Source organism: Mustela lutreola, chromosome 3 (assembly GCF_030435805.1).
Source record: "Mustela lutreola isolate mMusLut2 chromosome 3, mMusLut2.pri, whole genome shotgun sequence".
Taxonomy (NCBI): Eukaryota; Metazoa; Chordata; class Mammalia; order Carnivora; family Mustelidae; genus Mustela; species Mustela lutreola.
In genome coordinates, this window is record NC_081292.1 from 44910830 (window position 1) to 45487545 (window position 576716).

General features: G+C 38.3%; 4 protein-coding genes, 2 long non-coding RNA genes and 1 pseudogene across 7 annotated transcripts; 5 read left to right on the top strand and 2 right to left on the bottom strand.

The window, feature by feature from the left end:
- Positions 1 to 16252: 16252 nt before the first annotated feature.
- LOC131826619 (uncharacterized) lies at positions 16253 to 24760 on the bottom strand. The gene is made up of 3 exons (XR_009351682.1): positions 24557 to 24760; positions 20108 to 20244; positions 16253 to 16458 (listed from the first exon to the last, which is right to left on the bottom strand). It is a non-coding gene; the product is annotated as an uncharacterized LOC131826619 (long non-coding RNA).
- On the top strand, positions 24256 to 80589 carry PIP4P2 (phosphatidylinositol-4,5-bisphosphate 4-phosphatase 2). Its single transcript, XM_059166059.1, has 7 exons — positions 24256 to 24574; positions 47422 to 47570; positions 52111 to 52217; positions 53606 to 53729; positions 65160 to 65212; positions 78134 to 78224; positions 79023 to 80589. The coding sequence occupies exons 1-7, from the start codon at positions 24469 to 24471 to the stop codon at positions 79164 to 79166; spliced, it is 774 nt and encodes a 257-aa protein (XP_059022042.1). The 5' UTR covers positions 24256 to 24468; the 3' UTR covers positions 79167 to 80589.
- A 7468-nt stretch (positions 80590 to 88057) lies between these two features.
- C3H8orf88 (chromosome 3 C8orf88 homolog) lies at positions 88058 to 131345 on the top strand. 2 transcript variants are annotated; one of them, XM_059166060.1, is made up of 6 exons: positions 91194 to 91288; positions 98292 to 98390; positions 100220 to 100293; positions 110665 to 110740; positions 127611 to 127717; positions 129496 to 131345. In XM_059166060.1, exons 2-6 carry the CDS (start codon positions 98318 to 98320, stop codon positions 129517 to 129519), a joined length of 354 nt encoding a protein of 117 aa, XP_059022043.1. In that variant the 5' UTR covers positions 91194 to 91288; positions 98292 to 98317; the 3' UTR covers positions 129520 to 131345. The 2 variants fall into 2 exon arrangements, 1 of the variants encoding a protein (XP_059022043.1); XR_009351681.1 differs by lacking the exons at positions 98292 to 98390; positions 100220 to 100293 and having other exon boundaries at positions 88058 to 91288.
- A 55-nt stretch (positions 131346 to 131400) lies between these two features.
- On the bottom strand, positions 131401 to 350056 carry NECAB1 (N-terminal EF-hand calcium binding protein 1). Its single transcript, XM_059166058.1, has 13 exons — positions 349561 to 350056; positions 342331 to 342355; positions 312671 to 312779; positions 272713 to 272738; positions 251622 to 251719; positions 200050 to 200186; positions 190264 to 190385; positions 187479 to 187555; positions 182229 to 182282; positions 175014 to 175126; positions 137519 to 137596; positions 136105 to 136196; positions 131401 to 132934 (listed from the first exon to the last, which is right to left on the bottom strand). Exons 1-13 carry the CDS (start codon positions 349657 to 349659, stop codon positions 132909 to 132911), a joined length of 1056 nt encoding a protein of 351 aa, XP_059022041.1. The 5' UTR covers positions 349660 to 350056; the 3' UTR covers positions 131401 to 132908.
- Positions 350057 to 385770: 35714 nt separating this feature from the next.
- On the top strand, positions 385771 to 386806 carry LOC131827824 (protein FAM133B-like; annotated as a pseudogene).
- An 87830-nt stretch (positions 386807 to 474636) lies between these two features.
- TMEM64 (transmembrane protein 64) lies at positions 474637 to 498751 on the top strand. Its single transcript, XM_059166061.1, has 3 exons — positions 474637 to 475612; positions 489855 to 490010; positions 494932 to 498751. The coding sequence occupies exons 1-3, from the start codon at positions 474815 to 474817 to the stop codon at positions 495121 to 495123; spliced, it is 1146 nt and encodes a 381-aa protein (XP_059022044.1). The 5' UTR covers positions 474637 to 474814; the 3' UTR covers positions 495124 to 498751.
- A 740-nt stretch (positions 498752 to 499491) lies between these two features.
- LOC131826621 (uncharacterized) lies at positions 499492 to 512420 on the top strand. Its single transcript, XR_009351683.1, has 3 exons — positions 499492 to 500453; positions 501222 to 501840; positions 504171 to 512420. It is a non-coding gene; the product is annotated as an uncharacterized LOC131826621 (long non-coding RNA).
- Positions 512421 to 576716: the final 64296 nt, after the last annotated feature.

The following is a 576716-nucleotide window of genomic DNA, read 5'->3' on the forward strand; positions in this document are numbered from 1 at the left end:
GAGAAAAGACATGGAATAAAAGGTGAAAAGGAAGCTAGATTCTAGAGGAACATGAGAGTTTGGGAATCTAAGTAATGAGGCAGAATGCATCAGAAGATAAAACAAAATTTTCAGCACAAGAAGTAGCCAGAGTTCAAATATGAAACAGACAGGGGATTGCTGTTGAAAATCAACTCCATTGTTTGTTGTGGTAATTATCCACTCCCCACAAACAATTCCAATGGTTAGGGTAGCACACTGGGTAATGTAATTTTCTTGGCAGGACTATTATTGTCTATGCAGGAATTCATGTAATGCCCTTAATTTTGTTTTAAAAAAATTGGATTTTAACTTAAATCAGCTTTATTTATCATGATGGGGAAGAGATTAGATTTTGTCATTGTGATGTTTATATCAAGGAAGGCTTAAGACATGTCATTAAGGTACTTTCTTCCTAGCATTTTGATTATATTCAAATTAGGTAATCAGTGGTGTCTGCTCTGAGAAGCATGGCAAGTAGAATTAAGCATGAAAAAGTCTAAAAAAAATTTAAAAACAAAAATGAAAAGCTCTATGAAAGGAAAAACAAAACACATCAAAAATTTCCAACACTTTACTCACTTAGATTTCAAAGAAAATTTAAAAATATTTTGTAAACAGCTACAAATTACAATAATTTACTACTTTAACAAAAACTATAAATTATCAGAACAAATAAAAAATTATATTCTTTTTTAACCATATTAAAGTATCAGCTATAACTATTTGTCTGGTTAGTAGAGGTTACTATTTACGTATTTCCTCAGACAATTCCACTTTTTTATCCTTGCATAGTGGTTACTGTAATTCTTCAACATTTAAAAGATTTCTATTTATTTATTTATTTGACAGAGATCACAAGCAGGCAGAGAGAGAGAGAGAGAGAAGCAGGCTCCCTGCTGAGCAGAGAGCCCCATGCAGGGCTCAATCCTAGGACCCTGAGATCATGACCCAAGCTGAAGGCTGATGCTTAACCCACTGAGCCACCCAGGCCCCCTAATTTTTCAACATTTAAGTTGTCCTTAAAATATTACATTAAAGTATTTTACCTTGTAGTATTTATAGTATTTATTTTTAATATTTATTTTTCTTTTTTAAAAAAGTTAGGATTTTTATAAGATTTATTGAGGTATAATTGACAGACAAAATTGTACATACTTATTTTGTTTAAGATTGACTTATTTTAGAGAGAGAGCATTCACATGCCTATGCAGGAGGGTAGGGGCTGAGGGAGAGAGAAGTTCAAGCAGACTCCCTGCTGAGCAGGGAGCCGGGACACAGGGCTCCATCTCATAACCCTGAGATCATGACCTGAGCAGAAATCAAGAGGCGGATATTCAACCAACTAAGCCACCCAGGAGCCCCTAAAATTGTACGTATTTAAAGCGCATGGCATAATGATTTGATATATGCATACATTGTGAAATGATTACCACAATCAGGTTAATTAACACATCCATCACCTCACATACTTAAATTTTGTGTGTGTGTATGTGTGAGTGTGTGTGTGTATTGAGATTGCTTAAAATGAACTCAGCAAATTTCAAATCATACAACACAGTACTACTAACTATAGTTACCATACTGTGTATCTTACCTTTTTTTTTTTCAATTCCAACTACTTTCTAGTTTCTCCTTTGAGATCTTTGACTCATGAGTCTTAGAATGTGACTTTTAAAAAACTTTATATTTTGGGGCGCCTGGGTGGCTCAGTGGGTTAAGCCGCTGCCTTCGGCTCAGGTCATGATCTCGGGGTCCTGGGATCGAGTCCCGCGTCGGGCTCTCTGCTCAGCGGGGAGCCTGCTTCCTCATCTCTCTCTCTCTCTGCCTGCCTCTCTGCCTACTCGTGATCTCTCTCTCTGTTAAATAAATAAATAAATAAAATCTTAAAAAAAAACTTTATATTTTGATTTAATTTTAGACCCAGAAGTGGCAGAAATAACAGAATTCTTATGTACCTTTTAGTCAGCTTTTAGTATTTTATCGAAAGCAGGAAAGTGCCATTGATAATATACCATTAACCATAGATCTTATTTGGGTTTCACTAGTCCTATGAGCACTCTGTTTGTGTGTTTGTGGTAGAAGTCTATGAAATGTGCTACATGTATAGAGTCATGTGACCACCACCACAATCAGGGCACAGAACTGTTCCATCACCTCAGAAAATTCCTTGTACTGCCCCTTTCTAGTCACACACTCACTTTTACCCTAACTCCTAACAAGCTTCTCACCATGGCATTTCTTTTTCTACACAGTTGTTTTGGCCCTTTTAAATGAATCACTGAACACTGTATCAAGGACTAATTATGTACCATACAGTGGCTAACCGAACATAATAAAAAAATTAAATGCAAAATCAATATTATAAAAAAATAAATGCTCTTCATTACATTTTCTTGAAGATTTTTTTAAAGATTTTATTTATTTATTTGACAGACAGAGATCACAAGTAGACAGAGAGAGGAGGAAGCAGGCTCCCTGCTGAGCAGAGAGCCTGATGTGGGGCTTGATCCCAGGATCCTGGGATCATGACCTGAGCCGAAGGCAGAGGCTTTAACCCACTGAGCCACTCAGGCACCCCAAAGATTTTTTTTAAAGATTTTATTTTTTCTCTTTTAGAGTAGGGGAGGGGCAGAGGGAGAGAGAATCTTAAACAGCTTTCAAGGGTATGGATCCTTACTGGGGGTTTTATCTCACAACCCTGGGATCATGACCTGAGCCAAAATCAAGATGCAGATGCTTAACCATCTGAGCTACCCAGGTGCCCCTAAAGATTTTATTTTTAACTAATCTCTATACCCAGTGTGGGGCTTGAACCTACAACCCCAAGATCAAGAGTTGCAAGCTGGACCAACTGAGCCAGCCAGGCACCCCTCTTTAATACAGTTTTAATATTTTGTTATTAAGGATCTTAGGCTCTTAGGTACTGCTTTATGAGATTAATTTTTGTATACTTTTTGCTCTGCTGATATTGTAAAAGTTTTTTTTGTTTTTTGTTTTAGTTGTTTCCTATCTTGTTACTGCTAGTTCATGCAAAATCACTGGTCTTTCTAGCTCCGTTCTCTCTTTTTGGCTTTTATCTCTTCAACTTTTTTTTTTTTTAACTCTTCCCATCTCCGGGTCAGAGGGAAAAACATGTCTTTGCTTTTATTAATGAAGAGCAGTTTTCTGATTTCTCCTGATGCTTTCCATCTAAACAGTATTCCTGTAAACCCTCACCTACCATTAGTAAGGTAATCAAAGTAAACTTCTAGACTGATTTTTTGCCTGACAGAAATTCTCTCCTTATTCCAAAAAAAGTTTAATAAAATAGTTTTGCCTAAAATACTCCCTCCCAAAATTTACAGTTATTAGAACAGAGACTTTAATTTTAAATTAAAGAAACAACATGGAATATAATTAATACTACATAAAAGCTCCTGGAAGTTTGCAGTGGTTGAAAGAGAACTATTTTGGTAGTTCCCTCAGTTCTTAGAACTGAGGGATCATCTTACTTTTAAAACTTGAAATTCAGCAGTGAAATTCTGCATTGCTTAAAAACAATAAAGAGATTGTAATGTATACTTCTAAAATTAAAAAAAAAAAAAACCTGTAATTAACCCTAGAGGGGAAAAAGAAGGTAATTGTATTAAACATAATCCAATTTAATTCTAAGAGCTATTTTCAAAAGTTGTGTTTAGTGATGACAAGCATCTTTATTATGTTAATGCTCCATAAGGAGAGACTGAAATAAATGGATCAAATAATAGGTTAAAACATTTGGGAGAAGAAGACAAAGAAAAAGAAAGCAGCTAAGATGTGTGACCACATGCAGTTCATCTTAGGGTGAATGAAGACAGAGTGGGAATGTAAAATCGAAGTAGATGGTTGAATTTTCAGACTGAAGAGCAGATTAACCTCATAGAATTTAAAAAGGTGGACTTTGGCAGACTATGGCTAAAAATAACCAAGTTAAAGGATTGTAATAGATACTTGCCTCTGGATATGGCTCCATATTTCTCAACATGTGCAATCTCTCTATAAGGGAAGCAGTTATGTTTAAAATCGAAGGGTTTGGGATTAGATGACTTGGGTTGAGATTCCAGTTCTAATGCTTAAGGCTAGTAATAAATAGGATGAGTGAGCAACATGATCTCTTAGACCTCCACTGTCTGCATCAGTAAAATGTATGTAATGGTAGTACACCCTTCAAGGATGGCTTTGAGGATACACTGGGACAATTCACATAAAGCAGTAAGCCCTCATTAAACAATATTAGCTATAATCATAATCAGAGATAACACACCTTACTGTTAAGAAATGTCACTCGAGTCAGAAATAAAGTATGCCATCCCCTGGCTTCCCCAGTTGGCTCATTTTTGTATCTTGCTATTCCTGATCTGGACAGGAAATAGATCAAAATCCCTATTATCCACAGAGCATGATAAAAATATCATCTGGGGGCACCTGGCTGGTTTAGTCAGTGGAGCATACGACTCTTGATCTCAGAGTTGTAAGTTTGAGCCCCACATTGGGTGTAGAGATTTCTTAAAAATAAAATCTTAAAAAAAAAAAAAAAAAAGATACCATCTGGTGTCTGCTTTCGGACTCCGAGCTTATAAACCTATGTCCTCTAAGGTGCAGCCTTTCCCTATATTTGTCCATTCCCATGAGTGGGTGATGGCTCCGCTTGCCCCTAGCTTCTGATTTCTGCGGTGACCTGGCAGCCTCTCTTTCAACATAAACCTATTTCATTGACACCCATCAACCTGTTGAGCCGATGCTAGCCAGCCCTTTATCCAGAGGTTAGACCTGTGCCTCCTAATTCTTCATCAGCTGGATCACTGCTCTCCTGATGTTGATTTTCAGTTCCTTCTAGCTTCCCTTGCTGCTGTGCTTCAACAGCTAGATCAGAAGTCCTTGAGTACTGATTTGATTTGGAACATGCTTCAGTTTTCCCTGACCACTTGGATGGTGCTGACCTGCTCCTACAGCCTGCCCTATGCTCCTATCAATTCTTTATTCTTGCTTCTGACATCTCACCTTTCCTTTTCCAACTAATTGCTATTTCCTAGGATGCCTCAAAGCCAAACAAGTCTGAGTTGTGGTTTAGAAAGCATGGATGGGGCACCAGCCTGTCTCAGTTGGAAGTGCATGCAGCTCTTGACCTTGGGGTCATGAGTTTGAGCCCCACAATGGGTGTAGAGATTACTACAGATAAATTTTTAAAAAAAGAAAAAGAAAAAAATTTTTTTTAAAAAAGGAAGGATACAGATATTTCATAAGAAATTGAGGCTTTGATGTCATATGGCTCAATAGTAATAACTGTCCTACTTATTTGTTGCACAGGTTTACTGTGAAATGAGAGTCTGTATGCACAGCATATTTTAAACTATGAATTGTAAAATTATAATGATAATAGACAGACATTCCTCTTTTGTTGCCAGCTTTCCCTTCCTTTTCTTTTCTGGTCCTTCTTTGCTGCCTTGTCATGGCTACCTCATTGTATGTCTTCTCTCTCACTTTTTTTCCCCCTTTTCCTTATTCTTACTTATCTTCTCCACACATGCCTCCCACCCTACCACCATTTCCCTTATACTTTTATTTTTTCATCCAATAGACTCCTATTTCTCTCTGGGAGGTCAGTGCCTCTCTGATACTGGTTTTCACACTAGTTCCCATCTTCTGTCTGATGGTGAATTTCTGTGCCCTCCCAAAAGTACTTGTTCATGATGGCATGGGATAAATCAAGGTTTGGAAATTCATGTAATGAAAATAAATGCTAATCTAAAAAGTGTGAAACAGAGGTGCCTGGGTGGCTCAGTGGGTTGCCTTTGCCTTCGGCTCAGGTCATGATCCCAGAGTCCTGGGATCGAGTCCCACGTCAGGCTCTCTGCTTAATGGGGAGCCTGCTTCCTCCTCTTTCTCTCTCTGCCTACTTGTGAACTCTGTCTGTCAATTGAATAAATAAAATCTTAAAAAAAAATAAAAAGTAAAAAGAGTGAAACTGATCTTTATAGGTTGATATGGAAAGATCTTCCAAAAAAATGATTAGGTAAAAACAAGATATAGAAAAATGCATATAGAATTATTGAAGTTATGTAAATAAAAAAGGTACACAAGTTCTTATGTATTACATTTGTTGTGAGGGAGACTAGAATAAACAAATTGACACCTTTTTAGAGCCCTATTTTTTTTTTAAGATTTTATTTATTTGACAGGGATCACAAGTAAGCAGAGAGGCAGGCAAAAAGAGAGAGAGGAGGAAGCAGGCTCCCCACTGAGCAGAGAGCCCAATGTGGGACTTGATCCCAGGACCCTGGGATCATGACCTGAGCCAAAGGCAGAGGCTTTAACCCACTGAGCCACCCAGGCGCCCTGTGCTTTATATCTTTTTGTGGATATTCCATGATTTATTTACCTAATTTCTTAGTATTGGACAATAGTATTATTTCCATTTTTTGCTATTAAAAATGTTGTAATAAATAAATTGCAATGATTATATAAAATTTAGTTCTTCAGTATAAAATGTCTATTAGTAAAAGTGGAATTGCTGGTGCCTGGGTGGCTCAGTGGGTTAAAGCCTCTGCCTTTGGCTCAGGTCATGATCCCAGGGTCCTGGGATCGAGCCCTGCATTGGCTCTCTGCTCAGTGGGGAGCCTGCTTCCTCCTCTCTCTCTGCCTGCCTCTCTGCCTACCTGTGATTTCTCTCTCTCTGTGTCAAATAAATAAATAAAAATTTTTAAAAAGTATATAGTTATTAATGTTATATTTTTGAAATCTACTTAAAGACGTGAGAAATATAACATTTTTAAAAAGAATAATTTACAAAACAAAGTTTACAGAAGGACTTTAATTTTGTCTATGTATAATTTATGTTTGCATAGACAAGTAATGAAGAATATACAGATAAATATTCTGAGTGGACATAACTGGGTAATGAGGTTAAGGGAGTTTTCTTTTTTTGTGTTTTTTTTTGTTGTTGTTGTTAAGATTTTTGTCTATTTATTTGACAGAGTGAGAGAACACAACCAGGAGGAGCAGCAGAGGGAGCAGGAGAAGCAGGCTCCCTGCCAAATAGGGAGCCCAATGCTGGATTCCATCCCAGGACCCTGAAATCATGACCTGAGCTGAAGGCAGAGCTTAACTGAGGCACCCAGGTGCCCCGAGATTAAGGGGGTTTCTACAGTCTGTCCTCTCTCCATTTTCCAAATATTAAAATTCTTCTATAATAATAGAAAAAATAGAAAATGTTATTAAAATAATACAATAAAATAATTAAGTTTTTGAAAAATTAGTAGGCTCACTTGAGGTTGGATTTTTAGAACAGGAAATTTTACCTTTTTTTTTTTTTTTAACTTCATGGCTGGTTTCTACATTTATATAACTTGTCTACCTACCTCTCCACTTGCCTACCTACCTGTCATCTGCATATCTATCCTCTACATCTGCCTGCCTATCCATCCGTCATCTGTACTTACTTTCCTCAGCTGGCTTTCTAAACAAGTTTGTTCTGTGTTTTGTGTTTTCTCTCATTTAGTTAATAGTTCTTGTGGTTATAAATGATTGCTGCCAGTCTTGTTTAGTAGACTTGGTATGTTCTTTGTAGAGAAGACACAGAGAATTTTCCAATAGTAAGAGTAACATTACTACAATTCCTTACCTCTCCAAGTGTAAACTTCTTCATGCGTATTTTGTTTAAATGTAGGAGCACTCTTATAGGCTTTTGAGTAATGGTGCATTTTAAAGCACATTTAGCTTGGAATTTCCACAGCAAATTTGTAAAAGACAAGCATGCAACTACCTACACCAAGAAATTCATTTCCCAATAAGCAGTTCATATTTGTTCAAATTAAACATGGAAGTTAAATTCAGTCCTGGAAGATAAATTCTTTCACTTGTCCAGATTGGTATTAGTAAAAACCATTTGGAAAAGCAATCTGTTGCTCCAAGAAGCAATTTTATTTTCTCCAAAGAGATAAGATTAGTAATCAAAATATTGATATCAAATATTGATATCAATAACAATGATTTTAGTGCAATCTGTGGCTCATATCATTTTCCAGTCCTCAATATTCCTTTATTCCATTACTTGCTAATACATCTAGATGCCATTCTATTCACTGTTCTTTTCCCTTATTAGTAATAGCATTTTTAGCTGAGACTAAGTACATTATTTTCTAAGGTGTGACTGCTTAAGAATTAGATATTCCCTGGGGCACCAGGCTGGCTCAAAAGTCAGCAACTGACTCTTGATTTCAGCTCAGATCGTGATCCTGGGTGGTGAGATGGAGCCCTGTTGGGCTCTGTCTCAGTGAGGAGTCTGCTTCTCTCCCTCTTCCTCTCCCTCTGCCTCTCCCCTCACTCACATGCTCTCTCTCTCTCAAATAAATAAATAGATTTTTTTAAAAAAAGAATTAGAGCATCCCTTAACTGTGTTTTCATGGTGTTTTCTTCATATATCCATTAGTGCAGAAGTGGTTTAATTTTCTAAGGGTATGTCACACTCAATTGTAAACCCCTCAAAATTAGAAGTCATGCTTTATTCATTTATAATTTATTTATTTATTTGAGAGAAAATCGGGGTGAGGAGGGACAGAGAGAAAGGGAGAGAGAGAATCCTCAAGCAGACTCCCTGCTGAGCTTGTGGCCAAACAGGGGCTCCATCTCACAGCCCTGAGATCATGACCTGAGCCGAAATCAAGATTTGGATGCTTAACCAACTGAGCTATCCAGGGGCCCCCAGGGACATTTATATGTCCCCACACATAGGATGGTGCTTGGTGCAAAATAATCAATTAATGAGTGATTTTTATGATTGAAGTAAAGGGCAGATGATAAGAATAGCCATTCAGAGTAAACAAATCAAGCAGTGGTTGAATCTGAAACTCTCTCTAATATTATTGTAATGAAAGAATTTCAAATATTTAAAACTTTTATGTTATTTTACTAATCCTGGGAAGCATTTTGTATAGATTTATGTTCTAATCCTCTGGCTCATTAGAAATAGGAGAAAACTTAAAGGTAGACTGTTTAGAGCTTTTATGTTCTATTTTTATCAATTTTTCCTAAATGGGAATACATATCAATATCTTTAAGAGATATTTTCTACTTTTAGAAACAAAGAGTAAATCACATAAAAACGCAGGTCTTTCTTGTGTCAGCCCAACTAAAGGTTACCTATTTATCTCTGATTGTTACTCTGAGTTGAAGTTAATGGTATTTCTACAAGGGATTATGTATTTTATATGCAATAAAGAGTACTACTTTTGTTTTCATGTATTTTACTTTCTTTTAGTTTTTGTTTGTTTGGCATTGCTAATACAAAGTAGTCAGGAATTTAGTTAAGAATTGAGATTTTTGTCTGCAATACTAGACTCAGTTTAAGATTCAGCTAAGGAACCACTAACAGGATTTGCCTCTGTGTTATGGTGTGGAGAAGTCCTTCTGAGGAAGGTAGAATAGGGGCACACGATATCCTAAATCCCTGGGTATATGTTACCTTACATGACAAATGGGACTTTGCAAATGTGATTAAGTTAAGAATATTGAGATGGAAAGAATTTCCATGTATATAATCACAAGAGTCCTTATATGTGGATAAAAGCAGGGGAGGCAGAGTCAGATTTGAACATGCTGGTTTTGCAGCTGGAGGAAAAGGACACGAGTGAAGAGTGAAGGCATGTGGGTGTTTTCTAGGTGCTCTCTACTAGAAAAGGTGAGAAAATAGATTCTCCCCTGGAGCCTCCATGGAGGAACCAAGCAGCTCAGTTTTAGCCTAGTAAGAACCATTTTGGACTTCTGACCTTCAGAACTGTAAGATAATAATAGTTTTGATTTTTTTTAATTTGAAAAGAATGTATTGTGTGCTGTCTATAAAAGCAGAGTGTACACACTCACAACTAGTGAACAAAAAACTACACTATCCTATTTGCACCGTTTTAAGCCACTAAATTGTTGGTAATTTGTTACAGCAGCAAAGCAAACTGATACACTTCCCTTACGTTATTCTACAAATGTGATATTACTGGGAAATAAAAAGTTCCTCCTGGGGCGCCTGGGTGGCTCAGTGGGTTAAGCCGCTGCCTTCAGCTCAGGTCATGATCCCAGGGTCCTGGGATCGAGTCCCACATCAGGCTCCCTGCCCAGCTTCTTCCTCTCTCTCTTTCAGCCTGCCTCTCCATCTACTTGTGATTTCTCTCTGTCAAATAAATAAATAAAATCTTTAAAAAAAAAAAAAGTTCCTCCTGTTATGCAGGCCAGAGACAGCTGCATGGGACCAGTTAGTGTACATTAGTGTAGTGAGGGTGATTGGGTATCAGCAAGAATATGTGACATGAAAGGTCAGTGACAAAATAACTCAGGCAGACAGAACAGGATGCCTTGGAAAGACTGAATGACCTGAGGCATAACCTTAAGAATCAGATGACCCAAAGAGTAGCTTTGAAAGTAAAGGTCCAGTAAGACATGAGAAGGACAAGGCAAGAAATGGTACTCTGCTAACTCATGTATCATGTATTCTAGGTTTAACACGAAATGAGAAAAAATGAGGATGGCATTCTATCAGCAAAAGAATACAGTTTGATATTTCATGGGCTATAAATTTCAGAGCATATAAAGGAAGATCATACACAGACACAACATATATTGAAAAATAAGGCAGTCATTAAAAATATTTCCAACACAGGGCACCTGGATGGCTCAGTTGGTTGGGCATCTGCCCATGCTCAGGTCATAATTCCAGGACCCTGGGATTGGGCCCCATGCTGGGTGCTCTGCTCAGTGGGGAGCCTGTTTCTCCCTCTCCCTCTGTCTGTCACTCTGCTGCTCATGCTCTTTCTGTCAAATAAGTGAATAAAATCTTTAAGAAATTTTTCAACACAGACAAAAATCAAAAGATGATAAATTAAGAAAATCATTTGCCTTATTTATTATATGTGTTGAACTTTCAAAAGCTGACTGAGTATCAAGGGGATAGGTACTTCATTCAAGCTGTTGCAACAGAGAGAATATCCAAAGGGAGTGATTCCTGGAAAATGGGAGTTGAGGAATTGTATATAGCAAAGAAACAAAAGTGGCAACGTGTCAATTAAAAGTCTGGTGACTAATCAGGCAGGTCCTATAACCTAAACTGCTGAGAAAAGGAGAGTCCCAGTCACCACAAGTGGGGTTAAAAAAAAATGGCTCTCAAGTCCTAGAGGGTAACTGACAATACACACCCCAAGATTTTTACAGGTGCATAGTCTTGGATCTAGACTTTCCATTCAAAGAATTTATCAGGAATAAATATTGGAAAAGTGTTCAAAGATTGACTGAAGTCATCCTCAACATCTGTCTTTCATATACTGCTTGAAATCCACCAGAAAATCCCGTTAGAAAACAGACATTCAGGGCGCCTGGGTGGCTCAGTGGGTTAAAGCTTCTGCCTTCGGCTCAGGTCATGATCCCAGGGTCCTGGGATTGAGGCCCGCATCAGGCTCTCTGCTCAGCTGGGAGCCTGCTTCCTCCTCTCTCTCTGCCTGCTTCTCTGCCTACTTGTGATCTCTGTCAGTCGAATAAATAAAAAAATCTTAAAAAAAAAAAAAAAAGAAAAAGAAAAAAGAAGAAAACAGACATGCAGATCAATGGAACAGAATAGAGAGGCCAGAAATGGACCCTCAACTCTATGGTCAACTAATCTTTGACAAAGCAGGAAGGAATGCCCAATGGGAAAAAGACAGCCTCTTCAACAAATGGTGTTGGGAAAATTGGACAGCCACATGCAGAAAAATGAAATTGGACCATTTCCTTACACCATACATGAAAATAGACTCAAAATGGATGAAGGACCTCAATGTGAGAAAGGAATCAATCCAAATCCTTGAGAACACAGACAGCAACCTCTTGGACAACAGCAGCAACATCTTCCTAGGAACATCACCAAAGGCAAGGGAAGCAAGGGCAAAAATGAACTATTGGGATTTTATCAGGATCAAAAGCTTTTGCACAGCAAAGGAAACAGTTAACAAAATCAAAAGACAACTGACAGAATGGGAGAAGATATTTGCAAACAATATATCAGATAAAGGGCTAGTGTCCAAAATTTATAAAGAACTTAGCAAACTCAACACCCAAAGAACAAATAATCCAATCAAGAAATGGGCAGAAGACATGAACAGACATTTCGGCAAAGAAGACATCCAGATGGCCAACAGACACATGAAAAAGTGCTCCACATCACTTGGCATCAGGGAAATACAAATCAAAATCACAATGAGATATCACCTCACATCAGTCAGAATGGCTAAAATTAAGTCAGGAAAGGACACATGCTGGTGAGGATGAAGAGAAAGGGGAACCCTCCTACACTGTTGGTGGGAATGCAAACTGGTGCGGCCACTCTGGAAAATAGCATGGAGGTTCCTCAAAAAGTTGAAAATAGAGCTACCCTATAAGCCAGCAATGGCACTACTGGGTATTTACTCTGAAGATACAAATGTAGTGATCCAAAGGGGCACATGCCTCCAAATGTTTATAGCAGCAATGTCCACAATAGCCAAACTATGGAAAGAACCTAGATGTCCATCAACAGATGAATGGATAAAGAAGATGTGGTATACATATACAATGGAATACTATGCAGCCATCAAGAGAAAGAAACTCTTGCCATTTGCAATGACATGGATGGAACTAGAGGGCATTATGCTAAGCGAAATAAGTCAATCAAAGAAAGACAATTTTCATATGAGCTCTCTGATATTAGGAATTTGAGAGGCAGGGAAGGAGGTGGTTGGGGGTAGAAAGGGAAAAAATGAAACAAGAGGGGATCGGGAGGGATACAAACCATTAGAGACTCTTAATCTCAGGAAACAAACTGAGGGTTGCTGGGGGATGGTGGGGTAAGGATAAGGTGGCTGGGTTATGGACTTTGGGGAGGGTATGTGCTATGGTGAGTGTTGTAAAATGTGTAATCCCCGGGGCAAATAATATACGTTAATTAAAAAATAAATAATTAAAAGAAAAAATAAAATCCTGTTATATTGATCTTCACAATATATCCAGAATCTGACCCCTTCTTTCCAAAAAGGTAGGGATGAGTGCGGCAGTGGGTGTTGGAGAAAGTGAGAGATTGGGAGGCGTGGTGGGAAAGGGGAGTATGGAGAGAGAGACAGGGGGAGAGAGAGAGAGAGCACGAAGAGGGAGAGAGAGAGAGAGAGAGATTTGACCTGTTTTTAGTCCATTACGTCCTTTTTTAGAATTATAACTCCAGGAAGGAATTGAGCGGAATGGATTACTCTCTTAGTACCAGGAGCACCAGGGTCAGTGTACACTCAAAGAAGAAAATTTTACATTTTTCCATACAGGAAAAAAATAAGTATATTTGCTATATAAAGATAAAGACATTCTTTATAACTCTTTCTATGTTTTTCTTTGTAAGGGAAAACACCTCCTACCATAATAAATAAACTCTGAAATTTCAGTGGCTTTTAACACAATAAAGTATATTTCTTTCTCACAAAATGCTTCAAAAACCATTGTTCTTGGTGGGCAACTCTGCTGTAAGGAAGTGATTTAGTGTCTCAAGGTCCTTCCTTCTTGTCCCATTTTCAACATGTGATTCCACGGTTTCCTTGGGGTCATTTCCTGCAATCTATCTTAGAAAGGAAAAGAGCTTTTGAGGATCTGAAAGGGAGGTTTTTATAAGCCAGGCTAAAAGTAGTCTGTATCATTTCTACAAACATTCCATTGCCAGAATTTGGACATACAACTATCGTTAAGTAAAAAGATGTCTGGGAAATATAATTTAGCTCAGTTTTTAGGAAGAAAAGGGAATCGGTTTGATCAATAACCTCATAAATGAAATTTTTAAGTGGTAATAGAAAAGATGAACTCCCCAGTGGAAAAATGGCCAATACCAATATTCAATATTCAATAATCATTAAGGATAAAGTTAAATAAGTTAAAAAATCTACTTTTAATATTAAACTATCAATATTAAAAATAATAGACCATGTTATTTTCCTAAGCTGCCGAGAAATAGTTCCAGTCACCACAAATGGAGTTAAAAATGTTTTCGACTCCTAGAGGGCAACTGACAATACACACCCCAAGATTTTTTCATGTGCATAGTCTCTGATCTAGACTTCCCATTCAAAAAATTTATCTGGAATAAATTTTATAGAGCTACCCTATAAGCCAGCAATGGCACTACTGGGTATTTACTCTGAAGATACAAGTGTAGTGATCCAAAGGGGCACATGCCTCCAAATGTTTATAACAGCAATGTCCACAATAGCCAAACTATGGAAAGAACCTAGATGTCCATCAACAGATGAATGGATAAAGAAGATGTGGTATACATATACAATGGAATACTATGCAGCCATCAAGAGAAAGAAACTCTTGCCATTTGCAATGACATGGATGGAACTAGAGGGCATTATGCTAAGCGAAAAATGGCCAATACCAATATTCAATATTCAATAATCATTAAGGATAAAGTTAAATAAGTTAAAAAACCTACTTTTAATATTAAACTATCAATATTAAAAATAATAGACCATGTTATTTTCCTAAGCTGCCGAGAAATAGTTCCAGTCACCACAAGTGGAGTTAAAAATGTTTTCGACTCCTAGAGGGCAACTGACAATACACACCCCAAGATTTTTTCATGTGCATAGTCTCTGATCTAGACTTGTCCATACAGGAAAAAAGTAAGTATATTTGCTATATAAAGATAAAGACATTCTTTATCAGAAAAGTGTTCAAAGATTAATTGACGTTATCCCCAACATCTGTTTTTCATACACTGCATGAAATCCATCAGGAAATCCTGTAAGGTTGACCTTCACATATACCCAGAATCTGACACCTTCTTTCCACCTTTACTCCTTCTTTCTTGCCTATAGTCTAATTTTAACACAAGTAGCCATTGTGATCCTTTTATTTTTTTATTATTTATTTATTTTTCATTGTGATCCTTTTTTTTTTTTTTTTAAAGATTTTATTTATTTATTTGTCATAGAGAGAGAAGCGAGAGAAAGCACAGGCAGACAGAGTGGCAGGCAGAGGCAGAGGGAGAAGCAGGCTCCCCACCAAGCAAGGAGCCCAATGTGGGACTCGATCCCAGGACGCTGGGATCATGACCTGAGCCGAAGGCAGCCGCTTAACCAACTGAGCCACCCAGGCGTCCCCATTGTGATCCTTTTAAAACCTATGTCATATCAAGTCCTTCCTCTACCCTAGGCCTCCAAGAGCTCCAGAACCAAACTGGTTGCTTATGATCTGTCCCACCTGGGCCAACGTCAAACTTCTCTGATCTCATCTTTTGTTCCCCCACCCCACTGCCACTCCCCTGCTCACTTTGTTCAGGCTGCAAAGGCTTCCTTGTTGTTCCCACATATACCAAGTGTGGTCCTTCCTCAGGAACTTGCTGTTCACTGTCCACATTTCTGCTCAGATACAGTGAAGCCTACGTAATTCCTCTGTGCAAAAAAGCAATGTGCCCTCTCCATCTCTCTCCTCCTTCCCCTTACGCTGCTTGATTTCCCCCCATAACGTTTTATCACCATCTAATGCATTATATATCCTTGTTCAATTGAGTGTTACTGGTATTCTGCTGTAATGGGGTAAGGGGTTTTGTAACGCCTAGAACAGTGCCTGGCACATGGTAGACATTCAACAGATATTTGCTGAATGACTGAATAAAATGCGGCAAAAATTCTGAAACATCAAAAAAATATATAGGACTGGTTATGTAAACTGGGATGATGCTGTGAAGAGTCAGACAGTCAGAGAAGACAGAATCAAAACCCTAGATGTGCAGGAAATAAAACTAAAAATGTGGTTTTGTATTTCATAGGAGGAAACTGGGAATACCAATTTCTAAAGAGGTAACGGTTATTTTTCTTACCCAACTGGTTTCTGAAACCATACGAATGGGAAGTTTCTCATCATAAAATGTATTTTAACATTTGTCAACTGCTTCTCTGGTCTCAAATAGGTTTTTCTGTGAACATGGGTGTCTCTCAGGGCTGAGAGGATTTTTAAAGATTTTTTTAAAAAAAATTATTTACTTGACAGAGAGATAGAACACAGGTAGGCAGAGCAGCAGGCAGAGGGAGAAGCAGGCTCTCCACTGAGCTCTCCACATCTCCCGATGTGGGGCTCAACACAGGGCTCATTCCCAGACCCTGGGATCATGACCTGAGCCGAAGGCAGACACTTAGCCACTGAGCCACCCAAGTGCCCCGCCGAGAGGATTTTTAAAAAGCAATCTTATTCTTTGCAGATTATCTTAGTCCGTTGGAGTGGCCATAAGAAAATGCTACAAACTGCTTGGTTTAAACAGCAGACTTTTATTTTCTCACAGTTCTGAAAGATGGAAGTCCAAGATCAAGGTCCAATAGGGCTCAATTTCTGGTGAGGACTCTCTTTCCAGCTTGCAGATGGCTGCCTCCTCACTCTGTCCTCAGCTGGGCTCTCGTCAGTGCAGATTCATCGAAAGACAGAGACTGAGAGAGAGCAAGCATATATGAGTGAGCACAAGTTCTCTGGGGTCTCTTTTTATAGAGTCATCAATCCTGTTGGATTAGGGCCCCATTGTTATGCCCTTATTTAACCTTAATTACCTCTTCAATGCCCTATCTCATCTTTGTAGTCCCAGCATTTAGTACCAGATACTTGCATTTCTTAGTCAAAATGTTTTAGTCAGGGAAAGCTTGAATTTGGAGCAACAGTCATGTATTTTTCCTTATCTATCTATCCATCCATCCATCCATCCAACTTATTAAACAAACTTAACTCAATGAGGTATAAATTAAGAAATGCTGTTCCTAACACGGCCATTTTAAATTCTCCCTTGCCTCCTATAACAGATTTCTTCTCACCTCTGGGGTTGATTCTATAACTTCCTGGTCAATTTCAGTGATTAAAGTCCATTCAGTCTATAACTCTAATTTCATATCCAAATAAGAGATTTCCTTCTGTCTGTCATCTGCTAGCATTGTGGTTTAAAAGACCTGAATTGGGGAGGGAATATACTTCTCTTCATTCTCATTTTTCTACCTTGGGGAAAAGAATGTAGTTTACCTCTAGGCTTCAGGTATTTTCTTCCTTTTTTAGTTCCAAGCTTCTCCAGGGAGTGGACACAGGGAGGAAGGAGTTAGAGGGATTCAAGCAGCCACTATAGTGTTCCTTGGGCTGTTTGGCACTAACTGTTGGACACACTACCTGGCCATTGACAATGGTCTCTCCATGGCAGGTACTGGATTTCCAAAGTAGGCACAGACATGAGTTCTTTTTTTTTCTTTTTTCTTTTTCTTTTTTTTAAAAGAAGACTTCATTTTTAAAGTAATTTCTACACCTAACATGGAGTTTGAACTTACAACCCAAGATCAAGAGTTTCATGCTCCAATGACTAAGCCAGCCAGGTGCCCCTCATGGGAGTTCTTTAAGGCACTTCCCAGTCGACAGTGTCCTGTTTAAATTCTTCCGACTCTCCTCAGCTCTTGCGCTCAGTGGTATACCTTGTGGTTTCTTTCTTTTTCTTTTTTTTCTTCTTTTTTTAAGATTTTATTTATTTATTTGACAGACAGAGATCACAAGTAGGCAGAAAGGCCCGCAGAGAGAGAGGAGGAAGCAGGCTCCCCGCTGAGCAGAGAGCCCAATGCGGGGCTCCACCCCAGGACCCTGGGATCATGACCTGAGCCAAAGGCAGAGGCTTTAACCTACTGAGCCACCCAGGCACCCCTACCCTGTGGTTTCTTGTCGGTGGGGGAATTTTTGCCCTGTAGTGATTTTTTTGTATTGGTGCCATGCTCACTTGACCCACCAGAAATTCATGTTCTCATCAAAGCAGAGGTGATCACTGAGCTACACCATAAGCCCTTCTGTTTGTTCTGCCATCATTCACCAATTCATTTTTTTCCTGTTCATGAAAACTTTAGGAAGATGGACTAACCCGTTTCCTAATTTGATGTACAACTGGAAATGAGGTGCTGTTTTCCTTTTATACAGGTACCCCCAGACTTTGCAAGTAATTCTCTTAGAACCTTTCCCACTTGGCTTTTCGGAAAGGGGTAGGAAAAAGCCACAACAGAACTTCCTAGGCCAACAATTTATGACTCCAGTAATTCTCATTTTTCTCCTTCTTCTCTGGCTTATATGGGTTCAGGGTCTTTGTGGTTATTGAGGGACTAGTTGGGCTAAATTAGCATGTGCAAGTACTGATCGCTTCTTTGTCCTCAACTTGGACCCTGGCTATCAGTTCTGGGTCAACAGGGAAAGTTCTACACAAGTTCAGGTCACATATCCTCTATAGAACTTTGCATTTCAGTCTTTCCTTTTGGAGGGTGCTTATAGAGCTTGTGTCTTACTTTACACTTACTAGCATCCTCTGAGATGTAGGACAGCTATCCCTCATCTTGCTGATGAAACTGAGACAGAGACAGGCAATCTAGGACTAATTAATTGGAAACAAATTCCTCTGTAACTGCAGTCAAGTCTACAACCCTCCTTAACTGTTTTTTGCAAAATGTTGCACCTTTTACAACTCCAGAACATGGCCTTGTTCTTTCAGTTAGAACTTGGTCTGCTGGAGAAGTAAACAAAAATCCTTGGAGCTGAAGGTAAAACTTTTTAGCCTAAGCATAGTAGAGTATCCATCCTTCAAGCTTCCCTCACCTCACCTAGCAACCAAGTTTCTTGCCTCCCCGAGGCACAAAATAACTAAGGGGCATTCATATTGCATTCTGCATTATTATACATACTACACTACGACAGCACATTTAGTAAAAATCTAAATCCCTGTTTCCCTGAACCTGACAGTGTCCCTCAAATTTTTTAGTAGGCATTTCCAAAAGACCTGGGAAACTTTGTGCTTAAATACAATGCCCTCAGGCCTGCTGAGATGCTCCAGAGTTCTTGTATTAAGCAAGCAGACTACACACGGAGATGCTACCCTATATATATAACTACAAGGTAAGTATAATGACTTAGTGAATTAAAAATATAAACATAGGAGCGCCTGGGTGGCTCAGTGGGTTAAAGCCTATGCCTTCGGCTCAGGTCATGATCTCAGGGTCCTGGGATCAAGTCCCACATCGGGCTCTCTGCTCAGCAGCGAGCCTGCTTCCTCCTCTCTATCTGCCTGCCTCTCTGCCTACTTGTGATCTCTGCCTGTCAAATAAATAAATAAAATCTTAAAAAAAAAAAATAAACATGTTTATATGTCACTGGACATATAAACATGTCCAGGGGTGCCTGGCTGGTTCAGATGGTAGAGTGTGTGACTCTTGATATTGGGGTCATGAGTTCAAGCCCCACATTGGGCCTAGAGCTTCCTTTAAATAAATAAATTAATTAATAAAATAAATTGATTAATTAACATAATATATAAATATATATAATATACAAATATATATAAATGTATACACACACTCCAGACCATTGTACTTTTTTAGCTTAATCCAGTGATGCTTATCCCCTGATTTCCCTTCTAATAGAGTTAAAAAGAGAGAGTAGCAAAAAAAGCTTATATTTATAGTTGCCAGGTAGTGATAATTATATTCCATACATTTTCTCTTTCAATTATCATAAATACCCCACAAGGTAGGTATTTTTTTTGTTTTGTTGTTGTTGTTCTACAGACTAATTACACAAATGAGGTATAGAGAAGTTAAGCTAACTTAACCAAGATCACCACTTAGAGGTACTGAATTCAAATTATATAGAATTGTATTCAAATATAATTGATTTCCAAGAGCGGACTACCCCAGCACAGAGGAGAAAGACTGAGAGATCAAGATGACAGAGTGGAGGAAGCATTCTGATATGCATTGAGAAAAGCACTTATAACTCTTGTGATAAATATTTAATATGAACATACTTTACATCACATAGATATTCATAAAATACACTCCTTGGGACTTTAAAATTTCGATTTGAACTTCTACCCCAAAGCATGGTGTTTCTTGAAGAGCTCTCTTTTGTCCTTCTTGGTGCTTTTCTTACATCAAATATTGTTTTAGCTGTGATAGGTCACTGTATAACGACACCTCCCTGCATTATGCCCCCCTGTATTGATATGCCCCAATTCCCATCAAGAGACTCAATTTATCCCTCTGCTCACCTGAATGTGGGCTGGCCTTACGACTTGCTCCAACCAATAGAAAGTGAGAGAAGTAACCTTGTACCTGTTCCAGAACTTGGGACTCCTGAGGCTTTGGCAGCATCTGCCTTTGCCCTCTGGGAAACGTTATTCTGAGACTGCCACACAAGAAAGAAGCCCGGATGAAAGCGAGTTTGGAGAGAGAGAGGTTCAGGCACCCAGCTTTCTCAGCTGAGCTCAGTCCGCAGCTGAACCACCAGCTGAATGCACCTTTCTGAAAAATAATATCTTTATTTTAATCCCTAAGTTTTAGGATGATGATTCTTCCAAAGCAATAGATAAACCAGACAAAGTGGGATCAGAAGTACAAAATAATAGACTAATCCGACAAATTGGTAAAGTATAAAGCGAGATGAATGTAACAGAAATTAGTATTGTTCTAACAAAATCCAAAGCACATGGCAGTCTTTAGGGCCAGGCAGCAGGTGAATGCTGAAAAGGGCAGAGAGGAGACTGTTGGTGCAAGCTAGGAAAGAAAGCAGGGAAGAAATTGCTGCTGGAGACCAGAGGACAGAGGCGGACCAATTAACTGTTGCCTGTGGTACCTTGGAAGGTAGTAAAGGTACTTAATGAACTTGTTGATCTCACTAACATCATTTCCTTGTAGAATACAGAAAGTAACAATTAGCTTCTTTCAGCTGTTTGGTGGGAGGTGGCATTTTTCTATTGCTGCCATAAAAAATTACAACAAACTCAGCAGCTTAAACAACATCAGTGTATTATTTTATAGTTCTGTCAAAATCCCGAGACAGTAAAAATTAAAACCAGATCAGTAGAATAGTATTTAGTTAGAGTTTATTGTACACAAAAGAACAGTTCACGAATGGGGCGCCTGGGTGGCTCAGTCTGTTAAATGCCCAACTCTTGGTTTAGGCTCAGGTCTTGATCTCAGGGTCCTGGGATCTAGCCCAGGCAGGCTCCGCACTCAGTAGGGAGTCTGCTTGAGGATTTCACTCCCTCTTCCTCTGCACCCTCCCTCCCTGCCCCTAATAAATGAATGAATCTCAAAAAAAAAAAAAAAAAATAGTTCATGACTGGGAGTCTTCAAATCCAACAGTGAGATGAAGCTCAGAGGCATGATGTTATTAGATGGCTTATAAAGTGGAAATGAGAAAAAAAAAGAGTGGAAATGAGGAAGTTGCTTAATCTTTATAATGATTGATTATCACAATGGAAGTTGTCTAGGAAAAGAGGCCTCTGAGCCTCTAAATCTCTTTGGGCAGGAAGCAGGAGGCAAGCTGAAGGAGATAGAAGAATATGGGAGAAGTGTCATTGCTTGAAACCAGGAGCCTAGATCTGAAAAGGTACCACAGCTTTCACAATCCCCCTCTCACCCTCTTCAAATACTGCTTTGAGACTACCGGGCCTGTTGTATGGATCGGAAGACTAAATGCAGAGATGGGACAGAACAACCCTCCTGCCTTTCTCCCCTCCTCTCCTTTCCAAGCTGTTCCTGCTGAGAGAGCCCCTGGCCAATCTGCCAGCTAAATAAAGCTTCCTGAATAGAGGCCCAGGCAAGACCAATAGAATAACCACACAGCTAATCTATAGAATCGTGACAAATAATAAATTATGTTGTTTTAAGTCACTGGATTGTGGTATAGCTCAGTAGTAGATAGCTGGAATTGTAGCTTAAGTAGCTGAAGTAAGTAGTAAGATACTGTTTTACTGGCCCACACATCATCTGTTTATACTGTACTATTATTCCAAAGGACACATTACCTCATCCCCTGAGTAGAGATGGAAACATCTCATAATCATAAAATGCCTTGGAGTGAGATGAGTATTATTTAATGTTTCTTTCTTTCTTTCTTTTTTTTTTTTTAAGATTTTATTATTTATTTGACAGACAGAGGTCACAAGTAGGCAGAGAGGCAGGCGGAGAGAGAGGAAGGGAAGCAGGCTCCCCGCTGAGAAGAGATTTCCAGGACCTGAGCTGAAGGCAGAGGCTTTAACCCACTGAGCCACCCAGGTGCCCCTATTTAATGCCCCTATTTAATGTTTCTTGAGTAACCATGAACTATTATATTATTGTAAAACTAGAATGAAGTGATATTCACCTAATAAAAGTTTTTCCTTTTTATGAAACTTTGCATTGCTGCAAATATAATCTCAATATACTCTCTAACTTTCATAGTGTGAGTGATTTCCATGAGCCGAGTCGCCCTCTAATGAGCTCTGAAATGGACAGAGAAGCCATATAAAGAACTAAAGAAAGAACAAAAAATCCTTTATACCTGGGCAGTAAAGAAACCCCAGTTGCAGCGTTATAATGGAATAATGAAAACACTGGTCAGATGGCAAAACTGTCACCTTCATCGAAAAATCAAAAAATGCTCCATGTTTTTCCTGGTAACAATTTGCTTTAGTAAGACAATTTGGTTCTATGTAGGATTTCCTCATACACTCCTTTGCTTATTTTTTTGGCAAATGTGCATCCCCTACTTCTTAATGAGCCAGTCATTGTTAGATAAGGGAGACACAATAATGAATGAGTCATTTACAGTTTCTGACTCACAATGTCAGTTGGGAATAAAGGGTAGGTGGATAATGGAAATGTAAATACACTGTTCCCATAGTGTGATAGGTGACAGGACAGGACACCATAGTCATAGGATTTTGTGGATTCTTCTTAAGTTTCTTTAACTCAATAGCTTCCAGCCCACAATTGTAAAAAAACAAAACAAAAAAACCTGCTATTCATTTTGTAAACGGTTCATTTTTTGCAGGGGGTGCCTCATCTTGACCTCTCACTTTTTAGGTTCCTAGAGATTTAGAAATGCCCTTGGATGACATCATTCCGGGATCCTTATATGGTGTCGTCTTGATACTACTGACCCGTAAGAGATGCTGCATAGTAGAAAACATTATTCTTTGACTTTCCCTTAGGATTTCCAGCAGATGCCAAATGGATTTTTTTTTTTTTTTGAGAAGAAAGAGTCTTCAGAGAGCAAAATGAAGACCCTTCTTAATGTAATATGAGAAGTAGTTTCAAATGTCTAAAGTCAGCTTTCCTCATACTCTTTGAAATCTACAGGGGGGATTCCAGCCTCATTTTTTGTTTGCTTTTGACTGTGCTACCACATAGACATCTGGAGGATCAAGACCATTCATTGCTCTACTTATTCATCTTTGTATACCCGGTAAGCACATAATACATGTTTGTTGAATGACTCAAAGAATCATTGAAGAAAAATGATCTTTTGAGACCTTCCCTGTTTTTCTATTGCATTTTTGTCAGGCATATTCAAAACTTTGATTTCTAAACCATTTTAGCAAACCACCAAAATAAGAAAAGAAAAACATAAACATGAAAGCTTGCTCATAACTATGACTAGCTTTTTCTTTTGTTTTTTACTCACTTTTACATGTGAAAGATTATTTTAAAACACTAGCTCAAAAAAAACAACAACCCCAAAACATTTTTTAAATTGGCCTACATCATTCATAAACTTCCTTTTTGTATAAGGTGTCAGGGACAATATAGTCCAAAAACAAAACTAAAAGGGCAACGTATTCTGTCAACTTAACTTGTAATAGCCAACAAACTCTGCATCCTTTCGATAAGGTACTGTTACTAGAATGCCAAACACATATTTAAAAACAAGGACAAGGAAGGAATGGCACTACGCTTGCAGAAATTTATTTCCTCTCAGACAACAGATGTGGAGAAGTGATTTTCTAACCAAAAAAGCAGCCCCCAAGAAGGAATTGATAACCCTAGGAATAAGCTTTCTTGGATAATTGCTGCAAAGTTGGCAAGCACAGAATCCCTCCTCCTGCCCCCTCCAGGAGCTAAACTTGAGAGCTGTGTGTGCTGTAGTTTTTCTGTAATCAAGTCACAGGCCTTTTCCTCTTACCCCCTTTCAGTTTGCTCCTTACGGTTCTTCCCCTTTTCCTCGTTAGTTAAGGAAACGCAAAGTACAAAGAGAGGGGAGAGTTGCAACCCCCTACCTCTCGCTTCCTCCATCCCCCCCTTTCGGTCACTCCGCACCTTCCCTTCCCCGCCTTTCCCGGGCAGCCCTACTGTGTTCCCCGGCTCCTCCTCCTCCCCTTCTCCCCTCCTCCCCTCTCCCGGGATCCTTCTTTCTTCCTCCCCTCCCCTCCCCCAGACAGGCTTCCCTAGCGCGCTTCCCTTCCCCCGCCTCCCGAACCCGCACCCTCCCCTCCCCCAGCCTCCTGCCTTGTGACACATCCCGGGTCCTCCCGGAGGCGGCAGCAGCGGCAGCAGCAGCAGCGGTAGCAGCAGTAGCCACCACCTCCGCGGGAGCCGCAACCCCCGGCTCAGCCTGCCCCCCGGCCCCGCAGCTGCCGCAGCAGTCATGGCTGCTGATGGGGTGGACGAACGCTCGCCTCTGCTGTCAGCATCCCATTCGGGAAATGTCACCCCCACGGCCCCGCCGTACTTACAGGAAAGCAGCCCCAGAGGTAAGGCCAGCATGGACCTTTCTACTTCGTAAGGAAAAGCCTAGAATGTTAAAGACCCGGGAGCTCTAGCTCCGAGGTGGAGGCGATCCTCTCACTTGGGCTGGGAGAGAAGGATGCTGACTGCGCCTTCCCGAGCCAGCGCCTGCTTGCCTGAGAGCTTCCCCGCAGGGCTTTTGGTGGGGTAGGGTGGGGTGTGAGCGTGGGGCGTGAGCGTTGAGTGTGTGCGTGTGTATTTCACCCCTTCTCACCCTCTGGGGTGTGTGTCTGTATGTGTGTTTCACCACTTCTTACCCAGGGGTACAGGATGTGACATGAATTTCCCAGGCTGGGCTTTACCGTTTCAGAGAGCCCCTAAGTGCCACTGGAGGAGGTGCAGATCTTTCACGATCATTCATAAATCCTTTCAGATGGCTGAGAAACCCCTAGTACTGCTCACCTTGGGATCTGCCCTTGAAAGGGCTTAGCTTGAAAAATATGCATAGGCTACTATCCGCTCTCCCCCGCCCCCCATGCTCTGTTCAATCAGGGAATTGTCTTACCAAAAGGAATAGAATTAATCAATATACCTAATATGTCTGAAATTACTGCCCTTCCTTATTACTCCCTTTTCTTAGGAGTATGTTAGCTTTCGTGGGGAATGAAGAAGCATAGAGAGGAAGATGTAATATTTTTGAGCATATCTGGGTGAGACTGAAATGAACTTACTTCTAAAAGTAACCCAAGTTAATACTTCTATTTATTTCGCTTCTCAAGATGGAATCCAAAAAGATTTGACAGCTCATGGATCTGAAGAAGTGTGTGTGTGTGTGTGTGTGTGTGTGTGTGAGTGTGGTGGGGGTTGTTAGCAAACTATTCAAAAGATTTATCTTTGTTCTAAGCCTTTTAGTGGCTTCTATAGTAGAAAGAAGGTGGAGTCAGGATTTATAGAAAAGGGAAGGCAAGGCTTGAAAAAACCACTTAAGAGTTGTGAGAAGAATGGTCAAATATGGCACTTGAAAATGTAGCTTAAGTGCATCTCTCTCTCTTTTTGGCTGAATATGAGAGGAGTTTAAAAACCCAAGGAGACAAATGGTAATGCTTTTGAAAATATAGGCAGATCGTGTTTCTTGTAACGCAACTTTTTCTAAATTCAAGTCTGGAATTGGAGCCAGTTGTAGAGCAGGTTGAACTTGATTTGTATTTAAAATTTCCATTTCATGTATAACAACTTTAAAAGGAACAATCTAGGTCTTAATCAACACCTAACAAGAAACAGGACAAAGGAAAAAGATGTTTAGCTGTGAATAATTCAGTGTGATCAATGAGTTGAGAAGTAAGGTGCAAAGTGGAACAGAGACTCACCTACAGAAACCCACAAGTCGTGTTTGTATTAAACTTCTGTCAAAGGATATCAGTTGGGGGAATTTCCTTTAATGCAGAAATTTGATAACTAATTTTGATAACTAATTTGATAATTAATTTGATAACTAAATTTGATAACTAATTTTTCACTGTTATCTAAATTGGATGGTCTAGGATAAGTTTAAATACTTATAAATGAGTGTTTCAACTTCATTAAATCACCCTTAAAGGCAAAAATATTTGCCATTTATTAAAAGACAAAGTTTGGATTTAAGCAACTGTCCTATAATAGATTTTAATGCCTTCTATCTTATGTCTTTGTTTTTGTGTTTTTAGTCATAGTGGCTAAATTATTCCCCCCAAATATTCATGCTCATGGACCTGTTTATGGGTTTCTTTATCATTTGCCATATATTTGACTAATCTGATAAGACCCCCTCAAACTACACAATAAGGTACAAATTGCAGTTCAGCCCCTGAGAAAAAAAGTTTCATTCCAGATAGTTAAATAACTGAAGAAATTCAATGTATTAAAGAACAAAATTCAACTGAGTACATTTTAAAGATCTTATGGGCTTTATTTGATTCGTGACACTAAAGCATCCCATCCAGCCGATAGAAAGGAGCTCTAAAAAGGTGAGCTAAATGAAAGACTTCCTCAGGCAGAAGAGAGTAGGGAAAAGGAAGTTATACTGGCAAAAAAGTGGATTGTTCCTGGGAAGATCACTTTCCTTTAGGGCATGGCAGTGGTCTATCAGGCACATGACCTCACTAGTGCTAATAAGGTAGTTCCTGACTGACTTGAAGAGTTGCTTCCTGGGAGAAGCCAAAGTGTAACGAAGTCTCTCTGGTTGGTAAGATGGAGCTTAGCACAGTGCCTCCATTTTGAGCCTGTTCTCTTGTTTTTAACAAGTGATTTAGCAAAAAGCCCTTTCTGCTTTATGGTAGACTATACATATATATTTTTTAAACTGGTGAATAAGACAGGTTAGATGATTTAGATAATTAAAAAACACTGAGTTCATCTGGCATAATACCTAGGAAGCAAGGAGCATAATTGAGATGTAAAGACATTTTATGAATTGACATTTTTGTCAGAATATCTTTTCTTGAATAACAAATAAGCATCTTCATAAATATTTTTGAGTAATACATAAGATCTGATTCTAGGAGACCAATATTATTTACTCCTTCATTGACTTCATTGACTTCATTGACTATGTGCCCCAGACTGCTCTAGGTCAACAAAACGGACCAAACCCATCCCTTCTTGGAGCCCATGTTGAGATGAGAAAAAAGAATCAAGAAACACAGGGCTGAATTACTACTGTAGGAAACACTCTGTTGCTAGACCAAATGTTTTCAGTAGTTGACAAGAATTAGAGTTGAGGGTTGGGATTCAAAAGACCAGAATAGAATGTACTTTTTGATAATGAACTTTGGTTTATAATACCATTCATAATTACACAGACTTTTTTTTTTTAAGTAGCTAAGAGCCATAACTAGTGAATATTTTCTTCAGTTGAACCCTTGGCTATTTGTGTCACCACCTAAGAACAGGAATGTTAGCTCTTACTTTGAGATGAAATGTTCTATTTTATTTATTTATTTATTTTTTATTTTTATTTTTTTAAGATTTTTTAATTTATTTGTTAGAGAGAGTGAGAGAGACTGAGAGAGAGCATGAGCAAGGGGGAGGGGAAGAGGGGGAAGCAGGCTCCCCACTGAGCAGAAGCCCAACACAGGACTCAGTCCCAGGACTCCGGGATCATGACCTGAGCCAAAGGCAGATGCTTAACCGACTGAGCCAACCAGGTGTCCTGAAACATTCCATTTTAAGTTAAAAGATGGTGAAGTGTTTATTTATAAACAGGTTATTGATAATGTAGTGGAAAGCAGTATTTTGCATTTGGTTTTAGCACAGTGAAAAACGTGTGGTCTGTGTAACAGTCCACCTGTGTTTCCAAGTGGAATGCTTCTAGTGGTCTTTACTGTCAGTATTGGATTCCTGTATAGAGTAGGAGATCACCTTTCCTATGACTAAAACACTCCATTTGGTACATGTGTCACCCTTTGTAAAGGCATAGAAATTAAAATCAAAGACAGTTTTAGGCTCATTTGAAGAAGAAGATTGAGGAGCATCTGCCTTTGGCTCAGGTCATGATCTCAGGGTCCTGGGATCGAGCCCCACATTGGGCTCTCTGCTGGGCAGGAGGCCTGCTTCTCCTTCTCCCACTCCCCCTGTTTGTGTTCCCTCTTTCACTGTCTCTGTCAAATAAATAAATAAAATCTCTCTAAAAAAGAAAGATTGGAAAAAATAGCACAAAACTTGCATAATTTGCTATATTTAATGGATTTGTTTATTATTTCATTTTACAAGTAGGATATGGCAAAAGAATATGACCGTTACATTGATAAGACTTCCTCTGTGAAAATAGTTTGTATTTGGGGTTGTCTATTTATCTATGTATTTACTATGGTAATGTGATTATCTACTTCACTACAATTTTAAAGGAATTGTTATACAGAGACAGTTTCATTTACTTAGTTTATTTCTGTCATTCATTCAGCAAAGAAATATTTGAGTACTAGCCAAGCTCTGTGTGGTAGGATGGGAAAAACAGATATGACCTCTCTTCCAGTTTAATGGAGGATATTGAGACATAAATTACATAATCATTTGAACAAATGCAAAGTGCAGTGGGGTTGAGGATAGTGCCAGAAATGTATCCAGTGCCATGAAAGTATGTAATAAAAAGATTTAACCTGGTTAGGGAAGGCCAGAAAGCTTTCCTGAGACTTCATTGAGGTTTTTAAAGTTGAACTTGGCAAAGGCAGGGCCTGGGAGAACATTCTAGACTAAGAAAACAGTATGTACAAAAGCCTTTGGATGGATAGAGTATGGTAAGTATAAGGAACTGAAACAAGGCCAGTGTGGCTAAAGTGAAAGCACCAATAGGGAATATATTGCAACTCGGGATTGGAGAAGTGGGTGCGGTTGATATTCTCCAAGACCCGCCTCTCCCTCCAAAGAATCCTGCTTTTTGGTATTCAAGTCCTTGGGTAGGTCCCCTCGTTGATTTTGGACTGACCTTGTGATTCAATTTTGACTTATAGAATAAAGCAAAAGAGAGCTGAATGATTTTGGAGACTAGGTCATAAGAGGTCTTGCAGCTTTCGCCTTGGTCTCTTATAAAGTGCACCCTGAAGAAAGTAACTTGTCTTGTAAGAATTTGAATGCACTGAGACTACCTTGCTTTGAGGAATCCCTAACTGGGGAGGCTACATGGAGAGAGGGATGCCTGACCAGCTCTCAGACGTGTAAGTGAAGAAACCATATTGTTGGATGCCCAGCCCAGCTAGGCCTTCAGATGATTCCAACCCCAGCCAAATTCTTATTGTACCTGCGTGATAGAGTCTAGATGATTGCCATTCAGCTCAGGGGGAACAATCCACAGACTCATGAAAGGTAGTATTAAACTGTTGTTTTAAGTCACCAAGTTTTGGGGTGGTGTGTTCTGCACCAACAGAGGACCAGAACAGTACGTATTGCTCAGTGCAGGCAGGGTATTTTTGGTCATGTTGAGAAATTTTGCCTTCAGCAAAGGGATGCTCTGGTTACATAATTATTATTATTATTAAAATTGAAATATAGCTGACACACAACGTTACATTCATTTTCGGTATAGAACACAGTGATTAGTGTTTATGATATGCTATCTCACCACACATGTGGCTATCATCTGTCACCATACATTATGGAAGTACCATGGATTATATTCCCTGTGTCATACCTCTTATCCATGTGACTTATTCATTCCCTAATTAGAAGCCTGTATCTACCACTTCCCTTTCTCCATTTTGCCCACCCTCAGAGCTCCCATCCTCCTCCCGCCGGCCTCCATCAGTTTGTTCTCTGTATTTATAGATCCGTTTTTACTATTTGTTTGTTTCTGTTTTTTTGTTTGTTTGTTTTTTTCAGATTCCATATAAAAGTGAGCTCATACAGTATTTGTCTTTGTCTTATTTCACTTAGCATAATACTGTCTTGGTCCATCCATAATGTCATAAGTGGCAATATCTTGTTCTTTTTTTATGGCTGAATAATATTTGATTGTGTGTGTGTGTATACATACCACATCTTCCTTATCCATTCCTATGTTGATGGACACTTAGGTTGCTTCCGTATCTTAGCTATTGTGAATAATGCTGCAGTGAACATGGGAGTGCATATATTTTTTGGATTACTGTTTTCATTTTCTTTTGGTAAATACCCAGTAGTGGATGGGATTACTAGATCATATGCTATTTCTATTTTTAATTTTTTGAGAAACAATACTATTTTCCACAGTGGTTGCACCAACTTACATTCCCACCAACAATGCACGAGAGTTCCTTTTTCTCCACATCCTCACTAACACTTGTTGCTTCTAGTGTTTTAAATACTAACCTTACTGACAGGTGTAAGGTGATAGCTCATTGTGGTTTTGCTTTGCATTTCTCTGATGACTAGTAATGTTGATCATCTATTCATGTGCCTGTTGACCATCTGTATGTCTGTATGTCTTCTTTGGAAAAATGTCTGTTTTTTTTTTTTTTTTTTAAAGATTTATTTATTTATTTATTTGACAGAGAGCGATCACAAGTAGACAGAGAGGCAGGCAGAGAGAGAGAGGAAGGGAAGCAGGCTCCCCACCAAGCAGAGAGCCCGATGTGGGACTCGATCCCAGGACCCTGAGATCATGACCTGAGCCGAAGGCAGCGGCTTAACCCACTGAGCCACCCAGGCGCCCAAAATGTCTGTTTTTAAAATGTCAGTTTTATAAAAGGATTTTATTTATTTGACAGAGAGCAAGCACAGACAGAGGGAGTGATGGAGGGAGAGAGAGAAGCAGGTTCCCCACTGAGCAGGGAGCCTAATGCCGTGTTTGATTCCAGGACTCTGGAAGCATAACCTGAACCGAAAGCAGACATTTAACCACTTGAGCCACTGAGGTGCTCTGGAAAAATGTCCTTTTTTTTTTTTTTTAAAAAAAAAAAAAGATTATTTATTTATTTGACAGAGATAGAGACACACACAGCGAGAGAGGGAACACAAGCAGGGGGAGTGAGAGAGGGAGAAGCAGATTTTCCACTGAGCAGAGAGCCCAATGTGGGGCTTGATCCCAGGCTCCCCGAATCATGGCCTGGGCCCAAGGCAGATGCTTGATGACTGAACCACCCAGGTGCCCCCAAATATCTATTTTTTATTTTTTAAATCAGTCTATTTCTGTATTAGAGAGTGAATGAGAGGGGAGCGATAGGTTGAGGATAGAATGAGGATAGATGGCTTGGGCGGCTACCGTCTGATTCACGCAGATCTGATAAGTCTGATTCATGCAGATCTGATAAACTGCTATGCAGCGTAGCTCCAGGCAGTGGTGGAGGTGGAGAGACAAGATGAAGTTACAAAAGTCAAGATGGCTTGTTGTGGATTGGCTGTGAGAGTAAGAGGAAAGCGGCAAGGCTATCTCCCAGAGTTCCAGTGTCCACAACCTGACGGTGTCATTGCCTATGCGGAGATGGAGAACACCAGAAGAGCATCAGGTTTTGGGGAACGCAGATCATGAGCTTAGTTTTAGCTAGGATACATTTAAGATGTTTTCAGATATCCAGGAAGAGATGGCAGATAGGCAATTGCTTCCACAGGTGTAGACCAGAGAAACGAGGCCTGGGCCAAAAAATAGAAAATTATGTTATTGACATATTGGTAACAGCTAAATATATGGATGTCAGTTCAGAACTTCCCAAGGCCCCACCCGATGTGCCATGCAATGTGCTGAGAGAACATACAAGGATTAAGATATGAGTTCTCCTCAGTTCTTAGAACAGCAGAGGCCTCCAGCTCTGCATGACTATAAATATATTGTCACTTTCTCTGGGTACTGAAATGTAAAAAAGTTTGGGGAGCTATGTATGAAACTACTTAGGGAGGCAAAATAAAATAAAAAGAAGAGAGCCCGGGCGCCTGGGTGGCTCAGTGGGTTAAGCTGCTGCCTTCGGCTCAGGTCATGATCTCAGGGTTGTGGGATCGAGTCCAGCATCGGGCTCTCTGCTCAGCGGGGAGCCTGCTTCCTCCTCTCTCTCTGCCTGCCTCTCTGCCTACTTGTGATCTCTCTCTGTCAAAAAAATAAATAAAATCTTTAAAAAAAAAAAAAAAAAGAAGAGAGCTCTAGGATGGAGCTTTGAGAAACTCCCACATTCAACAACCAGTTAGAGGAAGATGAGTCTCCAAAGAGACTGAGAAGTAGCTTCCAGGCAGGTGGGAGGAAAACCGAAAGACTCTAATATCACAGAGTTGAGGAGAGAACACCTCCAAGAAAGAAGTGGTCAAACATGTCAAAAGCTGCAAAAAAGAGCAAATAGATAAGGACTCAAAAATGTCTTTTGAACTAGTGACCTCAGTGAGAGTTGTTTCTATGTGTTTATATTCAAATCCTTTGTAAAGAATTGAAGCAGTATTCATTTCCATCTAATGTAGTATTCTAATGTAGATTTACTTAGTTGTAAAATCAAAGCCACTTCACTTCCAAGAAGAGGCTAATAATATTCCCTTATTCTGAAACACTTGGGTTTCCTATGTAACATAATTAAAAGGGCCTTGTCCTTTTCTTTTCATCTTTGTTTCACTTTTTAAAAATGTATAAATTTGAAATTGCTTGATAAAATGTTTCCAGTGACTAGAAAATAAATTGGCTTCTGGTTTAAGAGATAAGTTATTTACTATGTACTCCTGTACTCCTCACTCAGAAACTGCATAGTAAATACGGTATATTTTTAGTGACCCTCTTCTGTCCTCTACCTGGAAAAAATCTAAAGTTAGAAGTGGTGCCATAAAGTGGGGCAAAGTCTCATTTCATTTAGAACTAAGTTCTGTACTAGACTATAATTTTATTGATTGTCTTAGTTCAGGCTGCTGTCACTGAATACCATATACGGGATGGCTTAAACACCAAATACTTATTTCTCACAGTCTTGGAGGTTGGGAGGTCCAAGATCAAAGTGCCTACAGATTCCGTGTGTGGTGAGAGCTGGCGTCCAGTTTGCAGAGTGCTGACTTCCTGTATCCTCCTCACATGGTGGAGAGAGCATGAGAGCGCCCTCTCATTCCTTTCCTAACAGTACTAAAAAGTCATTCATGAGGGCTCTGCTCTCATGACCCAGTTACCTTCCAGAGGCCCCACCTCCTACAACTCTCACGTTGAGGTCGAGAGGTTTGACCTGAATTTTGAGGGGCCATCAGTCCATTGCACTGAGAGTTCTTGAATATATTTCAGCAGTCTATCACATTTCTGAACCTCCTTGCATCCTTGCAGAGTTCAGGGTTGGCTGTGGATTGGCAGGAAAAGAAAATGTAGACCCAGGGATCTACACCACATGCTTAACCCACTGTAAGATTAAGATTAACTTTTCATTTCATTTGCCAAGGGTTCTGAAACCTGCTGGAAGCCAGGTTGTCACAGTGAGTGGAGAAAGATGAGGCATATTTGAGAGCAGCTACCTGCCACTCCGTGAAGGCTTCGATAGGGTGTGCACCAGCTGTGATACTGAGTGAGGAGGGTCTTGCTGAAGCTTGATTTCGTGATATGCTGAAGCTCAGGCCACGCTTAGTAGACTTTTTTCAAATCGGTTCTTGAATCAAAATCTGCTTCACTGAGGCCACATCTTTAAGGGAAAATAGAGCCTAAACACTGGTGAAAGGTATCTGCCTCCAGCTGTCCAGTATTGTGGCAAGCCCTTTTCCTAGTCTCATCCTTTTCTATTATTTGGCAGGGATCAGTCTCCATGATTTTTTTTATTCTATTTTATAATGCCCACATTTCTTCCTGGCTCTGGCTCTACCCAGCATCTTTAATACTTTAATCAAGATGTGTTTCATTCAGTCAGTCATCCTTTCAAATATTTGAGTGCCTATTATACTGTTTCAGATTTCTGGGAGCCTTCATTCCCATTAGAGTTATATCCAGTGAGCACTGTAATTTCCGAGAGTGCAGAAAATAAAGCAGGGCATGAGGCTGGAGGGTGGCTGGCTGCATGGGGAGTGTTTCAGATTGCTTTGGGAAAGAGACCTCGGAGATGACAATTGCTGAGACCTGAAAAATTAGTTGGGATCAACCATTGGAAGACAGAGGAGGAATGTGCCAGGCCACTGGAACAGCAAGTATAAAACACGATGCTGTTTCAAAACATGGCAGGCAGTGGGCTAGAGCATGGTGACTTAGGGGCTAAATATGGCAGAAGGGGCTAGGGGACTAGACTAGGAAAGACAGAGGAGATTTTGTAGGTTACCATCAGGAGATTTGACTGTATTCTGAGGGTAATGGAAAGCCATGGAGGGTTTTGGAGCAAAGGAGAGACGTGAAATACTTTGTTTTTAAGAAAATCATCCTGGGGGTACCTGGGTGGCTCAGTCTGTTAAGTATCCAACTCTTCATTTCAGCTCAGGTCATGATCTCAGGGTTTTGAGACTAAGCCCTATATTGGCCTCCATGCTGGGTGTGGAACCTGCTCACGATTCTCTCTCTCCCACTCCCTCTGCCTCTTCCCCCCTTAAAGAAAAAAAAAAAAGGAAAGTCATCCTGGTTGGTTTGTGGAGAATGGATTATTGGGGGGAAAATAGGACACTAAGAACACCTGAGACTAATCAGGAGGCTGTTAATGTGGCATAGGCACGAGGTGATGGTGGTCTGAACCAGGGTGGAGGTGATGGAAACAGTGGGATGTGGTTGGATTCAGGCCACATTAAACATAGATCAGCAGGATGTGCTCTTGGATTGAATCAGTTGAAAGAAAGGAGTCACAAATCTCCAGAAATAACCCAAGCAACTGGGAAAAAAACTGCTTTTTTTCTAAGATAGAGAAACAGGAGAAGGAGTTAGGTATGGGGGGCCGGGGCCAGTGGAAATCAATATTCTGTTTTAGACACGTTGAGTTTTTGAAGCACCTTTAGTCCTCACTTAGTTGGAGGTGTTAAGTAGGCAGCTGAATGCACAGGTCTGGAGGGTAAGGAGACATCAGGGATGGAGAGTAAATGTTATTCAACAATTATTTATCACCCATGTGATAACACTCACTGTGGTAAGAGGAGATGCTCCCAATTTCCCATTTATTTTTAAGGACTCTGCATGATGTTTTCAGGAATGTCTAACTTTTAGGGTAGAGCATTCTGTTAAAGTCTTGCAAGATTTCCAGATGGGTACAGATGTTAGCCAGATGGATACAGATGTTCGAGAGGCTAGTTAGCCAGATGGATGTTCATAACTGTCTTTGAGGGCAATAAGCAACTCTCTGGGAAGTGATCCAAATGGGAAAAGCAGACAACACTGGATACAGCTTTGAACTCAGCTGCTTTGTGTTTTACTCTTGTGAGGATGAAGAGATGTTGCATACACTGGGAATGACATCCGTTTAACAGCTTTTTTATTTTTTAACTTTTTTTTTTAGATTTTTATTTTTTTATTGACAGACAGAGATCACAAGTAGGCAGAGAGGCAGGCAGAGAGAGAGAGGAGAAAGTAGGCTCCCCGCTGAGCAGAGAGCCTGATGCGGGGCTCCATCCCAGGACCCTGAGATCATGACCTGAGCTGAAGGCAGAGGCTTAACCCACTGAGCCACACAGTTGCCCCAATAGATTTGTTTACTGAAACGTTTGAGAAGACTCTTTTTTTTTTTTTACTTTAACAGCTCTTAAGACGGAATATATTTTGCCTGTTGTTTTCTGTTCTTTAGAGACAACTTCTCTACTTTTTTTGTGGGGTGGGGGAGGTGGGGAGATACACTGGAGTTCGTGTTGCTTTGGCACTCTTCTAGATTCTTTCCTTTCCCAGATTGCTGTTGTAAAGTGAATTTCTTTTTCTCTGTAAGAATTAAAAAAAAAAAAAAAGTGTAAAAGAAATGGAAGGCATGGCTCCTCTTCCTGGCCTTCAGGTAAGTTTGTCAAGCATCATGTAACTAAATCCCTTTATAGTGTCAGAGGTGATCTTGCCACCAGGTAGGATTTAGCCTGTGGGACCTGACACTTGAGTTCTCTCTGCCAGTGATCAGCTGCTGACCTTAGAATAGTTACTTTGCATCTCTGTATCTCAGTTTCCTACCTGAGAAGGAGTGATTTAGTATGTTCCTTTTTGGTTTTATATTCTATGACACAGTTGTTCTTGGTAAGGAATCGAGAATATATCTATAACTTTATAAAGTATAGGTGGTTATTATCTTACCGCACTGTTTCACTTAAATTCCTATTCCATCATCTTTTGAAAATAGGGAAGATAGCATATTGAACATTAAAGAGTATCATTAGCTCTTTTGAGTGTTGGAAGACCAACTAGCGTGGAGTATTTTATTCTGTAGAACGTATTTGTATGTACCATCTGACTGGTTAGGGCATTCTATCAAAGCATGTATTTCTAAAGGTTATGGGAAAATCTTTCTTCCTTCCATACTTGGTCAATTTTTGATATTTAAGTATGGTAGACTCATAATAGGGATTTTAAAACCATGTACAAGAAAGCCTCTAATTGTTCAGCGTTTGACCACATGATTTCTACTGAGGGAGAATTTGTGGGAAGGTATGTGACAAGATGAAATTTTATAGTTTCAGAGATTAAATGCTAAGATTTCACAATGTGAAATGGGAGTAAATTTTTTTTTTTAAAGATTTTATTTATTTGTCAGAGAGAGAGAGACATTGAGAGCACAAGCAGGGAGAGTGGCAGGCAGAGGGAGAAGCAGGCTCTCTATCAAGCAGGGAGCTCGATGTGGGACTTGATCCTAGGACCCTGGGATCATGATCTGAGCCAAAGGCAGACGCTAAACTGCCTGAGCCACCCAGGCATTCCAGTAGTGAGTAGATTTAAAGTGAGAAGACTTTCACAAACTCCTGAGTCATTATTAATCTTAGGCCATAGGATGTTTCCCAGAAAACACTGACTTCTACTGAGCTGAATGGATTCTACCAATTAATACAAAATATTTCAAAAACTTATAGGAAAATGATTTTTCAAATTTACAGAATTCTGGGATCCCATTCTCATGATTCTCCATATAGAATACTTTGCCATGCTCAACCAAAGAGTATCTGTATTTGTTACCAGCCCTAAATGAAGACATAGGTTATTATTAAACTATTAGACACACCTGAATACAAGACGACCTAAGTGCTATGTGTTAGAGCATGCCCCACATCTCTATACAGGTCCTTGCCCTTGCGCCTTGCATTTCAGTGTGCTTGATTTGATCCATTCCTCCAGCCTGTCAAAGTCTTTTTTTTTTTTTTTAAAGATTTTATTTATTTATTTGACAGACAGAGATCACAAGAAGGCAGAGAGGCAGGCAGAAAGAGAGAGGAGGAAGCAGGCTTCCCACTGAGCAAAGAGCCTGATGTGGGGGTCAATCCCAGAACCCCGGGATCATGACCCGAGCTGAACTCAGAGGCTTTAACCCACTGAGCCACCCAGGTGCCCCTCCAGCCTGTCAAGGTCTTAATGAGGGGGATCTGTTCTAAAATGGAAAACACATCACTGTGTGTACATGCTGTTCCTTAAGACCATACTCATTGCCTCATACTGGTATCATTTACTAGTCACTTTTAGTCTTTTCTAGGTAAGAATATACTGTTTACTTCCTATAAGTTGATGAGTAGGAAAGGGACTTTGGAATCTAAAACATTCAAATTCTGCTCATTCATCAAAGCCATTTTCTTTCATATAATCTTTTCTAATCTCTATTACTGGAAGACCTATGTTCCCAAAGCAGTATCTCTCAACATTAACATTTCCATTTCCATTTTATTTTATTTTATTTTACAGAATGAACTTGAAAACGGGGTGAGGGGCAGAAAGAGAGGGAAAGAGAGGGAGTCCCACGCAGACTCCATGCTCACCTTGGAGCCCCACATGGGCTTATTTATTCACTAAATATCTTTATGTACTTACTGTATGCTTAAAAATAAATATAAATAAAAATAGATACGCTTAAAAATAAATAAGTTCATGTCACTCCATTTTTGTGTCTGATTTTGCTTAGATTTATGGTGAATATGTGCCAAATTCCAAAATTATGAAACTATTGACTTCATCTAGAATCTTTTTAATCCGTACATCATTTTTTAAATGGATGAAATATTTTAAGATAGAAAATACTGAGGGATGCCTGCGTGGCTCGGTTGGTTAAGCCACTACCTTCTGCTCAGGTCATGATCCCAGAGTCCTGGGATCAAGTCCTGAATCAGGCTCCTTGCCCAGCAGGGAGCCTGCTTCTCTTTCTGCCTTTGCCTGCCACTCTGCCTGCTTGTGCTCTCTCTCTCTGACAAATAAATAAATGAAATCTTTGGGGTGCCTGAGTGGCTCAGTGGGTTAAAGCCTCTGCCTTCAGCTCCGGTCGTGATCTCAGGGTCCTGGGATCGAGCCCCGCATCAGGCTCTCTGCTCAGCAGGGAGCCTGCATCTCCCACCTCTTTCTCTGCCTTCCTCTCTGCCTACTTGTGATCTCCCTCTCTGTCAAATAAATAAATAAAATCTTAAAAAATATATACTGAGTATAATATCATTCGTATATCTTACTATCTAATTATGCTGGACCTTGGGTTTTTGTTTTTAAGATTTTATTTATTTGTTTGATACAGACAGAGAGAGTGAGCACAAAGAGGGGAGTACAAGCAGGAAGAGAGGCAGTGGGAGAGGGAGAAACTGGCTCCCTGCTGAGAAGGAAAATGGACGGGCTTGATCCCAGGACCCTGAGATCATGACCTGAGCTGAAGGCAGACGCTTAACCAACTGAACCACCCAGCTGCCTTTTTTTTTTTTTTTTAAAAAAAAAAAAAAACACAACGTAATCTCTATGCCCAAAGTGGGGTTTGAATTCACAAACCTGAGATCAAGAGTCACATGCTCTCTACTGACTGAGGCAGCCAGGTGCCCTGATTATGTTGGAACTTAACATTCTGCCATGCTATTTCATATATTGAAGGAAATAAAATTACTAATCTGGTTGAATTTTTTTTTCTTCCCCATATATTGAGGTCATTTTCCCTTCTCAAATTCTCTCTTATCTAAAATGTCTTGTAACAGATTTGGGCTCCGTTATAGTTGAGTATATTTTATAACTGATTTATGAATATTTATAACCTTTAAGTTATCATTTAGTGTGTATACTTACTTATATGTAAAGGAGTGTCTTCCTTTCTTTTGAAAATGCACAGTCTTTAAAAAATGTAGATACAGGGGTGCCTGGGTTAAAGCCTCTGCTTTCGGCTCAGGTCATGATCCCAGGCTCCTGGGATCGAGCCCCACATCGGGTTCTCTGCTCCGCGGAGAGCCTGCTTCCTTCTCTCTTTCCCTGCCTGCCTCTCTTGCCTACTTGTGACCTCTGTCTGTCAAATAAATAAAATCTTTAAAAAAATAGTAAGAATAAAAAATGTAGATACATAGTAAAAATGAGCTGTCTCTGAAGAATGACAGAATAGGAGTTCTTTTCCTCCTTAGGCTATAGGAGGAGTTTCTTAATTTCTAGGCAAGTGCATTTTTTGTCCTGGGAACAACAATTTGTTTTTCTGTACTGAAAAACACATTTTTCTTGAAACACATGCTTTCTTGGAAGCAGTATTGCAAGGAACAAATTATAAATGTGGCCTTCCATGTAAACAGTATGATTATACATAAATCATGTCAGAAAAAAATTGCATCTTTTGAAATCAAAATAAATATAGTAGTTGATCAAGTGAAAGAAGAATACATAACTTGGGGCCCCTGGGTGGCTTAGTTGGTTAAGCATCTGCCTTCAGTTTAGGTCATGATCTCAGGGTCCTGGGATTCAGTCCCCCTCACCCCCCATCAGGCTCCCTGATCTAGGGAGAGCCTACTTCTCCCTCTCTCTCTTGTGGCTCTGCTCCCCCTGCTTGTGCTGTCTCTCTCTTTCTATCAAATAAATAAAATCTTAAAAAAAAAAACCCAAAAAGGAATACATAACTTATTCACTGTCAATACTTGAAGAAAGCTTAGTGTTCCAGATGAAATGCATTATTAGAATGAGGCAGAAATGTTGCCTTATGGGAAACAGCGAGGTCAGTCAGAAGCTTTTGTCATCCAGGAACTGGTCATTGGCAGGTCATTGGGCATTTCTTGCCAGCATCTCCAGTTATGTGGCAGTGTTTCGATAGGGCCCAAATGCCTGAGACCATGAAGGGAGGGACAGACAAAAGTTTAAAAGCTCAGAGTGGAATTCAATTCTCATCAGTACCTGCTGGAAAGAACGCCTCGTTTGCTATTGCTATGGGACGTGCGGTCAGCCGGTGCACATTAGCTCTTACAAGCAACATCAGAGGCATTCGGATGTAGATGGATGTTGGTTCCAAGCTGATATTACAGCCACACTCAGTAAGGTTTGGATGTTTTTCTAGAGCTGCTGTGTCAGAGAAAGGAGTTAAAGGTAACAATTTGGAGAAAGGCTGCGGTATTGGAGGAAAGCTAAACTGTACTGGAATGACTCTATCATCGGCGTCCCTTGCCCCCACCCTACACCCTTGATGCACACTCTGCCTAGTTAGGGTTAGATGCCCTCCTCTGTGCTTGCAAAGCCCCTGTGCCCATCCTTATTAGAGCACTTTCCACACCCAGTTGTACTTGCACTTTTGCTATCTTTCTCCATGTTAAGAACACGAGCCCTGCAAGCCCTGAGTCTCACTCCCCGAGGTGTTTCTGATGTACCTCCAGCACTGCGCCCTGCTCACAGTACATGTGTGTGACCCACGGACTGCTCACTCCCTCCCGGGAACCCACCGCAGAGTGCCTGGTGGGCTACTGCTTTCCTCCCGAATAGAGCTGAAGGTCTCTTCACTTTCTCTGGCCTCAAAGCTCATGGTGGGGGTTTGTATCACACCCTCAGCTACAAAACTGGGATTGCCCGGGAGCAGCAGTCCAACGTAGAAAAAAAGTGAATTGACGTAGTATGGTATGGGTATGCATGTTTCATCTAATAAATTCACTCCAACATTCTAATACCCTAAACCTCTGATTCTTCTTCTGCGCCATGCTGGGGATGTTCTGACATCCCAGCTCCGTTGAACATAAGGCCGAGTCTCACCAAAAGACAAGGAAACGGATAGAGAGCTACTTCCAGCTTTAAAACTAACATCCAATCCAGAGTATCTGCTAAATGCACCCATATAATTAAATTTGGCTCAACTCAGTGTTAAGTTCCATCCTTTTTGGTTTAACGCTCTGGGGATCTACCCCCACACATATTATCCAGGTTTTTGAACATATATATTTTCAAAACCTTGCAATTCTCTTGATGTATAAGCTAGTGCTTCCTGAGTCATGCTTTCGACTTGTCCTCCTGGAACATGTTGAGATGTGAGCTTAGTTCTGTGTTTTGAGGCAACCACAGGAGAGGATGAGTCTTAAGGAAGATGGCTGTCTACTCCTGAGACAGTTTTCCTGTAAGGGAAGGCGTGTCTCTTCAAACACAAGGAGAAAAGCAGCTTTCTACTCATTAAGGGAGGCTCAGAGGGACTCCAGGTTTCTCATTTCTGTTTGGCCACAACCAGATGCACCTATTCCATGTTTCAGGGGTCCACTCCTTCACAATCAGCATTCCAACTTTCATAGGAGAGCTTGGTACTGCTGTGGATTTACCTGACATTATAATTTTGCAGTCTACGCTATTAAATTTGTGTTTGATTTACAGCAGTGTAAGCCCTGTGACAATTGGACATAAGGGTTACTTCTAGGGCTGCAGTAGAAGTTCTCTGGGTTCTCTGACTGTGACTTAAGCTGAGAGTTTAAAGACCTGAGCTTCCCATTTTCTTTCTGTAAATTCTCCAAGGTATTCATGGGACTCCACCCCATATCACAACCTGGATAGTAATTATTCCTGCCCTAATGGTCTAGTGAAGTAGCCATAACCATCACAGTCATCTGCAGGGGATAATCTGACTCATCAGGATGCCACTGAGAGCCACCAATTTCTACCTTACTGTGTCTGTCCCACTGGTGAAGGAGCTCGGCACTGCATTTGAACCCAAGGCATGATCAAACCATTTCTCTAATCCCATTAAAAAAAAAAAAAGATTTATTTATTTTTTGAGAGAGAGAGAGAGCAGGGGGAGGGACAGAGGGAGAGTGTGAGAGAGAATCGCAAGCAGACTCCCCACTGAGCATGGAGCCAATGTGGGGCTCGATCCCACAACCCCAAGGATCAGACCTGAGCCAAAATCTAGAATTGAATGCCCAACCAACTGAGCCACCAAGGCACCCCCCAATCCCATTTTTGAGGGTCAGTTTCCTGAGATTACTCTTGGCATGAGTTTTTCTATCAGTTAAGACCTGGATATAGAAACCACACTGGAATATAATAGAATTGTTAATTAGGTATGAAGTTGTTAACTAGGTAACTAAAAGGTAAAAATGCTATCCTTTGGTATCAAGTAGGTATCAGATGTGGGGAGAATCTGCCATGAGGTCTAGGGTTGAGAGAACAGAGGGAAGTGATTGGAGTCATTAAGATGTAATAATTTAGAGTTTGGGTCGGTCGGCCAGCTAGTACTGATGTTCCTGAGCTCTGGAGAAAGACTGTACGCTTGGGGCAAGGGCTGTAAGTCCCTTCTTCCTCCCTCAACCATGCAGGCTTCTTGTTCACAGAATGTAGCCTGCCGCCAGCTGGCAGAGTTCCAATGTGGTCTGCAGAGCTTGGCTCCAGCATGACAAAGCAGAGAAGGCTAAATTTGGAGCGAAGGGTCAGTAACGTAATAAGTAGGACATTTACCCTTCCATGCTGGCTGTAGCCCAATGGAACCTTCTGAGGGTTTCATGGTACTAGAAGAACCCAAGAGTTTTCCAGAATAGTTTTGTTTTTTTGGTTTCATAGAGCAGGTCGTGATCTTCCCCTTCTCATGCAGGGCTGAACTCGAGAGGTTTCAGCCTGGAAGTAGTAACCCATACCAGCCAGCCTCACTCTGTCCCTTATCCATATTCTCCACAAAGTTCCTAAGGAGGAGAAAAAGCCAGCCAGGGCTTTCCTTGCAGGCTGGCCCTTTTATACTTTGCCTGCTCATCCTTAATCATAGTGTCCTAAAATAGCTCTCATTTTAATTGGATGTCATTTTTCAATTTTGAGACCACATCTTTGTCAAGGGCCTGAAGGAGGGAATATATAGAGTGCATTAGTGAAGTAAGTGAATTAAACTGGAAAATATTGCCATCAAAGAGGCTTATAAAGGAATAACTGAGCTAAGAAAGGTCAGTGCAGTCCAGCAAAAACAATTTCAACCTTTAAAATGCTGGAGGATATCTTTGGGAAAAAAAAAAAAAAGAAGTATGGATTAATACACGAGGATGAAGTAGCAGGACAAGGGGTTGTTTGATATAAATAGGTAAATTAGGTCTGTGTTCATGAAGGGAAAATGTAATTTGATCACATGTGGGTTTACAGAACAATAATGGTTCTTTCGGAGTGTTTCAGTAAGACCATTACGTATGCCTTGTGGTTTGTATTCTTTCATATTGGCTCTTTTACGAATCTCGGTTTTTCTGTCAAGTTTTTATTATCATAAATGGATTCTTCTTTTATACTCTGTCCTATTTTTTATTTTCCCTGTCTTCCACCTCCTTCTCCTCTTCCCTTTTAGTCCAGATCTGATTCTTGTTTCTACAGGAAACAAGTAGTATTTCTACAGGATTCTCACTAGTTCTTATGTTTTTGCCTGTATTAAATTATTCTCCAAGAGAGACAACGGTTATTGTGGAGAAGCCTCTGGGAATGCACTCAGCTCTTGACTTTGCTGAAGGCTGTATACAAATCTATTAAAAAGTTATAACCTCTGGGCCTCAGTTTTCTCTTCCATAAGGTGAAGAAAGTAGACTGTGTTATTCCTAATACTGCTTTAATTTTTAGCATGGTGTAACTCTGGAACTTTGAAGGTGTTTCTCAGGACTGGGGGCTACTGGTCTAACAAATACTGCTCACTTGGAGGAAAAAAGGATTTTTCACTTAGGTAAACCCCATAGAGAAAATGACCATTGTTTAAATAAAAAGCCTCTTCCAAAATGAAGACTTTTTGTGGCTGTCAATATCTAATGATCCTCAGTTCTGAGATAACAGTGGACCTTTTATCCAGGGCAGAAATTTGAAATAGGTATGGTACATACTACCATATGTGATCTGTTAACTTTTAAAGTGAAAAGAGACAGAATGAACAATCTAAATCGCCAATTATTACAGGTTTACTAACTATGGAATGGATCTCAGAAATTAAAAGTCCCTCACAAAAGGAGAGGGAGTTACAGGTGATGGTTTTTTTGCGGTGGTGGTGGTGGTGGTTAAAGTATCAGACATATCTCTACATTGGTTTAGGGCTGAAGTAATGGACAGAAATTTGAGACAAAAGGCCTGGAAGCACTGTTGAGTGGAGCAGTTAGGCTGCAGCATCTGTCATTCTATTGATCTCTTGGACGGATTCTGTTCATCTGGTGGGCCAGACCAGTGTCTCCTGACTACCTCACCTCTGTCAGTGCCTGATCTGGAGGGTATTCCTCTATAGTAGAGACCCTTTTTTCAGTGAGGCTCGCTCACCTGCTAGGACCCAAGCTCCTCTTCAATGAGAGCAGCAGTAATATACTTAGTGTTATTTTCGCAAGAGAAATAGATGTGTCTGATAAATTTCAAGTGATTCACCCATCCATTCACCCACTCATCCATCCATCCATCCGTCCAATGGATAGTCACTGGACATCTACCGTAGACCAGGCACTAAGACAAGTACTGGGGAGTCCGTCCTAAACAAGCCAGACACAACTCTGGTCTCATGGAGCTTACAGTCTCTCCCATCGTAAATTTCTGATCCTCACTTGTTTGTCTTTTCCCCTCCCTCTTCTTCTCAAGCTTCCAAAAGATTCAAGTGTATTTTTGTCATAATCGAAAGCTTTTGTTTTTTTTTTTTTTTTTGATGGGTTACAAATTATGTAGTACAAATCTTAGAGAAAAAATTCACAGGTTTTGTCGGTTGTGATGCACTTGAAATGCTTTTGTAACCCCCCATTGGGATTTTTAGATTCTTTTGAGCAAAGCTTTTGCCTGTTGGAGTCGATGGGCTTTCCTGGCCTTTTGTGTATGCTGCAGTGTGTGGCTTCTCCTTCATCCCCTCATCCTTAATGCACTTGTTTTCTTGGTGAAATTCTCTTGTCTTTAAATTTCGTTTCTGTCATATTATGTAAGATGGAGACCTGGAATGATGGGAGAATCTACTTCATGTTACTTCATAACTCAGGAAAAGGCAAGAGATGAAACTACTTTTATTAATAATGCTAATAATTATTAAAGCAATATTTATTAAACACCAGGCAGTGTGTCTAGAATTTCTAGTGAGGTATATATTTGTTTCCCCAGAACAATACCTTCTTTATTGAGCTCTGATAAAATAATCTGCAATTTGCAAGGGCTCCAATGTACTGTTGAGTCATTGTTCCTTTAGCCTGTTTTTCCTTCTTGATTAATACATTACAAATCACTCTGGATCAACCGTAAATTCTTTCAAGGATTTAAGGCTATTTTTATAATTTAAGACATCTATAGCTTCTTTTCAAGTTCAGTATTTGGCAGTGTTCTGGTAGAAGCCTCCCAGAAATGTATGCATATTGTCATTTTAAAGTGGCCTCTTTCAGGGCCTAACTGCTGTGGAAATTTAGCTTATCATGAATCATTCATTATTATTATTTTTTATTTATCTTAGAGAGAGTGCGTGTGTGTAAGTGGGGGGAGGGGCAGAGGAAGAGAATCTCAAGCAGACTCCACCCCCTTGCTGGGCGTGGCACCTGACTGGGGTCTCACTCCCACAACCCCAAGGTCATGACCTGAGCTGAAACCTAGAGTCAGAGCCTCAACCAACTGAGCCACCCAGGCACCCCTTATTGCTAATCCTTTGCTAGTCTAAAACAAAATCTATACGATAAATCTCAAGGATGCCAGGTGGTAATATGTGAATTTTAAACATACTATGTTTATGCTATGCTTTAAAAAATAACACAGAGTTCAGAATCTAATTCTGTGCAGAGGAAAATCTCTGTTTCAAAAATAAGTCTTTTCATGATTAGCTATAGTGATTGAGTTTTAGAGTATCACAGAAGCCCTTTGCGATACTTGTTCTCTTTAGTGGGGCTTCAGTCATGAATCACGTGTTGAGGTGTGGCCCTGTCTAGAAGTCCTAAGACTATACCTTTCCTCGAAAGGGCCTCCTATGCCTGTAATTGAGGTAGCTACACAATGCGGTCGGGGTGTCCCCTGTAGAAATTCCCATTCCACAGTAGTACATCTGGATTCTCTTTTTCAGACTTCTACAACGTCTGGTAGATGAGCATGATTCTGAAACTGGGCTTCCACTCTTCACCCAATCAGGCAAACTTAGGACTCAAAAAACTGTGTGTGTGTGTATTCTGGCAATTTTCTTTTCTTTTTTTAAGGTTTATTTAATTATTTGAGTGAGAGAGAGAGAGCACAGAGTGGGGAGTGGCAGAGGGAAAGGGGCAGGGAGAGAGAGAAGCCCAAGCAGACTCCTTACTGAGCACAGACCCTGACACACATGGGGCTCAGTCCCAGGACCATGAGATCACAACACAAGCCGAAACCGGAAGTCAGATTGCCCAACCAACTGAGCCACTCAGGTGCCTCTGTTCTGGCAATTTCCACACACACTAAAGTGGTAACGACAAGATGACTTTCTATGTCATTGTATTTATTCATTATCAACATTTTGCTAATCTTGTTTTATCTATTAAACCATTGTTGTCTTAGAGTATTTAAACCAAATCCCAGACATCATGTTTTTTACCCATAAATACTTAAGTGTATTTCCAGGATTTTCAATGTTAACGTTAAAAGTTTGAGATAAGGAAATGTTAAGTTTGTTTTTGTTGTATGTCTCAAATTAGCATTGTTCCATTCCAGTTAGCTCTGTTCCATGATGATATGTTTAGTTTTCCTTTTGTCTCTCCTTAACTGCCCCCAAAACTGTCCTGTTATTGACATGACCAACAGTTACATACTGGTCCCTTTGTAAACACAGCCTGGCAGCTGCACAATTTATGGGTATTTGTAAGTGATTTAGAAACTTTGCTCTCACTGACTATTTCTTTTTCTTGGTAATCAGATCATTAGTGTCACATTCTTTAGGCATGAATCATCACTTTCCCATTGCAAGCTCTACGAGTTTATGCAGGAACAGAGGGGTATATTGTGTATAGGTTAGTAAAAAGAGTCCAGATGATTTGGGTAGACTGAGGCAAACATGATTTAGTTTTATCAGAGGAAGAATTATTCTGTTTCACAATATAGTCCCATGTGTTGTTTGTGCTCTGAAACTAGGATAAGTTGGCTAGCTCTGAAAACATAAATACAAGAATGAGGTCATTTGTGATAGTTTCTGCTTTGCCTCTATTCTCTGTAAAACGCTGGCTCTGATTCAGTGACTGATAACCTTTTCAGCGGAACTCCCACCTCCGTATACAGCCATTGCCAGCCCTGATGCCAGTGGTATTCCAGTAATAAACTGCCGTGTGTGCCAATCTCTCATCAACTTAGATGGCAAGCTTCACCAGCATGTGGTTAAGTGCACGGTTTGCAATGAAGCTACGGTAAGTGAGGATTTCCATTAATAAAGCATAAATTATTATCTGACATCTTGTCTCTTAAGGAAATACTCCAGTAATGTTACTTGAAGGTAGATGTGGCCTGCATATAGACATGGCCATATTTTCTCATCCTTTCTTTCTTCTCTCTAGTTCTCTTTTACCATCAAAGATGTCTCTGGGTGTTTAAAGCTAATTCCATTATGAAAATCTCATGGTGAATTTAAATATAATGCCATTTGGCTCTTTATTTTCTAACACAAGACTGATCCTAGTTAGGTACTTACAATTATCCTCAGTGTCTATCCACAGCACAATTAAATCCCTTTTGATTTTCACAAAAACAAAGATATGCCAAATTTTACTTCAAATGTGGACTTTGTACTTACCATGTCGAAAATTATTTAAACTTAAACATCTGTAGGATGTCTGTATGGTTTTTCTGGACGTAAGATTATGCATTTATTACTGACACCTGTGCCAAAGTGTTTACAAATAGCTTGGTATTTTATGCTATTTGCTTGATAGTAATTTAGAGAAATGTTCAAAAAATTTGAAGAGCACATATTTTTTGAGCTGGACCTGGAGAAGAACAACTACATTTTAAGTAGAATATTTAGTTTCAAGTAATGAAGTGGTATTAGTTAGATTAGATATATTTCTACTTTTATGGTTAGGCTTTATTTTAAAAATTTCAATGTCTCTCAAAATCTGCAATTAAATATCAGTTGTTGGTATTTGTATATTTTTCCTTCTTAGAAAATTCTCAAAAAAAAAAAAAAAATCAGCCAGAGTTTATTATGTCTCTAAGAAAAATGAAACATGTTTATTGGACTTTATATCTTTTATAGAAAAGTCATAAAATAAAACCTTAGGTCATGAAGCAATATGTTTTATTGTAAGTATGTATTTTTTATAAGGGACATCATTTGGAGATGAGCTTTACTGTGTAAATGGAGGTGATACTGGCAAAACCAGCTATTTTCTTTTTAGGTTGAACACTCCCTAGCAAACCTGACATTAACCTCCGTAGTTTCATTTTAGAATTAACAACCAAATAAGAGTTGTGAGACATAGATGACAATTAAAAACAAAACAAACAAAAACACCCAATACCTGAAAGGTGTTTTTTCGATTTGATGCTACTGTTGATTTTTTTCTTCTGTTCCACCATCCCTACAAATTTTTTTCTTTGATGAGTAAAAAAAAAACTTGTAAAGCTTTATATTTACTCTTGGAAGTAAACAGAACAGGCTGTGGATTTAGCCAATAGCCTCAATCTGGATACTCAGAAGTGATGAGTTCATTATTCCGGAACAGTAGGATGTAGGTACAAATAAACTACTTCTGGACATAAAGAAAATTGCACTGACATTTTTATATCATTATAACTCCTGTTAAGTAAGGAAGTGTAAGTATTTCTCAATATTCTAGAGAAAATGAGTAGTATCTAATGATACTACTGTATCTAATGATACTACTGTGTGGAATACTAATAAATACTAATACTAATGTGTGGAATCAGTTACATTACAGGGAAAGAGAAGAGAGGGAAAATGTATGTGAGGAGTGTTTTAACAGATGACTTGTCAATGTTTGCAGTGTAATTGATCTTGAATTTATGAGTGAAGAGGTCTTAGGCAACTAGCAGCTTCTCTGGAGAAATTCTGGGTCGAAAAGAACAGGTAAATGCCCCAACAGAGCAACTAACTCCCTTCTGTTCACTATCTCCGTCTCCTGCTCAGTTTCACTATGGTTCATTCTCCTCATGTCACCTAAAACAGGAGATCAGTGAGTCTGTTCCCCTGATAGGAACCTGATATTTCTGAGGAGATTTAAAAAAAAAAAAAAAAAAAAAAAGAAACATAACAAAGCAAGCAAGCAAACAAACAAACAAAAATAAGGCTAATGAAAGCCCTTCTTATTTTAGTAGATAGAATTGGGAAAGAAATGAGAGAAGTTGGGGAAGAGAAAAGACAGAAAAATTTTAGCAAGGTTTAGAGAATACAGAATTTAAGGTTAAGGGAGAAGCAATTTTTAGAGCTAGTTAATGGAAAAGTCGAGAAGTCCTGGAGGAAGAGTGGAGCTAATTGGCTGCATGATTGATTATTATGAGTCTGAGATCTGGAGGCTGGTGGACTGGGTCTTGAGTACTACCTGGCTCTGCTGCTTGGTAGTTGTCTATCCTTGGGACTCTGTGGTTTCCTCTTGTAGAGTGGTGTAATAATAACATCTACCTAATAGAGTTGCACTGAGATTACAGGGGTAAAGTGTCCAGCACAGTGCCAGGGACATACAAGGTCATTTTACTAAGTAAGAACATTAGAACTTATGCATAAGGACAATGCCATTTTCACCCCCATTTCCCTATAGGCCAGACATGACCAGGCATGGGCAGACAATAAAGACCAGTTCTTCTAGTTCATTCACCTTATTTTATAAATGAGGGAACTGAGGTCTAGAAATAAGTTGGGAATATAATTTAAAAAAGTTTGCCATTGGCCAAGTACATATTTACTTAATGGGAAAATTTGGATGTATAGGATTTAACCCAATTTCTGGTTTTCTTGATATTTTAGATTGGATAGTAACACATTCTGGATGTTTATAAATTTTAGATATTTACAGATTTTATCTGTTACATAGTTTAATAAATTGTTGATGACTTACTAATAATTTTTATATATTTCTAATAAGATTGTTTACTTAAATTTCTCATTTTTTTTGAAATGTTACAGATTCACAGAAAAGGTACCAAAAATAGTACATATTATGTACAGAGAATTCCATAAACCCTGTACTCACATTCTGCAAATACGTTAATATCATGTCACACTGGCTTTCTCTCTCTAAATGAATAAATAATCTTTTTTTAAAAAGAAACTTTTAAGACAATTACAGACATGGGGTTCTTCTACCCCTAAACATTTTAGTGTGAATTTTCCTTACAAAGAAAAAAAAAAAGGGACATCCAGTTATATAATCATAGTACAATGATCAAATGCAGGAAATTAACATTAATACAATGGCTATTATCTGGTCTTTGGAACTATCTCTATTTGCTCAATGGTTCCATTAAAAACAAAACAAAACAAAACAAAACAATATGGTCCAGGAGTGAACCCAGAATTCCATGTTGTATTTGGATATCATGTTTCTTTAATATCCCTTTGTCTGAAATGTAGTCTTTCTTTGTCTTTGATTGCCTTGATATTTTCCAAGAGTACAGGCAAGGTGGTTTATAGAATGTTCCTCCAGTTTGGGTTTGTCTGATATTCCCGGATGATTGGATTCAAGCTATACAGTTAGGTAGGTATGCCCAGGAGTGATGAGCTAGTCGTCTCACTGCTTCATAGGTTATCTACTCTAACAAGCCTAAGTTCTTGTTTATTTATTTAAAGATTTTTAATTTATTTATTTGACTGAGAGAAGGAGAGAGAGAGAGAGAGTGCACAAGCAGGGGGAGCGACCCAGGGAGAGGGAGATGCAGGCTCTCCCCGTAAACAGGGAGCCTGATATGGGTCTCAATCTCAGGATTTGGGGATCATGACCTGAGCCAAAGGCAGATGCTTAATTGACTGAGGCACCCAGGCACCCCACTAAATCCTCATTTAAAGGAGGGTTTTCTTTGGTATTTATTCTTCCCTTTTTTTTAAAAAAAATTTTATTTATTTATTTGACAGACAGAGATCACAAGTAGGCAGAGAGGCAGGTGGAGAGAGGGGGGGAAGCAGGCTCCCTGCTGAGCAGAGAGCAGGGGCTGGATGCAGGGCTCAATCCCAGGACCCTGAGATCATGACCTGAGCTGAAGGCAGAGGCTTTAACCCACTTTGCCACCCATGTGTCCCTATTCTTGCTTTTTAAATTTACTGTAAAGTTTTAAAAAATGTTAACATTAAGAGTTATTGCAAGTTGTTCCTTTTTTAAGTTAAAAGATGTAATAAGATTAATCATTACTTATATTCTAGCAGTGAAGGAAAGTTCAAATTTGTTATATACTCCTTTTTGCCCAATATTCTTAATGAGTTTGCACCTCCCAAATAGGTAGATGCAAGGAACTTCAGTGAATGTTTGTGAAAGACCCGCGGATCCAATTAATAAGCACTTAATAACCTAACCTATGCCTAAAAGCCAGCGGTTCACAGAAAAGCAAACAAGCGGTTAGTTATCCTATCTATCTTCTGGGGGAGAGGTCTTTCATTTGCACTTGGTAGCACAGTTAGTTGACTTTGGTCTTAAAACTTTAAAGGGAAAACAATTCTTGTTGTGAACTTAATTTTTCTTCTCATATTAAAAGGGCACTGCCAACTAATTTTGAAATATGCCCTTCACAATTACATCTGTGAAGCCCCAGATTTTCATAGAGTGCTTGCCAACATTTGAGCTATTTAAAACCACTTATGATGCATTTTCCTTAACCTGTACTTTGGTAGCACTACGGGGGGCCTAAGTTTTTAAGGAATCATTTCCTTTTTATATACAAACAAGCTTTGGCAATCTGTCCTTCGGTTAATTTGCTGTGTTTGCATTTTCTTCCCTTATCTAGCCAATCAAAAACCCCCCAACAGGGAAGAAATATGTTAGATGCCCTTGTAATTGTCTCCTCATTTGTAAGGACACATCTCGGCGAATAGGATGTCCGAGACCTAACTGGTAAGAGATAAAGATTCATTCATTCATTCATTTGTTCATCCAACAAGTACTTATTAAAGACTCATATGTGCCAGGCTTTGTTCTAAATAGTCTTTGTCCTCAAATTAATTGCAGGACTGAGATTATTATTTTTCTTTGTTAAAAGAATGATGTATTTAGTTTGAAATTAATGATCACAAGTATTTATAAGATATAATATTCTTGAATGAGCAATGAAAGTTTTCTTGATGTTAAATAAGTACTTAATGCACTGTAATAGACTAGTGACTCCTTAAACTGATAAGTAACCCCTTATCCCCATTGTTATTTATATAGTGATGTTATTAAGAACACTTGTAATAAGGGTATTTTGAGATCGCTGGTTGCAGCCTGCAGACCAGTGTTATCTGAGTAGATAGAGTAAACCCAGTCTGGAACGCAGGCAGGCAGGTGTTTAAATGGTTGCAGTAAAGATGTTTCTATTTGCAAGCCACTTTAGATATCTGTTTTATTGGTAAAGGGAGGGGACGCCCAACTGTCATGTAGATATATATATATATATATATATATATATATATATATATATATGATGTGAATATATATGATGTGATTAAGATCGATTCAAATAAATATGTTTAAAAGAAAAAGAAATGTAAAAACCCCAAAAGTAACCACCTAGTTTACCTTTGCTTTAATTCATCTTAACCTGGAAGTGTGTTAATCATCATTGTGTACCTCACTGTGTGCTATACTTGTGTTTGCTGAGCATAACCTATGCAAGAAATTCGGGAGCTATTGGCCATTATCAAATGCTATTATAGATGTGCCCAGATAGGAGTATATCAAGACATTTACTGTGTTTTTTCTGTGATTTCTGGCTTTTTGACCATGATATGTGTCATTTGCAACTCCATCTGATGGAATAGATAGGAAAGAAACCACCCATTTTCCTTTTTGACCGTCTCTGGTTAAATAGACATCAAAGAACTCCAGCCTACCCAGAGAAGTTTGGCTGTGAGCACTTTGGCACCTTCATGGTACATGTGTATTTGTTGATGTAGAATGTTTTAACTTGTGTAGTCTTCTACCAAATTCAACTTGTCTTCCTAGATAGGGAATGATAAAAACGATTTTCTGATTGGAACTTGTAAGAATTTGGAAATGGCAGTTAAATGGTTCCCAAGGCCATTGGTTAGAAACAACACCATAATATATGGTTTCCATCACAAATATGAAACAGCTTTCTTTTTTTGCTTTTGAAATTATTGCCACTTTCTGTGAATTTGGCTTCGAAGCCTGACAATTTATAAAACAAGTGTAATCTATTTGCAGTGCCGTACCGTATATTACAGGTTTTGCCCTCCATCCATTTGTGGGATAATGAAATTGTTTTCTTTCTCTCTCCACAGTAGACGCATAATTAACCTTAGCCCAGTAATGCTTATTTCTGAAGAACAGCCAGCTCAACCTGCATTGCCAGTCCAGCCAGAAGGTACAAGGGTCGTGTGTGGGCATTGTGGAAACACATTCCTGGTAGGTAACCAGACATTTGTCATAGTGGCATCAGTCTTTACATGTAGATGTGATCATATAGTTTTGACCACGGCTCAAGCTCTTCTAGTTTTGTCCAAGTCCAAATTAATCAGACGATTAAAAGAAAGCCTTTTTAAGAAAGACAGTTAATCAGAGGTTTAGCTAGGGTGTCCTACATCTTTAGTGAAAAAGGTGCATCCTCTGATTGGTTCATTTGCATAAAGGGGCCTCTCTGGGTAGGCTAATGGGAAACAGTGCCCTTTCTTTCTGGGCTTAACAACATGGGTGTCTTTGGTTGGTGAGTGGCTAAATCTTAGCTTTACTGTCACCTCCCCTCAGCAAAAACAAAGTGCACAATCTCATGTAGTGGCCCTGCTTAGTGGTTTCTAGAGTTGAGAAAAATTCTTATTATAATTTACTAATTTTTTCCTGATTTTTAAAAGTCAAACTTGGAGTCAAGGGAATTAACTCTGGTGTCCATAATTAGGTAAACTACTTGGAAAAAAAGTAAGAAGGTGAAAGGGGTTATATATATATATATATATGCAAAAGTTCTTGTAAAGAACAAGAGTTCTTGTGTTACTACTTTTGACTTTAAACCCTAAGTTTGGTGATTTTTTTTTTTAAGATTTTTTTTTTTTTTTTTAAATTAGAGAGAGAATGAAATAGAGCATGAGCAGGGGAAGGGGCAGAGGGAGAAGCAAATCTCCTGCTGAGCAGGGAGCCTGATGCGGGACTTGATCTCAGGACTCCAGAATCATGACCTGTGAGCTGAAGGCAGTTGCTCAACCAACTGGGCTACCCAGGCACCCCCAAAGTTTGGTTTTTAAAAGTTAATTTCATAGTGCTTTACTCTGTCGGGAATATTTTCTTTTGTTATTCAGCCTTCATAGGAGACAGCATATTTTCCTTAGAACCTAAGTATTAAGGAAAACTTGCAGAGTGTGAGCAGGGGCAGGTTTGACATCACAGCGGTCTCCCATCTCCCACCACAAGATCTACTGCCTTGGGATTAACTAGGAGACGAACCCATTTAAGAAAGTATAGATGATTTGCTTTTTTTCCTTTCTACTTTTTTTTTTTTTTTTAGTAAAGTAATTCATGTACATAATTCTAATGTCAAATGGGATTATAAAGTTGATAGGGAAAATAGCAGTCATCCCTAAATACCGTCCCCCACATACTTTGAACTCTTTCAGCAGCTCTCCTGGTATTTACCTACATGTGTTTAAATTGTTTGCTTATTCTTTTTTCCTTTTGATTAGGCAATTTTAGATATTTCCTATTACCCTGTACAATGCAGGTTGAGGACTTAGCACTCATAACACCCTTTCCTCCAGTCTTCTCTTTACTCCGTGGTCTCAGTAAAATTTTAATATTTTATTTAATTAAATAATACTTAGTGTTTACCTTTTTTATGATTAGGTAAATTATGTTCACAGCTGAGCCAGGTAGTATATACTCTATTTCAGTACTGTATGGTCTTTCAGAATTTGTTAATTTTTTTGTTAGTAATTGTCTGTCGTCCTTCTGGAGTGCTTGGCTGGTGGCCTGCCCAGTCAGTAGAGCATCCAAATCCCGATCTCCTGGTCATGAGTTGGAAACCCACATTGAAAGTAGATATTACTTTAAAAAAAAAAGAATAATTGTCTCTCCTCCTTTTGAATTTGTTTAATTTTCTATGTACAAATTATTTCTTCCCATATTCTTTTAAAGGACTGTAAAATTACTATCAATATAGTCATACACATCAGGAATCTATTATTGAGGCTTCCAGCTAACAGCTGCCATCACGGGATTTCCCTTCATCATTATCCTAGGAATTCCTTTTTCCTTTTCCTGTCTTGGATCCTGGGTCCTCCTCACAGTTCTTGGTTTATTACTTCATTTTGGTGTAGCACATCCATTCTTAGCTTTCTGAGAAAATGCAATGCAAGGAAATAAATTTGACAACTTTTACTTCTTAAATGGTTTTTATTTTTAAAGATTTTATTTATTTATTTGAGAGAAAGAGCGAGAGGACACAAGCAGAGTGAGAGGGAGAAGCAGGCTCCCTGCCAAGCAGTGAGCCCCTATGCGGGACTTGATCCTAGGACCATGAGGACACAACCCAAGCCAAAGGCAGACACTCAACTGACTGAGCCACGCAGGCCCCCCTCTTAAATAGTTCTCTCTCTCTCTCTCTCTCTCTTTTTTTTTTTTTTTTAAAGATTTTATTATTTGTCAGAAAGAGGGAGATACAGAACACAAACAGGCAGGAGAAGCAGACTCCCGCTGAGCAGGGAGGCTGTTGTGGGACTTGATCCCAGGACCCTGGGATCGTGCCCATGAGCCAAAGGCAGGCACTTAACTAAGCCACCCATACATCCCTCTTAAATAGTTTTTAATCTCGTCTCACATTTACTTTATAGTTTGTCCAGATGTAGAATTATAGGTTGCTAATTGTTTCCTCTCAAAAATTAAAAAAAAAAAAAAAAAGATTTTTCCCCACTGTCGTCAAGAAGTTCAACTGCAGCTCTGATTCCATGTCCTTTCTGATTTTCTTTTCTCTTTATATTCCTTTCTTCTTTCATTTTCTCCGGTGCTCTGAAATGGCATTAGAATGTGTCTTAGAATGGTTGAAGGAGATGTCATAGACACACACACATGAATATTACACGGCCGTAAAAAGGATGAGACCTTGCCATTTGTGACAACATGGATGGATCTTGATGATGTTATGCTTTGTGACACAAGTCAGACAGAAGAAGACAAACATATGATTTCACTCATATGTGGTATCTAAGAAACAAAACAAATGAAAAAACAGACCAGACCCATAAATACAGAGAACAAACTTGTATTTTTTACCAGAGTGGGGTGTGTAGTGGGATGAGTGTTGAGGGGGAGTGGGAGACACAGGCTTGTAGTTATAGAATGAGTAAGTCATGGACTAAAAGGCATATCATAGGGAATGGAGTCAGTAGTGTAACAGTGTTGTATAACAGATGGTAGCTACACTTGTGCTGAGTATAGCATAACGTATAGTTGAATCACTATGTTGTTCACTTGAAACTAATGTGACCTTGTATGGCACCTATACTCAAAAAAAAATGTGCCTTAGGGAGGGAGAATATGTTTGAATTCATTGTCTGGGTACTCAGTGGGTCCTCTTAAAGTCCACACTATTTTTTTTTTTTTAAATTTTATTTATTTATTTATTTATTTGACAGAGAGAGAGATCACAGTAGACAGAGAGAGAGGGAAGCAGGCTCCCTGCTGGGCAGGGAGCCCGATGCGGGACTCGATCCCAGGACCCTGAGATCATGACCTGAGCCGAAGGCAGCGGCTTAACCCACTGAGCCACCCAGGTGCCCCCACACTATTTTCTTTGTTCATTCTTTCTAGAATCCTTCTTTAGATCAACTGAATTATTGACTTTCTTTTCTTTTCTCTTTTTTTTCCTTTTCTTCTTTTTCTTTCTTTCAACATTTTCTTTTTAGTTTGCCTTTTCCTTTACTTACTGGGAAACTTACCCAGCTATGTCCTCTAAACTTAATCCAAACTTTTAATTTCAGGTTATTTAACTTAATTTTTAATTTTGAAGAGTTTTCCTGTGTTCTTTGGTTGATTTTTTCCTTTTTTTAAAGAGCATTCTCTTTTCTATGGTATCTTTCTGAAACTATTAATTCTATTTTTTTTCCTGAGGTATTGTTCTTCTTTATGCCTTGTCTCTGTTTTCTGCCCACTCTTTCTTTCTTTCTTTCTTTCTTTTTTTTGTAATAGAGATTTTAACTGAAGAGTTCGTTTATATTTGAGGGTCAGCACTGATTGGAAGCTCTATTTATGTAGCAGGAGTGAAACTTCCTTCCTTCCTTCCTTCATCTCTCCTCCTCCTTCTTCTTCCACTCTTTTTTCTTCTCCCTTTTTTCATTTTTGAAGAATTGTCAACTCTTGGTATCAAGAAGTCTTCTTTGAGGACAAGTTTCTCAGGGCAACAATCCCCCAGTTTCTTGCGAGTGTTATGCCTGGGAGATGGCATTTAGGAGTTAAGAAAGGTCGTGAGGAGAATGTCTTATCCACTATTCAAACCGTAGATTTTAACTTAGTTTTTTTCTTTTTAGGATGTTTTATTCTTGCCTTCTGCTATGCCTGGTGTTTCTAAGTTCACAAGCTCTCTAGTCCAGTTTCTTCTCAGGATAAATCCTTCTGTTTTTGCATGTACTCGGGAGAGAGGGCTTTCTGGTTTTGTGTGTAGCGAAGAGTTTACAGCCCATACTGCTGTTTGTCTCACTACTCCCAGCCCCACCTTAGAAAACACGTAGTAGCCCCAGGAGCTGAATTGCTCTGCCTTTCTTCAGTGTGAACCAGCTTTGCGTTGACATAGCTCTCTGCTGACAGCCCTCAACTTTCAGTATCCCTTTCGCTAAGCCAGCTGCCAAGTCTCCATTAACTTTCCGTTGTCCAAAAATTGAGGTCATTTCTCCTCTTTATCCATGTGGTAGTATACATTTTCAAATTCATTTCCTATCATTTTGGTCAAGTTTGGGAAAGGAAACGGAAATGCACGCATCTAATTTACTACATTTAATCAAAATTGCTAGGATTTTTCCAATCTAGTAGGAGAAGATGAATCTTCCTTGCATTTATGTTTTATTGATTAAGTCAGTGACTAAGTACATAACTTAGATATAGCTGGTGGGAATAGTTAACAAACTTCTTTTTGAAAACTACTAAATACTGCTTTTTTTCCCCTGTTTAGAAAAGTGTATTAAACATTACTCTTGCATTATACTTACTGAAAGAAAAATTTAATTGTCCCTGAAGGTACCCAGTCATTTCACATGATCTATACCCTAATTTTTTTGTATTAAAAATACAAGTTAAATATGAAATTAGTAAAATGCAGCATATGAAACTTCATGCTGAGCAAAAACATAAATCCAAAAAAACAGTTACTCTCTATCAGTAGAATAGTTTCCACGGTATTTAAGATGTTTCCTATGCACGTCATATTTGAATGAAATTTTTAGAACTACAGTTAAAGATATTTTGCAGTTTCTTAACTGCGGGTATCCACATTCTCCTTTTTTTGTTGTTGTTGTTGCCAACAGCATTATTTATAATAATCCCAAATTGAAAACAACCTGCATACCCATTACATTTGTTCCACATTTTCCTTCTACCACATAATCTGTGCCTTTGATTAAGTTGGCAACATCTGCTGGGATCCATAGAATGCAATGAGAAGAAGTAGTGGTTATTTCTCAAGATTTGAGCAATCTGTTCCACCTTTAGTGTAGTTTCCCGAGATTTCTGCTCCACTGAAGTCAAAACCAGGATTTTCTTTCTGGAATCTCTCTAATGTAAGTTTTCTCAGTATTTGGTCTTATACCCAAGGTTGCATATTCAGATTCTAGAAGAGAAGTCCAACAATTTGTGGGATCTCTTTTTGTCTTTGTAAGAACAATATGGACCAGCCATGAAAAGGATGAGAACTTGCCATTTGTGACAAGGTCACGTTCCCTCATCAGCTGCTGTAGAATCAAAGAATTCACCCTTAATAATCTCACAACCCCCCAGGGCCAACGCCACATGTTGGCTCTGCAGGCCACACTGGATGTCTTGGGCGCAAGTGCCTGGAGGCACCTGAAGTTCAGTGACTACCTTCTCCAAGGTCTGGTAGCACTGGCCCCATGGCATCCTGCATGGACCACCCCACTGAGCTCCTCCAATGGGGCCAACATTCTCCAGTAGCTGCCCAGCTACAGCTGCACAGAGTGAGGTTATACTGCTTAACTGTAGTATAGGTGACTCCGTAGGTTTTGATAGATATCAAGTGATTTGACTAAGTTAAATATATATTAAATATATTTATTTTCTTTCTTATATGTGAGCAAATTATATTTAAAATACCATTTAAAAATCTTCCAAAACAGATTTCAACTTCCTTCAGAGAGTTTCCCTCTGTAATTATATTTGCATTTTGCGCAATTGTAGTTTATATTTTAAATCCTTGCCATGGATAATCTTATAGCCACAATCTAAGTGAGTTGATTTCATATGTTCAAAAGCATATACTGAGTGCATATCAGGCACTGGGCTACATGCTGGGGAAACAGGACGGCACATTTCCTGTCTTCTTGGAGTTTTCTAATCTAATTGAAGAACAAAGACAATTAAAACAACAATTACATGGAATGTGTTTAGACTACAGTGGGAAATAGCAGTGTTCTTAATGCACACACAAAATTACTATCCTAGAGGTAGTAACTTTACCCTAAGAGTAACAGAAAGCTTAGTAGAGCTTTATAGTTAATTCTGTATATATAAGTGCTATTTAGAAAGGATTGCATCAGGGTAACCCTGAAGAGGTACAAGACTAGATGTTTGACCTTTTATTTTTTTTTTTTTTATTTTTTTTTTTTTTTAAAGATTTTATTTATTTATTTGACAGAGAGAGATCACAAGTAGGCAGAGAGGCAGACAGAGAGAGGAGGAAGCAGGCTCCCCACTGAGCAGAGAGCCCGATGCGGGACTCGATCCCAGGACCCTGAGAATCATGACCTGAGCCGAAGGCAGCGGCTTAATCCACTGAGCCACCCAGGCGCCCCTTGACCTTTTATTATCCAGAAAAGTGAAGATGATTGTTGGAAATAGCATCCAGCTTTTCAGAGAGAATTGACATACTGACAATAGGGTAGATAAGGGAATGAGGGAAAAAGGAAAATCAAGAAGACATTAAAGATTTCATATTTAATTTTTAAAAATCATCTGGCAGTAAATTCTAGAGAATGATCCAAGTGGAGAGGTTAAAAGATAATGCATGTGACATGGTTTTTATTACTTCAAAAAGCAGTTTATGTGTTTAGTTCTTTTCACCCTAGGAGAAAATTACTAAAGTAATGTGCAACCCAGAGACCAACTTCTAAAACTAGCTCTCATTTACTTAATATTTAGTGCAGGCAAGTGAATCATATTAGCATATTAGCACAGTAAATATATCTAAAATCTTTAATTCTTTAGCAGGAAAGGCTGTTTTGAATTAATACACGGTATTTAAAGATGATTTAAAAATTTCTAGAAAACGAAGTTTTTGGTGGTTAGGGGAACACATTACATGCCTCTGGGGTGGCTATTACTTTTGAGAGTTTCAGATTAATGAGAGTTTCAGATTAATGAGACCTATTCAGTGTCATAAAGAATAAATAGACCGCAAATCTCTTAATTCTGACTCAAGAATTTTGCCTTATCCTTATTATTATGCTGATCACAAAGTCTTATATCCTCTGTAGTATGTTCTTTGTCTTTCAAGCTTTTAACTAGTGGGATTCACTTACTTTTTCTCTACCTTGTTTCAGCCTTGCCTTAGGAGGCCTAGAAACAATTGAGACAAGTTATAAAGTTCAATGACATTGGAAAGGAAATATGAAAGAATCAGGAACAGTGGAAAACCAGGGCAGAAAAACAGGATAAATTGTATTTAAGAATATAAATATGCCTAATATTTAATCCTGTGCAGTTGTTAAAATTAGTTTGAATTTTAGCTGTGCGTGTTCTAGAGTCAATGAAAGGAGGAAAACTTGATCCATTAAAAGGTATTCACGATTTTTTTTTTTTTTTAAAGATCGCATAGGAGAGGGTTTACTGGAATACTGTGACCGGAAAGAGAATTATTTCCATGGCTTAAGATAACAGAACAATATAATAGACTGTGTCCTCAACAACCTTCTGTTTATAATATCATCTAATATATCAATGTTATAATGCTGAAGTTAAATTTACTATGAATTCACACTGCTCACATTCTATTTCACAAGCTGGCTGGAACCATGGGGGATGTTTAGAAAAGTTAGATTCGCGTTTTCCAAAGTACAATCAATAGAACGCTCATTTTATAGGATAATAATAGGTGCTATGTGAATAAAGAGTTCCATGCTAGGATAAATAAAAAACTAAACACAGTTTTTTTTACAGTTTTTCTTTAGCACATTTAGAATGTGCCAGTTTTACTATCCAAGAAGAGTTTTAATGTAGTATTTACAACATTTTTTTTTTAAAGGTTTATTTATTTATGTTGGGAGCTGGGAGGGGCAGAGGGAGAGAATTTCCAAGCAGACTTCCTACTGAGCACAGAAAAGAAACTAATGTGGTGGGACTCAATTTAAGACCTGGAGACTAGGACCTGAGCCAAAACCAAGAGTCACATGCTCAATTGACTGAGCCACTCAGGCTCCCCTACAAACATTTTTCACCTCTAAACTGTTTTGAGGACATCATCTAGTCAGAATAATATTGTTGTCGTTTTTTTAAAGATTTTATTTATTTATTTGACAGACCGAGATCACAAGTAGGCAGAGAGGCAGGCAGAGAGAGAAGGAAAGCAGGCTCCCTGCTGAGCAGAGAGCCCAAAGCAGGGCTCAATCCCAGGACCCTGAGATCATGACCTGAGCTGAAGGCAGAGGCTTTAACCCACTGAGCCACCCAGGCGCCCCCAGAATAATGTTTTGAGGAATATTGCTTAGAAAAGAAGAATAGAGGGAATACATAGTTTTTAGCTAGCCCTGCATGAAAAATGAAGAAGTTTCTTAAGACACTGAACAGTGGAGTTTAATTTGGGGGCAGGTGTTCTCTCTTGCTGATGAAAGGCAGATCCAGATGCTTTGTCAACAAGTATCTGACTGGGGGGTTGTCAGACCCCAATAAAAACAATCTACAGTATGTACCTGAATCACCGATGATGATTCAAACTTTGCTTTCAAGTGAGCCTGGGTAGTACCTTCAGTCAGGGTCAGATTTTCCTTACTTGGACACAGGACATATGATTTGGTGTGATTGCAGGGAGTAGCAATAGTTTTAAAGTGAATAATTCAAAGCTATGACACCAGTCACCTATTGTGTCCATTAAGAAATAAAATCCAGTAGGGTACTATCAAAGGATCCATTTTTAGCAGTATAACTTTCTTAAGGCCTTCTAAGATTGATTAAAAAAGTGTATCTGGGGGAAACTAAGTTTATCTGTTACATAGAATGGTTAGAAATAAGTCAAATATTGGATGACCCCCGCTAAAAATGATGGTGTTTTAGAGAAGTTGCCTTTAATCTTCCTGATAGAAAATAGATAATTTTGGTCTTTTTTCCCCTGTTGAAGTTGTGGCAATAAAATTCTAAGAGAGAAGAGGCTGCACTTTAGATAAAAGAACAGTAGTAAGTCAACTTCCTTTCATAAACACAGGTATTTGCAATCACTTGAATAGAGTATGACAAAATTATTTCTAAGAATAGGCGCTTTTCTTAGTTTGCTGCATTTAAGTGAGTACTTGGAGATAACAAAATCCAATGTGTTATGTTGCTGGCTATTTAATTTACTAATTACATAATAAAGTCTTAACTGTTTTTAGTTATAATTCAATTTACTGTGCATAATCTATGCTGAAATGAAGAGCACTATTAAATGGTAATACTGGACTAAGTCATCTCCTTAGGTTGACCATTAAAAATTCTGGAATTCCTATACCAACATAGTAGGCTTCAAACTTGGATTTTGAGTTCCTCTTTGCTCAAGGGTTTCATAACTGCCTCCTTAACTACTTTGGTTCTTTTAACTATGAGCAACCTAAATTTGTTATTTATAAATAAAATTTGAAATGACTTTATAAGTTTAGCAACTGTCCTAAAATGAATTAAAATAACATAAAAAAGGGGTTCCTGGATGGGTCAGATTTCAGCTCAGGTCATGATCTCAGAGTTGTGCTGCTGGCATGGAGCCTGCTTAAGATTTTCTCTCTCCCTCTGTCCTTTCCCCATGTTCTCTCTCATTCTCAAAAAAAAAAAAAAAAAAAAAAAAATGCCCAGTAAGATTTCTGGATTCTTCACTTAATATTCTGTAGAACTCTGGAAATCTTTGTTTAGCACCTTAATTCTGGCATGTTTACTATTAAGAATACGTTTAGCAATAAGTTAACTTGTTATAAAGTGAGTATGAAAGAAAGATTTACTGGTGCTTGAACAAAAAAATGTAGCCTTGGTTTGGCATTCTCAGATGTTGAAAAATAATCATTTTGAAAAGAGAGTGAACATTCATGTAAAGTTTCATTTATCTTGAGACTCTGTGTGCCTACTCTGAGAGAGCATTTGCAGCATAACTAACTTTCTTTGAGGTTTCAAATGAAAGTGAAGAAAGAGAAGTCTAGGAAAACCCAGATTTGTTTTTTTTAAGTTAATAATTGTTAAAAATTTAAAAAAAGTATGCATTAAATACTTTCTAAAAGTTAATCTCTTTTGTGTGGAAAACATTTGGATATGTATAATTTATTGAGACCCTACTATGCCTAGAATTGGAAAGTTACGGAAAGAGACCAAAGTGATTCCAAATCAAAATAAGCAGAAGTTAATTTTAATAAAAGAAAAGTTGTTTTGATGATAAAACTGAAGTACTTAAAGGAATTCTCCTAAAACTATAAAGGAAATAGAACCTTTGCAAGAAGGAATATAGAAAAGCAAGCGAAATGGAAGATGAAAAAGGCACTTTTGAATATACATTTTGTGGTTAAGATATACTTTAAATTTATATTGCATATTCTTTCAAAGACTTTAACCCACTACCAGTAAACCATTTCAAGTATCTCAGTAACAAGGAAGATAGTTCATTCTATTACCTACATTCACAGGGAAGAAAATTTTCACCCTAGGAGTATCTTTTTGTTACATAGAATAAGCAAGGACAGAACAGAGAGACCTGCCTGACTTGAGTTCTCTCCATATCTCATTTGTTTAGTTTATTTACTTTGTGGGTTTCCCATGTAATTAGATTATAAATAGCTGTATTTTAGTAATGAATTTAAATATCCATATATTTCAAAGGCTAGTCCTCAAGGTTTTTTAAAAGAAGATTTTATTTATTTGCAATAGAGAGAGCGTGTGAGAGAGACAAGCAGGGGTGGAGGGTAGGGGGCAGAGGGAGTGGGAGAAGCAAATGCCCTGCTGAGCAATGGGCCCAACTCTGGCCTTCATCCCAGGTACCTGGGATCATGACCTAAGCCTAAGGTAGACGCTTAACTGACTGAACCACCCAGGCACCCTTAGTGCTCAAGATTTAAAGGCAAAATGTTTTCAAAGGTCCATGAAATATGTTTTCCTTCCTTGAGAATGAACTGAGACCTAAGTCTAGAAGAAATGACAGTAATTACAGCAGTATGTTTGGATTTCATTAATAGAGCCAACCTAGATTGCGTCAGAAGCTTGGGCAAGTCATGGGAACTGTTGCAGAGGAGAATCCCAAACTTTATTTTAAGGGAGTGGAAGAAGTGTTGAGGGGAAAAGCTCCTATAACCGTGAGAAGGGGGTTACTTCTGCTGTGATCCCTGGTAACATTTGAACTAAAAAAAAAAATTTATCAGATTGGATAGTTTTCAGTTGTTTTTCTTTTCAATCTTTTCTTTTTATTTACAGTGGATGGAACTGAGGTTCAACACTCTGGCAAAATGCCCACACTGCAAAAAAATGTAAGTTTCTCTACCACTGGGAATGCTACTGGGAGGTACTTGAGAACAGTTTAAAGAGCAGAATTCTCACGTTGGTAGATTTTGATTTGAAGACATACAAGACATGAATACATGTTTAATATATTTATGCTTCCAAAACTAAAAAAAAAAAAGGATCTTTTAAGTGATTAATATATTCCATTTTGAAATGAAAATGATTGGGCTTGATTATTACTCTCCAAAGGGAAATCAATTTCTAAGAAGAAATTACTAAAATTATCAGTAACCTGGTGAGGATTTATAAATGTTCTAAGAGGTTATAATCTATGCAAATAATCTAAAATTTATATTTAAAAGATGGGCTGTAATCTAAGAAAAATACCAAATGTTTGCAGGTTTGTAATTAGATAGTTGTTAACTTTTTTCATGTCCTGTCCAGTGAGATTATTCTCTGATAGCATAGTGTATATAATTATTTGCCTGTCTTAACTATTCAGTATGTTTTTCTCTATTCCCAAGTAGTGTACCTAAGGAAATTAACAAAAGGCAATATAAATGTGGGAAAAAATAGAAGATACTTTGATTAAAGATATTTTATGGGAGCTCTGTAGGGGGGGTTCCCAGATCACTCCAGGATTCTGTGATTTTCTAGGAGGATTAATCAGAATTCGTATTTATTTGTACTCATAGCTATGATTTATTATACAAAGCAAAATCAGAAAAGAAAAAAAAAGGGCACATGGGACCAAGTCTGGAAGACACCCGGTGCTAGTTTCCAAGAGTCGTCTCCTATAGAGTCACACAGGAGGGCTTAATTCCTCCACCAGGGAATTGTTACAACACAGGTGAAAATTATCTACTGCAGAAGCTCATTAGAGACTGTGACCAAGGTTTTTATTGGAGTTGGTCACAAGGCACCTCCTGCATAGCATGTATCAAATTTCTAAACTCTCAGAAGGAAAGCAGGTATTCAGCATAAATCATATTGTTTGCACGGACAATTTGGGCACAGTGATCCACTCCTATCAGGTAGGTTATTGTGGGAACGTTTTATTTAAGTTCACAGATGCCAGCCAAAGTCAATCCTGAAAGCAGGCCTTTCTAAGGGTAGCTATCTCAGGCCTGCTATCTATTAACTCTTTCTGCACAGTATTTATGTTGATAAAATTTTAATTTAGCGATTATTGTTCTCCACTTATTTGTGTGAATTGTAACTTGAGCTAAAGAAATTTAGCTGCAATATTTTGACGGTTCAGCTTTTAAAAACTGAAAATACGAGTTTATAATTTAATTGGTGTCGTCCTTAGTATGATATAAACACCTTACGTATTTTGAGGAAATCTTAAGAATGATCTCTAGGAGAAAAGAACTGAAAAGTATCTGAGTAGAGTATATGTAACAAAATCTCTCCTTTTATCTCTGCTGAATCTAATTCCAACCGAATCTAGCTCTGTAAGAGTTACTTCTTTACAGCATTTTTCTAGCTTCAGAGGAACAGACATTTCCTTTTAATTTATTTGTGAAATTAACCAACTGAATTCTTAACCTTGTTGAATTCAGTACAAGTCTGTATGGAGAAGCAAAGTGGATAACCCCAAACAATATACAGAAAAATAGATACTTGAGAGACATTCCCCCATATAAGTATGTGAATATGAATGTGAATGATAAATATTTCTGTGTGTTATCTATATTTTCACAAAAATGAAAAAATTAAATGGCAATTATCTTCACTAAGAACATTAAATTGGGATAAAAATTCTATGGAAGGGGGCACCTGCGTGGCTCAGTCCATTAAGCATCTGACTCTCCGTTTCAGCTCAGGTCATGATCTCAGGGGTTGTGAGGTCAAACCCAGTGGGAGGCCCTGCTCAGCATAGAGTGGGCTTGGGCTTCGCTGCCTCTCCCTCTGCCCCTTTCTCTGCATGCATGCACATGCTAGTATGCTCTCTCTCCCTCTCTAAAAAAAAAAAAAAAAAAAAAAAGTAAAAAAAGGTAAAATAAGTAAATAAATAAAAATTTCGTGGGAAATAGCAAAAAGTTCCTGTGATTAGTAGATAGTATGCTAAGCACAGTGATGGTTCCTTTCTCTACAGAGATGTATTAGCTGTAATCCTTCCAGCAATTCTGGAATGCAGGAATTACAACCCTCATTTTACAGATGAGGAACTGTTAGAGAGGTTAAGGATTTTGCTTACGTGATTTGCTTGCGTCATTGTTTTAGAACAGTGGGAATGTTTTGCTAATAATAAAGAAGCGTTGAATGTCTAGATAGTCTATAATTGGTTAAAATATCACAAGACAGGGCGCCTGGGTGGCTCAGTGAGTTAAAGCCTCTGTCTTCGGCCCAGGTCAGGATCCCAGGGTCCTGGGATCGAGCTCCGAGTCAGGCTCTCTGCTCAGCAGGGAGTCTGCTTCCCTCCCTTCCTCTCTCTCTGCCTGCCTCTGCCTGCTTGTGATCTCTCTCTGTCAAATAAATAAAATCTTTTTTTAAAAAAATCACAAGGCAGTGTATTAATGTTAAGAATTTTTTTTTAAAGATTTTTAAAATTTATTTATTTGACAGAGATCACAAGTAGACGGAGAGGCAGGCAGAGAGAGAGAGAGGAGGAAGCAGGCTCCCCGCCAAGCAGAGAGCCCGATTCGGGACTTGATCCCAGGACCCTGAGATCATGACCTGAGCCAAAGGCAGAGGCTTTAACCCACTGAGCCACCCAGGCGCCCCTAATGTTAAGAATTTATATCAATTACTTAAGGAACAACTTGCATAGAAATGCACATGGAATAAGTCAGCTTAAAATCATTCTTAAAGGGATGTTTATGGAATTGGAATCACATGCTAAACATGGGAGGGTTCAGGACATCCATTACTTATTTGACTAAAGATACTGTTACCACATGAAACTCATGGCTTGTATCTACATTTGTTTTCCCTTTGGAGGTTCTTCTTCATAACAAAATGACGAGTCATCTGTTGAGATAAGAGTCTAAGGAGTCTTACTTCTTTTATTTTTTAAAAATTTCTTAATAGATTAATTCGAGAGAGTGAGACAGAGAATGTGAATGCAGGGGGAGAGGCTGTAAGAGGGGAAGAGAGAATCCCAAGCAGACTTCCCATTGAGCATGGAGCCGGAAGTGGAGCTTGATCCCATGACCCTAAGATCATGAGCTGGAAAGTGAGAGATGCTTAACCCTGCACCACCCAGAAATTTTATTTCTTTAAACACAAGTATAAAATATCCTAAAGCTATGTTATATTAAAGGAGTTACTAAATCATTACTATGAAACCATCCCAAAACATGTATAGGAAAGCTTCCCCCAGTGGATCCAGAGACCAAAAAGCATTTTTTTTTTTTCCTATCACTCTTTTTCCATTGGAGCTAAAGGTGAGGTTGCTCTTTCAGTGACCTGGGTGGCTTGTGGCCACTGCAGAAGGGGAGTTGTAGTCCTAGTGTTCTGAAGTAGTACTTGGACTGTATTATTATAAAGACCTAAGACTGGTAAAGATGGCGGTTTAATCCATGATAGTTATTATTGGCTATCATTTCTCTGTATCACTGACATCCTCCTTTGTGGGTCATCTCCTGACATTTTAAACAATAGTGGGCTCTTACTTTCTTTTATTTTGGTTTTTAGTGCTTTCTTTTATAATTATTTATGAATTGAGTAAGTAGTCCTGTGCTAGGTAATAGGTGCTTAAAATAAAAGGTATAATCTTGTCTTCAGGGAACTGATTCTTATGGGTATAAGGAAGAGAAGAGTCAACTAGAATAAAGTTTTAAATCCTTTGAAAGAGGTTCACCTATCATTTTCTGCTTTCAAGAGCCTCTAACCCAGATTGGAGGGAAAGGCAACTTGAGAGAAGGCTTCTGGTTGGGAGGTGGCATATGAAGTAAGTTATTAAAGATGAGTGGGAATGATGCAAAAAAGAATGCAGGATGGTTCCTTGTAGAAGGAGCTATCGGTACTGAGGTACAGTGGAGTCAAAGTGTAGATGTGATGTTAAGGAAACAGAATAGATAGGATTGAATGTGAAGGTATGAGAGAGATTGGGGGTAGAGGAGGCCTTTACATCTGAGAGGCTATAGAACTATTCACTAAGATAGCATTTAGAAGAACTATGTCTGGCAGACAGATGCTAAATTCAGTTTGAACATATTAGATATAAAGAGACTCTAGGTGTGCTAGATTGACTACGTCTTCATCCCTTGAAATTCATATTCCTCCACTCTTCAAACCACCAATCTTGGATAAGTATGGCCACGGCTTCTCCCTTCCTTTACCGAGTAACTGACATCTGAAAAAAATTCTGTATTGGTTATCTCTTTCCAAATGTGAGCTTTACACAGTGAAACCCTTGCTTGATACTCCATTTTGAAGGGTCTCTGATTAGCTCCCTCGCCCATTCTCCTAAGCAATTATCTCTAGAACTCACTCAGCCTCAGCAGACGACTTGCCTTCCCTCTCCTGATAGGACTGAGGCTATCCATGAACTCCTTCGTCTTCTCGCTGCCTGGCTATCCACTGCTTGTGTCTACACGTACTTCATTTTCTCTTCTCAGAGGGAGGCAGTTCTGTCCCTTTCCGTGCTTATCCCTCCGTTTGATCATGGCACCCATTCTGTCTTCGGTGAAGTGCAGTTAGCCATCAGCTCCACTAGGGGATGAGGAATTTGCTTTGACAAAATTTGGTTCTGTTGATCATCCCGGGTTTTTCCTTAAAATTAGTTCTTTTCTTGGTTTCTAGCTTCCACTTTCTCCTTCTTTCATTCCACATGTGAGAACATTCCTTTGATATTTCCTTTGTTGACTTCACTTTCTCTTCGAAGTAGTTAAATATTGCAATTCTTCAGGGTTGCAACTTGACCACACTAGGTCTTGGTTTTCTCATAGTTTCCTCTGTCATATATATGCCATTAAATCTTGACCAATATGCCACTAAATCACCCCAGATCTCTTCAGATATAAATATGCAATCTGTTTTCACTATTTTCCCTATTGTTATTTCAACCTGGGTGTCCATAGGCACTTTGAACCCACATATCCATCTTCCTTATGCTCTGCCAACTAATCTTCCGTGTGTGTGTGTGTATGTTAAGATTTTATTTATTTGACAGACAGAGATCACAAGTAGGCAGAGAGGCAGGCAGAGAGAGAGTGGGGAGGAAGCGGGCTCCCTGTGAAGCAGAAAGCCCGACTCGGGGCTCAATCCCAGGACCCTGGGATCATGACCCAAGCCAAAGGCAGAGGCTTTAACCCACTGAGCCACCCAGGCGCCCCTCTGAAAGCAATTTAATGTGGTTTAGTGTTTGTATCATTCTAGGGAGCCTGGGAAAAGCAAATGAAAATTCTGTGATGAAGCCACCCCAAACCATTCTTACAAATTTTTTATATTAAGAAATGCCAAAATAAATTCTCAACAAAAATTACCAATCACACGAGGAAACAAGGTACTATAAGCAGAATCAGCATCAGAAACAAACAGTATAATTAGATTCCCAAGGACTTCAGATATAATTATTAGATACAGAATGTGCTATAGCCATGTATAAAATATTTTAAAAAAAAAACAGAAATGAGAAAACAGATAAAACTAGAGACTCTTTGATTCTGGGAAACAAATTGAGGGTTGAGGAAGGGAGAGATTGATGGGCAGATGGGACAACTGGGTGATGGACATTAAAGAGGGATCATGAAGTGATAAGCACTGGGTGTTATACGCAACTGATGAATTACTGAATGCTACATCTGAAACTAATGATGTACGATATGTTGGCTAATTGAATTTAAATTTTAAAAAATGACCAAGCACACACAAGAAACTATATACAAATTTTCATAGCAACTTTATTCTTTTTTTTTTTTAAAGATTTTATTTATTTATTTGACAGACAGAGATCACAAGTAGGCAGAGAGGCAGGCAGAGAGAGAGAGAGAGGGAGAGAGGGAAGCAGGCTTCCTGCGGAGCAGGGAGCCCGATGCGGCGCTCGATCCCAGGACCCTGAGATCATGACCCGAGCCGAAGGCAGCAGCCCAAACCACTGAGCCACCCAGGCACCCCAGCAACTTTATTCTTAATAGACCCAAATTGGAAATAACCCAAATGTTCTTCCATGAGTGAATGGTTAAACAAACTGTGGTACTTCCATACCTTGAAATACTACCTCTGCAATGAAAGGAATGAGCTATTGACATATGCAACAGCTTGGATGAATGTAGGCTGAATGAAAAAAAAAAAAAAGTGTCGTGAGGTTGCCTACAGTAGGATCCCATTTATGTAACATTTTGAAATGGTGAAATTTTAGAAATAGAGAACAGATTAGTGATAATGTGGGTGCAGAGGGTAGGCAGGTGGGAGGGATGTAAGTGTGGTTATAAAAGCATCCTTATAGTGTTGGAACTGTTCTGTATTTGACTGTGCTGATGGATACTTAAAACTATGCATATGATAAGATTGTGTAGAATTAAATACACACATACACAAATGAGTATAAGTAAAGCAGGAAATCTATCAGTGGATTGTATCATTGCCAATATCCTGGTTATAATACTGTACTGTAGAGTTTGCCAGATGTTGTTACCATTGGAGAAATTGCATTAAAAAAAAAGAGAGATCTCTCTGTATTATTCATGAGTCTGCAGTTGTCTCAAAATAACACATTTACTTAGCAAAAACAATAACCAGATAGATTTTAAAAGCAACAATAAAACTTACAGAAATTACAATGCAATGGACAGGTAAAGTAGCAGATGAAGCTGAAAACTGAAGTTGTGGATTAGAAGAGAGAGGTAGGTAAATTACCCAGAATCCATCAGGGGCACACAGGTGAGAGTAGTGTTGCGACAAATATATTTGAGAGCAGCTGAAATATATCTGATCTGGAAGGCAAAAACAAAGAATGAGATGGGGCATTTGAAGAGTTAATCCCTAAGGATTTTCAGATCTATGAAAGATACAAACCCTTCCATTCAAAAAGAGCAGTGAAATCCGTGCAAAATAAGCAAATGCATTGTAGTGAAATTGCAGGAAACCTACGATGAAGAGAAGATACCAAAAGCAGAGAGAGAAAAGACGGATTTTTTTCTAAAAGAAAAAAATTTTTAAGTAATTTCCACTTTCAGTGTGGGGTTCAAACTCAAGACCCAGACACCAAGAGTCGCAAGCTCCACCTACTGAACCAGCCAAGCTCCCCAAAACAGATTTTTTAACTATAAAAAAAGATAACAGTTCTGTCAGCAAACATCTTAACAGCAACAATGGAACCCAAAAGATAAATTTGAAAATACTTAAATTATTAAGAGAAATTAACTGTCAAACTGGTATTATAGACCAATCTAAGCCATAGTAGAATAATGAAGGCAGAACAAAAGTGTTTTCAAATGCAGACCAATGAACCACAAACAACAGCAACAAGTAGAGAACATTTACCATTTTGATACCCTTACCGAAGAAACTACTAAAGGATGAATTAGGGAAAATAGATAAATATCCCAGAAGAAATTTCTACAAGGCAAGAATAAAAAGTAATCTTGTAACTTGTAAACAGTCATCAGGATCATTGTATAAAATAGCAAAAATAACAGTAATGATAATATTAATGCCAATGAATTTGGAGAAATAAAAATATAACAGAATCGAAATATTACAGAACAAATACATATAAGATGGGAGCAGAATATTTGAAGTTAAAGCTCTCTAAAATTCCTATTTTTATTGGGAGGGTAGATTTACAATTTTAGATTTTAAATGTTATGTATGTTCAATTTTACATGTCACTGCTAAATTAGTACAAATAAATTGTAAAACTTTCTAAATAGTAGGTGGAAAATGGAAATTAATAGAATTATAGTCAATCCACAAGAAGTCCAGAAAAGAGGGTGGAAAATCATAGGAAATACAGAAACTACAGAAAGTGAATATAAGAGAGCAGAAAAATCCATATATATATCAGCTTTCAGAATAATGTAATTAGACAGAAACTGTCAGCAAGGCTTGCTACAAATTATCAGACTAGACTGAGGTCCGTCTTTGTGCAGTTTGAAGAATAAACTCGTGAAATACGAGAGCATAGGATGAGAGTAAAAAATGGGAAAAAGATCAAATCACAAAACCTTCACCAAAGGAAAGATCCCATACAAACACTAACCAACATAAAAATAATAATATTAATAATAATTAAAAGAGCAGATTGCTCTCCTCTTCTTCCTTGTACCAGAAGAACTTTTCAGAGTCTGACTGGCCACTCAGCTAACCACATTTTCAAGCCTCTCTTGAGGAAGTTTGTAGTCATGTGTTTCAGTTAAGGCAAAACTTTTCTTTTACCCACTGAGCCACCCAGGCGCCCCAAGGCAAAACTTGTCTTAATTTTCTCTCCCCTCTTCCATTTGTCTGGAAAAGGCATGTGCGGCAGGAGATTCGTCACCTGTGTTGTCTGGCAATAGCAGTTAAATCACAGAGCAGAGCAGTCTACCAAACCTAAGGTGTACATTTACCTTTGAATTCTCATATGTAAGAAATAAACTTTTTAAATTTTTTGATTTACTTGACAGAGAGAGAGAGAGAGGAGAGAGATCACAGGCAGGAGGAACAGCAGGCAGAGGGGGAGGGAAGAAGCAGGCTCCGTGTGGAGCAGGGATCCCGAAGAGGGGCTTGATCCCAGAACCCTGGAATTATGATCTGGAATTATGATCTGAGCAGAAGGCAGATGCTAAACCGACTGAGCCACCCAGGCTACCCGTGAAATAAACTGTTTAAGCCACTGTATTCTGGATGTCTCTTATAGCATTTTAGTAGGTACCTTAAGTATCTCATATGCTTTAGAGTAAAAAGAGTTATTATTATGGTCACTTCATAAAAAACAAACTCTAGGGGCGCCTGGCTGGCTCAGTCAGTAGAGCATGTGACCTCAGGGTCATGAGTTCAAGATGTACTCTGAGCATGGAACTTACTTTAAAATGAATGAATGAATGAATGAATGAATGAGTGAATTAAAAAAAAAACACAAATTCTGGGTTTGTGTGTACCACATAATCTGACTTCGAAATAAGTAAAATAAAAATGGAAAATTATAAGGACTGTGCCTTTGTGGATCAAGACATAAATATGAAAAGATAAAATCTAATATTTTTAGAAGATTTAAAAAATATTTTTATAACAGGTAGGAAAGAATTTCCTACACAATGCAGAAGAAAGTACAAACCTGAAAGGGAAATGTTAATAATTTTTACTGTATTAGAATTACCTTACATTACATAGATTTTGTGAATAAAAACTCATTATCAGAAGATGTTATTTAAAATGAAATTTTAAAATCACAGGCTAGAATCCTCAGTGACAGTAGCATCTTTGTGCCATCAGAGCTGAAACTGCTGTCACGGTTTTCACCCCACTGTTTGCAAGATTCCTAGTGGGTGTAGTTTAAAAATTTTTAAGAACCAAGAATTTCCTCTTATTGGCACACTCTGTGAACCATGATTTTGAGACAATCTATGAACTCACTAAAATGTGTATCATATGAAGGAGCTTTGTAAAGGGTCAGGAGCAGACTACCTCTATCAGGATGTTACTAGCTCCCCCTGCTGGAATGACATCCACCTGCATGTGGTACCCACCCCCACTCCTCCCCTAAGTGGCAGGATAAAGTTCTTACTCAGATGGATTCACCTCACAGTCCTACTTCTTTCTTCCTTCTTTCCTTCCTTCCTTCCTTTCTAAAAGATTTTATTTATTTATTTGACAAACAGAGATCACAAGTAGGCAGAGAGGCAGGCAGAGAGAAAGGAAGGGGAGCAGGCTCCCTGCTGAGCAGAGAGCCGGATGTGGGGCTGGATTCTGGATTCGTGGCTTGATCCCAGGGATCATGACCTGAGCAGAAGGCAGAGGCTTTAACCCACTGAGCCACCCAGGCGCCCCAAAATCCTATTTCTTAAGTGGCCTCAGGCTTCTGCTTTCTTGAAAACTATTGACCCTTGCATGTGCTTGAAGGTTGGATGAGTCAGACATGATCAAGAAACGACAAAAGAGCCTTGGTTATACTTTACCTTTGTGACCAACTGTTGGATTTAAAACAACAACAACAACAAGGACAAAAAACTGTTGGTAACATTGTCAATATTAAGAACCTGTTTACATTGTTACATTCTATTGTAAAGTCAGCTAAAACTGCATACTTTCAGCAGGACTTTGTGTATAGTTAAAGAAGGGAGGGGCCAAGCCAGGGACAAATTACCTATTCGGAAAATGGTCCTAAGAGATTTTTTTGTGTTTGGCACTTTAAGGTCATTGTTTGGCAGGAGTTTAAAATTAGTAGTCTTTCTAAAGTGTGCTTTTTCAGGTTTAGAACCGATGCCGAGTCTTTTTTTCATGGGTTTTCATAATATTTTAAAACTATTTGTTTAGTAATGGCTCTTGTTTAGTTTTTAGGTAAAGGTTAATCTTGATTTTAAAAAACAAACCCACAGACTAAAAGAAGATATAAATAGAATAGATAGCTTCCTGGAATAGTATGCAGACTGTGTAAATATCACCTGTGAGTCAGTAAGCTAAAGAGCTCAAAACAAAGCGATAATAATATGAACAAACAATTAATAAAGAAAACCAATATTCAACTAGCATTTGAAAAGATGTTCAGTCTTGCCCGAAGTCATGTTAAAACCACAGCAAAATACCATTCGCACCCATGAAATTGTCAAGCATGAAAACAATACCGAGTGTTGAAGTGTGGGTGGAACATTGGAAGCTCTCATATCAAGATAGTGAAGGTATAAATTTAGTATTTATTAAAGTTGAAGATATGTCTCCAGTACAACCCAGCTATTCTGTTCTAAGAATATGTTCGAGAAATTCCTGCATATGTTCATAGGAGACATAAAGGAGTGTTCAAAGCAGCTTTGTTATAGTAGCCAAAAATCAAGGCAATAAACCCCTTGACTGTCCTGTCCACTGACAGGGAGAATGAGTAAACTGGTGCTTTCGTATAATGGAAGATAGTTGTGAAAATGAATAAGTTTGATCTCCTCATAGAAGTATGGAAGAATCTCATGTAGAGTGTTAAGCAAACAAAAAAGGGCAGGTCACAGAAGCATCGTTTAGTATGTATTCATACACATACAGAGGTTTAGCACATGCAGAACAGTACTACATTCTGCATACAGACACCACGAGATTTCCTAATCGATGCAGTAGGTGCTTATTGCTCATTTGTCCCTGTGATAATACAGCAGTTGAGTTGTAGAGTAACAATAGGTTATTTCTTTTCTGGGAAGACTTCCCAGAGGTAGCGATTGTGTAAGCTGGATGATGAAAAATGGGCATGGGTTTTCTAAGGAGAATTCATGCACTGAAATTAATGTACTAAAGTGGATTCTTTGGCTCACAGAAAAGCTGCTCCAATATTCATTTAGGACCTTTTGACTTATTTAATATATAATTCTAATAAACTGACTTGTTTTGTAATCCATAGCAGATTAATTATCTGTATTAGCAGATACACAGGTAAATAAATGAGAAATGATAGCCTGCGATGAGGTATAAAGGCAGGGAACATCACCAAATGCCTGCACAAGAAATTAAAATTAAAAGTAGTCTAAGGCTAACTATAAAGGCAATGAATCTTATGTCTTGGTGACTCCACACAGCAAGCTGTACACTATATTGATGACCCCAGGTTACCCAGATGTTTATGTTTCAGGTTAACAATTTAGGAATATATATATATATTTATTTATATTTATATATTTGAAATATTATATATTATATAAATAAATAAATATATATTTTTGAAACATCATTCAGCAGTTTTTAAAAAAATATTTGGAGCTTAAAGGAAACCATTTTTCTGTTATGCAAAATTAACCTCTTTGGAATAACACATTTCACACTATGCCTAGTAAGTAATGCATTTCTGTATTCCATTTATTCAGCATACATTCCTTGAGCAATTACTGTGTGCTAGCTGTGATGTTGACTGGACTGGCCATACAAAAGCAAATCAGATACTTCATTATCTCATTCACTAATACAGTGCCTCCTATATGATATATTTATGTATTTATGCTTAGGAAAAGAAGAAAGTGCTAATTTGGGTGGGTGATCTCTGTTCTACTTACACCATTTTGAAATTACAAAAATTAAAAGTGTAAATGACTAAAAACTATTGGATTTAAAACTTCACTTGAGAAGCATGATAACAGTATATGATTTTATGAATTTCCCATAGATTCTTACAGTATGTATTAACAGATTTTGAAAAGTTAATCTCTTGAATATTATAATCCTAATTCTAAAAATTTTTCTTAAGAAAACTAAGCAGATGTTTTTAATTGATGTTTACCTGGTTTATAGTAGTGAAAATTCTGTGTCCAGTAGTAGGATATTGACTAAATTATGTTGTATTCATCCATTGGAATTCCAATTTGAAAACATTTAATGACATAGAAAATGCTTACACTATGTTGGTAAATTACCAAAAAAAAATTGGCTGGAGGAAAATATGTCAAAATTATTTAAGGTAGCGGGATTATGGGTAATTTTCTTTGTCATTTTTATTTTTTATTCTATTTTCCAAATTTTCTACAGTAAACATACACTGTTAAAACTGCAAAACATCAAGCACTGTTTGTAAGCTAGTACATATTTTCCATCCTAGAATACATTTTAGAGCTGTATTTTTATATTAGAAGATCGTTATTGACCACAGTAGTTCTTTTGTGGATACTGTCAATAACCAAGACTTGAACTTTGATTAAAGCCACTGTAATATAATTTACCATTTATGATTATATTAGCTCATTAAAAATGGCATTTTTATGCATGTTCTTGTCTCTCAAATTGAAGAAATAAACAGAAGTACATGTGTCACTAGAGCCATAGAAAAGTATTCCCAGGGATGAAAGGGAGAAACTGCATGGAAATAATGCTCTCTTTTGCTCATGAATTTGCAGTTCCTCAGTGGGTAGCGCACTTCCCCGAAGACGCTGCTGTGCCTATATTACCATTGGAATGATTTGTATTTTCATTGGAGTCGGATTAACTGTGAGTATTACTCTACTCACTGTTAGAATTCTTTCTTCTCACCTTTATCAGTAGTAAGTGATGAGGCCTGAGACAAACTTCAGTGATCCCCCAAGAACCTGCCTCCCTGGCATCCCAGAAGCTTCTTGAGGACTGAAGCCCAGTCCATGCACCTGTATTTAATGAAGTTCAGTGGTGTTTTGGGACTCCTCTCAAGGTCCTTGACCTTGGGGACTTTACCATCCATTTAGCAAAAATCCATTGTTTTTATTTAGTGCCATAGCAAAGCAAAAGCAGTAGTCAGCTATGGAGATCTGAAAAACCTTTCTCTTTATTCAAGTTAAGCACAGATTTATTATCATTATGGGGATGGTTTATTTTTAGAGGCGACTGAAGCTAAGTGGTTGGCACTGGGGATTATTCTCTCCCAGGAGGAGGAGGAGTTACTGATCTTTTTTTGGTACCGTTTACTTCGCATTCTCCTTTGTCCTACCTGGCCCCATATTATTAGGAACACTATCATGTTGTATAACACTAAGGAGTTTAGGTGACAATTTAGTTACTTATAGAAATAACATGTTCAAGTGGGCTTTTTTGTTTATTTCATAAAGTTTGTAGTTAATATAACTAGCAGTATTGTCCTGCTAAATTTTATTCTGTCAATGATAATCAACAAATTCATCAACTCATATTTCATAGGAATATTGTGGCCTCAGGGATATATTTTATCAAAATCACATGTAAGCCCACACAGGCTCTTTAAGCAAATATTTGCTTGAAGTTTTTAATCTTTTGTTATTATATTGCTTTTTATTTTAGGTTGGCACCCAAGATTTTGCAAGGCGATTTCACGCAACCTATGTTTCTTGGGCAATTGCTTATCTTTTAGGTTTGATCTGCCTTATCCGAGCTTGTTACTGGGGAGCCATAAGAGTGAGTTACCCAGAACAGAGTTTTGCATAAGCTTGCTTATAATTCAGTGATGCAGGTGAGAGTATCTAGCAGTTCTTGATAAGCTACTCTGGACATATTTGAATCATTCACCCTAATGGATTCCATTTCTGGTTTCTGTATAAAGTTTCAAGACTTGGGAGTATTTTATGAACAAATGCTCATTGCACTACATTATATGCAAATAGTTTGTTTTGCTGCTAGGTTTTCAAGCTCTGAATAATAAAACTGTCTTCATGTTCTTTTACATGTCTTAAAGATATTTTTGGATTTGTCACCAAACATTACATATAACATCACCCTTCCGTTATTTTTAAATCAGTTATTCCATTACTTGCTGATCTGTGAGTATTCCCAAGGAGTGTTTATAAATGTTTCTACAATAGCTTCACATTTATACTCACATTTTAATTAAACAGTATCAAAATTGCTTGCTTTAAAATCTAAGCAATATGCATTTTGCTTGAACTGCTTACTGTAACTTTAACCTAAGATCATAGTGACCTTATTCAGGAAAAAAAAAATTGAGTGTACCTTCAAAGACTTGACATTCTTGTCAGATAAAAATCATTTCTAGATACTGTATGCTTGTTTTTTGTTGTTTGTAGAAAGATACAATATTTTGGTAGTAATTTAAAATACAAGAATGAAAATATTTATTTGTCCACAGTTGGAGATAATGTTGGATAAATGTTTTTTCTCAAAGATCACAGGACTTTTGTCTTTCATTTTTGTCTGCTTTTTTATTTAGTAATTCTAAACATTATGGTCTAGATTTATGAAGTTTAATGTTAATCAGCTGTATGTATTCCTTTATAGATCTTGGAGGAAGTATTTCACATAACATGTTTTATAATACTTAACCATTTAAACAAAGATATATTTACACTGGATTGCCCCCCTTTTCATTAGATCATGGTAGATTTTCTTATTGGGCTAATTATGGACTACTTATATGAGAAGAGAACCTATGACATTTTACACTAGCTAAGATGTTGAGGTTAGAGGTAGTTATTCTTATCTTCTCGAATATAGCTGGTCTGATGGTTACCCAGTTTATTCAAGAAAGTAGATCAAAGACAAAAAGTAGCATAGTTTTCTAAGAATTCACAAGGATTTGAGTAATCAGCTCTCACACTGCCCATCTTTGCAGTTTTGAAAAAGAAATTGCTTAATTGAGAAATAATGTTCTAAAGCCTTTAATGTAGTAGAATTAAGATAAACAGATAATGAGTAAATTAATTGGCTCTTCCACAGATAAGAATAATAATTTAAATTATTTATGTTCCTGACTAGTATAAAAATGTACTCATCAGAGAATTTGGAGCAAAATACATGTAAACTTCAAAGAGTAAATGATAAATGTCTAAATGCAGTAGCTCAGGATTATGTGTACCTTTGAAAATACACTAATAAAGATTATTGTTCAAAACTACCTTGTTATATTCCGTTTTTAAAAAATAAGATGGTGTTTCCAAAATGCCTTGAGTTATTACTCTAAAGGAGTTTTCATGTTTAAGAACATGTCTAATGTTACTTTATATAATATTCGTTTATGTTTTTTTCTAGTATTTTCATGGTTTCATTTTAAAAGTATAACTGATTTAAAAGGTATGAAATAAGAATCTAATTTATTTCTTTTCTTAATGGTCAGCTAGTTGTAACCGCATTATATATAGAATAATCCCATTAAACCTCCCATTCCTTTCCCATAAATTTGAAATCTCACATTAAATTATATGCTGCATGACCATTTTCCTTTTGGACTGTAATTCCATGATAGCAGGAACTTTGATGGTCTTGCTCACTGCTTTATCTTCAGCATTCAGAACAGTGCATAGTGTATTTGTTTTCATAGATATTTGTTGCATGAATGAATAAATGGTTAAATGAATTGGTATGTTAAATTTTTATACTTTGGGGGGCATGTGGGTGGCTCAGTGGGTTAGGCCTCTGCCTTTGGCTCAAGTCATGATCTCAGGGTCCTGGGATCGAGCCCCACATCAGGCTGTCTGCGGGGACCCTGCTTCTCCCTCTCTCTCTGCCTGCCTCTCTGCCTACTTGTGATCTCTTTCTGTCAAATAAAAAAGAAAAAAAAATTTTATACTTTGGGTTTGGGCTTTATATTTTGTTACAGAATATATAGGTGAATGAATATAATATATAATATAATCTTGTGTTAAGGAAAACTTTCTAAGTAAAACCCCAAAGCAGAAATCAAACAAAAGGATTGATAGATTATATGATAAAAAGAAAAAAAAAAAAAACTGTGTGGGAAAAAAACATAAACAAAGCCAAAAGATAAATTGTATTTCCAAAATAGTAGAAAGAGTTAACCTTTTTAATATGGGAAGGAACTAAAGGCTGAAGAAGCAATTCATTAAGAAGAAATATGATAAGTAAAATCATGAACTTCTTTTCAATTATTAATAATCAAAGAAGGTAAGTTAAAACAGTAAAAATACTATTTTTTACCTAGCATATTAACAAATAATGAAAAAGAGTGATTAATCCTTGTAATTCTGAAGATATGAGAAAGCACACACACAAACACACAGTCTTTGACAGTAATTCCTTCACTATGAATTCTAAAGGTGTTCTGGATACAAGAACAAATATATTTGTACAATGATGTTTATCACTTTTTTGCTTATAATAGGGATTGAAAGTAAGAAGTCCAAAAATTAAGCAATAGGAGATGGGTGAAATAAATTATGGTATACTCATAAGATGAAATAGTAAGTAGGCATTAACAAGATGTTGAAATCTCTCATCTAACTGAATTGGCAATGGTTCACAAAATACTGCGACAAAATTATATTACAAATCAAAATGTACAGTGTTATCCACTTTTTATCCACAGAGATTTTATGTGTATGTGTTAAAAAATTAAGGAAAATTAAACACTAAATATTAAGAGGAGTTCTCTTGGGGTGATAAAAGGCAATAGTAACTTTAAAAACTCCTGTGGTAGATTAACAGTTGGAAGGTTAGGTTTTGCTGTTGATGAATGTTATGTGGTTATCATTACCAATGTCTGTTACATTTTCATTTAGATCCTTGAAGAGTTTTAAAATAAATTTATTAACTCCAAACCAATATATTTCATTGATAAAACCTTATTTTTTAGAGTCAATATATCATATATTTAAGCTTAGTCCTATATGAATTAACATAAATTTTTAATTAAATCCAAATTTATGAGAGTTTATACCTAGATTGATTGATTGATTCATTTGCAGAGAAAGAGAGAGACCGTGAGAGAGGGAATACAAGCAGGGGAATGGGAAAGGAGAAGCAGACTCCTTGCTGAGCAGGGAGCCCGATGTGGAGCTTGATCCTAGACCCTGGGATGGTGAACTGAGCTGAAGGCAGAGGCTTAACAACTGAGCCACCCAGGAACCCCTACCCAGGCTTTTTTTTTGAAAGTAGAGCATTCCTTCCAATGCCTGGTACAGATAAAAAACACAGAAAGTGCTGGGAAAAATGTGATTTGAAAGAATACACCATAGTCACTAATTGGAAAAGGAAGGATTTTTTTTTTTTTTTTGGTCCCGGCTATACAAAGTAGTAAAACAAAAATGATCTAGTTCTTAGAAAAGAGGGAAAAAATCGAACTACACTCAGTTATTCTTGACCAAGTCATTTGTGAGAGAACATGTGTCATTTAGAAGATCCAATAACCCATGTCAGGCACAGTGCTCGCCTCACAGCGCATGCAGTATGATAGCCACAGGAAGCCTAGAAAGCACATAATTCTTTTTAAAAATTTATTTACTTATTTATTTGAGACAGAGAGAGAAGGAGAACACAAGTGAGGGGCAGAGGTAGGGGCAGAAGCAGATTCCCCACCGAGTGGGGAGCCTGCTCAATCCCAGACCCTGGGATCATGACCTGAGCTGAAGTCAGATGCTTAACCTACTGAGCTACACTGGCGCCCTAGAAAAGCACATATTCTTGTTTCTGTTTTACCAGAAGAAATCGAAGTGTCACTCTCATCGTTCTGAAAAACTGGGTTTTAAGTAGCGCAGGTGTATGCATTCAAAACAAGTACTCCCAGATGATGTTGATGTAGGTTTTCCTGGATCATACTCGAGTAACACTGCATTATACCGTGCACACACCAGTTTGCGTCCACTTTCAATGGCATTCACATTTTCTTATATATAAAAGCTTTGTATTGGAGTAAATAATGCCATTTCATTTGTTTAGCTTTGTTTTAGTTTTGATCTAGCAATACTTGTGCTTGTATGTTATGAAATTACAGCCATTTCCATGTGCACTGTCTCAAAATTGCTGTAAAATCTAAATTTGCACTTATTTGATGTGTTTTGGTGCACATGTACATATATATGTGTACACACACATAATAAACACTGAAAAAAAACGTGTTTATTGATCTGCCTTACAGCTTTGTTAATATTTAATCTCTATGTCATAGTTATGACTCTACCATTGAAGCAGCTCAGTCAGGGAGGCTAAATAATTAAAGGTTGTTCAGGTTATATGTGATGGAGCCAGTTGGAATCAAACAATCTGCCTTCAAAATTTATCTGCTTTCGGGCGCCTGGGTGGCTCAGTGGGTTAAGCCGCTGCCTTCGGCTCAGGTCATGATCTCAGGGTCCTGGGATCGAGTCCCACATCGGGCTCTCTGCTCAGCAGGGAGCCTGTTTCCCTCTCTCTCTCTCTGCCTGCCTCTCCATCTACTTGTGATTTCTCTCTGTCAAATAAATAAATAAAATCTTTAAAAAAAAAAAATTTATCTGCTTTCCACAGCATGAGGTTTTATTGTGCTTTGCTTTGTACAGAAAAACTTTTGAGTTTTGTGCCCCCTGCTGTTCATTGTCTATAACTCATCTGTGGAAAGAAAACTGAAAAATGTTGGACTTCAGTATTGATTTCACAAAGAATAGAATGCTATTTAAATATTTTTATGAATTTGATATTATATCCAGTTTTATTTTAGAGCATTTTATGTAACAAAACATTACATGTATTTATTTTCTTTTTTATAGTTAATATAAAAATCACAAAACTGGCTAGGAATATTACATATTAAATATGAGGAAATTGACATACAACGAATTTTAATGTAAATTCCTTTTCTTGTGATAGCAATATTGAAATGATTTTAAATAGCACAAAGTGCTAAAAAGGATCTGTAAAGGTTTCTTGTTTTTAAAATCACTTTACATGCTCAGTTACAAATTAAATACCAAGATTCTTTATGTTTGAATAAGTATACATGTATTTGACTCGGGGTGGAATACCATGTGAAAAGCAGAAAAATAAAAAGCCTATATTCTTTTGGGACTGGCCCACAGACTAAGGTATCAGATAAGGCTACAGGTCTAAAAAGTAGGTATGGTTTGTAAATTGACATTTAAATCAACATCATCTAAGGTAACTTGCTAAATAGGAAGTGATCATACACATTATTCTTAACAAATTTGTAAATTTACCTAGAGTGGCTTATGCAGATATTTCTACATCAGATATACCTTTGACTGAAGGTATTGGATATTGAAATAATTATGGAGAAAATGTGTTACATTTTCATTAGTTTTTAAGCTTTTAGCAAGAGTAAGTTTAGGCTATTTGTAGAGAATTCCTTAGCTTATGCAATGTATTATTTTTTTTCCTGGCTTCTTGAAAACCTACCTGTCTTACTCCTTCCTTTAAAAGTCCCTCTACCTGGGGTGCCTGGGTAGCTCAGTGGGTTAAGCCTCTGCCTCTGGCTCAGGTCATGGTCTCAGGGTCCGGGTCTCTGCTTAGTGGGGAGCCTGCTTCCCCCTCTCTCTGCCTGCCTCTTTGCCTACTTGTGATCTCTCTCTGTCTGTCAAATAAATAACTAAAACCTTCAAAAAAAAAAAAAAGTACCTCTACCTACCATCTGCCATCTACAAATCTCTTATCACTCTCCCATAATCAATGCCGACTTCAGTACCCGATTTCATTCTTACCATATGTCGTTGATTTAACTGTCAATGGGAATGGACTAATACTCTGGTCTGGACTCAGTTTTGATCCCTCAAGTCGAATGACCTTCCATTCCACTTCTGTTATTCATCTCTAGCTGTACGGTGGGTGCTCATACTTAGAAGCACTCCATCTCTGAACTCTTATGCTCAGATACCCACTCTCTGGCCCTATTCCTCCTCTATCCTGACAAAACCCTCACTCTCTTCGTACCACTATTCATGAGTATTACCTTCAGCCCTTCCAGTTTCTCAGTTATCTTTCAGTCTATCTTCTATATTTCCAATGAATCCCACAAACACACAGATTAATATCACTACAGATTTTTAATTTCCTTTTTAAAAAAGACTTTATGTATTTATTTGAGAGATAGAGTGAGAGAGAAAGAGAACATGAGCAGCGGGGCAGATGCTTACCTGACTGAGATACCCAGGTGCCCCCGATTTTTAATTTTCACCTTCACTTGCTCCTCAGCACTGTTGACCTGTCTCCAGCAGCTCCTGCAAATTTCCCACAGATACTACTTGAAAACTTCAAAATCCTAAAGCCTGTTATCATACTTTCCATAGTTGACCCCCTTCCTCTCATAGCAGATGATTTATCTCACCTATTCTTACCTTTGTCCCCTCCCTCCACCTACACTCTAGGTCCATCCCAGTCCCTCACTCCTCAGGAAACTCACAGTATCTTTTCCTTATTTCTACCCATCTGGCTGCTCACATCAATAACTGGCATCGCCATTTTCACTTCTCATTCTCACAGCCTTTCCAGTCCATCAGGTCTCCTTTATTCTCTCAAGTTCATGCACTTCTCTTTCTTCATGGGCAGACCTACCTTCCTTGTTCTCATCCACACTGCCTGGGCTACCCGAAAGGTCTATGAACCAATCCCTCTGCTGCTGTTCTCGCTTTGCCTACTGCCTGTCCCTCTCCTCAGACCATTCTCAGCAGTTACTTAGGTGTACATATGATCTTTTTGTATCTAAAGTCCTTCAGTGTCTCTTTTTACCCTTAGGAGATAAAAGACTCATCCTTCTGGAGCGTGGTACTGAACCACTTATTCAAGCAGGGCCTCATATCTTACGTTTCTGCAGTGCTGAATTACTAGGATTTTTGTATTCACTATTGCTTCATTTCTGTATGCCTTTGCACATATCCTTCTTCCTGCAAGGAATATCCCTAAGTTGGTAAACTCCTTTTTATCCTTGAAAATTCTACTCAGGCGGTACCTCCTCTTGGAACCCTTCCATGATCATCCTTCTTTCTGTCACCCCCAATATAATTATTTCTTTCCTTGTACTACTTCTGTTCCAAGTATATACTTCTAACTACTTCATATACTACCGTTTATTTTATTAGTTTATAGGTACTCTTTTAAAAAAATGATTTATTTTAGAGAGGAGAGCATGAAGGAGAGAGAGAATCTCAAGCAGGCCCCCACAGAGCACAGAGCCAAACCAGGGATTCGATCTTACCACCCTGAGACCATGACCTAAGCCAGACACTTAACTGACTGAGCCACCCAGCACCCCTACTTGATAGGTACTCTCAAGACTATCATTCTCCTCTTGCTGGTTGTTCCTCAGTCATACTGTCTTATTTCAGTTTGTCTTTGTATCCTCAGTGCCTGGCACCTAACAGGCACAGGTCTTCAAAACTTTTTTTTCCCCCTGAGCTAAGCTGAATAGAACCAAGTCTCTATTATGGTTTTTTAATGACTTGTTCTAATGATTATATGTCTGTGTGCATCTGTATGTATTCTCCATAAAATGGTTTGTAAATGTGGAATAAGTGAATGAGAGACAGACTACTGGCAGGAGGCTAGTAAGGAGATCATTTGGTAAACACTAGACAATGCCGCCTCCAGCTTTTCCCAACTCCTCAGGCTTTCAGTAGCACCAATCAGGCACACACACGCCCTGGGAGAGCCTTTATAGGAACAATTAGCTTCTAGAATTGTAATTTACTGTTTGTGAATCTGTACCGTCAAAGACACTACATTTCGTGAGAGCAGGTAACCTGTTTATGTGTGTTACTTGTGCTTTGGGTTTTATTAACTTAAAGGTAGGTACTGTGAAGGTCAAATAAGATATGAAAATATAATGGTAACAAAAACCTCTACTTAATAAAAGACCCATTTAACTGTGAATTATCCTTCTTCGGATTCCTATTTCCGTTCTTGCTTTTCCTCAATCCATTCTCCAAATCTTTCTTTAAACCAAAGTAAGTATTTACTTAGAATGAGAGAATGGCATCCTGTTACAAATTTTAAAAAGCTGACAAGTACCAGCTATTAAAAAAATCCATAAAAGTATTTTAATTAACTGCCTGAACCACCCTATTTTTCCCTGTATTTGTACTTTTATGTATTTTGATTGCCTCTTTATCTGACAATTTTATAATGCATTTCCTTTGTGAGAGTAAATAATTTGGTATTTTCTGCAGCATAGCTAATCAAAATTTATTTTTTATTATTGAAAATTTAGAAAAGTTAATTTTAATCATAGGTTATTTAGTCATGTCAGTTTTTAGTGTATTGCTAAGTTGGGGAAACCTGTTGACTTTCTTATATGAGCTTGATGATTTTAGAGCATTTTAAGCTTTTCTTGATCAGTGTGACTAACCTTAAATATTCTTGAAAGTACTTGCTAACTAGTCAAGCTGTTGTTGAAGTGTATGATGAGCTCTATATTATCCTTTGTAGATGCCAGTATCTCTTGTCAACAAGAAATTTGCCAAACTTCCAATGTATTTATATGATTCATTCTTCTTCAATTGATTACTAAAAAGTTTTGGAGTCTACTACCTCTGTCTAAAATTTACCTCTTCCTCTAAATGGATTATTGATTTTAGTTTGGTCTAAAATTTTTTTCTTCAAACTTTTTTGTCACAATAGTTTCTGTTGATTTCATATAGTAATCTATACAAAATAATTGTATAATGTATATGTAATTGTATATGTTATATTGTTAAAATTTTTAAAAAGATTTTATTTATTTGACAGGGAGATACAGCAAGAAAGGGAACACAGGCAGGGGGAGTGGGAGAGGGAGAAGCAGGCTTCCTGCCAAGAAGGTTACCCGAGTTTTCTTGTTTGAGAGACCACCAAGGAAAAAGCACTGATGCAATCACACGAGGGTTTATTTGACAAACTTAAGCTTGGGCCCAAGTATACCCAACGCAGCGGAGTAGGGACTTGGACCTGAGCTTAGTTAAGGCAGGGCTATTTATGGGTTCCTGTTACTAAAGCAGAGTGGGGGTCTCTGGAACTAAAGTAGGGTGGGGCTCCTTAGAACTAAAGTAAAGTAGGGGAAAGTTCAGCCCTTGGGCACAGGGGTCTGAGATGGCTGTACTTATGCTAAGGCTAAAGACTGAGGTGGGATGGCCTTAATTTTTCTCGGCCTCCACAAAGGGAGTATGGGGGCACCTGGATGGCTCAGTGGGTTAAAGCCTCTGCCTTCAGCTCGGGTCATGATCCCAGGGTCCTGGATCGAGCCCCGAATCCAGCTCTCTGCCCAGCAGGGAGCCTGCCTCCCTGTCAACCCCCTCTCTCTGCTTGCCTCTGCCTACTTGTGGTCTCTGTCAAATGAATAAATTAAAAAAAAAAAAAACCCTTAAAAAAAAAGGAGTACGATGTGGGGCTCAATCCCAGGACCCTGGGATCATGACCTGAGCCGAAGGCAGATGCTTAACAACTGAGCCACCCAGGTGCCCCTAAATGTTTTCTTGAAGAAGAAAACTTCTATTTTGACTAGATTGATGAGAACTGAAACCTACACTTACAATTTTCTACATCTGGGGGTTGGAAGGATTTATTGACTCCATTGTTCACAGACTTCTGGTGCTCCGTGCCATAGGACATACCAGGTGTGGTGTTGTCTGGGGATAGGAATGTTCCTGGAAGTCATTTCTACATTAAATAACTTAACTATGCATGAAAGTAATTCTGAAACCACACCTTTTAAAATGGTAAATTCTATCATGTTACTGCCCCACTGTCCCATTGCTCTTAGAGTAAAATTCAACCTGCCTACTGGAGCCTTGTATGATTTTCGCTTTTCCCATCTCTCCAAACTCATCTTTCATAGTCTCTTCTTGCTTTCTCTTGCCTAGCCATACTGATCTCATGTCAGTTTCTGAGTTTTGCAAACTCTGTTTTTCTTGTTCCAGGGCATTAAGATTTCTTCTGCTTAACTCGACATTTTTTTCCTATTATGCATGTGTTTTAAGGTGTACTTAGATGATCCCTTTTCAGAGAGGCATTCCTTCTTTAGTTATCACATTCTAGACAAACTTTCTATGCCTTTACATAGCATCCTTTGGAGGTTACTTGTCTTTTAAGTTCTCTAAATACTTCTTTCCAGAATGCACAAATTTTCTCAATCAGCATCCCTTGCCTAATGTTCCATTTTGTCTGTTATGGGCCCATGACATGTGTGTGTATGTGTATAGGTCTGTATATGTATGGGTATATATTTTCTGAATTTATAAAATAGCTGATGAGAGTCCCACTCTGAATTCATCATTTCCAACTCTTACACTACCAGCTATTCACTTGTTTGCCCAAGTCAGAAACTCAAGAGTTACCTAGATTCTCAGTCACCCCTTCCATCCAATCTGTCACCAAACTGTGGATTTCACTGCGGCAACGTCGCTCAGATCTTCATTCCCTGTATGACATAATTTCTGACTGGAGTTACTGCAAATGCCTCAAGGAAGCCGCTTTGCAGCCTCTTTCATCTTGCTCTACCTCCCTGCCCTCAAAATATGCCCACCAGGGGCTCCTGGGTGGCTCAGTGGGTTAAAGCTTCTGCCTTCAGCCTGGGTCCTGGGACGGAGTCCCGCATCGGGCTCTCTGCTCAGCAGGGAGCCTGCTTCCTCCTCTCTCTCTCTGCCTGCCTCTCTGCCTACTTGTGGTCTCTGTCTGTCAAATAAATAAATAAAATATTTAAAAGAAAATCTGCCCACCATACTGCTGTCAGAATGATCTTTCAAATATTCAAAAAGACAAATTATGAAAAATTTAGGACCTAATTCGCGTCCACGGCTCCTGTGGTCGTTTCCCCGCTATCGGTTCCCTAACTCCAGCGACCCCACACCAGACAAGCCATCTTTTCCTTAGCGCTTCCTCCTTCCGGGCTTTCTTGCCCCTGCCAAATGCAACACACCAGCCGGGCTCTGCTCTGAAAACGACCCCCCAGGCCCAAGGGTCTGTTTAGGCATCCCTTGTCCTGGGCTGCCAACTTGCACCTGTGCCTCCACCACAGTCCTTAGCACAGCCTACCGGACTGCCCCTAGCTCAGGCTCCCAGCGGGTTTTGAGCCCTGTGATGGCAGGACTATCCTGTTCTCCCGTGTAGCGCCCCCATGTCCCCGCAGCCTACAGCTGGCACCCACACGGGACTCTCCCAGAACAGAGAAAACGTGAATGAAAGAAAAAGGGTGAAGACTGAAAATTAAGGATTCGGATGGAGTTGCTTCAACTAATCTTGATCTTTGGGGACGGCGGTCTGAGGTAAGTATTCCTGCCTGGTGACCGTTTCTGAGAGCCGGCATCCCAGCACGGACCGGGCGCCTCAGCGTCGGGCACAGCCGCCCGCCCCGTCGGGGCCGGCCCGCCGCTCTGACGCGGGCGGCACTCAGTCGTCAGCACGCGGGCAGCCTCGCTCACAGAGGCGGCCTCGCTCACAGTCGCTGCCTGGAGCCCGCCGCTCGCCCTCCCCGTCCCGGGCAAGCACGGCCGCCGACTGGGGTCCCGAAGGCTGTTCATGCGGGCGTGCCCAGTACCGGGCGAGCCTGCCAGCACCTGGGAGAGGCCATCCCCGGTCTTCTCCGCACGCCGCGCGGCTGCCCGAAGCCCCGCGCCGCTCCCGCGCGCCCAGTACGCCCTGGGAAGCGCGCGCGCTACCGGCTTAACGGTTCTGGCCCCGCGGGCCTGCGGCAGCGCTCGAGGCCAGCCACCCGAGGCCCCGCCCCGCGCCCGCCTCGCACCCCTCGGAGCCACCGTCGGCCCCGCCCCCGCCATCCCCGCAGCCCTCGGCCTCGAGCAGACGCGCGGCGGGAGCCGTTCCCCGACGGGCAGCGGGGCGCTGGGTCGCCGCGTTTGGGCTGAGCGCGGCGACGCTGCTGCCCCGAAATCCTCCCCGATCTTGAGGCGGTAAGTGGTTGGGGAGGATAAGCCGAACAGGGACGGCAGAAGTCGGGCCCGGGTGTGAGGAGGCGGTGGGCGCCGTCTCTGAGGTCGGGCGCGGGGAAAGTTGTGAGGGAGGGGGCACCTGGGGTCGGGCGGGGCAGATCAGGCTGGGCCCTCAGATGGGTGGTAGAGTGTGAGGGAGCGAGCGCGTCGAGAAGAAAGGGTGGTGACTGACGGCTGTGGGAACGCCCGGCGAGGGGCAAGTGGCCCGAGGGAGAGGTACTCCGCTGAGGGCGAATTAAAACGAAAAACCTAAACTCCAGAGAAAGCTAAGTACACAGCGCCCTCTGTCCCAGGACCCGGTCCTTGAAGACGTTTTGTCCCTCATCCCCTGGCACCGTCACTACTAATTTCGGGCAGATTTTTTTCCCCTTGACATTATTGTAGTTGTTTTTATTAATAAAATAAAACAGCAAATTAATGATTAGTTAGATGAAATTATATTCAATAGGAAAGAAAACCCGGCAGGAAAAAAAGTGCCAAGAAACCACATATGGTTAATTCACAGAGGAAAATCGAATGGTTCCTGAAAGTATATGAAGACATACCGCATAATTTCTGTGTAAAGATATGCCATTAAAAAAACCGAGATGTAGTTGACATGTAACAGCCTCAGGTTGACAACATGATGATTCAGTATTTGTGTCAAAAGGTTTAATTGCTGATAATTTAGGCAAAGTTGCAGAAAAGGACAGTTACATTAGTTATATATCTACAAGAGCCCATTATCTGGGCAGTTTTATCCTACTTAAATGGTCAGTTTTGTTTCTATTGAATGATACCCTACGGAGAGGAATACAAATTTTTTGATCAGTTGTGAAGAGAGAAGGCATGAAATGGAAAATATTATGGAACATTCTCTCCTCTTAAAACTTCTTGATAGTTTAGTTTTAACTTTTCCTGAATGTGGTAGCCTGATATGTGGAGTATAAAATATCTTTTTATTCACCTAAGTCACAATTGGTTTAACTCTTACTCCCCTGTATTTCCTTTATATTACTTTTCGTCTGTCAGTTTCATCAGTGTGTGCTGTTTACTTGCGAGCAGCTTGTGGTTTCAAGGAATCCTAATTCTGTTTGATATTTTGAAGTTGAAAATTGAGATTAAATCCTATCTGATTATCATATGGGAAACATACATGAAGTAGATGAAAACATGGTCTTTTCACTTCTCAGATTATTTAATTTTATATGATTTTATTTCTTTTAATTTTAATTCCAGTGTAATGTGCAGTGTTATATTAGTTTCAGGTGTATCCTATAGTGATTCAGCAGTTCCATATAGTACTCATTGTTCATCAAGATAAGTGTGCTCTTAATCCCCTTCACCTATTTCTCTCATCCCCTTCAGTCATCTCCCCTCTAGTATCCACTTGTTTGTTCGCTACAGTTAGGAGTCTTTTTTTCCCCCCTTTAACTTTTGTTCCTTTGTTTCTTAAATTCCACACATTAGTGAAATTTGTCTGACTGGCTTATTTTGCTTAGCATTATACTCTAGATCCATCCATGTTGTTGCAAGTGGCAGAACTCCATCCTTTTTTATGGCTTAATATTCCAATATACCTATTTGTGTGTGTATGTATAGATATATGTGCATATATACAGCTATAAACATGTATGTATATATCCTTCATCTATATGATTTTTTTAAAAGATTTTATTTATTTGAGAGATAGACAGAATGAGAGAGTGAGAGGTCATGAGAGGGGAGAAGGTCAGAGGGAGAAGCAGACTCTTGGTGGAGTGGGAGCCTGATGTGGGACTAGATCCCAGGACTCCAGGATCATGACCTGAGCCAAAGGCAATTGCTCAACCTACTGTGCTACCCAGGTGCCTTCTTCTTCTTCTTCTTCTCCTTCTCCTTGTTCTTGTTCTTCTTCTTTTTTTAAAATATTGACTTATTTGAGAGAGAAAGCGTGTGCAGGTGTGGGGGGGCAGAGAGCGAGGGAGAGAGAGTATCTCCAGCAGACACCCCGCTGAGTGTGGAGCCTAAGTCAGGGCTGATCCCAGGACACTGAGATCCTGACCTGAGCCAAAATCAAGAGTGGGACACTTAACCGATTGAGCCACCCAGGTGCCCCTGGTCTTATTTCTTAATTGCAGCAAAACCATCAGCATTGTCTAAAGAAATGTAGAATTTAAGTTGGAAATTTTAAGTATAGTATCCAGCTTCTAAATACAGTACTTGGTATGTATGTTTCTTATTTTGTGACCCATGATAAGTAGGGCACTGTACCATGTCTGCAGAATGAGGAAAGCATAGTAATCTTATAATTTATTTAATATTCTAAGAAAAATGATAAATTGAGGAAATAGAAATTATTAGTACATATCAATTTATTCAGCAAGTCTTTATATATAAATGTCCCTTCTCATAATTGATTTAAAAAAAATCCATTAAGCAATGGAATACTAGAGAGTCAGATGTCTTTCATTTTACTGACTAGAGTTTCTTTTACTGATTAGAGAGTTGGAAGTCTTTCTTTCACTTAACAAACATGCAAGTTAGAGACAAGGACATGACCTTTTTTTCTTCATTTTACCAAATACCAAATACCATGCGAACTTGAGAATCTCTCTTATTTTTCTGAGTATTAGGTTTCACATCTATAAGGTTACTAATAATGATTCTGTACGTATGGCTCAAAATTAAGTGAAATATCTGTAAAGAATTTAGCATGTAATAGGACCTAAAAAATTGAGTTTGAATTAAAAAAGAATAGTATATATTGTGTAGTAAGATTATGACCCAACTGGTCAGTATCTGTGCTTATTATCCCATTATACTGTATTTTAGAAAATTCTAGATAAATTTATAATTTCTAAATTGGTTGATCTTTAGGGTTCATACTTAGTTTGATTTTTTTTTTTAAACAGAAAAAGAACCCAAGATATTGTTAAGTATTGCTAGATGTAGAATAGCAAAGCTTCCTCACTAAAGCTTCCTGACGTGTGGATCAATATTCTATTCATAGCAGTTGTCCTTTTAGGATGATTTGTTAAATATATGTAAGCTTCGAAAAAAACTTTATTCAATAGCTCTCAGCATGAATTATTAGAATTAAATTTTTGAGACATTGGATCGAAATGTTATTTAAAAAATATTTATACTACAGAGCTGTGTATTCATAGTTTAAAAGACAACTCCATGATTGGCCCATTACTTATTATCCATTGTCATAAGTAAGATTCTTTTTCTTTTGCAAGTGTTGTCCTTTGTAACAGTTGATGCCATAAATACCTACCCTAGGTCATTCTAGTAGCTTCAAAGGAAACTTTTGGAGATCTATATTGCATGAGTGAGGCAGGTATTAGAGTTTAAAATTAAAAGTTATTTTGTATAGTGATTTTGTAGTTCAGTTAAATCTTTACTGTTTTTAACCTAAACTAAGAATTAGGCTTTGGTTTGTGGATCCTGTCCTTCATAAGTTATGAGTCTATGGATCAGTTTTACAGTGATACTTACTGTAAATACTTGCATCTTCTGTTAATAACACTGTAACATGATACTGTTGTATACTGTGTATCCCATACTTATTCCCTATAATATCAGTGTCTTTATGCAGGCATAAGTTTACTTAAAAAAATATTAAATAGAATACTATATGGCATTATCATTTCTCATTTCTTTAACTTATATGAATTTATCTGGAGCTCTTGCTTAGTTTTCCTACTATATATTGAAAGAGTGGGTGATACTAAAAGATCTTTTATTTTTTGTTTATGTACTTATGTTGCAAAACCACATAATAGTTCTTTAACTCCCCAACTCTTGAAAATCCCTAGTTTGAATACTGTGGATTTGCATTGCTCAGCAACTGGAAAGGACTTTACAACCTATCAACTAAATTTCAGCTGAGCAATGGAAAACAAGAAAGTGTGTGCCACAGTACTCTATTGTATTCTGATTCATTAGTTTCATATGGGAAACAGGATGGAAAGTTACTACATACTAGTATTAGGGTTCTAATTATAACGTTTAGGATAAACATTAACACAATATTAGATTGCTTTTTGGTCCTTATTTAAAATTTTTCCTTCCACATAGAAAATATTCAATATTTGTCTGAAATACTTTTTTTTGCTACATATACTTATAACTTTTCTGTTTCTTATTATATCAAATTTGTATTGCCAACAAGTACAGACAGCATTAGTTTTGTTTAGAAGTTTGTTAATAGCCGTGTTGAAATACCAGTTAAAAGACACATTACAAAACTTGATAGGTATTAATTTGGAATACTGGCTGGCTTATCTCCAAACTTTAGGAAAAAGTAACTATTTTGTGTTTAGTTATCAGTGCTAACTTTGAGAGGTTGTTGAAAAATTTATAATTTTACATTTGAATTATGTCCAGAGGCATTTTTTAAATAGAAGAAAGCATGTCTTTGGAGCTAAAAGAGAGTTATTAACTCTATTCTTTACTTAGGGAAACTGTTATTTAGGGTAATAATCTGCTTAAAAATCATATGGTTACAATTGCTTCTGAATGAGCGGATACAAAGTCAGATGGAATTTTACTTTAGGCTTTGTCTTAATAGGCATAATAATTTGGAAGGCTGTGTCCTATTCATGCACCAGAAGATTTAGTTATATTTAAGAGGTATTTAAATTTATAGATTGATTTAGTAAAACTAATTATGTTGCAGGTACTAGCACACAAAGATAAATAAGATCTAGTTCTTTTTTAGACTCAACTAACTCAGTCTAATCATATGGGCATGTAATAGATTTACTGTGATAAATAATAAATAAAATACAGTAGGGGTAGTGGAAGAAGAAAGATAAGAATATAAATTATTATTGTTATTATTATTTTACTGTCAGCTATCTGTTAGGAACTATAAAGTTTCCAACGAACTACTTTATTTTCCATTACTATTGAGACATGAGGATATTTTTTCCAAAGAAATAACAGGAACTTGACCGTGGTCTTGAAAGATGAATAACATTAGAGGAGAAGAGCAGCAGGGAGAGGGAAGGAACTCCAGGATGTATAAATACATGGTGAGACAAAATACCACGTATGAATTCAACAATCTATTAAACACCCACAGTGTTCTAGGCACTGTGCTAGACACTGGAGATACACCTGTGTGAGAAAACTGTAATTTAGTGGTCAGATGATAGGTAATTGCAACTAGTGCAGTAAGAACTACATTGGAAGAGGATAGACACAGGGATGTTTTGTGAGCACATAAGGGTACTTAACCAGAACCTGTTCAGGTCTGCCTGGGTGTGAGGTAGAAAAAGGTTGGACAAGATTCTTAATTCTTAGTGGCCAGAAGCATGGAGATGGACATGCCGTCACTTCCTTGATTCAGGACCTTGGGCAAGTTACCTAATTTCTCCAAGCCTTAGATCTAAAATTAGGATTATAAAAAAAAATACAGCTAACATTTATTAAGCTCTTAATATGTACCAGGCACTGTGCTAATGCTTTATACATATATCTTGCTTAGTCTTCACATCAAACCTAGGAGATAGATGCTATTGTTTTCCATAGTTACATCACTAGGTGCTGAAACCATAACATGAACCCACGTAGGCCAACTTGAGACCTGAACTCTAACTCTTAATTGGGCCTAATTGATAGAGTTGTTCTGAATCTTAAATAATGTAACTTAGATAAATGATTTACTCTGCATGACAATGTAGATGTTGGCTTCTGTTTCTGTTATGAATAATCCAGGATATAATAGGAACTGAAGTTTTTATGTATTTATTTATTTAAAAAAAGATTTTATTTATTCATTTGACAGATAGAGATCACAAGTAGGCAGAGAGGCAGGCAGAGAGAGAGGTAGAAGCAGGCTTCCCGCTGAGCAGAGAGGCCGATGCAGGGCTCGATCCCAGGACCCTGAGATCATGACCTGAGCCGAAGGCAGAGGCTTTAACCCACTGAGCCACCCAGGTGCCCCAGGAACTGAAGTTTTTAAAGCAGATGTTGTGTAAAGAGATCATAGTTTGGAGAGAAAGAGGTTATATTCACCCATTTGTTCATTAAATGCTTGTGTTACACCTACTTTGGATCCAGTCCGGTTACTGTGTTAGTTGCCAGGGAAATAGGGTGAATGAAAATATTGTTCCTCACTTAAAGAATCCGCTCTTCGCTTTTAAGTATAAAAGACAAATCAGTCATTATAATATAGTACAATATTCTTTAATGCCATGATACAGGCATATTCACTGTGTCCCATGAAAATAGGGCGAGAAGGGAGAATTTGAATCAGGCTGAGTGATCGGTGAGTTGAATTAAGAACTACTGTGGAACCAAGAAAGTAGTGGTGAGAAAGAAGAAAATAGATTTGAGAAATATTTTGGAAATAGAATGGACAGGAATTAGAGACTAATTATAGTATGGAGGCTCTTAATTTAGATCTTATTTAACCAAAGGTGGTCTGAGAGAGTTGAAGGCTTTATAAGGAATACCAGAGGTGAGAACATCTTTGGAGTCAAAGTAATGAATTTAATTTTGGATATCTTGAATTTGAGGTGTTTGTGATAAGATGTAAATGGAAATATTTTAAAAAATAGAATTGGAATTTGAGAGGTAGATGCTAAATGTATGGATTCGGGTGTATTTGTCATGTAGATCAGGAGCTGAAATCATCAGAATAATTGAGATCAGGGAAGATCAAAGCCAAATTTGGAAGGATTCCTAAATTTAACTGGAGAAAAGAAGAGGAATAAGCCAAGGAAGTTAGAAGAGGTAGTCAAAGAAATAGGAAACAAACCAAAAGAAGAGTCAGGAAAGTTATGAGAGGAAAATGTTTCAAAAGAGGGAATGTTCCATTGTGACAGATGGTGTAAAGAGGTCTAAGGTTTCCACCTTAACTTATAAAATAAATTACCTTCAAATGAATGTTGTGGTTGTATGTGTGTGTGTGTGTGTGTGTGTGTGTATGTATATAAAAACATCTTGATCATCTTGTTGAAAAGATAAGATACATTTTTTCTTCCTAAAGTATGGAACCTCAAGGTCTTTGTGATAATGGAAACCAAAAAATTGATTGGTAAACCGCTTCAACCAGCAAGACCTGTTCGTCATCTGACTTCTCCCCCTGGTGAGTAATCTAGGGTACATATCTTTAAATATTAATTGTTTAATGGCTAAGTAGTATTTGAAAAACTAAATAATAAATGAAGTAATTGTTTATGGTGGGTAAGAAATAATGAAAACTAATGATCTTGTTTGTTTGAAAAATTTAAAAACCAAAGAGAAAGACTCTTAATAGTCTATGAGTCTACCTAGTCTATCAGACTAACAAATGTAGGAAGAATAGCTCTTGCCTCCGAACAACTTTGTATACTTTTTTTAGTGTCTCATTTTTATGGTTAACTGCTTCTGCTTAGAATGATACTCTCAATACAAATTGTGCCCTGAAGTTATGCTCACTGCAGAGCAATCCTGCTGGAGAATTAACCTTTAAAAATAATTCCTAACAGCATATAAATGAATGAATACAAACAAAACAATGGTTACAGATTAGGGCTTTGCTAGGACATAGGGTCTCACTTTTCAGGAAATTTAAACAAAAATTTCTAAAATTAAAGATTTTTCTTTTGCCTGTTAAACTATTATTTTGGACATATTTTTGGAATACTTTTTCCTTTATTGGAATTTATTTTTTTCATTGTTGCCAGAATGGCTTCTGTATTTTAACTTAGGTATACTGTATTTTAACTTATTTTTTTCATTGTTGCCAGAATGGCCTCTGTATTTTAACTTAGGTATGTGTGTGTGTGTGTATGTGTGTGTGTGTATATATATATATATATATCCTAAATGTTAATGTATATATCTCCTAAATATTACTATATATAATATTATATATAATATATATAATATTGTCACCATCCTATTAAAATACTCTTTATTCCATGTGTTCAACTGAGTAACTGACTTCTTAGAAAAAGGAAAAAAAATTTCATGTGTTCAGCTGAGTAATTGACTTCTTCAAAAAAGATGCAAAGATGAAGCAGAAAAGATAGAAATGATACCAGTTCCTCATTTTTCTATTTGTTCTCCTCTTACAAGGGAGATTGTCTCTGCTTTGGTTGTGTTTCCTCTGAAAAATGGCTGTGACTTAGTACTGACAAATGATTATTAAGGATCTTCTGGACCATAGCTTTAACTGTGTTGATGCCAGCTCCTTCTGGTGTGCTGAAGAAGCAGTAGTTTTGGGTCAGGTCACAGATTTTCTCCTAAAGGGAAGGGTATAAGGCCATTGGCCACAGCTCCTTTCTGTGACCAGCCTTTTTATAGCACCCGTTACTCCCTTATCTATACAGATTCAGTTTTTCATTGATTCTAAGTCTTTTATAGAGGGTAAAGGTAGTGGACCTGCCTCTCATTTAATTATATCCTCCTAAGATCCAGATAGAATTATTTACTTTTTAAAAATAAAATTTATTTATGTATTTTAGAGAGAGAAAGACCAAGCTCGACTCATGAGATCATGACCTGAGCTGAAACCACAAGTTGGACACTGAAGCAAATGAGCCACCCAGGCACCCCAATATTATTTCCTTTTGGAAATTCCTTTTGTCTTCTATATCACAAAGCCCACTCTGCTCTCCCCTAATATCTTCGCTGTACCCCTCATATTTGTTTTTATTATAGTAATTTCTTATGAGCTTGTCTTTTAAAATAGACCATGAACTCTTCTAAAACTCGCTGAACTCTTTTTACACTTACAACCCATCCCCTAACACAGTGGCCGATATTCCTTAGTGTTTAATAAATATTTGTTAAGCAAATGAATTATCAGAAAACAGTTCAAAACAGTACCTGGAATATCCTGGATAGTTAAGGGTTTTAGATGGTTGTATATCATTTATTGAAATAATGGATATTTAAATTAGTTTTCTTTTTTTTTTTCCCTTCTACCAGGAGCAGTATTCCCTTTCAACTTTCAGAATGAATATTCATGCAACACTCAATGCTTACAAAGTGGAGTTAGCAGAGTAAGTCCTAGAAATTATAATAAAATGAAACATTACAGACTGGAAAGTAACATTTGTTAGATGGTGCTGTGCTAAGTACTGTGCTAGGTATTTTATGTACTTCTTAAAAAGTTATGTTGTATTTCAAGAATATATTGAAGGAAATTATGACTGTTGCCCAACATTTTCAAATCTAAACATTTTGCTTTATTTATTTTAGAAAATGTTAAAGAGGGGTAACTGGTGGCTCAGTTGGTTTAGCATCCAACACTTGATTTCAGCTCAGGTCATGATCTCAGGGTTGTGAGAAAAGATTTTCTCTCTTCCTTTCCCTCTGCCCCTCCTCCCCCAAAATGTTAAAGAAGAAACCTAACATATATTTCAAAACTCCTGTTTATCCTTCCACTAACCCATTTTCTTCTCATCCTCCACTTCTTACCCCCTACATGGTATATGAAAATAGTGTTCATTGTGCAATGGAATCCTATTTCCTGCCATCGCCACGTGTTGCATTAAATGTGTGCAGTAAGTCTCGTCCCAGAGATGGGCCCAGAAAGGGGGTGGCTGGCCCGACGGGCACACAGCCACATGCCAAGTTTTTGATAGGAAGATGAGCTTTAGCCCCAGCCCTGCGATTGCCCAGCCCTGTGACCTTACATGAGTGATTTCTTTTATTTCTCAAAGCCTTAGTTTCCTCACCTGAAAATGGGGCTGATAGCTGTCTTTCTCACAGGAAGGTGTTAGGAGGAGATAGCAGTGAGTCAGTGCTTCCAAAATCTTAGCACTGTGTCTGGCATGTAGTAAGTGCTTGCTCCATACATCATATAACAGTTTTCCTGGCTGTGCCTGTGGACAGTGCCCCTCCACCATCCTGTTTTCTTCTCACTTTCCTCCTTACCCTCCTCAAATTATTCTCAATTTGTTACTGTTTCCAAGAATGTGTTAGTACTTTTGCTACAACAAATAGAATTGTTTTAACTGCTTTATAATTTTATATATATAGTATTATACCCACATGTGTTTTTGCCGTTATTTCTGCATTTGGGTTTATATTTTAAATTTTCTAATATAATTTTTCAACTAAGTAAAATAATCAAAATTTAAAGTTGAAAACATATAAAATGGCATTTGGTGACAAATTTCACTGCAATCTCTACCCCCTAGTCACCAGCTTCCTCTGATCAGAACTAACCATTGTACTAGTTTCTCACCTAGATCCTTCCAGAAATAGATTCTGCATGCAGAAGCATTACTATGTTCATAATAAGTAGAATATTAGGCAACTTTTAAAATGAATAAAGCTGTTCTATATGTGCTGATAAAAAAACTCTTTATATATTAATATACCATATTTTTTATTTCATTTTCTGTTGGTGGGGTTGGTACTTGTTTCTATTTTATAATAAATGCTACAGTGCACATCCATAAATATGTTATATCTTATACATGTTTGAGAGGTTCTCTGCATTATAAAACTGAAGTAGAAGTAGTAAGTTAACAGGTAATCTTATCTTCAATGTTAATATTTTTTGCTAATTTACTCTCCAAAGTAATTTGTATGAGCAATGCAGGAGAGGTCTGATTTTTCTACATCCTTGCCTTATTATTGTCAGATTTCAATATTTTGTCTTGTTTATTTAATTAATTTATTCTTAAAAAAATATTTATTTATTTATTTATTTGACAGATGCAGCGAGACAGGGAACACAAGCAGGGGGAGCGGGAGAGGGAGAATTAGGCTTCCTGCTGAGCAGGGAGCCCCATGCAGGTCTTGATCCCAGGAGCCAGGGATCATGACCTGAGCTGACCCACCCAGGCAGCTCACATTTTGTCTTGTTTAATGGATAAGAACTTATATCTTTAAAGATTTTTAATTATTTATTTGAGAGAGGGAGTGAGTATGAGTGAGCATGAGTGGGGGGAGGGGCATAGGGAGAAGCAGTCTCCCTGCTGAACAGGGAGCCTCACATGGGGCTGGATCCCAGGACCCTGATATCATGACCTGAGACGAAGGCAGACACTTACTGACTGAGCCACCCGGGAGCCCCTGAGAAATCATATCTTTTTGTGGGTTTTCATTTTTATTTTTCTGTTACTTGTGAAGTAACAGAAAAATAAAAACTTTCATCTTTAATTTGGCCATTTGGATCTTCTCTTTTTCTGAATTGTCAATTCATATCATTTGCCCATTTTTCTTGGGTTGTCTTTCTTTTTGGTTTATATGCCTTTAAACTATATTTTGGATTTTAATTATTTTTCTCGTATGCAGAGCAAATATTTTCTTTCCTGAGAATGCGGTCTATGATAGAATTGTCTCTTTTTGTGGTGTTTTTGTTCAGAAGTTTTAAATCTTAAGGTAGTCATATTGTCAGTGGTTTTTTATTTTATGATTTCACTTTTTGTGTCATTGTTTGCTAAGTCTTCTCATTGTTAATATCAAAAGATATTTTCTACATATGTGTTCAGGTATAGTCTACTTGAAATTGATTTCTTTTGTATGATATGAGATAGAAATCTAATTTTTTTCATGTAGGTGGCCAATTCTCAAGTATAATTCATTGCATAATCTATTATTTCCATAAAGATGTATGACATCTTTATAATAACTTTTCATGTACATAGGGTCCTTTTTTAGGCTCTTTATTCTGTTCCATTGATCTAATTGCATGTGTTTGTGTCAGTACCATGGTATCTTAATTAGTCTTGCTTTATATTAATTTTTTATAAGTCATTGTAATGTTTTGTTTCATTCTATCAGCTAGTATGTCCCTTAATAAGTAATGTTTATAACTCTCTTTGGAACCATTGACCTTCTTCAGAAATCTTTATGTGTAAAAAAACCATATATTTACATTGCAAATTTGATAGAGGAAAAACCAAACATATAATTAAACTTACTCCTAAACTTCAAAGTTTGTCTGCTGCTTCAGTTATAATGCAAAAGCTACCAGAACCTATATCAGAGTTGCTACAAATATGCTGGATACTTTTTACTAACTATATATTTTTTAAGTTAACTTTATTAAAATATAGCTTGTAGTAAAATGAACCCATTTTTTCAATGAGTTTTGACAAATATATACCTTACGTAACCAATCCCCATAATGGAGATATAGAACATTTTTATCTTCCCCCAAAGTGCCCTTATAACCTTTGCATTCGTTCATCATCCATTCTTCCACTAACCCCTAATGCTCCCTCCTGCTTCAGACATTCACTGATCTGCTTTCTTTAACTGTAAATTAGTTTTGACTATTCTAGAATGTCATGTAAATGAAATATACATACTGGGTATTATGAATAATGCTGCTTTGGATGATTGTGTTCAAGTTTGTTTGTGAACATTCACCCAATACACAGGAATGGAACTGATGGGTTTTATGAGGAGTTTGTTTAGCTTCTAAGAAACTGCCAAAATGTTTTTCAAGGGGGTTGTGCTGTCTTATATTCCCATCAGTGGTATGTGCCAGTTCTGGTTGCTTCATAGCCTACCAATTTTTAGCCATTTTGGTATGTGAATGTTAGTATCTAATTATATTTTAAATTTGCATTTTCTTAATGATTAATGAGATTGAGCATCTTATCATTGATTGAGCTTATATTCTACTTGTATTTTTCTTTTTTGCTTTTTTTGTGAAGTGTCTTAAAATATTTTGCATATTTTTGATATTTGGGTTGTTTACTTTGGGTTATTTGATTTTGGGTCTTTTGGGTTCATTGAATTGTGAGAGTACTGAAAATCAGTATACATGTGTGAGTTTATTTCTAAACTCAATTATGCTTTATTGATTTATGTCTTTTCCTCTCAACTTTATTGAGATACAGTTCACATGTAACTAAGATGTACAGTGTGATGACTTGATAAGTTTATATGTTGCAAAATGTTTACCACAATGGATTTAGTTAAAGTATTCTTCATTTCACATAATTACCTTTTGTTGTTACGGCAAGAGCATTTAAGATTTTTTTCCTAGCAATTTTCAGTTAAACAATACAGTATTGTTAACTATATTCACCACACTACATAAGTCTCCTATATGTCCATCTTTTGTCAACATCACATTTTACAGACTGCTGTAGCTTTATGATGTCTTAATATAAGATAGTGAACATTCACTAACTTTAGTTTTTTTTCCTAATTTTTCTCAGCTGTCTAGGTCTTTTGTATTTCCATATAAATTTTAAATGAGCTTGTCAATTTCTACAAAAAGTCTACTGGAATTTTGAGTCTAAAGATTAATTTGAGAAGAATCAGCATCTTAAAGATACTGAGTCTTCTGATTCATGAACACAGCATATCTTTCCATTTTTTTGTATTTTCTAGCATAGGGGTCTTGAACATCTTTTGTCAAATTTATAAGCAGTTCATATTTTTTGATACTATTGTAAGTGGTATGTTTTGTAAATTTCAAATTCCACATGGTGGCTGGTAGGATACAGAAATAGTATTGGCTTTTGTATATCAATTTTGTTAAATTCACTTTTAGATCTGATGGTTTTTTTGGTAGAATCTTTCCTCCCATTCATGTTCTATTATAGGAATAATTTTTCTGTAGCTTGTACTATAAATATATAATGCATTGTTATTTTTGCTTTCACACATTATCTTTTAAAATAGCTTAAGAAATAGAATGAGTTTTATTTTACCTTTGTTTACTAGTGCTCTTAACTTCTTTGTATAAATCCATGTTTCTGTTTGATATTATCTTCCCTCTTCTGAATAACTTCTTTTAACCTCTGTTTTTTTATTACTACCTCATAAAAAATACTTGAAAACTTTGACTTAAAACAATAACTTCTTACTCTCTTTCATGGCTCTCTGTGTTGACTAAGCTCAGGTGGCCTTTTTCTAAGTTCAGTAATGTGGTTGCAGTCAGGTAGCATCTAGGATTGTAGTCATTTAAAGTCTTGACTTGATGGCCAAATGTCTTACTTATATGGCTGGCAGTTGATGCTGACTGTTGGCTTAGGATTTAGCTGCTTCAGCAGAATGGAAGGAACACCTAACACCTACAAATGATCTTTCCAAGTGGCCTGCGCTTTTAACAGCTTCATGTCTGGATTTCATGACTAGTGTTCTAAAAGATAAAAGGTGGAAGCTGTGAGATTTTTAAGGCCTGGAGATCAGTTAAGTGTCATGTCTGCCATATTAGATCAGTCTGAGCAGTCACAGAACTTGTTCAGATTCAAGGGGAGGAGATAAAGAATTTACCTGTTGATGGGGGAGGAATGTCAAGATTTAGTAGCCATCTTTTTATTTAAGAGTAATTTGAGGGGTACCTGGGTGGCTCAGTTGGTTAAGCATCTGACTCTTGATTTTGGTTCAGATTGTGATTTCAGTATCCTGAGATATAGGCCCCTGTTGGATTTTGCACTCAGCAGAGTTGGCTTGAGATTCTTTCCCTCTTCCTGTGCTCTCCTCAACCACTGCTCATGCTCTCTCTCTTTTTAAAATAAATAAGTAAAATCTTTTAAAAAACCTGAAAATAACCCCAGTAATTTGAATTTTCCTTCTGTATTACCACTTCCTGGCCATTCCTTATTACAAGCTTTCCCCCCCATTGTTTTATAGGAACTCTTGTATACTACATAAATTAACTCTCAGTGAGTTAGTTTTTTTCCTGTTTAACTTTTATTCTAGGAGTGCAGTTTGAGATGCATTTACCTCTTCTCATTCTCCTTTGTTGTCTCAGTGGTGTAAATTTGTTTAAGATGAGTTAGAGGAGCTAGAAACATTTTTGCTCTAAATATGAAAAAGCTAAACAGAATATTGGGTAATGTACCATAAATGGCAAAGAGCCTTGACTTGAAAAAAAAAAAAAAAAAAAAAAGACCTGGTGTTTATTTTGCTTTACTCAAGCCTATTCAGTTTTCCATTTCCTAAACAAGCCATATTACCCCATGCTTCCCATCAGAAAGCTGTTCTTTCCTTCCATAAACATTCATTTTTCACTAGTCAAGCCAGTCTAATTACCACTCATCCTCCAAGCATCTTATAAAGCCCTTCCCGACATTTTTAAAAGAGATTTTACTATTTGACGGAGAAAGAGGCAGTGAAAAAGGGAATAAGCAAGGGGAGTGGGAGAGGGAGAAATAGCCTTCCTCCTGAGAGGGAGCCCTACTCATTGCAGGGCTCAGATCTTAGGGCCCTGAGATCCTGACCCAAGCCAAAGGCAGATGCTTAACAAATGAGCCACCCAAGTGCCCCTTTCCTGACATTTTAAAGCCAAGTTTGATATTCCTACTCATTTCTTCCATCACACTCTCTGCATATTTTTATTATAGAGTTCTCAAGTTTTGTTCATTATGTAAGATTGTAAAATTTGTAAGATTATTATTTTATTGTAAGATTATAATTGAAAAAATTATAAAATTTTAGTAGATGTACTCTCTTACATGCTATGAAAGATTTGAAATAATCAGTATTTTGAGTTGCTAATATATGCAGAAATGACAGTACAGTTTTTTCCAGATTTCTTGAGGTGTGATTGACAAAAACTGAATATATTTAGGTTATATAACATGATTTCTTGTAAAGGTATAAAACCTGATGATTTAATGCATGTATACATTTTGATGTGATTATAGCAATCAAGTTAATTAACACATTCATCACCTCACATAGTTACCAAGTTTGTATGTGTATATATAGGGGGGAACACTTAAGATCTATTCTAGTAGCAAATTTCAAGTATATAATATAGTATTATTAATTATAACCACTGTGCTGTATATTAGGTCTCTAGAACTTATATATTTTTTAATAGAAAATTTGTATTCTTTGACCAGCATCTCCCCATTCCCCTATCCTTAGCCTCTGGCAAGCACCATTTTGTTTTCTAATTTTATGAGTTTGACTTTTTACCATTTCACATATAAGTCAGATCACACAGCATTTGTCTTTGTGTCTGGTTTATTTCACTTAATATAATATCTTCCAGGTTGTAACATATAGCAGAATTTTCTTCTCGTTTTATGGTTGAGTAATAATATTCTATTTACATATTTTTCATCCATCTATCTATCTAATGTATCTACCACATTTCCTTATCCATTCATCTGTTGATATGTATATAGGTTATGTCCTTATTTTGGCTATTATGAATAATGCTGCAGTAGATGAATGGGAATGCACAGTCTTTTTTTTTAATATATATATATTTTTTAAGATTCCATTTATTTATTTGACAGAGATCACAAGTAGGCAGGAAGGCAGGCAGAGAGAGAGGAGGAAGCAGGCACCCTGCTGAGCAGAGAGCCCGATGTGGGACTTGATCCCAGGACCCTGAGACCATGACCTGAGCCGAAGGCAGCCGCTTAACCCACTGAGCCACCCAGGCGCCCCGGGAATGCACAGTCTTGAAGATTGTGCTTTTGTTTCCTCTGGATATATACCGAGAAGTGGGATTGCTGGATCCTTCAGTAGTTCTATTTTTTATTTTTTGAGGAACTTCCATACTGTTTTCTAAAATGGCTCAACCAGTTTACATTTCCAGCAGTGTTGTACAAGAGTTCCCCTTTCTCCCCATTCTTACCAATACTTCTCTCTTTTTGATAACAGCCTTCCTAACAGATTGGTATCTCATTATAGTTTTGATTTACAAATGTCAAACATCTTTTCATGTACCTCTTGATGATTATGTAAAAATAAAAGCTTTTATTTGATGATTTACAAATGTCAAGCATCTTTTCATGTACCTCTTGGCGATTTGTATGTTTTCTTTGGAAAAATGTTTATTCGGGTCCTCTGCCTATTTTAAAATCAGATTATTATTATTATTTTGCTTTTGTGTTATATGAGATCTTTATATATTGTGGATATTCATCTCTTATTAGAAATATGGTTGACAAATATTTTCTCCGGTTCAGTAGGTTGCCATTTCATTTGGTTGGTTGCTTCTTTTGCTGTACAGAAACTTTTTAGTTTGATGTAGTCCAGCTTAATTATTTTTGCTTTTGTTGCTTGTGCTTTTGATGTCATATCCAAAAAATCATTGCCAAGACCAGTGTCAAGGAGCTTTTTCCATGTTTTCTTCTGTGGTTTTTATGGTCTTGTATTTGTTTTTGATCCATTTTCAGTTTGTTTTTGTGTATAGTATAAGATAAGGATACAATTTCTTTTGCTCATTGATATCCACTTTTCTCACCACTAATTTTTTTTATTTTTAAAGATTTTATTTACTTATTTGAGAGAGAGAGTGCAAGGGAGAGAGCACAAGCAGGTGGAGCAGCAGAGGGAGAGGGAGAAGCAGACTCCTCACTGAGCAAGGAGGCTGATGTGGGGCTCGATCCCAAGACCCCAGGATTATGATCTGAACTGAAGGCAGCTGCTTAACAGACTGCACCACCCAGATGCCACTCAACACTATTTTTTGAAGAGATTATCCTTTCTCCTTTTGTATTCTTTGTTCTCATTAGTTGAGTATATGTGTGGGTTTATTTCTGGGTTGTCTGTTTTGTTCCACAGATTTATGTGTCTTTTTTTTTTTTTTTAAGATTTTATTTATTTATTTGACAGAGAGAAATCACAAGTAGATGGAGAGGCAGGCAGAGAGAGAGAGAGAGAGAGGGAAGCAGGCTCCCTGCCAAGCAGAGAGCCCGATGCGGGACTCGATCCCAGGACCCTGAGATCATGACCTGAGCCGAAGGCAGCGGCTTAACCCACTGAGCCACCCAGGCGCCCCTCTTTTTTTTTTAAAGCTTTTATTTTGGGGATACCTGGGTGGCTCAGTGGGTTAAAGCCTCTGCCTTTGGCTCAGGTTGTGATCCCAGGGTCCTGGAATTGAGCCCCACATCAGGCTCTCTGCTCTGCTTGGCGGGGAGCCTGCTTGCTCCCCTCTCTCTGCCTGTCTCTCTGCCTACTTGTGATCTCTGTCAAATAAATAAATAAAACCTTTAAAACAAATAAAAGCTTTTATTTTTACATAATCTTTACACTGAATGTGTGGCTCAAACTTAAAACTGTGACATCAGGCCAGGTGTCCCATTATGTCTTTTTATGACAGTATTACAGTGTTTTGATTATTATAGCTTTGTAATATAGTTTTAAATCAGGAAGTGCAGTGCCTCCAGCTTTGTTCTTACTCAAGATTACTTTGGCTACCCATGGTCTTTTGTTTTTCCATATGAATTTTAGGATTGCTTTACCTGTAAAAAATGCTACTAGAATTTTGAAAGGGATTGCATTTAGATAGTAAAGACATTTTAACAATATTCTTTCAATTTATGAACATAGCATATCTTTCCATTTATTTATGTCATCTTTAATTATTTTAGTGTCATAATTTTCCTTGTACAAATATTTCACCACCTTGGTTAAATTTATTCCTAAGTATTTTCTTCTTATATTTATTTATTTATGAATATGTTTATTTATTTTTAAAAATTTTTTTCTTTTAGATACAGATTACAATTTACTTTTGAATTTGATTTTAGGTCTTGCATTTTCATGTTAGTGAAGTGTGCCTCTGCTAAAATTTTCAAATTTAAAAAATTATTTTTTAAAAAGGACCATATGGTAGTTCATGTTTTTTATTAAGTCTAACAGGAAGATCTAACAGGATCTTCTAACAGGAAAATCTAACAGGAAGAAAATCAAAGATTTTGGAGAAAATCTTTGACACTTTCATATTTTCCTACCTCTAATTAAAAATAAAGATTTTGTTAAAATTTGATTTGTTTTCTGGTAACTTATTTTGATGACTCAATATTGTAGAGTCCTATTACTCTTCATGTGTCATAGGGCTAGATAACTAATCTTCTTGACTTCTTGCAGAGTTACCTTGGTCGAATTTGCAGATGTTTAAGGAATGGGCTACAGCTTGCTACTATGGTGATTGATAGAAGAGAGATGTTCATTTTTCAGGATAGATGTCTTCCAGTAAACCTACCTTAATGAATTACCATGGTTCAGAGTATGGCCTACTGTTTGCAAACTGATTTTTGTCAGTGTAAAAGAATTATCTTAAGGATAGATTGTATTGACCAAATTTGTGAAACTGATTTATAAAATCAGAAAAAAGATTATTTTATCATGAGAAATCTTACTGTCTTGTGCTGGATATTTTCTTATTGGTTCTACTAGTTTATTATATATGTTAGGGAGATTTATGAGAAGCTAAATTATAATCAGGGTATTTCTTAGTAAGCATGGAATGAAGGGTTAGTTAAAAAATCAGGACAAAATTGTTAAAGATATATGTGAATATATTTTAAAAGATGTTTTTTGCTTATTTTTAATAAGCTTTTTATAAGATTGCTTATCCTTCAGGCCATAAATATGTCTTGACTAATACTTTAATTGTTAAGGAAAATAGTTTTGGAATGGGAAAAAAAAGTTATATAAAATTTTTAAGCCATAGTTATAAAGTACATTTTCTTTTCTTTTAATAGTGTAAGACGAATGGAATGCAAGCCTTTTCTCAAGGTCATAATGAACAACAGCAACATCAGTCTCCAGTTAAAAAAGGTAAATTTTTACCATAATTCCTAAATTTCATAAGGAAATCTTAGCATTCCTGTTAATAGTTGCCTAACTATAAGAAATTTTATTATATTTTGGGGTTGATTTCAGTCTATATTAGAAATGCTATATAGGTTTGACTGCTTTATGGGAGAGACTATAGTAACAAGTCTTAAACAAGACAGAATCTTGTTTTTGTATTTTTTTTCTATAATAGCTCATAATTGAGCTGGTGTATTCATTCTGCTCTGGTGAATTGTTACTGGACTCAATCTCATTGCTTTGCCATCTTTAATGTGTGGCTCTCTCTTCATTGCCCAAGATTAATGCCTTTCCTCCAGCCACCATATTCACTGTCTAGCCATCAGGAAAGAGGTAAAAGGAGAGGTAGTTCTCCTTAAAAGTATGATCCATAAGCAGCATCTGCCACTTTAACGTAGTATCTCATTGGCCAGAGCTTAGTCATGCTGTACAAAGCAGACTGAAAAATGTAATCTTCAGCTGTGTAGCCCACTAATTCTGCTACTGAAGCAAAAGGGAAGAACTGCTCTTGGTTATAACCAGTAGTCTCTTCCCATTGACTACTTTCTAATAAAATAAAAATTATTTATTTATTTAGTTTCCAATTTTTTGTCAGTCTATATAATTTGAAAGTTATGAAAACATTAGCTTTTTCTTCTAGTATTTAACTCTATTTCTAAATAAAATGTTTCCAGTTTTTTTTTGTTTTTTGATATTGGCATTCTATTTTGCAGAATAAGAATTTAGGTCTTCCACATCAGTTTCCTCACTTCTTCACTCTTCTATCTTCCCTCCCTACCATATAGTTATTTCACAAGTTTCAGTTTTTTTTGTTTTTAAAGATTTTATTTATTTATTTGACAGAGAGAGATCACAAGTAGGCGGGGAAAGCAGGCTCTCGCCAAGCAGAGAGCCCAATGCGGGGCTCGATCCCAGGACCTTGAGATCATGACCTGAGCTGAAGGCAGAGGCTTAACCCACTGAGCCACCCAGGCGCCCCTCAGTTTTTTTTTTTTTTAAAGATTTTATTTATTTATTTGACAGACAGATATCAGAAGTAGGCAGAGAGGCAGGCACAGAGAGAGGGGGAGGCAGGTTCCTTGCCAAGCACAGACCGATGCATGCGGGGCTGGATCCCAGGACCCTGGGATCATGACCCGAGCCGAAGGCAGAGGCTTTAACCCACTGAGCCACCCAAGCTCCCCACAAGTTTCAGTTTTAACTGACTTATCACTCTTTATATAAATACAGTTGCTTAGCCAAGAGGTGCATGTCTGTTTCATACAGTCCATCATTTTTCTTAGAGCTAATGTTTGCATTGTTTTTCTATGCAACTGCTATTAACTTTTCCCTTTAAATGCTCCAAGAATGCAGTGACACTTACCTGTAGTATTTTTCTTATGCACAAATATATCAGTTGGTATTTTTTTCCCCTTGAGGATACTTCTTTCAGAATCCTCCATTATCCTGTTCCAGTATGGACTGTTTACTCTTCAGTACTATTGTCCTGGAATGTACTTTTACTCTTATTTTGGGATATCACATTGCGATTCTTTGGTTTCTTCTTTTAATTTTTATATATTTTAATTTAATTTTATTATTTTATTTTGTTTTGTTTTTATTTTTACTTTTATTTAAGAGAGAGAGCGCATGGGAGTTCAATCTTAGGACCCTGAGATCATGACCTGAGTTGAAATCAAGAGTTGGCTGCTTGGGGTGCCTCAGTGGCTCAGTGGATATAAGCCCCTGCCTTCAGTTCAGTTCATAATCCCAGGGTCTTGGGATCGAGCCCCGAATTAGGCTCTCTGCTCAGCAGGGAGCTTCTTCCCTTCCTCTCTCTCTGCCTGCCTCTCTGCCTACTTTTGATCTCTGTCAAATAAATAAATAATACCTTAAAAAAAAAAAAAAGAGTTGGCTGCTTACCAACTGAGCCACCCAGGCACCTTTTCTATCTCCTTTTTAAATTGAACCATAAATCACCATATAAACCATTTTAAAATGTATAATTTGGTGGCTTTTAGTACTAAGTCGTATAAATATCACCACTATTTAGTTCCAGAACATTTTTATAATCCCAGAAGGAACCTCATACTCCTTCAGTAGTCATTTTCCATTCTCCTCTTTGCCCAGCCACTGACAAACCCTAATCTACTTTTGGTCTTAATGGATATACTTATTCTGGGCATCTCTAATGGAGTTATATTATATGTGACCTTTTCTGTCTGGCTTCTTTCACTTAACATAAGATTTTCAAGGTTCATCCATGTATAGCATGTATCAGTACTCCATTCCTTTTCATGGCTAAATGATATTTTCTTATATTGATATGTCACATTTTGTTTAACTTTCAGTTGATGGATATTTGGGTTGTAAACTTTTAGTTATTATGAATAATGTTGCTTTGAATACTTGTGGACAGGTGTTTGTTTGAACACCTGTCTTCACTTTTCTTGGATATACACCTGGGAGTGGACTTGCAAGGTCATGTGGTAATTCTATGTTTAATTATTTGAGGAACTGCCAGACTGGTTTCCACAGTGGCTATACCATTTTACCTTCCCCGTAGCAATCTGTGAGGGTTCCATTGTCTTGATGTCTTTGTTAGGATCTTTAAAATTTTTTTATTTTTTTAAATTTTTAAAAAAGATTTTATTTGAGATAGCGAGCAAGCGAGAGAAAGAGCGCAAGTGTGCACCCATGAGCAAGAGAATGAAATCAGGAGCAGGGGGCTGGAAGGTGAAAGAGGCAAACTCTCTGCGAAGCAGGGAGTCCCATGTGGGGCTCCATCCCAACACCCTGGGATCATGACCTGAGCCAAAGGCAGACACTTAACTGAGTCACCCAGGTACCACTAGGATCTTTTTTCACTATGGTCATTTCAGTGGGTATGAAGTGGTGACTTTTTATGATTTTGATTTATATTGCTCTAATGACTAATGATTTTGAGAGTCTTTTCATGTGCTTATTAGCCATTTGCATTTTTTCCTTTGGAAAAAGTTCTGTCCAAGTCCCTGATCATATTTTAATTGGGTTATTTTCTTTTTGTGATTGAGTTATGAGTTTTGGATACTAGAATTTCATCTATTTTCTCTCTGCCAATTCCCTCCCCCTGCCCACATGCTCACTTCTTTTCTTCCCTTCCACACACACACACACACACACGTACACACACACACCTAGGTGTATATAAGGTATTTGAGAATATATCTCCTTTATCAGATGTATGATACTAGGCTTTTATCCAATATATTATTTACACATATTTTGTCTTATACTAGGGTTTTCACTTTTGATAGTTTACATATCTGTACAAATTAAAGAATTTGATGATGTCTAGTTTTTTTTTTCTTTTGTTGCTCATAGTTTTGATGTCATTTCTAAGAAATCATTGCCAAATGTCAAGTCATGGAGATTTACCACTATGAGTTTTATAGTTTTAGCTCTTACATTTAGGTCTTTTTTTTTTTTTTTTCTATTTTAAAGTAGTTTTTGTATATAGTGTTAAGTATAAGCCCAAATTCAATTTTTTTTTTTTTTTTTTTGCCTTGGATATCCAGTTGTCTCATCACCATTTGTTAGACTGTTTTTTCCTCCATTGGCACCTTTGTTGAAAATCATTTGAGCATAGGGGTATGTGTTTATTCCTCGACTTTCAATTTTGTTTCCTTGCTCTATTTGTGCTATAAATAGTACCACATTGTTTTGCTTACTATAGCTTTATAAAGTAAGTTTTGAAATTGGGAAGTATGAGCCTTTAACTTTGTTCTTTTTCAAGGTTGTTTTGGTTATTTGGGGTTTCTTGTAATTCCATGTGACTTTTAGAATTAGCTTTTCCATTTCTGCAGAAAAGACTCCTTTTCTTTCAGAAGGAATTTTGGTAGGGATGATAGTGAACTTGTAGATCACTTTGGGGGATTATAACAATATTAAAATTTTCAATCCATGAACATGGCGTATATTTACATTTACTTCAATCTCTGTTTTATCTGTGTCTTGGTTTTCAGTGTAAAAGTCTTGTACCTCGTCAGTTAAATTTACTCCTAATTATTCTTTGTCATACTAATGGAACTGATTTCTTTTCCTTTTTTGGGGGGGGACTTTTTCTTTAATTTCCTTTTTTAAATTTTGACTCTTATTCATTGATAATGTAGAAAATAAAGCTGATTTTGTATGGGGACATTACTTTGAGCTTAGAGAAATAAAAAGGATTTTAAGAAAATACTATGAACAGTTAAGGGTATACCAGCAAATTAGATGACCTAGGTACAATAGAAAAATTACTAAAAACATAGAAAATACCAAAACTTCCTTAAGATGAAATAGAATATCTAAATAAACACATAGACAGGATGGAGATAGGAGATAAAAAAAATCTCCTAACAAAGAGAAGTCCAGGATTTGATGGCTCCACTGGTGAATTCTACCAAACATATAACAAAGAATTAACACTACTTGCTCAAACTCTTCCAAAAAATTGAAGAGGAACACTTCTCAGCTATCATTTTAGGCCAGTATTATTCTGCTACCAAAGCCAGACAAAGACATCCTGTGAAAAGAAAACTGTAATCCTTAGAATATAGGTGTAAAAATACCAGCAAACCAAACCTAGCAGCATAGTAAAAAGATGACATATCATGGCCATGCGGGATTAATCCCAAGAATGCAAGGGTGGCTCAACATGTGAAAATCAATTTGTATAACACACCACATTAACAGAATGCAGGGACAAAAAAAATACATCACCATCTCTATTGTTGCAGAAAAACCATTTTACAAAATCCGATACTCTCTCTTAATAAACACTCTCAGCAAGCAAGAAATAAAAGGGAATTTCCTCAACATAATAAAGGGTATATATGAAAAGCCCATAGCTAACATCGTAGTGGTAAAAGACTGCAAGTTTCCCCTACTAAGATCAAGAGCAAGTCAAGGATCGCCATTTTCACCATTTTCATTCAACATTATACTGGGAAGTGCTAGCCAGAGCAATTAGACAAGAAAAAGAAAAGACATTCAAATTGGAAAGGACAAAGTAAAGTTATCTTTATTCACAGATGACACAATCTTATACCTAGAAAATCCTAAAGTGTAGTACATGTGAAAAATTAGTAGAGCTAATAAATTAATTCAGTAAAGCTGTAGGATACAAAATCTTTGTTACTCATTATTTTAGTAATTTGAGCCTTTCTCTAGTTGATTTTTGTCAATTTTGGTCCTTTTAAATAGTCAACTTTGGTTTGTTGATTTATTGTTTTTCTGTCTATCTTTACTCTCTTTTATTATTTCATTTGTTCTGCTAGTTTTTTATTTGGTCTGCTTTTCTTTTTCTAGTTTCTTAATGTTTGATGTTAGGTATTGATTTGAGCTATTCTTTTTTAATATAGGCATTTATAGTTATAAATTTTGCTCTAAGCACTGCTTTTTCTGTATCCTTTAAAGTTTGGTATGTTGTGTCTTTGTTTTCTTTTGTCTAAAAGTATTTCTCAGTCCTCTGTTATTTATTGTTTGATCCATTGGTTTGAGCATATATTTTTAACTTCCACATATTTGTGAATTTTCCAGTTTTACTTCTGTTATTGATTTCTACTCTCATTTCTTTATAGTCAGGTTGTTTTGTATGATACCATTGTTTTTTAAATTTATTAAGACTTGGTGCACCTGGGTGGCTTAGTGGGTTAAAGCCTCTTCCTTCGGCTCAGGTCATGATCCCAAGGTTCTGGGATTGAGACCCACATTGGGCTCTCTGCTCAGCGGGGGGCCTGCTTCTCTCTCTCTCTGTCTGCCTGCCTCTCTGCCTACTTGTGATCTCTCTGTCAAATAAATAAATAAAATCTTAAAAAACTATATATTTATTAAGACTTATTCTGTAGCCTCACACTTTCTGCATCCTGGAGAAAGTTTCATGTGTACTTCAGAAGAATGTACATTCTGGTATTTCTGAGTGAAGTGTTCTGTATTTGTTTGTTAGGTTTAGTTGGTTTATAATGTTGTTCGTGCTCTGTTTATTTCCTTGTTGATCTGTCTAGTTTTTTTGTTCATTATTGAAAGTGGGGTCCTTGGAATCTCCACCTGTTATTAAATTCTGTGTTTGCCTCCGATTCTGTCATTTTCTCTTCTGTTGTTAGGTAATTGATATTTTTATCATTGTATAATATTCTCCTTTATCTCTTTATCTCAAAAAATAATTTTTGCCTTAAAGTCCGTTTTTGTCTGTTGTTATAGCATACTCAATCCAGCTCTCTCTTAGTTATTGTCTGCATCAAACATCTTTTTATTCATTCATTTTTAACTTACTTTTGTGATTGGACTTAAAGTAAGTGTCTTCAGACAGTATATAATTGGATCATATTTTTTTTTTAAAGATTTTATTTATTCATTTGACAGATAGAGATCACAAGTAGGCAGAGAGGCAGGCAGAGAGAGAGGTAGAAGCAGGCTTCCCGCTGAGTAGAGAGCCCGATGCGGGGCTCGATCCCAGGACCCTGAGATCATGACCTGAGCCGAAGGCAGAGGCTTTAACCCACTGAGCCACCCAGGCGCCCCTTGGATCATATTTTTAATCCATTCTACCAATCCCTGACTTTTAATTGGAGTGTTTATGACTGATATTTAATTGTAATTAATAGTAAAGAAGGACTAACTCCACCCATTTTCCATTTTGCTATTTGTCTTCTATGTCTTGTATCTTTTTTGTTTTTCATTTCCTCCATTAAAACCTTCTTTTGTGTTTAATAAATTCTTGTATCATTTTTATTTCCTTTTCATATCCCTTATTATATATTTTGAAGTTATTTTCCTAGTAGTTGTACTGGGGAATTATTTAATTTATAACAATCTAGTGTGAATTAATATCAATTTAGTTTCAATAGTATACAAAATTTTCCCCATGTAGTGTCATCCCACCTTATAATGCCATTGTCACAAATTCCATCTTCAAATGTTGTATAATGTATTAATCTAGATTTATAATTCTGCAATTTTATGTAGTTGTCTTTCAAGTCATATAGAAATAAAGAGGATTTACATCCAAAAATTCATTGATACTACTTTTTAACTTGCCAGTGTAGTTAGGTTTGCTGTTGTTTACTTCTTGATGTGGAGTCTAGTTACTTTGTGCTTTCTTATTTTAGCTTAAAGGATTCCCTTTAGCACTTTTTCTAAGGCAAGAACTGTCTTATAACAGTTTGCTTATAATGCTTATCAGTGTGAACCTCTTTGAGTGTATTCAGTTTGTAGTTCATTGAGCTTCTTGGTTGTGTCAGTGTATGTATTTCACCAAATTTAGGGAGTTTTCCGACATTATTTCGTAAAATATTTTTTGTCCTTTCTCAACCTCTCCTCCTATGACTCCCATTATGCATTTGTTGGTATTTTCGCTGTGCTTTGACAAATATCTTAGGTTCCATTTATTCTTCTTCATTTTTTTTTTTTCTTTCTACTTCTCAGACTGGCTAATGTCAGTTGACTTTATATTTGCTCACTCTATCTTCTGCCTGCTCATATCTGCTATTGAACCATTCTAGTGGTTTTCACTTTGGTTATTGTACTTTTTTCCCAGGATTTGTTTGGTTCCTTTTTATAATTTTTTGTTTCTTTATTGATATTTTCTATTTGGCAAGACACTTTCTTTGGTTCTTTGAGCATAGTTAAAATAGTTTAAAGTCTTTCTCTAGTAAATCCAATATCTCTGTATCCTCAGAGAAAGTTTCTATTAATTTCTTTTTTTCCTATGTATGGACCATACATTCTTCATTCATTGCATGCATTGTATTTTGTTGTTTTTGGAAACTGAGTGTTTTGAGTATAATGTATTAACCTGGAATCAGATTTTCTCCCTTGTTGTAATTTTTGTTGTTTATCTGGTGACTTTTGTGAACTAATGTAAAGTCCATGTTTGTTATATGTGGCCACTCAAATCTCCATTGTGATATCTGCATGGTCACCTGCTGATTTGGCAGAATTCTCAATACCTAGAACCAAAAAATATACAAGGAAAAAGAACCCCCTCATCTTTGCATATGACTTTCATATGCGTGTTGGGCTGTGCCTTTAGTAAATACTTGATCAGGCAGTTTACAGCTATTTTTTGACTTCTTGTTCCTGAGAAACTGGAAGGTTAGCTAGAGGTGACAGCTTAAGATCTTCTCAAGTCTCTCTATGAGCATGAGCCTAGCCTTTACATTACATGTAGCCTTTCAGATTTCTAGGAACATCTGAGTCTTTCTGTGCCCTTATTCCCCCAAGCATGTTTTACCCTAATCTTTTTACCCTAATCTTTATTCCTAAACTTTTTGGGTTTTCCTATTGTTTGCTTTGTTATCCCTTCTCCCAGATGGAATTGGCTATTACATTTCCCTCTAAGTGTTTCGACAAATGGATTCAGATAGCAGCATTAGGCCCTGGAGAGTTCTTAGGTGAGTTAAAGGCAAATCCTTTGAGATGATTCTTTAGGGAGTCAGCAGATAGGTCAAAATGAACAACCGCAGTTCTCTCAGAATATGATTTGCACTACTCACTGTTCTCTACAGTACTGGGAACCTGTACCAGGAATGAGAGCAGCTGTTTTCAAAGCCATTGCTAACCTGGATTGGGGAGATGTTTTCAGGCAAGTTAAAATGCCACAAAATTCTGTAGCATATTTAGCTGTTCTTTTCTTTACTAAGCATTCCTCTGGTTTTGTAAGCTTTTGATTCCAGAATTCAGAAGAAGTTGGTTCTGGAGGTTTTTGACAGTTTGTTGCTCTGGTGGAGAGATAAACTTTCAGGGTTTCTTTCTTGGTTACTTTTGCTGACTTACTCTCTTATTTCAATCTTGACTCCTGTTTTCTTCTTTTTTGATTTACCTCCTCATTTTGCTCAGTGCATTTTCCAGGAGTTTCAAAAAAGGGTATTGGTTTGTGAATTCTTTGAATTTGTGTATTTGAAAATGTACTAATTACATACTTGATTGATATTTTGGTTAGTTAGAAAATTCTAGGTAGAATGAACTTCTGAAGCCAGACACAAAGATTCCATTTATATAAAATATCTAGAAAAGGCAAATCTATAGAAAGTAATGATTCCGTTTAGATGGGATTAAGAGTGAAGAGTGATTGCAAACGGGAATGAGGTATCAGATGGTAGTTGATATAAATACTCTAAAAATAGACTGTGGTAGCTGTGATTTCCCAGCTCTGTAAATATACTAAAAATCATTTAGCTGCACACTCAAAAGGAATGAATTTTACAATATGTGAATTATACTTCAATAAAGCTATGGAGGAGGAGGAAAAGGAGAATTGCAGAATTCTCCTTGGTAGTATTATCAAAACTTGCTGAGTGAAACCTTCCTAAGGCAGGGAGTGAGTCTTCAACCTCAGGAGACTTTACTTTGGGACCTCACATTCATACAGAACTAGCTGAGTTTTCACTGTATGGATTAAATATAAATATAAATGTTTGATTAACAAAATTCCAGGTTGAAATTATTTTCATTCTAAAATTTTAAGGCATTTTGCTTCATTTTCCAGCAGGCTATATTAATTGGTTTTTAAATCTCCAAAGTTCAGTGCCATTCAGGTTTCCAGTACTTATAAATGGCCTTGTTTTGGTTTGCTTTTTGTTTTTGCTGTTACTGGCTTTGGATTTATTTTGATTGTGTGTTTATCTTTGCTTTTTAAAATTTCCTAATGTATCTTTGTGTAGGTTTTTTTCAACTTCATTTTTTACCCGCTGGGCAGTTGGTGCACTTTGGTTCTTCTTATGTGGAAAGTTGTGGATATTTCTTTGATAATTTTCTCATCTCTATCTTGTCTATCTTCTTCCTGAAATGCCTGTTATAGTCAGATACTAGTGATATTAGTCTACTTGATTCTGTAATTTTCTTATATTTTCTTTCTTATTTTCATCTTCTCATTGTTTTGGTTTTGCTTCCTAATAGCTTTCCCCAATTTCTTTATCTGGCAGCACAGTCCAGAGAACAACTTGGGATTGAGTGTTAGCCACTAGTTCTTTTAAAAGCTACAAGTAATTTCCATCACTGGAAAATTCTTATTCAGCTTTTATATGTGGCACTACAGCTTCAAGAGCTGCCCAGTCTGTACCTCTCTTTTTCATTCTCGAAGTTCAGAATCCTTAGCCTGCAGTGCCTATTCCTTTTTAAAAGATCTTTATTGGGGCAGCTGGGTGGCACATTTGGTTAGGCATCTCACTCTTGATTTCAGCTCAGGTCATGGTCTTAGGGTCCTGAGATTGAGCCCTACGTTGGGCTCCCTGCTCAGTTTGACATTTGCTTAATATTCTCTCCCTTCTCTCTCTGTTCCTCCTGCTGCTAAAATAAATAAATCTAAGACAAAACAAAAACCAAAACCCAAACAAAAGAGCTTTACTGAGGAATAATTTACATACTGTAAAATATACCATTTTAACTATACTATATACTTTATTGTCTTTTTAAGTAAATTTGCAGAGTTGTGTGACCATTTGAACAGTACGGTTTTAGAACCTCCTTATCACTACAAAAAGCATCCTGTCTACATTTACAGTCAGCACCCATTCCCAGGCAACTAATATTAATCATTGTCTTTCTCTATTGATTTGCTTTTTCTGGCCATTTCATGTAAATGTAATCATACAATAAATATTGTACATATGGCTTCTTTCACTTAACATGTTTTTCAGGCTCATCTATGTTGTAGCACTTATCAGTAGTTCCTTCATTTTTATTGTTGAGTAAGTATGTTCATTGTATGGATATACCACATTTTGTTGATCTATTTCCTGTTGATGGACATTTTTGTTGTTTTCAGTTTTGGAAAGCATGAATAATGTTCCTATGAACATTCCTGTAAAAGTTCTGTATGGACATACGTTTTCATTCTCTTGGGTAGAAATGGGATTCCTAGGTAACATGGTAAATATATATGCCTAATTTCATGACACATTTTTCCCAAGTGACTAACACCAGAAATATCTGGAAATTCTAGATGCTTTTAGTCCTTGCTAACACTTGGTATTGACAGTTCATATGATTTTTTAGTTATAGCAATTCTAAGAGGTACTTATTTCCAAAGTACTATAAAAATATTTTTATAAAAAAATACTATAAGTATAGCATATAGTATATACTATAAGTATAGTAAAAAATATTTTTATATAGTATATAAAGTACTTTTTTTATAAAAAAATTTTTTTTCTCATATTGTACTCTCTTGGCAACTTTTGTATGTATGGTTCAATATTATTAACTATAGTCACCATCGTGCATATTATCCCCATGACTTACTTATTTTATAACTGGAAATTTATACCTTTTAACCTCCTTCCCCACTTTGCGTATGGTCCACCCCTGACTCTGGCAGCCTCCAATTGGTTCAGTGACCTGTAACACTTTTTTTTTTTTTTTAAGATTCCATGTAAGTGAGGTTGTGCCATATTTGTCTTTCTCCATTTGACATATTTGACTCTACTTAATACTAAGTTCATCCATATTGTCACAAATGGCAAGATTTCATTCTTTTTTATGGTTGAGTAATAAATATTTTATTGTGTATATATATACACAATAAAATATTTATATATATATATATATATATATATATATATATATATATACACATATACACACCACACTTTCTTTACCCATTTCCATATCAGTAAACAGGTTGCTTCCATACCTTGGCTATTGTAAATAATGCTGCAGTGAACGTGGGGTACATATATATTTTTGAAATACAGTTTTTGTTTTTTGGGTAAACACACAGAATGGGAATTGCTGGATTTTATATTTCTATTTTTAATTTTCTTTTCTTTTTCTTTTTTTTTTTTTTAAAGATTTTTTATTTATTATTTATTTGACAGAGAGAGAAATCACAAGTAGGCGGAGAGTCAGGCAGAGAGAGAGAGAAGCAGGCTTCCGCTGAGCAAAGAGCCCGATGCGGGGCTCGATCCCAGGAAACTGAGATCATGACCTGAGCCGAAGGCAGTGGCTTAATCCACTGAGCCACCCAGGCGCCCCTATTTTTAATTTTCTGAAGAATCTTCAATACTATGTTTCATAGTGGCTGTACCAGTTTACATTCTCACAAATTGCATGAGTTTCCTTTTCTCCATATGCTTGTCAATGTTTGTTATTTTTTGTCTTTTTGATATACCAGCTATTCAGACCAGTGTGAAGTGAAATGATAGCTCATTGTGGTTATGATTTATATTCCTCTGATGCTTAAATGTTGATCATAATTTCATGTGTCTTTTTACATCTGTGTTTTTGGAAAAGTGTCTATTCAGGTTCTCTGCCCATTGTTAATTGGGATTTATTTCAGTGTTGAGTTGTAGAGTTCTTTATATATTTTAGATATTAACCTCTTATTAGTTGTATCATTTGCAAATATCTTCTCCTATTCAATAAGTCATGTTTTAATTTTGTTGGTTTCTTTTTGCCTTGTAAAAGCTTTTTAATTTGATATAGTCCCAATTGTTTATTTTTGCTTTTGCTTCCCTTGCCTAATGAGACAGATCTAAAAAAAATCTTGCTGAGACTAAGGTCCAAGAGATTATTACCTTTTATTTTATTTTAGGAGATTTGTGGTTTTAAGTCTTACTTTTAGCTCTTTCATCCATTTTGAGTTTATTTTTGTAAGAAATAAAGTGTAAGAAAGCAGTCATGTTTCATTCTTTGGTATATTGCTGTGCAGTTTTCCCAACACCATATTGAAGAGACCATTTTTTTGTTTTTGTTTTTAAGATTTTATTTATTTGAGAGAGAATGCGGGGTGCCACAGAGGGAGAAGGAAGGGGAGGAGGAGACTCCCTACTGATTGGGGAGCCTGCCAGTGCTCAATCTTGAACCAAAGGCAGAGGCTTAACCGACTGAACCACCCAGACCTTCCTTGAAGAGACTGTCTTTCCCCATTGTGTATTCTTGACTCTTTATCATAAATTAATTGACCATGTAAGTGTGGGTTTGTTTCTGAGTTCCCTATTCTGTTCCATTTGATCTGTAGGTCTTTTTTTGTAGCGGATACCATAATAGTTTCATAGCTTCGTATAGTATAGTTTGAAAGTGGAGTGTGGTATCTTTAGTTTTTGTTCTGTCTCAAGATAGATTTAGCTGCTCATGGTCTTTTTTGGTTCCACACGTTTTAGAATTTTTTGGTTCCACCTCTGTGAAAAATGCAGTTAGTATTTTAGTAGGAATTGCATTAAATCTGTAAATTGCTTTAGGTAATATGAACTATTTTAACAATATCAGTTCTTCCAGTCCATGAGCATGGAATATCTTTCTGTTTATTTGTGTCATCTTCAGTTTCTCTCATCAGTGTGCTATAGTTTTTTTAGAGTATAGTTTTTTTTTTTTTTTTTGTTAACCTCGTGGCTACATTTATTCCTATTTTATTTTTCTAATGCAGTTGTAAATGGGATTGTTTTCCTAATTTCTCTTTGTGATAATTTGTAATTAGTGTATGGAAACATAATAGATTTCTGTATTTTAATTGTATTCTGCATATTATTGAATTCACTTTTTCTAATAGTTTTTTTTAGGGAGTCTTTAGGGTTTTCCATATAAAGTATCATGCAATCTGCAAACAGTGACAGTTTTACATCTTTCTTACCAATTTGAATGCCTTGTATTTTTTATCTGATCATTGTGGCTATGACTTCCAGTACAATGCTGAATAAAAGTGAAAAGAGTAGACATCCTTATCTTGTTCCTGATCTTAGAGAAAAAGATTTCAACTTTCACCATTGGGTATGCTTTTAACTGTGGGCTTATCCTCCTTGGATTTTATTATGTTGAGGGATGTTTTTCTGTATGTTTCCACTATGATCTTTTAAATGTATGGTTGAATTTTGTTTGCTGATATTTTGTTGAGGATTTTTGCATCCATGTTAATCAAGGCCTGAATTTTTTTCTGGGATCCTTTGAGAAAAGCATGTATCAGGGTAATGCTGGTCTCATGAGTTTAGAAGAGTTTGGAAGAGTTTCAGAAGGATTGGTATTAATTCTTTGAATGTTTGGTAGAATTCATCTGGTTCTGGATTTTTGTTTGTTGGGAGGTTTTTTGATTACTGGTAACAATCTCCTTACTAATAATTTGTTCACATTTTCTCTTCTTTGTGATTCAGTTTTGATAGCTTCTATATTTCTAGGAATTTGTCCATTTCTTACTGGCTGTCAAACTTGTTTGATGGATAATTGTTCCTAGAGTTCTATTATGTATGATTTTTTTGTATGGTATTATTTGTAATGTCTTCTTGTTTGATTTTTTTTTTTAAGCCCCTTAAATTCACTGAGACTTGTTTTATAGCCCAGCACATGATTTGTCTTGGTGACTCTATCATGTCTACTTGAAAATAATCTGTATTTTGAAGTTGTTGATATAGTTTCTATAACTGTTAGTTAAATCAAGGTGGTTGATATTGTGCAGATCTAAGTATTTTCTGATTCTTTTGTTTAGTTCTTTAAAGCAGTGAGGAGATAATTTTGTGTTACTTGATATTTTTGTGGAATTGCCTATTTCTTTTGTCAGTTTTCCTTTATGTATTTTGAAACTTTGTCATTTGGCACAGCACATCAGTAATTCTCTCTTTAGCTGATATTGAGATAGCCATTCCTGCCTTCTTATTCCTACTTTTTGCATGGTATATATTTTTATGTCCATTTACTTTCAACCATGTATGTCTTATAGGCAGCATATAATAGTAAGGTTTTCTTTTTTTAATCCATGGTGTCAGTTTATGGCCTTTAATCACGGTGTTTAATCTAAGAGCAAACCATGTTCCTTAGTTCAAATCCCTGTTTTGAAAATTAAATTTTATTGGAACATAGCAACATGCTTTTCTGTAGCTGCTTTTACACTATTATACTGAGCAGTTGTGACAGAGACTTTATGTCCCAAAACTCTCAAATATTTACTGTTAGGCCTTTTACAGAAAAAAGTTTGTTGACACCTTGTTTAGACCATTAACATTTAAGGTGATACAGTTGGATTAAGGCCTTTCATTATTTATTTTCTGTTTGTCCCGTTTTTCCCTTTTCTGCTTTCTTTTGGGTATTTTTAAATTTTTGTTGGTATTTGATTATATCAAATTTTTAGCTATATTTTCTTGTATTTTGAGGTTGTTTGTCTAGGGATTATAATGTCTCAGTGTTCTTGTTAATATTATACTACTACATGCAGAATGGTGATGGTAAAACGTTGCAACCATGTGTAGGTTTCTTCCCTCTGCTCCATTGCCCTGACCTTTTTGCTGTTATTGTATTATATCTCCACTAGACAGTGTCATAAGTTTTGCTTTCAATATCCACACACACAAAATTTAGAGGGGAAAAAAGACCATTCTATTTATTCAGCTATTTACCCTTCTTTTATTCTTCATTTCTGAGTATTAAGGTTTCTGTGTAGTATCACTGCCTTTCAACCTGAGAAACTTCCTTTAGCATTTCTTGTAGATTAACTAACTCTACTAGTTATACATTTTTAGTTTTCTTTCTTTTCTGAAAATGTCTTTTAATCTCACATGTTTCAGTTTCACACAACTACCCTCCACTTCAGATGACAGTTGTAAGTAGTAGGTCCCCAGATTACTCAAAACTTCTAAATTAGAGGTTAAGTCTCCCTTCTTGGATTTGATCATTTGCTAGAACAGCTCACAGAACTTAGGGAAAATACTTAACCAGTTTATTATATAATAAAAGATATGATAAAGGATACAGATGAAGGAAGAGATATGTAGGAGTGAGGTCTAGAAGGGTCCCATGTGCTAGAGCTTCTATCCCTGTGGAATTGGAGTGTGCCACCCTCTGGGTACATGGATGTGTTCCTCAACCCAGATGCTCTCCATACCCCATACGTTGGGGATTTTTATGGAGGCGTCATCATGTGGCATGATTAATCATTAACTCAGTCTTCAGCCCTTCGCCTTCTAGGAAGAGCTGGAGGTGGGACTGAAAGTCTCAAGCTTCTAATCATGGCTTGATCTTTTTGTTGACCAGCCTCTGTCCAGAAGGCCACCAGAAATCACCTCATTAGAACGAAGGGCATTTCTTTCACCCAGGAAAATCCAGGGGATTTAAGAGCTGTATGTCAGGAAGTAAGGTAAAAAACCAAATACTACAACAAAAGATGCTTCAAGTATTCTTATCATTTAACAAAATTACAAGGGTTTTAGGAGCTTTGTGCAAGGAACCAGGGATGGAGACCAGTATGTTTTTTTTGTTGTTGTTTCACAGCATGGAATTCTAGCTTGTCCGTTCTTTTCTATTAGCACTTTAAAGATACTGCTCTGCTGTTTCTGGCTCAGCAAGTGATCTTTTATGGTGATAGTTTCTGATGAGAAACATGCAGATATTTGAAGCTTTGTTTTTATTCTCCTTTAAAGATAGGGACCCTGTCTTGGATCTTTTTCACCATTACTAGCACATCTCTGATGCGTAGATATACAATAAATTTTTCTTGAATTTATTTTGTTTGTATTACATTTTAAGTAAATATGAAGACTAGACAGACTTATTGGGGTTCTATTTTGGCAGGATCAGAATTGCCCAACACATATTCCTGCCATTAAACTTTTTAAGATCCCTTCACTAAATATGAATAGCCAGATGAAAGAAACCATGCATCCATTACTGATTTTCTGAAATGTTTCTCTTTCTCCCACTTTTCCTTGGTTACTTGGCTTCCTTTCCATGTAAAAGGAAAAAAGGAAGCAGTAGCTACTTGTCAAAAATTTTGCTTCTCTTCTCTTTTGCATAGAAACTACTCATCATTTTATAAAATAATGGATTATTAAGGGACATTCAGAAAACAATGAGCCAAAAAGTGTTCTGGGAGAGTTCTTTATTTTATAGCATTACATCTGATGTTTAATATCTATAGAGAGAATTAAATACAGCAGAGATTTCCTGTTGAAGCTCTCAAGCGTTTCCATCTGCAGAAAAAAACCAGACTTTCTGCCTGATCATCCCATTGTACTTCAAAAACCAGTAAGTAGTTTCCTAATTTTACATTAATTCTAAAATATTTGTCTTTAGTATTTTCACTGGATTCTTTCCTTAGATTTTTAATTTTATTATGGAATATAATTCAGAAAAGTACATAAATCCAAATGTATAATATAACCCCAGCTTTGTTTTTCTTTTTCAACATTTCCTTAGCAGTTCAGGGTCTTTTCTGGTTCCATACATATTTTAAGATTGTTTGTTCTAGGACTTTGAAAAATGCTGGTAGAATTTTGATCGGGATGGCATTGAAAGTATAGATTGCGCTGGGCAGAATAGACATTTTAACAATGTTTATTCTTCTGATCCATGAGCATGGAATGCTTTTACATCTTTTGGTGTCTTCTTTAATTTCTTTCATGAGTGTTCTGTAGTTCCTTGAGGTCCTTTACCTCTTGGTTTATTCCAAGGTGTCTTATGGTTCTTGGTGCTATAGTAAATGGAATCGATTCTCTAATTTCCCATTCTAAATTTTCATTACATGTATAATATACCTAATTACTGTAAGTAATTACCACTCTGGCCAAGAAATAGAATGGAATTATATTTTAAGAAATATTTTTTGCATTGAAAGATAAGGAGCCTAAAAATTCTATTGTTTTTAAGTTCTGTAATTCATTTGCAGTTGATTTTACTTTATGATGTAAAGTAGGGGTCAAGTTTTATTTTTTTCTACATGAATATCCAGTCATCCTAGCAATATTTTCTCAAAGAATAGTCCTCTGCCGCCCTTGTGGCAATATATGTGTGGTGTGTTTCTATGCCCTTACTCTTCTCAATTTATCTTTTTACATAGTAAAACAAGTCACCCTACTTATTCTTCAGTGTGTTTTTGCTGTTCTTAGTGTCTTATATTTGTGTCACTGCATCAGATTTCATCAAAATAAAATACAATAAATACACCTATCTTTTAGCACATTGATTGGAAACGACAGGAATGTTGGTATCAGACTTGGGTTCAAATTGTAGCTTCACCTTGTGCATTAGTACACTGTTCAAACTTAGGTCATTTAACCTTGAAACCTTAGTTTTGTGATTGCAGATGAAGTTGGTAATGTATAGCAGGACTTGGATAGTACTTAGTGCTTATTATGCACTTAGTAAATTGCCTTTATTTCCATTTTGACTAGAGTTTGACTTTAAAGTTTTCACAATCTTTTTTATATGGGTAAAAGTATTCTATTGAGATGAACTCAAAATATAAGTATGCTGAGAATGGCTCATATGGGAGATATAACATCTCCTGTGCTTTCCAACCATTTGGAATACAAAGCCTCTTTTTTAAAATTCCAAACTTGTAGAACTGTAGTCAGTTCAGTCAGAAATTTAAGTTTTTTTCCTAATACAATGTTCAAATTATCCCACCTGTTCAGAAAAAAAATCGTAGGCATATGTATGAATAAATCTAAACTTGAATGCTATATAAAATATGGTCATTTTTTTCATTTGCACACCTATTTCATCTCTAATATTTTATTTTGTAAATAAAATTTAGACAGACACATTATTTTGAACAAGCCAAGTACCACAAAAACAGAATAGGTTTGGAATACAATCTAATATATTTAAAAATGAATTACATATTTTTTTAAACATAGAACTGTTTTGACAAATTCCAGTTACTTTAATACTTTGTATAGTAACATGCATTTAAGATCTGTAAACACTTAATAGGATCACAGTATTTGGTTTGATAAACTAAGTAGTAAAAACTGTATCTTTTCAATCTAATTGATAAATTAACTTTTTCTTTTATGTTACAGGAAAACCACCAAAGTTTTAAGTAGCATTTTAAGAACAAATGAATTTGAAGATAAAGAATTATTCATTTTCTATTTTGGACACCTGCAAATGAAGTGGATCTAGTAACAATAACTGTAATGGACTGTGACAATTCAGTTTATTTTTAATTTTGATGGTTGGGTATTTGGTTTCTCCTAAAATGAGAAATATTTTAAACTATAAAGAATTTTCTAATCAGTTTCAGCTTTGCAGGCAGTTTCCTGCATAAATTGGGAAGTAACACTGGAAAGTAAGAATTTGGTTAGTAGGGAAGGCTGTATTTATAATTTGCATGCTACTTGCAATTTTTTGTTTTTCATCTCTTGTAATAATGGAATGGAAATGTAAGCTGTAAAGATTCTCAAATATAAAGTATTTGCTATGATGTATATATGGTACATAATTTCTTGTTGTTTCTAAAGTTGGCTTTTGTTCTGTTTTCCACTGATTTCAAACCAGCACTCTCAAAGGATCTTTACAATCTCTCCAGAGGCTTAAATGACCCAGGATGTTCAATGCATAGGTTCTCAATGACAGGAAGGAGAATATTTTAACAGGCATTTCTTTGGTCTCTAGGTTTTTGATAAAATTGTTCAATATTCATGATTACTAGCAGAGATGGACAATTTGGAAACAAGGAAACTCAAGGTGAAAACAGCTGCTACTTGTTGTCTCTAATCAGACTCCATGAACAGAAGTTAGGCAATTGCAAATTAATACTGATTTTTTTTTTTTCCAAAAGAGGAAAGATTTAGGCATTTGCAAGTAATTGAGGTACATTAAGTTTCAATTCTTTAATTTCTTATGACAAGAACATGTATGGATGAAGAATTTGGGGGCTAAGCTTTTAGCTCCTAGAAATTTTATATAATAAATCTCCTGCATTTTGTCACTCTGGACATTACTATTGATAAAAAGAGTTTCTTCCTGCATAGTGTAAAAAAAAAATTGCTGATATAAAGGTAAGTGTAAACTCTCCTTAATTCTATTCTCAGAAATCCCCAGGTCTACAGGCAAGGCATTCAAGATCCTCATTTGGCAGAAAGTTTTATCATAAAATTATAATCCTAAAACCAGTAACTTTTTCTTCACTGGTCTTTGGGCTTTTTTACCTGGATTCAAGCTTTAGTCCATGGTAGGCTTCCCATCTTGGTCTTTTAGTACACTACCTTTCATTACTTCGCTCCCCAAGGGGGAAAAAATACACTAAAACCATAAATTTCTGGATTACTTAAAAATGATACATTTAAACCTTTAGGGCCCAGATTTATTTTTTGTCCTATTTTCCCTTTATATTATTATAGGTTCCAGTGTGTATATACATATATATATACACACACACACAACAATTTATGTATAATTTGTATAAGAGCTGAGGTATTACCATAATTAAATTGGTTTATTATTTGCTTGTTCTCAAAGGGGTTTTTTTTTTTTTTTTGACTCTAATTAAAAAAATGGTAATAGAACTTATTCCAGTTTGGAATCTAAAGAGCTCTTCCACTCAGCACTGTTATTGAGGGCAGAAACCTTTTTAAAGTCATACCACCATGGTACTTTGCAAACTGCCTCACACTTAAAAGACTTACGTACTTTCTTAATCTAATACTGAAATATGTTTTGATTGGCTATAATTTGTATTTTTTGAAACCATTCATAACCTTTCAAGAAGTTTTATGTCAAAAGTCACTGTATATAATCAGAGTGAGACTGCAAAGTCTGTTTTATTATCTGTTTGCCTTTGTACATATGTATAGCTTGTCTGAGTAATCATTGTACATCTTCATTAATATTCTCTGCTTTGTATATAAATTAAAAGAGTTGAGCCAGGTGTTGTTTCATAGTGTTTGTCATCTTTAGAAGTGACTATATATATGTGTTTGTGTGTGTGTAGGTGTGTATATGTCAAAATTTACTGCCCTTGTCTTGTATAAGTTATGAAAAAAATTACTTAGATGGACGAGGACTGAGGCATATACAAAGGTATACCTTTGATAGAAGCTAATTCGTTTGAGAAATTTTTAGGTCAAATTTTATATTTAAAAATATAATTTAGTTCAATCTGAGTTTTCTAACAGTAAAAGAAAAAAAAATTGCCTTACAGTTTTTCCTTGAAGACCTGTGGTTGCAAAGGCATTTGGATTATAGAATAACAGAAATAGACTTAATCTGCACTGGATTTTTATTAGCAGCATTTATCAGAATAGATTTTATTAAAACTATATGAGCCTGTATAGCAAAGTGTACTAGGTACACAGAACACACCAACTGTTCTGGTGAAATTAGAATTGTCATTCTAGTGTTAAAACTGGAAAAGGTTTTCTGTCCAGTATCTTCCCTGGGAAGAGGGAATGCTCTTAAAATTTTGTGCTTATATTTTGTATTTCTTCATTTACTTAGGTTAAAATTTTATTATTTAAATGCAAATGTCTATTTTCCAGAAGTAAATTAGTCCTCTGGCTCATATGCCAAAAAATTTGAATCAAATTTTCTCAAAGTAAAATTCTATTTTTTTGATTTGTTGAACCTACATATAATTATGATGCTATAATAAATGATATAATGGTGTTACAGTACCAAATGGTACCCTAACTATCACAGAATTGTTCACTTGTGAAAAACCAGTTTATAACATGATAGGTATATAAAGTCTATAGATTACAGTCAAGACTATTGTATGCTCATGTATTAACTTTTTTTTAGCTTAAACAATAGAAAGGTATTTTCTCACAGTTCTAGAACCTGGAAATCCAAGATCAAGGTGCTAGCAAGGCTGATTTCTTCTGAGGCCTCTTCTGGCTTGCTGTTGGTACCTTCTTACTGTGTCCTAACGTGGCCTTTTCTTTGTGCACCTTCTTTTGCTCTCTCTGCATGTAAGGACACCATTTTGGGTCACATATTAGCTTTTTCAGTAAAGTGAATACTTACAAGGTCATGAATTGGTAATGGAGGGAGCACGACCAAAGAATAAACTTCACAGAAAATCAGTTACTTAAAAATGACAGAACACTGATTTAACCTTGATAGTTTATGACAAATCTACAAAAGCTATCCTATGAAGTGATACTCTAAAAGTTCCCACTTCAATTATTTTTTATCATTTCTTTTTCACAATTTTTTTCCTTTATGTGTACACTTTTTTCACATATTAAGATTCTTTCACTGAAGGGTTTAGGTTACAATGTAGCAAAACAGCAAAGACTGAGAATAGTGAACTTCAAAAATTTAGGTAAACTTCACATAAAAGATATAGAAGACATTTTAGAAGAGTGCACATCTTAAATATATTAAACAAAAGTACAGAGTAGATTAGTAACTGCAGAGAATTTTCTAATTCACATTTTCAATAAGAATACTTGTTTTGCACTTGGAACCATAAAATGTCTAGGAACATCTAGTTGTTCAGGATCCACCATGAAGCTGAAAAGAGAAAAACAACCATTATTGAATGAAAATAATTGCCAGGGCTAAGTTAGTCAAGGTGTAATCATTCTTAGACTATTTTCTCCCACCTTTAGTCTGTATAATTATCTTTCAAGTTAGTCACTATTTACTATTTGAACCAAGATTGAACTCTTCCTATGCAATATTTGTACCAGGTCTTTGGGCACTTGGTCATACTTTGTTATGTATGAATGGAGCTTATCTTGGCAATGAGATTGTAAATGCCCTGGATGAAATCATATTGTTTTAATCCTCCCAGTACTGGCAGCAGTTTGGGAATGTAAAATACTTTTACATCACAATTTCCAAAAGATTGGGTAGAAGCAACTGGATGTGTTTTAAATGTAGTGTATCTATGTTGTAAGGTTGAAAATGTTTTCCCCAGTGAATATAAATATCCCGAAGTCAAATCTATAGCAAAGAAGTAAGATTGATGGAATGCTGTGAGAAACAGACAAATAGAAAGGTCTGAAATTTGCAAAGCTATTTAAGAAATATACTAGTTGGTAATAGGATCTTAACTTTCATGTGTATCTTCTTTTCTCGTAGCCACAGGCCTCTCTCATTTGCCAAGGGATACTTGGCTCCACAGACTGAATTCTTCATATTTTGCTCTGGGTATTTTATGGTGGCCAGTGGGCTGTTTGGCTGTACTTCAGTATGCCTCATTTGAAAGATTTTGATATTTGAGAGTCCATAGCAATATATTTAAGATGTTTCTTCAGTAAACCACTTAGAAACTTAATAAAAAAGCAGTCTTATCAGAAATCATAATTTGTGAGTTAAATTAAAAATACAAACCTACCCATCTCTTTATAATAGGTATTTTTTCCAGATTTTAATTTTAGGTCTAAATATGTACAGCTGAAATGCTTTTAATTGTTTTTATTTTTAACCTTCATATCCATATAACAAACAAAATGCATGACAGGTTACTAAAAATATTAGTAGAAAACACACAAAAAATAAAAATATTAGAAGTCATATGGCCATTAAAACTTTAAATAATATTTATAAGCTAATTCCAGCCGTTTGTCCAGAGAGGTGTGTCTGCTGTTGCAATTTATAAAACTTCCACATTCAAAAGAAGAAAAGGATGCCCCAAGTAGATATTAAAAATCTTAAGGGAGATTTTAAAAATTGTGTTAGAAATCAGACCTATTTTTTCTTTTTGTTCTTCCAAACTTCAGGGGTCACTGCTGAAATTAGATGTGATATGGAAATTAATGCAAAATAGGTTAACAAAAAAGGCATTAAACTGCACTGAATTTGGGTTCTGAGAATAAGAATCGATCCAGTATTATTTGTGCCCAACTTTTCTCTCCAAATTAGGGAATGCTCTGAGAGAGAAAGAGAACAAAAATTTCAGCCATATTCATGGCTTTCTTATTTGAGTAGTAGGTCTGAGATATAAGCAAGGGAAATTCTGTAAGTCCATAAACGTGTCCTTAAGATCTAGAGTAAGTATATACCTAAAGCTCAGGCAGAGATGGTAGGCTGCTGACTGGAAAACATTCACACCTGATCTCCCCCATCTCCTCACCTACCTTCAATTCTAGAATTTACCTTTTCACTTTCCATTTATTCCCTAATCCATTGAAATCTACCCTACCACTGCATTAAAACTGTTCTCTTGAACAGTGACCTCTTGTCAAATCCAGGTTTCAGTCCCATTCTCTTCAGTCCCACCCCACCACACAGGCCCCTGACAAGCACTGTTCCTTGCATGGTATTTCTCTTTCAGTTTCCTTGCTAATTGACTACTCTGACTCTCCACCTCTGAGTGGTTCCCCTCTGTCTCTTTAGAGGCTTTTCCTTCCCTTTTAAATAAAGGCACTTTCCTATGCTTTTGTCAGATAGTTGTTCTTATTTATACCCTTTCTCACTAAACCCAGGCTTCAAATATCTTGCCATGGTTAACTCCTGAAAACTGTATTGGCAAGGGAACTATCTCTGGGTAGCTCCTGGTTCAGATGCCTTCTTTTTTCTGGCCTAGATTGCCCTACCTGACCAATCTGTCACCTCTCCATGATACCCACCTTTCTTCCTCCTGCCAGTTACTACTGATTAGAGCATTCACTATGCCTCTCAGAAACCTTTAACGAATCCATATTACTAAGTTCAAACTCATTATATTTTCAACCTGATTTCCTACTCTCCTCTCTCTCTACATGTACCATGTATAAGCCCTATGCCTTATTCTTACCTTTGTACCAATTAGCCAAGAACATTAACATCTTATATTTTGTTAATGTCTACATTTTACTTCTAGCAAAGTCTCTTCCATCTTTATTTGTCCAACTCTGCTTTAAAGTTCGAACTCCAGGTCATCTCTTTTTAAAAAAAAAAAACTGTTAAAAAGCAATCCCTTCTCTAAATACACATGCATATTATGACACCAGCGGTAACTACTGTGTTATGCTGGAGCTTGTTTTTTTCTGCAAGTATTTGTCTTTCCTACTGAACAGCATTTTATGGGAAGGGACTGAATTTTTACTTTGCACTCTCTCTAGCTCCCAACATAATGTTTATTCAAAATTGGAACTAGCACTAGTAAAGCTAAGCATCCCAGTATCCTCAGTACCTAACCCATAAAACACTCAGTAAATATATTTAATTGGTGACTGGAAGGGTAGATGAACAAATGAATTTTGGTTCTCAATTATCTTAAGCCTTGGCTACGTGAAACTTCTTAGACAATTTCAATTTTCTCTTTCCATTCTGCTTTCCTCCAATTACAAATAGTATTTTAACAGCTATTAAAAATGTTTCCAGCATAATTCTAATCTGCAATCTATGGGTTACACATTTCAAATTTATTCAGTACACTACATTATAATATGGTAAAACATTTGAATAAATTTTTTGGGACATGTCATGATTTGACTCCCAAGTTTGTGAGATAGGTTACTCTATGTGACTAGAAAAAAATGACTAATACTAGGTTTAATATAGCCAGGAATACAAATAGGATCAACTAAGTAGTAAAGACAATAGACTATATAGATCTATTTCCTCCCCCCACTTTTAGATTTTAAGATCTAATAAAGAGAGCACCACTGATTTTGGTTTAGGGGTAAGAAATGCATCTTTTAAAAGCAAGAGACAATACAAAAGCATATAAGCACTGAAATCAGGATAATTACCAGGAACTAGCATAGTAGATGTCAGTTCTGGAGTTTCCAAGAAGTCCACGTTGCTTCTCTGGAATGTCTTGCTATAATTTGTCTGAAGGTGGCTGTATAAATAATTACAGGTTAAGGCTGTGCGCTTCTTTTATAATCTAAGTAGAGTGCAACAGATCGACTTCAGTCACGGTGGCAAGGTTTTGGATGATTTGGATTAAGTCTCTGAATATAGACTTTTTATGGTTATTTGGCCTTAAAAAACAAAATTTCTGAAGACTTTTAAAAGTCTTCAATATAAGAATATATAATAATAAGATTGCAATATATTAATTAATTATATATTTTAATGTAATTAAGAATAAGAACATTAATTCCCATGGAAAATAAAAGGAGAAAGACTTTAATTGCAGAAAGTAGCTTAAACAGAAAAAAGAATATACTGGCTGTCAGAATGATTTCAAAGTAGGATAGCTAAGAAGAGAGACTATAGATTTTCCTCTCTCTAGGGAAAAAAAGAAAAATCATCTATCTCAAAGTGTAGGTCTTGAGTACAGGATTAAGTAAGTTGGCTTTAGCTCTCTTCTGTGTTTGAAATTCTATTTGTGTCATTATATATTATAGTTTTAAAATAGTCACAAAAATAAACCTTTTAGGTAAATTTATAACTAAATTAGGTAAATTTATAACTAAATTTCCTGGTATTCTATTACTTTCATTACCATATTTAAAACCTTAAATATGGGCTTAATAGAGGGCTGTATTCTCTGCCATTTAAAACAAACTAGTACTATATAATTTCAATAGCAATAATTTTCTTCATCCCATTTTTCCAATTGTATGTTACCTATTTGTAATTATCTTAATTTAAAAGAGGTATATTGGTTTAACTTTGTTGAGAAGTTACTGACAAATATCTACATTCAACATGTACAATATGGTTTGATATACATTATACACTATAGAATGCTTACCAAGAGAAGTTGATTTTTAAATTTTTTTGCAGTTTAAAGATATTTAGAAACTTAAGCCATGATGGTGTTAACTGTTATAGTTTTACTGTAAAGTAAAATGCCACAAAGTTTATGAAAAATTAGAAAGTAAAATTATTTTCTCATCCTTCCTTTTCTGTGTCCTTTGTCCTCCCAACCTCCTGGTACTTAAGACACCCACGACCCATATCTAACTCTTACTTGACAACATCAGTAAAGTGGTTATACTTAAAAGAGGATCATTACCAAAAGTATTTGTGCTTCAAGAAGAGAAGGGTTTCTAATCTATGAAATAAATTCTTAAAAGGGTGGGATTTAGGAAAACGAACAAATGGGATAGATTTTAAGGTAAAGGGAATAGAGCTTTTCCTACAAGTTCTAAAAACATCATGTATATTTCCCCCTCCTTGCTCTACCCCCCAAAAAAGCCTAGTGTTACTTACCTATTCCACACACTGCTGTTCTCCCAAAACTCATAAATAATGTACCGAGATTCATTGGAAAGCTTCTGTATGGAAATACTGAAATGGAAAAGAAAAACTGTAAGTAGTCATGGGAAATTAAAGACAAGAAGCAAACTAATTTTAAAGATTCTAGTTATTTATTTTAGAGAGAGAGAGTGTGAGCAAGCTCAAGTGGAGGGAGAGGCAGAGAGAGAGAATCTCAAGCATGGCCCACGCTGAGCAAGGAGCCCTACATGGGACTTGATCTAGGACACTGAGATCATGACCTGAGCTGAAATCAAGAGTCAGATGCTTAACCAACAGCCACACAGGTGCCCCAAGAAGCAAACTAATTTTTCTAATTATCTCTGTATGTGGTATGAAACAATCTTACCTATTCGTATGGAAAAAACCTATGGTGCCTGCATGAAAATGAAAGTTTTGTGAAGAATTGATTAGTTCAATATGTCTGTATTGTTTGACATAATTTTTAAATTTTTTGGTTTGTTATCATGAAAATCATCTCAGTATGTAATAGACATGAATATCTGTTGTCTTATGGTTCCAAAAAATGTTGTATGTGTGCATTTGTACTTGACCTCAAGTGCAGATCTTTGAATCTATCCTGTCTGCCTCCATATAGCTTTTTCCAAATTCCTGGCCTTATCCCATCCTTGGATTGACTGCTGCAAGGTTTCTGGTTTGTCATGCCCATGGTTCGTTCTCTCTCTCTCTCTCTCTCTCTCTCTCTCTCTCACACACACACACACACACACACACACACACACTTCTGGTTTGCCGGGGCCCACTGGTTTTCTCTCTTTCACACACACGCACATATGCAAGCACGCACACACACACACACCCCAATTTTCTCCAACTTTGAGAGTCCACATTCTAGCCATAATTGTCATTTTTTTGTTTGTTTGCTTTTCCAATTTAGGACAGACAAATTTGTCCCTTGCAACTCTCTGACCAGCCTGAGAGTGGCTAAAAGGCTATGTGATGTATTTTGGAGGAGCTGGATTGGGGGGTCTGCTGAAAAGACACATTGGGATGAAGGCTGGATTTAATCGATCCTAGTGGTGGTGTGGGTTATCCCGTGGAGAACAGTAAATACAACACAGGAAGAAAAGCTAGAAAGGTGGTGAAATCGCTTAGTGAGTAATAACAAAGATCCAAATTAAGGTAGAAAAGAGGAGGGGACAGATTCATAAATTTATGGGAGGATGGGAGACAAATACAAAGATGACTTTAAAAAATTCCAGGGACGGGGGAAGAGTCAAGATGGCGGAGAAGTAGCAGGCTGAGACTACTTCAGCAAGCAGGAGATCAGCTAGATAGCTTAGCTAAAGATTGCAAACACCTGCAAATCCATCGGCAGATCGGAGAGAAGAACAGCGATTCTAGAAACAGAAAAACAACCACTTTCTGAAAGGTAGGACAGGTGGAGAAGTGAATCCAAAGCGACGGGAAGATAGACCCCGGGGGGAGGGGCCGGCTTCTGGCAAGTGGCTGAGCAACAGAGCACAAAATCAGGACTTTTAAAAGTCTGTTCCACTGAGGGACATCGCTCCAGAGGCTAAACCAAGGCGAAGACCATGCGGGGTCAGTGTGGCCTCAGGTCCCGCAGGGTCACAGAAGGATCGGGAGTGTCTGAGTGTCGCAGAGCTTGCGGGTATTGGAACAGGGAAGCCGGCTACAGAGACAGAGCCGAGGAGTGAGCTCTCAGCTCTGGGTTACCGTGAACCGGTCACAGGCTGGGTGAGCTCGGAGCGCGGCCGGAGGAGAGGCAGATGGGAGTTACTGGGCGCTGTTCTCTGGGGGTGCACTGGGGAGTGGGGCCCCGGGCTCGCAGCTCCTCCAGGCTGGAGACCAGGAGGCCGCCATTTGTATTCCTGTCCTCCGGAACTCAGGGAAAAAAAGGTCAGGGAACAAAAGCTCCTGAAAGCAAACCTGAGTGGATTACTCAGCCCAGCCCATGACAAGGGTGGTGCAATTCCGCCTGGGGCAAAGACACTTGAGAGTCACTACAGCAGGCCCCTTCCTCAGAAGATCAACAAGAAATCAAGCCAAGACCAAGTTCACCTACCAAGGAGTGCAGTTTCAATACCAAGGAGAGCAGCAGAATTCCAGAGGAGGAGAAAGAAAAGCACAGAACTCATGGCTTTCTCCTTGGGATTTTTTAGTCTTGCAGTTAATTTTTTTTCTTTTTCATTTGTTTTCTCTTCTGCTAAAATTTTATTTTAACTTTTGCCCTATTCTTTTTTAACGTTTTTTTTTTAACTAGTTTATATAATATATATATATTTTCTTTTTTATACTTTTCTTTATTCGTTTGTTTTTGTAATCCTTTTATTTTTTTTTCTTTTTACTTCTGAAACTCTTTTTAATCCCCTTCCTCTCCCCTCACGATTTGAGATCTCTTCTGATTTGGTTAAAGCATATCTTCCAGGGGTTGTTGCCACCCCAGGCAACAACCTGATTTTTAGTATTTTACTTGTGCTTTCATATATTCTTATCTGGACAATGACAAGGCGGAAAAATTCACCACAAAAAAAAAGAACAAGAGGCAGTACCAAAGGCTAGGGACCTAATCAATACAGACATTGGTAATATGTCAGATCTAGAGTTCAGAATGACAATTCTCAAGCTTCTAGCTGGGCTCGAAAAAGGCATGGAAGATATTAGAGAAACCCTCTCGGGAGATATAAAAGCCCTTTCTGGAGAAAAAAAAAGAACTAAAATCTAACCAAGTTGAAATCAAAAAAGCTATTAATGAGGTGCAATCAAAAATGGAGGCTCTCACTGCTAGGATAAATGAGGCAGAAGAAAGAATTAGCGATATAGAAGACCAAATGACAGAGAATAAAGAAGCTGAGCAAAAGAGGGACAAACAGCTAATGGACCACGAGGGGAGACGTGGAGAATTCGAGAGATAAGTGACACCATAAGACGAAACATTAGAATAATTGGGATTCCAGAAGAAGAAGAAAGAGAGAGGGGAGCAGAGGGTACTGGAGAGAATTATTGGGGAGAATTTCCCCAATATGGCCAAGGGAACGAGCATCAAAATTCAGGAGGTTCAGAGAATGCCCCTCAACATCAATAAGAATAGGCCAGCACCCCATCACCTAATAGGAAAATTTACAAGTCTTAGAGACAAAGAGAAAATCCTTTAAGCAGCCCGGGAAAAGAGGTCTGTAACATACAATGGTAAAAATATTAGATTGGCAGCAGACTTATCCACAGAGACCTGGCAGGCCAGAAAGAGCTGGCATGATATTTTCAGAGCACTAAATGAGAAAAACATACAGCCAAGAATACTATATCCAGCTAGGCTATCACTGAAAATAGAAGGAGAGATAAAAAGCTTCCAGGACAAACAAAAACTGAAAGAATTTGCAAACACCAAACCAGCTCTACAGGAAATACTGAAAGGGGTCCTCTAAGCAAAGAGAGAGCCCACAAGTGGTAGATCAGAAAGGAACAGAGACAATATACAGTAACATTCACCTTACAGGCAATACAATGGCACTAAATTCATATCGCTTAATAGTTACCCTGAATGTTAATGGGCTAAATGCCCCAATCAAAAGCACAGGGTATGAGAATGGATAAAAAAACAAAACCCATCTATATGTTGCCTACAAGAAACTCATTCTAAGCCCAAAGACACCTCCAGATCTAAAGTGAGGGGGTGGAAAAGAAATTACCATGCTAATGGACATCAGTAGAAAGCAGGAGTGGCAATCGTTAGATCAATTAGATCTTTAAAAATTAATTAATAAATTAATTTTTTTTATGAACATGTATTTTATCGCCAGGGGTATAGGTCTGTGAATCGCCAGGTTTACACACTTCACAGCACTCACCATAGCACATACCCTCCCCAATGTCCATAACCCCACCCCCCCTTCTACCAACCCCCCCCCCCCCTCAGCAACCCTCAGTTTGTTTTGTAAGATTAAGAGTCATTTATGGTTTGTCTCCCTCCCAATCCCATCTTGTTTCATTTAGTCTTCTCCTACCCACTTAAGCCCCCATGTTGCATCACTACTTCCTCATATCAGGGAGATCATATGATAGTTGTCTTTCTCTGCTTGACTTATTTCACTAAGCATAATATGCTCTAGTTCCATCCATGTTGTAGCAAATGGCAAGATTTCATTTCTTTTGATGACTGCATAGTATTCCATTGTGTATATATACCACTGCTTCTTTACCCATTCATCTGTTGATGGACATCTGGGTTCTTTCCATAATTTGGCTATTGTGGACATTGCTGCTATAAACATTTGGGTGCACGTGCCCCTTCGGATCACTACGTTTGTATCTTTAGGGTAAATACCCAGTAGTGCCATTGCTGGGTCATAGGGCAGTTCTATTTTCAACATTTTGAGGAACCTCCATGCTGTTCTCCAGAGCAGTTGCACCAGCTTGCATTCCCACCAACACAGTAGGAGGGTTCCCCTTTCTCCGCATCCTCGCCAGCATCTGTCATTTCCTGACTTGTTGATTTTAGCCAGTCTGACTGGTGTGAGGTGATATCTCATTGTGGTTTTGATTTCTATTTCCCTGATGCCGAGTGATATGGAGCACTTTTTCATGTGTCTGTTGGCCATCTGGATGTCTTCTTTGCAGAAATGTCTGTTCATGTCCTCTGCCCATTTCTTGATTGGATTATTTGGTTTTTGGGTGTTGAGTTTGCTAAGTTCTTTATAGATTTTGGACACTAGTCCTTTATCTGATATGTCGTTTGCAAATATCTTCTCCTCTTCTGTCAGTTGTCTTTTGGTTTTGTTAACTGTTTCCTTTGCTGTGCAAAAGCTTTTGATCTTGATGAAATCCCAATAGTTCATTTTTGCCCTTGCTTCCCTTGCCTTTGGCGATGTTCCTAGGAAGATATTGCTGCAGCTGAGGTCGAAGAGGTTGCTGCCTGTGTTCTCCTCAAGGATTTTGATGGATTCCTGTCGCACATTGAGGTCCTTCATCCATTTTGAGTGTATTTTTGTGTGTGGTGTAAGGAAATGGTCCAATTTCATTTTTCTGCATGTGGCTGTCCAATTTTCCCAACACCATTTGTTGAAGAGGCTGTCTTTTTCCCATTAGACATTCTTTCCTGCTTTGTCGAAGATGAGTTGACCATAGAGTTGAGGGTCTATTTCTGGGCTCTCTATTCTGTTCCATTGATCTATGAACCTGTTTTTGTGCCAGTATCATGCTGTCTTGATGATGACAGCTTTGTAATAGAGCTTGAAGTCCGGAATTGTGATGCCACCAACGTTGGCTTTCTTTTTCAATATCCCTTTGGCTATTCGAGGTCTTTTCTGATTCCATATAAATTTTAGAATTATTTGTTCCATTTCTTTGAAATAGATGGATGGTACTTTGATACGGATTGAATTAGATGTGTAGATTGCTTTAGGTAGCATAGACATTTTCACAATATTTATTTTTCCAATCCAGGAGCATGGAACATTTTTCAATTTCTTTATGTCTTCCTCAATTTCTTTCAAGAGTACTTTATAGTTTTCTGAGTATAGATTCTGTGCCTCTTTGGTTAGGTTTATTCCTAGGTATCTTATGGTTTTGGGTGCAATTGTAAATGGGATGGACTTCTTAATTTCTCTTTCTTCTGTCTTGTTGTTGGTGTAGAGAAAAGCAACTGATTTCTGTGCATTGATTTTATATCCTGACGCTTTACTGAATTCCTGTATAAGTTCTAGCAGTTTTGGAGTGGAGTCTTTTGGGTTGTCCACATATAGTATCATATCATCTGCGAAGAGTGATAATTTGACTTCTTCTTTGCCGATTTGGATGCCTTTAATTTCCTTTTGTTGTCTGATTGCTGAGGCTAGGACTTCTAGTACAATGTTGAATAGCAGTGGTGATAATGGACATCCCTGCCGTGTTCCTGACCTTAGCGGAAAAGCTTTCAGTTTTTCTCCATTGAGAATGATATTTGCGGTGGGTTTTTCATAGATGGATTTGATGATATTGAGGTATGTGCCCTCTATCCCTACACTTTGAAGAGTTTTTATCAGGAAGGGATGCTGTACTTTGTCAAATTCTTTTTCAGCATCTATTGAGAGTATCATATGGTTCTTGTTCTTTCTTTTATTGATGTGTTGTATCACATTGACTGATTTGCAGATATTGAACCAACCTTGCAGCCCTGGAATAAATCCCACTTGGTTGTGGTGAATAATCCTTTTAATGTACCGTTGAATCCTATTGGCTAGTATTTTGGTGAGAATTTTCACATCTGTGTTCATCAAGGATATTGGTCTATAGCTCTCTTTTTTGATGGGACCCTTTTCTGGTATTGGGATCAAGGTGATGCTGGCCTCATAAAATGAGTTTAGAAGTTTTCCTTCCATTTCTATTTTTTGGAACAGTTTCAGGAGAATAGGAATTAGTTCTTCTTTAAATGTTTGGTAGAATTCCCCTGGGAAGACGTCTGGCCCTGGGCTTTTGTTTGTTTGGAGATTTTACTGACTGTTTCAATCTCCTTACTGGTTATGGGTCTGTTCAAGCTTTCTACTTCTTCCAGGTTCAGTTGTGGTAGTTTATATGTTTCTAGGAATGCATCCATTTCTGCCAGATTGTCTAATTTGTTGGCGTAGAGTTGCTCATAGTATGTTTTTATAATAGTTTGTATTTCTTTGGTGTTAGTTGTGATCTCTCCTCTTTAATTCATGATTTTATTTATTTGGGTCCTTTCTCTTTTCTTTGTGATAAGTCTGGCCAAGGGTTTATCAATTTTATTAATTCTTTCAAAGAACCAGCTCCTAGTTTCGTTGATTTGCTGTACTTTCTTCTTGGTTTCTATTTCATTGATTTCTGCTCTGATCTTTATGATTTCTCTTTTCCTGCTGCGCTTAGGGTTTCTTTCTTCTTCTTTCTCCAGCTCCTTTAGGTGTAGGGTTAGGTTGTGTACCTGAGACCTTTCTTGTTTCTTGAGGAAGGCTTGTACCGCTATATATTTTCCTCTCAGGACTGCCTTTGTTGTGTCCCAGAGATTTTGAACCATTGTATTTTCATTATCATTTGTTTCCATGATTTTTTTCAATTCTTCTTTCATTTCCCGGTTGACCCATTCATTCTTTAGAAGGATGCTGTTTAGTCTCCATGTATTTGGGTTCTTTCCAAACTTCCTCTTGTGGTTGAGTTCTAGCTTCAGAGCATTGTGGTCTGAAAATATTCAGGGAATGATCCCAATCTTTTGATACCGGTTGAGTCCTGATTTAGGACCGAGGATGTGATCTATTCTGGAGAATGTTCCATGTGCACTAGAGAAGAATGTGTATTCTGTTGCTTTGGGATGAAATGTTCTGAATATATCTGTGATGTCCATCTGGTCCAGTGTGTCGTTTAAGGCCTTTATTTCCTTGTTGATCTTTGCTTGGATGATCTGTCCATTTCAGTGAGGGGAGTGTTAAAGTCCCCTACTATTATTGTAGTATTGTTGATGTGTTTCTTTAATTTTGTTATTAATTGGTTTATATAGTTGGCTGCTCCCACGTTGGGGGCATAGATATTTAAAATTGTTAGATCTTCTTGTTGGACAGACCCTTTGAGTATGATATAGTGTCATTCCTCATCTCTTATTATAGTTTGGCTTAAAATCTAATTGATCTGATATAAGGATTGCCACTCCTGCTTTCTTCTGATCTCCATTAGTATGGTAAATTCTTTTCCACCCCCTCACTTTAGATCTGGAGGTGTCTTCAGGCTTAAAATGAGTTTCTTGGAGGCAACATATAGATGGGTTTTGTTTTTTTATCCATTCTAATACCCTGTGTCTTTTGATTGGGGCATTTAGCCCATTAACATTCAGGGTAACTATTGAGGATATGAATTTAGTGCCATTGTATTGCCTGTAAGGTGACTGTTACTGTATATTGTCTCGTTCCTTACTGATATACCACTTGTAGGCTCTCTCTTTGCTTAGAGGACCCCTTTCAGTATTTCCTGTAGAGCTGGTTTGGTGTTTGCAAATTCTTTCAGTTTTTGTTTGTCCTGGAAGCTTTTATTTTATTTTATTTTTTAAAAGATTTTATTTATTTATTTGACAGAGAGAGATCACAAGTAGGCAGAGAGGCAGGCAGAGAGAGAGAGAGAGGAGGAAGCAGGCTCCCTGCTGAGAGAGAGAGCCCGATACAGTACTCGATCCCAGGACCCTGAGATCATGATCTGAGCCTAAGGCAGTGGCTTAACCCACTGAGCCACCCAGGCGCCCCATGTCCTGGAAGCTTTAAATCTCTCCTTCTATTTTCAATGATAGCCTAGCTGGATATAGTATTCTGGGCTGCATGTTTTTCTCGTGTAGTGCTCTGAAAATATCATGCCAGCTCTTTCTGGCCCGCCAGGTCTCTGTGGATAAGTCAGCTGCCAATCTAATATTTTTACCATTGTATGTTACAGACCTCTTTTCCCGGACTGCTTAAAGGATTTTCTCTTTGTCTCTAAGACTTGTAAATTTTACTATAATGTGACGGGGTGAGGGTCTATTCTTATTGATTTTGAGGGGCGTTCTCTGAACCTCCTGAATTTTGATGCTCGTTCCCTTGGCCATATTGGGGAAATTCTCCCCAATAATTCTCTCCAGTATACCTTCTGCTCCCCTCTCTCTTTCTTCTTCTTCTGGAATCCCAATTATTCTAATGTTGTTTCGTCTTATGGTGTCACTTATCTCTCGAATTCTCCCCTCGTGGTCCAGAAGCTGTTTGTCCCTCTTTTGCTCAGCTTCTTTATTCTCTGTCATTTGGTCTTCTATATCGCTAATTCTTTCTTCTGCCTCATTTATCCTAGCAGTGAGAGCCTCCATTTTTGATTGCACCTCATTAATAGCTTTTTTGATTTCAACTTGGTTAGATTTTAGTTCTTTTTTTTTCTCCAGAAAGGGCTTTTATATCTCCCGAGAGGGTTTCTCTAATATCTTCCATGCCTTTTTCGAGCCCGGCTAGAAGCTTGAGAATTGTCATTCTGAACTCTAGATCTGACATATTACCAATGTCTGTATTGATTAGGTCCCTAGCCTTTGGTACTGCCTCTTGTTCTTTTTTTTGTGGTGAATTTTTCTGCCTTGTCATTGTCCAGATAAGAGTATATGAAAGAGCAAGTAAAATAGTAAAAGTGTGGTAACAACCCCAGGAAAATATGGTTTAACCAAATCAGAAGATATCCCAAATTGTGAGGGGGGAGTAAGGGGATAAAAAGAGGTTCATAAAAAAATAAAAAAAAAAAGAAGAAAAAGAAAAGAAAAGAATTTAAAAAGGGAAAACGAATAAAGAAAAATATAAAAAGGAAAAAATATATATTAGATAAACTAGTTAAAAAACATTAAAAAAGAAAAGGGTAAAAGTTTAAAAAATATTAGCAGAAGAAGAGAAAAAAAATGAAAAAGAAAAAAATTAAATTAACTGGAATACTAAAAAAATCACAGGGAAAAAAAAAAAAAAAGAAAAAATAATCACAGGGAGAAAGCCATGAGTTCCGTGCTTTTGCTTTCTCCTTCTCTGGAATTCTGTTGCTCTCCTTGGTATTGAAACCGCACTCCTTGGTAGGTGAACTTGGTCTTGGCTGGATTTCTTTTTGATATTCTGAGGGAGGGGTGTGGTGTAGTGATTCTCAAGTGTCTTTGCCCCAGGCGGAATTGCACCGCCCTTACCAGGGGCCGGGCTGAGTAATCCGCTCGGCTTTGCTTTCAGGAGCTTTTGTTCCCTGAGCGCTTTCCATAGAGTTCCGGAGGACGGGAATACAAATGGCGGCCTCCTGGCTTCTGGCCCGGAGGAGCCGAGAGCCCAGGGCCCCACTCCTCAGTGCGCCCTCAGAGAACAGCGCCCAGTTACTCCCGTCTGCCTGACCTCCGGCCGCGCTCCGATTCACGGAGCCTGCGACAGGTTCAAGGTAACCCCGAGCTTCGAGCTTACTGTCGGCTCTGTCTCTGCAGCCAGCTTTCCCGTTCCAATACGCGCAAGCTCTGTGACACTCAGATACCCCGGATCCTTCTGTGACCCTGCGGGACCTGAGGCCACGCTGACCCCACGTGGGCTTCGCCCCGGTTCAGCCTCTGGAGCGATGTCCCTCAGCGGAACAGACTTTTAAAAGTCCTGATGCTGTGCTCCGTTGCTCCGCCGCTTGCCGGGAGCCGGCCCCTCCCCCCAGGGTCCATCTTCCCGTCGCTTTGGATTCACTTCTCCGCCGGTCCTACCTTTCAGAAAGTGGTTGTTTTTCTGTTTCCAGAATTGCTGTTGTTTTTCTCTTCGATCTGCCGATGGATTTGCAGGTGTTTGCAATTTTTAGATAAGCTATCTAGCTGATCTCTGGCTAGCTGAAGTAGTCTCAGCCTGCTACTTCTCTGCCATCTTGACTCCTCCGATCAATTAGATTTTAAGCCAAAGACTATAATATGAGATGAGGAAGGACACTATATCATACTCAAAGGGTCTGTCCAACAAGAAGATCTAACAATTTTAAATATCTATGCCCCCAACGTGGGAGCAGCCAACTATATAAACCAATTAATAACAAAATCAAAGAAACACATCAACAATAATCCAATAATAGTAGGGGACTTTAACACTCCCCTCACTGAAATGGACAGATCATCCAAGCAAAAGGTCCACAAGGAAATAACGGTCTTAAACAACACACTGGACCAGATGGACATCACAGATATACAGAACATTTCATCCCAAAGCAACAGAATACACATTCTTCTCTGGTGCACATGGAACATTCTCCAGAATAGATCACATCCTCGGTCCTAAATCAGGACTCAACCGGTATCAAAAGATTGGGATCATTCCCTGCATATTTTCAGACCACAATGCTCTGAAGCTAGAACTCAACCACAAGAGGAAGTTTGGAAAGAACCCAAATACATGGAGACTAAACAGCATCCTTCTAAAGAATGAATGGGTCAACCGGGAAATTAAAGAAGAATTGAAAAAAATCATGGAAACAAATGATAATGAAAATACAATGGTTCAAAATCTCTGGGACACAAAAAAGGCAGTCCTGAGTGGAAAATAAATAGCGGTACAAGCCTTCCTCAAGAAACAAGAAAGGTCTCAGGTATATAACCTAACCCTACACCTAAAGGTGCTGGAGAAAGAACCAGAAAGAAACCCTAAGCGCAGCAGGAGAAGAGAAATCATAAAGATCAGAGCAGAAATCAATGAAATAGAAACCAAAAAAACAATAGAACAAATCAATGAAAATAGGAGATGGTTCTTTGAAAGAATTAATAAAATTGATAAACCCTTGGCCAGATTTATCAAAAAGAAAAGAGAAAGGACCCAAATAAATAAAATCATGAATTAAAGAGGAGAGATCACAACTAACACCAAAGAAATACAAACTATTATAAAAACATACTATGAGCAACTCTATGCCACAAATTTGACAATCTGGCAGAAATGGATGCATTCCTAGAAACATATAAACTACCACAACTGAACCAGGAAGAAACAGAAAGGCTGAACAGACCCATAACCAGTAAGGAGATTGAAACAGTCAGTAAAATCTCCAAACAAACAAAAGCCCAGGGCCAGACGTCTTCCCGGGGGAATTCTACCAAACATTTAAAGAAGAACTAATTCCTATTCTCCTGAAACTGTTCCAAAAAATAGAAATGGAAGGAAAACTTCTAAACTCATTTTATGAGGCCAGCATCACCTTGATCCCAATACAAGATAAGGGTCCCATCAAAAAAGAGAGTTATAGACCAATATCCTTGATGAACACAGATGTGAAAATTCTCACCAAAATACTAGCCAATAGGATTCAAAGGTACATTAAAAGGATTATTCACCACAACCAAGTGGGATTTATTCCAGGGCTGCAAGGTTGGTTCAACATCTGCAAATCAGTCAATGTGATACAACACATCAATAAAAGAAAGAACAAGAACCATATGATACTCTCAATAGATGCTGAAAAAGAATTTGACAAAGTACAGCATCCCTTCCTGATCAAAAGTCTTCAAGTGTAGGGATAGAGGGCACATGCCTCTATATTATCAAAGCCATCAATGAAAAACCCACCGCAAATATTCTCAATGGAGAAAAACTGATAGCTTTTCTGCTAAGGTCAGGAACATGTCAGGGATGTCCTTTATCACCACTGCTATTCAACATTGTACTAGAAGTCCTAGCCTCAGCAATCAGACAACAAAAGGAAATTAAAGGCATCCAAATCGGCAAAGAAGAAGTCAAACTATCACTCTTCGCCAAAGATATCATACTATATGTGGAAAACCCAAAAGACTCCACTCCAAAACTGCTAGAACTTGTACAGGAATTCAGTAAAGTGTCAGGATATAAAATCAATGCACAGAAATCAGTTGCATTTCTCTACACCAACAACAAGACAGAAGAAAGAGAAATTAAGGAGTCAATCCCATTTACAATTACATCCCAAACCATAAGATACCTAGGAATAAACCTAACCAAAGAGGCACAGAATCTATACTCAGAAAACTATAAAGTACTCTTGAAAGAAATTGAGGAAGACATAAAGAAATTGAAAAATGTTCCATGCTCCTGGATTGGAAGAATAAATATTGTGAAAATGTCTACGCTACCTAAAGCAATCTACACATTTATTGCAATCCCTATCAAAGTACCATCCATCTATTTCAAATAAATGGAACAAATAATTCTAAAATTTATATGGAACCAGAAAAGACCTCAAATAGCCAAAGGGATATTGAAAAAGAAAGCCAAAGTTGGTGGCATCACAATTCCGGACTTCAAGCTCTATTACAAAGCTGTCATCATCAAGACAGCATGGTACTGGCACAAAAACAGACACATAGATCAATGGAACAGAATAGAGAGCCCAGAAATAGACCCTCAACTCTATGGTCAACTCATCTTCGACAAAGCAGGAAAGAATGTCTAATGGGAAAAAGACAGCCTCTTCAATAAATGGTGTTGGGAAAATTGGACAGCCACATGCAGAAAACAAAAATACACTCAAAATGGATGAAGGACCTCAATGTGAGAAAGGAATCCATACAAATCCTTGAGGAGAGCACAGGCAGCAACCTCTTCGACCTCAGCCGCAGCAACATCTTCCTAGGAACATCGCCAAAGGCAAGGGAAGCAAGGGCAAAAATGAACTATTGGGATTTCATCAAGATCAAAAGCTTTTGCACAGCAAAGGAAACAGTTAACAAAACCAAAAGACAACTGACAGAATGGGAGAATATATTTGCAAATGACATATCAGATAAAGGACTAGTGTCCAGAATCTATAAAGAACTTAGCAAACTCAACACCCAAAAACCAAATAATCCAATCAAGAAATGGGCAGAGGACATGAACAGACATTTCTGCAAAGAAGACATCCAGATGGCCAACAGACACATGAAAAAGTGCTCCATATCGCTCGGCATCAGGGAAATAGAAATCAAAACCACAATGAGATATCACCTCACACCAGTCAGAATGGCTAAAATCAACAAGTCAGGAAATGACAGATGCTGGCGAGGATGCGGAGAAAGGGGAACCCTCCTACTGTGTTGGTGGGAATGCAAGCTGGTGCAACCGCTCTGGAGAACAGCATGGAGGTTCCTCAAAATGTTGAAAATAGAACTGCCCTATGACCCAGCAATGGCACTACTGGGTATTTACCCTAAAGATACAAACGTAGTGATCCGAAGGGGCACGTGCACCCGAATGTTTATAGCAGCAATGTCCACAATAGCCAAACTATGGAAAGAACCTAGATGTCCATCAACAGATGAATGGATCAAGAAGATGTGGTATATATACACAATGGAATACTATGCAGCCATCAAAAGAAATGAAATCTTGCCATTTGCGACGATGTGGATGGAACTAGAGCATATTATGCTTAGTGAAATAAGTCAAGCAGAGAAAGACAACTATCATATGATCTCCCTGATATGAGGAAGTGGTGATGCAACATGGGGGCTTAAGTGGGTAGGAGAAGACTAAATGAAACAAGATGGGATTGGGAGGGAGACAAACCATAAGTGACTCTTAATCTCACAAAACAAACTGAGGGCTTCTTGGGGTAGGGGGGTTGTGAGAAGGGGGTGGGATTATGGACATTGGGGAGGGTATGTGCTTTGGTGAGTGCTATGAAGTGTGTAAACCTGGCGATTCACAGACCTGTATCCCTGGGGATAAAAATATATGTTTATAATAAATAAAAAATTTAAATAAAATTCCAGGGAATTCCAGGGAAGATGGCAGATTATGAGGACTGTAAATTCATTGTCCCACAGATAGAACTAGATGATAGTCACCTCAGTGTAACTCACTTAAGAAATCACCCATAGACAGGCAGAACAGATTCTCTATAGCTAAATATAGAGAAGAGACCACATCTAACAGGGTAAGACTATTATTGGGCCCTCCATGGACTACTGGACTTCTGGCAGGGTGGAGGGACACATAGGGGTAGGGAAGAGGGAGAAAAAGACCCTCACATTGGAAAGCCTGCAAGGGGAAGGTGAGTTTGCCTTTGAAAATAAGAAAGGCCAAATTTCATGAATTCTTACAGTCAGGGGGTCTTAAAACCTAGAACTTTAAAAATCAGCAGGATAGGCTCTTGGAAAACCTGGAGAGATTCATTTTCTCTTAAGGAGCACAACAAACAGGCACATGATATAGCAAAGGAGCAGCAGTTTGAAAAAATGCCTGAACTATACTTGTTTACTAACTTCAGGGCATGTGCTGGAGAGGCAGGGATCCTTGGCAGACTTCTCCAGGCAGGTGCCATTCCCCCCTTGTTCTCCAGTATAAACATAGTTATCTATGGGAACCAGAGCAGCAAGGACAATCCCTACATAACTTGCTAATACTGTGCATCTTGCCCAGCAACCCTCCCACCCCAACCCCACATGCTGCACTTAGGCAGGTCTATCCTCTCCAACTTGGCCTGTCTTTGTTTTGGTGGCTGCAGGTCTCTCCCATGGCAGACCAGGGCAAATCTTGCTCACATCATACATCCAGCCCCTGTGCACTTCAGCAGATCTATCCCCCACCCTGGGGTGGAGCCCATCCCAGACAAAGCCACAAGCTTGGCTGTGTACAAGCAGCTCTGCTGGAGGCCAGCCAGCACCACTCCCAAGATGATGCCTGTCCCTGGGAAAGGGGGAAAGAACCACATACACACCAGTCCATTCTGGCAAATGCCTGGTCTGACTCAAGCCCAACGTGGCCCAAGACTGGCTCACTAACAGCACAAGGACCAAACTATGGCTGACAACAGGCAAAGAGAGCCAGTGCGATCACTGGACTGAAGGAAAAAGTAGCTCAGTCACAAAAGCAGGGTGCATTCAACAAACAGGATACACCCGTGAAGTGCCAGATTCTGGTGAACAGGGGACACTGCACTGCAGGACACTATAGGACTTCTTCTTCATAGGGTCACTACTATCTGGAGCAGAAGAGCTGACTTTCCTAATAGAAACAGAGACAAATGAGACGAAGGAACACATCCCACATGGAATAATAGGACAAAATCATAGCCAGAGACCTAATTGAAATGGAGATAATATGCCTGAAGGAGAATGTAAGGTACTGATCATAAACACAGTGGATATGAGAAAAGAGTGGAGGACATCAGTGAGACCTTTAATAATGAGACAAAAAACATAAAAAATAGAGATGAACTCAATAAATGAAATAAAAATACACTAGCTGGAATAAAGAGACTAGAAGAAACAGAAAAACAGTGACTTGGAGGACAGAGTAATGTAAAGAAATCAAGGTGAACAGGAGAAAGAGAAAAAAATGATAGGAAATGAATATAGACTTAGGGATCTTAGCAACACCATCAAGTGTACTAACATTTACATTATAGGGATCTCAGAAGGAGAAGAGCGAAAACAGGGCAGAAAATTTATTTGAATAATAACCGAAAACTTTCTGATTCTAGAGATACAGATATCTAGATCCAAAAAGCACAGAAAGACCCTAATGAAATCAACCCAAGAAGGTCCACACTACAACACATAATTAAAATGGCAAAAAATGGAGATTGAGATTTTAAAAGCAGCAAGAAACCACACAAAACTATCAGCTGATTTTTCAGCAAAAAGGTTGCAGGCTGGAAAGGAGTGGTGTGATACATAGGAGATCAGCTAGATAGCTTATCAAACCATTGCAAACACCTCCAATTCCAACAGGAGATTGAAGAGAAGAACAATTCCAGAAACAGAAAATCAACCACTTTCTGAAAGGCATGACCGGCAGAGAAGTGAATCCAAAGCGACGGAAAGATAGACCGTGGGGGGAGGGGCCGGCTCCCAGCAAGCGGCGGAGCAACGGCGCACAAAATCAGGACTTTTAAAAGTCTGTTCCGCTGAGGGACATCGCTCCAGAGGCTAAACCGGGGTGAAGCCCACACGCGGTCAGCATGGCCCTAGGTCCTGCGGAGGGCACAGAAGGATCGGGGGTGTCTGAGTGTCGCAGAGCTCACAGGTCTTAGAGCGGGGAATCTGGCTACAGAGATAGAGCCGGGGAGTCAGCTCTCAGCTCAGGGTTACCTAGAACTGGTCGCAGGCTGGGTGAGCTCAGAGCGTGGCCGGAGGCCAGGGAGACAGGAGTGAGTGAGTGCTTTTCTCTGAGGGTGCACTGAGCAGTGGAGCCCTGAGCTCTCCGCTCCTCAGAGGCAGAGATTGGTAGACAGCCATTTTCATTCCCGTCCTCCCGAACCCTACGGAAAGCGCTCAGGGAACAGAAGCTCCCAAAAGCGAACCCGAGCGGATTACTCAGCCTGGCCCCTGGTAAGGGCGCTGCAATTCCGCCTGGGGCAAAGACACTTGAGAATCACTACAACAGCGCCCGCACCCCCAAGATCAACAAGAAATTCAGCCAAGACTAAGTTCACTTACCAAGGAGAACAGTGGAATTCCAGAGGAGGAGAAAGTAAAGCATGGAATTCATTGCTTTCTCCCCATGATTCTTTAGTCTTGCAGTTAATTTTTTAAAATTTTATTATTTTTCATCTGCTATATTTTTTTAAACTTTTACCCTTTCATCTTTTAATGTTTTTTAACTAGTTTACCTTAACAATACCTTTCATAAAAAAATAATCTTTTTTGAACCTTTATTATATTTTGTCCATTGTATCTAACTTTATTTTTTGTATACACATAGGGTTTTTTTCTTCTAAAAACTTTGGGGTACAACTTCATCTAATAAATCAAAATATACCCTAAATCTAGCTGCAGGCTTGGTCTAGTCTCCAGCCCAAGCAAATTCTCTCCACTTTCTTTTTCTTTATTCTCCCAACCAACTTACTTTATCCACTCCCTCTTTAGAAATTAAAAAAAATTTTTTTTCATTTTTATAGGCACATTCCATCCCTTCATTGTGTTTACCCTTATATATGTTTTTTATTTTTTAAAATTTGGGGAGGTAGTTTCTTCTAGAGACCAAAATACTCCCAAACTTAAGTGGGTGACCCAGTTCTAGTCACCAGTCTAATATATATTTATGTGTGTGTGTGTATTATATATATATATATATATATATATATATATATATATAAAATATATATTTTCTTTTTTATATTTTTCTTTGATTTATTTTTTAAATTTTTTTCCCCTGAACTTCTTTTTATCCCCTTTCTCCGCCCCACAATTTGGGGTTTCTTCTGATTAGGTTAAAGCACATTTTCCTGGGGTCTTTGCCTCCTTTTAGTATTTTACTTGCTCCTTCATACATTCTTCTTTTTTTTTTTTTTTCAACATGCAATTTTTATTTATTTATTTATTTATTTGAGAGAGAGGAGAGAAAGAGGGAGAACATGAGCGGGATGAAGGGTAGAAGGAGAAGCTGACTCCCTGCTCAGTGGGGAGCCCAATGCTGAGCTCCAGTTTGGGACTCCAGAAATGTGACCTGAGGCACTTAACCCACTGAACCACCCAGTTGCCCCAACATACAAATGTTTCCACAGTACTGACAGAGTTCTCTCTCTCTCTCTTTTAAAATAAACATATATTTTTATCCCCAGGGATACAGGTCTGTGAATCTCCAGGTTTACACACTTCACAGCACTCACCATAGCACATACCCTCCCCAATGTCCATAACCCCACCCCTCCTTCTCTCAACCCCCCTTCCTCCAGCAACTCTCAGTTTGTTTTGTGAGATTAAGTGTGACTTAAGGTTGGACTCCCTCTCAATCCCATCTTGTTTCATTTATTCTTCTCCTACCCCCTCAACCCCCCATGTTTTATCTCCACATCTTCATATCAGGGAGATCATACAATAGTTGTCTTTCTCCGCTTGACTTATTTCGCTAAGCATGATACCCTATAGTTCCATCCACGTCGTCGCAAATGGCAAGATTTCATTTCTTTTGATGGCTGCATAGTATTCCATTGTGTATATATACCACTTTCTATATCCATTCATCTGTTGATGGACATCTAGGTTCTTTCCATAGTTTGGCTATTGTGGACATTGCTGCTATAAACATTTGGGTGCACGTGCCCCTTTGGATCACTACGTTCATATCTTTAGGGTAAAGGGTCATAGGGTAGTTCTATTTTCAACATTTTGAGGAACCTCCATGCTGTTTTCCAGAGCGGTTGCACCAGCTTGCATTCCCACCAATAGTGTAGGAGGGTTCCCCTTTCTCCGCATCCTCGACAGCATCTGTCATTTCCTGACTTGTTGATTTTAGCCATTCTGACTGGTGTGAGGTGATATTTCACTGTGGTTCTGATTTGTATTTCCCTGATGCCAAGTGATATGGAGCACTTTTTCATGTGTCTGTTGGCCATCTGGATGTCTTTTTTGCAGAAATGTCTGTTCATGTCTTCTGCCCATTTCTTGATTGGATTATTTGTTCTTTTGGTGTTGTTTGCTAAGTTCTTTATAGATTTTGGACACTAGCCCTTTATCTGATATGTCGTTTGCAAATATCTTCTCCCATTCTGTCAGTTGACTTTTGGTTTTGTTAACTGTTTCCTTTGCTGTGCAAAAGCTTTTGATCTTGATGAAATCCCATAGTTCATTTTGCCCTTGCTTCCCTTGCCTTTGGCAATATTCCTAGGAAGAAGTTACAGCAGCTGAAGTCAGAGAGGTTACTGCCTGTGTTCTCCTCAAGGATTTTGATGAATTCCTTTCTCAAATTGAGGTCCTTCTTCCATTTTGAGTGTATTTTTGTGTGTGGTGTAAGGAAATGGTCCAATTTCATTTTTCTGCATGTGGCTGTCCAGTTTTCCCAACACCATTTGTTGAAGAGGCTGTCTTTTTCCCATTGGACATTCTTTCCTGCTTTGACGAAGATGAGTTGACCATAGAGTTGAGGGTCTATTTCTGGCCTCTCTATTCTGTTCCATTGATCTCTGGGTCTGTTTTTGTGCCAGTACCATGCTGTCTTGATGATGACAGCTTTGTAATAGAGCTTGAAGTCCGGAATTGTGATGCCACCAACTTTGGCTTTCTTTTTCAATATTCCTTTGGCTATTCGAGGTCTTTTCTGGTTCCATATAAATTTTAGGGTTATTTGTTCCATTTCTTTGAAAAAAATGGATGGTATTTTGATAGGGATTGCATTAAATGTGTAGATTGCTTTAGGTAGCATAGACATTTTCACAATATTTATTCTTCCAATCCAGGAGCATGGAACATTTTTACATTTCTTTGTGTCTTCCTCAGTTTCTTTCATGAGTACTTTATAGTTTTCTAAATATAGATTCTTAGCCTCTTTGGTTAGGTTTATCCTTAGGTGTCTTATAGTTTTGGGTGCAATATTAAATGGGATGGACTCCTTAATTTCTCTTTCTTCTGTCTTGTTGTTCGTGTAGAGGAATGCAACTGATTTCTGTGCATTGATTTTATATCCTGACACTTTACTGAATTCCTACACAAGTTCTAGCAGATTTGGCGTGGAGTCTTTTGGGTTTTCCACATATAGTATCATATCATCTAAGAAGAGTGATAGTTTGATTTCATCTTTGCCGATTTGGATGCCTTTAATCTCCTTCTGTTGTTTGACTGCTGAGGCTAGGACTTCTAGTATAATGTTGAATAGCAGTGGTGATAATGGACATCCCTGCGATGTTCCTGACCTTAGCTAAAAGCTTTCAGTTTTTCTCCATTGAGAATGATATTTGCGGTGGGTTTTTCATAGATGGCTTTGATAATATTGAGGTATGTGCTCTCTATCCCTAAAATCTGAGGAGTTTTGATCAGGAAGGGATGCTGTACTTTGTTAAATGCATTTTCAGCATCTATTGAGTGTGTCATATGGTTCTTGTTCTTTCTTTTATTAATGTGTTGTATCACATTGATTGATTTGCAGATGTTGAACCAACCTTGCAGCCCTGGAATAAATCCCACTTGGTTGTGGTAAAGAATCCTTTTAATGTACTTTTGAATCCTATTGGCTAGTATTCTGGTAGAATTTTCACATTTGTGTTCATCAAGGATATTGGTCTGTAATTCTCTTTTTTGATGGGATCCTTGTCTGGTTTTGGGATCAAGGTGATGCTGATCTCATAAAATGAGTTTGGAAGTTTTCCTTCCATTTCTATTTTTTTGGAACAGTTTCAGAAGAACAGGAATTAATTCTTCTTTCCCCGGGAAGCCATCTGGCCCTGGGCTTTTGTTCATTTGGAGATTTTTGATGACTGTTTCAATCTCCTTACTGGTTATGGGTCTGTTCAGGCTTTCTATTTCTTCCTGGGTCAGTTGTGGTAGTTTATATGTCCCTAGGAATGCATCCATTTTTTCCAGGTTGTCAAATTTGTTTGCGTAGAGTTGGTCATAGTATGTTCTTGTAATTGTCTGTATTTCTTTGGTGTTAGTTGTGATCTCTCCTCTTTCATTCATGATTTTATTCATTTGGGTCCTTTCTCTTTTCTTTTTGAGAAGTCTGGCCAGGCATTTATCAATCTTATTATTTCTTTCAAAGATCCAGCTCCTAGTTTTGTTGATTTGTTCTATTGATTTTTTGTTTCTATTTCATTGATTTCTGCTCTGATCTTCATGATTTCTCTTCTCCTGCTGGGTTTAGGGTTTCTTTCTTGTTCTTTCTTAAGCTTCTTTAGGTGTAGGGTTAGGTTGTGTACTTGAGACCTTTCTTGTTTCTTGAGAAAGGCTTGTACCACTATATATTTTCCTCTCAGGACTGCCTCTGCTGTGTCCCACAGATTTTGAACAATTTTCATTATCATTTGTTTCCATGAATTTTTTCAATTTTTCTTTAATTTCCTGGTTGACCCATTCATTCTTTAGAAGGATGTTGTTTAGTCTCCAAGGATTTGGGTTCTTTCCAACTTTCCTCTTATGATTGAGTTCTATCTTCAGAGCATTTTCTTTTTTAATTTTTTTTCTTCTAATTTTTTTTTAACTTTTACCCTTTTCTTTTTTAACTAGTTTATTATGTGTATATATATATACATATGTATATATATATATTCTTTTTTATATTTTTTCTTTATTCGTTTTCTTTTTTTTAATTGTTTCTTTTTTTTTTTTTCTGAACCTCTTTTTATCCCCTTTCTCGCTCCCTTTATTTGGGATCTATTCTGATTTTGTCAAAGCATATTTTCCTGGCGTCTTTGTCACCCTTTTAGTATTTTAATTGCTCCTTAATATACTCTTATGTGGACAAAATGACAAGGCAAAAAATCTCAACATAAAAATAGAACAAGAGGCAGTACCGAAGGCTAAGGACCTAATCCAGATAGACATTGGTAATATGTCAGATCAGAATGACATATTCTCAAGGTTCTAGCCTGGCTCGAAAAAGGCATGGAAGATACTAGAGAAACCCTCTCCAGAGAGATAAAAGCTCTTTCTGGAGAAATAAAAGAACTAAAATCTAACAAAGTTGAAATAAAAAAAGCTATTAATGAGATGCAATCAAAAATGGAGGTTCTCACTGCTAGGATAAATGAGGCAGAAGAAAGAATTAGCGATATAGAAGACCAAATGACAGTGAATAAAGAAGCTGAGGAAAAGAGGGACAAACAGCTACTGGACCTCGAGGGGGAGAATTCGAGAGATAAATGACACCATAAGATGAAACAATATTAGAATAATTGGGATTCCAGAAAAAGAAGAGAGAGGGGAGCAGAAGGTATATTGGAGAGAATTATTGGAGAGAATTTCCTTAGTATGGCAAAGGGAACAATTATCAAAATCCAGAGATACAGAGAACCCCCCTCAAAATCAACAAGAATAGGTCCACACCCTGTCACTGAATAGTAAAATTTACAAGTCTCAGTGACAAAGAGAAAATCCTGGAAGCAGCCTGGGAAAAGAAGTCTGTAACATACAATGGTAAAAATATTAGATTGGCAGCAGACTTATCTACAGAGACCTGGCAGGCCCGAAAGAACTGGCATGATATATTCAGAGCACTAAACGAGAAAAACATGCAGCCAAGAATACTATATCCAGCTAGACTATCATTGAAAATAGAAGGAGAGATAAAAAGCTACCAGGACAAACAAAAACTGTAAGAATTTGCAAACACCAAACCAGCTCTACAGGAAATACTGAAAGGGGTCCTCTAAGCAAAGAGAGACCTTAAAATTAGTAGATCAGAAAGGAACAGAGAAAATATACAGTAACAGTCACCTTAAGGCAATACAATGGCACTAAATTCATATCTCTCAATAGTTACCCTGAATGTTAATGGGCTAAGTGCCCCAATCAAAAGACACAGGGTAGCAGAATGGATAAAAAAACAAAACCCATCAATATGCTGCCTACAAGAAACTCATTTTAGACCCGAAGACACCTCCAGATTTAAAGTGATGGGGTGGAAAACAAGTCACCATGCTAATGGACATCAGAAGAAAGCAGAGTGGCAATCCTTATATCAGATCAATTATATTTTAAGCCAAAGACTATAATAAGAGATGAGGAAGGACACTATATCATACTCAAAGGATCTGTCCAACAAGAAGATCTAACAATTTTAAATATCTATGCCCCTATGATGGGAGCAGCCAACCATATAAACCAATTAATAACAAAATCAAAGGAACACATCAACAATAATACAATAATAGTAGGGGACTTTAACACTCCCCTCACTGAAATGGACAGATCATCCAAGCAAAAAATCAACAAGGAAATAAAGGCCTTAAATGACACACTGGACCAGATGGACATCACAGATATATCCAGAACATTCCATCCCAAAGCAACAGAATACACATTCTTCTCTAGTGCACATGGAACAGTCTCCAGAGTAGATCACTTCCTTGGTCCTAAATCAGGTCTCAGCCGGTATGAAAATCCTGGGATCATTTCCTGCATATTTTCAGACCACAATGCTCTGATCTAGAACTCAATCACAAGAGGAAAGTTGGAAAGAACCCAAATACATGGAGCCAAAACAGCATCCTTCTAAAGAATGAATGGGTCAACCAGGAAATTGAAGAACAATAGAAAAAATTCTTGGAAACAAATGATAATGAAAACACAATTATTCAAAATCTGTGGGACACAGCAAAGGCAGTCTTGTGAGGAAAATATATAGTGGTACAAGCCTTCAAGAAACAAGAAAAGTCTCAAATACACAACCTAACCCTACACCTAAAGGAGCTAGAGAAAGAATAACAAAGAAAGGAGAAGAGAAATCATTAAGATCAGAGCAGAAATCAATAAAATAGAAACCAAAAAACCAATAGAACAAATCAACGAAACTAGGAGCTGGAATTTTGAAAGAAGTAATAAGATTGATAAATGCCTGGCCAGACTTATCAAAAAGGAAAGAGGGCCCAAATAAATAAAATCATGAATAAAAGAAGAGAGATCACAACTAATACCTAAAAAATACAGACAATTATAAGAACATACTATGAGCAACTCTACACAAACAAATTTGACAATCTGGAAGAAAATGGATGCATTCCTAGGGACATATACACTACCACAACTGACCCAGGAAGAAATAGAAAGCCGAACAGACCCATAACCAGTAAGGAGATTGAAACAGTCATCAAAAATCTCCAAACAAACAAAAGCCCAGGGCCAGATGGCCTCCCAGAGGAATTCTACCAAACATTTAAAGAAGAATTAATTCTTATTCTACTGAAATTGTTCCAAAAAATAGAAATGGAAGGAAAACTTCCAAACTCGTTTTATGAGGCCAGCATCACCTTGATCCCCAAACCAGACAAGGATCCCATCAAAAAAGAGAATTACAGACCAATATCCTTGATGAACACAAATGTGAAAATTCTCACCAAAATACTAGCCAATAGGATCCAAAGGTACATTAAAAGGATTAATCACCATGACCAAGTGGGTTGTATTCCAGTTTGGTTCCAAGTTGGTTCTGTAAATCAATCAATGTGACGCAATACATTAATAAAAGAAAGAAGCACCATGTGATACTTTCAACAGATGCCAAAAAAGCATTTGACAAAGTACAGCATCCCTTCCTGATCAAAACTCTTCAAAGTCTAGGGATAGAGGCACACACCTCAATATTATTAAAGTCATCAGTGAAAAACCCACCACAAATATAATTCTCAATGGAGAAAAACTGAAAGCTTTTCTGCTAAGGTCAGGAACATGGCAGGGATGTCCATTATCACTACTGCTATTCAACACAATACTAGAAGTCCTAGCCTCAGCAGTCAGACAACAACAACAAAAAAAAAACTAAAGGCATCCAAATCAGCAAAGAAGTCAAACTATATTCTTTGCAGATGAGATGATACTATATGTGGAAAACCCAAAAGACTCCACTCCAAATCTGCTAGAACTTGTGTAGGAATTCAGTAAAGTGTCAGGATATAAAATCAATGCACAGAAATCAGTTGCATTCCTCTACACGAACAACAAGATAGAAGAAAGAGAAATTAAGGAGTCAATCCCATTTACAGTTGCACCCCAAACGATAAGATACCTAGGAATAAACCTAACCAAAGAGGCAAAGAATCTATACTCAGAAAACTATAAAATACTCATGAAAGAAATTGAGGAAGACAAAGAAATGGAAAAATGTTCCATGCTCCTGGATTGGAAGAACAAATATTGTAAAAATGTCTATGCTACCTAAAGCAATCTACACATTTAATGCAATCCCTATCAAAATACCATCCATTTTTTTCAAAGAAATGGAACAAATAACCCTAAAATTTATATGGAACCAGAAAAGACCTCGAATAGCCAAAGGAATATTGAAAAAGAAAGCCAAAGTTGGTGGCATCACAATTCCGGACTTCAAGCTCTATTACAAAGCTGTCATCATCAAGACAGCATGGTACTGGCACAAAAACAGACCCAGAGATCAATGGAACAGAATAGAGAGGCCAGAAATAGACCCTCAACTCTATGGTCAACTCATCTTCGTCAAAGCAGGAAAGAATGTCCAATGGGAAAAAGACAGCCTCTTCAACAAATGGTGTTGGGAAAACTGGACAGCCACATGCAGAAAAATGAAATTGGACCATTTCCTTACACCACACACAAAAATACACTCAAAATGGAAGAAGGACCTCAATTTGAGAAAGGAATTCATCAAAATCCTTGAGGAGAACACAGGCAGTAACCTCTCTGACTTCAGCTGCTGTAACTTCTTCCTAGGAATATTGCCAAAGGCAAGGGAAGCAAGGGCAAAATGAACTATGGGATTTCATCAAGATCAAAAGCTTTTGCACAGCAAAGGAAACAGTTAACAAAACCAAAAGTCAACTGACAGAATGGGAGAAGATATTTGCAAACGACATATCAGATAAAGGGCTAGTGTCCAAAATCTATAAAGAGCTTAGCAAACTCAACACCAAGAACAAATAATCCAATCAAGAAATGGGCAGAGTACATGAACAGATATTTCTGCAAAGAAGATACCCAGATGACCAACAGACACATAAGAAAACGTTCCACATCACTTGGAATCAGGGGAATACAAATCAGAACCACAAGGAGATACCACCTCACACCAGTCAGAATGGCTAAAATTAACAAGTCAGGAAATGACAGATGTTGGCGAGGATGGTGCAACCACTTTGGAAAGCAGCATGGAGGGTCTTCAAAAAGTTGAAAACAGGGCTACCCTATGACCCAGTAATTGCTCTACTCAGTATTTACCCTAAAGATACAAACATAGTGATCCAAAGGGGTATGTGCACCTGAATGTTTTTTTTTTTTTTTTTTTTTTAATTTTTTATTTTTTATAAACATATATTTTTTATATACATATATTTTTATCCCCAGGTCTGTGAATCACCGGGTTTACACACTTCACAGCACTCACCAAATCACATACCCTCCCCAATGTCCATAATCCCACCCCCTTCTCCCCAACCCCTTCCCCCCGGCAACCCTCAGTTTGTTTTGTGAGATTAAGAGTCACTTATGGTTTGTCTCCCTCCCAATCCCATCTTGTTTCATTTATTCTTCTACCCACTTAAGCCTCCATGTTGCATCACCACTTCCTCATATCAGGGAGATCATATGATAGTTGTCTTTCTCTGCTTGACTTATTTCGCTAAGCATGATACGCTCTAGTTCCATCCACGTTGTTGCAAATGGCAAGATTTCATTTCTTTTGATGGCTGCATAGTATTCCATTGTGTATATATACCACATCTTCTTGATCCATTCATCTGTTGATGGACATCTAGGTTCTTTCCATAGTTTGGCTATTGTGGACATTGCTGCTATAAACATTCGGGTGCATGTGTCCCTTTGGATCACTACATTTGTATCTTTAGGGTAAATACCCAATATGCACCTGAATGTTTATAGCAGCAATGTCCACAATAGTCAAACTATGGAAAGAACCTAGATGTCCATCAACAGATGAATGGATATAGAAGATGTGGTATATATACACAATGGAATACTATGCAGCCATCAAAAGAAATGAAATCTTGCCATTTGTGACAACATGGATTGAACTAGAGGGTATTATGTTTAGCAAAATAAGTCAATCGGAGAAAGACAACTATCACATTATCTCCCTGATATGAGGAAGTGGAGATGCACCGTGGGGGATTTGGGGGGCTAGGAAAAGAATAAATGAAACAAGATGGGTTTGGGAGGGGGGAAAAACCATAAGAAACTCTTAATCTCACAAAACAAACTGAGGGTTGCTGTGGGGAGAGGGGTCAGGAGAAGGTGGTTGGGTTATGGACATTGGGGAAGGTATGTGCTATGGTGAGTGCTATGAAGTGTGTAAACCTGGCGATTCACAGACCTGTACTCCTGGCACTAAAAATACATTACATGTTTATAGAAAAATAAAAGAAAAATTTAAAAAATGCTGAAATAGAAGAATCTGCAGTCAAGAACATTCTATCCAGCAAGGCTGTCATTCAGAATAGTAGGAGAGATGAAGAGTTTCCCAGACAAAAGTTAAATTCATCACCACTAAACCAGCCACAAAAGAAATGTTAAAGGGGACTCTCTGAGTGAAAAAGCCAAGAACATAAGTAGGGATAAGTAAAATAGGAAGCACAAAAGAGTAAAATCAAGTACATATATAAAAATTGGTCAAAAGACTCACAAAATACAAGGCTATAAAGCTGGCACTATACACCTAAAATTTAGAGGGACAGTAGTAAAGAATGAGTTCAAACTGAAGCAAACATCAACTTAGCATAGACTGCTAGGTGAAAAATATGTTATATACAAAATGAAAGCCATGAATTAAAAAAAAATAGATAAGAAAAAAATATGGAGAAAGGAATCCAAGTATATCACCAAAGAAAGCTAACTAATCACAAGAAAAGAGCAAGAACAGAAAATCTACAAAAATGAACATAAAACAAGTAATAAAAAGTCAGTTTGTATCTATCCATAATTATTTTGAATATAAATGGATTAAATGCTCTAATCAAAAGACATAGGGTGACAGAATGGATTAAAAAAACAAGACCCATCTACGTGGTGCCTGCAAAAGATGCATTTCAGACCTAAAGACACATGCATATTGAAAGTGATGGGATGGAAAAATATTTATCACGCAAAAGGACATGAAAAGAAAGCTGTGGTATGAATACTTACATCCTGCACAATAGACTTTAAAATGAAAATTGAAAGAAAGACAAGGACACCACATAATCATAAAGGGAATAATCCAACAATAAGATACAACAATTGTAAATATTTATGCACCCAACTTGGAAGCACTCACATACATAAAACAGTGATTAACAAACATGAAGTAATCAAGAGTAATACAATAATAGTAAGGGACTTTAGCACCCACTTACAACAATGGATAGATCATCCAAATGATCTATCAAATAAATAAGGAAACAGTGGCTTTGAATGACACACTGGACCAGAAGCATCTAAGAGATATATTCAGAACAGTCCATCCTAAAACAGCAGAATACACATTCTTTTTAAGGGCACATGGAACATTCTCCAAAATAGATCACATGTTAGGCCACAAAATAAGCCTCATTGAAGTAAAAAAGATGGACTTCATATCATGCCTCTTTTTGAACAGAATGTTATGAAACTAGAAATCAACCTCAAGAAAAAAACCTGGAAAGAGCACAAATACATGGAGATTTAATAACATGCTACTAACTATCAATGGGTCAACCACAAAATCAAAGAGGAACTTTAAAAACTCATGGAGACAAATTAAAATGAAAATGCAATGGTTCAAATCTTTTGGATACAGCAAAAATGGTTCTAAGAGGGAGGTTTAGAGCAATATAGGCCTGCCTCAAGAAGGAAGAAACACCTCCTAAAAGAGTTAGGAAAGGAATAAAATCCCAAACCAGTAGGAGGAGGAAATATTAAAGTAGAAATAAACAAAATAGAAACTAAAAAAAAAAAAAATCAATAGAACATATCAAACTAGGAGCTATTACTTTGAAAAGATCAACATAATTGATAAACCTTTAGCCAGAACTCATAAAAGAGAGAGAGAGGGAGAGAGGGAGGAAGAGGACCCAAATAAAATCAGAAATGAAAGAGGAGAATAACAACCAATAACACAGAAATACAAATAAGAGGATGTTATGAGAAATTATATGCCAACATATTAGACAACCTAGGATCAATGCATCAATTCCTAGAAACATATAACTCCCCAAAACTGAAGCAGAACAAAACAAAATTTAAGCAATCTGATTACTAGCAATGAAATTGCGTCACTAATCAAAAAATTCTGACAAAAGTCCCAGACCAAATGATTTCACAGGTGAATTCTACCAAACATTTAATAAGAGTTAATACCTATCCTTCTCAAACTATTCCAATAAAACAAAAGAGGAAGCAAAGCTTCCAAATTCATTCTATAAGGCCAGCATTACCCTGATACCAAAATCAGATAAAGATACTGTAATAAAAGGGAATAAAAGAGAACTTCAAGCCAGTATCTCTGAAAACAGAGATGCAAAATTCCTCAACAAAATATTAACAAATGGAATCCTACAATATATTAAAAAAATCATTCACCCCAATCGAGTGGCATTTATTTCTTGGCTGCAAGGGAGTTTCCAAATTTCAGAAATCCGTGTGATACATCACTAAGAGAAAGGGTAAAAACTATATAATTATTTCAATAAATGTAGAAAAAGCATTTGGCAAAGGACAACATCCATTCATGATAAAAAAAAAAAAACAAACTTCAACAAAGTAGGTTTAGAGGGAACATACCTCAACATATATGAAAAACTCACAGAGAACATCATACTCAATGGGGGAAAACTGAGAGCTTTCCCCCTAAGATCAGGAACAAGAAAAAGACGTCCACTTTCATTCAGCATAATAGTACTGGAAGTCCTAGCCACAACAATCAGACAACAAACAGGAATGAAAAGTGTCCACATCAGTAAGGAAGGAGTAAGACTTTCACTATTGGCAGATGACAGGATACTATTTGTTGAAAACCGAAACACTCCACCAGAAAACTGCTAGAACTGATAAATGAATTTAGTAAGGTCACACAGGGCAAAAAACCAATATAGAGAAATCTGTTGCATTTCTATACACTAATAATGAAGTAGCAAAAAGAAAAATTTAGAAACTAATCCCGTTTACATCAAAAATAAAATACCTAGGAGTAAACTTAACCAAGCAGGTGAAAGACCTCTACTCTGAAAACTAAAACACTGAAGAAAGAAACTTAAGGTGCAAACAAATGGGAAGACATTCCACGCTCATGGATTGAGAACATCAATACTGTTAAAATGGCCATATTGCCCAAAGCAATCTGCAAATTTAATACAATCCCTGTAAAAATACCAACAGCATTTTTCACAGAGCTAGAATACATAATCCTAAATTTATGTGGAACCACAAAAGACTCTAAATAGCCAAAGCAATCTTGAAAAAAAGCAAAGCTGGAGACACCACAATCCCAGACTTCAAGTTATACTACAAACCTATCGGAATCAAAGCAGTATGGTACTGGCTCAAAAATACACACATAGATCAATGGGACAGAAAAGACAACCCAGAAATAAACCCACCATGATTATATGGTCAAGGAATTAAAGGAGGCAAGAATATGCATCGGGAAACAGACAATCTCTTCATAAATGGTACAGGGAAAACTGGGCAGCCACATGCAAACTGGACCACTTTCTTACACCATACACAAAAAACAAACTCAAAATGGATTAAGAATCTCAGTGTGAGGCCTGTAACAATAAAAATCCTAAGGAGAGCACAGGCAGTAAGTTCTCTGACATCAGCCTAATGGACACTTTTCTAGGTATGTCTCCTGAGGTGAGGAAAACAAAAGTAAAAATAAATTCTTAGGATTGCATTAAAATAAAAAGCTTCTGCACAGCTCACAATCAACAAAAAGGCACCCTATGGAATGGAAGAAGATAACTGCAAATGACCTACCTAATAAAGGGTTAATATCTACAACATATAAAAAACTTACACAACTCAATACAAAAACCCCACAAATAACTTAATTAAAAAATGGGCAGAAGACATGAACAGACACATGAAAAAATGGTCAACATCTTTAATCCTCAGGGAAATGCTAATCAAAATCTGTAATGAGCTATTACCTCACACTTGTGACAATGGCTAAAATAAAAACCACAAGAAACAAGAGTTGGTGTGGATGTGGAGAAAAGGGAACCATTGCTCACTGTTGCTGGGAACACAAAATGAAGCAGCAACTGTGGAAAACAGTATGGAGAGTCTCCTAAATATTAAAAATAGAATTACCATGTGATCCAGTAATTCCACTACTGGGTACTCACCCAAAGAATACAAAAACATTAATTCAAAATGATATGTGTGCATTTATGTTTATTGCCACATTATTTATAATAGCTAATAAAAAAATGGAAGTAGTGCAAGTGTCCATCAACAGATGGATAAAAATGTAGTACACATACGTGTGTGTGTGTGCACACGCACTCACACAATGGAATATTACTCAGTCATAAAAAGAATAGGGCGCCTGGGTGGCTCAGTGGGTTAAGCCGCTGCCTTCAGCTCAGGTCACAATCTCAGGGTCCTGGGATCAAGTCCTGGATAGGGCTCTTTGCTCAGCAGGGAGCCTGCTTCTCTCTCTCTCTCTCTCTCTGCCTGCCCTCTTTGTCGACTAGTGATCTCTCTCTCTGTCAAATAAATAAATAAAATCTTTAAAAAAAAGAATAGAATCTTGCCTTTTGTAACAACACGGTTGGGTTTAAAGAATATGGCAAGCAAAATAATTCAAAGACAAATACCATGAGGAGTACCTGAATTAAAATTAAAAATAAAATAAAAAATGCCACAAGTCCAGCTTGTTCAGTCTAAAGTTTTACACTATATTCAGATTAGAAATCAAAATGAGAGTATAAACTATTAACAAGGATACGGATTTAAAAGAGAATAAAGAATGTATCAGTGTAAAGTCAAACTAAATGCAGTTTAGGCTTTTCCTAAGTGTGACCAGCAGGTGGTGGTAACAACACACAGAAATTTTAATACTTTCTTCTTTAGCTCTGCCTGTAAATAAAGTTTTTCAGTTGTTTATCTAGCTTGCTTAATTAAGATATGATGTACCAAATGCTGTTGGCTCAATTTCAGGTTTTCTAGGAAAAGATTTATAAGAGAATCAAAGGAATTGGATGGGAAATGAAATCAGAGATCTTCTAAATCTAGGAGTTTATGAAAGACCTCTTGGGGGGGGGGTGGTCTGGAAATCCCGGAAATAAGCTGCAAATTGATGGTCATGTCTAGTTTTTTCTGGGAAGAAAATCCATAGCTTCCACAACAGTCTCAAAGAATCTATAATCTCCAAACATAATTTGACAATGTAATGGAACAAATTTGAACCCACGATTTTTTTTTTTTAAGATAAAGTTTAAAATACTCAGCTTAGCATTTTAGGCTCTTCAAGAACTTCCTGCTCTAAACTGACTCATTTATATTATTATTAAAAACCAACTTATCTTGCAATCTGGGCCTCCCATTTTCCTGGACATCCATAAGATAGTAAGAAATTCAAAAAATTCTACAATCATTCTCAAGCTTTTTAAGGACTGAGAAAAGCATCAGTGGGATCAGGCAGTGGTTTGAAGTAGAGCCCAGCAGGCCTACTCTTCTCTACAACTTGGTAGCTTTGTCACTCTGGGCCCACTACTTACCTCAGTTTCCTCACCTGCAAAATGGGGACAATAATAGTACAATGAATATTAAAGTGTTCCGGGTAAAAAGCTTAGCCCAGTCCTCGGCAAATTTTGTGTGTTTAATTTAGCTGTTAGCTCAGTAGCCCAGAAGAAAGTGGCACTTCCAAGGAATGAGCAGTTTATAAAAGGCTAAGTCTTAAATGGTGTTAAAATTGAGAAGCATGACAGAAAGCATGATATAAGTAAAAGGAACTAGAGAGAAAACAAGACTGGGGCAGGGGGGTGTGGAAAACACTGAAGGAAAAAGACATATTTGTGAAAACAATGTAAAACAGCAAGCCAATAATAATGAAAATCGTTATATTATTATATACGCTAGCAGCGATGGTGACAGTTGCTAACACCTATAGCTCTGTTCCAGACCCTGGTCTAAACACTTTACGTGGATTAAGTAGTTTTACCTTCACAGCGATTCTGGGGGTGATACAGCAGACACTATCTGTTGCCCCAACTATTACTCACCTCTTTCTTAACAGAACCTTACCACTGTTTAGTTCACAGTACCTCCAATGTACCTATCAGCACTGGACTGAGACAGTCATCACCATCTCAGTCTTTTCTGTTGAATACTGTTTTTCTCACTTCCCCTGGAGTGAGAAATGACCATGTGACTTCAGCTGGGCCAATGAGATTCTGGGGAATGCTGGCTGGGAAGCAAGGGCTTCTGGGAAATGCTTGCATCCTGAAGATCAGACATAAGAGGAGGGCTTGTTGGTATTGCTCCTTTCTCTTTCTTCCTGACCACAGGCCATCCAGTGGAGAGCCAGATGGCAGAGCTGAAAGCAATGCAGATTTTGGCTCAAAAGGACGTGGGTGAAAATGGTCATCAGAATTGTTCTACAGACTGGGTGCCTTCAGCTAAGAGTGAATCTGATACATAGCAATGACATTTAAGGACATGGCTGTGTAAGACTGTACAATACAGATAACAATATGTATGCAATGATGACACTAAGAAAAGGTTAATTATGAAAAAATTGTGTCAGCAATATTTCTGTCGAAAAGGCTTAGGGTTTGAATGATTAGCTTTCAATTATCTACAGACTTTGAATTGCATAAAACATGTTCTGAGCTGCTGCTGACGTGCTTCAGTCTTCCTTCTGGATGTGTTCAGGCTTCCTGTGATAATTACCACTCACTGGCGGAAGCAAGAATTCTTTGGCTAAGCTGTCCCTATAGGTAGTCGATAAGAGCTTCTGCCCTGAGCCTTGGGAGACCTTGAATATTCCAAGCTGCTGGAAAGGGGCAGTGAAATAGCTTCTAGGGGGGAGTGATGTGGCTCAGGAATAGTTGGGGTTGAAGATAAATTATACAAGACCCTCTTCTTCTTGGCTTATATGCCCCATTTTAACTTATAGAATGTAGCCACTGGAGAAAAGGCACGACAGGAGAGAGTCCCCACCTCATTTCTCTACATCAAGCTCCAGCCACCAATTTATTCCACCTGCACAAAAATGCTGATAAATGATTCATGGTCACCATGCCACAAGATATCATTAATTCTTACAGATGTTTCTATGGCCATGGTAAAGTCACAGGGTCAAGTCTTTTTTTTTTTTTTTTTCTTCTTACACTCAGTTTGGGTCAAGTCTTATAATACAATTCTACATCCATGTTCCTTAGGCCCTCGACATAGAGACATAGAGCTTGGGACACATATGAATTCTAGAACTCAGATCTAAGGGTGACTTCAGAAATCATTTTATTCTCTTTAACAGCTGTGAAATTTTAGGCTATGAATGAGTAACCTCTATTCCCAACTGGATTCTAAGATCCTTGGAAGCAGAACCTTTTCTCACTTTTTCTGGCATTGAGCATGGTTCTAATACACAGTGTACACCACATATATTCAAATACTACCTCCTCACAGATAAACTGTCACGATTATAAAATAAGCAAAACTTGGGGCACCTGATGGTCTCAGTGAAGTGACCGCCTCTTGTTTGCTCAGGTCATGATTTCACAGGTCAGTCATGAGACTGAGCCCCACCTTGGGCTCCACGCTCAGCAGAGAGTCTACCTGAAGATTCTCTGCCTCTGCTCCTCCCCCCATGAGCTCTCCCTCTCTCAAACAAATCTTTAAAATAACTAAGAAAAAGATCATCAGTGTTTGTGTGTGTGTGTATACGTGTGCGTGTGAGAAATGGGTCATGCGATTTAAGTGGCTTTTCCACTAACAGCTCCTTCGGAAACTCAGTTGACGAGTACCCTGACAAGGACTCCAACAGCCTCTAAACCATTGAGTCTGGTGGTCCAATACCTGCAGGACAAAAACCTCTCTAATTTAATTGCCTGAATTTAAGAAACTAAGACCTTATAGTTGGAACAGGAGGGATCTTGTCCATTCTACCTCTGGTTAACCACAGAGAGTCCAGGAAACTTTAATTCAAGGATGACCAAGTACTGGCAAAAATTAACTATGAGTTTTGGAGTCAGACACGTTGGGGCAAGATGTTTAATGCATCTGAGCCCATTCCCTCCTTCAGTGGACGGGATACATACTTCAGATGACTGCAGTGAAGATCAAATAAGAAAATGGAAGCCAACTGCCTAGTCAGACAAAGTAATTTCTACTTTGCTTTATGGCAGCATTTCTTGTCTAGCCACGGTTATGCTGAGCCTGACATCAGGGGAGGAGAAGAAATGGCAAACCTGATCATTCTGAGTTTTACTTTATCAGCCAAGATCAAGTCGATCGTGCATGACTAACAGTATGAGCGGCCTGGCTGATTGCTCATCAACTGACAGAGAAGAAAACGACCCGATGAACTGAATTTAGACAGGCAGGCCGGCATAACTTGCATTTCACATGGTTTCTAGCCATGTGGACTGATTCTCTGATGCTCATTCCATCTGATAACGTCTACTTTCTGATAATTCCAGTAAAAGAAAGAAATCCGTAGAAAAATCAGCAAGTAGGGAATGACGACGAGTCCTTAAAAAACAAACGAGTCTTGCAAAGGAAAAGGAGAGACCGAGCCTTGCAAAGGAAAAGGAGAGACCGAGCATCTCAACTTATCTCACTGGAAGAGGATTCTGTTCCTCCCTGTTCTTCACAGCTGGCGCCCCGGGAGCAATTTTCCGTGGCCGCTGAGGGAACAGTCCTCAGCAGGCCGCACAGATCGGTCTCCTCAGCTGCTCTCCCCTGCTGCGTCTCTCACCCTGGGCTGGCCACGTGGCTTCAGGCCCTTTTCCCAGCACACATTAAAGCACTATCTCTGAGCCTTAAGAAATATTCAAACTTTGTACCTTATTTATAAATGTAGCAAGTCTAATCCATTCCTGGAGATCGTGATACACCAAACCACACTTTGTCTTCCTTATGTCTCCACTTCTTTGGTTAGTATTGTGCTCTATTTTCTGTAGTTCCTACTGTGGATGGTGTGTACACACACACGCACGCACACACTCTTTTTTTGCATTTTCCAAGCATTCAATTCCAGTTTCAGATGAGTAGGCTTTTAAAACTACATATACTCGCACTTTGACAGATCCCTACATCACGGAGCTAAAATGGTTTCGATCTGAGCTCTTCTGAGTTTGTTGTGAAGAACAACAACAACAACAAAGGAAACTAAGCATTTTCCTGTGTTTCTGTTACAAAGGCACGACTGGAAGATCGTGAGCGGTGGAACAGGAACAGCACTGAGTGAGTCCCCTGCAGCTCTAGAGAGGGGAGGTCAGCTAGCCAGATGATGAAGGGATAGTAACCCCCATGCATGTTTCCTGGGCCTCAGGGCACTGAGCATTCAGTTAATCCTCGCAGCCCTCTTGGTGTCTTAAGAAGTTCTTAATGAGGAACGGAGCCTTAGAGCCTGTAAAGATCTTCCCCTAAATTACAAAATGAATACAGTCCCATGCTTAACTCCAAAGCCAGACTTCTTAACTGGGGAGCTAGTCTGCTGGGGTATAAATAAAATACAATTACCAGGAATAACACCAAAGCACGCAGAGACATAAAGTATGCATTTCTGTGTGTGTGTCTGTGTGTGTACACACACACGTGTACATGCGCTAAAGCGGTATTCAAAGAGCATTATGAAATGCAGTTTGAACAAACCCCAAGGTAGGGGTAGATTTTGGTTGTAGTTTTCCAGAAGCAGATGAGTTTGGAGCTGGGCTTTGGACTTGAGGCAGAACATGCGCTTGGCAGAAAGCTATCTGGGGAGCAGAGTGGCCAGGTCTAAGGTACAACTTATGCTGTAAAGACAATGGGCAGCTGCGCACTGCTGCTCAGAAAGAGAGAACCAACAGTAGCAGTGCTGTGCATTCTGAAGGAAAATAAGCATAGAGTCAGAGAAATATCTAGCATTTGGTTAAGACCCTCAAAGTTATTACAGTTCCTGATGAAGGGAATTCCACAATTGTTTCTGTAAAATTATTCTAGTAACTGCTCACTGGATGACCTGGAGTGGAGAAACCGAAAATAAGGAATAGTTCATAAATTTCACTAGCCTAAGATAATCGAAGCCTGAGCTGGGTGGCTATGGGAAGAGTTTTTTACTATTATTATTTTTTATGACCAAGGTCTGCAATCACGACTTCAGACACTGTGCAATTTCTTAATGGCTGAAATGATTATCAGGCTGTAGGGCAAGCTGCCAAGGGAGCAATCAGAGCTAGACGCCCTGGACTTGGGGTTCATCTATCAGAGATGATTTTAAATCAGTGTGGGCCTGCCTGGATGCAGAAGGGGAAATGCCAGTCGATGTGAAACTCCTCTCTTCAAATTGTTCTCACCATTTTATTTCCCTTGGTGCCTTCAGTGATCAAATCCACAGAGTCCAAGGAAAAAAGAGAAAATACCCAATTAAAGTCTGCAAAATGCATCAACAGAAACACAAGAGGATTCTCAAATGCCTGTCTTCCAGACCCCGCCTTCACCTAAGAACCATGCAGGAGCACTTACCGCAAACATCCACTCTGGGAGGATGCGCTCTCCACATAGTGTTTCAGCGCAAGCTGGAATTCTTCCAAGTCCTCTTCGATCACAGACATCTGACGCTGGACAAGCATGATGTGCTGCCGAGGAAGAGGCAAGGGTTACAGCCTGGCTGCCAGGGAACCTTGCTTCAGCTGACCCCCTGTACCCAGCCACCCCCCCCAACAAAGCAAATAATTCTCATCTAAAAATATGACCAAAAGGGAGACCGTGACTAACCCAAGGAATACATTCTATAAAAACTCTAATACAGGCAGGATACCTTCCTTGCCTCTAGTAGAAGGTGGTAAAGACAGTGTCTCCCGAGGATACACTTCCTTTTTAAAAACAATGGTTCTCAATTAGAAGCCCTAGGGAGGTTTCAAAATTGCTACGTTAGAATCTCTGGAAGTGGGGTCCAAGCACTAGTATTTATACAACCCTCACCACCCACCCCCAAGTGACTCCAATGTGTGGCCTAGGCTGGGATGACCAGCCTATGGTCATTTTTACAAAGTAGTCCTACTCTACACACTGGACAGCTCCAGCTTAAATATTTCATGATATTAAACATGTGTAAAATTACAAACAACCAAACTTCAAAAAAATGTGTGATCAGCGTTGCAGTTCCAAAAGTACATTAACCACTGATCACATACCATAGGCCCTGCTCAAATCTTATGGCATCAGTTGGAGCCTGTGTTTAATGGATCGCACTGGGCTGGATGCCAATTGCTTCTTGTAACAAATCCTATTATGTTTATAGCACTTGTAGTTTGAAGACTTTCCTATAGATCTGCCTATGGGCTTCTCATGGCACTTCGATCTCAAGATTAAGCCTTTCCTCCATCAAGGGTTAAGAGCCACAGAAATGCAAGAGAAAAAAAAGTAAGGATTTGGAGTGAATTATAAAAATGCAAAACAACAACATGTAAGGAAAATTCAGAATATGAGAAAAATAACTTGTACAATATTACCCAGCTGCGTAGTGGTAGAGCCAGAATTAAGCCTCTGGTTTGTGTCTCCTCTCCAATGAGTTTCTCACTTCATGTTAATAGCTACTGTTGTTGGAAAACAGCAGTTGTATCATAGGTATCATATGAGGCACTTTATATATCTAGCAACAGTGCCTACTTTGTTTTTCTACAGGTAAATGGTAGGTGCCGGATTCTGGGTATATAGTGATGAATTAAGACAGAATCCTTAGCTTCATAAGGTGTAGTAAGGAAAACAACAAGGTTGTTTTGTCGGTCTTTTTTTCTTTTTTAATATTTTATTTATTTATCTGAGAGAGACAGAGATAGAGACAGCATGATTGGAGAGGAAAGGGAGAAGCAGTCTCCCCACTGAGAAGGGATCCCAATGTGGGGTTCGATTCCAGGACCCGGGGATCATGACCTGAGTGAAAGGCAGACCCTTAATAACTGACTGAGCCACCCAGGTGCCCCAAGAAATTAACAAGGTTTGAGAACCATGTCTATGGAATAACTTTAGGTATTGATCCTAGCACATGAAATTACCTATATGTAAATCGACCAGAAGTCTATTAAATTCTTAAAAGAACTGTATTGTCAAATAGCTAAAATCTTCATCCCCAATTTCAAAATCCTTTGATTGTGTAAACCTTAAGATAATATATTTAGGCCTCCAAACTCAGATATATTTAGGCCTCCAAACGCAGGAAGCAGGCTATGAATACGGCATAACCCCTAAAAAAGGCAATACTCTTTGATAAGCTGTTTCCAATGTGGTCATGGAGGAAAAAGAACCAAAAAAAAAAAAAACAAAACAAACAAACAAAAAAAAAACCCTCAAAACAACAATGGACAAGAGAGTTCCTCCCTGAATGGGGATCCAGCGTCTAATCACAGAACTTCCTTCACTGACAAATAGTTTCCCAGCATGAATTCATTGCTGCAATGAACCAGTAAGAGCTGTATGCTTCCTAGTCATGCCTTTCCTGAATTACAGTTTTTATGACATTTCTCCTGGCCCAGTTTTATCACTGTATATTTATCTGTGTGTTTTGGGCCTGTGGTGAGGGGAGAGAACTTGCTTCTTTATTCATAACTGTGTCAGACTACGAGGGAACACATCTTGATCTTACAGGGAGGACTGATTCTCACCCAGGAAGCCAGACTTTGAGCTAGAAGCAGTAACTGGAGGAGACTTAGGGTGGTATCCTTTGCAAAGGCATCTATATGTTCTATATATGTGATAAGAATGAATATTTGATAATCAGAAGGCTCACTGTGGCAGAAACTCCAAACCGTTTTCCCCAAATCCATTTCCTCTTCTTCCTAGGCACAGAGTACATAGTCTATCATCCTTTGGTGTTAGGTGTAACCCAGTGATGAGTTTCCACCAACAGAACACAAGCAGAAGTGCTGCACATTGCTTTTGGGCCAAGACTTTCAAGAGGGATGTAAAGCCCCTCCATGTTCTCTTCCCCTTTTCTGTTGACAGAATGACCCGCCCTAGGAATGGCAGAGCCACACTTGAGAGGAGAATGTATCCCTGAATCCTTGTGTGGACCGTTTTCCAGGGCAAGGAAAAAAATCTTTATTATATTAGAATCATTCTCCATTTGGGTCTAACCCAGTCACCTTAATGAGTTAGGTGATTTTAATTGATCTTTGTTTTATTTCCCTTTAGGATCAGAGATCAAGAACCAGTAGATATAAGCCTATAACTATCTCCTAAGATTATGTAATGAACAATCAGCCTCCTGTACCACTCTCTCAGGACCTGGCTTTAGTATCAGTAACTAAGAGTTAAAGTTAATCTCTGCCAAAATAATTGTAGACATGTCCTTTTGATATAAATCTTCAGAGACTTCCTGATCATGTATTTGTGATGAACAATGACTCGGATGATTTCTCCTGGGCTTTCTTAGTGAGATTATATAAATATATCTACCGATTCCACAGTAATTCTTTTAGTCTGAAGGCAAATCTTATGTGATCTAAATTGCAACCATGAATAGAATCCTTCACTACTTTCTGAAGACATGCACTTCAAAATGTGGCTTTTTAGCTTCTATCAAAATGTGGATCCTGATATACTTTCCCTTGGATCTGGGCCAGTCTTATAACTTGCTTTGGTACAGGAGTCCTAATATCTTCATAACATTTCTGTACGTCTCTAATGTCAAATACACAGCCTGAGATCCTTTCTGAAATTTCTTGGATTTTTTTTTTTTTTTTTTTGGAGAAATTTAATCTTTTTAAAAATCTCTGGAGACAAAAATATTTTAAAGAAAACTAACTTGTTTCATGTTTCTAGCTCTACCATTTACCATTGTGTTCCAAGCATGTCTTCAGAATAACAGCCTTTCTTGTGTGCTCTTGTTCTATCTCATAATAGCTATCGCAAAGCAAAACTATGTCTTAAGAGCTCCTGACATATTTGTTGGCAAAAAACCTCAATACACATGATATTGTGTGGCAGGATTAATTTACTTCACAAAATATTATTCTCAGGCTCTATGAGGGTAGAAAGGCAGAGAAATATATTAGATCTATAAACTCCTATCGTATAAACTATTCTGGCATAAACAATAATGTGCTCAGGAAAAGTTACAGTTTTTGAAAAGCACCAGAATGGGATCAAAATTATATTGACTCCAAAAAGAACCCTTTTGAATGTACAAAATATGTAGGAAATCATCATCTTTTTCCAATAGTTGTTTGATAGGAAGTGCCATGCAAGGCATACAATGGCACCAAGCATAAGGATTTGGGTGGGCAAATATAGCTGGCCAGATCCAGGATGTATGGTCTGGATGGGTTCCCTTCAAAAACCATATTGACCTTCAGTGATTCACACTCCCTGCCTTAGTACTTGACGGCTAGAAGACAATAAATTACTCCCAAGTTTTCTATGACTCATAAAGTCACAATCCTGGATCTTAGATCTCTGATGTACATTTTCTATTCTATTATAACAAGAGTAAAATTATGAATTCTGAAGGTTGTGATCTTTATAACATGCTTTTTACAAATCATTTGGAACATTCTGATCTTCTTATATAACCCCTTAGTGTTGCCCTTTTAGTTCAACATCTGAACAATTCAATGTTATCAGAGATATATAAATATTTTTTCAAATTCCTGTTTATTCTTTTTGATTTCACATTAAATACTATGTCATTCTCAAAGCATTCCCTGGCATCCTAAGTTAAATTGTGTTCCCTTGCTGTGCAAATCTGAACTTTTCTATAATAATCCTCAGCACAGTGTCCTGTAGATTTCTTGTTGAATCACTGCAGGTCCTTCTGGTCTGTCTGGTAGCACCTGTAATATTTACCCCTTTATCTCCAGACCCTCCCCCAGGTCCTGGCACTTGGCTGGTGATGGGGTTATTCATGGAACAAACAAGCAAGAACTAGTTTTGCTTTCAGCCAGTGGTCATTTTTAAAAGCTTTTTAATAAATGCTATTTATGCACTATTCATTCCAGTAAAAAAGATTTGAGGTGGTAGAGGTCTGCATCTTTTCATTCATCTGCCTCTAACATATTGTCCTCTTTCCTTTGTCCTTTAAGAGCAAAGAGTACACATATTAAAAAAAAAAAAAAAAAAAAAAACTTCGCTTCACTTTTACTAGCTATGTGGCCTTGAACCCGTTACTTCTTTTCATCCTTAGTCACCAAATGAAATTGGAACAGTGGTACTTATATCACAGAGTTTGGAGGAGGATTAAATGGAATAGCATACGTAAAAATCTTGCCCAGGATAGATATTCAATAGATGTTACTTCTCATACTCTGCTCACTGAGGGGGGAAAAAAAAAGAAAGAAAGAAATCATATCCTAGATTCATCATTATGTAATGACTCACATTCCTGAAAACTAGATATGGCAGCTAGTAGGGTTTGGGACTTTGGCTGTGTGTTTAAATAGGCCTACCAGATACGACTGTTCTGCTCTAATGTAGAAAATCTCATGAAACGGAGTCATCTGTTAGCTCACATCCTCACTGGCAAAAAAAAAAGCTCCACTTTAGGGTCCCAAGATGCACCAAACAATGGAGTGGAGCTATTACAGTGTGGGGTACAGGTCTAGCGTAGATCTGGGGTCTGGCTAGGGTATCGTTATCCTTCCATACCTTAATTCTCCATCTGCAAAATGGGGTTACTGATTGCACCACCTCCTACGGCTCTGATGAGGATGGAGTGAATTACAGATGAGTGTGTTTCACACAATACTTGGCATGTCACAAAGGCTCAGTGTACAGTAGCTTTAGAAAATAAAATCTATCATAACCATTTATTTTTTGCTCTCTGGTATGGAATTTATTTTTCAAGGTTCTCATGTATTCATTAAGGGAAAAGGAAAATCACCTCTCTAGCCAATAAAGCCTTAACCTGGTTTTGGACACCAAGAGAAATGAGCCCAGAGGAGCAGGAGATGCTGGGAGCTGGCTGTGAACAGTGGAGATCTGTTTTTGTCATTCCAAGTAGAGAAAGTTTTATAAGAATCGATGGTGAGGCATTACTACAACTAATGAGAAAGTACAACTTTTAATGACAGGTAGCTTATTGGTATCTTCGAGAAAAAAACAAACTTATTCAAATCATTACTAAATGTGTAGTCCCAAAGAGCATAATTATTTTACCTTTACGTGTGGCTGAAGATAGTTAAGGAATATCCTTTCCTGCTTTTCAACAATATTGACTGCTGCACTTTGCCCAACCTACTTTGTTAAATACTTCTATGCGCTATTGAATTAGTAATACTGTGTGGGTTGATAAATCTTTTAAAATTGACATTGGCCTCTCTTCTGTCAGGGACCAGAGAATGGAACAGTCTGTCACCTTCCATCAATAATCCTTAGACAATTTTTATCCCACTTAGCTAGTGTGAGAGAAGAGTCTCACGTTAGGAAATTATATAAGAATAGACAATGGTCTCTCTCAACATTAGAAATATTATGTTCTGTTGTCTTGACTGGAGTGTAGTTTTCCCTACATGCAAATCTAATTGACGACAGATGTAAGACTGCAAGGTCTCAGTCCTGTGACTAAGGGACCGCTGGGAATAATATTCCTAATAAGTGCACTCAACAGCCTTTTCCTCTCCTCAAAAAAAGATTCTGCTTCCCAACAAAACCTACCGCTTTAGAATTCTGGGTGCCTGATGAATTAAAACAGACCACACCCCATCTTTGGAGGAACAGAAGCCCTGAACATAATATGTAGGTTACCTTTGGGGAAAGTGTTCATATCTATAGGATTCTAATTATAACATCATTATAAAGCTTTCCTCAGAACCCTCTACAGCTTCCCCTTTGAAAACTCTCTGGGCTTTGAGTCTGGATTGATGGGCGGGAGCAGAAAGAAAGGTGAGCCTCACCTTCTGGCACATAGGCAGGCAGTGCCTATGGAGTAAGTGCCCGGGACAGAGATGAAAGGTTTGTCTATCTTTGTCTCATGTAAATGTGATGGCTTCTACAAGATCTACATAATATGCCTTTAAGGTAATAAGAAAAGTGATTTTCTGTGAGTTGTCAAGATTTTAAAATCCAAATTTCTACTAAATGTGAATGCAAAGATCCACTTTCCCCCCAGAGAATGTGCTACAAATATTTGTCTCAAAATAACAAATCATGATATGTATTTCCAATTAGGTAACTTACTCATAAATTTCTTATTTTGTGTCTGAGTGCCTATTAGCATCACTTTTTTCTCTCTTCATCTGCCACCATTCTGCATGGATGTCTTTTCCCTAGGAGCATAAATGTTCCTTTTTCTCTAAATGTCAATTTCTTTTCTTAAAAAAAAAAAATTTCTGAGTACCTACAATGTGCCTGGCCCTAGGACAGAAGCTGGAGATACAATACTGAATAGCATCAATTTTCACCTCAGGTGGAACACTCAGGCTTGGAGGGTTGATAAAATGTTGTTCGAGATATAATTTGAATGTTGCCCTTTTCTTCCAGTCACATTCATTCAATTATTCAATAACTCACTGATTTACATATGCATAAAATTGTCATTCTGCACATATCACATGCTAAGTACTTGCATAAAAACCCTGTAAACTAAGCATTAGGTTTCCACAAATCACAATTTCAAAACTACTACTTAGGCATGCAAAATAAAATATGTGTTTGTACAATTTCAAATTTTCACTGAGAAAGTCACTAATTTTGAAGAAATTAAATTAAATTTCTGACATTTTCACCTAGGAAAAAAGTACTTACAGATTTAGTATTCCCTTCAATAACTTCTTCTTCCCGTGGTTCAAGTTTGAGATCCTTCAGGTGGAGAAAGAAATGGGAAAGAAAGGGACCAGAAATGAGATAAAGGAAACACCATATACTTGAATGTTAAGTCTTTTATGGCTAATATTGTACCAAAGGAACCTCATTATCTAAAAGGAAATGGAGTAATTCTGACTTAAAACAAATGAAAACTTTTTGAAAAATGAAACCATTAAAAAAAAAATGAAACCAGTAAAACCTCTTTTACCCATTTATCAACGGTAAAAAAACCATTTCAGAGGTGTTTGTTATTACCTTAAGTTTACTGATGACAATAGAAGAGAACAAAATGGAGCAAATTCATAGGAATAGGGAAAGAACAGGACAGGAAAAAGAAAGACTAGGCTGACTTCTTTTGCTGTTAGTACTGATTGCCACTGATTGCCCAAGAGGGAGATCTTGACAGACGTTAGTGCAACTGCTATAATACTTTTATACTCTAGTGATAATTTGACATTACTAAAACATGATGAATTCAAAAGCAAATCAAAACTTTTTTTGATATTTCCTAAAAATCAAGGATGGCTAAAAAGACCCTAGAACTTTCTGCAGTCATTAATGGATGACGTTAATGTCTCCAGTGAAACCAAGCATGCAAACTCCCAGGGCTTCATTCTAAGAATATATATCCTAGCATCTGTGGTAGATGAGGATTATCCACAATAATTCCTTCAAGGAGATAATAAACTGAGAGCTGCAGAAATCCAGACTGTCCAAAATAACATAAACTTGTTAAAAACAGAGCTATGTAGCTCTAGCTTTGCTGTTTCTTGTAATTAAACCTTAAGCAAGTTATTTAACTTTTCTAGGATTCACTTTTACCATTAACTTTTCTAGGATCCACTTTTACCATTTATCATTACCATATTTTCCAATAAATAGCAAGTTATTTAACTTTTCTAGGATCCACTTTTACCATTTTCCTCTTGAATTCTCTATTCCTAGAGATTCACCTAGCTGGCTCCTTCTCCTCTCTTACACCTCAACTCCAATATCACTTTTTAACATGACCTTCCTGGGTCACCCACTTTAGGTATCCACCCCCTCATCACCATACTGCCTTACATTGTCTTCCCGATACTTTTACTCTCTGAAATTACCTTATTTCATTGATTTGTTTATTGATTTTCCTTGGTCTCTACTGGACCAAGGACCTTACCTATTTTGATCACAGCTGTACTTCCACTGCCAGAATAATACTGGGCATAAAGCAGATGTGCAGTAGACAATAGCTGAATAAATGAATGGCTGAATAAATGCCCCACTGAAATCACAGCTTCCCCCTGAAGTCAAGGAGATGGAAGGCAATGGGATGAATCTTCAAAAATGCTCCTCATATAGAAACTCTAACAAAAGGGATCTCCTTGACCACTCTGTCCCTATCACCAACTCAGGTACAATTTTCGCTTCCACATTCTTTGATTGATGATAAGAACAACCTAAAACAGGTGGTATGAACACAATGAGGATGTTTGAAAATGTTTTCTGCAGGGCTCAAGGACAACATAAAATATGATCTCAATATATCCCCATAAATCCTCACGGGGGCTGAAATGGGGAGAAAGAATGCCGAAGGAAATTGTAGAAATTTCAAGAATTATTCCCCCTCCCCCACATGAATGGTACTGGGCTCAGCTTATGGTGCAGAAAGGATTTATCATACTAACTGCAAGAAAAGATAACAGGTGCTCCCCTGCAGGAACATGTCCTTCTAATGGGGAGATCAAACCCGGTGCCAAAAACTGCATGACACAAGAGAGTCAACTGTGAAATGACATGCACTTAGCTACTGTTTGGCAATTGGGTAGTTTTTCCTCTAAAAGCCTAATTCACAGTACAGAATAAGTTGTAGAAGGACACAGAACTTGCACTGCCTCTCCATTCATTAAGACAAACCATGCTGAGCCCCACACAGCTGGGATCCAATGCCCAAGACCATCACATCATACTTTCAGCAAACCTCTCAGACTCTGTCCTCAAAATGAAACCCTTTCATAGGAAGGGAGGGAGAAAAAGTCTAGAAAGAAAGAGATGTGATAATACTTTGATTTAAAGTTGGAAAAAAAAGGCATGACCTAAGTTAAAGTTATTCCTTTAAAAATAGCTCTATAAAGTTAAGACACCAAATAAAGAGAAGAAGAACTTCAAATCTATTTTAAAAGGAGAAATTTATGTTCTTTAAATGAATCTGAAATTATGTAACAATGGACGCCTTATGTTTTAACAAGGTTTGTTTTCCAAATAGAGGTCATGCATTTCCATCTTCCATGATTGGAAAGCAAATTTTCATAGCCACCATTTTCCCTATGATTATGTTTAATCTTAGTTCACATAACAATTGATGAAATTAGGAAGTGAATTGCAGCAGCTCTAAGTTTAGGTTATTTGCCCAGTTAAGTGGTCGATGTTAATGTAACAAATGGTGATATAGCAGCAGAGGGACTAGACCTCTCCTAGTTTTCTTCCTCTGGACCTGGTTCCTTGTACAGAATCTCCTTCTCAGAGATCCTCCTCAACTCAGGCCACGAAGTTTCATTTTTGTGGAGATGGCTCTTGAGACCTTAAACTGTTGGCCTGGCTTCTTGCTTAGTAACATTTAACTGAACATTTTTGCCTGTGACCTAGTGGATCTTGAAATTAACACACCTAATCAACAACTTCACCTCAACTCACCCATTATCTCTCACTTGTCTCTTCCTTTCTGCTAATGATACAATTGACTAAGGCGCTCAGACTCAAATTCTCAGAATCCTATCTGAGATTCCTCTGTCCTTTACCCATCAAATCCATTCAATGATCCTGTTAATTTCACTCAAGTCTTTCAAAACTGCCATTTTCTTTTCAGTCATACACACACACACACACATTTCAGTCATATATATATATATGTATATGACATATATACATAAAAATATATATATATATGTATATGACATATATATATATTTTTTTTAAGATTTTTATTTATTTCTTTATTCAACAGAGAGTGACACAGCGAGAGACAGAACACAAGCAGGGGGAGTGGGAGAGGGAGAAGCAGGCTTCTTGTTGAGCCGGGAGCCCAATGTGGGGTTTGATTCCAGGACCCTGAGACTATAACCTGAGCCAAAAGCAGATGCTTAATGACTGAGCCACCCAGGCACCCCTTTTCGGTCATATATTACAGGGCCATCTCTTGCCATACCTGATCCCAGTGGGCTCAGATCTGCAACTTGCTCCTTAATGTCATTGCTTGAGCTAGTTTTGGTGGTTCGAGTTTTCTTGTTTGAATTCAATTTGTATTCTTGCTGTCCAATTTTCTAACTAAAAGATCTTTCTGGTTATGTCACTTACCTGTTGAAAAATAATAATAAATGCCGCCTGTTGTCTCTAAGACAAGACCAAATCCCTTACTCTGTTATTTAACACCATCTGTAATATGGGCCCTATCCATCCACACAATCTTATTTGTTACCATTTTCCTAACAAAAAGAATCTAACCAGGCTGGCCTACTTAGGTTTTACTCATGCTGTCACCCTTACCTAATGTCCTCTCTAGGTGCTCTCTTTTTACTAAAAATTTATTTTTCCATAACAAATATCTATTTGTTCATTGGCTTGTTAGCAGACTAGTATTTACTCCAATTTTAATGACAATACATTTTCCTTTCAGTAAATTCTCCCTTCTCCTTTCAACACAGTGCTCTAGGACCATTAATCAAGATGTTCTTCCCTTCCTTATCCAAGTAATCAGCCTGAGACCCTAACAAGACCAACCAGATTCTACCCCCGGGAAGTGGAATCTTGAGCATAATGTCAACAGACTTGAGATGGTCGGAACTCACTTATTCCAGTAGAGGTAGCCAGAGAGACCACTGAGCATTTCTCACTTAGATCTCTAGAGTTACTGTGTCTTCTGACTTTTCCTCAATCCTAGTTTCTATACCTTCTGTTGATTCTGTGAGCACTCCCATACCTTCCAGAAAAAGAACTGATTACAGAGGTGATTTCTGTTGCTTGCAAACAAAATCCCTAATTGCCATCATTTGAAGGCCTGACTCAAGCCCCTCCAGCCACACTAAGTCCTTGCCAAGCACCCTAGTTCGCAGTGATCTTTCCCTCAGGAAGCATCTGTAGATTGAAATTAGCATCTGTTCTACTCCTTTGGCATGTCTCAGTCAGTCAGCAAGAGTTCACTGAGCATTAACTATGAAGCTGGTTCTGTGCTATCACATACTTTAAGAAAATCCGTTAACTTTTATAATAATGCTTAATTTTACAAGCAGGCTGTAGGTTCTTCAATATCTGTAACTGTCTCAAACAAACATTTCTTCCTTTGGTGCCTGGAGTGACTAGAAAACACATATTCTTACTGATATAACCTGCCTCTTCCATCAAAGGGAACACCACTACAATATTAGGACTGTAGGTACTAAGTGAATTAGTCAGCAGAAATAACTTGAAACATGAAATATATATCTGAAAAACTTGTCACATCCCTACTTGGTTTCTCACTGGGTAGTTCCAGCACCAAAATTCATCAGTTAGCAGGCTAATTTACAGAAGTTGCAAATGTAATTTCACCTTCTAGTATCTCATACAACCACTTTCCTGAATCACTGTGAAACACTCCCAGGACGTGGGCCAGGCCATCCCTACAAGCAGCCGTCTGCGTCATTCAGGCGTACTGCTACCTACAGCACTGGTAACCTAAGAAGCAGGCAGTACAGTGCATTTATTTAACTTGTAACTCTACATCCTTTAAAAAAAATTTTTTTTTTTAAGATTTACTAATTTATTGGAAAGAGAGAAAGAGAAACTATGCGTGCACGCACAGCAGCATGGGAGGAGGAGCAGAGGGAGAGGGGGAAGTAGGCTCCCCGCAGAGCAGGGAACCCATGCGGGACTCCATCCCAGGACCCTGGGATCATGACCAGAGCCCAAGGCAGATGCTTAACCGACTGAGCCACCCAGGCGCCCCTCTACATCCTATCTTAATTCTAACCAGGGGTAGGGGTGAGGGACTGAGAATTAACATGTATTTGCCTTAACAGAAATGCCGATAACTACCAGGCGGCCATTTGTAGCATCACAGGACTCCTGGCTGTTACTCTATCCATGGGGCAGCCATGGATGTATTAATGCTGTGAGGAAAATGGGTCAGAACATACTGGAAAGTGAGAGGGAGAAGAAAGAAAAGGAAGCATGTACCTTCTTTTCCAGTCGATCAATTAATTTCTGGAGTCTGTTGATCTGGGTCATCCACTGGTTATCTTCTTCTAACAAGCCTTGAGGGGAAAACCATGAGGACAATGTGTTAAAGAGAGGGAACGTTTGAGCATTTCAGAACTTTTCTTTGACCTGGAAGGAAGCGCACAGTGTCACTGACTAGCCACCACCTTCTTAAGAACTGCATTCACATGAGTGCTTTCTGAGTTATTGTGTTCCACAGATCTGCGTGCCCCCATGGGTTCATTTTCGCAAGTCTATGCCTTTGACGTCATTGCCTGCACTGGCCTTTGATCATCAAGGAACAGATCCTGCTGAGCCATTTTTACCACTCCATGAGATGGCTGGTTTTTCTTTTGCAAAAACAGAAAGCATCCATCAATAATTCTAAGCTGACTTCTGTGACAGTGGCAGGAGCCAGGGAAGGAAGTGAGATGTCTGACCACGACAAGGTAGCTGGTGCCTAACCAGAATAAGCATGGGTGCTGTGGTCATGGCATAGCAGTCAGGAATGCAGGATCTGGAAGCTGCTGATCTTGTTCAGATGACTGGACTCCTCTGACCTCAGCTTCCTAATTTTTAAAATGGCAAGAGTATCAGTGGCCACATAGTTATTGTGAGGATTCAATCAAAACATATACATGTGTATATACACACACATGCACACATATATACATGCATACACATGACAGATGTGCAGATGTACATCTGTGTGAACATACACACAAACACACGTCTGTATCTAGCACCAAGTCCTCCTGCTAATATTGTTGCTGTAATGACCTTTTTAATTAAAAAACTTTTTTAAAGTCTTTTTTTATTTTATTCTTGCTTTTTCAAGTAAGCTCTATACCCAGTGTGGGGCTTGAACTCACAACCTGGAGATTATTCAAGGGTGCAAAGGGAAGAGTTGTGGTCTGAGCTCCTGCATAGACATCCTGGCCTCCTTGTGGGTCCTTATGGCAGCTTGGCTCAAAAATGATTTCATAGGCATTTGCTGAAATATTATTGAATATTTCTCGATGGGAGGATGTGATTGAATTCAAACTGTAAAACCTTGTTTTAGCTTTGAATGTTTGGAAGAGAAGACCAAATTATAAAGAGGTTGTACTTTACATAAGAATGCACTTCTTGCTCTCTCTGCATTCTTGGGTGAAACTCCTTGCAAAGCAAATTAGGAGGTGAACCTAAGCAGGAGCGCAGTCACACAGAAGTGGATATAAGAAAAAAAAAATCAGAATAGGGTGCTTTATAACAGAAAACATTGTAACTGTATGAACAAAATTTATGTTTACTTATTAACTTACAAATCAGTCAACACCATTTCCATCCTGGCTTGTTCCTAGAAGAATTTAAGGTGGCTGACACATCAAAATTCCTTAGAAGGATGTTTTGGGTTTTGCTCTGTTTTCTAAAGGGCTAAAGCATGAAGAACAATCTACATTTTGACCTAGGAGCCTAGTATTGTCATTTCCTAACAACACACAGTAGGCTGTATTAGTACTCACGAACTTCCCCTTTCTTCCTGGGATAGAATTCTCTGCCTATAGTCGCTGCCCCTCCATCTCGCAGCACCTCCTACCACGAAAGATGGAGTAGATGTCCTTCCCCACTGCTACTGGGTTCGGCGTGGGACTCATCTGGCCACTGGAGAGTTAGCAGGTAAAATGCACACAGTGGTTTCAAGTGAACCATGTGACGTGGCCTGGCTGTGCTTCTGACACGAGAAGCGAAGCTGAACTCTACTTTCACCAGGGGAGCACACATCCAGCTGAGGTCACCCAAATCACCATCAACCACAGACCCATGAGCGAAAAAAGACAAGTATTTGCAGTGGTAATCACTGAGCTTTTGTGGTTGTCTCACTGTAAAAATGGACTAATAAACCAGATGACCTTGGACAAATTGCTTCTCATCTAGGGAAATAAAGATACCAACATCCATCTTATAAGGTAATAGAATGAAAAAAGACAGTGTTCAAGAAGGCACTTTGAAACCTTTCAAGTACAGTCTGTGTAAATATAGGCTATAGTTAGTACTTTAGTTTACTGAAATATCAGATATTTAAAGATTAATTTGTGTCAAAACAATATGTTCAAGTGATGTTTATATATATGCACACTCATATACATATACACATATGCACGCACACACATGCTTTACAGAAATTACTGATGCTTTGCAACGTGAATTTGTGTACTTCAAATGGATTATTGAAGAAATTATTAAAATAACACAATTAAAATAACCTATAATATTAAGGTTTTAGGCCAATAAATGTCATAATATATTTCATGCTTCAAAAATGCCAGCTATGACTTTAATCCCATCATGAAAGGAAATAAAGATCCTTTTCCTGAGATGGACTTTCTATATGTTTAGGTGGGCTTTAGGGAATCTGGAGCAAATTAGGGTACAAACTAAAGGGCGCCTCCTTTCTTGAATCTGATCGGGACTTCTACAGGTCTCCAGTCCTCGTGCAGAAGGCGACCAAGCTGCTTTCTGCCCTCCCCATCGTTCCTCTGTGCACTGCTGGATGCTGCTGTGGGATGCTGCCAGAAACAACGGGGAGGATCATCACCCTGTTCTTAACACCGTAGGTTCTTTGCCACATGGTTTCAAACTTAGCTGGTATAGGAAAACCATTCCATTACTACTGCTGTTTTACTTGTTTAAAACATATGAAACAACTGGTTTAAAAAATACGTCAACGTGAAAATACAAACTGAGTCAGTTTGGAAGGAGAAAAATGACAAAGCTTCATTACCTGGGCCGCAGGCACTAAACTGAGGGCTTTTAGGGGAGAAGCTGTTGTGTCTCTGGACTCTGCGACTTGATCGCTTTCCAGGCCACTGAATCAACAGGACTTCCGGCTTGGTCGGCCCTTGCCTTGAACAAGAGAGACAACATTTAACCACGGCGTGTTTCTTGCCTGGAGAAACAGATCTTCAACCATCGGTCCAAAGATTTTCTGGTATAGTGAAATGAAAAGTTAGGAGAATTGCTGCTTACCAACATGCTCTAAAGACCCAGAAGATTTGGTTTTATAAATGTATAAATGTGAATCTAAAGGAGAAACTGTGAGCTGTCTATATTCTTTCAAAATTTGAGTAAAAATTGTATATAAATTTGTGACTTACCTATCTTGACCAAACCATCAGTGGAAAAAATGTTTTTGTGTGTGCTGATGTATTTAGTTTGAGAACACCTATGGCGTTCAGTCAGTTTTAAGTTTTTTAAATCAAGGCTATGTATCCATATAATTTTAAAAGTCAAATAATTCTACAAAGCTTATTTTAACAAACAGGAGCTCCTACTCCCCCACCTCCATATCATGCACCATTCCCCTTTCAACAAGTGTTCAGGGAATGCTTTCAACAAGTGTTAATTTGAGTGTTTATCCTCATGTCTATATATAATATGCTTCAATTGCTATCATTTTATTCTTCAGTTTTAAAATGTATCTATTAACTTCCCACTATGAAAAGCTCAGGTCAAGAGTATATACAAGGAAATATTATAAGGAACTTATAGAAAAACTATTCGAAAGAATGGATTCAATTTGGGAAGCAAGTCTTTGGTCTTTCCCTATTCTTCTATCCTGGTTGGAATACACACATGATAGCTGGAATTCCAGCAACCATCTTGCACCACTAGGCAAACATGAGGATGTACTTAATATGTGAAAAAGGAAGGAGGTCTATGATAAATCTGTAGAGCTGTCAGGTGCTTAGGCTGCCACCACCAAGCTCTTTCTTTCCTTCTTTCTTTTTTTAAAAGATGTATTTATTTATTTATTTGACAGAGAGGAAGAGAGAGATCACAAGTAGGCAGAGAGGTAGGCAGAGAGAGAGGGAGGGAAGCAGGCTCCCTGCTGAGCAGAGAGCCCGATGCAGACCTCGATCCCAGGACCCTGAGATCATGACCTGAGCCGAAGGCAGAGGCTTAACCCACTGAGCCACCCAGGAGTCCCCACCAAGCTCTTTCATAAGATATAATAAACCCTTTTGTGTTTAAGCCAATTTTTTCCTGTTACATACACCCAATTCTAATACTAATTCAATCACCCAAAATCTTCCTTTACTATCATTAAGGGAAAATTTCTTTAGCCTCTCTCTAATACTGATTCTCCCCAAACTCCCTTTTAAGCACGATGAGAGGCAATTTTTTCTTTTTAGATAAATGAACAAACTTAATAGCTTTTTATTTTTTTACTATGCTGGTTCTCTTTTTTTTATTATTATTATGTTCAATTATCTAGCTATAGTACATCATTAGATTTTGATACAGTGTTCAAAATTTTGAGATACTGCATATTAAAAAGATACTTTTGGGACACCTTAGTGGCTCAGTCAGTTAAGCATCTTCCTTTGGCTCAGGTCCTGATCTTAGGGTCCTGGGATCGAGTGTCGCTCTGGGCTCCTTGCTCGGGGGGGGGGGGGAGCCTGCTTCTCCCTCTGCCTGCCTCTCCCCCTGTTTGTGCTCTCTCTCTCTCTTTTTCTCTGACAAATAAATAAAACCTTTAAAAAAAAAGAGATACTTTTATTTTATTCTGCTTTATTGGTGGTTTTATGGGGTAAAGAGCTTTACTTTTTAAAATTCCTGCATAATTAATGTACAGTGGTATATTATTTTCAGGTATATAATATAGTGATTCAATAATTCTATGCAGTACTCAGTACTCATCATCATAAGTGTACTCTTAATCTCCTTCACCTATCTCACCTATCCCCTTTGGTAACCATCAGTTTTGTTCTCTATAGTTAAGAGTCTGTGATTTGGGGGCACCTGGATGGTCAGTCAATTAAGAGACAGCCTTCAGCTCAGGTCATGATCTCAGGGTTCTGGAATCAAGCCCCATATGGGGCTCCCTGCTCAACAGGGAGCCTGCTTCTCTCTCACCTCCCCACTTGTGCTCTCTCTATCTCTCTCTCAAATAAATAAAATCTCAAAAAAAAAAAAAGTCTGTAATTTGTCTTTTTTATTTTTTAAATTCCACATGAGTGAACTCCTATGGCATCTGTCTTTCTCTTACTGACATTTCACTTAGCATTATGCTCTCCAGATCCATGTTGCTGCAAATGGCAAGATTTCATTCTTCTTTATGGATGAATAATATTCCACTGTATGTATATGTGTGTGTGTGTGTGTACACTTCTTTATCCACTCATCTATCCATGGATACTTGGGTTTCATATTTTGGCTATTATAAGTAATACTGCAATAATCACAGGGGTGCATATATCTTCTCAAATTAGTGTTTTCATATTCCTTGGTTAAATACCCAGGAGTGGAATTACTGCATCTTATGGTAATTCCATTTTTAATTTTTTGAGGAACCTCCATACTGGTTTCCACAGTGACTGCACCAGTTTGCATTTCCACCAACAGTGCACGAGGGTTTCTTTTCCTCCACATTCTTGCCAATGCTTGTTTCTTGTGTTTTTGACTTTAGTCATGACAGGAGTGAGTTGATATCTCAGTTTAATTCTGATTTTCATTTCACTGATGGTTAGTGAGTTGACCATCTTTTCATGTGTCTGTTGGCCACCTATATGTCTTCTTTGGAGAAACATCTGTTCTTATCTTCTGCCCATTTTTAATTGGATTATTTATTCCTTTGGTGTTGAGTTTTATGCATTCTGTATATTCTTTATATATTTTGGATATTAACCCTTTGTCAAATATATTATTTGCAAATATCTCCTCCCAATCAGTAGGTTGTCATTTTGTTTTTTTTTGATTATTCCCTTTGCTGTGCAGAGGCTTATAATCTCACTTGATTATGGTGAATAATTTTTTAAAATATATTGGTGGATTCAATTTGTTAATGTGTTGTTGAGGAATTTTGCATCTGTGTTCTTCAGAGATATTGGCTTATAGTTCTCTTTTATTCTCTTTCATTGTAGTGTCATTATCTGGCTTTGATATCAGGGTAATGCTGGCATCACAGAATGAATTTGGAAGCTTTCCTTTCTCTACTATTTTTTGGAATAGTTTGGGAATAGATATTAATGATTCTTTAAATGTTTGGTAAAATTTACATGTGAAGCCATCTGGTCTTGGACTTTTGTTTTTGGGGAGTTTTTAATTATTGATTCAATTTCATTGCTGGTAATTGGTCCGTCAAATTTTCCATTTCTTTCTGATTCAGTTTTGGGAGGTTATATGTTTCTAGGAATTTATCCATTTATTCTAGATTGCACAATTTGTTGTCATATAATTTTTCATAATATTCTCTAATAATCCATGATATTGGTCGGTATTTCTCCTCTTTCGTTTCTGATTTTGAGTCTTATATTTATAAGACTTATATTTATAAGTCTGCCTAAAAGTTTATTAATTTTGTTAATCTTTTCAAAGAACCAATTCCTGGCGTTATTGATCTTTTTGGTTTGTTTTTGTTTTTAGTTTCTATTTCATGTATTTCGGCTCTTATCTTTATTTTCTTTCTTTCTACTGGTTTAGGGTTTTATTTATTCTTCCTTTTCTGGCTCCTTTAGTTGTAAGGTTAGTTTATTTGAGATTTTTCTGGCTTCTTGAGGTGGACTCAGCGGGGAGTCTGCTTCTCCCTCTGATCCTCCCCCCTCCTCTTATGCTTTCTCTCTCACTCTCTCTCAAATATATAAGATCTTTAAAAAAAAAAAAAAAAAAAGAAAGTTCTAGGTCTTAATTAAGCCCGAATGACTGTTAAAAAATTACAAAATTAAGCCCCTCTGGTTTTAAAATCCAAATGTTATAGGGGTTCATCTTCCCTATGTGAATCCCTTGTGTCTGTGTCTGGGGGCTCCTAGAGGGTGCCCTTTTCCCTTCTCCATGTTTGCAGTGTCCATCCCTCCCAGAGACAGTCTTGTGGGTCTGTTTGGCTTGTGCCTACATCTCCACCCTTCCTACCATTTTCAATGTGGCCTCTTCCTACATGTAGATGTTGAGAGTCTGTTCTGCTGACCTTCTGGTCATTTTCTGGGTTATTTACATTGATGTGGGTATTATTTAGGTATATCCATAGAACAGTGTGAGCCTAGGATCCTCCTACTGTGCCATCTTCTCCAGAAGTCAGAGTAGAGAGAGTTAGGTTGCAAATCATGTTCTCTTCAAATTTTGAAAAGGCTGTTTGATTGCATGCTAGTTTCCAGTGTCATTATTGAAAAAATCTAGTGTTTTCTTTGTTCTTTGTATTTGAAATAGTTTTTCTGTCTAGAAGATTTTAGACACTTCTTTTTGTCTTTAGTATTCTGAAATTTCAAAATGCCATGCCTTGGTGTCAGATTTTATGATTTACTGTAATAGGCTCTTGGTCTGTTTTATCAACGGAAACTCAGGTCCTTGTTCTGAGAATTATTTCTTAAAAAATTTCTTTTTTTCCTCTTTCTGGAATTACTACTTTCAAATATTGGGCTTTTTGGACTATCCTATAGTTTTATTTATTTATTTTCTTTCCTATTTTTCATCTCTGTGGAAACATCATCATACTTTTATCACCAAATCTTGCTCACAGGTTATTTCTGCAAACATAATTTCCAAGAGCTCTTTATGTGCTTTGAATATTATTATTTTTAAAACAACATCCTGTCCTTAATTCATAAATGCAATATTTTCTCTGCTTTCTCTGGGTACTGATTTTTTTTTTCTTTTTTGGAAGCTTTCTTCTGCTCTCTGGATTAATTGTTTCTCCTAAGTTTCTTTTCTTGTATTTGACATGTTCTCTTGGTTGTCCTTTCCTATTTCAGAGGAAGGAAACAGGGATGATTGGAGAGAGAGAGAGAGAGAGAGAGAGAGAGTGTGTGTGTGTGTGTGTGGTGGGGGAGCTGCAGAGATTGCCAACTTGCAGGCCCCACTGTAGGGTGGCCTGACTTGGCCTATTCATTAGGGCACACCAGCTCTTGGTACTTAGTCTTTCTCTTGGGCTGATGAGATCCCACAGAAAAGTGAGAGAAGAATCTCCCAACTAGAGTGTATAAGTCCAGTTGTCAGGACTCTGGGAGTACAGCATGCTGAGTGACTTTCAAATCTCACTGTTCAGTATGGAGACTTTCACTTAATGCCTGTGTTTTAGTATTGTGTCCTGACTGCTACACCGCAAGCTGTGTATCTGTTCCCCTTCTCCAGAAAGCATTCTAGGCTTCCTCAGAGACTGAGGAAAGACACTTCCCCAGTGTTGGATGGAGCTTTCAGCAATATGTTAGCCCCACCTTCACCCCCACTGTGCATGGGGAAACCAATTCATGAGCCTGAGATTTGTGACACCAATTACATTGCATCTTGGCTTCATACACTGTCTGTGTTTTGTCCTTCTCAGAGCTCCAACATCAGTCACTACTACCTTCATTTTCTTTCCATATTCCAAGTTTCTACCCCTTTGGTTCATCTATCCTTATCTTTGCACCTTTATGACTCCTTGTTGTCCAGGCTCTGTTAATGTCTTCTTTGAAAGTTTTAGGGAGGAAGGAAAAGAAATCATATGTTTACTCTCCAGTCTTTAACTAGACCACCCTATGAATTCTCCTTTGACATTTAAAAAAGATCAACTTGCTTGCAGCTCTAGTGGTCAGAAGGACAGGTGACTAGAGCAGTTCTCCTTTACGTTCAAGCTAAAGGAATGTAGACTCAAGTTTTATAACCACCTGCAAGCAAAATTAAAGCCTTCTCTTCCTTGTATAATAGACAACCATCAAAAGGAGAAAAATAACTTCTAAACCTAGAAGGAATTAGTCATTTCTCTGGATAAAGAAGAACTATGGAAAATAGAGTAAAATTTCAGATTCCATTATAAAAAGAAATTCACATATAATTAAACTGTGTTCCCAGAATTCTGGTTTGTGAAGGAAAGAGGCTTATGTAAGAGGACAGGGGCCTCTCGAGGGAAGCTCCAGTATAACGTGATGATTATTCTTGTCATTGGCTATTAGGTACTTTCAGAAGACATGAAATTAAAGTGGCTCTCATTTAGCCAGTATGCCAGGACAGATACAAAGACTGTTGTAGAACACCATCTGAAAAATATCACCACTGTGGCATTCCAGCTGTATGCATCCCTTCTCTCTGAAATTGCCATTTTCACATGAATAGACACAGACAGTCTGCCCGAAACTGCATGCCTAAATCATTACTGCAGGATGAATGATAATCTGCAATTCCTCCCTGGGGTGATAGCTAGAATAGATGACTTCTCAAAATTTGCTAAAATCCAATGAAGTTTTGTATCCTGAGGGTTCATAAATATTAAGCCTCAAAGTAATACTGATGCTTAAGGGGAAGCAAATTATTATAACCCTGGAATTTTTAAGGCTATCTACAGGTTGCAATTGTTGACTATGCAGAGCATTGTGGACTCTTCCTTTACAAAAAAATGGGTGAGTTTTGGGGTACATTGATTTGACCTCTTCTCTCTGACCTTGTTCTAACTCATCTCAAATCTTTACTATATACTGTTCTGAGACTAATTTCCCTTAAAACTTGTTTTCATTCTATTTCTCCTTTATTCACAATCATCAAGACAATCTCTGATCATATGAAATCAAAATGCATCTGTTGAGCTTTTAGACTTGCTGACCTCAGCTGCCAGAAGGGTTGTTCTCACCATCCTAGGCCCTCATCCATCGCTGTTCTATATAGCTCCCTTTTCCTGGGATTCCCTTTCATTCAGTTTCATATATTTAACATGAAGTTGTACCAGGTACAGGGAAAGAAGGAAAAGCCCCTTTCATTTAGAAACTCAAAGTCTCGGGGTACCTGGGTGGTTCAGTGGGTTAAAGCCTCTGCCTTCGGCTCAGATCATGATCTCAAGGACTGAGTTTATAGGTAAGTCTAAGTAGACAGTACTGAGGAAGCTCACAGTGTTGGAGTGGAAAGTATAAAGTCCTACTCTGAGAGGAGTGTTGTCCAAGCAGTGACCACACAAATGAGGAAGAGTCAGCCAGAAGGAAGAAGATGGGTACTATGGTGTGGGCAAGGAAACCCCATCCATCCAGGGAGAATATCCTCTACCTTTATTTATTATTTTTTTAAAAGATTTTATTTATTTGACCGAGAGAGATCACAAGTAGGCAGAGAGGCAGGCAGAGAGAGGGGAGGAAGCAGGCTCCTTGCGGAGCAGAAAGCCCGACACGGGGCTCGACCCCAGAACGTTGGGATCATGACCTGAGCCAAAAGCAGAGGATTCAACCCACTGAGCCACCTAGGCACCCCTATCCTCTACCTTTAAATCTATCCTAAAGATCCCATTCGAGTCTTATCTCCTCTGAGGCTTATTTACTGGTCTCTTGTCTAATACCATGGGAAAAGCATAGCCATCTTTCCTGTCCTGTTTTTTCTCCATTGGTGAGGACCCCTGGGGCTCTCCTAACTTTGGTTTCTTGTGGCCACCTGATTGCTAGATGGAGTAGGGAGAGGAAACACAGTACTTTTAAGCATGAGCCCAATTCCCATTCTTCAGGCAGGGTCACTAGACACTTCAAGTTGGATCTATGGGCACCAACCCCTAGCAGAACCTAGTTTTTTATTTATTTTTTAATGAAAACCTCCCTGAGAAGAGTATCATGGATTTGGGGTAAGATCTGGGCATCCCTAGGTACCTTAGTCAAAGACCATAAGTTACATCAGACTCGTAATAGTTCTCATTCCTCCAAGCTCTGTTTGAGCTGGAAGCCTAGAAATAAAATACTCATTAGTCCTCCAGTGTCTTCCACTTTCATCAAGTTCTGCATTATCACACGCCTTCTCATCAAACACAGCTGCTGTGCAGCTGTCGGCAGTTTTCACAGGAGGCCAGGCTAGCCTGTGGCCTGACACGGACAGCAGCTATCCGTCGTATATTCACTATATGGCGGTGAATGCAGAACTCAAGCTTGCAGGAGAGGAATACAGAAAAAACCCGAAGTGCAGGTGAGGAAAGGAAGCACAGTGCTTTTACAGGCCTCCTCTCAGGTGACAAATAATTGATTCTGAAAAGGGAGAATCCACGTCACATCAAGAAAATCTAAACAAAACAGAGAAATCAACTGCATTTTCCTATGCAAAACACAAAATCAATTTCATTGTGTCTCAAGATGTTGAGTTATCTTCTGCTCAAACTTGAGGCAAAGGGTTGTTGCTTTTCTAAAGCTATCTGTTATGCCTGCCATTTGATACAGAATCACTCAAGGCACTGAAAATAAGTTTATAATGTAAAAATGCGGCCCAGATCCATTGCACAGTGCAGACCCATGTTCATCAGCTGCACGAGCTCATTAGATTTGAGATTAGAGGTTTTTTTGTTAGAATTTGCTGGTGATCACTCATTTTGACGTTGTAAACACATGTTTGAAAATCCCACTGTTTTTCTGAGATGTCCTAATAATTACGTATCCGTTAGTTTGCTTGGAAAAATTGGCCCTACTGAGCAGTTTATTATCAGTCTGTTCAAAAAAGTTCCTGTGTGGTTCTCTCTAATTTAAAATGCAAAAGTTAGATGGTCATATGTGTAGGTTTGAAGTAACACATGCAAAAAATGTTGCATAAGCCAGAGTTTTGCCAAGCCTTTCTCTAGCTTGCAAGGTGTAAACAATGGCAACTCAAGAAAGTAAGTAGCAACTGTTGGTTAGAATAATTTTTTTTTTTTTAAAGATTTTATTTATTTATTTGACAGAGAGAAATCACAAGTAGTCGGAGAGGCAGGCAGAGAGAGAGAGACGGAAGCAGGCTCCCTGCTGAGCAGAGAGCCCGATGCGGGACTCGATCCCAGGACCCTGAGATCATGACCTGAGCCGAAGGCAGCGGCCCAACCCACCGAGCCACCCAGGCGCCCGGTTAGAATAATTTTGATGTCTGCTTTACACAGTTCTAATTCAGGTTCCTCTTTAGCATTAACACCCTTATTTATATAGCCCTTATAATAGCATTACTTACCCTCTCGGTGATATTAATTGGTGGTCTTGAATTTTGACATCTTTCCCTACCATTCACTTTTTATTTCCTTAAATAAATAGGCTGATTCTATGTCCAAGTCTCTAGGTACATCCCGGGTCACTTTGCCTCTAAGTCTCTACCATTTCCACATTTTCACATAATACTCATTTGCAAGATGAGCCCAAATATTGCCAGGAGATGCCATGAATTTGTTTTTCTTCTCTCTATCTGCAATCTTTTACTCTTCCTAAATCCTTGGCACCTTATTTCCCCTTCTGTATGATATGTATCACTTCGCATCTTACGTCATGGTTTTACTCTTCATGTCTTAGTAGACTTTAGCCTGCTGAAGAGTCAGGACTATGTAAAATGTATCTGTGTTTTAAAGTCTTCTCCAAGGTGCCTCGTTAGCGCAGTAGGTAGTGCGTCAGTCTCATAAAGTCTTCTCCACCTACTAAATTTGCAATTTAAATTTGAATAAATGATGGACAGTTAAAATAAAATGGCTGTTTTTAGAGGCAAATACAAGGCGAGCACCCAAAGGAGGTTCCTGTTATTCTCTTTAAACTTATTAATTCTCATTTTTAGTTTTCACTAGCTTAATCGTGATGCCCATCAACTCTTCTTTCATCATTGCTAAAGAGATATATGAAAATATTTAACTTGCCTTTCTTGACGGGTTTGTTCCTCAGTAGTTTCCATGGCACATTCCAGAGAATTCTGGAGAGACTGCAGCTGATTCAAGGTCTCCTTCAATAAAAATCGAGTTACAAATTGTTCCAAATTAGAGGCCTCTTGGTAGTCCTAAGGATGAGAGCAAAGGTGTAAGGAAGAATATCCAGGAATGCTTTTCCCCATGTACCCCTCAATTTCAGAATAATCTTCGAGGAGAAACCAGGGACAGAAGACATGTTGACTGTGGAGGTGGGGGCAGTGCTCTACCCGCCCACCAGAAGTTGAATATCAGAGCGGCAGAGGTAACAGGAGTATCTAGCTCATCTCCCAGTGTACCTGCCTCAATGTTAGGAAAAAGGAAAAAACCTACTGGAATTATGGAACAGACATTTGTAGAAAAGGAAAAGAATATTATCTGGTGAAGAAGGTTGGTAAGTGATTAACTCAGAGTCTGTTCTGTGCTTCATTTAAGTAATGATGCCATTGTTTATTTCTTCTGTTATCAACTAAATATAGTCACGTTTCAGCAATTGGCTTAGTTCCTTCTTGATATATTTATTATGCCTGCTTTGTATTATACTGAAGCCAAAGAAAATTATATGTATCCCTAATTCAGAAAACGTTAAGCATGGAATATTTAAACAGTTTACTAAATCTGCTTCTGTCCCTCCCTCAGGAACTTACCTGAGCCTCATTTGCATCAGACTCAGCCACAAAAGCACCAGGGCTTCAAACAGCCCCAAGTCTACCAGTGATCATCGCAAACACCATAGCTATACTTGCTGAGTTTAATCTCAGGAGACAGGTGGGTTGTGCATGGTGCTACGCTGTTCTTGTCTTCTACAGTCTCAGAGAGAACCAATTAAAAAAAGAAAAGCAGGCTAGCATGGAAGAAGTGTCAGAGCACTCATTCAGGTCATGAGACCAGCCAGCCAAACCTGATTTTCCAGAGTATTGGGTGGGGATGATAAATACGAGTTCAGCTAAGAAACACATTGATCTAGCTCTGTCCCTAAATGATTTTTTTTCATGGATGAAAATATAAAACCAACGGAATAACAGTGACAAGATAATGCTGGAGGTTATGATATGCTGGGGAATCTCAGGTCATGGTTGTAAACCCAGAAAATGAAGATGTAATTATTTAATCTTTCTGGGTCCTAGTTTTCTCATTTACAAATCAGACAATAACTCTGGCATACAGTCCAACTCAAAAATTTACTGTGTTTCTACCAAGCCTAAATTAGGACATAATGGATCGTGGCCTATTGACAGAAATCACTTTGGGATTTTTCTTCTGGTGCCCCAATCACCTAATGCCATAGAAATCCTCCTTTTGTTTCTACCTTGAAATCATGAAATGTTTCGATCATCAGTTTAAGTCCATTTTCGTAGATGAACACAGGGAGTTCTCTTATCTATTATATCTAATGATCTGATTTAAACTTAAAATTTTAATGCCTTGAAACTCCACCTAAGAAACTAACTACAAGCTGAAATGTTAGATGCTTAAAATAACCTAAGGATTTCTGTGAGTTAATTCAAGGTAAACATAACCAAATATTTAATTTCATCAAATAGCTTGCTACTTAATAGCAATAAAAACTTCAAAAAATTATTCCTCAGTGTGTTTTTAAATTGAGGAAAGCTTTCTTTTTTTTTTTTTTTTTTTTAAAGATTGTATTTATTTATTTGACAGAGAGAAATCATGAGTAGGCAGAGAGGCAGGCAGAGAGAGGGGGGAAAAAGACTCCCTGCCGAGCAGAGAGCCAGATGCGAGGCTGGATCCCAGGACCTCGGGATCATGACTTGAGCCAAAGGCAGAGGCTTTAACCCACTGAACCACCCAGACACCCGAGGAAAGCTTTCTTTTGAAAAGAAAATGTGTGACAGAAAAAATGGTGTGCTTGACTTTTTTCCCAGCCATTCGCATTTGTGAAAGCATATTTTTAAAATAAAATTTATTAAAAAAAATAAAAATATAAAATGTGTTAAAATGTCAAGACAACATATTAGTGTAGTCAGAGATGATGCTAATTACTTTTGCATCTCGGTATACCCTGTGACTACAGAGAATGATAAAATTTTACACCTATTTGTAGAGGGCCTGAAAGTAAAGAAAGCATATATTCACCGAATATTCTCACATTAGCCTCACTCTTTTCTCAGTTAAATGTTAAGTATTTGTCACATCAGGACTAAAGAACTAATTGCTTATCATCGCAATTAGATTTTAGCTTCCTAGACTCAAAGGTCATGCCTTATATTTCTGTGTGTCTCATGGTGCCCATATCAGATGTGCACTCAATACTTGATTGCAGAGAAACTTCTAAGTCTAAAAATGTAACTGGCTTGACTATTGTGGTCTTATATATCAAGATTTCGGTGATGCCAACGTTCGATATTTAAGGACAGTTAAAATCCAACAGTCGACGACTCCGTGGCGGCAAATTGTTCTTCCACCAAAACTTCTCTCTACTCTGATAGGACTTTGCCATGCTCGTTAGTGATTCTTCAGATAATGTTAAAAGATGGCACAGCCAGCTAGTACACTGGATAGAATCACTGATGCTTGGATGGACACTGAGAGGGGTGGCAGGCGGGATTAAGGTTTTGCGGCATTCAGTTTTTGGAGTCAACATGAAGATGGGCTGTTACATGTTACTTCTTGATCCTAAGGAGAAAAAAGAGCTTGTTTTCTAATGTTCCTGTTCACCCTTCCAGACTCTGCTCATGGCACTGTCTCTGTACTGCCTCTCCTTTTCTTGAGCCACCATTTTGCTTCATAGGATTAAGCACATACGTCTTTTCCCTTCTCTGTGCTTCCAGCCAGCGTGCATAATTTATTATTGTACATTGTAATCTGCTGTCTACTTGCCCATCTCCTTCATCCTAGGCCAACTCTTTTAAGATAGGAAATATATCTTGTAATCATCTCTGCCTCCAGAAAGCCCAGAACAAAGCCTAGCTCTGTAAACAGAGTAGCTGCCCCATAAATGCTTAAAGGGTATGTGAGCTGCAGGTGTGAGGAGGGTAAATTCAGGCACCAGAGGGCGCGTCTGAGCTCCAGAAACTGCTTTTGCCTCCCCGCCAGACACCAGCTGCTTCCCTCTGCCCGAGCCCTTGCTGAAGGCAGACACTGTTGTCCAGCTTGCCTGGTCATGTGGGCTCTGCAATAAATGGAAATAAAGCTTTGTTCTTAACAGACTGTTTGTCCTCATTTCATTTTCTGGACCATTTGTTAGTCTTCTTCCCTTTCCTTAATCTGAATCCCAAGGTTTAGGACTGCAGACCCAGGTGGCATGAATCCAATCTTCCTTCCCTCCTTCCCTTTTCTCAGATGTGCAGCAGATGTTCCTTTGGAAGGCAGTGGCAAAAGAAGCAGATGGAAAATTAAATAGATAACAAGCTGGAAAATGTCAAAGCATGGCCCTTTCTATTCTCAACGAATGTGTTGGTTCTGCAGGTACAAAAAGGGATCTTTGCATGCTGAACTCCCTAAAGGCCTAAAACACATGTTCCTGCAAGCAAAATCTAGAATTTGAGAGACTGGCAGAAAGAACATCCACTGGTCTACTAAAGCAGTAAAAAACAAAACAAAACAAAACAACACAGTACCTGATATCCAGATTCTGCCACTTTTTTCAGAAACAGTTTAATCCCTTAATGTCCATTAAAAAGGGTATGGGCAAATGAAGACTAATAATATATTCCTCAGATCACAATAACGTTCATTCCTATCATTGATAATTGTCAGTTAAATTAATCTTTATGTGAAAATTGTTGACTAGCATTAATATTTCTGTTTGCGCCTTTGGAAAGACCTAGTGTGAACATTTCGATCTGCTTATTTCTTTTGTATGGAGCTGGAACAGGGTGAGGATTCATCCAAGTAAAAACCCCACCATTAGAAGCAGAGCCCTTTGAAAGTCAGGTTTCTTAGGACCCTGCCTGTGCATCCTAACTGTCAGATCATTTCCCAAAAAGCAAGCTCCTGCCCATCTGCGTAATGGAAGAGTGGCAATCCCGACTATTAACCCACTATGAATCATCTGAGTTAATTAGGAAAATCAGAGCATCAGTCTTCCCTGTTTGTATTTGCCCTACTTGAAAATTAATCAAGTCTGTGACATCCAGTCTCAGCGTCTTCTTGTTTATGAGCTCAGATGCAGTCGCATTTAGTAGGGGGTATTGCTTCTGACCTCTATTCCATCTAAGCCCCTGCAGCTTTCCCTTTTCCTCTGTGAGGCAGCTGTGCTGGCTTTTACAACAGAAGAAAATTCACTTTTACAAAGATAAGGTTATTTTCCCCTACTTTTCCCCAAACTGTTACTTTTTAAAAATAATAACTGCCTTTCACTGCTTTATCTATGTCCTATTTCTAGTAAACTTTCTTAGACTTTTATTTTAAATGACCTTTCTTTTAAGTTGGGAGAATACTATATCAAATTAAACCATTAAAAAAATAAAGAACTGGTCCTTAATTCACTCTTAAGAATGGACTGAGGTTAATTACAGATAAGTAGTTAGAAATTTTAGATAGCAGTTCAAGAAATTAAGATATTTTCACGCTGCAGATTCCCAAGGATTACAGGAATTACAGATTTTCAGGTCAGTGAAAGAGGAAACAAGGCTCTAGTTCTGGAATAAAATGTTATTAAACTACCAATAAATTGAAATAATTTTTTAAAAAGATTTCATTTATTCATTTGCGAGAGAGACAGCAAGAGAGGGAACACAAACAGGGGAAGGGAGAGAGGGAGAGGGAGAAGCCGGCTTCCCCTGAGCAGGGAGCCCAACGCGAGGCCTGATCCTAGGGCCCTGGGATCATGACCTGAGTCGAAAGCAGATGCTTAACAACTGAGTCACCCAGGTGGCCCCTTTTTATTTCACTTTCAGATTTTAAATTGAAATAATTTCTAAGCCCTATGTTGAGACATTCTGTAGTTTGAAATCAGAAAATACTTTAGAGAGGGGTTTAGAGAGGTGTTCTATCTTTAGAGAGGGGTTCTATCCTTTAAGAACTTTCCATTGACAAACTCCACTGTAGGGACCTCATCCTGCATTTATCAAAGACTGATTTCATGTAGGTTTTTTTCCCCCCTCTGGCTGCACTTACTGCTCTGTTTCATAAAAGGAGACTCTAACAAGAACATATGGCCCCTTGAATGTCTTTGCCTAAAGAATACTCCCATTCTGTTCAGAACTAATCTTCAAACAAGTGGAAAATTGGCAAAAAACCCCAAACAAACAAACAAACAAAAAAACCTGAATTTGAATGTGGAAATATAAACAGAGCAAGTCCAAATTTGAGGGCTAATAGCTAACAGATGAAGATCTGGGTTCCATTTATCACATCTAATAACACAATGTGGTGATTAAGAATCTGCGCTTGAAGACAGAGACACAAGTTACACATATATTCTAATCAGTGTTTATGCCACTCAATAGCAATGTGAGCTTGGAGAACTTTTGAACCTAAGTCCTCGTTTCTCTAACTATACATAAGAACAGTGGGAATCTCATAAACTTGTGAGGAATGAATGAAATACAGCCTGTAAAGCACATGGTATGATGTCTACCTTATAGTTTCCAATAAATATTCATCATTGCTATCAGCCCACTGGAGGAAGAATATTACAAAATGTAATGAACAGATAATTGGCTCAAATTTCACAAGGCTTGAATGTTGTGGTAACAGTTCACTTCAGAATTTTGCTAGTATAAATATATGCTGGTATTCAGTGTGTAGCAGGCTCTTCACAAATATTAAATTTCTGGAGTTCCTTCTATATATATTTTATTTTTAAAAAAGATTTATTTACTTATTTATGTGTTTGAGAGCAAGTGAGTGTGCATGGGCAGAGGGAGAGGAATAGAGAAACTCAAGAAGACTCTTTGCTAAGCAGGAAGCTCCATGTGGGGCTCGATCTCACCACCTTGAGGATTAGACCTGAGCTGAAACCAAAGTTGGACACTAAACCAACTGTGGCACCCAGGTGCTCCTTTATATATTTTGTATTGCACATTTCCTACCTTGCTTCTTCAGAAAGGTATAACTATTACACACATATTTCTTACTATACTGAAGCTGTGACCCATGGGATTCAGACCCATTGAGAAGGTCAGTTAAAAATGTGTTCAAGTGCAAAACTAATTAAAAAGTGTTTCTGGGGCGCCTGGGTGGCTCAGTGGGTTAAGCCGCTGCCTTCGGCTCAGGTCATGATCTCAGGGTCCTGGGATCGAGTCCCGCATCGGGCTCTCTGCTCGGCAGGGAGCCTGGTTCCTTCTCTCTCTCTCTGCCTGCCTCTCAGTGTACTTGTAATTTCTCTCTGTCAAATAAATAAATAAAATCTTTAAAAAAAAAAAAGTGTTTCTATTCTTGTTTCTCAGCAAAGGTAGTACAGGAAGCCCAATTTATACATCTCAACTACTTCTTCCCTTCCCCTTTATTGCCTCTGCATCCTACAAGCCATAACCTCTTCCATGGTATTTCATTTTCCAGAACCTTCTCAAAATTCCTTCTCAGTCTTTAATTTCATTTTTATTTCCTTTTGCTCTTTTGTCTCCCAGATCTTCATATTTATATTGGCTAAGATTTCTTCCTTCTCCTCAAGCCACTGTAAATTCTGGTTTTATTCATCTAGACCCATTCCCTTATTCTGCATCACAGAAGTGTAGAAACTAGAAAAAGATAGTAACAGGAGGATTTGGGGAAGATGGCCATGTGGGGGGCATAGCTTTTGAAACTCCTGGAATCCTCTCATAGACAGACAAAACAGATAAAAACAGCAAAAGATCCCCACAGATAATAAATGCAACAAAACTAGATTTCAAGGTAACATTATGAAACTCAAATTACAAGTGGATAAGAACTGAATCACTGACAGCCACAAGATCTGCACTGGATGGCATCACCGGATGTATGGGAAAAAACAAAGGGAAGTAGTGGGATATATGACAGACCTGAAGACAATAGAATTCCAAAACAGCCAACAAATATTCACTAGAAAGCACAACTGGCTAACTGGAGAACATCAGCTAAACCCGGAAAGATATTTATACAAAACTGGATGAATATAAACAGCCTAGTAAAGCCTACAGGGACGGGAAATCATGGAGGCCCTGTGAACTCCATTTGTTTTTAAGATTTTTAAAATTAATTAATTTATTTATAGCACAGCAGGGGGAGGGCAGCAGGAGAGAAAGAAAGAGAATCTGCACTGAACCCAACGTGGGGCTCGATTTTATGACCCTGAGATTATGACCTCAGGTGAAATCAAGAGTCTATGGCTCAGCCAACTCAACAGACCAGGGACACCGACCCTGTGAACTCTTAAATTCAACTAGCTAATACTGCATGCTAGGAGGGCTAGCTGAAAGGAAACTGCTGGGAGTGAAATCAAAGCTGTACAGAACACGGTCACAGAGATAAAGAAAAGAAAATTCAGTTAAAAGTAGGGGATGGGCATAGAGCCAGGAACTCTCAGAGAGAAAGTCACTGTATTTTTTTTAATACCACAAGACAACCACCTACAAGGGAGCTCTGTGAAGCTAGAAAAAATACTCTGAATACAGCCATCTTTGAAAAATTCAGGGAAATTAGTATTTTTTTTTTTTAAATCGGGCAACAGAAAACTATTAAGGTCAAATTCTATATATTGTTATAAGAGAAAGGATATTGAAGGGCAGAACACCATTCCTGCAGACAATGAAAGTACACCAGAAAGACAAAGATCACAAAACAGATCAAAAGTATAACCAAGTATTTTAAAATGAGCTAAAAGACATTGCGAAAAGAAACTGAAGATGGGAAAGAACAACATGAATGAGAGATCAGCTCAGAAACAAGGTGACAAAATTCAGACAAGAGTTAGAGAAGGAAATTATTTCAGAAATGAAATCTAAATTAGAAGGAACACAAGAACACATACTCATTACAGGTAATAGCTCAACAAATGAAAATGAAAAAGTGGCAGTCCTTAAAAATCAAAAGGAAATAAAGAAAAGTAAAAAGACTGGAGAAGGCATAACAAATATTGTAGACAAGGAATACTCAACACATTTATAATAGAGTTTTAAGGAGTTAGAGAAACCATCAAACGAACAATCCCAATACTAGAAGCCATTATTCCAGAACGCTTTTCTGAAATATAAAGACTGAAACTAGGTATGCAAAGTGTGAAAAATGAAATAAAATGAAGTCACTTGTATCATTTTAGAATGCAGCCAGGAGGTCATCAAGCCTTACACATGACCTCACTGATGGAACCATGAACTTTTAAATTGGGCCAAACCACAAATCAAGGACTCTACAAGAACACCAGTCACTTGCCACAGTAAGAGACTTTTGCTTAGTGATAGCCTTAGCAACTAATTATGTTTAGGCAAGGTTAGTGTTCTGTCCCCATCATCAACCAAAATTCTTTGTAAACAACTTACAGGGGCATTCTCTTTTTGTGTTTAAAAATCCCGGATTTTTGCTCCCCAGTGAGACACTATTCGGATTGCTGCCCAAATCAGTGTACCTCAAATGGCAATTCTATGTTCCCAAATAAATGCTTTTGCTTAATTCCTGCCTCTTGACAATTTTCAGATTGAAAAAAGCATACCACATACCTAAGAAAATCAACTCAGAACCAACATCAAGACATATTTCTGTAAAATTTTTAGGTTTTAAAAGACAAAGAAAAAATTCCTTGTATACTTAGACATAAAGAGCAAATGGCTTATGGGGCAAAAACAAAACAAAAACTTAAAAACTGGATTATCATGAGACTTTCCTAAAGAAAACTTTTCTGTCAGAAGAATGTGAATTGAGGGCACACAGGTGGCTCAGTGGGTTAAAGCCTCTGTCTTCGGCTCAGGTCATGATCCCAGGGTCCTGGGATTGAGCCCCGAATTGGGCTCTCTGCTCAGCAAGGAGCCTGCTTCCACCTCTCTCTCTCTCTCTCTCTGCCTGTCTCTCTGCCTGTCAAATAAATCAATAAAACCTTTAAAAAAAAAAAAAGAAGAAGAAGAAGAAGAACGTAGATTGAACCATGAGAAGGCAATCAGCAAAATCTAGACCATGAGCACCTCTCTAAACGACTGCTGAGTAACCCGTAAATTAAAAGACGTGTTAACACACATAAAACTGGGCATGACTAAACTATAGTTTTTAAGAGATGAACATTTGTGTGATGAAACCACAATAAGATGGAAGGAAATGATTACTAGAGGAATCTGTTTAGTCATTATATCCAGGGGGAGAGAAGGTAATTGGAACAAGGCACATGGAAGGGCAGGGAAAGCTGGTAGGTTTGTTTAGTTTCTTGATCTGGGTGGTGGTTTAAAAAGTGTTTTGCCTATAATCATTAAGTTCTACACGTGATTTGTGTGACTTTCCTCCTTTTCATTTTATTTTTACAGAAGTTAAGATACGTGTAGGAGCTAGCCTGGTAGAGATACACTATCCTCATATTTTTGAGACACTGTGGGAGTAGACAGATAAGGGCTATAAAATACAGGAGTCTTTGGCAGGCAGTGGGACAAGAAAATCTGTAAACACTTCCAAATTAGTAATTTTTATCACCTCTCATATACTATCTTCTCAACTGCTAGCCTGTGTTTTTCTGGAGTGTAACATAGAACCAAATGTTAATGTTTTTTCAGCATGAAGAGCACAGAGCTATATTTACACATAATTTGGGCTAAATTTATGTTTGTTGATGTTGATAATAAAATATCATCAAAATTTCTTCCCCTAAATATGCGGCTTTCCACCTTATTGCTCACACACTTTTCTCTGAACAACATTTTAAGCACCTACTACCTCAAGGGTAACACACACTTGTAATTTGACTCCTCCTAACCAGCGTATGCATCAGATGGATAGTTCTATTTTAATCACAATCTTAAAATATGTTGAGTTAGTATGGCTAAGTTACTGAATTTGTCAGAGACAAATACATCTTCAAAACATCACTTATGATCTTTCAACTTTCAAAGACATATCCTTGTCTTTGATCTAAACAAACTCTATGACATTGGAATAATCAAGTACTAAAATATTAGGAGCACTTCCAAACAGCATAACATATGGGAAAATAGTAGATACTTGATATATATGAGCATGGACACATTTTGGGATTTAATTTGCCTTTATGGCTCACTTAAGAGTAAAATACCAAAACATTCCAGTAAATTTTTGTTCAGAAAAAAAATATTCCTGGGAATAGTAACTTCTTCAGAATAACAAATAGGCAAGGATTTTTGCCAGTCTTAAAAAATAAAAATATTGGGGCGCCTGGGTGGCTCAGTGGGTTAAAGCCTCTGCCTTTGGCTCAGGTCATGATCCCAGGGTCTTGGGATCAAGCCCCACATCGGGGCTCCCTGCTCAGCAGGGAGCCTGCTTCCGCCTCTCTCTCTCTGCCTGCCTCTCTGCCTACTTGTGATCTCTGTCAAATAAATAAACAAAATCTTAAAAATATATATATAAAAATATTATATTTAATCAAATATGAAGTACCATTAATTATGGAATGTATTTTTAATATTTTATATACCACTAGGAAATAAAAATATCTGCAATTCAGTTTTACACACCATTAAGTACAAGATGCATCCCAATTTTATACATTAAAATGTAAAAATGGATGCATCTTAGAAATTGATAAAATAAGGGGTTTTGCTACATTTCAATATGGCAATGACTAACAAGAAGAAATAGACAATCTCTTCATAACTATAATTTCATACTTTTATGTCTTTCACATTAAAAAATTTTTTTAAAGATTTTATTTATTTGAGAGAGAGAGAGTGCATACATGCTCAGGGTAGGGGGTTGAGGGCAGAGGGAGAAGCAGACTCCCCTGTTGAGCAGAGACCACAAGCTGAGGTTCAATCCCAGGACCCTGAGATCATGATCTGAGTTGAAGGCAGCTGCTTACCTGACTGAGCCCCCCAAGCACCTCTTTCACATTTTAAAGTCTGGAATGTTATATTGAGAGACAATACTGAACATTTCTGTGTGTTCAAGAAAATGACAGGTCAATGTAAGAAGAAACTGGGTATGAGCTGAAATCATGGCTATAGCATGCCTTTCTTAAAATTGGGTCTGTGCCAAGGTCTTATGGCTTGCTTTCGAAATATCTAGATAGGCTTACTCAAAATCTTCCTTTGCATCCTGAAGAATAAGTTAAGCATTCATGGTGGAAGTGTTTCTATGGTATAAAGTAACTACAATAATGCAGCCTGCTGTCACACACACAAACATCCGGGGTGGATTACAACTAGTAAAGACCCCCTAATTTCTAGGTGATTAACAACATACAGCACACGGGAAACTATACAGGGAACACCCATAAGAGGGGATTATAAAAATCTACCTATATTCTCCTTTGTAAAAACATCTTCTATATGATTACACAGATTATTTACAATCAGTTCTGAATATCTTATTTTCAAACTGGTAAATTGGAAGGTAATATTTACATTAGAAATCTCCTGGAACCTCCACTTTTGGCAACAGAATTTGTTAAACTTCCTAAAAAACACTTCTTTTACAAAAATATTAAAGTATGACAAGTATTTTAAATGCATAGCAGAGCTTCTAAGAAAGAAAACAGCACAAAACCCCAGCAATACCCAAAATGAACAGGAAACAGACACACAGATTATAATGCTGGAATCTAGCACCGAAATCCTTGTTATCCTGTTAATCATTTTCTTGAGCCAGAAGCTTCAAGTTTCAGATTATAATTTTGGGGGGAGATGAGATGAGCCAAAATGAAGAGATGGAATGGAACACACAAAGGAACATTGTCCATAAACAAAGAAAGATGACAAATTGACTCAGGCTTAGCTATGGGTACAAAAAATTATTGAACGCTTATAACCAAAGCTTGGTCCAATCAGAGCTGGACATTCAATTCCTTTAGCTGCATGATGCAGGGATCCCTAAACTGAGAGACTAACTTAAAATAGGTCTCTATTAGTAATATCCTGGGGCACCTGTCATAAACCAAAAAATATATTCTTTAGGAAATATATCATCAAACCACATTTCTCAGAATACCCAATGTTCACAGCTAAAAAAACTCCATCTAACATGTATCCATATTGCACAAAGAATAAAAGAATCATAAAAAAGAGTTCATAGAAACATGCTTCAGTGCTCAAAGAAATAAAAAAAAGAAAAGTAACTGAAACATGAGAAAGGAAATAGAGACTATAACAGAAGGCCAGGCAGATTTCAGAAGAAGCAATATGAACTTGAAAAAAAAAAAAAAGAAGGACTGAAATGCTCAAAAGACAGATTAAATATCAGATTAGATACAGATAAGGAGAAAATTAGCGAACTAGAATATAAATCTGAAGTAATTATCCAAAAAGAAGCACAAAGATGGACAATCTGTGATAGAAGAGATAGAGAAAATGAGAGGGCCTAACCTTCTAGAGAGTTCTCAGAGGTGAAGAAAGAGGCCACAGCTGACAATTGTACAGCATTGAACAAAGCTATGGATCTGATTCAGGAAACACAGAAGATGCAAGTACCAAAGTTAAAAAAGAAGTTAGCACTTAGATGCAATATAATAAAACTTCTTAAATAATAGAGAACTAATATTTTTTTTCTCTTCCCTCTTGAGAAACCTGAAGCTAAAACAACATGAATGAACCCTTGTTCCAGCTCCCTCTGGACATGTGGCTGTTACCCCGGCAGATGTGCTCTTCCACCTGCCGTCAGGCAGAGAAGTGGTAGTTACAGGCTCTCTCATCTTTCGAGTTCACCACAAATATGTGGTGAATCTTTTTCAAAGTCCCTTAAACTCCAAAGTGCAAGTGATCAATACTCTGCATGGGTCCTTTGAAGCCCTCCACTAGCTTGGACAAATAATCTGAGACTGCACTTTAGAACTTTTAGCAAATAAAGAGGTTTCGGTGATTTTTTCACAGGCTATATTGGACTTTCCTCTCTCCCTTTTGAAGTTACTGGTCCTATATTTTTGCCCTTTTCTTCTATTAGAATGTGTTCTGGCTTTTCCTTCTTGATTTATAAAACTCTTTTAAATGTTCTTAATACCAGTATTTGACAGCTGAGTTTGACAAATGCATTTTCCTGTTTTTCATTTTCTTTTCAAATTCTAAGCCCTATCTTTTGAATTAAAGATGCTCCTGATTTTAATAAAGTTAAAGTGCTCAGTTATACCATGTCAGAGATACATTATTGTGTTCTGTATCTTGTTCATGGAATCCTTCTTGAGGCCAAAGTTAAATTTTCTAATATAAAAAAGCTTTTCTGTCTTTACTCTCCTTCCATACATTTTTTTGCCAGATCACAAGTTAGGTTTCTATAGATCTCCTAACTATGGATTCATAAATCTGATTTTTAAAAAAAAATTTTTTTTCCTGCTAAACTCTCTTATTCATCTTCTAGAACTCTGACTCTATGTTGCGGCTTCTCATTCCGTTCCTTGTCTCTTAATCTTTTATATTTTCTAGATCTTTGTTTTTCTGAGCCACATTGTGTGTGACATCTTCAGTTTTGTCTTCAAGTTTTCTTGTTCTCTTTCTTGCTATATATAATCTGTTAAACGATATCCTGATACATTTTAATTTCAGTTATTATATATTTTTGACTCATACCTATTTTTTGTTCTTTCTCAAATTTTCTTGGTCTTTTTTTGTATACTCCTGCTCAATTTCTCCAATTTTTAACCACAACATGTATTTATATGATATGTTAACATTTTTATCCCCTACAAGATATTTTCAGTGTATAAGGTTTTGAACTGTGTATTGAGATTTTTAAATAATATCAGCACATATTATTTGCAAGATTAATCTTTGAAACCTGTTGGACAAGATTAAGATTCAAAGAGGATTTGATTTTACTTTGGTCTCCTTCCTGGGGGCATCTTATAATAATTTTAAATTAAATTCTTGGTTTGAGGCTCTTCTCACTAAAGTTTAAATTTGGCTTGAAAATTCATAAGGAAGGGCTGAGTTATAGTTATAATTCTCAGTTACCCTTTGTTATTTGGTGCTCAGTATCATTAGGGGTAATTTTCCTTGTCATGAAGAGTGAAACCTTTTGGGTTCCAAGTTTATACAGTTGATTGATCTCTTGTTGGAATCCTTACCATAGAGATAGGCTCTCCTTAGAGAGCCTCCTTGGGAGCATAGCGAGGCTTTTTCCCTTACCCATGGTGTTCTGAGAGTCTTAAAAACTAAAATTTAAGGTCACTGGGTTAAAGCCAGCTTCCCTGTACTGATTATTGCTTTGAGATCCCTCTTTCATTTAGATATTGCCTATTAGAACTCTTTACTTTCTTTCCAGGTAATTGATACATTAAGGAATTTAAAAATATATATACTATGTCCATCATTTTTGTTATGTTTTAGGAGGATTATTCAAGGAATCTATTACCCCAACACTACCACAACAGATAAAGCTTATTATTTTCTATGAATTACTTTATATAAATTTCAAAAACTTGCCAAAAGAGATTAAGGTCTTAAAGTAACATGACCTAGTAGGTTAAGTTTTGACTGTTTTGTTCATGAGGGAATAATAATTGATCCATGGGGAAAAAATTAACAAAAACTGAATGTATTTTTTAAAGATCTATCTATAGAAGAGACAGAGACAGAAAGAGGGGGAGAGAAGAAGCATGAGCAGAGGGAAGGGCAGAGGGAGAAGGGCAGAGTGAGTGGAAGCAGACTTCCCACTAACTAAGCAGGGAGACTAATGTGGGATTCAGTGTCAGGACCCTGGAATCATGACCTGAGTCAAAGTCAGATGCTTAACTGACTGAGCCAATCAGACGTCCCCAAACCAACTCTACTTTAAATATCTTCTGAATTTTATCATAAAAACCTACGCTTCTAGATCAATGTGGCTGAAAAGTGAGGACATGTTTTCTGTAGATACAGCTATATCAAAATTTTAAATTAAAAAATAACTTACTTTTAAAGTAACAATTTGTTCACTATATATATAAAAAAATACAGATAAGCAATACAACATGTTAAAATGACTATTCTAGGACTTCTGGGCAAGATGACAGAGTAGGAGGACCCCAAACTCATCTCATCCCACAGATACAGCAAAGTAACACATCAGTACAAATAATCCGAAAAACAACCTGAAGACCAGCAGAACAAACTCTGCACCTAAATGAAGAGGAGGGCACTCTGAAGAGGGTAGGGAGGGCAGAGACAGTGAGAAGAAAAACCTTGTGGGTCTGGCCACTCCAGGGAGGAGGGAGGGAACAATGGGTATGCAGAGGGATAAGAAAGCATGGAGAAGATGGATTCCTTCAGAATTTGGCTGGGAAAATTAGAGGGGACTAATTTTGAATTCTTACAACAAGCAGGACTTAAAGCCTGGAATGTTTAAAACGTCAGTAGGCTCAGTTCTTGGAGAACTCAGAGGGTCATAGGAAGCTGAGCCCCTGTCCTTAAAGAGATACCGCAATAAGCAGCCCTACTGAAATACAGCACAGAAGCAGCAGTCTGAAAAAAATGCCTGGGGTACACAGGAGGGAGGTTAGTTACTAATCTCAGAGTTTGCTAAGGGTCTTCTCTAGGAATAAAAAAGAAGGAAAGTACCATTTCCTTTCCAGATCCCTGGCATGGTCCTGGCATTCATTACCTCACTTGTTTACACCATGCTCTACCCTTCACCAACTAGGCCTGCCTCAGTCTTCACACCATCCTCTCCTCTAGAAGATAGGCACAAATCTTGCCAACATTGTCTCCTTACCTCCCACAGAGGATGCAACACCTTGTTAAAACACTTCCTGTCTGCACTTCGTGGTATGACTCAGCTGGTCAGGTCTCCCCAGTAGCTGCATGTCCCCAGTGGTAAAGGACCAGCACATGCAACCTGCAGTACCCACACATACCAACACACATTTCACAGAGCACCTTGGCTGTATGGGTCTCCATAGTGATCGGGCCTATACTGTAAAGAGGACCAGTGTTGGGGCACCTGGGTGGCTCAGTCAGTTAAGTATCTACCTTAAGCCCGGGTCATGATCCCAGAGTCCTGGGATAGAGCCCCACTTTGGGCTCCCTGATCAGCAGAGAGTCCGCTTCTCCCTCTTCCTCTGCCCTTTCCCCTGCTCTCTCTCTCTCAAATAAAAAAAAAAAAAAAAAAAAAAAAAAAGACTAGTGCTACCTTCTTAAAAGTGCCTGCCCTGCCCACTACTTTCAAGAGCAAAAGATGCAGCTAACTTTCCTAACAAACAAAAACAGATATAGATATTTGGGCAAAATGCAAACATAGAGACATATGTTCCAAATCAAAGAAAAGAGAAAATCACAGCAAGAGACTAAGGAAAATGGAGATAAGTAATATGCCTGATTGAGAATTTAAAGTAATGGTCATAAAGATACTCACTGGACTTCAGAGTGGAGGACAACAATGAGACCCTCAACATAGAGATAAAAAAGAATGAATCTGAGATGAAGAACATACTAACTGAAATTAAAACTACACTTGATGGAATAAATAGGAGGCTAGAGGAAGCAGAGGAATGAATTAATGACCTAGAAAACAGAGTAATGAAAAGTAATCAAGCTGAGTAAGTGAGAGGAAAAAAGAATTATGCAAAATGAGAACAGACTTAGGGAAATCAGCGACTCCATCAAGCATAATGACATTCATATAATAGGGATTACAGAAGAGGAAGAAAGAGAAAAGGGGATAGAAAATTCATTTTAAGAAATAATACCTGCAGACTTCCCTAATCTGGGGAAAGAAACACATATCTAGATCCAAAAGGCATTGCGGTGCTCGAACAAAATCACTTCAAAATCACACAAAGACACATAGTATTTAAAATGGCAAAACGTAGGGAAAAAAAAATTTAAAAGCAGCAATAAAAAAGCAGACAGTTACTACAAAGGAACTCCCATAATGCTATCAATGGATATCAGCAGAAATATTGCAGCCCAGAATAAAGTGGTATGATAACATTCAAAGTGCTGAAAAGAAAGATCTACAGCCAAGAATACTCTATCCAGCAAGGCTATTGTTCAGAATAATAGGAGAGATAAAGAGTTTCTCAGACAAAAATGAAAGTAGTTCATGACCATTAAACCAGCCCTACAAGGAATATTAAAGGGGACTCTTTGAGTGAAAAGGAGACTGTAACTGAGAGTATGAAAAGTAGGAAACATGGAAGAAGTAAAAATAAGTATTTCTGCAAAATTCAGTCAAGGGATTAAAAAAAGAATATAAAATATGACACCATCTACCTAAAACATAACAGGGAGAGGAGTAAAGTATGGGTTCAAACATAAGCGACCATCAATTTCACATAGATTGATATACACAGAAGATGTTATATACAAACCTAATGGTAACCACAAATGAAAAACCAGTAAGAGATATGCAAAGAATAAAGAGTAGAAGTAATCTAAGTATATCATTAGAGAAAGCCAGCAAATCGTGAAAGAAAGCAAAAGAAAAGAACAGAGAAAAACTACAAAAACAATTACAGAACAAGTAATAAAATGGCAATAAATATGTATTTATCAATAATTATTTTGGGGGTGCCTTATTGGCCCAGTGAGTTAAACATCCAACTCTTGATTTTGATTCAGGTCATGATCACAGGTTTGAGCCCTATGTGGGGCTTGGCATGGAGCATGAAGCCTTGCTTCAGATTCTCTTTCTCCTTCTCCCTCTGTCCCTCCCCACTTCACACTCTCTCTCTTCCAAAAAAAAAAAAAAAAAAAATGTATATATATTTAATGTCAGTGAATTAAAGGCTCCAATCAGAAAACATGAAGTGACACAGTGGAAGGAAAAAAAAAAAGAAAAAACCCAAAAAACAAGACCCATTTATATGATGCCTACAAGGGACTTATTTCAGACCTAAAGAAATAGATTGAAAATGAGGAGATGGAGAAACACTTATTATGCAAATGGATGTGGAAAAAAAAAAACCCCACACAGGGTAGAAATATTTATGTCAGACAAAATAGACTTTAAAACAAAGATAGTAACAAGAAACAAAGAAGAATACTATATAATAAACAGGAAAATCCATTGAAAAGATATAACAATTGTAAATAGTTATGTAGGGGCTTCTGGGTGGCTAGGTTGGTTAAGCACCTGCCTTCAGATCAGGACATGGTCCCAGGGTCCTGGAATGAAGCCCCATGTCAGGTACACTGCTCAGCAGGGGACTCTGCTTCTCCTTTTCCCTCTGCCTGCTCATGTGCTCATTCACTTTTTCTCACTTACTTTCTCTCTCAAATAAATAAAATCTTCAAATAAAATTTATGCAGCTAACATGGGAGCCACTAAATACATAAAACAGTTAATAATAAACACAAAGTAACTAACTGATAGTAACACAATAATAGTAGAGGACTTTAACACCCTACTTATGTCAATGGACAGATTATCCTAATAGAAAGTCAACAAGGAAACAGTGGTTCTAATGACACACTGGACGAGACAGACTTGAGAGATATATTCAGAACATTCTATCTTAAAACAGCAAAACACATATTCTTTTCAAGTTCATATGAAAAAATCCTCCAGAATAGATTGCATATTAGGCACAGAACAAGTTTGAACAAATTCAGAAAAATCAAAGACATGCCATATATCATTTGGGATCACATGCTATGAAACCAGAAATCAACTACAAGAAAAAAAAAATTGGGAAGACTACAAATGAATGGAGGTAATTATGTACTACTAAAACAATTAATAAGCCAACAAACAAATCAAACAAGAGATAAAAATTACACGGAAACAAGTGAAAATGAAAAAATAATAGCCCCAAATCTTGAGGATGCTTCAAAAGCAGTTCTAGGACAGAAGTTTACAGCAATACAGGCCTACCTCAAGAAATAAGAAAAATCTCAAATAAATAATCTAAACCTATATCTAAAGAAGTTAGAAAGAGAACCAAGAAAACCCAAAATGAGCAGAAGGAAGGAAATAATAAAGAATAGAGCAGAAATAAATGACATATGAACTAAAAAAAAAAAAAAAATGGAAAAGATCAATATAACCAAGAGCTCGTTCTTTAAGAAGATCAACAAAACTGTTAGCCAGAATCATAAAAAAAAAAAAAAAAAAAAGAGACAGAACTCAAACAAAATCACTAATGAAATATGTCAGATCTAGGGCTCAGAATGACAATTCTCAAGATGCTAGTTGGGCTTGAAAAAGGCATGGAAGATATTAGAGAAACGCTGTTTGGAGAAATAAAAGCCCTTTCTGGAGAAGTAAAATAACTAAAATCTAAGCAAGCTGAAATCAAAAAAGCTATTAATGAGGCGCAATTAATAATAGAAGCTCTTACTGCTAGGATAAATGAGACAGAAGAGAGAATTAGTGATATAGAAGATCAAATGATGGAGAATAAAGAAACTGAGCAAAAGAGGGACAAACAACTACTGGACCACGAAGGGAGAATTCGAGAGATGAGTGATACCATAAGATGAAACAACATTAGAATAATTGGGATTCCAGAAGGTATACTGGAGCAAATTATAGTGGAGAATTTCCCTAATATGGCAAAGGGAACAAGCATCAAAATCCAGGAAGCACAGAGAATTCCCCTAAAAATCAATAAAAATAGGTCCATACCCTGTCATTTACTAGTAAAACTTACAAGTCTTACTGACAAAGAGAAACTCCTGCGAGCAGCCCGGGAAAAGAAGTCTGTAACATACAATGGTAAAAAAAAAAATATTAGATTGGCAGCAGACTTATCCACAGAGACCTGACAGGCCAGAAAGGACTGGCATGATATATTCAGAGCACTAAATGAGAAAAACATGCGTCCAAGAACACTATATCCAGCTAGGCTATCATTGAAAATAGAAGGCAAGATTAAAAAGTTTTCAGGATAAACAAAACCTAAAAGAATTTGTAAACACCAAATCAGCCTTACAGGAAATATTGAAAGGGGTCCTCTAAGCAAAGAGAGAGCCTAAAATTAGTAGACCAGAAAGGAACAGAGACAAAATACAGTAACAGTCAACTTACAGGCAATACAATGGCACTAAACTCATATCTCTCAATAGTTACCCTGAATGTAAATGGGTAAATGTCCCAATGAAAAGACACAGTATCAGAATGGATAAAAAAACAAAACTCATTTTAGACCCAAAGACAAGTCCAGATTTAAAGTGAGGGGGTGGAAAACAATTTACCATGCTAATGGACATTTAAAAACAAAACAAAACAAACAAAAACAACAACAACAAAAAAACCAGGGGTGGCAATCCTTATATCAGGTAAATTAGATTTTAAGCCAAAGACTATATAATAAGAGATGAGGAAGGATACTATATCATACTCAAAGGGTTTGTCCAAAAAGAAGATCTAACAATTTTAAATACTTATGCCCCTAAAATGGGAGCAGCCAACTACATAAACCAATTAATAACAAAATCAAAGAAACACCTTGACTATAATATAATAATAGTAGGGGACTTTAACACCCCACTCACTGAAATGGACAGATCATCCAAGCAAATGATCAACAAGGAAATAAAGGCCTTAAATGACACTCTGGACCGGATGGACATCATAGATATATTCAGAACATTCTATCCCAAAGCAACAGAATCAACATTCATCTCTAGTGCACATGGAACATTCTCCAGAATAGATCACATCCTGGGTCACAAATCAGGTCTCAACTGGTACCAAAAGATTAGGATCATCCCCTGCATATTTTCAGAGCACAATGCTCTGAAGCTAGAACTCAATCACAAGAGTTAAGTTGGAAAGAAATTAAATACATGGAGGCTAAAAAGCATCTTACTAAATAATGAATGGGTCAACCAGGAAATTGAAGAAGAATAGAAAAAATTCATGGAAACAAATGATAATGAAAACACAACTGTTCAAAATCTGTGGGACATAGCAATGGCAGTCCTGAGAGGAAAGTATATAGCGATACATGTCTTTCTCAAGAAACAAGAATGGGGGTGCCTGGGTGGCTCAGTGGGTTAAGCCGCTGCCTTCGGCTCAGGTCATGATCTCAGGGTCCTGGGATCGAGTCCCGCATTGGGCTCTCTGCTCGGCAGGGAGCCTGCTTCCTCCTCTCTCTCTCTCTGCCTGCCTCTCTGCCTACTTGTGATCTCTCTCTGTCAAGTAAATAAATAAAATCTTTAAAAAAAAAAAAAAAAAGAAAAAGAAACAAGAATGGTCTCAAGTACACAACCTAACCCTACACGTAAAGGACAACATCCACTCACGATAAAAACCTTCAGTGAAGTAGGTTTAGAGGGAACATACTTCAACATAATAAAGGCCATCTATGAAAAATTCACAGCAAATACCATATTCAATGGGGAAAAACTGACAGCTCTTCCCCTAAAATAAGGAATAAGACAGGCGTGTCCACTCTCATCACATTAATTCAACATGGTACTGGAAGTCCTAACCACAGAAATTAGGTAAGAAAAGAAAGAAAAGGCAACCAAATTTATAACTAAGAAATAAAACTTTCACTACTTTGCAGATGACATGATACTCTATATAGAAATCCCTAAAGATTCCACCAAAAAACTACTAAAACTGATAAATAAATTCAGTAACATTGTAGGAATCAGTATATAGAAATCTGTTGCATTTCCACACATCAATAATGAAGTAGCTCAAAGAGAAATAAAGAAAATGATCCTATTTACCATTGCACAAGAAATAATAGAATACCCAGGAATAAACTTAGCTAAAGGGGTGAAAGACCTGTACTCTGGAAACTAGGAAACACTGAAGAAAGAAATTAAAGACAACACAACACAAAGAAACGGTAAGACCTTCTTAATGGATTGGGAGAACAACTATTTTTTAAACATACTACCTAAAGCAATCTCCCTAAACATACCTACCTAAACATACTACCTAAAGCAATACCTAAAGCAAAAACCAGACTACCTAAAGCAATCTACACATTTAATGCAGTTTCTATCAAAATACCAACAGCACTGTTCACAGACCTAGAACAAACAATCCTAAAATTTGTATGGAAACACCAAAGACTCTCAACTGCCAAAGCAGTCCTGAAAAAGGAATACAAAACTGGAGATATCACAATTCTAGACTTCAAGTTATAATACAAAGCTGTAGTAAGTAGAGTAGTATGGTACTGGCACAAAAACAGACACATAGATCAGTGGAGCAGAATAGAAAACCCAGAAAGAAACCCACAATTATATGGCCAGTTAATCTATGACAAAGGGGAAAGAATATGCAACATGGAAAAAGACAGTCTCTTCAACAAATGGTGCTGGGAAAACTGGATACCTGCATGTAAGAGAATGAAACTAGATCACTTTCTTATACCGTAACAAAACAAAACAAAACAAAACAAAAACCTCAAAATGGATTAAGGGCCTGAGTGTGAGACATGCAACCAGAAAAACTGCAGAAGAGAGCACAGGCAGTAACTTTTCTGACTTTGGTTACAACAGTATTTTTCTAGGTATGTCTCCTAAAGGAAGGGAAACAAAAGCAAAAATAAACTACTGGGATTACATCAAAATTAAAAGCTTTTGTACAGCAAAGGAAACAATCAAAAAAACTAAAAGGTAATCTACTGAATGGGAAAAGATACTCACAAATAACATACCAGATAAAGGGTTAGTATCAAAAATATATAAAGAACTTATACAACTCAACACCACCCCTCCAAATAATCCAATTAAAAAATGGGCAGAAGAATTTGCGACGACATGGATGGAACTAGAGGGTATTATGCTTAGCGAAATAAGTCAAGCAGAGAAAGGCAACTATAATATGATCTCCCTGATATGAGGAAGTGGAGATGCAACGTGCGGGGTTTGGGGGGTAGGAAAAGAATAAATGAAACAAGATGAGATCAGGAGGGAGACAAACCATAAGAGACTCTTAATCTCACAAAATAAACTGAGAGTTGCTGAGGGGAGGGAGGTTGTGAGTGGGTAGTGGGGTACGGCCATGGGAGGGGGTATGTGCTATGCTGAGTGCTGTGAAGTGGTAAACCTGGCAATTCACAGACCTGTACCCCTGGGGCTCAAAATACATTATATATTTATAAAAAAATTTAAAAAATTTTAAAAAAAGGGCAGAAGACATGAACAGATAATTCTCCAAAGGAGACACTCAGATGGCCAATAGACACGTGAGAAGATGCTCAACAACACTCATCATGAGGGAAATGCAAATCAAAACTATGATGAGATAGCACCCACACCAGTTAGAAAGATAAAATAAAAAACACAGGAAATAACAAGTGTTGGCAAGGACATGTAGAAAAGGGAATCTTTGCACACCTTTGCCAAAATGCAAACTGGTACAGCCATTGGGGACAACAGTATTGAGTTTCTTCAAAAAGTTAAAAATAGAACTACCCTATGATCTAGTAACTCCACTACTGGGTATTTACCTCCAAAATACAAAAACGCTAATTCAAAGGATACATGTACCCATATGTTTACTGCAACATTATTTATAATAGCCACATTATGGAAGCAGCCCAAGTGTCCATTGACAGATGAATGGATAAAGATGATGTGGTGTGTGTGTGTGTGTGTGTGTGTGTAAAATGAAATATTACTCAGCCACAAAAATAATGAAAGCTTGTCATTTTCAACAACATGGATAGAGCTAGAGAGTATTCACTAAGTGAATTAGAGAAATATAAATGCCATTTGATTTCACTTATATAAGAATTTAAGAAACAAAAAAGTAAAGAAAAAAAAAGCAAGAGACAAAAGAAAAACGAAGAAGCACTCTTGACTATAGAGAACAAACTGGTAGTTAGCAGAGGAGAGGTGAGCAGGGGGATGTCTGAAACAGGTGATGGGGATGGAAGAGTACACTTCTCATGAAGAGCACTAAAATAATGTGTAGAATTGTTAAATCACTGTATTGTACATCTTAAATATAACACTATTAATGATACTGGAGTTAAAATAAAAAATTACAAAAAAAGAATATTCTAAAGTTGGACTGTTGTACAAATCTATAGATTTACAGAATGTTACTTAACCATACACTTATAATTGGTGAATTTTATGGTATGTAAATTATACCTCAAGCTATTAAAACATCTATAATTTTTATTTTCTAAAAACAACTATGTGTTTATTTTTTAAATCAGGTATTTGTACTTATAAATATGTGCGTATTTCCAAATCCATAAATATTCATTTGCAATGTAATTTTTAATGGCTAAATGGTGTTTTTCATTATATTCATAATTTATTTATCCAATTCCATATTGTTGGACATTTGGTTTATAACAAAAATTAGAAAGTATTACATGATGAATATCCCTTATGTATATACTAAATTCTTTCCTTAAGCAAATTCTATGGGTGAAGTTATCTTGGGTTTGTAGTTTCCAATGTCACAATACTTGCCCTCCAACACGTAAAGGTTCCATTATTGTGTTTTATTATTTTCCTGTGTTTTTGAATAATGGCATTATTAAATTTTTTCATTGATACATGCAGATTTCAGTTTCAATTTAATTTATATCTGACCCTTGATGAGCTTGAATATTTCTAGAATATAAACTATAGAGTGTATTATACACACATGGAGAGGGAGAGGGAGAGCTTCTTTGCATTTGAAAGCAGATAATTCAATTTATCCCTTTCCTATATATATTTCAATAGTGATATGCTTTGTACCAAAACAATCTAGGATGTTTAAAGAAAAAGGCAACTGTGGCATGCTAGAAATAGAATGGGCCTTAAAATCAGAGACTACAGTTTCTTATTCATAAGAGAATCAACAGGAAAGCCATATCAGCAAGGTAGTATAGTAAGAAGTCCTGAACCATACTTCCCCTTGCAAAGACAATGATTTGGCAAAATTTCACAGACAAATCCAAAAACTACTCAAAAGTCTCCTGCACCTTGGGCAAACATGAAACCAGGCTCACTGAAGCCAGATTTTGGGATACCTTCTTGCCAGTGACTCCAGCCCCACGTGATCAGGATTAGCTGACAGCTTTTCTCATTGGAGGGAAGGGATTAGTTTGTGTGGCTAGCACTACAACTTTTCCAAGACGACTCCCCAGAGGACTGGCTTCTGTCTTGCCAGTCCTGGAGCTCTGACAGCCTTGGCACAGTCTAGCCACTTGGTGAAAGCTGAAATGGTGGCTTGGGCTAGTAAATTGCCATTGATCCTCCCTAATGCTCAGAATAGACAGAGCAGATGAAAATTCCAACTCTCAGTCTCCACTTGTAGAGGGAAAGAGTTGTTCCATGCATCTAGCACTCCAGCTTCTCCAGGGCTCAAAATAGTTTTTCATGTTGAAATGAAAGAATGGTATATAGCAACCATCTATCATTAGAAACTCATTAATAAAGGTAAATATAGAATACAGAAAGCTATATTACTATAGTGGAGGTAAGTAAATCACTTTTTATTCTAGTATAAAAGTTAAAAGAGAAAGTATAAAATATAACTCTAACTAAAAATACATGAAAAGATATACAGTATGAATGCACATAAATTGTGACAGTAACAACATGTGGGTGGGAGAGATGTTAAAGTGTGGAGTTTTTGTGTGTGATTAAACTTATCTATTTAAAACAGACTGCTATAATTATAAGACATTTTATGTAAGCCACAAAAATAATACCCATAAAAGTTACACAAAGAAAAAGAGAAAAAAAAGAAAATCCTATCAATACCAAAAAAGTCAACAAAATATAAGACAGCAAGAGGAAAAGACAGAGAATGGAACAAGGCTAACAGAAAACAGCAAAATGACAATCTTTTCCTATCAATGATTGCTTTAAACATAAATGGATTAAAATCTCCAATAATAATACATAAAGTGCCTGAATGGATTAAACAAAACAAACATACAAGATGCTCTCTACAAGAAACTCAGTTTTAAGGACACACATAGGCTAAACTGAGAAGAATGAAAAATATATTACAGGCAAATGGTAACCAAAAGAGAACAGGAGGGGCTTCACTTACATCACACAAAATAAACTTTAAATCAAAAATTCTCAAGAGACAAAGGATATTATAGAATGATAAAATGGGCAATCCATCAGAAAAAATAAGTTATAACTGTTTATGCACACAATATCAGATCACCTAAATATATGTGCAAATACTGACAAAACTGAAAGAGAAACAGACAAAAGTACAATAATAGGACATTTCAATAACCCGGTTTCTAAATGGATAGAACTCTCACACAGAACATCAATAAGAAACCTGAAGAAAAGAACTACATTATAGACCAAATGGACACAACAGACATATACAGAATATTCCATCCAACAATAGGAGATGCACAGTCATTTTAAACACAGAACACTCTCCAGGATAGATCATATGTTGAAACCCAAAGATAGTCTTAGTTTTAAAAAGACTGAAATGAGGGGCGCCTGGGTGGCTCAGTGGTTTAAGCCTCTGCCTTCGGCTCAGGTCATGATCTCAGGGTCCTGGAATCGAGCCCCACATCGGGCTCTCTGCTCAGCGTGGAGCCTGCTTCTCCCTCTCTCTCTGCCTGCTTCTCTGCCTACTTGTGATCTCTCTCTATCAAATAAATAAATAAAAATCTTTAAAAAAAATAAAAAAAATTAAAAGACTGAAATGATATCAAGTACTTTTTCAACCACAATGGTGGGAATGAGAAATCAGTAACAGAAGGAAAACTGGAAAACTCATCAATATGTGGAACGTAACACACTCCTGAATAACCAACGGGTCCAAGTAGAAACAATAACAACAACAAAAAAAAAACCCCAAGACTAATGAAGATGGAAACACAACTTGCCACAACTTATAGAAAGTAAAAAAGCAATACTAAGAGAAAATTTGCTGTTATAAACACTTACACAGAAGATAGATCTCAAACAACTAAACTTTATGCCTCAAGGAGCTAAGAAAAGAAAAACAAGCTATGCTTAAATTTAACAGAAGAAGAAAATAAAGATTAGAGCAGAAATAAATGACTTAGAGGACAGTAAAATAGAAAAATTAACAAAACTCAGAATTGGCTTTTTGAAAAGAAAAAAAAATTGACACTTAATGAGAAAGAGAGAGAATGCAAATATAAAATGAGAAATAAAGAAGTAAAGAAGAGGCACAATGGATGCCAAAGAAATATAAAGGATCATAAGAGACTAGTATGAACAAGTATACGTCAACAAATTGGATAACCTAAAAAAAAAATGGACAGATTTCTAGAAACATGCAACATACTGTGAATAATCATAACAAATTGATATTTTGAACAGGTCTATAACTAGGAAGAAGATTGAATTAGTATTCAAATGCCTTCCAACAAAGACAGACACAGATCCAGATGGCTTCATGGTGAATTCTACCAAACATTTAAAGAAGCATTAACACCAATACTTCTTAAAGTCTTCCAGAAAATTGAAGACTAATGAACACTCCTAATTCATCATACACCATGACAGAGTGGGATTTATTCCTGGCATGCAAGGATGGTTCAACAGGAAAATCAATTAATATGTCACATTACAGAATAAAGGATAAAAATCACACGATAATCTTAATAGATGCAGAAAGAATTAAAATAATTTCAATACTCTTTCATGATAAAAACTCTCAACAAATAAGGAATACAAGAAAAATATTTCACAACATAATAAAGGCCATACATGAAAAGCCCACAGCTGACAGCATACTTAATGGTAAGAAACTAAAAACTTTCCCAAGATTAGGAACAATGCAAGAATACCTGCTTTTGCCATTTCTATTCAACAGAGTACTGGAAGTCCTAGCCAGAATAATTAAGTGAGAAAAAGAAAACAGACATACAAATCAGAAAGAAAGAAGAAATACTGCCTTTGTTTAAAGACAAAGACAATATGATCTTATATACTGAAAGCCCTAACTTCCATAAAAAAGGAACTGTTAAAACAAATATGCACATTCCATAAAATTGTAGGAAACAAAACAAATTACAAAAATCAGTTGTATTTCTATACACTAACCAACTATGTGGAAAGGAAATTAAGAAAATAAGCTCATTTAAAATACCATTAGAGAGAATAAAATACTGAGGAATAAATTTAACCAAGGAGGTAAAAACTATAAAATACTGATTAAAGAAACTAAAGAAGATACAAATAATTGGAAAGATATCCCCTGTTCATGGGTTAGAAGAATTAATATTAAAATGTCCATTCTACCCAAAATGATCTACAGATTTAATGTAATCTCTATCAAAAGCCCAAGGACATTTTTTTTCTATAGAAATTAACAATTCTATAATTCATATGGCACCACAAGAGACCATGAATAGCCAAATCAATGTTGAGTAAAAAACAAAGTGGAGGCATCATAACTTATGATTTCAAAATATACTTCAGAGTTACTGTAATCAAAGCAGTATGATACTAGCATAAAACAAACATTCATACCAGTGGAACAGAACAGAGAGCCCAGACATAAATCCATGCATATTTGATGAACTGATTTTTGACAAGTGAGTCAAGAATATACAACAGAAATGGATTATTCCTTCAACAGTGTTGGGAAAAATGGATATTCACTATCAAAAAAGTGAATTTGAACCTTGAACTTACACAGAAATCAACTCAAAATAGATCAAAAACTTAAATGTAAGACATGAAATTGTAAAAACTTCCAGAAAAAACAGGATATATATTCATAACACTGCTCTTGCCAATGATTTTTTAGATGTGACACCAAAAGCACAGGCAACAAAAGCAAAAATATAGAAGTGGGACAATATAAAAAAAAATTCTGTGTTGCAAAGAAAACAACCAATGGAATGGGAGAAAATATTTATACCTCACATACCTGATAAAGAGTTCATCTGTAAAGTACATAGGAATAATAATAAAGACTTAATAACCCAATTAAAAAATGGGCTAAGGACTTTAATAGATACTTCTGCAAAGAAGAAACGTCAGTAACCAAAAAGTGAGTGGAAAAAAAAAAATGCCCAATGTCACTAACTATCAGGGAATCACAAATTAAAACTACAGTATCACCTTGGGATGGTTGTTATAAAAAAAAAAAAAAAAGACAACAAGTGTTGGCCAAGAAGTGGAGAAATTGGAAACCTTGTATACTGTTGGTGGGAATGCAAACTGATGCATCATGGAAACAAGTATGGAGGTTCCCCCCAAATTAAACAGAACTACCATAGGAACCAATGCTCCCACTTTTAAGTACTTATTCAAAAGATTCGAAATCATGATGTTGAAGAGCTATCTGCTCTCTCAGGTTCATTACAGCACTATTCTTGATATCCAAGATATGGACACAACCTGAATATCCACAGATAGATGACTGGATAAAGAAAATGTGGTCGGTGCAGACAGTGCAATACTACACAGACATATACAGACAGTGGAATACTATAGAGCCTTAAATTTAAAAAGGTTCTTTTTAAAATGTGACAACATGGATGAACCTTGAGAATATTACGCTAAGTGCAAAAAGCCAGTCATGGGAAGGCAGACTGCAAAATTCCATTTATATGAGGGATCTAAAAGAGTCAAATTCAAAGAATCAAAGAGTGGAATAAGGGTTGCCAGGGGCTGGTGGAGAGGGGGACATGGAGAGTCACTAACCAACAAGCTCTAAGTTTCAGTTAAGCAAAGATAGATAAAAGATCTGCCGTGCAATGTTGTACCAATCATCAATAATAACGTATGGTGCATTGAAGAGTTTAAAATATTCATTTCATGGCAAGTGTTCTTACCACAGTAAAATACATGATTAAATAAGTAAAGATAATAAAGCTGAACACCAAACAAAAGAAACCTTTCCAAACCTCTATTCTCAAATGACTTTTACCACATGAGTCTTTTTTTTCCATCCTTAAACAAAAGCTTTATTTTCCAGATCATGGATTAATCTTTACTTAGAAAAAAAAAAAGGAAAGGATAAATACATATAGGAGTATCTCTTATTTACTGAATGTCTTTTTGTAAATGTAACTGTCAAAGTGCATTAAAGAAGGAAATAAAATATACCACCGGCGTTTGCAGTTGTATAGATTAAAAAGCATTCAATCACCACACACTTACATTACATTAATACACACAAAGCATAGTCAAATTGGGCTTTAACCAAACACTAAATACACATGGAGCATACTAAATAGGGAACATTCACAACCTCCATTAAATGTATATAACTTCTAAAAAGTCTCATTTTGTGAAAGAGATATTTAATAACAGGGTCTCTATATATATGGTCTGTTGATGTGGAAAACAAAACTAAGATCAAACAAAACAAGGATCAAAAGCCACTAAATTTCATGAGCGATCAGTGAATCAACCAAAGACAATGCATTATAAAGCTGGAAGGGGCCACTGCAACTTAATTCCTCATTTCCAAAATGGGGTTCAAATACATTAAGTATAACTTGCTCAGGCTCACAGAACTCTTCCAGACGAGACAACAATACAGGTGTCCTTTCCTTCTGCGTCCTATCAAAAAGTGTTTAAAACACAAAAAGCTGCTTGATCCTTCCTGGGTTAGTGTTAAGCTTCTCTGGAGAGGAACAGCAGGTGCTGGCCTCATGAGCCTGTGAGGGGCAGAGGCTCCTGATTATAAATCGTGCCCTTAAGAGCACTGGTGCAAGGAAAGCTTTTCGGAACAGAAAACAAGCAATTAAAAAGGAGGAAATATGTCATCTGAATTGCAGCTGAATTTCTCTTTAAGCAAATAAGAGCAAAAAGCATAATTTCTAAAAACCTGTTTTTCTTGAGCAGAGGCACTTAGATCACATCGGCCTCAGAAGGTTTTGCTCAGAAACCTTTACAGCCTGCAGGTAAAGCTTTTCGGAAGCCTATACTGGAATTAGTGTTTCCAGGCTGATGGTTATTTCATTTATAATTTCCTATTCTTTCATATTTGAGAGGTTTTTTGGTGTTCTGTACTGAATCACTCAAAACCTTTAATATTGAAAAGTAAAATTAAGATTCTAGGAGAAACAAATATGTTATAACTTCACCATCCATCAATCTCTTTGTCATTGCTGAAATAAGAACATTCAAATATTCAGAATGATTACAGTACATTTATATTACTAAAAACAATCAAGAAACTGATGAAGCAAAATTAATTCACTTATTATATAAACAACAAAAAGCAGAATTCAAGTAGGCACTTTGAGCTCCAGGACTCAAATAGTAAAAAAAAAAAAAAAAAAAAAGAGAAGACTAAGACAGTGATAAAACTCTGATAGGAATCTTGACTATTTTTTAACAAAAGGACTCATTTTAATCAGAAGCTCAGATTTTGCTCCTTTGCCATGGCAACAGATGCAGAATCCTGTACCTGGAAGGTTAGAATGATAATCTTCACTATGTTCACAAGAAGCTCTGTGTTAAGTTTGGTAATTGAACTGTAAAGAACAAATTTTGAGTATTTCTACCCAGTTCTAAATAATATATTTTTTAAAATTTTATTTTCTTTATTTGTCAGAGAGAGAGAGAGGAGTGAGAGCAGCACAGGCAGACAGAGTGGCAGGCAGAAGCAGAGGGAGAAGCAGGCTCCCTGCCGAGCAAGAAGCCCGATGTGGGACTCGATCCCAGGATGCTGAGATCATGACCTGAGCCGAAGGCAGTCACTTAACCAACTGAGCCACCCAGGTGTCCCCTAAATAATATTTTTTGATCTTCATGGAGGAAGTGATTCTGTGGAGGACAGTCTTGGCTATTAACTCACAATATGATTTTAGGTACATCCACTAACTCGCCTGTGTTTTTTCCCTTGCTGATCTATGAAATGGGAACACTGATCTTGGCTTTCATCCCAGAACGGGCTAGGTCTGTGTTCCCTGGTTCATCTAATACTGAATGCAAAGAAAAAAACCATTTTGCATTCTCTTTTAGACAGATGAAGAAATTGTCTCAAGCATGCTCTACCCTCTTGCTATATGACCTCAAAAGAGGTCATTACTGGGAGATGTGGAACAGACAGGTTCATGGGCATTCTGCTCCATGTATCCTGACATCTCACACAATCCTTGAATGTTCCCACTTCCATATGTAAGGACTGAGGTCCGCTGCTTCGCTGCTGAGCAACTATTTTCTCATTGAAATGGAGAAAAGGGTTCTATAATTAAAATGTGGAAAGACTAAGTAAACTCTCAGAGAAAAGCAGAGGGAAGTTTTTTATTCCTTCTGAAGAGAGAAGGTGCCTTGACAGCACCTCTTTAGTTACCAATGTGTGCTCAGAAATTATAGGTCCCGTCCTTTTATTCTCGCCGGGCCTTCAACCCTTTTTTGCTAAGTTATCAGATAGCAAAGATTTTAGATCTTTTCTTTCCAAGTGACATTTGCTTTTAAAAACTTGTAAACCCTGGGGACACTTAAAGACTGACAAACCTTTGAGATTTGAGAGAAATGGGTATTTAAAGGTGAATTTTTCCAGAATTCTTGAATCCTTGCCCATGTTCTGAAACCATATTCCTGTGGCAGGCATGGAGGCGCCCCCACGAAGCCACTGAGGGGATGTGCTTATGTGACAGCTTGTTGCACCTTAGGGATCTTCTGAAATGTCCTTGTTGATGCCATTCTCTCCAGGCTACTCCCAGCCAATGACGGAGCACAGTGAAAGTTCAAGACCTGGGCCACTTTGGCCTGAGGTGGGCTCCCCAATGGCCTGTCAGATCTGCATCACACTCAGAAGGTTCTTCCCGCAACTCTTGCTTCCTCTTCCTTTTTCCCTTTACAGGGAATCCCTTGAATTCCTAATTCCATCTTGGCATTTGCAGTCCGTGAACTAGAGCAGACTCAATACTCCATAAATATTTGTTGTGCCAGATGAAGAAATCTCAGTATGAACCAAACCAACTCTTAGGGCAGGTGAAGAGATAGGGGAGAACCTCAACTGAGTACCCATCATTTGTCAGGTGCTTGACCGTGAGTGTCTCAGTGAAGTTGGGCTAAAAGAGGAGTTAATGTATGCTCAGGGACTGGTATGTATTAAATACTCAGCAAATAGTAGGTATCCCCATTAACAAGAATTACATTGAATTCTGTGTGAAAGAGTCAGGTGGGTAGGAGATACTGAAGGCATAGAAGATGAAAAGAACAGGTCAGATCATGGTCCAAGCAATACTCTGGGTTCAGCCACTGGGTGCAGCTGAGAATGCTCTGAGAGTTGCTGCTTCTATTGAAGTTTTGGGCCATCTAGAAAATATTCAGCTCTAGGTGGCTCCAAATACTGATTTGTTCATTTTTCAAGGGCTCTGTGGTTAATCCCAAATGGTTAATATAATGTCTGATTTCAGTGAGGTGGGGGAATATCCGTATCACTCTCTTAGTGGTACTACTCCAGGTCTAAAGCCAAGGTTTTCTTTTCAATTCGGATTTGGGACCCCAACTGGAGATGGCTGGAAGAGGGGTGAGGGCAGAGAGGATACTGGGGGGAGACCCTGACTACTTCCGATCTGAACTTATTGTCAATGAGAAGTCCCAGGCTTGGCGGTTAGCTTTTTCATCTGCTTCAAGTGCAGCTCCATAGTTAAGCATGTGACTGTGGGCTGTTTTCAACGGTAGTTTGATTAAAGAGACATTCCAGATGTCAGACACCATGCTGAAGACACGCTCTTTACCTCCTAAGAAAAGGTAAGCATAACTAGGAAAACTCCTAAGGAATACTACAGAGGATACAGAGCCTGCCAGGAAGCAAACATCTCATCCCACAGCAACAGTGAGTAGAAAAAGCAATTATTTAAAAAAAGAAAAAAGGAATTACTTTTTAAACCAACTGATTATTCTCAAAGCCATCTAAATCATCTGTCAGCAGTGACTTTCAGAAGGCAGCTCCAGATTCCTTAGTAAATTAAGCCTACAAATGAAAGCATTCTTAATTCATTACATGTCACTATACTTGCCATAAACATAATTAGTTTAGTCTCATAAGAGTGTCATTTTTGAAAGGTTAATAAATCCATCCACACTTTCCCGAGAGTATGGGGGGTCAATTTTCACTTGTCTATGTCTGATGCATGCTTTTGCTTTTTGAAATGCAATGAAATCCCCAAAGAACTGGTAGTTGCTTTTTTTTTTTTAAATTAAAGTAGTATTACATTTCAGCATTGCTGAAGCATACAATTTGATAATCTGAAAGTAATTAGAAAATCTATTACCATACCATATATTATCATGTAGCCATCTTAATCCAATCTGTCATTGAAGGTACTGAGGTCAGATGTGTTTTAAAATTCACAATTTCTCAGAAACTAGAAAGGCAATACCTGATATGTACACACGCGTGCACACACACACACACATAACATATATTTATCATATATATAATACCCCTAGCAGAGTCTGGGGCAATATCCTGTAATATTATATTCATATTTTTGCAGCATAATCCTGGATATTAAAATAGGTTTTGTTACCAAATGGATTTTGGTGCTAAGCTGACCAAACAACAAGGACACCGAAGCACTCAGTTTTCAGAACTTCCTGGATTTCAGAATTGCAGATAAGTGGTGGATCTGCAGTGAATTTGCATCCTAACTCCTCCTCAAACAATCTTCACCGAACTGTGGGAACAGAAGATAAAGAGCTGCCAGGGATTTAGCTTGAAACTGTTGTAGGGGACTTTTAGTCCTGCTTTTTCTGTCCTAATTCTTTAAGATTCATTTGCAAAGGTCTCTTAGGCTGCACAAAATACAGACTTATCCCCTATCTTTGTGTACAATGAGTAACTTGGAGGATACCAATGATAAGCCCACCAAGATTTAATTGCACCTCTGATTTGCATGAGCAAATATAAAGTAGAGAATAAGGGGGGAAAAAAAAAGCCCCTTCCAGCCACTACCCTTTGCCTCTGGCCACAGAACCATTCCTCATCACAGTCCCCTTCTTGTAAAGATGTTGAAGATCTGTTTTATGTTAAACCTTGTGGGGTAGTGAAGCAGTTCGTATCATTCCCTCCTGTTTCTCTTAATCAAAAGGACAACTGCTTTCTCTATCAGCTGAGAAAAGCCGGTACACAATGCTCAAGACTGTAACAAAAATGTCTTATCTTATCACTTCATTGGTGGGTAGGGGGTAATTTTTGTTCTATTATTATATTCCTTTTGGTGTGAACATCTGGCCACACCTTGAACGTGGCAGGCGCTTCTTGTGTGTTTATGAAGCTGGATGGAGAAAGCATTGTTACCCTCTCCACAACACCCTTTCTGTTTGCTCATTGCTTTTCAAAAGAAGTCTGTTTCCTCAGTGTTGAGGTAATTCCTAGTCTCTTTAGGATTTTGCTCCTAGAGCTATTTATAAGTCCGGGTAGGCAGGTCCCACAGCCCTCCTTTGTGCTTCCAAGGGGGCTGTGGGAGTGTATGTTCTGTCGCTGCTGCTGATCTGTTTTGATCATATTAATGAGGAGATGGCTGACTAGGAGCTGTGTTTCCTTTTCAGTTGTTCTTCTATATTGTTATGAATTAATTTCTGTTGGGTTTTGATAATTCTGTTATTGACAGACATTTGCACCTCCACACAATCACGTCTCTGTCCATAAGTAGCAGTTTGGTCGATCACTCAGAGTTGCGCGTGTACGTCTATGTACTCTCCAGACTGAAGTTGCCCCAGAAACAAGCCCATTTTGTTTCAACTCCTCATTTGGTTTTTACAAGCCAACTGAAATGTGTATCCTTGCAATGAAGGAAAGTTTCATGAAGCACTCCCATTATCCATGGGAAAAAAAAAAAATCAGAACGCTAAACTTCTATTTAATCTCTTTGGAGGATCAACATCCCAAATTTTATTAGTCAGGTGCATCACCTTGTAGACACAAAATGCTTTAGTTGTTGTTCTAAGAAATAATCCTTATCTGTATAAAGCCCCAAAAGCACATGCTTAGCATTTTTTTTTTTCCAAAAACAAAGACTGAGAATTGGGAGACCCTGGAAGTAAACAGAGTCTCTCCTGACTCCCTCTCTTGGGTCACACGCAATGACAGCCACCCTGTGCGTGGGATCTAACGTCATGGTCCCCACAGCCTTGGAAGGGAAGTACAGTTACTCACCTCTGGCAAACGAAGAACCAATGGCACAGAGAGGTTAACTCGGGTGTACACTAGCAAGTAGCAGAATTGGGATTCGAGTCAAGTTCTACCTGATTCCAAAATTGGTCTTTCCAGAACCATCTCTGCAGATATCCTGATCTACATAGTTTGGGAGAAGACAATTTTCCGTATGCTTATTGAATAGGGGTGACCAATGCAGAACCCAAAGGCAGAACTGACAAGGAAAAAAAAAAAGTAGGTTTCTCTCTTTCCTAGTATTACATAACTCCTTCCCAACTGAGGAATCAGGCTCTAGGTATCATTAGCATTATTAAAAATATTTATGTGGGGGGAAATGTGTGGAACTGTTAAAATGTACCTAAACGTTATCAATCCAATTTATGCCATGTCTTTTTTTTTCCTTTTGATCTTTAGATTTTCACCATGAAAATGAGGCTTCTGTTTCTAAGAAATTCTAAAAATATTACTCACCTGCACCTACCATGTTCTGCCACATTATAATCTTGGTTACAGCTCTAAAAATGTCAGAACAGAAGATTGTGAACTGAAGATGTGTCATAGACAAACACATTTTAAAGGCAAATTCAACATAATGGACTAAGGAAAAAAACCCAACTGTGAAGAAACTTGATGTGGACCTACAGTTTGAAAAATTTGCATCCTTTATAAAACACAAAATTGTACAAGCACTATGAGTAAAACTGCTAATTCTTTTTTCCAGTGTTCCCAAGTTGGCCACAAGATACATCTGGCCCTTTGCCAGACACCCTACTTCCTCTGGCACGAGTGGGATCCAGGCAGACTGGGGTGGGCAGTTCTCATTCCAGAAGCTGGTAAATTCAGAAAGAATATGCTGCTGCCCTAGGCAAGTAATCATTCCAAATTTCAGAAACAGTCGTTGGTGGAAATTCCACACACCTGTTCCCTCCTCACCTTTTCCCTAGTCCCTTGGAATATAGTTACTTCGGCTAATTTATCCAAAATCGAAATGCAGGCACCGAACGCTTCTCCTCTTTCAGATGATTCATGATCAGAGTGATATGCAGTTTATCCTCACTTCTCCTGTGAACTAATATATCAAAAATTTTACTGAGCAGCTTAACTAGCCCTAGCACTACAAGATACTTGAAGACACTGAGAGAATAGGTAAGAATTGATAGGGGCATTCACGGGGACATGTGAGAGCATAGGATTCCCCTTGGAGGGTTAAGGAAGGCTTTCTAGCGGCAGTGACATTTAAGCAGGGCCCTGTAGGACCACCAGGAATATTACAGCGAGATGAAAAGTAGGTAATTGGAGCCCTGAGAAAGAACCCTGAGAAGGGCAAAAGAATTCATCCACTTGGAAGGACCACTATATAGCAAAGTCCAGAACGGGATAGAGACTATGGGGAATCTGGAGAACTATAAATGGCTACATATGGCTGAGACAAAAATCCCCCAGCACTGGCAAGAAGTGGGACTAGAGGGCACCTGGGTGGCTCAGTTGGTTGGATGACTGCCTTCGTCTTGGGTCATGATCCCACAGTCCTGGGATCGAGCCCTGCATTGGGCTCCCTGCTCAGCGGGGAGCTGGCTTCTCCCTGTCCCTCTGCTGCTCTGCCTACTTGTGCTCTCTCGCTCTGTCAAATAAATAAATAAAATCTTAAAAAAATAAAAAGAAATGGGACTAGAGAGATGAGCAGGGGTACCTAGTGGGCAAGGAGGGTCCAGTTTTTGCTGGGTCTTCTGTGTCCTAGGCAATGAATCTGGACTTTTTTCCTGAGGGCAATGGGAGGCCATTATAAGGTTTTAGCCATTTAGTTTTAGGATGGGGAAAGTCTTATTTTGGGGGAAGATTTCTCATCCTCTAGGGTTGAGTGTGATCTATAGATAACACTGGAGCAGAATAATTCATTCTGTGTCTGTGGCAAAGAACCCTAGTGAGAATCATCGCAGTTCTGCCTCACAGAGCCCAGACAAGAGTGGAAAGAGAAGATGATGGATGGGAGCAGTATTAAAGAGATAAAATTGTTGAACTGAGGGGGATTAGACCACAGGGATTAAAGAGTGTGTTCCCTTCAGATCTTTGTTGCCTTCCAAATGGCCCTTTTATTTGGGTGATAGTCACATGGGTGATTTATCATTTAAAGTGTTTACTTATTGTTACAATACTTTCAGTATTTTTTTATATATATATATATTTATATATATATATATAAATATATATATAATAAAGAATTTGATAAGTGGGATATTTAGTAAAGAATATGATGGTGGGATATTTAGCAATTTAATTTTTTTAAATGATTAACAAATGTTTACTAGAGGAATTATTGTTCATATGTGACAGGATCATAAGATAAATCAAGATACATTTCTCTCCCACAACCAAGATAACACTTGTGAGTTAACCCACCCACAATTTCATTTAATGGAAATACTGATTTTCAGATTATATAGAAGAATGAAATGACTATATAAAGAAGAGTGATAATCGACATATTTCAATATTCTTGAGAAAAACAAAGAAAAATAGTTACATATTTTCTGAATATTTTGCATAATTATAGTTTTGTTTGTTCCTGAAAGCCAAAAACTCTTGGCCTTTATCCACTACTCCTGGATCACATAAAAATATACTCCAATACGGAAACACAGAGTGCTGGCAATGCTGGCTTTGTGTTTCTTAATTCATTTTGATTGTTAATAACCAAAAAAGATAAGATCAAGAATAGCATTTTTAAAAATGAGAAAAATTCTTAGTGTCAAAATATTTTTTTAAGATTTTATTTATTTATTTGACAGAGTGAGAGAGATCACAAGTAGGCAGAGAAGCAGGCAGAGAGAGAGAGAGAGGGGAAAGCAGGCTTCCTGCTGAGCAGAGCCCGATGCGGGACATGATCCCAGGATCCTGAGACCATGACCTGAGCTGAAGGCAGAGGCTTAACCCACTGAGCCACCCAAGCATCCCCGTAATATTTTTAAAATGTAGAGTAAGTAATGCTTGTCAAAAATAGTGGAACTTTCACCCTCCTACATTGTTGGTGGGAATGTGAGCTGGTACAACCACTCTGGAAAACTGCATGGAGGTTCTTCAAAAAGTTGAAAATAGAGCTACCCTATGACCCAGCAATTACTCTACTGGGTATTTATCCTAAAGATACAAATGTAGTAATCCGAAGGGGCACATGCACCCGAATGTTTATAGCAGCAATGTCTACAATAGCCAAACTACGGAAAGAAACAAGATGTCCATCAACAGATGAATAGATAAAGAAGATGTGGTGTATATATATACAATGGAATACTATGCAGCCATCAAAGGAAATGAAATCCTGCCATTTGCGATGACATGGATGGAACTAGAGGGTATTATGCTTGGTGAAATAAGTCAATTGGAGAAAGACAACTATCATATGATCTCCCTGATATGAGGAAATGGAGGTGCAAAGTGGGGGGTTGGGGGGTAGGAAAAGAATAAATGAAAGATGGAATCAGGAGGGAGACAAACCATCAGAGACTCTTAATCTCACAAAACAAACTGAGGGTTGCTGGGGGTCGGGAAAGGGTGGTGGGGTTATGGACATTGAGGAGGGTATGTGCTATGGTGAGTGCTGTGAAGTGTGTAAACCTGGCGATCCCCAGACCTGTACCCCTGGGGCTAATAATACATTATATGTTTATAAAAAAAAAATAAAAAATTAAAAAAAAGAAAAGAAAATAGTGGAACTTTCTAGAATTCATAAAAATTAGCTATATTCACATATACATAAATATGCATAAAATGATATAATATACACAACTTTTCTTTCAAAGAATAAAGATCAGTATTATGACTGAATAAACATTATCCTCATTTTTGGGGCCACAGTTGGCAAATCACAAAAGTATGTATGAGAGAAGGAAGAGCTCACTGAGTTGACCCCCAGGTGACAAACTCTATTTTGTCAAATTTTCAGTGTCCCTCTGCTGCTTAATGATTAAAGTCTAAGTTTCCCAGCCAATTTGCCTTTCAGCCTGAATACCCACTGGCATCCAAAGTTGCTTTATGCTTCAAAACACTGTATTCCCCCAATTTGCATGAAAATGCAGTTTCTCACATTTGCTTATGTTACTAGTTTACCTGAGAGTGACTTCCATTCCCACTCTACCAATCTCTTCCCATAGACCTGCTATCTATCCTTCAAATGTCAGTTTAAATGCATTTACTCCTTGATAACTTTCCAGATTAGGAGGACAAAACAATGAATTTCTGTTTTCTATTCTTATTGTAAGGAGTCTGAACCATTTCTATCAAATCTATTCCAAGATCTGTATTGCAGACTGTCCCAAATTACCCATTCTTCTCTGGAGAAGAGGTGCTAGAAAAGGGTGAGACTCTTGAGAGCACTGTGTTGTAAGACTTGGATTCCTCTCCATTTCCCAGCATGGCATTTCTGCTAAATCAGTGACGGAACTGAACCCTTCCTAAGAGACATGGATTTTTACTCAGTAACTAAAAAAACTGGAATTCTTTCTGAAAGCTAGTATTTTTGGAAGTACTTTTTAAAGGCTTTTTCAAAGTACTTTTTAAAAGGTTTGTTTTAGAATAGTCATCTTTAATATTGACCCAAACCAAAAAATGTATTATCTTGTCATACATGGTTTAGCTCTACTGATACCTAGTTCTTCATGCATACGTTTGTGTATGTGGCTGAAGGCATCAGTCTAAAGATAAAATATAGCTGATTCTATTTTTCTGCTTTCATAATATGAACTAAGACAAAGAATGGACATGTAGACCAGTTTCAAAAAATCAATTTGGTTTCTTTTAATGGAGGCAGATACTAAGAGAAAAACAACAACAACAAAGATTTCCTTCCACCCTCCCATCTCAATGAGTGCACATGGTTAAAAGTTGACTACTACTGATGGTTTTAAAGGTAGGAATACATATTCTTTGATTCTTCCCTTGGAAAAATGGAGTTTAATTTTCTTTCCCTTGGGTGTCGGCTAGACCTTCTTCTACTAAAAAGAACGTTAGAGAAGTGATAGGATGTTACTGCCAAGACTATATCATAACCATAGTCTCACTCTCATTTTAGTCTGTCTCTTTACCTGTATGTCTTTGTCTGTCTCTCTCTCTGTGAGGGCTTGCTCTGGAGAAAGCCTGATGCTGTGTTATAGGAGCAACCCTGTGGAGTTACACACAAGCAGGAACTGAAGCTAACTGACTGAACGTGCCACGCTGCTAAGACATATTCCTCAAGTACCCTCAGAAGTTTGCAGTTCCAACTCACAATTTGACTACAACCTCATGACCCTCTGAGTCAGAACCACACAGTTAAGCAACTCTTAAATTCCTGAACTTCATAAACTGCATGAAATAATTGCTAATTTAGGTGGAAATTTGTTACACAGCAGTAGATAACTATTGTGACTGACAAGTTCAAAAATATTTTTTTCTTTTCTTTCCAGGAAAACATCATTTTTGTTATCTTTTCAAGAAACTGGCTAGAACTCTGGAAAACAGCATGGAGGTTCCTCAAAATGTTGAAAATAGAACTGCCCTATGACCCAGCAATTGCACTATTGGGTATTTACCCTAAAGATACAAATGTAGTGATCCAAAGGGACACGTGCACCCGAATGTTTATAGCAGCAATGTCCACAATAGCCAAACTATGGAAAGAACCTAGATGTCCATCAACAGATGAATGGATCAAGAAGATGTGGTATATATACACAATGGAATACTATGCAGCCATCAAAAGAAATGAAATCTTGCCATTTGCAACAACATGGATGGAACTAGAGCGTATCATGCTTAGCGAAATAAGTCAAGCAGAGAAAGACAACTATCATATGATCTCCCTGATATGAGGAAGTGGTGATGCAACATGGAGGCTTAAGTGGGTAGAAGAAGAATAAATGAAACAAGATGGGATTGGGAGGGAGACAAACCATAAGTGACTCTTAATCTCACGAAACAAACTGAGGGTTGCCGGGGGGAGGGGGTTTGGGAGAAGGGGGTGGGATTATGGACATTGGGGAGGGTATGTGATTTGGTGAGTGCTGTGAAGTGTGTAAACCTGGTGATTCACAGACCTGTACCCCTGGGGATAAAAATATATGTTTATAAAAAATAAAAAATTTAAAAAAAAAAAAAAGAAACTGGCTAGAAACTGACAGCTTCAACCTTAGAAGGTTTAAGAAGAAATTCACAGGGCATCAGTTGAGATTTTTGACTTTGAGTATGTTACCTAGGTTTTGTTGGTGTTAGTTTCTTTATATACTTATAGGAAAAAAGCAGAACTTACCCAATAAAATATTAGGATTAAATAAGATACAAAAGCACTTAGTATAGTCTTTGGCCAGTGGTAATTACTCAATAAATGTCAGCTATAGTATTATTACAATTTTGGTTCAAAAAGAAAAACTAAGAAGTTGCCTGAGTGGACATTCAACCTCACAGAGTAACACATAGTATCCGGTCACCTACACGTATAATTACAAAAAACACTCTTCTTCCCATACTGCCAGAAGTCAGTCACCCCCAAGGACAGCCCATAGTCTTCAAAGTACATATGATCCTTAGTAGAAATTTAAACTGCATTTTATCCAAGTCCAAAGAAATCCTATGGGTATGTCACTTTTGAGCCACATCAGTGATGCCAGACCACACTACAACCTTGTATGGCCATGAGAGCTACAGGACATGTGCCAGTACACAGCCACCAGACCACTGAATAAATCGTTCCACAAGGGATAGACAAAACCACGTGGCATGAGCTCTCTCATCCTGGAGCCATACAGGACCCACAGGTGGAACACCACATCCATCTTGTTTTTGCATGTGCTATTCAAATAAGGACTTTGGCAGAAAGAAATCATCTTCAAATGGCATTTAGTATTCCTTGTTTTGCAACAGCAAACAAGAAAAAGAAGGAACAATGACATGATAATAATTGATGCCTGTCAGATCCAGAAATACACCGCAGACCCATTTTTAATCTCTCCCTCTGCCCTCTTCCACTTCGGGCAAAAGAAACAAGTCTCTTCAAATTTCATTCTCATGACAGAAGAATCACAGGCTGTGCTATGTACCCCCTAGATATGTCTGCATTAACGTCTCCTTCCCTTCTCTAGCTTTGAACAAACATCAGTTCTTCAGAAACAGAGCTATAGTTTCACAAAGACAACTGTAGTTTAGAACTGTATCGTTAGGCAAAATAAACCAGCTTTTCTGTTTAAATAATGTAGTGTATTTTGTACTTTTAACTACATTAGGCAGATAATTAACTCCCAATTTTGTTAGAAATTAAGTGCTCCAGCCAGCAACTCAAGAAAGATAAATTTTAAAAAGATTTCCATGAAGAAAATAAACAGCTATTCAAAACCACAGGGACATGACACATAATACAGTTAATTCTCACTATATCTTATTTTTGGCTGGGGTGGGAGAAGGGAACAGGGTTGGAAGGATTGTCTGAAAATAGAAAGTGATCATGAAAAAAGTGATTATTTGTAGGGGTCCCTGTGGATTTAGGGGTACACTAGAAGTTTCCCTGGGGCCTCTGACACATGTCCAGGAATTTGTTGGATTTTTTTTTTTAAGTTGTCTTAAGAGTATTTGCAAGATCACTGCTTGGTTTTTATACACTCATTCAAGAGACAGTAAATTAAGGTGAAATGTGACAAACTACAGTCAGCATGACTTCACCCTGACCACTGATAAACCATAGTCTCTTCTGGACATGAATGGAGGCCTCTGGCAGAACCAGTCCCTAACTACCCACTTAAAAAATTAAAGAAGGGCTGATACCTGCAGGCCCTCCTCTCTCCCTTTTCTATGAAAATCCTGCCCCTTCTCTGAGGCTCATTTAAGTCTCACTTCCTCCCCGAGTTTTATCTGCCCACTAAGTTAACATTGATCTCTCATTTTTGAATGTCAAGTTTATTCGTAGCCTGATGTCCCCACAATTAACTATATACATTTTTATTCACTGTTTTATTATTCATTCATTTTATTATTCATTCATATTACTCATTTTTTCTTTTCTGATAAAAATAGAAAATCTGTTAATATGTTACAAGCTTGGGGGTGCTTGGGTGGCTCAGTGGGTTAGAATCCTCTGCCTTCGGTTCAGGTCATGATCTCAGGGTCCTAGGATCGAGCCTCGCATCAGGCTCTCTGCTTGGTGGGGAGCCTGCTTCCCCCACTCCCTCTGCCTGCCTCTGTGCCTACTTGTAATTTCTGTCAAATAAGTAAAATCTTTAAAAAAATATATATTACAAGTTTGTATTTGTAGTATTTTGTGACAACTTTTAAAAAGTATTATTTGGTATTGTGGAAAATTATTTTGTTCCTCTAAGATGTAAGATTTTAAAGTGTAGCATCACATTTATTATGGCCTTATAGCATTGAAGCATCTGAAATCTTACATAACAACAGGCATAAGGTACAGTTCCAAAGTTCAGATCAGAATAATGGGAGAAGGTGAGTCAGAAAGCTAAAGACTAAGTAGTGAGTTGGATTTTGGGGAAGACAGATGTATGGCTTGGTTCTTCCAGTAAGTAGCCATGGATTTCAATGTTCAAACCCATAATATCAGGAAGGAAGACAAATGGTATGTCACAGAGTGGCTACTTAAGATGGTAGACAGCCTGGTTAGGAAAATTATATACCAAAAAATATTACTTTCCCATATACTACCAATATTACATTAGGGATATGGAGAAGCAGGTCATTTATAAAACCAACAGAAATATAAAATCCTGTGAACTGATGTAACAAGATGTGTTTTGAAATCCTATGAAGTATCATAAAAAATTTAATGAGACCCAAAAAGGAGCTTGGAGAAATGGATGTATGTACCTACATGGGAAGGCATATTACCAAGATGACAATTCTCTTAGTTACAAATTTAATGTAAATCCATAAAAATTGTCATGAAATTTCTCCTTAGGGTTGGAAAGCAACTATAAAATTTATGTACACATGGCAACATGAGAAAAACAACTTTCTGGAAAAAAAGAACAGGAAGGGTAGATTTGCATTTTCACATTTTCAAATATACTCAAGTATTCAAAAATTAAGATAACACATTAATAATACCAGACAGTATAATTTTCTAACTAGAATAGGACAGTGAGCTTGGGCACAAATCCAAGTATAAGTATTTAACAAATGATTAAATGTGGCATTTTAGTGGTTGGCATGAAAAAAATGGAGAAATAGCGTCAGAGTAGTTAGATACTTGGGGGGGAAAATCAGGTGGGCTCCTACTTGCATACTTTCAGATCCTTTATAAATCTACCCAGAGCTCAGGCCACCAATATTTCTACTTCTTGATCTCCAGTATGTTAGCCTTTCTTTGGATATATTTTACTCTCCAGGTAAAAAGTTAAATCTCTCTTGTTTGACGTGGTAGTTAACTTCCTTTGTTTTTTAGGTAACTGTCATCTGTTCCTCGGACAACAACGAACTATTTTAAAAAAGTATGAACTTCCTTGCCTAGAATGTTGCTTATCTACCATTCATATTTGATTTGTATTTAATTATTATTTTAGCATTTAGTTATCTACTTCTATTTCTTTCATGTGCTCTTCACATATTACACAAAGCTCTGGAAACCCATTTGTTCATTTGCCTAAAACAAAGCTGAAAATAACTTAACCATGAAAGCTAGAAGTCTCCAGACTTTGCTGATCCACAACTAAACTCTGAAGAGTTCAGTCATTTCAAAGACCATTTTTTTTGTGTGTGCCATGATACAACTTAGAATTGCATATTTGTAATATGTTGCATTTGGGACCACATAAACCTTAAACAGGAAAATTTCCAGTGAGAACTGGGTTTAAATCTAGTTTTATGATATCAAATCAACTAACCACCTTATGATTCAGGTTCCCATTTTAAAAATGAGTATATTTTTATTTGCCTGACATTCTTCAATGGGGTATTATGAAGGATAAATGAAATTACATATATTAAAACAAACTGAAAACTCGAAGGCACTATATAAAATTTAGTTTGCATCAATTGTTATTCCTCATTCCTTTTTTGTTCATAGCCACTCAAGCCCTAAACTGATTTCTGGTAACCTGGCTCAGGGAAGTCAGGTCAGCTGCCAGGGGTTTGGCAGGGTTCCAGCAGTGGTTAGGAAATATTACTGATGTGGTTTTGGGGAGGGTGCCACTCCAAGTCCTGAGCTTGGCCAGACTTCACTGTGAGCTGGGGTCCCTTCTCCTCCTAGTCACCAGTTGATGGCCTTGCCTCAAAAAAAATCACCTGCACCATTGTCTGAACCCCACTAGTAATCTCAAAGTGGTCTCTTCTCACCTTTAATTTATCCCCCAAGTCATACTCACATAAACTGGGTCAGCTCTCTGACCTCAGTGGTGGCAAGTTCCTCAGCCCAGGATTCCTTCCTCTAAGTTAGTAGACACTGCAGATTCCTTCAGGGGAAGGTGGGTCTCCTAGAAAACCATGTCATTCCCCATGACTTAACAGACTAGACTTTCCAAGGGCCTGGGGTTCCTCTTTGCCAGCACTGGGCACAAGTCTGGTTAGGACTTGTGGAAGGAAAATTCTAAACCATTGGCCTGACATAGGGCTTCTCTCTTACTGTGCGAAATTTGCAACCTCCAGATACTTTTTTCCTATTTTCCATGGCTCTAGTGTCTACCTCCTCTTCCCTAAACACACTCACACAGAAGACAGATCATCTCAAATCGGATGTCAAATAAGCTTGTTTTCCTATGCTATTATGAAATCTATGAGTATTTTTCATTCTATTTTTAAAGAGAAATTAAAAGGATTGTAAGGAAACCATAAAAATTATGTGTCTGCCTTCTATGAGCCCGTGAGTATGTTTTCACTATTCCACACATGGTACTATTTCAGCTCCTATATTTTGTCTGAAACAAAGGAATTTTTTTTTTTAAATTTTTAATGATAAATCCTGCATAAAACTGTAGTAATTAATGTTTTCCCCAGACAGGAATTCTGATACCTACTGCTATTTCTTCTTCTTAGAGGAATAAGCACGCGCACATGCGCGCGTGCGCACACACACACTCACACACTTCTTTTTCTCATAAATGAAAAGAAAAAATAGTGAGTTTTAACAGGTGAAAGGAATATGGAGCACAGATGCTAAACACAAGGAAAGAGGGATGAAGAAGAGATGGGAAAGGGTCTACAGATCCCAAAGACAGATTTAAGAAGGGAAAAACAGAGACCCAATAAACGAGGACTCAAGTCTATTTTTCTTTTTCTTAAAATAATTGAAAATGTAGAATGTACTGTTTGAAAAATAGCTTCCAGGAGAAAACTATAAAATTTGTATACATTTTAATTTTGGACATTATCCCAGCTTCACTCATCAAGGTGAACTAATCATTCACAATGTAGGTAATTATTTTAAGAATACCATTCTTCACTTTAACTTATGACCATTTCCTTTTAAGCCTTACCAGGAAAGGTTTAAGGGAATCCAGAATTTCATTTTTGTTTATATAAATGGCACAAGATGACTCTTAACTTCAGCTTCAGAAGTCTATATTTGCTTTGAGATTGCAAGTACATTACATACTAATGATGTACATTAGCTTCTCACCCCCTGTAGAAAGAAAAAATGTAACAGACAAGCCCAGTATTTTGTGTGTGTGTGTGTGTGTGAGATTCCAAAGCCAGACAGGGAGTTCTGCTTTTAGCTACTTCCAAGGCTTTCAAATGACCATTTAGAATTGGACCTATGGTGTTTATTCTGAAAAATAAGCAAAGCAGAATCATCCAGGTAAGCCCTGAGGGCTTTGGGTTAAGGGAACACAAGGAGGAGGGGGACTAACGGTGACAGAGGGGATCTGTCCTGAGTCACCTCCTGGGGTGTCAGTTAAGCAGCTGTAATCCATTTTATCCATTCTCTGACACAGCAGACAGATGTACTGCCTGAATGGCTTGCATTTCACTTTTCATAAAAGCCTAGAACAGTCAGCCCTCCCTACTGAGACAGGACTTTTCATCTGGGTAAAAATACAGAGAGATTCTCAAAAAGAAATGCTGGATCTCTCACTCAGAAGGGTTCATTGTGCTAGACAGTATGGAGATATCAGTTCAACAGTGGCTTGAAAAAACTGTCAAACTCCTGCATTTCACTGTCTTTGAGCTATCACACAAAGAACCTTTCCCAATTATATTTTGACCATTAAAAAAAATCTTTTTGTCCTTGATTAAGCATATGGTTATATAGATCAAATGCATTTTTAAGGGTCATTGTTAAGAAACAGGTTTTGTGGGTGGTGCCTGGGTGGCTCAGTTGGTTAAGTGTCTGCCTTTGGCTCAGATCATGATCTCAGAGTCTCGGCATCGAGCCTCATGCCAGGCTCTCCAGTGTGGGGACCCTGATTCTCTCTCTGACCCTTCCCCCTTTCATGTTCTCTAATAAATAAAATCTTAAAAAAAATACATTTTGTAACAAAAACCAAAATAACAGGTTGATCTTGATTTAACAAAGCCTTGCTGTATTAATTCATAGAACAGGAGTTTAGCATAATTTGTAAAAAAAAAAAAAAAAAAAAAAAAAGGATTAGATACTTGCTTTTCCTTCCCATTAAAGGAAAGGATATCTCAATACTTCTTAGATGGAACTTGGGAGCAATTTTTCTTTCAGGAGTAAATTACTTAGCTTTTAGAGCTGTATGACTATCCATTTAAGTCAATTGATTTAACCAATCAATAAATGTTTGAGTACATTTTGTCAGGCCCTGTGTGAAGCTCTTAGTATTCCAAAAAGATACTGCCCTTCTCCCTCCTTACAGACAAGGAAAACAAAATACATAGTTACTCATTCTGATCATTGTCTGCAAGGAACAGGAGATCCTCAGAGATGACCTCTTTCAGATAAGGTGGTCAGAGAAGACCTCACTGAGGACATGGTATTAAAGGTGAGACCTAAAGAAAAAGGAGAGAAGCCAGCCACACTAAGAAGAGGTTTGGAAGAATTACCGTTTCTGGAGGGGTCCCAAGGAATAAAATCTTATGTACTTTTCAAATACAGCTTAATAGATCAAGAGAAAGTGTATTTCAGATTCCATTTTTCTTTCTCTCTGGAATTTGTTATTTGGATATAGGACAGCTTACGCTGATGCTCCCATTGGCTTATGCTTTCTCTTTTGCTATACTTTTTTGGAGACTTTCTAAACTTTATTTTCCAGAATTCTGTTAAGTCTTTAGCTCTGCTCTCTTGTTTTAATTTTAAAGAGCTCTTCAGTGTTCCATTTGTCGCCCTGTTTTTCATGGAAACAGTATCTTCTCTTGTCCTCTGAGGAGGCTGAGGAGACTGAGTGGGAGTTTTCATCTTCATGTAGAGTCCCCTGTGTTACTTTGTGCACTCCTTCCTCCCTCCTCCCTTTTTGGTTTGTCTTGGTCTCTGTCTTTCCTGTAATAAGTCTGGTGACACTTGGCTAACGGAGCATCTTTAAGGATGGGCTGTGGACAAGATTTTAAGATTCAAGGGGAGAAGAGGGAGATCAGGCTGAGCTCTACCTACCATGAGAGAGACTCTCAAGTGATTGGTAAGATTTCTCAGAGACAACATCTCCTTGTCTGCCATGTGGATGCCAACCCTCTGAGTGGTCAACACTCTGGGGGGGGCGGGGTACATGGGGGGGAGCTGGAGTCTTTTCATTTGGTTTGTAAACTTTTACTTAATCTCTCAGCTGTGGTGACATACCACCCCAGGGCAGAGACCCTCTCCTTTAACCCTTTCAGGGAACAAGCTTTCTAGCTGGCTGGAACAAGAGGCAACTGCTCAGCTGGGTGGAGAAGGGCAGGGAATCACAGATTTCCAACAGGTCCCCCTGTTTTAGCTCAACAATTCCCACCCTTTTCCAGTGGCAACTAGTGCCACAAGTTCCTTTCCAACAAGCTGGGGCGTTCTGCTTTTCCACTACAAGTCAAGCCATCAAACATGTCAGGTCTGCTGCCAGGGACCACTTGTTCACTGGCTTTCCAGTTCCCAACTTCTGTTACTTTCCCGTTAAAAAGATCTTATTTTAGTTTTCCTTCGAGGGCTTCAGGAGCAAGCAGAGTTCAGTGATGTACACATAAGTCTGCTGTCTTTATCTGGAAATTCCATGTAAGCTTTAAAAAATGTGTATTTCTTGTTACATATCTCACATGCTAAAAAGTCTTTTTTTGATAGACAATTCTCATCTCTCTTGAGCGCTCCATAGTAGTCAATGCGATCAACCACTCTGTGCTTCATGGAATACTCTTCCCAACTCTTGGACATCATGATCTCCCACATTCCCTCTCTTCTTTCTACACACTCCTTCTCAGACTCTCATGCTGGCTCATTCTCTTCCACCCACCAACAAAAGTTGAAGTTCCTTAAAGCTCAGTGTTAGGTCCTGTCCGTTTTCTACTATATATTCTCTCTCCAGTTGATGTCATTCAGGTTCTTTAAGTATTAACAATCCACAAACATTTGTCCAATCTAGACTTCACCTCTCAGATTCAGATCCATATATCTAATGATTTACTTCAATTTCCTTAGATGTTCCAAAAGCAGTTTACATTCAACATGTCTAAAAGTGCACTTACAATCTTACCTCCTCAAGCCTGGTTTTCTTTCAGCATTCTCTATTTAGATAATGCCATTACCCAGGCATATAAACTAAAAAACAAGATTCATCCTAGACATGTCCTCCCATCCACCATATTCATTCCTTTTCCAAGTTTTACTGATAGGATCTCAACTTATGTACAGTTAAGTTCCTTTTTTCCATATCATCTAAACAATACCTTTAAACTACCAAAATCTCTCCCCTGGGTTAGTGAACTAGCTTCCTCACTCATCTTCCGGATCCTGTTCCCTATATTCCCCACCCACCCTAGTAATCTCAAGCTAATTTTTTATATGATCTTTTCAAAAGACTGCATGAATTTCCATATCTTTGCTGAAAATGTGGCTGGCTTTTTTGCCTCTAGGAACCGTTCTAAATCCTCAGGTTCACCAACAAAATCCTGACAAGTACACCTCCTCTCTACCACACGTTTCATCTCACGTCCTGCCACTCCTCAGTGTTCTAGACTTCAATAATAAATAAAAAAATAAAAAATAAAAATGAAAAAATAACAAATAATAAAGACTATATTTACTTGAATGCCCGGGGCTTACCCCATTCCCCTTCCAACACAGAGCCTTTGTACATGCTGTTCCATGTGTCTGTTTCACCTTTCCCTAATTATGATTTCATCTATAATTGCTCAGGTGTCATCTCTTCTAGCCCAAATCAGATGCCTCATCTTGTGCTTCCCTCTGTTGTACTATATTGTAATTGCTTATTTACACACCTGTCTCCCAACCACAGTTAAGAGCTGTTTGAACAGCTCTTTTTATCCTCAGCAAAAAGCACGGATTCTGGCACCCAGTATTTTATAATTGTATTATGCATGACTACAATAGCTCATTTAATCAAGAAAGTAAGTTATCAGTGATAAACACCAATGTAAACTTTTATGATACATTAGGAAATAGGCAGGATTTCCAAGAAAATTTTTTCAAAGACGATATTTACAGAAAATAAACACCAACATTTCCTTACTTTTTTTGTTTTGCCCATTGCCTTCAGGATGGAAAGATTTAGGTCTTCAAGTGCTGCTAGTACATTCTCATATTCACCCAAGTGCTGGGAAAAATATTCTGAAAGTAAAAATATTGAAAAAAATCATGTTTGCATTTAGATGTCATAAAATAACAACAAAATCAACTGATGATCTACTCCATTAATGTGTGAAACAAATAAAGGGTTGTAACTGAAAACTGGAAAGTTTCCATAAGAGACTAGTGTGTCAATATAGCCATTTCATTAAAATTAAAAAAAAAAAAACTGAATGATTACATTATCCTTGAAGAATGCTCTAAAAAAAAATAAGGGAAAAAATGAATCTAGATCTACAGACAAGACTGTCACAATAAAAAATTGTTATTAAAGCATGTTATTAAAGCACCCATTACAATAATAGCTTAAGCAAAAAATTAAACTACATTTTATTGTTTCTCCTGGGAGACATTTAAACAAGGTAAACTCTCTCATGGTTAAGAATTAACAATGCTACAAAACACAAGGATGGGCAGAGCAAAACAGATGTTAACCATATTTTTCAATTGGTAAGGATAAATAATACACTGGATGTTACAATTAAGAGTATGGGATACAGACTCTTCCCAAACAAGTTGAAGTATAGGAGAGATAAATGCAAAACTCATATTTACTTATAGAAACCTATATATTTCTGAAATGAGAGATCTGGTCTAGGAAATCATATATTGAAAAGACCTAGAACTTTCAGTCACTAGAAAATCATTAGCTCTCACCACTCCTATGAACTCATTTTTGGATGAGCAGTAGTTTATTATTGCCTCTCTTTAACATGCATAATTATTTGTGGAATCAAGTTGAATGAGAAGAAAAATCAACATAAAGCTATTTGAGATTACTGGGATAAATGTCAGCATTTTTTATGGAAACTTTAATACTCAAGATGGAATTATTTATTTGTTGACATTGACACTAATAACAAATGGGAAGTACCACTGAATGATTTATTAGTAAATGTGCAGAAATCATCTAAGAAAAAATAAACATAGGTGAGCAATAAATCAAGTCTAGATTATCATTGTCAAATTATAATTTGTGTACACATGCATTAAAAATGCATGTCATATTTTTGACAAAAGCAAATGTATTCCTGACTATGCATTACTTAAAAAATGTATGGTGCAGATCATCTCACATAAAGCTTCTTTCAGGAAGGGTTTAGTTGGAAAATAAATAAGAAAGCAGATATGTCTTAAATACCTGCTTGAGAGTAATGTTTTAATTCTTGGCTCTGATACTGATTTTCTGTGAGTGCTGACCAACATATCTAACCTTGTCACCATTATTTGCAACGAAATTATTCATGAACTAGCAAGCAGTTAATGTGGCTACAGAATATTAACTTTGACTAAAATAATTAGCAGAATAGAATCCACACTAAGTTGAAACAAGCAAAACGTATAAAGAAAATGGAAAAAAGTAAAATTGTTAGCATATTTTTAATATACACAGAAACTCAAGAAAGACTGTAATAGGGATTTCAAATGCAAGAAGGCAGAATATATTAAGTGAAAAATAAAATTTAGTGCTTAAAAATAAGGGTCAAAAAAACAAAACATGAAGGAACACCACCTTTTAAAATATTTTCATAAACAAGGTATCTGACTTAATCAATGAAGGCCCCCTGGAGAGACTATAAATTGCCTTTCCACTGTGAAATCAAGTTTATGAAGGGGTACATGCTGATAAAGAACATGAGAAGACAATGAGGTTTCTGAGCTGACACCTATCTAGACTTCCTTCCTTCATTTATGCTGATAAAGAACACGAGAAGACAATGAGGTTTCTGAGCTGACACCTATCTAGACTTCCTTCCTTCATTTATTCAGCCAGTCATTCATCTCAGTTATCAAAGCAGTTAGGAGGAAAAAAAAAAATTACCCCCCCCCCCAAGCAATATACTAGAACACAAAGAAAATAACTCTCAGAACAGAGAGAACTACAACACCCAAGCCCTGGATAGGAGATTAAGGATAAGGGTTATTTTGAGGTCAGTGCCACTCAAATTGTTTTATAATTTACCAGTGGGGATGTGCCCCAGAGCAAGTAGGGCTCCAATGAACTCAAAGAAGGAAATTAGATGAAGGAGCCAGAGACACTTAATATACATATTAGGAGAGATTCCTACCCTCCACTTCATGATGGTGAAGGTTCATTTGGTCATTCCAGGACTTAACACACATTTATTTAGTGCTTTTTGTGTGCCCGATGGGTTGTACTAAAAGCTTGGAATACAAAAAAGACAGAATATTTAAGGATACTATAACCAGATAGGGGAAATAAATATTGCAACAACTGCTATACATATGGTCATTATTCCAGAAAATGGTTCAAGAAATCAGGTACAAAATATAACCAAAGTACAGGGAAAAGCAGGGGACATCCCTGTATTACCTTGCTCTAGTGGCCAGGGGGGATAACATTTGTGGGCCCCATAGGGTCATGGAGAAAGAGTTCTTAACTAGGTAGCCCCCTATCCCCATGGCATAGCACAGAGATGGCAGACTGAAACACACCTATAGTCTTTCTGAGAAAAAATCCCACTAGCTTACCTTCATAGCTATAGTATGAGAAGCAGGCTTATAATTAAACACACATCTAGGGGCCAACAACAATCCTCTCCAGAGAATGCGAATGTCGACATCACTACCTACTATGCTCCCTCTTAGCCCTACCCCAGGTCATAGGTGTCTTTAAAGAAAAGAGCTTATGGACACATTTGGCGCCCAGACTTTTGGGGCTTTTGCCAAGAGAGCACATCCTTGATAGCCTGGCTCTGATGGCCAGCAGGGCTTGTGCTCATGAGTTCAATAGGATCATAGCAAAGAAAGAAACAGTTCTTAAGTGGTTATCACCCAGTGATCTGTGCAGAGGGAGCAACAGAGATCACCATCACCTGCCTTCCCCTGAAAGGTTAAAAGCTGTTACTTAAGGTCTGATGCTGTAGACTAACTGTTGGTGTTGACTGAGATCCTCCTCTATAGGACACTGACCAGCCTTGGCACACCCTCATTTACTGGGAACTACTAGAATGAAGTAGGCTACTTGAACAAGATTTGAGAGAAACCAATAGCTATGGCAGGGTTGAAAGACAAGGTACACCTCCTATCAGAGAACACTCCTTTGAGACTGGAAGAGGTGTGGGGGTTTTTTTGTTTTTGTTTTGTTTTTTGTTTTGTTTTGTTTTGTTTTTTAATCTAAAGCACAGAAACCAACTTAGAGAGTCAAGAAAAATAAAGAAACAGAGGAATATGTTCCAAATGAAAGAATAAAGTAAATACTTCAGAAAAAAAGACTGTAATAGAGATTAGTGATATACCTAATGAAGAGTTCAAAAGAGTGGTTATAAAAATGACAGCCAAACTTGGAAGAACAAATGAATAAAATTACAATTTCACAAAGATACAAAATACCAAATAGAAGTAACAGAATTGAAGAATGCAATAACTAAAGTGAAGAGTAAAATAAAGGGCTTCAAAAGCAGACTAGATGAATCAGAAGAAAGGATCAGCAAATTTGAAGAAAGGGCAGTGGAAATTTTCCAATCAGAGCAGCAAAAAGAAAAAGAAAAGAAAAAGAGTCAGCATAGCTTAGGAGACTTATAGGAAATCATCAAGTGGACCAATATTTATATTATAGGGGTCCCAGAAGGAGAAGAAAGACAGAAAGGGGAAGAACTCTTATTTGGAAAAATAATGACTGAAAACTTTTCCAACCTAGGGAAAGGAAACAGACATACAGATCCAGGAAACCCATTAAGTTCCCATTAAGGTGTAGCCACAATTACACTCACCAAGACACATTATAATTAAACTGTTTAAAGTTAAAGGCAAGGAGAGAATCTTAAAAGAAGCAAGAGAAAAACCAACTTCTTAGGTACAAAGGAACCCTTATAAGACTATAAGCAGATTTTTAGCAGAAACTTTGGAGAAGAGAGTGGCATGATATATAAAGGGAAAAGTATAGTAAAATTCAGAATAATCTCATGATGGAAAGATGGAGGTTAATCACTTACAAAGCTAATATGACAGCTAAAATAGGAAAGAGTCCAAATAATAACTACAGTAACTTGTTACCAGATACACAAGATAAAAATATGTAAATTGTGGCATCTAAAACATGAAAGGTTTCATGGTGGTAAGGGAATAAAATTGTAGTGCTTCAGAATGTATTCAAATTTAAGTTGTTATCAAGTTAAAACAGACATTTATAAATTGTTTTATGTGAACTTCATGGTAACCACAAAACAAAAACCTATAGTAGACACACACACACACACACACACACACACACACACACAAAGAAAAAACTGAACTATACCACTACAGAAAAACATCAAATCACAAAGGAAAAAAGAGAAAAAGAAAGGAGAGCAGAGGAACTACAAAACAATCAGGAAGCAATCAACAATATATAAATAAGCACATATGTATCAATGTTTACTTTAAATATAAATGGGCTAAATTCTCCAATCAAAAGACAGAATGCATGGATGGATTTTATATATGCTGCCAACAAGAGACTTACTTGAGATATAAGAACATAGACTGAAAGTGAAGGGATAAGAAAAGATATTCCATGCAAGCAGAAACCAAAAGAAAGCTAGAGTAGCTATACTTATATCAGATAAAATAAACTTTAAAACAAAGATTATAGGACAAAGAAAGTGATTATGTAATGATAAAGGATCAACCCACCAAAAGAAATTTACATTTGTAAACATGTATGCACATAACATAGGAGCACATAAATATATAAGGCATATATTAACAGATCTAAGAGAGAAATAGAGAGTAAGACAATAATAGTAAGGGACTTTAATATGCCACTTATTGGTCAATTGATGAATAAATCATTCAGACAGAAAAATAATAAAGAAACAATGGTCTTAAATGACATATTAGACCAAATGGACTATGTATACACACATACATATGTATGTACCTACATATACACACACTCACACAAACCATTCCATCCAAAAGCAACAAAATACAAATTCTTCTCAAATACACAAAGAACATTTCTCAGGATAAAGAATATGCTGGGTCACAAAACAAAAAAAATTTTTTTTAAGGTTTTATTTATTTGACACACACAGAGAGAAAGAGCACTAGCAGGGGGAGCAGCAGAGGGAAAGGGAGAAACAGTTACATAATAAACATTACATTAAAAAAATTACATAATAATTCCCTGCACTGAGCAGGGAGCCTGATGCGGGGCTTGATCCCAGGACCCTGGGATCATGACCTGAGCAGAAGGCAGTTGTTTAACCAAGTGAGCAACGCAGGCACCCCCACAAAACAAGTCTTAATAAATTTAAGAAGACTGAAATCATCCTGTCCACAATGATATAAATTAGAAATCACTTACAAGATGAAAATGAAAATTCACAAATATGTAGGGATTAAACTACATGCTTCTGAACAACCATGAATCAAATAAGAAACCAAAAGAGGATGCCAAAAACAACTTGAGACAAAGAAAGTGGAAATACAACATACCAAAACTTATGGGATGTAGAAAAAAAAGCTCTAAAAAGGCAAGTTCATACAGCTAACTGCCTACCTACACCAAGAAATAAGAAAGATCTCAAAAAACCAACCTCTGTACCTCAAGAAACTAGAAAAAGAACAAATGACACCCAAAGTTAGTAAAATGAACAAATTAACAAAGATCAGAGCAGAAATAAATGAAATAGAGACCTAAAAGTCAATAAGTCAATCAAAGTAAGTGTTCTTTTTTTGAAAGATAAACAAAATTGACAAACATTTAGCTAGATTCACCAAGAAAAACAAAAAGAGGATTAAATATCAGAATTGAAAGAGACATCATAACTGATACAATAGAAATACAAAGGATCATAAGAGACTACTATGAACAACTATATACTGAAACAAGATGGACTTGGATAAATTCCTAGAAAAGAAATATATAACCTACAAAGACTGACTCATGACAAAATAGAAAATCTGAATAGAACAATTACTAGTAATAAAATTGATTAAGTAATCAAAAGTTCCCCAAACAGGAGGAGGAGTCAAGATGGCGGAGAAGTAGCAAGCTGAGACTGCTTCAGCTAGCCGGAGATCAGCTAGATAGCTTATCTAAAGATTGCAAACACCTGAAAATCCATCGGCAGATCGAAGAGAAGAAGAACAGCAATTCTGGAAACAGAAAAACAACCACTTTCTGAAAGGTAGGACCGGCGGAGAAGTGAATCCAAAGCGACGGGAAGATAGACCCCGGGGGGAGGGGCCGGCTCCCGGCAAGCGGCGGAGCAACCGCGCACAAAATCAGGACTTTTAAAAGTCTGTTCCGCGGAGGGACATCGCTCCAGAGGCTAAACCGGAGCGAAGCCCACGCGGGGTCAGCGTGGCCTCAGGTCCCGCAGGGTCACAGAAGGATCGGGGGTGTCTGAGTGTCGCAGAGCTTGCGGGTATTGGAACGGGAAAGCCGGCTACAGAGACAGAGCCGACAGTAAGCTCGCAGCTCCGTGTTACCTTGAACCGGTCGCAGGCTCGGTGAGCTCGGAGCGCGGCCGGTGGTCAGGCAGACGGGAGTAACTGGGCGCTGTTCTCTGAGGGCGCACTGAGGAGTGGGGCCCTGGGCTCTCGGCTCCTCCGGGCCGGAGACCAGGAGGCCGCCATTTGTATTCCCGTCCTCTGGAACTCTACGGAAAGCGCTCAGGGAACAAAAGCTCCTGAAAGCAAACCCGAGCGGATTACTCACCCCGGCCCCGGGTAAGGGCGGTGTAATTCCGCCTGGGGCAAAGACACTTGAAAATCACTACAACAGGCCCCTCCCCCAGAAGATCAACAAGAAATCCAGCCGAGACCAAGCTCACCTACCAAGGAGTGCGGTTTCAATACCAAGGAGAGCAGCAGAATTCCAGAGGAGGAGAAAGCCAAGCACGGAACTCATGGCTTTTTTCCTGTGATTTTTTTTAGTCTTGCAGTTAATTTAATTTTTTCTTTTTCATTTTTTTTTTTTTTCTCGCCTTCGGGTAAAATTTTTTTTTTTTTTAACTGTTACCTTTTTCTTTTTTAACGATTTTTTACTAGTTTATCTAATATATATATATTTTTTTTTACATTTTTCTTAGGTGTTTTCTTTTTTAAAAAAAAAAAATTCTTTTCTTTTTTTTTTTTTTTTCTTTTTTCTTTCTTCCTTTTTGAACCTCTTTTTATCCCCTTTCTCCCCACTCACGATTTTGGATCTCTTCTAATTTGGCTAAAGCATATTTTCCTGGGGTTGTTGCCACCCTTTTAGTATTTTACTTGCCCCTTCATTTACTCTTATCTGGACAAAATGACAAGACGTAAAAATTCACCACAAAAAAAAGAACAAGAGGCAGTACCGAAGGCTAGGGACCTAATCAATACAGACATCGGTAATATGTCAGATCTAGAGTTCAGAATGACAATTCTCAAGGTTCTAGCCGGGCTCGAAAAAGGCATGGAAGATATTAGAGAAACCCTCTCGAGAGATATAAAAGCCCTTTCTGGAGAAATAAAAGAACTAAAATCTAACCAAGTTGAAATCAAAAAAGCTATTAATGAGGTGCAATCAAAAATGGAGGCTCTCACTGCTAGGATAAATGAGGCAGAAGAAAGAATTAGTGATATAGAAGACCAAATGACAGAGAATAAAGAAGCTGATCAAAAGAGGGACAAACAGCTACTGGACCACGAGGGGAGAATTCGAGAAATAAGTGACACCATAAGACGAAACAACATTAGAATAATTGGGATTCCAGAAGAAGAAGAAAGTGAGAGGGGAGCAGAAGGTATACTGGAGAGAATTATTGGGGAGAATTTCCCCAATATGGCAAAGGGAACGAGCATCAAAATTCAGGAGGTTCAGAGAATGCCCCTCAAAATAAATAAGAATAGGCCCACACCCCGTCACATAATAGTAAAATTTACAAGTCTCAATGACAAAGAGAAAATCCTGAAAGCAGCCCGGGAAAAGAAGTCTGTAACATACAATGGTAAAAATATTAGATTGGCAGCTGACTTATCCACAGAGACCTGGCAGGCCAGAAAGAGCTGGCATGATATTTTCAGAGCACTAAACGAGAAAAACATGCAGCCAAGAATACTATATCCAGCTAGGCTATCATTGAAAATAGAAGGAGAGATTAAAAGCTTCCAGGACAAACAACAACTGAAAGAATTTGCAAATACCAAACCAGCTCTACAGGAAATATTGAAAGGGGTCCTCTAAGCAAAGAGAGAGCCTACAAGTGGTAGATCAGAAAGGAACAGAGACCATATACAGTAACAGTCACCTTACAGGCAATACAATGGCACTAAATTCATATCTCTCAATAGTTACCCTGAATGTGAATGGGCTAAATGCCCCTGTCAAAAGACACAGGGTATCAGAATGGATAAAAAAACAAAACCCATCTATATGTTGCCTCCAAGAAACACATTTTAAGCCCGAAGACACCTCCAGATTTAAAGTGAGGGGGTGGAAAAGAATTTACCATGCTAATGGACATCAGAAGAAAGCAGGAGTGGCAATCCTTATATCAGATCAATTAGATTTTAAGCCAAAGACTGTAATAAGAGATGAGGAAGGACACTATATCATACTCAAAGGGTCTGTCCAACAAGAAGATTTAACAATTTTAAATATCTATGCCCCCAACGTGGGAGCAGCCAACTATATAAACCAATTAATAACAAAATCAAAGAAACACATAAACAACAATACAATAATAGTAGGGGACTTTAATATTCCCCTCACTGAAATGGACAGGTCATCCAAGCAAAAGATCAGCAAGGAAATAAAGGCCTTAAATGACACACTGGACCAGATGGACATCACAGATATATTCAGAATATTTCATCCCAAAGCAACAGAATACACATTCTTCTCTAGTGCACATGGTACATTCTCCAGAATAGATCACATCCTCGGTCCTAAATCAGGACTCAACCGGTATCAAAAGATTGGGATCATTCCCTGCATATTTTCAGACCACAATGCTCTAAAGCTAGAACTCAACCACAAAAGGAAGTTTGGAAAGAACCCAAATACATGGAGACTAAACAGTATCCTTCTAAAGAATGAATGGGTCAACCGGGAAATTAAAGAAGAATTGAAAAAAATCATGGAAACAAATGATAATGAAAATACAACGGTTCAAAATCTGTGGGACACAACAAAGGCAGTCCTGAGAGGAAAATACATAGCGGTACAAGCCTTTCTCAAGAAACAAGAAAGGTCTCAGGTACACAACCTAACCCTACACCTAAAGGAGCTGGAGAAGGAACAAGAAAGAAACCCTAAGCCCAGCAGGAGAAGAGAAATCATAAAGATCAGAGCAGAAATCAATGAAATAGAAACCAAAAAAACAATAGAACAAATCAACGAAACTAGGAGCTGGTTCTTTGAAAGAATTAATAAAATTGATAAACCCCTGGCCCGACTTATCAAAAAGAAAAGAGAAAGGACCCAAATAAATAAAATCATGAATGAAAGAGGAGAGATCACAACTAACACCAAGGAAATACAAACTATTATAAGAACATACTATGAGCAACTCTACGCCAATAAATTTGACAATCTGGAAGAAATGGATGCATTCCTAGAAACATATAAACTACCACAACTGAACCATGAAGAAATAGAAAGCCTGAACAGACCCATAACCAGTAAGGAGATTGAAACAGTCATTAAAAATCTCCAAACAAACAAAAGCCCAGGGCCAGACGGCTTCCCGGGGGAATTCTACCAAACATTTAAAGAAGAACTAATTCCTATTCTCCTGAAACTGTTCCAAAAAATAGAAATGGAAGGAAAACTTCCAAACTCATTTTATGAGGCCAGCATCACCTTGATCCCAAAACCAGACAAGGATCCCACCAAAAAAGAGAGCTATAGACCGATATCCTTGATGAACACAGATGCGAAAATACTCAACAAAATACTAGCCAATCGGATTCAACAGTACATTAAAAAGATTATTCACCACGACCAAGTGGGATTTATTCCAGGGCTGCAAGGTTGGTTCAACATCCGCAAATCAGTCAATGTGATACAACACATCAATAAAAGTAAGAACAAGAACCATATGATACTCTCAATAGATGCTGAAAAAGCATTTGACAAAGTACAACATCCCTTCCTGATCAAAACTCTTCAAAGTGTAGGGATAGAGGGCACATACCTCAATATCATCAAAGCCATCTATGAAAAACCCACCGCAAATATCATTCTCAATGGAGAAAAACTGAAAGCTTTTCCGCTAAGGTCAGGAACACGGCAGGGATGTCCATTATCACCACTGCTATTCAACATCGTACTAGAGGTCCTAGCCTCAGCAATCAGACAACAAAAGGAAATTAAAGGCATCCAAATCGGCAAAGAAGAAGTCAAATTATCACTCTTCGCAGATGATATGATACTATATGTGGAAAACCCAAAAGACTCCACTCCAAAACTGCTAGAACTTATACAGGAATTCAGTAAAGTGTCAGGATATAAAATCAATGCACAGAAATCAGTTGCATTTCTCTACACCAACAGCAAGACAGAAGAAAGAGATATTAAGGAGTCAATCCCATTTACAATTGCATCCAAAACCATAAGATACCTAGGAATAAACCTAACCAAAGAGACACAGAATCTATACTCAGAAAACTATAAAGTACTCATGAAAGAAATTGAGGAAGACACAAAGAAATGGAAAAATGTTCCATGCTCCTGGATTGGAAGAATAAATATTGTGAAAATGTCTATGCTACCTAAAGCAATCTACACATTTAATGCAATTCCTATCAAAGTACCATCCATCTTTTTCAAAGAAATGGAACAAATAATTCTAAAATTTATATGGAACCAGAAAAGACCTCGAATAGCCAAAGGGATATTGAAAAAGAAAGCCAACGTTGGTGGCATCACAATTCCGGACTTCAAGCTCTATTACAAAGCTGTCATCATCAAGACAGCATGGTACTGGCACAAAAACAGACACATAGATCAATGGAACAGAATAGAGAGCCCAGAAATAGACCCTCAACTCTATGGTCAACTAATCTTCGACAAAGCAGGAAAGAATGTCCAATGGAAAAAAGACAGCCTTTTCAATAAATGGTGCTGGGAAAATTGGACAGCCACATGCAGAAAAATGAAATTGGACCATTTCCTTACACCACACACAAAAATAGACTCAAAATGGATGAAGGACCTCAATGTACGAAAGGAATCCATCAAAATCCTTGAGGAGAACACGGGCAGCAACCTCTTCGACCTCTGCCGCAGCAACATCTTCCTAGGAACAACGCAAAAGGCAAGGGAAGCAAGGGAAAAAATGAACTACTGGGATTTCATCAAGATCAAAAGCTTTTGCACAGCAAAGGAAACAGTTAACAAAATCAAAAGACAACTGACAGAATGGGAGAAGATATTTGCAAACGACATATCAGATAAAGGACTAGTGTCCAGAATCTATAAAGAACTTAGCAAACTCAACACCCAAAGAACAAATAATCCAATCAAGAAATGGGCAGAAGACATGAACAGACATTTCTGCAAAGAAGACATCCAGATGGCCAACAGACACATGAAAAAGTGCTCCATATCACTTGGCATCAGGGAAATACAAATCAAAACCACAATGAGATATCACCTCACACCAGTCAGAATGGCTAAAATCAACAAGTCAGGAAATGACAGATGCTGGCGAGGATGCGGAGAAAGGGGAACCCTCCTACACTGTTGGTGGGAATGCAAGCTGGTGCAGCCACTCTGGAAAACAGCATGGAGGTTCCTCAAAATGTTGAAAATAGAACTGCCCTATGACCCAGCAATTGCACTATTGGGTATTTACCCTAAAGATACAAATGTAGTGATCCAAAGGGACACATGCACCCGAATGTTTATAGCAGCAATGTCCACAATAGCCAAACTATGGAAAGAACCTAGATGTCCATCAACAGATGAATGGATCAAGAAGATGTGGTATATATACACAATGGAATACTATGCAGCCATCAAAAGAAATGAAATCTTGCCATTTGCAACAACATGGATGGAACTAGAGCGTATCATGCTTAGCGAAATAAGTCAAGCAGAGAAAGACAACTATCATATGATCTCCCTGATATGAGGAAGTGGTGATGCAACATGGAGGCTTAAGTGGGTAGAAGAATAAATGAAACAAGATGGGATTGGGAGGGAGACAAACCATAAGTGACTCTTAATCTCACAAAACAAACTGAGGGTTGCCGGGGGGAGGGGGTTGGGGAGAAGGGGGTGGGATTATGGACATTGGGGAGGGTATGTGATTTGGTGAGTGCTGTGAAGTGTGTAAACCTGGTGATTCACAGACCTGGGGATAAAAATATATGTATATAAAAAATATATGTTTATAAAAAATAAAAAATTAAAAAAAAAAAAAAAAAAAAAAAAAAAAAGTTCCCCAAACAGAATTCTTCACTGGTGGATGGTGGATTCTACCAAACATTTAAATAACAATACAAATCCTTCTCAAATTCCTCAAAAGAAAAAAAAGTAAGAAAAGGACTATTTCAAAACTCACTTTATAAGGCTCATGTAAGTTTGAAAAGCACTGCCCTAGAGTACTTGTTAGAAAGGAATAGTGAGAAAGTCTCATAACCGAATCAAAATTTGCGTTAAGGCCAAGAAATCACCATGTTTTATAGATATGCCAGGATAGATTAGGAGCTGGAATAAATTTGAGAATTACTAGAGGAAATGAGAAGGCATAGGACAATTTTGAAAAGTAGAGTGACCCCCTCCAATATTCTCATGAGAAAGGTTATCCTGGATATGCTGTGGAATGTTTGAGAAATATTGGTGACACACCATCAGGAGAGACAAGAGTAGAGTGAATTGCCAGGAGTGATTTCACCACAGAACAAGGACCCCAAGCCATGCCAAAGCTATGAGGAGAGGGTAGGCAGGAACTTGAAATTTCCGCAGTATGGCTGCATACCCAAAGATGTGACAGGCAGGGAAAGAAAACCTGTGATGGCTTCACAAGTGGCTGAGCTTAGATGGTTTTCTTCCTGTTACTGTGCTCCCATGCCTCATTTGAATCACAATTCCAATGTGAGCTGGGCAAAGGAGTTTCGTCCTCAAATCATAGCATTAGAGAGAAAGAAAGATCCAGAATATATACTGGTTCATTAAAACTCTGGTTTGTTGATAGCATGACCACTGAGAGATACTCAAGCCATGGGCCAGATGGGAGATCCTGTAAAATTCCAGACAGGAGGTAGGGATTTATGTCAGGGCAGGGATGTGGAGATGATTGGAATAGGAAGTTGTGAGAGCAGCCCTGGATATGAGGGCTGAAGACAGCTATACAGCAGAAATGGTGCCCACCTTTATAGACTCTGGGCATGGAGGGGAGCTCCAACCTGGGGGGCCTCTGTGTGCCAGCCTGAGGGAGCACTAGTGGTTGATAATGCAGAAAAGGAGCTCCAGAGAAGCAGAAATTAGTGATGAAGTGACCCAAACGTGGGAACTGTCCATCATTCTCAAACAACAATGACTGTCCCATGTGGGGCACATTCAGGCCTGCATCTGAAGTGGGTTCCAGCTGTTCAGGTCACACTGAGGCCATTCAGGCAGCCTCTATCCTTCAGCCCTCTGTAATCTGGCTCTATTCTCTTATCTAACAGCCTATGTGTAAGTTCAGGGTCTGAGGCTGACCAGAAGAGCCAGCACAGCTCTGGCCTTCCAGAGAAAGGGCCCAGGACCTCTGAACACACCTCATTCTCAAGATGTACCCTTCATCTGCGGCCTGGGCTCAGAGCTTCACTTCCCATGTGCCCCAATGGGTCAGGAGTGAAGATGCTGACACTCCCTCAGGGTGACATCTATCCTTTCAACTCCGTATCTACAGAGTACAGTTAAAGTGCTGAATATATGTTCTGTCAGGACAGTCCCCAAATAACCCATTATATGTGGAATTCCTTTTACATGTTTTTTCTTGTAGGGAACTTTTTCCTAAAGACTATAATATGATTTGCTATAGTATCAAAAGACAAAATTAAAAGAGCTGCATAGTTCCGTCTGGGGATTAAAAATAAATAAATAAACAGAACCCCAAACTCCCATCCCCCAAGAACTAGAATGATTTCCTGGAGGAATCTACTTTTATTAAAACCTGCGTGTGAGTTCCATAGGCAAGAGCAAAGCAGACTTGTATAGCACATATGGAAATGTGTGGCAAAGTAGTCTCATCGGTTTAAGTTAAGAATCTTTGAAAGGTAAGAGTTTGAACATTGTTTTATAGGAGAATAGAGCACCATTTATAAGCAGACATATTCGACAAGCTGACTGTCAGAAAGCAAAGTATTTCATGGAAATTCAATGCAACATCTTCACTAATAATATGCTCACTAAAGGTTAGTTTCTCCCTTCCTTGCTCTACCTAACTGGTGGCGTTGCATCACCAAGTTTTGTCTTATTTTCTTAGTCTGCATCTTAATCCTCCAGGTGATCGTGTTTTCAGGTTTGGCCTAAGAATTTCAAGTCAGAACCAGAGCCCCATACCCTCCACCAAGGTCACACTGGGAACTGAGCTCACAAAGCAGTCTCATGAGTTCAGAATCCTATAGCATGTACCTTGCTATAGCTTCCCAAGCAGTGTACTAGATCAGGAGGAAAATATGGAAATGAAAGAGAATGGAGAGTTGGGGAGTGTCATGCAAAATGTTTTACAGCTCATTTTTAGTGATTTTTTTTTTTTTTTTTAAAGTATGGTCCACAGCCAGCATGGAGCCCAATACAGGGTTGGAGCTCACAACTCTAAGATTAAGGACCGAGCTGAGATTAAGACTCAGATGTTTAATGGACTGGGCCCTCTTTTTCGTCATTTTATAAATGTTCCAGGAAGCTACAACTATAATAGTATGGAAGAGGAATAGTGACTTCTGATTTTCCAGCATTTGACCTGTCTGGCATGGATACCTCTCAGCACTGCCCAGGGGTCACACTGAGGTCATTCGGGCAGCCTCTATCCTTCAGCCCGGGGTAGGATCAGGAAAGTAATAATTTTACTCCTGATAGATTTTAGATCACAGCTGAAGATGGAATGAACAGAAAACCAAAGACTCAAAGCTAGAGTTCAAACACAAATACCTAGTTGTAATTGAGTTATGTACTGACTGGTAAGGTATGGCCAACAGCTACTATTTGGGCAGGCCTCCCCAATTATGGGAAGAGTGAAGCACATGCAATGGCTCAGCACTGCTGGTGGGCGTGCAGCCTGACGAGTCTTTGACCAAGTCATGACACCTCTAGGCATCTACCATATAGAACTACTCATACAAGAGTACAAAGATAATACAAATGAGGATGTTTACTTCAGTGCACTTTGTCCAAGGGAAACGTTGGAAAAAACCCTGAAAATCCACAAAAGAGGATGTGACTAAAAAACTGAAGGTGCATGCAGCACATTTGCAACCTTTGTAATAAAATGAACAGTGTGCAGTTACACTGATCATATAGCATGACCTCACTGTTGGAAAAATTATCTATCAAGACATATATATCAATGTCAACTTATGAATAAAAATATCTGGAAGGCGATGCTCCAAGCAGCAGAGATTAGGGAAAAAGCAGGGAGGGGAAAAAGGAGACTGACATTCCATCTTAAATGCCCATGTAATTCTGTATTATTAAATCTTAAAAACTAAGTATTATTTTCATAACTAAAACAAACTGATACTTTATAGTTTTTCATTTCTAGGTCTATCATTTAGTAAATGAACAAATTAAGTAAAAGCAACAGAATGAAACTTTTAGATACCTAAACCTTTTTTTTTTTTAATTTTTTATTTTTTATAAACATATATTTTTATCCCCAGGGGAACTAGGAACTGGTTCTTTGAAAGAATTAATAAAATTGATAAACCCCTGGCCCGACTTATCAAAAAGAAAAGAGAAAGGACCCAAATAAATAAAATTATGAATGAAAGAGGAGAGATCACAACTAACACCAAAGAAATACAAACTATTATAAGAACATACTATGAGCAACTCTACGCCAATAAATTTGACAATCTGGAAGAAATGGATGCATTCCTAGAAACATATAAACTACCACAACTGAACCAGGAAGAAATAGAAAGCCTGAACAGACCCATAACCAATAAGGAGATTGAAACAGTCATTAAAAATCTCCAAACAAACAAAAGCCCAGGGCCAGACGGCTTCCCGGGGGAATTCTACCAAACATTTAAAGAAGAACTAATTCCTATTCTCCTGAAACTGTTCCAAAAAATAGAAATGGAAAGAAAACTTCTAAACTCATTTTATGAGGCCAGCATCACCTTGATCCCAAAACCAGACAAGGATCCCACCAAAAAAGAGAGCTATAGACCAATATCCTTGATGAACACAGATGCGAAAATACTCAACAAAATACTAGCCAATAGGATTCAACAGTACATTAAAAGGATTATTCACCACGACCAAGTGGGATTTATTCCAGGGCTGCAAGGTTGGTTCAACATCCGCAAATCAGTCAATATGATACAACACATCAATAAAAGAAAGAACAAGAACCATATGATACTCTCAATAGATGCTGAAAAAGCATTTGACAAAGTACAGCATCCCTTCCTGATCAAAACTCTTCAAAGTGTAGGGATAGAGGGCACATACCTCAATATCATCAAAGCCATCTATGAAAAACCCACCGCAAATATCATTCTCAATAGAGAAAAACTGAAAGCTTTTCCGCTAAGGTCAGGAACACGGCAGGGATGTCCATTATCACCACTGCTATTCAACATAGTACTAGAGGTCCTAATCTCAGCAATCAGACAACAAAAGGAAATTAAAGGCATCCAAATCGGCAAAGAAGAAGTCAAACTATCACTCTTTGCAGATGATATGATACTATATGTGGAAAACCCAAAAGACTCCACTCCAAAACTGCTAGAACTTATACAGGAATTCAGTAAAGTGTCAGGATATAAAAATCAATGCACAGAAATCAGTTGCATTTCTCTACACCACAGCAAGACAGAAGAGAAATTAAGGAGTCCATCCCATTTATAATTGCACCCAAAACCATAAGATACCTAGGAATAAACCTAACCAAAGAGGCATAGATACCTGGACCTTTTAACTGCTTCTTTGAAAAAGCACATGAAGGGGCGCCTGGGTGGCTCAGTGGTTTGGGCTGCTGCCTTCGGCTCGGGTCATGATCTCAGGGTCCTGGGATCGAGCCCTGCACTGGGCTCCCTGCTCCGCAGGAAGCCTGCTTCCCTCTTTCTCTCTCTCTCTCTCTCTGCCTGCCTCTCTGCCTACTTGTGATCTCTGTCTGTCAAATAAATAAATAAAATCTTTAAAAAAAAAAAAAAAAAAGAAAAAGCACATGAAATCTGCTTTCCATACTGATCTAAGTGCCATCCCTCCCATGCACAAGGGGGAATTTGTGCCGGGTGTGAGTAGACAGATTTTACTCACTTGCACTGAAGCATTTGGTTTTCATTAGACTCCAACTTAAATATTTACTTTGTATTTACAAAATAACAAGACACGAAACTATACTCTGGAAATTAAAATGCATGTTCTTGAACAGAGAGGGGGAGGATTATAACACATGATTGGGAGTACAATCACTGGGTTTAAAAATACAGAGAAATTTGGTTGCATTAAAACCCCATATACTATGGGTTGCCTGTATCAGTCGGTTAAGCATCTGACTTTTGATTTCGGCCCAGGTCATGATCTGAGTCTTGAAACCAAGTCCCACATCAGGCTTTGGCTGGGAGTGGATGCTACTGGGGATTCTCTCTCTGTCCCTGTCCCTCTGCCCCACCCCACCCCTCAAACTTGCGTGCATGCTCTCTCTTAAAAAAGAAAAACAAAAACAAAACCCATATCCTACTCTCCTAATTATGGGGAAAGTCACTGTCAAAGCTTTTTCCAGTAAATGCACAGTAGGTTCCTAATCTAGTTCTGTTATTGTAGAAGGCAAATTGAACATTTTTTTTTTTGCAGAGGATTCGGTAAAGATACAGGATCATACTGAGAGAGGATAATGTAATATGCACATCTTAATGACAATACATAAACAACATAGCAAACTTAGTGGCAAAAAGAAGAGTCACTAAATGTTTTATGCTAAAATCCCTTGTTCTCATAAGACATGTCTACGTAGGCAAGTTTGAGTAGAAAACAAAAAGAATGATCTGGATGATTTGAGGAAATCATTACTTTGGCCTGCCCTATCTAGACACTTGAGGCAAATGGATTTCCTAACCTCACAAAATTATCAAGATAATCTTCTCAGTTCTCCACTTCATCTCCCCACTTCCCTTAGGGGGACCATCTACACGTGAATGACAATGGATCACAACTTGTCCTTTACAGTGATTGATATTCTATAGAGAGACTGGTGGCCATGGTTCCCATGGGCCCTTTGGTCCACTTAACACAGTTTAATACCTGTGTGTGGATGGGTCATGGTTGGATTATGTGTAAACCACGTCAGGATTTTCCCTGTTTTTCTTTACTAGTGCTTCATAGTTAACAAAATCATGAACTGCTTTGGTATCAGATACCTTGCTTCTGCATAAACAACTTTTCAGTTGGATTCTTCCAACTGAAGAGAGACACTATGGAGAGAGAGAGAGAGAGAGAGAGAGAGAGACACTATGAAGGAAGAGAAAACTGTTTTAAGACCACTGGAAAATTGGAAAGCTTGTGCTGATTATCATCTGTGTTGTTCAGAGTTATTTTCTTGAAACCTTGTCTTCTCATATTGTAAAAAGGTTGATATCCAGGATCTATAATGAACTCGTCAAACTCAACACATACAAAACAGACAATCATATCATAAAATGGGAAGAAGGGGCACCTGGGTGGCTCAGTGGGTTAAGCCTCTGCCTTCAGCTCAGGTCATGATCCCAGGGTCCTGGGATCAAGCCCCACATCGGGCTCTCTGCGCTGCAGGGAGCCTGCTTCCTCCTCTCTCTCTGCCTGCCTCTCTGCCTACTTGTGATCTCTGTCAGATAAATAAAGAAAAACTCTTTAAAAAAAATAGGCAGAAGATATGGACAGACACTTCTCCAATAAAGACATACAAACGGCTATCAGACACATGAAAAAATGTTCATCATCACTAGCCATCAGGGAGATTCAAATTAAAACCACATTGAGATATCACCTTACACCAGTTAGAATGGCCAAAATTAGCAAGACAGGAAACAACATGTATTGGAGAGGATGTGAAGAAAGGGGAACCCTCTTACACGGTTGGTGGGAATGCAAGTTGGTGCAGCCTCTTTGGAGAACAGTGTGGAGATTCCTCAAGAAATTAAAAATAGAATTTCCCTATGACCCTGCCATTGCACTCCTGGATATTTACCCCAAAGATACAGATGTAGTGAAAAGAAGGGCGATCTGTACCCCAATGTTTATGGCAGCAATGGCCACGGTCGCCAAACTGTGGAAAGAACCAAGATGCCCTTCAACGGATGAATGGATAAGGAAGATGTGGTCCATATACACTATGGAGTATTATGCCTCCATCAGAAAGGACGAATACCCAACTTTTGTAGCAACATGGATGGGACTGGAAGAGATTATGCTGAGTGAAATAAGTCAAGCAGAGAGAGTCAATTATCATATGGTTTCACTTATTAGTGGAGCATAACAAAAAGCATAGAGGACATGGGGAGTTAGAGAGGAGAAGGGAGTTGGGGTAAATTGGAAGGGGAGGTGAATCATGAGAGACTATGGACTCTGAAAAACAATCTGAGGGGTTTGAAGTGTGGGGGGGTGGGAGGTCGGGGTACCAGGTGGTGGGTATTATAGAGGGCACGGATTGCATGGAGCACTGGGTGTGGTGAAAAAATAATGATATTGTTATGCTGAAAATAAATAAATTTTAAAAAATGGGCTTTGTGATGATTTTGCAAACTTAAAATTTGTAAGAATTATATGTTCAGGAGGCTCTCATGACTTCAATTACGAGTTTCAGAGAATCATATCTGTAAAATTATTTTTAAAAAACCTAGACAATAAAATTCAACTTGGACAAGGTGTTATCTTATATAATTACCTTAAAAAACAAAACTTAATGGGGGCTTAAGTGGGTACGAGAAGAATAAATGAAAGAAGATGGGATTGGGAGGGAGACAAACCATAAGTGACTCTTAATCTCACAAAACAAACTGAGGGTTGCTGGGGGGAGGGGGTTTGGGAGAAAGGGGTGGTATTATGGACATTGGGGAGGGTATGTGTTTTGGTGAGTGCTGTGAAGTGTGTAAACCTGGTGATTCACAGACCTGTACCCCTGGGGATAAAAATATATGTTTATAAAAAATAAAAAATTATATTATAAAAAAAAAAAAACTTAAAACCTCCCAGTGTTTGGAGAAAAATAGCTCTTTCACACTGAATAGTCTCACAATGCTTCATAATTTTCTCATAAAAAATAAATCTCAGAAACATTGGCCTTTTCCACATTCCTAGCCATTGACTTTTGTTTTCAATCATGAGGATGAAGAAAATAAATGAAGACGCTATAAGTCAGGAATCTGTAGAAGTTCCTCTCTCCAGCAAAACTTGTTTTGCAAGTAAAATTTAACATTCCGGAACTGTTTATGGAGATATGGAACAAAGTTGTTTTTATATGTCAATGGGGTCAATTTTTTAAAAACAGTAGTAAAGAGTCAATATAACTGAAGAGAATAGTGAAGTTGTATTAAACACCGATGTAAAAATATATTCAAACTAGTGGAGAATTTCCTATTGTTAAACTAATTGTACCAAGTGCAATTTGTACCAAGTTCTTCTCCATGAACAAATTAATGAGCCCCAACTCTTTCTCCAGTGAAATACACGCTTGAGTAAGACTCACAGATGAAGATAAATCCCTTGAGATCTCAATTATCTTTTACTATATTCTAAATCTAGGACATTAATTTCAGGATATGTAGAAATTAAATAAGATGGTATTCTTTTTCATCCTAAAGCAAGTAGTGAGTTTGATTGCCCACTCTCCCCACAAAATACCACAACTTACCACATAGTTCTTCTGTGTCAAGATTGCTGAAAAGAAAAGAAAGAAAATTGTTACTTTGTAATATTTAAGTTTTAATATACTTAAATACAGTCATCCCCCCCAATCTATATAGCTATATTAAAAAATGATATGTAGCTATGGTATTTCTCTTATAAATTCTACATTGCTTAAATAATCATTAACAATGATTACGTCAGGGAACCCGGGTGGCTCAGTGGGCTAAAGCCTCTGCCTTCAGCTCAGGTCATGATCCCAGGGTCTTGGGTCACTGGGCTCTCTGCTCAATGGGGAGGCTGCTCTTCCTCTTTCTCTGCCTGCCTCTCTGCCTACCTGTGATCTCTGTCTGTCAAATAAATAAATAAAATATTTTAAAAAACAAACAATGATTACATCAGATTCTAACTTTGAGCAAATAATTTCTGGGGTTTGTGTCTCCCCCAGTATCATGCTGGGGAATACTGCCTAATTGTGAAGAACAGAGACTCTGGAGCCAGAATGCCTGAGTTCAAATCTTGACTCTACCATTTACCACCCATGTGACCATGACTTCTTTACATCCTAGGGCTCAGTTCCTCGACAACAAGAGGGAATAGTAGGTTCTGTTTCATAGGAATACAATAGGATATAAATGGGCTAATACATTTAAAGCAGTTAAAAGAGTAACTAGCACAAAATAAGCACTTAAAATATGTTAGCTATCTGGATTCCTGACTGGTTAGAACTGCTAGAACTTCCATATCTAAACTCAATCTATGTGGTAAGTTTGACTCCATGCCGTTTGGAATGATTTCTGACACATGACAAAGAGTCACATGTCTTTTTGCATTATATTTACATGTAAATTATATTTCCATGTAAACAATAGTTACCTCTTAGTCTTATGAAGATAAATATATAAATATAGCATAGCAGATGAAATATTAGCAGATATAATTCATTCCTATTAGAACAAGGTCTTGACCATGGCAGGCACGGTATAGGAATTCAAGAATGGTTCAAAATTGACAATAAATCAATCTAAGATACATTGTAACTTAGAGGAGAAAATTCCTACTTAACACCAGATGGGAATTTAATAAAATTCAAATATTCACTCCTAATTATAAAAAGTTTAAATGAAATTGGAATAAAAGTCTCTGAAAGATGATAAAGACTTACTAAAGTCAACTGCAAACATCAATTAACTGAAAATCTCGGACTTTAATTCAGCTTCCACTGGTGAAAGCCCAGTGTAAATGAAGGTCATAATCCAGTCCTCCTCTATGTGGCAGGCAGGGCTGCTGGGCTGGAGGGTTATTCGTGGGATCATTCCAAACCCTGGGTCTTTTAACCAGTTCCATCCCTAGTTGTACTAATTTTAAATTAAGGATTTTATCCTCAGATACTGAATATTTGATCTTGTATAAAGGATATCTCCTCTCTTGAGCAGGTCTTTTTGTAAAGTAGCATTTGCCACCAGGCAGAAAACGTAAAGCCTTCTGCAGCAGTTTCAGTGTGGGTTTCTGTTCAGTCATTCATTCATTTTTCCCCACAGGCATTCACCATTATGTGCCAGGCACTGTTCTAACCACCACAGATCAATGAGGTTGCAACAGATACTGAAAGGAGTATGTCCGATCACTTGTCTCTAGCAGCTGGATTTAGAAGTAGACTTCTACAGTAAATAATAATAATGTGATAAAATAGTTACTATGAGGGAAGTGGCTCATTGCAAGATTATCAGGGGCTATAGAGGATGAAATTTTGAGGCTAAATCTCAAGTGCTAAGTAGGAGTAGAAAAGGCAGGCAAAGGAAGAACATTCCAGTTAGAAGAAACACTATTTGCAATAAAATTTATGAACACGAATAGTTCCTTCGAGTGGAACATAGATCATCAATGAAGAAATGGAACAAAACAATGAAAAGCCTCATGTGATCATCTAAAAAGTTTCTATGTTCTCTTGTCAACTTGGAGTCACAGAGAATTTTAAAAGCGAATGACATCATCTGATTCATACTTTAGGAAGTTCACTAACAGATTGGTTGAGGTTAGACCAAAAGAGGATGAAAAGAGGCTTAGAGAGCAGTTTGGATATTATTTCTATAGTCTGGACCAGTTGATTCCAGATTGAAGTATACAACCCAAAGGGTGTACAAGGCCATCCAATGGGAGCAAGAAGAAGTACCTGCACATCAGACACACACACCTTTAAAACTTTATTTTGAAATAATTCCAACCTACAAAAAAAAAAGGGGGCCCTTCACCTAACCATTCCCCCAGTTGTTGGCATTTTATTTTGCTTACCACATTCTTTCTCTGTATATGTTTCTTTAACTCACTTGATTATACATTGCAGATAATGATATTCTTTACCCCTAAATGCTTCAGGGTGTAGTTTCTACAAATAAATATGTTCTCTTATGTTCAAGTGATGGGATTAATATTGATTCAATGCCATTATTAAATCCAGCAGTTCTTAAATATCTGTATTTATATTTAAGCTTATACTTTTTTGCACATAATTTTACAGTGTATAAGTATTAATACAGTGTGCCTACATAGGATATGATTTTCAAGTCTTTATATATCAAAATTTCAAGCCAAAAAAGCATTGGCTAAAATGGGAGCTTGATCAGAAGTGTAGGACGGATAGGCAGTGATAGAGAGAGGAGCAAAAAGAATACACAGAAGGGAAGGGTTTTAAGGTAAAACCATCAAAGCTTGGAATCTTATTGGATTCAGAATTAGACCACTTAGACATTTTTAGTATCATGTCAAGCATTTTGGTCATTAATACTTACATGTCATTTCCTAACCTCAGTATTTCCATAGAACTTCAGACTTGGAAAAGGACATTAAGGGTCACTCTGTTTTTGTATCTTCCTCAGAATGGTTCACAGATTCATAATGAGATTTTTTTTAATTTCAAAGGAATAAACAGTCAATCCATTATGGAAACTGAATAACATGGAATATATCATCAAACATAGTTCAGAGTAATTTGCATGACATTAGTTCTACTTGTTCCTCAATAAAATGCTATGTTCTTAAAGCATTTTAAGTGATCCCCTCAAACATTCCTTTATTTAGCTGTTTCTGTGCTGTGTTGTTTGTTCTTTTTATAGTAGACTTACATGGGTGAATTCTATAGGACTGATTTCTTTCGAGATAGCTCCATCCTGTAGTAACACAGGGTTGTAAAGAAATATTAAGCCATAGATAAGCCTACAGTGTATCTGAGAGTGTGTGATATTGTTCTGCTTTTTTCCGTGTTTATAGTAAGAAAACCTATAATCTTTCAGCTATGCCATTTTTTAAAAAAATGGAAAGTCACGTTTAAAAAAAAAAATGCTAGTCACATTGTAAACATCTTTACTGAAACAGAAGCAGAGGGGTGTTACTACCAGAATGCATTCTCAGCTAGAAGCCAAGGAGGGGTAAAGAACAAAGACATTCACTGCCGCCTGACTGACAGTTGTGAGGGGGAGAAATGGAAACAAACGAAGTGTTCATTAGCAGAATAACTAAGCAAATTGCATATCATTATATAATCATTAAAATGTATCTAAAGATTTGTCAATTGCTTGAAAAAAGTTTATGTTTAAAAGGTTAAAATGTAAAACCAGATATAAATGGTATATATAAAATTTAAAAAATGCATATGTTAAGTACTTGGCAAAAAATTAAGTAACAATACCAGTAACAGGTCACACTGCTTCTGGATGCTGGGACTTTGGATGAGTTTGCTCTTGCCTTCTTTACAGTTTTCCAAATCTTTGGTTTCTCTTATTATAAGGTTTCATTTATAACGGGAAAAGCAAACTCTGATTATAAATAGAAAATTGGGAAAAGATGAAGCATAAAAGGTAAGGTTCACATGATTTAACTTATGAATCTATTTTGTATAAATTACAATATATCTGTCAGTTTGGACCTGCCTCTCAACTTTACAAGAAAACACCATTCAGACACTGTAAGTGTAACACAGACACAACATATACTGAACACCATTCATTTACAAGTCTCGGGGGCATCTGAAGTTGTTTTGACTGGACTCTTCTATTGTTGGGCACTGTATGTTCTGAAGAACTGAACTGCTCTCCTGAGAAGTATGTTTATTGTCAAGAAAATAGATTTGGGAGTGCAGACGGATTGCTACTTCAGAATTCAGAATCTTTCTAATATAACCTTTCATATGCCAGCCCTCAATTCCAGAGTCCACCTCTAAACAATTTTACATTCATGTGAACATTCTTAGTTATCTCTGAAGTATTTTTCAAAGGATTTAGCTGCGTTTGCTGTATAAATAACAGCAAAGGATTAGGACTTTCACACTGAAAAACCACCATTCTCAACCCCTTTGCTTCTGATTATATTTGAGATTTTTAGTTTCTTCTTCAAAATTAATACACTGTGGATCTAAGCAGAAACCTTAACAGTCTAAGTCCTACTTCATATTTTACTGTCTTCTCGTTTATCACTGGTTAGTCTGAATATTACCAGTGCAAATAGGTTTTTTTCGTCAGTTGGCAAAACAGATTGCAACACACCACAAGCTCCCTAATAACCTGAAGGAGTTAATTTTGGCTTACAAAGATGTTTACTTCTAGACAGTATCTGAGGCAAGGAGAATGTGACTCAGTGAGCAACACGCTTAGTTATTCCCTGATGGGAACCCCGTAGCAATGCCTACATTGGTTTATTGGCAGACGAGCAGGCTAGTTAAGAAACAAATATGCTCAGCCACTGTAGTGTTCATTTTAAAAAAGATTATTATGATCTTCCAATTCACTAAGAATCATTTGAGCAGAATGTCTTTCCATCATCGTCAGAGCAAATGTATTCAGCTAGTTCTGACGCACCAAACAAAACAACACTAATGAAAATCAACAGAAGCAATACCGGGAGATCAGAAGAATGATAAAGGCTCTGACCTTAAAGATATGTTGGAATAGTTTTTAATTCCATGAAGTAAATCTGTAACTGGTCATAAAGAGTCTGGTCCCCTCTGCTGGAGGTGGGATAAGGCCTATACCTCTAGAATGGTAGGGGTCCCTTCTGATGGAGCAGAAGCTCTGGATACAAACTAAGCTGAAGTGAGCTCTCTCAGCTGAGAGCCCTCATATAAAGGACTACAGTGACAGAATGATGGCCAGAGGGATTTCAGAAACAGGTTCTATTCAGTTGTCCCCACGGGCAGGGGCAAGTTACTTTAGTACCAGACCCCTGACCCAAGAGGCAGCATGAATGCAGATCCCTGCTTGTAGAGGAATGGCAATACCACACAGGTTATCAAACAGGGACTTAGACTGTGCAATGAGCCAAGAAAACCAGAACCGGGATAGAAATGGAGATTGCTCCTTTTAAACATTAACATTTTTTCCCCAGTATAAAATGATTACCATCATCAAGTTAACCAATGCATCCATTGCCTCACATGATTACAGTTTCTTTTTAGGATGGTTCTTATAATTAAGACAAATACTCAGTCATTAGAATCAAAGCAATATGTACGGCCAAGCAATCAACATGGTGTGATAGGACTTTGAGTAAACACTGGTAAGACCTCCGTAAATCCCTTCTGTTGAAGGCCAAAATCGTTCCTAGAACCTAGAGTGGGTCAGAGCCTGTAATTACAGGTGAAATGGTTGTAAGTATATGGGAGATGAGGGCTGTGGAGTGTTGTAGGAGGCAGCATTTGGCAAGCAGCTGGCTTTAAGTGCAGGCTCAGAGTCTATCGTGATCAGAACACACTGCATTTGGGTGGCCTATATAGGAGGAATTTATAGGAGATACCACAATCAATAATCTGAACCTCACTAATACTGGGACCGATTAAAGTCAGACTCTTCTGGAAACTCTGAAAAAGCATGGCATGCCAACAGCTTGCTGTTAGACTACTAGCCTCCAGAAGATTTCTGTTTTTTAAGGATACCCAGTCTGTGGTTTGTCACAGCAGTCCTAGGAAACTAATACACGCTTTACCATGTGCTGTGGTAGATTCCAAAGTCATACATGCAAAATAACACCACCTTTTCATTTCTGTGTCATTTTCATAGCCCTTGAGCATTTAGTGAACTGTAGAGCTGGTTCAAAAGTTGGCAGTTACAATATTGAATTAGATGAACTAAAGTTTGGGAATTCGAAATGAAAGCTTATGGTACCCTAAAGAGTCAAATATGGAGAAGAATAAAAATAATGAATTTTTTAAAATGAGGAATTCAAAGTTAATAGCAGCAACATATCTGGAGTACTTGGCATATTCAGGTACAATGTTGAGAGCTTTACCTGGGGTAGCTCACTTTCTGCAGCTCTGATTTCATGATTCCCCATTGTACAAGTAGGAGACTTGGCCTCATGTGAGGTTCAGTAACTTATCTGAGGTCACACATCTAATGAGTGGCAGGACCAAGATTCACACCCAGGTGCATTTAACTCAAGAATGTTCTTAACCACTAGATATAGGAATCCTGGACTCAATAATAAATATTTGGAGTCATCAACACATGGGGGCCCTCAAAGCCATAAGAATAGGCAACCTACATAGTGTTTGTAGTTTGAAGGAGGAGCCATGGACAAACCTTCATTTGGACTCTTCAGTCTAAAGCACCATGTCATCGCACCTACCAAAGCAGAAGATAGTGATCTCTCCCGCTGGCTTTTCCTCTACTCAACTCTCAAGTCACATGAGGGTAGGTACTTATTCCCACTTACTATATAACAAATATTAAAAATAAGAACAGACACAAGGCAGGGACCTGATTAATACTTTTTGAACTGAATCCTAAAGATGACCATCTTCTAAGAGCCCAGTAGAGAGCAATCTCAATTTGTGATGGGAATATATTTAACCCACTGATGAAAGGAACTGAAGACACAAATAAGAGCAAGATAGTCTGTGCTCATGAATTGAAAGAACATTATTGTGTCCATACTATCCAAAGCAATCTACAGATTCAAGGCAATCCTTATCAAAATCCCAGTGGCATTTTTTAGAAATAGGAAGAATTCTAAAATGTGTATAGAACTACAAAAGACCCCAAATAGCCAAAGCCATCTTGAGAAGAACAAAGCTGGAAGAATCATGATCTCTGATCTCAAACTATATATATTACAAATCTATAATAAAATAGTGTTATTAGCATAAAAACATGTACCAATAGAACAGATCAAAGAGTCCAGAAATAAACCCATGAATATACATAATTTATGTCAAAGGTGCCAAAGATACACAATGGGGAAAAGAGAGTCTCTTTTTTTTTTTTTTTAAAGATTTTATTTATTAATTTGACAGAGAGAAATCACAAGTAGACGGAAGGGCAGCCAGAGAGAGAGAGAGAGGGAAGCAGGCTCTCCGCTGAGCAGAGAGCCTGATGCGGGACTCGATTCCAGGACTCTGAGATAATGACCTGAGCCGAAGGCAGCGGCTTAACCCACTGAGCCACCCAGGCGCCCCAGAGAGAGTCTCTTTAATAAATGGTGAGCAGAAAACTGGACAGCCACATGCAAAGAATGAAACCGGGCCCCTGCCTTATATTGCATACAAAAATGAACTCCAACTGATGAGACGTAAATTTAAGACTTAAATTTAAAATGGAAATTAAAGACCTAAATTTAATAGCTTCAACAATAAGACGTCTTGAAAAAAACAAAGCTCCTGGTCACTGGTCTTGACTTTATTTGGATTTGACACTAAAAGTAAAGGCAACAAAAGCAAAAATAAACAAGTGGAACTTATCAAACTAAAAAGCTTTTTCACAGAAAACAAACAAACAAACAAAAAACCATTAACAAAATGAAAAGACACGCTATGGAAGGAGAGAAAATATTTGTTAGTTGCATATCTGATAAGCAGTTAATACAAAAATATATAAAAAACTGACACAACTCAAGCCAAAAAACAACCTAATTGAAAAACTGTCAGAGACTTTTATAGACATTCTTCAGAAGACAAATGGCCAACAGGTGCATGACAACGTGCTCAACATCACTAGTCATCAAGGAAATGCAAATCGAATCCACACTGAGCTATCCCCTCACACCTGTCAGAATGGCTATCATCAAAAAGATAATAAATAACTAGTGTTAGTGAGGTACAGAGAAGAGAGAAGGTTCATGCACTCTTCTGGGAATGCAAACTGGCAGAGCCCTATGGAAAACAGTATGGAGGGACCTCAGAAAACTAGTAATCCCACTTCTGGGTATTTATATGAAGAAAACAAAAACACTAACTCAAGAAGACATCCGTGCATTGCAGCATTGCAGCATTATTTACAATAGCCAAGACATGGGAACAATCTAAGTGCCTATAGATGAATGAATGGATAAAGAAGTTGTGAGACATACTTATGAATATTATTCAAATACGAAAAAGGGAATCCCGACATTTGGAAACACACAGATGGACCTTGAAGGCATTACAGTATGCAAAATACATAAGGCAGAGAAAGATATACCATATACCATAAAATACCATATACCACATAAAAATATATACCACATAAAAAAATACCATATACCACATACTGAAAAAGAGACGAAATAGAGTGAGCAGGGGATAAAAAATCTGGGGTCTCAGAAATCAAGAAGAGAGTTGTAAGAGCTCCCTAGACTGAAGAAAGACAAAATAAGGAATGAAGAAGAACCAGTATAGTTCACATTTAATGTCTTTGGCCACTTTTGAGCAATAGTTTCAGTCCTTCCTGAAATATGGGGGCCTAGGAAATGCAGGCAGAACATAAACCTGACTCTGAAAAAATGGGACATGAAAGCAAGAAATAAGGCAGAACTAAGAAGACATAGTGAGAGGAGTTCAAATGAAAAGAGAATGTTATGTTCCCCAGGCTGGAACCAATAGGCAGAGAAGAAAGAGGTGGTAACAGGTGGAGAGATGCCAAGCAGAGACAGGGAGGAGGAATCTGAAATACAGGTGTAATCCTGACAAGGGGGAAGCATATTTCTTTGTCCAAGCCTAAAATTAAAACAAACAAAAAAAGACATCTAATTGGTTCATACCTGTGACTGTTTTCTAGTTTTTTAGAGGTTTCTAAATCTGGCTGAGCATCTGAACCACCTGGAGAATTTTTTTAATGGAGATTTTCAGGCATAACGCTTAGAGATTATGCTTTAAAAATTCAAGATGGGGGCGCCTGGGTGGCTCAGTGGGTTAAAGCTTCTGCCTTTGGCTCAGGTAGTGATCCCGGGGTCCTGAGATTGAGCCCTTCGTCAGGCTCTTTGCTCAGCGGGGAGCCTGCTACCTCCTCTCTCTCTCTCTCTCTCTCTCTCTCTCTGCCTGCCTCTGCCTACTTGTGATCTCTGTCAAATAAATAAATAAAAATCTTAAAAAAAAAAAATCAGATGTGGCTCAAGAAGCTCTTCTTTAGAAAGTTGCCAAGGTGGTTTCAGAAAGCAGCCTTTACCGTTAGCACTGGGTCTTAAACCAAAGTATTTCTTAGAAAGGAAACAATTTGCAAACAGTATCTGCTGCAGGGTGAAATGTCGCTTAAATGTATTACAGTTATACACACCATGTTAATAGCATATATGCAACAATTCTGTCAACATAATATCCTCTGTTACTTACTTCTCTGTCCCTCCAGAGGTCTAAGTTCCATTTAGCAGCACACAGAACCCGCTTATACAAAAAGTCAGACTCCAAACAAAAATTGTATATTTGACCTTGCTCTATTGTAAGCCATACACAAAGCCTCGTGGAGAAGGCGGACTTGAGTAAAAATTCTCTGGAGTCATGTTCCTGTCCCTTTGCCTCTCTTCTCTCAGAACAAACTATCCACACAGCTTCAGTGTCTCAGTGGCTGACATGAAGGCTTACTTACTTACTTACGAGTCCTCTCCTCCCCCACACATGAGTCCGGCTTGTGTGGCCACCTTTGTGGCTCTTCCGGTGGGCCCGGTCGCCGGTGTTGATGGAGCTGCGTGTGCGCAGGGATCCCGTGGTGCACCCGGGAAACACAGGCTTCCGAGCCCCGGGCCCAGAGATTCTCTGTTATGAGGAGGGGCCCAAGAGTTTGCATTTCTCTCATGCTTCCAGGTGATGGTTCCAGGACTACAGCTAATGGAACCGGCATGCAGCATCTTTCCCTTGATCTGCTTTTGACCGAAGAGCCTACCATCAGGAGCCACAAGCAACACCTGTTCTCTGACGCCAGCCCTGCCTCATTCACCCTAACCTGTTCAGGGCACATGCACCTGAGCCTTCCCCTAATTAACTTCAGGCATTTGTGAATAGGGGGGCTCCCCCGCCTACCATTCGCAGCTTCCAACATGATGTTAAGTTTTCTCCAAGGCTCTGATTTTGAACAGCTTTCGGCACACAAATAATGTTAAAAATGGCATCTTGAGTGTTAGGTCAGGTATAAAAGTTGAACACGGGGAAGAGTATAATGGATCTATGTTTTACAGACATTCTTTTGCCAAGGTATAGCACATATAGGGAAAAAAAACTTCACTCTCTTTCCGGTTGTATCCCTGGAAGGAAATACTGGAGCAGAGGCTCAGGGAAACGTAACACAAATTTACCAGACACTGTTTTCATCAGCCCGAGATTTATAACTGCTGAAGCGTGACATAACCACAAGCAGCGGCTGTGGTTTATGACACTCTTAACTGTTAGGGGATGTTGAGCTCAAACTGGCTGACTGCCGTCCATATCTTCCAGAACTAAAAAGCCGTCCCACCACAGCTCGTGTCCTCAGGGGACAATGAATATGTGACTCCCTGCCCTCCCAGTTCCCTTTTCTGTTTTGTCTCACTGCTTCCTCTCTGTTGCTTAATGTCAGGCGCCCTCCCATGCTGCCCCCTTCAGAGCTCCCAGAATCTGCTGGGGAGTTCTTCCTTTTTCTTTTTCTCTCTGTTATTTCTTTCCCCTCCTGCTATTTCTGAGACCAATTAGTTCTGACACTGAAAAGATTCGTTTTTCTAATGCAGTAGACACCTCTTGCTTGTTCTGCTCCTCCCTTCCATTCTTCTGTACCACCATCCCCTATCTCTGCGGAACCTGCCCTCAGCCGTATGTTTCTGAGGGAGCTGTTGATCGTAGTATCCCAGTTCCCCCCCCACTTCAACCCAATCCACTTGGCCATATGCATGTGCATGAAAATACTCTCCTCTCCCCTTGGCTGTGATGAATGGCCCCAAAGTGTAAGTGGGGCCATTTAGAGCACTGCTTTGGAATCTTACATATGGTCTCTTAAGAGAACAGCTCCCTCTTACCTCCAGAGGGACTAAGAGAATATGATAGAGCCTCACACTACGTAAAGCCACTCACCCTACTCTCCACGTGGCAGAATCTTATCTGTTGTGGAATGGACTAGGGGCAATCCTGACAGAGAAACAACTGGAGAGTGGGGTAGGAGAAGGCATGGGACAGCATGAATGAATAAGAATAATGCCCCCAAGTCCCTATAATTTCTGGGACAATCTTTACACCAAGAGTCTCCACTCCCTAGTCATGGAATCCATGAATTCTCTTTCTCTTTCTCCCTCTTCCTCTTTCTTAATCTACTTTGAGTTTAGTTTCTGTCACATGTGGCTGAAAAAAGACTGAGAATTCATAAGTAATGACAGCACCTCTTTTCTACAAAGAGAAAATTAATCTTCTCCTCACAAGGGACGTTAAAATTTGGGACTTTTGCTGGCTCAGCTGCATCTGCTCCTGAGTGGTGGGAAGCCCTTCCTTTCCTCCTTCCACCTCAGCATTGTTTCTTATCCAGCTCCTTTTCCACCTGGAATTCCTTCAGGAGCCTCACAAACATTCTCCAGAGTAGTGTTTCTCAAACTCTCTGTGGGGAAGGGTGAGATTTTTAAATTTTCATTTTCTGCCAGAGTGATAGTTATATAAAAAAACCTATAAAAATGAATAACTAGATCATGCACTTGGATATTGTAGCAAATATTGAGCTGCAACAAAAGTTTCTAGATACTGTGAGGTTTTCCCCTTATCTCAGGTAGACAAGCAACAATTTGTGAGCCACTGTCAGTCTGGGGACGACACTTTGAAAAGTGCCAATACAGACAGATGTAATTGTGTGACTATTTTTAATGTCTGTTTTAGTTTTCAGAATTTTTTTCTTTTTTTTTTTTTTTTTAAGATTTATTTGTTTATTTGAGAGAGAGAGAGAGCACAGGAGCAAGAAGAGGGGCAGAAGGAAAAGGAATCCTCAGGCAGACTCCTGAGTGTGGAGCCCGATGTGGGACTTGGTCCCAGGACTCTGAGACCATGACCTGAGAGGAAACCAAGAATCAGCCACTTAGCCAACTGAGACACCCAGGGGAACCCAGAATTTATTTATTTTTAAAGATTTTATTTATTTATTTGACAGACAGAGATCACAAGTAGGCAGAGAGGCAGGCAGAGAGAGAGGAGGAAGCAGGCTCCCTGCTGAGCAGAGAGCCCGATGCCAGACTCGATCCCAGGACCCTGAGATCATGACCTGAGCCAAAGGCAGAGGCTTTAACCCACTGAGCCACCCAGGCGCCCCCCCCCCCCCCCAGAATTTATTTTTAAGAAACATGTGTTACATGGGAAACATCGGTACAATGTGGAATAAAAACTGGAATCTGATCTGGTTCTGTCACGAATAAATTAGGTCTCTATTGTTTAATCTCTTAAAATAACTGATTTTTAGAAAAGCCCGATTTTAACTTAAAATAGTTTATGATTATACATTTTAAAGGGTATCCAAATAATGTCAATCAAGTATTAAACATTAATACTCCCCAATCTCCTTATGTATTATTTAATAAAATGTCTAGATAAAGAATTCTGTTTTGCATCATATATAATGGTTTCATGAATAAGGGGGTTTTACAAGATGGAAATATTGAAGAATTAAGTTTCAGAAAACACCTACAGATTTTTGTAAGTATACAAAAAGCATCAGAAAACTGTCTTAATTTAAGAAAGTTTGATATGACTAGGAATGTCTAAATCTTTTCAAAAGATGAAAAAAACTAAGAAACATAAAGGCTACTTTGAAGAGTAGAAAAAATGATGCGTTTGGAGCATGTTTACGCCTTTCTTTTTATATGATAAAAAATTGTTATGCATAACTCTGAATCTGGTGTGCCTCCGAAAATGCTTGATCCTTCTTCCTAGTTTCTAAAATTCAATCTTGTTGGCTTATTTTAAACATCACTTTGCCTCTCAGAATTCAATCTTTGCCATCAGGCAAGCAATATAAGAAAGACCAGTAGAAGCATTCAGAAAATTGTTCAATCTAGCAGAGAAAAATAGATTTAGGCGTAAGAAATGAATTCTTACTTTTTTCTTCTTAAATTCAGTATTGTGTTTTCACAAAATTCATTTAAGTGCCTTGTATGTACACGAGGGGAAAATATATTCTTCTGGGATTTATATATGTTTTTGGAAAAGACAGAAGTTGCAAAAAGCAAGCACTATATTAAGTTAAAAAATGCAAAATGTTCATTGTAAGTGAAAGAGGAAATAAATTATTGGGTGACATCAAGATACATGGTATCTATTCCAACTTTCTTATGTACTGTCATCAAGTTTCTGATGTTCTAAATTTTTTTTAAAGATTTATGTATTTTAGAGAGAAAGAGAGTGAGAGCAAGCTGGGGGATGGCAGGGAAAGAAGGAGAGAATCCCAAGCAGACTCCCTGATGAACACAGAGACTGACACTGGGCTTGACCCCAAGACCCTGAGATCATGACCTGAACCCAAATAAAGAGACAAATGTTTAGCAGACTGAGCCACCCAGACACCTCAACTGATGGTCTAAATTTTATACACGAGTTGCGGGAGGAAAAGTAAGGAGAATACTTTGTAACAACATTTTGGGTTTTGCATACATTTTCTATCTCCAATATTCAATGGGATCCATTCTATTCAACTTATCAATTTATCCAGGCAAAACATTCCCAAAGGAAAACCATTTAAATTCAAACATAAACAAATAAAAAAGTGTACATATATATGTATGTACACTTAGCAATATATTCCTTCAATGGCCTGTCTATCTCCCTTCAGGACCAATATATGAAACTACCTTATTGTTTTGCCTCACAAAATGCCTAATTTTACTAAGATTTCCAAAACTCATTTTTGCAAGCTTATTTCAAACATTGTACCATCGAAAGCTTCATCTTTATCATCATGTATACAGCATATTGGTCTGAGTGAATAATAATATATGACACGGCATAGTATTCAAAAGGCAAAATAGCACCTCCAGGGACAATACTGTTTCCCTCCTATCTCATCCCCTACCCACACGGTTCATTTCTAATAGACGCATCTATTATTTCCTCATGTGTATCCCAGTGATATTCTTATATAGCCTAATTCCTGCATATATATTTTCTTTTTTTAATCATGCTGCACAGGCCATTTTATATGTTGCTCAATTTACCTGGCAATATATTTTAGACATCCTTTCTTATCCATATATGGTGGTATCTCAATCTTTAGTAGCCACATACTTTTCTACCAAATGAAAGTGCCATCATTTACGTATAGAGCGCCCATTCAATGAGTACAACTGTTGAAACACGCTACCTCCAAACTGAAAGGTCATTTATTGAGAAAGAAGTGCCAAGTCAGTGTGTTCATCTCTGACTACAGCTCTGCAATTCATTGCTATCAGGTGATGTCCTGTTCACAACATACCAGTCTCATGCTTCACACCTGGATTTGAATCTTACTGTGAGGTTAGTGGGTGAGAATCAGGAGAGCCGAGTTGGTGTTTGACTCCACCATTTACTGGATGTATGACCTTAGACAAGTTACTTACATTTCCAGGCTAGAATTCCTTCTTGCATAATTAGGAATAATAATTATTATTCCTTTCTTGAAGAATTAGTTGTGAAGACTGGATAACCTAATATATGCAATGTTTAGCTCAGAGCCTGGCACATAATTAGTGCCCCCAAAGTTGTAGTTCTCATTCCAAAGGACATTTAGATAATTATGCTTCAGCAGACCAAAGGAATAAGAGGTTTAGTCCTTTGCCATGTGACAGCATTTCCTTTAGCATTAACCATAGGACACTGATTACCTTTTATTAGGAGAAGATGGTACACGACAAGGCCTAGGCAATCCTATTTCCAAATTATGATGTATCTTATAGCAAGAGAAAGAGAATAAATGCATAAGATGCTCTTTAGTCTTTTATTTTTCCCTATGTCAAGGAAATTTTGCACGCTTGCTTCTTTGCCAGGAGCTCAAATGAGGGAGGGAGAGTGGAACGGTATGTTCTCACTGCCAGTCACACTGGATTACTTTGAGGGAGAGAAGTTCCAGTTAACACAGCCTGCCTTGTGGATGAACTTCTCTTTGACTGTCCCTCCTAAGATCAGAGATGAGGACATGGAGAGGAATGTCTTCAGTTCTCCTTGGACATGAACCAGTTCCCACAGAGACCTTATCATCACAGACTCTGAGGAGCCAGCGGGGGTAATATCTGATTGTTACTGAATGTTATTAAAGGAATTTATAGAAGTCCCTTTGGACTGAGTACTCAGATTACTTGGGCTTTCCATCATAGTCTTATAGAAGAAATCTATTAATCAGTGTGAGACCTAGAGGGAGAAAAGAAGATTATCTCTAACATTTAATAAAAAATTCTCCCATAAAGCCCAAGGCTTAACTTCTCTCACACCACCCTTATGCCAGTAAGCAAGTTCCTACCTCCAGAACTCCGTTCTTTCTCTCCCCTAGACCTGGACAGACCCCTTCCTTCCTTCCTCTCAGACTGTCAGGTTGAGCCCCTTCAGTGCAATGTGTGTCCCATTTTCTTCATGATGCTGTTTCTGACCATGTCAGCACTTCTTTATTTCTACTCTCCTGAACCCTCAGCTGTGATGTCTAGCCTTTTCTGCAACACTGACCCCAATGCTGATCTGATTAAAGCCACGAGTCTTCTCTATCCATTTACCCAACTGAAAACTGCATATATACACAAACATAAAGACCAAAGTGGTGGTTTCAGGACCTCCTAACCATCCTTGAAATCCTAGGTTCCACAGCATTTCTCTCCATATCAACCAATTTGGTACCGCCTTGTATTGTTATTTAGCTGACAAACATAATACATATGTTATCTCCCCTCTATACTGGTAAACTCCTGGGCTCTTAATTAGTGTCATTCTTGGTGTTCTAGAAATAGCTCTTAAATTGAGGGGCCTCCCACGAGTTAAGGGTGCACTAGTAAAAGTAACAGTTCATCATGCAGATTCCCAACATCTCCTGCTCATTAGAATCACCTAGAAAGATTTTTAAAATACTAATGTCAAGCCCTAGCCCCTAGAGTTCTTACTTAACTGGTCTTAGGTATAGTCTTGGCCTAGTGTTCTTTCAAAAAGCTCTCAAGAAACTCCAATAAGCAGGCAAAATTGAGAGCTACTCGTGTTTAGTAATAGTGAAATTTCTTCAGTCAGACTTACGGAGTTTAAACTGAATGCTCATACTTTCATTACTAGTGACCTAGCTATTATTTCCAGGTTGTTTTCTTCATGTTTTTGTGCTATAGCTCAGCTGTGTCAGAGGATCCTGTTTCTGGGTGTGGCACTAGAAGCAACAAGGAAAGTCTCAATGGAAATATTCAGTGGAAGAAAGTTGGCTGGGTTTTCCTACTACATATGCAGTAATGCGGTCTCTCTGATTTAGCATCCTTGACTTGATGCTACCATCAAATGCACCTGACCAAGTGTAATCACATAGCACTCTGCCACATTCCCTTTTTAAGCATTTTCTTGTGGGAGATGGGTTTCCGAGAGGGCAATTTTCTTGGGAACACTTTGTGAAATAATCATCCATGTATAACTATATTTTTCTCAGGTTCAAATAGTACCATCTGTATTTTAGGATTATTGCAAATTTGAAAAGGTAAGAAATAATCTATTAAACATATGCTTATCATTTGAAAAAACTGTGAGCTTTAATCGGATGAATACTAGTTTCCTTTTTTTTAAATCAACGGTTTTAAATTTTTATTGTATTTTTTTTAAGTAGACTCCATGCACAAAATGGGGTTTAAACTCACAATCCAGAGGTCAAGAGACCCATGTTCTACCAACTGAGCCAGACAGGCACCTTGAATACTAGTTTCCTAATGTCTTTCTACAAGGATGAAACTCAGAAGATAAAATGGAGTACGGATTTAAATTTGTATCCCTTCCCCAAAAAAGCTAAAAAACAAATACTCTAAGAAGTACCAGTGAGGTGGTGCCTGGGTGGCTCAGTGGGTTAAAGCCTCTGCCTTTGGCTAAGGTCATGATCCTGGGGTCCTGGGACTGAGACCAGCATAGGGCTCTCTGCTCAGCAGGGAGCCTGCCTCCTCCTACCCCTGCCTGCCTCTCTGCCTACTTGTGATCTTTGTCTGTCAAATAAATAAATAAAACCTTAAAAAAAAAAAAGTACCAATGAGTTTCTATAGGCAAATTAACCAACCTGTAGTCTAGTTGGGGATGGGTGGGGAAACACTTTATGATAAGAAAATTCAAACTTAAAAACAGAAAAGAAAATTAAAACTGTGAAGACACAAAGTTCTGGTTTGATTCCCCTATCCACACATTACAAGTTGTGTGGCCTCAGGTAAGTTACCAATTTTCACTGCCATGATAGATGATGATAACTTAAAAGAAGGTAACAGCATAAAATGTTTAGAACAGGGGTGCCTGGGTGGCTCAGTGGGTTAAAGCTTCTCCCTTTGGCTCAGGTCATGATCCCAGGGGGGCTCTCTGCTCAGTGGGGAGCCTGCTTCCCTTCTCTCTCTGCCTGCCTCTCTGCCTACTTGTGATCTCTGTCAAATAAATAAATAAAATCTTAAAAAAAATGTTTAGAACAGTGCTTGTACGAAGTAGGTACGAAGTGGCAGATGTTAGCTTGCACTCTTCCTGACATACTTTCATATGATAAAATCAAATATTTGCCCACAATGAGGGAGCAGGTAGGGTATCAGGCAGGCAGGGTATCAGATCTTTACTGATGCATTTCTCCACAAACATCCCCTCCTCCTGCAAGGAAACTAGGAACAACAGAAGTATATTAATTCATTTTAACTTATTTTAGTGAAAGTGACACTGAATCCTGTGTACTGGGGAGGTAAAGGAATAAAAACAATTAAAAACCAAATGGGAATTTAATGATTTCAATGAAAATAAAGAGTTCTGAACCTCACTAACAACATATACAAAGAGTACTCAAATCCTAGAGCTGGGTAAGCCTGGTTGTGGGTATTAAGGAGGGCACGTATTGCATGGAGCACTGGGTGTGGTGCATATACAATGAATTCTGGAATACCAGAAAAAAAAATTTTTTTTTTTAAAAGAAAATGGCTCTGCTCACAATGCAGCATATTTCACCAAAGCATGTCATGTGAAGAATCAGTAAAATTAGTAGAGAAAGATTAAGGCTTAAAGTGATCCAGTGTAATGTCACGGAGGACTGGTTGCTGGTGGAACAGATAGTGAGCCGTGGAGAGAAGAGGAAGAATGATGTAAAGATTGTTTGTCATGTATACGGAGAGCTGATAGGTATGTAACACCATAAAAATCACAATTTTTATGGTTCTGTTGACAGCTCTGAGGAAAGACCCCTGCCATGAGGCAACAGGAGCTCTAGGATTTGAGTACTCTTTGTATATGTTGTTAGTGAGGTTCAGAACTCTGGCTTTGGAGAATTCAAGTACAAAAGAAAATAATTTTATTACAAAAATGTGTATTATACCTCCATACAATGATCAACTGTGGTTGTTTTGTTAATAGTTTTATTTAAAATACCATAAAAATTTTAAATAAAATCTGGTTTTTAATCCTCTGTCATAAAAATAACTTCAAGAAATAGTCTAAATTATTCTATGATTTTAAACTATAGAAGGTACCTGGGTAGCTCAATTGATTAAGTGCCCAGCTCTCGATTTTGGCTTAGGTCATGATCTCAGGGTCGTGAGAACAAGCCCTGCATTGAGCTCTGTGCTGAGCGTGGAGCCTACTTGAGATTCTCTTTCCCTCTCCTTTTGCCCCTCTCCCTCCACCCCCAAAATAAATAAACTATAGTCATTTCTAGTCTGGACAGTTTGACATAAAGTAAGCTCTCAATAAATAACTGTAGAATAACAGGTAAGTAGAAAATAGCATCAACAGAAAAAAAATCTTGATTTTTTTGATTGAGGCAGGTACTTAAAGTACTTGATCAATGGTACTTAAAGCTAAATTTTCTGTCTTAAATCTTTTGCTATAAGAGTGAAGACCAGCCATAGCTTGTTTCTTTCAATAAACAAACTATACAACATTTATTAAAGTATTCTTTGAAGCTCCTAGAACACAGTTCTATCTAAACAGAAATTAAGCAACATTCCTAGGTTAAATTTATTACGACATGATTACTGCAGTTTCCATTTTGATGACAAAAACATGTCTGTTTTCTCTTTGTGAAGCATCAAGAAGTAAAATAGGGGCGCCTGGGTGGCTCAGTGGGTTAAAGCCTCTGCTTTCAGCTCAGGTCGTGATCCCAGGGTCCTGGGATGGAACTCCCCATCTGGTTCTCTGCTCGTTGGGGATCCTGTTTCCCCTTCTCTTTCTGTCTGCCTCTCTGCCTACTTGTGATCTTTCTCTGTCAAATAAATAAATAAAATTTAAAAAAAAGAATAAGTAAAATAATGACTCCTGCAATTTCAGTGTTAACCCAAAAGTTATTTTATTATAATAACAAATACTCTAGGAAAGCATTAGATATTAGTGGCCAAAATGTGGTCAGCCGTAACGACAACATGAGTACCCAAAAGATACCTATTAAAATCTCAGTTGGCAACACTGGTGGAGTCCTTCTAGTTCTGAAAGGTTACCTTACGTAAGTGGCATTAAAATCAAACAAAATCTTAGCTATGTTCAGTGTTACATTAGAGCTGGCACGAAAGTAACTAGCTATCGTTTTGTGATAATTAAGGATATGTCACTTTTTGTTCAGTTAGCTCAGCTTTATCTCTGCTTCAGAGAATTTAGGATGCACCAGGTGGCACTTCATTCTAGAAAACCCTGTGGTCTCCCAGCAACTCAAAGGAAGACAGAAGCATTACTTTGTTGGCTTTTAAAAATCAATCAGGGAAAGTCTACTTCAAAAATTAAGAACATAGATAACACTCAAATAAGAAAAACCACCATGCTATTTGGAGCAAGAAAAGATTGCTCACTTTGGAAACTGTATTCTCGAACTTTTACCAGACCAGTATCTTTTGATTTTGCATAAAGACAAAAAAAAAAAAATTGCAAGTCTTAAAATAATCCAAAAAAAATCAAGTTAAGTGAAAGCAGTTATACTTCAAATGTTTTCTTAGTAACAAATGTCACTTGAAAATCGCATTAAGTTTTTACTCAAATAAATATACTTAAATATAAAAATATGTATGTAGCTTGTGGCTCATAAACAATTTTTTTTCAATTAATGGAATTTATCATCTATTTGTACAAAGTACTACAGTCAATGGGAAATGAACCAGTGCCTGCTTTTAAGATTTTTTTTTTTGGAAGACCAAAGATAAATACCTGCAAAACTGAAAATATACTAATAAAATTAACATACTGGAAAGTACTAATTAATAACAGTCAAAATAAATATAAAAACACTATAATTATGCATTGTAGGTATTTTAAAAATATGAACCAAAGTCTCCTCATCTGCTTTTATGCCTACAATATCTGCTGTTATTTCCTTCCACTGACTAGGTCACTATTGTCTAAGAGAAGCAAAGACAGGCCTGGCCACAAACAAGAGAGGGGTGTGATTGTTAATTTAATGTGTCAACTTGGTTGGGTGACAGTGCTCAAAAATGAGGTCAAACATTTTTCTGGATGTTTCTGTGAGAGTAACATAGATTGTCCTTCATAATGTAGGTGGGCCTCACATAATCAGTTAAAGGCCTGGGTAGAAAAAAGACTGATCTCTCTCCAGCAAGACAAAATTCTCTAGCAGATGGTTTTTGAACTTGAACTGCAATATCGGCCCTTCCAGGTTCTCTAGGCTGCCAGCCCACCTGCAGATTTTGGATGCTCTGGTCTCCAAAATTACATGAGCCAATTCCTTAAAATAAACCTCTTTCCACATAATTATAGGTCTTATTGACTATCTGGAGAACCCTGACAAATACAAAGGGCCGGATTCTTGACTTTTGATTCAAGGAAGAAAAAAGATTTAGAAGAATACAATTCAGCAACAGCGAAGCCTCCCCATCCCCCAACTAGAAACAAATTCCCTAGACTAGAAGAGGAAAATAGGGAAAGGGAAAGTGAAGAGAACCAACATTCATGTGTCATCTTCCCTGAGAAGGTCATCTATCCTGTCTTCCCTCAAGGCCAAGTCTGTGGGGTGGAAATGGTAGTTATAGTAGTGTTTTGGTGTTAGAACCTTAAAGAACCTTGAAATCTGACAAACGGAGGCTCGATGACTAATCTCCAGATAGAAAGACTGTGTTCCTCTCCTTTGGCATGACGGGAGATGCAGATCTACCTGCGTGGGATCTGGGCAGGACCCAAGACAACGTGGCAAAACTGCCTGTGTAGAGACCAGTTTGGGAGCAATCCAGGGATCATCAGGATAAGTGAGCAGGGGAGAGATGGACGAGAGAGCTGGGAGACACGAATAGGGCTGGGGACCAAGAATAGAATCTGGTTAGAGAGATTCTGAACAGAACTCCTGACCAAAGATCAGGTGGGAAGGAAGACACCACAGCAGATTGATCATGGAAAGCTGAACACAGAGACAAACACATGCCTCTCTTCTCTCACAGTTTTGCACCAGGTAAGGCCCCATCCTCCTATACCACTCCCAGGAATGGAGGAGAATGACCTCCCACTGACTGTGATTACATTTCCACCCCTCTCCCGCAGAATGGAGGCTGGAAATAGAAATTACGTTAACTTGGGGGGGCGGGGGGAAAGGTTACATATTCCATTTCCCACCCACCCAAGTTTCTGGTCTGTTAGGCTTGTAAGCCAGGAGACAGCACCGAAGAGAAAAAAGAGGTAGGCATGGATTCTGAAGCCCTGTGTTCTAGCCCAGGCTGACACAGGCATAATTTAGAGAAATGGCTTATCTTTTTTGAACTCCGTTTCCTCAAATGTAAGATGGAAGAGTTAGACCAGGATTTCCCTGAAGAAGCCAGATTTTCCTTTTCCTTGACATACACTGTCAGTGATTTAAGATTATAAATGGAAACATCTTGCTTAAAAGGAAGTACTTCTGTCTGAAAATTATGCTAGATTTTGTTAACTGCATAGTTTCTAGTGCATAGCCAGAGCTTGAAACAGATCTGTTCGAGTGAAATGAGACAAATCTGAGTTCGGGGTTACAACTATCCTTGGGGTCCTGCCACCTAGTATACCTCACTGTTCTGGTGGATGAGCAAGGAAGAACAGTCAACCGGGCCAATGAAAAAAAAAATCATCAAATTCATGTCTCTGCTCCAGGCTAAAACAATATCAAAGATTTTCCACTTGTGACCCTGTAAATCATAGCTGTGTCTGAAATTAAAGGGGGAAAAAAAAACCAAGAAACAGAAAAAGATTCTTCCCTCCTTCTTCACTAGGGCAAGTGTTACTTAAAACTCTCTTGGATATGCAGAGGAAGAGAAAACCAGTAGTAATCCATCCATTCAACCTAAGGAATGATTCTGGAAGGGACACAAAACAGTAAACTTCACATGTTTCTCTCTATCCTCATCTGCCATGTTGCAGGGCAACTTTTCTAGCACTTAAACAATCATGTCTCATTTGCCTTGCCCTGAAAGTCCTTGGTAATTTTAGTAAAGCTCTTAAACACACACTATGAAAATCATGTGTAATGTACTGAGATTCACTGAGAAAAACAATAAAGGAAAAATCCCCAGGACATCTAATGTCAGCATTGTCTTGACACGGTAGCATTATAGAAAATGTCCTATACTGAAAAAGCCTCTAAGTGTGGTTACAAGCTCTAGTCATGCACAGTACAGAGCTAGACAACCCAGGACTCATTTGAAGAGCAAAGAGCTCTAGCAGACAAGATGTTCCAGCCCACATAAAACAAACAGCAAACAGCAACCAGGAAGCCCACCCACACAGCCAGGCCCTTGAGAGCCCGCTGACGATTTTGGTCTGCAGACAGCTTCGACACTGTGAGATGCAGCTTCGCCAGTCCTCCCTCTCTCTCCCCCCAGCACTTGTCCTTAAGGGATGAAAAACAATGGAAAAATTCAGAAAGCAGTGACTTGGCATCTGTTTGTTCAGCATATGGATTTGTACTAAATACAACTTTAAGCCCAAGGACAAAAGGTAATCTTTAAGATCACCTTTTTAGGGGGCTCCCTGTGACCCACCTGGTGGAATTTTCCATCTACCTTTGCACTGCACTGCATGGGGTCTGGACGATGAAGTGTCCCACATAATCTCTCAGGCCTGAACTATCTCTGTGTCCCCTCTTCTCCGATAATTCCTTCGAGGATCCAGATTGCTTTCCTTTCATTCCAAGCTGCCACCACCCTATTCTCCATCAGGAGGTTCTTCTCTCTTAAGACAAACCCAATATATTCAGTTCCCCCTTTCCCTCATGTTCTCAGCAACAAGTCTCCAAGTCTCTTTCACGGCTGTGAAACTTAACCACGAGGAGAGAGGGGAAGTGGAGTCCCTAACGGGGATGGCATTGTTTTCCTTTTTTTAAAAAAAAATTATTTTATTTAAATTCAACTAATTAACATATACTCTATTGTTAGTTTCAGAGGTAGAGTTCAGTGATTCATCAGATACACACAGCACACAGTGCTCACTACGTCACGTGCCCTCACTGATGCCCATGACCCAGTTACACCATCCCCCCACTACTCTCCACTCCAGCAGCCCTCAGTTTGTTTCCTAAAGGTAAGAGGTTCTTAGAGTTTGTCTACCTCTCTGATTTCATCTTATTTTATTTTCCCTCCCTTCTCCTAGGAGCCTCTGTTTTGTTTCTTAATTCCACATACTCATGAAATCATACGATAATTGTCTTTTTCTGATTGACGTATTTTGCTTAGCTTAATACCCTCTAGGTGGGGATGGCATTTCTCAACTCACTTTCCTAGATGATACCCAGAGACTCAAGCAGCCTCCAGTATTCTCCCGTTATTATTAAAGTCCTTTCAACCCTCATCTACCTCTGGACTGTGCTCATCTCTTTTTCAGAGGAAGTCCATTTTCCAAGTTACTGTTGCCTGCCAAAGACACGATAAGGAAAAAAGCAATTTCTGTCAACTGGACTTCGCATTTCTAAAGCTCTCCAGAAAGGGAGAGGTTAATCTGCAAGGCTCTCTGACCAAGACACCCTGCCACAAACACCAGCAACATCCCTCACAGAAGAGTTGGAATAGCGTGCAGAGAATTAAATGAATGGACAGCTGCCCGGCCATCATCATCTTCCCCTGTCTGAACCCAGGAGGCAGCAATGAGCAAGGATTTTGTGATTCATGTAGTTCTGCACTCACAAGTACTACTAACCCAAGTTAAACAAACTTCCCATATTTATGTGGCACCTTCTGTGGTTGCCAGACTAAACTGATTCTTAACATTTGTCTCATGAGTTTTCACAACTTCCTGCCAGAAAATATTATTAGCGCCACTTAATATTCAAAGATAGTAAAACATTGAAAAGTTTGCTTGGCCAAGGCCTTCAGAAACAAAGTGACGATTACCATTCTACCAGACACCAAAGTAGTGTATAAATACCTATTTAGGGGCACCTGGTGGCTCAGTTGGTAAAGTGTCTGCCTTTGGCTCAGGTCATGATCCTGGGGTCCTAGGATCGAGCCCTGCATCAGGCTCTGCACCCAGTGAGGAGTCTGCTTGTCCTTCTGCCCCTTGCTCACACACACTCTCTCTTTCTCTCTCAAATAAATAAATAAAATATTTTCTCTTTTTTCTTTTTTTAAAGATTGATTTAACAGGATGCTGTATAGAATAATGGTTAAGAGCTGGACTGCCCAGGCTTACCTCTCACTCTCTGTGTGACTTTAGGAAAATTACTAAATCTGTTTCAGCCTCCTCATAGGTATTTTTGGTAAATATTAAATAAGCTAACAATGGACAGTACCTACAACAGGATCTGGCACATAGGAATTAACCATTATTATTACTCTCCATTATCAGAGTACTGATCATCCAACATCTTTTGAGATCAGAAAGATTTAAACTTACTCAGAAAGACTAGTTTTTTAAAAAATTTCATTTAATTTTATTTTCTTCGGTGTTCCAAAATTCATTGTTTATGCACCAAACCCAGAAAGACTAGTTTTTAAAATGATGATTCAGATAAACATTTTTTTTTCAAGGACAGCTGAAGCAGCCTCTTAATTGGCCTTTCTATCTCCAGACCTGTCACCTCTCATCATTTTGGGGAGATTCATCTTTCTAAAACAGAAACCTAGTGTCACCACTTCCTTGTTTAAAACCCTTTGGTGGCTCCACCGGGACTGAAGCGTAGAAATCCGAATGCCCCATTGGCTGACAAGCCTTTCACAAGTGACTCTCTCTGTCTCTCTCCCCAGCACCCTCTTGAATTCAATGATTTTGGGTAGACTGCTTGTCTTTTAAGATCTCCAACATGCCATACTCTCTCTCACCTAAATCTTCCCCACATGCCATTCTCTTTGGCTGGAAACTTCTCTCATCTCCATCCCTACTCATATCCATACCTCTTCTTGATAAGTAGATGTACAAGTCATTTTCAAGAGGTCTTGATTGACACTTTAGACTAGGTTAGCCCATACCCCTAACTCCAAAAGTTTACACTTTTCTACATCCTAGCTAAACTACAAATCTCTTGTTCACCACTATACCCTGAGTACCTAGCACAATATCTGGCACACCACAAAGACTAACACTTTACTGAAAGAATGCTAAGTTTAGTTTGTGTGGGCAAGACAAAATCTTAGACACAGGTTGACCTCAGAGTTCAATTTGTTAGCCTCCTTCTCTCCCTAATCTCTAGGATCCTCTTCCTTAGAATTCCAAGGAACTTTCAGTAAGTTTTTGTGGTAGTCTCTTAGAACATTCAAGCTCTTTGTTTGCCATATCAGAGTTGACATAAAGTTATTCAGGGGCACCTGGGTGGCTCTGTTGGTTGAGCATCCGACTCTTGATTTCAGCTGAGGTCATGATCTCAGGGTTGTGCGATTGAGCCCCACAACAGTCTCCACGCTCAGCATTGCATCTGCTTGTCCCTCTCCCTCCGTCCCTCCCACTGCTTGAACTCTCTCAAATAAATAAAATAAATAAATAAAATCTTTAAAAAATTAATCATGAAAGGTTGGGGGCTAATTTAAAAGTTAAGAGGAAAAATGAGTTTTGTATGGTGGTTCTTTGTTGTTCTGGCACACAGCACTTAGTGTCTGACACAGAGTATCGGCCATATTTCCTCTCTTCCCACTAAAATTAAAATATGTAATATCTATAATATTTTACATTAAATTTCTAGGGATTCATGTTACTGGTAAAAAAAACCTTGTGTCAAAGACTTTAAATGATCAACCAAGGACAGATTTCCTGTATAATCTATGACTGTGAGAGGGGGATTTCTGTCATGGGCTTTGAAGTCTATATTACCTTCTTCATCCTGAAGAATGGTTCCCATCAAATTCAATGAGGGTAACAATTTTTCACACATTCTTTTCATTGGACTATGTCTCTCTGAATATCCTCTATATTAAAGAAAAATCCCTATGAGCTTTTGTGAACCAGCCAGGACATAAACACAGTTAGCTCCATGGACAATAAAGAGATCTTGAAATGCAAAATATAAAGGGCAAGAATTTAGGATTAGGAATTCAAAATATAAGCAGAAATGCAGATCCAATCTGAATACATAGTAAAACAAAAATTTTAAATGTGGAGACCTCTTCCAACTCATTCTGATTTAATTGACTCTGGAGACATAATCTTTGAACACTAAGTTTAGAGCTGGATCAGACTGAGAGAGACAGAGAATGAGAGAGAGATTGGGAAAGAGAGTGAAAGAAACTAGATGGAGACAGTAACTCAGAGTTAGTACACACAAATCTATTAAATCAATAAGTAAGGATAAGTGACTAATTTCTTGCAAACTCAACAGGAATAACAGTTGTCAAGTTCAAAACTGAATTTTCACTTGGAAGCTATTCACAGTTCAGAAGAAAAAAAGACAAAAAGATAGAGAAACTCTTTGTGCCAATCTCATCTGTATTTATTAATTTCAACCTGATGGCAGTGAGGATGGGAAGATAGAGGGGAAAATGATTTGTGCAAATGATTAAAATCCTATTGTTTTCTGTATGTAGATTTCTAATTACTTCGAATCATTGTTTTTAATCTAAAGTTCATTAAAAACAGGTTCCCAGAAAAACTTAAAAATAAAAAAACCATTAAACCCATTAGTGAATGAGTCAAGAAAAATATTCAGCTGATACCCATGCTCAGCTTTCTTCCTATTATACTCTGAGTTCACTACTAAAACCTCTTGCTAGTCTATTTTCTCCCCCACTGTGAAACCTTTTAAGAACGGAAAAGAGAATATAATATTCTATATAGGAGGAGCTTCTTTTAAAGCAGGGAAACTGTTTTACATATAAGTGCCAATCTACTAAATATACTGAGACAAAGAAAGTACTTAATTTAAACATTCTTGTCTGTTAAAATAAAGAGAATTGACATTTACACTTTAAAATTAAATTTCATAACTTTTAATTCATGGGAGTAGAGAACTGTTTTAAAAGATAACTTTTTAAAAGTTTGAGGATCCAGAGCCAAACTCATTATTTATTCTATCTCCCACAAAAAAAATCAGTGCTTCTTTTTATTTGACAGGATCTGTTAGTAGCATCATACTTTCTATGGTCAGTTAGCCAGGATTTAAATTCTATAAATCACCAATAATGTGCCATTGTATGCTCTTCTTACATCAAATCAATATCTCCCATTCCTCAAGCCATCAATCAACTAAGTATTTATTGAAAGTAGTATAGCAATTACTGGAAATAATAGAAAACCGTATTTTTGCCTCAAAGGGTTGCATGATTTAGATTTAGAGACAAGATTAATATGCTCATGAAACAATTAGCAGAAAATAACAGAAGATATATAATTAAATGGTACTGTGTGAAAGTATACACTGCAATTATGGAAATTTGGAGAAAGAGGACAATCAGGAAAGAAGAAAAGATTAGTGAATACATCTTAATAATAATAATAATCATGATTACTATTTTGTGGCAGATATTTCCATATTATCACTAAACTTTGCAAAACGAGTCTTTACCTGGGCCCTATTTCACAGCCAATGAAATTAAGGTTTAATTACGAGCAATGACCACCTAGAGTTCTCAATGCTAGAAAGTAGAGGGATTTAAGCCCAACCTCAACCAGTTGCTGAGTTCCTTCCACATTGCAATATTGCTTTTATGGAATTGGGTGGACCTGGATAGCTGGAAAGATTTATGAGGCAGAAGAAAGGAGCAGGATCATTCAGGCAAAATGCAGAGCATGAGATATGGGGAAGCAGGAAATCATCCCTTCTCCCTGAGCCCACTATATGTACCAGAGACTGCTAGATCTGGGAATCACTAGAAAGCAAAGCTGTCATGATCTCTGTCTTCATGTAGTTTATACCAGGGAGGTGAGCATGAATAAAAAAAACACAGAACAAATATAAAATTGTAACTTATATAAGTGTTTTATATAAGGAGAAAGCGGCCTCAGAAATCTAACCTAATAAGAAAGGTCAAGGAAAACTTTCATGAGATGTTTAGATGTGTACATGATTACTTAAATATGGGAAAAGATACAGAATATCACAGCTTAGGTGGTAGAGAGTGGTTATGTGGGGTGAGATAGGCATGGATAGTGGGAAAGGAGAAGAAATCCAAGAAAATAGCTTTCTGTGATTAAAACAGAATGTACACAATAGAGGTATGGCAACCAAATGCCATTGGTAAAATCGAGGTTGTAAAATTTCAGGTATTTTTATGCTCTTTCTTAAGATTTCTGTACTGTTTGAATCTTTTCTACGGTAAGTATATGTTATTTATATAATTCTTTTTTGTAGAGTGAAATAACTTCCTTAAGAGAGTGCCCTTGAAAAAAATACATTTCAAAGGGAAGCAATCACTTTCAGACTATTTGTAATCTATATTTATTTTTTAAAAATCCTGAAACCTAGCGGTAACATAGAGAAAAAAAATCTGTAAATACTCCACCAAACTGACATTTTGAGAAAAATGTAAAAGAGAAAAAGCTTGTCTTTAGGTAGTGATAGTGACCATGAAGAGAATTAGATGGATTTGTAAGATAAATGAGCGAGGGGGGCGGTGGAGGGAGACAGAATTGGTTGGTGCATTGGGGGATGAAGAGGAAGAAAATATCCAAAGAAGTTAAGCACTGTGTTTTTGAAAAATACTGGGGTTAACATTTTGCTGACTTGATTTCATCCATTCAGTGAATATTGGTGAGGTAAGAAAGAAGGCTGCATCTATGTGAATAAATAATTCACCTAGTTTTCTCAGTAGACAATTTTTGTTTCGAGCAGTAATCGATTTTACTTTACCACCAGCAATTGTATTATGGCTGATGGGAAGTGAGTTCAGTAAAAATTAAAAGAAAACTCATGTTCTTTATTGGCAAGAAGGGATGACAACCAGAAAAGAATTCTCTAGATAAGGTTAAAAATATAAGATGATCTGAAACAGCATGAATGCAAAAGTCTTCAACACAAATGATTAAAGGAAACAGTACAATTCTGTGAGTGCTCTGAAGAACAATGGAGAAAATGAGGCAAGTGCACAGTGACAGAATGGAAGGCGGTAGGGAACCAAGTCCAAAAGTAAGAGATGAATCCCAGATACAAAGGTAGGATGAGGGCGGGGACATGTGCAAAGAATGGAAATAATGTACATAGAGAAAAAGAATAACATCTCTACATTGTGGCAACTCCCACACTGTAAAAATCCTACATAATGATTTAAAAAAGGGAAGAGATTAAGGCAGCAATTAAGGCAATTACCTCTATACTGTACATCCAAATATATTCTATTGCTGGAGAGAATGAACCACCTTTTCATCAAAAAGAAAATACCTGAAAGTGGTTTTTAAAACTGGCTGCGGAATATTTTGACTTCTGAGAGACAAAATAAATAGCTGAACATCTGAAAATTTACAGAAGTGGCCTGACAGTAAGCTTGACTTTGGTTTTTATGTAGCCCTAAGAGAATCCCGGGCCCTTACATATGGTATCTGTGAAACCCTGGATGATTCACTGAACGTTATCAGATTTCTTAACTGAATGTTGTGAAGAAGAATAATATTTTTTATTTCATTTCTGTGAAGATTATATAAGATGAGGCAAGTAAGTGCCCGGCACATGACCATTCAATAAATTTACTTTTCTACTTAATTAAAAAATTAAACATTTCCTCAACACTTTTTTTTAGAAATCAGACATGAACTGCCTCAACACAAATTTGGCTTGTCTACCATCAGAGACAATTGAGGCCGATTTTTTTTTTCTTCAGAAATTGTAACTAAAGGGAATCCACTTCCCCATCATATGAAAAAGAAAATCTCTTTAAAATTCTCTCCTTTATAAATCCCCCAAACTATGCTAATCTTCTTAATTATAAAGTAGATTTGTCGAGTCCTCACTTTTCCTCCAGGAAAGAATCCTCAGCTCAATCAACACTGCAGATTGTAGAGTGGCCTGATTTAGGAGGAAGTGGTAATGGTGTCAAGGAAAAGCCGTCACGGAAAGTGAAGAATTTTAAAAGGAACTCTCAGGAAACAGCCTGTGTTTTTCTCTCCCTCTCTTTAGGAGCTAGAAATGCTCAAAGAAAGTAGGTGCGTTTCAGAGTTGATTGAAATGAAAGGCACATCTGAAAAATAGCTGAATATTAAGTAAATTCGTTGGCCACGGATTAGTGCTAATGGCCAGATGCAATCACTACCTGGAGACCCGGTTATGGGTTAGAGTGAGGTCGAGTAAGACTGTAAAACTTCTGTTTCCAGTCTCTAAAGTATACCCATATAGAATATAATCAGAGTGTCTCTCTTAGCCATGTTCATAGTGCTAATTTTTAAATTCTTAAGAAATAAGAAGAACACCATAAGTGAGAACTGCCCAGAGTGTCCAGACTAGATGGGTAACTATGTTGAAAGACTCAGGGAATAAAGAACAGGTGTTATGCATTAAGTCTGCCTAAATTTTGGCAGTCCCTGAAGATACAGAGGCTTGGCAGGACCACAAGGAGCAAAGACATGGCACTGCAGACATGATTCTAGTAGTTGGAGCATGGGAACACAGGAACACTGGGAAGTGACCCAATCAGATGGTCAGGAAGGGAGCAGGTGTAGGGAACTAGAACCCTGGACAGCTCAGGGCCACCAGGAGGCCTGTTTAAACAAAAATTTCTCCCAGGCTTCAATCTTTCCATTAAAAAGAGCCCCAGGGGTGCCCAGGTGGCTCCGTGGGTTGAGCCTCTCTGCCTTTGGCTGAGGTCATCATCTCAGGGTCCAGGGATGGAGCCCCGCATTAAGCTCTCTGCTTGGTGGGGAGCCTGCTTCCCCTGCCCCCTCTGCTTGCCTCTCTGCCTACTTGTGATCTCTCTCTCTCTCTCTCTCTCTCTCTCTCTCTGTGTGTGTGTCAAATAAATAAATAAATTTTTAGAAAAATAATAAAAATAAATTTAAAAATATAAAAAGAGCTCCTGATTTTCCTAAATGACCCCACACTCAGTAAAGACTGTCTGGAATTCAAACTCCACCAAGCCTCTTGTCCTTTTAGGGAAATGGATTATATTCCTTTTCTCTTTCACATTGTATTTTCCTGAAAATGGTGATTTTTCAGGGATGTGAATGTAACCCAAGCCAAGCTAACATAATTCAAGATCAGAATTTTGCTAGGACTCTTGGGAAAGGAAGGTAATCTCTGGGAGTTTGCCAAGCTGGTGGCAATATGAACCCAGAGCTTCTAGTGACTATCCTGTATTCTCAAGAAGAGGATGTGCTAGAGAGAACAGCCCCCATGGAGAAAAGAAGAGATGAGAGATGAGGGCAGACAGATTCCTAGCACTGTTGTTGCAGTACTTGGTTCCAGCACACATGAAGCCAATCTCTGGACTTTTTAGATACATAATTTTCTAGGTCAGCTTAATTTATGCTTCTGTCGCTCACGACCAGTGAAGTCCTGCCCACTCTATTGTCTTCTGCCCTACTGTCAAGCAAAGCTTGGGGGAAGTTGAGGAATCTGTACAGAATGTTATTCTCTCCCTCCTTAGTATCAGGCTCCTTTGACTCCGTGCCTCACTTGGCATATAAACATTCTGAACTAAAATCATTGGCCACAGTTGATAGATAATTGCTTCTCCCTCTGGAAAGCAGCATACATTGGCCAGCCTTTCTCTGTTTATGCCAAGGAGTTTACTTAATGTCTGGATAGGGGTCAGCTCACAGCCTAGTTCTTACAGCTAAGTCTTTGTAAAACATTTTTCATTTTAAATTCAATTTAGTTAACATATAGTGTATTACTAGCTTCAGGGGTAGAATTCAGTGATTTATCAGTTGCATAGAACACCCAATGCTCCTAACTTCAGGTACCTTCCTTAATGCCCATCACCCAGTTACCCCATTCCCCCACTCACTCCCCTCCAGCAACCCTCGGTTTGTGTCCTATGGTTAAGAGTCTTTTATGGTTTGCCTCCTCTTTTTTTTTTTTTTTTTTTTTTACTTATTTCTTCTTTCCTTCCTCTATGTTCATCTGTTTTGTTTCTTAAATTCCACATGAGTGAAATCATATGGTATTTCTTTCTCTGACTGACATATTTCACTCAGCATAATATCCTCTAATTCCATCCACATCGTTGCAAATGGCAGATTTCGTTCGTTTTGGTGGCTGAGTAATATTTCCTTATATATCTATACCACATCTTTATCCATTCATCCACTGATGGACTTCTGGGTTCTTTCCATATTTTGGCTATCGTGGACTTTGCTGCTATAAACACTGGACTGCATGTGCTCCTTCTTGTCACTATTTTTGTATCCTTTGTATAAATGCATACTAGTGCAATTGCTCAGTCATAAGGTAGCTCTATTAACTTTTTGAGGAACCTCCATACTGTTTTCCAGAGTGGCTGCACCAATTTCTATTCCCACCAAGAGTGCAGCAGGGTTCCCCATTCTCCATATCCTCGCCAACATCTATTTCCTGACTTGTTAATTAAAGCCATTCTGACCAGCGTGATGTGGTATCTCATTGTGCTACAGCTAAGCCTTGATCGTGGAGCTGAAAGAAATGCTCCATCTGTGTTCTCTGCTCATTTGCTCATGGCCAGTTTGGGCCTTGCTAGAATACTTGGAGCACTCTTCAGCCAAAGCTCCTTTGGCCAATCAATATTGCTAAACCTCAACTCTGGACACCTGGTCTGTCCACTCCATTTTGCCCTATTATAGTATGGTACTTTTCGCTTTACTCTCTTGACATCTTGACATATAGCTACACAACCTCTTCCTCTTTTCCAGCTTCTTTACTGTGTACCTCTCAGTCATGGCATCCTTGCTTGGCCTAGCACCTGGGACTGTGACCTGCCCTATTCTCCAGGCACTTAAGTCTTGGTGCTGCTTTTTGAGCCTCCAGTTCCAGTTGAAGATGCGACTGGTTATGTTAATAGGAAGCTCTCTCATGCCCACTATGGAATTGCAATAAAGTTTCCAGTTGCAACGCAGTGCAAGCTGTGTCACATACTTTTCAGACCAACCTACTGTTTCTCCCTTGGGTACTGGTACTGCCTTCTTTTCTTACTGCCCACAAAATGTGTCTACTTAAGCATGTGATGAGTAACTCAAGGAGAAAGTGGTTGCATCAACCAACTCATCAAGCCTTAGCATTTCACTGTCGTGCACAAATAAAAGATGAACAACCTTCTGTTTCAGAAGGAACCAAATTCTGCCATCTGGAATAAATCCTTGGATATCCTTACTCTCCAATTATTATGGGATTTAATCTCATCATTGGTGCATAAAACTGTCTTCAAATATTAGAAAGACTTGTCATAAAATATTTGTCTTCTGCATGCCCCTAAGGAGCAGAACTAAGAAAAATAAGTGGAAGTTGAGAGAGAAACTTTCTGTTTAAGAAAGAGATTTTTGAGCTTTTAGAGCTAGCTCAAGATGGACTATGCTCTTTTAGTAGGTGGTGATATTTCTGTCACTTTGGTGTGCTTCAGTGATTTAACAAGTATTGGGTGAAATCCCAGTAATCGGCACTGAAAAAATTATTTTAGCCTAGAATGAGGAATACTCGACCTGAAGACAACAGTTGCCCATCTCTAGTTAAACCCTCCCCCCAACTTCCATCTGCAGGCCCTGGGAAGCTCTTCTGTGTGTTCACTCTCTGACCTACGAGCAACACTCCCATCTGTTTTACCATTTGGTTTATCTTAACAATCTGGAACTCCAAAGTGCAGTACACTGGAAGAATCATTTTTGGTCTCTAGGGGATCTTTCCCCCGCCTGTGCTATGGTTAACACCAAGGGAATTATGTTAATTTATTCATGTGTTCCTCTGACTGAAAAATGTAGACAAGCTGGCATTCTGATGAGTAAGAGCTCTTCTGATCAACTGTGGAAGTTTCCTCTTGACCTAATGATCTTCCTTCTATCTATTCCTGCTCTCTGATGTGGTGGCTTCAATGTTAAGCTATTGAAGCTCTAGATTTAGTTTGTGCTAAACTTCGCTAAACTTAAATGTTAAGGGCTTTGTTTATTCTTTTTTAGACAGTAACTTATACAAAATTTGAGAAAAACGTGTGCCCAAAACCCTTTAATGGAGATGGAAAAGCTGTAACAAGGCTAATTAAAATGACTGAGAAATTAATAATTCTTTTTTTTTAAGAAGAGAAAAGACTAGGCATATTTGATCCAGACAGCAGGCAGTTAAAATGAGGCTTGACAAAAGTCTGTGAAATCACGAAAGGCTTAGTAACGTCAACATGGCATTTTCAGAATGTTGTGGACTATTAGGTTATGTACACTTCCTTTAAAGTTTGAGAAAGTTAAAAATTTCAACAATATTTTGCCCTGTTGACAGAAACTTATATTTTGACGTTCTTTTTCTTTGTTATGCTGTATAACCCAAGTATCCTCCACAGGAAAAAGTTGGCTTTTTGTCCCACACTCAACCAACTACACCACTGAAGAAAAAAACTCCTGAAAAATCCTGAATGTACAAACATAATGGAAAAGATCTACCAAATTTAAAATAAATTTTTGAATATAAGGGATGAAAATTTAGACTTCTGATGCCTTCAGATATCTCCTATTTTCATTCAGTTTGTTTATTATTTCTAGTCCTTGCTCCGAGTGCAATCTGCAGGCCATCTACATTAGGCCTGAATATAATTTCTGACAAAACATTATCTTAAAATTCTAGTCAAGAATTAAGATGATTCACGGAATTCTCATTAGAAGGATATTATACCAAATGTTGAGATTAAGTTTGCAACTCTGCAGGCTGGAAAGGTGACCACAACTCCCTCGACACCTCCCTTAATATGGAGGGACATGTGGTTGATGGCTTCATTTTGAAATACACTAGAAAAAATTCTCTATGATTCAGACCTATAAATACTTCCTATCTTGGTAGTATTCATGTATAGAAATCTTTGCAGTGTCTCAAATGTGTAAGTTCTTATGAAGATGCATGTCTTCGGGTCTGTTCTTGTATTTGTTGGTGATAGTTTACTTGCATCCAGGAAAGGAAATCTGACTGAAAAGATTCAAGTGGTTCCAGGGCATACTAAAAGCTGCAGTCAAATCTTCTAAACATAATTTCTTAAATGAACATGTTGATTTTTTAAATTAAAATAAAGAGCGCCTGGGTGGCTCAGCGGGTTGAAGCCTCTGCCTTCGGCTCCAGTCATGATCCTGGGGTCCTGGGATAGAGACCCGCACCGGGCTCTCTGCTCAGCGGGGAGCCTGCTCCCCCCCCCCCCCTGTTCTACTTGTGCTCTCTGTCTGGCAAATAAATAAATAAAATCTTAATAAATAAATAAATAAATGAAATAAAAGAGAAAAGAAATGAACGAACAAAAGGAAAGGAAAAAAACCTGGAGAATTGGATTTGGAAATTAAAACTGCTACCTAGGGGTGCCTGGGTATAGCTCAGTGGGTTAAAGCCTCTGCCTTCAGCTCAGGTCATGATCCCAGTGTCCTGGGATCAAGCCCTGAGTTGGGCTCTCTGCTCAGCTGGGAGCCTGCTTCCCACCCCCCCACCGCCTCCCGCTCTGCCTACTTGTGATCTCTGTCTGGCAAATAAATAAATAAAATCTTTAAAAAAACTAAAAATAAAATAAAACTTCTACATAAATGTGTGTGGACAGGGCAATATATATTTTTTTAACTTAAAACTTTAATTATTGCACCACTCTATGTTAAAGTTTGTTCATTTAAAAGCTTCCTATAAAAACATGGTTTCTGAAAATCTGTAGATTTACCTGATGGCTTTTTTAATATCCTTTTATAAGGAATAATTTACTTAATTTTGGTATTTAAAATAACTTTAATTATTTATACTTCTAAATAACATTTGCTTTCCATGATTGAGCAGAATATTCTTCATGGGAAAAAAGGGCAGAATTTAGCTAGCAAGATAGGTTCTCAATATTTTCCTTATTTCTAAATATTTTCAGAGTGGATATGTCACTTTTCAAACACAGCAAATCTAATATTTATAGCAAAAATACAGATTTCTATAGATGACAGAAATGAGCTGAGATAATACTTAGAATACACTTTTGCATAGAATGGAATCTTACTCAAATAAGCTTAAGAAAATGCAGTGCATTAAGTGAATAGTGATTTAATGGACGCCAAGAGGAAGTTAAACCACCAGATATCAGGAGGGGCAGGAACCAGGCATCCCCAAGGGCCTCAGCAGCAGACATTCGTGGAATTTAAATCTCGTGGGTCACCATAAATGTGAGACAATGAGTCTGCAGGACGAGCTCTAGCCTATGTATAACTTGGCTCCTTCAGGCCAGGATGTACCCTTGAGCAAATTTGAAAGGTTGGCAATGCTCAGCCCATGAGAACATATTTTCTTAGAAGTTATGTGGAAGGGGAAAAATTATATGGCATGTATAGTACAATCACTAAAATAATTAAAACTTGGATCATGCAAAGACAAAAGTTACCATTTGCTTGAAGTATAGCTCTGAAATTTCTACGTCAGTGTTTGAATTAATCTCCCTAAATGATCAAAGCTGACACTGACATACTTTCTTTAAAAAAAAAAATACAATTCAGAAATGTCTACATTAGCTCCAAATTAAGTTGAATACAAGTATCAGAAAAGTTACCATAAAACATTTAAGTGCTTTATTAATGCATATGTGAGAGTAACTGGTAGAAATCATCACTCTTAAAAAATAAGAAAAGAAAAGAAAAGAAATCATCACTCTTTTGGACTTACTGTATAAATCATTGCATAGACTTCTTTAGCACTTAATGTAATCTTAATGCTATGCCAAGTAATTTCAACTAATAAATGTATAAATAAAATAGCAAAACCAGTCCAACAAGGTCTATTGAAAACTTTGTTTTTCACTAATAGGAGCAAATATGTGTTTTTTTGTTTTGTTTTGTTTTTTTAAGATTTTATTTATTTGACAGAGAGAGATACAGCGGGAGAGGGAACACAAGCAGTGGGAGTGGGAGAGGGAGAAGCAGGCTCCCCGCTGAGCAGGGAGCCTGATGCGGGGCTCCATCCCAAGACCCTGCGATCATGATCTGAGCCAAAGGCAGGCGCTTAACAACTAAGCCACCCAGGCACCCCAGGAGTCAATGTGTTTTGAAAAATCTCTGTGACACCGAATTTTGCAACTATGACTTTCAATGATTGTTCCAAACCTGGATATTGTTAAAACTCTAGTAATAAATGTAATGTAGAAGAAATAATCAGCATACATAATGAAGTATTAGCATCTCAACTTCCAACATCTGAGCCACAAAGGGAGCCTCTGCTCTTTCACTTAGATATCATTTCTCGGAATGGTTCACATGGCTTCCTTTCTTCCATGCATAAACATTATTCCCCAGCAGTCATTTAAGAATTCAGCTAGCATCTGTGGTCCTTCTCCACATTTACCCCATTAGCACTGCCCCTTAGTGGCGCCACAATGACCTACAAAGATATTTCTCCCGCGTTTAAGAGCTTTAAGAGCGTCTCCTGGCCTGCAGTTTAAATTTGAGACACTTTTGCTTCTCAGAATGCCAGTTCCTTCTTGTCTGGCCCATTCTTCCCTTCCCAGATTTTTCTCCTCCTGCACTCAGCCTTACAAAGTGACATTTTGGTGACGCAAAAATACTTGTCACTCCCATCCAGCTTCTACTTCCAGGTCTTTCCTTATGCATTTTTCCTCTAGTTGGAATATATATCCTCTCATCCCCTTCTTTATCTAATCAGTTTCTGCTCTCCCATAAAGACTCAGCTCCTGGCTTCCTAATCCTCAGAACATTCCTGGAGCCTGCCAAAGTAGGCTAAAATTCCCTGCCCCACTGTGTTATCCCAAAGTGTTCTACATACCTCAGTCACAATACCTCTACATACTATACCTCTACGTACTATCCCAAAGTCCTATATACCTCAGTCACAGTACCTATGATATTATATAGAAGTGATCAGTGAGGGGGTCTGCTGTTCCATAAATTATAAGCTGATTCCATGCTGTACCACCAATACCCAGGAGGGACTTAGATTTGTTGAACAGCTCACACTTTCTGACAACAAAAAAAAGGAAGGGGTTTCATGGGGAATTTGAAATTCCAACAGAAGTCAAGAAATTTACAAACTGATTATTTAACAATTTGCAGCTGCTTGAGTTAAGTGAATTTAATCTTTTAATTTTTCTTACTAGTTTGTTGCAAAAAGAGTCTATGCTTAGAGGTAGCCCAAGAGCATTTTTCTTGGCAAGCTGGCCCACTGCCTGGAACCATGTCAACACTTGGCCTAAAGCAAAACAGTGATTGTTCAAGTAGCAGACACGCTGATGGATCTCACGGCAAGACTGAATGATGCATTTTCCACATTAGAATTCTGTAATCATGACTGTCACAAATGTGATTTGATTCAATTACCCAAATCGAACAGCGCATTTCTCTTGTTCTCTATCCTAAATTCCTCATTATTTTATATTTTTAAGTATAGTAAGAATAGAAATAGAAACTTTATCAATACTCAACTGATGCAAAGGAAAGAACTATATATGTAAAATAAATAAAATAGATCACTGTACTCATTCATTGTTCAGAAAAGAATTCTGTATTCCAAATTACCTGCTTACCCCAGGGAACAGTGATTTGTCCAGATAATCATTGCAGCTCTGCATTTCACTGCACTAATATAAGAATGGCCTAAGGACAATTTTTAGATGAAGCAAACAGAGATGAAAGCTAAGAAACAAGTTAAAATTCTATTTTCTTAATATTGATAAAATTAGAATTATTTATAATCTTTGCTTTTGTTTTACATTTTGCACACTCTAAAGTTACCCTAAGAGGGCTCCCTACAGGGCGCCTGGGTGGCTCAGTTGGTTAAGCGACTGCCTTCAGCTCAGGTCATGATCCCAGAGTCCTGGGATCGAGTCTCACATCGAGTCCCGCAATGGGCTCCCAGCTCCATGGGAAGTCTGCTTCTCCCTCTGACCTTCTCCTCCCTCATGCTCTCTCTTAAATAAATAAATAAAATATTTTTTTTTAAAAAGAGGGCTCCCTACAGAAGATTGCTGTTTCACCGTTCAGTGCTCAGTTTTTCAGACCATTTCAATTACTAAAGAGGGGGTATCTCAAAACTAACCACAAGGAATTAAACATTGCAAAATGTACCCTCTGCATATTTCCTCCTTCTCCCCTTCATCAGTATGTGCTTGGTCACACCTTCTCTACATCATTTGCAGAATCCAATGATAAAAAAGTTCCTTACTTGGTATTATGTGTGTCGATGGTATGGAAGAGCTCATGTAATTCTTCTCCACTCAGAACTCCATCTGCAAAATATGCTTTGAATTCTTCAAAGGACAATTTTCCATCATCTGAAATGGTAGGAACAGACAGAAGAGAAGCAAATCATTTCACCTCTGTATACTGTTATATCTTTTAATTTTAAAAACTTTGCCCAAATGCTTATGCAGGTTTATTTGTGTCTGTAAACACATTTATTTTAAAAGAACAAATAATTCAAAGTGCAAAAAAGAAAAATAATTTAATATCTCTCTACAGTACATAGGCTTCAGATGTATACTCCCTGATGAAATAGGTCTAATGGTTTTAAGTATGTTTGGGATCATTTATTTCTAGGGCAAACATTTAACAAACAATTTAACATGTCAAAAGGTTATCCACCCAACCAAATAATAGCCTAAGACAGAGTCACTTATTTAGACATTTTGTCTTGATATACAGGACCTAGCAGATTACAGAATAAATACTGGATGTTTAATAATGCATATTGATTAAACGAATACTAACATTTAGATTTTAGAATCGTTATTATAATCCAACAAACGGTATTCATTCCCTACTATTTAAACAAAAGAACAGTTTCTAAAGACAAGCACATTCTACTTATTGTGGAATACAAAAGTGAATGACAATTAAATTAGGGAGTCTAATAAAAAGAGATAAGATGTGTAGATGTTAGTGTAAGTGCATTACACAGTAACACACAGTAAAGGCAATAAGAGATATATTTTGGAATATATGGGAGTTAGGGCGATCAAAGATCCTTTCATTTGGGGGCATGAGGAGTTTTAGTAACTTTTGCGTCTGACATTCTGCAACAGGTAAATGTGGATAAGTAGAGACTGAAGAAACACAGTAACAAATTAAAGTAAAAGATCTCTACTAGATACAGAAGCAGAAAATTTAATAGAATAGATGTGAAGGAAAAAGAAAACATACTTCTTTCTATGCAGGAAACTGGTTTACCAGTTATCTCAGGTAAGTTGCCAAATTATTTAAGTGGTGGAATGTTCCTCTCCATTTACAAAGAGGAGGAAAGAATTTAGGGTCACAAAACTCCTAAGTGTGGTCTTACCAACACCATACTCAACAAAGTAGAATGTGTCTTTGAGAAAAAGGTGATAAGATTTAATAGGATTGGATCTTCAAGACCCATTTGGGTCTTCCCCCCCCCCCTCAAAAGATGGCCCACAGACCCCCTGGAGTTCAGTTAAAATACAAATTCCTGCGCCCTGCCAGAGCATCTTAATCTCCTAGAGGGCATGGAAGAGGGGGGGCAGTCAAGAAATCAAGATTTTTAATGACCTGTGAGAGTCCTCCTCACACTAACACTTACCATAAAGGACACAATAGGCCTAATCACTGAAAGAGCTGCTTTTTCGGATAGGGATTTAAAGGCTGTAACATTTTCAGAAATCCTTATTTGCAAAATATAAATATAAAGACCTTTGAGAGTTTTTAAATTCCATATAATTATACTTTTAACTTAATAGGTGTATTAAAGCAATCTTCCAGTTAATTCTTGCCAATAGCTAACTGAGCAGACTTAGCATTAGAGGTCACAACAAACCTGATCTAGATTGTGCACTGAATGAGATCCTCACTCCCCAGAGGTCCCCTGGATAGACCTACCCCAGTCTAGCTCAGCCATTCAAAGACCACAGCAACCCACTGCAAAATGAAACTGAATCCACCAGGCTCATCAATTGTCTAATTTTGTATTTCTGCTTTTGGATGGGATATTTTAGTCTCATATCTCAAATAACTATGTTTAACTTTGGCTCAGTGTAACCTGAGGTTTATTCCAGACTGGACATATTATAGTTATTGCTACTGTGTATCTCCTTACTTTGGCAAAATAATATATCACAAGGTTGGGGAACCGGGCACAAATCACATCTAGGTATAGAGGAAAGAAGGAAGGAAAAGGGAGGAAGAAGAGCGGGAGAGAGGGAGGAAGAGAAGAGAGAGGGGAGGGGGCAGGAGAGACGGAGGGAGAAGAAAGGAAAAAGGAAAGGAAGGGAGGAAGGAAAGAGAGGGAGAAAGGAAGAGGGAGAGAGAAAGGAAAGAAGATAGCAAGAAGATAGAAGATAGAAATCAACTCATAATGGACAGGAGGAAACTCTATTATGGAAATTTGTAACAGATACATTACATACATATCCATGGTGGAACAGGTTTCCTTTGGTGAATATTTAATGGTTCTCAGCTAAACTGAGCTGGGCTATTCTAGAACTTAACCTGCCTATGCACCCTATGGACAGCAGGAGCCTCTGCATACGGCTTTATAATCCCCATAAGTAAGTAAGCTTAAATGGTAATGTAAATACTGTCAAATAAAAGCACCGAACAACAAATGCTCTGATCATTCTATGGGTCTAAAAGCCTTTTTACTTTGTAATTCTTATTAGAAATAATATAAAAAGATAAAGGAGGCATTCAATTTTAGTCCTGACTTGAAGGATGGAAGCTACATTTTGAAAGTCTGTTTTTACCACATCCAAGACTCCTAGGAGTCTTAAATTCAGGATACCACACTTTTAAATAAGCAGTTCTAATGAGTTACTTTGGAATATTTCTAGACTAATTCCTTAATGTTAAACAAAAGTATTACAGTTTTTTGTTTTTAAGGAAAAGGAGACAAAATACTCCTTTCTAGTGTGGTTCTACATTAACAAATCAATCTCAATTTTTTTTATTAAAATATTTTTTTCAATTTCAATTTTTCAACTGATCTTTTCTTTTGAAATGGAACATAATTAAACCTTGATTTATACTGGCTTACAGATTAGCCAAATCTTGTGAGACCTGATATACTATGACAATAAATCTTTTTTTCTTTCAAGATTTTACTTAAATTTTATTTAAATTTAAATTTAAACTCAATTTAGTTAACATACAGTGTAGTATTAGTTTCAGGTGGAGAATTTGGTGATTCACCCCTTGCATATAACACCCAGTGCTCATTACAAGTGCCCTCCTCAATGCCTATCACCCATTGACCCCATCCCCCACCCACAGGCCCTCCTATAATAAATCTTAATCTTTACCAACAAATGATACAGGTTTTCCAGCTTTTCATATCTGAATTACATACTTTGCCTGAGTTTGTCCTGAGCATAGCTGGCCCCTCCTTTGCTTTATTTTTAAAGTATTCTGATCTTATACTCTACATTCCATTAATTTTTGAGATGGAGGTAGCAGATTGCAGTTGCTTAGAACAGTATTTATCTTTTTTTTTTTTAAAGATTTTATTTTTTTATTTCTCAGAGTGAGCACAAGCAGATAGAGTGGCAGGCAGAGGCAGAGGGAGAAGCAGGCTCCCTGCTGAGCAAGGAGCCAGATGCACTCAATTCCAGGACGCTGGGATCATGACTTGAGCCAAAGGCAGCCACTTAAACAACTGAGCCACCCAGGCGTCCCACTTAGAACAGTGTTAGAACAAAGAAAACTTGAGTTTTTCACATGGATTTGCAAATTATTAGTATAGCACTTTCACTCACTGTCTCATCAAATTTTTACTCAGATCCTACTATGATCCAACACTGTTTTGTGCTAAGAACATAGGCAAGCCCTTAAGGATTTTGTACTTATGATGGAGGATATAGCAAATGAATAGGCAAAGACTGTTTGATAAGAGTAATTCTAGGAGACCCAGGATGACGTGAAACCATGCAGAAAAGAAACAAACCCTGATGTAGGTATATAGCGAAGGCTTTCCAGAATAAGTGGTATTTCAGCTGAAATACAAATGAAAAACAAAGGTTAATGGGGAAAGATCTGTAAAGGGGAAGAGTATTCCCAGTAGAAGAAATGCTAACCACAAAGCTAGGAGGCAAGAAATGATACGGTTTGGGAATTGAAAAGAAAATTCAGTAAACTTGGTCGAAGAATACATACCAGAGTAGAGCAAATCATAGTTACTTAGGTGCTGGGGGGAGCGGGAACTGGGAGATGTGGGTCAAGGGATACAAAATTTCAGTTATGCAAGACTATTAAGTTCTGGAGAGCTAATGCACAACGATGTGACCTACAGCTAACAATATTGTATTGTATACTTGAAATTTCCTAGAAGGGTAGCTATTAAGTATTTTTACCATAAGGAAAGAGTAATTGTGTGAGGAGATGAATATGTTAAGTAGCTTTATTGTATCAAATATTGCAGAATACATATGTCTGTCAAGTTGTACACCTTAAATATATACAATCTTAAAGTGTCAACTATGCACCAACAAAGCTGGGACAAAAGGCTACATGCTGGGTGGGAGGAAGAACAAGCCAGAAAGTTAGACACAGAGAGTCTGGTTTTTCAATATCATGAAAAACCATACAAATCATGGTAAAGGCTTCTGAATTTACCCCAAGAGGAGCCACTGCCCTATTAGGAAGCTTATGTGGCTGCAGTGTGTAGAGTGGAGTGGACAGGTGTGGCACCCGAAGAGAAGACAGATTAGAGGTCATTGCCCTAATTAGGGTGAGAATAAATGGCGGTTTAAACCTCGGTGGTAACAGTAAGAACACAAAGTAAGTGACCAGATTTATAATCTATTTAGGAAACAGAATCAATAAGAACTGGTGATCAGTTAGAGGTGACGAATGAGAAGGAACAATAAGGCAAACATGACACCCATCCAAAATTGAGTAATCAGATGGATAATATCGTTATTCTCGCAAGAGAGAACATAAGGCAAAAAGCATACGGTTGAGTACTAGGCTCTTTAGCCTGCAAAAATTAGATGTACCTGTGGAATAAGTAGATGCATCTAGCAAGCAGGGGATATGGGGTATAGAATATAGGATAGATATCATAGGGATAGAGGAGAGAGAGAGGGAGAGATGAGGGGGACAAAAAGAGGGAGAGGTACTTAGAATTACCAATACATACTAATTGAGGTCCTAGAAGTGAGTTCATTCTCCCAAGGAGAATGCCTACATTCTGAAAAAGGGCATAGAACAGACTTTGGAAATACCAACTAATTCTTTAAGTTTCAGATTTTATAAATGCTTGGTTGTTGCAAAGATTTAGAGGTTGTACAGAAAACACTTGGCAAAGTACGTAACACACAGTACGAGTTCAATGAAAGTAGGTGTGATTTTTGGGTGGCTTTACATGTTCAGTCTTGCTAAGTCAAGATGGTTATGTATTATTAATTCCCATATTGTTCTCCTTCTTGAAAAGTACTTATTTAGTACACACAGAATAATGGGTATTTGATATGCTTATTTAAAAGTAGAAATTTGGGGGAGCACCTGGGTGGCTCAGTGGGTTAAGCCTCTGCCTTCAGCTCAGGCCATGATCTCAGGGTTTGGGGATCAAGCCCTGCATTGGGCTCTCTGCTCAGCGGGGAGTCTGCTTCCCCCTCTCTCTCTGCCTGCCTCTCTGCCTACTTGTGATCTCAATCTCTCTCTCTGCCAAGTAAATAAAAATCTTTAATTAAAAAAAATAGAAATTTTTAATTTATTTTCTTAGGTAATAACTTTTTTCACATTCTAAAACTGGTGCTTCTTTGAAAAAAAAGAGTCTTTAAAAATACTCATTTAAGGGGCGCCTGGGTGGCTCAGTGGGTTAAGCCGCTGCCTTCGGCTCAGGTCATGATCCCAGGGTCCTGGATCGAGCCCCGCATCGGGCTCTCTGCTCAGCAGGGAGCCTGCTTCCTCCTCTCTCTCTGCCTGTCTCTCTGCCTGCTTGTGATCTCTGTCAAATAAATAAATAAATAAAATCTTTAAAAAAAAAAAAAATACTCATTTAATTTTTCTTTCAAGTTTTGTTTTTACAAATATGCCAACAACTAGAGCACTGATCTCAGAATTTCCTTTCCTACGGTCATGATTTTAATCTAGTTTTTGTGATCATTTAAGTGATTATTCTTTTGGGGTACCAAGATGGCTCAGTAGGTTAAGCATCTGACTCTTGATTTGGGCTCAGGTTGTGTATCTCAAGGTCCTGAGATAGTCCCACACTGGGTTCCACTGGGTGTGGAGCTTAAGATTCTCTCACTCCCTCTCTCCCTACCCACTTACTGGTGCTTGCTCTCTAAAAAAAGATTATTCTTTCAAAACACTGGATTTTCCTTCACGTATTTCTTTACCATTTTTGAACACTTTAAATATTGTAGTTTATTAAGATTAAAATTCCAAAACATGATGATCTTCGAAAATAACAACATCCTTGTACAAAATGAACACCTGGAAAGCATTACTCAGTTTAACACACAAAGAATAGCATATACTTTGCATAATATGCAAATTTTTAGAGGCAGAAATAAAAAATAGCAACCTTGTTTCTAAAATGAAGTACTTAAATTGTAAATTAAGAAAAATAATCATTAATATATTAACATTTAACTACATGTAAATAAACACTTACTATCAAATGTACATACCATTTAACATAAGCCATTTAATATTATTGTGCATTAACTTCCTTATCTCTTCACAGCCTCTACCTTTCAAATGTCTAATGTTTTATATTTGTTTTAAAACAAGTTACTGACATTATATAAATGCAAGTAAAATACAAGTTCTTCTGATTTCAGTTCTGATATGTAAAGACCTTACACATTATCACTCCTATTCTTAGAAGAATAAAAAGCTGAACAAACTGAAAATCAGTAACTTTTCTTGGACTCATCAGAAAACTGAGGTTGCAGGGCAAACCACTACTAAAAGTCTGAGAAAAAGTAGAAAACCAAAGAATCCGAACCAAGATCTGCTTACACAGAGCAGAAGCTACTGGAGCCATAAACTGATAGAAAAAGTTACATGATAATTTTGATGAATTGCTGGAGGCTGGGTACAGACTAGCACGAGAGGGGCTAATCCTGGGGCTTCAGGATTTAGGGAGCTTCCACACTTTCTGGGTTTTACCTCTAGGAACCCCACCAGATTCTCATAGTGAGGAGACAAAAAAGATCGCCTTGTAGCTCAGGCATAGGGAAGAACAAGAGTAATCATGAAATATACCCGGAGTGCTCTTCAGAACAAAAGTCTATTCTTCAGAGGCACAGATTGTATCAGAATTCTATCCTGGGCACCTGGGTGGCTCAGTGGGTTAAGCCTCTGCCTTTGGCTCAGGTCATGATCCCAGGGTCCTGGGATGGAGCCTCGCATCGGGTTCTTTGCTTAGTGGGGAGCCTGCTTTCCTTCCTCTCTCTCTGCCTGCCTCTTTGCCTACTTGTGATCTCTGTCTGTCAAATAAATAAATAAAATCTTAAAAAAAAAAAAATTCTATCCTAATGGAGGGGGAGATGAACCATGAGAGACTGTGGACCCTGAGAAACAAACTGAGGGTATTGGAAGGGAGAGGGGTGGGAAGATGGGTGAGCCTGGTGGTGCATATTAAGGAGGGCATGTATTGCATGGAGTACTGGGTGTGGTACATAAACAATGAAAAAAAATAAAATTAAGACATTAAAAAAAAAGAGTCCTATCCTATTTGAAGGGAAGACATTTCTTTGACTGCAGTACTTTCTACCCTTCATATCAAATAAGTTGAAGGGAAGCTAAGAAACACTTGGGAAGGTCAGAGCCCAGAAACACAGGCCCACTGAAAGACTGAGATTTAATCAGATGATTATTGAATACATTGCTCCTCCAATCCTTATCATTGCACTAACAGGGCTCCCATATAAACACAGTGGATTACAGCTGAAAGAGTTGTAAGACTCAGATTCTCTCTCAGGAGGGGTACTTAGGGAAGCCCACATCAACAGAGGAGACAAAAAGACAAGAGGAATTTGAAGGTTTTAATACCTACAGCTACATTAGACACTGCCCAACTCCTAAAAGATTAGCATAATTTCTCAAGCTAGAAACCTATTAATCTCATATCCTATTACCTGATACATCATGATCACCTTTCACAAAAATATTTTAAGGAATGCTAAAATGCAAGAAAAAGCACAGTCTGAAGAAACCAAGCAAGCATCAGAACCAGACTCAGATCTGACAGAGATACTGGAATTATCAAACAAGAAATTGTAACTAACTATGATTAGCAGGTTAAAGGGTCTAATGGAAAAAAAGAGAAAAGATGGGTAATGTAAACAGAGATGGGAGCTCTAGGAAAAAAAAAAATTGAAAGAAAATGTTAAAAATCAAAAACACAGAAATAAAGAATATCTTTGATGGGCTCATCAGCGGACTCAATACAGCTGAGAAAAGAATCAGTGAGCCTGAAAAAAAACAACAAAAAAATTAAACCTAAATAGAACATCTAAGAACCCTAAGAGATTTGAAAAGGTGTTACACAAATACAACTGGTGGAGAAGATAATACAGAGCAGAAGAAATATCCGAAACAATAATGGCTAAGAAATTTCCAAAGTTAATTACAGAAACCAAAACACATATCCAGGAAGATCAGAGAGGGCAAAACAGGATAAATTCCTCCTTGATATCCCTCCACTTTGACCCAAGCAACCCTATACCTAGACATATCATATTGAAACTGCAGAATATCAAAGATAAAGAGAAAATTTAGAAAGAGGTAGAAAAAAATTTAATCTATAGTCTATATAGGACTAAAAGTACAAATTGCAAATTACAGTGGACTTCCCATCAGAAACCAAACAAGCAAAAAGACTATGGGGTAAAATATCTAAAAGTGTTGAACGAAAAGTCCTATAATCTAGAGTTTTATATGCAGTGAAACTATTGTTCAAAAATGAAGGTGAATAAAGACCTTTTCAGATGAACAAGACTGAAGAGATTCATTGTCAGCATAACTTCTCGGAAAGAAATGTTAAAAAATAAAAAGTTCTTAGGGAGAAAGAAAGTGATACAGGTTGGAAACTTGGATTTATATAATGAATAGTGTCAAAGAAGAAATAAATGAAAATAAAATATTTTGTTTTTCTCATCCTGAATTAACCTAAGAGATAAATGTATGAAGAATTAATACTAACAACATATTGGTAATTATAGTATATAGGTAAGTGAAATAAATCACATCAGTTCATAAGGAACAGAAGGAGGCAGGGGAAATATTCTGTTATAAGGTAACTATATTACCCATCAAGTGGTATAGTGTTATTTGAAAATAGATTTAGATTAGTATAAAAATAAACACTGCAACTTAAATTAGTGAAAAATATATACGCCGACAACTAAAACATTTTTTAAATTAACATATAATGTATTATTTCTTTCAGGGGTACAGATCTGTGAATCATCAATCTTACACAATTCACAGCACTCACCATAGCATATACCCTCCCCAATGTCCATCACTCAGCCACCCCAACCCTTCCATGCCCCTCCCCTCCAGCAACCCTCAGTTTGAGTCCCGAGTTTAAGAGTCTCTTAAGGTTTGTCTCCCTCTCTGGTTTCATCTTGTTTCATTTTTCCCTTCCCTTCCCCTATGATTCTCTGTCTTGTTTCTAAAATTCCTCATATCAGTGAGATCATATGATAATTGTCTTTCTCTGATTGACCTACTTTGCTTAGCATAATACCCTTTAGTTCCATCCACATCATTGCAAATGGCAAAATTTCATGTTTTTTTAAATGGCTGCCTAGTATTCCATTGTATATATATATATACACCACATCTTCTTTATCTATTCTTCTGTTGATGGACATCTAGGCTCTTTCCATAGTTTGGCTATTGTGGACATTACTGCTATAAACATTCAGGTGCATGTGCCCCTTAAGATCACTATATTTGTATCCTCAGGGTACTTAGTAGTGCAATTGCTAGGCAGTAGGGTAGCTTCAATGAAAATATTTTTGAGAAATATAATTGATTTGGTAAGAGAGGAGATAAAATAGAATATATAAAATGCTGTTTAAAACTGGATAAGGCAGATAAAGAGGGAGAAAAAAGAGACAAAGAATGAGTAGAATTAATAGAAAATAACCACAAATATGGTAGATATTAATCAAAAAATACCAATAACCAATTTAAATGTGAATGATCTAAATATACCAGTTAAAAGACAGAGATGTCAGGGTGGGGGGAAAAAAAAGAGCCAACTATATGCTGTCTGCAAGAAATCCACTTTAGATATAAAGACTCATATAAACTAAATCTAAACAAATGGAGAAAGGCATACCATAAGAGTGTTGAACAGAAGAAAGCTGAAGTAGCTATATGAATTTCAGTCAAAGTACACTTCAAAACAAAATTATCAAGGATAAAAAGGGCATTTACTTAATTATAAATGGGGTCAATTCTCCCAGAAGACAACAATTCTCAGTGTGTATATGCCTTAAACAGAACATCAAAATACATCTGGCTAATACTGATAGAACTGAAGAGAAAAAGAGACAAACCCACAATTACAGAGATTTCAACACCCCCATTTTAGTAACTGATAGATCAAACATGCAGAAAACCAGTAGGGATTCACTTTACCTAAACACCACTACTGATTATTTTATCTATAGTCATTCATATAATACTCCTTTCAACAAAAGCAGAATATGAAATCTTCTCAAGCTCACATGGATTATTCACCAAGATATGTCACCTATCTATTTAGTTTTGGCCATAAAACACACTTTAACATATTTAAAGTAAAGAAGTGACATAAAGTATGTTCTCAGACCACAGTGGAAGTAAACTAGAAATCAGTAACAGAAAGGTAGCTGGAAAATCCCCAAATATTTAGAAATTAAGGATCACTTTTCTAATTAACACAGGAGTCAAAGAAGAAGTGTCAAGAGAAAGCAAAAAAATATTTTAAACTAGATGAATATGACAGTACAACAAATTAAAATTTATAAGATGCAGTGAGAACAGTTCTTAGAGGAAAATTTACATCATTAAATAAATACACTATAAAAAATTATCTAAAATCACTATCTAGGCTTCCACATTAGGAAATTAGAGAGAAGTAAATTGAGCCTAAAGCAAGCAGAAGAAAATAAATAATAAAAATTAGAGCACAAACCAATGAAATTGAATCCAGAAAAACAATAGAGCAAATCAGCACAACTAAAAGCTGATTCCGTGAAAAAACTCAATAAAATAGATAAAGCTCTAGTTAGGCTAAGCAATTAAAAATAAAAGAAGACAATATCATCAGTATCAAAAATGAAAGAAAAGTTATTGCTCTTCATAAAAGAGTACTATGAACAACTCTATGTCCACAAATTTGATAATTTACCTGAAATGGAATAATTCATTGAAAGACAAAAACTACCAAAAGTCACACATAAAGAAACAATCTTAACAGGTCTATATCTACTAAAGTAATGGAATCAATAATTAAACCTCACAAAAAATAAGGCACCAGGCCCAGATGGATTTACTGGTAAATTCTATCATATTTAAGCAACAAATGAAACCAATTCTCTGCAATCTCTTCCAGAAAACAGAAGCAGAAATAATATTACTCATTCTATGAATCCAGCATTAGCCTAATACCAAACCTAGATTAAACCATTATAAAAAAGGAAAACTCTAGACCAATATTGTTCAGGAACATAGATGCAAAGATCTTCAACAAATAGTAGCAAATTGAATCCAACAATGTTTTAAAAAATTATACATAAAGACCAAGTGAAATTTAGTTTAGTTATGCAAGGCTGAACCAATATTAAAAAGCCAGTCACTGTAACCTGTAACATCAACAGGCTAAGTAAGAAGAAATCTACGATCATATCAATTGAAGAAAAAGCATTTGATGAAATTGAACACCCATTAATAATAAGAACTCAGTGAACTAAGAATAGAAGAGAATTTCCTGAACCTGATTAAGAACACCTACAAAAGCCCCAAAGCTATAATCATACTAAATGGTGGGGAAGTAGAAGTTTCCTCTTAAAATCAAAAATAGATCTTATAAGGTGTCTTTTTCACAACACTTATTTAACAATATTCTGGATTTCCTAGCTATTGCAACATGACAAGAAGCAGGAATAAAAGGGTATAAAAAGTGGGAAGGCAGAAACAAAACTGTTACTGCTTCACAGATGGCATAATTGTTTATGTTGAAAATCCCAAAGAGTCAGCAAACAAAACAAAACCCAACCAAAAACAAACTCTCTGAAAAGGAAATATAGCAAAGTCACAGGGTATAAGGTTAATATATAAAAGTCAATTGCTTTATTATAGATCTGTAGCAAGCAACTGGAACTTAAATAACAATGCCATTTACAAAAGTACACCCAGAATGATGTGCTTAGGTATACATCCAATAAAATATACAAAGGATCTAAATGCAGAAAACTACAAAACTCTGGTGAAAGAAATTAGGTAAGATCCAAATAAATAAATAAATAAATAAACAAATAAAGAGATATTCCAAAAGAAGATTCAACATTGTAAGGCCCCAGTTCTTCTTGGGCTCCTCGATGGCTCAATTGGCTCAGCATCCAGCTCTTGATTTTGGCTCAAGTCACAATCTCAGGGTCTTGGGATGGAGCCTGGAGGTGGGTTCCATGTTCAGCAGGGTGTCTGAGGATTTTCTGCCTCTCCCTCTGCCCCTCCCCTGCTTGCATGAGCGGGGGTCTCACTCTCAATAAATAAATAAATGAATCTTTGAAAAAATATATCAATTCTTCCCATCCTTGTTTTTTGATCAATGTGACTGATAATTGCAATTAAATCCCACCAAGCTACTTGATAGTACTGACACATTGATTCTACTATTTATAGGGAGAGACAAAAGACCTAGAATAAACACAATCCTGAAGAGGAAAAAACAAAGAAGACTTAATAGTACCCAATTTCAGGAGTTAGTATAAACTCAGTCATCTCACCAGTGTTGTATTGGCAAAAGAGAAGATGCATAAAATCAATGGAACAGAATCAAGAAACCAGAAATATAACCACACTAATATAGTCAACTGATCTTTGACAAAGGAGCAAAGGCAATTAGAGAAAGGACAGTCTTTTCAAGCAATGGTGCAGAAACAAATGGATGTCCATATGGAAGAAAATGAACCTAGAAATAGATTTTACACCTTTTGAGATAATAAAATTAACTCAAAATGGATCACAGACCTAAATGTAAAATCCCAAAATAAGAGAAACCTTGGATTGGGTGACAAGTTTTTAGATACAACACCGAAAATATAATCATGAAAGAAAAAAATGATAAATTGGACTTTACTAGAATTTTAAGTTTGCTCTGTGAAAAAAATACTCTTAAAAGAATGAAAGACAAGCCATAGGCTAAGAAATATTTGTAAAACACATCTGAATAAGGACTTTATTTATAATATACAAGAACTCTTAAAATAGCAATAAAAAGGCAAAAGCCAATTAAAAAGTGGCCAAACATCTGGATAGGATAAACACAAAACCAAAGAAAATATACATATGGCAAACAAGCATTTGAAATATTTTCAATACTGATTGTCATAGGGAATTAATAATTTAAATAGTAATGAGATACTCCTACATCCCCATTAGAATGGCTTCTCTACAAAAAAACCACACACACACACACACACAAAAGCCAGCAACACCAATTTCTGGCTCATATTTGGGGCAACAGGAATATTAATTCATTGTTAGTGAGAGAGCAAAATGTTTCAGCCAGCTTGGAAGATGTTTTAGCATTTTCTTTTTCTTTTTTTTTTTTTTTTTAAAAGATTTTATTTATTTATTTGACAGACAGAGATCACAAGTAGGCAGAGAGGCAGGCAGAGAGAGAGAAGGAAGCAAGATTCCTGCTGAGCAGAGAGACCGATGCGGGACTCGATCCCAGGACCCTGAGATCATGACCTGAGCCGAAGGGAGCGGCCTAACCCACTGAGCCACCCAGGCGCCCCTAGCATTTTCTTATATAGCAACAATGCTCCTAGGTATATACCCAGCTATTCAAAAACTTATGTCCATACAAAAACTGCATGTGAATGTTTCTAACAGTTTTATTCATAATCACTAATATTTGTAGGTAATTAAATGTCTTTCAATAAGTGCATGGATAAAATAATTTTAGAACATACACAGAATGGAATATTATTTAGTGATTCTTAAAAAGTGAGCTATCAAGCCAAAGAAAGTCATGGATGAATCCTGTCAGTGTGAAAAGGCTCTGTATTTTATGATTCCAATTTTATGACATTCTGGAAAAGACAAACGTATAAAGATAGTAACAAGATCAGTAGTTGCCAGGAGTTCAGGGCAATGAGGGTTGAAAGGACAAAACCAGGGGAGATTTTAGGGTGGGCTGACTATTTTGAATGACATGGTACAATTGTAATATGCCATTATACATTTGTTGAAACCCATAGAACTTTAAGCACAAAGAACAAATTTCAATATGTGTAAATTCCTAAAAAATCATTTAGTAGTTCAGGGGATTCCAGGATGGAATGGAGAATGTGACAAAATAATTTAAATGTATTAGAAACATATATGAAACAATCTCACTGAAGATAGTGAGGGAAAACAGTGTTGACCTAAGTAACTTTGGAAATGAATGGCATCTATATAAAGGCAAGATAAGCCGTACAGAAGCATTATACTGTAGTTGATAGAGTTGATAAAGTTGTTTTCCATGGGCACATAAGTAAAACAGCCGAAATACTACACATGCACACTGAGACTGAACAGTTACGTAAATCAGTAACTGACTTGGGGAGCAAGTGTCTCACTGTTGGGAGTGATAGGTTACTGATAGAGCAAAGGGAGGAGACTAGAATAATCCATGTAGTGATGGTTTAAAGTTGGAGATATGACCATGACCTCATGTTTAACTTAATATAGATACATACGAGTACATGCAGAAACATTAGCAGAAATATGCATATACTTGGGTTACTATACACATGTATATTTCCTTATTCCTCCAGCCAAAGAGCTTAGAAGCAACAATGACACACTAATAACAACAAGCACATCCACCACCCCCATCTTTGTTTCTCATATCATTCTCTAGTAACAAAAGATATCTAGGATCCTTGGACAAAATGACTGATTCTCATACTGGGACAGGATTATAAAAGATGAGCCTCCAGCATCTGAAGGACCAGAGAGTAAGGGAATTACTAAAAAACTCACAATTATGAGAGTAAGTCAAAGGCACACAGGTCTACTGAAAGAGCTCCAAGTGGCCAAAGTGGGACCATTTGAATAATAAAATATAGTGAGTAGTACTGGATTAATCATAGAATAAATATCCATGTGTCCATAGTGTTATAAATAAATACACCCATAAATGAGAAAACAGACAAATCTCCCCTGCAGAGGAATTATAAGTAATTCATGCACATACTCAGTCCTCAAGGAGGTGGAATGTAACTTCCCACTCCTTCAGGGCGGACTGCCCAGAGTAACTTCTTTCCAGAGTCCAGTTACAGAAAGGGGAAGAATGAGTAAACTTTGCAGTGGAGAAACCTGACAGACACTACCTGATCCAGGAGATGGAGGCCAACACCAATAGTCATAAATCACGTTGACAGTATAAATCTTTGATATAATATAACGGTACTTTACCTCTGTGATCTTCCTCCCCCAAACACATAACCTCAGCCTACTCATGAGAAAAAACATCAACAAATTCCAACTGAGGGACATTCTATAAAACAACAGACTAATACTCCTTAAAACAGTCAAGATCATCAAAAACAAAGAAAGTCTGAGAAACCGAGCCTAAGGAGATAGGATTACTAAATGTAATGTGCTATCCTGGCTGGGATCCAGAAACCGAAAAGGGACATTTGGTAAAAACTAAAAAAATCTAATGAAGTATGGACTTAGGTTAAAAATGTATCAATATTGGCTCATTAATCGTAACCCAAGTACTACACTAATGTAAAATGTTAATAATAAGGGAAACTGGATGTTAGGTATATGGGAATTTTCTACAGTAGCTTCAGTTTTTCCATAATAGAAAAATGTTCTAAAATAAAAATTTAAAAATATATACAATAGAATATAAACGTTATATGTAATTCCATACACACATAAACAATATATGAAAAACTGCTTTGCCATGTTATCAACATGGTAAAGTCAATTATGTTTATTCATATTAAATTTTGAAATCTAACATATTAAACTCAACAATCAACTCAATTAATTCATTTTCTCAACCCCAGACAAGCTACCCTGTCTCTCATGTTTATCTACAGACTATCTGAGAGAATGAAATGTTTTATGTACTGGTGCTCATACAAGTAAAAAATATGTTGACCTATTATTTTTCCAAGCATTTCTACTCTGAATTTTATTGACTACACTCATCACAATAACATCATGAAATAGTTATATATTCTTACTTTTCTTTCCAGGAGCAGAAGAAAACTGAATTACAATAAGATTAAGTAATTCTGATGTGGTCCCTGAAAGCACATCTCTTGGGACATATTTTTGGAACCAGGTCATTAAAACTGACATCAGTTTAAAATTTACCAAGTGCCCAAAACTCAGGTAGAAAACTGAATAATTCAGTCAAACCTTTGGCTCCTCACTGACTTGATACCAAATATTTAGGTTCCTTACCAGGAAAGCTTATTTCTTATATCAGAATAATTTTGTCATTTGGAATTCTGTTGGAAATATGAAAACACTGTCTTCATCTTGTAGTAATGAGTATATATTAATTTTTCATGGCTAGGAAGTGTGCTTTTAATTTAGTTAAAAAAAAAAAAAGGTACCTGTTTAGAATGGATAAAGAAGATGTGATACACACACACACACACACACACACACACAAAGATTATCAGCCATCAAAAAAAAAAGGCGATCTTGCCATCTGCACTAATGTGGATGGAACTAGAGAGTATTATGCTAAGCTAAATAAGTCAATCAGAGAAAAACAAGTATCATATGATTTAACTCTTACATGGAATTTTAGAAACAAAACTGAGGAGCATAAAGGAATGAAGGGAAAAATAAAGCAAGACAAAACCAGAGACAGAGACAAACCACAAGAAACTCTTAACCATAGGAAACAAACTGAGGGTTGCCTGGGGTGGGGCTGGGGGCATAAAGTACCTGAGTGATGGGCATTAAGGAGGGCACATGATGTAATGAGTACTGGGTGTTACATAAGACTGATAATCACTGAACTCTTCCTCTGAAACTAGTAATACACTATATGTTAATTAATTAAATTTAAATTAAATTAAATTTTAAAAAGATATCTGTTTAATCTCACTTTCTTAAAGGATTAACAATAATATTTTAGGTAAGACTGGGAGAAAGACAACAAACCACTACCCCCACCCATGACCATATACTAAGCCTTTTGTAGAATGATAGATGAACGAAACATTGTAGGAGGAACATTTAGTCATTGAAAGTGTATTCAAAATCAGCAATGTAAGGAATACCCCATTTGTAGGAAAATTTTACTGCAAAATGTTTTTATACAGATATATCTCTGTACAGATGTACAGGTACATCTCTCTCTCTCTCTCTCTTAGTTGGGGCTTTATGGAGCTCACACTATGCTGGGGGTGTGTGTATGTAATCCAAGCCTGGAAAAATCAGCTCATTTCATCTCTTAGTTATTGCTTCAAGATTGGGTATGTGACTCTAGTTGATCAATCAGAGTAAATCTTGAGATTTTTGCTACAATTATTCAAAAGAGGTATTCTCTCTTTATTCTGATTTGTTGAACTGGTAGGATGCATTCCAGGAGTTGTCTTATCTCTCCTGGTGAGAAAGCTAACCTGAAAGTAAAACCAGCCAGAGGAAAACCCAAATCAAGATGGAGAGAGGGGGAAGGAGACAGGGAAAGAGAATGATCCCTGAACACCTACAAGCAACTGTGCCTCTATACCACTGGGCATTTCAGTTACAAGAGCCAACAAACACTCTATTTTATTATCTGAATTGGGCTTTGGGCTTTGAACTGAATTGGTCCCGATGATAACCATCTTCCTTTTTTTCTAGCTGTCTTAATTTTTACTCACTTTAGAGATTTATTTGAGAACAATTACTCTGTAAGCTTACCTAGGTGAACCAAGGCCCAATGAACTCTTCCTCTGAACTCATACATTAGTATATTTAGCATTCATTTGGCTTAGTGATAGTTCTTGCATTGTTGATGACATTGTTATTCAATTTTCTCTGTTTATGACTTTTTTAAAAAGATTGTATTTATTTGACAGAGAGAGAGTGAGTGACCACAAACAAGGAAGCTGCAAAGGGAGAGGGAGAAAAAGGCTTCCCACTGAGTAGGAAGCCCAGTTTGGGCTCTATCCCAGGATCCCGGGATCATGATCTGAGCCAAAGGGAGACCCTTAATTGACTGAGCCCTCCAGGTGCCCCCGTTCATGAGTTTTTTTTTTTTTTTTTTTTTTTTTTTTTTTTTTTTTTTAAGATTTTATTTATTTATTTGACAGAGAGAAATCACAAGTAGATGGAGAGGCAGGCAGAGAGAGAGAGAGAGAGGGAAGCAGGCTCCCCGCTGAGCAGAGAGCCCGATGCGGGACTCGATCCCAGGACCCCGAGATCATGACCTGAGCCGAAGGCAGCGGCTTAACCCACTGAGCCACCCAGGCGCCCCATGAGTTTTTTTTTAATCAATAAGTTGCTAAGTTCCCAAAGGACAGCATTATTCAATATCTCTTCCCTACCTCAGTCTCAAATTATTTAAAGGCGATTGACCAAGTATTCTCCAAATCTACATGCAAACATCAAAAAGAAGTTATTTTCATTACACAGATAGATAATTTGTCCTAGTACCATAAAGCTTTTGTCCTTATAAAAGTTCACAGCTTTTGGGGTGCCTGGGTGGCTCAGTGGATTAAGCCTCTGCCTTTGGCTCAGGTCATGATCTCAGGGTCCTGGGATCGAGCCCCACATCAGGCTCTCTGCTCAGGAAGCCTGCTCCCCCATCCCCCGCCTACTTGTGATCTCTCTCTCTCTGTCAAATAAATAAATAAAATTTAAAAAAAAGTTCACAGCTTTTGATCTGCTTTCATAATTAATTCACAAGTAAAGAAATCATATCTTCAGGACCTATATGAAATTAGTAAAGGTAGAAGGGAACTGACAGGTTTTGAATATTTACTACATACTAAACAAAATCCTTGGGACTTCACATATATTTACCCTGTACATTCATAATAATGCTGCTCATTAAATTTTGTTATTATTATTATTATTATTATTATTATTAATTTACTTTAAAAATGAGGAAAGAGGGTGCCTGGGTGGCTCAGTTGGTTAAGCGACTGCCTTCGGCTCAGAACATGATCCTGGAGTCCCAGGATGGAGTCCCACATTGGGCTTTCTGCTCGCTGGGGAGTCTGTTTCTCCCGCTGACCTCTCTCTCTCTCTCTCTCTCAAATAAATAAAATCTTTAAAAAAAAAATGAGGAAACAGGTTGAGAGAGGCTCATTAATTTGTCCAAGTGCACACCCTGGTGAACACATACTAAAGTTTATGGTTTTTTTTAATCTCTGCATAGCCACTGCCTAGCAGTGTCCAGCATGTAAAGAGCACTCGTAAAATATTAGGCAAATGAATGAATGAGTAGATGAAACAACACAGGGTAGAGCCAAGATGAAAGGTCATCCTTTTTGGTTCCAAATCTCTGTTAAACTCAGTCACCAACAAACAGGATCATCACCATAGTAATTCCATCTTTTTTTTTTTTTTTTTGTCTTTTATATTTAAAGAACATTGAATCATTCAGCATTATGCATGTGGAAAGACTGATATTTCTGCACTTCCACAGCATAAACACACTACGGAGGTGAACCACAATACCTGAAACATCCTGAGCTACATACTAGGGCTTTTATGTTAGAAGGGAAGCTGGATATAAATTGTATTTACTTGTTCCATGACCTTAAACAAATTATCTATGTCTCAGGTTACTTATTGATAAAATTGGGATAATGGTATTATTTTCTTCATAAGACTGTTACAGGGATTAAATAAAATTATGCCCAGCAGAGCATCTGTCATAGAGTAATCCTTGGGTCAGGAGATTTACAGTAATTACTGTAATATTTTCTTTTGAGACTGGACCTATTTTCTCATGGTCATAGAAGCTTCAGTGATGTACAAGCTAGCCTATTTTTTAAAAGATTTTTATTTATTTATTTATTTGACAGACAGAGATCACAAGTAGGCAGAGGGGCAGACAGAAAGAGAGTGGGGAAGCAGGCTCCCCGCTGAGCAGAAAGCCTGATGCAGGGCTCGATCCCAGGACCCTGGGATCATGACCTGAAGGCAGAGGCTTTAACCCACTGAGCCACCCAGGTGTCCCCAAGCTATCCAATTTTTAATAATTTAGGCGTGATTTTAGAATATTAAGGAAAAGGACAATGCTTCTTGTTAACAGCAATAGATATTTGTAAGTAAGCTCTCCTAACAAAAAGTGGCCCCAATGTTATAAAAAATAACCTTTAATATGTAAGATATTCTCACCATAAGTAATAATCTCATTGCCCACCCAGTTTACCCAAGCCAATAACTAGGAATCTGACCCAACCCGTAAGTACAGGATACCATTAAATACCTTCCTTTCTCTTAAACATTTTCAATTAATTACCAAGTCTTTGCTGATAATACATTCAAAAATATAAACGTCAGTTTCTTATCTCTATTACCTTTGCCATGGATTTACTGAAGCTTTCCATAGCTCTAATCTGGAGGGTTTTGCAGTCCAGGTACCAGAGTATGGAGGCTTTAACTTGGGTAGAGATTTGGAAGTAGTGAGAAGTGATTTGATTTTGAAGACATTTTAACAAGGGAGCCAACAGGGGCTACTAATGGATTAGACATGGAATTATTAGAGAGGGAGCAGAATCATGGAGGTCTCTGAAGCTTTTGGTCGGAACCCCTGCTGAACAGTGGTACCATTTCCTGACTTGGGAAACACTACTGAACAAGGAGGCAGCTGGGTTAAGAGTGTGGCTTCAGATATGAGCACAATAGGTATTCAATATACATTTTTATAAATCAAGAAACTGTGTTCAGAAACTAATTCCTGTAATTGTTCAAGTTGTGTGGCGTTGTTCTTGCCTTTTCTTTTACCTGCAATTACCTGTCCCCCATCTAACCTATACCTACTCAGATGAATTATAGCTCAAGAGAGGCTTGCTCAGCAGCCCGGGCCGAATTAGACTCCCTTCCTCTGTGGTCCCATAGCAATCAGTAACGTTTACGAAATACTAACAATAAATCAAAGATCATACTGATCACTAGGTATACAAAGGTATATAGTTCCTGGCTTTCAAAAGGCTTACAGTCTAATAGGGGGTAGGGAAACATACCCACAAACTATTCAGTACACTCTGATAAATGGTATTATACACAAAATGCAATGAAACTTTAGAAACTATAGGTGGATAGTCAGGCAAAGACATTAATGTTTACCAAATGTGTATTTGTCGTGTGTATGGTACTTTGTGCTATTTCACTGAATCATCACAACAGCCCTATAAGCCAAACATGGATCTTTAAGAACCTACCCAAAGTTATACAGTTTGCACATGGCATTGCTAGTTTGCATATCAACCCCTGACTCTTAAGCCATTCTTGGCCAAACCAAACTCAGAAGGGGCTTCCTAGGAGAGATACACTTGGGCTGAAAGCAGAAGGATGAAGGTCATTCCCAGCAGAGAAAGTTGTGCATGTCTAGACACTGAGGGCTGGGGGGAGTCAGAGGCTTTAGAGATAATGGAGGGAGAGGAGGCTGGGCAGGGGACACCTTGCTCAGGAGTTTCTGAATTTTATCCTGCAACAAATTGGTAACAAATGAAGAATTGTGAATAGAGTAGGGACAGTATCAGATTGACACTACAGAAAGATTACTCTAATATAGAATCTAGTAGTGATTTATATCACAGCATTTATTAAGCTATAATTATTTTGTAATTCATGTTTATCTCCCCTCTAGAATTTGAACATAAATTTAACTGAAGTTCATTCCATTCCTTGTAGTGTGTGTGTGTGTGTGTGTGTGTGTGTGTGTGTGTGTGTGGTGTGCTGTACTGACTTTAATTTAGCCTTATTTAGTTAGTATCTTTAGTGCCTAACAAAGTGTCTGGCAAATAGGTGCATTGCCTGGTCATAAACGAATGAATGGAAGAGAGAGAGATGGAAGAAGAGTAGGAGAGCAGAGACTAGAATTTAAGATTTCTTTTTTTTTTTTTAAGATTTTATTTATTTATCAGAGAGAGAGAGAGGGGAGAGAGCGAGCACAGGCAGACAGAATGGCAAGCAGAGGCAGAGGGAGAAGCAGGCTCCCCGCCAAGCAAGGAGCCTGACGTAGGACTCAAACCCAGGACGCTGGGATCATGACCTGAGCTGAAGGCTCAGGTGACTGAGCCACCCAGGCGTCCCTAGAATTTAAGATTTCTAATTCCAAACCTTATACTATCATTTCTGTGCATAGTTCTCATTAGCCCTAATAAAACATTTTAAAAACAGTACAAATAATGACCAGTTGGAATAAAAAAGTCAAAATATTTCTACTTTTAAAGGAATATACTGACCCACTGGTCATTTTGATATCATGAAGACACAGCCAACAAAATCCGGCATTGCAACAGGTTTGATATTAAGGAGAACCTTAGATAATGAAAGTATGACATACATTTCAGTTTTTCCGATTTCTCTAATTATTTTATTTAAAAGCCATGAATAAAAATGAATTTAATTTCCTTAGTTTCAGGGTTGGAGTAAAAAACCCAAAGGGTGACTTAGGCATATAGGGCCAAGTCCAAGCACATCAGAGAAATTATATTAGGGTTACTGGTTTGCAAACAATAGGAAAAGCCGAATGACCACAGCAAAGATTGGGCAAGCACTAGGGCAGCTCTGAGGGTTCAGCAAGTTCCTTATGGGCAGAACATCTGGGCACTGCCAGGGGAACAGCAGTGGGTGTGATGATGTGATCAATGGTCCCACCAAATAAGAATAAGCATCAGGATAAAAAATGAGAAAGGTGGGGGCATGTGGGTGGTGTAGTCAGTTAAGTGTCCGACTCTTGGTTTTGGCGTGGGGCGTGATCTTAGGTTTCTGAGCTCAAGCTCCATGTTGGGAGGAGGCTCAGCTTGAGATTCTCTCCCCTCTCTCTGCCCCTCCTGCACACATACACTCTCTCACTCTCTCTCCCTCCAATAAATAAATAAATCTTTTTAAAAAATGAAAACAGGTAATGCTGGGGGTACCTGGGTGGCCCAGTCATTAAACGTCTGCCTTCAGCTCAGGTCAGGATCCCAGGACCCACATGGGGCTCCCTGCTCAGCGGGAGGCCTGCTTCTCCCTCTCCCACGCCCCCTGCTGGTGTTCCCTCTCTCGCTTTGTCTTTCTTAAAATCTTAAAAAAAAAAAAAAAATAGAAAATAGGAAAAGCTGATGTAGCTTCTTTAGGACCAGACACCTTTCCAAGAAAATCTGTGTTATATCTTTTAATCATTCAACAAGCCTGGGAGAGATGCATTGCTTTCATTTTGCTTTGTTTTATTTTTGAGAGGCATTGTTTTTATTCCCATTTCACAGATGAGGAAGTCAAGTCACTCGCTCAGATCATGGAGAAAGAAAGGAACTTGGATCTGAACTCAGGACATCTGACTGCAAAGCCTAGCTCAACCACAGTGCCACATGCCTCCCACATCTCGATGGAGAAGAGGAGATGACTCACTGTAGAACAGAAAGGGAAAGAACGCTGGGCTGCTAACCTATAAATCCAGATCACAGACGGCACTTACAGTAAAGGCCGCATTTCAGGTAGACAGTTTGCTCTATAAACAGCAGGATCTGCTATCAGAGGGCTCGGACTTCTGAGCCTTCGGCTGCTGCCCATAGCATTCGTGTCACTGGCTCAGTAACTCGGACAGAAATTCTCTGTTTGTTTCTAGGACAGCTGATTAGCCCAGTTATGTAAAGATAAGAATTTTCACAGTTTTCTGCTTTTGGCAGAAAAGCAACACATTTATGAGAGTGAAACTGCTTTATATTTTAGAAAAAAAAAAAAAAACATTCTGTGGAAATAGAAAATTTGTTTGTCCTTAGTTTGTTAAAAAAAATTATTCCAGTCAGAACTTGCACTCACGGGTTCCCACGCACCCTAATGCTTGATGAGCCACTTCTTCCAGGGTCATTGTTAGGGCATGAGATTTTTTTTCAACAAATAGCTCTTACTAGACTTCGCATTGACTTTCAAGCTGGTAGGTGTGTATGTAGCTAAAGTGTGTGCATGCTTGCATACTCCCGAGAATAAACATGAGTACAGTGCTGCATCGGACCCCTACCACTCGGAAACCAGTTACTTGATGCTCAGTTACACAAATGTTCCCAAAACATTTTGAGAAAGTAGTGAGGAATTATGAAATAAAAAGCAGCCTTATGCCAATAATCCTGATTTCCAGAGCCCAGTTTTTAATCTTTTAATCCTCATCTCGGGCTAGGATCCCTGAATAAAAGACCGACAAGGCTATGGCATCCCACGTGGGGCTGGTGATGTTGGACCAAGTAGCTCACGTCAAAGGACGGCCTTGTGACCAAGATGAAGGAAATACAGACCTCTGGGGGGTACTCTGAAAGTTTTCCTGTCTTCAGGGAAAATACTCCCACCTACCGAACCTATGTTTCATGCCTCTACCTGAGGTCATATTTATACATGTTCATCGAATAAACCAAACCTTGGGAAACCACAGAGTCAGAATTGGCTCTGACCAATTCTCACTTCATCTAGTAGCACAGGTTATATAATGATCCAATGCAGTCTTCAAAATATTCCCAAACACAGATTCAATATCAGCCATTCTTACATTCGTGTTTTTTTTTTAAATTTTATTTTTTAAAGATTTTATTTATTTATTTGAGAGAGGGAGAGAGTTGGGGGAGAGGCAGAGGGAGAGGAAAGAGAAAAACCCAAGAGGACTCTGTGCTGAGTGCAGAGCCCAACACAGGGCTCGATCTCACAGCCCTGAAGTCATGACCTGAGCCCAAATCAAGAGTCAGACGTTTAACCAACTGAGCCACCCAGGAGCCCCTGTATTAGTATTTTTAATGCCAGATGTAGTTTGTTCCAATTTTAAGATTATTTTTTCTATTTCTGAAAAATGCCACCAAAATTCTGAAAATGGAATACATTGAATATCTAGATTGCTTTGGGTAATATAAACATTTTAACAGTATTAAGTCTTCTAATCCACTAGCAACAGAATCTCTTGCCATTTATTTCTTTTTTCAATATTTCTCATTAATGTCTTTCATTAATGTCTGTACAAGTTTTTCATCATGTTGGTGAAATTTATTTCTAGTATTTCATTCTTTTTTGATGCAACTGTAAATAGGATTGTTTTCCCAATTTCTTTTTCTGATAGTTCATTGTCAGTATAGAAAAATACAGCAGATTTCTGTATACTGCTTTTGTACACTGAAACTTTACTGAATTTATTCATTAGTTCTAACACGGTTTTCAATGGAAACTTTAGGTTTTTAGCTAATACTATTAATTAATAAACAACAAATCAATTACAACAAGGCTTAGTTTGATTAACTGACCTGTGACATTGTGTTTCTTCTTCAGTTTTCAGTATCAGACAGTTGGTCATGCACCTCTTACAAGTGGATTTCCAAGTATTTATTGAACACCAATGTTGTGATAGGCATTTTTAAAATTTAAATTCAATTAGCCAATTTATAGTATATCATTAGTTTCAGATATAGTGTTCAATAATTCATCAGTTACCTATAACACTCAGGGCTCATCATATCACGTGCCCTCCCTAACATCCATCAGCCTGTTACCCTATACCCCACCCATCACCCCTCCAGCAACCCTTAATTTGTTTTCTAGAGTTAAGAGTCTCTCATAGTGGGGCACCTGGGGTGGCTCAGTGGGTTAAAGCCTCTGCCTTCGGCTCAGGTCCTGGTCCCAGGGTCCTGGGATCGAGCCCCGCATCGGGCTCTCTGCTTAGCAGGGAGCCTGCTTCCTCTTCCCTCTCTTTCTGCCTGCCTCTCTGCCTACTTGTGATCTCTGTCTGCAAATAAAATAAATAAAATCTTAAAAAAAAAAAAAAGAGTCTCTCATAGTTTTTCTCCCTCTCTGATGACTTCCCATTCAGTTTTCCCTGCCTTCCCCTATGGTCCCCTGCCCTGTTTCTTATATTCCTCAAATGAGTAAAAACATGATAATTGTCTTTCCCGACAGGCATGTTGATCACCATGGTGGGCCTGGTGTTATGTGAAATGAGCACATTCTCTGTCCTCATAGGTTTATAATGTACAGGCTTCTGGAATAGATTAAAAAGCCACTGAGAAAAACTATGATCAGTTCTTACAGAGATCAGTCTTAATTGGGATTAAAAGAGCCACCCATACAGCCTATCTATTTGCTGGTCAAGAATGACAGCAGAGTGGGGCGCCTGAGTGGTTTAGTTGGTTAAGTGTCTGCCTTCAGTTCAGGTCATGATCTCGGGATCCTGGGATCCAACCCCTCATTTCATCAGGATCCTGCTCAGCGAGGAGTCTGCTTCTCCCTCTCCTTCTGCCCCTGCTCTCTCTCATGCCTTCTCTCTCTCTAATAAATAAATAAAATCTTAAAAAAAAAAAAAAAGAATGACAGCAGATCTTAGCAAGGCCACATTGGCAAAAGCAATCCATGGTGTTATTAATTACTATGAGCCTTTTCATTTCGCCTTGTTGTAAAATCAATTTTTTTTTGCAAATTTTACAAATTCCCATGTATCATTTCCATTTTCATTCTACCTGCATGTATATAAGCTTTCTCAGGAGTTTTGCAATTTTAGGCTTACTTCTGGGCTCTTTAGATCAAAGCACTCACATCTCTTCTAATCTATCCTGTTCTGAGGTCTGTCTTTGTGTCTAGAATCCTAGCCTATGATTTTAGAAAAACAACCAAAACCAAATGAATCTAAGACCTATTATTGTAGCTGATTGCTATCATGCATTTTTTTCCCCATGCATGTCTCCCGCAGCTCCTCTCATGTCAGATCCCAGAGGCTAAATCTACACTCTGGTAAGCTAAATACCATACTGCTTATGACCCCTTATTCCCGCTGTTACTCCATCACCAATTATGCCATCCATAAGGGATTCTGTCATGCAAGGGTCTGTTATCCAGGGACACGTAAATGTAACAGCTGTTTATTTGCAAATATAGAATGGAGTGAACACATGGTTCAGAAAGATTTTTTTTAATGCTGTTATCTTCTCATTTACATTAGATTATCCACTATACTTTTTCCTTTTTTCAATTCTGCATGTATGGTAAATAGTCTTTTTCCCACTAAACACTGAAACAGAAATGACTGGAATGTCACCAAGTGTTTCCAATAGCCAAGGCATCACAACACCACAACAAGCAGGTATAAGTTGCTACTATGTACCATGCACTTCCCTGAGGACTTTACATCTGTTATGTCATTGATTATTCATAATAACCCCATGACATACATAGATGCTATGATCTCTATTCTGCAGATGAGAGAGTTGAGGGAGAAGAGTTTGCTACTTACCCAAAGTCACAGAGCTACTAGGTGCAAAGCTGGGATTTAAACCCAGAGCTGCCTATCTCTGCCCTCCCCCCACTTTACACTGAGAATGAGGGAGAAGAGTAAAGCAGGATGAAAGGCAGGGGAAAGACTAGATGGATGGAAGGGAGATGGATCATGGAGGAAAATGTCCTTAACCATTGTTAATTCATTAAGGGAGCATCCATTGAGCTCTATACTGGCTGGGCATAGTATCCATTCCTACGACAAGTTTCTTGCCAAGTATGATAAGTTCCTTGCCCTTGGCTTTAGGAAGTAGAATTGCCAGTAAACCACTGTGGTCCTCACAAAAGGGAATAATCAGTACCATTCCGAGTGCAGAGAACCCAGACAGAGGGCGGGGCCCTACAAGGGGAGCTGGGAAGACTTTTCAGACATGGTATATTTTGAGCAGGATACAAGCAGTACACAGGAGTTCTCAAGCTGGCTAACAGTGGAAAGGTAGAGCAGGTGGCAGTCCAAGCAAGGACACCACAGAGCTGTGACAGATGGAGTGACGCTCTGAGAATCCCTAGTGCTTCAGAGAGATGCAGAAGAGGATGTGCCGTGAAGATGAGGGCAGAAAGGCAGGTGGCTTTGACGGCACATTAGGAACAGGCATTAGGACACGGAATGAGGAGACAAGAGGTATCAGATGCAGGAAGGAGGCAGGTTAAAAAACCTAGGGATGGAATAGGCCCACACAGGGCTCCCAGTCCAAGGGACCATTCTTCATAACATCTGAGGTTATCATAAACTGCAGTAAATCATGAATTTGGTTTTTCAGGTGCTTTTTATTAGGACTATGGATTATGATAGTAGGTCACCAAAATAAGCAAGTTTTGATGGAGAGAAGAGTAAGATAATATACAAAGATAATAACGACCCTCAATCACACTTTGGGGTTCCAGGAAAGGAAGGCATAGCCTGAGGAAACTAGGAGCTCAGGTAGAGAGAGAAAAGGCATCCCTGAACTAGAAACGGCTGCTGAAATCCGAGGCAGGTAGCATGGAGCCAAATGGACTATTCAGTCATGTTTTGGGCATCATTGAGTTTGGATGTCAGGCACAAGGTCAACAAGTAGGACAAGGAGACAAAATGATAGCATCATTACTTCTGTCTTAAAAATTGGTCAAGTGATTTCGGTGAAAAAAAGAAAAACCTCTTGAATTGATAATATATTAACTCCTGCAACATGGTTTGAGAAAACATTCTGAAGGACAGGCACAGTTAAATATTACCAGAATTTGGCCCAGTGTTTTTTGCTCCTTGGAGTAATATATTTTCTGTTGTGGGAAAAGCTATATAGTGCCAATCAAGATTTTCTTGATCTGGCTGCTTAAGGGCTCACTAGACCACAAAAAATGTTTTTAAGAGTGTCAGGTCTGGACTCTGCCTGTAATCCTTCCCCACAGATAAGCAATCTGATTTCAAGAAAAGGAAAGAATTCTTTGTCTCCTAAATTTGTCGAGAAAGTCCTGTCAAGACTATTGCTCTATGATGTACTTGTACTATAGCAGCAAAATATACTCTCTGACTCAGTATCTATGGAACACAATTTGTACTGGGTAAGAGTCAAAAGATATTGCTTATGACAGCTTATAATTGGACTTTGTGCAGGCATCTTTGAAATTGTAGTGCCTCTGACAGAATAATTTTTTTCTCCTAGTTTCTCTTACTTCTCTGTCTCTATAGATTATCGGTCCTGCGATAATACACTTCAAATGTGAGAGCAATGGCTGAGAGCCATGGAGTGAAGGTAAGTGTGACAACACAGGCTTCCAGGTAGCTACCTTTAAGTGCAACAGCAGCCCCCAAGGCCACTGTGAAGTTCAGCGTGAACAGCCCAAACTTTGGTGCCACACAGACCCAGGGTTCCAGCCTCGGATCTCTATCTTATTAACTCTAAGAAATAACCCAAAGCACTTGGCCCAGTGCCTGGCACACAGTAGACACTCAATAATAGAAGCTGTTATTACTTTAAAATTAAAGCATAAAAGGGAAAAGCTGGAGCTATGACAGCTGCTCACTTCAAAGGCATAAATTCCATCTTCCTGTCAAACCTAAGTACCTCTTTCAACTTCTCATGAATATCTGGAGCCATAAACATGCCTAAAACCCTTATTAGTACCAGCGGCTGATATTTTATGTATCAATTTCTGGGGTTGTCCTCTCTCTTCCACAGTATTCTTTAGAAGGTGATGTAAAAGGTAAGAGATCAATAAATAGAAACTGCAGATGTTTGGTCTTACCGTTTTTATCTGCTCTCCTCAGTATCTGAAAGAGAAAAGAGAAAACCTTTATTACCATTTTTTGCATTTGCAGTGAACATTATACTCACACATAATTTGCCCATAAGTAAATAAAAGAAATTCCAATATTTATTTATCTATCTATCAGAGAGAAAGAGAGAGAGGGAGAGCTAGAGACAGAGAGATAGAGTACACACAGGCTGAGGAAGCAGCAGGCACAGGGAGAAGAAGGCTCTCGGCTGAGCAAAGCCTATGCGAGACTTGATCCCAGGACCCTGGGGTCATGACCTGAGCTGAAGGAAAATGCTCAAAGGACTGAGCCACCTAGGCGTCCCATGGAAATTCCAATTTTAAATAAAGGTTTCCAAATTGAGATGTTTCCTGATAATAGTGAGAAACTGAAAACAACGCAAATGTCTTTGAACAAGTGAATGGACAAAAAACCTGTGGCACACCCATACAGTGAATACTACTGAGCAATAAAGAGGAATGAGCTCTTGATACACACAATAACTTGGATAGATTGCTAAGTAATGATGTCAAGTAAAAATCTAGATACAAAAAAAGTACCTGCTACAGATTCCATTTATATGAAATTCTAGAAAATGCAAACAAATCTACAGTGACAGAAAGATTAAGGGGTTGCATACAGATGAGCAGGGAGGCATTATAAAAGGACACAAGAAAACTTTCTAGAGTGGTAGATAGATTTATTATCTTGATTATGGTAACGGTCTCACAGGCATATATATATGTAAAACTGATCAACTTTTCACTTTAAGTGTGTGCAATTCAATGTAAGTCAGTCATAGCCCAATAAACTGGGAATAAATAGGAACAAAAAATAAGAAATTATGGATAGAGCTCATGCACCTACATTAAATCTTACTTTACTTCTCTGCATTAATTGTAATATCTGGTGACTAAGACCTAGGCCATCAGCTATCTTGGATAATGAGTTCAAAATGTTTTTCTGGGCAATGAGTCTTTTCTCTCCTCTTTGCCCACGAGCTCAAGGACTGGACAGAGCACTCGGACCTGGCAAACACAGTATCATATCGCTCTGGCCACAGTGACTACTCAGGCAGAAGCACAGGAAGGCCATGGCTTTCCTTTAGTTATCAAGACAGACATATTTTCATGGGGCTGACTCTGAACCTGAGAAGATATGGGTAAGAAGCTGCTGTCCTCCCTTCTATTATTATATCCATTATGAGTTGAACCGCATTGCCTCAAAACAAACGTGGAAGTCCTAACCCCTAGTAACAGTGAAAGTGACCTTGCTGAAAAATAGTCTTTGCTGATGTAATCAAATAAAGATAGGATCTTACCAGATTGGGGTGGTCCCTACATCCAAAGACTGGTGACTTGATAAGGAAAGTGAGATTCAGAGAAGAAAAGAAAGAGAAGACCATATGATAATGGAGCCAGATATCAGTGTGATGCTGCTACAAGCCAAGGAACATAAAGGACTGGCCACTATGAGAAGCTAGGAGACAGGCATCAAGCAGATTCTCCCCAGCAGCCTTTCAAGGGAGTGAGGCCCTACCTACACCTTGATGGCACCCATCTAGCCTCCTGAACTGACAGATCACATCTGGTTGTGGAAGGCACACCCTGCAGAGGACACTTACAGCAGCCATAGGAAACCAATACAACATACAACCTGAACAGAGCCAGCCCTCAAGAAACCAGTGTCCATCAGGAGACTGAAGGAAGTGGATCCCGGTGACACTCTCTGAGCTTCAGATCAAGCCATCCTGACAAGAGGATCTCCATTTTTTATTAAGGAGTCAATAAATTATTGTTTTAAATCTTAAGATAGTCTGGGTTATTTTTCTTTCTGTTAACAACAATTAAATTAGCCCCAGCTGACACTATAGATGGACAGAAAAAAAAATCTGGAAAATACAACACACAGCTATGTTATATATAGTACCAAAGAAAATGTCCCTTTATCATATTGGAAAGATAACCTTGAATCACATGAAAGGGGTATTTGAGCATCATTTTTCTGAGCAACATACAGTTATGTTAAGTAACCAGAGCTACTCTTAAATTTAGATCATCACTTCTTGGTGGGCAGCTTGAAACATGAGCAATAGTTTTTACTTCCAAAGTTTTATGACTTTCTACTAAACAAACATTATTCTCTTTCCTTCTGTTGACTTTATAAAGATTAAGTATGGCTAAATCTAATCATTATTATAAGATACAAATATGATTAATAAAAATCTCACCAATGAGAAATTTCCAACAAAAGATATGTATCATCCTGACTTATGTGCATAAGTTGGTGCCCCTTTATCAACTAAATTTATTTAATTACTGTAAGAAAACTACTTTTAGTCATAAGAGCTTCTATGCTTAGAGCAGAATGAGACACAAATTCTTTCTTAGTCCACAGAGGTAATATCCAGTGGGGGTTTTGGAAATTCATCTACCATTCCCAGTTTCCCCCTCTCCTTTGAAACTATGAAGCCTCAGCTGAGACGGAGACAAAAACACAGCCTAATTCTTACCGTTAATATGCCCTAAGATTCTATTTCAAGGTCTTTTGGGTCCTTATGAGTAACAAGAAGAGGAATAACCATATACCAGAGACTCGGACCCCTGACTTCCAACTGCCTTAAATAGTATTCAGACTCCTAGCAATGAAATTAAGACAGTAACTTTCTTTATTAAGACAGTTCTTTGTAGTTAAATATAACAGGACTGTCTCTGCTGCAAATTTTGCCTCTGAGCCCACAGACTAATAAAAAATGTACTGCAGATGAAAACTGAGCTCATTACATTACGCCTTCATAGTCATCTTACCAGTTAGCACCACAGGATAGATCGTAAATAGACATAAATATTATAGTCACCATTAAAACTCAAATGCACAGGTTTTGCTGAGTTTTTGCAACAATTTAAGATTTATCAAATGGCATCCTTTACCCCAAAAGCAATTCTTCGATGGTCTTCATTGGAATTCCTCATTTCTCATCTGAAGTTATTGAAGGGAGGTGTTAAAAGGCAAATGTTATCTCGGGAGGCCTAAAAAACGGACAGTCACTATTTACTGAACTAATATTTGCTAAGTGCTCCCTACTCTGTACCAGGTTAAAATTAAGTAATGAGATGTGCTAGTCAGCCTCCTGAGAAATTGGGATAGAGGGCGGGGTAGTTGGCACTCATCCAGAATGCCAGTGGCTTCCAGAAGGGAAGACCTGCTAGGCAAACCATAGAGAGCAGACCTTGACCTCCAGGAGGCAGTGTTGCTACCACTCTGCTAGTTGCCATGAAAAGGATGCAGGAGAGTGGGCACTGAATGAGGAATGGAGAAAAGGTATGCACATACATTTTTATCTTCTTAATCTTGCCTAGAATAGGCCTTGTGTGAGCAGTTCTACATGTATTTTAACATTAAAAACAAGTTTCTCGGGCGCCTGGGTGGCTCAGTGGGTTAAAGCCTCTGCCTTGGGCTCAGGTCATGATCCCAGGGTCCAGGGTCCTCCCCACTGAGCAGGGACCCGATGCAGGACTCGATCCCGGGACTCCAGGATCATGACCTGAGCTAACGGTAGTTGCTGAACCAACTGAGCCACCCAAGTGCCCCTGGAAAATGGTTTCTGCCCTGACAGAGCCCGTCCATCTGGTGACTTCTACAGATGAGTATACATGCCTATGTACAGAGCTTCAGAATTCAGTATCTTTGCCAAGCAAAGCTTTCTCTTGTCTTCACCAAGTCCCTGACCATCTGGGCACTGTGCCTTTTGTTCAGGGTTCATGGGCGTGCATGCTTGGTTGGGGGAAGGAAGAGAAGACAAACAGTAAAATCATCTCTTGCCTTCAGAACCTCCCAGGCCCCACTTCTGCCTGTAGTCAAATGAGGAAGGGCCACTGCCCTTCCAGCTAAAAACCAAAATTGTTTGAGAGAAGACAGTGGCATCAAGTGGTGAAGTTGTAACCAACTTCACATTTTTCGTGCTTGGTTTTTCTCCCGTCGCATAGGAGCAGCGTTGATGAATGTAAAGATTCAGAAGAGGGGCCACATGTTCTACAGACTAGGATTCTGAAGTTTATTCTCTGTTATCTGAAATGAACTAACCTGGGAAAGGAGAAGGTGCAGGTATTAAGACGGAAAAAAGCCGTCTTGGTCCTGGACTTTCCACATTCCTGCAAAGGAAACCCAGCGCAATCCCTCTCCTGCCGGTGGCAGGTGGGCTGCAGTGCATGCCCTTGCTTTGCTACTGACACTGGGTGTTCTAAGTCCCCCAGGAGGCATTCAAGAGTATTGATGAACAACGGAGATATCATTCTGTCATTTTTTAGACAGAAAATAATATACACCAGATTCATAATGGGACAGTGTCTGTATTAATTTGTGGATTTGGCTACTGCTACCTAGGCATTCAAGAGGGAACACTAATGTAGCAATAATAGTTCAAACTTATATAGCACATTTCCCTTTTCTTCTCAGTTTTCTTATCCTATGAACTCTCACTTAATACAGCAACCTCTAGAATTAAGTACCATAGTCATCACTGTTGCTTATTTGGACATAAGGAAAATGAAGCAAAAGCCAATAGTTACGGTAAGTCTCTCCCTGATTTTTTATCTATGGCTTCTTTCTTACCAGCTGGACATGCCTAGTCATGTCATCAACAGTATCCTCAAAAGCAGTTCAGATCATTTCTCAGAGGACTGATTATTATAGCAGCATTGGAATACAAACACTGGAAATCAAAGTTTTCCTCAAATTTGGAAATTAGTCTGTGTGACGCAGAAAGCCCTAATGGGTTTCATTCCTTTTCCTCTTTGGAATAGGGGATATCTATTTTCTTATTATAATCTGAATGGAATTCAAAAAGCAATCTTTTTTAGCAGTGCTACTAGAATATATTAAAACAAATCAAATAAATTATGTATTTATATTTCACATTTTATTTTTGCTAAAAGCAGTATGATCCAGAAATGAATAATTCAAAAATCCCCAAGTAAATCCTTTTTCATGTCATATATTTCACCAGAGTGGTAGATTTTTCACAAAATATCAAGAAAAGTGTAAACAAAATCTTTCCTATTCAACATAAAATCCAGTGGCAGTTTTTTTTCTTTTATAGACACTAACATTTTACTGGCAAACAAGCAGGTCAACACCTCTCCTGTGAAATCAGTTTTATATTTTTATTTTTAAATTCTAGAAATAGAAGAGGGTAAAGGTATCCTATTCATAGAGTACGTGTTTCTTCAGGATGGGGACCTGATGCTATTTATTTCAAGAGCTTGAAAGCAATCACGTAGATACAATAATAAATAAGATTTTAATTTCCTTGTTTTTCTTTTTTTTCCTTTTTGAATAGCAGCTTGAACAGTTGGGCCAAGATTAGTGTGTATGTCAAAGAGGATGACCTTCATTTATACAGTTCAATCCTTCCATCTCCACAGTATCACCAGGATTTGTTCACTGCTTTAAGAAAGTCACAGAGGAGCACTTGATATCCTTGGGGGACGAGTGAAGATCAGGCCGGAATGAATGGAGGGCTCTCTTGCCTTCTCTGAATCAACTTTCCGGGAGCTTAGCCATTGACCTTATAACAGATATGCGTTTCTGGGACCCTGAGGAGTCCTTTCTCAGGGGAGCTGTGTGTCCCCTTCTCCCAGCAAGGTTTCCTCAAGGGCTTTTTGGCCCTGAATGGCAGGATTGAAAAGGTAGGTTATCAGCCATTAGTACCCAAACATCACCTGCTAGACCAGAACAGGAAGAATAAGGTCCTTAATCCTATTGAGAAAGGAATGGGAATCAGATTGTTTCAGTGGGAAGATGGTCTGCCAGGAAAGCCTGGATCTCCAACTAGAACTGCATGGTAATGAGGGGAGAAAGCTGCCAGGAGACACAGCTGAGCCTTACCTACAACATTTGCCTTAGACCAGACATAACTATTAATACGGTTTTCTCTCCCAATTAAAAAATCCTAGCTAATCCATTCAAAATAAACTTGGGAGGGCTCCTCACCCCATCCCCCTTATCTTCATGACATCTGCTTCACCATTATGATGCTGCTAAACTGATTTCCTCACATTTTCATCTCTCCACAAATAAATGTACTTTAATTTTATATATAGCTGGATTTTCATAAGAAATGATCTCAGGGAAGGGTAGAGGAAAGAACACACAAGCACTCCTCAATGTCTTTTGCCAATTTTCTCTCGTGCTTAAATGAGGGGCCAGAATTGTCCCCACTGAGCCAGCAACTACCTCCAGGGGACAGCATAAATGTGACAACGGAGGGGCAGAGGGAGCAGGAGCTGAGGGACAGGAAAACCCGTGAGTCCTAACAGCAGAGAAAAGAGCTGGGCAACAAGGTGAAATAAATAAATAAATGACCAGAAACTGCAGAAAGGGACAGTAAAGCAAAATTGAGAAATAAATAAGAAACAAAACTGCTGTGAAAGTAAAAACCCCAGCGTGAGGGCAGAAGAATGGAAAAAAGAAAACCAAGAATGAGGAGAAACCATCACCATCTCAGAAAATAAAAAAGGGACTCAATCCCGAAAGGAGGGGTGGAGGAGAGGCCCAAAGGAAGAACAGTCAAAAGGTAGAACTGATGAATGGTGATTGAAACTTGGAGAGGTATACGGAAGGAGAGTAACAGGAGAGAAAAAGGGGGAAACAGGAGGTGGCAATGAAAAAAGTATCATCATGAAGGAGTGTAAAACAGGAAAACAAGTGTGTTTGCAAAGTAATTGTTCTCTGTGGGGTTGGGGAGGGTGGCGTAGCATCACAATCTCTGTTTCCCCCATCGCCTTTGAGCTTCAGGGAGACGGGGACTGCAAACTAGGCACATCAGAAAGGAATTGAATTAATGTTCCCTCCTGCTATTAGTCCCCTTTAAAATGCTCTCTTCAGCTGAATGGAGACTGTTGTAGTTACACATCGAGTCCCCAATGAAACTCACGTCGTTGGAAAATTTAACTTCTGCGGTTCATTCAGGGTTGTTAAGCCCCGAGCTGCAGGTGCGGTGCAACCCTTTCTACAAGTTGAATGCGAGTCATTCCTCCCGCATTTGCTCGGTGCATTTACAGGGGGTTGGGGGAGCAAGGTAGGTGGTAGCTCTCGCAGGCGTTCTGGGGACAAAACAGCTGACCAGCTGCTGAGCAGCGCCTGGACCCACCGCCCTCCCCCCCGGGGAAGAGGAAGGATGCAGGGGGACCAACGACCCAACTCCTGCGCCCTGGACTTACGTCGAGGAAGATCGACATGCCCTTGGACAGCTGCAGGGCAGAGCTGAGCTCTTCCGAGGAGTTGTTGGAGGACGGCGACGTCTCCCGGGAGTCCTCCATCCTTCGGAGCCCTGGCTGCGGCGGGCGGAGCGGGACTGGGCGGCCGCACGGTCTCGGGCAAGGGCGCGGCCGCAGTGCTGCGGGGCTCAGGCTCCCAGGCGGGCGTTCGCTGCCGCGCGCCTCCCCGGCGTCTCTCTCCGCTCGCTCCCTCTCCGGGCTCGGGCCTCCGCGCTCCCACGCGCTCACGCTCGCGCCTCCCCCTTCCCCGGGCTGCTGGCGCGGGATCCGTCTCCTCCCTGCACTTAGCAACCGCTGCGCCCCTCGCGGGGAGCGGAGTTTGACCTCCGCATTGCCATTGGCCGCCGGCCGAGACGACCCCGGAGCCCCCGCCCAACCCTCACGCCCCCAGCCGGGAGGTGGCAGACCCAGACGAGTGCCGACGCGAGGGCGTGTGTCCTGAGAGCCAAAGCGCGAAGTCAAGGCGCCCCCGACCCTAACCCCAAGGAGGAAACCATTGGAGTTAAGAGAGATTCGAACTGATTTTGCCAACTTTGCTTTTCGTCCAAGCGGACCTGTCTGCCCCACCCTCCACAAAGTGGGTGGGTCTAATAGCCACCACAATTAGTAGGGGTCTGGATTGGCTTAGGCATTAAATCATTAAGTTTTGGAATCTTGGAGGCCTGGGTTTCAAACCTGCCTCAGTTCCTCTGTTATCTTCTGACCTAGGAGGTTGTTAAATCTTTAAGCCCCAGTTTTCTTTCAGTATAATGGTCACAAAGATGGTGCTTACCTAAAAGTCTTCCGAGGCTTAAATGTGGACTAACCACCTACAAAAGTAGTGAGTGCTATGGACTCTGCATAGAGTGAGGAAAACAAACAAACAAACCTTTAGTATATGGAAATGATTATCAGGTAAAGTTCAAGCAGAAATTTTCCAAAATAGAAGTCACAGTAAAGAATGCAATTCCTGTCTATGCTTAAGCATTTAAACTAGGGTAATTATTCAATATTTGGAGGCTTCTATAAACCCTGCAAAAATGGGAATCTCTCCTTTCATCAGAAGAGGATAATATGCACTCTTTATTGGACATCTAAAATGGGGAAGGCGTAGGCCAGTTGCTGTGTGGGTTACCAAGTTGAACAATCTGGGAGCAAGATGAGTCAAAGACAATCGCATCTTGTCTTAACAGGACCCTACCTATGAGAATTGATGGGGTGGATCCAGATCTCCATTTTGTGGCCTCCTAAGAAACAGCATATGTTCTTTCTAGAAGATACGTCCACAAACAATATGGGACAAAATGTGTCTTAAGTCATATAAAAAGGGCTATGGGTTTCTTAGTAGGTATGGTTTTGTACTTTAACTGTTGGTTCCTTTGCTTGATAAAAGGGGTAGTATTTGAAATGGATCGTAAACATTGGTAGATACTCCATAGGTGATAGAAATAGAAGAAGACATTCAAGGTAGAGGGAACAGCCTGACCAAAGGCCTGGTACCAGGAAAACACATGGAATCTGTAATCAGTCCACTGGGATTCTTTAAGAAGATACAGAATCTCAGTCTCTACTCCAGGCTTTTTGAATCAGAATATCAAAGTAGGAGACTCAGGAATCTAAATCCTGCTCCCACTCATGATTCCTATGCAGGTGCTCTGTATCAGGACCATGCCCAGGATGAGGCCAGGAAAGCGCCTGGGACACCAAACGTAATGAGATATTCCCCTGCATTTGCATGATTCTGAGAGTACCTTCTTCAATTTTGCACCCTAGCTGCCTCGTTCCTTTCATGTGCATCCCAGTCCTGCTCTGCAGGTCAGTGTTTGCAGGACACCAGTCCAGTTGTTCTCAACTCTGGCTCTGAATGGACTTATCAAGGATGTATGGCAACTTTAAAATGTGGCCACAAGGGGCGCCTGGGTGGCTCAGGGGGTGAAAGCCTCTGCCTTTGGCTCAGATCCTGATCTCAGGGTCCTGGGATGGAGCCCCACATGGGCTCTCTTCTTAGCAGGGGGGCCTGCTCCTTCCTCTCTCCCTGCCTGCCTCTCTGCCTACTTGTGATCTCTGTCAAATAAAAAAAAAAATAAAATCTTTTTTAAAAATGTGGCCACAAATTCATTGACATGCTTCCTTCCTATAGAGAAGTGGGTCCCCTCCCCTGAAGGATCTTGACTGTTTGATGAATAAAATGCAACAGAAGTGATGCTATGTGCCTCCTGAGGCTAGGTATGTAAAAGGCCCCACAATTCTGCCTTTTTCAAGGGAATATTTGCTCCTGGGCTTCCTGGGGGCAATTTGACTACGTTGAGCCACCCTGTGCTTTGAGGAGGCTATATGGGGAAGAACATGTAGACAGGCTGGTTAACAACACCAGCTGAGCTTAGCCTCTGAGGCATCCCAGTCTAAGCCATAAAAAAGTGAATAAAGAAACCTCTAGATGATTCCAGCACCTAGCTATTTGAGACATCCCTAGCCATTGTGGTTTTTTGAGCCAAGACCCCAACATCATAGAGCAGAAACACACCATCATTGCTGTGTTCCTCCTGAATTTGTGACCCACAGAATTGGGGAGCATTCAGAAATGCTCTCTATTTTATACAAATAAGTCTTGAGTGTTTTGTTTTGCAACAATAGATGACCAGAATAAGGAGCTTTTAAAAACTCCAAAAACCTAGAAAAAACAAATTGATGCCTGTGTGTCACCCCAGATTCATATTCAACTAGCATGTAGTGGGGCCCTGGGCATCAGCATTTAAAAAAAAAAATCTCCCCATGTGATTTTGATGTGCAGCCTGGATTGAAAACCACTGAGCTGGTCTATACTGTTCATTTAGGGAAATAGTAGAATGAAACATCAGAAGATCGGCAGAGGCCATTAAGTGAAGACTCTTGAAGTCCAGGGGTAGAACTCTGGACTTAATTAGAACATTAAATTCATCAGCACATATGTTAATTGGAGCAGTGCTTGAGAAATAGTAATCTGGCATCGTTGTCTGCTTTTACCTTATTAACCATAAATCTTATTATGTGCATTGCTGGAATAGTGCCTTCCCTTGGCCAAGGGCTCGTCAAAGGAAAAAACAAAATCATTAAAAACAGACTGTCCAACTCAACAAATGGGTACTGGTCTTCAAATTACTGAACAGGGAAAGCTAGAAAGAGAAGGAGAAGGGATGCCACGCACAGACATCCAGCTTGCAAGTTAAGGAAAATATGATATTCTTTGTTCCTGCCATGCATAGAGCAATGAACAAATACTTCTGCACCAAGTGAGGTTTATTTTTTTTTAACATTTTATTTTATTTATTTGACAGACAGAGATCCCAAGTAGAAAGAGAGGCAGGCAGAGAGAGGGGAGAAGCAGGCTCCCCGCTGAGCAGAGAGCCCGATGCGGGGCTCAATCCCAGGACCCTGAGATCATGACCTGAGCCGAAGGCAGAGGCTTAACCCACTGAGCCACCCAGGCAAGCTCAAGTGAGGTTTAAATCTGGCCCCTCTAACCCAGACTGTGGATCCCTCAGCCCTTAAATTCAGCCCTGCAAGTGGTAATGCTGTGATGACTGTCCCTCAGTAACAAGAACAAGTGACAAAGAAGGTCTCCAGTTATAGATGAAAAATGGGAGAATAATCAGTAGTCATCATTCAAACCCAGGAAACTATTTGTAACACTTCAGTTTGAATGTTCCTCCTACCTTCGCCAACACAAATGGCATTTTCTGTACCTGTCGTGTTGCTTATTTCCTCTAATGGGCCATAAAGAAGAAATATAAATTATTAAACAACCAACTAGTCCTTAATTTTTTTTTATGATTTCAGCATAAACCATAAAGCTATAGCTGACTTCTCTTTTTAATGGAAATGTCATGTTCATAGAAGGCTCCAATGGAAACGGATGGCAATTAGATTCCCATTCACAGCCAAATTCAATAGGCTCTACAAAGTGGTAACCAAACATATTTTTAGTTTTTTTTTTTTTAATGTAGAAAACGTGCATTTTTTGAAAACTGTTTTCACACATCATTTTTCTGAAACACAGATGCTACCCTGCTGTATGTAGTATCAGTTACAAATAGAGACAGCCGACTTGGGGGAGGAAATGCATCTCCTTACCAAATTCTTTGTAGCAAGATCCTGGGGGAAAAAAAAGAATTGTAATTCTAGATTCCAGCTCTCGGGCTTCTTATGATAAGACATTGACACAAAGGTATTTCTAGCATTTCAGGAGATGATAGCTGTGCGGGAACATATTATATTTCAATCCATCTCTGGTTCACAGAGGAACTGTTATCTAAACCACTTCAGACAGCCAAGAATCGATCTTAGTTATATTTTAAAAATTCTACAGAAGGTTATTCTCTGGAGCAATGATTCAGAACCCTTTCAGTCAGTTTAGTGGACATTTTCATTGCTTTGGCAGCCTAAGATCCAAATCTTCCTTATTTAGGGACATGTTCCCATTGTGGGGATCCCGACGGGGGGCAGGCTGCTCTTCGAAGTAGGGAAGATGGTCCTGGGAAAAGGCACGGATCACAGATCTGTCAGAGAGCAGAGACAGACGTAGGCTCAGTTGACAGGATGCTTTGCTTGGGACTTTAAATCTGATCAAGGGACAGGAAAGGAAGTTTATTAATGGCGGTGGACAAAAGCTACGTATTGTTGAAGGGCCACAATGTCATCCGAGCCACTGAAGACAACTTTACCGTATGATAAGGAAACTCTGGCTGTGGTTTTAGTAGCCTTGTCCTCTAAGCTTGATCTCTACCTTTCCTATTTACTTCCTGAAAGACTAAGCATCCTTCAAAGTTTGTTTTGTTTTGTTTTGTTTCTGTTTTATATTGGTCAGTTAGTATGTATATGTGGACATTTAAGTTCTAGCCTTTTAGAAAATTTCAATTATATAATACAGTGTTATCAACTATAGTCACTTTGTTTTGCATTAGATCTCCATGTATTCATCTTGTAGCTGAAAGTTTGTACACCAGCCTCTCGCTTGCCCACACACCCATGCAGCCTTTGGTGCCCACTCTTCTACTGTTCTTGTGAGTTCAACATTTTTCTTTCTAAGACTCCAGTATAAGCGATACTGAGCAGGATTGCGTTTCTCTGCCTGGTTTATTCTGTTTGGCATAATGCCCTCAAGGCCCAGCCATGTTGTCACAAAGGGCAGGATTTCCTTCTTTCTCATGGTGACTCTATCACATCTTCTTTATCCGTTCATCCACCAGTGGATACTTTCAGTGGTTTCCACATCTTGACTACTGTGACTAATGCTGCAATGAACATAGGAGGGCAGATACCTCTTCAAGATCCCATTTTCATTTCTTTGGATATATACCCAGAAACAGGATGACTGGATCTTTTGATCGTTCTATTTTTATTTTATTTTTTATTTATTTATTTTTAAAAAAGATTTTATTTATTTATTTGACAGAGGGAGAGAGATCACAAGTAGGCAGAGAGGCAGGCAGAGAGAGAGGAGGAAGCAGGCTCCCTGCAGAGCAGAGAGCTCTACGTGGGGCTCGATCCCAGGACCCTGGGATCATGACCTGAGCTGAAGGCAGAGGCTTAACCCACTGAGCCACCCAGGTGCCCCTGATCGTTCTATTTTTAATTGTTTGAGAAAGCTCCATCCTATTTTCCATATGGAAAAGTTTACCAGAAAACTCTGAAAAGCTAGTAAGAGTTAGTTTTTGATACTTGAACTCTGATAAACTAAGTCTAAAATTACTCTGTTAAAGAGAGCCATTTGTTAAGTCCTTGGGAAAAAATGGTTAGAAAAAAAATAGTTCTATTCAGACATTTGTTTAGTGTCTGCTTCATGCTAAGCAACTGACAGGCACAGCTGGGAAAATGTTGGGAAAGACTGGCCCTTGCCCTTGCAAAACATATGCAACTTACAGAGACACTATTTTAATAGATAATTTTAATGCAGTGAGACAAAAGTTAACACCAGAGGTTTTCAATGAGTGCAGACAGAGGACAGAGGAGGGCACAATTCCCCATTAGTATCTATTCTGCATGGCCATTTACGTAACTGTATATCAACTTAGGGCTCAGAAATAGTAAGTGCCATGGGCCAAAATGGTTAACAAATAATGGCTATTTTCCTTTGAGCCATTTTACCCTGGGGATAATTTTTTTTTTTTCTAGAATACCACTGTGTAAGTAAAATAAAGTTGCTGTCTGGCAGTTTACTTGACATACAGCTCTAGCATCTTGTAATATCAAACAAACCTCAAATACCCAGTATCATTCACCACCTCTATGCATTCCTATAGACAGCGTGCCCTGAGGGGGTGGGGGGATTGGTGAGCCTGGTGGTGGGTATTATGGAGGGCACATATTGCATGGAGCACTGGGTGCAGTGTATAAACAAACAATGAATTCTGGAACACTGAAAAGAAATTTTGAAAAGCCAAGGTTGAGTTATTGCGTGCAAAGAGCTTACTAAACACTAGGCACAGAGAGACTGTTCAACAAAGATAATTATTTTTATCCCCACCAGCACCATTACTTTGCACCCGTACTAGAAGGACCAGAGACATTTCACATAAAATGCATGGTAGGGTGTCTGGCCCATAAGGGTGTTTGTTTGTTTGTTTGTTTGTTTTAAGATTTCATCTATTTATTTGAGAGAGAGCACAAGAGGAGGGAGAGTCAGCAGGAGAAGAAGACTCTCCACTGAGCAGGAAGGCTGACGCAAGAGCTCAATCCCAGGACTCCAACACCATGACCCCCAAGCTGAAGGCTCTTGCCTTAGCCACACAAGCACTCCCAAAGGGTGTCTTTTGTTTTTTTGTTTTGTTTTGTTTTTAAGATTTTATTTATTTGCTACACAGAGAGAGAAATCACAAGTAGAGAGGCAGGCAGAGAGAGAGGGGGAAGCAGGCTCTCCATTGAGCAGAGAGACTGATGCGGGACTCAATCCCAAGACCCTGGGATCATGACCTGAGCCAATGGCAGAGGCTTAACCCACTGAGCCACCCAGGCGTCCCAAAAGGGTGTTTAAAAACAAAATTCAACTGAGTATATCTGAAGATCTGATTGGCTTTATTTAACAATTCATGAATTGGGATCCCATCTAGCAAATAGATGGGTGCTCCACCGAGCTAAACAAGAGAAAGGGTTTTAAAGGCAGAGAGAAGGCATTAAAAAAAGAAGAGGAAAGGAATTTATCAGCAAAGAATAAATTGTTTAGGCAAGTTTGCTATCCTAAGGGGAATAGAAGGCATCTATCAGAAATTTCCTAGTATTGATCAGGAAATTCCATGTTGACTGTTAAAGGTCACATTCTCTGGGGGGTTCCCTGCAGTTACATCAGGTTTTCAATCTTGCTTTACTGACCATTTGGGGCCTGAGGTTTTGTTTTTTTCTTTTCAACAGGGTTCTGGTAACCAGTGATGGTGACTGTTATTTATTAGATTGTTATCTATAGCCTCGGACACCACTGACTCCTCCCTCCTTGAAATTCTTATCCGGGTTTCTGATCCTGTTCTTTTATAAATATTTTTTTTAAGAATTTTATTTATTTATTTGACAGAGATCACAAGTAGGCAGAGAGGCAGGCAGAGAGAGAGGGAGAAGCAGGCTCCGCACTGAGCAGAGAGCCCTGTGCGGGGCTTGATCTCAGAACCCTGGGATCATGACTTGAGCAGAAAGCAGAGGCCTAACCCACTGAGCCATGCAGGCGCCCTCTGATCCTGTTCTAACTCATCTGCTTAGTCCTGTTCATGGATCTTTTAATTCTTCCAAATGTTAATTTTTTTAAGTAGTTCTATTTTTTTAAAGATTTTGTTTATTTATTTGAGAGAGAGAGAAAGAATGAGAGAGAGAGAGCAAGAGAAGGGAGAGGGTCAGAGGGAGAAGCAGACTCCCCACTGAGCAGGGAGCCTGATGCAGGACTCCATCCTGGGACTCCAGGATCAAGACCTGAAGGAAGACAGTTACTTAACCAACTGAGCCACCCAGGCGCCCTAAATGTTAATGTTTTCTAAACAGTGTCCCTGATTCACCTTTTCCTTCTTGCTTGTTCCCATCCTCACTCTCCTTCTCTCCTCTACTCCCTGATATTACCCAGTCCCATTGTTTCCACTGGTCTTCAGACTGATGACTTTGTAACCAGCAGAGCTGTCCCCTCCTGCAGATTCTTATTTCAGTCTGCCTGATGCATATCTCCCTTGTTAATGTTTCTTGGGCATTTTTAATTGAACATGCCTAAAAATGAATTCACCATTTTCTCATCATTATCCTAGCTTCCATATCTTGTTGAAGAACGTCATCCTTCATCAATTTATCCAAACCAGAAACCTGGGAGTAACTTCAGACTCCTTCCAACACTGCCTCCATCTTATCCTCCCCCCTATCCAATCAGTTGCAAAGATTATCTTGGAATCCATCCTCTCCCTCCATCCTCACTGCCATCACCTGAGACCAGGTAACTGTCATCTCTCACCTGGAGCAGTGCCCCAGCCACCAGGTTTCCCTGCCTCCAGCCTGTCCTACATGCTTTCTACCTTTTACAGAGCCAGACTTCTAAAATGCACATCTTCAGAATGGCATACACCTGCTTAAGATCCTTCAGAGGTTCACTGGAGCCTTCAAGATAACATCACTTTTGCCTCGGTCACCTCTTACCATTCTCCCCCTGCCTCCTTCCCAGCCTCTACATTCTAAGCATGCAGATTTACTGGAGTGAAATGGAGTGGTTAAGCAGACAAGGTGGTGTCTCATTGTGGTTTTGATTTTTATTTCCCTGATGATGAGTAACGTTGAGCATTCTTATCTAAAAGACCTGGGCTCAAATGCCAGCCTACCTTCTTATTACCATTGGATAATAATACTAAGGCACTTGACCAAGCCTCTCTTTTTCTCAACTCATAAATAGAAATAAGAATGCTACCTACTGAGCACAGTTTAGGTGAAGATTCAGTTAAATAATGCATGTAAAACCCTTAGCATGGTACCTTGCACAAAAATAATGGCACTAGGAGGTGGTTATTTATCATTACTTGCAGATCCTTGGATATGCATAGTTCTCCCATGCTCCTGGGCTTTTGCCCTTGGCATTCTCTGCCTAGAATAAACACTTTCCTTAATTGGCCTGCACACCATTTAGTTGGGTTTTAAGATTCAGCTTAGGCATCTTTTCCTCTCTCATCCCTCTTCCCCCCCAGCAATCCCCAGAACTGGGGGTTTCCCTCCTTCTTGTTTCAATAGCACTCTCTACATGCCCCCTTAACACATTTTTAAAAAATATATCTTTAGTATTCTTTTTGCTTACCTTTCTGCATAAATTCTGAGAGGCTAGAAAGTAAAAACTGCATTTTTCATCTGTATCTTGTACCTGGTAATTGCTAGACACATAGCGGGCACAGTAAATGTGGAAGAATAAATAAGAAAGAAAGATTAAATAAATCTTCTACTCAACATAGGAATTAGAGTAAAAGAATGAAGGATGTTACCTGCTTCCTTGTCATGATATCCAATTATATGAATTAATGATAAGAAGATACAGAGACAAAGCAGAGGGACTTCAAGATCTGGAGAAGAAGTTACAAGCATGGACTGCTGAGCTTGCTGAAGCTGTGCTGGGTCATTAAGCGGCAGAGAAGGGAAACATAACAGAGATTCCCCCCACTCTTCACACCATTAGGTGTTGAACTTAGCTACCATTTCACAAAGAGAAAATATAGGAAATTACTATTAAAGATTTATTTATGTATTTATATTTAAATTTTAGTTAACATGCAGTGCAATATTGGTGTCTCGAGTAGAATTCAATGATTCTTCCCATATATACAACACTCAGTGCTCATCACGATAAATGTCCTCTTTAATACCCATCACTCATCTAGCTCATCCCATATCTGCCTCCCCCCTTTAACCCTCAGTTTGTTCTCTATAGTTAAGAGTCTTTTATGGTTTAACTCCCTTTTTCTCCCTCATTCCCTTGTGTTCGTCCATTTTCTTCCTTAAATTACACATATGAGTAAGATCTTATGGTATTTGTCTTTATCTGACTGACTGACTTCACTTAGCATAATACACTTTAGCTCCACCCACGTCACTGCAAATGTCAAGATTTTGCTTTTTGATGGCTGAGTAATATTCCATTGTAGGTATCTATACCACATCTTTATCCATTCATCAGTCAGTGGACATTTGAGCTGTCTACATAGTTTGGCTATTGTTGATAATGGTACTGTGAACATCAGGGTACAGGTATTGCTTCAAATCTGTATTTTTGTATCCTTTGGGTAAATACCAAGCATGCAATTGCTGGGTCATAGGGTAGTTCTATTTTTAACTTTTTGAGGACCCTCCAGACTGTTCTCCAGGGTGACTGCATTAGTTTGCATTCCCACCAACAGTGCAAGAGGATTCCCCTTCCTCCACATCCTTGCCAACACATGTTGTTTCTTGGGTTTATCTTAGCCATTCTGACACATACAAGGTGGTGTCTCATTGTGGTTTTGATTTTTATTTCCCTGATGATGAGTGATGTTGAGCATCTTTTCATGTGTCTGTTAGCTATCTGGATGTCTTCTTTGGGAAATTGTCTATTCATGTCTTCTGCCCATCTCTTAGCTGGGTTATTTGTTTTTTGGATGTTGAGTTTGGTAAGTTCTTTATAGATTTTGAGTACTAACTTCTCCTATTCTGTAGGCTGCCTTTTAGTTTTGTTGATTGCTGCCTTTCCTATGTAGAAGATTCTCATCTTGATGAAGTCCCAATAGTTCATTTTTGCTTTTGTTTCCCTTGCCTCCCACAACATGCTGAGTAAGATGTTGCTACAACCAAGGTCAATAAAGTTGTTGCCTGTGTTCTCCTCTAGGATTTTGATGGTCCCATGTCTCACATTTACGCCTTTCATCTACTTTGAATTTATTTTTGAGTATGGTGTAAGAAAGGGGTCCAGTTTCATTCTTCTGCATGTTGTTGTCCAGTTTCCCCAAGACAATTTGTTGAAAAGACTGTTTTCCATTGGATGTTCTTTCCTGCTTTGTCAAAGAGTAGTTGACCATATGGTTGTAGCTATTATAATTTTAATAAGCATCTACATTTAAAAACATCCAGGCTTTTCGAGAGGTGGGAGAGGGGACCTGACAACACTGTGTTGATGCCCCAGGAGTTTTATCCAGACCCTAGAAACAGTCTTCATTTCTTTCTAAGGCTCTTCATATAAATGTGGATATTTGGGGATCTCACAATGAGTTCCTGGGGATGTGTCACTGATTCCTGAGGACCCAGAATGCAGGAGGGTGAGATTAGGGGAGCCAGATCTAGCTCTGGAGTTGTAAGCAAGTTACTTATCTATCTGAAGCTTAATAGCCACTCTGTTAGATTTTGGGGAGGTTATGAGGATGGACATAAATTTGATGGTGAGTTCTTTGTGTGGGCAGACTCTGAATATTCTGTTCATCACTGTGCCCTCAGCACTTAGTGCAGAGGAAGCTTTCACGGATAACATCTGAGTAAGTTAGAAACAGTGCACCGTAGGATTATCATTACATGTGCAATACTATGGACTACCCCAAACTTAAAGAGGTGTTAAGAGATAATGTGAATGTGCCCACATCCTATCCTGGCAAGCATGTTCTAGAAATGACTTTTTCATGAACTTGAAATTATGGAGAGTCTGCCCACTTTCACCTGCTTAGCCTTTCCCCCTCTTGGCTGCTCCTTCATGGAAGAAAAGTTGCAACATTACCTTTAAAAGTTCAGATTAACCTCTAATTAGGGAAATGTGTAAAAACAGACTGACTGCTTGTTTTCTCTAAAACAGAATTCCCCAAAGCTGAAATGTTTCCTGGTTTGTGACTCAGTCAAGGTTATTTGAAACAATTTTTCAAAAGTGATTTTCTACTAAATTTATGAATCTACTTTTCACTGTAGAACAGTTGGAAACTATTTTCCAATCACATTGTTGTTCTAGTGGATGTTTCAGAACCCGTAACATACACTTAACCATATTTTGTTATGAAAAAACTAGTCCTTTTGGACTATAGCACATTCTTGAGGTGAGCAGACTCAAAGTATTAAGAACCATATAAAACTCAACATTTTATTTATATCTGAGAGAAAGTTTTTGAAAATATCTAATTTACTAAAGTAATTTACAAACTGAATTATATTTGGGAAAATTTTCAGAATTAACAACAGCAATGACATCCACTTGCCAATTTCCTTCCCAGCTTCAAATCTGTCTGTTAGCAAAAATAGAAGGGAGAGGTTTGGGGTTAAAGAGATAATACTTTTTAAAATGGGAAATATCATTTATATTTTAAGAAAGGAAAACAAAAACAGAAACTGGTAAGTGATTGTGCCATTCTGCCCACTAGCCTTTGATTGACACCTACTTCCTAAGAAATTGGGCTTTAAGAAAATCTTTCAAATGAACTGTGGGTATTCCAATGGGCAAAATTGCTATAGGTTCAAAAGAATTTCCTAACTTCACTAGGTTCTCTTTCATTTTTGCTAATGGAAGTCATTGTAATAATACTGAGAGAGAGAGAGAGAGAGAAACAGTCTGCACACTGGGTCATGTACAGGCTCTTTCACTTTTGACCTGTGTATTCTTAGGCAAATCATTTAACTTACCTGTGCCTCAGTTTCTTCATCTAAAAACGGGAATCCTAACAGCATTTACCTCCTGGAGGGTTGTGAGGATTAAATAAACTATTCCTTGCCTGGCTCAAAGTAGTTTCTTGATAAATCTAGCCATCATTGATCTAGATAACAAGCAGTTATATAAATCTCCTCATAGCTCCTTGTGAATATGAGCAAAAGAACAGGACATGATTTGATGGGAATTTTTTTTCAAAGATTTTATTTATTTATTTGAGAAAGAGACAGTGAAAGAGAGCATGAGCAAGGAGAAGGTCAGAGGGAGAAACAGACTCCCCATGGAGCTGGGAGCCTGATGCGGGACTCGATCCTGGGACTCCGGGACCATGACCTGAGCTGAAGGCAGTCGTCCAACCAACTGAGCCACCCAGGCATCCCTTGATGGGAATTTTTAATTTTCTTCTTCTTCTTTTTTTTTTTTTTTTTTTTTTAAGGAGGGAGGGAACCATCTCGACTCCTTTCACCCCTCACAAATCCAGTCATTCTCTAAGTATTATGAATTCTGACATTAATAGTTCTGGAATCCATATGTCTGTATTTGTCCATTTGTCTGTATTTCTGCCTCAACTTACTTCTAGAGCATCTCACCCCTGAAGCTAGAGCTTCTTCCTGAAACTCTTGTCCCTCACACATCCTTCCTGTCTTAGTTCTGCAACCCACAGAACAATGATCTTAGAAACCTATGATTCCGGTTTTCTCCCTGCTCATTCTCCCTCCATGGCTCAGGCCACCACTGACCTTGGGACTGAGTGCAAATGAACCTTTATGTCTCTTGCGTTGCTCTCAAGACCCTGCAAAATCCAATTTCATCTCTGCCCATGAGCACACCAAGAACTCCCTGTGCCCATATCCTTGCATTTAATGCACTCTATTGGGTACATGCACACACAGGCACACATACACTTCCTTCAGTTTCTGACCTTCATGCTTTTGCCTCCCCAAACTCTATTCATTCTTTAGGTTTCATTTAGAGTTCACTTCCCCTTCCATGACTCCATACTTTTTCTACCAAAACACTCAAACTGTGCAAGCTGTCCATTGTAATATCTGTGGGCTGTAAACTCAAAAAGGCAGAGGCCAAGGTATCTTGCTTTCTTTCCACTGTGTATTAAGCACCTAATGCATTGCAGTGGATTAGTAAGTATTGTTGAATAAAAATCTGTTACATGATAAATTGCCATGTTTGTTCTGCTTTCTTAAAATTTTAAATTCAGCAAATCAGGACCACATATAAAAAGAATATTTAAACTAGATGAGTTTTATATTAGTTTCTTTCATGGGAGCAATGCATGAGAACAAATGGTAAACAAGAAAAAAAAATGTTAAATTGTACCATTAAACACTTTTCCCCAGGCTGAACTGCTTTGAGCTATTGAATTTTTCTTTCAGAAACAGCATGAATTTAATGTTCATTTTAGCAAAAGACAAAAAAGATTAAAGGTGAGAAAAAGAAGTTATTTCACAGTCCATCATTTTCAGCCTCAAAAAGAAATTAACATTCAGTTGATGGGAGGGAGGAAAACTAATTTGGTCTCTGTGGAGGGTAGTTAGGCAACTCTTATTCTGGTTAAAATCATTTATGCCCTTCAACCAAGTAGTTTACTTCCAGGCATTCTTCTCTAAGTGGATAAACAGACAACATCACAAAGAAGACAGCTTCACCCAGACTGCCTAGAAAAGAGAGTCTGAAGCAAAACTTACATGGTCAAGCTTTGTGGAGAGGTTCAATCCTATGGCAAAAAGTGATGGGAAAAAGTCATGGAAAAGGAAAGCCAGGCAAGAAAAGAAAGAGAAAATTTAAAAAGTGGTACTTAGTGAGGTGGCCACAATTTCACAAGAAAAGAAAGTCAGTCACTGGCTTGGGCCACATTTCTCTGAAGTGGGCTGTGTAGACCTACTGCACCTGGGAACCCTCTTGGGGTGGAGGAAGGAAGGGAGAAATCCACCTGACATCTTTCCATCTTCTGTCTCTCCCTGGTCATGTAACCTCACCTCCTACTCTCCTGCTCCCTCGGGATATTAGGTATGCCTGCACTTCTGGCTTGTGCTACTTGGTTCATCCAGGCAGTCCTGGGAAGTCAGTCTCTCTGTGTGAGTTGGAAAGTGGTGGGAGGAGTCAATACTGTGAGTCTTGTTGGGGTGGGGCCAAAGCTCTCCCATAGGACACTCTCATCTTTGTGGGAGCATGAGACATCCCCAAGAGCTGGGAGACTGGGCCTGAGCAAAGCCAGTACCGTTCTTCATTGAACTTTACTGAGAAAGCAGCTGCCGGCCTGGCAGGCCAGGAACATTTTGAGAAGAATATATATTGGATCAATATAGATAGACTGTACGTTCATTGTAACATGATTTATGATCTCCAAGTTTTATACAACTCTAAAATTCATGAGTAGAGGATTAGTCCAATAAATTTTAATATATTCAGAATTGTATTAAATCTAGTTAAAAACATTATTTAACATATGATAGAATGATTGCAATTATGTAAAGAGAATGTGACTGAGTGTGTGTGTATGTGTGTATAAACCTAGAGATAGTAGGAGGAAAGATTTCTAAAATATAAAATATCAGTGGCCATTTTACTATTGTAATATTTGAAATGGCTTTAGTTTTTACCTTAATATTGTCCTGGACTTAAAAAAGTTATAATGATTACATACTATTTTATAATCAGAAATATTTCAAAGCTATATATTGTGTTTTAACATTTCACATCAAGAGCAATGTTTAAATAATGATATCATGGCACTCATGGCACTTCTAGTAAGAGCAGAGGACTTTCCATTCTGGGTCTGTCATGATCTCTGGTCAGTCCACTGTGACTCTAATCTGGAAAGGATTAGTGTGTATATCAATAATCCATAATATTACTTAGGGCATTATTACCATGTATGATAAATTCGCTTAATGAAGATTTAGCTCTCGAGCAACAACACTGAAGCAAAGATGCATTGAAAGCCCACCATTCAAGGGCTTCTATAGATGTCCGTCTTTACTCTCTTGAGAGCCACTTATTTGGCCCATATTTCAAATGGGACAGTAGGTTCTCACACTAACCCTGCCTTTCCCTTTTCTGTCATTTGCTTGTGCCACATCCCTGTCCTCACCCCAGCACGTGCAGCTCTGCTCTCCCTCATCCCTCATCTCCACTGGGAGGGATGTGACCTTCAGGTCCCAGGGCATGTGCTTCCTCTTCTTGGATACCTCCTCAGAGCAACAGGCAAATTACTGTGATTCTTAAAAATTCTTCTTCAACATCTCAAGAGAATTCATAATATTAGATATTGCCAATAATCCCAAGAAAAAAATTTAATTTGCTTACATAAAGCATGAATAACCTGATTTGCAGTTCTAAATGTACAAATTTATCATTTCATGTGACAGGAACAAATCCTGCTTGAAGATGATACTCAGTTGCAAAATGAGACACCGATGTAATAAAAGCATATTTCAAAGCATTGAAGTTGAATAAATGAAATGACAGTGCTTTTGAAGGTTCTTACAATCTCAGGCTGGCTCTGGCTTCATAAATCTATTAGTTCCAAACCACAGAAAGCCAGTAACCTCCATTGCACTCCCTCCAGAAGCAGATCCACTGCCTGCCAGTGCAGGGTGAGTGGAAGTGAGAGGCAGACGGAGACTGGACTCCGGGAATGGAGGCCAGTGGGTGGGTCCTGGCATCTAGGAAGTTTAACAAGCAGCTCGTGTCAAAGAAGACCCATATAAAGGAGGTTTGTAGGGGGGAACATTGGTTTTCAACATACAGATTGAGAAAAGCTGTGGGGAATTTCATGTTAAAAAGAGACAACAGGCTCAAAATTGTGTTGCTTAGGTTAGGGCCCCAAGCCAGTAAACCAAGACTTAATACCTAAGCTAACTGCAGTTTTAACTTATCCCCTGCCCTGCCCCCCCACACCTCAGAAATCTAGCATTTAACTAGCCAACAGGGGATCTCCTGGTCAGCACTAGGAAATTTACTAACAGGCCCCTTCTCTTCCCCTAAGGAGGGCAATCTTGCCTACAATGGATTTTTTCCTAAAAATTTCCCTTTTTCCACTCTCTGTATTTTACAAAACCTTTCCTTTTCTGTAGCCTTTTGGAGCTCCCCTCTACTTGCTAGTCATTTAATTAAGCCGATTAGATCTTTAAAATTTACTTCAAATATCTACAAAGATGATTCATAAAAACAATGTTCTTTTAAACAGGCAAAATATATGGATAACTTGTATATGTGTGTGTACACACACATACGTACATATATACATATGCAAACACACAAACTTCCCAATAGACAGGCATCATCCTGTCTATTGGATAGATAGAAGGCATCATCCTTTGTACAATTTTCATTTAGACTTGAATCCCTTCTCAGAACTCTTCAATAAGAGAGAGGCTGCATGAAGACCTCTGCAGTACCATAGCAGGTTGTAATTCCTCAGTCCCTTCTCAAATGGACCCACAGATATTTCCTGGTTAATTGTGCACCAGGATGTTTCTGGATACAAAGTCTGAGTTGACACTACACTTGGACACTAAGTGCCACCACAAGCTCCTCCCCTTATGAAAGCAGCAGTGAATGGAAGTCAGGTAATGAGTACAGAACTGTCTTGTGCATATTACACCGTTGGTTCACTGGGTCCACAGACCCATCCAGTGGTCGTGTCCCTACTTCTCAAATGTAAAATAAGAATGAACTTATTTGGTGAGAGGCAGAATCTTCACATTAGTCTCTTGACTTGTGGAAGAAGAGCTACCAGAGTAGGAAAGGCCAAGTGAAATACCCTGAAGCTTCCCTTTCCAAGCCAAAATGATAAACTAAAACCAATATCAGAACTTGAGTGGAGTTGAGATTAGTAGAGATTAGTGGCACTTTCAAAAACAAAGGAGAGAGGAGTGGTGGACTCTTATCACATCCCCACTTAATTCATCAGGCTAGCCCCTGCAAGAGCTGAATAGATTATGGTGGGTAACAGTAGACAGTACAAATTTAACCCAACAGCCATCTGTGGTTTGTGGCTACAGATCTAGTAAATGCATCCTTCTCCAGCTGTCAAAAAGAAGGGACAAAAACTGTTCACACTCACATGTGATATGTGTGGTATGCAGGGTGCATGGAGGAATGTATTCATAGTTTTGCTACAGTGCCAATTAACTGTTCTGATATCTGAGACAATATTGTGCAAGGGAGCCTGTGTCATTTGGATATCCCATGGAACATAACATTGGTCTGTTATATTGTTGCTCTCACTTTATTTGAACCTAATGAGCAGCAAGTGGCCAGTGTTCCAGATGCCCTGGTAAAACACATGTTCTCCAGAGGGTAAGAGCAAAACTCTGAAATATATCAGAAGGCTCTTATATTGGAAAACTTTGAGGAGTCAATGATATGGGGGGATATCAGTCATCTTTTTCATGGTAAAAACAAGTTATCTTACCCTGTCCCTCCTGCAGCTAAGAAGCATGACACTAAATTGGCTTTTGGGGGCTGGGTGCTAAGCAGCATATATTGCTTTTGTAAATGCTGCTTCAACTCATTCATCAAGTTATATGAAGGCTGTCAGTTTTGAGTGGGATTCAGAGCAAGGAAGGATTTTATAGCAGATCTAGGCTGCAGTCCAAGCAACCCTACCAACTGGGCCATTGGGCTCAGCAGATTCCATGGTACCATAGCTATTGGTGTGGAATTTCTAGCAAGGTCCAATAGGAGAATTTTAATATAGACATCTAGGCTAATGGAAAAAGGCCATGTTATCTGGAGCAGATAAGTGTATGAAAAATTAAAAAGCAACTTTTGGCATGTATCATGGGCCCTAGTAAATATTGAGCTTCTGATCATGGGACATTACGTGACCATCCAGCCAGAATTGTCTATCATGAGCTGAGGCCTGTCAGACTCACTGTGTCATACGATTAGCAGAAATCCATCATAAAGTGAAGGTGGAATATCTGAGATTGGACTTAATCATGCCCAGGAGGCAAGAGTAATATACAAAAACAGGTGATCCTTATCCCATACACTCAGAGCTATGGCCTTATGAGGCTCCCTGGGATCAGCTGATGGAGAAGGAAAAAACCTAGATTGGTTCACAGAGAGTTTAGCTCGTATGTTCTACAAACTGAAAATGAGCTGATGAGGCAGGGGTGCTCTGAAAGACAGTGGTGAGATAAGATCTTCCCAATGGATAGAGCTTTTATGCAGAGAACCTCATACTCTATTTGTGTGGAAAGAAAAAATGGCCCAAATTAAGAATGTACATAAAATCATAGGCAGCAGTGAATGGCTTGGCTGATTGATCACAATCCTAGAAGAAGCAGGATGAGAAGATTGAGGACAGGAGGCCTAGGAAAGAGGTGTGTGAATGTACCTAGGGGAAGGGGCACAAAGTGTGAGTATCCTTATATTCTACATTAATGCCCACTGGAAAACATCCAGTGCAGAAGTACCAAGTGGACAGGATTACTTGCCTACCAACTTCTGTCCTTGTCTACTTCTGTGCTTATGCAATGGGTCTATCACTTGATCTTAGCCAAAAGGCTGAGAAGTGATGCAATGGGTCTATCAATGGAGTAGTCATTGTTGTAAAAATAGAGGCTATGCATGGCTCAGAAAGCACAAATACCCTCTCACCAGCTTGATCTAGTTAATGTCATTGCTGACTATCTGACTTCCCAAGAAGAAAAATCAATCCTGAGCATCAATATGACATAATCTCTCAAGGAGACTGATCAGACAGGTGTACCGAGTTCATTACATAGAGCCTGTCAACCCTGACAAGGATAGCAGTTCATCCTGAGGTAGCCATAGGGGTTTACTTTTCCTTCCCACAGTGGCTCAACTGTATCATAACCAAAGAATGGGATTTTTCTTTATGGGATCCTATATAACACTGATTTGAGACAAGAGACTCACTTTACAGCAAAGGAGGCACATGATGTTAGTATCCACTGCTCCTACATTACGTGTCAGCTTATAAAAAAAAATCCTGTGAGTGTGGGACACGCTCCTTTAAGATACCATATGTACCCTGTGTCAGCAGCTATTACATGGTATTATATCTCCAATGGTTAGAATACATGAGTCTTGGAACTAAGGTGCAGAAGTAGAAATGATCCAGTCACCATTATTCCGAGTCATCCTTTTGGGAAACTTGTGTTTCCCGCCTCTGTAACTTTAGGCCCCATAGAATAGAGATCCTGGTTCCCAGAAAGGGAATACTCCACCCAAGGACACAGTAAAAGTCTCACTAAACAAAAAGCTATGGCCACCACCTGGGTGGCTCAGTTCGTTAAGCAACTGCCTTTATTTTGGGATCATTGTCCCAATAGACCAGCAGACAAAGAAATGAGATACCATACAAATCATTTTGAGGAGGTATTGTATGAGAGGCAAAGAGAAATATGTTTGGCACATATGTTATCCACTGAGCATCTCTGGGTATGCACCCATGCCTGATTTTAATTGAAATGGGCAAATGCCACTATGATCTGATAAGGGCATGGTAATCAGAGCCTCAGAGCTTTTGGGACTGTGAGTCTCGGTCAGTCACCAGGCAAGCCATCTAGACCATCAAAAGTATGAACTGAGGGGCGCCTGGGTGGCTCAGTGGGTTAAGCCGCTGCCTTCGGCTCAGGTCATGATCTCAGGGTGCTGGGATCGAGTCCCGCATCGGGCTCTCTGCTCAGCGGGGAGCCTGCTTCCCTCTCTCTCTCTGCCTGCCTCTCTGTCTACTTGTGATCTCTCTCTGTCAAATAAATAAATAAAATCTTAAAAAAAAAAAAAAGTATGAGCTGAGGGTGAGAGAAACACTGAATAGTGATAAAGGAGGGTGATAATGAGGACACCTGGGTGGCTCAGATGGTTCAGTGTCTACCTTTGGCTTGGGTCGTGATTCCGGGGTCCTGAGATCATGTCCTGTCTAAGCGGAGATCCTGCTTCTCCCTCTGCCTCTCTCTCTCTCTCTGTCCCTCATGAATAAATAAATAAAATCTTAAAAAAAAAAAAAAAGGACGGTGATCATGAGTTTCAGTTTCTTCATTGGGACAAAAAGCAGTAGGGCTATGGTTTGCTGTACTAAGACTCCTTTTGTAGGTTTACCCAGAAATTATGACTAAATAGAAGCCAGAAAAAGCTGTCATGTATCATGAAAACTTAATGTAAGGAATAAGTGGATCAGAGTGGTGCAAGGAGAGCTATGGCAGATGTTGGTGGTGCTCGGGCCAGATGCCTTTCACCATGCCTATCTCCCAGTAGATGCAGTACCTATCTCCCAGGTACTGTAGCTGTGGACTGCTGACAAACTTTTTGCAAGGCTGTTGAGGGCCACTCTACCTAGAGATGTCCCAATCATGAAGCTGGTCCCTTTTCAGGGTGGTTCTTATCCAATGGCTGACTTCTATGGCCCTATACTAGCCTAGCTCCCTTGCCTCTGGAAAGAGAATTGCACTCCAGTGATAGATCAGGCTGAAACCAGACCTGTTAAACCATATCTCCCACTCATGCTGTCCTGATATTCTCATTCCCTGTCTGGTTTCTCCTGAAAACATTTCCTCTCGAAATCATTTGCACCTGGGATCCCTTTCAGAGTCTGTTTCTTAGGAGCCTCATCTAAGACACAAACCTACTCTTCAAAAAGTGTTACTAGACTCATATTCAGTGCTATACACAGAAGACTGAATATTGAACCTCAGATTTCTGGGCTAGGGATGCTGAATTATTTCCAGACTGTGTTTGAGAGTAGTTCTAGAGAACAGAACAGGCCTGGAAAGGAAGCAGTGAGCAGGGTCACCAACTAGGATGACTAAGACATGCAAACACTGGAGGCTGCATGGCAAGTTCAAGGCAATCCATTGTCTGCAGCCAAACCAAAATCAACTCTAGAGGGCAAAAATGTGAACAGAAGGAAGAGGAAGCTTCTGCACTTGGAGAACTCCCCTCATGAGACCACTTCTGTATCTGGGACAAAGAGGTCAAGAGGGGATGGTTGTCTTTTTGAAGAAAACATCACACCCTCCTAATGTCTACTGCATTCCGCCTGCCACCTGTATCTTACCTCCTGGGGATATTGGTCCCACAGTTACGGATTTCTAGTAATGACACTAAATAAACATTTGCTTAGTGAATGAGTGAATCCCAATATCCTCAATGTCAGCTTGTGTGTCTCTGAAATGCCTGGAGCCTGCTTATTATGGTATATAATATTCATAAAGCATTTTCAGTCCCTTGACAGAGGTTCTTTGCAGACAGAGTACAGTTATATCTCTCTGAAGGATATGGTGAAGATTAATTAGTTAATTTCATAAAATGCTCCAGGGATGAAAATTGCTTTATAAGAACTAATTATGAATATCATACTCTGTGCATGTCATACATTTTATACCTCTGAAGTTGAATGAAACTTGGGGTTTTTTTTTATTGCTATAAGGAAGTTATTGAAATTCATATACCATTGCTTTCTTATACTAAAGCTATTTTGTAAGGTTATTTTGCAGTTCAAAATGTAGGTTGGGGCGCCTGGGTGGCTCAGTTGGTTAAGCAACTGCCTTCTGCTCAGGTCATGATCTCGGAACCCCAGGATAAAGTTCCAAATCTGACTTCCAGCTCCACGGGGAATCTGCTTCTCCTTCTGACCTTTTCCCCACTCATGCTCTCTCTTACTGTTTTCTCTCAAAAAAATAAATAAAAATATTTTTTAAAATGTAGGCTTTGTGTATTATACTGCAGAGATAGCTGAGTCGTCTTGTGTAGTCGGGGAATTAACACTATCTACTTCTTGTTTTGGGCTCATTTAAAATTGCAGACAAAGCCCATTATAATTTAAAATACATAAAATGTAGTAGAGTTCATATTCTTCCTTTACTGTATCCAGCTAGGAGACTTTGGGGAAGCCATTAAAACTCTCTGTGCCACAGTTAATCTGTCAACTGATAGGACATATCCCATGGAACTAAATGATACAGTTCAGGTATAGACTTAGCAGTGCAGGTATAGACTGATTTAGTACTCAGTAATTGCTGGTGCAAATACTAAGTTGAATAGTTATGACTATTAAGTATATAACCAAAATATTTGATTTGTGTGTCTTATGGTCCCTTCAAATAAATTTATTCAGTAGATGCATTTTCTTAAACTGTGCTACTGCATAAAAACTCTTGGCAAGCCTCATAATTTTTCTGCTTATTGTTGGGTTATGTCAAAAGACAGTCTTAACTTGGCAATTAGAATGATCATTGCTGGAATGATAAATTTGAAGGTAAATCCTCTTTCCCAGCTAGAGCACAGTTAGTGTTGGACTGCCTATTTTTGGCACATGGATCTGGCCTCATGCAACCAGACCACCTAGGCTTTGGACTGTCCCTTAGGCTTGGAAAAACATGGCTCTTCCACTTATAGGAAACTGGCTCTTAAATCATGGAATCTGGCCCTGCAGGCATGGAATGGGTCTTTTCTTCCTTTTACCCTCAGGAATGAAACTTGTCCCTGTGCATGTGTCCCTCAGTGTACAAGTGAAGCTTCTAGGCATGGGAAGTTGCATGGACTTTACAAACATGGACTCAGCCCTTCCAGGCATGAATTCCATCCCACCATGTATGAAATCTGGTCTTTCAGACATGGCCTGCAGCCATGTAACCTGCTTTTGTACTATGGAACTAAATAGTATGTGTGGGGAGGTTGGCATACCAGACATGGGGTCTGGACTTTCAGGCACATAATCCAGCCTTCCTGGCATGAACCATGGTCACCCAGTTGTGAAATATTGCCCTAAACAAAGATATTGACCCTACAAATAAGGAGCTTTGATCTCTCTGTACAGTACTTGAGCCTAGGGGAATGGCATCTAACTAACCAAATGGAATCTGATCTTTTAGATATTGATTTAAAACTTCTAGCTTGCCTCATAAAATCTGGTTTTTCACATGACCCACAGCCTTACAGGTATGTAATTAGAATTCTGGGAGTGGATACTAGCCCTCTTATCATGAAACCTGGCCTTCCAGGTATAGGACATGTCTCTTCAGTCATTGGACTTGGATCTCTAAATATGGAATTAGACTTTCCGGTTACAGAAATTAGTACAAAATGTGAATCCTACTTCTCTAGGCATAGAATTTGGTCCTCTAGATGTGGACTCTGGACTTCTACATGTGGTTGCTAGACATCTAGGCATGGAATAGATGTTGACTATACTAGGAACCTGTTCACCCTATCATGGAACTTTGTACTACATATACATATCTCAATCTTCAAACATGGAACTTGACAGTACAAGCATGAAAAATGATACTCCATTTATGGAATCTCAATCTCAGAGTTTGAAACCTGGCTCTGCAAGCATGGATCTGCCTTTCATATTTAGAATTACAACCAGTCATGGTACCAGGGTCTACAAACATGCAACTTAACATTCTATGTGTGGACTCTGAATCTCCATGGACTTCTGTGGTGAATGTGGTATCCCAGACTTAGAATATGAGAGTTATAGAAGTTGTCCTTGCAAAACATGTTTCCCAGGTGTGGAATTTCACTCTCCATGCATGCATGCTCAATACCCAAACATGAAAACTGAGCCAACAAGCATAGAATCTAGTCTTCCATGTATAGACCTTTGAATTTCATACATAAAACTAGGATCTATAGGCTTGAAACTTAGCACTTCATGTGTGGAATGTTGATCTCAAAGCATGGAACTTGGTTCCTCAAGCATGGAATGTGACACTACAAATATATAAAGTTGCATTTCAGTCACTCACATGGGTTTTCCAAAAGATGGAAAGTGATTTCCCAGTCTTGGATTCTGGAGCTCCACATATGTAATCTTAATGTCCAAGCAGGAGTCAAAGCTTTACAAGCATGGAGAATGGCATCACACATGTAGATTCTCAATCTCCAAACATGGACCACCTCAGAGTGTGGATCTTGGTGCCCAACCTGTATTTCATAAGATTTTGGCTCTCCACATAAGGAATTTGATCTTCCTGGCAAGGAATCTCAAAATCCATGTATAGAATGTCAATATCCATGGTGGAATATGGTCCTAAAGTACAGAAACTGGCATTCCAGGTATGGAATCTTGATTTCCATGTATGGAGCCTTGACTTACAATGATGGATGCTGGCACTCTGGTATGGATTATAGGAATGAAACATGATCGGACATGTTTGAAAATTCACATACTAGACATGTAAATGGGCATTTCAGTCATAGGCATCAGCCCTCCCAAACTTGGAAATTGTTCTCTGTGGCATGGTATCTACCACACTATGTGTTATGGACTAAATTGTAACCCCTCAAATTCATGTTGAAATTTTACCCCTCAATATGACTTATTTAGAAATACCACTTTTAAGGAGGTATTTACAGTTAAATGAAGTCATGAAGCAGAGGTGCTAATCCTGTAGGGATGATGTTCTTATATAAAGAAGACACACCAAGGAGCTCATTCTCCTTGTGTGTGCACAGAGGGAATAAAGGCCATGTGGAGATACAGTAATAAGGTGAGTATTTGTAAGTCAGGAAGAGAGAACTCACCAGAAAAATACATTTTTTGCATTTTGATTTTGGACATCTAGAATCTAGATAATAAGAAAATAGCCCTCCAATTGGATTTAAGCCATCCAATCTATGGTACTTTGTTATGGCAGTCGGAACAGACTAATATACCTAGGGAATTAATTATTTTATTCATTCATTCATTCATTCATTCATTTATTTTTACCATAAGAAATTTAAATCTCCACACTGTAAGCATAGAATCCAGTATACTATTTGTATAATTTGAATTTCTTAACATGAAACCTTGCACTACAAAGGATCTTGCACTCCATGGAAGAAATATTAATTTCTGAGCTTAGAACTTGGCACTCCAATACATCATCTCGAATGTGGTGATGGAAGATGTATCTACAAGCACAGATCCGTTGTTCTATGTGTAGAATCCTAATCCCCATGCATGAGACACAGCATTGCCTTACATGTAGTGAACCTGACCCTCAAGACATGAAACCTAGCACTTTAGTCATAGAGGTTAACACTACTATACATGAAACTATGCATAATATTTTTCAGTACATATTTAATACTGCAATTTCTAAGCATTTAAATTGGCTCTACAAGCTTGGTATCTCCCATTATATGTGGAATCTCAATCTCCACGCATGGAATTTGGCCCAACAAGACTTTAACTTGTTCCATGTGTAAAATTTCAATCTTTAACCTAGCTTTAAAATCATGCAACCTAGTACTCCGTGTCTGGAATCTCAATCATTAAACATGGCATCAGACTCTATATACATGGTACTGACACCCTATGCATAGAATCTCAGCCTCCAAGCAAGAATTATATTCCATATACATGGCACTTGGCAGTTCATGTCTGAAACCTCAAATTCCATGCATGGAAATTTTTTCAATTACATGTAGAAACTAGCATTTCATATGTGGAGATTTTATCAACAAGAAATTTACGTGGTCTTGGGGCACCTGGGCTCACTTGGTTAAGTGTCCAACTCTAGATTTCAGCTCAGATCATGATCTTGGTCATGAGATTGAGTCCTGTGTCAGGCTCTGTGCTGGGCAAGAAGCCTCCTTAAGAGTCTCTCTCTCTTCCTCTGCTCCCCCACCCCACACTTCCTCTCTCTCTCAAGAAAGAAAAAGAATGAAAGAAAGAAAGAAACAAACAAACAAAAAAACTCATTCACCTGGTCTTTTTTTTTTCTTTTTTAGATTTTATTTATTTATCTGACAGAGAGAGAAAGAGAGATTACAAGCAGGGGGAGCAGCAGGCAAAGGGAGAGGAAGAAGCAGGCTCCCTGATGAGCAGGGAGCCCAATGTGGGGCTCTATCCCAGGTCTCTGGGACCATGACCTGAGTGGGAGGCAGACACTTAACTGAATGAGCCACTCAGGTGCCCTTCACCCAGCCTTAAATGTGTGAACCAAAAACTCCATATATATAATTTCAAACTGTAAGCACAGAACAGTTTTACATGGGTGAAACTTGGCATTTCAGACATTGGTCATGGGTGTGAGTTATAGCTGTTGTCTTTCTAAGACAAGAAATGTTTACCCCCAGGCATGGAACATTAAATATACATTAGGTATTCCCAATACCCAAACAAATAGTTGGCCCTAAAAACATGGAAAATAACATTTTGTATATGGAATTTCTATCTCCAAACATGGAACCAGGCCTTACAAGCATGGAAGCTGGAAGCTGGAATCTTGCATGTAGATTATCAATCTACATGGAATCTAGTCCCCAGAAGAATGGGACTAGATGTTCCATCTATGAAATCTCAATCTTGAAGCTGGACCTGTCTCTAAAAGCTTTCAACATGTCATTCAATGTTTGGAGTCTTAATCTCCAACTATTTAACTTAGCTTCATATATTTGAAATCTCTAATTCCATATAAGGAACATGGGCTTTTGCTATTAGAATTTGTATGTCTGAGACATGCAAACTTGTCTCCCAGTTTGAAACTTACTGCTCAAATGGATTTTAAAGCTCTATGTCTTTAGATGGAATATGGACCTAAAGCATGAAATCTTTCTCATTATGTATGGAATATAACATTCATGTATAGAACACAGACTAACAATGATGGAATGTGGCACTCCATGTGTATATTTTTAATCTCCAAATATACAGCTTGGTCACAGAAGTATGGATTATAGTATCTAAAGTTGCTTGTCACTCAATGACATACACTCTGTAAATCATGGAACCTGGTTTTCCAGACATGAAATCTGGAACTCCATGTATGTCATGTCAGTCTCCAAGCATGGAACCTGACACATCAAGTATGGAATCTTCATGCTGTTTGTATTAAATAAAGTGGACTCTGACAAAAACAAACAAACAAAAACCAAAAAATACATAACCCTTTAAACAGAAAATCCAAATTTCAATGTGAGGAATCTACAAACTACAAAGCATAGAACATGACTTGATATGTTTGTAGTCCAGAACTCTAGTCATGGAAACTGGTGTTTCAGTCACAGATCTTGGCTCTGTAAAAGATGGGACACATATTCCCAGGCATCATACCTGGCATATCACATATAGATCTCAATTTCCAAACATGAAATCTGACATTCCATTGTGGAATTTCAATCTCTGTGCATGCAACCTGGCTCTAAAAGCATGTAATCTGGAGTACCACATTTGAAATATCTATCTTTAAGTATGAACATAAACCTATAACCATGGAAACTCAACACATCTGTGTGGTATCTTAATCTCCACCAATGGAATTTGGAACTAGTAGCAGAAAACCTGGTTCTATATGTGTGGAATCTCAGTCTCCATAAATGGAAAGTGGTTGAACAGTCATGGACACTGTCACCCCTTGTAAAGAGACACAATATCCTTAATGGAACATGGTGTTCCATGTTAAAATGTCAGTCTACTGGTAGGGAACTTGACCTGTCACTTGAGGAGCCTTATACTTCAGACATGGAGCCTCATATTTTAATTACAGACTTCAGCTTGCTAAGATATGAAGCCTAATTTCTTAGATTACCCATCCATCATGTATGGAATCTTGTTCTCTAGACACAGAACCCAACTCTATGAGTATGGAAATTGACATTATGTATGGAATTTCAATCCCTGAGCATAGAAATTAGCCTTACAAGCAACGGACATGACATTGCATGTCATGACAATTCTGTCCTCAAGCATAGAACCTGACCCTATAAACATGGAATATGACACTTCATATGTGGGATCTCAATCTCTAAAGAGGGGAACTCAGCCTTACTAGCATTGATTCTGATATTCCACGTGTGCAATTCCAATCTTTAAGCATGAAACACTGCCTTATTGTGAGAAATCTGGTATTCTAGACACAGAGATTGGCTCCTCAAGATATGGAACCTGGTTTTCTAGGCACCAAACGTGGCATTTCAGCTTTGAAATTTCAATCTTTAAGCATGAAGCTTGGCTTTATAGGAAAGGAACTTGGTACTCCATCTATGGAATCTCATTCTCCAAGCATGAAACGTAGTCTTACAAGTGTGAAACATGGTCATCCAGACTTCATACCTGGCATTTAAGTCATACAAGTTGATAGTCTGAGGACCTACATCTCCTGGGCTTGGAACCTAGCACTTCTTTTTTTTTTTTTTTTTAAGATTTTATTTATTTATTTGAGGGAGAGAGAGAGAGAATGAGAAAGGAGAGGGTCCAGGGGAGAAGCAGACTCTCTGCTGAGCAGGGAGTCCAATGCAGGACTCGATCCTGGGACTCCAGGAACATGACCTGAGCTGAAGGCAGTCGCTTAACCAACTGAGCCACCCAGGCACCCTGGAACCTAGTACTTCTTATGTGAAAGCTCTACTTCTGGTCATTGATATAGTTCTAGGTGTGAATTATGCCTTTCCAGACATAAAAGTTGATTCTCCATGTGAGACTTAAGCCTTCTGTCTTGACATCTAAACTTCTTGTGGAACCTAGCCCTCTGAGGATAAACTTTGGTCCTCTAAGTGTTGAATGTAGCTATTCAAACATGGATCCTGACCCTCTAAGAAAGGAATCTAATTTTATAGGCATGGGAAGTCTATCCAAATGTGAGTCGCTAGAATCACTCCCTCTCTGTGTGGAATCTGGGCTTCTATATATGGAGCAGGGCCTTCTGGCCCTGGAATTAGACCTCCCAGGAAAACCATGGCTTCCTATCTGTTTAATATCTCCTTTCTTAGGTTTGGAACATAACCTTTTAGGAGTGAGACCTGAACCTAAAGAAACAGTATCTAATCCATCAAGTAAGAAGTTTGCTTAGCTAGGCCTGAAATTCTGAATCTAGACATATTAGCATGAAACACAGCCTTTGAGTCTGTGTAGGAATTTGATTATCTGTGTCTGAAAGTGGCCAACTATTAATAAAATCTGGATTTCCGAGTATGGAAAGATAGTTCCTCAGGCATTAAATCTAGTCTTTCTTTATAAAACTGTGCCTCCAGGCACAGAACATGACATTCCATGGGTAGAATCTCAAACCCCAAATATGGAACCCTATAAGCATGAAACTTGGCACTTTCAGAGTAGAATTTCAAGTTCCATGCATGTTTCTTGACCCTACATACATGGAACATGGCAAACTATATGTGAAAGCTCAATATCCAAGCATGTAACCTGACCCTATAATTGGGGAACTTGGCACTCCACATAGAATACTGGGCATTTCAGTCTCAGAAAACTCTACAAGATATGGATCCTGGCATTACAAGCAAGGAATCCAGTATTCTTTGTCTAGAAGGCCTTTCTTCAAACATGGAACATCGTCTCACAAGTGTAGTAACTGGCAATCCAGACACAGTACCGGATTTCAGTTATAGATGCTATGTTATGTAAGTAGGCCAAAGATGGCTTCTGTGCATTTGCCCCTAAATTGTCTATTTCTTCACTGCAGTCTAAGAACTGTCAACTCAGAAGCCCACAGGCATCATACTTAAATTTTTACATATCCATTGGTTTTTTTTTTTTTTTCCAAGGTTTTATTTGTTTGACACAGACAGAGTACAAGTAGGTAGAGCAGCAGGCAGAGGGAGAGGGAGAAGCAAGCTCTCCGCAGAGCAGGAAGCCTGATGTGGGGCTGGATCCCAGGACCCTGGGATCACAACCTGAGTTGAAGGCAGAGGCTTAACTGACTGAGCCACCCAGGCGCCCCCATTGGGTTGTTTTTAAAATAACCCAAATAAGTAGGTTTTTAGCCATTTAGAGCATGCTTGCTTTATATACCTTATGAAACTACACTAAATATCTGCTGGTCACTGATAGGATAGAGCCTTATGGTTATAAGACTCCAAGCTACCCCTGCCTTTAGAAGCTCTGTGACTTAGAGATTCTCTGTCATGCTGTTGAGTAATATCCCCTTAGCCTTATCTCCATCGCCTTCTGGATGGTGACCTAGTCACTATAAGTCTTTGGAAGGACTTATGCTATGAAGGATATTCCCCCTCACGGTTCTGCCCAAGCATTGCACAATAAGCTTGTTATGTGTTACTACCTTTCATAGTTATATCTGTTTCCTTGATCAGATCCAAATCCGTTAAATGAACTCCATACAGAGTACCCTTTAAAACTTGGAACTTGGTCTCCCAACCCTGGAAACTGACACTTCATATTTGGAATCCTGATGTATAAATAAGGAAACTGGCCATATAACCATAGACTTTTCACTCTATCCCTGGAATATCATTCACCAAGAATGGAATCTGGTTTCTTTGACATGAAAATGGGAACTCCATATGTAGAATATCAATCTCCAAACATGGAACCTAATGCAAGGAACCAGCATTTTGTATGCAAAATCTATACTATCAGCATTGATTTAAGTCTCCTGGATCTGAATCTTGTCTTTCCAGGCATAAACTCTGATCCTCCAAAGGAGAACGGGTCCTAAAGGCATAGAACTTGGACCCCAGGCATTAAAAACCTAGCCCTCAGGGTGCCTGGGTGGCTCAGTGGGTGAAAGCCTCTGCCTTTGGCTCAGGTCATGATCCCAAGGTCCTGGGATCGAGTCCCACATCAGGCTCTCTGCTCAGGGGGGAGCCTGCTTCCCCCTCTTTCTCTCTGCCTGCCTCTCTGCCTACTTGTGATCTCTCTGTCAAATAAATAAATAACATCTAAAAAAAAACCCCAAAACCTAGCCCTCTAAAATATGTACATTGCTCCTATCCTCCAGGTGTTTAATGTTTTAGTGATAGTTGTTTGTGCATTGTGAGGGCTGAGTGGTTTAACTTTTGATTTGTGTGTGTGTATATTTGTGTTAAAAATAAGGAAGTATATAAATTTTCACAAGACAAGGAATGCTTCCTTTTATCAAAAAAATGATAATTACATAACATTTATACTGGTTTACAATGCAATCCCTTAAGAAAGTCCACAATCTGTTGTGTGTAATTTTCCATTGCTATAGCTCTTATGCCATCTTCTGGTCTAAATATAATTCAACTATTTGGGAATTTCTAGCATCAGTGGTTAGTAACTTAATGCTGTTTCAGAAACTTTACTCATCCTGTTTACTCATCCTGCAAATATCTATTTACACATCAAGTATAAAAATTTAAGTCAGTAACTTAAAAATGTATGATCTCATAAAGAAAGTTTAATATGGTAGGGAGAAAACTTTGGAAAATCTTGTCAAAGCTAACTTCAGAGATAGACTGAAATAAATACGTTCTTGAATACACCTACATAAGCCTAACACAATACAAGTGTATTCCTAAACATTGATTTAGTTACGCTATAGAAAAAGCACAACATTTTGGAGTAAAAAAAAAATTGCCACTAATTTATTATACAATCTTTATAAACTCACTTCTCACTTACCTTATTTCATCCCTATTAAATAAAGACAATAATATCTGCCTTTCTCTACTGCCTCTATCCAGCTCTTTTCCCTGCTTATTCTGGAACTTCTAAATTACTATAAATCAGGATGTATTGCTATCTGCACATAAAGACATTAGAGATTTTAATTCAGAAAAAAAGATAAACCAGCATCTTCCCAGGATAGGAAAAAATTAAAAAAAGCTGTGCAGAGTTATTTGACATTCTAGTTTATATTCTGGAATTTTGAAAAACATGCTGAGTGTGTCCCAAGATTAAAGGGATGAGAGGTAGTAAAATAACACCTTCATATCTCATACACATTGAGGGATTTTCACAGTTCCAGAAAGAATAAAACTGAGTGCCAAAATTGATTGAAAAAGGCGATGTGGAGATATAAGAAGGTATAATATTGAAGGTTAGGCCAACTAATCAGAATAAAAGATCACTCATCTCCTGATGGTGGCTTTAAGTCAAATCCTTCAAGTGCAAAAGCTGGCAGCTCCCAGCAGTTCTGTATCTGGTCCTAAAAGAGAAGCCTAGAATATCTATCTGCTCAGTAATTCTTACCTCCTGCTCTAACTAAACCCCCAGTTTCTGTTATGGACCACAGTTCTGCTTGCTTGTTCCCAGCATCCCCTGTTCCCTCAGATGAGATCACAGATGTCATCCTACATTTATTTTGGAATATCTGTGATAATTGATTAACATCTATACATTAGCCCAAACACAATCACCACTGGTTGGTATCAGGAGAATGGGGCCCTATGTTGTGATTCACCATTAAAATCCAAGAACTTAGAAATACTAAAGATAGTAGATGCTCAGCAAATACTTTTGGATCAATGATTAAATGAATGCAAAGAAGAAAAAAGGTAAAAATACAAAACATAGGAAAGAGGTAAAAGTTTTTGCATTTGGTTCATAATATGTCTTTCTTATGGCTGTAGTACAGTAAATGTCTCATGGAAACTTTGTTTTTAGAAAGACAGTTTTGAAAACACAGTAGCTGACACTCTATGTATTTTTTTTTAAGATGTTATTTATTTATGTGACAGAGGGAGAGAGAGAGATAGATTGTAAGTAGGCAGAGAGGCAGGCAGAGAGAGGTGGGGGTCAGGGAAGCAGGCTCCCTGCTGAGCGTAGAACCCAAAGTGGGGCTCAATCCCAGGACCCTGAGCCGAAGGCAGAGGCTTAACCCACTGAGCCACCCAGGTGCCCCACTCTATGTATGTTTATAACACAACATGTATACCCACGTTTTCAATAGCATGTGTCTTTTTATATTATAATTCTCTTTTAAAAACATTATCTTACATAGGTAAGAGATGATACCCTTCAGTCATTGCTGAATACCCCGTCTTTTTTTTTTTTTAAGGGATGCATTTCCATTTATTTATTTATTTATTTGACACAGAGAGAGAGATCACAAGTAGGCAGAGAGGCAGGGGGAGAGAGAGAGAGGAGGAGGCAGGCTCCCTGCTGAGCGGAGAGCTCATGACCTGAGCCTAAGGCAGCGGCTTAACCCACTGAGCCACCCAGGCGCTCCTAAATCCCCTTTCTATAAGAACACTACAGTAGTTTATCAAAAAACATTTTTCTTTTGGTCAAAATATGTGAGGGAAGATGGCTTAAAATTATAATTATTTTGTTTTATCCCCTCTAGGTTAAAGGATATATAAACAATTTTCTTAAAATATATTTTCTGTTGATATCAATGCAGTCTCATTCCTTTCATTCAGAGAAATAAAGAGCATTTGTGTGTCTATTAAAAAAAATCATGTCACCAAAGTGTGGAGATGTAAAATAAGATCATAAAGTAAGGAGCACTGAATAGAGAAGGGAGTTAGTCCTGATTGCCCTAGGTATAAAGATAAGAGAGAGTGACAGAAATTGTGTGAGGTATTTTATTAACTTCTTTTAGATCAGCTTGGCCTAAACCCCCAATTCTCAAAAACTCATCTCCATACCTAAATCTTCGAATCAATCATCACACCTGTGCTGATTTATTTCTCTGCTCTGACATTTTCCATGGCATCAGAGTGACAGAAAACAGTCCCTGGTCTGTGAGGAAGACCTACAACAGCAGTTCCTTCATGAGGAAGCAACATAGACTTTTATCTGACTAACGGTTTTGAACTGAAAAAACCAGATTGAGCAGCACCGTCATTTGAAACAAAGTGTACTGGATGGCACATTACTAAGCCCGCTGAAAACCACATGGCTCTTGACTGGACTCTACCTCAGATTCTGCAGGACTGGGTCTGTGGACTGAGCCTTCCTCTCTCTCAGAGCAGTGAAGCTTCCCGAGCAGGGTCAGCGGCCCACAGCAATGGCCCACAGACGGAATGCTTGTCACGCCACCACAAGCTTCTTTTGCATTTGGGAAACAAAACACAAAAAATGAAGCTGTCATCACTGTTTTCGTTTTCACAAATCCTTAAGGGTGATACCAACTTCCATTATCCAGAAGTGGGGTAAAATCATAAACCATACAGTAAATGTGGTTAAAATCTTTGTAGCGCCCATAGCGCAGAACTCAGGCTGGTCAAGTAGGCTCAGACAGGCCTAGCGATTTTTCCCACGCATTGGCTATCCTTTCTCTGAGAAGCTAGTCTTGTTCTACAGTTCAGCCAGTTGCTGGCTGAGATTCTGTTCTAGGCTGAAGGACTTCCTGAAACATCTTTATCTTGAGTCTCCGAGGCCTGCCACGGCTCACAGGCCCTCCTGTTTTGTCCCACCGATGAAGTCAGTTTTCCTGAATATTGGAAAATAGCACTGGACAAAGCTGAATCTGTCTTTCTTCTCCTCTGCCAACCATGGCAGGGCAATTGCTTTTCTTGCCACTCATGCTTGAATTCTGCCTTTCAACTCCCAACATCCTCAACTAGAGGCTTGGCCAAAAGGGCCAATCCCCATTGGCTTAAGCAAGCAGGTGCATCCTGCTTCTGTTCCTGCCATTCTCGGCTTCTTCTCCATGGGTCCTGCATGTGGAGTTTTTCCTAGCACTTAACAGAACTGTAGGAAATGGTAAGACTACCCAATAAGGGACTGAACATCCTTCCCTCCATAAAGCACTCACATTATAATGAGAGGATTTCCGACAAACAGGAAGAGATACATCCAACAGCAAACAAGTAACTTACTTAAAAAAAAAAAAAATTAGAAGCAAGAAAGCCAAGAGACAATGATAATTGATTGGAGAGTTCAAAGAAAGCTGAAACCCAAGCTCATGTTGGAAGAAGTCAGGATTCAAGCTGAATCAAGGATCTAACTGCAGAGGGTCTTGAGGAATTAAGTCCATGGTAACACTGGGAAGGGGGAGATGCAGATGCAGCTGAGACAGTGATTAAGAACTCTTTGGGTTCCCAGATCTCCCTTCCCTGCCCTATGCAGAAGGCTGACTGCAGGGTAATGACACCACCTTCCTTCAATTTAGGAGAAGCTGGAAGCTTTCTTCTTTGTGAAGAGGCTGAACCGGGTAGGTTCTGAACTCAGGGACACAGGACATAGATGTGGGGAGTGCTGTATTATAAACTGGAAGATTAAGTGAATGACTATTCTGAATTATAAAACTCCTCTCTCCGTTTCCCCATTTGGGTCCTAGAATGCTATTCACCAGGCTTTTATCTTCCAAGCAGGAGAATGGAGCTTTCTTCCCTCAGGACAAAGTTCTTCAGATGAGGAATTTTCCCTCCTGAAATGTCCCAGCCACTCACCCTTCAAAGAAGCCAGCTAGACCAGAAACACCCACACAAATGTCTCATCAGCTGCATATGCCTCATTCATAATTATGATCAGTACCCAAAGGTCAGCAGATAATAGAGGAAAGCTACAAGCATGAAATCCCAAAGTAAAAAGGTGGAAAAAAAAAAAACCCGAAAAACCAAAACAACAAATACCTTTATTTTTTTAAAGATTTTATTTATTTATTTATTTGACAGAGAGAGAGATGGCAAGTAGGCAGAGAGGCAGGCAGAGAGATGAGGGAAGCAGGCTTCCCATTGAGCAGAGAGCCCAGTGCAGGGCTTGATCCCAGGACCCTGAGATCATGACCTGAGCAGAAGGCAGAGGCTTAACCCACTGAGCCACCCAGGCACCCAACAAAAACTTCTAGAAAATAATGTCCCCCGCCCCCCAAATCTAAAAAAGCCATAAAGCTCTCTGGTCTGATCTCTCTCGGTGTCTGCTCAGTCAGTCCCACACCACGGGGAAGCAGAACAATCAAGTAATCTATATGAACCCAATAGCAATGCCCAGATCAAGGGGTCCAAACCAGTGTTCACAGCCAATGATCCAAGATTATCTGAAGTGACCAAGGCCTACCTGGGAAGAAGTGAAAGAACAACTAGAAAAGAAAAAGGCTCCAAGGCATTGGCTGAATTTGAAGAAAAAAATAAATGAAAACTGGAAGAAAGAACTAGAAAGATGCAGGGACACAGGGTGAAATTATTAAGGGGGAAATGAGAGCTCATAAAAAAAAAAAGACAGAAAAGAAAAGAGAAAAGGAGATATCTGGTAGGTATCTTCTTCATCAGGCTCTCATTCTTCTGGGCTCTCTATTCTGTTCCATTGATCTATGTGTCTGTTTTTGTGCCAGTACCATGCTGTCATTCTTCTGGAAATTCTTCTGATTATAAAGGTGAGGATAAAAAGCAAAGAAAAACAAAAAGGACCATTCACAAAAGCTTCTGAAAGTTCCATGTCAGAAACTGAACCGGATAGTAAGGATAGTTTAAAAAAGAAAAAGAAGTCAAAGGACGCAACTGACAAATAAAAGGATATGAACAGATTCAGCAATATATATATATATATATATATATATATTGAAAATATATATATATATATATTGAAAATATATATATATATATATATTGAAAATAAATCTTTATCATCTATCATCTGAGTCCTTATTAGAATTAGATTATATTAAGAAGGTACAAGCAAAAAAGAAGAAAAGCAGTGAAGAACAAGAAAAAGTAACAGAAAAAAAAAAGAAGCAGAAGAAACACAGAAGAAGAAAAAGAGAGCTTCTCGTTCAAGTTTGGACTCATGGTTGCAGTAAGAATAATAAGGATTCCCTTACAAAGAAAGTGCAATGTTTAAGGAAATTTCAACTGTGAAAATTATAACATAATTACTAAAATGCATGCATTTCCTTATTTTTAGAATTACTCCTGGACTATTCGGTAGCCACTTGGATGCTGATGTGTGAAAGGGCCATCATTGTTGCCTGCTTTTGGAATATCTAGTTTTTTCTCTTCTGGTGCTTAACAACTCTGAGAGATAATACACTGTAGTTGTGCTAGTGGTTAAGATACACGGGGATAAAGTTAATGCTTTTGACTAGAAGTATTAATGCTAAATCTACAGAAATAGAATTTTGATACATCATTAAGATGTAATTAGAAATGACCAGACGACTCTAGTTAACATTTTTGAAATAACATTTTGAAATAAGCTTACATTGGTATCTCAGAATCTTTACTCTGTAGGTAAGTGTATTTTCCCCCACACTTATCTACTTTTATTTACCTGATGAGGGAGCTTTCGGGGTGGGGGGGTGGCTTGCTATCTCTTTAACTAGGAGAATAGCGGAATAGCGTGTTTTTTATCCTCACATTCTATTAAAAAAATGATTTTATTTATTTATTTGACAGAGAGAGATAGTGAGAGAGGGAACACCAGCAGGGGGGGTGGGAGAGAAAGAAGCAGGTTTCCCACTGAGCAGGGAGCCCAATGTGGGACTCTATCCCAGGGCCCTGGGATCATAACCTGAGCCCAAGGCAGATGCTTAACAACTGAGCCACCCAGGTGCCCCTCACATCCTACTTTGTGGACACAACAGCCATGCTTCAGGGGAGGTCAGAGCTGGGTATAGCAGTCCTGTCCTTTGATATCCTTGGACTCTTGTTATTTGCTGTTTTCAGTGAACCAGAGAAATAGTCCTTTGCAGCATGACAGAGCCTCAGAAGCTCTGAGATTTTCCTCCACTTCAACAATACTGCATGTTTTCTAGCATTAGAATATGTTATAACATTTAAATTAATTTTGACCGCATGTTGGTTTTAGAGAGGAATCTTTTCAAATAGACACTGGTACTTTTTGAACTTGTCAGCTAAACATTCTAAAATGCATGTTTTATACTGCTAGGTTTTAACCAGTCAGGAAAATTTTATGTAACCTGTGATAGTTATTTTATTTTTGTATGAATTTTGGTTTGGCTGCAATATTTGGCTTTTATTAACTCTTTATTCTTGCTATCTTAAATTCCTTACTATCTCAAATGGCATACATGCCAAGATACTTAGCTTGTTAAAAAAGCAAACTTTTGATTTTTTTGGAAACAGCTTATATTGAAGCTGAGACCTGCCATAAACAAGTTGAGTGGCAGGCCTGGTGTGCCGTGTCTTGTTACATGAAGCTATTGCCAGAATCTTAGTTAATATAATATTTTAAAAGTTTGTCTTTTTATATTCATAACGAATTATGACAAGTGAGAATTACATTATTATACTTCCTGTGTCATATTTTACTTAGACTTTGTGCTTTATATCTACTGCTGAATTTACTAGTACTTTTAAAAGGAATTGATAAATCATTTTCACTTTATATTTTAATATAGTTATAACATGAAATATAATTTAAAGTACAATTTTGTCTGCTATAGAGGGTATGCTAATTATAATGGTATATGCACAACACATTTTGGCATAAGAGGCTGGATAACTATTTTACTTAAAAAAAAAACCCACATTGGGGCACCTGGGTGGCTCAGTGGTTAAGCCTCTGCCTTCGGCTCAGGTCATGATCTCAGGGTCTTGGGATCGAGCCCCGCATCGGGCTCTCTGCTCAGCGGGGAGCCTGCTTCCCCCTCTCTCTCTCTGCCTGCCTCTCTGACTACTTGTGATCTCTGTAAAATAAATAAATAAAATCTTTAAAAAAAAACACATTAAAAAAATGTAAAAAACCCTACTGCTATAACTGTTATCTTTAGAGAGATAAGGTGGTGAAGCCATGAACAGTATGCAATAAAAAAGGAGTATTACTTTCGGATCAATAAAGATATTCTAGAAATTAAAAATGCAATACAAAAAGAGGATGTCTGATAAAAAGATCGATGATAAAGTAGAGAAGGTTCCCAAAAACTCGTAATAAAAGAAATGGATTCTAGAAGAAAAAAGTTAAAAAAAAGAAAGATTAGTTCAAGAGATTCAACATCCAAAATATAAGAATTCCCTCATACCAAAACAAACAAACAAACAACATAAAAAGACAAAACCAGGATGGGAAGAATAGAAAAAAATCATCTGAAGAAAATTGCTCAAAAATGAAGAATCTAAGCATTTAGATTTGAAAGGGTCCAATGATGCTCAGCAGAGAGAGTGAAGGAGGCCCAGATCAAGGCCAAACATAATGAAATCATGAGTAAAGAGAAGAGACGACCTCAAAAACTTACAATATTTAAATTAAAAAAAAGAGAGAGAGAGAGAGAGAATCAAAATGGCATTAGATTTCTCAAGAGAAACACTGCAAGCCAAAGGCATCATGGCAATGTCTCTAATATTGCATGGAAAATGAATTTGCAGCTTAGAATTCTATGCTTTCTTGTTAAACAAGGTACAAGTAGAATAAAAACAAATTTTAGGTATGTGTGATGGCTAATTTTGTATGTCAACTTGGTTAGGCCACAGTGCCTAGATATGTGGTCAAACATTATTCTAAATGTTTCCATGAGGATGTTTTTGGCTGAGATTAAAATTTAAATCAGTGCACTGTGAGGAAAGCAGGTAGCTTTGCATCACGTGGATGGGCCTCATCCAAATAGCTGAGAATCTGAATAGAACAAAAGACTGACATCCCTGGAGCAAGAGGGAATCCTACAGCAGATGACTGCCTTTTAGACTTGAACTGCAACATTGGCAGGAAGTTCTGGGTCTCCAGCCTGACAAAACTTGAACCTTAACTGCAGCATTAGCTCTTCTCTGGGTCTCTATTTTACCAGCTCATAGAGCTTGAACTTGCCAGGTTCCATAATCACATGATCCAATTTCTTAAAATAAATCTATCTACACACACACACACACACACACACACACACACACACACCCTATTGATTTGGTTTCACTAGAGAATCCTAATAAAGAATTTATCATAATTTCACTTTCCATGCATTGGAAGAATGCATTGCACCCAATCATAAGAGTAAACAAAGAGAGAAAGACACTGCATCCAGGACACAAGGGACTCAACAGAACTGAGCACATAAGGGAATTCCCAGGCTAAAGGGGAAGGAAGAGCCTGTGATAAGACAGCTGTACCACAAGCCAGAAAACAACTAGGTTCATCAGGAGCAGAGGTGAGGGCTCCAGAGAGATGTATGTCTAAGTCAGAGAGAGAGCGAGAAAGACAGGAAAGGAGAAAGAAACTCATAGACAATGGAAGAGTTGACTGGAGAGGTGGAGAATTTGGGGAAAAATTAGTGATAGATACACATAAAGTAAGCAACTGAGAAAAAGGATAATGACCTCATCAGAAAATAAAAAGCAATGTAAGAAAGGATAAGTTTTCTTTGTATACTACATAGTTGGGTCAGTACTTATACAGTATACATCAAATTGTAATCTTACCAAAAACTATGACTGAGGAATTGGAAAAAATGGGAAAATGAGAAAGGGGGAAAATGATCTTTCAAAGTAGAAGGTCAATAGATATTATCTACAGTTTAGAAAATCAAATATTGGTATACAGTTTATTTTATTTTATTTATTTATTTTTTTTTGAGAAATGAGGGCAAGTACTAGAAAAAAACCACCTAAGAAAAATAGCTAAAGGAATTGAAAGTGGCTGCCTCCTAGGAATAACAAATGAGTATATGTAGGGATGAGACAGAAAGAAACCTTTTTAAAATTATAAGTCTTATAGAATTATTTTAATATTTTAATAAAGATAGTATTTATGTATAGCTTTCATTAAAACAAAGTTAACTTATAAAACTAAAATTAATTGGAAAAATAGGAAAAAAAGAACTACTATTACATATGTTTTTATGGCATCATCTTATATAGAGAGGAAGAGTCTGTTTTTCTCTTGCTTGCTGGCCCAATTTTGTAGCTTCTTTAGTGTTAAAATAGAATGTTTGGGTTCAATGACAAGATAATAAATTTTAAAATATTTTTAGGAAAGAAGATCGTTAGGAAACTGTCCACATTCAGGTAGGGTGGATATTACACATGTGCTTCTTCATCTATTGACTCTACAAATTTAACAATGCAGAAAAATTTCAAAAGTAGACAGTAGCTCACTGGCCAAATCTGACTTGCAGATATAATTTATGTGGCTTGTATAGTTTTCTAGAAAAAAAAATAAAAATTGTACCTGTATTTAACATGTGGAAGATTTAGCATAAAAATTTTAAAGATTGGCTTCTCCTAGGGAATTGTAAGATTTGACTACTTTGGGTCCACATCCCCTCATGGCCACACTGGCAGAAGCTGAATGAGGGACAAGGTAAATTAAGATTCACCCACATGCCATCATATAGGAGCAACGATGCTCTTTATGCAATGAAAAATTAACACAAATGTATATTAATATGTTAGAAAACCCATGAAGGTAGAGAATATTGCATGTAGTATGCTACCATTGGATAAAAAGAAAATATTTAAGTTTATGTATCTGCTGGAACATGTACAGAATAGCTCGGCAAGCACGCACAAGCAATAGGTAACATCTGAAGATAGGATGTGGTATCTGGGACACAGGATGAAGGGAGATCTTTTTACCTTCTGTAACTGTTGAATACTGAATTATGTGAATACACCTTAAAAAAAAAAGTACTTAAAAAATTCAGGATTTCTTAGCTCCAGAAATATAAATAAGTATATACATGAATATGAGTATATAACTTAGAAATATGAATATATTTTTATATATAATATATTCTTTATAGTATATATTCATATGAATATATAAATATTTCCCTCTTCTGATTGAATGTTTTATTCTCATTTCACCATTAGAAGACAGAAGATATATAAAATCAATTCTGTCTTGCACTTAAAAACATAATCCTGAAAACCTCCAACTCTTTCAAGATTTTCCCTGTTCTTTTTTGGATCTTTATATGCACTGCTGAAGAGATTCCTTCCATGCCTATATGATTAAAGCAGCCAAAGAAATGTTAGAGACACCAAATTATTGAATCTGCACAGTGTTAGATTAACTAAGAGTTAAAAATACCTATTTTTCAAAGGCAAATACAAAAGTCTAATAATCTAATGAAAGAATTTTTAGTGTTCCCACTAAATTGCATTTAAGTGTATCTTTGCTATACCAGATTATCAAATATTTTTTTTCCACTTGTATGTACCACGTTGGTCATCAGAAAGCCTCTCCTTCGGATTAAGATGCTCAAAGATGTCATACAGAATGCTGATCTCCATTTCCTTCTGTTGATGTTTGACCTTTTCCTAGTCCTTTTAATTCTTTGATTTCAATTCCAGTTAAATGGAACTCTTATGTAGCTCAATTGTAAGTGAGTGGCTGGATCTTCTGTACCTACTGACTCAGTCTTGTTTTACGTTAAGTCCAGAAGTTGGGCAGACATGGGAGCCATGCACACAAGTACTTTCCAGGGAGTGATGCTAAGGTGGCTGAACAACACAGCCATCAGCTCAGTGAACTGGAAAACCATTGAAGTATTAGACAAGATCCCAGTGCAAGGATCAAGGACAGTGATAGACTTGGGGAGAGTCCATTTTGGCAGAAGATCAGAAGGACTCCATACAGAAAAGTAGATAAAGAGTAAATGAAGTTAAAGAGTTTCATCTTCACCTAATTCTTTGATTTTTCTCCTCTAGCAAGGTTAAGGTCTCTGTTTTTAATTTTTATTTCTTTCATGTCAGAGTTTAATTTCTGTTTAAAAGACATCAGAGAATAAAGAGGCAGAGCAATATTTATCTGAATGGGGTGATGACTTTTAAAACTGAAATGACAGGAATATTAGCTATACTACTTTTCTGAAACTTTTAGATTTGCAACATTTTTCTTGATTAAGACAGTAATAGTATCATAATAGTATTTTTACAAGTAAATAACTATTATAAAGAATGACCCTAATATTTTAACACTTGATATGATCAGTAAAAAGGAACAGCAAAGTAATACCAGAGACAGATGCTCAGGACAATTAAATGTGTTTACAGTGTCTTTTAAAATCAGAGTTGTAAAGGAGATAGATGAGCATACAGAAGCCATTAAAGTATGCTGGGTTATTAAAAATAATTAAAACCAGTATCTTTCCCCTACCTCTTACCTAACTATTTTGAGCTTCTAAACTGCTATACAATAAACTGTTGCTTTTGACTAGAACACTTTCTGTCCTAGATGGAAAGGAGCATAGCATAGTGGTTATTTAACAATATGGGTTCAAGATAAAGATTGCCCAGGTTCTAATTCTAGCAGCACCATTAGCAAGATCCATGACTTTGGGAAATATTCTCATTCATCCCTGCAGGGGCTCTTTCCTCATGGGTGAAGTAGGGATGAAAACAGTAATTACCTAATAGATTTATTAGAAGTATTAAGTGTAATAACAACTAAAAAAATTAAAATGGTATATTGTAATTACTTAATAAATATTAGACATTATTATTCCAGCTGCACTCAAAGAGTTCTTTAATTTTTGTGGTGTACTTTATAGCAAAGATGTGCCCAACTTTCCACCGTTTGGAGGGCATAACAAAGGTGATTAAGCTGTAAAAAAAAAAAAAAGATTAATCTGCTACTTTATAATAATACTGATGGGAGAACAACTGGTCCCTGCAGATAACTTCTGTGGCTGATAAAACTCTAGTGTCGAGTTTTTATGGCAAAGATCCCTTTTGCAGAAGTGATTTTGATTTTTGCTTCTTTCACAAAGGTTGCTTCTGTATACCCCAGGGAATTTTGGTTATATTGAGCTTGCAACAACATTAACAGTTCAAAGCTAAAGTTGTTGGCAAGCAAGAAAAGTTGTGATTTTGTAGACAATCTAGTTTTACTCATTTTTTGGGTCGGAGCCATATTCTTTTGTGACTTTCTACATCCTAAACAGAAGCAGAACTAACTTGGACATTATTTTGTTGAGTAATTTTTATTTTCCAGTGTCTCTCTCCTTTAATCCTAGAAGTCCTATTATTCTGTCACATGTGTTGGTTCACATGTGTTCGTTCAATTTTTTTCAATCTTTTGATCTTTGTTCTTCTGTTTGGATAATTTTCTAGTAGTTTATGGATCCTTTCTTCTGTAATCAGCTATTAAAGCCTGCCAGTAATTTTTTCATATTATATAATATACTTTTTAGTTCTAAAATTTCCATTTGGTTCTTTTTCAATAGATTCTATTTCTCTGCTTACATTTTAAATGTGTTTATCTATTATAAATGTGTTTTCCTTAGTGTTCCTCAGCATAGTTAAAATAACTGCTTTAAAATCCTTGTCTGCCAATTTCAGTATCTGGGTCAATTTAAGTCAGAATTGATTGAAAGTATTTTCTCTTGAGTATGATCACACTTGCCTCTTTCTTCATATGTCTAATAATGATAATATTCTAGACATTGTGAATTGAAAAGACTCTGGATTGTGTTTTATTCCTCCGAAAAGTATTCATTTTGTTGTTTCAACAAACAGTTAGTTTGGCCAAACTATATCTTCAAATGTAATTCCTGCATGGGCAACAAGTGAATACCAATGAAGCATACGTAGTTCAGGGAATCAGCCATAATTTTGGACAAAATTTTAGACACAGAATTTAGAATTCCTTCCTGTATCTCTCCCATTTTCTGAACATCATTGCTCATTTTCCAGTTACCAAGGTCACACCAAATTCTGTCTTCTGGATTTCTGTTGTTTTTCTGAAGATTTAGTCACCTTTCTTGGGGTTTATTGGAGCCTGTCCTCAGGCAAAAATAGTATGTAAGTTAATTTTTTAAAATCAAACAAGTATAAAAATGAAAAACTGGAGTTCTGGTTCAAGACAGTGATGCAGAAGGATCCTGAATTCACCTCCTCTCACAAACACACTGAATTTACAGGTATGTGTGGACCATTTTCTTATGAAAAAAATCCCCAAACTAGCTGATTGACACATACATATAGGGTGAATGAGAAAAAAACCCTCATCAAAGTGGGTAGGAGAAGCCGAGATACAACTTTTGTTTCTTTTTTTTAAATGAAGTATAGTTGACACATAGTGTAGTTTCAGATGTACAACATAGTGATTTGACAAGTTTATATGTTATGTTATTATGCTATACTCACCACAAGCGTAGCTACTGTTTGTCACCATATAACACTATTACAATTCCAATGACTATAATCCCTCCATTGTACCTTTTATCCCTGTGATGCACTTTTTCCATATCCAGAAGCCTATAGTTGAGACACAAGTGCTATAAAGCCCATCCCCAGAGCATCAACCCACAACTGGGAACAAACTCACAACACCAAATCTCCCTGAAGGATGAAGGGTTGGAATCTTACATTTGGCACTTTTAAGACCTGGAGCTGAGAGAAAACCCCCCCAAACATCTAGCTTTGCAAACCAGTGGGACTTGGGTCCATAAGACCCACAAGGCTATAGCAAACTGAAAAACAGTTCTTAAAATTTCCCAAGGTCTTGCCCATCTCAGGGCCCAGCACAGAGGCAAGCAAACAGAAAGTGCCCCGACTTTGTGTGAAAAGTCTTATTTTCTAATCTTAAAGCATTGAGCTGGGAGGCAGGCATCTAATTTAACATACATGTAGAGGTACTTTCTGGGTACAGAGGCCATTGGGTACCATTTTTGCACTCTCTTTCTGCTTTGCTCCAGCTTGAGAATATCTCTAAGAACTTGTATACTCCTAGAAGAAAACACAGGGGTAAGCTATTAACATTGTTCTTGGTGATAATGTTTTATATTTGACAATAAAAGTAAAGGTAACAACAGCAAAAATAAACAAGTGTGACTACAACAAATAAAAGAATTCTCAACAGCAAAAGTAATGATAAACAGAATGAAAAGACAACCTACAGAATGGGAAAGTATATATACAAACCATATATCTGGTATGGGGCTAATATAAAAAATACATAAAGAACTCATAGAACTCAATAGAAAAAAAACCAATTTGATTAAAAAATAAACAGAGGATCTGAATAGACATTTTTCCAAAGAAGACATATAAATGGAATGTACATGGTATATACATGGAATGTACAGGTACATGGAATAGTGCTTAGTATCATTAATGGTCAGGAAAATGCAAATCAAATCCACAGTGAAATACCACTTCATACCACTTAGAATAGCTTTTATCAAAAAAGATAAGAAATAACAAGTGTTAGGAAAGAGATGGGAAAAGATTTACAGGCATGCCTTGGAGACATGATGGCTTAAGTTAAGACATTATGGCTTTATTGCAGACGACTGCAATAAAGCAAATATTAGAATAAAGCAATGAAGTCTGGGTTTCCCAGCATACACAAAAGTTATGTTTACACTGTACTATAGTCTACTAAGTGTGCAATAGCATTGTGTTAAAGATTTTATTTACATATATATAAATATATATATATATATATATATATATATATAAAAACACACACACACACATATATATATATACCTTAATTAAAAATAGTTTATTCCTAAAAAATGCTAACCATCATCAGAGTTTTCAGAAGATCATAATCTTTTTGCTGGTGGAGGATTTTGCCTCCATGTTAATGACTTCTGACTCATTAGTTTGCTGGTTGCAGAAGGCTGGGGTGGCTCTGACAATTTCTTAAGATAAAGCAACAATGCAAAAGAAAATCTACTGAGTCTTTTCATAAACCGTAAACCATAAATCATAAATCATAAACTTTTCTCTGTAGCAATCTGATAACATTTTACCCACAGTAGAACTTCTTTCCAATGTAGAGTCAGTCCTCTCAAAAACACAGCCCCTGTTTCATCAATTGAGTTTATGCAATATTCTAAATCCTTTGTTGTCATTTCAATAATTTTCATAGGCTCTTTACCATGAGCAGATTCCATCTTAAGAAACCACTTTTTTATAGGTGATTAATAGTACACTTATCTTGATGAGCACCAAGTAATTTGTAGAACTGTTCAAACATTATATTGTATACCTGAAACTAATATAACACTATATGTTAATTATATTTCAATTTAAAAAAGAAATGACTTTCTTCATTTATCCATAAGAAGAAATTCTTCATCTGTTCGAGGATTTATCAGGGGTTGCAGCAATTCAGTCACATCTTCAGACTCCAGTTATAATTCAAGTTCTCTTGCTATTTCCAAACCATCTGCTGTTACTTCCTCTACTGAAGCCTTGAACCCCTCAAAGTCATCCATAGAGCTTGGAATCAACTTCTTCCAAACTCTTGTTAATGTTGATATTTGAACCTCTTCCTATGAATTTCAAATGTTCTTAGCCATCTAGAATGGTGAATCATTTTCCAGAAGGTATTCAATTTACTTTGCCCAGATCCATCAGAGGAATTGCTCACTATGGTAGCTATTGCCTTAAAAATGTATTTCTTAAATAATAAGACTTGAAAGATGTAATTACTCCTTGATCCATGGGCTGCAGAATGGTTGTTGTATTAGCAGGTATGAAAACATGATCTTTTTTTATCTCCATCAGAGCTCTTAGATGACCAGGTACATTGTCGGTGAGCAGCCATATTTTGAAAAGAATTTTTTTTTTCCCCCTGAGCAGCAGGTTTCAATAGTGGGCTTAAACTATTAAATAAACCATATTGTAGACAGATGTGCTGTCATCCAGACTCTGTTTGTCATTTGCAGAGTACATCCAGAGTAGATCTAGCATAATTCTCAAGAGCCCTAGATTTTCAGAATGGCCATTGAGCATTGGCTTCAACTTAATCACCAGCTGCGTTTGTCCCTAACCAGAGAGTCGGTCTGTCCTTTCAAGTTTTGAAGCCAGACATTGATTTACTCCCTTAGCTGTAAAAACCCAAGATGGCATCTTCTTCTAATAGAAGATTGTTTCATCTCCATTGAAAATGTGTTGTTTAGTGCAGCCACCCTTGTTAATCATTTTAGCTAGATCTTTTGGAGAACTTGCTCTAGCTTCCACATCAACACTTGCTGTTCCCCTTGCACTTTGATGCTATGGAGATAGGCTTTTTCCTATCTCCTATTCCTATCTCCTAGGAAATATTTCCTATTTAAACCTCATAAACCAACCTCTGTTAGCCCCAGACTTTTCTTCTGCAGCTTCCTCATGTCTTTCAGTCTTCAAATAATTGAAGTTATGACTTTGCTCTGGATTAAGCTTTGGGTTAAGGAAATGTGTTTGGTTTGATCTTCTATCCAGACCAAACTCTCTCCATATCAGCAAGTAAGAAAGACAGTTTTGCTTTCTTATCATCCATGTGTTCACTAGAGTATGACTCTTAATTTCCTTTAAGAACTTTTCCTTTGCATTCACAACCTGGCTAACTGGTGCAAGAAGCCTAGCTTTTGAACTCTCTTGGCTTTTGACATGCCTTCCTCACTGAGCTTAATCATTTCTAGCTTTTGACTTAACAGTCAAAAGCTAGAAATGACTCTCCCTTTCACTTGAAAATGTAGAGGCCATTGCAGGGTTATTAAGTGGCCTAATTTTGATGTTGTTGTGTCTCAGGAAACAGGGAGGTTAGAGGAGCAGAAGAGAGATGGGGAAACCACCAGTTGGTGGAGCAGTCAGAACATATGTCCCATTTCTTAACATCACTGTCTTATATGGGTGCAATTCATGGTGCCCTAAAACAATTACAATAGTAACATCAAAGACCACTGATCACAGATCACCGTAACAAGTAGTAATGAAAAGTTTTGAAATATTATGAGAATTACCAAAATGTGACACAGAGACATAAAGTGAGCAAATGCTGTTTGAAAAATAGCTGCAATAGACTTGTTCAACACAGAGTTGCCATAAAACTTCAATTTGTAAAAAATGCTCTGTGAAGCACTATAAAGCAAAGTGGAATAAAACAAAGCATGCCTAGGGTGCCTGGGTGGCTCAGTGGGTTAAAGCCTCTGCCTTCAGCTCAGGTCATGATCTCAGGGTCCTCGGATCCAGCCCCGCATCAGGTTCTCTGCTCAGCAGGGAGCCTGCTTCTTCTTTCTCTCTCTGTTCCTGCCTCTCTGCCTACTTGTGATCTCTGTCTGTCAAATAAATAAATAAAATCTTTTAAAAAAAGTATGCCTGTTACTCATTCATAGGTATGTATAATGTTAGCATCCTTTTAGCTCAGCTTCAAGAATGCCCTTAGCATTTCTTGTGAGGCCAGTGTAGTGGAGTTGAACCTCCACAGCTCTTTTTGTTTGGGAAAGTCTGTCTCTTTCATTTCTCAAGAACAGTTAAGCTGGGTCTAGCATTTCGTTAATAGTTTTTTTTCAATAGTTTGAATATATCTTCCTACCCTCTCCTGACTTGGAAAGTTTCTATTGAGAAATACACTTACAGTCTTACAGGAACAAACTTGAATTGTTCTTTCATAGTTCTGTCTGTCTTTGACTTTTGACAATTTAATTATAATGGGTCTCTATGTAACCCTTATTGGGTTCAACCTACTTGAAATCCTTTGGGCCTCAAGAATCTGGATGTCCATTTCTCTCCTCAAGTTTGGGAAGTTTTCAGCTATTATTAAACTTTCTACTCCTTTATCTTTCTCTTCTTCTTCTGGGATTCTAATAATGAATAGATTGTTTCTATTAATGGTATGTCATAATTCATATACACTTCTTCATTTTTTTCATTCTTTTTTTTTTTCCTTTTTTGCTTCTCTGACTGGACACTTTCAATGATCTACTTTTTAGCTCACTGATTATTTTGCTTGGCCAAGTCTATTGTTGAAAATCTTTTTGGAATTATTCAGTTCAGTCACTGTTTTCTTTGGCTCTAGGATTTTTGGTTTTGTTTTGATAATGCTATTTCTTTATTGATTATATTTTTCTTAGTTTTCCTAAGTTTGTTTAGTTGTCTGTGTGTTCTTGTAGTTGTAAGAGAATCATTCTGAATTCTTTATCAGTTCATAAATTTCCATTTCTTTATGGTAGGTTATTGGAGCTTTATTAATTTCCTTCGGTGGTACATTTTCTTGATTATTCACTTTCCCTCTGGCCTTACATTGGTGCCTACACATTTGAGGAAGTAAGCACCTCTTCCAGTCTTTACAGATTGGCTTCAACAGGGAAACCCCTCCAACAATCTGTTTTTCCAGAGACTCTGGGTGGGCTGCCTGGGGGTGCCTATGGTCAGGTTTGATGCTGCATTGCTTGAGCTCTCGTCTTTTATCTCAGTGAGAAGGTGGGCATGCCTGGTACATGGAGACATAGGGACTAGCCTGGTGGCAAGGGCAGTGGTGATGGGCCTAGGAGTTCAGTCTGTGTGGGCAGACTGCAACTTGGCTCTATAGGGGCTAATCAGGAATTAGGGACAACTGGGCTGGGTGCAGTATGTGAGTCCATGGGGACTTTTCTGCTACAGAGAGGGGCTAGCGTAGAGGCTGGGGTCATGGAAGCTGGTCTGGATCTAGGGAAAGCTAGGAGCTTGGGGCTGCAGTAGTAGGCCTATGGTCTGAGGCCTTGGGGACTGACTTGGAGGTTAGTAATTTTGGGGTTGTTCTGTCACTGGGTGGGCTGGGACACTAGATCTCTACGGACTAGCCTGATGCTATGGTGAACCCGAGGTCTGGTGCTATGGGTGCTGGTTTGGTGCTGAGTTTAGCTGAATTCCTGTGTCCATGGTAGTTGGCACTGCGTCTGACTGACAGCCTAAGTTCATGGAGTCTGGGTTCACATGGGTTAATTGAAACGTAGGACAACAGGAGCTACCTAGCTCTGAGATGCACTTAGAGGTTGGTTATTGAGAGCCTGCTGCCATGAGAGCTGCCTGAGGCAATGGGAAGCAGTTGGTCATGATTTGATCTGGGAGCCTGGTTGCATGGAAGCTACTTGGCGCCACTGGTTCTGGTCAGTTCCTGAATTCACTAGACCAGGTGCCTGGGCCACAGGAGCCACCTGGGGCTGCTGTACCCAGCTGGCACTGGGTTTGATGAGGAGCCTGAGTTTGCTAAACCTTCTGGGAGCTTGGTGCCATGGAAGCATCTAGGGTTTCAGGAGCCATTGGGGCTGCTAGATCTTACAGGTACCAGGTGAGCTGACAACCTAGGTTCCTGGGAACCCTCAGGGAGCACCCACAGCCATGGGAGTTGGCCTAGTGCCAGAGTGGGCTGATGGTGAAGAGTGGGTCCATGGTGAAGTCAGAACTCGCTTTATTTTCCTCTCATGGGGAGGGTCTCTCCTTTCGTGATGGCCAATCTGAACTTGTGGAAGGGGTAATAGAGGTAATGTGAATCTATCTTTTCTAATTGCCACAATGCATCTTTTTCTTATTCTGTGTTTCATTCAGGTGCTTGAATCCTTGGTTCTTGTGAAGGTATTTTTTCCTGCAGACAGTTGTTCAAACTGAAGTTGGTGGGGAGGGACATTGCTGCCATTTTGCTGTCTTCACTCTTCTACTTTTTACTTTTATTGTAAAAGTATTTAGTTTTATTTAAGGAGCCATTATGAAAGATTCTAAATAGACAAAACAAAATTGCTGTGCCATAGGGAAAAAATGCAGGAGAAATCTAACTCTAAAAAGAAACCATCACTTCATGTTAAAGGGAAACTTTATTTTTCTGAAACATAAATCCCTCCACACAACAGCTGTGAACTTCTAATTTAAGGACTCTTGGAAAATGTGTTTCTCCAGCTATGAGAGACATGTCCTCCCATTACTTAAAGACCAAGAGAGTAAGACAGAGATAAACAAAAATAGGATAGATTTTGATATAATTTACTCCATCCTTATCTATATAATTGACTCTTACTACTGCCCAAATATTTTATGCCTTTCACCTCTACTAGTTGTTTGCTTCCCATTCTCTGACCATTTCATTCACTTTAAACAGTTTCCTCCTATCTAGAATGCCCTCCAGATACTCAGTATAATTCACTTTCTGTAATACCCATGGTACTTGCATTCAAACCCATTTGGATCAATAATAATTCCATTCTATTAACAGTTTGTGTAATTTAAGCAAATTGTCCAGCATGAACCCTATAAACGCTGGAAATTTCATAGGCTTTACATGATAACAGTTGTACTTCTAGTTTTTCTGACTGGGAAAATAATGATATCCATTGATAATTAAATTAGTAAAAGGACCCCATGAAATACATCTGTGGTTCTTCAGAGTCCTGCATCTATAGGTTGGAAAATTGTTTGCATACTTAGGCCACATATTTCTTTTTCTAGTGTTTTCCTATGAAGATGTAATTTCTCAATTAGATTTTATTTCCATAAAATAATAATTATAGTTTGGACTATTTTATTGCCTATATTCTCAGTATGGTATAGATACTTCTTATTAGCTAAACAAGGGAATAGATGGCAATTCACCTGAATTTCTTATATTGCTATATACGTAGATAGTAATACACTTAACTAGTAATGTTATGTGGGCTAAAAACACATTATAGAAGCTAACATAACATGTAACTCAACAGACTTCAGGTAAAGAAGTCCTTGACAAGGCACCAGAATACACTCCTGCCAGTAATTTTCTAATTTTTAAGAGGCATTCATATCACTTGGAACTTTTGTTGAAATACAGATTCTGATTCAATCAACATGGAGAGAGATTGGAGAATTCTCAGAAGATGATGTTGCTGGTCTGTGGACAAGGCTTTAGTCCACCTGAATTCAGGTGACTTCATTTCCACAGCACCTTCAGAGAGTTCTTTATTGAGACATCAGGGGAAAAACGTTAAGAATCAAATGCCAATCTGGGTTGCTATATAGATTTAGTTAATAGTTAACAGTATTTCAGTTAACTAGCAAGATATTTAAGTAATGTCTCCTGATGATTTAATGACTTTATTTTCTCATTCTTCATCATTCTCTTTTGCACTGTTCTCTTTTGTCCAGAGCTTTCTGTGCCGGCCTTCCCTCCCCCCTCCCTCCGCCTTTCTCTTCCTTCTTATTTCTTTCTTTTCTTCTTCTTCTCCCTCTCCTCCCCCCTCCCTCCTCCCTCTCCCCCTTTTCTCTTCCTCTTCCTCCCCCTCCTTCTTCTTCTTTTGAGTTTCATGTGGCTCTCCCTGGCTACAGGAACCCCAAAATTGCTGGCTTGTTATTCAATGACTAATTATTATAGGACAAATTATTTCTACACTTATCTGTGAAATATACACTTAATTGTGAATAATAACTTTGCTTCTTTATATTTCTTCCTCATTCTCATTGTGTTGGAAGCTTTTGAATTATGGCTTGTTATTGGACGGTGTTTTTAGCAGATGTTAGCTAGAAACATCACTTTTTTTTTTGCCTAAACGAGAAATGACTCCCCTCTGTGTATGAGAGGAGATAATATATTTGCTCTGTGATTTTTGATAAAAAGCCTAGTTTCTGAGATGCATTTAGAAAATCATCACCTCTCAAAACCCAAATATACTGTTCTCATATTGGCTATCCTCATTTCTACTTTAAAATACGCCAGTAAAATCAAACTGTTTCTTACTGACAGCTGTTTATGAGACACTGGCAAAGGAAAGCATTTATCTCATCTTGGTCCTCTAGATGAGATGAATTCTCCTCTGGTTTAAGTCTCTCTTGATTAGATACTTCTTTACCATCCTTCCTGTTCATATTTATAATTAGTATATCATAGAAGACAACATCTGAAAGCTTGGCAAGGAGAGGTGGCATCTGTCCTCTACATTCACATAATAAATTGTGGTTTATACTGTGAACCTTTATGCTTCATGTTGAAATTTTCTGATATTTACACATTTCCTCCAAACATACCATGCCATGCCATGCTATATTATACCATACCATACCAAAGATGGGAACAATTTTTTATTTACCTCTAGATATGTAGTTCAGGGGCACTGCATAATTCTTGGTGAAAGAAACAATATGATCTGCCATGCTCTTGGCCACCTGTATACTTTTGAAATCACTGAAGACCTAATCTGGAACACCAAGAACATGGAATATATATTTGTTTTTTAGTCAGAAAAAGAATGCACAGTTATAATGGGATAAAACTCTCCAGGAATTCACCTTGCACTCTGGCCCCACATCCTAGGCCTTTCCTCCAGACTTTTTTTTTTTTTTTTTCACCATTAGTCAACTCTTTAATATTGATAAACCCAATGCTCTGTCCTTAATTTCAATTTTTCTCTCTCTGTACTTTTTCCCTGCTCAAGTTCATGGTGTCATGATTGAAACTATAGTGATGGCTCCTCTTTCCCTGGCCCAGATCTCCTTTCTGGGCCTCAGGCCTATATATCTTATTGATTACTAGATGGCTCCACTTGAATGTACTGTAAGAGTCACAAAGAAAACACATTCAAAAGTTTACGAAAAAAAAGCCCTCTTTTTTTTTTTTTTTTTTTTGAGTGTTTTTATTTTAGAGTTGACACACAACTTTACATTCGTTTCAGGTATATGGCTTAGTGATTTGACAAGTTTATACATTATGCTGCATTCACCAAAAGGGTAGCTACCATCTGTTCTGTTATATAGCTATTAAAATATCATTGACTATATTCCTTATGGTGTGCCTTTTGTTCCCGTGACTTATTCATTCCATACCTGGAGGCTCTATCTCCGCGCCCCTTTGCCCATTTTACCCAAACCCTCCCATCCCCTCCTTCCTCTCTGGCAACCATCAGTCTGTTCTCTGAATTTATAGGCCTGATTCTACCTTTTTGTTCATTCATTCATTTTTATTTTTTAGATTCCACTTATGAGTGAAATCATTTGGTATGTGTCTTTCTCAGTCTGACTTATTTAACTTAGCAGTATACCCTCTAGGTCCATCCATGTTGTCTCGGATGGCATGATCTCATTCTATCTTTATGGCTGTGTAACATTCCACTGTGTGTGTGTGTGTGTGTGTGTGTGTGTGTGTGTACCACATTTTCTTTATCCATTTTTCTACTGATGGACACTTAGGTTGTGAAACAAGCTTTTTAAAAATTTATTTATTTATTTATTTTTAATTTAATTTTAATTTTTTATTTTTTATAAACATATATTTTTATCCCCAGGGGTACAGGTCTGTGAATCGCCAGGTTTACACACTTCACAGCACTCACCAAAGCACATACCCTCCCCAATGTCCATAACCCCACCCCCCTTCTCCCAACCCCCTCCCCCCAGCAACCCTCAGTTTGTTTTGTGAGATTAAGAGTCACTTATGGTTTGTCTCCCTCCCAATCCCATCTTGTGAAACAAGCTTTCTTATGGCCTCCAAGGTGACTAGTGAAATCAAATCCATCCTGACTGTATTCTAGGAGATATTCTAAACTCCTATTTCCATCACTTCTAATATATAATCAGTCATCAAGTCATATTGATTAGATTCCTAAATATTAAAATATGTATCACTTTTCTTTATATCCACTCAAACCATTTTAATCCAGACATGCATAATCTCTTTCCTTGGCCTTTGCAATATACTTTTTACTGTTCTCATTATCTTCAGGGTTAACATTCTAATTCATCTTCCACACTGCTGTAAATCACTGAATGGCTCACTAGCTATTAAGTGGCATCCAAATGGCTTTGTCTTCTTTAGCTTTATATCTCATTTCTTTCCAATTTGCATTTCTTTCTCTAATTATTTTTTTTGAAGACTTTATTTACTTGACAGAGAGAGAGATTACAAGTAGGCAGAGAGGCAGGCAGAGAGAGAGGGGGGAAGCAGCAGGCTCCCTGCTGAGCAGAGAGCCCAATGCAGGGCTCGATCCCAGGACACTGAGATCATGATCCAAGCCGAAGGCAGAGGCTTTAACCCACTGAGCCACCCAGGCGCCCTCCTTCTCTAATTATTTATAGATCTCTATTTGTTTTGGCCTCCATTCCTATTATGGACTCTTCTACCTTCAATCTGCCCCTAGCCACTTGAGAAATATTACTCATACATCAGGATTCTGTTTAATTATCATCTTTCTGTGGAGGAATAACTGAATCTCCTCCTGTTCTCATCTCCTTTTACATGCAGTTCTATTATAACCTCAGTGCTATAAATTTACTTGTCTGTTTCTCACATAGGACCATGAGCACTTGGTCTCACAGGCTGCCTGGCACAGAACATTTGCTTAATAAATATCTCAAAATTATTTATGTGATTGTTTGCCTAGTCTATTTTAGCACCTTACTTTCTGCATCATGCTTAATGTATCTTGTCTACTTTTGGTCAAAAATAAATCCGTCTCATTCTACTTTATATATTAATCAAACAAGCTTCTGAGTAAGAACCCCTAGTACAATTTTTTTTTTTCTGATATAAATACCAAGAACAGCTGTGCATCTCCTAAACAATTGGTTTGTGAGTGTTTAATTATTTGTAGTACTGTGAATCTTGAAACTGATGGTATTTTTCTCTTTGCTCTTGCTCTTGTACTAAGAGAAATTCAGAGTCAAATGGGTGGCTCACCTCTAAAAGAGGTATGGAAACTTAAGGGGGTTTTTGTATACTAATCTTTGCTCTTTTTTTCATTTTCTACCACAATTTTCTCTTTTTACCACATGTTCTTTTCATTTTATCTTTTCCACATTTATGTATTTTTGAAAGAGATAGTGACTCTTAAAATGTGTAAAGTTAATAAGTGATATTAAATTATTTTTCCCAAATTGAAACCTTCCTCCTTTTTTGATATTCAAACTTCTTTATCCCAATTCTAATTGAAAAAATATTAGAAACAATATAACCAATTTCTTACTTCTCTTAATTACCTGTGATGTGTGCTGACTTTAAGCCCTGATCAGTAAACTATCTTCAGAATATTATTTTGCCCAGATAAGAAAAATTTACACTCTTAGAATAAGTTTCTTGAGATAAATTTATCATTTCTATGTAAATATCGCTGGTTTAGTTTCTATGTGCCTATCATTATCATTAAGATTATTATATTTTATAGGGTTATAATAATCATTACTGTGAAATAGCAATAAACTTTCCTAGCGTCAGATAATTTTGCTTAAAATTAAAAGACACAACCTTAGTGGTAGTTACACTCAAAATACACTTTACAATAATTAGTTAAGTTGTACCTATATTTTATATGAGTTTTTCTAAATGTATTATATTTCATAATTTTAAATATTTTTCAGAACTAGTATTACTGAAAGGCTAGGAAGGTATTAAATAATTATTGCTCTAACCCTAGGGAGGTATATAAACAAAGGCTGGAAAATTCTGTTTTCAAAAATATGAAGGCGTTGGAAAGCTACAAAGGCATAGGCAAACCCAAAAGCCAAGAGACGAGAATTGAGAAAGGCAAGCCTAGTATTTGGACCACTTTCCTTCGGGGACATAATTCTACACGAGATGGTTAAGAAGCTGAGATGCTAAGCGGGGCTTTCCTTGTAAATTTAGGACAAAAACTGAAAGGTAGAGCCTGCCAAGGAGAAGGCATTCCTGGCAAATCCATAGAATTTAGGTTGGGAGCCCTGAGAACCACATCTAAGGAGTAAGGGTAACTGATACAGCCCAGCTCTCACAAAGACGGAAGATCAGTTTGAACCTTTCCATCCCTGATAGGATTAAGGTGATCTGTGCTGTTTTTGTCCCAAGTCATCTGCTAGAAACAGCTGTAAATCTTATTTGGGATGGTACCTATCTTGAGCATCAAATTGTCTCTATAATTTTTCAAATACATTTGGCACTGAATTTAAAAGATCAGGCACACAGAGACAAAACTATGGGATTGAAACCAAGGAAAACAATAGACAATACAACAGATGCACAGATCATCCAGATGGTGAAATTTCAGATACAGACACAGACTGCTTAAAGTGCAAATAATAACAACGTATTTTAGGGTTCATATCACATATAAAAGTAAAATATATGACATAATAGAGCAAAGTACAGGAGGGTTATAAATCAAATTATTTTTGAGAAGGTTCCTATAATGCAGGGAAATGCTATAATATTAATTTTAAAAAGATTGTCACAAATCAAGAATATACATTATAATAACTGGAAGAGCTACTAAAAATAAGAACCATAGATAACTCAGAGGAGGAGAAAAAATGGAATACCAGAAAAGTTCATTAGTTGAAGAGAAGAAAGGAATAATAGAATCTCAAAACAGAATAGAAAATAAGCAAGATTTTCTTAAACCCAATACTGATAATCATATTAAAGGGAAGTGAATAGATGTCCCAATTAAAATGCAGGAATAAGTTAGGGTAGGGATAAAAGGCATCCAGGAGATGCTTTATGAATGACAGAATTTTGGTTTCACATGTAGTAAATTAGATAGTGTGTTGGGGGGGTAAAAGTTCAAGAATTATTTATCACTAAAAAACTGATTGTTGTGCTATTTTAATATTTTCTGAGAGATAAGCTGAACAGAGATTCAGTATGTTCTATACATATAACTTTAGTTTTCAGGCTTTAAAAATGGGAGTTCTCAATATGAACAGTGTCTGTTTTTGAAATACAATTTGAAATTGTTTAGCATATATAAAGGGAAGTTGCAGAATTTGTTCCATTTTTATTTTCCAACTCTGTTCACTGTCTAATTTTAATCAGGTGGCAGAAAGTTGGCTTTGTACATAGAAAACCCCACTTTCAGAAGCAGATTCTGGGAATGACAAAGCCCTAGGATGTTGCAGAATGGCTATATCCTAAGGGTTAAAAGTGATGCCATTTCCAGGCAGCCTTAGATCCCTGAGATGAGCCTGTCCTGTCTACCGGAATCCTGAATCTACTAGGCTTAAGCTTTTTTGAAAAGCGTGGAGCCATAAAAGAAGGGTAGGATGTCAGACAAAAAGTAACAGAAATTCAGCCTACTTAATGGATCAGGAAATTTGCTGTCCTCTTAAGGAGGATGATGGAGATATGAATCTCAATTTATTGGCAATGGCATATGTTCAGTGTCACTCTGAATTTTTAAAAAAGAGGTCTATTGATTATTGCTGTACTAAACTGTGTTTCATTGTAATACAAAAACTAAAAATTTGATCTTTGGTATTAGATACCTGAGTTCAGCCACTGATTAGATATATGTGACATTATATTTCCCAAAGATAGCTTATAATAGTAACTCCCATCCTGTGTTTCTTTTGTGATAAGAACTTGTTACAGCCCTAGAGAAAGACAGAGTCCACTTCTCCAGCTCCCAAATCTGGACTGGTTCTGTGACTGTTCTGATCAATAGAATATGGTGGGAGTGATGCTCTACCAGTTTCAGGCATTTCCCTTAACTGGCCTGGCATCGGTGCTTCCTGTCTTTTGGACGCTAGCTGCCATTTAAGTAATGCAAATGCTGTGAGACCACAAAGCTGTGAGAAGCCTAAGCCATGGATAGGCTGTGGAGGATAAGAGACCCTGTGGAGAATGAGAGTGGTCAAGGAGAGACATGCCAGACATGTATGAAGAAACCATCTTGAAAGTGAGTGCTTTCTCTGGTCAGTTGCCCAGCTGATGCTGCATGAATCAGAAACAAAACATCTAGCCAGGCTCTTCCTGAATTCTTGACTCCAAGAAGTTTGGGCAAAATAAAACAGTGTTTCAGGTCATAAACTTAAGAGTTCGCTTGTTAAGCAGCAATGATTATCAAAACAATGTCTTAGCTTGGACACTCTATTTAGCTCTTCTGAGCCTCAATACTTAGCAAGTCACCATGACTTCTAAATTTACAATCATCATCAACCAACATTGTCATTAGCTTAGCTATTAAAGGATGGAAAACAAATTATTAGAGTACAGTATATATATGTACTTTTGCAGTTATAGGTTGTCAGCTTTTAGAATTTTGTGTTTAAATCCTTATTCTGTCACTTAACATTTGTGTGACATTGGGCAGATCACATAATTTCTCTAATATTCAATGTACTTATTTGTAAAATAGGGAGGATGTGGTGCCTATTTACTGAGTTGTGATGAGTTTTTTTAATTTTTCTTTTTTTGTGTGTGTGGTAAGAACAGAACACATCAAGAGATTAGCTAACAAATTTTTTTTTTTAAGATTTTATTTATTTATTTGACAGAGATCACAAGTAAACAGAGAGGCAGGCAGAGAGAGAGGAGGAAGCAGGCTCCTCGCTAAGCAGAGAGCCTGATGTGGGGCTCGATTCCAGGACCCTGAGATCATGACCTGAGCCGAAGGCAGAGGCTCTAACCCACTGAGCCACCCAGGCACCCCTAGCTAACAAATTTTTAAGTGTTCAATACGTTAGTGTTGAGTACAGGTACCATGTTGTACAGCAGATTTCTAGAACTTATTAGTAATGGAGAGTTTCTAATCAATGAGCATAAGGTTTCAGTTAAGCAAGATGATGATTTAATGAAATACTACATTGTATTATATCATGTTTTCATTTCTTACAAAACATTTCCTGCTGGGAGTAGACTGTGCTTCCCTGGGCATGCCAATTCTCAGAGACAGCAAAGGGCTCAGCCAGGAGCAGGCCTCTACTATACAAACTCACCAATCCAGAGCCATACCTCTCTTCTCAGCCTGTGTTTCGAGAGGCAATATTCTGCCTTAATCATCCCAGAGGCAGGTATCAGACAACTAGGGATCACTCCTAAAACTTAGAGTCTGCCAAAATTATTCAAAGTAGCCAATCGTAAACTCTTTATCCTGCCCTATCTTGCCTTTCCCACAGGAACTCCAGGAAAAGCTCGGACCTAAACCTGTCCCTCTCTCCAGTTTCTCCTTCCTCATTGAAACCTGGTGCTTCTGGGGAACTGTGAATGACATTAAACTTCTCTTTGAATAGCACTGATTTCTCCATGTCGTCATTTAGTCACCTTAAAAATTAAAGCCCAGGCACAAAGCTTACATGTGAAGTACTTAACACAGTATTTGATACATTAATAACTGTTATTGCAATTAGGGATATAATCTATGAAATAAATTTATAAACTCCAAATACTCTAACTTGAAAGTTACTTGCTTTCAAAATAATAGCTGAATTTATACTGAAATCATTTTATATTTTCTTTTTTTTTTCATTTTATATTTTCTTGCGATCTTTCTTTAGATTCATTTGAGGTAGAACCATAAGTTGTGAATTGGTATCTTGACCGCAAACATGCTAACACTGCACTTTTAAAAAAAGATTATATTTATTTATTTGACAGAGAGAGAGATCACAAGTAGGTAGAGAAGCAGGCAGGGGTGTGGGGGGGAGCAGGCTCTCTACTGAGCAGAGAGTCCGATTCAGGGCTCGATCCCAGGACCCTAAGATTGTGACCTGAGCCGATGGCAGAGGCTTTAACCCACTGAGCCACCCAGGCTCCCCACTAACACTGAGTATTTAAATGTCCCTTATGCTCATATATTGCTGTACAGTTTTAAAATACTTTCAGTCACATTAGCTCAGTTTGACCTAACAACTCTCTGGTGAAATGTCAGGGCAGTATTACCCAATCTACCAATGACAAGACTTGCCCAGGAGGACCTACGGTTAGAAAGTGGGAGAGGCAGAATTAGAAGATACTGTCTCACTCTGCCTTCTTCACTAGTACTCATCAGAGGAATAATGAGAACTTTCTTTCCTACTTTACCTATAAAAATTCTGATTCCAGATCAACTTCAAATATTATCTCCTCATCAGAGCATCCGTTGATGTCTCCTAGACTTTCTGTCTGAAACCCTGCCCTTTGTTTATTGTGGATGTCTACACCCTTCATGACATCTGACGTTGTATGGTGGATATATTTGCTGTTGGCACAGTGAGAAAGAAGAAAAGGCCTGAGGGCTTAAAAATGATGTCCAACGTGGTGCAGGTAGGAAACAATCCAAAACCAAGACCATGGTGAGGATTTAGTTTAGAGGCTACAGTATTTAAAGGATCAAACACTCCCTCAAAGGACTCCTATCAATGTTATAATCATGTTCTAATTAATCATATAATCATGACTGGGGTGGAGAGTACTTAAACTCCTTTTTATTTTCAACAATGTCTTATTCTTTTTTTTTTTTTTAAGGATTTATTTATTTATTTGACAGAGAGAGAAATCACAGGTAAGCAGAGAGGCAGGCAGAGAGAGAGGGAGAAGCAGGCTGCCCACTGAACAGAGAGCCTGATGTGGGGCTCAATCCCAGAACACTGAGATCATGACCTGAGCCAGAGGCAGAGGCTTAACTCACTGAGCCACCCAGACACCCCTCAACAATGTCTTATTCTGATTGAGTCTCAACTACATATGAATAAATAAAAAATGAATGATAGATAAAGTTTTATTTTGGGATGCTACAGCTGCAAAAACAAACAAACAAACAAACAAATAAATAAATAAATCTTGGTAGACCTAATTAGAGGCTGGGTGTTATGAAACATCAACAGTAAGAAAAAGAGTTTATGGACTTCATGTCTATAATGCTACCTACTGTGAATTAGCATCTACATAGGTGACTTTTTAGAAGCAAAGAAACAAGCTTTCAGCAGGGAACTCAGATATGAGTTTCCATAGGAAACTCTATGATAGATTTTAAACGTGCCTGGGTTCTACATATAGGAATTTAAACTAAGGAAATAGTTTTATGGAGATGGATACTGACAGAATTTTTATAATAACAAATGTAAATGAATTGCTTACTCAAAGATAGGAATTTGTGACATAAATTATAACTTACACAAACAACTAAGTATGGTGCTATATATGTAATATATAAAAAATAAAATGATAGTTATTATATTATAAAAGTCTACTTGAGAGAGATAATTATCATTTATTTTAGAGTTCCCTAATGGTTGTAATACTTATATATAAATAATGTTTTAAAAAATCCATACCAAATGTTTAAACATTTGATCAGTGGTTATCTCTGATTCATAAATTTATGGATAGTTTTCTTTTAAACACCTATATCTTCTAATCCTTTTATAATGGATCCACAGTACTTACACAGTAGAAAAATCATCAAAGTTTAAAGAAAAACCAATAATGTGCTTGGCTTGTGCTTATGCTGCATGATTCAAGATGAGATAGATATTTTGTTTCCAAGATTCATAAGAAGTACTAAAAACTAACCTTTAAAAGTAATGTAAAAACACAAACTAATTTGGGTTAAGTATTTGATGAACCAAATACAATGTTCAATACATTATAATGTTAGGGTTTGAATTAGAAATGAAATTTTATTTAATGAAATGACTTTTCTTCTCTACCCATACATTTTTTGATACTATGAAAAGATTAGATCAGAAACAAAAGCATGTTGTGAAGGGAAATAATGTAAAAAGGAATAGAGAATACTTAAACACATATAGGAAACCAAAAAGCATATTTATTTTTTAAAAGAAGAAGATTTTATTTATTTGTCAGAAGGAAAGGGAGAGCACATGAGCAGGGAGAGCAGCAGAGGGAGAAGCAGGCTCCCGCTGAGCAAGGAGCTGGATGCAGGACTTGATCCCAGGACTCTGGGATCATGACCTGAGCTGAAGGTAGCCACTTAACTGACTGAGGCACCCAGCCATCCTCGAAAAACACATTTCTGTTCAGAGTTCAAAAATGTTTTCAGTCAAATAGTGTAAAGGGGCTAGAAATGACATTTTCTCAGTGTGCACTGTAAGTTCAGTATTTTATAAAAGCTGCTTAATTAATTCTTATGACAACTTTAAAGAAGTGTTTTTTCCTACTTTACAGAGGAGGAGAATAAAGCTTGGAGAAATTAGTCTGCCTGAGGAAGGACACATAGATGGTGAATGACAAAACCAATAATCAATCTTGTTTCTATTTGATCCTAAGTCACCTGAGTGTTTTGTTATACCTCCATCTGTAACTGATGTTCCTTCTTGGAACACTTTTATAATTTGGGGCGCCTGGTGGCTCAGTCATTAAGTGTCTGCCTTTAGTTCAGGTCATGATCCCAGGGTCCTGGGATGGGGCCCGTGTAGGCTTCCTACTTGGTGGGGAGCCTGCTCCCTCTCCCACTCCCCTTGCTTGTGTTCTCTCTTTTGTCGTCACTCTCTCTGTCAAATAAATAAATAATATCTTTTAAAAAAGGAACAGGTTTATAATTTGACTCTACATTCCCGAGTAAGAGATAAAACTTTTATATATATAGCCTTAAACATCTCTAACTAACAATATGTATATATCAGTATCGTATATCATATAAAGCTCTCTTATTTTTACAAAACCCATTGTTAATTTTGTTTAAATTATATATGACCCCAGGCCACATCCTTTCTTAATACATATGAATTTATTGTATTGCATCCCATTATACAAAGTCTTTGTTTTTGCTCCATTCAAAGGCTACCCTAAAAAAGATGTTAACATTACAAATTAAGAGCTTAAGAAGGGCAAAATTCAGGATTTATTTCTATGCTGTTGGCAAAATTACTTTTAACATAAAATAAAACCTCAGGCAAAAACATGACATTAGCAAAAATTTTTTTTCTCTTGAATTACCCACATGTCCTCCAAAACAACAAAAATATTTGGTTTGGTTGCAGTATAGGAAAAAAATATATCCTATTTATGTTCAGAAACTAAAGTGACATAATTATGTGTTCTGTTACTTGCTTTATACATATAATTAAAAACACATCTCCTGGGGCGCCTGGGTGGTGCAGTCAGTTAAGCCTCCAAGACTCTTTGTTTTCAGCTCAGGTTATGATCTCAGGGTCCTGAGAGGGAGCCCCAAGTGGGGCTCTGCACTCTGCACAGAGTCTGCTTTGGTTTCTCTCTCCATCTCCCTCTGCCCCTCCCCACCTCTCTCTCTCTCTCCCTCTCAAAAAAAAAAAAACACAAATAAATCTTTAAAAACATATCTCCTAAATTAAATGCAAGGCCTCAGGTCAGTGGAGAAAATAAAATCCAGTAAGTTCATGAGAGGTAGATGAACATAGTTGTGGCATTTATAAAACCTGAACTGGAGCTCTGGCTGGTAGACTTTGTCTTGGAGCTAGCAGCAACCGCAGAATTCAGTCAAAAGGAGTCTGTGCTCTGGTGTCCTCACCACTCCATTGGATGACCACCTATAGCAGTGTCATGTGCTGCTCGTTAAACATAATAATAAGGAACCACAACCCAGAACTAAAGGCATCTCTGAAGCCCATAAATCTGTAATTGTAGAAAGCTAAAAGCTACTCAGGGTATCCTTAGGTCTCTAAGTTAAAGAACCCTGCTCTGGTCCTCTCAGAATAGCATCCTTTCTGAATAAGCCAAAGAGACTGTTCTCTCAATGATCACAAACTTAACAAACACACCCAAGAAACCTTTATTTCATTGTTTTGGACTTTGGGGAAAGGATATCAAACATTTAAATTCATTCCTTGTTCACCAAACTAAGAAAAAACCCTGTCTGGGAACATAGAATATGTCTTTTTCCTAGAAAAGTAACAAAAAAAGGCCAAGATATAGCAAATCACTCCTGTTCTAAAGTTCCTTCCTAAATCTACTCAGAATCACTCTCCTGACATGTACTAAGAGCCAGTGTTCTTTCTGACAAACCAAATGCAGAATAAGTGTGCACATTTCAGGGATAAAGGGTGAATAATAAACCCCTATTGACATTTGCTTCTCAACTTCGATACTTTCTATGCTCTCAGAACTTGCATCCCTGGTTGCCACTGTACGTTTCATGCTCTCTCTTTGGTGGTCCTTCCAGATCCCCAAACTTTTTGATACATCTACAGATCACCCTGCCAAGGCATCTGGACTTCTTTTTTTTTAAATTATTTTATTTATTTATTTGACAGACAGAGATCACAAGTAGGCAGAGAGGCAGGCAGAGAGAGAGGAGGAAGCAGGCTCCCCACTGAGCAGAGAGCCCAATGCGGGGCTCGATCCCAGGACCCCGAGATCATGACCGGAGCCAGAGACAGAGGCTTTAACCCACTGAGCCACCCAGGCGCCCCTGGACTTCTCATTGCGTTTGATGATACAGTGTTTGTCATTAAACTTTCCAAATAGCTCCTGAGGGTAAACTTCATGGTTTAATAACTTCTTGGGTGAGCAAGATCCTTTCAAGTTTCTCTGGATGGGGTGTGGACAACAAACTCTCTTTAACTGGCACCAAATTTCTTAGTGTGATACTGGTGGAGCTAAGTTCCATTTTCTTTTCCACTAGATCAAGGGTCAGCAAAGTTTGGCCCAGAGATCAAATCTAGCCAGGCACCCATTTTTGTAAATAGGATTTCATTTGAAACAGAGCCACAAGTATTTATTAGATATCGTTTACATCTGGTTTCACAATATAATGGTAGAGCTGGGTATTTGCAGAAGAGGTGGTATGACTTGCAAAGCCTGAATTATTTATTACCTGGCTCTTTACACATGTCCTTTTATGTATGTCAAAGTTCTACTGGTTTTTCAAATATTATGTCCACTTTCACAAGAGTGAATAATTCCTGGTTGATACTGAGAAGATACCCACAGGCCTGTGAAGCTTGCCAAGGCCCTCAACATTCTGCTTTAAAATATCTACTTCCTCTACAAAGGGTTTATGGAATTCAAATATTTTCTCACAGTGGCTTTGATGACTGCATATCATGGATGGCCAAACATGCTCTGAGCTCCAAGTGTTCATCCATTCAAGCCCAGAGGCCAAAGGCAGACAGTGGTCCCACCTGGAGAGGAGTTGCCCAGGTACCCACTCACTCATTCTTAACCAGGGCATGTCCACCAGGAGCCGACCCCCTACCAGGCCCATGATTCACCCAGTCTGAGGGAGTGAGGATGTTGTCATAGGAATTTATGTTTTACTGCACTCATCTTCTTTCATTTGAAGATTTCCTGCAGCAAGCATGGCTATTCAAGTTGTCACTCTGTATTGGTCAGCTTTCACTAGGTTATATTGCATTAAAAATATAATTCTCAAATCATAGTGTTTACCACCTCAAAGATTTACTTCCTGCTTATGTTACAGATCAGCTAGGGATTGCCTCAGAGACTTCTCTGAATATCGTCTTTATTCCAGAATGCAGAATGGAAGAAGCAGTGTCTCTTTGCCATAGACCATTTTAGGCAGAGAGGGGAATGATGGCACAACTTCTCGACAGCTCTTAAAACTTCTGCTCAGACTTCCCATGTTTATTCCACTCTCATTCCACTGACCAAAACTAGTCACATGTTCAACCCTGATAGAAATGGAATGGAGGGGTGCCTGGGTGGCTCAGTGGGTCAAGCCTCTGCCTTCGGCTCGGGTCATGATCCCAGGGTCCTGGGATTAAGCCCTACATCAGGCTCTCTGTTTATAAAAAATAAAAAATTAAAAAAAAAAAAGAAATGGAATGGAGAAACATATTCCTCTTGTAAAGAAAGCCTACTTCAAGTTCCATGGGGATGTACAGGATTACAACCTTGTTACAGGGAAGACAGAAAAATTTGGAGCCATAATTCAATTTATGGCATATTCTTTACGATTGGAAATATTCTTTATGATTGGCATATTTCTGATTTCATTAAGTGTCATCTCCTTAGGACTAGGAACTTGATTTTGCCTCTGATACATTTAAATGCATGAATCCAGTCTGGACATACACTGTATTTGCCATCCTCAGGGGGGTTTAAGAGCCTTAGAGCCCTCTTGTCTGGTAGCCAAATTGATCCTGAAACCACAACATCAAATATTTGCCTGTCTCAAGTCTTACAAGTTTCTTTAAAACTACAAATCTAAATAGACCACTGTATGCTGTTTTTATAATTTTCAAGGATTTTTATGGACTGCATAAATGGTACATGCTATGATGATGAAGTTAAAATCCCATTCTCATACCCACATCCACCTACTCACTTCTGGGGGGAAAAGATAGAACTTTCTGTATCACCGACAACTTTTAAGCTAATAGCTCTTGCTCCAATCATTCCGGGAATTTGTTTCAGGATGCATTTAGAGCTGATTTATCAGAGGTAGTTGAAAAAATCAATCTCACTGTTGTACAGATGTGGGGCACTTACATTTATATCACTATTTTCTTGGTCTCCCTGCCCCCCCCACCACCTTTTTGCTCTTTTTGGCTTACCCACTCAGAGAGTATTTATTAAACTACTTTTATGCTCTCTTCGCTGGGTAATCCCTTGCTCTTTTCTCATCCAGATTTCTTAAGCCTTAATATGTGGGCCTTGGGGACAGGCACCACAGAGCGGACTTTCTGGGCTAGCCTGGAAGGGGCTACTAGGCCGTTCAGTGAGCAGGCTGACTGGGGCCAATCCTTGGAGCGTTGCTTGCTTCCCAGCTGCGTGCTGATGCAGACTGCAAAGCACCATTTGGAGCAAATCACCTAAAGTCATTATCCTACAAGGAGGACCTCCTGGCACCCCAAACATGAACCTGGGATTCCAGACTATATCAACTGGGAGGTAAGATACATATTACAAGGCTGTTACTTGCTTCAGAAGGATTCATTATAAGGGTTTACCACTTAAATTTTAAAGTTGGTTATGTATTCACCCAGCACAAAAATCAGAAGGCACAAGGGAGGTCTGTAGTGAAGATGAGTCTTACATCCTTGTTCTCAGCTACTTAGATGCTCTCTCAAAAAGCAACCATAGTTATCATTTTTTGGTGTATCCTTCTAGAGATATTCTCTACACATGCACACATCTTTTTTTTTTAAATTAACTTCAATTAGTCAACGTATAGAACATCCTTAGTTTTTGATGTAGCGTTCAATGATCCATGAGTTACATATAACACCCAGTGCTCACCAGATCACATGCCCTCCTTAGTATCCATCCCCCAGTTACCCTATCCCTCCCCCACTCGACCCTCCCCCCCACCTTCTGTAACCCTCAGGTTGTTTCCCAGAGTCAAGTCTTTCATGGTTTGTCTCCCTCTCTGATTTCTTCCCATTCAGTTTTCTCTCCCTCCCCCTACGGTCCTCTGTGCTATTCCTCATGTTCCACATATGAGTGAAACCATATAATTGTTTTTCTCTGCTTGACTTACTTCACTTAGCATAATCCCCTCCAGTTCCATTCATGTCAATGCAAGGTGGGTATTCCTCCTTTCTGATGGCTGAGGAATAGTCATTGGAGTGATCAGAAGGGGCACATGCACCCCAGTGTTCAGAGCTGCAATGTCCACAATAGCCAAACTGTGGAAGGAGCAGAGATGTCCTGCAACAGATGAATGGATAAAGAGGGTGTGTGCGTGTCTCTATTTAGATTTCCTTTCCTTCCTTTCCACCTTCTTTCTCTTTGGGGATAGTACCCCTTCTGCACTGCACAATATGTTTTTGAGAGTTTTTGTTTCCACTACATATAGAGCCACTGAAAAGACTAGTGTTAAGTGTGGAGACTAAGCACCAAACCACCTGGGTCCAAATCCCAAAGCCATCACTCATTAGTTCTGAGGCTTTGGGCAAATTATCTAACCTCTCTGTTCTTCAGTTCCCTCCTAGGGATGCTATAATAATCAAGCAATTTAATGTATAAACAATGAATTTATAGTTACTGCTGGCATCCAGTAAGTTCTGAAAAAGGTTTCTTATTGTCATTTTTTTATTGTTACATATTACTGTGTGTAGAAATACCATCATTTATTTTATTTATAACTTATTTATACAGTTATTTAGATTATTATTTTTTTTTTAAGATTTTATTTATTTATTTGACAGAGAGAGATCACAAGTAGGCAGAGAGGCAGGCAGAGACAGAGAGAGAGGAGGAAGCAGGCTCCCCTTGGAGCAGAGAGCCTGATGTGGGGCTCGATCCCAAGACCCTGAGATCATGACCTGAGCCGAAGGCAAGGCTTAACCCACTAAGCCACCCAGGCGCCCCTATTTAGATTATTTTTAATCTTTAAATATTACAGTGTTCTTTGAAGATTTGTTTTTATAAGGCTCTTCAGATAGATACCTTGGGGGCACTTGAATTACATGGGCTTACAGGGATAGGTTATGAGAAACAAATTTACATGTGTATAGCACTTTATATCTTGAAATAAATGTTACTTGCTTGATCACATTTAAACTTAGAACTGCACAGTTCATCACCTTCTGTCTGTCTTCACCCCGTCATCCCCTTCCAGAGTACTGTCACTGTGTTCTCAGCACATAACACTGAATAGGGCACATTGCAGGTGTAAAAGAAAATGTATTGAATAACTGAGAAAAGAGGATGAAAATGAGATAACATATGTTAAATAAGGGAGCAGAGAGCAGAAAGTGACTAACTTTAGTTACGAAGGTCTAATGGTTGGGAATTACTGAACCCAAACCTCAAGGCTGTACCTTCTCTTCTGGGGTTCTTCTGGCCATACTTCTCTGCCTGTCTGAACAATGACAGCACAGACGCACCACCAGTGGAGATCACCAGAAGAAAAGGCAAGCCTTCCGCCACCCAGTTACTACTGAGACCAACGGCACAATAATATTCTCTTTACACAATCTCTTTTAAAAGAAACTTATCTGTGAATGGGTCTGTAGTTGCATGTGTACTACAAGGGCAACTCTTTCATAACCAGGAAAACTGCCCCAATTTCAAACAACTTGATATTATGTCTTCTTCAGTGTCTTTGGAAGAGAAGTTCTAATATGGGATGATATATTGAGGGAAAAACAGATAATGAAAATAAACTAAACATGGTTGTCAAGGTAATTTCATAAGAGTTGGATTTGCATAATATATTTTTATATATTTATAATATATATTTATACTTGAATATTTAATTTTTTAGAGGGAGAGAGAGCATATTTTTTTCTTTTTAAAGATTTTACTTATTTATTTGACAAACAGAGGTCACAAGTAGGCAGAGAGGCAGGCAGAGAGAGAGGAGCAAGCAGACTCTCCACTGAGCAGAGAGCCTGATGCAGGGCTTGATCCCGGGACCCTGGGATCATGACCTGAGCCAAAGGCAGAGGTTTTAACCCACTGAGCCACCCAGGCGCCCCAAGACAGAGCATCTTAAGCAGGCTCCATGCTCAGCACAGAGCCCAAGGCAGGACTCAATCTCACAACTCTAAGGTGACAACCTGAGCTGAAATCAAGAGTACGACATTTAACTGACTGAGCCACGTAGGTGTCTCTCTTCATATATTTTTTAAAGGCTTATATTTTTTTTTTATTTTATTATTTATTTTATTTTTTTTTAATTTTTTATTTTTTATAAACATATATTTTTATCCCCAGGGGTACAGGTCTGTGAATCACCAGGTTTACACACTTCACAGCACTCACCAAAGCACATACCCTCCCCAATATCCATAAACCCACCCCCTTCTCCCAACCCCCCTCCCCCCAGCAACCCTCAGTTTGTTTTGTGAGATCAAAAGTCACTTATGGTTTGTCTCCCTCCCAATCCCATCTTGTTTCATTTATTCTTCTCCTACCCACTTAAGCCCCCATGTTGCATCACCACTTCCTCATATCAGGGAGATCATATGATAGTTGTCTTTCTCTGCTTGACTTATTTCGCTAAGCATGATACGCTCTAGTTCCATCCATGTTGTCGCAAATGGCAAGATTTCATTTCTTTTGATGGCTGCATAGTATTCCATTGTGTATATATACCACATCTTCGTGATCCATTCATCTGTTGATGGACATCTAGGTTCTTTCCATAGTTTGGTTATTGTGGAGATTGCTGCTATAAACATTCGGGTGCACGTGCCCCTTTGGATCACTACGTTTGTATCTTTAGGGTAAATACCCAATAGTGCAATTGCTGGGTCATAGGGCAGTTCTATTTTCAACATTTTGAGGAACCTCCATGCTGTTTTCCAGAGTGGCTGCACCAGCTTGCATTCCCACCAACAGTGTAGGAGGGTTCCCCTTTCTCCGCATCCTCGCCAGCATCTGTCATTTCCTGACTTGTTGATTTTAGCCATTATGACTGGTGTGAGGTGATATCGCATTGTGGTTTTGATTTGTATTTCCCTGATGCCGAGTGATATGGAGCACTTTCTCATGTGTCTGTTGGCCATCTGGATGTCTTCTTTGCAGAAATGTCTGTTCATGTCCTCTGCCCATTTCTTGATTGGATTATTTGTTCTTTGGGTGTTGAGTTTGCTAAGTTCTTTATAGATCTGGACACTAGTCCTTTATCTGATATGTCGTTTGCAAATATCTTCTCCCATTCTGTCAGTTGTCTTTTGATTTTGTTAACTGTTTCCTTTGCTGTGCAAAAGCTTTTGATCTTGATGAAATCCCAATAGTTCATTTTTGCCCTTGCTTCCCTTGCCTTTTGCGCTGTTCCTAGGAAGATGTTGCTGCGGCTGAGGTCGAAGAGGTTGCTGCCTGTGTACTCCTCACGGATTTTGATGGATTCTTTTCTCACATTGAGGTCCTTCATCCATTTTGAGTCTATTTTTGTGTGTGGTGTAAGGAAATGGCCCAATTTCATTTTTCTGCATGTGGCTGTCCAATTTTCCCAGCACCATTTATTGAAGAGGCTGTCTTTTTTCCATTGGACATTCTTTCCTGCTTTGTCGAAGATTAGTTGACTGTAGAGTTGAGGGTCTATTTCTGGGCTCTCTATTCTGTTCCATTGATCTATGTGTCTGTTTTTGTGCCAGTACCATGCTGTCTTGATGATGACAGCTTTGTAATAGAGCTTGAAGTCCGGAATTGTGATGCCACCAACGTTGGCTTTCTTTTTCAATATCCCTTTGGCTATTCGAGGTCTTTTCTGGTTCCATATAAATTTTAGAATTATTTGTTCCATTTCTTTGAAAAAGATGGATGGTACTTTGATAGGAATTGCATTAAATGTGTAGATTGCTTTAGGTAGCATAGACATTTTCACAATATTTATTCTTCCAATCCAGGAGCATGGAACATTTTTCCATTTCTTTGTGTCTTCCTCAATTTCTTTCATGAGTACTTTATAGTTTTCTGAGTATAGATTCTGTGCCTCTTTGGTTAGGTTTATTCCTAGGTATCTTATGGTTTTGGGAGCAATTGTAAATGGGATTGACTCCTTAATTTCTCTTTCTTCTGTCTTGCTGTTGGTGTAGAGAAATGCAACTGATTTCTGTGCATTGATTTTATATCCTGACACTTTACTGAATTCCTGTTTAAGTTCTAGCAGTTTTGGAGTGGAGTTTTTTGGGTTTTCCACATATAGTATGATATCTTCGGCGAAGAGTGATAGTTTGACTTCTTCTTTGCTGATTTGGATGCCTTTAATTTCCTTTTGTTGTCTGATTGCTGAGGCTAGGACCTCTAGTACTATGTTGAATAGCAGTGGTGATAATGGACATCCCTGCCGTGTTCCTGACCTTAGCGGAAAAGCTTTCAGTTTTTCTCCATTGAGAATGATATTTGCGGTGGGTTTTTCATAGATGGCTTTGATGATATTGAGGTATGTGCCCTCTATCCCTACACTCTGAAGAGTTTTGATCAAGAAGGGATGCTGTACTTTGTCAAATGCTTTTTCAGCATCTATTGAGAGTATCATATGGTTCTTGTTCTTTCTTTTATTGATGTGTTGTATCACATTGACTGATTTGCGGATGTTGAACCAACCTTGCAGCCCTGGAATAAATCCCACTTGGTCGTGGTGAATAATCCTTTTAAAGTACTGTTGAATCCTATTGGCTAGTATTTTGTTGAGTATTTTCGCATCTGTGTTCATCAAGGATATTGGTCTATAGCTCTCTTTTTTGGTGGGATCCTTGTCTGGTTTTGGGATCAAGGTGATGCTGGCCTCATAAAATGAGTTTGGAAGTTTTCCTTCCATTTCTATTTTTTGGAACAGTTTCAGGAGAATAGGAATTAGTTCTTCTTTAAATGTTTGGTAGAATTCCCTGGGAAGCCGTCTGGCCCTGGGCTTTTGTTTGTTTGGAGATTTTTAATGACTGTTTCAATCTCCTTCCTGGTTATGGGTCTGTTCAGGCTTTCTATTTCTTCCTGGTTCAGTTGTGGTAGTTTATATGTTTCTAGGAATGCATCCATTTCTTCCAGATTGTCAAATTTATTGCCGTAGAGTTGCTCATAGTATGTTCTTATAATAGTTTGTATTTATTTGGTGTTAGTTGTGATCTATCCTCTTTCATTCATGATTTTATTTATTTGGGTCCTTTCTCTTTTCTTTTTGATAAGTCGGGCCAGGGGTTTATCAATTTTATTAATTCTTTCAAAGAACCAGCTCCTAGTTTCGTTGATTTGTTCTATTGTTTTTTTGGTTTCTATTTCATTGATTTCTGCTCTGATCTTTATGATTTCTCTTCTCCTGCTGGGCTTAGGGTTTCTTTCTTGTTCTTTCTCCAGCTCCTTTAGGTGTAGGGTTAGGTTGTGTACCTGAGACCTTTCTTGTTTCTTGAGAAAGGCTTGTACCGCTATATATTTTCCTCTCAGGACTGCCTTTGTTGTGTCCCACAGATTTTGAACCGTTGTACTTTCATTATCATTTGTTTCCATGATTTTTTTCAATTCTTCTTTAATTTCCCGGTTGACCCATTCATGCTTTAGAAGGATGCTGTTTAGTCTCCATGTATTTGGGTTCTTTTCAAACTTCCTTTTGTGGTTGAGTTCTAGCTTTAGAGCATTGTGGTCTGAAAATATGCAGGGAATGATCCCAATCTTTTGATACCGGTTGAGTCCTGATTTAGGGCCGAGGATGTGATCTATTCTGGAGAATGTTCCATGTGCACTAGAGAAGAATGTGTATTCTGTTGCTTTGGGATGAAATGTTCTGAATATATCTGTGATGTCCATCTGGTCCAGTGTGTTGTTTAAGGCCTTTATTTCCTTGCTGATCTTTTGCTTGGATGATCTGTCCATTTCAGTGAGGGGAGTGTTAAAGTCCCCTACTATTATTGTATTATTGTTGATGTGTTTCTTTGATTTTGTTATTAATTGGTTTATATTGTTGGTTGCTCCCACGTTGGGGGCATAGATATTTAAAATTGTTAAATCTTCTTGTTGGACAGACCCTTTGAGTATGATATGGTGTCCTTCCTCATCTCTTATTATAGTCTTTGGCTTAAAATCTAATTGATCTGATATAAGGATTGCCACTCCTGCTTTCTTCTGATGTCCATTAGCATGGTAAATTCTTTTCCACCCCCTCACTTTAAATCTGGAGGTGTCTTCGGGCTTAAAATGAGTTTCTTGGAGGCAACATATAGATGGGTTTTGTTTTTTTATCCATTCTCATACCCTGTGTCTTTTGACAGGGGCATTTAGCCCATTAACATTCAGGGTAACTATTGAGAGATATGAATTTAGTGCCATTGTATTGCCTGTAAGGTGACTGTTACTGTATATGGTCTCTGTTCCTTTCTGATCTACCACTTGTAGGCTCTCTCTTTGCTTAGAGGACCCTTTTCAATATTTCCTGTAGAGCTGGTTTGGTGTTTGCAAATTCTTTCAGTTTTTGTTTGTCCTGGAAGCTTTTAATCTCTCCTCTATTTTCAATGAGAGCCTGGCTGGATATAGTATTCTTGGCTGCATGTTTTTCTCGTTTAGTGCTCTGAAAATATCATGCCAGCTCTTTCTGGCCTGCCAGGTCTCTGTGGATAAGTCAGCTGCCAATCTAATATTTTTACCATTGTATGTTACAGACTTCTTTTCCCGGGCTGCTTTCAGGATTTTCTCTTTGTCACTGAGACTTGTAAATTTTACTATTAGGTGATGGGGTGTGGGCCTATTCTTATTGATTTTGAGGGGCATTCTCTGAATCTCCTGAATTTTGATGCTCGTTCCCTTTGCCATATTGGGGAAATTCTCCCCAATAATTCTCTCCAGTATACCTTCTGCTCCCCTCTCTCTTTCTTCTTCTTCTGGAATCCCAATTATTCTAATGTTGTTTCGTCTTATGGTGTCACTTATCTCTCGAATTCTCCCCTCGTGGTCCAGTAGCTGTTTCTCCCTCTTTTGCTCAGCTTCTTTTTCTCTGTCATTTGGTCTTCTATATCACTAATTCTTTCTTCTGCCTCATTTATCCTAGCAGTGAGAGCCTCCATTTTTGATTGCACCTCATTAATAGCTTTTTTGATTTCAACTTGGTTAGATTTTAGTTCTTTTATTTCTCCAGAAAGGGCTTTTATATCTCTCGAGAGGGTTTCTCTAATATCTTCCATGCCTTTTTCGAGCCCGGCTAGAACCTTGAGAATTGTCATTCTGAACTCTAGATCTGACATATTACCGATGTCTGTATTGATTAGGTCCCTAGCCTTCGGTACTGCCTCTTGTTCTTTTTTTTGTGGTGAATTTTTCTGTCTTGTCATTTTGTCCAGATAAGAGTATATGAAGGGGCAAGTAAAATACTAAAAGGGTGGCAACAACCGCAGGAAAATATGCTTTAACCAAATTAGAAGAGATCCCAAATCGTGAGGGGGGAGAAAGGGGATAAAAAGAGTTTCAAAAAGGAAGAAGGAAAAAAAAAAAAAGGAAAAAGAAAAGAAAAGAAAAGAATTAAAAAAAGAAAACACCTAAGAAAAATATTAAAAAGAAAAAATACATATATTAGATAAACTAGTAAAAAATCGTTAAAAAAGAAAAAGGTAACAGTTAAAAAAAAATTACGCGAAGGCGAGAAAAAAAAAATGAAAAAGAAAAAAATTAAATTAACTGCAAGACTAAAAAAAATCACAGGGAAAGAGCCATGAGTTCCGTGCTTGGCTTTCTCCTCCTCTGGAATTCTGCTGCTCTCCTTGGTATTGAAACCACACTCCTTGGTAGGTGAACTTGGTCTCGGCTGGATTTCTTGTTGATCTTCTGGGGGAGGGGCCTGTTGTAGTGATTCTCAAGTGTCTTTGCCCCAGGCGGAATTACACCGCCCTAACCCGGGGCCGGGGTGAGTAATCCGCTCGGGTTTGCTTTCAGGAGCTTTTGTTCCCTGAGCGCTTTCCTTAGAGTTCCGGAGGACGGGAATACAAATGGCGGCCTCCTGGTCTCCGGCCCGGAGGAGCCGAGAGCCCAGGGCCCCACTCCTCAGTGCGCCCTCAGAGAACAGCGCCCAGTTACTCGCGTCTGCCTGACCTCCAACTGCGCTCCGAGCTCACCGAGCCTGCGACCGGTTCAAGGTCACCCCGAGCTGCGAGCTTACTGTCGGCTCCAGCTTTCCGGTTCCAATACCCGCAAGCTCTGCAACACTCAGACACCCCCGATCCTTCTGTGACCCTGCGGGACCTGAGGCCACGCTGACCCCTTGTGGGCTTTGCCCCGGGTAGCCTCTGGAGCGATGTCCCTCAGCGGAACAGACTTTTAAAGTCCTGATTTTGTGCGCGGTTGCTCCGCCGCTTGCCGGGAGCCGCCCCCCCCCACCCCCGGGTCTATCTTCCCTTCGCTTTGGATTCACTTCTACGCCCGTCCTTCCTTTCAGAAAGTGGTTGTTTTTCTGTTTCCAGAATTGCTGTTGTTCTTCTCTTCGATCTGCTGATGGATTTTCAGGTGTTTGCAATCTTTAGATAAGCTATCTAGCTGATCTCCGGCTAACTGAAGTAGTCTCAGCCTGCTACTTCTCCGCCATCTTGACTCCTCCCCCCTATTTTTTAAAGGCTTATACACCCCAAAGATGAGCAAGTGTGAAAATTACTCAAGGTATCATCGGAGGAGCTTGTGGAATCTTCAAAACAGAAATAAGAGTGCTGCTGGAATAACTATGGTAGGACACAATATTGCTGATTATTTACTTCCTCATTTCCATCTTTAAATGGATCACCTACACCTGCTAACCACCCAGCAGTGTCCAGAGACTACCTGGCCACTCTGCACTCACCTAACCACTGGGATGCTGAGTAAAGTGAAAATTCTCCATGGTTTAGCCACTCCCAGGAACCCTATCAAGTGCCTCCCTCCAAAGATTTCTTAAAGGTCAGCTTACTCTGTACTCCAGCATTTCTCAAAGTGTGGCCTGTGGACCACCTGTATCCAAATCCCTTGGAATAGCTCATTAAAAGGCAGGGGCCTACCCCAGATCTACTGAAATCAAAGTACAGAAGGTGGAACCTGGAAATTTGGGGTTTAATTAGCAACCTGAGTGGTTGCTATCCACACAAAAGATTTAAGAATCACAACTCAGTGTTGTAGCCAAATTACTCCCCAAGATGTTGTAAGTTATAAATGGATCCACTTTTCCAGAAAAGCTTTGAATTTTTATATCAACTCTGGAATGTGGTCCTTAAATCTCAGAAAATTATAGGAAGTTGCTATTGCCTAGCAGAATTTTGTGTTCTTCATTAAAGTAATTTGTGGTCTAATTTTAGTTTCCAGAAGACTAGAATATAAAAGCCAGAATCGGTCTTAAAGAGGAAATTAATTGCTTGCATTGTTATCTTTCTCAACAGAGGGCAAAGTGCTTATTAAGCGGAATTTAGAATACTAGTAGCCTGACAGAGGCAAAGTAACAAAGTTAATGTCTATAACAGATACTTAAAAAACATTATCAGGCAAATTCTGGATTTATTTTTAAGGTAGTAGATAAAGGGGACAAAATATAATGGGTCATAAAAGATAAACGCCTATGAACTTCCTGCATGCCTCTCTGTAATCACCTGCCTTCCTTGTATTTCTTTGATTGTATTTCTCTGATATTAATATCACCTTTCTGGTGAACCAAGAATAATAAATATTTTTACTTAAATAATACAAGTATCCACAGTAGTTTCAGGATATGACTGTACTAAATGGAACTCATTTCTGGAATGTTGGGGGATCACAGAAAAGTGGGGATAGGTGACAGCAACACTTCCTTGCATCGACAAGCTGGGACTTTAAACTTTGTCTACTTCAAGCCAAGTCAGTACTGAGCCAATTGCTTTGACAAACCAAAGACCAGGTTTCCCCTATACTTTTAGGCATGCTAGAGTTTACCTTGCTATTTCACAAGACAGAGTGAGTGTCGTTCACCCAGCTATAGCTATCCCACACTGTGAGGTTCAAGTTGAAGCCTCTAGGGAGACGTGTGGGAGCTCAGCTTGCAGAGGCCAAGGGAGAAGACAAGTGCCTGGGGTTCCTGCCACAATCCCCAGCCAGAGCATCTCTCCTTGTCTGTTCTACACAACAGACTGTTCACAGATACCAACTAAAGAAAGTTCTATGGCTAACAAAAACATAAGGGAACTCAGTGTCCAACTGAGTCTGACGGGGGACTGAAAAATATGGGATACTGGAAAGACTGGAAGTTTCTCGAACTGTACTTTCTCCAGCTTCTATGCTGGTTTATTAGTTCTTCATTCTACCGTTCTTTAAATGGGGTGGCTTCTCAGGACTCAGTCCTTTGTCCTCTGCTTCCCATTTTTACCCCTTCCCCATTGGAGAAGTAATCCAGTTTGATAGCTTTGAACTCATCTTCTCTCTATAGACAACCTACCTTTCATTTATAAGCATGTGTCAAAATTGGGGATTAGAGGAATTTGCTCAGTGGCAACCGTGGATACTTCATCACTTCCAAAGTTCACACTTTAACCCTGTGCATTTTTGCTCAGAGCCCTTTCTTACCTGAACCAAGTTACATGTTTCTACCTTTTTAGATATTTAATAATTAGAAATCTTGTCATCATGTTGAATTTGATATGTTTAAAAATGAATTAATTGTGGGGCCCCTGGGTGGCTCAGTCGTTAGGTGTCTGCCTTCGGCTCAGGTCATGATTCCAGGGTCCTGGGATCAAGCCCCGCATCGGGCTCCCTGCTCCGCAGAAGGCCTGCTTCTCCTTCTGCCTGCTGCTCCCCCTACTTGTGTGTGTGCTCTCTCTCTCTCTTTCTCACTATCAAACAAATAAATAAAATATTTAAAAAAATGAATTAATTGTTTTCCCCCAGAAAAAAATAATTCTTCCTGAATCCACTACTTACAGAGTGGCATATCCTCTAACAATCTTCCAAATTCAAACTTAACAAAATAAATGCTAAAAAATGCTATCAGTTCTTACCTTGAAATAGATTATACCTGTCTGTTTTTGTATCACTACTATCACCTTCATTTAGATCCTATTGCTTCAGGCTAGTCTGTGCAGGCTTCTCTTCACGTGTACCTATGTTTCCACACCACAGGCCCTCAACCCCAGAAAGCACGCTGAAATGCACATTTCTGGGTCCTACCCCCAAAAGCGTTAATTCTAATAAAATGGCCTAAGAAACACTGAAATACTGCTTTAGACTTTCCTCACAAGATTACCCCTATCTGAAATTGTCAAAACTACTCATCATCACTCTGAAACCCAATGTGGGGGATGTTTGTGGGAGTGGGCGTGAAGATAATGACTGAGGAACTATAAATAAACTGCTGGCTATCAGAGGGGAAAGGGTTGGGGGAGCAGCTAAATAGGTGACGGGAATGAAGGGGCACTTTTATAACTCCCAGTTATAAAATAAATAAGGCATAGTGAGGTAATGTACAGCATAGAGAAAAGGTTAATATACTATAATAATTTTGTGACAGATAGTAACTAGACTTGTCATAAGGATCACTTCATAGTGTATAAAAATATTAAATCACTATAATATACAATATCCTGGGATCCCAGGTGTACCTCAGTGATATTTCTATAACAAAATGACTCAAATTCATCTGAGGAAAAAAAGATAAATAGGAAAATCTAGCTATTTTCTTTTTCTTTTCTTTCTTTCTTTTTTTTTTTTTTTGTTAAGATTTTACTTATTTGTCAGAGGGAGAGAGAGAGAGAGAGAGAGAGCACAAGCAGGGGGGCAGCAGGTGGAAGGAGAAGCAGGCTCCCTACTGAGTGAGGAGCCCAATGCAGGGACTTGATCCCAGGACCCTGGGATTGTGACCTGAGTTGAAGGCAGACAACCAACTCAGCCAATCAGGCACCCCAAATCTAGCTATTTTCTAAGAATCGGCTGATAGTTCCCCCACCCTGAACAAAATAAACACTGACAGAGATTAATAAATCATAATTGGTACTATATAAAAATTAACCCTTGTATAAAATTACTCCTATTAACAGGGATGGAATAAATTCACCAATAAATAGAATTGGTAAATGCTTATTATAAAATAACGAAATGCATGCTTACATCATATTCCAAAAATCTTCCAGATGGATTAAAGAATTAAAATGAGAAGAACAAAGAAGATACTATAAAAAACTAAGGAAAAGTATAGGCAGCTTTTCTCTTGGATGGTAAGAGACTTTTCACCAAATAAAAATTGTGAAAGATATCACAAAAGAAAACTTAGATTTGACTACATATTTTTTTAAAAATGTAAGATGTCAAAAAGCACAAGAAAGTTACAAGGCAAATGATAAACTGAAAGCCTTTGCCTTGAAGAAATGGCCTTCTTTATCTCTAAAGGCTTCAATGGTTGGACTGGGTCTAGCCTGTGAGGGAGAAGAGCTTTTTGAATGTACTTCTTTGGCAGAATTCATTTTTCAAATAATAATGTAGGCATTACTCCAATTTAGGAAACATTTGGTGGAAGAGTTGCAGTAGTTAAAAAGGGCAGCAGGCTCTAAGCCTCCCCTGAACAGTCTCACCTCTTATGTGCAGCAGTCCATTAAGACATGGCTCAGGGACCCAGGAGTTCCGAGACCCCACCATGTAAACCATGACTGTAGGGCATTTACAAAAGCATACTACTTGGAGCTATGTGGGCAGTTCACGAGTGAACCTGTGTATTCCCACTGCCAGCACTTGGCCCCTGCATCTTGGTGCATGAAACAGCAGGAGATAATTTCATGGCCAGGATCTAGACTCAATTTTAACTTTGATGTATTCCATTTCAAACTGTACACAGAAAATGATCACGCACCCATAAGATATATCCATGAAAATAAAAGTAGGTAGATAATCAAAATGGTAGAGTCAGAACATTTTAAAAAAGATTTATTTATTTAACAGAGAGAGAGAGAGAGAAAGAAAGATCACAAGTAGGCAGAGAGGCAGGCAGAGGGAGAGGGAGAAGCAGGCTCCCTGCTGAGCAGAGACCTGGATGCAGGGCTCCATCCCAAGACCCTGAGATCATGACCTGAGCTGAAGGCAGAGGCTTAACTCACTGAGCCACCCAGGTGCTCCGAGACAGAACATTTTGAAATGGAAAGCAAAATAATTACAAGCTATCAATCATACACTATCTCAAACATTTTAGGTTGTCATGAGATCAATTTCAAACTTCTAAGCTGGGCATTTGAGCTACCCTCCACTGGTGTTCCAATAAAAGGACGTGCAAAGTGCAAAAACATCTCGAAATGAACACTGTTCCCCAAAGCCTGTGCCAGCCACCTGAGTCCCCTTCTTACTTTCTAAACACATATGCATTCCTTCTGCTCTACTTGGTTCATATCCTTCCCCTCATTTTCTCCTTATTTAAATTCTGTTCATGTTTCAACATTCAGTTCAAGCTTTCTTGTCCCCATGAACAATTTTCCGAGTTCTTCAGGACACAGCAAATTCTTCCCCTCTGAAATTGCAGCACTGACTTTCTCTACCAATCATCTGGAAAACTGGCCTTGTGATATCTCCCTTAAGTATTGTTATTTACCTTTAGCTGTCTCCTTAAGAGTCAAGAGTTCATATTATCTTTAATCCATTGTCCCTAACCTAGTTCCATGTTCACAATGTGTACATAGAATATGTTTGTCCAGAGATACGCAGTGAAAGAATCAGGCTGGATGTCAGATGGATTCGGGTGGGGTATAGTCCTAACTCTGCAATTCAATTTTCTCATTTGTAAAATAAGGTAAGACATATTCCTTAGGATTAAATGAAATGTGAAATACCATATACAAATGCATAGTGTTGTCTTTGGCAAAAAGAAGGAATTCAATAAATCCTAGCTATTACTTATTACCATCATCATCATCACCATTGTCACAGGGTCCTTCAGATTAGAGGTGATCTGGATGTGTGAGGTATACTCACATCATTATTTATTCAATAAATATTTATTATGGTGCCTGTTGCATGCCATTTTTTAGAGACACTGCAGTAAAAATGAAAAATTTAGTTCTTGTCCTCATTATACTTACAGTCTAGTGGGAATTGGGTATCATCACAGGAACCAAATCTTAAACAGTTAGGGCAAGAAATTGTCTATAATGATTTTTTTTTTTTTTTAAAGAGAGGGAGAGAAAGAGAGAGTGAGCATAAGCACAAGCTGGAGGAGGGGTGGAGAGAGAGGGAGAGAGAACTTCAAGCAGACTTCCCACTGAGGGTACAGCCCAACACAGGGCTCAACCCCACAACCCTGAGATCATGACCTGAGCTGAAATCAGAAATGCTGAATGGACTGAGCCACCCAGGTGCCCCACGTTTATAATAATTCTAAGTAAGGTACACTTTATTGCTTCACCAACTCATTTGTCTTCGTAAAAGCAAAAATAATAATAACAAAAACCAAACCAAAAAAACTGACCAAAAAACCTTCCTATCTTAACATATCCACTAATATCATTAGAATTCTTTATTTTGCATGTGATATGATTTTTGTTTTTTTTTTAAGGATTTATTTATTTATTTGACAGAGAGAGAGACACCACAAGAGAGGGAACACAGCAGAGGGAGTGGGAGAGAAAGAAGCAGGCCCCCCACGGAGCAGGGAGCCCCATGCACAGTTCTATCCCAGGACCCTGGAATCATGACCTGAGCTAAAGGCAGATGCTTAATGACTAAGCCACCCAGGCACCCTGATTTATGTTTTTATTACACCTCTGGTGTTCATCACCTAAGGAAGCAAATGCTCACTGGGATGGTAGAAAGGCAGATGGCTGAATCTTCTCTTTACCTACACACACACACACACACACACACACACAGGTATGGACTGTGTACAATGTTGCAATAGTGCCTACAATATCAAATATGCTGGCCTCACCATGAAACTGAATGTCTTCTTTTCCTCTCACTTCCCAAACCTCTGCTCACCACAACTTTCCCCAAAGTAGGCTCTTTGACTCCATTAACAGCTATTGTTGAAGTATCTCCTTACCATCATCTAAGTAAACATTTAAAATAATGATGATTTTTGCACACATCCTCTCTTAGACTAGTGCATAGTCTGACCTATAAATTTAGGGTCTTATTTTTTCATAGCACCTGTTAAAAAGGTTTCTTCTTCTGTAAGTGACTCATCCAATGGCTTAATATTTTTCATATGAAAAAATATTACATATGGACTGGTATGTGACCTTCTGCATAAGGGTGAGTCATGAAATGAATTGTGACTAGGAAAGAAATAGCAGTTATAGCATAGGAAAGGGATGAAGAAGGGAAATGCTTTATTTGCCCTCTTGCATTTGGACAAGAAACATACCAAAAAAAAAAAAAAAAAGACAAAAAAAAAAAAGAAAAAGAAACTTACTTTTGGCTAATTTATTATTTATATATTATATAATGTGAGAAACTGAGCATCCTCACTGACACACTTAGAGGGCTAATAGATGGCTGTGGATTTGGCTTGATGCTATTTTGTTTTGCTTTTGCCTAGCTAATTGTAATATGCAAGCACATTTGGAACTTCCTACAGGAAAGAAGGGGAAGAGAGTATCATTTTACTGGAAACACTGAAAGGATTTTTCCCGAAGAAAGAAAAGAGATATATGGATGCTTCCATGAAGGATGGAATCCCAGAGAAAGAAAGAAGTTCAAAGAGCATTTTAAAGAAGCTTTGCTATGTGCTATGTGTTTGAACTCTCCCCTCTGTTGGTGCTCTCCACAGACAAGTCCAGAGTTCTGTTTGTGTGTGAGAAAAGAAAGCTTCGGGAAGAGCCCTGGGTGAGTCTTATCAGTAGCTTAAGAATGATATTGTTCAAAAAGGGGATCATGCCATTCTTCTATTTAACTTTTCTTTTTTTTTTTTTTTTAAAGATTTTATTTATTTATTTGACAGACAGAGATCACAAGTAGGCAGAGAGGCAGGCAGAGAGAGAGGAGGAAGCAGGCTCCCCGCGGAGCAGAGAGCCTAATGTGGGGCTCGATCCCAGAACCCTGGGATCATGACCTGAGCCGAAGGCAGAGACTTTAACCCACTGAGCCACCCAGGCACCCCTATTTAACTTTTCAATATAATTTTTCTTCAGTGTGAAGAACAGCTGAGTCCTTAATAAAAAATCATAGGGTACCTTATGGTGTTCAAACCAGTTCCCTATCAAGTCATTCAATATTTACATAGCTCAGTTAAGTTACCTTAATTTGGGGACATATTCTCAAGCAAACAACTCTGTATTCATGATTTTATGTTTTCTAAATAATGCCTGTCCATTGTCAAAATTTCATAAGTTTAGAGAAGCATATATAGTTAATAGTTAGCCAAGGTAACAGGTAACCTATGTTAGAAATTTAATGTTGGGTCACCTAGATATTTTTCCTCTATATTTATGTATCAATATCTTCAGTCATTGTTACCTCCATACTTGCTGCAATGATTTTACAATTATTGCTTAATACTGAGCAATTTTAACCTTTGTTATTTTACATCTCTTGGGCTTAATTTATTTTCTGGAGTCACAGAAAATTCAAGGAGAATCTGTATTTGGAAGTACCCACTGATGGAATAGGGCTTCTAAATATCTTTAAAAATTATTTTTTTATTTACATAATTGTTAGGCACTTAATTCTCAGGTTTATTTTTCAAGGAAAGTTTTAAATCTCTACTTCATTTTTCTCTGAAAACTCAGCATTTCAGAAACTCTATTTCAGGCTATTTCTTGATTGTCTTGTGTTTTGTGAGAATGTGAACCTTCTTCACTATAATTTTAGCAAAATAAAATTAGAAAAAAAATTCTCTGTTCCCATGCACTCCAAAACACTGAAATGCAATTTTAAAGTAAAAAAAAAAAAAAAAAAAGTTTTGGTTTTGGACTTTCTGTGTTACTGTTTCCTAGATGGCATAATTTAGAATAACAATAGTTAAATTTTAAATTTCTTAGGCCTCATATTTATTGGGGAAAAATTAATTTGAATTTGACTAATAAAGAAAGGAAAAAAAGAACACGAGAATCTTAGAATTTGGGAAGAAAAATGAATTATGCTATATTCTTTTCATATTCGAAATTATTTTCTAATAAAGAAGATGTCTCCCCCCACTTTGCCCCCCAGTAACTCCTTCCGTGCTTCCTTCCGCATTCGGTCTATGGCCAATCATTTATCTAGGCTACAGATGAACGAAGCCTCCTCTGTTTTCCACTTCCTGCCCTTGGTCTCTCTATATCCTGATCAGTACAAAAGGCTGTAATCACTAAGAAAAACAAGGACCGCATTATCACCTGTCTCTGAGTTTAGATGATTCGTTATTGCTTTTTGCATACATTCAAATTACCTACCCAGACCATAGGTCACCAATCTCTTTCCATTTCCATGTGACACTTTGAATTCAATTAAAGGAATGTTTAGTTCTATTTTTCTTTCTCTTTTAATTTTCTTCACTATGACTTTTTCATGTTGCTCTTTATTTGCAGAATCATTTTCTCTTTTGTATCTTTTAGGTCAGTCCTCTTATTCCTACTCAGGACTGCACACAAAAATATTTGCATTTCTTCAGGAAGCTATCCTGAATAACTGAGTTAAGGTAAAGATGAGGATTAAAGTAAATAGTTCCTAAGCTTAACTCCTGTACGACATACCTCACTCAAGACATCACCTGGGAAATGTTCCATTCATTCATTATTATTCCACTAACTCATTTATGAAATATTTATTGACGTCTCTAGACCCCCAAAACTATGAGTAAAATTTATAGCAACATGTTTAAAACCACAGGCTCAGGGGTTAAATCCTAACTCTGCTATTTATTAGATATGTGACTGACTCTGGCAAGTTATAAAACAGTTTCCTCATTTGCAAAATAGGCATAATAATAGTTCCCAAGGGTTGTTGTGAAGATTACATAGAATAATCTATGTAGGGGTGCCTGGGTGACTCAGTGGGTTAAAGCCTCTGCCTTTGGCTTAGGTCATGATTTCAGGTCATGGGATCAAGCCCCACATTGGGCTCTCTGCTCAGCAGGGAGCCTGCTTTTCCCCCCACCCCCCCACCCCCACCTGCCTCTCTGCCTACTTGTGATCTCTGTCTGTCAAATAAATAAATAAAATCTTTAAAAAAAAATCTGTGTAAAATGCTTTGACCCACAATGGGCCTATATGAGCTAGTAATAATCTAGAGATAACATTACATTGGTTAACATGAACTGGACATAATACTGTTTTAACTTCTATGCTCCAGATTAATTTTATCTTTCAAATCAAGGGGAAAGAGCTGAGCCCCACCTGCTTCTCTGAGTCTTAGGAGTAATTAAGCTAATAGGAAATACGGCCATACTGTAGATATAATAGGAGCATGTCCTTCTAAGGAATAGGACCTCTTCTGATAGAAAGAATCCCATGCCTAAGGTCTGGGGCCAAGATGAGATAAGAGAAATTTATGATACTTGAGAGGATCTGCCAAGTCATTAAAGGCTCTCATGTATGCAGAGCTTACTTTCACCATTGGTGTGTTAAGATCCAACTCAACCCCTTGAGCATGCAGTGGAAATTCAAGGGACTTACCAGTATTTAAAAGTTGTCATTGTATGGCTACCATTGCCCCTCACAGTGTGCCAACAGAAAGTACCCATCTGTTACAACACCCTGCCTTGGGGCCAATGGAAGAAGGGTGAGAGTGAAGAATTAGAGCTTTCTTCTTTTCCAGCCACAAGACACCTGCCTAGATATAGCTGTGTGGTGAGTCAGAAAGGATTTTTAATACGCTCTTTTCCCCCTATGACTTCCAGGCTAATTCTGAATATCCATTTGTAGCCATATGAATAGATTTTTTTTAAAACCATTTTTCATACAATTAAATTACCTATTGTATAAAGCAAGCTGTAATAATAGTTCAAATAAATACCTTGAAAGGAAGGAAATGTGAATAAAGTTAGGACTTTAGTTAACACATGTCATTATTGGTTCATTAGTTGTGAGTGTCATACTAACCTAAGATGTTAACAAGAGGGGAAACTGGATGTAGGGTGTATGCGAATCTTGTACTATTTGTACAGCTCTTTTAAAATAAATCTAAAAGTATCCTGACATTGTTTAAACAAACAACAAAAATATATTGGTGCAGCCCTACTCTCAAATTTGGTTCTTTTTGTTTGTTTATTGGCTAAGGAGAATTCTGTTATTGTTCAAATGGAGAATCAAAGTTTTGTTTTCATTTTAGGAAGTCAACTGTTCTTTCACAGTCAACTGAATGTTGAGAATGGAAGTAAGCCAACCACCTGCAACCCCAGCCAGTTCAAGTTCAAAGAAAAATAAACTTAAGGGAAACAATTAAATACAAGCAAAAGATTATATATACTAGCTCTACAGTGGATTCCCACCCCTGTTTCTCAGCAAAAAAGAAAACAATATGCCTGTCATTAGGTGACGATTCTAACAAATTATGACACATAAATGTAATAGACTATTATGTACCACTTTGGAATAAAAGAACAACTGTAAGAATTTGAGAATTCTTAATTATGCAGTGGTTGGTGGGAATACAAAATATGTGAGAGTTCACAACCAAAATAAATGCAAAAATGTAAAGAAAAGTGTGTGCATATTGTGCATGTTGTACATCTTGGAAGAGTGAGATATGTTTGTATGTTCACTAATACATCAATATTATCTCTAATAAAAACAAATGATATCACAGTGAAGCAGTTAATCTTTTGGGGGGTTAAAGCTCTCTTAGTGAATTTGTTAAGTTAAAAAAGAAACAAATAAGCATGCCATTCTCTTCCACATCTTCTAATTCCTAATGAGTTGACCTAATGGCCCCAATTTCTGAACTAGCAGGACCCCTGCCTTTCTTCCTCTTTTCAAAGTTCCTATTCCTCAGTATAGATGACTTGGGAGGGGGGTTTAGGAAAGAAAGGAAGGGAGCTATCTGTCTTCCATGTGTATATGTCGTGTCATTTAGTTCCAGAATTAATTGTGCTTTCTACTCCATTTATTTTGCTGTTAATTTTGGGATCACAGTCCTCCACTGAGTTAAGTGACATCAAATGCAGGGAGAGGTTGCATTGCTCCATGCTGTTCTTTCCTTTATAATTTTGATCGATGCTTGTCAAAATTTAATCACTGGCATTACCATGCATAAATGTGCCTTTTTTTCTTTTTGGTCTATAACTGAACTTCCAAAGCTTCCATTTCTTCACAGTTGTAAATTTACTATCTTAGAGTCAATCTACTTTCATTAAACAAACGTACACATAAAATTCCATGTTCTAAATCCCTGATATTAAAAAGAAACTTTTGAAGTTTGACAATGTAAGCAACTGGGTCTTGCACTTGAAAATAAGGCTTTCAAAACTATTTCTACTGAGTTATTTCAAAATCTATTTAGAAACTCAATTGATTCCTCTGTTCTCTATGTCCCTTGGTCTCTGTTCTTTGGGGTAATAAGCCAAGGATATTCTGTGTAGTTTTAAGGCAAGAAGTCTTCAGTATAAGCAAGGAAAAAAAATAAATATTTTAAAATACTATCTTCAGTTTATCTGCCTAAGTTTCCTTCCAAGCTTTGGTTCTTCTTATTTCTGGAATGAAAGGGCTTAAATAAAACATACAAACCCTTTTCCCCAAAACAAGTGTTCCCTTGAACTTCACTCCAACAGAAAAGTCTACATCAATATTACAAGTAAAAAAGCAATTTGGCAGGGAGCCTGGGAATATGGTAGAGTAGAAGGATCCTAAGCTCACCTGGTCCCACAGATACACCTTAGTTAACAACCACATTAGTGAAACTAACCTAGAAAATGACCCAAAGACTGGCAGAACAGACTCTCCACAATTAAATGTAAAGAGGAAACCACATCAAAAAGGGTAGGAGGATCAGATATACAGTTGGGAAATAAACTCCCAGTGAAACTAACCACGAACTCAGAGGGTACCACAAGGACAGATAAGGGAGAGGAAGAGACCCCACACCAGGCACCCCAGACCAAGAGGATCTGCAATGGGAAGACAAGTCCCCATAACATTTGGCTTTGCAAACCAGGGGGGCTACACGTCACAACTCTGTACAACCAGTGGGGCTCAACTCTGGGTACTTTAGAAATCAGTGGGCTTAGCTCTGAGAGAGCCAGGAGGGTGTTAGGAAACCAGGCCCATGACTTTAAGGAGACATCATAACAAACAATCCTCTGACATACAGCATCGAAATAAGTAGCAGTCCGAAAGTGCCTGGCCTATATAGGAAGGATTTATTTACTAATCTCAGAAATGTGCTCACTGGAAGGACAAAGATCTTTAGAAGACTGATCCAGGAACAGAAGAGCTGGAAGGTGCCATCCACCATCCTTCCCAACCTAGATAGCAGGACACTTCCAGAACCAGCAAGAAAAATTTCCGTCCAGCTTGCTAACATCTGTGTCCTGCCCCCATCTTCTCCTACAGCAGTGAAACTGAATCAGAAAACAAAACACAACTCCAAATGAACAAAAGTCTAGGGTCAGATGGCTTCACAGGTAAATTCTACCAAACATTTAAAGAAGAGGTAATATCTACTCTTCTCAAACTATTCCAAAAAATAGAAGAGGAAAGAAAGCTTCTAAATTCATTCTTGAGGCCAGCATTATCCTGATACCAAAACCAGAAAAGGACAACTACAGAAAAAGAGAGCTACAGGCCAATATCTCTAATGACTATAGATGCAAAAATCCTCAATAAAATATAAGCAAACCAAATCCAACAATATATTTTAAAAAAATCCTTCATCATGATCAACTGGGATTTGTTCCAATGATGCAGGAGTGATTTGATAGTCACTAATAAATCTGTTATACACCACATTAACAAGAGTATAAAAGCCATGTGATCATCTCAGTAGAAGCAGGAAAAGAATTTGACAAAGTACCATATCCATTCATGATAATTACCCACAAAAAAAGTAGTTTTAGAGGGAATAGACCTTCCAACATAATAAAGGCCATATATGAAAAACCCACAAGTAATATCATACTCAATAGTGAAAAACCAAGAACTTCCCTCTTAAGATCAGGAATAAGACATGCATGTTTGCTCTCACTGCTTTTATTCATGATAGTACTGGAAGACCTAACCACAAAAATCAGACAAGAAATGATACATACAAATTGGTATGAAGAAGAAGTAAAAGAAGTAAAACTTTCACTATTTATAGATGGCATGATAGTATATTTAGAAAACTCTAAAACTCCACCAAAAAAAAATACTAGAATTGATAGAAATTCAGCAAAGTTACAGGATACAAAATCAATATACAGAAATCTGTTGAATTTCTACACAATAATGAAGTGGCAGAAGAGAAATTAAGAAAACGATCTGATTTACAGTTATAGGAAAATGAATAAAAATACCCAGAAAAGAGTTACACTCTGAAAATGCAAAACACTGATGAAAGAAATTGAAGATGACATAAGCAATTGGAAAGATATTCCACACTCAAGGATTGGGAGAACCAATATTGTTAAAATGGCCATGAAATTCAAAGCAGTCTGCAGATTTAATACTACCCCTATAAAAACACTAACAGCAATTTCACAGAACTTCTGAACAAATTATCCTAAAATCTGTAGGGAAACAAACACACACACACAAATCCCCAAATAGTGAGCAATCTTGAAAAAGAAGAACAAAACTGGTAGTATCACAATCCCAGATTTTAAGATACACTATAAAGCTGTAGTAATCAAAACAGTGGTACCGGCACAAAAAAAGACACACATCAATGGAACAGAATAGAGAGCCCCGAAATGAACCCACAATTATGTGGTCAATAATTCTTTGACAAAACAGGCAAGAATATATCATGAGAAAAAGACCTTCTCTTCAATAAATGATGTTAGGAAAACTGAACAGCTACATGCAAAAAATGAAACTGGACCACTTTCTTACATAATACACTAAATGGATTAAACTCAAAATGGATTAAAGACCTAAATGAAATCTGAAACCATAAAACTCCTGGAGGAAAACATAGTAATGTCTTTGACATGGGCTAGAGAAACATTTTGTAGGTATGTCCCCTGAGGCAAGGGTAACAAAAGCAAAATCAAACTACTGGGATGACACCAAAATTAAAAGCTTTTGCACAGTGAAGGAAACCAACAGCAAAATATAGAGGCAACCTACTGAATGGGAAAGGATATTTGCAAATGATCTATTAGATAAAGGATTAATATCCAATATATATAACTTATACAACTCAACACCAAAATAATGTAATATTAATAATAATAGATTTATTTATCTTAGAGAGTGAGATAGAGAGAGAGAGCACCAAGCAGGGGGGAGGAGCAGAAGGAGAGAGAAGCAGATTCCCCGTTGAGCAGGGAGCCCAATGTGGGGCTCGATCCCAGGACCCCGACATCATTACCTGAGCGAAAAGCAGATGTTTAACCAAATGAATCACCCAGGCACTCCTTCCTATCATCATCATCATCATCATCATTGTCATCATCACAATAATCTAATTTAAAATGGACAGAGGCCATGAATAGATATTTTCCCAATGAAGACATATAGATGGCCAAAAGATATAAGAAAAGATGCTCAACATTACTCATCATCAGGGAACTGCAAACTAAAGCAACAATAAGACATCACTTCACACCTGTCAGAATGTCTAACATCAAAAACCCAATAAGAAGTGTTGACAAGGATGTGGAGAAAAGGGAACCTTCATGCACTGTTGATGGGAATTCACACTGGTGCAGCCACTTTGGAAAACAGAATGGAGGTTCCTCAAAGCATTCAGTACAGAATTACCATATGATCTAGTAATTCCACTGTGGGGCATTCACCCAAAGAAAATGAAAACACTAATTCAAAAAAAATATATGCACCCCTGTGTTTACTGCAGCACTGTTAATAATCGCCAAGATATGGAAGCAGTTCAAGTATCCATCGATAGATGAATGTGTAAAGAAGATGTGGTACACACACACACACACACACACACACACACACACACACACGGAATATTTCTCAGCCATTAGGAAAGAATGAAATCTTGCCATTTACAACAACATGGATGGATCTAGAGGGTATAATGGTACATGAAATAAGTTCATCAGAGAAAGACAAATACCATATGATTCTACACATATGTGGAATTTAAGAAACAAACAAAGAAAAATAGACAAACAAAAAAGACTCTCAAATATGGAGAACGAACTAGTGGTTGCAGGGGGAAAAGTGAGTAGGGGGTGAGTGAATAGGTGGGGGGATTAATAGTAGATTTATCATGATGAACACTGAGTCATGTGGAGTCATGTTGTTGGATCCTATTGTACAGATGAAACAAATATAATCCTATAGCCAGTTATACTTGAATTAAAAAAATACAGATTGGCAACATATGCCCTCTCCTCACCCCAATTCTGATCTAGTAGGGCTGGAATGATAACATATTCTGTATTTTTTATAAGACTCTATGTGTAAAATAAATTAGATTTGGTGGGGAGAAAGCAACTTTTTTTTTTTTTAAGAAAATGTAATTTGCAAAATTTCAATCTTATCCTTCATAAAAGCAAGCAAGTTTTAACTTTTCCAGAGTCATTTATCCTGCGAAGCCCTTGAATCTTGAACTTTTCTATTTTAGAAAGATGTTGTTACCTGATAATCATGTAATTAAAGGTGTCGGGGAAAGGGATAGGTTCCAAGCATAAAATGAAGGTTGGAGAGGTAAAGTCAAGGCTCCATCTTTTATTATCAGAATACCTTCCCATTTAATCCTCTGAAATTATGTGGAATTTCTTTTTGTTTGGTTTGTTTTTGTGTTCTCTATTAGAAGGCTATTTTTCTTAAATGGCTGTAATATTCCAGAATGTTCTTGACAAAGAATGCAGCAAAGAACAATAACAAAAAGCCCTGGAAACAAAAACGGTTGGCGGGGGGTGGGGGGGGGACACAAGACTTCTTACATAAAAAGCATGGAGTGTGACTGGTGGCATGGCATAGATTCAAAATTGTTATAAGTACATTTTAGAAGAATGTAGAAGTGTATGTTCTTAGATAACACTGGCTAGGTACCTCTCAGGAAAGTATTCTTACAACCATATAGAGTATAGCAACTTCTGGTTTATTCATTTCATTATGTCTTTGAGTTAATGGAATCTCATAAGAAGATATTCCACTGAAGGTATAAAGCTGATTTGTTGAGATTATCACCTCCAGACATTTAGAGTTCTAAAATTTTATTTCAGCTGGGCCAAGATCCTTTGCTTCCTTTTTAAAAAAATCAGAAACAAAAATTATTTTTATCCTCACAAAAGCTTGAGCCTCAATTTTTAATTTGTTCCACTTTACCAAACTCAACCACCACACTACACTGTCCATTTAAAAGTATTCAACATAAACATGTTCTCATCTGACTACTTTACTAGCAGAGTTAATGAGATGTAGCAAGTCAAAGAAGAGCTTCTGAATAAGTGATAATCACCCAACTCTCAACTGTGTTCCTTTAACATGAGAAACAATGGACTCATATAAAAGAATGTGAGCTCTACTTTAAACCTCAGACTAAATCCCAACTCACCTGATATTTTCTCCACAGTGTCATTCTTACTTAAACATATTATAGATAGACCCAACTTACAATCTTTCAAGTTAATGATTTTTTTTTAACTTTACCATGATGGGAAAACAATTCCCATTAAGTAGAAACTGTACTTTGAATTTTGAATTTGCAAGGCCAGCCACAGTTTCTAATCAGCCAGGGGGATCATGAGGATGAACAACTGATACACTTACAATCATTGGGTATCAATAAATTACATGAGATATGTAATATTTTATGATAAATAGGCTTTGTGTTAGACAATTTTGCCCAACTATAGGCGAATATAAGTGTTCTGAGCACGTTTAAGAGATGCCAAGTTAAGCTATGATGTCTGGTAGGTTAGGTGTATTAAATGTTTTTCACTTATGATATTTTCAACTTATGATGGGTTTATCAGGATGTAGCCCCACCATAAGCCCCCCAAAATCTATATTTAAAAGATAAATATTGAAATACAAGTACAGGAGACTTCTTTAAAGGAGTGTCCATTTTGAGGATGACAAGAATTTTCTCATTCTTGCTTTAAGCTACTTTCTTGCTTTGTCTTTAAGGCTACGTTTCTCCCTCTATATTCTATCTCTTCTATTTAAGGGACAACTGCGCTACATGGAGCTCCTACTTCCATCATACAGTGATTATTTGGATAACAACAAAACCTGGCTCATCACCCAAATTGTTCAGGTGATGATGACCTTTAGAATCCATCTGACACAGATGACCCACAACTTAAGAATGAAAGACACTCAGGAGGTAACTGCCTGTCTTCTGTCTCCCCTTGATTACTCAGGGAGAAGATCCCACACAATCCCCTGGCATTCTAGTCTCTGACAATTTCCATAAGCAAGACATACTTTCCATTTACCCTTATTTTATCCCCATTATGTTCTCTCAATGTGCCTTTCATGGATATAGATGATTGCTCATTTCTTTCTTTGGGAGGTTGTGGTACATTGTAGCAGGCTGCTAACTAACATTAAAAAAAAAGATCCTTCAGATTCCATGGAGACTACTATTTGCTTTCTTTTATCAAATTTAGAACACCAATTAAAAAAAAATTTTTTTTAAAGATTTTATTTATTTATTTGACAGACAGAGATCACAAGTAGGCAGAGAGGCAGGCAGAGAGAGAGGAGGAAGCAGGCTCCCCGCTGAGCAGAGAGTCTAATGTGGGGCTCTATCCCAGAACCCTGGGACCATGACCTGAGCCGAAGGCAGAGGCTTTAACCCACTGAGCCACCCAGGCACCCTTAGGACACCAATTTTGAGTTTTATTTTAATATCTGTGTGTCAAAAGTTTATACACTTCCTTGGCTCTTTCTGAATAATTACTCAAATTTTTATATCCCAATTCACTCATAAGGTTCAGAGTTGCACAGAATATTCTAAAAATTATACATGCAACATTCTAGTACCTTTCTTTTCTAACTGCTGAATATACAGTATTTCACATGATGATGGTAACACTATTTCATAATTTATATTGTGTCAGGGTCCAGGCTGTGTGTTTCCTGACACATTATGGGTTGACACAAAATGTTAAGAAAAAGAGTAAGTCAACTAATGTGATTCACATTCCTAAGCTCATAAATTATCTGTGAATGGTCCCATGTTCAATAGTAATTTTCAAATCACAATTTTTGTTAACTATACTAATAGTTCCATCCAGTGATGATGGTACTGTGTAATGGTTACGCATGAGGGAGAAAGAGTTGGCCAGTGTTCCACGTGTGAATCCCAGTTCTCTCACTCAGTTATGTGTGACTCAGTGCAAGGAATGTAGTCTCCTTCATAAAACCCACATCACTGAGTTGTTGTGAATGCTTGCAAAAGTCTCTTAGCATTACCTTGGTCAAACAGTAAGCTTTCAATAAATGCTGGCATGGTGGAATGGGCTGAATGTTTGTGTTCCCCCAAAATCCAGATGTTAAGACTCTAAGCCCCAATATAATGATATGAGGAGGTGGGGTTTTGGGGAGATGGCAGAACCTATGAATGAGATTAGTGCCCTTATGAAAGGGACCCCAAGAAGCAGCCTAGGCCCTCTTATGTCATGTAAGGACACAGCAAATGGGCTCACAGACAGCAAATCTGCCAGCACCTTGATCTTGGACTGTCTAGCCTTTCAAAATTGTGAAAAATGAATTTGGTTGTTGATAAGCCACCCAATCTATTGTATTGTATGTTATCTCATCCTGAACTAAGACATAAAGTATCACCACTCTGGTGGTGGCAACATTTCAACTTTGTGATGTTTCAATAACTAAGAGGAGGAGAAAACCCTTTCAGAGGTTAGACTCTAGATAATGTTGTCTGAGTGAGTGAGAATGCATCCTTTGTTCAAGAGCTACTGTTCTGCTTTTGACCCCTCCCTCTTGTTCTCACTTCACTCCCTCTTTGTTTCCATGAATTCTACGAGAGAAATCACACTATGTACGTTGTTCCCTGATCTCATGTCCATCTCTATTCAGCCTATGCTGCCTTCTCCATTGCTCTAAACACACGGTCACCAGTCGCCACTGAACTCTGGCCTTTCCGCCCCACTGTCCTGAAAAACTTGCACCCATGCTCTCTACAACATCTGCCTTCTCTTCCTTTACTGCAAAGCAGCAGAATGCTGTTAGAAAAACCAAAAGTAGTGCAGATGACGCCTGTGTACGTGTGTGTCCTCTCACTTCACCCAGTGAACAATCCTTTCACATGTCTCAGTCAGCTTTCTCTCCAATTTGTCAGCTTTTCCTATCATCTACTATTATTCTTTCAATGTCCCAGACATTCCTCTCTTACCTCATTTTCAATGGGTAACTTTGCTTTCAGATACATACATACACACACACAGGGCCAAAAAAAGTTGAAAACTTGAAATTTTTAGTTCAGGTGTCATTTGAGAGAATGCCTAAACACAGATATAAGACAATTTTTCTTCAATATGGAGGTTATCTGAATTGATGTGTTGGTGGTGGGCCGTATCTGCTTCAGAATCATGGTTGACGGGCCTCTAGGTTGCTCCCTGCCTACCTCTGGTGCTGCTGGAACCCCCACAGTAGGAAGGGCTCCTGCATCTAAAGGAGTCAGTCAAGTCTGCATCAGATGTCAACGTTAGAGCAAGAGAACTAGCTCTGCAGGGAAAAAGAGACAATCTACCATTCATTTAAAGATGTTCCTTTAGGTTAGATTCATCTGTTCCAATTCCCTGGTCCTACATCTCTGTGCCAATCAGAAGGCACCCATTTCTTGCCGATTTTGTTATTTTCTTTCTTCCAGCACATCAGATCAACTAATATCAAAAGCTCTCCCATCTGTGAGCTGTCAATAGCTTTACCATCACAAGTCTCTCTAGGGCCAAGCAGCTGTAGAAGCCTCTTTAATAGCTCACAGTATTGACTGGACTTGGCAGCAACTTACTTTGGAAGTACTAAACCAAAAGGCTAGCTGGTGTTTCATTTGATTAACTGAAAATCTAGACATCCATTTTGCTGACCATGTTCCCAGAAGCAAGCATCTGTGGTCAAGAGCCCCTGTTTAGCGTTTCTGAGCTGAGCCAAGACATTCATTCCCTGACAACAAAGGCATGTGGGGAGCAGCCGGCAATAGTATCAGAGCTTGGGACTGAAGGAAAGTTCTGGCTGATGAGTGCTGGACAAACATCTTTGATATTTGTTTTCTTTAGTTCCAACTAAATATATTTATTCCTTTGCTGCTGATAAAGAGGTTTGTTGTGCTCAATATCCCCAAACTGTCCAGAAGATGCGATCCACTGTCCAATGGTTACTGTGACACCTCCTAGTTTCCCTGCTTCCTCCCTTGCACCCATTTTCTAGAGAACCAGATCTGTTCATGCCATTGAGGTGCTTAAAATATTCTAATGGTTTCTATCACATCTAAAATAAAATCCCTATTTCTTATCATGACTTTCAAGGATGTGCCAATCTGCCTAAACTCACTTCTTATGATTGTTCCTCACCAGGGTGCCAAGAACACTGTTCTTCCTAACCCTGAACATGCTGAGTTCTTTGGTGGCTTGGAAACTTTGTGCTTGCCCTTTATGCTCTCTGCCTGGAATGCCCCAGAACAATTTTTTCAGCTAAACTTTCTTAATGTCAGTGAAAACTAACTGGTACAAATAAACAGAATTGGAGTGAGTATAAGTTTATTTAGCTTCCTTTCTTATATATGCAAGCATAAACAGCTTTCTGTCTCACCTGCCATTCTTGGAACATGTTAATATTATATCCATGGTTGTTACATTTTATTTACATTAGAAATTATGCTATTCAAACCAGCTACCTCAGCCTGGTAAGCTGCAGCTCTGCTGGACTGCCATCTCCTCGCTCCTCCCCCAGCCTTCCACACACTCACGCTCTCGCTCTCTCACAAACACACACACACTCTCGCACAGCTCTGTCCACTGGGGCCTGTGGAGACTTCCCACCTCACCTACTCTGGTGGGCAGAGAAGGGCATCTGGGGTCTGGTGCTGGGAAGGAGCCCAATGGGCTGGCTCCAGGGCTACCTGAACGTGTCGCAGCATTTGGCCACTGTGTCTTTCTCAGGGGTTTGGTCGTGAAGGATGGATCTTCCCAGCTGGAGGATGCAGGGACAGCGTACTATTTCTGGTCATTGGATCCTCTCCCCTTCCCCAGGCAGCTTGAAAGCCCAAGAATGGGGATGCCAGCAGGTGTCCCAGGAGCAGGGACTCAGGCAAGAGAAGCTTTCCCTGAAGGCCACAGGGCAGGCTGTGGGTCAGGGCCTCTCTGGGCCCTCCCCTCCCTATCTACATGTACTCTGGCCAGGAAAATGTGTTAGCATATGGGTAGCCTAGGAAGTGATAAGTACCTCAGACGTCCTCTTGCAGCAAGTGTCTGTATATGTGGTGGTTGTTTTCTATCCTACGTGTTCTCGAATGTTTATATTTCAATAAACCTCTACCTCTTCACACACACACACACACACACAGAAATTATGCTATTCATTTATCTAAGAAACAACAGTATCTACACTCCAGTGGGCTAGTTCATACCTAAAGACTTAAGTAGGTCAAATTCCATCTACTTCTCGGGATCTTAAACTATTATTTAAGGCCCAAACTCAGTCCTGGCTTTTAAGGTAAAGCCTAAGCTGCTATCAGCCTAAACTGCCACCAAACACACGATGGCTTACATGAGATAAATATTTATTTCTCTGTCATGTAATAGTCCAGGGTAGCCTAGGGGCCCAAGTCTCTACATGGATATTCGGCAACTCAGATTCCCTCCATATTAATGCTCTGCTGATCCTTGGGGCTCATTCCTCCTCTATAAAGTCAAACTAGCTTAAAACCCTATCTAAGGTCTAAGATCTCAGTCGTATCTAAGCCTCCAGCCATATCTAATATATCAGACAGAATAGGGAAAATAACTTCCTTTTAATCACGTGAGGTGGAAGTTACACTCATCACTGCTGATCACTTTCCATTGCGGTACCAAGTCCTATGGCTACATTTAGTTGCAAAGGGGTCAAGAAATACAGACTCTGTCTGGGCAGCCATGTCCAATTAATAGTGGATGAACAGACTCTGGGGAGCCACTAGCTATCTTCCATATCCATGTAGGCACTGCTATTCTTTTTTTTTTTTTTTTTAAGATTTTATTTATTTATTTGACAGAGAGAGATCACAAGTAGGCAGAGAGGCAGGCAGAGAGAAAGAGGGGGAAGCAGGCTCCCCCCTGAGCAGAGAGCCTGATGTGGACTCGATCCCAGGACCCTGGGATCATGACCTGAGCCAAAGGCAGAGGCTTTAACCCACTGAGCCACCCAGGCGCCCCTGGCACTGCTATTCTTGATGAGTAAAAGCTTAACTAACACAAAGATAATACTCCTCTACACTGATCTAATTGAGAAATGAAAGAAAGGAATAACAAAGACAAAAAATATCATCTTTATTACTTAACAAAAGCCAGGTTGTAGGATATGGCTTTGTGTATGTTAATCACAGGAACTCTACAAAGCTGAGTGGTAGAATAAGGTATATAGAATCAACGTTAAGGCAGACTGGGCATAGGCAACTCTTGTGTGGTAGGGAAAAGTGTCCCCTTGAAGGAACAGGAGAACATATGCTCTCTGCAGGCAGACTGCTCCCCAGAGGAAGGGTGGCTGGAATTCAGCCAAGAATTTTAATGCTCAGTTGTTCTAGTCAGATTTACTGAGTATGTCATTAGTTCCACCTCTCCTAAGGTGGTGTGACTGAAGGAGTAGAGACGTCCTGGCATGCGTTCTCTCTAAAGAGGAAGAAAGAGGAAATCACCCATCTGAGTGCAACTAAACTAAACTAGGTATCAATGCATTTCTAAAACCCCCAATTCTCTACCACCCTCCAACCTCAAATAGGTCTTCTGTCTAAAGCCAATGCCTCCTCTAAGCCTCTGTGCTGTATCTCCACTCATACTAATTTCTGTGGCATCGATTTTATGTTCTTGCTTATCTCTTAAGATTCTTCTCCTACTGATTCTCCCTCCACCACTAAATGTAACCGTATCTTTCCCATCTTGAAGAAAAACCTCTTTTGATCTTGAATTCTCTTCTAGCTATACTTTAATCTCTGCTCTTACCTTCATAAATGAGCCTCTTGAAAGAATAATCTGAATTCATTTCTTCATTCTCTGTTCATTCCTCAACCCATAGGAATCTGATTTCTGCCAGTACCTCTAACTGAAACTGTTCTTACTAATTTCCAAATTAAGTGGATGCAAGCCAGTCTTTGTCTCACTGGACCCCTCACAGTGATTAAAACCCTTGACCACTATATTGTTTAAAAGTCTTTCTTCCCCAAGATTTCCATGACAGCCATTTGTTTCTCTTTATCTCCATAAGAAGAACTTCATCCCCTCCACCCTATAAATATTGGTATTTTCCTAGAATTTACCTTACTCTTCTCCTTCCTTACTATATACACTCTCCTTAGAATAACATCTAAATCACCAAAACACAATGACCAAAATTACAACACTAGCCTAGGTCTTTCTCCTGAGCATCATATCAAATATCCAATTATTTACTAGATATCTTTCCCACGGATGCCTCTCAATTTAGTATGTCCAAAGTTAAATTCATTAACTCCCACCTCAACCTGAATATTAACATCCACTAGTCAACCTGATCAAGAACCTGGGAATCATCTCCCATTTCTCCCACTTCTTCAAAAATCTAATTTTATATAAATTAATATATAAATTTTATTTATATTTTATATAAAATATAAAAATTTTATATAAATTATTTTATTAATTAATAAATTAAATTATTAATTTACTCTTCGTCTCTGCTATCATTATCTTGAGAGCTTGTTTGGAGGTTCTAACAGGGGAGCGCAGCTACTCATATACCCTTGACGGAAGAACGGTCCTCTCCTCCATCGGGGAAGGTCGTCCTCTTCGACCGAGCGCGCAGCTTCGGGAGGGACGCACATGGAGCGGTGAGGGAGGAAGGGGACCCCCGCCTAGCCAGCCAGATCAGCCGAATCAACCCTGGCGATCAATGGGGTGACAGATGTCGCAGCCAGATCGCCCTCACATCCTCTGCTATCATTATCTTATGTAAGTCCAGACGTCATATGTGTTTACCTGTCTCCTAGCAGACTCCAGGAGAAAGAGGAAACTTTCATACCACTATCTTTTGTTTCTAATAACTCTAGCCACACCTTTGTAGCAAAATCCTAATCTTTTGAAAATTTGCCTTCTCTTTCCTATTGAGGACTCCTGGAAAAAATCATGTAGCGAATGTCCTGACTTCCTTATGAATTCTTTTTGTTCCCTCCTCATCTTTAATCCACAACATCCACTCGGAATCTTTAATATTCTCCTAAAAATCCTGACATAATCACCTCTCACCTCACCTTTGACAGGTAACATGGCTTCATTCAGAGAAGGGGAGAGAACATCTTCTCAAATTGAGATTTTTTGTTTTAAAGCAGATAATGCTAACATATATTTAACAAGATAACTTAAGCAGCAGGACCGTGACTTAAACAGTCATCAGGACAGAAAATACTTTTAACTTCACAATAAAGTCTAAGCTCATTCACATGACACATGAGGTCTCTCAGACTTTACTCTTGCTTGTCTCTGGCTATCCCTGGGAACTCCCCTTCTGTAACCTCCCAAACAGCATCCTCCACTACTACTTGGGGTAGCCTTTGCACAGACTATTTCCTCATCCCAGTTTAGATAATGGAATGATGGCTTTGAATCTTCCAGAACTTTACCTAATTTTAGATCAAAGTAAACATCATGATCTATCCCATACACAAAAGTACCAAAATGGTGTTCAGTTCTCTACAGTAGCACTGCCCAACCCCCAAGCACCACACACATACCCAATACCCTAGACCCCAAAAGAGCTGGGGGCGGATGCAAAACCAGTTGCCATTTAAACATATTCTAACCATAACTCCATTCTATCTTAATTTTATTTTTTAAGCAAGCTTTATGCAGGGCTTGAACTCACTATGGCAAGACCAAGTCACATGCTCCACCGACTGAACCAATCAGGCACCCTACCTTAACCCTATTCTAAAGCAAGATGATAAATGCTAAATTCATTGTTTCTCAGTTTTCTTCTCCGTTTACTCTATGATGTCAGGAGTAGGCTGGTTGCATGGTTAGTTCTGGGAGAAGATAAAAGTTTTACAGTGACTTGAAATAGAATCTGACAAAAAACAGTATTAATTTTATTATAGAGGAAGCTAAAAAATAATTTTACATATCATTGCTATGGGATGCATATTTTAAGTGCAACTAACATCAGTTTTTTTTAAAAAATGGTTCCAAAATGCCATTTTAGGATCTGACATAGAAAAACCTGAGGAAGAGTTTTGGAACATTTTCCTAGTTTGCTTTTGCCACACATGAGAAAATAGCATTTCTAGTATTATAGTACATAATAAACCATTTTAGCTTCTCCTCATCACCTGTCTCCTCTGACTGTATATTCCTTGAAGGGAAAGCAGTCTCTGTATCTCCAGAGTAGAACAGTCTTAAGCCCCATTAATGAATAATGAATGAAAGCTCATGGAGCTTCCAGGTCAAAGTTAAGAGTACTTAATCATGTAATTAGCACTTCAAAAGGCATGGGATATTGCATCACATGCTGAATTTTACAGCCCAAGTGACTGGCAAGATATGACAAGAGTTCTTTACTCCTCTCAGTTGTTCACCCTCTGTTCCTTCAGGAAAGAACACAGAAAATATATTTCTGTGTGAAATATATTTCATACAGAAAAATAATATATATATATATATATACAGAAATATAGTATTTTTCTGTATGAAATATATTTTACACAGAAAAGTACTATATTTCTGTGTGAAATATATTATTTTGGGGTTTGTATTTTTCTCTTTCCTCTCTCCTGCCTGTCTTTCCTCCTCCATAAGCTGTGCCTTATGAAAATAAATGTTAAAAGTTTATTGAATAAACTTGAGTTTTCCTGGACTAAATATTAGTAATACGTTTACATTAACAACTTTTTCTCTAAAATAGAGTCTTTCCAGATTGCTTTGACTTCTGAGGGCTTTATTATTTTGACAGTGTTAGTTAAGAGGTACTTAACATGAAATATGGTAAGTCAACTTTTTAAAAGCACATAGTTTATAAATAAGATATTACTGCTATCTTCTGCTCTCTCCATTTTCCACCTTAGAGAAATAGAAAAATTTGTATGAAGCAGCATCAGGCTTTACAATGGACTTTGTAAGTTCTACTTCAGGATTAAACATAAGGTATACTATGTTGGAAATTCAATAACTCAAGAAATTAATAGTCATTTTGGTGTCTACATTTAAATACTGAAAAGAGCTTTGCATAAGGTGCCTTAAGGAAAGGGAACTATAAGCATTATCTGAAACAGAAATACCACTTTGAACCAGGAGTTACTTGGGACCACATGAAAACACAAAAATGGATTTTACCTATCATTAAAAAATTTAGTTACCCACAAACATTGATACAAATTTTTACGCAGTAAAAATTCCTATACTGCCAGATTTTATACAGATCTGTGCACTGCTTTACAATGTTGAAAGTTAGAGGTACATGTTTTAGAGCTGAATTTCAGGTATCTTTTATAATTTATTTCAGCTATAGTGATAGTTCTTTATCCTTTGTTTTTCTATTTCTTTAAGATTTTATTTATTTCTTTGATAGAGAGAGTGTGAGCGACAGTGAGACAGTGAGCAACAGAGCACAAGGTTGGGGGAGGGGAGCGGGAGAGGGAGAAGCAGGCTTCCTGCTGATCAGGGAGCCCAATGCAGGACTCAATCCCAGGGCCCGGGTATCATGACCTGAACTGAAGACAGATGCTTAGCCGAGCCACCCAGGTGCCCCTTCCTTTGTCTTTCTAATGAAATTAAGAATGGTTGAAGCATGAGTCTAAAACCATCCTGAGCAGGAATGGCTGCAGTAACTCCAGTAGTAGGTAGTGTACACATTAGTCTTTTCACGGTCTGTGACTGAAAACACAGAGGTGATCCAATGAGTAAAGTACAGTTAATGATCAGTGTCTAGAAAAGAGTGTCTAGAAAAGAGATTCCTGAATGTTTTGTTCATCCATTTAACAGATGCTTATTAAATATAGGCTAGGCCAGGTGATGGGTGCCAGGAATCCAGCAGTGACCAAACCGGATGATCTGCCCTCCTGTACTTCATAGTCTAGCTGAAATGCAGATTAGTACAGAGAAATTGTAGGAGATCTATGAAAGGAGGATGGTCATGGGGTTACAGACTCATAAAACCCAGTGTGAAGAGTTAGTGATGAACAAAACATATATTGGTATGAGATTTAATTTTCCCAATGTCCTCAGTTACGCAAATGATAATACTTCTAGAGTTAAGATTGGCTACATATTCTATGCTTTGGGGGAGATGAAGAAACCTTCACCTGAAATACCCTCCTTAATGATGCTCTGAATAAAAGTTATAGTCAAAGGTATAATGAAATATCATTCAATAAGGAAAAAAATGTCTACTGAGTGCCTACTCAGCACTAGAGAATAAGACAAATGTGTCTTGGCCCTTGAGAAGCTTTCAGTAGAAGAAAAGATGACTGCTGAAGAATAACAAAATTTGGTGAGCATCTCAAGAGGAGAAGCTGAGGGAACATACAATGAAGAAGCAAAGCCAGCCAACCATTAGCTAAAGGCTTCAAAGAGATTTGCAGGTAAATAAATTGCTCTGACTTGGCCATCTTTAGGGTTTTGAGGGTATTTCAATTTCACTACTCTTTGTCTCATACAGAGTGTGTCCTTTTAAATGATTTTTGTATTAAGATGCCCCCCAGGGGCGCCTGGGTGGCTCAGTGGGTTAAAGCCTCTGCCTTCGGCTGAGGTCATGATCCTGGGGTCCTGGGTTTGGGCCCCACATCAGGCTCTCTGCTCAGCAGGGAGCCTGCTTCCTCCTCTCTCTCTGCCTGCCTCTCTACTTGTGATCTCTGTCTGTCAAACATAAATAAAATCTTAAGAAAAAAAAAAAAGGATGCCCCCCAAAACACATATCTCAGTGTTGAGTGGTCTAGGACTTGGTAGTTCGGGAAGATCAGTTATAGGTGTAAAAGAAAAAGACTCTTTTACCCTTGGTGCTCCTTTAAAAAAAAAAAAAAAAAGCAACTTGTCTTTCCTCCCTTCTTACTATTAATAAAGTAGCAAGACTCTTAAAGCAAAAATTTGGGTGTAGGCCTGGGACAGAGAAGTCAAAGGGGCCTCTTTGCTTTCTTTTTATCTAGGCTTTAGGCCAAAGGGACAAAAAGAGTCCTTGTAGAGCTCTATGACTCAGCCTTGCTCACTAGGGCTCTGGGTTAATGCCAGAGACTTTGTGTAAAGAATGTGCGTGTGCATGCACGTGTGTGTGTGTGTGTGTGTGTGTGTGTGTGTTACACTGGTCCCCAAGGAATCAGAAGATGGGTGATTTATTTTTCCCGGACTTGGGGTTCCCAAAAGTGCCTCTTTTTATCAAAGATCTATCTAACAGAAAACAAGAAGGCAACAACACATTGCCTTTTCTAAGGAAATGTACTCAACTACTTGAAATAGTTTTGTTCTTCCTTCGGTATAGAACATCATTCCACATTCACATTCTTCATGCTACTTTAGAGAGAGAGGAGGAGGTTGATTGCATTAGCAAGATCAGAGGATGCTGATTAAGTTTTCCACGGGCTATAGGTTACGCAGGCCTCTGTTCCTCCATTGGCTTGCTGGCAGGACATAGCAGAGTGCTGTGAGAGGCAAAGAAAGATTATCCTCTCCCTAAGTGTGGGGCGCAATGAAAAGTTTACTTCAGCAACACACAGGAGAGCTAATAGGGTCCTCTTTGGGTTTCCCTCCATTTCCATTAGTGCTCACTGAAGTCTTAAGGCTGCCTTTGAAGCTAAAAAGTAAGAAGAGAGCAATCCCAAGAGCCTGCTATAGCCTGAGGCTATTTAGGCCAACCAGGCTCAAGAAAAAGAAACCTTTCATGTGTTCAGCCCAGTTTACTAGAGCTTCGTATGGTGGCTTGAAGCCAAATTTCCAACTAATAAAATTTTTTACTGTTGTTTGGTTATTTTTGCCCTTGAATTTTACTGTAAGCGAATACATACCTCTCAGAAGCACTGGGGAGGATATAACTATTTGAGGCAATTTCAGGGACACTCTTGGTATTTTCTGGCAAAACATCATTAAATAGTATCCTGAACTCACTCAAATTTCTAAACAAGGTAAGCTAGAAAAATTGATTTAGAAGTAAAAAATGTTATTTTTGTTTGCAGAATACATTTTAGTGGTATTGCTGTCAGTAAAGGTCCCAACAAGAGGGTAGACAGAGTAATAAAACAAACAAGCCTATGGAATTCCACAAAATCTTTACGGTGAACCCAAGCCTGCTCACACTGAAAAAAGGCTACCCATGCTATGACCCACACCTGTTCATCTGCTTTGCTGGGTTTGGAATTTGAAAGCTATCAAACATCCAGAGAAACACAAATAATTTGAATACTGGTAATAAAATCACATCTACTGTGAGTCATGTTGCAGCCACATTGTTGAAATTATGCGATGAACACAACTACTAACACCGTAATATGCCATGCTCGAGCTTCCAAAAGCAAACGCTCAAGACTTCCCATTGCACATGTTTAGAAGCAATTATTATCTGCTGCTTGCAAGAGCATCCTGTAAGTTCTGACTTTTGTATACCGAGTCTCAAGGATCTCCACCCAAATGGTCTCATCTGCTGTTTCTAGCAAGCCTGGGAAGCAGATAGGAGCCACGGCCACCCCCTTGGTTGAGTCAGCATGCTCATCTAGCTGCTTTCCTTATTCATCAAGGGTTTTGCATGTATAATCTGAAAGTGCATATTAGATTTTACAGTAATTTGAAAATTATGCCAAAATATTAGTTTTATAATATAGATCACAAAAACCAAAGCTGGAACAATGGGGATATTTGAGGCCATGATACGCAATGAGGTTGGGAGGAAGGAAATGTGTTTATTCAGGATTTTGAACAACTGATAGAGATTGTTCTACTCCCTTTTCCTAGATGATCGCACCCACTTCCAAGGCTTTACTAACTATTAAAATGCTGGTGCCTCCTAAATTTTGCATCTCCAGGCTGTATTTCTCTTCTGTATTCTGATTGGTACATTGTTATGCTTGCTGAACAATTCTTTGGACAAAAAAAAAAAAAAAAAAAAAAAGCCAGCTTGATTCATATTGTTTTAAGTCATGATCAGGGCTGGTCTGGCATTGAGCTGAGGCTTTAAGGCATCATTTGCGGATAAGTAAGCTAAAGAAGGCAATAGATGCAGGCAACCAAAGCAGATGTCTCCATCAAATCTGATGAGCTAAAACTGCTTCAGTTTATTCTTTATAACACATTTCCTCTATTTGTGACACTATGGGTTGTTTTCAATTCTCAATTATTTTTGTTCTTTAACAGACCCCAAAAGTCAGGTAAGTCATTAGGTTAAAAAACAGAAGATTTCAAATAAGCACAGTTTACTAGTGGGTTGGTCCCTAACGGACAGATAAAATATCTCCCACAGATGAAATATTTGTACAGACATGACTAAAACATGACGAGGCTAGCTGGTGTTAGACTAACACATAAACAGTCACATAATATGCAGGCGGGTCTGCAAAAGAAAAGAGTATAGCTGATTGTTTACAACTGAAATAATGATAATCCCCTCATTTTTAGGAAATTGGTATTTTAAAATGTTAATTTGCAGAAAAGCTGAACATGGAAACAAGAACTCCTGCTTAAAGTAATTAAAACAAGAAATTATATAAACCTTTCTATCAGACTTCAGCAATCATTAAAAAACCATGTTCTAGCCAGAATTGTATGAAGACATGATTTCTGCTGACTTCAACAGATAACACCTTTCCACAAACTCAGCTGAAATATTTCTACTCAGGGAGGTATGTTTTTCCAAGTTTATTTCTGAGAACACTTGCACAATGAACTTGTCTACGCTTGCCCTTACTTCTCTTTTGATGTAACTATATATCCTATAACAGCAAATACTATTTCACCAGGGGAAATAGTTTTCTATTTGTCTGAGAATATCAGTGTTTTTATAAGTGAATGCTTTAAGTCTTAAAAACAGAGGACAACTTGGGCCACCTGGGTGGTTCAGTTGTTTAAGCATCTGCCTTCAGTTTAGGTCATGATCTCAAGGTCCTGGGATGGAGCCTCGTGTCTGTGGGGAGTCCGCTTCTCCCGCTCCCTCTGTCCCTTCCCCTGCTCATGCTGTTTCTCTCAAATAAGTTAGTAAAATCTTTACCAACAAAACAAAACCACAAGACAACTTAATTTGTTGTTTCATTTGGTTTTTTCTTTTTTGTGTTTTGAGGTTGACAGTGCATGCTCAGAAAGCAATATTACTGGTTTCATATTTTTTCACTTTTATTTTATTTGAAAACATCCATATGAAAACTTGGGTGAAAAAATATGAAAGAAGATTCACTCCAGGAAGTGAAATGGCTGTGAGTCCAAGAAAAATCTTATTCAGACAGAGTGAAGAAACAGCAATATCAACACAAAACTGATTTTGGTGTTTGCCCTTTACCTGAGTAGCTGTTTAAAATGAAAAAGTGCTCCTGGCCACTTTCATTTCATAGAACCAGGGATTTCATATTACCTTCTACCACCAGTTATCAGTTATCAGTTTATCAAACATATTACCAAAACCAATAATACTGAGATAAGCTGTATATAGAATTTAGCGGCAAAAAAAAGATAACTCATTAAAATTCTAGGCATCTACAAATATATACAAATATATTCCAAGTCTCAACCTAATAAATTAGTAACCACTATATGGCAGTCTAAGATTATAGTATATACCTAGGTACTTAAATGAGAATGTAAATTTATTACCTTTTTTAAAACTTAGGTTAAACTTGAATATATCAGCGATGCCATTTGTTTCTGTTTTCCTTTCGGACCACAGTTTCTCAATATCATTGTAAATATTTCTTTTTTAAAAAAACATTTTTATTTATTTATTTGATAGACAGAGATCACAAGTAGGCAGAGAGAGACAGAGAGAGAGAGAGGAGGAAGCAGGCTCCCCGCTGAGCAGAGAGCCCAATGTGGGGCTTGATCCCAGGACCCTGGGATCATGACCCAAGCTGAAGACAGAGGCTTTAACCCACTGATCCACCCAGGTGCCCCTTACATAGTTCTTAAAATGAATTTGGGGGGCCCCTGGGTAGCTCAGTAGGTTAAGCCTCTGCTTTCAGCTCAGGTCCTGATCCCAGGATCCTGGCATCGAGTCCCTCATCAGGCTCTCTGCTCAGCGGGCAGCCTGCTTCTTCCCCTCTCTCTCTGTCTATCTCTCTGCCTACTTGTGATCTCTCTCTCTCTGTCAAATAAATAAATAAAATCTTTAAAAAAAATGAATTTGGACTGTGTCAAATGTTTAGAAGGTTGGTTTCTGTTTACCTGTGTGCCTGGTGGATGGGTGAGAAAAGCTCAGCACTACTGTTGCCCTGCAGGCCTGCAGAGGCTGAGATTCCTTAGTAGTGACTCCTCAGAAGGGTTACTCCAGCTACTCCACAGGATCCTGGAAAATAACTTCGGGCCCAGCTGTGTTCACTTGAGCATGAGAAATTGAGACCCCACTGCAATCTCCTCCTACCTATTTCCATATGTAGAATAAGCTGGTATCTTATATTGCAAATAAACAAATATCAAAATCCATTAAATTTTTATTGTAGAAGCTTAGGATAAAAAGCACTAAGGAGATTTAAAAAACTCATTCATTGGGGCGACTGGGTGGCTTAGTCGTTATGTGTCTGCCTTCAACTCCGGTCGTGATTCCAGAGTCCTAGGATCAAGTCCTGCATCAGGCTCCATGCTCAGCAGGAAGCTTGCTTCTTTCTCTCCCACCCCTTGCTGTGTTCCCCCTCTTGCTGTGTCTCTCTCTGCCAAAAAGAAAAAATAAATAAAATCTTTAAAAAAAAAATACAAAAACCTCCCTCATTCATTAATTCAACACCCAAAGGAGAGCATTTTTGGTGTATTTCCTTCCAGTATTTTTATGCATACTTATTTTCAGTATATGTTTCCTATACAGTAAATCCTCATTTTGTGGGTCCAAGAGAAGACTGGCTAGTATAAAAGGAAATATTATACAAGTTCAGCACTGAGTGAAAATAAGAAATGAATCAAAATTTTAAAATGATACGAAACATTAAAATACCAGGGGAGAGGGTAGAATTTGATTTTCACATTATCTATGAATAGCCATGTTGAAGACAGTGGGAGTAATTAAGGAAGAAGTCCCTTCTAATAAAAGGATCTAGTAGGGATCTCTGGTTCCCAGATAAAATTAAGAGGTGACTTGAACTATAGACTCCATATTGTTTAGTAGTATCTATGTGTGGGAGAATCTTGCACTGCTCAAAGTCTAAAAGCATTCCAAGGAATAATACTCAATGCAGGGGCACCTGGGTGGCTCAGAGGATTAAGCCGCTGCCTCTGGCTCAGGTCATGGTCTCAGGGTCCTGGGATTAAGCCCCGCATCAGGCTCTCTGCTCAGCAGGGAACCTGCTTTCCCCTCTCTCTCTGCCTGACTTTCTGCCCACTTGTGATCTCTCTATCAAATAAGTAAATAAAATCTTTAAAAAAAATAATACTCAATGCATTCTTTCTATGTGATCATAACAGCAATTTTTGTTGTTTTGGACAAAATTTTGAAATAAATCCCTGATTTATGGGGTTGCCAAATACAAAAAAGTGTATTTCATAAGCTGGAGATAGGAGGAGAATCACAATTCTCTTTACTCTAAAATAAATTTCCTCACTCAGTAGATTTTTAGAGGTGCTTGGGTAGCTCAGTTATTTGAATTCTGACTCTTGATCTTGGCTCAGTTCTCAATCTCAGGGTCATGAGTTTGAGCCCCACATTGGGCTCCTTGTTGGGTGTGGAGGCTACATAATAAATAGTCAGACAGATAGGTAGATTTAAACCATTCTAAATTGGAGATGTTTACTGGTTAGAATGGTGTGTTATTTCATTAACTTACTTGCCAGTTCGCTGGCAACTTACTTCATTAATCTTACTTGTAAGATAATAAAGATACAAGACCAGGAGTCTAGATCCATAATAATCCTAACGTCTATACAGTGAAAGCTTTAGAAATACAAGGAAATATTTTTATTACAGTTTCTGTCCTATTTCCCAAATAAATGATCACTGCAACAAACTGAATATCTGATATTCTTAGATGGTCAAACTTATTTGTCCAACAAATTAATGGGAGGTTCTCTCATTGCCACGTAGCCTAAAATTGTGACATAGTTGTGTGTGTGTGTGTGTGTGTGTGTGTGTGTTTTTCCATTTAGCTCCTTTTTAAAATGAATCAAACAGTGCTGACCACATTCATATATCTTTTCCAAGGAGACTATGAACCTTTGAAGGTTGGGACCATGTCTCTCATTGTTATTATTATTATTATTTAAAGATTTTATTTTCCTTAGTTCCTTAGTAGGGACTCCTCAGAAGGGTTACTCCAGCTTCTCCATCTGATCCTGGAAAACAACTTCGGGCCCAGCTGCGTTCACTTGAGCATGAATGATTGAGACCCCACTGCAATCTCCTTCTACCTATTTCTATAGGTAAAATGAAGTTAATATCTTATATTGCAAATAAATTACTACTTTCCCACCCCATGCAGGATTCGATCCCATGATCCTGGGATCATGACCTGAGCCAAAGGCAGATGCTTAACTGACTGAGCCACCCAGGCGCCCACTTTTTTTTTTTTTTTTTAAGATTATTTATTTATTTATTTGACAGAGAATTCACAAGTAGGAGAGAGGCAGGCAGAGAGGTGGGTGGGTCAGGGGGCAGTCTCTCTGCTGAGCAGAAAGCCCAATGCGAGGCTTGATCCCAGCACCCTGAGATCATGATCTGAGCCGAAGGCAGAGGCTTAACCCACTGAGCCACCCAGGTGCCCTGATGTCTCTCTTGTTTTTATATACCCTGCACCTTTCAGAGGCTAACATACCTAAAGCAACCAGACGGTGTCTTTTTTTTTTTTTTAAGATTTTATTTATTTATTTATTTGAGAGAGAGAGAGAGAAAGAGGGAGCAAGGGTATGAGAGGGGAGAGGGACAGAGGGAGAACCAGAGACCCACTAAGCAAGGAGCCTAATTTGGGGCTCAGTCCTGGGACTCTGGGACCATGGTCCTAGTCAAGGCGGACGATTAACCAACTGAGGCACCCAGGAGTCCCTACTTTTTTTTTTTTTAAGTAGCCTCCATGCCCAGTGTGGAGCAACATGGGGCAAGAACTCAGGACCCTGAGATCAACACCTGAGCTGAGATCAAGAGCTGGATGCTTAACCAAGGGAGCCACCCATGTGCCCCAACGTGTCTTACAAATGAGTGAATGAACCCTCCATATTACTGTTCTATGCACCTTATAGTATTTCATAACAAAACAAGAAATGACTTTTTAATTTCTCCACGTCCTTCGTCATCTTCATTATCAAAATTTATTAGATAGCTGTGTTCGTTTCCTAGGGCTGCTGTAACAAACTATCACAAGCTGGGTGGCTTAGGAGCAAGATAAATTTATTCCTTCACAGGTATAGGCTGCGTCATCCCTGTGAAAGGAGAGAATCCTTCCTTGCCTTTTTCAGCTTCTGGCCGCTCCAGGAGTTCGCTGGCTTACAAATACATCCCTTGAATCCCCCCCTCTCTTCACATGGCCTCCCTCTCTTCTGTATTTTTCTCTTCTGTCTCTTATAAGGACATGTGTTGTCTGTTACATCTTCAAACACCCTTTTTTTGAAATAAGCCTACATTCATAGGTTCTGCATAGACCTATCTTTTGGGGGCCACTGTTGAACCCACTAAATAGCTAATTGTGCACATTTCTTCCTACTGAATATTTTAACAATGTCAGAAATAGGCATAAATATTTGTACTAGTTGGTACAAATGTTAAGCTGGCATTAAAAAGAGACTCAAAACACATAGTGGCCTAAAAAAGGCAGAATTTCATTTCTCTCTCATCTTATCGTCTGGCCAGTCTAGGCTAATAGAAAGGCTCAGGTTCATTAGGTCATTAAAGGTCCCTGATGCCACTGATCTCAGTGTCTTAGCCCAAGAAGGGGAAAGAAAGTGGAGAGCAAGACATTTCCTTTAAGCAAATGAGACTAGAGTTGCATGTATCGCTTCTTCTCTGCCGTTCTGTTGCTGAGAACTTATTTACTTGGCTACTCCTAGCTGCAAGGGAAGTTGAGTTACTCTAGTGGGATGGCCACATACCCAGATAGAATTTTTAATACTGGTGATAGGTGGAGGAATGGAGTAGGAATAACAGCATGTGACAACTTAAAAAAAAAAAAAAAACCCAAAACCAAAACCAAAAGTTTTAACTCTCCAAATCATCGGTTTTTAAATGAAATGATCGTTGGTGGAATTATCACAAGTTATACGTATAATTATGCCATTTGTCATCTTTATTCGTAGATGAGTAACTTCCCTGATTTTTTAAAAATACCTAATGTCTTTGGCATTAATTTTCTTAAAGGGAGAGATTATTTTGATACTGTTCAGAAGTCACTTATTAGACACTGTGTGGTTCGTCATTAATATTTTCTTAGAACTATCACTAAAACTTTATTAGAAAATATGCCAGTCTTGAGGAATTCAATCCCTGGTTTCCCTGGACTTTTTGCCCTCTACCCCTGTGCTTTTCCACATGGTAGCGGAAGGACTTACTGTGGGGAGGGTGATTGACAATGGGTTAGGTTAATGTGTCCGTGTAACAGATTCCAACTTTCCCTCTAGTGGGCTGTTCCGAAGACTCGACTGACAGCGGTTCATCATTATTGTCTTTCACTCTAAGACAGATGCCCCATCAGTCCTATCAATAATAGAGTTAAAGTTTTGATCTTCTTTTTCCTGACTCACATCTCTCGCAGTTTAGAATTAGGTGGTGAGGAGTAACATATAAATCCCTCTAATCTCAACAATGACTATGAAGCTTTTTTGTTTCCCCCATGATTTGTGAGCATTAAAGAGTCAATTAGAAAAGTTCCTGAAAGGCTACAGCTGAAGAGTATGTTTAATATTGTTAAAGAAAGGGTAACATTTGTGTCCAAGGGAGAGATCCGTTTTCAGTTTACACCCAATCTGAAAGTTATTCTTCTAGTTCAAAAGAAGAAAAATATGACACCTTACTTCCACCCCACTCCATTCTTTCCTTCCCCTCCTGCTCCTGCCTCATCACCAGCAAAGGGGGACAGCACACAGAGGCTGGAGTCCAGTGCAAAAGATATATTAGGTTAATGGGCTGCAAAGAACAAAGAGAAGCTAATGGGTTGTTATAAGTATTTGGCAATGAGAACTGAACAAAGCAACCTCTTTAGAAATGCCATTGGCAGAGATTACATTGATGGAAACATTTAGAAACTGCAAAAAGATTAAAAAAAAAAAAGGCTTTGTACAAGGAAGTGACCATTTCAACAGCCTTGTAAGAGGAAACAATAGCACAAAACACAAGAAAAGGGTCAGTAGCACCTGGCACCTTAAGAACAACAACAAAGAGAGAACAGAACAGAGATGGCTCCTCAGGCACACTTGGCTAAGGACTCAGTTGCAAAGAGAATCTTGAAGCTAAAATCGAAATTTCACCGAGTGTTATTACGGGTTCAATTTAGGATCAAGTTACTCATCTATATTTCTCTTTCTATTTAATGGTTTCAGCCAGTTGCAATTTATCCTCCATGTTGTATCTACGAAGTCTTAACGTATTTGGGGGAACCCCTATAGTTATTAAGAGTATATTGAGGTTGGAAAGACCACGACTAATACTTGCAGCTAAAGTTGTGATGTTCTGAATGGGCACAGTAGGTGAACAGCACCCCTAGATGATGCTGCCTTAGGAAGGTCTGACTATACATGAGTGGCCTTCACGCCACACATTTTGCGGAGTGACTGACTGCAGAATGACCACGAACCAAGTCTTCTCTCTCTCTTTAGCTATAAAGGCGTGACACTGGCAAGAAAGTCTTCTGAAATTCTGTATGATTTATTAGACCCTATTTTAAAGATTTTGGTAGCATGAAATTCTTTGAGTACATAAATGTTATAGTATTTTGGTTATATTTTGGAAGATCATTTTAACATTCTCAATCATTCCAAGTAATCTTGATTATGCCTCTAGACATTCTCAAGTGTATTTCATCTTCCCATAAATGCATTGAGGCCCATTTACTTTGTCCCTTGGACATGAGATATAATCTACCCAGTGGTTTCCCTCCCTCATTCTCCTTACAACTGCCAGTAACTCCTCTAAATCCAAATCTGATTCTTTCTTTCTTAAGCTTCACAAATTTCAGGTCCCAAATGATATATAGGATAAAACCCAAACTCTTAAGAAATGGATCTGAAAGTGTGGTCCTAGTACCAGCTGCATCAACATCAGTAGGAAATTTGTAACAAATGTAAATTTTTGCCCTCTCACTCTAAATCTGCAGACTCAAAAATCTCTGGGGATGGGGTCCGGGGATCTGGGCTTTTAAAAGCCTCCAGGGAATTCAGATGCATGCTCAAGTTTGCAAACCACTGCTAGAGATTGATACAATGGTTATGCTATCTGTCTCCCTTCCCCCAGGTTCACCCACGTTTACTCTGTGCATCATCTGCCCTCAGATCTTCCCACGACTTCCCAAGCATATCGTTCCCTTTCACACTTCGGTGCTTCGGCACTTCCCCTGTCTGAAATGCTATTCCACTCCTCGATGATCTGGTCCCTTAAATCCTTTTGGAATAAGAGGATATAAATAAGTGTATACTCATCCTTCAACAACCAGCTCAAATATCACCTCTGCTGCAGAACTTTCTCTGATACTCAGACAGATTTAGCCACTCCTTCCTCTGGGCTGTCCTTGTACCTAACATTCCATGCTACAATTGCTTATGCCTCTCCCGCTGCAAGATGGATCTGTGGGGGCTGAGTCCTACCCTCAGCATGCCCTTTAAGATGCTGGAATCACAGATGTTCCCAATAAGTAATTACTGAATAAGACTTTATTTGGTGATTTAACAAGCAAGCTTGTCTACACCTTCTGTTTGTTTGTTTGTTGTTTTAATTCCTTTCTTTTAACTGAAGAAGAATCCTCTTCCAAGGGAGACTGTTCTCTTCTTACTCTTGAAATGGGAGGACAGATTTGAGAGAGAATGATGTGAAGAGATGAGGCAAAAGAAAATCAGCCAGATGGGTCACTTTCTGCCTAGAGGTCAACAGAGTAGGCCTTTCCTCCTGAACTCATACTTAATAGATGAAACAAATGATCTTGATACAAATCCAAATCTTAGAAATAGTCTCTAATCATATTTTCTTCATCAGTCTTCACTTACAAGAACAACTGAAAAGCCACAAGTATTTAATAAATCATAAAATTCTGTGTATGTCTGCCTAAAAATATTTAGTCTACAGAAATAATATAAGTCTCTTAACATATTTTATATACTGGGAAATAAGGATCATTGGCAATAGAATATTCTGAATTTTCCTTTTTCTTTCTTTCTTTTTTGTTGCCATTATTTTTATTTATTTATTTATTTATTAAAATATGTATTATTTGTTTCAGGGGTACAGGTCTGCAAAACTTTAAACATAATATTTTATACTCATTTGTATCCCTAATATCCTAGATGGTGTTAATTAATATAGTGGCTAGACTGTGTAAAACTTTGTGTGTACATCTACTTGTATAGTAACAGAATCATAATAATGGCAAAGCTTGGCATTTCCCCCCACCATCACGAATGAAAAACAGTTTTCTGACTGAGCCTTGATAAACTGTTTTCACAGAATTGAAAATACTTGAAATTAGAAACACCAAATCTTCTGATTGTTCTGGACTGGAAGTTGTAACTGTAAGATCAGCCTGTGATTTCCTATTTTCTTACTCTAAGTGATAATTAGCTAAACAATTATTTAGCTGATATGAATGGGTGCTTCCCCACTTTCTGCTAATTTTTACCTGCTACCTCCATCAAGACTCACTTCTTCTGAATCAAATATATTGAAGAGCATTGTTAGAGGAGAGGGAGGCTGGAGATATACTCCTCATGAAAATGTATACTTGGTAAAGGATGGACAGGTATGTGAGCAAAATTATGGCAGATCAAGCTAGAAAAGATTATAGCATTTCCCATCACAACTGTAATGACAGACAGAAGGAATTATAGAAGAAGACTGGTTACATTCACAGTTAGCTCCAGGGATTAAGGAAAGCCCAGAACAGAATGACAAATACTTGTTGGACATGGCCAGCCATCAGGAATCATCTACCTTACCCTTGCCATCTCAAACCTCTAGACACCACTCTGATGTACCCATTACCCATGCTAATTGAGTTAATGTTCTCTTCCTCACAATTAGACTGTACTTCCTTGAAGGCAGGAAATGAATGTCCTTCATCTTATATTCTCAAGGCAGCTAGCGAAGATATATATCCCCACTATGCTTCTGTTGAACAAATAAGTTAAATAGATATCATTCAGAAAGAATTAGTTGCTAACACTGAAACAGCAACTTCACAGAGGGTCCAGACACTCATTTAAATTATATATCTTAAGCAAGTCTGGAAAAAAGAAGGCACTCGTCTTTTGTGAAGTGCTCTAAAAGTAGTGTTCAAGGTATTTGCCTTGTTAGCTGGAGAGCTTCTTGAAGAACAGCACTGTTCTGATTCCACTATTCCATGCACTGCTTACACTTTCATATCCTTTGGCTGCAGGAGTCGTCACTGAAGGATGCCTGGCGTGTGTGTTCATTTGGCACAGAGATCATGAAGTGAATTCAAGCCTTCTGAAACTCTATTACAAAATTCTAAAATTCTATTTTAAACTCGGTATTTAAACTCTATTACAAAATCTATTCTAATTTTGATCCCAGAACCCTAAAATCTCCCCCAAACCTACCACTCAAAGATGTAAATAGGAGGTAGAGAAAGGTAAAGACAGTACATTCGTGTAAAGACTTGTAATTGTGGATGAGAAACAATTTGCATGAATAACAATAAATCTCAGCAAATTAATTTTAACTATTAATTTCAATACCCACATATCAAAATGTCCTTATCATTATGGATGTACTTAAGTTTAAGTGAAGGTAATACTGTGAAATATTGTGAAATCTGCAATTATAAAATAATTTAGAGTTTTAGAGTAATCTACCATTGAATTACTTTTTAATAGCATCTTACCATTTTGCTTTTAAATGTTATTAATAATGTTTGATTGGATTCCCTCTTCTACCTTCCTTCCTCTCCTCACAGATATTAACAAAGTAAGGAATTCAAATGACTAACACCGTGGCAAGGAGCCTCCATACCAAGGAGGCTAGAAAAATGTACCCACTATATGAATGGCACCTAAAAAGCTGAGAAGATAAATCAGGGAAATTATTTGTGATCATGGAAATCATGCCATAGGCTATCAAAGGGGAAGAGAAAAACTATCTGCATCTCTCCCAATAAACCCCCAATGACAGACTCCATTACAATTAGAAATCAGCACTGGCAAATTTGTATTCATTCCTCATCATTCCTTTAAACCTCAGAGAAAGCATTGCCTCCCTGCATCTAATCCTTTCCCTAGATCTTAATCCCCCCGCCCATCTCATTGGGAACCTGGCTTCATCACTTCTTTTTCTGTTTCTCAATCCTTTTTTCTCCCTAAGGCTTCCTTATCTCAACTTATGAACATGCTAGAACATCACACAATCTCCCCATCTTCCTCACTTGCCATTACCTCCTAGCTGTCACCCTTTTCTTCTGTTCAGGAATATCAAAAGAGCTATTTAGACTCTGCTATACTCACCTTTCATTTACTCGCAAACCTCTACAATTTGCCTTTCATTGAAAGTACCTTTCCTAATGCCTTAGCAGCTATTTTTTTTTTTTTTTTTAGATTTTATTTTCTTATTTGAAAGAGAGAGAGACGGAAAGAGGGAGACACAGTGTGTGTGGGAGGGGGGGAATGGAGCAGAGCAGAGAGAGAGAAGGACAAGCAGACTTAGCACTGAGTGGGGAGCTGGAAATGAGACTGGATCCCAAGACTCTGAGATCATGTCCTGAGCCGAAATCAAGAGTGGGATGCTTTACTGACTGAGCCACCCAGAAGTCCCCATGGTGGCTACTTTTAAAACATTATCTAAGAGACCCTTATTGGTCCTTCTTTTACCTTGAACCCTTTGCAACATTGGGCACTGGTGACCCTTTCTTCCTTCTTAATATTCTCTGTTCCTTGGACTTCCAGTATAATAATTTCTCCTGATCTTTCATAAAACCTGAACTTCAATTTTTTAAAAAAATATTTATTTATTTGACAGAGAGAGATCACAAGTAGGCAGTGAGGCAGGCAGAGAGAGAGGGGGAAGCAGGCTCCCTGCTGAGCAGAAAAACGGATGCAGGGCTCAATCCCAGGACCCCGAGATCATGGCTCAATCCCACGACCCCGAGATCATGACCTGAGCGGAAGGCAGAGGCCCAACCCACTGAGCCACCCAGGTGCCCTCTGAACTTTGATTTTAAAACCTGGTTCCATCACTTTCTCTGTGCAGCCTTGGCTAAGCTGCGTTAATTCAGGTGTTAGTTGTACTGAACTGATCAGCCTTTGACCCTTTCAGCTATCAGTCAGGGCCCCAGTGGGCAACAGAAGCCATAGTAAAGAGTCTAACCAAAGGAGGATTATAAGGGTAGTGAAGCGTCAGGAAACCATTACCAGAGCCAGGATGGACCTGGAAACTTGATAAAGGAACTTTGGTCATGGAAGAATTCAGTTACTCCCGAAACCACAGTGAAGCTGGGTTGGGCAGAGGTAAATGCCCTACTTCTTGCTCGTACTATTCTGTCATCTTCTGCTGCTTTTCATTGGCCAAACCTAACTGGAAAGCCAGAGGATAGAGGAGGCTAGGAAATGCAAACTCTAAAGCTCAGCCTCCTGAGACACACAGCAGGGCAGGGAAAAGCAGAGAATGAACCCAGACAGAGGACTAGCCCAAAACAACCAGTATGAGCACACTACACTACCTAGCACCCCCTTTATTCACTTAAAAAATTTAATGTGCTAGGAACTACTTAGGAACTACAGAGGATCCTAAGACAGAAAAGATGACCATTTTCATGGTGCTTTTGGTCTCCTTAGGGAAGACAGTAAAGCAATAACTTTACAAATTTCAGACTGTAGATCCAAATTAAGAAAAGGAGTACCATGACTTCAGTGTAGACTCTATCTCTGAGATGACAGTAAAATTTGAAATTAATAAGAAGGAAGGAAAGAATAATACACTTTCTAAAAGCTAAGGGAAGAGTATTCAGACAAGAGAGATTAGCAAGGGCGGAGTGCAGACATCCTGAGGGAGAAACCAGTTTGGCTTATCCAAGGGAGAGACAGGAGGCCAGTGTCGCTGGAGGGAGGGTGATAGGAGATGAGGTAGGACTGGTTGGCAGAAGCTAGATCATAAAGGGCTTTGTAGACTTGGCAAGGAGCTGGGATGTTTTTGCTAACGCAACAGAAAGGTTTTAGGCTAGAGGTGGCAGGTTGGAGTCTTTGTAAGTTAAGACATACCTAATTTCCATTTGTAAAACATAGCTTCAGCGATTCTGTGAAAAATAAATTGTAGCAGGCGGGGGAATGGAAATGTCTTGGTATAGTCTGCATTGCCCTGACCAGAGCTCCCATGTTCAAGAGAACTGGGTGGTGTTCTGTGCAGGGCAGCCCTGTTTGTGTCAGGATAGGTGCCTGACACACAAGCCGCATGACTACAGACTGACTGGCAGCCAATGATAAGGCTGAGATAAGGGGTCTTGCAACTGGACTGTGATCCTCTGAAATGCGGATGAAAGTAAGAGAAGAGAATTAATTACTAGTCAGTAGTGTGAGGACAGACCAAAGAGGTAGAGAAAAAAATGGAGATCTAAGAGGAAAGAAATAAGAGGACAGCTTCTAGAGGGGCCTTGGTTCCTAATAACTACTCATATATCCATATAAACACTTTTGCTTTCACCCTTTTAATGGAGGTGGTCTCTGGGTCTTTCTTACATGCAAAATTGTCTAATGAACACATTAATGTTCTCAAGATTTGATTCTTCTCATTTCCATCAGTCAGAAATGACAAAGATCTGTTCTGGTAACAAATAAACTCCTCAAATCTCAGTTGCCTAAAACAACCAGTGTTGACTTCTCATTCGGTTTAAATATCCATCATGAGGTGAATGCGACTCTTTTCTGCATCATCCTCCCTCTAAGACCAAGAATTACAGAGCATATATTCTCTGGAACATTGTTGATTGCCATGGCAAAGAGCAAAAAGAGTTCTGGAAGGTCTTGCATCAGCAATTAAGTGCTATGCTCACAATTCATGACAGAATGTGTCAGGAGGCTCATCCCAACTACAAGGAAGCCAGGAAATGCAATCCTATTTGTATCTGAGAAAGAACAGAAAGTATTTGATACACTCACCACCATTCACTCACCCATAACCATGGCTTTAACTGCTGCCTATACACCAATATCCAAATTTCTAACAGATGTCCCATTGTCACTTTTTATCCATATTTTCAACTACCTGCTGGAATGCCACAATTGGATTATATCATAGCTATTTCAAATCTCAAGTTATAAGACAGAATCCTTTATCTTTCCCAGAAACTTTCTCTGTTCTTTCTCTTGGTCAGTGGTCCCATAATTGAGCCATTGTACCAAATAAGAAACCAAGGGCACCTGGGTGGCTCAGTGGGTTAAGCCTCTGCCTTCAGCTCAGGTCATGATCTCAGGGTCCTGGGATCAAGCCCGGAATCAGGTTCTCTGCTCAGCAGGGAGCCCAGTTCACTTCCTCTCTCTCTGCCTGCCTCTCTGCCTACTTGTGATCTCTGTCAAATAAATAAAATCTTAAAAAAAAAAAAAAAAAGAAACCCAGTTATTATCTTTGACTCTTCCTTCTCTTCCAACATTCAGTTAGTTGCCCAGCTTATAGCTGTTCCCCTTTAATTTATTCTCATCCTACTAACCTTATGACCATTACCTACTTCAGCCCTTCATAGATTCTTGCCCAAACAATTGTGTTGGCCCCATCTGGTGTTTTTGCCTTAGTATCTTTTCTTATAAACTGTGATAAGTTATTCATTCCTCAAACATTTATAAAGTGCTTATACCGTCTTAGTGCTTAAGTAATGAGCCCACCTTGAAGAAATTCAGTCTAAAGACAGAGACAGTGATGTAGACTAAAAATTTCAACACAGTGGACAAACGTAATAATAATTATGTAGCAAACAGTGGAAAAATAGAAAAGAAACATCAAATTGAGTGTGGTGCTGATGGGAAGGTAGTTTCGAAAGTTTCTAGAAAGGAAGTAAAACTTTAGCTAAATGAGGATGCATTACAAGCTGCTCCTCCACGTGGGCCACAGCAGTTGGAAAAGATGAAGGAAGAAGCATGTGTCTGACATCACTGAGGTACTTTTCCTGACTCAGCCAAACCAAGGTGGATTAAGAGGAATGGCATGAAGCAGCAGGAACCTGATCAGTAAGGACCCAAAGTGTCCTGGTCAGTTATTGTGCAGGCAAGTGGTAGAAGGTCATCCATTGAAATAAGAAACTCAAAAGGAAGAGCAGGTCTTGTGGGGAAGATACTTTTAATTATAGATACCTCCACATAGTTGAACACTGATTCCAGGCATACAGACAAGCATCTTACTTTATTACAGCTGACCCTTGAAAAATGAGGGGATCTGATCCCTACACAGTCAAAAATCCCTATATAACTTTTGACTGCCTCCCAAACTGCTGACTGGAAGCCTTACCAATGAAGAGTTGTTGGTTAACACACTTTGTATATGTATTACGCAGTATATACTGATAATAAAATAAGCTACAGAAAAGAGGTTATTAAGCACATCTTAAGGTAGAGAAAACTCATTTACAGTACTGTAGTATATAGAAAAAAATCTGAGTGTAAGTGGACTCACAGTTCAAACCACTGTTGTTCAAGGATCAGTTGTATTTTATTTAATCTTCACAAGTTTATGTCAAGTTGTTCTTTTATCTTCATATCTTCATATCTTGCGATTTAAACGCAAACCCTGAGATTCAGAGGCTAATGACTTGACCACTCCCACACTAAATGTTTTGCACTGGAGCCCAAGCTGCCATGGAGCAAGCCATGCTAAGTTTAAGGCGCCTACAGGAACTGCACCCGCATGTGTCCACAGGCTGGACAAAGGAAGGACGGGCTTGGGGGTCATCAGAACAAGGGAAATATGGTGGGATCAAAGTTATGGGTGTGGATGAGATGGTCTAACCAACCCTAAAAAAGAAGGAAAGAGGACCCGGGTTACAGTAAACTCAGAAAGAGGAAAGGTGGATAAGAAACCAGCAAGAGAGTCCGAGAAGCCTTTTGACAGCCTTTCCATGAATCTATTTGAGAAGTCCCTAGTCCAAGTGTCTAGCACTTGGTAAAGGACCTCTGGGTCAGAAAGGGCATTCTGTCAAGGGTGGGCCTTTCTACTTAATTACTCCATCTCCAGAAGGATCTCCAGAAGGATACCCGCATGGGGACTGGGGAGGTAACAATTAGCAAATTCTCCTCAAAGCAAATGAAGAACTCTTCTTCCTCCAGTGTCGCCTAAAGAGCTGTGGATGTGAGCGTCCCACAAGCTGTTCGCTTGAATCTGAGGTTACTGCAGAAACGACCAATGGGCAAGGATCCAAGCAGCCTGGCGGACTGGGACTGGGTCCGAGGATCGTGCGGCGGGAGAGCGCGCGCCCTGACACGCAGGCAAGCGCGCGCCCGCCAGGAAAGGTCGGGAGCGCGCCTGGTCCCAGCCCCTCACCGCACTCTCTACTTCTTCGCTGACACCTCTTTCCCTCTCCCGTACCTGCGTCCCCTCGGATCCTTCTCTCCTCCCACCAACTCCCCTCAGCAGCCCCAGCGCGAGACCGCCCCCGCGGCCGCCACCGGCCCCCTCCTCACCATCCCCGCCGCTTGCCCGACTGTGCGTCGGGGGGGCGGGGCCAGAATGCCGCTCACGCTAGGCCCCGCCTCCGCGCCGAGGCCCCCACCCTCTCTGGCCGAAAAGGGGCGGGCCCGGCCGATGCTGGGTCCAGAGTTTTCTCACTCTCGGTCTGACCCGTCCCTCCGCCTCTGAGTCCTCGCCCTTACCCCGGGCCCTCTCCTGCCCCCCGAGCGGACGCAGGGAGTCGAGGCAGGGCGTACCGGGCGCCATGAAGGGCCGCTGCCTGATAGGCGCCGCGGCGGAGGGGCTGGCTGGCTGAGGGCCCGCGCCGGCCGAGGCATGTGGAGTCCTGGCGGGAGCCTGCTCCAGGCACTCCCCCGGCTCCTGCAGCACGCCGCCCTCCAGGGCCGAACCGAGCCGCCGGCCCGCTGGGCCCTGCCGCGGGCAGCGGGCGGGGACGACGCGGCCGATCGCCTCCCCCGCGGAGGCGGGGCGAGCGCGGCGGCGGCGGCGGCTGCTGCCTCGGGCGCCCTGCTCGGCGCCTATCTGGAGCGCCACGGTCCGCCAGCGGCCTCGGAGCTGCCGGCGCCGGGCGGGGCCTTGGCGGGCTGCCCCGGGAGCGGCGGCGGCGGCAGCGTGGTGGTCGGCGTGGCGGAGGTGAGAAACTGGCGCTGCTGCTGCCTCGGCAGCACCTGTTGGTGCCGGAGCCTCGTGCTGGTGTGTGTGCTGGCCGCGCTGTGCTTCGCTTCCCTGGCCCTGGTCCGCCGCTACCTACAGCACCTCCTGCTCTGGGTGGAGAGCCTCGACTCGCTGCTGGGAGTCCTGCTCTTCGTCGTGGGCTTCATCGTGGTTTCGTTCCCCTGCGGTTGGGGCTACATCGTGCTCAACGTGGCCGCCGGCTACCTGTACGGCTTCGTGCTGGGCATGGGACTGATGGTGGTGGGCGTCCTCATCGGCACCTTCATCGCCCATGTGGTCTGCAAGCGGCTGCTCACTGCCTGGGTGGCCGCCAGGATCCAGAGCAGCGAGAAACTGAGCGCCGTTATTCGCGTCGTGGAGGGAGGAAGCGGCCTGAAAGTGGTGGCGCTGGCCAGACTGACCCCCATACCTTTTGGGCTTCAGAATGCAGTGTTCTCGGTGAGTGGTGTCCCGCTGTCCCCCATCCCTTTCCAAGACTGTTTCTAGCGGTCTTGTGACGGCCCTGGGAGGGCGCTCCATCAGATAAATGCCAGCAGAGAAGTGACATTGACAACAGGAGTTAGAATCACTTTGTGTCGCACGCTGAGAAATCTCATACAAATAAAACAAATCTTAAATCGGGGCCTCAGACGTGGTAGAGAAAGAACTACTCTTTTTTGGCATATGAGTGTGACTAAAAATGAAGAGCCCTTTTAACTTCGAGGGGAGATGGATGAAAATGTCCGTTTTAAACATTTGTCATCTTATTTCTGTAGCAGCTTTGGCAACAGTCAGGGAGTGAAGGCTTCACATTCCTAGCTCTCTCGCCTGCAAAAATGCATCCAAGGTTTTAACTCAAGTTTTTAACGACGTGGGGCTGAAGGAAGTGTTTGGGTAAACAGTGGGAGGGGTAGCTTCCGACTCCATATTATAGTCTCCTAAAACTTTAATAGGCCTGTTCTTCACAAAGTAATTTGCTTTAATACAGTGCAAAAGGGGGAAATCCTCCTGTTTATTTTTCTTTGGAGGAACTGCAATTTGAAATCATTAGGTAGGGAATAAAACAAAATAGGACAGATAATCTTTTGCTTAGTAAGCATATATTTTTCTTTATACACACCTTCTACACTCTTTTTTGCCTTGTATTATTTATTTATTTAATTTTCTCTAGCTCGTTGCAACTGATTGAGGAGTAGAAATACTGCTAGTGGAAGAGACCATCTGCCTGGAAGAAGGGAATGAGGTCTTTACAAACTTCTTGTCTTGGACCACATCATTAACCCTATGTGTCCTTGCTTTCCTCTTTTCTAAGGCGAAGGCATTGAACTAGATGACTGAGTTCCCCAGAGTCAATGATTGTAAACTACAAAGGGTTCATACAGCGATTTTCAGGAACTCAGCCCTTCAGCTTGACTTAAATAAAACTGTGATATGGAAGTAAAAAGATGCAGCGCTCAAAACCATAGGTATAGGTATATAGGTATGTACATCTATATATGTATGTACATATACATATATAGGTGTATAAACATTTCATAATAGGTATGTTATGTTAGTGATTCTGATACATTGTATTGTTTTCAAAATATTGTTAGTCTTTAGAAACTTTCTCGTTTTGTTTTGTATTAAGAATAATTCCAACCACTGATTCCTAAAAGGTAAAGATTGGTATTTTTAGGAGTGTGGTATCCTTTTAAAGCCCAAATATCTCCTTATTCATTAGTTTGAATAATTTTTATCACCACGAATTGCTTTCAAACCAATATATAACTCTAACAAGCCGTAACCACCAGGATAAACAATTTGAATAAACTAGCAGTTTATCTAAAAAAAATAATAATAATTCTACCAACTTAACCATTTTTGTGATGAAATTAAGAATTTTTAATTTTTCTCTTTCTTTTAAGTGCCTTTTGCAAGTCTCATGTTGATATTAATCAACAGCAGCAACGACTAGAATGAGGCTTATGGAGGCATGGAAATAGGTAACTGTCTTTTTAGGTAGAGAGAAGTTTTGGTGTTTATGGTGGTTTGGTAGTTTTTTGCCTTAAATTTTTCCGTTTCACAACAACTTATAGTATTAAGTATAAACATGAACTTTGATCCAGCCTTGGGTAAAATAGATCAAGTTTTCTAAGACTTTGGAAGAGAGTTGGGACTAAGGAACCTGAATATTTGCTTTGTTCTCCAGTATAGCTTGTATCCTTGTGCCTTTTCTTGTTCACTTACTGTGTGCTTACTACCCTAAGCTCTTTCCAAATATTATTTCTAATCTTTAAACCAGCTCTGCAGAATGTATTTATGCATATAGTGTAGACTTGTTTAACAGCTTGGAGCATAGGACTAGTGCTCTACTCTCTGCATCGAATCTATTGACCTTGGTCAGGTTGCTTGTCCTCTCTGGTCAGCTCCTTATTTGCAAAATGGGAAGAGAAATGGTTCCTACTTCATAGGATCATTCAGACAATTTCATAAGATAAATACCTGCAGTAGAGCCTGGCTTAGCAAATATGTGTTCTTTTTGGTCACCATTACCGTTGTTATTACCCAGGGTCACCTGGGTACTAAATAAATGATAAAGTAGAAGTCTGCACTATGGCTTGAGGATAGGGTCTCAACCCATGGCTCTATTTCTTCATTGTATATTTAAAGAAAAAAAATTTTTTTAAATAAACATATAATGTATTTTTATCCCCAGGGGTACAGGTCTGTGAATCGCCAGGTTTTCACACAGTTCGCAGCACTCACTATGGTCCACTGTATATTTAATAGCTGCTGTAGTCCTGGGTATATAGTAAGGACTCATTATATATGTTTAATTAAAAATAAGACAGTTTTGGAGAGCCTGGGTGGCTCATTCAGTTAAGTGTTCAGTTTTTGGGTTTTGGCTCAGGTCCTGATCTCAGGATCCTGGCCCCGAGCTCCATGTCCTGTTCCGTACTCAGCAGGGAATCTGCTTGATTCTTGCTCCCTCACCCTCTTCCCCTCCTCTCTCTCTAAAATCAGTGAATAAAATCATGAAAAATAAGTGAGACAGTTTTTAAAAAATGTTTTTAACATATTAAATATGTGAATTAGAAGTTTTACTTTGTGCTTGGAAATAACTTAAGGTAATTATATAGTTGAAACCGCACTTGACAAGAGGCAACTCAAGTTGGTGCTATGGGGTCAAGAGTAAAGAAGGAAAAAAAAAAAAGGAAAATGGTCTCATTATTAGTTAATTTTACTGAGGAAGAAACAGAGGCTTAGCCTTCCAGGGACTTGTTCGGGGTCACTTACCTAGCAAATGGAAGCTGCGGTTTGACCTGCAGTGATAATATGTGTCACACTAATACTCCTATTCATAGCTGTAAGTAGAGTGGCTTGTAGAGCCAGTAAACAGAGTCTGTTACATTTTATTTTTTTCTTCTTAACAATCTGCTTATTAGCTCTTTCAACCAAAACAGTTTACTAAATTCACCCAGGGTATGTGGGTGAAAAGAAAGTTTAGTTTCGTCTGATTTTTGTTTTAGTCTGACTTTCTTTTTTCTGCTCTAAAACTTCATTCTACCTCCACCCTTTCTATCCCCATACCCCTCTGACTGCCCACAGCTACTCACTTTCCAGGCATATTTATGTTTTCTTCTTTTCTTCCCATCTTTTAAAAGATCTCCCCGCCACCCCACTTCTATTCCATTAAGGAAATCATTTTCGGGGGCGCCTGGGTGGCTCAGTGGGTTAATCCTCTGCCTTCAGCTCAGGTCATGATCTCAGGGTCCTGGGATGGAGCCCCGCATCGGGCTCTCTGCTCGGCAGGGGGCCTGCTTCCTCCTCTCTGCCTACTCTCTGCCTACTTGTGATCTCTTGTCTGTCAAATGAATGAATGAAATATTTAAAAAAAAAAAAAAGAAAAGAAAAAAAAGAAAATCATTTTCGTAATGCCCTTGATTAAAGAAGTTTATCTGAGTTACCTTAAAGAGGAAGTGAGGTGTAGTGATCATGAGAGGCATAGGCTTTAGAAATAGTCCTTGATTAGTCCATGCTGAGTTATGAGAGTTAAATAAGCTGGTGTAGGGGCACCTGGGTGGCTCAGTGGGTTAAAGCCTCTGCTTTAGGCTGGGTCATGGGGATCGAGCCCCGCATTGGGCTCTCTGCTCAGCAGGGAGCCTGCTTCCCTTCCTCTCTCTGCCTGCCTCTCTGCCTACTTGTGATATCTCTCTCTCTGTCAAATAAATAAATAAAATCTTAAAAAAACCTGGTGTAGTGAAGACTTCAAGTATTGCCTGGCACATAGTCAATTCTGCCATTGTTAGCAGTCATTATCATTATTAGTGGTGCATGTAGTGGTATTTACATTTTAGAGACAGGAGATGACTGTAAAGGTTAAAATATAGAAGGAAAGGGGCTCTCCTTTGCTTTGTGTCTTTTATTAACCATATTTCTTTGCTTTTTCCATGTGCTCTAAAAAGGGATAGGCAAATGGACACTACCCAATTTTGAAACTGTTGAAATAAGAAAAAAGTCCATACATCTCATAGTATCAATTATTAGATCATAAGAAATATAATTTCCCCCAAGTACATATTTAAATTTTTTCCTTTAAAAAAAATGCACCTGTTTTTTTGGGCTGGGAAGTAGTTAAAGCTCGCTGTTTTTAATGTAATCTTGTACCTGTAGCTGCCTGTGAAGACAACTGCCTATGAAGACATCTGCTGATGAAGACAGATTTACAGACTTACAGTTTGTGCGTTTTTCTCAGTATTGTTCTTATCTGGACACTCGTCTAGGATGAGCATTTCTTACAGCTCCAGTCAGGACAGGTTAAGTTATGCTGTAGTAGAAACCCCTAAATCTCAGTGAGCTGGGAAGTAGAGGTTTGCTTACCTGTTGACACAGATTCAGGTCAGCGTGGTTTGGGGAAGGGGCAGGGAACCTTTGCGTTAGATCCCTTTTACCCTGGGATCCAGGCTGACAGAGCCACTGTCTTTTACTTGGTTACTGGGATGTGGTGAATTTTAAAGCTTTCATCTGGAAATCATCTCACTTTTTACTGGCCTGAACGAGTTACCTGGCCAGTGGTAACTTAAAAAGAGTCACGCAGATGCCTGGAAGGAGCTAGAACTGGGCTGTCTGGTAGCAGTCTTCATGACACTGTCATTTGATTACCTCCTTTCTCTCTCATCCCCCACAAGGAATCATCCACACCCTATGGATCCTGACTCCCGAACACGTCTGTTTGACCCCCTACCATCACTCTGGTTCAGGTGTCTTGGCCAGCCTCCCACCTGGTCTCCTTGCCTCTGAGCCAAGGAGTTCCATTTTTTTCTCTCTCCAGAAAGTTCTTTCTGATATGTAAATCTGATCTTGTTATTCCCCTGCAGGAAACTCTCAAATGGGTTTTCTTTTCCCCTCAGGATAAATTCCAAACCCTCACAGCATAGATACTTCTGTACCCTGCCTCTTGCCATTCCTCAATTACTAAATGCTCTTTGATGTGTTCACTTTAATCCTCAGCATTCTAGGAAACAGACACGATATTTCTGATTCAAACAGCAAATCTTGTCTGTAGCTTTGAAAATTCAGGTTTCCCTTTTTCCTTTCCTTTTTCAGAAACCCCATGGGCTGCAAAACTTAGGCTATGTCTTGCCTGGTACTATAGGAAAAGTTTGCATTAGGACTTCAGCAGTGACTCTAATAAAACAGCCATTAAGCCTAAAGCTGCTAAGCTCTCCTGTATAGCTTACTTACCTTTGTATTTAACAAAATTATCTTTTTGAAAACAAAAGCAGTAAGTACATGGGTACTGTGAGTAGAATGTACACAAAATAGAAATGAGTAAATTTGAAAGTGCAAGGCCTGTCCCTATTACCCTGGCTCTCTTTTCAGTGGAACCATTTTAAAGAATTATGTGTTAGCAAACTATTAATTACTTTAGCTATTTTTATGAGCCCACAATAGGTTAAAAAAAGCAACTGAAAGATTTTCTGTTGGTTTGGGGAGGGGCAGGGAGCTGTGAAACTGATATACTAACTAAATGACAGCAAAATGTGATTAAAGACGAACTTGGAGCTTATTTAAGGAATGAATTTTCCTCAGGTTTGCACTGAGTAATCAAGAGAAAGAAAAGTTTTAGTAGTTTAGTTCACAAACTGAAATTGATTTTACAGTTAAAGTTTTTGACAGGCTGGTGATCATAAGACCACAAGTATGGTAAAGCCTTAGCCTCATGGACTCGTTGGGGGCCTGTAGTTCTGTCTCCGCTCCTGTGTGACTTTGATGAAGTCATTTAATGATCTGCCCCCTCAGTCATCTTATTTGTAAGGGGAGAGACAAGGTCTCATAGTTTGCTTTTCAGAAGGCAAATGTTCTGAGCAACAATTTAACATCCTCCCCCCCTTTTTTTAACAGTGATTGTATGTTTTATAAAAATGTTTTCTCATCCTAAACTCTTATTCTGTATTATAGCTCTAGACATCGAGTCAGACATAGTTGATGGGTCATGGTGCTTATCACTGTGACAGCATACCTGACGGTCCTTCCTTCTCACTCTTAAGTGTACTGATCCACTGCCACTGGTACGGTTTGGAGAGAATAGCAAGACAGAGATCAGTGTGTGTTTTGAAGGACCTTGGAGTCTTATCTCTGAAGGAGCAGATGTGATGGCCAAGTTAACAAATGTGATGCCACCTCAGCCCACACCCTTAGGCCTCACAGTGCCACTGAGTCCAACTGGCCATGACTTCTTCAAAACTTTACCCTTCTTTATGCACCTTCAGTTATCTCATTAGTTTCTGTGTTTTTCATGCCTCATCTGTGGGCTTACGATTCACAGATCAGTATTTTTAGCCTACTGTATCTTAATAATACATACAGTATGTCTTATTGTCCTTTATCCAGATTTTTAAAAAATTCTTTAAGAGCAAATCGGTTTTATTAAAACTTATTTCAACAGTATTTGTTTAGCAGTGCTCATTGTAAAAATGGAAAAATACAGTTAAGCACAAAGAAAAAACTATCATTAACATTTTAATGTTTATTTTTGTAGTCTTTACATTAATGAATTCTTGTGTTTTCCTTATATAACATTGTGAGTAAATGTTATAAATGTTTCTTGTCACGTTTTACTGGCTGTAATGGGCATTTTGGTCATTACAAATGGTATAGAATGACATAAAACGGACACAGTCAACTATGGTTTTTCTGGTTTTTTATCTTTTTCCCTGCTGACAGCTGGGTCTATGTATAGAAGGCATTTGATAAATTCTTGGGGGGGTGAGTAAAAGTAATTAGCCTATAGTTTTTCAACTCTACAAATAAAATCTTTTTAATTTATGTTCCAGAAAGTATATTCAGTGAAGTGTATGTGTGTGTGTGTGTTTTCTGGGGAAAAGGGTTAGTGTGTGTGTGTGTATTAATCAGATTCTCAGATGGATCAGTGACCCCCTAAATATTAACCATCAAAAGCAGTTCCTAATTTAGGTACACTGAACTAATGAAAAGGTCTGTATATAAGAAAATGGCCTCTACTTTGTAGGTAGACTTACTGACCTAACCATCTTTGTCTGTAGAAGCCTATACATCGCAGGCATCTTCGGCTGTTGGAGTGGGTCTCTTCTCTCCGAGCCTCTGCCTTGTCTGCTCTCCCCAGTAGCAAGACTTTTCCTAGTACTTTCACAGTCGCCCCTTAGCCAGAGGGTCTCAACCTTGACATTAGGTTGACCTTAGAGGTTACTGGAAATGCTTTTAGTCTTCATTCAGTATTCACTTAGTAAGTAACTGGTAGTTACCGAATTTGTGCCCACTGGTGTTCTAAATGCTAGAGTTATAACCATGAACAAGGCAAAGTTCATCCCAGATTCTTTAAGGAGCTTACAGTCTAGTGGAAATAACATTCTAGGTATAGTATGGCATAAATTTTGCTGGTAATTTTCATTTCTAAGATTTTTTCCTTCTGGGGGGTGGGTGAAGGTGTTCTCAATATCTGAACAACTGATTACAAGTGGACTTGGCATCCTCACCTGTTTATAAACTGACAATTATTATAAGTCTCAACATTCATAAACAATTTTGTTGTTTATATCGTCAACATCCAATGAGCATGTATTTAGAACGTAATATATAGTAAGCATCATGCTAAAGACAATAAAGAACAAGAGAGGTCCTTTTCTTCACAGAATTTTTAGTCTGGGAAAGAGGTGAAGGGCAAACAGGTGGTGAAATCTTTAGTTACTCTCTAGAGTGAAGGGGATGGGGACGGCCTAGTGTCCTCTCAGACAACCTGAAAGCTATTCTTAATGCAGACCTGGGAGCTCAGGGAAGCTTTGCTAGAGATGTCCATGACTGAGTAGTCAAAGAAAGTTTAGGACTTTTGCCCAAGGAAGAGGAGTGGGAGGAAGGATATGAGTTTCCTTGCCAGAAGGAACATTGTGCAAAGGCCCAGAAGGAAGAGAGCAAGGAGTGTTCTAAGAACAAGAGAATTTTGATGTGCCTGGAATGTAATGTGACATGAAGCATGAGGAAATCAGAGTTGGGGTCACGAAGCGCATTGCCTGTGGAAGTGAACCTGAACCGTATTCTGATGGCAGAAGTAAGAGTGAAGCAGGATTAGATCTAGATTTTTAAAAGATTTCTCCAGGATTTAGCATAGGTGGTGAGTGCAGGTAGGTCTCCTGTCCGTGTCCAGACTAGAGAGGAGAGACTGACTGGGAACAGAATAGACAGTAGGTAGATTTCTTAGGTATTAGAAAGTGGCATTGAAAGACAGGGCAGATGAGTAGACGTGGGAATGAGGGAAGAATGAGCTGTGTGACTGACTTCTGAGGTGTCTAACTAGGGAAACTGAGATTGGGGACATGGGGAGAGGTATTTTGGGGAGGGAAGGAGAAGGAAGGGCAAATGGGCAGTTAATGTCTTTTCTTATACTGGTTTTGAAATTTTTGTATTTCTGGAAGTGACAACTATAGTTGACCCTCAGAACAATGCAGGGGTTGGGTACTGACCCCCCACCATACCCCTGCTCAGTCAGAAATCTACTCCCCAAAAAACTTTAGCCTAGTGTTGACCAGAAGCCTTACTGATAGCATAAGCAGTCAATACACAAATATTTTGTATGTTATTGTATACAAATAACATTACCTACTGTTTTCTTACAATAAACTAAGCTAGAGAAAAGACAATGCCATTAAGAAAATCGTAAGAGAAATACATGTGCAGAGTGTACTGTCCATGTGTAAGTGGAATTGCATAGTTCAAACCCGTGGTGTTCAAGGGTCAGCTCTAGTTGCCATTTGCAACTGTTTCTGAAATATCAATAGTATTTTGAGGATATGTATATACACAGTTTATCAATAAGTAGTAATTAGATGAAAAGATTGAACTGTACTCATTTTCATTTCCTTTTGCCATTCCTTTCTTAAAAATTATTTTGGGGATTCATGATTTTTTTCTATATAATATTATTAAATATATTTTTAATTGGAATTTACCTTAATTGCAACTTTGTCAATAAAACAGCATTGTTTTTGTATAAGCCAAGAAAATTTAGGAAAGTATAATTTGCTGAAACTAATATTAGATTCATAAAACTGTGGATAAAATCCGAGTTCTTTGTGTGTGTGTGTGTGTGTGTTTTGTTTTTTTTTGTTTGTTTGTTTTTTGTTTTTTTAATCTGAGTTCTTTTAAACACAGATAGATCCTCTTTATATTCTTCATTAGGTCTATGTCAAGGTATTCTGTGTAAAAATTACATAGTTTCTTAGTGGATTAAATTAAATCCAGAAAATCCAGTAAAGCCATTATATAAGCAGCTGGAAACTCAGAAAGTGGAGGGGTTGCCTGGTGAGCTGAATTTTGTGCTGTGCAGTAGAGGACAACAGGCCTCGGGTTTCGGGAGCATCTGAGTGATCCGTCTGAAGATAGAAGTTCTCTTACTGTCTGCCCCAAAGATCAGTCAGCTCTAGGTCTTCTGAGTTAAGCATTTTTCCTGTTCTTTTTCTCTTCGTCTTCTTCTTCGTCTTCTTTTGTCGCCCCCCCCCCCCCAGCCCCTTGAATGGGCTCTTTGTTTTCAGGATTTATTTGGTATAAGGTCATGTCCTACATTAACCCATACAAGCCCAGAGAAATGAATTCCATCTCCAAGGAAAGCACAGTACGTCTAGGACTGAGAATGTATATGCCTCTATGGTGCTTCTAGAGTATTAACAGCATGGGAGGATGGCAATCAAGGTAACACCATCCCTGAAACTCTTTCTCGAGTTCTATGATCACAGAGACTGAGCAACAAGACAGCAATGACATCGTAGGCTGAGATTTCTAGGAGTTCTTTGGAGTAGGAAAACAATCTTGAGCCAAGATCCCAGGACGTTGTAGGCAGAAACTCCAATGATAATATTCTACGCTCACATTTAATGTCTTTGCAGCAAGAAGGACAAGCAGACAGATTTTTAAGAAGTTGATGGGTGAGAACTTATTGGGAAGAGAAGCTTGGATAGGTCTTTTGGGAATAAGTATTCTAAATTTATTACGTTTTTCAAAGAATGGAGCCAGGTACAGTTTCTGAATAGGACCTTAGCATGCAGGAAGTGGTGTATTGGAATAATTTGGAACTGTTTATCTTAATAAAGTTAGTACTAGCTGAAAAATGTGTGTGTATGTGATTGTGTTGCTGTACTGGTTAAATTACTGGACACTCCAGTGTAAGTGTTTAAAACAGTTAGCCAAAATTAGTTTTTTACTTTCTTTTGATACACAGCTTTTCAGAAAGGGTATATGTATAAACAGTAACACTTGCTTTTTCCCTAGGATGAGGTTCTGTCATAAAAGGTTTGGCGATATTTGATTTCTCCTTTGGACAAAGGTCTTGTTAAAGAGTTGAGTTGTAGAGTTATTTCACATTTATGAGATCAGTTCTTAATATCGCCATTTGGATATTCCTGATTTCCATGTGAATGTCAATTTTATGTTTTACTTGGAGAAATTTCATTACATTTAAAGACTATGGACTAAAGCTTTGCATTCTGACATTTTGGAAATGAAATATTTACTTTAAAGATTAACAGCCTCCAAAACCTGTAATGTTTTATTATTAACTGCAGTAATTTTTATAATTCATTTTTTGTCATATGTACTCATTTTATACTTTTGACATATTTATTCTAAAGAGTGGCCCCTTCTATAACTACCCCAAACTGACAGAGGAGCCTTTCTTCCTCTCATTGACCTCATTTCTTGACTAGACTCTCTAGTGCTTTTCTACTAGGTACAGACTTGTTTCCCTTTTCATCCCAGGCCCCTAACAAGTATCACCCTAAGGCCTTGTCCTGTATAGGATTCCCTTGCGTGTGCTCTAAACAATCCAGACCCCATTGCCAACCTCACTGGTACATCCTGTGCCCTATTGTCCCTGTTCAGTCTCTCCCTTCTTAGAACACCTTAGCTTCCTCATCCCACCTGTCTCTGCTTGCCAAACCCGTATTTGGCTTTCAGAGTCCATTTCAAATGCCTCTTTTTCCACATGGTTGCCCTTTGGCCCCTATTCCTGCAGCTAATATTAATCCCTGATTACTCTTTAACACTCTACACGTAGTCCTTCTCAAGAATCCCTTACTGCCTGTTTTTGAGGTAGTTGATGTGTCTTTGTCAGAGTGTAAACCCTTTGAGGTAGGAGTTGTATCTTACCTTCCGTCTCTTGCAGGCACCAACCAGAACATCTTGCATGGGCAGTCTGGAGCCAACAGTTGCTGAGTTAAACTGTTAACCAGTCGCAGTAGTATTCTTTCCAAACCAGCAGTGCTGTATCTCGAGTTAATCATCTGTGAGTGGAGATGAATGTAGCTTTACTGAAAATAGGGCTTACATGATTAGATTAGAGTGTAGTTAGAATAACTGTAGGTTACTCTTAAAATACCAGATCTTAACATCAGCCCCTCCAAAAAGTTCAATAAAGTGTCCAATAATTTTCTTGCATACTAGTAAACCTAGATGGGGATATATAGAAAAGTTATTTTCCAAAATTAATAGCACTAGCAACAACAAAACCACAAATGCTTAAAGGTACATGAATAAGAAATGTATTATATAAATAAAACCATCAAACTTAGTAAGAGATGTAAAGATTTTGAGTAATTACAGATACATTCTGGATAAGAATATTGAATATTGTGGGGATTTCAGTTCTATCCAGATTAATTTATAAATTTACCATAGTCCCAATATAAAATGTACTGATTTTTTCTTTTGAGTGACAGAATGATCCTAAAACTTATCTCTAAAAACAAATAGGTATGAATAGTTATGGCAGTTTTATAAGAAGAGTAATGAAAGGATTTGCAGGATAGGGAATTCTTTGTTAGATATTAACTGATAGTCTTTGCAACAATTTGGTTTCAATACAAGATTTAAGATGTCAGTGGAGATTATTAGAGCCCCAGATAGACTCTTTATATATAATTACTTTATTTGTAACAAGTAAACATCGCAAATCATAGGAGAAGTTATTGATTATTCAGTAAGTATTGCTAGGGAAATTGGCTCTTGGAGAAGGGGAGGAATAGGCTATATCCTTACCTTTAATTCCAGAAGGGATAAGTGGTAAATGTTAAAAAGGAAAATAGAATCAGAAAAGAAATACACGTTAAAAAAAAAAAAAGGATCTGGGACACCTGGGTGGCTCAGTCGATCAAGTGGCTCCCTTCAGCTCCAGTTGTGATCCCAGGTCTTAGGTTTGAGTCCCACATCAGGGTTCCTTGCTCAGCAGGGAGCCCTTCTTCCTCTACCTCCACTCTGCCTGTTTGTGCTCTCTCTCTTTGTGACAAATAAATAAAATCTTAAAAAAAAAAAAAAAAAACCTAAAAAGACCTAAAGCTAAAGAAAAAAAAAAGGAAAAGAATCAGAGGAAAAGATTGATAATATTTGATTATATAAAAATTTTGAAATGTGTATGTCAAAACATAAAATATAAGGGACATTAGTGGAAAATATTTGGAAAATATTTTAGTGGAATATATTTATACTATACTATAATATTATATTATATATTATATATATTATATTATTATTATTAGAGTAAATAGTGGGAAATATTTGCCAAGTATAATAGACAAAGGTTGCCCTTACTATTTATAGAACTCTTACGAATAAATTAAAAAATTTAACATTCCAATAAAAATGGACAAACATGAACAAGGAAAGCCATAAAGAAATGCAAATAAGAAAATGTATATTTAAAAGTAATATAAAAAATTAAAATGTGTAAGATAAACAATCATGAAATACCAATTTTGCTCCATCAGACTAGGAAAGATTGAAATTTAATACTTAGAGTTGGTAAGAGTATGACGAAACACACATTCATGGATTATGTATTGATAGATACATAAATCAGTGTGAACTTTTTGGAAAAACAGGCTTTACTATTGGATCCAATAATTCTATTCCTAGTGATCTGTCCTAAAATAATGGAGATACATATTGCATTAGTCATTTCTTCCTGTGTTACACTCCAAAACTTGAGTGACTTTAAAAAATAAAATAAATAAATAAAATAAAAGCAAGCATTTATTAGCTCCCAGTTTCTGTGGGTTGGGAATTCTGTGCAGCATAGCCAGGTGCTTCTGACTTAGGTTTTCTCAAAACCCTGCAATCAAATGGTGGCCAGGACTATAGACAAGATGTGGATGAGGGATTATCTGCCTCCAGGTTTACTCACATGGCCACAGGTCTTGGCTAGCTGTAGGCTAAGACATTAGTTCCTTGCCACACGGCATTCTCCATCAAGCTACTTTAGGATATGGCTTGTCTGCTGTAGGGAAAGATGGAGTTCTACTCTTTTTGTAACCTGATACTGAAGGTAACATCTCCTCACTTCTGCTAGAGGCTGTTTGCTATTAAGTAAGCACCAGATCCAAACCACATTCTAGGGGAAAAGATCACATAAGGATATGAATAACAGAGGAGGAGTTTTGTTGGAATATTTTAGACACCCGTACACAGGTTAATATACAAAGGTTTTCATCAGTTTTTTAAAAATTTATAATAAAAATATAAATAAATAATCACAGATAGACAAACAATAAGCAATTTAAATATTCTATAGCGGAAGAATGGTTATATTGAGCTAGATCCACACAGTGGTAGTATAATTACATAATAATGATAATGTCTATCCTTTCTGAGTGTCAGTCATGTGCTATTCATTTGCTACACATTGTACAAATATTTCTGATCTCGACAACAACAGTGTAAGGTTGGTTATTACCCTCATTTTACAGATGAAAAAACTGATGCTCGGATGCACAGTAGTTCACTGAATTCTCAGAACTCACATGCCATCATGGGGTTATTTGGCTTCAAAGCCCGGTAACCACACTGCCACTGAAGTATGTTTATGAAGATTTATTAAATAACATAAGGAAGACTTACAAAACTGTTTTTACAAAATGATCTGTGTGTACACATTTTATTTACATTGAAGAAAAAAGATAGTCACAAATATTGTCTTTCAGTGGGAGAATCATAGAATATTAAATTTTTTCTTTACACTCGAATTTCATTCTAAATCTACATTGTGCATGTATTCCCTTTATAATCATTTAAGAAAATTGGAATGCTTTGTAAATGTTTCAGCTCCCTTGGAAAAACTACTAACAAGACTTGTACACACAGTTTTATGTAAAATTGAAATTTTACTTGATAATGAATCAGTTCCTTTAATCTGCTCTTCTAGATTACTGATCTCTCCTTACCCAACTATCTGATGGCATCTTCGGTTGGACTGCTTCCTACCCAGCTTCTGAATTCTTACTTGGGTACCACCCTGCGGACAATGGAAGATGTCATTGCAGAACAGAGTGTTAGTGGATATTTTGTTTTTTGTTTACAGGTGAGTTTAAGGCCAAGGGTTGTCTTTTTTTCTTTTTTTTTTTTTTTTAATTTCCTTTTTCTATGGCATTACTGATTTAAAACAGATTTCACTGAAAATAATTTAGGAAGATTTTTCCTTTTTATGTCTTTCCTTGTTCTTTTGATTATACTTCGTATTTTGACATTTACATTTTAATTGTGTAGATATATGGAAGTTTATAGAACTGAATTGGTACTTCCTGAAAATTCTCTTTAAAAAGGGAATGACAAAAATAAGGTTCTTTTTGCAGTGATTTTCAAAGTCATCACTCTATTTTGGGTTTTGTGAAGTATTGTTAATACTATGCTTCTGAATATAATTTTAGTGAGATTTGATAGAGTTGGGTTTTTGTCTTATCTTCAGGTTATTAAACTCTCCAATTGGTATTTTTTAAGAGTATTATGCTGGCAATGTAAATTTTTTCCAGTACAATTTTATGTAGAACAAAATAATTTTTAGAAAGTATTGCTTTATAAAAATCATCTGAAGTATTCCATTACAAATTTACAAATTTGATTATTACAAATAAGATTACAAATTAATCTCATTACAGATAAGATTAGCGTAATGAATTGTTATTGCCATGCGAATTGTAATATAGTTTAGGGTACATATGATTACATATAAAAAAATGTTGATAAGAGAGAAAAATCCAGCTGTGTAGACATATTTATTCAATTCCTTTAAGTTGTAACAGGAAGAGTTAAAAAAACTCATTTATTTGGTTGTGCTACATGTCCTTCCTGAGATTTACCAATATATAAAATCACCATAATTTTTGATGGCTTAGTAAGATGCTGATAATAACTTAGAGATCTTTATATGCCATATATTTAAGCACCTTTAATCCCTACCAAAGGGCTAGAAGGTATGTATTTTTATTATCTCCAGCCTATTGTGTATACATCTCTTCCCAACTTCGTGTTCAGTGACATCAGCAGTGGTAACTTGAAATTGATCGTGGCAAGGGTATTTATACCATGGAAAATGGCAGATGCTCCAAATCAAGATTCCTACCTCTGATCTCTGCGAGCTAGTTTATCAGCACACTAGTGGAGGGCGATTTGTGTAAAGTCATAGCTACAAGGGGTAGAACCATGATATAAACAACCAGAGTTGGCTCTGTGAACTATGCTCAAAACTAGGACCATAGTTTACTGAGCAGATAACACTGAGATAGCCGACATCTTATTGATCCCTTAACTTGTTAGTTTTAAGTTATGTTATTAAATATATGATACCATATTAGAAATTTAGTGTATCATTCTCCACTTTTAAGGTACTATATTGTATTAAAAATATTATGATAAATAAAGCCAGAGTTGATTTTCTCTGTGCTTATGTAGTACAAGTTCAGTAAACAGAGTGAGCCCAGGAGTATTTATATTGAACTGTAAATAAAGCTATCAATTAAATGGCTTGCTTTATGAAAAATTTTGTAATATTTTTGATATTCAGGGAATTTTTTTTTTTTTACTTTTTTTCTACAAAGTTATATACACACACACAGACATATTCTAAAGAACCCTAGGTTTAGGGTTTTTATTATAATTGGTTTATTTTTATTGATGTAGTATGTTAATCACATATTAAACTTTTTATACATTATGGTTACGTGATAATGTATGTTTTTAATTACCTTGCGGTACTATAAGATTCTAACATACCCTGCATTCTCAGATTTTTTTAAGTATAAATTTAAGTATATTTTATGTTTTTCTAGTTTCCTGAAAATGAATAATCCATTTGAAATATATTTCTCCCCCCTTATATTATGCTTGAATCATTAGAATTTATCATTATTAGTAGGTTTCCTAATATTTTCACTATTTGATACTTTATATTTCTGAGCATCTTAGTAAATCATTGAACTATAATTGGTAGAGTTATAATAGAACAAAATAGTTCATGTATTTGTCAGTTGTGCTTCTAAAAATGTAGGATCTTCTTTTTAATCCAGTGATTTCATACCCCTTTGTTTGAGCTGACAAATTTAAGTTTAGCATACAAGACAGGAGAAAAGGGCAAATAGTTCTTAACCCAGACATTTATGAAAACAAGAATAACCATCACAACAAAGAAAGTAAAGACATATTTATGCCTCAGTTTTATTTACTGATGTTACTTTATAGCGTAGTATATTTCAGAAAGGATTTAATTCAGCTTGCAGAAGATTTACAGGAGAATAAAACAAGAGGAAAAAGAAGTCATCCTGAAGGGGGAAGTCCGTAGGAAAAAAGGATGAAGCTTAAGTGAAAGTAGAGTAAGTGTGTTCACGAGACTTCTCATATTTGCTAGAAATAAGCCATGAATCTGCGTCTGAACTTTATAGCCACCTAAATAGAACCCAGTGTCTATACAATTAAAACAATACAAAATAGATGTTCAGAGGAAGGCACAACTATTTCTTGTACAAAAATCCAACTTGGATTCTGTGGATTCGCAATTCAGTTACTCTTTTCCATGCCCTGTATTTTTCTGTGTACCCAGTAACCAAAACCCTGGATGAGTCCAAGTTTTGATATGCTTTGCACCTGTTGTTTTCAGGAAGTCATACAGCCAGATTGGTAATATTTAATTCATCGTTGCAAACCTTCTGCTGGTTTCTCAACATTGCCCCGTAGCCCAACTGTTTCCTTTGTCTTCCTACTCCCCCGTTGCCTCAATGTCTATTGCAAACCTATCTCAGCTCCTCACAATTTTGATTCCTAACCCCATGTTCCTCTTCAGTGTCAACAGATTATCTCTTTTGCTTAACAGAAAAATCAGAAGCCTTCAAATGGGAACCCCTCAATTTCCATCTAAGAAATCGACTAAACACTCTGTTCAGCTCACACTCTCAGCTTGTTGTCCAGTGGATAGTGGAAGAGATGCCTTTTGTCTTTGATTCTTTTTTTTAATAGGGAAACTTTCTAAAACAGGTTTTTGTTTTTTTTGTTGTTGTTGTTTGTTTTGTTTTTTGTTTTTACATTTACACCAAGGTGGTGTGTTGGAAAAAGACTCTGTACAAATTGCCAGGCCCTGGGTCTAGAAGGGCCTCTGGGGAAAGTCCCATGTAGAGATGTAGCTAGTTCACCCTCAGTGGGAACCTGAGAAGTTTTTCTGCTAGATCTAAGCCTACTTTCTATGACTGTCATCACCAACTTTGTTGAAATCAGATGCACCTTCCAGTTCTCATCTAGCTCGATTTCTTAGCAACTTAAGATTCTGCTAACCATGCCTTTTTAAAACATTTTTTTCCCTTACCATTTTGATTTTTTTTTTTTTTTTTTTCTGCTTGCCTGGTTCATTTATCAGTATCTCTTCCTCTTTTCACCCCAGAATTGATGTTCCTCATGATTCTAGCCTAAGCTTTCTGGTCTTACTCTGAAAACTTTTCTCCTTAGCAAATCCTATTCCTGAGTTGGCTGCTGTTAGGTTTATTTGTGTAAGGACTCCCTGATACACATCTTGAGCCCAGCCTTCTTTCCATAGCTTTGGACCTATTCCCTGCATTGCTTTGGATCTCTGTTCGGCACCTCAAATTCAACATGTCTGAGGCAGAGTTTAGCATCTCATCCAAGTTAGTTCTAAGGTACTTTCCATGACTTCACATGGTGTCATCACAACACTGATAAGTATCAGACTGAGAGTTTTCAGTGAGTAGATCTTGTTTGTTTGGTTGTTTCTTAAAGAGAGCTCACATAGTTATAGAACCAACACAAGATTTGAAGGCCCACCTTTAAAATACCTAATTTGTTCAGAATTCTATGGCATAATGAATACCCATTTACTAGTGCCTCCCTTTCACAAGTTCCAAATTCCCCTCTCTAATCCACCCCCGGCACGACATGTCTGCCTCTGCCCTTCCCCCACTACCCTCAATGCTTATATTTAGAATATTTTTCCCACAAAACTGCTAAAATTATGCATAGGCTTAATTGAAACAGTATTATATCTTAGGGTCACTGTGGATAGATCAGCCTTTGAAACTTACTGAGACATTAAAGGTCACCTGTTCTAACCTTGTTGCACTGAGACTATTTGCTCCAAACTCTGAAGAACTGATTTACAAATGAAGTTAGAAGATGTGTACCGCCTAGACATTTTAATGAACTGTATATAGAATGTTAAAGCATCTTAACACATAAAGAGGGGCCACAGCTTCCTATTGGAGAGTAGCAGAAGCCCCACATAACAATGTGAAATCACATGACTAGTTGAGTGGCTAAACCAAGACTAGCACCTGACTTTCATGTCAGTGCTTTTTCTAGCATCTCTTTGATGGGCATTTTTTTTCTCAATCACCATGTTTTCCTTTGTTTTGTTTTTCCCTAAGCACAAACAATTTCATGTTCATGGTCTCTTGTTAATTTATTTTGAAGTTTATTGGCATTTCATTTTTTAAGTGGTTCTTGATATTTTACATTTTAGCTGCACCAGATAGTTCATTTGCAAATGGTAGTGCTTCTCTCTAAGCGGACTTAGGAATACCTATAGACATTTATGGTCATGCAAAGATATACTACATTAATTAAATTAAGATTTAGTTGTCAGACCTCTGTTGTAGACTTTTTTTTTTTTTTTTAAATCCTTGAAGGAAGCTTTTCGGTACAGAGACAAGTTTGACTTGTATCAAGTAAACATCATGTTTATGGACTAAAAGGGATGTATGCTTGCCTTGTGTTAACCTGATATCCTGTGTTGATGACTTACAGATTTTAGCCCTCTACTCTCAATAGACGAAGCCAAGGAAAGAATGGATGGCAACTGTGTATAATCTATTTAAAATTCTTATCTGACCATATCTGAGAAACATCCTATTTGAGATATTTCTAAGCTAAATATTTACCGGGTTTATTTCTCCCTTTTTCCCCCATGTAAAATATTGTTAACTGTAATGTTTTATTTTTATTCACAGATTATTATAAGTATAGGCCTCATGTTTTATGTAGTTCATCGAGCTCAAGTGGAATTGAATGCAGCTATTGTAGCTTGTGAAATGGAACTGAAAACCTCTCTGGTTAAAGGCAATCAACCAAATACCAGTGGCTCTTCATTCTACAACAAGAGGACCCTAACGTTTTCTGGAGGTGGAATCAATATTGTATGACTGATGAAATGTATGATTGTCAAGAGCTAGTGTGCTGTCCAAGGTCTAGTGGTCACCTTACCAGTGGGCAGAGACAAGTTCTAATTGTATACGGCACAAACAAAACTGACTAGTTTTTAAATTGCACAATTTTTTTAAAGGAAGAATTGTTTTCTGGATATGTAAGTGTACATGTAGATGCAAATTTGGGCTGCACCTCTTTATCATTTACTATGCTCTCTGTGGCCTATAGGTCTGCACTTTAGTGTTTTTTAATTGTTTTCTTTCTGGGTACTTATGAACAGAGAAATAACCCAAATATTTTTCTGCTTAGTGTCTTTATTTATAAAGTCCATGAAAAGTTGTAAGCATCTTCCCTACTTATAATGATGAGTAAGAGTATGTAATTTTAAATGTATGATATTATTTAGATGTTCTTTATCCTTTTCAGAAAAGATAGTGTTTCTTTGTTTTTTAAGTAGGACCACTTTGCTTCCCTTTTCCTTATGAGTTAAAATATAGACATTAACTTTCAGTTGAATGTATTTTTGCAAGCATCATTGCAGGGCCATTTACACCTGTTCACACAAGCTTAAATCCTACATTGTGGGACTGAAGTGCTCTTAAGATACCTTTTTATTTTCACTGTGGAATATGCAAAGTAAAAGGGAAATTATTGGGCAGTGGCTCAAATTAGAACCCATGCTCTAATTCCATTACATTGGCTTTACTCTCCTCAGATCTTTCATCAAAGGGCTGTCCCATTGCAGTCTTACTAAAAAGTTTTAGTAAAATAAACTTCTTTTTCCTTTTATATTCATCATTAGGCTTTGAGATAAAAGATCTAATCCTTTAAAATGATGGATTTACCATCATTGAAGATGTCACTCAGGTGGCCTTGTTTGATCAAATCGCCTTTTAAAAAAACTAAGCTTTAAAATCATGTTTATCAGTCCACTGAGTTACAAATATATTTGTCCCCATAGTCTTCAGCTTTAAAACTAGAAATACACTGTTAATGCCCAAATTTGTATTATTTACCCTACTATAAAGTGGGTTTATTTTGTTTGTTTTTTGGTACTTGTTTTTCTCTGATAAGACTCAGGAATTCTGAAATGTGAAATTAAGTCTCAATTCTTTCTCTTGTAGCATGAATTGAGTATATTTATTAATAGCACTTAGGAGTATATCATACAATAATTTGGCATATGATTCATATGACATATGTATTATGCATCTATCACCTTATGATTTTTAAAATGGTTTAGTTGTGAACTTGATGACTAATTTTTTTTTACAACCCAGATTATAGATACGAATGCAAATTTTCTGGTTGGTATCTCTTTTTTGGCTATGAAGATTCCACCTTATCAGAGAACTCCCATTTGCCCTTTCATGAGGGTAAAACCTTTGCCCTGATTCACTAAAGTGCAAAAGAATTCTTTGGGAGCAGATTATTCTAGTCCTATGTTAAAGACACATTGCATTTGATTTTAATGCATAAGTTTTTTCCCTTATTGGAGTTATAATCGATTTCCTTACCTTTATCATGTCTGTTTTCTCACCTTTGGATAATAGAAAAGTTCATTTACATGTCTATACCAAGACTTCAGTGCAAATGATCCAAGAAGCAGCTGGGTCTGCAGTACTTAATTGGCCTCCAAATCCTTCTTTCTTTCCTTGGTAGAAAAAAAATACAGTACTAGAATATTCTTATTCTTTTTTTTATCCTAATTACTTGTTTTTATTTTTAAAATAATTTTAATTTAATAATCCCAATGAACAATATGCTTGATTTATTCTTTTCTATCTAACTTGACAATATTTTTCTTGTGTTTCTTGTTTTTGATAAGTTTTTGTTAAAGGAATCATTTAAGATCACTACTTTCAGACTTGTGTTACACTTCATGTCTATTGAAGTGCATTTATTTACTTAGCATTTTGTAACTTGAATAATTTCACCAAATGAATAAATACCTTTTAGTAGTTTGTAATGAGTTCTTCCAATTGTTGCATTTTACTTCATACTTAAAATAAATATGTAAAGGTAGAAGAGAAATAATTTTTCTGTATTCTGCCAATCATAATTTTATATAATAAAATCATCCATTTTTACTTAAAATAGTATGGGTTTGCTATTTCTAAAATACTAATCTAAAGCTGCAATTTTTCTTTGCTTCATTATTTCCCAGCCTCCCAAGTAAACAACAATCCATTATATTCATGCTGTTTGATAGCTGAATTTGGTTACTGGATTTTGGATGTGTTCTCTATAAACTGTATGAAGCATTGCCATGCCTTATTCACTCCATCTTTAAGCTTGCATCCCAGATTTATGGCAGCAGCAAATTTAACAAGATCCTTGTATGTTGCCCAAATAATGCCTCCAGTTCTAGAGTGTATATTTTTAAAATAAAATGTTTTGATTTTTCAAACAGCAGTATAAAGTTGCTTTATGAACATTTTAAAAATCATACAACGTACCTAATTTCTCAATATGATGAAAGATTCTGTTTTTAATTCTTTGGGCCTTTCTTTTAGTTTTCCGTACTTTTTTGGTTTATTGTTAATGATTTGTTTACTCTTTGCCAAATTTTATCATGTAAATTATTTTTAAACAGCACATCGTTTTAAAAATGTGTACATAATAATTTACTAAGTGCTTTCACGTCCATTTTCATTTGATCATCTGATTTGTGAAATAACTTGAAATCTGTACTCGTTGGTTTATGAAAATAATAGAACCAAATCTCTGTCATTAGAACACGTGTTTTTACTTTGTGTTCAAAAGGGACTGGGTAGATTTGTTCCGAGCCTGCCATAGTCTTGTTTTATGTACTTTATAACCAACTGCAAACCTGTCTAAGATGACTTTCCTTTGGTAGGGTCAAATGTATGACTCCTTAAGACATTTCCCTCCTTGAGAAGTTCAGTTCAGTAGTTACTCTTACTTACCTTGCTGTAACTGAGCTCAGTGGTCTCACCACCAGCATGTCCCAGCATTTCTGTGTGTGTTAATGTGCAATGCTGATTTGGACTGTTCTTGGGGAAGGTGCTATGGCTTACTTACGTCCCTATTTGTGGGACTAGCTTGAGAAAGGGGATAGGTATGTGTTAGGATGATACAGGTCAGTCCTTAAATGCATGGTAAATGCACGTTATTCAAATCCAAGTGGTGTTTGCAGAGAAAAAGAAAGGTTCAGGAGGACCTCAGGGACAGTGAGACCGATCTGGGTTGATGACTTTGGTGATAAATTTTGTTTCAGAACAATGGTCAAAATAACAGGATTTGGTGTTTAGGTTGGACATTGCTGATTTCTGTTGTAATCAGCTATTTAGGATATATTTTTTTAAAGGTCATCTCTTTAAGTTTAAAAGCCTTTAAAGAAGGGAGAGGAATCACCCGTTCCACAGGATATTTGAAACTCAGGAGTTCTGGTAACTGTGCATATTGAACATTAACTGTTAATTTATTTCACAACTAAATTATAACTTGGTACTTTGGAATTGCTAAGTGATTGCTGCAAACTATTTTCTATGGTAGCTGAAGATTTAAAATAGATAACTCAAAGGGTGAATCAGTAAAATCTCTTGATATTTGACATCCCAGATCACTTGTGTGCCTGAGAAAATAAAAGGTGATATTTTATTTTCCTTCTTTCTTCTCTTTCTTTCCCTCTATAATTTGAGGGATATAGAGACGTGTGACATGGGAGGGAGCATAGGAGGAAGGGAAGACATGCTTCTAAGATGGAATGGGGGTGACACCAGATGAGGGTGATCGTGGTTACGGTTATAGCAGAGGCCCTCTGGAGAGATGATTCTGATGTCTAACATTGCCACTTCCCCTTCCATTTTTTTTCCCCCCTTATACCGCTAAATCATGAAATGCCACCTATCTGTCAAAAAATCTTGTCATTTGCCCCAGGCTGCAGTAATGTTTACAATGCCTTCATAATAATGAAAGTCTTTCACCAATGTGATTTCCTGTTGATCTCTACCCTTGTTCCATGACTGTTGCTTTGAGGACATACTCTGCTGTCATACACTTTCATCTCAGCACCTAAAATAATGCTTGTCCTTGTTTATTTGTAGCAGTTACCATACTGTCAATGTACATCTTTTTTGGTCAGAATTGCTTGCTGGAACATAACATAGGCCAAAAGGGGGATACCCCATGTTGACAGACTGCTCTAAGTAGAGAGGTGCAGTGGAGTGCCCATTGGATAAGCGCCTGGCAGCGCATGTGCTCATTACCCAAGATGGCACAGTACTCTCTGCCATGCTCACCGTCCCTGGTTGAGGGGCCTGTCAGCACCCATTGTGAATACACAGTAGTAGTATCCTGTATTATGAGATCAATATTGAACATTTTTAGGGATAGCATTAAATGTACAGTGGTATTAAAATAGCATATGTGTATATGGTAAATTTGACCATTCTGCTGTGTTTCAACAAAGTTGGTTAACTAAAGAGTAATGACTAACTGATATTACCGTCCTAAAAATGACTAGTGTTCTGTAGGGTAATCTGCTGGGTGAAAGGCTTAAAAATCACAAAATATGCAGAGAAGTGGCATAGAAAAGAAAGAGTAGAATATGCATTATTAAAAGAATAATTTGAAAATTACAAAATTCTTACAGTAGGTATACAATTAGAGTGGCATTTTTTTTTTAATATTTTATTTATTCGCTATAGAGATAGATGGAGAGAGAGAGTGTGAGCAGGGGGAGGAGCAGAGGAAGAGGGACAAGCAGACTCCATGCTGAGCACAGAGCCCCATGCAGGGCTCCATCTGAGGACCCTAAGATCATGACCTGAGCTGAAACCAAGAGTTGGACACTTAACTGACTGCGCCACTCAGGTGCCCCTAGAGTGGTATGTTTTAATGTGTTGTTTATCCTAGGATGCCTAAAATTCGTGACCACCATATAGTAGAAGCCGCTAAGGGGTAATTCTTTGATTCTGTCCTTATTAGTTACAAAGCGCTTCTCAGTTGAAATGTTTGGAAGCACAGCCCGTTTCATACTCATTTTCTCTCCCAGCCCTGCACTAAGTTGACCTCAGTAAGGAAGGCAGGGAGCTGAATGGTTTTCCATTAAGTTTTTTCAGTTCATTACACCAGATTTTAAGTTAATTTGGTTTTGTGTCAGTTTTTAACTGGTTTTGTGTCATCACATTTCTACTTTAAATTGACAAAAGAACAGTTTTGCTTGGAATCTACATTCTAGGTAGTTTTCCTAGGAGTGCATTACGTTATTAGATGGACTTGGAACAGATTCTGGAAACATGGAGCCTGAGATTGTCTTTCCTCCACTTGGCCGCTAGGATCTACAGACTGCTGGGCACAGGTGAGGTTTGCTTTCTGTGGGGTCTTCGCGGAGAAAGCCCTCCATTGGTTTTCTCTGGTTTCCCAGAGAGCAGGGCTTTCTCTTTTGGGAGATAAGACTGGAGAACTGCAGATCGTGGGGAGGTTCTTACTTTGAGATTCCTGAGCCTCTCAGTGGAGGTTTGGTATGGGCCCCACCAAAATATGTCCGCTCTCCCTGGCCTCCAGTGGGCTGAGAGCAGCTGAGTGGCCTGAATGTTTCCTGCTCCTAGAGAAGGAGAAAATTCAGGAAGACCACATACAAAGAAGCTTCCTGCAAACTTCCTCCAAGGAATTCACAGCCTGCCTGCTTCACATTCCATCCTTGGCATTTCTGATGTCTCCTATTAATTGCAGCATTGTTCTTAGTGTCAAACAACTGGAAGCAAAGTGAACGTAGCTTGGAGGGGGATGGCTGCACAAATTATGGCACATCCACACCCTGGGAGATGAGCAGCCACTTCAGGGAAAGGAAGAACTAGGTGCATGTCCGTGAGTGCTGACACCCACTCTCCTAGGCCAGTCACTGGGCAAGGTGGGGGTGCTTGAGCTTGTCCATTCCTGCCTGATGTGGGAGTCCTCTAACAGGAAACATTACCTTAGGGACACTCCATCAGTTGAACTGAGGTTTTCTCAGGATTGAACTGCAATCTGAGGTTCATCTTTCGTTCTTCTCACAGTTATTAGTCCCAAGTCTTGGTCAAAAGGCCCTCTCTGCAAACGCCTGCTTCTTTACCTTTATTCTTCACAGGCATTTCCCCCAGTGAGTCTCTTGTGTTTAGTTCAACTTGCATCTGTTTCTTGGAGGACCTGAACTGATAAAATCTGCTGTGATGCAATGAGGGGGAAAAATCACTTCTATGATATTTCTGCCAAAAAATACATGATCTGAATCTCTTCATGAGGAAACACCAGACAAATCCAACCGAGGTACCTTGTAAAAACAAATGGCCTCTAGTCCCCAAAACTGTCAAGATATGATTTAAAAAAGACTGAAAACTGTTCCAGGTTGAAGGAGATGAGATAGCTAAATGCATATGTGATCCTGTATTGAATTGTTACAAAGGACATCATTAAGATAAGTGGAAAACTGGTTCTTTTTATTAGATGGTGATCACCATCTTGATGGCACAAGACGAAATGCTCACCGGGGAATTCGGGGATAATGAATGGATCATCACGTTTGAGACTGGGTTCAGAAGATAAAGGTCTTTGCACTATTTCTGCAACTTGCCTATAGATTTGAAATTCTTATCTTTCAAGAAATAAATGTGGAATATGGAGAATGGACTCAGGAGCTAAGAAGGAAAGTCACAAATTGGAAGGCTGTTGAAGATGTCCAGCTAACCATGAGTGGGCCAGCAGGTTTGGTAAGCAAAGAGAGACTCAAGGTAGATTTAAATGATCAAATTCACCAAAATTCACCAGACTCACTGATGAATTGGATATGGAGGGTAAGAAAAAGGGTTATTGAAGATAATTTTTTTGTTTCTGGCTTTAGCAACTGAGTGGAGGCTAGCCACTCAGTGTAGCAAGGAAGATGGAGGGGATAATAGGTTTGGGAAGAATTTCAAGAGTTATAATTGAGTAGGGAGTTGGTTATATGGAACTCAACCTTAGAGTAGAAGTCTGGGATAGAGGTGTAAATTTAAGAATTAATAGCATATAGAGCCACTGAAATAGATGGGAACCCCTGCCAGGAAAAAGTAGACATTAAAAGAAGTCCCTCAATTAAACCCTGATGACCTCCACCATTTATGGGTCAGTTAGAAGAGATACAGCTAAGGAGACCAAATTTGATGGAACAATTTACTAATTACTCATCTGTCCCAGACTTTTAAAATGGAATGTAGGCAGGATACTGCTTGCTTACCCAAGAGGAAGCCATGCCACTGTGCTGGATTTGTGAGCTCCTGCCTCAGAAAACATTTCTCCATTGTAATTTTCCCTCGGCTGCAAAGGGCTGAACCATTGCTGCTTCCAGCATCACCCCCTATTGTGATAGTGACTGAAAACAGGATGAACTCTAAATATGCTTTTAAATTTGCACTTGCATTAGGCTGACTCCTCATAAGAACTTTGGGAATTACTTTCTCTCCTGGGGCTCATTAGAAGCTTCCTCAGTTTTACAAACAGGTAACTAGGTGCCTTATTACATATGTAATAGGGGGAAGACTACTCTCATTTTCAATTCACTGTCATTGTTACCATCAAAGGGAATTGTAAATGAGAGCTTTCTTAAATACAATTAGCTTAAGGCTACTTAAGTATTCTTTCAGAAAACATTCTTACTTAAAAATGTTTAACTCTGGTCTGTGTCTGAAAGATATACAACACATCTAGACTGATTTTATTTATTTTATACGTTTGCTGTTATAAAATTTGATAAAGATAGTCCACATTCTTTAGATAAAGATGGGTGGTAATTCTTTTTGGGATGCCCCAGTAACAGGTGAGTAGGAAAAGCAAAAACAAAACTAAGTATGCAGGAAAACAATTCTTCAGGAGTGAAAAAAGTTGGGGAGGTCAGTCATCGCAACATTTCAGTGAGGGGATTTCTGGGAAGATGTCGCAAATATACATATGGACCAAGAAATCTGTTCCAGTGTCCCATAAGATGTGTATTTTGTACGACCCCTACTCCAGATTGTCTCAAGAGGTCTTGAGAAAGCTGATGTTGAAAGACTGAAAGCGTTTTACTTATCTGTCAGTTCAACAGTAAGACTTCTGTCTCAACTCTGCCATTCATTAGGGAAAAGCTTCACCAAATGGAGTTTGGCTCTGCCTTTTCCCCAGGTTCCTGTTCTCTGCCCTCATATTAATAAACAATCGAGCTAGAGTTCTTGGCTTCTAACCCTCCAAAATGTTAATAGTGAAATCAGTGGTAGTTTATTGAATTATTTGAGTGGTTGCAGAGAGCAAAAGGAGAAACCAGCTGAACAGGCTGTCTTCGGTATCACCAGTCAGCACACAATTGCTTTTCTTCTTTTCCCCAGAGTTTACCAAAGACCCTTAATAGGGCTCAGCTGAAGTGTACACATGGAAATAATGTATTTCATGGAGCCTTAGAGATGCCTACTAATGTGCACTATTCTCTTACTTCACCCTTGCTCTCTCAGAGGCGTTTTGTCTTGTTCTCTCTCTTGTTCATCACTGCCTTGCCGGCGCACAGAATAGTGCCCAGCACCTAGGAGATGCATTTGAATATTTGTTGACTTACTGGATAGTAAAATTAGCATAACCTTTTAGACATGAGATATGGCTTGCTTACATTACTGGATCTAACAAATATTCCAAAAATACTGGCTCTAAATCATTTGTCAATTTTTCATACTTTATATGTCCTATAAAACCAGGGGATATAATTTAATACAATTTTGCTACACCAGAGGATCTTTGTTTTTTTGGACTACTGCAAACATGTTCCCTTTTCTCAATTTCTCCCACTGGTAGCATCTTATGGAAATATAGAACAGTATCCCAACTGGGGTAGTCACATGGATATAGTCAGGTAGACTAGTCCTATCACAAGGGCTCCTCATTTTGCCCTTTTACAGCAACACGTACTCTCTTGCCCCTACCCTGTTCCCAGCCCTGGCAAGCATTAATCTGGTCTCCAATACTACAACTTTGTCATTGCCAAAATACTAACATAAATATATAGTATGTAATCTCTTGGAACTGGTTTTTTTTCCCTCAGCATAATTCCCCGACGATTAATCCAGATTGCCAATAATTAGAAAGAATTCAGCTTTACTGGTAATTAAGGAAACATAAATGAAGATGATGATGATGATACTGTTCTGTTAAACCAACAAAGCTTAAAAAGCACAAAAAGAAAAACATCCAATGTATGCAAAATTGGAAGAAAATGGATGCTTTCATAAAAACAGTAACAGCTAATATTGATTGCCTATTACGTGCTTTGCAAGATTCTAAGCATTTTACCTATGTCAATTTAAGCACAACTCTGTGAGGTAAGTGGTACTATTATCTCCATTTTATAGATGAGCAAGCCAAGCTTTGAGAGGTTAAAGTAATTTGTCCAGTCATAGAATACGAGTAAATGGCAGGGATAAGACTCAAAGGTTTATTTCCTAGTTTGTTTTTTAATAACAGACATGCATTATTTGTAACATCAAAAATCCATTCGTCCACAATTAAAATGATGCTCCCCTAAGGTAGCAACCAAATATTCTGGCATCATAATTATCTCAATACTCCCATGTCATCTCCCAACCAATCCAAATTGGTGTTATAGCTACTTAAAATTGTGTGTAAGTTATTTCTATATTATCTATAATTAAAAAAAATTTTCCTTTTGATCATGTCCAAAGCCCTGAAAACATGACTATCAATATCTAATAAAATTTATAAAGTAAAATATATTATCATCTTACTGTATTTCCTAAGTTCCATGCTATCTGAGGCATCTTACAGTAAAACCAAGTTTATAAAACTTATTTTTTGAAAAGCAGTCGTTTATTTTAGATCTATAGATTCAGATTTTTTTAAGTGAGAAAATAAGTCAACTGTCCTGAAGGTATCATCCTCCCAAAAGTGTTTTGAAATGGCAGCGTTTTTTGTGGAACCAGAATCCGTATTAACTACAAATAGTTTCTAAACTATTAAAAGTATTACAATTATCTACATGATTTCTGAGGATGGCAAATGACAGATAGATTATGTTAATGAACTAAATATCTGCCTACATTTGAAATAAAATTGCTATTAAATTTGTTATTTTCCTCCGATAACAGAAATTAGTGAAAGACTACGTTCTTCACTGAGCTTCTGCCGTTACGGTTCATTTGTTTCATTCTAAAAGCGTTATTTTCTTTCCAGTTTTAAAACTTTTAGGTATATATATTTATCAGGGGAGGAAGAAAATTACATACATGAATGACTTAACATTACTCAGTTAAAAAGAAATTCTTAAAAAAAAAAAAAGAAAAATTCCTTATTTTCCTAAACTTAAAAATACTATTTCATGATTATTGTGGCTTGTCTTTAAGTTGTGATTAAAATTATGACAAAACATTTTGTTTCCAGGTAAAAGTGTTGCAGATACGAGCTGAATATTACTGTCATCATTAACCATATAACTGGGCAGTTATACTGACAATGCAGCCCATATGAACCCATCAAAAAAAAAAAAAAAAGCCACTGAAATGTTTGTGACTCAGAGCACATTTGAACAATTCCTATTTAACATGTCATGTGACACACCTCTTCAGAGAGTAACTTATTACTGTTACTCAAAATAATGACAATAAATGTATCCTAGTATTTTGACCCTAGTGCCATTATGAATTAATGTTGAATATCTGTTCATCTTGGATTTTCTTTTTTGTGCTTCTTGGGATTTTGATTATCCCACAGTAGAATCCTTATGTAATTTTGTAGAAAGATTTCTTTGTAGCAAATTCTTCATAGAGAAAATACAGAGGACTCAAAATAATTCTCAACAGATTTCAGATATGGATTATATGTTCTAATTTTACCTAGTGGGAAATAGAGTACTAACTAAATTTGCCCTTCACCCACAGAACATATGAATTGACTAAATGAGATGCTAATTACATGAATAAGGTAGAGACAAAGTCTGAGAATAAATTCCTATTTAAGTACTATATTGACAAGTATCTGTTCATATATTACAGCCCTTTTCAAGATAAGTAAATTTACTTCTCGACTTCATTAAATTCACATTCGAATTTATAAATTTCTCACATTATTATATTGCAAAGCCCAAATTATCTTAGATTCTTAATAAGAAAATAGGGGTATGGCGAAAAGAACTAATTTAAATGATTATTTGCTTTTATGTAGTGAATAGATTCAATTCTGAAATAGGGACCTGTGCTGTAAATCCTATAAATTAAATCCTGTTTGCTCATTGAACTCTAGTCTGTATGTGGAATTATTCTTTGGGAAAATGTATGCCACAATCTAGTTTAGCTCTGATACTGCTCTTTGGAGCAGAGCAGGGACATTTTCATAATAACAATGTAGCCTTTTCTCCAGTGACCCACCCAGCTCCTGGGAAGTTCCTGTACTTTATTCGTGTGACCTGGCTTCCTCCTATTTGGATAGTCCAAGGGTCTGAGTAGAAAATAACGGCTGACAGGTTTTGAGCTCCTACTGTCAGGCATGATTCTAATAAGCACTTTACAGGGATAATGGAAACCTGTGAGGTAGAATTTATTAGCTCTTTTGTAGATGGTGAAACTGACGAACACAGAGCTCTTCCGAGGAAGGGCTTGAGAACATGGTTTGATTCCAGAGCTGTGATTAGGGCCAACAATATACTATATTGCCTTCTTATTTTCTAGACTAGAGCTTCTCAGTCATGGATGGGTTCTAGGTGAGCTCAGGCATGGATCCTCTCAGCCCATGGGCTTGCCAGATGGGAGCAGTAGCCCAACTCACCTGTCTCTTCCCATGGTTGTGAGCAGCTTCATTCACTTAGAAGTGGAGGGTCTCCACCAAGATGATTGTTTTCTTTATATGCCATGGTGTGAAAGTATCTGACAAACACATTGCCCTAGAACAAAGTACACATTTAGAGGTAAATATATGAACTGTGTTTCCTAACTTGCAACTGACTTTAAAATAAATGTTCAGATTCTGTTATCTTTTGACAGGAAATAACATGTATACCTTACATAATTCTACTTTATGTTACTTCTTAATCAACTATTACAAATGAAAAAAGGATTGAGAACAAAAGCTGATCATTTTTCTCATTGATATTTTGTTACAATTCATATTAATTGTTCTTCCCTGTACATTAGGCAACATTGACCCTGACTAGTTACCATGAAGTCTTAACATCATTAGAACTGCCATTATTTAATTATTATTGGTAAATCATTTTTGACTGTTTATTTGGGCTGCCTGCTTCCCAATTAATTGAATTGGCAAATATTTCACCTTGAATTTCAATGTACCACAAAGCACATCAGAGTACATAAGGTTAATAAGGGAGTGCTCTCTGAAGAGGGACATCTGCAGGTTTAAAATATATATATATGATGGAGGAACTAGGTATACTCTTGAATATCAGCTCTTGTGCAGCACTGAAGTGACTTTGGAGACTTCACATCTTCAGTACCAGAACGAAATAAAGACAAAACAGTTGAGAGTTCCTGGGCATCTTAGAAAGAGCTCAGAATGAACCCACTGGTAACCCAGCTGGCTTCAATAAAAGTGTAGACACAAACACTTGCACTCATATGCGTTCATTGTGTTTAAAGTGATTTGTTCACAATCCATTAATCATGGAAGCTCATCTGAAAGTATGGTTTGTAGACCAGAAACCCGATTTTACCTCAATAGAAGTTTTCAGGTAAAGATAAACATGTTGCAGATAAGTCAAAGAGGGGAAAAAAATAATCTTTTTTTGACTGCAATAAGCCAGAGAATGATGGCCCACTTATAACACATCCAGTCCTGTTTAGTATCTTGGTGGGGTCCATCTTTGGATCTTGGACCATTTGCATCTGGTCTGGATAACAGATTCCATATGAAATACCAGGGAGGAAAAAGCAAAGGTGACTTTGAAGTTCTAAGCCTCACTAACTCAGTGACAATGGGTCACTGGAAAGTATCACCAAGAAGAGGAGCTGGTTGGGTGTGTATGGGCTGGAGAAGATGATGAATTCTTTGGAGCACGTAGATCTGAAGGAACCAGGAGGAGATTCAAGTGGCAATTTCATGAAAGCAATTGAAAATGTTTGCCTGGGATCATGTGGAAAGATTAGGAGTAGAACTTTTGAGCTGGGAGACATCTACTCATAATCTTAGGGGTGAAAGAGACCTTTTCTCCAAGAAAGAAAGGATAATGAGCTAAAGAGCTTCATCCCATTGCTGGGATAACCAGTTTCTCAGGAGGAGAAAGGCTGAAGGCGAAGGCTGACAAGGCCACACTGGCCGCCTTGATTTTCCCCACCCCACCAAACGTAGGCCCCTTTCAACCTCAGCCTGGAACGCTCTTTGTTCCCACAGAGTTAGAAGTGCTTTCTTTGTGCTCCCAGAATACTCTGTTTCTGATGCTACATTCAACCACAGACTATGACAGTTAACTGTTCAGCTTCCTGTCTCACCTGTGACACAGGAAATATTCATTGAATGAATGAACCGGTTATATGGAATGGAGACTGGGCTCAGGCCACATTTCAGTACTCGAGATCTTGGCATTCTCATAAATTGGTCAGATGGTGTGTTATTTCAAGGAAAATAAAACTGAATGCTCATTGTGTGTCAGCCATTCCCAAAATAAAGGCCAGACATTTAAAAACAACATCAAACAGGACTCTCCATTTCTTGGCTCTGGTTTTTTAGGTACTTATCCTCAGTCAGGCTTTCCCTAAGTAACAGCAAAGTCAATATTCACTCCTCTGAAATCACTCTGGCCCTCCTGAGGTCACTTGCATACCCCTGTGAGTCTAGAGCAAGTGGAGCCCTTGATGGACCTCCCAGGGGAGGGGTGGGGCAGTTTTGAAAGCAGGGTCTGATATGGGGGCAGAAACAATACAACGTAACAGAAGTCCGTGGTAGAAACCATACAAAGGCCATCAAGTGAAACAACAATAGGGGAGCAGAAGGGAAAGGAAGTAAATACATTCTCCTCCCTTCCTCTGTCTTACTGTCAAAATTACAGTCTGTCAGGAGAAGGACCCTGAGCCCCCAGGACTGCCTTTGCCTTGTAGATGAAGGAGAGTTAGAAAAGCACCAGCTGTCAATAAAGCCACTTGTTGGCATTAGAACATTGAGCCTTAGTGTTTGTTTTTATTTAAATCTTGCCTTTGGTTTGATGTGAAAAATATAAATATGAAAATCTCACATAAACTTTAAAACGACCTCTCAAGTTCTAAATATATATTATATAAAAACTAATATATTTATAATGTTAGAGAAGGATGATGTAAACTTTTGTATTTCATTCTCTTTGGTACTTTCCTTAGAGGTTAAATGGGAGAATGCACATGAAAAACACTGAGCACTTGCCCAGCACAAGTCAAAACTGGTAGGTATTCTTGACATGATTGTTGTGGCTTAAGGATTTTTTTTTTTTTTTTTTTTGATGGTAAAACATGTATAACACGAAATGTGCCACTTTACCCACTTTCTAAGCACGCAGTTAAGTGGCAGTAAATATAGTCACTCTGCTGGGCAACTGTTATCACCCTCCATCTTGAAACCTTCTTAATCTTCCCACACTGAAATTGTACCCATTAAACAATAACTTCCCGTTTCTCTCTCTCCTCCAGACTTTGATCACCACCGCCCTCCTCCCTCTCCAAATTTGCCTATCCTACGTACATCATGTAAATGGAATCATGCATCTGTCCTTCTGTGTCTGGCTTATTAAAAAAAATAGTAAAAGCTAAATCCACACTTTTTAGTCATTGATTCCTGGGGTTCCTGTACTCTACAGGTCACATTCAAAAGGCCTCAATTCCATCACCCTCCTGCTAGTATTTACTAATTACTGGCATCATCTCAGTAGGAGAAAAACAATCTCTACAGTGCATTGTTAATGTCCCATCTATTCCCCCCAGCATCACAGAAGCAGGGCTTGCTTCAGGAATCTGGAACTATCTCTGGCAGGGAGCTCTAATGCTTTGGTGCCTTAATTGTAGCTGAGCTGAAAAGTTTCCAGCCTACGTATTGCAGCTTCCTCGCCATCAACCTCCTGGCTCCTCTCCCGAAGTGACTGTGATTTTGCAGTCAGTAAGCAAAGTCGATGGTAATGAGACATAAATATTCATTACTAAAAAATGAGGGCCTAAATCAAGAGATAAGATTAATTATTCAGAAAAAGCTCTATTTTAAAAGTTTCTCTCACAGATGTGTAGCAATTATGCAACCTGTTTCTTTTTTATCATGCATATGAGTTCGTGGAGCATTTCCCAGCCTGGCAAGTCTGCATTCCTTACTGCACGATGATGCCAGTTCCTAATTCCTGGACAAAAAATAAGAACTGCTAAGCCTGTAACCGTCAAATACCAAGCGGGCTGCTTCTGTAGCGACCAGTTACCCACGTGAAATCTCTTAGGGTACACTCTTTACTCCAAGGACTTGTCCATGCAAATGTGGTTTTATCAGTCAGTGGAACTTGCTAAAACTGCTCTCCGCTCCGGGAGCAGACCGTTTCTCCGTACCTCCGTGCCTTCACGCTGGGTCTTTCCGATGCCCGTGACCCAGATTACCACAACCACTACTACAAACAACAAATGACACCTCGGAATGCAATTTCTGCCCAGTGATCCTGGGCAAGGAATTATCTCTGGACATTGGCTGTTTCCTCTGTAAAATAAGTGAATATAGCCTGTGAGGCCCGAGAGCCCAGTGGCCGGTAATCAGGAATGCAGGTAAATACTGGATTTAGGAAAGATGCACGCACGTCTGTGTTGTACTTTTCCAGCACTCTTTCTCCTTGAGACTGTTCCTCATTTCTCTGCCAACAACCATCTCACAGCTTCTCACTCCTGTATTTGGGAACTGAAATTTCCACCCCATTTGCCCTTTGGCTAGCAAGGCCTGTCCAACCTCAGGCTCTCTGCCTAGCATAAGCTAAGACTGCAGGCTGGAAATCAGCACCCTTGTGATTTAATTACCTTTATCTCATCCGTACCCTTGGCAATCAGGACTCCCAATTGCGGCTTTGCAGAGCAAATTTGACAGCCTCCTATCTCTAGCTTTTAATCTAAACAAAATGCCAGTGACTCAGACAGACATATGAAAGGACACCGTGATAATCAAGAGAGAGGAAAATTCTATAAGAACAACAACAACAAACCCCCCCCCAAAAAACCAAACAAACAAAAAAACCCGTGTTCTTATTTTATGTTAACTCTAGGCTCTGTTAGGAAAGGTGACGCTATGTTTGGCATATAATTCTGCACTTTGAACAAATATGCTGGTATTTATTAGGTGCTCACTATAGCCTAGGCACTGGGCTACAGAACTCCCGTATATTATTTCATTTAAACCACCCAGTAATCCTAGAAGGTAGGTGCCATGCATACCCATTCATAGGTATGAAAACACAAAGGCTTAGGTTAAGTACCTTGCCTAAGTTCAGACAGTAAGTGGCGAGGCTGGATCAAACCAGGCCAACCTCAGAACCAATGGTCTGGCCACTAGGCTAGAATATTCAGTGATACGTTCAAGGGCAGGTCCTCACTCCGGATAAGGTAATACTGAGTTACTCCTTTAAATCCAGAAGCCTCTGGAAGGCTTAAATGATGGATTACTGTATCTAAATAATTTACTCCACTTTCTCCCCACCCCTTATCTGTTTTTTTTCTATTGAGGTCCTTAGGTTTAATTTTTTTTTTTTTTTAAACTAAAAGCCATCTGTTCTCTGTTCCTTGCAGTAGGAAACATAAAGCTTCAAGAGGGCCATACAACCATACATGTTTGAAATTCCTTGTCGATATAACATGCTGAATTCATCCAATGGTACATTGTGACCTCAGGGACTCTTGTGGCTGGAATTTTTCTTTTTTAATCAAAATAGTAAGAACATTTGAATACTTTCCGGTGAAGGTGTCCCTGTAAACTAAGAATTAGGAATACTCTTTATCCAAGTAGGAAATAAATAGTCCCACTTATAGAATTTATTGTCTATATAAAAAAATATTACTTAGAAATATAGGTAAAAAATTAATTAGGAGATTTTATGTGGGTGAGTTATAACGTTGTCCCCAGAGTGGGTCCAGAAGATAGTCCCTTAGGAAGGTTCTATTTCTTCTATTAGAATTTCTACTTTTATTCTTTCTTTTTTGTTTATTATTTTTTAGTTTCTATTTTTGTATATATTTTATAATGTATAATATATACTTATATGCAATCATGTATTATTATGTACATTATAATATATTCAAATATATCCATATATTTTTATTATATATACGTGTGTGTGTGTGTGTGTGTGTGTGTATGTTCCATATCTATCTTCCAACCCTGAATTTGTGAGACTCACCTCACATTTATGTCAGACTGGACTATCTAGTCTCATTTCCCTGGGCCCATTGTCTACGTGGAGAAATAACGGGGCGCAACGGAAGCCTTCGTCCTTGCCCGACACAGTAGTTTTTCCTGCCCTGAAGGGGCCCTGCACATACTCCCTCATCAGCCCCCTTGTACTTTGTGGGTGCTTTATTAGATCTTTGATCTCATCACTTAGTTATTTCCCACTCTTTTTTTCTTTTCTCCTTCTTGTCCTTTCTTCTTTCTTCTTCTTCTTCTTTTTTTCTTTTGTCCTTTCTTCTTTCTTAACCTGTTAGACTGACAGATCCATCTGCTGATATTTCTGTTCATACACTTACAGTCTATAGGAAATTAACCGTGGTCTTTCAGGTAGTTCAGCAAAAACTTGGGCGCTGATCCAAATAGTGGTCAGCTGGGAAATGCGGCCAAACAGGGGTGAGAGGATGCACTAGCAGCATAGGGAAGGATCAGACTGATTTTAGAGGAGACTAGATTTAGTATGCCATGTGACCCTTCATCCACAATCAGTCTCTTAATGCAAAATATACCTAATATGGAAAAAGAAGTTATATGTTTCTTTCTCAGTTCCTAGTCTTCTTTTTTTTTTTTTAATCAAGAAATGCTTTTTCTTTATCTTTAAGTCCACTTGTCTCTAGGACAAGGATGTTAGAAATTATGCTGTCAGCAAAACTGTGTTTGATTATGAAAGCAAAAACATTGCTGAATTACTTGATATTCTGTATTGTTTATGTCCTAATTCAAATATGACATTGACACTATTTAACTGTAATAGATGGTGTGTTATAACCATCCCTCAGCTGTTTTTCTGGATCATGAGTTCAGATTTATGTTATATGTCCGTTAGTTGATTTGAAAAGTATTTTACTTAAGTTTTCATTGTGTTGAATATTTCTTTTGTGGATCCGAATTACGGATTTGCTCAACAACCCCCTCTCTCCCAAGGCTAACTTAAGCAAAATAGACAGATGGTCCTCAAACAGCCCCCATTCTCAAGACTGATTTCTACAGTAATTTTTTGTTGCCTCTAGTGATATTGTTTACTTTAATGTCTTCTCAAGATTGTGCCTTACAAAGAACAGCAAATTAATTTGTCAGTTGCTTAGTGTACAAAGCTTTCTTTTCGCTCTCCAATAAATGGGGAAAATTATTTTAAGTAGCTAGAAGTTAAAGTGTGAAATTCTTGTTTCAGGATATTATTTGCCTTTTCAGGGTTGACTACATGATGAAGTAAACACCCTAAGACTCCCAGTATTATAGTTATCACAGTAATTATCAATCATATTAACGTACTGTTATGTTCATTAAGCCATCTTTTATCTTTGTTAAAGACCTTATACCTTAAAAAGAGGACATATAAGAATGAGTTAAGTGACCAAGCTTAGGGCACATGGCATGCTGAATTCTGCTTTGCAAATTTTGCCACCAGCATAACCCTAAAGTGGAGGAACATGACGACTATGTGGGGGAAGGGGCCCAAGCCCAAACTCTGAAGCAGTCTATCGCTCATGAAATTTCATGTTCTATCATAAAAATGGAAGCTGAATTTTGCATTCCCCATAATAAAACTGTTTCAATGTAAAAAAAAAAAAAAAAGTACAACTAAAAGTACAAATGATTGATGAGGAGACCATGTATATGTAGAAACATGGTCTGTTACTAATCATAAACTAAGAACAGCCTGAACTGGATTTATGTGTCAGGTTTATCTTTTCAAAAATATAGTGACTTAGTTATCTGGTTTGTTTGAGGAGTGAGGTCACAAAATCATTTAAAAAAAAAAATTAAACTAGTTCCTTTTTAAAAATATTATACTCTTAAAGATCTTTTTTTCTTGAGGCAAGATTTAGAGAATCGAGAAAATTCAGATAAGAGCATAATTACCCATAATCCTACTACCCAGAGATAACTACTGTTGATGTTTTAATATTAATCCCTTTTGTCATTTTTTATTTTAATTTAAAACTTTGCATAAACTTAAGTGAAGATAATAGTGTAAAAATAGAATATATAGAATGCTTATCTGTGAAGAATGATAGAAAAAGGCAGGCAAAGTTTCCTTAGTTCATGGTTGTTATGGTGGTTGTTTTTGTTTTTGTTTTTTTGATAGAATACATCTTGATTTTAGGCATCTTACTAAAAAGTATATATCTCAATACAACACCTCTTAGCCATTTTTTTTTTTTTTAAGATTTTGTTTATTTATTTGACACACAGAGAAAGACCACAAGTAGGTGGAGAGGCAGGCAGAGAGAGAGGGAAAGCAGGCTCCCTGCTGAGCAGAGAGCCCGATGCGGGGCTCGATCCCAGGACCCTGAGATCATGACCTGAGTCAAAGGCAGAAGCTCAACCCACTGAGCTACCCAGGTGCCGCTAGCCACTTTTTAATAGAGAAAAAAATTATTTATGTCCACTACACTTAATACAACATTTTGAACAAAATGATGCTTGGAAAGACCTCCAATAATAGTCCAGGCACAATTGGTAGGTTGCAAATCAAATGTACACTTTTTGGGGAGCTCACAGGTTTAACAAAGGTCATCTACTTTCCTGGGGTTGGTGCCTAAAGATGCCCTATTCATCTATACAAGGAAAAGTTTGTTGATAATTCTGTTAATTGGTGATTAGGAAGCAAAGCTTAAAGCGATTTATATTTTTATATGATAGTTTGCTATATAACTAAGCATTCTACTGTGGTTAATATATGGTTTGGGAAATTGGAGGTTGGGAGTTGACATGATAATATAATTCATGCACTAGAATGATAAAACTGTTTATTAGCATTTTCCTGCATATTTTCAGTACTGTGTTATTAGTGTTAATATATTACAGGTGTTACCATTAATTCTGCAGGCACGTGAGGTGCCTACATATGTCACTGTGAGTCCATAAATAATTTCTGGAGGCATATACAAGAAATAGTTATTATTGTTTGCTTCGTGGCTGGGGACAGGAATGCCAATTTTGAACCATGTGTATATGTTAGCTATCAAAAATGGAATTATAAAAACACAATGAAATCTAATGTGAAAAATATACTGGTAGGTCCTTAAACATGGCCAGTTTTATCTATTTATAGGAAAAGCAAACATGATTTTATCTCAGTGACTCAAGGTCTCCTTCAGTATTAATCATGTAATAATTTACTCAGAGGCTACAGAGACAAAAGGAGCTTTTTACCTCTGTGGTGGACTCAGACTGGTGGTGCTGGAGTTCCAGTCAGGAGTCCAGTGGTCCTTTTAAGGAGCCACTGGGCAGGAGATGGCATGCTCTTTATTGGGTGTCTCCTTAGGGAAGAGGAGACAGAGAGAGAGGGTGGGGGAGAGACAGAGACAGAGACAGAGACAAAGACAGAGGGATAGAGAAAGAGAAAGAGAGAAGAAGGAGGTGGAGGAGGAGAGGGAGAGAGAGGAGCGAGGGAGAAAGAGAAAAGAAAATGGCCCTCAGAGCTTCCCATATTTCTGCTTCTTATTTGCTGGCTCTTTCTGATTCATAATCCATTGCTAGCAACTAGCTTTCCCCCATCAGCTCTAGGCATTTCTTAATGACCTCCCAAATGTTGCTTAAGCTGCCAAGTGAAATCCTATCTCTGGAAGCAAAGATTGAACTTCTTTCGTGTTCAATGACTTTTGGAAGTGCCCTAGTAACCCTAGTCCTGGCTTTTTCCACCTCCAGCTCAATGGAGGGCCAGGATCTTACTTTGCTACCGAAGGGTGGAAAGTCTCAGAGTCCCTCTCCATCTGTAGATTGTTGCAGGCGTGTGTTCTAATTGCTCTGACTTGTTTCAGAGAAGTCCAAAGTCAGACTTCTATTCTCATGCGGGAGAAGAGTAATGACTAATAGGACTCCTGGCTGCCTTTCATCCCGCTCACTCTACCACTGCCAACCTTTCATCCTCCAAACTTTTCCACCGATGCCTAGTTGAACTTTTTTTTTCTTTTGAGTTTTTATTCATTTGTCAGAGAGTGAGACTTCAAGCAAGGAAACACAAGCAGAGGGACTGGGAGAGGGAGAAGCAAGCCTCCTACTGAGCAGGGAGCCTGATGCAGGGCTTGATCCCAGGACCCCGGGACCCTGACCTGAACCGAAGACAGACGCCCAATGATTGAGCCACCCAGACGTCCCTATTTGAATTTTTCCCTTTTGCTTTAAAATACCCTCTTGAGCTTTGGTAAGCAGGCACCCACTTTTTGCCACATGCCATATGTACTGGTCTATTCCGGAAATCTAGTAGTAACTGAAATAAACTACATGCCTTAGTAGATGGGTTTGACCTAGTTTCATACAGGAAATTTAGCTACCTGATCTACACATCTGTCACAGCCATGAGAAGTTCTGATGACTACGTACTTTTATCAAGTCTTGGTGTCCTTTCCTCTTGAGGACTCATGACAGTCAAGGCTGATTACTTCCACATAATTCATTGCCAAGCCACCAGCAGCTCTTTGAATGACAGTTGTTGCCCGACACTGTCCTGGAAGATTTACCTGACTTTCCTGGGAACACTATCTCTTAAGCAATTCTCCACTTGAGAGTTTTGAAGCAAGCCACTCCCAGGCCACACCAAAGCAGCTTGTCCCAGATCCTTCGTTGACATCAGCTGGAACATCTGTTTTTTACTGGGAAGAGGTTCCATTCTCGCCATCATGTCAAGGAAGTATCAGGCTCATGTGTTACAAGTGCAATGACACACGCCTCTCATCATCACAGAGGCTCTCTGATGCCACCTGAATTCCTAGGAATCATCCGTACCAGGTCTGCTAGATTACCTCCCCCAACACTGTTACCTTTGTTGTATTTCTGCCTGACATCAGCTTGCACATCTCTTGACTTTTCAACTGGGCTTTATTTTGAGCATGTTAGAGAAATTCAGCATTATTAACCATCAAATGGCCTTTCTAGTCTTTAACACTATGCAAAGCTCCATGCTTGCAGACTATAATCTTTGCTCTTAAGGAACTTACATCTAGAAGGAGAGAAAAGACATATGCCTAAATTACCACGATGCAAATCAGTTGATAGTGTACTCTATTAGGAATCCTAGCAAACCATGACAGTCATTTACAGGAATAGGTCTCTGAAGGGAGTGGAGGAAAATTTCCTGCAGGAGCTAGCATTCTGTGCTAAGGGTTTGGAACTGCAAGTAGAAGGTGGAGTTGGCATTCCAGGTGGAAGAAATAGTCAAGCAAATGCAAGAAGGTCTGAAATTACATTGTTTAGAAAGCAACCAGCAGTTCAGTTTTGACTGAAAAAGAGAGGACATGAAAAACAGTACATGCAAGTCAAGTCTGAAAAGACATTTTGGGGTCAAATTGTGGCATGCTTTGATTTTTCTAAAGTAAGGAATTTAATTAATTATAGTAATTAATTGAAGTAAAATTACTTTTAAAAATAATAAAATTATAATTAAAGTATTAATTGAAGTAATAAAGGGGACATGAGAGGATTAGAGCTTTAGAGATCAACGTGATAGTGGGATGCAGAATTGATTAGTCAGGAAAGATGGAAAAATAGTAAAAAGGTTATTGAAATAGTAGTAAATCTCTTATAGTGTTATAACTGGGGAGGTAAACAAGTGAGTGTAAAAGTAGAGTATAAGTTCTATGAGGAATACAAAGAAAAATTATTTTTTTAAGATTTTTAAAATTTTGGACAGACAGAGATCACAAGTAGGCAGAGAGGCAGGCAGAGATATCAGAAGGGGAAGCAGGCTCCCTGCCCAGCAGAGAGCCCAATGCGGGGCTTGATCCCAGACCCCTATATCATGACCTGAGCCAAAGGCAGAGGCTTTAACCCACTGAGCCACCCAGGCACCCCATATGAAAAAATATTTTAACGCAGAGCAACCAGCTAGATGTTAATAAATTTGACAGTGACTTAGAAGGAAAAGAAATCGTGTCTTACTCCTTTTTTGTATCCTGTGTGGCCTCTATTTTGCTTTGCACATGGAAGAATTTGATGAATGTGGAACCAAGAGGCTCTAAATGATAGGCCAAGAGCTGTACCTTTCGTCCCTGCACCTGTGAATATCTGATTTCACTATTTAGGGTGTTTCTGGGTTAGCTAGACTCAACTTTTTTGCAGCTAATTGAAAATACTGGGTTTATAGCTCCTGGGAATTGACCTGTACTGCAATGCTCTTGATACGTTATCACTGATTCTTCTGTACTTCATTCCACACAGAGTATGCCATCAATATTTGCAATCTATTTCTTATTTACAAAAGTAAAGCTTACTTATAAGAAATTCATAGACTCCAAGAGCATATGGAAGAAGGAAACAAATTATAATGGCCCTGGAAAGTTGGCAGGTGACATCACAAGTCAAGCTTGACACTGAGAGAGGGCACATACCTTTTAAAAGGGACAGCATTCCTCAGGTTTAGCTGGTAGTTGCCAAGCAGGAATACAAGGCCTGGGGTTTTAAATCTTCTCATTTTTGGTTTTGTTTTTGTTGTTTTGTTGTTGTTGTTGTTGTTGTTGTTGTTGTTTTTAATGAGATCAGGAAATCCAGATTTTCTCAGGAATTCTTTTGATTTTTAAAACATTGGCTTTCGATCTCCCTCAGTCTCTCTCTTTGTGTGTGTGTGTACAAAATATATCTGCTGGTTAAATCTAGATTGATAAGTCACTAGTTTGTAGTCTCTGATAAGAAGTTAAAAAAGTGAAAATCCTTCTGCCCTCAAATGTCATTTCCTAAAGATGTATATGGCTAACAATATGATATATGTCTCCAGTAATTTTACATCTATTTTCTGGAAATTGCTTTTTAAAGTTAACAATAGTTTGCATGTATATCATGTGCTAGCACATGTAGACATTCTTCTCCTGCATCTCTTCCTTCATCATCATCATCTTCAGGTTCAGAGTTTTTCATTGTTAGGATTACATCATCAAATTACCTATTCATCTCCTCTTAAGATAAATGTATATTATTTCCCCCTTTTCCCATTTCAATTGCCAATAAATGGATATTCTCACAGATGTATATTTTATCTCTTGTGCTAACATAAATTTTATGATGTGATGTTGCTGGGCAGGTAAAAGGCATGGCATTCGAAGTTTTTAATAGGTAATTCTAAATGGTATTCCAAAAAGGTATATTATGTTAGAGAGTGCTAGATTGCTCATTTTCTTCTTCTTCTTCTTTTTTTAAGATTTTATTTGCTTATTTGAGACAGAGAGAGAGAGATTGAGCACAAGCAGGGGGAATAGCAGGCAGAAGGAGAGAGAGAAGCAGACTCAGCACTGAGCAGGGAGCCCTATGCCGGACTCTATCCCAGGACCCTGGGATCATGACCCAAGCCAAAGGCAGACGCCTAACTGACTGAGCCACCCAGGTGCCCCTAGATCTCTCAACTTTTTAAAATACCAGATATAATCATAAATCTTTTTTTCAGATTACAAATGTATTTGATTATTTTGTTGTTTTAGATTTTTTTTTTGGGGGGGGTGAGGTTGAACATCTTTCCCTATGTTAGTTGGCCGCTGTATTCATCAATAAATTGCCTGCTCATGGCTTTTTGTCTTTTGCCTACTAGATTGTTTTGTTATTGATTTGTAGGAGCTTAATATTTTCTCCCTTACTGTTTGCTTTTGGCTATAGTTCATGTAGTTTACTTGTGTGCTGTCTTTTCACTGCATGGAAATATTAATTTTTTGGGTGTTCAGATGGGCAAATCACCAAACATTTCCTATGCGGCTTCTGAGTTTGGGGTCCCCCTTGGAGAAGACATTTTCTCTTCAGGATTATAAAAGTACTGGCCCATATATTTTTTTTTTCTGGTACAGTTTTATATCGAGAGCTATATAGATATTCAATCCATATGAAATTGATTTTTCTAAATGATTGGAGTGGGGATCTACTGATGTCAGACTATCTGTTTGTCCAAATAAATGCCATTTGGACAACTGGACCACTGTTTTGAAGTGTCATCTTTGCTGTGTATGATAATTGGGGTTGCAGATGAGACCTTTTAACTCATTTTATTACTTGGGTACATTTGTCATATAGGAAAGCTATTATTATCTATACTGTTTCATCTAACAATTATTTCTAAGCAGATGATTTTAGTTCCCTGTTGCGGAGGAAGCAAGCAGCAGGCTGAGCTGCTACAGAAGGTTCTTGAGGTTTGGGCAGCCTCGTGTGTGTCTCTGAAAGTTTGCTCTGAGAAGGCTGTGGTTTTGTGTGACCTAGTAATGCCTCACAAAAGGGAAATGAGGTGGGTTCCCAATACTCTGGAACTCTCAGGACTAGGCAGTGTTGATAACTTACATTTTAAAGCAAATTAACTACTAATTGAAAATAAATTAGGATGTTGGCATGCATTCTCCAAGGGCCAGCAGCACTCAATTTAAAGTTCTGAAGAAATGGTTATGAATGATTGTATTAGGAGGCCTCGGATGGAAATGTTTGTGATGATTCAGCACTTTGTTGAGGTAGCGTTTTTAAAAATTAATTGACCACATATGTTTTATATGTGGCAACGGGATTACACTGAAGGGTGAAAAACACCGAGTCCTTTACACCTGAACTGTATCAAATATTTCCTGTAGCAATTGTAACCATTACAATTCTACAGAGCTGTACAGTTTACATTGTTCTTTTATATATTAGAGGCATTTAATCTTCGTAAAAGCCTGTGAGATGGAAAACAAGGCTCTGGCCTTATCCTTATTTTCCCCGTGAAGTAAGTGAGATTTAATGAGGTTAAAGGAGCTCTCCAAATTCCTACCACTTTAAAGTGGTAAGGTCAGGGTTTAGATGCATGTCCTCTAGGGCTTCTGCCAAAGTGCCCCGCAGTCCACGTTGCTGCCTCCCAAAGGATCTTGTGTATTGTAAAAGCGAGATGAAATCTCCTGACTGTTTTATCTCAGATCTTTGGTTTCAGGGTTGCGTGCCATGTCTGCCATTAACGTGGCTCGCGGACACGAACCTGCTCCACGTCAGAATATGGCTTTTCTGCCGTGGCCAGTGGAAGATGTCATTAAATTCCTCCAACATATTTAGTTTATTTTCAATACTGACATTATGCTAAACTATTGTGTGTCCTCTTTGATCAATTGCAACATAATTCCAAAAGAGAAAGTTCAGTTTTTCCTCCTCTCAATGAGCTCTCTACCCTGCTACTGGAATGGCTATTCAAAGCTCATAAATATTTGACATTTTTGTGAGTCTTAGAATCTAGAATATTTTAAAAAGCCTTTCTTAACTTTTCATAACAATCATTTTTTAAAAACTGTGAGGCTGTAGATCTCTTTGACTATTATCTTTCCTGTCCCAAATACCCCTTTTCTGGTAGAGAGAGGTGAGGATAAAAGAGGGTAGATAATAATGGATTAAGTGTATCTAAAATAGTACTTTTTTTTTTTCTCCTCTCAAAGTCTCTAATGGAGGTATTATTGATGGCTAGAGAACATACTTAAAAAAAAAAATTAGGTCAATCTTTTCTTCCAAATTCTTAAAATCTTCTGAGTAGGACAGTCCTGACTTTTCCTGTATGCATTTATTTAGTTAATTATATATTGACCCTTTCCAAAAATATCCAGGATCTTGGTATGATCCTTCCTTCTAAAGCACTCATTTCCTGCCTTCTTTTCCACTCTTATTTTGCCCCGCTCTTGTCTTATCACTTCTTTCCCAAATTCTTCACCAGATCCACAAAGCTAACTCATTCCTTCTAAGCCATCTCCTACCCAGCCAAAGTGCTGGATTATAGGTATGAGGAAACAAGTGTAATCTTTCAAGTTGAGGAATAGCATAGAGGATGGAAGAAGACCTCATCAAGATTACCTTTAGGGTTCTGTTTTGTGCTGGCTGCTGTCAAACTTCAGGAATCTGAACTGTGAATAAGGAGAGCATATGACCTAAAAATTAGTAATCAAAGTGTACTAAAAAAAATACTCTTTCTGTGAAACTCTCAAAGTTTTACTTACATAAGGAAAGTCAAAATGCCATACACTGTGTTCATCACCCGACTACATGGGTCTAACATGGGTTTGGCAGAGCCAGCTGTCGATCCAAATTATGGATGAGAAACCTCTGTCTAGACCAGCAACTGTAGGAAAGACAAGGAATGAATGTCACACTGAAACGTTTTCTTTTAAATAAAGGAAATCCATGCATTGAGTCTCCTAACCAAAGCCATCTTTGTTTCCAGCTTACGTCTGAACTTCTTATAAAATGGGGGATACATTTTCATGGCATTACATCCCAAACACCTCAAGGAAGATAGTGTCTTAATGTACTAAGCTTCCTACTGGGAATATATGATATAGCCACAAGTCTTCTTATGCAATATTGTAGCATCTGTGGAATTTTTTCCTTATTTCTGTGAGTTGTTTACTATTTACTTGGCTAAAGAGCATGATATTACCATAAGGAGTCTGAATGGTGTATTCCCTTGTTACCAAGAGAGAATCCTCTAAAGATTCTGGTTTCTTAGCATTGCTTTTTGCCTGGTAATTAATGTTAGCAAGGATGCTGTGGGGTGCTTGAGTATGAGTGATGTTAGAAATGTACCATCACAGGCTTCAGTTAAACATTACTTTTGATCTGAACACATACCTCGTTTATTTCTCCACCAATAAAATATGGCAAGCAGCCTCTATATCAATTAGTATTGAATTACAAGATTGCCTTTACTTTACAAAAGAGGAGGATGCTCAAAATAATTATTCCTAAACTATATTGGAACTTACTATGTAGCAGGAACCATACTAAAAATCGAATGGGATAGAAAGTGGTTATTTATGACCATTTTTCAGCTAAGAAGACAATAGTTGTGCAAGGTCACAAAACTAGTAAACAATGGGGACAGGATTCAGTCCAGGTCTATTTTAATCTAGAACTTGATGTTTAGCCAGGCATATAGCTACAGAGGAGGAAAGGGAATGTTTGGCTTCCTCTGAACACATCCTTCAAAAGATGCATTTTTTAACAAGAAAATTAGCAGCAGTGTGAAAATAATGTTCAAGCCTGGCAATAACCCTTTGTGTGATCACCACCCTGTTGTGCTTCTCAGGACCCTGAGTACTTCATCATGAAGAGTTTCTGTTTGTTCATCTTTCTATCTTCCCATTATCTGGTGATTCGTTTATTATTTGATATTGATTATGTATTACCCAGTTATACATATGTTTTATATTTGTTTTATAGTTTTAGAAGTGTCACAGAAGTCAGACATTACTTTTTTTTTTTAATCTTCTCACATTCAGAGAAGGAATATGTGGTCTTCCTCCAATCTCTGGAAGGACTAGATACCTCCCCACCCAATAATAATCCTGCCTTCATATGAAGATAATGTCAGGAGGTCACAGCATGGGGTTACTTTTCCTACTAGTGATGGTGACTGTGCCTAGATACAGTCCTACTCTTATTCACCCTAGTGAAAGATATTCTTAGGTCACCTGGTAAGATCCTGCAAATGGTCTTGGAGTTTTGAATTACAGCTTTAATGGAAAGAGTCTGGATATAGCCACACAATCAACAGTGTTGGAAAAAGACTGCAGAGTGTTCCTCATACTTAGAATCTCATTCATTTGGTTATCAATAGCAAGGATTTTCCGCAAACAAGCAGATGATTAAGAGCTTGGTCAGGAATTACATACAATGTCTTACTGAAGCTTTTGTCAAGTCCTAAGTTGTATGGTCCAATTCAAAGACGTGCCCCTGAATTTGTGTTGGGGCAGCTCATTTGTAGCTAAAAGATTTATCCCATATCATCTTGGTCTATTATGGGTTGAGTTGTGTCCCCCCACAATTTCATATATTGAAATTCTAACCTTAGAATGTAACCTTATTTGGAAGTAGAGTTACTGCAAATGTAAAAGATGTAAAAAAGATGAGGTCTTGTTGTAGGAAGGTAGGTTCTTAATCCAGTATGAGGATTGTTTCTATAAAAGGGAGCACCTGGGGCGCCTGGGTGGCTCAGTGGGTTAAGCCTCTGCCTTTGGCTCAGGTAATGATCTCAGGGTCCTGGGATTGAGCTCCGTATCAGGCTCTCTGCTCAGAAGGGAACCTGCTTCCCCCTCTCTCTCTCTGCCTGCCTCTCTGCCTACTTGTGATCTCTGTCTATCAAATAAATAAATAAAATCTTAAAAAAAAAAAAAGGTTGGGGGGAACCTAGGCACAGAAATATGTACACAGAGAGACTGCCGTGTGGACATAAAGGCAGAGATAGAGGTAATGCATGCATAAACCAAGAAATGCCAGATTTCCAGCAAATCACCAGATGCTAGGAGAGGAACCTGGAGCAGATTATCTCTCACAGCCTTCAGAAGTAATCAATCCTGCTGACACCTTGATCTCAGACTTCTGACAATAAATTTCTGTGGTTTGAATAACCTAGTTTGTGATACTTTGTTATGGCAATTCTAGCAAACTAATACATGATCTTCGCAGGAAGATCTTTATTGATATAGGATGAAATACATTTATTTTTGCCTTCAGATTGATCCAAATAGTGTTCTGTTTATAGAAATAATCCTTTATAGTGTATAAAGCTATTATTAAAGATGTCAAAATGCTATGATAAAGACCATTACAAGAAATTCCCATGTGAGTTTAGTTGTGAGAAAAGTCTTGTCTTAGTATGCTAATATTTATGCTTTCCTTCTTAAAAGCTTATCTTAAGGTGCTTTTTAGTCAGGCACCCAGCAACCAAGTGCATCACCCAAAAACTATAACTCAAGTGTATAGTCCAGAAGCTGAACTTGTGTACCTCAAAACATCTACTCTGCTTACTTCTTTTAGATGTTTTCTCTTGTATCCTTATTTACCTCATCTTGATTTAATTAATAAGTAGTTTAAAGCCTTTGAGAAGTGAAAGAAACAGCCATTTCATGTTTAAACAAACAATAATACATGTCCTCTAGAAATTAGTCATGATTTGTGATAATTCCAGAGAAATCAGAATCATTAGCTGGAGAACCTTGAATGCTGGACTGCTATTAGTTCAGGGGGAAAAAATGGAGGAAGGAATCATGCCTTTGGGATCCAGGAAAACTCTTGGGCAAGCACTAATAAAAAGCGTGAAAGACCGAAGATTTTTCCCATGTGGTATTTGGTCAGTTCACCAATAGTATCCCCATATATGATTGGCACATGGTATCTATGCAAGGTTCATCTTTTTTTGTGTTAATTTTGAAATGAGTAGAGAGAGCATGAGCTAAAGTCTCTACGAGGAAACAAGAAGCAAGCTGTCCGAGAGGAGGGGTCATGTGGGCCAAAGCTTAAGCAAGGGGAGCTCAGCGGCAATTCTGGTAGTGGCGCCGCCAGTAAGCAAACATCTTGAGGTCAAAATCAAGTGAGTCAATGAGTTCATACTGAGTATCAGTGAGGTCTTCAGTCTGGTGATACAAACTGTAGCTCTCATCCTTGCGCCAAAGCCCATTAAGCCAGAGACTAAAGAATTCCAGAAATATAGAGCTTTGGTACTCATGCCATGGAGCATTTGTGCCGGGAGGATATAACGGGATTCAAGAACCATGTGAACCTTAGCAACTCTCCCGATGACCACTGGCCCATACGCAGCAATGTACAGAGTCCATCAGCCAGTACAACCCAGCATCTGTCAGTGGAAGGGGAGGTTTCTCGCCACTGCCTACAGTTTCATGTCCTTACACTGCACCACAGTCTTTCTCAGACCCTCCCCGCCCTTCAGCTGTTACTGCACCTGCATTTAAGGCTATATGAACAGGCATGAGTTCCAGGCACTCAGGTCATATATAATCTCATGTAACCCTCATAATAACCCTGTAAAATGCATTTTATTTAACCTTACTCTAAAGGTAAGGAAACAGGCTCAGAATAGTTAATTGCTTTATCTAAGGTGAGTGGCAGAGCTGGAATTCAAATTTAGATCTGTTAGAATTTAAAGTATTCCCATCCAGGGGCACCTGGGTGGCTCAGTTTGGTTAAGTGTCCGCCTTCTGCTGGGGTCATGATCCTGGGGCCCTGGGGCTCCAGGGTCCTGGGATTGAGCTCCTGCATCATGTTCTCTCTTCAGCGGGGATCCTGATTTTTCCCTCTCCCTCTGCCACTCCCCTTGCTTGTGCTCTCTTGCACACTCTCCCTCTGTCAAATAAATAGATAAAATCTTAAAGAAATAAATAAAGTATTCCCATCCAGACCTTCCAGGGAAGGATCATTGCTATTCACAATGCTAACTCAGTCATTGTCATTACCCAATTTGGAAATGTCCAGATTCAATATTGCCTAATACATTTTTATTCTTCAGAAATAAAAGCTATTTACAGCTTTCCAGAACATTTCCTGCCCTTCCCCATCCCCCTTTCCAGCCATCCTTGTCATTTCGTTAATGTTGCTTATTCTGTCTCTCCATACTGCTGCTGACTGTAGGTTGGATCTGGGTACAAGGGCTTTTAGAAAGGTCAGATAATTATGTCTACTTGGAATCAGCAGTAAGTGTGCCTTTTGATTTCTACGCGGTGTCTCAGGATGATTGGTTTTGTCTCCACTGTGACCTAGTTGCCTTGCCCTTTTGCAAAACTGGGGATCTGGAATCACAGCTATTTCGGTCTGAATTTGTTTTATGCAGGAACTTCAACAACTCTAGGCTCACACAAAGGCCAATGACAAGATGGGTCTTAGCGTCCCAGGGTGTGTGGATCTAGCCACCACACTGTTCCTGCTTTCTTTTACTTTACGTTATAACATTTAAGTGAACTGTGTTGACACTCACGCTGGCAGCTTGATTAATGGCCAATATATCCACGTCCTAATCTATGTATGTCACCTTGTATTGCAAAAGGGACTTTGTAGTTGTGATTAAATTATAAATTTTGAGATGGAGAGATTCTCTTGGATTGTCTGGGTGGGCCCAAAATGTAATGACAAATGTCTTTACAGGAGGAGGATTAGGAATATTTGATGGCAGAGGAAAGGTGATGTGACGGAAGCAGAGAGATTCGAAGATACTATGCTGTTGGCTTTGAAGGTGGAGGAAGGGACCACGAGCCAAGGAATGCCGGGAATCTAGCTCTAGACGCTGGAGAAGGCGAAGCGAGGGATTTTCCCTAAGAGCCTCCAAGAGGGGTGCAGCCTTGCCAACACCTTAACAACAGCCTAATATCAGACTTTTGACCCCCAGACTTGTAAGAAAATGAATTTATTGTGTTAAGTCCCAAGTTGTTGATAGCAGCCATAGGAAACGAATGCACTCATATTTCGATTTTTAAATAGAATAGGCCTCGTGTCTTTGAAACGTTACCATTTTTTTTTTTTTTATCAAGAACTTTTCAGAAAACAATAACCACCTTTAGAACATTCCACTCCGTTTTGCTAATAAGGGGCTGGAAGTTCAGGAATGGAATTTGAAAAATATGCAGTGCCCCTTTCCAGGAAATGTGTTAGTTAATGCGGGTCACAAACTTGGCTTTTTTTTTTTTTTTTTAAATACTCTTTGCTCATTTGGCACCAGATAGCTTGGTTTTGTTTGGCTGTGTTTACAAGGAATAGCAGTGAGGACTCCAGAGTAGCCTTGACTCTATCCCCTCACTGATCTTTTAGCGCTGAGGAATGGAAATTTATTCCTTTTGCACATTTCATCTTTTTCTCTTCAGTATGCCAGGTCTGTACTAGCCACTTATTTCTGGCATCTGTGTGAAATTGTAGATCTGGAAAAAGGCCCTGTTGCCCTGTGCAAAGGTGAAACAGATGAAAGGTTATTAAAGAATGCCAGATCAATATGCAAACTTGCCATAGCATCTTTGTGTTTTCCAGGTAAAACAGAACATTACTGCTCTTTCCCCAGTGCCTTCTCTATAGGAGTTTATATTCAAAACCCCTTATTTCAATTAGACTTCACAAAAGACCTTTGGATTCAGCTTCTTTCCTTTTCAAATTCCACTCTCAAGAGAGTGCGACTGATGATAGTGGGCTGGTGTGGTGAATATTTGAGAGAGGTTCTTAGGCTCCTGACCCACTTCTGCTGCTCGGATTTCTGAATGCTGCTTGGATCTCTGCCAAAGCACCTTGAAGCCGCTTTCCACTTAGCTGTGGTGATTTCAGGGCTCCGTGGCACGGGCTCATCTCAGCTTGTAACTTACCAAAGAATATACTCAGAAAAAGGAAATGTGAAGATGATTCTGGCTTTATTGAAAATGACTTAGAACAAGATGCCACTTTGTTCTCGGTGGTAATGTCCCTGGTTTAAAAAACACTGGCAGCCTTCCAGTTTTGACCAGGAGCTGCTTCTTGTGATTCAGAAATTAAGGACTGAGAAATCCTTTAAAGCGTTTTTTCTCAGTAAAGACTCAGGGAAGATTTGCTGTTATCTGAAAACTTCCTAACAGAAACAATGGAGTCAGATGGAATTTGGGTCATATTTAGAAATGAGGAAGCTGCTTTATAGTTCTTCTACACTTGGATGCTGTTTTTATTCTGTGAATTGAAAAACAATTACTCACCATAGACAGGAAGTTGCATACTCTGGGTGGCCAATGAGTCCTCTTCATAATTCACTGTACACACCTCAACTCTCACTGGAAATCTAAAAAACACTACCTAATAACAGGAAGATAAGAGGCTTGGATAGTGGGCAGTTTTTGGAAAAATTGGGGCACATGCTTTTGGTTCAGAGGGAAAGGTATAACTCAGAGAAGAGACTGAAAAAACAAAAAGGGATAAAAACACAAGGTCAGAAGAGGCACGAGGCAGGTTGGTCATGGACTTAGAAGAAAAAAGGGAGGGGTGAGAATAAGTGTTCGTTTGTTAAATTTAGGGATGGACATTGAGGGATGTCACAATGATTTCAGTGAGTAAGGTACAAGTGACACCAGAGTTTGAAGTCCAGAAACGTTCATGATAATATCTATGAATATTGTGATAGAAAGTCAATGAAATGAGTGAAAAAACTTTTGAGTAGGATGAGAGCTGGGGTAGAGTTGTCACAAGTCTAGAACAGAACAATCAGCGATGCTCTGCTTTCTGAATTCAGGGATCTGTACGCTGGGCTCTGTCAGCCGTGTGCCCAGGAAGCACATGGTACAGGAACACAGCACGTCTTCCTCTAGTGTCAATTTTACTCAAAACATTTTGGAACAAAATTTTAATTGCTTCACTGACTATTTAAAAAATAATTTTCATATAGATAGAATGAAAATCAGGGTCCATAGTTTTAAGGTATATGAGAAATTTCAAATAAAATAAATGCTTGTGGTAAGCAGCTCTTGATTACAATCCCCAAACACGCCCAAGAACCTGCAGGTTTCTGCTCATTTTCGACCACCATTAGAGCAATGTCTGCGGACAGGTTTGAGACAGGAGGGTGCTGATCTACCTGAAGGGTAGACAACATGAGTAGGTAGAAAGCAAGGAAAGAATAGGTTTCTCCTGGGGATTGTCAAAGGCTGTAGGTTGACAAGGTGAGGGATTCCAGGGTGCTATAGGTGGCCTTTCGCTCTGGAAGATAAAATGATTCTCATGACCTTCTGGCCTAGATGTTCTATTATCCCTGTTTTAGAGATTTAGCTGAACCTCAGAGTGGTCAACCATTTGCCTGAGACACACAGTGGATCAGGAACAAGGTGAGCTTGGAAAGGCTCTGTTGGTTTATGACACCAAGAGGGAGTGGAGGCACTCCCGGCCTAGATGAAGGCAAAGGCAAGGCCAGCAGGGGGCAGGGTGCAGGCAACAGAAAGATAGCAAAGGGAGGCACTGTGATTTATTGGTTATGTGATACTCTCAAGTCATGGCTTAGAATAACAAGATTCTGTAAGCACCATTCCCAAATGTCAAATTGGGCCTTAGACCTACACCGGGCTGTTCATGGTGGTCTATCCTCTGCCTTGCCATTCTTCTCTCCCAATGACCGAAGCCATGACAAGGCTGAGATTCCCGTCCTTGTAGGCACATGGATCACGAGTTCTACAGATTCAAGTAGTAGAGGAATCTACTTTGGAATAGTTCTAAGGTGCTCAGTTTTTTCCCCATACCATCTATTTGAAGAAAAGAATGAACTCTAGTAGATTGTATCATCCTGCTTCTCCTTAATAACATAGAGTGTGCCAAAGACCTGGAGACTGATGAGAGCTTCTGTTCCTCCCAGTTACACATCATTGAGCTCAGGCTTCTTTGCTACTTTAAAAGACTTTCCATGTCAATGTTAAGAACAAACTTTTTGATCTCTTTGGGATTTACAGTTACTATTGTTGTTCATTTAATACCTATTTCTTGAGCTCAAACTACATTTTCAACATTTTTTTTTTTTGAAAGTCACCAAGAGACTTACTTTCAACCCAGGGGTCATCTTTAGCAGCTACCTGATTTTCCTTTGATCATTCCCGAACCCATTTGTTTCCTGATCGATGAGAATTCTAAATTGTTAAGGTGAAAGACAGGAGGAGCTTGTAGTAAGCATGGTTGGTCGAGTTTAGAACCTGGTGTTTTGAGAGAAACATGATCCAGGTGAGTGTGGGAGTCTGGCAGAGAATTTGGGACCCTAGGTACAAGGTGAAATCATGTTGTGCAGCAGAGCTGGGAGGCCACAGGAAGACTCACAAATTAGGGAGGTCAAAGATACAAGGGGCAGGCTGTAAAATACATTCATGGGGTGCATGCTGAACAGGTAGAAATCTGCCAGGGCAACTCCATCCTTACACAGGATTCTCTACCACAGTCCAACCCATCAGCAGGAGCAGCTGTAGATTGAAAACAGCCATATTAGCTCTGAGTCCTACCCTATCTGCCCCAGCCCAAAGAGGCCACTGTGTTTAATGTATTGAATGCTTTTGTCAACAATGTCCCTCTTCCATGATGTAAAGGGAGAGGCAAATGCTAGCTGGTAGACTTGACTTTCATGAGGTCAGTAGATTTCTTAAGAATAAGGTACAATCTTAGTGCTTTGTGTGGGAACAAATATCTCTAGATTCTTTTGACATCTTTTGTCCAAACAGCAGAAGCTGATTAATGATGCTGATTTTCAGATAGGCAAGTTAATTGTTAACCTAATACAGAATTCACTGACCTAATACTTGTGCATTTGAGTTGACCAAGAGAAACTTACCCCATACAAATCGGTTTCCAAATCAAAAGAATTTTTGATATATCACTTTGTTAAAGGCACATGGACTGGCTTTTAATGGACAACCCTAAAAGCCTAAATAAGGTTAAGACACATGAACAACCCATGACTGTATTTTGAATGTCAAGTCGGTAAAAATCTGAATGTTATTTCGGCATTCAAAAGCAATAAAGCAGAAATGTCATGAAAAACATAAATGTTGAATTGATAAAGTACCATCTGACAGACATTTCAGGGGAATGATAGCACTATGATTTCAACAATAAAAACAGTAATAAAACCTAGAGGGTCCTCCTGTCTTTTCCATTAGACATCTATGGGACAAGTCTGAGAATGTCTTGACAGGGAATTTGGAGGTTTTATCAGGATGACTTTCTCCTTCATGGATTCTAAGGAACGAGACAGGTACAAGTGTGTGCCATTAATTGAGATTAAATGTCCTCCATAAAGGTTTGTAACATTTCAGCATGTAAACGGGGTTTCAAGCCCTGGGCCAACTCTGAAAAATCTACTTATGCTATTTTTTAATCATTAAATGGAAAGAAGGGGTCTGGAGAGAGAGGCAGGGTGAAAACAGCTCGAAGAGGGATATGCTGAGAACGTAGTAGAAAATCAAAAGGTTTCCTAACACCTGGGCAAATGTAAGTATGTTTAGGAGAAGCAATTTAGAAATCTTGAGTATAACATGGCCTGAAAATTAGAAATCAGAATTCACGTTTTTTTTTAAGATTTTTTTTTTTTTTTTGATAGAGATCACAAGTAGGCAGAGAGGCAGGCAGAGAGAAGAGGAAGCAGGCTCCCTGCTGAGCAGAGAGCCCATATGGGGCTCCATCCCAGGACTCTGGGATCATGACCTGAGCCGAAGGCAGCGGCTTAACCCGCTGAGCCACCTAGGCGCCCCCAGAATTCACTTTTAAGGCTTTTAAGAGAAATAAGTGGGATTTAATATTTGAACTTGTGTTCATACTTTTTACTAAGCAAAACCAAGAACATCATGTTTTTATTAAAAGAAAAAAACACGGAGAATGATCTTCACTTGTTGAGGGAGTCTTGTTTGAGTAATTACTTTCCTTAATCCCAGAGTGTTTGAACAGTGGCTGTGTCACAAATGGTTTTTTGAAAGGTGAATTCACAGGGCCCTGGTTTTTGTCTTTTTCTTTTGGAGAGGACCACATGGTAGAATACTTAGGGAGAGCAACATTTGATTGAAAGGCAATGGGTAACGGAAAGTCAGGGGTAAGGGAAGTGTCACTGAGCCCTCACAGACTCCTCCGGAAGGCCTCCTGCAGCCCGGTGAAAACCACAAGCACCAAGAATCATGGACACAGGGTGCCTCTTAAATCAATCCCTATTCGGATCCTGCCCCACTTTAAAGCAAAAAGCAATGCATCCCTTGTCCTCACTGAGGAACTGACCTTTAATGTAACAATTTACTCTAAATTTAGACTCCTGCCAACTTTACACTGGAGACCAGAGATTGTGTTATAATAGCAACTATTTAACTTGTGTTACTCTCTGGCCATTCGAAAAGAGAGGTCACCTCCCCCGAGCAATTTGTCATCTGAAACCAAAAAGGGGAATTTAAATGGGAAGGGCATTTCAACATTTCTACTAAAAAAATATTTTTAAATGGATAACATTTACTTATAATGATGATGATAATGAGAAGGAGGAGGAGGAAAAGAAGGAGGTGCTGACCCTATCTTCTTGCTGTGAGCCAGATGCTATAGAAGGCACTTTCAGGGGTCGTGATTTTTCATCTTAAAAATTAACCTCATGAGGTTTGTCCTGCTGTTTTAACTTATAGATGGGGAACCCGAGATTTAGGATGACATCCTTGCCCAAAGTCACACAGCAAGGATGAGGCTCCGGCCCAGGTGCACTCAACTGTAGATTTCACTGTTCCTGCTTTTCACTTCACTCTTTGGGGGTGAACAGAAAAGGGAGGCCTGGGTATTGTCGTGATAAATATAGAAAAAGTATCTAGAAACAGGAAAAAAGTCAAGAGATGACAGGAAGAAAGACAGACTAAGGAACAAATCGAGTTGACAGAAAAACAAGAGGAGGGGTCTATTGCCAGAAGGGGAAACTGAGGCCGTAAGTCTTTGGACAGTGTGTGTATATTCTGGGGTGCTGCTGGAACAACAGGGAGGTCAAGGTTCAGATCCTAGACCCTCTCTGACAAGTGTTTGCCTGAGTTTGTTTCCTCCTGGGCAGGGAGATGAGCTGAGTGAGGCTCGGGTGGCTATTTGGGGCCACAAACACAGGCTCTATAGCAAGTTCTCTAACCTTCCTCACTAGTGCAGTTTTCTCATTCATAAGATGGGCCTAAAAGCAGTGCTTAGCTCACAAGGCTACATGTAAAATGCCCAGAACACACATGGTATGTTTCAATAAATATTCATGTTCTTATATGAGAAATTGGAGCCTCATTAACCCTGATCATCATTTAGGAGGATTAGATGCTAAGTACAGAGTATCAAGACAAGACTCAATCAACTATTGTCATTTCTATACTGAGGTTTAATTCCTTTCTTTTCTTTCTTTGTCTCTCTTGCCTCCCTTCCTTCCCTCCTTTCCTTTCTTCCTTTTCTTTCTCTCTTTCTCTTTTTTAAAGATTTTATCTACTTGACAGAGAGAGAGAGAGCACACGCAGGGGAGTGGCAGGCAGAGGGAGTGAGAGAAGCAGACTCCTCACTAAGCAGGCAGCCTGACGTGGGACTCCATCCCAGAACCCTGGGATCATGACCAGAGCCCAAGGCAGATGCTTAACTGACACCCAGTGCCCTCCCTTTCTTGTCTTGTCTTGTCTTTTCTTTTCTTTTTTCTTTCCTTTTGTTTTCTTTTCCTTTCTTTTTCTCTTCTCTTCTCTCCTCTCCTCTTCCTTTTTTATTTCTCTTTCTTCCCTCTCTCCTCTCCTTTCTTGCACTTGAGAGCTTTCTATTTCCAACCCTAAATCAATGTTAGCAGCCTTTCTGAGTTGAATACTTTTTTTTTTTAAGGTTTTATTTATTTATTTGACAGAGAGAGATCACAGGTAGACAGAGAGGCAGGCAGAGAGAGAGAGGGAAGCAGACTCCCTGCTGAGCAGAGAGCCCGATGCGGGACTCGATCCCAGGACCCCGACCGAGATCATGACCTGAGCAGAAAGCAGCAGCTTAACCCACTGAGCCACCCAGGCGCCTCTGAGTTGAATACTTTTAAAATCTGGCTTTACCAGCATTCATTCTAATCTCTGGACATGATTCTTCCCAAGGCTCTTGCCCTCAGTAAACCAGTTTAACAATGTAGCTTCAAAAATTCGGATCAACCCCAACTAGCTTGTTCCTACCATAGAACCAATATTGAGGGAAACAGATTGAAGATCTGAGCTGGTTTCTGCAAACGTGTGGTGAATTTAACCATGCCTCACACTGGGATCTTTCATTTATATTTTATGAACAGTATGTCCTACAAGGGGGCAACTGAGAGAAACAGCTCCAACCAAAAGCAGGGAGGGAAGAAGAGTTAGAGAGCTATGAAATGGATACACAATCTGGGATAAGAGTAAATGGACACAGAAGGAAATCAGAAAAGCTATCTTTTTTAAGTCTTACAATGTGCGTATTGGCACATGATGGCTTGCTTACAGCTGGGTCAGAGCAAACTGCTGTAATCTCTTGAGATATTTCCAAACATCCAATGTTTGACTTGTAAGAACCTAGTGCTGAGATTTTTCACTGAGTCATTGCTTCTTAAACATCGCAGGTGAGAACACAAAGATTATTGTAGAGGTAGGTTCTGGTTCTTGGTCCATCATTGGCAATGGGCCATTTTAGTTGCTTGGCCCCGAAGGCAGCTTATTACTGTATTTGAGGAAGGTGTGGGGAGTGAAATAGTATTAAGTACAATTTAGAAAAGCCATCCTGGTCCTTCAGTCTTTTACAGACACTTTATTTATGAGGTATAACGAAATGTGGGATCCTTGCATGAAATTTGTATTCTAAAAATAAAAATCTGCTGTGTGCATCTAGACTAAGTCAGGCAGAGGAAGAGGTGGAGGACTAATGAGCAACTCTCCTTCCCTTTAAACTCAAGAGCTACTCCCAGAAATTTCCAGATTCAGCTAAAACATCAAACTCATCTTTTTAGTTAAAAGTCAGTGCTATCCTTAGAATAGGAAAACTAGAACTGTTTTATCTTTTATCTAATAAGACATTTCTGTTTATTACAATGGAAAATGTTTAGCCTATTAAGACATCACTCTTAGAGTCTAATGACTGAAGAAGTATCTGTCAAAAAATTTAAACCAATACATAGTGTATGTGTAGGGACAACACTGGCTTTTCAGGGGCCTACCTCAGTTGGAAGTTTTTATTTTAGGGTCATGTGAATTTGTAGATCCCTTAGAAGAATTCCCTATGTTCTGAGAGCTTTTAAAAGTTACTTCATTCGTTTGTTCTACTTAGCAGTAGGACTTGATATTTTCGACTTTGGAGGAACTGAGAGATAAATAAACTGTGGGATTTTTTTTTCTTGTTTTTTAAAAAAAAGTTCCTTCATTAATGTTGACTGTCTTTCTGATACTTTGGGGGATACTCATACAGATAGTCCAAGTTAGATAACACTGTAGTACTGATCACAACCACAGGATGGCAGGATGCTAACACTTTTGACTGTATTTCAGAAAAACTTCCTTTACCTTCGGAAGTTCTCTTCACAATCTTTTTTGGATGGGGCAGAAGAGTGTTTAAACAACCAGTGTTCTCTCTCTCTCTCTCTCTCTCCCTCTCTCTTTCTTTCTGTATGTGTGTAATTTTACTTTATTTTATATATTTGTGTGTGATAAGTGGGTAAGTGTGATGTCAATCAAATATTTCATTTGCAAGAATCAACATAAACAATAATTATGTTTGTCATAAAATAATTGTGCTTTTCTGGACCAAATAGACCCTCATTCTAAAACTCTAACTACTGGCTTATTGGAAATCATTAGTGTGTCAGTTAATTAGTGGAGGATATAATTCCATTTCTCAGGTAAGCTAGAAGAAACAATAAACCTATTTCTGGATTCTCAATTTTAGTGTTTCCCTAAGGAAGAGAGTCAGAATTTGCACTACTTTCATTTCCAAGTAGGTGTAGAGAGGTGTAGAGAAAGAATATGACTGATTCTATGCTCCTGAGTGATTGAGGATCACCATATCAATTTCAGAAATAAGTATCTCAACTGGGCTTTTCAAAGTTCAGGATGAAAAGCTTAGATAAACTTAAACAGGACATTAAAATATGCTGGGTAAGACTAGCATTAAGTTGGGTCAGTTTTAGGAAACATCTCCTTTATACTGAGAGTTTTTGCACTTTTCTGGGTTTTTATACTTAGCACAATTAAATACTTTTATAATTTTAATTATGATTAAGTACTTGAAAAAAGAAGGCTTAGTTTAGGAAAAAAAAAAAAAAGGAATGAAATTTTAGAGTGTAAAGACCTAAATTGCCTGGACATGGTAACATTAGAAGACTTTCTTTTTGTCACTGAATTTTTTTAAAGTGAACTTCGAAGTTTTAATTTGAATTTGATTGTTTCTGTTTAGTGGTCTTTCTTTACATAAATAAGTGTTGTTTTTAGCTATTTAAATAATTTGTTTTCTCTCTGAAAGACATATTATCTAACTAATGTGAATCTAACTTCTTTATTTATAGACTTTTAGGTCAGGGAAATTAAAGTGTATTATTACATTCTCTAAAGCTACCAAACAGAGACCAAAAAAAAAAAAAAAAAAAGAATCCGTTTATTAAATTCATGTGAATGGATGAAATAGGTGATAACTATTTTTACAATTAGTGTACATTTATATTTATGTAATTAGATAGTAAATATATGATTTGATAGTGTCTTGTATATGTTATATGTATTGAATGTTGGAAATTCGTCATGTATAGCGAATCTGGGGTTTTGTGGTTATGTCTTTTCATATAACAAATATAACACATATTTCACTCATTTATTCATTTTTAAAAGGAAGTGTTTAAAGGGGGGAAAATTGACTTCTGGAAATGATTATGTGGTATTTTCAAGATATTACTCTTTAAAAAATGAAACACTCTTCCTTTTATAATAACTAATAAGTTTTGAACTATGGAGTAAGTTTCATTCTCTTACTCTTATCACACGATTGGCATTATGTATAATTGGCAATGATTTGAAAATATGAGAGACTTTTTATATTTCCTACTTCTTCCTCTTTAGTTTTGAGTATTTTCTGTGTCTATCCTAGGATATAGAACTACTTCACCAAAGTGTGGGAAAGAGTGAGTGTATCTACCTGATATATACCCTCAGATACCTACAACTATTCAGTCACTCCATACTATGTAATAATAGTTTTGCCTGTGTGGTCTGTCTGTCTCCCTTACTTAGTTGTAAGCTCCATGAGGCCAAGACCACATCTGCTTTGCTCACCGTTGCATGCTCAGTGCCTAAAATAGTACCTGGAACGTTATGAATGTCTTGTGGCTATTGGCTTGTGACTAGTTAGTGTTGCGTGAGACTGATGTGACACAGTCAGAACCCAGAGATCTGGGCAGTCCTTGCTGTCTGTTCACTACTTCACTGATTCCATTCAAAAATCTCTCCCAGGTACATCCCTCCATGAGAAGAACAAGTGGGTTATTGGTCTTTTCACTGGGCAAGAAAGTGTTCTCCAGGAAATGAAAAATCACTTGCTTGGTCCAACTCAGTGCCCACAATTTGATAACAGCTTGGGGTGATCAGCCTTTCCCTAGGACACTTTTCCTTGGAGAAGGCATAAGGGATATGAGAAAAGTGGAAGGAGAAATAAAGAGAAGGTATATGCTTCTGCTTCCACCTTGTCTATTCTGTTTCCCTTCTCACTGGACCGTCTGGACACTGCCCCTGTGAACGCCTGACCGTGGGCTCGCTCTTGAGCCCTCTCTCTGCTTCACATCCCACATTCGATCCATCAGCACATTATGTAGGCTCCTCCATTGCAACAATCCTGGTTGAAGCCACCGCTGTCTCACACTTAAATTACTGTAATAACCTCTTGATTGATCCTCCAGATTCTGTCATTGGTCTTTTCACTCTGTTATCAACACACTGGTCAGAGTGATACTTTAAAACTAAAAACAGAGCATGTCAGTTTTCTGCTCAAAAACTTCTGCTGGCTTCCCATTTTACATGCAAAGCCCAAATCCTTACAACCACCTATCAGATCTGGTCCCCTGTATTTCTCTGTAATCAACATCTATGGCTCTTCCCCTAAGATAATTCACTTCAGCCACACACACCTTCCCACCAATCCTGAATCCACAAGACTCACTCTTGTTTCAGGGCCTTTGAACTACCTAGGCCTACAGCCAGGAATCATTTTCTCCCAAGATATCCTCATTCCCTTACCTCCTCTAAGTCCTGGCCCGAATATTTCACTCCAGTGAGAGCTTTTCTGAGCACTGCACTTAAAATCACCACCCACCGTCTTCCTGCCCCCAACAATCCTTAATTTCTCCCTAAAGCAAGTAATACCATCTGATGGCTTATTTATTTGTTCACTATCTGCCCTGGCATCTTAACACGTGAATCCACTCACCAGCCAAGTACTACAGGTGCTTGCCAAGGTCCCTGGGGTAAGGAATTTTGTTTGCTTGTCTCACTGCCTATCACGACTATCTGTTAGAGTCCATGACACATGTAGGTACTAAATAAACACCGTTGAATAAACTACTCACTGAAGGACAAATCCAAATCCTCTGGTAAAGCTTCATGTGTCACTGACTAGGCAGCAGCCTTGGTAGGAGGGCTTGAATTTCCGCTGTGGTCAATGTTTTGAAGGTCAAAAGAAAGATACTTGCTGCCTGAACTTTACCCTCCCTTTGGTTCCAGAAGTGCATCCCCTGTCCGCCTCAAGCTGTGTGGGGTGAGGTGCCAGGTCATGAGGGTGGGGGCATTAGTAGGAACCTGAGAATTTGTATCAGGATTTCAGAAGGGAAGCTGGGGAGTCATGTGCTTTATACCCAGTGAAAAGTAACAATATAAGACAGAATAAATGTATACCTTGGGAACCAGAGGAGAGACATCGTTTCTGGCTGATGTGAGATCATTAACTCAGGGTGAATGGGACAATTTTGTTAGCGGAGAATAGGAAAGAGAGTTCTCATGAATGTGTGCTCTGGGAGTGAATGGCGTAAGACACAGATTGAGTCAGTAAAGTGCATGGAATTTTGAGGGTAAAAAGCAAACATATGTTGTCAAGTAAACCTACAAGCCTAGTGAAGGGAAAAGGGTTCTAGTCCTAGTTTTGCTAAGCATCCCAAGTAGCATCATAAGTTGTGTAGAACCCTCAGAATTCTCATTTGGGAATCAGGAGAGGCAAGTGTGTGTTCTAGTCCTTAAAAAGACACAGAAGACAGGATCAGATCCTGGAGAATTTTTGACTTTCAAATGTTCAGGTTCAAGTTCTTCTCCAAATTAACTTGACCTGGAATCTCAAGAAAGGAACCCACTTGCTAACAAAACATTATAGATGACAGTGGTTCAGACAAGAAATCTAAGTGATAAGGGTAAATAAGTAATCAAGGAATTGACCAGGCCTACACTGACCATGCTGTCCTTCTCTAACAAGGTCACATAGGGCTGGTGACTAACAGAGAGCGCATGATATCAGATGCCTGTAATTGGAAGATTTACCTTCAGGAGAAACACACCCATGTTCATCGTTAACATCGGACGCATTACTAATGGCTAGTTCAGGCCCAGGGAAATAAAAAGGGTATTCCAGAGGAAGGAAAAGTGGCAACATCACCAACTGACCCTTCTAAACACTACCTATAGTTACCATAGTTTGTCACAAGAAATAGGTACATTCTTTCGTGTTTGATTGAGGAGGATGACCTAAAGAGCAAAGGAAAGTTCTGAACATCCAGGTGTGCGTGAGATGTGCAGAAGAGGGTAAAACTCCCAGTGACCAGGAAGGAAAAGACAAACTTAGGCACAGCTTCACGATTTCACCACACAGGGTCCCATGGAATGTCACAGGGATTAGATCATCTGGTTCACACAGGCTTCATTAATTTTTCATAGCTTCCTGGAGCACAGTCTGGAAGAAATAAAGGCCTTAGCCACGTGGGTGAGAAAGAGTCTAGACCACCTGTAATGTCTTCCTGGGAGGGGAGAAGGAAGATTGATGCATTTGCCAACCGTTGGTGGAGATTTATTGTCATAAATGAATTTGAAGTTCAATTTACAAAGTTTTTTTTTTTTTAAGTATTGTACACAGACAACTTATTTTTTTTTCCTCAGAGATATCACTGCCCATTGTGCATGAAATCCCAAAGTCTTGGCAAAGCAAATACAACATGCTTGCTTTTGCCCTCTGAATTGATAAGGTCAAAGAAGTAGGAAACCCTGCAAAAATGTCCTCGGTGAAAGAGGGAATTTTGTGCATAGAACTGACTGAAGTAATGAATGCATTTTTTTTTTTTTCAACACACAAGGGAAACCCACTATTTGGTGGGAACTGTGATGGGCATATGCCTGAAAGCTAGGATGTGCCAATGGGCCAACAAGGTTAGGACCTTCAGCACCAGTAGGGGATGTGCTGATCCTCTGGTTTCCTGTGAAGGTCCCCGTATGGAGCCTTCTCTCAACTCCTCCTACTCTAGTTTAGAAGTTTCTGATCACGCCCACTCTCCTTCTGGTATTGCCCCTTCACTTCCTCACTCCACACTCCCGGTACCAGCACTATCATGGAACCCCAACTCTCTTTGCTTCCTCGGCGTGCCTTGTCCAGTCTGCTCCCATTCCTGTCAGTACCCTCTTTCAGAACTACCCACAAAGAGAGACTTCCAATACACATACTCACTCCAAGGCATAGAGATTTAAAATGATGCAATAAAATAAGCCCAGTCAAGTCTCAGTATGACTTCATATATTAAAAAATAATTTTAGAGAAAATAAATATTCAGAATATCCATAACTTGCTTTTCTTTGGATGTCTCCCTTCCTTTTCCTTCTTCCTTTCACTTCTTTTCACAATATACAGAAAACAACTTAAACTGACATTCCTTCATCCTAACAGGGAAACCAAGAGTTAGACAGTGCCTGGCCCAATGTCAAGTGATGGAAGGAGGGATATTTGTGCTGAGAGTGTGCTGACAAGGCCTCCACTGATGCATAAAAACAGCCCTTCCTACAGTTCGTACTGATGGTTCAGGATCCTAAGTTCTTACAGCCAAACATTGATGAGCAAAATGTTCTATTTTTTTTGTTTGTTTGTTTGTTGTTGTTTTTATTTCTTAGAACGATGTGTCAATATAAGCTGGAAGTAGAAACAAAATCTCTTTGATGATTTTTTTATTTTCCTTTTTTATATTTTCTTTTGCGTTATAGCAGGAAACTTTTATAAGCTACTGACACATAAATTTTAAAGCTTTCCCTGTGTCTTGGTTCCCTTACTACAGAAAAATCTTTAAAACCTTTCGGAAAAAAGGCAAGTTGCCTATGAAGAAAGAATTTTAAAAAACTAAAGGTGTATAAAGAAGCCATGTTCGAAGGATGGAAAGAGAATACCAGTGGAAGAAATGGGAAGACTTGATTTGGAAAGCAAAGTAAAAAATACATGTAAACAACTAGAAAATATGAGAATAAGGAAGTTGAACATTAAGGTACTTCTTCTGAAGAACCGAAATAAAGTGCAAATCTGTATATTGTGAAAAGAAGTGAAAGGAAGAAGGAAAAGGAAGGGAGACATCCAAAGAAAAGCAAGTTATGGATATTCTGAATATTTATTTTCTCTAAAATTATTTTTTAATATATGAAGTCATACTGAGACTTGACTGGGCTTATTTTATTGCATCATTTTAAATCTCTATTGAAAAGTCAAGGCAGTTTCTGCTTAAAGCACCCTTCATGAAGAGAAAGCAGCCCTAGGAGAGAAATGATTAAATGGAGACAAATAGAAAACAAGGACAGTGAAAAAAAGGAAAAAAAGAACACAATGCCATAGTTATAAAGGTTGGTTTACAAACTCTGAGAGGAAGCATGGGGTAGTAGCTAGCCTGCTTGTAGTTAGATCTGGATTTAAGTTCTGACACTGGGCAAGTTGCCTATGAAGAAAGACTTCGCTGACTTTGATGGTGGTGTGGATGGACCTTGGCCGGTTTTCTTAAGCTCATCTGTGTCATTCAGCTCCAAACCCTTGAGCCTGCAACAGGGCTTGGCACACAGAAGGGATACACTTAGTGTCTGTTGAATGAATGGTTGAATGACTCCCCCAACATGAATAATAATTCTTATCCAATGGGGTTGTGGTAAGATTCAAGTTAGATTGTATCTATTCTCTTAGTATTAGAATATTGTCCGTATTGAAAGTGGAATGTATTTTGGGTAATGTGGAATTACACATGCAAGGGCCAGCTTTTCACAAGCTCCTGACACATCATTTAGGATCCAAATTTGTGCTTAGGTATATGTGGTCCCAGAGTATCTGCTGTGTCATCATGTTACAGACAAGGCTCTTCTATGTCCCACAACCTCTAATACCCCTGTGCTATACGTTATTATATACCTGCCCCATAAGACAGTACACAGGTAAAGAGTATATAGTTCTACACACAGTACATGTATTAGCTGAACATATTAAGCATTTGGTAAATGATTTCTAAATGAATGAATGAATGAGAGAAAGTTGTCAGACAGTGTAAGAGCTTTAGGCACCACTGCCAAAGATCCCCTTGCACACATACAGTATTCACCACCACATCCTTTTGTGGCCAGATTCGCACAGTGGAGGCAGGCTGCCAGTCACTGGACTCCTCAGTATGCCTCTCCACACTCAAAACACACATCAGTTAATGTCTAAGCCCCAGTTCCCTTGTACTTAGTTATTCCCTAAGATAAAACCAAGATGGTAAAACGGTGGGATATGGATAAGGAAAAATACACGAATTCAAGCAAGTTTGTGGTTAAGGAAAAAAAAATACTGAATCATTTTAGAACACTGAAAAAAATAAAATAAATTTAAAAAAATACTGAATCAGATAAAGAGGGAGATCCTTGTAGTTGGGGTAGACATGGAGTTAGTATTGTACCTTATTTTTTCCTCCCTTCCTCTGTGTTCATCTGTTTTGTTTCTTAATTACACATATGAGTGAAATCATATGGTATTTTTCTTTCTTGGACTGACTTATTTCACTTAGCATAATACCTTCTAGTTCTGTCTTTGCAAATGACAAGATTTCATTATTTTTGATGGCTGAGTAATATTTCTCTCTCTCTCTCTCTCTGTGTGTGTGTGTGTGTGTGTGTGTGTGTGTGTGTTAATCTACTCATCTGTCAGTGGACATCTGGGCTTTTTCCATATTTGGGCTATTATGGACATTGTTGTTATAAACATTGGGGTGCAGGTGCCCCTTTGGATTGCTATGTTTGTATCCTTTGGATAAATACCCAGTAGTGCAATTTCTGGGTTGTAGGTTAGTTCTGTTTTTAATATTAACTGTTATATTAAAAACTTCACTTATTTCCAGAGAGGTGGGGTAACAATTTCCAAAGTTGAAAGTTCAACATCTTTTCAAGGTTTATCCATGATGAATAGCTCTGAGTAACCAGTTGTAACAAAACAAGTACAAAATATAGCAAGTACAGTGAAATATTTAATGCTGACTTGGCACCTGACATCTTACATTATTGTAAATAATGCTGCTCTGAACATGGGGGTGCAGATATCTTTTTGAGTTAGTGACTTTGTTTCCTTTAGATATATTACCAAAAGTGGAATTTCTAGCCTATATGGTAGTTCTGTTTTTAATCTTTTGAGGATCCTCCATACTGTTTCCCATACTGGTTGTACAAATTAACAACCTTACCAACAGTACACAAATGCTCCCCTTTCTCCATGACCATGTCAGCATTTGTTATTTCTTGTCTTTTTGATGATAGTCATTCCAACAAGTATGAGGTAGTATCTCACTGTGGTTTTAATTTGCATTTCCCTAGTGATAGTGAGCATCTTTTTATGTACCTGTTGGCCTTTGTATATCTTCTTTGGAGAAATGTCTATTTAGGTTCTTTGTCCATTTAAAAAACTGGGTTATTTGTTTTTGTTTTTGCTTTGTTACTGAGTTGTATGAGTTCTTTACATAACTTGTTTATTAACTTCTTATCAAATATAAGTTTTGCAAATATTTTTTCACTTTCCATAGGTTATCTTTTCATTTTGTTGATTTTTTGGTTGTTGTTGTACAGTTAGTTTGATATAGTCCCACTAGTTTATTTTTGATTCTGTGGCTTTTGCTTTAAGTGTTATATCAAAAAATCATTACCAAGACCCATGTCAAGGAGAATTATTCCTATGTTTTCTTCTAGAACTTGCATGGTTTTAGGTCTCACATTTAAGTCTTTAACCCATTTTGTTCATGTTCTGAGATATGGGTGCGGTTTCATTCTTTTACATGTGAATATCCAATTATCCCAGCACTATTTATTGAAGAGACTGTCTTCTTACATGAATATTCTTGGCTCCCTTGTCAAATATTAGTTGGCCATATATACTTGGGTTTATTTCTGGGCTTTCTATTTTATTCCATTGGTTTATTTATCTGTTTTTTATGATAATACCAAACCATTTTTATGACTTTATATCTTTTTTTAAAGATTTTATTTATTTATTTGACAGACAGAGATCACAAGTAGGCAGAGAGGCAAGCAGAGAGAGAGAAAGGAGGAAGCAGGCTCCCCACTAAGCAGAGAATCCAATGTGGGGCTCAATCCCAGGACCCTGGGATTATGACCTGAGCCGAAGGCAGAGGCTTTAACCCACTGAGCCACCCAGGCACCCCTTGATGACTTTAGTTTTAAAATACAGCTTGAAATCTGGAAATGTGATGCATCTTGCTTTGTTCTTCTTTCTTAGGATTTCTTTGGCTATTTTATATCATTTGTGGTTTCATATAAATCTTATGAGTGTTTTTTCTACTTCTGTAAAAAAAATGCTTTTGGAATCTCGACAGTGATTGCATTGAATATATAGATGCCTTTTGGTAGTATTGACATCCTAATAACATTAATTATTCTAATCCATGAATATAGGATACTTTCTATTTATTTGTATCTTCTTGAATTTCTTTCATCAGCATCTTGTAGTTTTCAGAGATCTTTCACCTCCATAGTTAAATTAATTTATATGTATTTTATTGTTTTTAATGCTCTTGCAAATGGAATAGATTTCTTTATTTTTTGGAAAATTCATTGTGCACAGACATGCTACTGATTTTTGAATGTTGATTTTGTATCCTGCAGCTTCATTGAATTCACTGATTAGTTGTATCAGTATTTGTTTTTTAAGTAGGTTCCATGTCTAGTGTGAAGCCCAGCACAGGACTTGAACTCATGCCCTTGAGATCAAAAACTGAGCTGAGGGGTGTCTGGGTGGCTCAGTGGGTTAAGCATCCTATTCTTGGTTTCAGCTCTGGTCACAATCTCATAGGTCCTGCGATCAGCCCCACATCAGGCTCTGCGTTTAGCCTGGAGTCTGAAAGATTTTCTCCTTCTACCCTTCCCCCTACTCACGTGTGCTCTCTCTCTTTCTTAAATAAATTAATAAATCTTTTTTTTTTTTTTTTTTAAAAGAACTGAGCTGAGATCAAGCCTGACACTTAACCAACTGAGCCTCCCAGGAATCTGTAACAGTATTTTTTTAAATTGAGATTTTATTTTTAAGTAATATCTACACCCAATTTGGGGCTCAAACCCACAACTCTGAGATCAAAAGTTTCACACTCACTGACTGAGCCAGCCAGCCAGGTGCCCCAGATCTTAACAGTTTTTTGAGTGAGTCTTTAGGATTTTCTATATATAGAATCATGTCATCTGCAAAATAGAGGCAATTTTACTTCTTCAGTTTCAGTTCTGATACCTTTTATTTCTTTTTCTTGTCTGCTCTAGTTAGGACTTCCAGTACAATGTTGATAAAAGTGGTGAGAGTGAACACCCTTATTTTGTTCCTGATCTTAGAGGAAAAGCTTTCATCCTTTTACCATTGAGTATGATATGAGCTATGGGTTTATTATATACAGCTTTAATTATGTTGGAATATATTTTTTATACAGCCTTTATTATGTTAGGATGTATTTTTCCATGCCTAATTTGTTAAGAGTTTTTATCATGAATGGATGTTAAATTTTATTAAATGTTTTTTTCCCCCCTGTGTCTATTGAGATGATATAATTTTCTTTAATTGTATAATTGTGATGTATCACATTGAATGATTTGTATATGTTGAACCATCCTTGCTTTGCAGGGATAAATCCCACTGGATCATAGCGAATCATTTTAATGTGCTACTGAATTTGTTTTTTGAGTATTTTACTGAGAATTTTTGTATCTGTAATTATTAGAGAAATTAGTCTACAGTTTTCTTTTCTAGGGTTTCTGCATCAGGATAATGCTGACCTTTTAAAAGGTGTGTTTCTATTTTTTGTTCTTTTGTAAGAGTTTGAGAGGGACTGGCGTTAATTATTCTTTAAGTGTTTCCTAAAATTTACTTATGAAGCCATTTAGTCCTGGACTTTTCTTTCGTGGGAAATTTTTTTTTAAAAGATTTTATTTATTTATTTGACAGACAGAGATCACAAGTAGGCAGAGAGGCAGGCAGAGAGAGAGAGAGAGAGGAGGAAGCAGGCTCCCTGGGATCATGACCTGAGCTGAAGGCAGAGGCTTTAACCCACTGAGCCATCCAGGTGCCCCTCTTGGGAGATTTTTGATTACTGTTTCAGTCTCCTTATTAGCACCTGGTCTATTCAGATTTTCTATTTTTTCCTGATTCAGTCTTGGTAAGTTGCATGTTTCTAAGAGTTGTTCTATTTCTTCTAGGTTGACCAGGTTATTAGTGTACAGCTGTTCAAGTAATCTCTTATGATGCTTTAAGTTTTTGTAGTATCTGATCAATGTCTCCTTTTTCAGTTATAATTATATTGATTTATGTCCTTTCTTTTTTTCCTTGGTTAGTCTAGCTAAGGGTTTGTCAACTTTGCTTATCTTTTCAAGAGCAAACTCTTAGTTCTGGTTAATTTTTTTCTATAATTTTTCTGTTCTGTATTTTATTTATTTATGGTTTAATATTTATTATTTCCTCTACTCTGCTAACTTCGGGCTTAGCTTATGCTTTTCCTCATTCCTTAAGGCCTAGAGTTAAGTTGTATATTGGTGAGCTTTTTTGCTTCTTAATGCAGCATTTATTGCTATAAACTTGTCCCTTAGAACTTCTTTTGCTAAATCTCACAAGTTCTGATATATTATGTTTCCATTTTCATTTGTCTCAAGAAATTTTTTAATTTCCCCTTAATTTCTTCTTTGATCAATTGGTTGTTTAGGAGAATGTTAATAGTCTATATGTGAATTTTCCACTTTTCCTCATGTTATCAATTTCTAGTTTCATGTCATTCTTCTCAGAGAAGACACTTGCTTTGATTTTAGTTCTCCTGAATTTGATAATACTTGTTTTGTGGCCTAATACATGGTCTATCCTAGAAAACATTTCATGTGTGCTTGGGAAGAATGTGTATTCTGTTGGTCTTGGACAGAACATTCTGGATAGTTCTGTTAGGTCTATTTGATCCACAGGTTGTTCAAACCTGCCATTTCCTTGGGTGATTCTCCTATCCGTTGTGGGGAGTGTGGCATTAAAGTTTCCAACTATAATTATGTCAGTATTTATTTCTCCTTTAACCTCTGTTAGTTTTTGCTATATATATTTAGGTGGTCCAATGTTGGCTGCATAAATACTTATAACTTTAATATTTTCCTGATGTATCTATTTAGCCCCTTTGTTATATAATGACCTCTTTGTCTTTTTTTTTTTAACTTTTTATTTTTTATAAACATATATTTTTATCCCCAGGGGTACAGGTCTGTGAATCACCAGGTTTACACACTTCACAGCACTCACCAAAGCACATACCCTCCCCAATGTCCATAATCCCACTCCCTTCTCCCAAACCCCCTCCCCCCAGCAACCCTCAGTTTGTTTTGTGAAATTAAGAGTCACTTATGGTTTGTCTCCCTCCCAATCCCATCTTGTTTCATTTATTCTTCTCCTACCCACTTAAGCCCCCATGTTGCATCACCACTTCCTCATATCAGGGAGATCATATGATAGTTGTCTTTCTCTGCTTGACTTATTTCGCTAAGCATGATACGCTCTAGTTCCATCCATGTTGTCGCAAATGGCAAGATTTCATTTCTTTTGATGGCTGCATAGTATTCCATTGTGTATATATACCACTTCTTCTTGATCCATTCATCTGTTGATGGACATCTAGGTTCTTTCCATAGTTTGGCTATTGTGGACATTGCTGCTATAAACATTCGGGTGCACGTGCCCCTTTGGATCACTACGTTTGTATCTTTAGGGTAAATACCCAATAGTGCAATTGCTGGGTTATAGGGCAGTTCTATTTTCAACATTTTGAGGAACCTCCATGCTGTTTTCCAGAGTGGCTGCACCAGCTTGCATTCCCACCAACACTATAGAAGGGTTCCCCTTTCTCCTCATCCTCGCCAGCATCTGTCATTTCCTGACTTGTTGATTTTAGCCATTCTGACTGGTGTGAGGTGATATCTCATTGTGGTTTTGATTTGTATTTCCCTGATGCCGAGTGATATGGAGCACTTTTTCATGTGTCTGTTGGCCATCTGGATGTCTTCTTTGCAGAAATGTCTGTTCATGTCCTCTGCCCATTTCTTGATTGGATTATTTGTTCTTTGGGTGTTGAGTTTGCTAAGTTCTTTATAGATTCTGGACACTAGTCCTTTATCTGATATGTCGTTTGCAAATATCTTCTCCCATTCTGTCAGTTGTCTTTTGATTTTGTTAACTGTTTCCTTTGCTGTGCAAAAGCTTTTGATCTTGATGAAATCCCAATAGTTCATTTTTTACCTTGCTTCCCTTGCCTTTTGAGTTGTTCCTAGGAAGATGTTGCTGGTGCTGAGGTCGAAGAGGTTGCTGCCTGTGTTCTCCTCAAGGATTTTGATGGATTCCTTTTGCACATTGAGGTCCTTCATCCATTTGGAGTCTATTTTTGTGTGTGGTGTAAGGAAATGGTCCAATTTCATTTTTCTGCATGTGGCTGTCCAATTTTCCCAGCATCATTTATTGAACAGGCTGTCTTTTTTCCATTGGACATTCTTTCCTGCTTTGTCGAAGATTAGTTGACTGTAGAGTTGAGGGTCTATTTCTGGGCTCTCTAATCTGTTCCATTGATGTATGTGTCTGTTTTTGTGCCAGTACCATGCTGTCTTGATGATGACAGCTTTGTAATAGAGCTTGAAGTCTGGAATTGTGATGCCACCAACGTTGGCTTTCTTTTTCAATATCCCTTTGGCTATTCGAGGTCTTTTCTGGTTCCATATAAATTTTAGAATTATTTGTTCCATTTCTTTGAAAAAGATGGATGGTACTTTGATAGGAATTGCATTAAATGTGTAGATTGCTTTAGGTAGCATAGACATTTTCACAATATTTATTCTTCCAATCCAGGAGCATGGAACATTTTTCCATTTCTTTGTGTCTTCCTCAAATTCTTTCATGAGTACTTTATAGTTTTCTGAGTATAGATGCTGTGTCTCTTTGGTTAGTTTTATTCCTAGGTATCTTATGGTTTTGGGTGCAATTGTAAATGGGATTGACTCCTTAATTTCTCTTTCTTCTGTCTTGCTGTTGGTGTAGAGAAATGCAACTGATTTCTGTGTATTGATTTTATATCCTGACACTTTACTGAATTCCTGTATAAGTTCTAGCAGTTTTGGAGTGGAGTCTTTTGGGTTTTCCACATATAGTATCATATCATCTGCGAAGAGTGATAATTTGACTTCTTCTTTGCCGATTTGGATGCCTTTAATTTCCTTTTGTTGTCTGATTGCTGAGGGTAGGACCTCTAGTACTATGTTGAATAGCAGTGGTGATAATGGACATCTCTGCCGTGTTCCTGACCTTAGCGGAAAAGCTTTCAGTTTTTCTCCATTGAGAATGATATTTGCGGTGGGTTTTTCATAGATGGCTTTGATGATATTGAGGTATGTGCCCTCTATCCCTACACTCTGAAGAGTTTTGATCAGGAAGGGATGCTGTACTTTGTCAAATTCTTTTTCAGCATCTATTGAGAGTATCATATGGTTCTTGTTCTTTCTTTTATTGATGTGTTGTATCACATTGACTGATTTGCGGATGTTGAACCAACCTTGTAGCCCTGGAATAAATCCCACTTGGTCGTGGTGAATAATCCTTTTAATGTACTGTTGAATCCTATTGGCTAGTATTTTGTTGAGTATTTTCGCATCTGTGGTCATCAAGGATATTGGTCTATAGCTCTCTTTTTTGGTGGGATCCTTGTCTGGTTTTGGGATCAAGGTGATGCTGGCCTCATAAAATGAGTTTGGAAGTTTTCCTTCCATTTCTATTTTTTGGAACAGTTTCAGGAGAATAGGAATTAGTTCTTCTTTAAATGTTTGGTAGAATTCCCCGGGAAGCCGTCTGGCCCTGGGCTTTTGTTTGTTTGGAGATTTTTAATGACTGTTTCAATCTCCTTACTGGTTATGGGTCTGTTCAGGCTTTCTATTTCTTCCTGGTTCAGTTGTGGTAGTTTATATGTTTCTAGGAATGCATCCATTTCTTCCAGATTGTCAAATTTATTGGCGTAGAGTTGCTCATAGTATGTTCTTATAATAGTTTGTATTTCTTTGGTGTTAGTTGTGATCTCTCCTCTTTCATTCATGATTTTATTTATTTGGGTCCTTTCTCTTTTCTTTTTGATAAGTCTGGCCAGGGGTTTATCAATTTTATTAATTCTTTCAAAGAACCAGCTCCTATATTCGTTGATTTGTTCTATTGTTTTTTTGGTTTCTATTTCATTGATTTCTGCTCTGATCTTTATGATTTCTCTTCTCCTGCTGGGTTTAGGGTTTCTTTCTTGTTCTTTCTCCAGCTCCTTTAGGTGTAGGGTTAGGTTGTGTACCTGAGACCTTTCTTATTTCTTGAGAAAGGCTTGTACCGCTATATATTTTCCTCTCAGGACTGCCTTTGTTGTGTCCCACAGATTTTGAACCGTTGTATTTTCATTATCATTTGTTTCCATGATTTTTTTCAATTCTTCTTTAATTTCCCGGTTGACCCATTCATTCTTTAGAAGGGTGCTGTTTAGTCACCATGTATTTGGGTTCTTTTCAAACTTCCTTTTGTGGTTGAGTTCTTGCTTTAGAGCATTGTGGTCTGAAAATATGCAGGGAATGATCCCAATCTTTTGATACCGGTTGAGTCCTGATTTAGGACCGAGGATGTGATCTACTCTGGAGAATGTTCCATGTGCATTAGAGAAGAATGTGTATTCTGTTGCTTTGGGATGAAATGTTCTGAATATATCTGTGATGTCCATCTGGTCCAGTGTGTCGTTTAAGGCCTTTATTTCCTTGCTGATCTTTTGCTTGGATGATCTGTCCATTTCAGTGAGGGGAGTGTTAAAGTCCCCTATTATTATTGTATTATTGTTGATGTGTTTCTTTGATTTTGTTATTAATTGGTTTATATAGTTGGCTGCTCCCACGTTGGGGGCATAGATATTTAAAATTGTTAAATCTTCTTGTTGGACAGACCCTTTGAGTATGATATAGTGTCCTTCCTCATCTCTTATTATAGTCTTTGGCTTAAAATCTAATTGATCTGATATAAGGATTGCCACTCCTGCTTTCTTCTGATGTCCATTAGCATGGTAAATTTTTTCCCACTCCCTCCCTTTAAATCTGGAGGTGTCTTCAGGCTTAAAATGAGTTTCTTGGAGGCAGCATATAGATGGGTTTTGGTTTTTTATCCATTCTGATGCCCTGTGTCTTTTGACAGGGGCATTTAGCCCATTAACATTCAGGGTAACTATTGAGAGATATGAATTTAGTGCCATTGTATTGCCTGTAAGGTGACTGTTCCTGTATATGGTCTCTGTTCCTTTCTGATCTACCACTTGTAGGCTCTCTCTTTGCTTAGAGGACCCCTTTCAATATTTCCTGTAGAGCTAGTTTGGTGTTTGCAAATTCTTTCAGTTTTTGTTTGTCCTGGAAGCTTTAAATCTCTCCTTCTATTTTCAATGATAGCCTAGCTGGATATAGTATTCTTGGCTGCATGTTTTTCTCGTTTAGTGCTCTGAAAATATCCTGCCAGCTCTTTCTGGCCTGCCAGGTCTCTGTGGATAAGTCAGCTGCCAATCTAATATTTTTACCATTGTATGTTACAGACTTCTTTTCCCGGGCTGCTTTCAGGATTTTCTCTTTGTCACTGAGACTTGTAAATTTTACTATTAGGTGATGGGGTGTGGGCCTATTTTTATTGATTTTGAGAGGTTTTCTCTGAACCTCCTGAATTTTGATGCTCGTTCCCTTTGCCATACTGGGGAAATTCTCCCCAATAATTCTCTCCAGTATACCCTCTGCTCCCCTCTCTCTTTTTTCTTCTTCTGGAATCCCAATTATTCTAATGTTGTTTCGTCTTATGGTGTCACTTATCTCTTGAATTCTCCCCTCGTGGTCCAGTAGCTGTTTCTCCCTCTTTTGCTCAGCTTCTTTATTCTCTGTCATTTGGTCTTCTATATCACTAATTCTTTCTTCTGCCTCATTTATCCTAGCAGTGAGAGCCTCCATTTTTGATTGCACCTCATTAATAGCTTTTTTGATTTCAACTTGGTTAGATTTTAGTTCTTTTATTTCTCCAGAAAGGGCTTTTATATCTCTCAAGAGGGTTTCTCTAATATCTTCCATGCCTTTTTCGAGCCCGGCTAGAACCTTGAGAATCGTCATTCTGAACTCTAGATCTGACATATTACCGATGTCTGTATTGATTAGGTCCCTAGCCTTCGGTACTGCCTCTTGTTCTTTTTTTTGTGTTGAATTTTTCCGTCTTGTCATTTTGTCCAGATAAGAGTATATGAATGGGCAAGTAAAATACTAAAAGGGTGGCAACAACCCCAGGAAAATATGCTTTAACCAAATTAGAAGAGATCCAAAATCGTGAGGGGGGAGAAAGGGGATAAAAAGACGTTCAAAAAGGAAGAAAGAAAAAAAAAAAGAAAAAAGAAAAAAAAAGAAAAGAAAAGAATTAAAAAAAGAAAACACCTAAGAAAAATATAAAAAAGAAAAAATACATATATTAGATAAACTAGTAAAAAATCGTTAAAAAAGAAAAAGGTAACAGTTAAAAAAAAATTTTTACCCGAAGGTGAGAAAAAAAAAAACAAAAAATGAAAAAGAAAAAAGTTAAATTAACTGCAAGACTAAAAAAAATCACAGGGAAAAAGCCATGAGTTCCGTGCTTGGCTTTCTCCTCCTCTGGAATTCTGCTGCTCTCCTTGGTATTGAAACCGCACTCCTTGGTAGTTGAACTTGGTCTCGGCTGGATTTCTTGTTGATCTTCTGGGGGAGGGGCCTGTTGTAGTGATTCTCAAGTGTCTTTGCCCCAGGCGGAATTACACCGCCCTAACCCGGGGCCGGGGTGAGTAATCCGCTCAGGTTTGCTTTCAGGAGCTTTTGTTCCCTGAGCGCTTTCCTTAGAGTTCCGGAGGACGGGAATACAAATGGCGGCCTCCTGGTCTCCGGCCCGGAGTCGCCGAGAGCCCAGGTCCCCACTCCTCAGTGCGCCCTCAGAGAACAGCGCCCAGTTACTCCCGTCTGCCTGACCTCCGGCCGCGCTCCGAGCTCACCGAGCCTGCGACCGGTTCAAGGTAACACCGAGCTGCGAGCTTACTGTCGGTTCTGTCTCTGTAGCCGGCTTTCCCGTTCCAATACCCGCAAGCTCTGCGACACTCAGACACCCCCGATCCTTCTGTGACCCTGCGGGACCTGAGGCCACACTGACCCCGCGTGGGCTTCTCCCCGGTTTAGCCTCTGGAGCGATGTCCCTCAGCGGAACAGACTTTTAAAAGTCCTGATTTTGTGCGCCGTTGCTCCGCCGCTTGCCGGGAGCCGGCCCCTCCCCCCGGGGTCTATCTTCCCATCGCTTTGGATTCACTTCTCCGCCCGTCCTATCTTTCAGAAAGTGGTTGTTTTTCTGTTTCCAGAATTGCTGTTCTTCTTCTCTTCGATCTGCCGATGGATTTTCAGGTGTTTGCAATCTTTAGATAAGCTATCTAGCTGATCTCCGGCTAGCTGAAGTCTCAGCCTGCTACTTCTCCGCCATCTTGACTCCTCCCCCCTTTGTCTTTTTTTTTTTTTTAAACCATTTTAGTTTAAAGCCTCATTTGTCTGATAAAAGTATAGTTTCCCTTTCTTTTTTTTGTTGTTGTTACCATTTGCTTGAAGTATCTTTTTCCACACATTCACTTTCTATGTGTCTTTAAGGCTAAAGTGTCTTGTAGGCAGCATGTTGTTGGATCTTGTTTTTTTATTTCTTTAATCTGCTCAGTCATTCTATGTCTCTTAATTGGAGAATTTAACTGTTTACATTTAAAGTAATTATTGAAATGTAAGGACTTAGTATTGCTATTTTGTTAATTGTTTTTTGATTCTTTTGTGGATCCACTGTTCCTTACTTCTCATCCTACTTTTGTGTGTGTGTGTGTGTGTGTGTGTGTGTGTGTTAATGGCTATTGATACCAGTGTGCTTTGACCTCTTTATCTTGTTCTTTAATTACATTACTACAGGATTTTTCCCTCGTGGTTATTTTGAGGCTTACATAAAATATCTTAAACACCCTATTTTAAACTGATAACACCCAAATTCAATATAATTCATATGCTTTAGGGTTTTACATCTTCCCCTCACATTTTAGGTTATTATTAGGTTAGGTTATCATTAGGATGAGCAGGTTGACCTACAAGTCCAAAGTCCTTCCTCTTAGAAACTTTTTGGACTCTTCAAGATGGAATGCTGTTAGCAGAAATAAATAAATATCATGATTATGTGGGAACAGACACTTCACCCTGGAGGCTGATGGTCACAGAAGAAATTTTCCAGTTTGGGGGCATTACTATATACCAATGTATTATAGAGGAAAGGAAAAATGGATGCTAGGATAAGTAATAATAAGAGCTAACACTCATCTAGTGTTTTCTACCAGTTATTGTGCTAAATTCTCAAATATATTCATTCATTTGTGTGTCAAAACAGCCTTTGATATAGTTACTATCACTATCCATTTTATTTTCAGAAACTTGAGGCTTAGAGAGATTAAATTTTTAAGACAGCTAGTAAGTGGGGGAGCAGGCATTTCATCTATAGTTTCTTTATTTTGTAATATGAGCACTGAATCATTATACATTAGCATGTAGTAAGCAAAATGATTTTCAATAGTTCATACATCTGGTGTTTTATATAGTGGGGATGTAAGTACATCCACTCTTAGGGAGAACTAAACCAAGAAGCACTGATAGTTTAATCAGATAGGGCATGTTAGGGTAGCCATGTAAGTGTTGAAGTTCCAGACTTCAAAATTTCAGGCCCTGAACCAACAGTATTCTAGAGGTTACATTAAAAGGTTTTTGTGTACTGGTTATAGAACTGGAGATTTTAATTCAATGTGGTAGTACTCCTAAGCCCTAACTCTGGATCGTATCTATTTAACTATCTATTTAAAATTTTCTCCCTCTTACAACATTGTTTATAAGAAGAGACTAAGTCATGGATTGGCATTCCTGGAGAGATCTTCAAGAAAGCACTAAAGATTGATCATAAGTGATTTTTAAAATTTTTATTATTTTCTTAATTTATTTTTTATAACTTTTAATTTTTTAATAAACATATAATGTATTATTAGCTCCAGGGGTACAGGACTGTGAATCGCCAGGTTTATACACTTCACAGCACTCACCATAGCACATGCCCTATCCAATGCCAATAACCCCACCACCCTCTCCCTACCCCCCTCCCCGCGGGATCATAAGTAATTTTGCAAGTATTTGTAGCTTATGTAAAAGGATTAAGTGTATAACTCTGTTTGCAGTCTCACAGTGGCTACTAAATGTTAACTAATTGTTGCTAGTCAGACAGTAAAAAGTTACTGTATGAGAGCCCTGGAAGAAAGAAATGGCACTCTCCAACAAGAAACTTCAGTAAAGGTGACTTGTTAGTGGTTAAGGGACTATTTACTGGGTTAAAGGAAACTAATGAGAGGATGATGAAGCACTATAATGCTAATAACTGCAGGAAACCAACATCCACCAAGAGAAGAAACAATTGATGGAAACTTCTAAGAGTAACTCTACTTCTAGAGGTCAACATACAGGACCTTTGGCCTTGTGTGAAGAGCCTCGGCTTACCAATGGTAATTTGTATGGAGGGAGCCGGAGGATAAATGCACTGAACTTCCTCCTTCCCACCCTCTAAGTCACTGCTCATGCCATCCATGACAAAATCTAGTTAGAAGAGGACAGGAAACTTGTTGGTATAGTCAAGTAAGGTCAGCTCCCAGGTTGCAGAACAGGATGGAGAGCGTAGGGGATAGACCTATAGAGGTAAATGGAAATATTCTAGAAATATATATTTTATGTAGTCACAAGTTAACTTTCATCTTTCTATCCCCATCACACCCCATTAAGATTGTGGAGGAAAATGGGAAAGGACTTGGCATTCTCTCCCTGATAAAAGTCCCTGAGCTTTTCTTATGCTGATAAGTCAAACAAGGACAGAAAACTAGACATTGTATATTTATAATACAATGGTGCACAACAGATTTCCACTATAAGAGGATCACTTTGCCTTGTGCTGCTACTAGGTAGTTGATAAGCTGCACTAGGTGAGTCCTAATGAAGGCCATAAGACCTCTGTATTCACAGTTATATGATCCCAACGGCTGTCCAAAGGCAAAAACAATAAAAGTCGGGATTTATTTTCTGCGACTGTACTTACCTATTAATTGGGCCTCATTTAAATGTCCTTATGCAGGGCACCCGGGTGGCTCAGTGGGTTAAGCCTCTGCCTTCAACTCAGGTCATATCTCAGGGTCCTGGGATGGAGCCCCACATCAGGCTCTCTGCTCAGCAGGGAGCCTGCTTCCCTGCCTCTCTCTGCCTGCCTCTCTGCCTACTTGTGATCTCTATCTCTCTCTGCCAAATAAATAAATAATAAATAAATAAATAAATAAATGTCCTATGCTATCCCTGACCCCCAGATTGTGCACAGTCTAGGTCTACATTTATAAAATAGTCCATGATCTAGATTAAAAAAATTAAGATTTTATTTATTTATTTGACAGGCAGAGATCACAAGTAGGCAGAGAGGCAGCCAGAGAGAGATGAAGGGAAGCAGGCTCCCCGCTGAGCAGAGAGCTGGATGCAGGGCTCAATCCCAGGACCCTGGGATCATGACCCAAGCTGAAGGCAGAGGCTTTAACCCACTGAGCCACCCAGGCTCCCCCAATTTTTTTTTTTAAAGATTTCATTCATCCATTAGACAGACAGAGATCACAAGTAGGCAGAGAGGCAGGCAAAGAGAGGGAGAGGAGGAAGCAGGCTCCCCTCTGAGCAGAGAGCCCAATGTGGGGTTTGATTCCAGGACCCTGGGATCATGATCCCAGCTGAAGGCAGAGTCTTTAACCTACTAAGCCTCCCAGGTGCTCCAGATTTTTATATTTTTTAGCATTTAGTGTCTCGGCTTTTACTAAAACTCACTTCTCCTGGGTTCTTTTCTGATGGAGCCTGCATAGCCTTTGGATATACAAACTGAGAAACCAATTCAAGAAGAAATGTGCTTAATGGTAAATAAATTTTTGATCTATTGCCTCATTTATAATAGGAAAGGGATCTTCAATGGCTCATTACACAGAAGTTTCTAAAGTAGGGGATTCTTTGTTTACCTGTCAAATCACAATGGGAACCATCTTGACTACTCAGTGGTATAAAGTTAATGTTGTTTATTGTCTTTAAGATGTCATTCCTTTATTCAGACATGCATTTACTCAATATCTGCTATGTGCTAGGCATCAGGTTAGTGCTGGGACTGTTGACAATAAAGCACTCTGGTCATCGGTAAGACGCTCACAGTTAAAACGCTCTGAAACATGTCAAAGAGACATAGTGAGATGAGGTCTACAGGTGCACGATCTCAGGGACTACTGGATTAGAGAGGGGAAGAAACTATTACAAATTGGGAAGCAGAAGGGGATGGAAGGACGGGAAAGGCTTTTCTTTGAGCCAAGCTCTGAGAAACTATTAGGAAGGAGCTAAACGAAGAATGGAAAACTTTCTAGACTTCCAAAATGGCATGACAGCATGGGATATTTGAGAAACAGTAAAATGGAAAGAGGGACTGTCGTAAGGAGTAGCTAGAGATGATACTGGGAAATGAGATAAGTTCTTACGGTTGTTATAGGTCAAGCATAGGATTTTGGACTTATACATTATACAATGGACTTCATTTCATCACCCAAAAAGGATGAAAACCCAAGAGATTAAACACAGTACATTTGTACATTTTTTTGATAAGAGATGTGGCAGAGACAATGCTATTCACTGTGCCATTTAATTTTTTTTTTCTAGGCACATTTTCCAGACTCCTGTCATCTCTCTGGGGCCATAAGACTTGTTCTGATCAATGGAATATGTGCCAAAGTAATGAACACCATCACTCTAAAGGGTCCAGCCTCAAATATCCTGCATCATGTTCCACATTCTGTCGATTCACTTGTCAAGCAATCAAAATGTAGGTGATCTAGGAGAGGAGTCCAAGGAAGCCCTAGGAGATAGTGGATCTATGGGAGGATCTTTTGTCATCACTTGAAGAATTGTCCAGGAGAGCAGCCATTAAACTATGGCACGAGGAAGGAATAAACTTTGTTGAGGTAAGCTGCTGGGATTTGGTGTCTGTTCTTTTAGAGTAGGAAACGTGAATTACATTGACTAATCCAAGAGAGTCCATTGGATCCTCAGCAAGGGAATAATATAATTAAGTTTATATTTTAGTAAGATTAGCAGCATAGAGAGGATAAAGTGGGGATGGTATGGAAAACTTGGAAGTGGGGAGACCAACCCTATGATTAGTGCAATAATCCAAGCAGGAAAGGAAGATGTCTTGATTTACAGTAATGGCAGCAAAAATGGCAAGAAGATACATTTACAGGGTATTAACAGGCTAGAATCATAGTACCCTGGGATTAGTTTCAGGGATCTTAGCCTTGCCTCCACTCTAGAATCACCTGAGGAGATTTTAACAAGGTCAATAACCATGCTGCACCTGAGATCAAGTAGGTCAGAGTCAACATATTCATAAACTCCCCAGGTTATTTCAATGTGCAGTCAAGCATGAAAACCACTGTTTTAGAGCCATGGTCTCAGAATATTGTCCCTGGACAAGAGGTATCCATGTCACCTGGGAACTTGTTAGGAATGCAAATTCTCATGCCCTTCCTAGGCTGACCAATTGCTTGTATTTACCTGGGACTGAAGGGCTTACTCATAAAGGACTCTTAATAATAAAATTTGATAGTCCCCTATATCAGACCTACTAAACTTAAATTCAAGGGGTGGGGCCCACCAATCTGCATTTATATCATCAATCCATAACATCCTATTTGCCATATAATAAGCTATTGCCATTTTGTTGAATGAGTAAATGAAGAATCTAAAATATCTTCCCTATACTCTTCATACAAAGCCAGGCTCCTTTAGCTCAGATTACACGATTTTACGGCTTGGAAGTACCCAGGTTAGTGCTTCAGTTTCAGAAGACTTAAAATTAATTCCAGTTAGGAGCTAAATTAATTCTTTGTTTCTAATCAGCAATCTTTTGGGGGCATTGTTTTTGTCTTGTATTTTGCCTAGTGTTGATTTTTCTGGGCATTAAGCCCAGTTGGAACTAATTTGTGTTTGTTTTTCTTTCTACTAATGCTTCCAATTTAATATAGAAATGGTCAATTTCCTCATTATTATTATTACTCACTTCATTTAGTAGAATAAAGATGTCCCAATGCCTAGGCACAGGGTCAAAAGTCAGACCTCGGGTTTTTCTTCTGCCTCTTACTGAGTGACCCCAGTGCATGTGGATAAATAGCCAAGTGAACACAAACACGCCCTCTACAGCCGGAGTGGGATTCAGGGATGAGCCAGTGCAGCCTTGTTTTCACACATAAGGAGAGCAACCCCACACCATGGTTTGTCAGGAAATATTATCCTGGAGTGATTATTACTGTGGCCCCCCCTCCTTGTTAAGAGTGTCCCCGTTTGGACTATGGTCTCCCGACATATGAGGAATTTGAGAGTTAATATGAGCTAAGACATGCAATAGGTTAGTGACAGAACTGGACATATGGAAAAAATGTTCTGCCTTTTCATAAATCAATTTGCTTTTCCAACAATTCAGGATGGTATGGTTTCTAGTTTCAAGTTTTATTATAAATACCACTGTAATAATTTGACAAAAATATATATGTCACCATGTCCCGTCTGGAGTCCTAGAGGAGCCCACTAGGATTAGTCTAGCATAGCACTTTAGTCTAAAGTTTCTGATTGTATTTTATTTTACTCCATTTTAATATTATCTATCTACCTTTTATTATTTATCTATCTGTCATCTATTATCTATCATCTATAACCTATCAATCATCTATTATCTATCACCTATTGCCTATCTATCTATCTATCTATCTATCAAGTTTCTGACTTGAAGATACATCTTACATAAAAAGATCTCATGCCAGCAATAAAGTACTGTCTAAGCACACAAATCTGTGACCAGATGCGTGCCTGGATCTTAGATTCATCAATAGTCAGTTCTGGCTTTACTCTCTCCATCTCTCAGTTTCCTCCATTGTAAAACAAGGATGATGACAGTAACAATATTACCCACCTCCTAGGGATTTGGGGGAACTAAATAACGAATCATGTGTGTATCATACATAAAGTGCTTAGACATTGCCCGACACCTAGCAAGCATCATGCGATGATTATTGCTTTTACCATCATCCCATCTGCTACTAAGCACTCTTCCCTCACTGGCACATCACAGTCCAGCAGTAATAAACCTTGGCACAGACTTCTGTGGCTTTATGAATCTGCATGTCCTTAAAAGTGTGTGTGGCAAAGGCAAAAACCATGGCTTCCTGATTGCTGCATCAGTAACCAGTAAGGAAATGGCAATAAGAGAGGCACTTAACACATGCTTCTCCGATAAGTGAAGGAAAGGATGAATAAAATAATGGAGGTACTTGTAAGACAGACATCTGTGCTCCAACTTCCTCTTAGAACTTTATCTTTTGAAGCGAGTACACTTAAAATAAATCCCACAGGACCCTGAATCTTTTAGAGGGTTCTTGATTCAGAATTGCAGGGAGAAATATGCTGAATGAAGAGGGAAGTATAGGTACTGACAATAGGGATAGTATCCCAGAGGGAATTTTCCTGTTTTTCCTGATGGTTTGTTACACACATATCTCTGAACTTTTAAAATTTAATTTCCTACATTGCCTATAATTCTGTCATTTGGCAATAACTGAGATTCATAAGTATCTTCTTTGAAAGAGTGGGCATTCCTATAGAGAGGGTATAGTGTTATTAGTAAAAAAAAAGAGTCATACATTTTAGCCCGTTCCAATTTCATTTTTACTGACACCAGGTAAGATCGCCTCCACTGCATTTAATGGAGATATTGACTGCAGAAGTGAGAAGATAAAAGGAGTATTAAACAACTTTGGAGCATGGGGTACTTCATGGATAGAATGAGGCCTGGAAGTATGCTTCAGAAAGGTTTAGAGCCTGGGAAGCAGGACAGCATGAGAGGAGAAAGAGATGTAAAAGGAGAAGAATATTAAAATAATGTTTTTCTGGTTTCTGGATTTTTTTTTTTTTTAAATCCAGGGTCATGCCTAAACACAAGAAAGGTAAGAAAACTTCCTTTTTCTGTCTTCTTTTTTTCTTGTAACTGTATGGATACTGCTCTCCTCAGTTTATGATAGATGTTAGGAATAGCATAGAAACTAATTATAGGCATGGGTATAAAAGACAAGAATGAGTCATTTATTTAAAAATTCATCCTGATATAATAAGAGAGAGACATATAATCTAAATGATATGGTCAACTTATCTGTATTAATCAAAAGAGACAGAAGGATATCAAATTTAAAATAAAAATAAGTCAAATATTACTAGACCTTCAGCTTCTTGAGCACAGGGGCTGGGCCTTACTCACCACATGATCCCTAGAACTCAGCCCACAGACAACCACATAGACTCAATGGAATGAAGGAACAGATGATCTGGAGTTAGAATCAAGTTAGGGACAAATTTTTCCTCTTTTTGCTTTACTCTTCTCTTCCCTTTTTCATCTTTCTCTCAGCCTACCTCCGGGCTCTTTGTGACTTAGCTCTAATGTCTGAGGTAAGAATTATTGAAAACCCTTCAAGCTACTTTCTGTCAAGGACACAGATTACCTGGAATCCAAAAAAGAGGTGAACTAAACCCAGAAAAGGGTCTTCAGAGGCAGGATCTACTCTAGGGTTGTGCCATTAAAGACAGCTTCCTACTTTCCCAGCCTGGCCCACTGGTTGAGATTTTTGAGAGACTTTTTGGCTTCTGCACGGTCAATGGTTTGCTTCATTGGATTAGTGGACTTGGGCTGGTCTACTTCCTTGGCCCAATCAGTCATGGGAAGGGAGAATAGAATCAAGTCCCTTTGGGCTGATGGAAGAGAGTTTTATTGGTTTGCTTGGGCTGCCACAACAACGCACCACACACTGGGTGGCTTAAACAGCAGAAATTGATTTTTTTCACATTTCTGAAGCCAAAAGTCTAAGGTCAAAGTGTCGTTAGTACTGTTTCCTTCTGAGGACTGTGAAGGAAAGATCTATACCAGTCCTCTCTCCCTGGCTTGTAGATGGCTCTTTTCTCTTTGTGATTCACATTGTCTGACTTTTGTGTGTGCATGACTATATCCAAATTTTCTCTTCTTATTCATAGGACACCAATCATATTAGAGCCCACTCTAATACTCTCATTTAACCTTGCTTACCTTTGTGAAGATCTTATCTCTAAATATGATCACATTCTGAGATACTGAAGGATAGAACTTTAACCTATGAATTTTTTTTTGGTGGGGTGGGGACAAAATTCAGCCCATAACAGGTACATTCCTTAAACGGTAGTAAGAAAGCGCGAGCATTTCTTGTATTCCTGCTATTGAAAACGCTACTCTGGTCTATTATTTAGGGATAATAACTCCAGATGAATGCTCAGATAACCAACAGTAGATAAGGTCAAACACGATACTCCTATTATGTCCTATTGGACAAAATTACACTTCCTTTTAAAATAGAAATACTTGTTTTCAAAATACCAGAAAAGACTTTTTTTTTTTTTTTACAAAAAAGAGGACCATAAAATTTTTTTTATTATAATTCTTGATATTTATTAAGAAATCTAAATTACTTCTAACTTGATGTAAGAGTTCATCTACATTCCAGTTCATTTTCGAGGCATGTGTTGCATCTGGGGTATAGTAATTATTCCTGACACTGGAGCCTGGCCCTTGATGTTTCAGACCATGCTAACCCAAATCAGCATAAAAAGCTTCTTATGAAGCATACCAAATTAAGCTCATGTTCCGTTTTCAATTATTCATCATCCGCAGGGTAGTGGGAGTTGATGCCAGAGTCAACACAATGGAAACAAGGAGTCTAGGAGGACTCAGTGGCATGGAGCTGTGCAGTGGGCAGCAGAGAGAAGAGGTTACGACAGAATGAATATGCACTTCCAGCAGTCACTGTTGTTGCCTTTAAATCCTACTGGGCAGCCGCAGCCCTCCCCACCCCCGGTCAGTGGAGTCACAGTCCTCATAAACTATGCATCCACAGAGCAAATGACGGAGAAATATGAAAACAGAATGGGGAAAGATAGATGCAAGTGAACCATTTTGGAATGCTGCCTATATATGAATGGAAGGGTAGGGAAAGAACTTTATGGGAAGCTCACTATTCTAGGACAGCCCAAAAGCTTACATACCTTCCTCTGTACCCTGATGCCCTTATTTTTAATTAGAAGGAAGAAACTAATTCCAAGGTAAAGTTTTATATGCATATATAGACTTTATATGCATAAATATACACACACGTGTATGTGTATATATGTGTCTGTGCATTTACATACGCACACAGATACACATGTATATATGGATTCACTATTTCTATTTCACATTAACTGCTATTTCATTTAATCCTAAATTAGGAAAAGAAGGGTGTCTATGTAATAGAAAAGATCAGCTCAGATGGAGCACCAGCAGGTGACGGTACCTGGCATTACTCTTTTCTCAGGGCAACAGTGACACATATCCACCCCAGAGTGGGTCTTGCAAACTCCGCTGCCTCACTTGGCAGGAAACAAATAAACCTGTTGGTGATAAGACTGACCCACAAGGCTTTTCCACTGAAAAATAAAAGGGCAGTACTTTTTTTTTGCGCTGAAATTTGATAAACTATTTTTGTTTCTATTGAATTTAGTAAAAGCATTGCCGTGGACTGAATTGTGTGCCCCCCCAAAACTCATATATTGAAGCCCTAACTCCTAATATGATAGTATTTGGGGATGGGGTCTTTGGGAGATAATTAGATCTAGATGAGGTTATAGGGGTGAGACCCTCAGGATGGGATTAGTACCCTTATAAGAAGGGACACCAGAGAGCATGCTGTTTCTTCCTATCCTACATGCACATATACACATGTGCACGCATGTGCATACACATGCATAGCTCCTCCAGGAAAAGTCATGTGAATACACAATGAGACAAGGAGATGTCTGCAAGCCCTCATCAGAACCTGACCATGCTGGCCCTCTGACCTTGGGTTCCTGTCTCCCAAAACTCTAAGAAAATACATTTCTGCTCAAGCTACTCAGTCTATGGTATTTGCTTATTGCAGTTGAACAGAATAAGACAAATACAGTAAGCATATGGGTTGGGTTTTGAAAATCCAGAAGAGAGAAAATGTCAAAAAATCTTGGAATGGACTAGGTACTCTATGTTTTATCAATACACAGATAATAAGACCTCATTTCTTAATGAATGTGTAGGAGGGAGAAAGGAGTTTATTTATTACCTGAAAGTCTGAATGTGTTCCAGAAAAATGCATTTTCCCATTAAATTCATAATTATTCTACAAAGTACATTGTCTTTATGGCAGAAGATAAGCATAATTGGTTAAGTATGAAAACTTAGTCCTGTTTTGCTTTTCTTTCATTTCTTTTTTACAGTGGAAAGATGGAATGCAGATATTCCCTCCCCATTCATGACCCATCTTCCACATCCTGGGAGGGTTTATGGACTAAGTCCTTCTAGTCCTTAATGAAAAAGCAAACTTTTTGGTGTTGATTTTCCTTCTAATTAGGGTCAATTAGGAAATTAAACAAGAAAAGAGTGAAGAGATTTTCCTAAGCAGAGTGACTTGGAAGAAGAGAGGATTGAAACCCACCCACCCCTTGCTTCCCAGCCCATAAAGAAAGAGGGTCCCTTGGCTGGGGTGGGAGGGAGAGAGGACTGAGGTACTGGAGCAGGGTGCTTGGAACACTATGCCTTGGCAATATTCCTGCAGAGCTGACAGACCCAGAGACCCGTGGCTTGTTACATGGCTAGGGCCAGGAATCCTACCTCCAAAAATTCTCCACATTGATCAAGATGGCCTTAACATTCCCCTCAGCTGGTCTTAACTTTAAATAGGTTTCTTCTTAACTATTGGCCTCTAACCTCCTTTTTTTTTGTAGTAGCTACTTCAGAAAACTTGAAAAATTTTAAACTCTCTCTGCCTCTTTGAGATGTAAATCATCTCCCAGCTTCTTGCCAGTTTTACACTCAGGAATTTGTTTCTTAGAGACCTGCCTGCTACCCACTTGAAATGTAATCATCATGAAAGATAAGGCACCAATCTCCCAATCTTTGTGAGAGTGTAGGAGTCTTAGATAAGCACCATTTAGCAAACAGAGAAATCCTAATCACATTGACAAATTCTCTAAGCTAAAATCATTCTCCAGTACTTTTCCACTACCTCATCCCACACTTTAAAACTCTGGTTTTTTTGTTTCAACTAAGTTGAGTTCAATCTCTCTTTCCAATTGCAACAGTCCTGAGTGAAGTATTCCTTGCTTGGTTAACTTCTTCTGGTATAATTTTACTCTAAGAATATCCCAAGGCTAGAAGAAAAGAACAGGAGAAAGGACAGTGTAGACATCAACACGAACACATCAGCGGTGACCTGTGTGGAGACATGACTGGAGAAAGTCTCTTCTAACTCTTTGACATCACATGAAATACAACAGTGGAACAGAATGAGGGAAACTACGTGGTTAAGTTTCCTACCAGTCCAGCAGAATGGTTAAGATATCTAAGATAAATATGTATCTTATTTATTTTTTTGTTGCTGTTGCTATGGCCATGGTGCTTTGTTAGTGGAGAAATAAGAAAAGGAGGCTCAGATTCAGATAACGGATCAAGAGACATGAGGACAGTGTGGAGCCTAGGACATTTGAAATGCAGATGCCAAGAGAAGTCAAGGAGGTTAAGTGACAAGCTAGTTGATGAGAAGTAATAGCTTAGGAACATGGAGCAAGAGCTGATAAGAGATTGCAGGTAAAATAGATGATATACTAGGTCTGTTTGCATAGGGCATAGAACAATAGGGCACAGGAAATCCTGCTTAATTCTGGAAAATGGGAAAGACTTGAGCTAGAATTATTTTTAACATTACTCCTGTGCCACAATATCTTCATCTTAATAATGATGCTAATACCTAACAATTACGCAAGACTTTCTATAGTCCAAGACTGTGATTTACACTCCTATTTTCAGAATAATAAGAACTTCAGATAACGTAAGACTTAGAGCCTTCCTGAGACCACTACTGACTCAGTAGCTTTGAATCCTCTCTTTGCCTCTCCCTTCTCATCATATACTAATAAGTCCTGACAACCTCTAAAATAGTGGATTCCAGACACTTTTTTCCCATCTCTCACAGCCATCATCACCTCCCGAGTCACCTTCATCACTCCCTGAGGCGATTGCAAATTTTCCTTCCAGCCTTCCTATTCCCATACTTGTCTTTCCATGACCTGTTCTCCAAGGAGAAACATGAATAATTCTTTTTTTAAAAAAAATGTGTATTATATCATATTACTCAACGATTTAAAATCCTCCTGCGGCTTCCCATCACCCTTAGACTAAAATCATAATTCCTCACTGTGACACCATCTGCCTTCCGGCCATGTCTACAATTCCATTTCAGGTCTCTACCTCAGGAGAGTCTCATTTGCCATGTCCTCTGCACAGAATGCATTTTCATGAGCCTCTTTTTTATTTTCTTTTTTGGCCTCCTCACCATTCAGCCCTCAGCTTAAATGTCCTCTTGAGACCAGCCTTTCCTAACAATCTTAGCCAAAGAACCCAGTCGCTCTTTATTTCATGGCTCTTTCATTAGTACACTTCTGTCTGAAATTCTTATTATTTGTTTAATTATTTATTTTCTCTCCTCCCCATCAGAGAGCCCCATGAATACAGGGATTCTCGTTGTCTCTTGTTCACTGATACAAATACATCCCGAGGACCAGAGGGGAGCCCAAGCCACTCAACTGAGACTATTTTCACCGAGAAAACAAAAGCTATGGAAGTCAAGCCAAGTTTCGAATGACTGCCAAGTTTGTGCTATTGAAATCATGCTTTAATCCTTTATAATAGATCCCTATTTTATATATTTCATTTCCAAATTTGTGAGCATGGGATTTGAGGCTAACTCTGACCTTGCTCCTGCTGGCGCCGCCTCGCTTCATTGCTCAGCAATCGTCACTGGTTTCTCTCCTGCTCCAATACGTCGGCCATATGCATACAGAACTTGTGTTTCCTCGAAAGGGCTGCGGACACTTTCTGCTTGGGTTAACCCTCACACTTGGCTTGCCCCACAGGCTATTTTTCTCTTTCTTAACCTCGGTAAGTTTTATGCATTTTACAATCTCATCCTCAGTCTCCTCACTTCTTCCCTTTTCCCTGTCCAGGTTAGTTGTGACTCTGACACTTCTGTAACTGATGTCCCTATGCCCTCAAACCTTCCCATTCCAGGGCACACCAGCCCAACCTCCCTTTGTCGGAAGGCTTCTCCTGCTTCTCACACAGCAGGTGAACAAGGCTGGGAAATGAATGGTCTAGCCCCCCTGGTCTGAGGTGTGTGATCCATACTGTTTGCCTGTGTTCCCCGACAGGCGTAATCCCAGTGGCTCACGGTGGCGCCTTGCTTTTTCGCGCGTCCTTCCTTTCTCGCTTCCTCATTTCCGTGCTGGAAATGTCCATTTCCACTCCCCCAATAAATTCTTTTTCCTCAAATCCTTATGTTAGGTTTGCGTTTTGGGGAAACAAGACTAGGAGAGGATCTTAGAGTACTCATCACACTGTATTACAATTATCTACTTGCTTTCGACCTTGCTGGAGTGCTTTTGAGAGCTGGGACTGCATTTTTATCTGTATTCTCTGCACTTAGCAGAAAGGACGCACCTAGTAAGCATGCAGTAAGTGTTCAGCAAATCAGTGAATGGTGCTTAATAGATACCTGATGAGCTGAACTAGAAAATAGGATTTCCTACTCTAGGAAGGAAGGAGACAGATATTTCTCACATGGCTTGGTTTCGAGGATTCTTTTCAGTTTCTTGAAGTTTCTGCCATATACTTCTGTTAGTAGAGATTTGTAGAATAATTTTTTCCCGGCTCTGATTTTGTTCATTCCTTTGTACTGATTATTCATAATATAAAATTTAGCAGCTCCCAGTGTCCTGGGCTGGTCTTCAGCAATGAACAAATATGCTGAGATTAATGTCAGAAATTCCATTTCCTAGAATGTACAGCATAGCCATTGCTTCAGGGTTGTGCATTTTGCGTTTCCTTTTAATTCTCAGAAATCGTCTCTCTTCTTTATTTTAATTTCGGCTATTGTAATGTAATTAATTCAGAAAAAATTTTAGAGAAAAACCATGTTCTTTTTTATGGTAGCCATTTTGGACTTTATTCTTGTTAGGTATCACCAGGCCCTATGCATGGAGATTAGTTATTATAGCATCAACATAGCATCTCTTAAAAAAAAAATTAAAAAAAAAACTAAAATAAAAAGTACAAGAAAATGGGGGTGCCTGGGTGGCTCAGTTGGCTGAGTGTCCGACTCTTGATTTCAGCTCAAGTCATGATCCTGGGATCCTGGGATGCAGCCCAGCATTGGGCTCCCACTCCGGGGGGAGTCTGCTTGTCTCTGCTCCCTCTGCCCCTTCCCCTGCTTGTTCATGTGTACTAGCAGTCTCTCTCTCTCTCTCTCTCTCAAGTAAAATAAATAAATAAATCTTGAAAAAAAAATCCAAGAAAATGGTATCCTCAATTGTCCATTGGAACAGAAATATTTTTTAAATATCTATTTGTTCTCTTCTTGTGATAGACTGCATTCTATAGGGATTAAAACTAGATCTGTGCTAGAAGAGATTAGCCTGATTCCCTCCTTGTTTCAACACTTACGTTCCCTTTCCCTGGTGTTCTGTTCTTTGATTATGCCAGTCTTATGATTCCATATTTAAACTATTTTTGAAATTTCCGAATAAAATTTCTCTTCTGTATTCCTAACTCCACTTTAGACTTTGCAACTATTGTTTAGGAAATACTTACTGTTCCCCTTGCCCAGCACAAAGAGTGAACATTCTTGTTCTATCAATATTGGACTTGACTAAGTGCTTCGCAGCGGGTTATCAGTGAATGTGATCCATCCCTTACCCAATCAGAGGCTTTGCATGGGCTTGGTGGTTTGGCTCAGTCAGTCTCTTTAACTACTGTCTTTGCCCTGAGAAAGTGAGAAGGTAGTGCCCCAGGGCTTGCTGCCCTTTGACCTGGGATCTGGAATGGGAGACAAAGGAAGCCAACCTAGACTTGTTCTTTAGTCTAAAATGGAGCCACCACAGCCCACCCCTAGGATCTGTGAATGAGACATCAGTTTATGTTGGCAGCCACTGAAATATTTGTGGGATTGCTTATTATACAGCATCATCACTCCAAATCAGACAAATGCGGCAAATGTCCATGCAAATAAGTTAAACAGTGAAAATTTTCATACTCCAAGGTTGGTTTGATATTTAGCAAGTTTATTATCTATTTTCACTATGACTCAGAATTCAAAAATTAATGTCCTAAAACAACACTAATAAACATAAAGGCAGCACTTCAAAAGAGACCAAGTGAGATTTCACTTTGTATTTCTTCTTAAAGTCTGAGCTATTCTATTTATCTATTTATGCATTCTCATACTTGAAAATGGAGCTAAATAATTTTCCCAAAAGTATCATAACTTCTTAAAACAATTAGCTCTTTGGTTATTTTTACCAGAGTGCTTATGAGACTAAAGTGGGCACTCAAGTCATATAGACTACAAGCTGTGGGAGGGACTAGAAAATTTACCTTTCCTTGTATTCATGGCTTTTGCACTGTGATGAACACATTGTAGGTGATGTGTAAGCATGTAATTAAATTTAACTGAAGCACCTTGACACAATTCTACTCTGAATGCTCCGTTAACCCCTGGGGTTGCAAAAACCTCATGGTAGAACAACTTGACTATAGGCCTTCCAGATAACAGTTCTATGATTCAGCTGTGCCTTCCTTTTAAAGCATCGAAAATGATTATTAAGGCTTTTATTTATTCAAAAAATAAATATATTTCAATCATCAACCTAGCCTGGGTATCAGTGTCCCTAACCCCAAGGAGTCCATGGTCCAGTTAAATAGATAATATTAACATGAATCAGGAGAAAGGTAAGAGATGTTTTGTTGCCCATCATTGAGGACAGTGTGTTTTATTTCCTTTCCATGCCAGGAGAGAGAATCAATAGCATGGTAATTATGCTCATTATTGTGAAAAAAGAGTTTTCAACACATAGCTTGATTCTGCTCAAGCTAATTCTGATGATAATTTTTCTTGACCATTCATCGCCATTTTAGCTTCTAGCAATGGTGCCAGTAATGTTAACATCTGTTTGAAGAAAGGATATGAAAATGTTCTATTGAATTATGGAATATTAGACCATTTCCCCAAGAAATTCAGTTTCAGAATACATGCCTGCATTGCTTATTTCTCATTGAACGACATCACACTTTGCTTGTTTCAGGCCTTAATTCAATAGACTTGATCAGGGAAATAACCCTTATAGCTAATTCAAGAATAAATTTTGTATTTTCCTGCTGACAAAAGGCCTTCAAACTTGAATTCTAACATTCCTGAGACCCTGTTAATTCTAACAGGGAAGTCCTTATGAGACTTATTCTATTACAGAACTCAGCAAACTATGATTTCTTGGCAAAATACACCTACAGCAGGCTTTTTTTTTTTTTTTAGGTATAATTAACACATATCATTATATTTGTTCCAAGTATACAACATAATGATCTGATATTTGTATATATTGCAAAATGATCACCACAGTTAGTCTAGTTAACATCTGGCCATTGTTTGTTTTTGTAAGTAAAGTTTTATTGGAATATGACTATGTTTTTTAGTTTATGTTTTGCCTAACACAGAAACAATATGGCCTGCAAACCTAAAATTATTTCTGTGTGCCTCATTATAGAAAAATGTTCTGACTCCTCTCTAAGTTATATCGTGATCAATGACAGGCTATGATTTTTTTGTATTATTATCTGAAATCTGAGTTAGGCATATCCCCTACCCCCCATATTCCCTGATTTGGATCTGAATTACTAAAGCTTTAGAGGTAAAATAATACATTTATTTGAAAGGCCTTTTGTTAAGAGATGAGGGGGACTTTTGTCATGTTGTTTATTTATTCCTTCAGCAGGCCAGAAAGTGTCAGGTCTTTTATTTCCACTCTGGAAATGTTTTTTTGTTCATTTGTTTGTTTATTAAAGAGAGAGAGAATGCAGGATTGGGGGGGTAGAGAGGGACAGGGAGTCGGAGGAGAAAATAATCTCAAGCCGACTGTGCTAAGCCTGGAGCCCCAAGGGTGGCTCATTCTCATCACCCTGAGATGGTGACCTGAGCTGAAACCAAGAGTGGGCGCTTAACTGACAGAGCCACTGGGGTGTCCCCCTGGAAATCTTGATGGAAAATGTGTATTTACATATTAAAGAAAAATGTTAGTATATGTTGGGTAGTTGGAGGATGGAAAAAATTTTCAAATAATGGTGAGTCTCTTATATCCCCTTTAAATATTTTCAGGACATCCTTTTTAAAAATATGGTAACTGTGGATAAACAAGGAAGGAAGAAGAATACTGAATTAAAAAAAGAAAGAAAGAAAGAAACCGCTACAACTTATTCTGTTACTCTTCCAAAATAGTTTTCCTGCACATTCTGATTTTAATGGGTTTCTATAGTATCTACTGATGCCTTCTATCTCTGAACTAAAGCATGTATTATCTTTACAAGGACAACTAGTAATTGTCCAGATTATTGATGTTACTTAGCCTGAAAAGAGAGTAAGAGTGAATTTTGACTCGCTGTTTGTTCATGTTCTTTTATTTATAAGATGCTGTCATGATTATTTGAAAAATACAAAAAGTGAACCACATCTGTTAGTTTTGAGTGGGCACAGCTGGAAGTTCCTTAGTTTATGTACCAAACTTTTTATATGGGAATGATTTTTAGTTGCCTATTCCGTCTGTATTTATGCAAATTACAGTGTTATTTATAAGTAAGTAAATAATCATTTCTAAGACAACATCTGCACTACTGTCTGATTATTAAACACCTGCAAAGTCAGCTTGCTCTGAATGGAAGTCCATATACTGCTTGAATCAGACCACAGCTTGAAATAAATTTCAACCATTTGTGTGCTTATTGATCTCGATCTTAATTTGAGACATTTATTTATTGGTGATCAGTCTTAGATATGCCTTTTATTTAAGAGTATTTTCGGATCTCCCAAATATAAAAATCTGATGTGATGAGAACTAAAGAAAGAGAAATTTTAATTCCCAAATCCCACATCTCTTACCAAGTTTGTGACCTTGTGACCATGTGACTTAACTTCTTAGCTCCTCTTCCTTCATCTGTGAAGTAGGGATCACAAGCGCTGATCTTGCATGGATTTTCTGAGGGGGAAGTAAGAAAATGTGTGGTAAGTCACGAACACTGTCCGATGCACAGTTAGGTATGTGATCATTAGTGCTTCTCTTTCTTTACATTTCTGTGACACATTCTGAAGCGTAACTGCCCTTTCCTCCAGCCATCCAAAAATACTAGAAAATGGCTTATTTAGAGACAGAAAAAGAATGCTTGAGGAGGTTTGAAGCTATGTCTAGAACTACTAGAATTAACTTTTTCAAACTCACAATAATTCTTTTTGGAAAACAATGAAAATTGGAAGAAAAATAGTAGTGGAGGTAGAAGTTACACATTTCAATATTTGACTGCCCTGTAGGTAAAAGGAAGAAGCTGTGAATAAATTATTTTGGAGACTACTCATGCCACAAATATAATGCCATACACTAACATACCATATATCTAAAGATTTTGTCAGACATTAAAACACAACTTAAAAATTATACTAATTTTAGTTTTATCTCTAGCATTAGTATTTCTGCCCGCCAAATAAGTTGTAAACATGGTGATGACAGGAAATTGGATGAAAGTGAATTTATAATACATTAAAAGTTATTTCCGTTCAGTATCTGTAGGGTTTAATGAGATCGATTTTACTTAATCCATCTCCTATATTTACTTCTTAAACAACCCACTAGCCAATTATGGTGAAATCTTTATTGCTGTTTTTCTAACTCCTCTATTGATCATTCTTCTATCTGTGGTGCTACCACATCTATCTCATTTATTAATTTTTTCCACTCCAGTCAATGCTGGCCTCTGTTCATTAGCAGCAATGTCTGTGGACTTGAAAGCAAAAAAGCTGGGTTCTCATCTTTTCTTTGCCACCAATTAGTCATATAGCTGGAGAAATCTCTGATACTCTCCAGGCCTCCAATTCCCTCTTTTGTTGGGCCCTTAGGGATTCAGAGAGTTGTGGATTAGTTGAAGAAATAGTGGACCACAAGTCAGCTGTTGTGAAATGTAGCTCTGTGTGACCTTAGGCAATTTAATTAATCCAGCTGGACTTCAGTTTTCTCATTTGCAAACTTTCATGAAAACATTTCTCACAGTTACTGGTGCCATGCCTAACAACTGAGTATCGGGTCTATAAATGATCCATGCCGAATAGGTAGACTGCCCTGACTGATAGTTTCCTTTATTTAAAGGGTTATACATCATTTGGTCTGCCTCGTCTGGGCATCATACTTAAACAATTTTTTAAAATTTAAGTATAATCAATGCAATGTTCATTAGTTTCAGGCGTACAACATATGTTATAGGATGCTGACCACAAGTGTAGCTACCTTCTGTCACCATGTAATGCTATTACAGTATCATTGACTGTATTCCCCATGCTGTGACTTTTGTTCCATAACTTATACATTCTATAACTGGAAGCCTCTATTGCCCTTCACCCATATAAACATTTCCATATTTTTTCTAACGCATATTATTTTTAAATTGTTCTATTAGTATTTACTATTAATTTTCCCTATCACTTAGTTCTCTCATTCTATTTATATCTATCTATCTATCTATCTATCTATATATATATATAGAGAGAGAGAGAGAGAGAGAAAGAGGAGAGAGAGAATCTCAGGCAAGCTCCATGCCCAGTGAGGTACCCAACATGGGGCTCCATCTCACGACCCTGAGAATATGACCTGGGCCAAAATCAAGAGTCAGATGCCTGAGTTAGCCACCCAGGCACCCCTTTATTGTTTTATTTGAATATAGTTGACACACACTGTTAGATTAGTTTCAGGTATACAACATACTTATTGAACAAACTTCTACTTATGCTCTGCTCACCACAAGTGAAACTACCATCAGTCCCCATGCAATGCTACTACAATATCATTGACTATGTTCCTTATGCTGTATCTTTTATTCCCATGACTTACTCATTCTATAACTGGAAGCCTGTGTCTCCCTTGTCCCTTCACCCATTTTGCCCAACCCCCCCCCCCCCCATCCCTCTACTCTGGGCAACCAATAGAATAAACTAAGAGTTTATTTATTTATAGGTCTGATTCTGCTTTTTGTTATTTTTTCAAGATTCCACTTATGAGTGAAATCATATAGTATTCGTCTCTCTCAGTGTGACTTATTTCATTTAGTGTAATACCCTCTAGGTCCATCCATGTTTTCACAAATGTCATGATCTCATCTTTCTTGTGGCTGCATCATATTCCATTGTACATAAGTCACATAATTTTTAGAATGGCAAGATAAGAAATTGACAATAATCAAACCACACTCTGAAATGAGAGTTATATGCATTTGCTATACAAGGAACAAAATACTTCATATTGAAGCAAGTGGTTACAAGTACATTTAATGAGATTCTGTCATAAAATTCTTGACCTCTCTAAGGAAGTGTGTTTGCTATTGAGTATGGAGCTGTATTTTCCTCTGTCTGCCACACTACCCTTTCCCATGCCAGTCCATGTTGCAGTGCTTCTTCCCATTGTGCTAAATTTCTAAATATCACTTGTAGAGAAGTTCTTGGTTTTTCTGTTAGCAATTGCTCAGTGGTTAGATTTTTTTTTTTTTAAAGATTTTATTTATTTATCAGAGAGAGAGGGGGAGAGAGCGAGCACAGGCAGACAGAATGGCAGGCAGAGGCAGAGGGAGAAGCAGGCTCCCTGCTGAGCAAGGAGCCCGATGTGGGACTCGATCCCAGGACACTGGGATCATGACCTGAGCCGAAGGCAGCTGCTCAACCAACTGAGCCACCCAGGCGTCCCAGTGGTTAGATTTTAATAAGAAATTTCATACCAAATGACTCACTAAAGATGTTTGCTTTTGCCTATATTCTGTAAAAGATTTTGTATTTCTGAGAATTTTGCTGATGTTTTCATGATGTTTCCTACTATAAGTTGCCTCATGTATCAACTTATAGTAGGATTTGGGGAGCATACCATCACACCATCTATTTGGTTGCAAGAGAACTTAAGAGATGGAGACCTATCTGAAAGTACTCCTTCATTGGTAGAGTAATGATCTCATGGTCATCCCTAGGAGATATCCTTCCCGGATTGTAGTGGCCTGAGGCTTTTTAAATTTACTTTCATGTTATATTTGCTGTTGTATAGGTGTAATTTAGTTTCCATAAATGCTGGTCATGTCTACTGCT

Coding starts and splice junctions, on each gene's coding strand:
- PIP4P2 (XM_059166059.1), top strand. CDS start 24,469: ATGGCTGCTGATGGGGTGGACGAACGCTCGCCTCTGCTGTCAGCATCC. Junction 47,571..52,110: donor CGGTTTGCAATGAAGCTACG/GTAAGTGAGGAT, acceptor TCCCTTATCTAG/CCAATCAAAAACCCCCCAAC. Junction 52,218..53,605: donor GGATGTCCGAGACCTAACTG/GTAAGAGATAAA, acceptor CTCTCTCCACAG/TAGACGCATAATTAACCTTA.
- TMEM64 (XM_059166061.1), top strand. CDS start 474,815: ATGTGGAGTCCTGGCGGGAGCCTGCTCCAGGCACTCCCCCGGCTCCTG. Junction 475,613..489,854: donor TTCAGAATGCAGTGTTCTCG/GTGAGTGGTGTC, acceptor CTGCTCTTCTAG/ATTACTGATCTCTCCTTACC. Junction 490,011..494,931: donor ATTTTGTTTTTTGTTTACAG/GTGAGTTTAAGG, acceptor TTTTATTCACAG/ATTATTATAAGTATAGGCCT.
- NECAB1 (XM_059166058.1), bottom strand. CDS start 349,659: ATGGAGGACTCCCGGGAGACGTCGCCGTCCTCCAACAACTCCTCGGAA. Junction 190,386..200,049: donor GAACAAACCCGTCAAGAAAG/GCAAGTTAAATA, acceptor CTCTTGTTCAAG/GCAAGGGCCGACCAAGCCGG. Junction 187,556..190,263: donor GTTTAGTGCCTGCGGCCCAG/GTAATGAAGCTT, acceptor TTTCCCCTCAAG/GCTTGTTAGAAGAAGATAAC.
- C3H8orf88 (XM_059166060.1), top strand. CDS start 98,318: ATGGAAACCAAAAAATTGATTGGTAAACCGCTTCAACCAGCAAGACCT. Junction 100,294..110,664: donor TACAAAGTGGAGTTAGCAGA/GTAAGTCCTAGA, acceptor TTCTTTTAATAG/TGTAAGACGAATGGAATGCA. Junction 110,741..127,610: donor TCAGTCTCCAGTTAAAAAAG/GTAAATTTTTAC, acceptor TAATATCTATAG/AGAGAATTAAATACAGCAGA.